The sequence below is a fragment of the Dasypus novemcinctus genome, chromosome 6 (genome assembly GCF_030445035.2).
Source record: "Dasypus novemcinctus isolate mDasNov1 chromosome 6, mDasNov1.1.hap2, whole genome shotgun sequence".
Taxonomy (NCBI): domain Eukaryota; kingdom Metazoa; phylum Chordata; class Mammalia; order Cingulata; family Dasypodidae; genus Dasypus; species Dasypus novemcinctus.
Window position 1 is genome coordinate 123,905,513 of NC_080678.1, and position 576,716 is coordinate 124,482,228.

Sequence of the window (576,716 nt, forward strand, 5' to 3'; positions counted from 1 at the left end):
CATATTCTGGATATGGGCTTGCATTTCCTGCATACAATGTTTCTTCCAAAACTACAATCTGTGGACTTACTGAATGTCTTATTTACTGCCATGGCATTCCACACAGCATTTTTACTGACTAAGCAACACATTTCACAGGAAACTATGGGTGGGAGTGGGTACATGCTCATGGAATTCACTGGTCTTACCATGTTCCCCATTACCCCAAAACATCTAGATTAATGGAATGGTGATATGGACTTTTGAAGACTCAATTATGGCAGTACCTTGCAGGGCTGTGGCAATGTTCTCTTAGAGGTTCTGTATCCTCTAAATCATTGTCCACTCTATGGTACTGTTTCTCCCATAACCAGGATTCATGGGACCAGGAAGCAAGGGATGGAAATGGGAATGGCACTACTGTTACCCCTAGTGACCCACTAGGAAAGTTTTTGCTTCCTTTACCTGCAACCTCAGGCTCTGCTGGTCTACAGGTTTGGAGGAGTGCTGCCACAACAATGATTCCATTGAACTTAAGACTTCCACCTGGCCACTTTGGGCTCCTTTACTTCTGATTCAATAGGCAAAGAAGGTAATTACTGTACTGATTGGAGTGATTGATCCTGACTATAAAGGGGAAATAGGACTGCATCTACTTAATGGGGGTAGGAATGAGTTTGCCTGGAATACAGGAGAGCGTCTAGGGCATCTCCTAATACTGCTATGCCCTGTCATTAAAATCAATGGAAAATTGCAGCAACCCAATCCAGCAGGACTAACAATGACCCAGAATCTTCAGAAATGAAAGTTTGGGTCACCTCTCTAGGCAAAGAACCATGGCTAACTGAAGTGCTTGCTGAGCATTACGGGATCATGGAATGAGTAATGGAAGAAGGTAATGATAAATATGAACTTTTACCATATGACCAGTTACAGAAATGAGGACTGTAATGGTCATGAATCTTTCTTCCTTGTTTCATTATGAGTATGATTGTATATGTGCACAAAACTATTTTCTTTGTTTTCTTCCCCAGTGTTGGGAGCGATAAAAAGAATGTATGTCGAACTCAGCAAGAATCAGTAGCACGGCTGCCAGAGAAGAGCCAACCATCTCAACTAAGCAAATAATTAGCCCCTCACAATATGTCAGGTCCCACAACATGGCAGAATCCAAATCTGCCCTGTCACTTCCTTATTCTTCCCCTTCAGGTCTTTGTTCTCTGTCTTCCCGCCACTGCCCAGGCTGACAAGGCAGTGCGCAGGCACAAGGCAGGTAAACTGAAACCCACTCTACATATCAGTAGTGACCACAACCAATCCCTAACTTTCACCTCCACCCATTACCCCTCCTTTTCCCAAGAGTATATATCCTTTGTTCCCCTCAATAAAATTTGCAGCTTGATCCTCACCCTGTCTCGCTGTCATTCCTCGCGTCTCCTGTCTCATCATTCTCCTCCACGCAAGCCACGAGCCCCAGTTCGCAGCCCCGCTGGCCGGGGCATTCACACCCCAGCTTTTCCTTTATCATGTGATTAGTTGTATCACTTTCACTCAAAATATTCAAAGATGTCAAGTTTAAGAGTGAAAATTACCTAAGAAACGGCACCCTATTCTGCAGGCAATTAATGGGTTTTCAATTGTATGCAGGAGAGTTGAACATTGTTGGGTAGAAATAAATAAATAAATAAATATATATATGTATGTGTATATATATATGTATATATACACACACACATATATACATGTCTGTTATTGTTTTATTTAGAGACTAAGTACAGTTTAAGGTAATGTGTATGGTTACTGATTGACAAGAGGTAGACTGTGATTATTAGGCTAATGCGTCAACTCAGCCAGGTAATTGTGCCCAGTTTTGTCAAGCAAGCACTGGGCTAGTTGTAATACAAGAACATTTATGGACTTTTGTCAACAGTTACTTTACTGCATAGATAGCTGATTACATTTACATCAATCAGGGAGATTGCCTTCAGTAATGAGTGAGGCCTTAGACAATCAGTTAAATGCCTTAAAGGGGATGTGATTTCAACATTCAGAAAGAATTTCCCAGGTCTTGTTTGGATAGCTAACGTCTCCCAGAATCTCATCAAGGACTTTCATTGGGCTTTCATCAGAGCCCCTGGTTTGCAGCCTGTATGCAGAACATGGACTTGTGCATCCCCATGGTCACATGAGGGTCTCTTAAAAAATCTATTGACATATCTCCTTTGGTTTTGTTTTCCCTAGAGAACCATAATACATTTGTTTAGATCTTCTATTCCTCCTTCTGCCAATGTAAACAGTTTATGTGCTTCTAAGAATTTTTCTTTTTCATCCAGGTTATATAATTTATTGTCATATATTTTGTGACAGTTTGAAGTTCTTTTATGCCTTCAAAAAGTAAAAGATTAAGTTTTTGACCTAATCCCTTCCTGTGTGTGCTAGGCTTAGATTGGACTGCATCTCTAAAATGTGTCACAGTTTGTGATTGTTCCCACTTGCTTGGCCTTTTATAAATGGTGACAGAGAAAATGGAAGCTATCATTTTTTATGCCATCATATGCAAGAGGATGTGAGGATCAACAGCAGCCAAAATTTCAATACAATACCCACAAGAAGATGGACCAACAGAATAGTTCATGGCTGAAGAGATGAGATATGTGACTTAAAACCCATAGATGAAATTGGGAAGAAAAAAGAGCAGCCAAGACTGGAGAGGAGGACCTGTAAGAGCAAAGCCCTATGACTGCTTGTCCACAGGTGATGTCCAGGAAATGATAGGTTCTGAAAGGGAAAACATGGAGCTTGATGGTAAATAATGACCATCCTCCTTTGCCTCATGGGATGACCCCTGTCTCACCAGTAGCTAACATTGGTGAAAAATCATCTCTGCTGATACCCTGATTTGGACATTTCATGGCTTCAGAATTGTAAGCTTTTACCCTAAATGAAATTCTCATTATAAAATCCAACCTTTTCTGATATTTTGCATCAACAGCCTCTGGTAAATTTAAGACCCATCTGTTCATAGAATCCACTTATGATTTTTTTACATTTCAGTAAGGATGGTAGTAATATCTCCTTTTTCATTTCTGATTTTCTTTATATCTTCTCTCTTCTTCATCAATCTAGCTATATGTTGATTTTATTAATCTTTACAAAGAATCAACTGATAGTTTTTATAATGCTCTATAGTTTTCTTATTTTCTGTTTCATTTATCTCTACTCTTATCTTTATTTCCTTCCTTCTCCTTGCTGTTGGTTTAGTTTTCTCTTTTTCACATTCTTCCAGTTTTGAGATTATCTGATTTGAAGACTTTCTCCAATTTTACTGTAAGCATCTAGAGTTATAAATTTCCCTCTCAGCAGTGAATTTGCTGCATCCCAAAAGTTTTGATATATAGTATTTTCATTTTCATTCACCTCAAGATAATTCCTAGTTATGTGTCTCATTTCTTTTTTATACCATTGGTTTTTAGATTATATTGCTTAATTTCCACTTATTTGTGAATTTCCCCATTCTCCCTCTGTTATTGATTTTTAGCTTCATTCTGTTGTAGTCAGAGAACATGCATTGTATGGTGTCAATGTTTTTTAACTCATTGGGAATTGTTTTGTGCCCCAACATATATTCTACCCTGGAGAATGATCCATATACACTTGAAAAAATATGTACCTTGTTTTTGTTGGTTACAGTATTCTATATATGTCTGTTAGGTCTAGTTGACTGTGTGTATCTGTATCATTCAATTCCTGTACTTCCTTATTGGTCTTCTCTTTAGATGGTCTGTTCTTTATTGAGAGTGGTGTGTTAAAGTCACCTACTCTTAATATAGAACTTTTGATTTTTTAATTCAAATCTCTCTGTATTTGATTCACATATTTTTGGGTTCTGCTGTTAGTTACATATAAATTCATAATTTTTACACATTCCTTTTGAATCATACCCTTATGCAGTATGTATGATCATCTTTGACACTAACATATGCTTTTGATTTAAATACTATTGTATTCTATATTAGTATAGTCACTTCAGTTCTTTTTAAAAAATATAACTTTAAATTTTTTGAAAAACACAGAGATTACATTACAGTTACATTCCCATATGCCCAACCACTCCCACATTTTCCCACATTAGTGTGGTATATTTGTTACAATTGATGAACAAATTTTGGAACAATGTCACTAAACATGGATTATCATTTACATTGTGGTTTACCCTTTTCCCACACAATTTTGTAAGTTATGAGAAGATATATAATGGCCTGTATCTGTCATTATAATGTTATTCAGGACAATTCCCTGGTCCCAGAAATGTCCCCATATCACACCTGTTTTTTACTCTCCCTCTCTTTGGGACCTCCAGTGGTCACTACCTCCACATCAGTAATAAAAGTTCTTCCATTGGTAGAATCACAATAAATGTTTAGTAGAATACCAGTAAGTCTACTCTAGTCCATCATTCCATCATTCATTCCCTGATTCTGAGGATTCTGGTATGGTGATGACCACTTGAACTCTAGTTGAGAAGGGATTTCGATCCCATGGGGCAGAAAAAGCATATCTGGCAGTTGCAGACACTCTCTATTGCTTGGGATTGTTCTTGTCCATTATCATCTTCTTGTTTGTTGTCCTGGGTGAATCCAATGGACAGGTGCAACTCTGTTCAGATTCAAAGACCAGTGGTACATGGAAAGTTCACATATTTAAGTCTCTTGCACATACCCCTATCAACTCTAGGAGTAAGTATAAGTTCAAATAAAAGGCACAGAAGAGCCATGTGTTGGGAAACCACAGCTAAGTTGAACTCTGTCACACTGGGGAGCATAAAATCCAAAGTAATGTCCACTGCCATGGCATCAAGTTCCTGAACTCTCTGCCCTGCATATAGTGTCTGGATTTCTCCATTATTTGGGAAAAATTTACTGTAGCAGTCAATGAGATCCTGCAGAGATGTACATAAGCATAACTCTGGCATGACCTCCTGACTCACTTTCAAGAGTCTTAGTCATATAAACTCATTTGAATTTACTATTTCCCCCTTTTGCTCAAGGCCTTATTCCAGTTCATAGTAATCCTTCAGTACCAGGGAGACTCATTGCCAGGAGTCATGTCCCACACTGTGGGGAAGATAATGCATTTATATCCTGAGTTTGGCTGAGAGAGCAACATGTAGGCTCTCAGGAGGTAATTCTTAGGCAACTTATAATACTATACTTATAATACTAGCTTAATACTTATAATACTAGCTTAAGTTTCAATTTCAAAAGTAAAGTTTTGTAAGTATGGTGATCCATATCAAGGACCTATACATGGTCCATCCTTCATTAATCACTGCCCCTGTACTCATGGGAATCTTGCTGTCCCAATAGAGAATGTGATAGATCTCCCCAGGATGGGAATTGGATATTCTTTCAGATATTGTGTGAATCTCCACCCACCATGATAATGCCCATGAACAACTGAATATGTTTATATGCCTTATAAGGATGCCCCAAGTGAACATCCTCCCATGCACTCCCCATTACTGAAAACTTGCAGCAATGATCGTCCCCAGCCACAGTTGTAAACCTTCTGTGATCCAAAACATCTTCAAAAATAAAGCTAAGAAAATAGCAATATACAATTAAGAAAATGAAATAATTATGGTAGTTTTAAAAATAACAAATAAAATACACAAAAATAAAGTTTAAAATAATAAAAATAATTAAAAATATAAATTAAAATTTTTGACTTTATTCATCACAGTAAGATCTGTTATCTTGTACTTACAGTAACCTTTCTTCTGTTTATTACCGCAGTGCCTTATTTTTTTCACTTCATCTTCAAAAGCTTTAGGTTATAGAAAAGTCATACAAAATATAAGAAATTCCTATGTACCCAACTTCCTTCCCCTTTTCACTTTTTCCTTATTAATAACATTTTACATGTTGGTGGTACATTTGTTGCAATTGTTCAAATATTGAAACATTGCTACTAACCATGGTCAATGATTTACATTTTGGACCATACACTTTTATAAATTTTTATGAAATTTAACATGGTCTGTAACACAAAGGTAGACAATATTTCAATATTTATACATCAATTGTAACGAATGTACCATCCTAGGCTCTCTTATGCTTAAAACTTATGTAGTATATTTTTTCCATCCTTTTACCTTCAACATGTTTGTATTTTGAATGTAAGACATGTCTTTTGCAGACAACATATAGTTGGTTCATGCTTTTTAATACATTTTACCAATCTCTTCCATTTAACTGAAAAGTTGATTCCATTTACATTTAAAGGTACTGCTGATAATATAGCAAAATTCCTTCTGTCATTTTGCTATTTACCTTTGTAAGTCTTATGCTGTTTTACTGTAACATATGGCTTTGAATTTTTCCCACAACACTTTCAGTTCTTTCTAGTCATCATTACTTAATAGTTACACAAGGAAGCCTTGAGAAATACTTGTGAGCTCATGACTGGTAAATAAAATGTATGGTTAGAATGGACTCCCAGAAACTCTAAGAATAATCTGATCTGCAAACTGATTGACCACCTATGTATCAATAAATCCCATGTAATTATTGTAAAGATGAAACTTCAACCCTACTGACAAACATTGTAAATGTTCATTTTACATAGTTACTGTGTAAGTGTAGCTTCCACCCTGCTTGAAAACATGGTGAATATCTGGGCCTTGTTTATCTCTCTTGAGAACTCTACATTTTAATCATTCTACCCCTTCATATACTCTCTCCATCTCCATATGGGCAAATGGTAAAAAAAAAAAAAAAGACCCCCTTGTTTTGTGGTAAGTGCAGCTTGAACTTCAGAAGTGTCATGCTTTCTGCCAACTACCACAGATCAGGATTTAGGCCTTGACCAGTCTCAGACTCTCCGAGAAGAGAATCTCTCCTCTGGACCATTGAGGATGAGGTCCTACCTAAGCCTCCTATTAAAGACTCTTTGTTGACCAAGCTTGACTTGTCTGAGCTTTCTTTGATCTGATGTATCCCCCTCAGTTTGGTTGAAAGCTGTCATTTTACATGGATCCATGCTTGGAACACTCCCTTCTATTAAATATTAATTTGCTTTCTCCGTTGTATCATATTGAGTGCCATCCAAATTCTACTTGATGTTTTTATTTGTTTTTAACCCTTGAACTTAAAATTTAACATACTAAACATATAACAAATATTTCAGTTTGATACCTACTTAACTTCAATAGCATGTATACATAGTTTAAACCTTTGAACCCCCACCAATTTTTTACTTCTTACCACATATATGTTTGTACATTATATGTACAAAAGCCTTTATTTATCATTACCTATTATACATTTGCACTTTAGCACTTGCAGGAAGCAAGAAGTGGAGATACATACCAAACAATACAATACAGTAATACTGGCATTTACAATTACCAAAATGGTTAATTCTACTGCAGATCATTGTTTCTTTAGTCTGTTTTGAAGCACCTTCCAGTGCACTTTCATTTCATTCTGAAAATCTCCCATTAGTATTTACTTGTGAGGAAGGTCTAGTGGTCATGAATTCCCTCAACTTTTGTTTAACGGAGAATGTGTTAATTTCTCCCTCAATTTTGAAAGAACACTCACTGTATATATATTTTTGGCTGACATTTGTTATCCTTTGGTACTTTAACGATTTCAACCCTCTGCCCTCCAGCCTCCATTGAGTTCCGATCAGAAATCAATCAGCACTCAATCTAACTGGGACTCCCTTGTATGTAAAATGTTGCTTCTCTCTTGCAGCTTTCAGAATTTTCTCATTATCCTTTGCATTTGGTAATGTAATCAGTAAGTGGTGGGGTATATTTTTTCATGGTTATCCCATTTGTTGATCTCTAAGTTTCTTGGAGTTGCATGTTCACACCTTCTAATAAGTTTGTGAAGTTCTCTGTTATTTCTCTGAATATCCCTTCTGGCCCTTTATATCTTTCTTCTCCATCTGACAGACTTATAATGTGTATATTGGTATGTAATTGATGTTTTAGGCTATTTTCACTTGAAATGTTTCTTTCCTTTTTCTGATCCTCAGCTTGACTCATTTCAAATGTCTTTATTCAAGATCACTGCCAGCTCCAGTCTGCTCCTGAATCCCTCCTGATCATTTTTCATACCAGTAATTGAGGTCTTTAACTCCAGTCCTATTTTTTAGTTGCTTTAAATTTTTTCTCTTTACTTTGACTTTCATATTGTTAATTTATTGTTTTTGTAATATCATTTTGTCCTTTACCTGTATTTTCATTCACACTCTTGAGAATTTTTAAAACTTCTTTATAAAAGACTATTCAGTATGTCCCCATTCTCATCTTTATCACTGATATTTTCTCTATTTTTATCCTCTTCCTTTGGATGTACCATCATTTCCTGTTTCTCTGTTTGTATTGTGTTCTTTTGTTGCATACTGTGTTAATATTTAAAGTAACTCGAGTTTATGCCTCAGATGTGTTTTTTTTTTTCTTTTCATTTTGTAACTAGCTGGGTTACAAAGGTTAGAAGACAACTTCTTGGACTTCAGCTCCCCTATTACAAAGATTTGTTTGCCAAAGACAAATGTAGTGTGCAGAGTTTTCTTTGTTTTTCTCGGTCTCTCTCTTATCCTGTGGCTTTATTTTTTTGTTGTTTTGGGGTTCCAGGTTTATAGGAGTTTGGTTGTCTGCACTTTTGTAAAATATAGACTACCCTCTCCTATGTACTTGAAGCTCACAGGCCTTTCTCCCAGGCTGTCTACTTCTATAGTTTTTTATGCTCCTTTCATTGTCTCATGCTGCTTTTGTGTAGAGTGCAATTTCTGGTGGGCAGGTCACTCCAAGGATGAATTTCACAAGCTGTTTCCCAGGAATAACAGAGCTTTTGACCAAGGAAGGTGTGCAGACTTGCTAATGTGACCTGTGGAAGAAGACAGTAAGAACAACAATAATTTCTTGGATGACTCCATAAAGCTGAGCTATTCTAGCCTGCCAAGCAAATGCACCACTTCAGCTTACTTCTCCCAAAGCCCTGGGAAATTACTACTTCTTGAAATCACCCGCTGCCCCTGACCAGGAAAAGCTGAAACATTGGCTGCCAGCACCATTGTCCAGAGCAGGTTAAAACAATAAATTTCCCCAGAGTCATTACCCAGGGCTCTGAATTTGATAATCAAAAGCTGTGATCAGTGATCAACTGTGCTTCCCCTGTTCTTGAGGAATAGGATTTTTACATCCCTTTCTGTCAGTAGCAATTAGCCAAGGATGTACCCCAGGGTGGTAGCCTTCTGAGAGATTGTAGGATGTGTACAGTAGCTGCTACTCAAAGACAGCAATTACATTTTTTTATCATACTTTATTGGTCTTTTCCTCCTGCTCTTCTCTGGATGTTGTACAGTGATCTTCTGGACTCTGGACACTTAAAATAGGTGTTTCAAATGATCCCTTTCTGTTTTATAGATGTGATAGAAGGATTGAGCACTGGAACTCCCTACTCTGCCATCTTCCCATAATTTTGTTTCCCCCTCCAGGCCACCATCTTCAATTCTAAAAGTTTCCTTAACAATGACTGACTTCACACTCACCTCATATTATTCTTAGAAGGCCTTATTGTAATCCTGGTTCCAAAATGAGACTAGACATAAGAGACCATGAGCCTGGGGTCTGTATGCCAGGCATTGGAAGCCCAACCTCTTTGATCTCAGGATTAAACCAGCTGGCTAACTCCCTGGAATTCATTGGGATTCTAAAATTCCCATTGATTAATAACCTTCCTCTAGAGCATGTAGACAGTGTGCCATAGGTACCCCATCTGTGGCTCATTACCTCTACCCAGGATGGTAGAGAAGAAGCAGACCCTCCATTTAGCCCATGAGTCCTGTTTTGCTCAAGACACCACCATAAAAAAGGTATGAAAGAAAGATGAAAATGCCAAAAAATCAACCAATTCCGTTCCATAATTTGCAAGGTACTCTACTTGCAGGCCCGAAGTCAGTGGAAGAAGTTGCTCTGTAGTGCATCTTGGAAACAGTCTTAGTCACAAAAAATATTTTAGTGAATGAGCATTTTATTACCTAACACAAATCACCCAAAGAACAAGGAAAAAGATTCAGTCATACCCAGTGTCCCAGGTAGTCCAACTGCTCAGGCCAGAGTTGGTAGATGGCTGCTCAACATGCCCCACTAGGAGAAGATTGATACTGTACTCTTTCAGTGTTGAGTATGTATACACTCAGGGAAGAGGATAATAAATCTTGACATGTTTTCTCTTACTTTTTTCACAATCTGGAATGTTGTACACATTTATACACTGAAAAACTGGCATTATTGTAAATCAAAGTAACTTAATGGTTCTTTATTATCAGAAGACCTAATTAAATCCCATTTTTCCATGCAAGGCATTGAAGGAATTAAAAAGAGTATTATAATCCATAGACTTTGATTAGTAGCAATTAGTTCATCAATTGTAACAAATGGACAACACTAATATGTCTATAATAGAGGTAACTTTGTGTGGATGCAGAGATGTATGAGAATTCACTATATTTTTAATGTAATATTTCTGTAAATATGAATCCAAACTTCTCTAACTATAAAGTAAAAAAAAACCACACTAAATGAAAAGAGAATTAATCTTAAAAAGCACTATTATGATCACTAATAAAGTATTGGTGATTACAGATATCTCCTTTCATGTGAGGAGATGAAGTGACCTTTAAACTTAGCTCTGAAGAATTTGAAGGAGGTAGCCATGCAAAGTGCTAATGAAAGAGCTTTCTCAGCAGCAGTCACAGGAAGGAAAAATGCCTAAAATGGGGAAAACAGTTCCCAGGTCAAGGTACAGAAAAAAGAGTGTGGAAAATTGGTTAAGAATGCAATTGGAGGAAACGGACTTTGGCCCAGCGGTTAGGGCGTCCGTCTACCATATGGGAGGTCTGCGGTTCAAACCCCGGGCCTCCTTGACCCGTGTGGAGCTGGCCATGCGCAGTGCTGATGCGCGCAAGGAGTGCCGTGCCACGCAAGGGTGTCCCCCGCGTGGGGGAGTCCCCACGCCCAAGGAGTGCGCCCGTGAGGAAAGCCGCCCAGCGTGAAAAGAAAGAGCAGCCTGCCCAGGAATGGCGCCGCCCACACTTCCTGTGCCGCTGACGACAACAGAAGCGGACAAAGAAACAAAAGCAAACAAAGAAACAAGACGCAACAAATAGACACCAAGAACAGACAACCAGGGGAGGGGGGGAAATTAAATAAATAAATAAATCTTTAAAAAAAAAAAAAAAGAATGCAATTGGAGAGCTAAGAAGAAGGCAGATCACATGGCATGACACCATACGTTTGGATTTTATTTACAGAATATTTACAGAGAGGAATGGGAGCAGTGCAGAAGCAGCAGGATGAACAAGGCATGTTTCTGTGCAAATTAACCCCTATTCTAACCTATTGTGGTAAGGAATACGCAAGTGGGTAAGAAGATACTTCCACCTAACTTACAGAATCTATCCTAAATATTGTATATTAGGGAAATATGCCAGTTGATGAACAAGATACTGTAAGAAAATATTATAAACTTTATTTCCGTTGACCCTGACTATGTTGCTTCTCATCTTGCCCCAAAAGCCTTGCTCAATCCTCTCAGATGTCTCCTCTTTATTTATGGCTCTCACTTGCACATAAGCATGCTCTCCCCTCTCTTTATGTCTCATTCAAAACTGAGATAACAGATTTGCTGAAGGCCCCCACCACTCTAAGTACTGCTCCCTCACACTCCACTGAGAGCTAAGGTTCTTAGAAGAGTCTTAGGCCATTACCTGGCACATTTTACTCATTTCCAATTCAACCAGCTGTGATTTGTCACACTATAGCCAACTACTACAATGAATCTGCTCTTCTAGGGTGACCACTTACATTCAAAATGTCAAATGCATTGGACATATTCCTTTCCTTATCTTCTTGATCTTTTCTTCCTGATGATAGGCTTGGTTATATTCTTCCTTACCTCCACATTGGCTTACCCATACCATCTTTTTTGAGTTACTTCCTACCCCTAGGTTTCTTTCTTCTCAGTGCAGTCTTCCTCTATTTATCCCTTTCATGTTGATGTCCCCAAGGTTCAGTCTCCTGCCTATATACAGCTCACTCTGTATACTCTCTCTGAGTGACCACATTCAAACTATGGATTCAAGTGCAACAATATGCAAGTGACCCAAACCTTCACATCTAGTGAGAACTGATCCTCAGCCCCACATCTGAATTACTAGTTGGACTCTCATGGATACCTCAAACTAAAGCTCTTCTCCCAAAGTTCTGCCCTCTTTTCCCTGTCAGGGTGAATGTCACCACCAATGCTCTAAGCCAGAAGATGGAATGTTTCTTTGACATATCCTGCTCTCTCATTGATCTAATTCTGATCAAATAATTTTAATTTGTGAAAGAGGGGAAATTGGTTTAAACACAGTAATAAGCATTGCAGCATCCAAGAAAAAAAGGAATGTAAATTTTGAATAGTGAACACCTGTTTTTCATTGAAAACCCATTAACCTCTCTAGGAATTCAATTGAGAAAATGCTACTGAAGACATTTGGAACAAATTTTAACTGTTCTAGAATATGCTACCCTGCCTTGCTTTTCCACCTCTGTGTGGGGATGCCCATCCATCCATTCATTTACTCCTTTGTTTTTTTCATTCAAAAAATTCGTTGTACATCAACTGTGTATACTAAAACTAGTAAAGGTTGAATATTCAGAGGGAGAACATAATCCATTTGAGCCAAATTATTAATAATAAGTATATCCTTAAAACAATCAGGCTGAATGCTATGAACTTAGTATAAAGTGGGAGGACCTGAATTGGGGAAGATCATGAGACAGTAACCTTGTCCCCTTATTCATTACAGAGCTATTTTTGAAATGTGTTTCAGAGTTTTATTTTAGGTATTTTGAGTCTTAGATGTTAAGTATGCATGTATTTACAGTTATATTTTTTTCATGCATTGATTCTTTTGTTATTATGAGATTTCCACCTTTGCCTCTAGTAATATTTCTTGTAAGGTCTATTCTGCCTTATGCTAATAATCTACTCCAGTTCTCTTTTAGTTTCTGTTTAAATGATATATCTTTACCCATCATTTTATCTCTCTAATTGTGTCTTTGAATCTAAACTGGGTCTCTTGTAGACAATATGTTATTAGATCTTGTGATTTCATCCAGTCTGATGATCTCTAATGTTGGATGGACTGTTTCAGCAATTTATGTTCAATGGAGTTGTTGGCATTTCCGGATTTTTTGTATATGAAATTAGTAGTTATTTTTGTGCCTCCTCTCTTGTTTGTTCTTCTCTCCCTCTTGATTGTCTTCATTTGTGTAAGTTATTATTTAATTTAACATTGAAATTAATTTGTTTACTTTAGTTATTCATTTGGGATTCTACTTAAAAGATTGGAATACATCTTATTGTGTGACAATCTACTTCAGATCAATGCTAACTTAATTCCAGAAATATAGAAACTTTGCTCCAATGTGCCTTCATTTCTCCCCCTTTTCTTTAAGCTGTTATGATATATATTTTTACGTATTTTAAATGCTCCATGTAATATTATAATTAGTGATTTATACATTTTACATTTCTTAAATTATAACAAGAAATGAAATGTGGCATACCTATTATGAGGCTTTTATATTATCCCACAAATTTATCATTTCTTATGCTCTTCATTGCTCCCCAAATTGTGTGAGTTCTTTTAAGTCTGAATTAGTTTCTTTCAGTTTTCCTGTAAGGCATGTATTGTAGATGGAATTATTTGTCCCCAGAACTGCCAAGCTCTTATTCTTAATCTCTATTACTTTGAGTATAAACCTATTTGGAAATAGGATCTTATTCCTAGATTCTTTACAAGAAGAGTCAATTTGGTTGGCAAAGACCTAGGACATCACCACGTGATGAAGTGCTGATGTCACCAGAATGACTGACTCCAGGAGAAACCATAGCCATGTTGACATCTTGATTTTGGACTGTTGATTTCTGAAATTGTGAGTCAATAATTTTTGTAATTTAAGCCAACCACTTAAATATTTGTTATTTGTCTCTCTTGGGTTGTCTTATTTCACTTTCATTTTACTGGATATAGAATTCATGCTTGATACTGTTTTCCTTTACAGACCTTTGACTTTGTAATTCCACTGATTTGTGGCCACCACCCATTATTTTTATTTATACTTCACTTTATGTAATGGGCCATTTTTCTTTTGTTGCCTCCAAGATTTTCTCCTTATGTTTGATTTTGTTTAATTTTCTTTTTCTATCTGAATTAAACTTTGAGTAAGGGTGCACATAATAAAGGAAGGACGAGGACAGAATAATTCTACCCAAGTAAACAATCTTTAAATGATCTCCCTACTAAAATAATAAATATTTTACAAGAATTAGGCATGCAGAATAATTAAAAACATAATTTATGTGGGAACAGTTGCAGGGGAAGCTTCTGGTGTGACAGAATCAGTTTTGAGATTAATTTTTCTGGTGGGTCCTCACATGGCAGTGGTATGTAGATGACTGGTAGTAGCTTATCTGATTCTCTTATGAGCTTACAAGTATGTTTTTTGGCTTAAGGATTTTTCACATCTGCTGTACTTGCAGGTCTTCTCAACTATGAGAATCTTCTGAGGCACATGGAGGTCCAATGTCTGGAAGAAACTTTTGTGACACTTGGCACAAACAGGTGGTATCTGAAAGGGATACCTAATAATCATGGAACAGTTCTTACACTTGTATGATTTGGGCAACTGTGGACTCTTTCTTGGTTTATCCCACATCTGAATGTTCCAACATTTCTTTGGTTGGTAAGGATAGGCTTAGGGCTGCCTTGATCTGTCCTGGGGCGAAACTGTGGTTCCGCCTCCAGAGGGGCATCTTTGTAAAAGGGTCATTCTAGGGGTCCTTCCTGGGATATGGAGGAGCCAAGCTCTGCTGTTCTGGAGTTAGTCAGGTTCTTCCAAGAACCACTCCCATATTTAGGGTTAGGGCAATCATCTTCCAAAATAATAGTCAGGGAAGTTACTTGATTGCATTAACCGGTAATACTCTCATTTACTTGAGTATGAGTAAATCTCCTTGTCCTGTTTTAAGAATATCCTGGGAACCTTGGAAGGGTGTTCTCATGCTCTCTCCTCTTGGGGTTCCTGCTGGCATTTGTTCAATGAGATGAATGACTTCTCCTAAGGTTATATTCTTAGAGAAGTGGGCTTTCTGTCCCTGCATGTGGACATGGACAAAATCAGGTGACTTCATGCAATTGTTGGTCAGATCTTCCATGAGTTTCTCCAGGTTTCTTCCATTTGAATCCCAGTTTTCTTTTAAAGTGGACCTGTATCCACAGTATCCATTCATCATAACAAATTGAGAAATAATTTCTTCTTTGCTGTGTTTTTCTTGCTACAGCCATAAGTGAAATACTTTACAGTCCTTATAGTTCCTGCTTTTCAAAAGAACCATAATTGGTTTGATACTAGCTGAGTTGAGGCCCTGGAACTTAGAGTTCCCATCCCTTTTCTAGACATTGGGCCCAAGGAGGGGTCCTTGTATTTGGTTTTCACAGTTTGTGAGATGAGGATCTCATTGAATACATCCTAGCAGGGTTTTTTGAACTCCCTGGATATGGACATTGTTTATCATTAAATCTAGTTAATTTTTGGTCTTTCTTCAAATATATTTTTTCCCCTTTCTTTGCTCTCTTTCAAGGAGTCCTCTTATATGGCAGCTGGTATAATGTTGTCTCACAGGAAACTGAGGTTTTATTAATTTTTCCTTAGTAATTTTTAGCTGGGTTCTGAAGACTGGATTATATTTATAAGTTCAAGATTCATTCTTTTGCCATCTTGAATCATATGTTGTATTCCTCTACAGATTTTTTCATAAATTTTTGTTTCACCAACACAAAAATTTCCACTCTTAAAATAAATTTTATCTTCCTCTTGAGAATTTCCTTTTGTTGCTTTATTGTAGTCATACTTTCTTTTCATTCATTAACTATGATCTAATTTATTTCTTAGATTATATTTGGAGCTGTGTCTTCTTTTATCAGACTTCTGGAGATAGTTATGGATCATTCCCTTTCACTGCATTTTCCTCTCTGTATGAATTACTTTCCATTTCCGAAAACTGATCATTCTGGATGACAATATATTTTAGCATGTCTGGGTTCTTGTTTTTACTTGTGATGTTGCTTAATGTTGCTGCTGTTAATTTTTTATTCATATATTTTTATTTTGGTATTGCTTGGACTAAATCTATGAATTCTCTCTCCTCTATATAATACAACAACATTGATATATGAGTGGGCATATATATGCCTAAACACAAATATGTAACCTATTTTATATAACATATATTTTTGAATTCTTGCTGGCTCCCTTTACATTGCAACTGTTTCTGTGTAGCTTAACTGTCAGCTAATAAATGGATAGAGGTGTATTCAATAACATTGGGCCACTAAGGTTTCATTCCTTTGCTCATAGGTCTATGTGGGTACAGGATTATTGAAAGTTCCCTGACATTTTCATGTCTGCTCTGACTTTTTCTTTCTTCTGTTACCTTTCAATGCTCCTATGTGCATATTTACAGCTTCAGGATCAACTAGAAAGTTATGGATGATGGGGACCCTATTTGTCCTCTACTGCTTCTCCACTGAGCCTCATCTGGACCTGTGCTTCCCTACAACACATCTCTAAGCCTTCTCCAATTTCTGTCTCTGAGATTGCCACTTCAACTGCTTATGCTGCTAGGAATGGATGTGTCTACTTCTCCATATTTAATGAGCCCATGGTTTTTTAGGAGGAACCAGGCATTGTACCTGTGACCTATGTGTGGGAGGGAGGCATTCAACCACAGAGCTTTATCTGCACCCAGTGAGACCTTTTTGACTGTGTGAGAGGTGCTCCTGTTCTCAATGCCTATCCTGCTTTAGCAGCACTTCTACAATGATCAACCTGGAATGGGGAAGGGGATGGGAGCAAACTCAGATCAGATGCCACAGACTTCCAGTCTTCTTAGAAGCATAAGTAGTACTAAGGTTATTGTACGTCTTTGGTCTTTTCTCAGAGAGCTCAAATGATTCTTTGGTTAAATTTTACAGCTCAGTCATATTTTTGAGAGAGAATTGATGGATCTTTTTATATGACCATAGCATGAAGTCCTGGAGGTAGATTTTTTAGCTATAAATGTGTAGGTCCTTTGGGGGAGGGTAGATGATCTGGCATAAGAAATAAGGGATAAAAGACTAAATAATAGCACAAGGTGAGAAATTGAGTGTTTGGAGAGAATTTAACTCATCCCATCCTGACTCGTCAGCCACTTTTGGCTACTTGTGCCATGGAGTTCAGATTTCCAAATCAGTGGAAGGCATGATTTGGACAAGATTGAGTATCATTGGAGCCCTTCCTGAAGTGAGAAGAATCAGAAATGACAGGGAGAGAAAGCTGGGGGTAAGAGACTTGGACCTTTCATTTAAATGCCTGGGATTCATACAGAAAAGCAAAGAGTGACTTTACATAAGGATAAGTTGTAACCAAATAGATGAGACTGAGAGTAGGAAAATGAATTTTGTAGTTTCAAAAGTCTGTCCCTCAAGGCAGTGCTGACATCCTTTTTGAGGGCACAGTTTATGGAATTTATAGAATACAAACTTATCTTATAGTCACCTATGCCCTGGTGCATATGCCTGTTACTTAAACAAATACATATTGTCTTGTAAAGATGGACATTACTGTGCTTACTGATAGTTTGTGAGATGGTTGGTCTATTTTTGAATTAGACTCATGTTTGTAACACAGTGAGTGGAAAGAAACAAACCTTAATTCTTCATCTCTGATATTTGATACATACCTGCTCTTCTTTGAACTTGCAAGGGTATTGCTCTGCCAGATGAAAAATATCCCTAGGGTTGTAAAACTGGCAACCCAAACTACTTACCTAATGGCTATCAGTTACCAGTGTACATACTAGGTGGAACAAACTACCTGTGTCTTATTCTGACATTTCTCTTTGATAAATATGGTAAGAATTTAAGGAACTTCATGTTACAAAATAATTAAATGTTTGGAAAAACTGGAAAAATAGTACAAACAATAAATACATGTTAAAAGGAGCAATAAAAATGTTAAAATGCAATGAGACCTTTTCTTATTATGTATGATCTCTATGAAAATTTAAAACCTTGTTCAAGTAAATTTTGCACTGAAATACAAAAGTAACTAAGAATGAACATGTTTACAGAATTGTAATGTTATAGTTTACAAGCCATTTAGAAAGCTATCATAGAAACTGAAAGAATGATGCAAACATTCACAAACTAGGTTGGAGAAAAAAGAAAGTTGAGACATTGTCTTGCAAAAATGGAAAAAAATGATAATTTCTGCTTAACTATATTCATCCATTTTCTTAATCCACAGTTGTGTGCTCATCAGCAATCTTGAACCTCCATGAATCCTATAAGCACTCTGTCCTGGACCCTGACCTTCACTCATACCTCCTGTGCCTTTGCTGTCTGTGGACTGGCTTTGAAAAGCTTTATGGCAAAGAGCTATGACCCTGGAATATGTGGTATGGTTAGGGTTGATGCTGCGAAACCACCTCACATCCAGCAACCTCATGACAAATACATACCCACCCTCCAGTTTGATCTTGGTGACAGTGGATTCTGATCCTGAAGTTCTGCACAAGGGAGAAGGGAACATATTCCATGCTATTTCCAAGACTTCAGGAAAGCAGATGTTGAGAAGCTTCCAGGCATTCATGTGCTGTTTGTTCTAGTTGTCTATTACTTGAGCATAGGAGCGCTCATTCACTCTCCCTTGCAAGGGACCCCAAACTCCACAAACTTCCCCTACCCTAGAACAACTCCCTGCTCTGTTTCCCATTGGTCTTCACCCATTTAACTCTAAGTTCCAGAAGAGCAAGCCACTCAGTCAGCTCCCCTCTATTCCCTGATAATGGATCCTGGCACAGGGAAGATCTGCAGGCAGCCGGATTCACTGATCCAGAGGCATGGAAGCTCAGGGATGCAGCCAGATGGAGTGGAGGCCACAGGCCATGGATCTGATTACTGTGATACAGTGGGTGACTGGTGGACAAGGAAGAAAGCTCAGGATGGAGAGGGACTGTCAAGCCAAAGCTCATGCTTAGTCTAGGCCTGGAAAGGAAGGCAATGACCTGGGGCTGGCAATCAGCAAGATTGATTCCCCAGAAAGTGCTGCTGCTGCCACCAGTGGTTTCTTATGGCATCTTCCTTTCCAAAACCTTCCAGCCCAAACAGGAAGACTGATGGGCCCCTGGTGTTTTTGTGTACTTGTCTGTTTCCCAAACTGTTGTTTTTCCTTCAACATAGGTGTCCCCTGGCTTTGCTGAAAATGCCATGCATGGTTGCTAGAGATCAGTGGCCATGAACATGTCCAAAGGGGCCTGAGGCATAGGTGATGTGTCTTGTTCCCTGGGGACTGGAGAACAATCGGAGTGTGTAGAATGGGGGCAGTTACCTGTTGTGCCAGGTAAGGCAGCAAAGGAAAAGGATAGCTCCTGTTGGGCACCTTTTATATGCAGGTTCCAAGGGGAGTTAGTCATCCAGTGGCCATGAAGAGGTCTAGTAGGTGAGGGTTCTTTGCTTCTGTAGTTTGGGTCTCCCCTGCCCCTGCCAGGGCTGGGCTTGTGCTGGCTGGTGAGTTCCATTGAGTGGTTGGGAGGGAACTGACTACCTGTGCCACAATGGGCATGCAGCATGTTGGAGATGCCCCATGCAGGGCTGTTTCTCAGGGATAGGAGGCATTGTCTGGATGGAGCCATTCTCTGGACAGTACTGCCAAAAGAGGGGAAAGAATGGAAGAAAAAGTATACAAGCATGAGAGAAACACTGTTGGCAAAAGCTTATAACACCTAGTATTCCCAGGTGGTCTCCCATCCAAGTACTAATCAGATCCCACCTGGAGCTCAGCTGTGGTCTACTGGACCCTGCTCACTGCCACCAAATACCCGTGTGTCCTGGCCACTGTGGTATGCCTCATTCTTGGCTTTTTCCCATACCCTGAGGGCCGGGGCAGCAGCCAGAAGGCAGGCCAGGCATTGAGATGGCCCTGATAGAGCCCAGCTACCCATAAGGTAGACCAGCTGCCAAGGGCTCCCCAGGGTACCAGGCACTTGCTAGGCATTTTCCAAAGAGGCCTATCTCCACTTGAATGATGATATCCCATCAAGTTGGACATCCTCAGAGGGTATGCTCTTGGGTCCTCCTGCTGGCCCACCCTCCCCTGCCTAGCTCAGGCTTTGGAAGCCACTCACCCCTACCCAACAACCACACACAAACCCATTCCCAATCCACAGAATCCCCATGCATGTTCCTGCCATGTCCAACCAAATCTGATAGCTCACCCTGATGGCCTGCACAGAGGGCAGCTACCTGGCCTGGCACATCCTTCCTAAAATGTACTTGGGCTGTCCACCTGACCAGGGCCCCGGCCACCCAGTGGACTTGACTGAGTACACCAGGCTAGGGTCAGGAGGATGCCCAAGGCCTTGTTTTCTATCCAACACCCAGGAAGATCTCTCTATAGGGAGCCCTGACCAATCTCCTAATACCTATCATCAAATAGGGTTCACCTGTCCTGCAAGGTGTCCTCTCACCCATGTAGCCATTACACTTCTGCTGTTGGCCTCCCTAAAATGAGTACATGTATTCTGTGCCAGTCTTCATCCTCTACCCTCAGAGCTCAAATGGAACCATCCGAGGTGGAAAGCTGACATCTACCTGGAAGGCAGGTGCTGGGGGAACCTCTGGCATGAAGTTCCCACCTTGTCCACTCATGCACATTGTGCAATGGTGCATCTGCTCAACTCAGGAGTAGGAACCAAATCATAACTCTGACCTAGTCCACTATGGTGGAAAACCACACCAGGGGTTGCAATGGTGACTGGCAGACATAGTCTGAGAGGCAAACCATTTGAAGGCATCATCAACTGGGAGGAGATGTCCTTGGTGTTGGGAACCTGGACGTCCTTGGAGAGGCTGATCTCAAGGAGTCTGCAAGGAAAGGTGGGGCTCCAGAGCCTCCCTGTAATTCCCTGAGTGCCAGCAACCTCCACAGCTCAGTGCAATGTTTAAAGTCTCCACTACCATCTCTTGTGCCTTTGCTGTCTGAGGGCAGCCTTCCTTAGAAAGGCCCTTGAGGCTCACAGATATGGACCAGGGGTTTTGGTTAGGTTAGGCTTGGCACTTTCTCAACACCCCTCCCCACCTGAAAGCCCTTGCCTGCACCCTCCCCACACCCCACTGGGCAGTACCAGTCTAGGCTTCCCTGACACAGTGGATTCTGCCCTGGGTGGTCACAGAGCTCCTGGCCATCTTTCTGAGGGTGACTGGAACACATATTTGGTACTGTTTTCAAGACTTCAGGAAAGCACCAGGCGTTTCAAGACTTCAGGAAAGCACCTCTTGGTGTTTCATTTTCTTAGTGGGTTTTCTCTTGGGGGACACTTCAGAGTTCTCCCCAGCAAGACTGCCCTCTCTCAGCAAATGTCCCACATTGTTAGATTGATTCCCTGCTCTGGTTCCCAGCAATCTCCATTCACTTGACTGAGCTTTATTAGAGCAGGCCACTCAGCTCTCTCTCCCCTCATCAGACCCAAGCCCAATGTTGACCTGCTGGAAGCTGTGCCTTCCAACCCCGGGAAAGAGGCCCAGAGGTGCAATCTCTAGACTAGGAGTTTAGCTGAGGTAGGAGGATTTGCCTCTGCTTCTGGTATCTTCATGCCTGCTCTCCCATGTGAGATGGGATCCTGGGATATATCTGTCTCCCTGTCTGCCTGACTTCCTGTCTGTCAGCCTTTTTGTCTATTTCTTGGGTAATTTGTTGTTTGTCCCAATGATACAGGCATTGGCTGAAGGCACCATCCTAAGCGAATCTGTCAGCTATATCAGCATTTAGCCATCACTCCACATCATTCCAGTCAAACTGTCAATATGGTGGAGTACACTGGCCCATGGAATATACTACCTAGTGTCTCAAGGAAACCCCTCTATAGACAAGAAGGGTAGAGTCCACTGGCCTAAACATCTTTCGAAGCCCAAGTTCTCCCCATACAAAGTACCCAACCTTGGGGAAGAAATGCTTCCTTTTAATTGAAAGCTTAAAGTCACCAGGCCATCCCTGGAAGAAGTTCCATATGACTACATTACAAAATGCTGTGATTTGATTCAGAGGATTGTTTCTTTTGAATGGGCAACAACACTATTTCAGAACATGACAAAGTAGCCCAATATACAATAACCGGTGACTACAGGGAGCACACAGGAGAATCTAATATTCTGGGAAAGTCAGTAACACACCTAGAGGCCATCCCCCAGCCCTTCTCCACTCCAACTTCTATTGTTTGCATATGACTCTATGTTTCCATTCCAAAGCTCAGTGCATATGTTAGGTCTAAAGGGACCTAGAGCATGCTGGTAACATCCTATGGAGGAAGAGTGGCAATAAATGAGATTTTGAGACTCTCCCCATGAATTCCAAGGAGTTGGCTTGATAGTTACTGGGATCAATGGGATTGGAGCTTCCACAACAAAGCATAGAGAGAATCTCCAGTGGAGAAATTTGGGAAAAGTATAAACTAGAAGGAGGGCCACCATCTCAAAAGGGACAATCATCCTCTTGCAGACCCTCTCCCCTCAATTGGCAAATATGGGTATTAGATGAGGAAGAGCAAGTTGGAGAGCTTCTGCCTCCACCTTCAACTGTGAGTGAAGAGTCTGGCCCCTGGGATGAGTCTCTTAACCAAGACATGACTAAATGAAAATAGCTGAGGATTGTGTCCAACTACCCTGACCATACTCTAGGACCCTGGGACATATGCTGCAGGACATATACAATTTGGGGACATTGAACAAAACTTTATATCATTTTTAACTATAGGCACACAAGTCAATATCATTTCAGTAGATGGAGAGTGGAGACCTTGGGCATTCCAGAAGGGGATGATGATGGGAGGTTACTTCTACCCTGTTCATTGGTCCCTTTGGCCTTTGGCCACCACTCTGGTCATGCTCCCTGCCACAGAATACATTGTAGCAACTGATATCATGCACCACTGCACATCCCAAGCATGACAACAAATATTAGCTGGCCAATCACAATAAATGTGGGCTATCATGGCTCGGGAGAGTTGGACTAAGCACCTCCTGTGCTCCCACCTCCCTGAATTGCTCAACAGTGGCAATACTGCCTTACAGGTGGAGAAAAGGAACTTAGACTTTCTTCAGCTGTCCTATGCTCCACCATTTCCACCTATAATAGTCTGGTGTAGCCAATGGAAAAGACAAGTGGAGTATTGTAACTAATTGTAGACTATTGGCATTTGGAGGCAGACGTGCTGCCTTTGGCACCTGCAATCCTATACACTGTCACACACTTGGAAACCATCTTGGGTTCCCCTGATGTTTGATATGTAGTTTTGATCTGGTGAATACCTTTCTGCTTTCCTACTCTGAGAGGAGGATCAGAATCAATTTTCTTTCCAATGGCAAGATGTACATTGGAACTTTATGGAACTGCCACAAACGTGTTTAACCTCAGTCTATCTGTCATCAAGAGGTGGGGCAGGATTTGAATAAACTACCTCTGCCCAAAGTACTCCAAGTTCTCAACTATATTTATGATTTCTTATTGGTGGTCCAATGCAAGGAAAATTGTGCATGCATTGCTAACTGGGATTCAACAATTTGGTTGGGCCATAAATTCTAACAAGGTGCAGGGCCCAGCTCAATATGTAAAATTTTTGGTAGTATATCAGTGCAAGCCACCACTGTATCCCTGGGGCAATACAGGAGAAATTACTGTTCCTAAATTCACCTACCTCCAAAAGGGAAGGCCAGTGGTTTGCTAAGCTATATGCATATTGGTGCCAACATGTTCCACATCTTCACATCCTTCTGGCACCTCTATATTGGGTCAAATGGAAAGAAGAGCTACATGCTTTTAGGCCACAAAATTCCCAAACAAAACCTAGAACTAGTCCTTCAAAAGGCAACTTCTGATATGCAATTGGGCCTTGATGGAAATGGAAAGGGTAAGGATTACCAAGAGCTCTCAGATCCTCCTGAGTCTAGAAATCCCCTTAAATCCTGGGTCCTGGGTAAGCAAAACACTTGTCCAGGATGTGTCAATGACACAGTATCATCAAATGGAAGTAGTAAATTAAGACTGTGCTTGCCTGGGTCTCAAAGGAATGACGTGCTTGCATGATGTGGTAGTAGAAATGTCTCTCAACAATGATCTTGTTGTAATATGAGATGAAAGTCCTCCCCTTCCTGCATTAGTAATCAGAGGGGCCAATTCAAGGATACACACCACGTGCTGTTTCACTGACGGATAAGCCAAGGTGAAGCCATCTGGTATCCATTGGGCAGCAACTGCTGTTTACCTAACCTCAGAATGACAATAAGCCATCTATGGCACTGGGGAAATTTTACACAGTGTGCTGAACTATGGGTGAGCTCCTTAACCCTGGAACACTTAGACCCAAGCACCCCAGCACTCAATGTACATGTTTACTGCCTCATGGTGGGAGTCATAATCACTATCATGTCAGTAACCTGCACAGGACCTGATTGGAGAATTAAAAGTTCCAAAGTGTAGCAAAGGATGGAAACAACTGGCATTGTGGAAAGACACAATGTGTGTTACTTATATTGATGTCAAGGGCAAGGACTATATCAGGATAGACATCTATGGAATGACATAGTCAATGAAGGATGCATCAAGATGCTTTGCACATCCAGTGAGCCTGGGGAGCTCAGTGAGAGAGAGTCTGAGGATGATCCCTATCTGTAGGATGAGAACAGGGAAATTACCCTCAGAGACACCCAAGAAATAAATGAATTTTCCATGACTGCTTCTGCTGCTGGGTGGCTCCACCACTGAATCAGGCATGACAATTCTGACACCATGAAATTATGGTCCCAGAAACATGGAGTACCTCTGTATTAGCCAAAATGGTGCTGATGTGAAATACCAGAAATCTGTTGGCTTTTATTAAGAGTATTTATTAGGGGTAGAAGCTTACAGTTACCAGGTCATAAAGCATGAATTAGTTCCCTCAGCAAAGCCTGTTTTCATGGATTGCAGCAAGGTGGCTTCCATCATCTGCAAGGTTTCAGGCTTCCTCTTCCTCTTAAGGCTCCATAGTCTCAACCTCTTCCAATATCAGCTGTAGGCTGGGATATGTCTCATCTCTCTCCCAGTGCTCATTCCTCTCCAGGCTCAGCTGCTCTGCTCTCTTGACAAGGCCAGCATAAACTATCAGGCAAAAGGCTCATCTCTCTTCATGGGGCCACTGCCATGTCTAATGGAGCTTTCTCACTTTCCTCATATATCTGCTTCTCTGTGCATTTGCTTCCCGGGACTCCAGCATTAAAAGTCCCCATATCTCCTCTGTCATGTTGTTTTCTCTATGAGTCCCTGCTCACCAAGAGTGTGGGGATTCATCATCCTACTGACATAGCCCAATCAAAACCCTAGTCATAGCTTAATCACACCCAGAGAAACAGACCAGTTTACCAACATCCAATATCTCCTTTTGGAATTCATACATAATACCAAACTGCTACAACCTCTCTCATTAAATTTCTAGTATATAGAAGTTGAAATTTATTTTAACTTTGGACATGGTGACTTTAGTAAAGTTCCTAATTACCTCTAATTTTTTTGCTAGTTTAATAGTGGTTTCTTATATGCAATCATGTCATCTGCAATAGAAAAGTGTTCTTTTTCATGGTTTCTGATTTTTCTTTCCAGTCTTTACTTATTACACTAAGTCCACCAGTGTAATACATATACATAATATGTATATGTAACTGAAGTGATGAGAGAAGTTATCCTTTTTTTGGGTCTCTAAGGTAAAGCATTTAGTCTTTCAGTATTTAATAAAATATGAAGTGTAGTGGTCAGAATAAAAATATTTCTAATGTTCCCAATTTTAGTAAGAAAGCACTCAGCAGTCTTTAAAAATTATATATGAAATTACCTGAGAAGTGTTTACGTAGAGATACTACAGTTTATATGTTTCCCAAAATTAAGATCAAGGAGTTGATTTCAACATATGGCCCATCAAAATGGCATTGCCTATGGGTACTGTAGAGTTTAGAATCTACTACTTGCCTTATTATGAACAAGATTTTTGCAGTGCGTTCTGAGTGATACTCTCTTATTGGGCCATTAGCAAGGGGCAAAAGAAAAAATTTTGCTTGGGTCAGTGAATTACTATCTGCAGGGACTTTCTTATCCATAGATAAAGACTTTAGTCACTGAAATGAAGTACTGTGTCCTCTAAGATCAGAAACAAAGCAACCATGTCTGTTACTATTCTTCAGATATTTAATTATTGACTCAAAGACATATCCATCACTGACCCATTAGAGGCAACAAAAGAACAATATTCATTTAGTTAAGACTCTCAAATCTAAAAATGCACATATTCTATTCCCAAATCTATAGCACCACTGATCTCCATAACTCAGCCCTGAGATATCCAATCGTTTGGCCAAACTCCTCAAACAATAGCTCTCACAGAGACAAGAAAACTCATGCCCATAAGCTCCCCAATCACTGAATAAATGATTTTCCATCGAAAATATTCTCCCTTATGAATTTCCTATAACTCCCCCAAGTGATTTCATCACAAAAAAGACTTTTCTCTCTTATTTCATGTTTTCATAGTTATCACTAAACTGAGTTTTCTTCAGCACACCAAAGATTGTGTTTGTATGATAGTGCACAGTGATTACAGACCTAGTATTCCACTCTTGAGGAGTTCACTTATTTTATTTAATTTTTTAAATTTTTTTATTCATTTAAAAAAATATTACATTCAAAAAAATGAAGTCCCATTCAACCCCACCGCCCCCACCCCACCACTCCCCCCACAGCAACACTCTCCCATCATCATGACACATTCATTGCATTTGGTAAGTATATCTCTGGGCATCGCTGCACCTCATGGTTAATGGTCCACATCATAGCCCATACTCTCCCACGTTCCATCTAGTGGGCCCTGGGAGGATCTACAATGTCCGGTAATTGTCCCTGAAGCACCACCCAGGACAACTCCAAGTCCCGAAAATGCCTCCGCATCTCATCTCTTCCTCCCATTCCCCCCACCCAGCAGCCACCATGGCCACTTTTTCCACACCAATGCCACATTTTCTCTGTGGACCTTGGATTGGTTGTGTCTATTGCACATCTATGTCAAGAGGGGGCTTAGATTCCACATGGATACTGGATGCAATCCTCCTGCTTTCAGTTGTAGGCACTCTAGACTCCATGGTGTGGTGGTTGACATTCTTCAACTCTATGTTAGCTGAGTGGGGTAAGTCCAATAAATCAGAGTGCAGGAGTTGAAGTCTGTTGGGGCTCAGGGCCTGGCTATCATATTGTCAGTCCAGAGATTCAAATCCCCTAGATATATCTTAAACCCCAGCACCAACTACAATTCCAGTAAAGTAGCATGAAAGTCTTGTGAAAAGAGATCCCATCTGTGCCCAGCTCCATTACTCAGAAACACCAGCTCCAAAGAAGGGCCAACTGACATGGCAGTGAACCCCATCTGCCATGACCATAGAACCTGTGGGTCTCTTTAGCCCTCAAAAGAACCAATACCTGGGGTTGTATCTACTTTATCTGTCTCTGAGACTCTGCTCAGGTGTGCATAAGGGGAAATCCTTCTGACAATCTCCAGACTCTTTTTTAGAGACTCATAGCCATATAAACTCATTTCTCCTTTCCATTTCCCCCTTAATTTAGGTCAAACAGCATTTTAAACTCCTATTATATGTAGACAGGGATATTCTGCTGGTCCGCGTTGAACCTTTAATTCAAGGTCATTTTCTAGTTGCATCATCAGCTGGTACTTGGTAGTGATCCCTTGGTGCCAGGGAGGCTCATCCCAGGTATCATGTCCCACACTGGGGGGAATGCATTGCATTTACATGCTGAGTTTGGCTTCGAGACTGGCCACATTTGAGTAACATTCATGTTACTCCTAGGCACAGTTCTGCTCTAGGCCTTGTTCTTATTTCAGGCGTATAGGCACACAAGCATAGTCATTAGTATCAGGGGCTCACTGTTGGACCCTCATTCCTTCCTGGTCCTTACCGTTGCACCTGGGGGACTGCCACTGCTCCCCTAGGGACCATGACAGAGCACCCCTGGCCAGGAACCCAGTAGCCCCCCAGCTGTTGTTTTTAATTGTTGCCACTATGAGTATATCCAAACATTACCATGCACCCTGGACATATGCCCTGAATAACTCCCTGTCAACCATATATCACCTGTCAATAACATCCATACCAGTATTCCTCCACTGCCATTGTACTTATTTTATTTAAAATGTAAGGCATTCCCATATTAAGTAGAGACATAGAATTTCTCACATTTTATTTCTCTGACTTTCCACTTCCATTACTTTTATATTGTGAGTTCTCTCATATGGTGTATCATCAGACCATCTTCCAAGGGCTTTGCTACATAGAGGACATTCATATGGATTCTCTCCCTTATGGATTTTCTTAGATATCTTAAGTAGTACTGATGACTAAAGGCACTTCCATATTGATGTCAAACAGTGTTTCTTCAGTATGTGAGTTCTCTGGTTTGCTTAAAGGGACTTCTTTCAAGAGACATCTATGTCTGAAGTCTCTTTCATATTCAGGCATTTTTACCATGAATTCTTTCATTGCATCTAAGGTCCAAATATTGACTAAAGGCTTTCCCACATTCATGACATTTACAGGGTGTCTCTTCACTTTGAATAATCTCAAGTTTTCTAAGGTTAGAAAATTTGAGATTGTCCCATTTAGATGATATAGTTCCTGTGCAGGGTGCATTCTCTCATGTTGCCTGAGGGCATAACTATGATATGAGTGAAAGTTTTCCCATATAGCGGATATTTTTAGGTTTTCTCTCAATGTGAGTTCTCGCAAGTTCTTCACATGAAGAGCAATGAATGAAGACTGTCACACATAGATGACATTCATAGCATTTCTCTTCACTGTAAGTTCTATGCTGACTGGGGACAGAGCAATAAATGAAATCTATCCCTCATAGGTGGTATTCATAGACTTTCTCTCCAGTGTGAATTCTGCCATGTTGTCCAAAAATAGAATGTTAACTGAATGTTTTTCTACATAGATGACATTCATAGGCCTCCTTTTCTCTGTGAATTATCTCTTGTTGCCTAAGATGAATTTTTTATCCCCCCTTTGCAGCTTGCTTGCTGTCTGTTCTCTGTGTCCATTCACAGTGCATTCTTCTGTGTGTCTGTATTTATTTTTATTTATTCCCCCCCTTGCAGCTTGCTTGTTGTTTGCTTGCTATGTCCATTCACTGCATGCTCTTCTGTGTTTTTACTTGTCTCCCTTTTTGTTACATCACCTTGCTGAATTGGCTTTCCACAGCGCTTGTGTGCTAGTGGCACACCATGGTGCTTGTGGGCCGGGTGGCACTCTGCAGTGATTGTGGGCTGGCAGTTCTCTGCAGCATGTGGGCTAGCCTGCCTTCACAAGAAGGCCCCAGGATGTGAACCCAGGGCCTCCCATATGGTAGATGGGAGCCCAACTGATTGAGCCACAGCCACTTCCCTAAGAGGAAATTTTTAACAAAAAATAGAACATAGAAAGCAACCATATGATTTCTCTCCAAAGTGAGATTCAATATATTGTCTGTGGACAGATATCTGAATAAAGGCTATAGAACTTAAATGACATTCACATGAGTTACTTCTAGTATGATTCCACTTATCATAAGTTATCAAAAGATGACTCGTCACTATTTTCCAAGAGCTTTGCTGAAATACTGTTTCTTTATCATGTCATGAATCACATCGGATCTGTAAGTAGAATCTTCTTGCAAATATTTATATTTAAAGGAATTATTTTGGGTGTGAGATCTCTACTGTGGGGAATTAGATGGGAGACTATAAAATATTCATTCACATACATGAAGGTCTTCATTTCCCTACATATGAATCCTAGACTAATTCTCTAGGGATAGTAGTCAATGAACATCTTGCCCATGTTAGTTTCATATATACATTATTCTCCACACATGGAGATTTGCTCTTTTATATCATCCCAGTTGCAGAGCTACCTGATCAATTTTGGGTTTCAAGATGTTTCAAAGTTTATGTGTGTGAACCATGTTTATGCAGTTGTCTTTATGGAAGATACCCAGTTAGAGTTTTGCATTAATTTAATTTTTCCCTAATTTCAAACTATCACACAGAGTCATGCTTATGCATGTCTCAGCAGGATCCCAGAGACAGCCAAAGTAGATACAACCCCAGGTACTGGTGCTCTTGAGGGCTACAGAGACACACAGGTTTCATGGCCATGACAGATGGCTCTGTAGTTCAGTACTTTGTCAGTGGGGCATACTTTGGAATTTGTGCTTCTGAGTGTAATGGAGTTGGACTCAGATGTGACCTTTCTACACATGCCTCTTCTGTCACTTTGACTGAACCTGTGGTTGTTGCTGGGGTTGGTGTATATTGAAGAGACTTGAATCTCTGAACTGGCCATGTGCCAGCTGGACCCTGAGCCTCAAAGAGTTGCAACTCCTTCTCTCCAGTTCATTGGACTTACCCACGTCAGCTAACAGGGAGGTGAAGATGGTCAACCACCACACCAGAGAACCGAGGGTGCCTACAACAAGCAGGAGAATCACATCTATCAACCATGAGGAATCTAAGCCCCCTCTCAATTTAGAGGTGGAGTGGACATCACCATCCCAGGGTCCACAAGATGGAGGAATAAAATACAGATTAGAGTGGACTTACTGATATTCTACTGTAGGACTATTGTGATTATCAATGGAAGAAACTGTAGCATTGATGTGGAGAAAATGGCCTTAGTAGTTGCTGAGGGCAGGCAAAGGGAAGAAGTGATGTGATGTGGGGGAATTTTGGGGACTTGGAGTTGTCTTAAATGATATTGCAGGGACAGATGCTGGACCTTATATATCCAGCCATAACTCACTGAATGGATTGGGGGAGCGTGTAAACTACAATGTAAACTATAATCCATGTGGTGCATCAGTGCTCCAAAATGTATTCACCAGATGAACTGAATGCACCACAGTGATGTAAGATGTTGTTGATGTGGGAGGAGAGGATTGGGGAGAGGTATTGGGGTATATGGGAAAATTTTATATTTTTTAATGTAAACTTTTTTTGGGATCTACATCTTTAAAAGAAAAGACAATAAATAAATAAAGCAAAAAAGAAAATGAAGCTGTCCAGGAAAAAAAGTGAAAAAATAAATTAATTACAGTTAATTGATTTTACTGAATTCCTAATTTAGTCCACCCCCAGGTACCTATTTGGGAAACTAGGGACCACTCCAATGATGTGTACTGTTAGAAGTGTCTTTCCTGCAGTTAGGTTGCATGAGTATCATTTCTTGTTTTCAATGTCATTTTTCCTTCTTGTAAAAATTATTGAGGCTTTGATAATGTATTTGAGATCTTAATAGCTGGTAAACATCTGGGCAATGTGCACTTGGTCTCATCACTGTACCTTTTGGAGTTATAATGAATCTGAAATGTCTCACTCGATGAGTCACCGGGATCTATATTATGAGACAAAAAAGGATTTACCCAGGGAGTTCATGATTCTGGGTTTGACTCATTTGACAGATTGTTGCTACCTGGGCTGGAGGTTAAGGAAAATGAAAACAATTAAAATCTATCACAAGAGGAGAACTTACTGAATCAACTGCTTGAGCTACAGCTGCACAGCAACAGGCATTAGATTCTTTACCTAAACTTTTTTTACAACACCATTACCAAACCTGATTATACATTAGCTGAGTGAGGACTCATTTTTGACATTGATAGCTGGGAAGTGTGCTTACTAAAAATTTCTTTACTTAAGCAGCCCTGAAAATTCTAATACACCAAATTAGCTGCTTTTCTGTTAATCTAATTTTAGAAGTTTACTCTTTGCACTTAGTTCCCCAAAGGTTATCAATCAGAAATTGTTAATTTTGTTTAAGATAATGTCTCATCTAAAAGAAAAACCGGACAGAATGGTGTCAGGAGAACACTGTAAATCTGTAAATTCCTCAGAGACCAAAAAAAAAATTGCCTGAGGACTCATGAAGACATTGCACATAGGCACCTGCACAACAATATCTAAACCGTGGTTTTTAAGCTGCTGAAACCAAGGACAAATTTAATATTCTTCAGACAATGCAGAACTGAAAATTTTTACATATCTTCCTCAGAAGACCCCAGGAAGCATCAGTTGACTTTTTTATTTTTTAACCTACCCCATTTTCTTTTTCTTTAGCCTATAAAAACCCTAGCTTCCATTTTCACTTAGAACAGGTTTTGGGAAGATTCCCCCAGTTCCTTGCTTATGTAATTGCAATAGATCTCCTTCTATCTTAGAGATGTGATTCTCCTTTGTGACACCAGATCTGGCAGACCCTTGTATTAGAAATTTCTGTGTTTACCATAACAACATTGCCAACACCCCATACTGAATATGGGTCAATAACTCTGGGGACATTGAGACACAATTCTAAGAAAAATTGAACAAGCCCAGGCCTGCAAGACTCCATCAAAAAGAAGCCAAGTATGATGTGGACCATTTACCTTGAGATGCAGCGATGCCCAGAGATGTACTCACCAAAGGCAATGGATGTGTCATGATGATGGGGAAGAGTGTTGCTGTTGGGGGAGTGGTGGGGTGGGGGCGGTGGGGGTGAATGGGGACCTCATATTTTTTTAATGTAATATTTTTTTAAAAAATGAATAAATTGAGTAGAATTCAGAAAAAAATAAAATCCACATTATATTAAAAAAAAAGTATAGGGGTGAGAAGCAGATGTAGCTCAAGCAATAGAGCTCCAACCTACCACATAGAAGGACCCCGGTTTGGTTCCTGGGACCTTGTGGAAAAGATGAGCTGATGCAATGGGGAGACACAGCAAGATGACACAACAAAGAGACACAAAGAGGAAAGGCCATGGAAGACACAACAAACCAGGCACTAACAGAGAGCTATTATGTGGGTATGGGAGTGGTTGAAAGGGAAAGCCTAAGGACATTTATATTACTAGAAAGAAAGCTAAAAATGTAACTGAGGACTCTATAACATAGTGAAACAAAATGTAAAATATAAATGTGGATGATATGGCATATATGACTATTTTAAAAATATAAATACAAATAAATTAGAGAGAGTGAAACAAAATAGCAGCTATGTATGGCAGGGGAAGCACAGAGAGATTGAAAGGTTATCAGTTTTATTTCTTTGGGGTTGGTTTGTTTTTGTGTTTAGTATTTTTGTTATTGTTATTGGAATAATGAAGTGCTCTAAGAATTATTGGAGTGATGATTCCACAACTATAAGATAGTACCAAATACCATTGATTGTACATTTTGGATGGATTTATGTTTTATTAATATGTATCAATAAATGAATTTGTTAAAAAAGGTGTACGGGATTCTGGGGAGTTGGTGTAGTTAAGTGGTTGAGCATCTAATTTGCATGTATGAGGTCATGGGTTAAAACCCCCAACCTCCTAAAAAATGTGTTTGCAACAAAATTATAGTCAATTTAAAAAACTGCAAAAAAGTATAGGAGATTCCCATATACACCTCTGCCTACACAATGTCCCTTATTATGATCACATACATTAGTGAAGGACATTTGTTACAATGAATGGACCAATACTGGAGCTTTGCTACTAAACAATAGCTATAGTTTTCACTATGGTTTACTTTTTGTGCTCTTTAATTGTATAGTTTCACATGACACTATACATAAGTCAAAATTTATGAAGTGAGTTTTTTTTTTCAGAGCTTAGAAATCTCTAGTTTATTTCTAAAAAGTGCCACTTGATGCTTGACTCAAAAACTTTATTTACATCTGTCTACAGCAGCATCAACTTATGAAATTAACTAGTACAGTTTAATTAAACCAAATGAAATCATAGTCATTCAAATTGTCTGTGAACTACTATAAGTTAAATTTGTAACCTTGCATTTGCTTAGTATAGCCAAAGTTTTAAATACAGAAGGCACAAGAAAAAGCAAATGGTAACATGTAAAATCTAGATCTGGGATATTTAAAAGGTGGATTTTCAAGAAGTCTGAGGCACAATTAAAAAAGAGTAAAAGTTCTTGTGCAGCCTACAGTAAATGTAGCAAAGAAAATAAGATGTAAAAAACATGAGGAAATTCACTGTGAAAGTATTTCTACACAAGGTATTTTGTTTTCATCTCTAGATCAGTTGAAGAAAAAAATGCTCATTTAAAAATTAAAAACAAATGTAAGGTTATATTGGCACCGGCCACCACATGCAATGCTGTAGCCATTCTTCAGGCCAGGGGTTCCCTATTATTACTCTCCATGTCTCCCAGGCTATCCTTCTTCCTTCTGCCTGCTGAAATGCCACCTACTTATGAATCCAATTTCATCTCACCTTTCTTTTTTAAATTATTTTATTGAAGAATATCACTCACACACAAGCATACATAAACAATAAGTGTATAATAATAGTTGTGAGCTTACAAAACAAGCATATATAACATCACATAGGACTCTCATAACTCATCCTACCATCAATAACTTGCATTTTCTTAAACCTTTTAAACTAATGATTAAAGAGCATTGTCAAATATTACTACTAAAGTATTTCCCCTCACCCACCCTATTATTATCTTTATATCACTTATATATGAACATACATAAACAATTAAGTGTATAGTAAAAGTTGTGAACTTACAAAGCAAACATGCATAACATCTTACAGGGGTCCCATATATCAACCCTCCACCAACACCTTGCATTGTCGTGAGACATTTGTTACAAATTATGAAAGAATATTGTCAAAATCTTACTACTTATCATAGTCCTTATCTTACATTTGGTGTATTTTTCCCCCAACTGACCCTATTATTATTTTAAAATATATTTTTATAAGTTGTAAATTTATAAAACAATCATGCACATGTGCAGAATTCCCAAACAACAACTTTCCATCAACACATCAAACTGTGGTGAAATATATGCTGCAGGTAAGAAAATATCATCTGATTGTTACCATGTCCATAGTTTTCTGAATACAAGTTCTTCACATTATTGGTTAAGTTTATTCCTATTTGAGTTTTATTTGTCATATTTTATTTTCTCCACTCTTTTGACACTTTTATTTACTTTTTTTGATATAATCTTCATTTCTAGGTTCTCTTCCAGACCTCTCTTCCCTGCCTTTTCTTTTCAGACTCTAGCATACCTTTTAATATTTCCTGAAAATCTGGTCTCTTGCTTAGAAATTCTCTCAGTTTCTCTTTATCTGTGAATAGTCTAATCTTGCCATCATTTTGAAAGACAGTCTTGCTGGATATAAGATTTTTGGCTGGAAGTTTTTCTGTTGTAGTATCTTCAATTTATCAGACCACTGACTTCTTGCTTCCATGGTTTCTGGTGAGAAATCAGCACTTAATCTTATTGGGTATCCCTTATATGTTATGTATTGCTTTTCTCTTGCTGCTGTCAGAATTCTCTTTGTCTTTGGCCTTTGACATTCTGATGAGTATGTGTCTTGGAGTTGGTCTATTTGGATTTTTTCAGATGTGAGTATGTTGTGCTTCTTGGACAGGGATATCTATGTCCTTCAATAGGGTTAGGACATTTTCTACCATTATCGCTTTGAATTTTCCCTTCTCTTCTTCAGGGACACCGAAGACACATATGTTTGCATACCTTATGCTATCATTTAGTTCCCTGAGACCTTGTTCAATTTTTTCCATTCTTTTCTTCATCTCTTCTTTTGTATATTCACTTTCAGAGGCCATTTCTTCAAGCTCACCAATCCTTTCTTCTGTTTCCTCAAATATGCTATTATATGATTCCAATTTTTAAAAAATTTCATTGACTGCACCTTTCATTCCCATAAGATGTCATTTTTCTAGGTATGCTTTCAAATTCTTCTTTGTGCTCATCCAATGTCTTCTTAATATCCTTAATCTCTTTAGACATCTCATTGAATTTATTAAGGAGAACATCTATGATTAGTTGTCTCAACTCCTTTATGTCATCTGGAGGCTTATCTTGTTCCTTTAACTGGGTCATAGTTCCTGTTTTTTGGTGTGGATTGTAATTTTTTGTTTGTGTCTTTGCATCTGGCTTACTAGAGTATGTTTTCTGGGTGTAGTTTTTCTTTTTAGTTTAGTGCTTCCTATCCTTTCTCCCTTGCTGGTTGTGCTTAGGAACCAAGACTGTAGCTGGTGTTGTAAGCCGTGGAGGCTCAAGCTGCCCTCATTGCACCAATGAAGTTACTTCCAACTTTCTCCTTTGCCAGGCGTAGGGACAGAATCACAGCCCTGTCAAAAATCCAAGTTGTGCAGGCTTAGACTGTAGTTGCCCAGAGAGACTGATGAACTTCATGTCTTTTACTCCCCTGCCTGGTGCAGGGATGGAGCTGCAGGTGAGGGCAGCAATGTATGCAGTGCGGGTCCAAGATGACTGCAGTTGCCCCAGTAGACTTCTGATTTTCAGTCTGTGCCAGCCAAAGGTACCTGCACGCAGTTACCTGGGTAGTCTGGTGTAGGGCCTGCCAGCATTCTCCCTGCCAGAGGTGGGGCTGAAACCTAGTCTAGGGCTGCAGGGTGATCTAGGTGAAAGAAACTGGTTCATGGTGATTTTTGGTCTTGGCTTCCCCTCGGTCTGGGGGTTGAGTCAAAATGGTGGCCCCTGGCCTCTTTCTGACTTGGGCTGATTCACACCCCAGCTATTCCCAGGGTTTTATATAAGCCAGCGAAGTCTATCAGTCAGTAGCTGAAATCGGCAGCCAACCATCTCCTCCTCCCGTTTTTGGGAAATGGAGCTTCCAATTCCAGCAACAGAACAGCTCCTGGGGCAGCTCATGCTGCCAGAGTAGGACAATCCCCAGCCTCTGTGGCTTGGCCAGTATTTCCCAAAGAGCCTGGTGCAGGTCCCTGCAGCTTCCTCCCTGTCAGAGGTCGCACTGGGGCTTAGGGTGGACCTGCAATCTGATCTGGATGGAAAAAAGCGGGTTCCCATCAGCACTGTGATCCTCAGTCCACCCCACTTCCCTTTGTGCCAGGCACAGAGTTGAAATGGTGGCTCCTGGCCTCTTTCTGACTTGGACATCCTCAAACTTCAGCTGTTCTTAGAATTATGCTTTAGCCCACTGAATTTACTCATCAGTAGCTGAAGTTGGTGCCCAACAGCTTCTTCCTCTCCCATTTTGGGGAAGTGGAGCTTCCAATTCCAGTCATGGAACAGCTCCTGAGGTGGCTTGTGCCTCCAGTGGAGGATGGGCACTGGCCTCCTTGGCCTGGCATGCTCTACTTAGTTTTCTCTGCAGATGGGCTGCCTCCTCCTTTCATTCCTTCAAGGATGTGGCAGGATGATCTTCTGGCCTCCTGGGGCCCCCAAACAGGTGCTTCAGCTAGCTCCAGAGAGCTCAGGGTGTTTGCTAAATGCCCTGTAGCAGGAGGTGATTCTAAGTGCTCCTTACTCTGCCACCATCTTCCTGATTTCACCTTTCTTTTTATTCTATTTGCACACACAGCTTGAGCCCTGGGAATTAAATGATCTCATTTTCCAAACAAAAATATCAGTTACATGTTGTGTCATGATTAGTTTAACTCTTAAATAAAATGGAAATAATAATTTCAAATGCAAGAAATTTACTATTAGCTTCTACAAAAAAAGCATTTGCCACTGTACTATATCTTTTTTTATGTTTTGTTCTTTTTTTATGTTTTGTTGCCATAAATACAACCTAAAACCTCCAACTTTTAACTACATTCAGATATATAACAATACAGAATACTACAATCACTATGTCATTCTACCATCACCATCATCTATTACCGAAACTTTTCCATGATCCCAAATAGAAACTCTGTATATTATAAGCCTTAATTCCATATTCCCTAAACCCACCTCATCCCTTGGTGACCTATATTCTACATTCTTCCTCTATGAATTTTCAGAATGCCTGGTATTTACAGGAAATATTATTGAGAGAAAGAATCAGATTCAAGTTTGTTCAAGAGGTATTATCTAAATCATTCTTCCCTCCTATACTCAAGGGCACCCAAATTACAAAGAAAGGACAATGAATAAATATTAATTGAAGATTATAGTCAATATATTAGCTTAAGGCTAATCTGTATTAAGATAGAACTAATAGAGCCTCCCTGGTGCCAAGGGATTACTACCAATCACCAGCTGGTGATGAAACTAGAAAAAGACCTGAAATGAAAGGGGGAATGGTAAAGACAAATTAGTTTATATGACAAAGAGACTTCAAAAAGGGTTGGGAGGTCATCAGAGGGGTTGCATGTGTGCACATCTCAGCAATATCCCAGAGGCAGCCAAAGTAGATACAACCCCAGGTACTGGTACTCCTGAGAGCTATGGAGACAAACAGGTTCTACACCATGGCAGATGGCTCTGAAATCCAGTGCCTTGTCAGTGGGCCCTACTTTGAAATTTGTGTTCCTGAGTGTGATGGAGGTGGACTCTGATATGACCTTTCTAAATATGCTACTTCTGTCACTTTTACTCAGCCTGTGGTTGGCACTTGGATTGATGTATACTCAGGAGACTTGAATCTCTGGGCTGGCCATATGCCAGCTGGGCTCTGAGCCTCAGCAGAGTTGCAACTTCTACTCTCCAGTTCATTGGGCTTGCCCAGGTCAGCTAACTGGGAGATGAAGATTGTGATAGCTATGTTTCAATATCTATATATCAGCTGTAGCAAATATAACATGAACATTTAAAAGATCATTGATGGGGAAAGGGGAAAATGGTTTGATGTTGGATATAAGGAGTCCCCTATATTGAATATGTGACTTTACTGTGATCTAAAATGTTTTTAAAGACAAAATTAAAATTAGAAAAAAAGAGAAAGGATGTAGACACTGAGGAAGAAATGAAAGAAGTTGCCTTGCCACAGTACATACAGGGCAACACCTATTACAGTGATGAAAGGCAAAATGTAAAAACAAATTTTATGATAGTTTTCATTTTTAATACCCTAATTTATTTTTACTTTATTTTAATTTTTCTTAATTAGTATGTATTCTATTTCTAAACTTTAAACCTATCACTACTATTTCATTTTCCTAGTAATTGAATTTGGCAATATATTAGGCTTCATTTTTTTAAGTACTTTTTAACCAAAGAAGGGTTCAACTATGGCAGGGGAGGAATGCTGATGTTGGGTGTTATTGATGGGGGACACATCGCTGGGTTGGAGTTCTCCAGGGCATGTATATAGGATACATAAAAATGTTCGAATATAGGGAAGTGGACTTGGCCCAGTGCTTAGGGTGTCCGTCTACCATGTGGAAGATCCACGGTTCAAAACTCAGGCCTCCTTGACCCGTGTGGAGCTGGCCCATGAGCAGTGCTGATGCACGCAAGGAGTGCTGTTCCACGCAGGGGTGTTCCTGCATAGGGGAGCCCCACGTGCAAGGAGTGTGCCCTGTAAGGAGAGACACCCAGCGTGAAAGAAAGTGCAGCCTGCCCAAGAATGGTGCCGCACACACAGAGAGCTGACACAACAAGATGACACAATAAAAAGAAACACAGATTCCCATGCCGTTGACAACAGAAGCAGACAAAGAACAAGAGGCAGCAAATAGACACAGAGAACAGACAACCAGGGTGGGGCAGGGTGGAAGGAAAGAGAGATAAATAAATAAATAAATCTTTAAAAAGATGTTTGGATATGTGTTGGGTATTTTTATAGTAGTTACACTTACAAATGACAACTGAGGGAACGCTGAATTCCTATTCAAGGAAGCTCTGTCACATTCCCCAACAGAGAAATAAAAACCCCCAATTGCATGGAAAAAGACTAGTGAAGAAGGATTCTTCACTGATGAGCCCTTGATACTAACGACTACGACTATGTGCCATTGTGCCTGAAATTTGAACTAGGCCTAGAGCTTCATGGTGCCTAAGAATTACCTCCTGAGAACATCCATGTTGTTCAAATGTGACCATTCTTTAAGCCAAACTCAGCATGTAAACGTATTATCTTCCCCCCACCAGGGGACATGACTCCCAGGGATGAGCCTCCCTGGTGCCAAGGGATTACTACCAATCACTAACTAATGATGCAACTAGAAAAAGACCTTGAATTAAAGGGGGAAATGGTAAAGAGAAATTAGTTTATATGGCTAAGACTCTTCAGAAAAGAGTCAGGAGGTCATCAGAAGGGTCAAGCTTACACACACCTCAGTAGGATCCCAGAGACTGCCAAAGTAGATATAATCTGAAGTACTGGTGCTCCTAAGGGCTACAGAGACACACAGGTTCTATGGTTATGGCAGCTGGATCTGGAGTTCAGTGTCTTGTCAGTGGGCCCAACTTTGGAATTTGTGCTCCTGAGTGTGATAGAATTGGACTCAGATGTGGCCTTTCTACATATGCCTCTTCTGTCACTTTTAATGAGCTGGTATTTGGCACTGGGGTTGGTGTATACCTGGGAGACTTCAATTTCTGGACTGGCAATAAGCCAGCTGTGCCCTGAGCCTCAGCAGAGTTGCAACTTCTACTCTCAAGTTTTTTGGACTTACAGAGGCCAGCTAACAGGGAGGTGAAGATGGTCAACCACTACACCAGGGAACTGAGAGTGCCTACAACTGCAAGCAGGAGAATCACATCCATCAACCATATGGGATCTAAGCCCCCTCTTGAGGAGTGGGGGGGTGGGATTTAGGGTATGAGGAAACCTCTTATATTTTTTAATGTAACATTTTTGTGATCTATGTACCTTTAAAAAAAAGACAATTTAATTAAAAAAATTTTTTAAAAACTGCCTGATGAGAATTAGCATGGGACATTTATCTTTAATGGCCTCTACCTGGACTCTAGGTGTCCATTTGTCTGTGGTTGAAATGGACCTAGAATTGTCCCCTGGGGAAGTTAAGGCACTGCTTCCAGCTGCTCTCCTGGTCATCTCCACATGGAGAAAATGACCTTCTGTTCATGCACATTTAAGTTCCTCTTACAAATCCCACCTGAACTCAACTCATGATCAAGTGTTGTGAACACCCTGTAGTTGTCAAAGGAATACCCCAAATGCCCTCATGAGCAATTCCTATCAAAATAAAGTAATAATATTTATAGAAATTGGTCTGAAGCAAGGCAGCTTTGTACATCACAAGTTAATCCTACAATATACAATGTAAATTTCCCTCTCAGCATCATCTTCTTTTTCTCTTTATTGTTAAATTGTTGTTGGTATATTATAATAATTGTACTGTAGTCAATTTTTTTCTCTAGTTCTGCTGAAAACTCTAAAACTCCTTCTTAGTCCAGGCAGACCATTAGATTTATGCCCACATGGACTACATTTTTTGGTCCTTTGTAGACCCAAATTTATGGAATTGGTAAGCAGTATAATTTGGAGATTGAGAGTTTGGGATGTGGAGATAGATATTCCTGATTTGAATCCTGCTGTAGTCTAGGCTTTTTCTCCAAGAGCTCTCTGAGTGACCACTGACACTACTCCTGACCACTTTAAATATCAGCTTTCCTTCCCATCTGTAAAATAAGGTAAGGTAATATCTGATAGGATTGTGGAGATCAATAAGTGAATAATTAATGTACTTAGCAGAGTGCCTGACCTCATAATTGTTCTCCATATAATTAATTGCACCTTGGTGTAGTACCATTGATCTGCTTGTGGAAACACCATATGACAATCTTCCCTAGACATGGCAGGGATATTGCTAAGAATACTCTTTCATTCACAAATTAGTTTTTAAAAATCATGTAGGGACATCTCTGTTCCCTTGCATGAACTATCAATCATTGCCATGTCCATCTCCCAGACATCACCACAATGCTGAATATGAGGGACACAGAGCACACAGATTGTTGGCTTAAAGAATAAAGTGTAGAAGACTTGGTTTCTTAATGCACAGGTTCACTATACATTTAAGGATAGGGAAAAAGAGATAGTGAGATTTTTAGTTTTTGGAAGGTATAAACCTACTCCAAAGAAACTTGGCAATACTGTAAATAAGAAAAGAAAACATGAATAATCTTCCCCTTAGCATTTTAAATGTTAATAATATTCCTTATAATGCTTTAAGCAACAGAACATTTTCATATAGAACCATGGTATCACTTTAGTTCTGCCTTCTGGAATCCTTTTAAGTCCAATCATACACAGTTACAGAAAAAGGAATTGGATATTTTCAATGTTGACCTTATGAGCTCTTTCAAAGCCACATATTATTACCAGATTTTAAGCTAGAAAGGTAGAAGCCACTGGAGAATTCTAGATTTAACTTTCTAATAAGGGAAATATATATAACTATAACCCACATAAGCACAAAACTCTTTGGGACCTTCAATGTTTTTGTTAAAAGTGTAGAGGGTTTTTCAGACCAAAAAGTAAGGGTAAACCACTGGTGAATGGATGGATCTTGAATACATTATGCCAAGTGAAGAAACCCAGACACATAGAGATGAATATTGCATAGTCTCATTAACAAAAACAAATTTAAATAATAAGTGCATGGAGTTAAAACCTAGATTATAGGTTATTAGGAGATAAGAGGAAGGCTGAGAAGGACTACTGGTGATTAATCTATAGAAGATTATTTTAAGGTACTGGGCCCAGGAAGCTGACACTCAACCACTCAGCCACTTCTGCTCCCCTGAGTTGTTTTATCCATTTGTTTTGCTTTTGTTTTTAGGAGGCACCAGAGATTGAACCCGGGATCTCCCATGCAGGGAAGCAGGCTCTCAAATACTTGAGCCACATCTCCTCCCCATAGAAGTTTTAATTAACTTGACAGTAAGAGTGTGCATTGCATAGAGTTGATGGTGACACATTATAATGAGTAGCAGCTGATTTATAAATGGGGTTGTGACTGAAAAGGGAGTCTAGGGATGTGAATGTCAATTGAAAGAAAGCTAGAGAATAATTGAGGGTCTGAATAAAACATTGAACTCTGAGGCAGATGAGAATTGTGTTTCATGATACAGATGCAGAAATGTCCTTCTGTGAGCTAGAGCAGATAATTGTCACTATTGCAGGTTGGTGGGAATGTGGAGAAGCATGGGAAAAATACAATTGGTGTGACCTATGGGATGTGGGTAACAGCAATACTGTAATATTCTTGCATCAATGCCAAAGATGTACTGTGCTAATAATGGAAGAGTATGGAAAAAGTGTGCCAAGTGTACACTGTGGACTATGGTTGGTGGTAATAATCTGATGACATTATTTCATAATCTGTAACAAGTGTTCCATCACAGTGTGGTGTTAGTGAGGGGATTTTGTATGGAAGTTCTGCACATGTGCATGATTGTTCTGTGAGTTCACAACTTTTGTAATAAAGTGCATTTTGAAAGTAGTAATACAGTAGTTTGGGGGGAAATACACCAAATGAAAGATATGGGCTATAGTAGCAATATTTTTATGATATTCTTTCAAATTTTGTATAAAACATTTCACAACAATGCAAGATGTTGGTTGTGGTGTGATATATGTGACCCCTGTATGATGTTATGCATGCTTGTTTTGTAAGTTTACAACTTTTATTCTATTCTTTTTGCTTATCTGTGTTCATGTATGAATGATATACTTCAGTAAAACTTTTTAAAAAGACACAAAAAGGCAGATCTCAGTTCTCCAACCAAAAGAAAATTAACCCTACAAATGATCGAATCTATCCTTAGTCAAACCTCAAAATGATGCCAGTTTTAATTTTGATAAAATCAACCTTAGACAACATCTTTTATGAATCCATATTTGTTTCATGTAAAATAAATCTTTGCCTCACCAAAGTCACATGACCTTTTTCTATATTTTCCCCTGATAATTGTATAGTTCTAGTTCTTACACACAATTCTGTTGTCCATTTTGTGTGGATTTTTTTGCATGATGTGAGGTAAGGGTCTAAGGTCATTTTACTGTTTATTAATTTCCGTATGTTATGTGTGGATGTATTTATGTGCATGTATATGTTTATATGTATATTTTCTTGTTCCTCCAGTGTATTTTGGAAAGACTACCTTTTCCTTATTGACTTCTTTAGCACTTTTGTCACAAATCAGTTGACAATGAAAACGGTGCATTTCTGGACTATCTGGTCTTTTCCATTGATCTGTGTGTCTACTCTTATGCCACTGTAACATTTTTAAAATTACTATAGTTACATTGTAAATGTTGTAATCAGGTAGTTCTCCATTTCTGTTTTTCTTTCTTTTCAAAACTGTTGTGGATATTTGAGGACATAACATTTCCAAATATATATTATCAGCTTATCAATTTATAAAAAAAGAATGAGGAAATTTCATGGGGATTGTGTTGAATCTTTAGGTCACTTTGGGAGTAATTTCATATTCTCAATGCTTAATCTTCTTATCAATGAGCATAATATACCAATCTATTTATATGGAGATCTTTGACTTCTCTCAGTGATGTTTTGTATTTTTCAGTGTACATGTTTCACACCTTTTTATTAAAATAATTTCTGTTATTTGATGCTATTGTGAATTCAATTGCTTTAATATTTTCTTGTTTGGATTACATTTGCTGGTGTTTAGTAATAGAATTGATGTTTTATTTTGATTTTGCATCCTATAACTTCGCTTAACTTTCTGGTAGTTTTTTCCCCTTTTTTCCCTTTGGTAAATTCTTTTAGACTTTCTAAATAAAAGAAAATGTCACCTGAGGGGAAAAAATTACTGAGATGATGGCTGCACAACTCTGTGATGAAAGTGAGTGCCACTTAGTTTACACTTTAGATAGATTGTGTAAGACATGGACCGGATATCACAGTGATCTATGTGGTGGGGAAGATGGACTGTGATTACCAGTATAAATATGAGTGTTCTCTTATGAAGTACAATAAACATACAATACTATCACATAGTGTTAATAATAGGGAAGGGTGGAAAAATATATCAAATGTATATTATGGACCATAGGTCATGGTAATATTCTGATGGTATTTGTCATAATCTGTAACAAATGTTCTATAACAATGTAACATGTTGGTGGAATGGTGATGTTTATGAATTCTGCACATTGTGCATGATTGCTTTGTAAGTTCATAACTTCTATAATAAAAAAATTTGGTGTATACATTTACACACACACACAAAAACTGTATTGCACACAGGCTTAAAGACAAAACCTGTTGCTTGATGCTGATGGGAATACCAATCTTGTTAATTTTGGCTTAAGCAACAAATTTACCTGTGATAAGAAGGTAGAAACCTTGAGTGGCAGTCTCCATTATACTGCCCTAGAAATCTGACGGAAAAAAATGTATGGGCCTACTGCTGATGTCTGCAGCCTGGCAGATATTCTCTACACCATCATGAGCAGGGATTTACCTTTCAATTTCACTAAAATTCCAGGACCTGCAGATGATCCATGGACTGTGTAAATCTTAATTAAAAAGGTAAGAAGTCATAGATGCTTGTAAGAGAACACCACAACATATAATGAGTAATCTCTGGGTAAATTTGGGTTATGAATATTAAGAACCAAAGCCCTATGTGGCGCCCCCCCCGCCCCCGTCCAATTACCAGGACCCTCACCAGACAGAATTGATGGTGTCCATGGTATACAGCATGGAAGAGGTAAAGGAATTACTCATGGAAAAGCATGATGAAGTCATGGCAACCTATCTGTTGCTGAGCTACAACAGATAGGAGCAGGAGGTCTCTGCCACTGCACTGAGCCACAGCCCTCACACAATCAGAAACACAGCTGTACTCCTTCCTCACACCATATAGATCAACATGGTGTGCCTTCCAAGACCATGCTATAAAGATACAGGGAACCCACAATTCTCCTGGTTCCTTATCCAAAAACATAAAGGAATAAAGAAAGTTCAATTGTCATGAGAAGGATCAGATTTCAGGGAGGAAGTCCTGGGGTATGGTTACAATTCCTGCCACCCCCTGCCAAGCCAAGAGAGGGAGAAGCTCACCTTGTCCCTTCAAGGCACAACTTCTCCCCCAGCACTGGTCCACCGTGCAATACTCCTCTTTTGGAGAAGAGCAGCCTTAGCCAGTCCTTCATTCAGAAGGGCAGAGAAAGCCAAAGTACACCAGAGTCAGAATTCTCTGGGACTTCTGCTTCAGTCACATAGTCACACGTCCTTCTGTACTTGCAGCAAGAACTCCTGAAGGCCTTTGTGCAAACTAGCCCAGTCCAGACATTCTCAGGACTGGGCCTGAAGAATGTCAGTGGGAAGGACCCCAGCCCAGCAGTCTCCCAGCTTGGCCCTGTGACCTCACCCTCTGGATACATTAGCTGCAGTGGAGATGGAGATGCTGATGGAACCAATTCTTCCCAAGCTGTTTGCAAGGGAAACTGCCCACATGGGGCAACATAAAGTGATTAACAAGCAGCAGAATTTTCCTGTGGGGGGAGGCCAGGCACTCCTTTTGGCAACACCCATGGTCAGCAAGGGGCCATGAAGCAGTTCATTGAATTTATCTGCAGTAATACATGCTTGAAGTGTGCCAGCAGGAAACAAGACAAATAGAAGAAATACCAAGGGGAAGTGTTCAGGATCTCCAGGAGGTCTAGCCATGCTCATGGAACTTGAAATAGAGGATGAAAATCATGAACTTCCTGGATTGTCAAGACATGCTGCAGGAGATCTATGAGGTGCACTATGCACTTGGCTGTGAGTGGGACCTGATCAAGTATCACAGGCTGCAGTGTATGTGGTGCAGTAGGTACTCCATGGGGTGAAGTGAAAAGGATATCTGGACCTCCAGAATCTTTAATATCATTACTACCAAACTAAGAAATGAACTTGAGCTTTAAAGAGGTCCTAGGAGTTGACTGGGTGACTAGATGAGGGTCCCCGAGGTCCTTGCAGCCAGGTGACCACTCTGCACATCAAGCAGGGGGAACTCCAGAGATTGTACTGGTATGTTTCCCCTGGGGTCCTGCTCCCTTATCTTGTTCTTCCCCAAGTCTGAGAGTGAGGGCCAGTGACCATCATCTTGACTCCCCCACATCTTGTGGAATTCTGTCAAAGCAGAATTTATTATTTTGGTGGTAATGGTTTTGTAGGAAAGAAAGTTGCTGGGATTCTCATCAGTGGAACCTTGCTTGAGAGGCTGCAATGGCCTCTGCATATCTCCACCCTCCCCTAAACAATATCCTCCATCCTGATGTGACATAAGTTATGGCAGCATATATGTGTTGGTCAGGTCCCACTCATGGCAGGTGTATTCAGCACTTGCTGATCTCTCATATCATCTCTTTGGGCGCCATTCACCTCCTGATCCTCATCCTCCATCAAAAGTTTAATGATGGAAGTGGATGAGGTTCAAGCCTTTGGGCTCCCACCTACTACATGGGAGGCCCTGGGGTTTTTCCTGGTGCCTTGAAAAGAAGATGAATAAGATAGTGTGCAAGTGACTGCATGGCAAGCTGACACAAGGTGATGCAATGAGATGATGATGCAACAAGATGATGCAAAAAGATGATGATACTACAAGGAAACAATGAGAGAAACAACAAGCAGGGAGTGGAGGTGGCTCAACTAATTGGGCACCTCCTTACCAGATGGGATGTCCCAGGTTTGATTCCTGATGACTTATGAAAAAATGAATGTGAGCAGACAGCAAGCACAGAAACAAAGTGGGGGAGAGAGTTATAAATAAATTAAATAAATTTAAAACAAAAGCAAGTTTGTAATTTTGAGGATTAAGTTATCTCCTCTAGGTATTTGCTTTGAGGTTCCTTCTGGCAAACTTGACGTGAATATATCTGCATATAACCTTGATGAAATTCCCATTTGTTCCCTGTTTGTCCTACTTTTGTTAGAGCAAGAGGCTGGGCTTCCCCTACAGCAGAAGTTCTTAATGTTTTCTGTTCCATGGACTCCTTTGCCAATCTGGTGAAATCCACAAACCCCCTAATAAGTCCACACTACACTGTATATTATTTAATAAATATATCATACCTGCACCAACACAGCTCCCAAGAATAATGTTATTTCGAATTTCAATTCAAACTCATGGAACCCTTGTTAAGAACCCCAGTACTACAGGAAATATATTCCTGGCTATCTACCTGTGGGGGTTGCCCTACAAGGAAAGAGCTCTCTTTGAAAGCATGCTAGTAATAACTTTCTTTTGGAGATTCCATCACTGCTGCTGATATGAGTAGAGAGGAAGTCATAGAACCATGTCACACAAATTGCAAGTCCACAATCTCTTCCATTGAATCTTTGTAGGACCCAGGCCAGAGAGCCTGATGTGTTGCTGCAAGATGTGCTGTGAGCTCTTTTGATTGCTGGTGCTGTTGAGTGGGCCTGGGAGATGGCAGCAAAATAAGAATTCAGCTGTGTAACTATAAAACTGCAATGAACAGTCCAAAATGGTAGTTAAGAAAGCAATTTTGGAACTTCCGGGAAGATGGAGAATAAGATAGACAAAGGGAACCCTTTCTCCCAGAAAAAAAGAGGACAGGAGGACAATGTCTAGAGGACTACTCTGAGGTTCAGGACACCAGGGGAAGGATAGATATGACCTAGAAGAGAGAGGGATGAGGGAAAGGAGCTGGCTGAAAATTCCTATTAGTTAACTACAAAAGCAGCAACAGGCACTCATCTCTCTAACTTTAAGGAAAACAGAAGTTAACAGATTGCAGTGGTTGTGGACAGCAGTGACTATGGACTAAGAGGTTGTAGGGATCATCTTCCCCAAGAAAGGGGAGAGAGGGGGATGCAACCTACAGCAAACTCACATTTTGGTTAGTGAAGTTGGTCTGCTACTTCCAGCTCAGATGGGGCAATGACATTGCACTGAGGACCAGCAGGGAGCTGAAGATAATTTGCCTTCTCAAACATCCTCCCTATTGCCCCAGGCTTTTTATTGAGGTGGCAGAAGGGGGAAGGTGGAGCCTGTCTAAGAATGAGAATAGCTTCTGAGAAAGTTTGTTATTGTGGCCTGACCAGCCCTGAGGACACTGTTTCTGCACCGCCTGCCACATGCAATGTTACACTGAATGCATTCCCCTTGACACCTACAGTCTGAATGTAGAGGTATGTTAAAGAGCGCAATCTGTTTGAAAGGCCACAAAAGTGTATGAAAAGAGAAAAAAAGAAATAATTAAGAGTGGGAAGCAGGTTCCCTTTACTGTCACTCTCTCCAAGGACCTTATATTCTGGTCTTAACTCCTCTACTGGGTCCTTAGCCCTGGTTTCAGAAGTTAAAGCAGGACTATCTTAAATATCTTGAACAAGTTGATCCAAGACTCAAAGAACAACAGTAACCCACATCTTCTTAACAGTGAATACCTAGGCAAGAGAGAGAAATTGAACATCAGAGTAAACTCAGCATCAGAATCAGATGCCTGGACATCAGCAAAATATGACAAGCAATTCTAAGAAAAAGAAAGATAGGACACAGGCAAAGGAATAAACCAGTTTCAGACAAAATACAGGAATTCAAAGAGCTAATCGGTGATGTCATACAAATCTCCTAAATCACATCATGAGTTGAAGGACAACATGGCTAAATGAATAAAAGATATTAAGAAGATGCTATGGGGGTAGAGCAGGATGGCATCTGAGTGAGTGCACCTCATAATTTCTCCTGCAATGTAGTGGCTGAGTAGGGTTGGAGTCCTGCTGGAGTGGGCTGTTTCAGGGGTTTGCAGGGCAGGAGGTGTCTGGACATTGATTTGGAGAGACAGTGACAGAAGTGGTGCTTGCTAGAGGTAGAATTTTGGGTTTTGGAGGTCAGAAGTTGCAGGGAGGCAGGACCCTTCTCCCTAGGGCTGGCAGCTGCAGCATTCCCTGAAAACTATTGGTAGTGCAGCAGCGTTTCCAAGCCCCGTGTTTCCTGGATGCGTGGTTCCCAGATCAGTGTCCCCTAAGCCACCATAGCCAACACTCCACAGACCCACATACCTTGAGTCCACAATATCATGGGCTTCCAATTCTTGAATTCAGTGTTCCTTGAGGTCCATAATTAACCTAGCCCTCCGGTTTTGGACTGACTCTGCGAGTGCGAGAGATTTTATGGGAGATGCAGAGAGGCCAGGTGAACATGGGTTCAATTTTCTAGTCCCCCACCTTTTTCTTTATTTGCACTTGGAGGAGCATACCACCTGGCTTAGGGAGAGCCTGGGAAGAAAGGAGAAGTGAATCTGATGAGAAAGCCCAATTTACCTAAATGCCTTGGGATAGGAAACTTAATCTTGGAGAAGGTGGAGTAAGAAAATAACCCTCCCCTAGCACATCTAAGGGAGAGGGACTATAGGACATGCTTTCCAGGCTTTCAATAGCATATTTGGGGTTCCTGGTGAGGTGTAGGTGCTCTCTCGCTGGAAATAAAGAGTCATTGTCTTCTGAGTTGAGTTGGTTCACCAAGGACACACTTGAATCTCCTACCAGACACTTCATGCAGCTTTCCTGCTGCCCTGGGAGAGAGGGAAGTGAGGAAGGGAGAAATGGGGAATGTCAGATTCCTAAGCATTTTATTTAACTGCAAAGAGGATTCCTTGCTTGAAATGTTGTTTTGTTGTTGTTGGTGGTGGTGGTTTGTTTTCTTGTTTTCCCCTCCTCTTTATCTCCCCAAGGTCCTTTTCCATTTCTTTTTTTCTCTATTTCTTTATCTTTCATGCTTCCCCCTTTTTTTGTGTGTGTTCCCCCCTATTTTTTCCTTTTTCTTCTTTTTTCTTTTCTTTTCTTTATATAATAGGTGCTGCAGGGAGCACTTCACATTTGCTGTGTTTCCTCATCCTCCATTTCCTCTTTTTGGTGTGTACTGATTTTGTCCACCAACCCTATCCCCTTCCCTCTACATCTTTCTATCCTCCATCATTTATTGTTTCTCTTATATTCCACCTCTCTTTGATTGGCCCCCAAATTTGCGGACATTTTACTTCTAGTACCTTTGTTCTGTTTTCTGTCTTTTATTCACTCTTCGTATTATTTCCTTTCTTTTCACTTACCCTCTCTCCTGAAAACACTGGCCATTTAATCCATACTATATTCCTCCCCATATTCAGTTGACTGTCTCATTATAGGTACTTTACTTTACTTACTCTTATAGATCTGCACAGCTTACATGAATCTAATATCCATTCTCCTAGATCTCACATGGTTCCTCTGTTAAAACTTACTATTATTGTCACTATTATATATTTTCTTTCCTTACTTATTTTGCTTTCTCTGGTCCTAATGTTTTCCTTCAAGTGAACTTAGCCAGCAACAAGAAAATAGAATAAGAAAAACAAAGTGACAAAGAGAAGACATAACACAACACAAAAACAACAACTGATTAAATCCCAAGACTAGACAAAGAAGCTAAGGAAATGATTAAACCCATCAAGATAAAATGATGAACAGACAGCAACAAAAAATTACAAACCTAACCAATAATCAGGAACACATGACACAAATTAGTGAACAAATTAAAAACCAGGAAGAGAAGCATAATATTGAACAAGTAATTAAAGCTCTAAAAACATATATTAGTGGCCAATTTGATGAAGTGAAAGAAGAGATTAAGAATTTGTAGAAAAGAATTGGAGAGAATACAGAAGAAATTGCAATCATACACAAAAAGATAACAGATACGATGGTGATGAACAACACAATTAAAGGAATAAAAAGCACACTCTCAGAAAATAACAGCAGATTAGAAGAGGCAGAGGTGGAAAGAATTAGTGATGTGGAAGACAGTACATTTGAAATCAAACAGATAGTAGAACTAATATATAAAAAGAAAAAATACAGCTAGGACTTAGAGACCTGAATGACAATGCAAAATGCACAAACATACACATTATAGGCATCCCAGAAGGAGAAGAGAAGGGAAAGGGGACAGAAGGGCTGTTGGAGGAAATAATGGCTGAAAAATTCTCAAAGCTACTGAGGGAGATGGATATACATGTCCAGGAAGTACAACACATCCTAAACAGAATAAATCCCAACAGGACTACCCCAAGACATATACTTATCAAATTATCCAGTGCTCAAGACAAAGAGAAAATACTAAAAGCAACAATAAAAAAGAGAACCTTTACATACAAGGGAGGCTCCATGAGATTAAGTGCAGATCTCTCATCTGAAACCATGGAAACTTTCTCAACACAATAAAGGCCATACTTGAAAAACCCACAACTAACATTGTACTTAATGGTGAAAGAGTGAAAACCTTTACCACTGAGATCAGGAACAAGACAAGGATGTTTTGGCACCACTGTTTTTCAATATAATGCTAGATGTTCTAGCTAGAGCAAACAGGCAAGAAAAAGAAATAAAAGTCATCCAAATTGGAAAAGAAGGATTAAACTTTTGCCATTTGCAGATGAAATGATCCTATACCCAGAAAGTCCTCAAAAATCTACAACAAATTTGCTAGACCTAATAAACTATCTCAGTAGTGCAGTAAGATGCAAGATCAATATGCAAAAGTCAATGCTCAAATAACATGCAGTCTAAGCAGGAATTCAGGGGAAAAGTTCCATTTAAAGAATCAGGTATTTAGGAATAAACTTATCCAAGGATGTAGAGCACTTGTATTTAGAAAACCACAATACATTGCTAAAAGAAATATAAAACATCTAAATAATTGGAAGAACATTCCATGTTCATGAACTGGAAGACTAATTATCATTAAGACATCAATTCTACCAAAATTAATATACATATTCAATGCAATCCTGAAAAAATGTCATCAGTATTTTGTAAACAAATAGAAAACACAATCATCAAATTCATTTGGAAGTGTAAGAGGCCTTGAATAGCCATAAATATCTTAAAGATTAAAAGTGAAATCAGAGGAAATTCATTTTGGACTTTACATCATATTACCCAACTACAGTAATAAAAAACAGTGTGAAGATAGACATACAGATCAATGGAATGAAAGGGGTGTTTCAGAAACAGATAATCACATCTATGGTCAAGTGATTTTTGACAAGGCTGTCAAATCCACTCAGCAAGGACAGAATAATCTATTCAATAAATGGTGCTGGGAGAACCGGATATCCATAGCCAAAAGAAAGAAAGAAAGGACACCTATCTCACATCTTATACAAAAATTAACTCAAAATGGATCAAAGGATGAAATATAAATGCTAGAATCATAAAGCTCCTACAAGAAAATGTTGGGAAAATTCTTCCAGACCTGGTGATAGGAGGTGGATTCTTTAACCTTACACTGAAAGCATAAGCAATGAAAGAAAACATGATAAATGGGACCTCCTCAAACAAAAACACTTTCATGAGTCAAAAGACTTTACCAAGAAAGTGAAAAGGCAGCCTACTCAATCGGAAAAATATTAGGAAACCACTTATCTGATGAGGTTTTCATTTCCATTCTACATTAAAAAGATCATACAACTCAACAAAAAAAGAACAACACTCTAATTTAAAAATGGGCTAAAGAATTAAATAGATATTTCTCCAAAGAGGAAATACAAATGACCAAAAACCACATGAAAAATGAGTGTTGCGGGGGGGGGGGGGGAGTGGTGGGGTGGGGTGGGGGTGGTGGGGTTGAAGGGGTCCTCATATATTTTTTTGTAATGTAATATTTTTACAAAATCAATTAAAAAATTTTAAAAAAAGTAAAAATTTCAATATGACTAGCAACTAGGGAAATAAAATAAAAACAACAATTAGATATCATCTCACACTGTATAGAATGGCCATTATTAAAAAACAATAAATGATAAGTGCTGGAGAGGATGTGGAGAAATAGGAACACTCCTTCACTGTTGGGATTGTAAAATGGTGCTGCCTCTCTGGAATACAGTTTAGCAGTTCCTCAGGAAGAGAGATATAGTTTTGCCATGTGATCCAAAAATTCCTCTACTAGGAATATATTCAGAAGAACTGAAAACTCTGAGTCAAACAGACATTTGCACACAAATGTTCACAGTGGCATTATTCAGTTGCCAAAAAATGGAAGCAACTTATGAGTCCATCAACTAATGATTGGATAAACAAAATGTGGTATATTGATCTGATGGAATTCTATGCTGCTTTAAGAAAAAAGGAAATTGGGACACATATGATAACAAGGATGAACATGAAGATATTATGTTAAGTGAAATAAGCCAGAGACAAAAGTACAAATATTGCTTGGTCTCACTAATAGGAATTGAAAATGAAGAATAAATGCTTGGAGTTAAAGCTTTGAGTAAAGGTTATTAAGAGAAAAGAGGAGGGCTGAGAAGGTGTAGTGATGCTTAATGTTTGTAGAAGTTTTAATTAACTTGAATGTAAATGTGTGGAAATGGATAGAGTTGATGGTAACACATTATAGTGAGTAAAGCAAATGCAGCTGGTCTATAAATGGCATTGAGGATGAAAAGGCTAGTCTTTGGATGTAATTGTGAATTGAAAGAAAGCTCTAGAATAATATAAGGACTGAATAACATAGTGAACCCAGAGGTGAATGAGAATTGTGGTTAATAGTACAAATATAGGGAAGCGGACTTGGCCCAGTGGTTATGGCATCCGTCTGCCATGTGGGAGGTCCATAGTTCAAACCCCGGCCTCCTTAACCCGTATGGAGCTGGCCCACGTGCAGCGCTGATGCACACAAGGAGTGCCGTGCCACACAGGGGTGTCCCCCTAGTAGGGGAGCCCCATGTGCAAAGAGTGCGCCCCATAAGGAGAGCTGCCCAACACGAAAGAAAGTGCAGCCTGCCCAGGAATGGCACCACACACACAGAGAGCTGACACAACAAGATGATGCAACAAAAAGAAACACAGATTGCCGTGCTGCTGACAACAACAGAAGCAGACAAAGAAGAACATGCAGTGAATAGACACAGAGAACAGACTACTGGGGGGGGGGGGAATAAATAAATAAATAAATAGTACAAATACAAAATGTCCTTCCATGAAATTGAACAAATGTACATCATTATCACAAGGTGGAAAGAATGTGGTGAAGCATGAAAAAAATACAGTTAATGTAACCCATGGACTATTGCTAATAGAAATACTGTATAATTCTTGTATCAATGCAAAATACAAGAATACTAACTCTGTTAATAATAGGGGGATGGAAAAATATACAAAATATATGCCTTAGACCATAGTTAGTGGTAATAGTCTGATGACAGTATCTCATTTTTTGTAAAAATGGTTCACAACAATATGTTGTGTGGGTGGATGGATGTTGTATGGCAATTCCACACATTCATGATTATTTTGTAATTTCACAACCCTCAAAAATATATTTTAGAACAAGAAGCAAAATTACCTCTATTCTGAGATGACATGATCTTATATCTGGAAAAATCCTGTAATAGCCACACAAACATGTCTATTTACACTCATGCACATGCACACCCTATTAAAGCTAACAAATAAATGCAGTAAAATTGGGAGGGTAAAAGATTAACATGCATAATCAGTTGTAGTTAGGCAATCAAATTGTGAGGAATTTAAAAAGAAAATTAAGAAAATATTAATTTTCGGTGGCATCAAAATAATAAAATTGCTATGAATAATTTTAATCATGGTATGTAAGATTTGTATAATACTAATAAAATATTGCAGAAAGAAATTAAAGATGACATAAATGAATTGAAAGACATCCCATTTAATGGAAAGGCAGATTTAATATAGTTAAGGTGCCAATTCTCCCCCCAAAGCGTTTAGAGATACAACGAATGCCTATCAAGATCTCATAGCCCATTTAATAAATAATAATAAACCATTTAATAAATAATAAATAAATAATAAACTAAAAATAAAGAAACAATGAAATTCTTTAGCTCTTAATGAAAACGTTCTAATAATGATTGAAGTGATGAAAGCACAACTATGTGATTATAGGAAATACCACTGATTGTACTATTTGGATGTATTTTATGCTTTATTAATAGGTATCAATAAAATTAATTTCTTTAAAAAATTAATATAAGATCTTACCTTGAAATCATGGAATTATAAAAAGACCCTAATAGATAAAGTTATACTGAGAAAGAACAAAAATAGAAAATATCCAATTCTATATTTCAAAATATAATACAAATCTACATTTATTAAATAGTATGATACTGGCATAAAGGTAAACATCTAAAATAATGGAATAGAATTGATAGTTCAGAAATAAATCTATATATATAGCAACAATTTATTTTCAATATACATGGCACTAAGGTCTTATGCTCAGGAAAGAACAATGTCTTCATTCAATGTCTTCATATGGTGGTGGAACAACCAGATACGCACATGCAAGGCATTTATTTTGATCCTTGCTTTAAAATATTTACAAATAATTAAGTCATTTAGAGAGTTAAAAGTAAGAGTAAAACTATACCACTCTTACAAGTAAATATAGGGGCAATTCTTCATTATTTTGGTTGTGGCAATTGATGCTTAGTAGAGATGAGATGTGGAGGCATTTTTGGCACTTGGAGTTGTCCTAAATGATATTGAAGGGACAGATGCTGGACATTACATATCCTGCCATAACCCACTGAATGTACCGGGGGAATGTGTAAACTATAATGTAAACTATAATCCATGCGGTGGAGCTGTGCTCCAAAATGTATTCACCAAATGCATTGAATGTGCTACAATGATGAAAGAGGTTTTTGATGTGGGAGGAGTGGGCAGGGTGTGGGGTACATGAGAACCTCTTATATTTTTTAATGTAACATTTTGTGTCATTTTTGTATCTTAAAAAAAGACAATTTAATTTAAAAAATCAAAAATAAAAAAACCACTAGAAACAAAAATAGGCAAATTTTTTTCACAAAAATTAAAAACTTTTTAATCAAAGGAAGCCCTATCAAGATAGTGAAAAAATACCTTAATAAAGGAAAAAACACTTTCCAAACATATATCTGAGAAGGCCTAATATCCCAGAAGTTATATATATTTTAAAATCCCTTACCTTTTAATAGAAAGACAAATAATCTAATTCAAAATGGACAAAATATTTGAATAGACATTTTTTCAAGGAATATATGCAATTAGAAAAACATATGATATAATGCTCAACATCTGTAGTTATTAGGAATAATGAAATCAGCACCACAATGTGACATCACTTCAAACCTGCTGGGGTTGTTATACTTTTTAGAAATCTAAAATAACGGTTGGTGTGGATGTGGAGAAATCGGAATCCTTGTACATAGCTGGTAAGTATGTACAATGATTCAACCACCTGAAAAATATTTATGCAGTTCCTCAATAATATATATACAAAATTAACTGATTATCTAGTAATTCTCTTCCTTGGTATATATCCCTAAAATTGAAGAAAGATTTTCAAGTAATTATATACAAATACTCATAATTATTTATTAACAGCAGAAACCACCCAAGTATCTATCACCTAATAAATGGATAACCTAAATGTGTAATATCCATGTATTGGAATTTTGCTCAGTCATAAAATGGAATGAAGGAATGGTATAAGCTATACCATGGAAAAAATTTGAAAACATCCTAAGTGTTTTCAAAACTTAGGTTAGAGACAAAAGGTCACATATTTAAATGATTCCTTTTATATGCCCTATTCAGAATAGGCAAATCAAAAGAGACAGTAAGATAATTAATGGTTGACAGCCATTGAGGGGTATGGGAAATAAGAATAACTCCTTTTGTGTGTAAGAGGTTTCCTTTGGAGTTGATAAAAAATGTTTTGAAATTTGATAAAGCTGATGCACAACATGGAGAATACACTAAATGTCATTGACTGTACTTTCAAAATGGTTGCTTTTAAATTATGTGAAATTCACCATAATAAAAATTTTACACATGTCAAGAACAGAAAGCGCATGAGATATTTTTCAAAGAAATCCAATTTTCTCTATAATATAAAACATATTTTAATGTAAAAATGTGAATATAAACATTGTGTTCTAAATTTTAATTATTTATTTTCTCCTATTTATTCTATGCATAAATGATACCATATTTATATTAAAATAAAATAAAATTTCAAATTAAAAAGAAACCCTCAAATTACTCTCAAATATTTGTATGGTTCAATTGTGAATGATATAGCAATAAAATTATGTCCTGCACTGTGTTATGTATAATGCTTACATAATCTGTTATCAAAACGAGTATAAAGTTGGCTTCCAATATTCCTTCAGATAATTGCTAACATATTTATCTTATTCTAGGAGAGTCCTGTTTTACTTCTAACCTACTAATCCTACCATCCATTCTTCATCTTAGTACCCTGTTTAATTTTTGTGACATCATTAGGCCTGGTAAAATGTTCCTATTTTTCATCTTCCATTTATTTTTTCCAGATATATTTCAGAGAAGTCCAGCCTTTTATCTATAGAGAACCAGTGTGTAAAGATCCCTAATGAATCTCCAGGACCTGAAATATTTCTTAGTATGCATAATGCAATGAAAAGAAATTATGAATAAATAAATGAATGAATCTTCCTAATTTCTCTTTACAATAAGTTTACACATCCAACATCATCTGAGAATTATAATTTTGAACCTATCTGGTAAATTCACTGATGCAGAACAGTATGTGTCCCACAGACACTGGGGTCAGACCTGAATAAACTGACTGGTTTTATCTGTGTAATCAGGGTCTGACCCCCTGGAATGCAGTCCTTATGTGATTGGACTGTTTTAAAAGGGTATGCAAAATAGATGTTATATTCACATTTATGTATGTATTTATTTATTCTTCTTATTTTCTTTTAATGTTGCATTCCAAAAATATGAGGTCCCCGTATACCCCATACCCCACCCACCCCACTCCTCGCACATCAACAACCTCTTCCATCATTGCAGCACATCCACTGCAACTCATGAATATATTCTGGAACACCACTGCACCACATGGACAGTGGGCCACATTGTAGTCCACACTCTCCCCCAGTCCACCCAGTGGGCCATGGCAGGACACACACCATCCAACATCCATCCCTTCTTCTGTCTCCCTACCAACAGCAGCCACTGTGGCCACCCTCTCCACATCACTACTACAATTTTTTCCCTTACTAATCACAATAGTTCCCCAGCAGAACACCAGTAGGTCCACTCTAATCCATACTCTATTCCTCCATCCTGTGGAACCTGGGATGGTTATGTCCAGTCCCCCTCTACATCAAGAGGGACCTTAGATTCCACATGGATGGTGGATGCAATTCTCTTGCTTTCATCTGTAGGCACTCTTGGCTCCTTGGTGTGGTGGTGACCCTCTTCACCTCCCTGTCAGCTGGCCAGGGTATGTCCAACAAAGCAGAGGGGAGGAGTCACAAATCTGCTGAGGCCCAGGGCCTGGCTGTCACATGGACAGTCCAGAGATTCAGGTCTCCTGAGTATACACCAAGCCAAATGCCAACCAGAAGTCTGATAAAAGTAACAGAAGAGGCATGTGTAGAAAGGTCATATCTGAGTCCAACTCCAACACACTCAGGAACACAAACTCCAAAGTAGGGCCAACTGCCATGGCCCTGAACTCCAGAGCCACCTGCCATGATCATAGAACCTGTGGGTTTTGGCAGCCCTTGGGAGAACCAACACCTGGGTTTCCATCTACCTTGGCTGTCTCTGGTACCCTGCTAAGGCGTGCATAAGCATCACCCCTCTGATGACCTCCTGACTCTTTTTTGGAGACCCATAGCCATTTAAACTCACTTGTCCTTTCCATTTCCCCCTTTTATCCAAAGTCAAAAAGCAGTTTTTCACACTTGATATTACGTGTAGGCTGAGATATCCTGCTAGTCTGAGTTGACTCCTTTATTCAATGTCTTTTTCTAGTTACATCATCAGCTGGTGCTTTATAGTAATCCCTCAGCACCAGGGAGGCTCACCCATGGAGTCATGTCCCACACTGGTGGGAAGGCAATGCATCTACATGCTGAGTTTGGCTTAGAGAGTGGCAACATTTGAGCAACATGGAGGCTCCCAGGAGTTAACTCTAAGGCACCCCGCAGCTCTAGGCTAAGTTCATATTTCAGGCACACTGGCTCATAATCAGAGCCATCAGTATCAATGGTTCATCATTGGACCATCCATCTTTGTTGGTCTTTGCCATTGCACTTGGGGGATTGTTGCTCTTTCATACTGGAATGTGATAGAGCTCCCCCGGCCAGGAACTCAGCACTCTCTCACCTGTCATTTCCAACTGAAACCACTATGAACATATCCAAATTTCTCTATGTACCCTGTATACATACCCTGGAAAACTCCCAACCATGTGTCCCCCACCAATAACACCCCAAACAAGTGGCCCTCCCTTGCCATAGTTGAACCTCTCTGTAGTCCCACACTTCTTAAAAAAGGAAGTCCAGTATATTGCCAGGTTCCATTAAAAGTAAAATGGAATACAGTGATGGGTTTAAAGGTTAGATATAGAATACATAGTAATTTAGAAAAATTAAATAAAGGAAAAATAAATTGGGGTATCAAAAAATGAAAAAAAGAAAAAGCTTTGTTTTTGACATTTTGTCTTTCATCACTGCTATAGGTATTGCCCTGTATGTACAGTGGCAAGGCAATTTGTTCAATTTCTTTATCAGTGTCTACATCCTTCCTTTTTTCCCCCTAATTATTAAGCTTGTCTTCACATAAGTTTTAGATCATAGTAATTCACATATGCAATATATGGTACTCCTACATATCCAACATCAAACCCTTTGTCCCTTCGCCAGCAATGATCTTTTTACATATTCACATTATATTTGCTGCAGCTGAGGTACAGATATTGAAACAATAGCTTTCAAACATGGTTCCATTTGGGTTTACATTATGGTTTATATTTTAGACTATACAATTTTCTAAATTTTTGGTTACCTTATCTTTTACATTATGGTTTAAATTTTAGCCTATAGACTTTTATACATTTTTTGGTGTAATTTAACATGTCCTATATCCATCATTGCATGATCTTGTGGAACACTTCCATTGCCCCACAGTTACATTGATTCCATCTAGTCAATACCTCTCTCCCCCTCACCTCAGGGCCCACAGTGACCATCATTCTTCATTACTGGAAGGACCATATTCAGAAATACATGCAACAATGCTGAGGGCTTGATGTACTCGACTGCCCTAACCCATTGGGAGCCACCAATTCTCTCGAGATATACAATTCCCTCTGTTTAAGAACATTACTCCTCCCCAAGGTGTGGGTATACCTTCACTCTCATTGCATGGGTCTCCACCCAATGATATAACCCATTATGACAAAATGAGCACTCACACAATCCCTACAAGCTTGCCCAGTGTCAGATGCGCCCCCTTAAGCATCTTAAACAGGTAACTTCTGTATTGTATTTTCTGAAGAGTTTTCTCTACATTATAATTCCAACCACATACCTGACAATCTTCTGTGTTCAAATGTTCCCCCCATCCCCCAATTTCTTGGACAATCTGACCCATTCTCATATCACTAGTTCCCCTCAAGCTCACAAAGCCCCACCCAAAGTTATCCCTATGCCCCCATTTTATCCCTTCCTTGTATAAATACTTACCTCCAGCTTATCATAGACTTCACCTATGTGGTGTCAGCTCACAACCTTCCTCTATCCCCCAACTTCTTTTAAGTTTATCATCCAGTCTCTAGCTCTCTGAGACAGCTTGGTTTACTTATTTCATATCATTGAGGTCATGTAGTATTTGTCCTTCAATGCCTGGGTTGCTTCACTCAACATAATGTTCTCAAGATTCATCCATGTTATCACATGTGTTTGTACTGTATTTGTTCTTATAGCTGAGTAGTATTCCATTCTATATATATGCCACATATTATTTATCTATTCATCTGTTGATGGGCATTTGGATTGATTCCAACTTTTGGCAATAGTGAATAGTGCTGTTAGGAACATTGGTGTGCATATATCAGTTTGTGTCCTTGTTTTCAGTTCTACTGGGTATATGCCCAGCAGTGGAATTGCTGGGTCATAAATGGCAAATCTGTAGCTAGTTTTTTGAGAAACTGCCAAACTATCCTTCAGAATGGCTGGATCCTTCTTCATTCCCATTAGCAGTGGATGAGTGTTCCCATTCCTCCACATCCTCTCCAACAATTGTAGTCTTCTGATTTTTTGATAGCTGCCAGTCTTATGGGAGTAAGATGGTATCTCATTGTTTTTCTGATTTGCATTTCCCTAATAGCTAGGGATTTTGAGCATTTTTTCATGTTTTTTAGCCATTTGTTTATCTTCTTTGGAGAAGTGTCTGTTCAAATCTTTTCACCATTTTTAAAATGGGCTATTTGCCTTTTTATTTTCCATATACAGGAGTTCTTTATATATGCAAGATATAAGTCTCCTATCAGATATATGGTTACCAAATATTTTCTTTCATTGTGTAGGCTCTCTTTTCACTTTCTTGACAAACTCCCTTGAGGTACAGAAGGCTTTAGTTTTGAGGAAGTCCCTTCTATTTTTTGTTCTTTTGCTGTTTGACCTTTGGGTGTGAAGTTCATGAAGCCATTTCCTATTACTAGGTCCTGTAGATGGTTCCCTACATTGTTTCCAAGGTCTTTGTGGTCTTGGCTCTTATATTTAGGCCTTTGATCCAACTTGATTTGATTTTTGTATAAGGGGTGAGTTGGTAATCCTCTTTCATTGTTTTAAAAATGGATATCCAGTTCTCCAGGCACCATTTGTTGAAGAGGTCATCCTCTCCCAGTTGAGAGGGTTTGGTGGCCTTGTCAAATACCATATGGTTGTATATATGAGCATCTATATCAGAACTCTCAATTCGGTTCCATTGGTAAGCGCGTCTATCCTTGTGCCAATACCATGCTGTTTTCATTACAGTAGCTTTATAGTATGTTTTGAAGTCAGGTAGTGTGATTCCTCCAATTTCATTTTTGTTTTTCAATATGTCTTTGGCTATTCAGGGCCTCTTTCCTTTCCAAATAAATTTCATAGTTAGTTTCTCTGGTTCATTAAAGAATGCTTTGTTGATTTTTATTGGGATTGCATTGAATGTGTAGATCAGTTTTGCTAGGATAAACATCTTAATAATATTTAGTTTTCCTATCCATGAACAGGGAATATTCTTCCATTTATTTAGGTCTTCTTTGATTTCCTTGAACAGTGTTGTGTAGTTTTCTGTGTATAAGTCTTTTACATCTTTAGTTAAATTCATTCCTAGGTATTTGATTGTTTTATTTACTATTGTGAATGGTATTTGATTCCTGTATTCCTCCTGAGATTGCTCATTATTGGTGTACAGAAATGCTAATGATTTTTGTACATTGATCTTGTAACCTGTGACTTTACTGAATTCATAAGTTCTAGGAGCTTTGTTGTAGACTTCTCAGGGTTTTCAATTTATAGGATCATATCATCTGCAAATAGTGAAATTTTGACTTCTTCCTTTCCAATTTGGATGCCTTTTATGTCTGGTTCTTGCCTCAGTTCTCAAGCGAGTACTTCTAAGATTGAGGATTTTCACGTCTAAGTTCATTAGAGAGATTGGTCTGTAATTTTCCTTTCCTATGGTGTCTTTGTTTGGTTTGGTACTAGAGGAATGTTGACATCACAGAATGAGTTAGGCAATGTTCCTTCCGTTTTGATTTTTGGAGGAGTTTAAGTAAGATTGGTGTTAGTTCTTTCTGGAATGTTTGGTAGAATTCACCTGTGAAGCATCTTTAAATTAAAATTTTCAATTCAAGCTCATGGACCCCCCGAAATCTTTCCCCTGATATCTTCACAGACCCCTGGTAAGAACCCCTGATCCATTAGTGATTTCAACATGGTAGGGAAGCAAAGAGATTTCCTCATTACTTCTGGTAAACCAGTTAAAATTTTTGGACATGTAAATTTATCTCCTTTCTGCCTTTTACTCCCATCTACAATTGCCATCTTTAAGATAAAGACTCACACAAACAGGACTGAGCCTGGATATTTAAAAATACACTTGCATATTTACATGCAAAAACAGCCACTAGTAAAACAGCTGTAATTGTAAACTGAAAGTAATACTGTCCAAATTAACTGAAGAAACTAGCCTTTCCAGGCCCAAAATTTTACATTTGGCCCTGTGTTTGTTTAAAGCAATTCTTTTAAGAAACAGAAATTCTCCCCAAATGAAATTGTTCCTAACAGATGTATCTCTGGGAATAAATTGAGAACTGATCACTTAGTGTCACACCATGGTATGACCCAATTTGCCAATCCTTAATGTATTATGCAAAAGATTATCTTCAAATAAAGGACACTTTTCCTGTCCCATATGACAGACATTCCATTAATATAATCTATTACCATGATGATAGAGCTATTGGAAATGACACAGAAAAAAGACAGCTCTAAATCCTCATTAGAAGGAACCCTGCCAAGTACACATAACTTCTGGTAATGCAATTTAATTACAGGGTATTGAGCCAAAGGTCCAGATCACTTAACTAAAAAAGTTCCATTTATCTCCTGGACTAATTATAGGGAATTAAAAATGCAACTAGCCAGGAAGGGAAGTAGACCACGTCACAGAGTAGATTACTTATTCCCAAAGTGACAGATCCAGTCCTAATATAACCAAGTCCTCACATAGACTCTACCTTACTAACACTAATAATGCATAAAATCTTTATATTTCCTTATGCTCTGTCCTTGCACTGGCCTAGAATGTCAATGTCACAGTCAGCTTCTCCAAGGGTATTTCAAAAGAAGGTACTATTACAGACTGTTGGAATTGTCACCATAAAACCTGATCTCTGCACATTCCAAGGGACCCAATTGTTCTACCAATAACAAATTTCTTTCTTATCCGAAGTGCTTCAATCTTCTTAGATCAAACTGCATCATGTTTCATATCAAATACAAATAATTGACCCAAGGTCCTCTTTACTCAACTTCCAACTTTCTTGGACATTTAACCTTGTAAACAATAATTAAGAATTAACAAATTTTATCATTACTGAATCATTATTTAGATGCTTTTCCCTCCTTATTTTTCAGCATATTATAGAATATCTCAAAGCTCATACCTGAAATTACTAAAACTGGTTAGGTCAACCTCACCCTTCTTTATGGTTATTTCAAACTAGGCCCACCCTTGTGTATACTTACTATTAAGGTGTTTATTCCAATCTGACCTTAAGTTGGTTTATGCGTGTTTGAAAACTAGACTCACCCTTGTGTATACTTACTATTGTGCTGTTTATTCTAGACTATCTTTACAATTGTTTATGGTTATTTGAATACTAGGCTTGTGATTGTAACCACTCCATCCTTCCTTGTTTGAATCCATTAACCAAAAAACTCCTCCAAAACAGGGAGGCAGATTTTGGGCCCTTTCTAGACTAATGATCTCTTTGTTAGCCTAGCAAATAAACTTTCTCCCTTGGAACCCCAGTATCTCAGGAACTGGTCTTTACATTTTATTGGAAGGAAAGAACCTGTTTAACTCAGTATCAACCACTCTATAAATATAACTGGCTGACAGAATTAGAAAGATATCATAGAAGAGTTTGGAAAAGTTACTATAATAGTCCACATACTTCCACAAACTGCAAGTTACCTTAACAATGCATGTCCACTTTCAGGTTTAAGGTACTAGATCTGCAAAAGATTCACAACCCAAATAAATTTTGGTCAACTCTTCATTTGTACTCTCAATACCACAGACCCTTGGGTACTAAGGACAAATGATAGTATTCCTATTATAATAATGAATCTATAAACATCATATTGACTGTATTTGCATTGTTCTGCCAGGCAATATTTTTATTGTGGAAATTTTATCAGATATTTACCTGGGCAGTAAATGACCTTAACAGCTGATAAATGTCTGGGCAGTGTGTACTTGGTCTCCTCACAATAAATTATAATAAATTGCTCACTCAACTACTCCTCTTAATCTACAGTCTGAGACAAAAGAGGATTTACCAAGGAAGTTAATGATTCTGGGTTTGATTCTTTTGGCAGATTGCTACTATGTTGGCTTGATTTAACACAAATGGAAACAGGATTAGATATTTATCAATCACAATAGGAGAAATTACTGAATCTGCTGCTAGAGCTATAGCTGCACAGCAAGCCACTAGATTTATTAGCTAAACTTGCTACTTATTAGCTGAACAAGGAGGCATTTTTGCCATTGCTAACACTGACTATTGTACTTGGGGAGTTGAGACACAGTTGCATGAAATAACTAAATAAGCCACATGGTTTAAACAGGTAAGGCCTTCCTCAAGGCCCTAATTGATCACTTTGATTTTGGTTGGGTCAAATCATTGGACCTGGGCTTAGGAGTATACTATGAGGTGGACATTTGGGCCTGTTATCACTCATAGTATTCATTATATTCTCCTTGCTGTACTGTTTCCTCTCAAAGGTTTTGAATGTGTGACCCCAACCACTTGTGGCCCAGCAAATGATTTCTCTATGTCTGCAATGACATAAAAATGATGACCATGGATAAACTGACATCATGACCATCTATGAGCCCAACATGAAAACAAGGAAGAAGTACTACCCCAAGACCTTGGGCAGTAACTGAAAGTGGGCTTAACACCTTACATTTTGATCACAACTCTCAATGGCAGAAAGCAGATCAAACTGTGCGAAATTGTTAAATAAATTAAGTAGGCCCTAGATGGAAATGTTCATGCTAAGCACTACATCAGCCAAATGAAGCTTAAGTTAGTTTCTAGCTCTTATAACTGCTCCTTTCACCAGAATCTGAAACATAACATCCTGCCATAACTTGCCAGATTTTTTCCTCTCTTCCTTCTCTGGGAATCTTGATCTTTTCTGTTCGTTTTTGTGCAGAATTTTGTCCAATGATTTGTTCCAGCTCCAATGATTTGTTCAAATTATCTTCCTCACTCAGTGCCCCATTTTCCTTACACTTTTCATTTCTGGGACTCTTTAGTCTAGCAGCAGTTCAGTTCAACCCTCCCCCTCTGTTTTCCTCCACGAGGGTTTTCTGCCTAAAGTTTCTTTCCTGCTAATTTATCCTGCTTCTGAAAGTCATACAGGGTCATTCCAGAAAGGTGAGCTCCTCAGAAATTCTGTTCTGCATTTAGGGAATTCCATCAATAGTAACTAGAATGAGTGAGTGCACTGCTCAGCCATGGCCATTCTGCTGTGATTTTACACTGCTCCCAAAATATGGGTCCTTTTGTTTTCAGAATTCCTCAGCAGTTTATTTTCTGCTCTGGGTCTTTATGCTGGAATATATTACTGGATTTTGTCTAGGTTCTTGACTATGCTGCAGAAATGAATTTCAAGAGCACACCAGATAAGTTAAGCCAATAATTTATTGAGGTAGGGAAGGAAAAGAAATGGGAGAAAAATAACAGACCATGGGTCCTAGATGAAGAGGAAGGGGCTGAAAAGTTAAGTGGGCTGATTTACAGACTACAAGTTTTCATTATAGGTTATAAATGCCCAGGTTTTACTTGCATGTTAATTCATGAGAGGGAGAAGGCAGCAAGAATTAGGTTCCAAAGGGGAAAACACAAGTTCAGGCCTTGTGCCTGCTTTTGAACTATTAATTATTCTACTTCTTTGCTAATGGCAGGGGAGGAGTTCCAGCTGTTTACTGTTTTGATTGATTACCCCACCCATCAATTCCCCATGAGGGCCCAATGATAAAGTCTTTGGGAGAATATCCAGGGCTTCTCCTGACTTCCAGAGGAAATCTTGTTCTGAATGGCAGAATCTTGGAGGGAGTGTCTTGAGGCTATTGATGTCCACATGGACTCTCTGTCAGGTTCCAGATCCATTTATTGATTTCCTATTTTACTAGCTGGCTTCAGACATGCATAGGGTTCTAACTCACTGCAGTGAGTTCCTCTGAAATCTGTTTCCCCAGTAAGAGGGAGCCAATCCACTTGCTGCCTCAGAGAACTCCCAAGCTTTGCATGGAACCCACTGAGAAGGAAGGGAAGAGAACAGATAAGTTCTGGATGGAAAGTTCCTACCTGACATTTTTACCTTTCTTCAATTCAGCATTTATGGAGTCCTTCTCCAGTCTCTACCATCCACCAGATTATATGGGGAGGTTTTTTTAGGGTATAGCTACTGTCACTGTGTTGATAGCATCAGCCTTCATCATTGAATTTTTTTTTCAGGAGGGTCTGAAAATTGAACCCAGGACCTTGTACGTGAGAAGCGGGTGCTCAACTACAGAGCTATATCTGTTCCCCAATGAAAGATGGGTTTTTCATTTGTTTGATTTGTTTTTAGAAGATACCAGTAATTGAACTCAGGATCTCATACATGGTAAGCAAGCATTCAAACACTTGAGCTACTTCCACTCCCTCATTAATTTTTTTCTAACTTTATCTCAACTTCACAAATTAAAATAATAAACAAAAGGCAGCTTAAAAATTTATGGAAGCATTAATCTAAAATATTCTGTCTAACCACATTTATCTTATTTATTCCTAGAAACAAACTCAGTTGTTTCCCCAGTGTTCAGAAAGATACATAAATGACCAAAAATTAATTGAATATGACCAATGTGTCCTTCTTAATGAAGAAAAAATATTTGATCATATTCATATTGTGTAAAACTAAACCCATATTATTTTTTTATCTTTAGCATTGATATAGTACCTTCTTTGCCTTTTCTACAAAAAATTACAACATTACTGGTAATTATAATCTATAAATTATATTATTTGTATTTTTATTATTTATCACCAAATTCTTAACATATTGTAGTTGAAGAACATTCTTCTATTTATATTATTAACCACAATCCTCATCTATCACCAAAATCACTATGTTTTACAGTCTCTAGTCTATCCTATAGCTGTCTTTCAATTAACATTAACCTTCCTGGACTACATCTTTCAATCACAATCCCATATATAAATAAGCAGTATGTGAAATACTCATTGTAATCTGCAACTATCAACTCTGTCCATTACCATATATTTATAATTGACCTTATTAAATATTCTACTTATATTCAGTATATCCCCCTTTCTAACCAGTATTCTTTCTCCTAATAAACTATCCTCTATAGTATAATTCCATCAGTTTAGTAATCATGTTTAGTTCATATCATAAGAACATACAATATTCACTCTTTCATTTCTGTCTTATTTCACTCAACATAATAGCATCGAGGTTCATCCATGTTGTCATATACATCCCAATTTCATTTCTTCTTACACTTGACTTGTATTCCATCATAGGTATATACTAAATTTTGTTTATCCATGCATTGGTTGATGGGCACTTGTGTTGTTTCCATCTTTTAGCAAATGTGAGGGATGCTGCTATGAACATGGGTGTGCAAATATCTGTTAGCATCCTTCTGTATATATTCCTATTAATAGAATTGTTGGATCATAGAGCAGTTCTATATTTAGTTTCCTGAGGGACCACCAAATCATCCTCTACAGAGGAAAAAAATAATATTCCTGCCAACAATGAAGAAGTGTTCATATTTCTTCACATCCTCTCCAGCACCCATAGTTTTCTGGTTTTTTTTTTAATAACTTCAATTCTGTAATGCATGAAATAGTATCTTTTTATAGATTTTAGATTTTATCTGTATTTCTCTACTAGCTACTGATGATGAGCTTCTTTTCGTGTGTTTTTTTAATTAAAATTATTTATTTATTTTTAAAAATTACATGAAAAAAATATGAGGTCCCAATCAACCCCACCGCTCCCACCCCCCACTCCCCCCACAGCAACACTCTCTCCCATCATCGTGACATATCCATTGCACCCGGTAAGTACATCTCTGAACATCACTGCACCCCGTAGTCAATGGTCCACATCATGTGTTTCTTTGGCCATTTGTATTTCCCTTTTGGAAAAATGTCTATTCAAGTCTTTTGCCCATTTTTAAATTAGGTTGTCTTCTGTCATTGAATTATGTGATCTCTCCATATCATGGAAATAAAGCATTTGTTGGATCTGTGGTTACTTAATATTTTCTTCCATCAAGTAGGCTGCCTTTTCACCTTCTTAAAAATTATTTGAAACACAAAAGCATTTAATTTTGAAGAAGTACGAAGTCCTATCTATCTATTTTTTTCTTTCATTTCTTGTGCTTTGGGTGTACAGTTGAAGAAACCACCATCTACCACAATATCTTAAAGTTGTCTCCCTGCATTTTCTTCTAGGAGTTTTTTGGTTCTAGATCTTGCATTTAGGCCCTGGACCTCTTGAGTTAATTTTTGTGTAAGGTGTGAGATAGGGATCCTTTTCTTTCTTTGAGATATGGGTATAAGTATTTTCACCACCATTTGTTGAATAGGCTGTTCAAACTCAGCTGGATTGATTTCACAGTCTTGTGAAAAAAATCACTTGACCATCTATGTGAGGGCTTATTTCTGAACTCTTGGTTTGATAACCCTGGACAATCTATCTTTATGCCAGGACATGCTGTTTTTGTTTTATCGTTTTTGCGACATGATATACTTTAAAGTTGGGAAGCAAGAGTCTTTCAACTTTTTTCTTTTTCAGATAATTTTGACTATTCACATCCTTCCAGATAAATTTGATAATTGATTTTTCCAATTTTACAAAGAAGGCTGTAGGTATTTATATCAGGATTGCATGAAATCTCTAGATCAGTTTGGGTAAAATTGACATTTTAGTGATATTCAATCTTTGAACCCAGGAACACAAAATGTCCTTCAATTTATTGAGGTCTTCCTTAGTTTCTTTTAACAAAGATGTGTAGTTCTCTGAATACGGGCCCTTTATGACCCTGGTTGTTTATTCCTAAATATTGCATTCTTTTAGAAAGTAATATATATGGAATTATTTTTCTATCTTCCTCCTCTGTTTGCTCATTAGTAGTGTATAAAACTCAGTTGTTTTTTTTAAATATTAATCTTGTATTCTTCCACTTTGCTGAAATTATAATTCTAGTAGTTTTGTCGTGGATTTTTCAGTATTTTCTAAGAGAGGATCCTTTCATCAAGGAATAGTGAAAGTTTTACTTCTCCTTTCCTATTTTGGTGCCGTTCATTTCTTTTACTTGCCTAATTGCTCTAACTAGAACATCTAGCACAATATTCAAAACAATAGAAATAGTGGGCATCCTGTTTTTTTCCTGATCTCAGTGAGGAAAATGGAATTTCACTATTCAGTTCAATGATACTCATGTGTTTTTTTGTGTGTGTTTTTTATAGTTTTTTCCCCTCCACCTCTCCTCCTCCTGCTGTTTTTGCTGTCTGTGTCCATTTGCTGTGGGATCCTCTGTATCTATTTCTCTTTTTGTCTTCTCTTCTCATTTTTCTCCTCTAAATTTCACCAAGTTTCAATCCTGGGAACCTCTGATGTGGAAAGAGGTTCCCTGTCACTTGTGCCACCTCAATTCCTGGTTTCTCTTGCACCTCACCTTGACTCTCCCCTTCATCTCCCTTGTCTTGCATCACCATCTTGCTGCATGACTCACTTTGCAGGCACTGGCTCACCATGCAGGCACCCGTGTGGGCACTCATTTCATGGCACAGGCACTCAGCATGCCATGTGGACCCTCCGTTCACCTTGTGGGCACTGGCTTGCCACACAGGCGTGCTTTTTTACTGCTTTCTACCAGGAAGCCCCAGAGATTGAACCCAGGCCCTCCCATATGATAAGTGGAAGCCCAACCACTTTAGTCATATCTGCTTCCAACTTATGTGTTTTTGATATATGCGCTTTCTCATATTGCTGAAGTTACCTTCTATTGCTTTATTTCAGATAGTTTTTATCAAAAAGGGATGTTGTATTTTGTGAAATGTCTTTTCTGGATCAATTAAGATAATCAAGTGATTGTTTTTCCTCAATTTATTAATGTGGGATATTACACTGATTGATTTTCTTATGTTGATCCACCCTTACATACCTGTTATAAAACCTGGATGATCATTGTGTATAATTTTTAATTTGTAATTCAGTTAGGAAGTGTTTTATTGATTTTTCCTTGTTTATTCATTAGTGATATAGATCTATAATGTTCTTTTTTCTCCTTTTGTAATTTTAAAAGATACCTCAATTACATGAATGTTACAGAGGATAGGGGATTTCACATATGCCCTGATCCCCACATTTCCACATTTTCCCATGTTAGCAACATCTTTCACCAAAGCAATTGATAAACACATTTGGAGGAGTGACACTAAGCATGGATTGTAGTTTACACTCTCTCCCATTTGACTCTGTAGGTTATGACAGGATATATAATGGCCTGTATCATTGTAATGTCACTCAGGATGACTCTCAAGTCCCAAATATGCACCATATTACACGTCTTTTCCCTCACCCTAACCCCAGAACATACATGGGTCACTGACTCAACAACAATGTTTACTAGAATACTTTTTTCATAAATACTCTATTTGGCTTTGGTATTAAGGTTATGGCTTCAGAGATTGAGTTTGGTAGTGTTCCTTCTTAATCTAATTTTTAGAAGAAGTTGAGCAAGATTGATAGTAGGTTATCTATGAATGATTGGTAGAAATCACTGTGAAACCATCTTGTCTTTGACCTTTCATTTAGGGGACATTTCTAATGACTCTTTCTTTTTCATGCTCTTTTTTCTGGGGATGGGATTGGGATTAAATTTAGGACCTCAAATGTGGGAAACCGACATTCAAGCACTGAGCCACAATTGCTACTCTGATTTGTTTTTTTGTTGTTGTTTGTTTTGCTTGTTTTCCACTTTGTTGATTCAGGAGGCATCATGAACCAAACACAGGACCACCCATGTGGGAGGTGGGTGCTCAAACTCTTGAGCAACATTTGTACCATTTTTTAAACTTGTGGTTGGTTTGTTTAGGTTTTTTATATCTCCTAGGGTCAGTGTGTTTCTAGGAATTTCTGCATTATGTCAATGTTGGCAAGTTGTTGGTGTACTGTTGTTAATACTATCCTCCTATGATATACTAATTTCTTCTGGGTCAATGTTAATATACCCCATCTCATTTCTTAATTTAATTATTTGTATATTCTCTCTTTTTTCTTTGTTTAAGCTAGCTAAGGATTTTTTTAGTTTTGGATTTTCTGAAAGAACCAACTATTGGTTCTCTTGATTTTCTCTCTCTTTTTTTTATTACCTTTTTTAAGAAAGATGCATAGATCACACAAAATGTTACATCAAAATATATAAGAGGTTCCCACTCCCCACACCTCTTCTCCTCCCACATTGATTACTTCTTTCATTAGTGTGGTACATTCATTGCATTTGATGAGTACATTGTAGATCATTGCTACAGAGCATGGATTATAGTTTATGTTGTACTTTACACTCTACTCCAGTCCATTCAATGTGTTGTGGAAGGATATATAATGTTCTGCATCTGTCCCTACAATGTCATTGAGGACAACTCCAAGTCCCAAAAATGCCCCAATATCATGCATGTTTTTCCCTCTCCCTGTCTTCAGCAACTACTGTGGCCACTGTCTCCATATCAATGACAAATTTCTTCCTTTGCTAGAGTCACAACAATTCTATAGTAGAATACCAGTAAGTCCACACTAATCCATATTTTATTCTTCCATCCTGAGGACTCTGGGATGGTGATGTCCACTTCTCCTCTAAATCAAGAGGGGCTTAGATCCCACACTAATCCATATTTTATTCTTCCATTCTGAGGACTCTGGGATGGTGATGTCCACTTCTCCTCTAAATCAAGAGGGGCTTAGATCCCACATGGCTGATGAATGGAATTCTCCTGCTTGCACCTGTAGACTTTCTTGGTTTCCTGGTGTGGCAGTTAACCATGTTTATCTCCCTGTTAGCTGACCTGTCCAACAAACCAGAGAGTGGGTATTGCAACTCTGCTGTGGATCAGAGCACAGCTGGCACAAAGTCAGTCCAGAGATTCAAGTCTCTTGAGCATACACCAACCACAGCCCCTACCACAGGTTTGGTAAAAGTGACAGAAGAAGCATGCCTAGAGAGGTCACATCTGAACCCAACTCCATCAGAATGAGGGGCACAAATTCCAAAATAGGGCCCACCAACAAGGCACTGACCTCCAGAGCCATCTGTCATGACCATAGGACCTTGGAGTATCTGTAGCCCACAGGAGCACCCCTACCTGGGGTTGCATCTACTTTGGCTGTTTGAGATCCTGCTGAGATGTGTGTAAGCATGACCCCTCTGATGATCTCTCAACTTATTTTGAAGTCTCTTAGCCATATAAACTCATTTGTCAACCATTTGCCCCTTTTATTTAAGGTCTTTTCCTAGTTGCATCAGCAGCTAGTGCTTGTTAGTAATCCCTCAGCACAGAGGGGCTCATCTCCGGGCATCAAGTCCCACGATGGGGGGATGTAATGCATTTAAATGCTGAGTTTGGCTTAGAGAGTGGCCACATTTAAGCAACAGGTAGGCTATCAAGAAGTAACTCTTAGGCACTCTGCAGCTCTAGGTCTAGATGAAATTTCAAGCACACAGGCTAATATATAGTCATCAGGTTCAAGAGTCCATCATTGGACCATCCCTCTTCAATGGTCTTTGCCCTGGTACTTGGGGGATTGTTGCTATTCCATTGGGGAGTGTGATAGAGTTTCCAAGAATGGGAACTTAGCACTCACTCAGTTGTCATGTGAAACTCTACCCCTTCTGCCAATACCCAATTAAAATAGTAACATATCTATATACCCTATATGCATGCCCTCGAAAACACCCTCCCCCCATGCTTCCCACATCAGTGCTCCTCCCCTGCCATAACTGAACCCACATGTGATTCAAAATTTCTTCAAAAATGAAGTCTAATATATTGCCAAATTCAATTAATAGGGAAATGAAATAGTAACAATAGGTTTAAAAATTAGAAATAGAATACATAATAATTTAGAAAAAATAAAGTAAAAAATAAATTAGGACATTAAAAAATGAAAAATACCATAAAATTTTTTTTCTGGTGTTTTGCCTTTCATCACTGTAATAGGTGTTGCCCTTATATACATTGGCAAGGCAATCTCTTCGATTTCTTCCTCATTGTCTTTACCCTTTTATTTTTTATATGTCTTCAAAAAAGTTTTAGGTCGCAGTAAATTCACATATAGAATATCAGGAACTCCCATATACGCAACATCAAACCCTTTTCTCCCTTCCCCAGGAATGATGTTTTTACATGTAGATGTTACATTTGCTGCAACTGGTGTACAAATAATGAAACATAGCTATCACCCATTGGTTTCATTATGGTTTTTATTATGGATTACATTTTAGACTATACGCCTTTATAAATTTTTGGTGATATTTAGCATGGCCTGTATCCATCATTGCAGGATCATGCAGAAAACTTCCTTCGCCCCCAGTTACCCCCTTTTCCAACTATTCTGTTCCTCTCTCCTCCTCCCCTCAAGGCCCACAGTGGCAATCAATTTTCAGTGCTTGAAGGACGATTCATAGGTACATGATACAATGCTGAGGGTTTGACATTCTAGTCTGTCCTCCCCCAAGGGAAGCCAACCATGCTCTCAAGAGATACCCTCCCATCTGTTTGAGAACAGCAGTCATCCCCAGGATGGGGACATAACACCTTCCTACTCATTGGCTGGGTCTCCACCCACTGATATGACACATTATGGCATGATGAGCACTCACACACTCCCTAAAACCCTTCCCCAGGTGCACCCTGTGCCATTTGCCCCTGTCAAACACCTTATACCAGTAACCCTTCCTTATTATATTTTCTAAAGAGTTTCCTCAACATTATAGTTTGAACCACATGTTTGCAAACTCCCGTGTTCACTTGCTCCCCCAACCCTTCCCCCAATTCCATGGATGATCTGACCCATCCTACCAACCCTAGACTCCATATAGCCTGCAAAACCCAACCCAATAGTATCCCTATGCCTGCATCTTATCCCTTCATTGCACAGCTACTTACCTCCACTTTATCATAGATTTTGCTCATGAGGGCATTGGTTCACAACTTTCCTCTCCCCTCTGATTTCCTGAAAGCCTATCATCCAGTCTCTAGCTCTCTTAGACAATTTGGTTTGCTTAATTTATATCAGAGAGTTCATGTACTATTTGTTTTTAAATGCCTGGCTTCCTTCACTCAACATAAGAACCTCAAGATTCATCCATGTTATCCCAGGTGTTAGTACTGTATTCCTTTTTACAACTGAATAGTATTCCATTGTATGTGTATACCACATTTTGTTTATCCATTCATCTGTTGATGGGCATTTGGGTTGATTCCAACTTTTGACAATAGCGAGTAATGCCACTGTGAACATTGATATGCTTATATCAGTTTGTGTTCCTGTTTTCAGTTTTTCTGGTTATTTACCCAGCAGTAGAATTGCTGGGTCATATGGAAAATCTATAGCTAGGTTTTTTAGGAACCACCAAACTGTCCTCCAGAATCACTGGATCCTTCTACATTCCTACCAGCAGTTGATGAGTGTTGCCATTCCTCCACACCCTCTCCAACACTTGTAGTCCTCTATTTATTTTTATAGCTGCCAGTCGAAAGGGTATAAAATGGTATCTCATTGTAATTTTTATTTGTACTTCCCTAATAGCTAGTGATGCTGAGCATATTTTCAAGTGCTTTTTAGCCATTTGTATTTCTTCTTTGGAGAAGCATCTGTTCAAATGTCTTGCCCATTTTTTAAATGCGTTGTTTGTCTTTTTATTTTCAAGATATACAATTACTTTTTTTGAATTTTCTTTCTCTCTTTATTTTTTTAATGTTACATTAAAAAAATATGAGGTCCCCATATACCATTAACCTCCCACCCCACTCCTCCCACATCAACCTCTTTCATCATCGTGAGACATTCATTGCATTTGGCGAATACATTTTGGAGCACTGCTGCACCACATGGATAATGGTTTACATTATAGTTTAAACTCTCCCCCAGTCCACCCAGTGGGCCATGGCAGGACATACAATGTCCAGCACCTGTCCCTGCAGTACCACCCAGGACAATTCTGAGTCCTGAAAATGCCCCCACATCATATCTCTTCTTATTTATTTCTTCTTTGGGGTTAGTTTGTTGTTTTTTTACTAATTCCTCTATGTGTACATTTAGGTCTTCAATTTTAGCTCATTCTTTTTTGATATATTAGTTTATGGTTATGAATTTCCCTCTCAGTACAGCTTTTGCTGAATCCCATAAGTTTTGGTATGTTGTATTGTCATTTTCATTAGTTTCAAGGTAGATACTGATTACTTTTGAGATTTCCTCCATGACCCACTGTTTGTCTAAGAGTGTGTTTCTTAACATCCATATATTTGTGCCTAAACTGGTTTTCTGGCCCTTGCTGATTTCCAGCTTCATTCCACTGTGATTAGAGAAATTATTTTGTATGATTTGATCTTTCTGAATTCATTGAGACTTTCTCTCTGGCCTAGCATATGGTCTATCTTGGAGAATGATCCATGTGCCCTTGTGAAGATTGTATGTCCTTACTGTATTTGGGTGTATTCTGTATATGTCTATTAAGTCCAGATCCTCTGATATATTATTTAAAGTCTTTGTTTCTTTATTGATTCTAACGGTGATAATTGTGTATTAAAGTTCCCCACTATACTTGTAAAAGCATCTATTTTTCCACTTTGTTTTTCCAATATTTGCCTCATGTATTTTGAGGCACCCTGGTTAGGTGCATAAATGTTTATAACTGTTGTTTCTTCTTGAAAGATTGCCCCTTTTACTAATATGTAGTGTCCTTTTTTGTATCTCACAAAATAGTTTTGCATTTGAAGTCTATTTTGTCCAACATTAATGTTGCTACTCCTGCCCTTTTTTTTGATTCCTTATAAGATTTTTTCCCAGTCATTCACTTTCATCCTCCTTGAATTCCTGGGTTTAAAGTTGGCTTCTTGTAGACAGCACTAAAAGAGGTCATATTTCCTTATTCATTCTGCCAGTCTAGATCTCTTGACTGATGAATTTAATCCTTTAACATTCAGTGTTATTACTCTCAAGGAATTATTTACATTAGCCATATTTTCTTTGGATTTCTGTATGTCATATGTTGTTTTTATTTCTCTTTTTGTCTTTTTAGTTGTTCTTCCACTCTCCTTCAACTCTACTTCTCCTGCTTTTTTCTTTCCTCCTGCAGAACTCCCTTTAGTATATCTTTAAGAGTTGGTTCCTTGTTGGCATACTCTCTTAGTTTTTGTTTATCTGTGAATCTTTTGAACTTTCCATCATTTTTGAATTTCAGGTTTTCTGGATAGAGCATTCTTGGCTGGAATGTTTTTCTTTTATTACCTTGACTATGTCATCCCACTGCCTCTTGGCTCCATGATTTCAGATGAGAAATCAGCACTTACTCTTATTGAGCTTCCCTTGTATGTGATGGTTCTCTTTTCTTTTGCTGCCTTCAGCCTTTTCTCTTTGTCTTGAGCATTGGGTAATTTGACAAGTATATGTCTTGGGCTAGACCTGTTGAGATTCATGCTCTTTTGGGTGCATTGCACTTCCTGGATATGTAAATCCATGTCCCTCAATAGGTTTGGGATTTTTTCAGCCATTATTTCCTCCAAAACACCTTCTGTTCCCTTTCCCTTCTCTTCTTCTTCTGGGATGCCTATAATGTGTATTTGCATTTTGCATTGTCATTCAAATCTCTAAGTCTCTGCTGGATTTTTTTCTATCAAATCTACTATCTGTTTGATTTCAGATGTACTGTCTTCCACATCACTAATTCTTTCCTCTGCCTCTTCAAATCTGCTGTTATTTGCTGAGAGTGTATTTTTTATTTTTTGGATTGTTCCATTCATCACCATCATATCCATTATCTTTTTGTGTATGTTTACAGTTTCTTCAGTATGCTCTCCAAGTGTTTTCTAGATATCCTTAATCTTTTCCTTCACTTCATTAAGTTGGTTCATGATATTTGTTTGGAGAGATTTAATTAACTGTTTGATGTCCCACTCCTCTTCCTGGTTTTTAGCTTGTTCATTGTATTAGGCCATATCTTTCTGATTATTGGTATGGTATGGCTTGTAAGCTTTTGTTGCTGTCTGTTCATCATTTTATCTTAATAGGTGTGTTTAGTTGATTAGATTCTCTGTCTAGCCTTGGTTTATATTTAGGTGCTGTTTTTGTGTGTGTGTTAAATTTTCTCTTCGACACTTTGTTCTTCTTATTCTATTTTCTTATTGTTGCCTAAGTTTGCTTGAAAGAAAAAGATTATGTCCAGGGAAAGCAAAAGAGGTAAGAAAAGAAAAAGTGTTATAATAGTATTGATAGTAAACTTTAGCATCTTTTGACTGTTTTTATTATCCATTTTATTTATTCTTCTATTCTTTATTGTTTGTTTCTTCTGCCTGCTTTTGGATTGGTTTGGAGTTCTTTTTCTAGTTCTCTCAGATGTACAGTTTGATCTTTGAGTTTTAGCTCTTACTTCCTTTTTAAAGAAAGAATGGTTAGCTATAAATTTCATTCTCAGCACTGATGTAAGTTTTTTTTTTAAAGGTACTGAAGGTTGGACCCAGGAAATTGTACATTTGTAGCAGGTGATCAAATGCTTTAGCTATGTCTGCTCCCTTGCCATCGGTTTTGACATATTATGTCTTTTTTATACATCCTGAGATATTTGCTGATTGCAATTTCTTCATTGAATCACAGATTATTTAAGAGTGTATTATTTAATCTTAACATATTTGTGAATTTTCCCTTTTTCTGATTTTTAAATTTCCAACTGAATTCCAATATGATCTGAAAGAGTGCTTTCTTTAATTTCAATCTTGTTAAAATTTATTGAGATCTGGTTTATATCCCAACAATAGGTCTATCTTGGAGAAATATCAATGAGCACCTGAGAAGAATGTACATCCTGTTGTTTTGAGGTGGAATGTTCTATAAATGTATTTTAAGTCTATTTCATTTATCATATTATTCAAGCTGTCTGTTTCATTACTTAATCTCTGTCCAGATGTTCTATCCAATGCTGAGAGTAGTGTGTTGACATCTCCTAATATTATTATAGAGACTTCTATTTCTCCATTCATTTTACCAGTGTGTGCCTCATGTATTTTGGGACACCTAAGTTAGGTACATAAATATTTATTATTTTTATATCATCTTCATTAATTGTTCCATTTACTAATATATAGTGGCCTTCTTCATCTATTATAGCAGTTTTGCATTTAAAATCTATTTGCCTGATAGTGTCACCACTCCAGATCTTTTTAAAATTATTATTTGCTTGTAATATCTCTTTCCTATCTTTCACTTCTAGTGTGATTGTGTCCTTGAATCTAAAGTGAGTCTCTTGAGGGTGGGGCAAGATGGTGGCTAAGTGAGCTTACCTGATAATATCTCCTGCAAAGAAGTGGCTGGGCAGCATTGGAGGTTCTTTGGGACCAGGCTGTTTCAGGATTTTTGCAGGACAGGAGGTGTCTGGACATCTATTTGGTGGGAAGGTAACAGAGAAAATACGTCTATAAAATATAATTGAGACTCTTTACACGAGGTCCGGACTGCGTGTGGAATGCTCCCTCCTAGGGTGGGTGGAGCCACGGCACCAGCCGCTGCCGCAGCATTTTTTTTTTTTTGAGGCTCTGCAGTACTGGGGAATTCATAAGCCTTGAGTGGCCTATTGGGGGGTTAATAGGACAGGAGGCACTTGCAGACCTATTTGGGGAGACACACTGGAGTTTTATTGTGAAATGGGGGAATTTTTTATTGCAGACACAAACAATAGCACCTCCGCCTAGAGCCCCACCCCCCCCCCAAGCCCAGCTGCCGATCTACAGTGAACTTAAATTGATAGCAATAAAGAGATGCCACCAGGGTCTGGCAGGGTGGGAGACGTTTGGAAGCCAAGTAGGGGAATATTTTGCAAAGTGTGGGAATTTCGGGTTTGGACTCTGTTATTAGCATTTCCAGCTGGAGTCCCACCCCTAGGCCTGGCTATTGATCTGCATCATTAAATTGGCTGCAGTGTAGAGTCGCCCCCAGGTGGCCCATCTGGGGGATTACAGGGTGGGAGGGGTCCTGAAGTCGAATTGGTGATACATCCACAGAATAGACCCCAGTGAGTGAGTGAATTGTGGGGTACAGACACACAGGATAGAGCTTGCGAATGTGACCTCACCCATAGGGCTGGCACCCAGCTATGGGGATGCCTGAAGGCTGTGATGCACTGCAGTGCTCCCAGGCTCCCTGTTAACCGGATTTGAGGTTGCCAGGTCTGAGTCCCCTAAACCCTGGTGGCCCACACCCCAGAGACTCACATCTTTTGAGTCTTCAATATCTCAGACTTTCCATGCCGGAATCCATCATGCCCTGAGGTCCATCTGAGGTCCTTGAATGTCCTAGTCCTCAACGTTTGCATTTTTTCTTTTTTGTTTTGTTTTGTTTTTGTTTTTATTCTATTTTATTTTTTTTATGTCCTGATTGCTAACATTGCATTATCCCCTAGTCTTTTCTCCCAGTGTATCCCCCAAAGTCTTTTTTTTCAGTTATTTAGGGTTTTATTTTTTATTGTTGTTGTGGCTGTTGTGGTTGGTGTATATCTTTTTTTTCTTTTCCCTACCTGTTCCCCGCCCTTTACCCACCCCCTTTTTCTTTCTTCCTCTCTTCTCTCTTTTTTTTTCTCTCTGTCTTGTGCCTCATTTTCTTCTTATTTTATTTTATCTTAACTATACAATAGGTGCTGCAGGGAACACCTCACATTTGCTGGGTTTCCTCATCCTCCACTGCCTCATTTCTCTGTGAATTGATTTTGGCTACCTACACTATCCCCTTTCCCCTACATCTTCATATCCTCCATCATCTACTGTCTCTCCTATATTCCACCTCCCTTTCTTTGATCCACAAAGTGTCTAACTCTTAATTTCTAATACCTTTGTTTTGTTTTCTGTCTGTCATCCGCTCTTGAAACTATTGCCTTTCTTTTCTCTTTCCATCTCTCATGAAAATACTAGCTTTTTAATTCATACCATATTCCTCCCATATTCAGTCAACTACCTCATTATAAGTACTCTATCTACTGCTATAACTCTACACAACTTACATGAATCTAACATCCATCCTCCCAGATCTCATATTGTTGCTCTGTTAACATATATCACCAATACTACTTTACACTTTTTCCTTGCTTACACAATTGCCTTTACCCAGCCCTAATACTTTCCTTTAAAGTGAACTCAACCAGCAATAAGAAATTAGAATAAGAAGAACAAAGTGACAAAGAGAAGATATAACACTTATGCAAAAACAACAGCTAATTAATCCCCAAGACTAGACAAAAGAAGCTAAGGAACTAATTAAACCCATCAAGATAAAATGATGAGCAGACAGCAACAAAAATCTACAAACCAAACCAGTAATCAGGAAAACATGGCTGAATCCAATGAACAAACTAAAAATCAGGAAGGGGAGCAGAACTTCGCACCAGTAATGAAAGATCTCAGAACATTTATCACCGACAAATTTAATGAAGTAAAGGAAGAGGTTAAAAACATGAAGACAATGCTTGGAGGGGAAATTGCAGACATACACAAAAAGATAACAGATATGATGGGAATGAAACACGACTGTTCAAGAAATCAAAAATACACTTGCAGCAAATATCAGCAGACTAGAAGAGGCAGAGCAGAGAATAAGTGATGTGGAAGACAGTACATTGGAAATCAAACAGATAGTAGAATTGGTCAATAAAAAGATAGAAAAAATCCAGCTAGGACTTAGGGACCTGAATGATAATGCAAAATGCTCAAACATACATATTATAGGCATTCCAGAAGGTGAAGAGAAGGGAAAGGGGTCAGAAGGAGTGTTGCAGTAAATAATGGCTGAAAACTTCCCAAATCTACTGAAAGAGACAGATGTACATATCCAAGAAGGACAGTGCACCCCACTCATCATAAACCCCAACAGGCCCACCCCAAGACGTATACTTGTCAAATTATCCAACACTCAAGACAAAGAGAAAATTCTAAAAGCAGCAAGAGAAAAGAAAACCATCACCTACAAGGGAAGCTCCATAAGATTAAGTGCTGATTTCTCATCTGAAACCATGGAGGCAAGAAGGCAGTGGTATGATATAGTCAAGGTACTGAAGGGAAAAAATTTGCAACCAAGAATACTCTATCCAGCTAAACTAGCATTCAAAAATGATGGAGAGTTCAAAAAATTCGCAGATAAACAGAAACAGAAAGAGTATGCCAACAAGAAACCTCCCCTTCAAGAAATTCTAAAGGGAGCTCTGCAGGAAGAAAGGAAAAAACAGGACAGGCAGAGTTGGAGGAGAGTGTAAGAGCAACAAAAAAGACAAAAAGAAGGGAAAAAAAAGCAAACAAAATATGACAAACACAAGTAATTTCTTGAAAGTAATAACACTGAATGTCAATGGATTAAACTCACCTATCAAAAGATTCAGACTGGGACATTGGATAAGGAAATATGATCCATCTATATGCTGTCTACAAGAGACACATCTTAGACCCAGAGACACATGGAGGTTGAAAGTGAATGGCTGGAAAACAATCATACAAGCGAACAATAACCAAAAAAAGGCAGGAGTAGCTATATTAATATCAGACAAAATAGACTTTAAATGCGAAACAATTGGGAGAGACAAAGAAGGATACTACATTTTAGTGAAAGGGACAATCTGTCAAGAAGATTGAACAATCATAAATAATTATGCTCCTAAAAAGGGCGCCTCTGAATACATGAGGCAAACACTGGAAAAACAGTGAAAGAATAGATGCATCTACAATTAAACTGGGGGATTTTAATACACCACTATCAACTCTTGACAGAACATCTCAAAAGAGAATCACTAAAGAAACAAAACATTTGAACAGTAAATTAGAGGAGCTGGATCTAATAGACATATATAGATCATTACACCCAAACACAGCAGGATATACATTTTTCTCAAGCGCACATGGATCATTCTCCAAGATAGGCCATATGCTAGGCCACAAAGGAAGGCTTAATGAATTCAGAAAGATTGAAATCATACAAAATAATATCTCTGACCACAGTGGAGTGAAGCTGGAAATTTGCGAGGGACAGAGGCCAAGATTTCACACCACGATTTGGAAATTAAACAGCACGCTCTTAACAGTGGGTCAAAGAGGAAATCTCAAAAGAAATCAATGACTACCTTGAAACAAATGATGATAACACAACATACCAAAATTTATGGGATGCAGCAAAAGCAGTACTAAGAGGGAAATTTATAGCCATAAATTCATATATCAAAAAAGAAGAAAGAGCAAAAATTGAAGAACTAACTGCACATTTGGAGGAATTAGAAAAAAAACAACAAAGTAATCGAACAGGAAGAAGAAGGAAGGAAATAACAAAGATAAGAGCAGAACTAAATGAAATAGAAAATAAGAAAGCACTTGAAAAGATAAACAAGACCAAGAGCTGGTTTTTTGAGAAGATCAACAAAATTGACAAGCCTTTAGCGAGACTAACAAAGAAAAAAAGAGAGAAGATGCAAATACACAAAGTAAGAAATGAGAAAGGAGATATCACCACTGATCCCACAGAAATAAAGACTATCATAAGAGGATACTTTGAAAAACTATATTCCAGCAAAAACGACAATTCAGAGGAAATGGACAAATCCCTAGAAACACATAAGCAGCCCATATTGACGAAAGAAGAAATTGATGATCTTAACGAACCAATCACAAGTAAAGGGATAGAATCAGTCATTAAAAACCTCCCAACTAAGAAGAGCCCAGGGCCAGATGGCTTCACAGGTGAATTCTACAAAACATTCCAGAAAGAACTAACACCAATCCTCCTGAAACTATTCCAAAAAATTGAAACAGAAGGAACATTGCCTAACTCCTTCTATGATGCCAACATTACCCTAGTACCAAAGCCAAACAAAGACACCACAAGAAAGGAAAATTACAGACCAATTTCTCTAATGAACCTGGACACAAAAATACTTAACAAAATACTTGCTAATCGTATTCAACAACACATTAAACGAATTACACACCACGACCAAGTGGGATTTATTCCAGGTATGCAAGGATGGTTCAACATAAGAAAATCAATCAATGTAATACACTATATAAACAGACTGAAGGAAAAATTCACATGATTATATCTATAGATGCAGAAAAAACATTAGACAAAATACAGCATCCTTTCTTGATAAAAACACTCCAAAAATCAGAATACGAGGAAATTTTTTGAAAATGATAAAGAGTATATAGGAAAAACCTACAGCCAACATTGTTTACAATGGAGAAATCCTAAAATCCTTCCCTCTAAACTCAGGAACAAGACAAGGATGCCCACTGTCTCCCCTTCTATTTAACATTGTCTTAGAAGTACTTGCTCGAGCACTGAGGCAAGAACCAGATATAAAAGGCATTCAAATTGGAAAGGAAGAATTCAAAATTTCATTATTTGCAGATGACATGATCCTATACATAGAAAACCCTGAGAGTACTACAACAAAGATTCTAGAACTCATAAATGAGTTTAGTAAAGTCGCAGGTTGTAAGATTAATGCGCAAAAATCAGTAGCATTTCTGTACACCAATAATGAGCAAGATCAGGAAGAAATCAAGAAACAAATACCATTTACAATAGTAAATAAAAAAATCAAATATTTAGGAATAAATTTAACTAAAGATGTAAAAAACTTATACACTGACAACTATACAAGTCTGTTCAAGGAAATCAAAGAAGACCTAAATAAATGGAAGAATATTCCTTGTTCATGGATAGGAAGACTAAATATTATTAAGATGTCTATCTTACCAAAACTGATCCACACATTCAATGCAATCCCAATAAAAAATCAACACAGCCTTCTTTAAGGAATTAGAAAAACTAACTATGAAATTTATTTGGAAAGGAAAGAGGCCTTGAAAAACCAAAGACATATTGAAAAAGAAAAACAAAATTGGAGGAATCACATTACCTGACTTCAAAACATACTACAAAGCTACAGTAGTGAAAACAACATGTTATTGGCATAAGTAGAGAGACACAGACCAATGGAATCGAATTGAAAGTTCTGATATAGAACCTCATATATATAGCCATATAATATATGATAAAGCCACCAAACCTTCTCAACTGGGAGAGAATGGCCTATTGAACAAATGGTGCCTGGAGAACTGGATAGCCATATGTAGAAGAATGAAAGAGGATTACCATCCCACACCTTATACAAAGATGAACTCAAGATGGATCAAAGACCTAAATATAAGAGCCAAGACCATAAAGACCTTGGAAAGCAGTGTAGGGAAACATCTATAGGACCTTGTAATAGGAAATGGCTTCATGAATATCACACCAAAAGCACAAGCAGCAAAAGAACAAATAGATAATTGGGACTTCCTCAAAATTAAAGCCTTCTGCACCTCAAAGGAGTTTGTCAAGAAAGTAAAAAGGGAACGCACACAATGGGAGAAAATATTTGGCAACCATATATCTGATAAGAGACTTATAACTTGCATATATAAAGAATTCCTATATCTTGAAAATAAAAAGATAAACAACCCATTTAAAAAATGGGAAAAAGATTTAAACAGACACTTCTCCAAAGAAGAAATACAAATGGCTAAAAAGCACATGAAAAAATGCTCCAAATCTCTAGCTATCAGGGAAATGCAAATCAAAACTACAATGAGATACCATCTTACTCCCATAAGATTGGCAGCTATGAAAAAAACAGAAGAATACAAATGCTGGAGAGGATGTGAAGAAAGGGGAACACTCATCCACTGCTGGTGGGAATGCAGAAGGATCCAACCATTCTGGAGGACAGTTTGGTGATTTCTCAAAAAACTAACCATAGATTTGCCATATGACCCAGCAATTCCACTGCTGGGTATATACCCAGCAGAACTGAAAACAAGGACACAAACCGATATATGCACACCAATGTTCATAGCAGCATTGTTCACTATTGCCAAAAGTTGGAATCAACCCAAATGCCCATCAACAGATGAGTGGATCAATAAAATGTGGTATATACATACAATGGAATACTACTTGGTTGTAAGAACAAATACACTACAAACACACGTGACAACATGGATGAATCTTGAGAACCTTATGTTGAGTGAAGCAACCCAGGCATTGAAGGACAAATACTACATGACCTCAATGATATGAAATAAGCAAGCTGCCTCAGATAGCTAGAGATTGGAAGATAGGCTTACATGAAATTGGGGTGTGGAGGAAGGATGTGAGCTGACATCTGCAGGGGTGGAATCTATGATGAGCTGGCGGTAAGTATGAGCACAAAGAAGATATAAAATGGGGGCAAGGGGTTGCCTTTGGGTGGGGCTTTGTGGGTTTGAGGGGTGTTGGGGATGGGCAGATGGGTAATATTGCCAAAAAATTGGGGGGAGGGAGGGGCAATATACGAACATAGGAGAGTGTCAGGTGTTGGTTGAGAGTAAAATGCTGAGAAAATCATATGAAAATATAATTAGGAGTGTTACCTGTTTAGGATGCTCGGAGGGGATGGTCTGACGAGGAACGGACTCCTGGAGAATGTCTGAATGCTCATTTTGCCAGGGTGGGTTGTACGATTGGGTAGAGATCCAAGTAGTGAGTGTGGGGGTGGACCCACATCCTGGGGAGGACTAATGCCATCAAATAGAGGGAACTGCATCTCTCGAGAGAAAGGGTGGCTCCCAGGGCATTAGGGCAGTTGAGCAAGTCAGGCCCTGAACACTGTTGCAAGTATCTCTGGATGTGGCTCCTTGGGAAATGGAGATTGGCTGTCACTGTGGGCCCTAAGGGGAGGGGAAAATGGATATTGAATGGATGGAACCAAGGTAAATGTAGGGGTAAGAGAGGAGTTTCACGAGAGTACACAAGTATAGATATAAAACATGTAATTTTACACCAAAAACATGTAGGGTATGACAGACTAATAATGTGAACCATAATGTAAAACATAGGATAACTAAAAATGTAGAAAACTGTATATCCTAAAGTATGGACCACAATGTAAGCACAGATGTCACCTTGTTTGAAAGCTATTGTCTCAGAGTCTGTACATCAGTTTCAGTAAATATGATATGAATAAGTTATAAGATTATCACCGTGGAAGGCAAAAGGTTTTATGCTGGATGTGTGGAAGTACTGTATATTTTATATATGAATTACTGTGATCTAAGGCTCTTGTGAAGAGAAGCTCAATAATTAGGAAAAAAGAGAAGAAAAAGATAGGATGTAGAATTTTTCCAAATCAATACATATTCTAGATCTAACCTTTAAACTCATTGCTATATTCCATTTTATTAGTAAGAGAACCTGACAGTATATTGGGCTTCACTTTTCAGGAAGTTTTGGATCACAGAGTGGTTCAACGATGGTGGCAGAGGAATACTGGTATGGGATGTTATTGACAGGCAATATATGCTTGACAGGGAGTTATACAGGGCATATGTCCAGGGTGCATGGTAATGTCTGGATATACTCATATTGGAAACAATTAAAAACAACAGCTGGGGGGTACTGGGTTCCTGGCCGGGGGTGCTCTGTTGTGGTCCCTAGGGGAGCAGCGGCAGTCCCCCAGGTGCAATGGTAAGAACCAGGAAGGAATGAGGGTCCAACAGTGAGCCCCTGATACTAATGACTATGCTTGTGAACCTATACGCTTGAAATAAGAACAAGGCCTAGAGCAGCACTGTGCTTGAGATTTTCCTCCTGAAAGCCTTCATGTTACTCAAATCTGGCCAGTCTCGAAGTTAAACTCAGCATGTAGATGCAGTGCATTCCCCCCTGCATGGGACATGACACCGGGGATGAGCCTCCCTGGCACCGAGGGATCACTACAAAATGCCAGCTGATGATGCAACTAGAAAATGACCTTGAATTAAAGGTTTAATGTGGACCAGCAGAATATCCCTGTCTACATATAATAACAGGAGTTTAAAACGCTGTTTGACCTAATGTAAGGGGGAAATGGAAAGGAGAAATGAGTTTATATGGCTATGAGTCTCTAAAAAAGAGTCTGGGGGTTGTCAGAAAGATTGCCCTTATGCACAGAGTCTCAGAGACAGATAAAGTAGATACAACCCCAGGTATTGGTTCTTTTGAGGGCTAAAGAGACCCACAGGTTCTATGGTCATGGAAGATGGGGTTCACTGCCATGTCAGTTGGCCCTTCTTTGGAGCTGGTGTTTCTGCGTGATGGAACTGGACTCAGATGGGATCTCTTTTCACAAGACTTTCATGCGACTTTACTGGAATTGTAGTTGGTGCTGGGGTTTAAGATATATCTAGGGGATTTGAATCTCTGGACTGACAATATGATAGCCAGGCCCTGAGCCTCAACAGACTTCAACTCCTACACTCTGATTTATTGGACTTACCCCACTCAGCTAACATGGAGTTGAAGAATGTCAACCACCACACCATGGAGCCTAGAGTGCCTACAACTGAAAGCAGGAGGATTGCATCCAGTATCCATGTGGAATCTAAGCCCTGTCTTGACATAGAAGTACAATGGACACAACAAATCCAATGTCCACAGAGAAAATGTGGCATTGGTGTGGGAAAAGTGGCCATGGTGGCTGCTGGGTGCAGGGAATGGGAGGAAGAGATGAGATGTGGAGGCGTTTTCGGGACTTGGAGTTGTCCTGGGTGGTGCTTCATGGACAATTATGGGACATTGTAGATCCCCCCAGGGCCCACTGGATGGGAGAGTATGGGCTATGATGTGGACCTTTGAGCATGAGGTGCAGCAATGCCCAGAGATGTACTTACCAAATGCAATGGATGTGTCATGATGATGGGAGAGAGTGTTGCTGTGGGGGGAGGGGGTTGGAGGTGATGGGGTTGAATGGACTTCATATTTTTTGAATGTAATATCTTTTTAAATATGAATAAAATAAATAAATAAATAAAGCGAGTCTCTTGGGGAGCATGTGTAGCTCAGTGATTGAGCACCTGCTCCCAATGTATGAGGTCCTGGGTTCAATCTTCAGTGCCTCAAAAAAAAATTTTTAAGTGACTCAATTGTAGTCAACAAATAAATTTATCATATTTTTTATCCATTCTGTCATTCTATATCTTCTGATTAAGGATTTCAATCCACGAACATTCAATATTATTACTATAAAGGCATTATTACTATAAAGGCATTATTAATTATTAATGTCCATTATATCCATTGGCTTTCTGTTGTACTATCTTACTATTTTCTGTCTCTTAACACTTCTACCTACCCTTGTTTATGATCTTCATTACTATTGAACTTCTGAAATCCTCTCACCCTTGTCTTTTCATTTCAGGCTGTAACATACCCTTTATTTTCTTTTATATAACTTTTAACATACCTTTGTAGAAGCAGTCTCTAGGTGACATACTCTCAGTTTTTGTCTGTGAAGACTTTAAATATTTCTGAAGGTTAGCTTTTATGAAGACAGAATTCTTGACTTGCAGCTTTTTCTTTCAGTACCTTAAATATATTGTAACACTGCCTTTGTACTTCCATGGTTTCTGATGAAACATCAGCACTTAGAATTATTGAGGCTCCCTTTTAAGTGATAAATTGTTTTTCTCTTCCTGGTCTTAGAAAACTCCTTATATCTGACATTTAACATGCTGAATAGAATATGTCTCAAATCTATTCAAATTTATTCTGTTTAGGGCACAGTGAAATTCTTGAGTATTGATATTCATGTCTGTCATAAGGATTGGAAAATTTTCAGTCATTACTTCCTTAAATTTTCTTTCTGCCTCTTTTCCATTCTCTCCTTCTTGAAAACCTAAAATGAATATGTTTGTGTGTTTCATGCTATCATACAATTCTTTGAAAATCTCCTCAATTTTTTGCATTCTTTTCTCTTTCCGTTCTTCTGTCTTCCAGTTCAGATGACCTGTCATCTAATTAACTAATTTTGTCCTCAACCAAATCAAATCTGCTACTATATGCTACTAATGTATTTTAAAAATCTCATTTAGTGTGTCTCTCATTCCCCAGTACACAAGTTCTGTACTTTTCTTTACAGGTTTTCAAATTGTTCATTATGCTCACACAATGTCTTCTTAATATCCTTTATCTCATTAGTCACATTGTCCTTCAACTTCTTGATGCAGATGTGAAACTGGCTAAATTCTTGGAACAGAAACCACAAGCACCCTCCATCTTCTCTGGCAGAAATATGTCCTTTCCCCTCTCTTTTGGCTTCTAAGCTGCAAGTTTTATTGAGGTTGTTCACCTTGAGGGTGGAGGATGGGTAGCATTCCCAACTGTGGGCTCAGCAACTCACAGTTTTCCTTTTGGCCTCTTAGTCTCTCCATCACCAGTCCCTCTTGGATTATGTGTGTTACATTCTCCTTTTCTGCAGTTCCCCAAAGCAAATCCCTGGGATGAATATATGCTTTCTCCCTATTATGTAAGAAATCTGCATCCTGCTGAGCTACTCTGATGCAATCTTCCCAGAACCCTCACTATCGATTCTTCTTGCTTGGATTTCATTTTTGACCAAAAATCTAATTGCTCATAATTCCAGACCTTTGGGAATACTTATATCACATAATAATTTTTACAAACTTTCCCATTGTTCTTTTCTATATTTATAAGGATTCTGTATACATGAGATCCTTCCATAATATCTTTCTTCATGAATATGAATTTTCTATTTTTTCTCAACACATCAGGACTGGAGGCCAAATTGAAACAGGTACTCTCCTGGGGCCCAGTAATAGATTATCATACAGTCCCATCATCTGTTATGGGACCATTTGCTATTGGACACATTCACATCTAAATTACCACCACCTAGGAATGTTCCACATTTTTCAGTATATATAGGATGGATGATTAATCTTGCCCCGTGAATCTCCTATAGTAAATTTAAATTATTGCTCCAGGATCATTTACATAAATGTATGTACCATCAAAAAGGGAGATAAGCAACTTCACCTGGTAAATGATAATCACATTAGAAAATAATACACGAGAAAAACCCTCTCCCACCATCATGAAACCAAACAATATTAGCTATATTATTATTTGTAATATTATTACTTGTAATAATTCATGCCTATGGGAGAAGCAGCATAAACCAAGAAAAATCTTGTTGGATGCAAGCCTACACTGTTCTGTTTGCTTTGTTATTGTTGTTATTGTTTTGGGTGCTTTCATTGGTTTACAATCCAGAGGCTCAAATCCTCCAAATAAGCAATTCTTTCAAACAAAAATGTCAGATGCTGAGGAGCACATGCCATCAAATTTGGCTAATGCACGCCTCTCTCTACAAAGACCTTGCTGGCTTGCCTATCTCCTGTTGAAGTAACAATTAAGGCAAATAGCCCATTGTAATTGGACAAATTGGGGGAATGACTACAGAGTAATTCTTGAGCTTGAATCTCAGTCATGGTATTTTAATTGCCAAACAACCTGACATATTATTAGCAACATGCTCTCAAATCTGACCATATGATTTAAAATCTCTTTGCAACAGAGTCCTTCTGATTACCTATTTGAGCCCAACCGTTGACTCTTGTGAGCTTTTACATTCAGCTACCATTCATTGGTGCTGTATTTATAATAACTGGGTCCTGGCTCTTTGGTCAAATTACAGCAGTATCTACTTTGCTAGCTCTACATTCACAAATTCCCTTAATTTAACAGATATTTGTTGACAAAATCTTGACCTAATGTTGCCTTCAAATTCTATCAGCAGTTAGAGGTCTTGAGCTGCAGGCTATTGACACAGTGTGTGTGATCTCTCAGAGAGGGCCCTTCTGGTAATGGGACCATGTGTCAGCATAGTCCTAGTGCTACCTGTACTCCTCCTTTCTCTGGCAGTTGCTCCTTCATGTCACAGACTGTCAGTCTGTTTTGTGATGCTCCACATGAGACCTGGGCATCAGTACCTGGGGCTCTAAGCTCAGATGTGTCTAGAGGTGTCAGGAGGTCTCAGTGCTCCCTGGTAGTGGCAGGTGCCAGGAGAAAAGGAGAAGACAATGTGTTCATATCCTATCTCCTGCTTCTGCCACAGACTGATGATAAATTTAATTCAGAACTGGAGATATAAAAACAGCAGCTTGTCCTTTTGCCAGGAGACATTCTCATAAATGAAGTCAACTTTGTATGAAAATCCTTTACAACAGACATAAGACCATATAATTTTGGAGGAAAGCTGATATGCAGTAACTTCAAAACTTCCTTTATTCTTAACACTTTGTAAAAGAACATTCTTATACTATTAACTATAGTCTTTACACACCAAAATCACAAATTATATAGTCCCTACATTATTTTCTAACTTCCTTTCAATTGAAATATTACATCCACAGACTACCCCTTTCAGCCACAATCACATTTATGAATCTGCACTGTTAGTTATACTCACTATAATGTATTACCATCAGCTCTATTCATTTCCACACAATTGCAATAAACCTTATTAAAAATTCTACAAATATTAAGCATCAGCCCCCATTCTCAACCCACATTCTATTTCCTAGGGGTATATAAGGGAATATAGAATTTTTTTGAATAATGAAATGATCTAAAATTGGGATGATGACAGCACAACATTGTGATGAATATGAGAACCCCTGAGTGTATGTTTTAAATGGAATTTTCAAAGCTAGGGATTGTAAAACACAATGAATCCTTTGGTGAAAAATAGACAGTGGTTAAATGAACAAATATGAGACCATTCTCTCATAAACTATAAGAAGCGTATAATGCTAATATGGGATGTCAGTAACCAGGAGGGTTGGGATAAAAATACCCCTAATGTAAGTTATTGGCTATAGGTAGTATTAATGTTCGATTATCATTTTCATAGTTTTTAACAATTATTTCACAGCAGTGCAAGTTGTTGGTGGAGGGTAATGTGTGGTAATCATGCATGATGGTATGTGTGTTTGTTTTGTAAGTTCACAACTTTTACTATGCATTTATTGTTTACAGATGTTCATGTATGAATGATAAGTTTCAATTTAAAAAGGTTAAAAAAATTTCCTTTGTTCCTTATGATCCAATGCATTACAGAAATTCCATTACAAAAACCTTGGTGAACATGGCGTCTCTTTTACATGTATTGAGCAAATTGTCACAGTAAATGACCATTTTAAAAATCAGAAAGTCCTAGGCCCCAAACAGAAACTGAAATTTAATCCAGCAGAGTTAATTATTTCTCATAAAGATTTCAGCATTGTCAGATGTTGCTTTGATAAATCAGGTCACCAAAGTGCCAAAGGGTGTGCATTGCAATAGCTCATTATTCCCAGCCAACAGATCTGCAGCTATTCTTTGTATGTGAAAATGTTGGGAAAAAATGCCACAATTCAACTAACAAAATTAATAGACTCCCATCAGGAGATGGAGCAGGAGATTGTGGAGCTGGTGGTGGCAATAGCCAAAAAACTCCTCTATTTGAAACTTACTCAGATTAGGACAGAGAAATGAAGAGGATGGGTGCTTCTGGGTGGAGAGATTGTTGCACTAATGAGGATTACATGATATACACTTGCCTTCCAAAATACTTTATACTGCCAAGTTCTTTAGCAAACCAAGACCTAAAATTCTGTTCCCATCCTTTCATTGGAAGAACAATGCCACTCCTGTGCTAGAGCCACCATATTGGCAGTGCTTTGGTGAAAATGGCTCTCATTAAAGATGTGTTGCAGCAGGGAATATTTGATCAAGGGATCTGTAATGCAATAACCAGAAATCATGCACAGAGAATTGATGTTTACAAATTTGATTTGAATAAGAAATTTCCTAATATTCAAGAAGTATAGGCAGCATTTTAAAAACTTAAGTAACTACGTGATAATGCACCTTTTGAAAAAAGTGAAGAGAAATTGCTAAGCTCAATGGAAAGTACTAGGTGTTTAAGATATGTAAGGTACCCTAAATATTAAGTAAGACTTGTGTACATGGCATAGAGAAAATACACCTCTATAATCCTACAAGAGGAAAAGGAAGAGATTTAAGTTATTTCATAGTTTCTCTTATTCAAGTAATGCTGGATCCCTATTTTAGGACAAATAATGTATTTCAGTGTCTGATACAGAAAGAGTGACTCCTGGATAGCTATCAGTTCCTGGAAAGATGCAACCATTTAAAGAGATTTGAAAAGGAGTCTTCCTTATTTTTGTTTTTCTTGGATGCCACATGGCAACTCTTAGAACAGTATCCAGTGATATTCAAGTTCTCTGAAGCTTCCTTAGTGGTCCTGTACAACAGTACCTTCATTTCACCATTCAGCATGTTCCTATTCAAGTTATTACCAGTGGATGAAACACAGAATTTGCGAAAGCACAGAATTTGCTATAAGTGAATATATCCAATTGGGTGATGAAAAAGGCTTAAAATTTACATCAGTTTGGTACTAGTCTCTTCAGTTTACAGCAAAGGATCACACACTCATCAATATTACCTTATACATTGGAAAGACCATGCCTTATGTACAGAATGGTTCTGAAATATTTTAAATGGACAAAGAAAAGTTACAGCTCCACACTAAGAGAACTGCTGTCCTCTTTCAAGAATGGATTCATCAATGACCAAGAACTGCTTCCAAGGAGCAACTCTTAAATATTAAAACTGGAGCCAGATTTTTAGGAAGATGGCATTGAATTAGACAGGCAAGACCCAAATTGCACAAAAACAAAGGAGAAAGGATCAAAAGTTGTCTGAGGAGCATGCTTTGGAGTCAGCAGACCAGGGCAGTGCTTCAAAACTCCCAGGAGTATGATGGACAGAGAGATGAAGAACCCAAAACAACAAACATAAGTTATCAAACCCTTGTGGCAGTGGGGTAGAGTTCCACTCCTCCATCAACAAGATATTAAGCTGGGGTAAACCACTGGCTCACTGCAGCTGACTGAGAGAGGATCAGTTATCTTTCTCCCTGTCAGCTGTTACAAGGGAAAAGGGAGGGAGAGTCACAGATTTCTTCAATGTGTTTGGCCAGCAAAGTCAGCTTTCAATCTGAGCTTTGGCCAGACCAAAACACAGGAAATCAGAGATTGAAAGAAATAACTCCATGGAAAGATGTGTCAATGAATGCCACTTGCTGGCTCTTGTGAAAAATGCATGGACAAAACTGCTTTGGGTTCACTCTGTATCCTAATTCCTGAGAGAAAATCTGTACCCCATTGGTGAGTCCCTGGCATGATTTTGACAACTTAAGCTGGGCAATTTTAAAGACTTAGAATAAGTTGAGCAAAATATCAAGGAAGAGCTGTGATAAAAAAAAAATAGGCAAGAGAGAGAAACTGGACATCAGAGTAAATTCCCCAATATATTCAGATGCTTAGACATCAGCAGAAAATTAGAAGCCATACTAAGAAACAGGAAGAGATGTCCCAGCCAAAGGAACAGATGAAACACCCTGAAGGGATGCTGAATTTAAGAAAATTAATCAGTGATAATCACACAACTCTCCTAAACAAATCAAAGAATTGAAAGAAAATATGACTAACAAGAAAAAAGATACTAAGAGAGTGGATATGGATTAAGCAGTGAGCACCTGCTCCCCACTAGGGAGGTCATGTGTTCAGTTCTTGTTGCCTCTTAAAAACAAAACAGAACAAAAAACAAACAACAAGCAAACAAATGGAAAACAAATCAGGGGAGGTGACGTGGCTCAGTGATTGAGTGCTGGCTTCCCACATGTGGGGTCCCTGGTTCAATTTCCAGTCATAGTGCCTCAAAAATTACATTAGAGACATATTAGAGCTGATTTGAATTGCTCTAAGACAGAATTAGTGATTTCAAAGAAAGAACATCTGAACTGGAAAGCACAAGAGAACTGAAAGAGAAAAAAAGGGAAAAAATGGAACAGGGCCTCAGGGAAGTGAAAGGCAAGGTGAAACACACAAATATACACATTATCAGTGTCCCAGAAGAAGAAGAGAACGGAAAAAGTATAGAAAGAATATTTGAGGAAATAATGACTGAAAACTTCTGACCCATTATGAAAAATACAAATATCAATATCTGAGGACATCACACACTGCACAGAATAAATCTGAACTGACTTACCTCAAGACACCTACTATTCAGAATGACAAATATCAGAGATAAAGAGAAGATTCAGAAAGCAACAAGAGAAAAGCAAATCATCACACACAATAGAACCTCAATGAGATTAAGTGTCATCTTCTCATTAGAAGCCGTGGAGCAGAGAAGAAAGTGGTTGATTTACTTAAGGTACTGAAAGAGAAAAACTGCCAGGCAAGAATTTTGTATACAGGAAAACTATACTTACAAAATGAAGGTAAATTCAAAGTCTTCATAAACAAACAAAAACTTTTAAAATATGTTATCAAAAGACCAGAATTACAAGAAATACATTCAGCAGTGTTGCAGCCTGAAAGGAAAAAAGAAGGGCTACAGACTTGGAGAATAGTGTAGAAATGCAGATTATTAGGAAGGGTAAATTAAAGGATAAAAAGGCAGACAATAGAATGATATGACAACGGAGAGATGAAGGGAAAAATGGATGAAGTAAGTAATGCTTACTTCATGAAGTAAGTAATGGCTTTATATTAGTAACATTGAATATTATTGTCTTGAACCCCTAAATCAAAAGACATAGACTGATAGACCAGAAAAACAATATGAGCCATCTATATGTTGTCTACAAGAGACTCACTTCAGACATAAGGACATAAGCAAATTAAAAGTGAAAGGTTGGGACAGGCGAGCTGGGGACTTGAGTGCTGCTGGAATTCTGGGGCATGGACTAGGAGTGTCTTGCTATTGCAGACTCCTCCACATTCCCACAATGGTTGAGGAGGAGGAGGAGGTGGCACTTAGGTCCCATGTGCCTGCTGGTTCTCAGACACTCCTGGAAACTCTTCTTCAGAACCTCTATGGCTTTGGAGAGATGGAAGGTGAAACAGAACAGAAAGGATCAAAAAGAAAAGGAAAAAGAAGAAGAGAGATTTGGGGACTATGAAAGTCTTGGCAGAGGAATCAGCTCCTCCACCTGGTTCCTTTGTAAGAGGTCAAAGGAAAAGTGCTTCCAGCTTCTTCAAAGAACTCAGAGAAGGCTTTCAGTGCACTCCTGCAGTGAACTCTGCAGACTTCCCCTCAGGAACAGAAGTCACTGCTACAGTGGCTCCCTCTCCCCTGAATAACAAAAGGGAGCAAGTAGAAGTGGTAGAATTTCACAGCAGGAATAAAAAAAGAAAACTGAGGCTGGGTCAAAATGAGACCACAAAAACCAAAACTAGTATCCTTGAGAAATATGTGACTATACAAGAATTTAACTTCAAAAAGGCTCATTTGGAAGTGCACCAGTTTGGGGTCATAGGTTATGGAAAAGGAAAGGAAAGGGTATTTTATCAAGTGGACAGATTGGACAGGTTGGAAAGTTAAAAAATGGGCATTGATTCTGAGTCCATTTGATATCAAGAAAATAAATTCTTCCAGAGTGGTTAAATGAAGTACTTTATAAAATTAAAAGATGAATAGAAAACTGCCATTGTTCTGAAGCTGGAACTCTACAAGACTTAAAGAAATTTCTTATTTATTTCATGTTTCACAGACTGCTTTTTAATTTAAAAATAAACCGAAATAATAAAATTTTTAGTTGTTCTAATATCTGTTTGGTGGTGTTAAACATGAACCAACTGCAGTGTGAATATAAAGTTAACCTAAATATACACACACACACACACACACACACACACACACATTAGGAGGTACTGGGAATTGAACCCTGGACCTCATACATTGGAAGCAAGTGATCAACCACTGAGCTACACCTCCTTCCCTATAAATAATTTTTTAATATTCTTAAGCAAGTTTCTAGTTTCATTTTCACTGGTGTTTTGTGTATTTGCTTGTAATATGTTTTCATAATTATACTGTGCAGATGTGGTTCAAGTGATAGGGCTTCCATCTACCATATGGGAGGACCAAGGTTTGATCTCTGGGACCTCCTGGTGGAAAAAAAGAGGTGAGAAAGCATGCCTGCATGGCAAGCCAGTACCTGCATGAGTGCCTGCATGGTGAGCCAGTGCCTGTGCAGCAAGCTGAGTGCCTGTGCAGTGAGCTAGTGCCCATGCAAGTGAGTCACACAGCAAGAGGATGATGCATCAAAAGAGAGATGAAGGGGAGAGTCAAGGTGAAGCACAGCGGAGACCAGAAATGGAGGTGGCACAATTGACAGAGAATCTCTCTCCACATCAGGGATATCTAGGATCAAATCCCTATTAATCCAAGAGGAGAAAAAAAGAGAAGAGAAGACAAAGAAGATCACACAGTGAATGGACACAGAAAAAACAAAAAACAAAAAAACCCCAGCATGGTGGGGGAGAAATGGGAGGAATAAATCTTTTAAAAATTATACTGTTTTATAAATCCTCATAATAAATTGCCTTTTAATTTTAAAATGATTTAATGTTCCTTTATCATGAAAGAACTACGAATATGGTAATTTTTAGTTTTGTGGAAAAAGTTTTAATTCTAGTCTATGAAGTGTCTAAAATTTACTTTGTAAGAAGTTATTAAAATGAAATACAACTTTTGAAGTAAAAAAAAAAAAATGAAAGGTTGGAAAAGATATTCCATGCAAATAGTACTGCAAAATACTGGCTAAGTGATATTTTCATCAGACAAAATAGATTTGAAATGCAAAACTGCTATAAAGTATGGAGAAAGTCATTACATATTAATAAAAGGGGCAAATCACCAAGATGAAATAACTATACTAAATACTTATGCACCTAACCTGAGTGCCCCAAGACATTTGAGGCACACATTGGCAAAGCTGAAGAAAGAAATAGACATCTGTACAATAACATTGGAGGCTTTAATACACCACTCTCAGCATTGGATAGAACATTGGACAGAGGGTAAATAAAGAAACAGAGAAGTTGAATAATGTGATAAATGAACTAGACCTAACAGACATCTATAGAACATTGCACCTCAAAACAGCAAGATATGTACTCTTTTCAACCACTCATAGATCATTCTCCAAAATAGACCAAGATAGAAAAGGCAAGTCTAAATAAATTCCAAAAGGTTGAAATTATACAAAACACTTTCTTTGATTATAACAGAATGGAACTGGAAATCAGTAAAGGATGGAAAATGGAAAATTCATAAATATATGCAGATTAAACAACATAACCAAATAATCAGTTGGTCAAAGTAGAAACTGCAAGAGAATTCAGAAATATCTTTTTTCACATTCTAAACCGTCCTTTAAAATTTTCCTCAAAGGTGGATTCTCTTTTGCAAACTCTCTAAGTTTCTGTTTGTGAATATTTTATACTCACCTTCATATTTGAAGCACAATTTTGCTGGATAAAGAATTCTCATTTGGCAGATTTTCTCTTTCAATATCCTATTTGTATCATACCACTATCTTCTCACACCCATGGTTTCTGAAGAGAAATCTGTGTTAAGTCTTACTGAACAAAAAAATAAAAAAATAAAAAATAAAATAAAATAAAAAGTCTTACTGAACATCCCTTTTACATGTTGGTTTGTTTTGCCCTTGCTCCTCTGAGAATTTTCTCTTTATCTTTGATATTTGACATTCTGAGTAGTATGTGTCTTGGAGTAGGTGTATTTGGATTTATTCTTATTGGGGTACAGTGTACTTCTTGGACATGTAAGTACATTTTTTTTTTTCATGAGAGTTGGGAAATTTTCAGCTATTATTTCTTCAAATACTCTTTCTGTCCCATTTTCCTTCTCTTCTCCTTCTGGAACTCCCATGACATTTATGTTGTTGCATTTTGTATTTTCATCCAATTCTCTGAGCCCCTGCTCAACTTTTCCATTCTTTTCTCCCTTTGTTCTTTTCTCTCTTCAATTTTAGCTGTGCTGTCTTTGGTATCATTTATTTTTTCCTCTATCATTTGAGTCTGCTCTTGTATGCCTCAAATGTGTTTTTGATCACATCTATTGTGTCTTTCATTCCCAAGAGCTCTGTTACTTTTTCTGTACAGGATTTCAAATTCCTCTGCACTTGCTCAATGTCTTCTTGATGTCATTTATCTCTTTAACCATATTGTCTTTCAACTCATTAATTTGATTTTGGAAATTTGTGCATATCTCACTGATTAGTTCTCTCAAATTCTGCATCTCTTCTGGGGCTTTGATATATTCCTTTTTTTGGGCCAAGTCTTCTATTTTCTTAGTATGGCTTGTAAATTTTTTGCTGAGATCTAGGCATCTGGTTAAGATATAGTTTATACTCAGATGCTCAATTTCTTTATCATTTGTGGGATGTAGCAGCAGGAGGCTGTGTGTTACCATTTCTCTTTGATTCTTGCCTTAAACTGGATTGACTTGAGTGAAACTAAATTTGGTGGAATGGTGCAGAGCCCCGAATGGTTTGGAAAGGCGTCTAAGTCCTCAACGGTTTGCTTGTATTTCCCCAGGAGACAGAGAAAATCCTGTGTGGGTTCCAGTTCAATGGATGGAGTTGTGCCATGAATGCAAAGAGACAACAAAAGTTCCTTTGGAACCCAGAACCTCTGGTCATGCAGAGGGAGAGACAGATGCTGGAAACCGCATGACTGGTCTCATTCCAAAGACTAGAATGGCTTTACATCAAAGTATCTAAACTACAGAACTTGTTCAAGCATGGCATCATAAAGCAAGTATGACTTGAGGAGAGAAAGAGTTTAAGAAAGAAATAAAGAGGAGGAAAAATGGAAAAGAAATATTGAATTATAAAAGGAAGCAATGAAGAAATTCCAGATTAATGGATTTGGAACTGCTTTTGTATATCTCAGTTCAATGTCAGTATGTGTGTTGTAATTGTTTCAGTGTGTGATTGTTTAAAAAAAGAGAAAGAGAAAAGAAGGGAAAAAGAAAGCAAGAGATAGAAAAAAGAAAAAGAGAAAGGGAAAGAAAGAAGGAAAAAAGAGATAGAATAAGAGAAAGAGAAAGGAAGGAAACAAGAAAAAAGATAAAGAAAAAGAAAGGAAAAGGAGAATGAGAAAAAGGAAGTGAGGAAGGAAGGAAAAGGAGAAAGGAAGAGAGAAAGGAAGGAAAAAAGAGAAAGAAAAAGGAAGAGAGAAAAAGAAGGAAAAAAGAAAAGAAAAAGGAAGGAAGGAAGAAAAAGAGAGAAAGGAAAGATAAAATGAAAGATGTAAACATTAAGTGAATATTGAAAAAGGTAAGAAGTTTGTGGGAATGCTAACTGAAATTTAATAAGGTGTATTTTGTCCTAAAATAAAATGGTTAGTTTTATAAAATCAGAAATGGAGATAAGCGGGACAGAAGTAGTATACATATAGCAAGTTGTAAAAGTATTGTGGTAGCATTCAGTGAGATGTGTTTTGTAAGAGTAAAACTAGCCTGAATGAATAAAAGGTCAATGAAGGTCTTTTGCAGTTCTTCAAGGCTTTCTGCCCTGGCCTGATGGCAATGAATCTGGCTGCATAGAAGAAACCGGTGGCAGTGACCCTACTAAGAAACATCAGAGACAATGGTATTTTAAGGGCCTGAAATAGGTAAACAATTGGGACAAGCTATAAGACCCTGTTGCTCAATCAAATTCTTAAATGTTTGGGTAAGAAAACTATATTCTCTGCTGTAATTGATAAATACAATGTTTTCTCATGTTAATGGAGTCTGTAATAACTTAGCCTGTGAATTGGATGTGGCCAGCACTAATATCAAATACTGGCCTATATAGCCTTGTTAGTTGGAAATCTTAAGCCCATGAGAAACGAAAGTCTATTCATTAAATGTCTGCTAGTTGGAAGCCTTATAGTTTGTTGTTGTATAATCTATGTAGTTATGGATTATGTATAAAAAGCTTGAATACTAATCAGAACTTTAATGATGTAACATATTGTGTACTTAAGTAATTTGATGAACTGTAAGTGATATATATGTACCTTGCTGAATATATAAATCTCTTGTTTTAAGTTTGAACAATCCTGGGACTGAATGTATTGAGAAAAAAATTTAATGAGTATTGTTCAAACCTAAAAGTGCAAATATTATGCAGAAAGCTTTGTGTGAAATGTCATTTGTGTAGACTTTGCAAAAATAAAAAGGGGGAAATGTGAGACACTGGCTTACCTATTCCTTATTGTAAATATTACACCTGTTCTATCATAGCTGTTGCAGTTGTTAGATGTTGCAGTTTTCCCTATTATAGATGATGTTGCAGTTCTAATAGCAAACAGCTGCTTGGTAGTTTCCAATAAATACGAGGTGGAAACTAGGTTCTAGAGGCTCTCAGTTCCAGAAGCTGTGATTTCCCTGGTCCCATCTTTACCTCCTCTCTTGTGTGTGTCTCTCTCTTTTACTTTGTAAAGTTCTGCATTGCCTTCCCTTCAAGCCAACCTATTGTGAGCTGATTGCAGTGATGTGGGCTATGGGTGGGAGGCTCTTTGTCTCTTCAGAGATAACCTAAGCTGTCTGTCCTGACTTGTGGGTGTGGGATGGTAAGAGGCTGCAATCCTGCCCTTGGTGACCATGGCAATGACTCCAGTCCCAGGAAACAGTTTAGCAATGCAAATTCTATATACTTTAAATATTCAGGGAAAATGTAAACCAAATGTGCTAAAGGCTTATCTAGAATATATAAGGTCCATGCTAAAAGCTTACCTAGGATGTGGAAGATATATGCTAATTCAAGCCTATTGAGCATTGAAACAAAGAACAATTTAACCCTTCCTCTCTGTATAAAAGGAACTCAAAATTCTTGTTCAGAGCCCCGGTTTGAAACAGAAAGCTCCCGAGTCTGGCCAGCTGTAAATAAACCATTTTTCCTTCTCAAAGTCATTCCTGAGTCCTGGCCTTTCTATATGCAAATAATTGAACCTCTTTCAAATTCTACAGCAGCAGCACTGACCAAGCATGGGTGAGCCTTGAAGATATTATATTGAGTGAAATAAGCCAAACACAAAAGGACAAATAATGTATCATCTCACTAATATGATATAACTAAAATCAGCAAGCTTACAGAGTCAGAATCTAGAATATCAGTTACCAGGGGATGGGGCAAGGATAGGGAATGAGAAATTAAGGCTTGCAATGTACAGGGTTCCTATTTGGAATGATGGAAATATTTTGTTAATGGATGGTGGTGATATGAACATAATTAACAGAGCTGAAATACATATTGGAATGTGGCTAACAGGGAATGGCTAGGTTGTATATATGGTAACAGAATGAAAAATATTGTTTTATTAACCCATGGAATTACACTACATAAACAGTGAACCTTAACTTAAACCATGAACTTTGTTAATGGTATAATTACAAAAAGATACTTTCATCAGTTATAACAAATACTCCACACCAATGCAAGCTGTTAACCATAGGGTGGAATATGAGAATTCTGTATTTCATGCATCATAGTTCTGTAAACAAATAGTTTCTCTAACAAAGAAAAATGGTATTGACATCTAATAAAAGAAATTTTTTTCATGCAAAAAATGAATTATATAATTTATGAATTTTAAAAATGGTCACAATATGGTGATCATTAATAATAAATGCAATTAGAAGTATGTAAGAATAGTTCAAGCTTCCTTAGAAAGAAGCCAAAACCTCATTGGCTGACCAATGTTTCCTGAGCCACTATGATGTTACAGACACAGATATTGTCATGACCTAAACAGAAAAGATGTCTGCATTGCTTAAAACTTCTGGATTCTTATTTTAGTGATATTTTTGCCTCTATATGAACCAATTACATATTTATGAAGTTTTTTTTTTTGCTTTCATTTGCAGGATAAGTACCATGTAAATTATGAATCTTGAAACCGTGGATTCACCTTATAACATTTTTGTAAATTTTATTTAATAAGGCATGGTATACACAAACAAGGAAGTAAGTAAATCCTGGTCAATTGAATAGCTGTTCCTAATTCCTCACATTATGTCTTTATCTTTTGTAAGGTGAGGCTGTGCAGTTCAACTCACTAGAGACAGAATACATGTTTTCGCTCCATTGATGTTGAACTTGGCCACTGGCATATGGGAAGAAGTGAAGGATATCAGTTTGAACATAGGTCTTAAGAGGTATTACAGAGTATCAAGGGCTCATCATTGGATCATCCTTCTTCACTGGTCTTTATATTGACACTTGGGGGATTGTTGCTGTTCCATTGGGGAATATGACTGAGCTCCCTGGCTAGGAACTCAGTTGTTGTTTGTAATTGTAACTACTATGAAAATACCCAATGAATATCCAAACATTTTTATATACCTTATATACATGCCCCGGAGAACTCCCTCCCAACCATGTGTCTCCCTTCAGTAATACCCCACACCAGTGTTCCTCCCCTGTCATAGTTGAAACCCTCTATGGTCCAAAAATTCTTTAAAAATGAAGTCTAATACATTGCCAAATTCAATTAGTAAAGACAAATGAGTTTATACAGTGAAGAGTCTTCAAAAAAGAGTCAGGAAGTCATCAGAGGGGTCATGCTTATGCATGCCTCAGAAGGATTCCAGAGACAAAGTCAGTACAACCCCAGGTACTGGTGCTCTTGAGGGCTATGGAAATGCACAAGTTCTATGATCATGGCAGATGGCTCTGGAGTTCAGTACCTTGCCAGTGAGCTCTACTTTGGAATTTGTGTTCCTGAGTGTGATGAGTTAGACTCAGATGTGACCTTTCTACACATGCCTTTTCTGTTACTTTACCTGAACCTGTGGTTGGCACTAGGGTTGATGTATACTCAGGAGACTTGAATCTCTGGACTGTGCATCTGCCAGGTGAGCCTGAGCCTCAGCAGAGTTGCAACACCTACTCTCCAGTTCGTAGAACTTACCCAGGTCAACTAACAGGGAGGTGAGGATCAACCATCACACCAGGGAACTGAGAGTGCATACAACTCCAAGCAGGAGAATCACATTCATCAACTATGTGGGATCTAAGCCCCCTCTTGATATAGAGATGGAGTGGACATCACCATCTCAGGGTCCACAAGATGGAGGAATAAAATATGGATTAGAGTGGACTTACTGGTATTCTACTATAGAACTATTGTGACTGGTAATGGAAGAAATTGTAGCATTGATGTTGAGACAGTGGCCACAGTAGTTGCTGAGGACAGGGAGAAGGAAGAAGAGATGTGATGTGGGGGCATTTTTGGGACTTGGAGTTGTTCTAAATGATATTGCAGGGACAGATGTTGGATATTATATATCCTGCCCTAACCCACTAAATATACTGGGGGAGAGTGTAAACTACAATGTAAACTATTATCCATGCAGTGCATCAGTGCTCCAAAATGTATTTACCAAATGCAATGAGTGTGCCACAATGATGAAAGAGGTTGTTGATGTGGGAGAAGTGGGGTGGGGTGGGGTATGGGGTGTATGGGAACCTCTTATAAGTTTAATGTAACATTTTTTGTGATCTATGTATCTTCAAAAAATACAATTAAAAAATAAATAAAAATTTAAAAATAGAAAATAAAATTTTGAAAAAGGTATTACAATTGGCCACTAAGCTCCCCTGTAGATTTGTATTCAGCATGAAAAGACATGTCCTGAGAAGTCCTCTGGCTGAAGAGGAACAAAATCACTTGGAGCAGTGTTGTGGGAAACTGACTTACCTGTTCATTTATTGTAAATGTTACACCTGTTCTATTGTAGATGTTGCAGTTGTAGTATATTGCAGTTGTTCCCTATTATTGTAGATGATGTTGCAGTTCTAATAAAGAGCTGCTTGGTGGTTTCCAATAAATATGAGGTGGAAACTAGGGTCAAGACTCTCAGTTCCAGAAGCTGTGAGTCCCCCGGTCCCATCTTTATCTCCTCTCTTGTGTCTCTTTCTCTGTCCTTTATTTCATAAAGTTCTTAATTGCCTTCCCTTCAAGCCAACCTATTGTGAGCTGATTGCGGCAACTGGCACCCAATGTGGGGAATGAAGGGAAGAAGGCTCACAGCAACTGGTACCAGAACAAGGACCCAAAGGGAAGAAGGATCACCTCGAGCAAAATTAAAGTGGTTTTAATGATGCAGAGCCCTGAGTGGTTTGGAAAGCCTTTGAAATCCTTGAGGGTTTGCTTGTTTTTCTCCAGGAGACAGAGAACATCCTGTGTGGGTACCAGCTCATTAGATAAAGCCATACCATGAACACCAGGGGACAAGGAAAGTTCCTGTGAAACCCAGAAACTCTGGTCATGTTGATGGAGAGATGGACAGTGGAAACTGCATGGCTGAGTCTCATTCTGAAGACTAGAATGGCTTTACATCAAAGTATCTAAACTACAGAACTTGTTCAAGCATGGCATCATAAAGCAAGTATGGCTTGGGGACAGAAGGAGATTAAGAAGGAAATTGAGAGAGGAAAACTGGAAAAAATGTTGAATTATAAAAGGAAACAATGAAGAAATTCTAGATTAATAGATTTGGAACTGCTTCAGTGTCAGTGTGTGTTGTAATTGTTTCAGTGTGTGTGAAAAAGAAAAAGAGAAAAAGGAAAAAGATAGAAAGAGAAAAAGGAAAAAAGAAAGAGAGAAAAAGAAAGGAAAAAAGAGAAAGAGAGAAAGGAACAAAGAATGAGAAAGAACAAGAAAAGATAGAAAAATAAAAAGGAAGGAGAAAAGAAAACAGGAGAAAAGAAAAAGAGATAGAAAGAAAAAGGAAGAAAGAAAAAGAGAGAAAGAAAAAAGAAAGAGAAAGAGAAAAAGGAAGAGAGAAAGAAAAAGAGAGAAAGGAAGGATAAAATGAAAGATGTAAAACCTAAGTGAATATTGAAAAAGGTAAAAAGTTTGTAGGAATGCTAATTGACAAGTTGTATTTTGTCCTAAAATAAAATGGTTAGTATGGAGATATGTGGGACAGAACTAGTATGCAAGGAGTAAGTTGTCAAAGTATTGTGGTAGCATTCAGTGAGATAATGTGTTTTTTAAAAGTAAAACAAGCCTGAATGAATACAAAAAGTGCAAAAACTATGTGAAAAGGTCAGCAATGGACTTTTGCAGTTCTTCAAGGCTTTTTGCCCTGGCCTGATGGCAATGAATCTGGCTTCACAGAAGAAACTTAGGGCAGTGACCCTAATAGGAAACATCAGAGACAATGGTATTTTAAGGGCTTGGAATAGGCAAACAATTGAGACAAGTTGTAAGGTCCCTGAAGTGTTGTTTGATTGGGTAAGACAAACTATAGTCTCTACTGTATTTGATAAAGTACAATGTTTTCTCATGTTAATAGAATTTGTAATATTGTTCAAATACTAAAAACCTTGTATCCCTCACTGAGATGTGTTAACTTGGAAAAGTCCTTCACGGGAGTAGGAGGACCTCCAGCAGGCTGCCTTAAAAAAAAAAAAAAAAAAGAGGGAGTCTGTGAATTGGATGTGGCCTTGGGTCCAATGAAGATGCCAGAAGCACTATACAAACTGGGGAAAATAAGATCCTTTTTGATCAAGTGCTGACCTATATAGCCTTGCCAGTTGGGACTATTAAGCCAATGAGAAATGAAAGTCTATTCATTAAATGTCTGCTAGTTGGAAGTCTTATTTGTTGTTGCAGCTATGGATCATGTATAAAATGCTTGAATACTAATCAGAACTTTAATAATGAAGCATATTGTGTACTTAAGTGATTTGATTAACTTAAGTGATACATAAATGTACCTTGATGTAAATCTCTTGTTCTCTTGTTTTAAGTTTGAACAATCCTGGGACTAAATATATTGAGAGAAAAAATTTAATGAATACTGTTCAAGCCTAAAAGTGAAAATAACATGCAGGAAGCTCTTTGTTAATCAGTGAAACGTCATTTGCAAAGACTTTGCAAAAACAAAAAGGGGGAAATGTTGTGGGAAACTGGCTTATCTGTTCCTTATTATAAATGTTACACCTGCTCTACTGTAGATTTTGCAGTTGTTAGATGTTGCACTTGTTGCCTATTATTGTAGATGATGTTGCAATTCTAATAGCAAACAGTTGCTCGGTCGTTTCCGAGAAATATGAGGTGGAAAATAGGGTCAAGGCTCTTAGTTCCAGAAGCTGTGAGTCCTCTGGTCCCATCTTTATCTACTCTCTTGTGTATTTCTCTCTCTGTCCCTTTATTTCATAAAGTTCTGTGTTGCTTTCCCTTTGAGGCAACCTATTATGAGCTAATTGCAGCAGAGCAGACCTGAAATGAACCTGTGGTTTGAAGCCAAACCCATGTGAAACCAGCAAAGCTGTCCCTCCTGACCTGAAATATGTGTAAATTAGAAATAAATAGCCCCTGATGATGTAAAAAAGAAATAGTAGCATCAAACTTCCAAAATCTGATGAAAAAATATTAATACACATTTTGAAAAAACAAAAGAAACCAATGTAGGTTAAAAATAGAGACCTACTCCTAGGTAAATCACAGCCAAAATATTGAAAGCCAAAGAAAATGAGGGAGCCTTGAAAGTAAAAAGAGAAAAACAATTCACCACATTCAGAGGAGCATCAAGATGATTAATGGTTGATATAATCATCAGCAACGGAGACCAGTGTAGAGGAGGTTAACATGGTTTGGCATAATGGTCTGTCCTCCTTTGCTGGCACTGCCCACGTACTTTGTGGATTTTTACCACTCTATTAGAGAATGTAACTGGACATCCCAGGACAGGTATTCAATATTCTTTCAGTTATTGTGTGGGTCTCTTCCCACCAATCCAATGCCCCATGACCACCTGAACATATTCATATGTCATAGAGGCATGTCCCAGGTTCACCTCTTCCCATATATCTCCCATCACTGATACTCCATACCACTGGTACTCCCCTGCCACAGTTGTCACCCTTCTGCAATCCAAAACTCCCCCCAAAACAAAGTCAAAATATACAAATAAAAATAATAAAAAATAATTGAAAATAACAACATGCAAAAATGCAAACATTTAAAAAATTATAAAATATTCTTTCATTGAATCTTTCATCACATAACATACAGTAACAATTTCTTCCATATGTTCCCCCCCCCAGGTCTTATTTGTATACTTTATCTTCAAAGAAGATTTGAGTTACAGAAAAGTCATATAGAAAATATAGGAAATTCCCATATACCCAACCCACTCACCCCTTCCATTCTCCCATATTAATGACATTTTACATGAGCATGCTGCATTTGTTGCAATTGATATATAAATATTGAAGGATTTGCATAGTACACTTTTATATATTTTGGCAAAATATTAAATGGTCATTACCCATCTTTGCAAGATTATGCGGAACAATTCCAGTGCCCTAAAAATGCCCTATGTCCTACTCCCTTCCCTTCCCTTCCCTTCCCTTCCCTTCCCTTCCCTTCCCTTCCCTTCCCTTCCCTTCCCTTCCCTTTCCATCTTTCCCTCCCCTTGGAAACTGTGGTAACCCCTAAGTTTCAATTTTTGAAGAATAAGGTTCATTCCAGATGTTACACTTATGCACACCTCAGCAGAACCTCCTTGACTGCCACAGTAAATAGTGCCTCAAACAGCAGGGCTCCTGAGGACTCTAGAGACATCTGGACAATATAGACAGGGTAGGCAATCTCTGGAATTTGACACCCTGCCAGTGAGCCTTATTTTGGAGTATATGCTCCCCAATGCAACAATTAGAATAATTTATAATTCCCCTACACTTGGATCTTCTGCCCTTTTATTTGAAACTATAATTAGCACTATGTATATTAAATATATGACCCAGAGACTTAAATCTTCAGTCTCTTCATATGCTGGTTGAACCCTGAATCTCTGCAGAGTTGCAATACTTACTGTCCAGTTTATTGGACTCACCCCAGAACAATAACAAAAGAATAAAGATGGACAACACTCATCCCAAAAAATAGAGTATCCACAATTGCAAGCAAGACAGTTCCATCCATTTGCCCCATGCATTCTAAGCCCTCTCTCAATCATAAACAGAGGGGGCATCACCATCCCAAAATCTACAAGACTGAGGAATTAACAAACTTAAGGAGGGAAGCAACTATTGGATAAACCACACTTATTGTTCTAGCAATGGAAGAGCTTGTATTATTGATATAAAGGCAGTGGTCACAACAGGTTACGATAGGAGGAAGAGGGAAGAATGGGTAACATGGGGCCATTTTTGGGACATTGGTATTGCCCAGCATGATATTGCAATGATGGGTAAGGCCATTATACATTTTGTTAAAACTTATAAAATTGTGTGGGGCAAAGTGTAAACTTTAATGTAAACCATAGTCCATGGCTAGTAGCAATGATTCAATAGATACTCATTAATTGTAACAAATGTACCACACTAATGAAAGATGTTTTTAATTATGGGAATCCCCTAAATATATATTTTTTAAGTTTTATTTATTTATTTCTCTCACTTTCCCCCCACCCCTGCCCCCATTGTCTGTTCTGTGTCTATTTGCTGCATCTTCTTTTTTGTCTGCTTCTGTTGTTGTCAGCAGCACAGGAATCTGTGTTTCTTTTTGTTGTGTCATCTTGTTGTGTCAGCTCTCTGTGTGTGTGGCAACATTCTTAGGCAGGCTGCACTTTCTTTCGCACTGGGTGGCTCTCCTTATGGGGTGCACTCCTTGCGCGTGGGGCTCCCCTATGCGGGGGACACTCTGTGTGGCATGGCACTCCTTGTGCGCATCAGCATTGTGCATGAGCCAGCTCCACATGGACCAAGGAGGCCCAGGTTTTGAACCATGCACCTCCCCTGTGGTAGATGGATGCTCTAACCACTGGGCCAAGTCCGCTCCCCTATATTTTTTATGTAACTTTTATGTAATCTAATGTTCTTTAAAAATTAAAAAATAAATGCAACATCACATTCTAGGTTGGATGCTCAAACTCCAAAAGGAGATTATTGGAAAATATTGGTGGAAACCGAAATAATTCCATAGTTTGCTACATAGCAATGTAATGATGTTGACTTCTCATTTTTCACAACTATACCATGGTTATATGAGATGTTAACATTAGACATTATTGGTTGAAGGGAACATGGGACTGCTGCATGATCTTTGCAATGTGTACTATTTCTTCTGTAATCTAATATTGTTTCAAATTAGAAAGTTTTTCTTTAAGAAATAGGGTAAAATAAACACACTCCAAGATTTTAAATATAATAGCTTTTTTGCCTTCTCAAGAAGATCTCCCCTCCCCTCTCACTGTCAGGTTTGGGTTCCTTTCAAGACTCAAAGCGGGCTCTGCTGGCCAAATTCAAGACAAAGAACCACTCTCCGTCAAACCCCTTTTCCTCCCAGGGAATACTCCCTCCCATCTGTCAGCAGCAGTGAGCCAGGGGCTCCACCAAAGCCACTTTCTCTGAGGGAGGGGTACAGGTGCTCTTTCCAGCCACAGGGTGAGCAACATGGTTTTCCTCGGGCTTATCTATCTAGTTCCCTCCTGGATGATGCAGAGCACTTTCTGGTTCTATATACATCCAAAGCAACTCCCTTGGACAAGTCCCAACCCTTTCTGTGCTCCTTCTTGTGAGAGAGTCAGGCCCTGCCTAACTACCTCAATGCCATTTTCCCAGATGTCTGAGAGTTACTTTATTTTTTTAAAAGATTTATTTATTTATCTCCCCTCCCCCCCAACCCCAGTTGTCTGTTCTCTGTGTCTTCTTTGTCTGCTTCTGTTGTTTTCAGCGGCACAGAAATCTGTGTTTCTTTTTGTTGTGTCATCTTGTTGTGTCAGCTCTCTGTGTGTGCAGCACCATTCCTGGGCAGGCTGCACTTTCTTTTGTGCTGGGCAGCTCTCCTTACGGGGTGCACTCCTTGTGCATGGGGCTCCCCTACGTGGGGGACACCCCTGAGTGGCATGGCACTCCTTGCGTGCATCAGCACTGTGCATGGGCCAGCTCCACATGGGTCAAGGAGGCCTGGGGTTTGAACTGCAGACCTCCCCTGTGGTAGATGGATGCCCTAACCACTGGGCCAAGTCTGCTGCCTGAGAGTTACTTTAGAGGTAAGCACACAATCAGGCTGGAAGTGAAAGGTTGGAAAAAGCTATTCCATGCAAACAGTAATCAAAAAATATTTGAAGTAGTGATACTAACAAAAGACAAAATAGATTTTAAATGCAAAACTGTTATAATGGATGAAGAAGGTCACTATATATTAATAAATGGAACAATTCACTGAGATAAAATAAAAAATAATAAATATTTATGCACCTAATTTAGGTGCCCCAAAATACAAGAGGCAAACACTGGCAAAACTGGAGGGAGAAATTGGTGCTCTAGTATAAATATTGGAGCTTCAACACACTACTTTCAGCATAGGATAAAACATATGATCAAAGGATAAGTAAGGAAACAATGAGTTTGAATAATATGATAAATGAAGTAGACCGAACATCATTTATAGAACATTACACCCCAAAACAAAATGATACACATTCTTCTCAAGTTCTTATTGACCTTTCTCCAGGGTAGAACTTTTGTGGGGACATAAGTCAGACCTCAATACATTTAAAAAGATTTGAAACTATAGAATGCACTCTGATTATAATGGCATTAAGTTGGAAATTAATAATAGGTAGAAAAAGGGACATTCATAAACAGATGTAGATTAAACAATACACTCTTTTTTGTCTTTATTTTTTTAATATTACATTAAAAAAATGAGGTCCCCAGATACCCCCATCCCCTTCACCCCACTCCTTCCCCCATAGCAACAATCTTCTCCATCATCATGAGACATTCATTGCATTTGGTGAATACGTCTCTGAGCATCACTGCACCTCATGGTCAATGGTCCACATCATAGCCCACACTCCCCCATGTTCCATCCAGTGGGCCATGGGAGGACATACAACGTCCAGGAACTGTCCCTGCAGCATCACCCAGGACAATTCCAAGTCCCAAAAACGCCTCCACATCTCATCTCTTCCTCCCATTCCCCACACCCAGCATCCACCATGGCCACTTTCTCCACACCAGTGCCACATTTTCTTCGATTACTAATCAAAATAGTTCATGAATAGAATATCATTAAGTCCACTCTAATCCATATTCTATTCCTCCATCCTGTGGAAACAAAACACTCTTAAATAATCAGTGGCTCAAAGAAGAAATTGTTAGCAAAATCAGTAAATATCTCAAGATGAATTAAAACCAAAGACACAACATATAAAAACTTATGATTGCAGAATAGATGTAGCTCAAGTGGTTGAGCATCTGCTTCCAATGTATGAGGTCCTTGGTTCAATCACCTGTACCTACTAAAAAAATCATGTCAGTGCTGAAAATGAAGTTTCCGGTCTTCAGTATTTACTTTAAAAAAAGAAGAAGAGATGAAGTCAAAGACCTAACTGCACATCTGGACGAATTAGAAAAAGAGCTGCAAACCATCCCAAAAGCAAGCAGAAGAAAAGAAACAAAGATTAAAGCAGGAATAAATAAAATGGATATTAAAAGTACACAAAAGAGAAAATCAACAGAGCCAAAAGTTGCTTCTTGGAGATTAACAAAATTGAAAAATCCTTAACTAGTTTAAACAACAACAACAAAAAAAGAGAAGATGCGAATAAATAAAATCAGAAATGAGATGGGCAACATTAACACTGACCCAGCAGAAATAAAAAGATCAAAAGAGGATGCTATTAACAACTGTATGCCAACAAACTCGACAATTTTTGTGAAATGCATGAATTGTAGCTGTGGTATTCCCCGAACCCCACCAGTTACACTGTCAAATGGTGGCCTTCCCCAAAACCCACATTCCATGAACATGCAATCCCTGAACCTTTGTTCCCTGAACCTCATATTCCCTGAAACTGTGTTCCCCTAACCTGGTGTTCCCTAAACCCTGAACCCTGGTGTTCCCTGAACTCTGCCAGTCTCAGACAAACTCTGAGAGTAGGAGGGTTCTGGTGAACGGTGCAGAGGGATCCAAAGAGTGCAGGTCCAATTGGATCCCCCCTTTTGAGCTTTGAGGAGCATACCAGCTGGCTTGTGGAGAAACTAGGAAAAGGTGAGGGGTGAATCTGCTGAGGCAGCCTGATTTACCTAAATGCCCTGGGGCAGAGAAAATTGATCTGGGAGAAGGTGGTGTCAGTCAATTAACTAGTCCTATGCAACACACATAAAGGAGGGAGACAGTAGAAAGTGTTTGGTAGGCTTCCAAGAGCATATTTAGGGTCCCTGGCAAGGTGTGGGTACTCTCTCAAAGAGACTGAAAACCATTATTTTCTGTGAAGAGTTGGTTCACCAGGGTCCTATTTGAATTTCAGAGGGGAGCTCTCACATGGGCTTCCTGCTGTCATTGGAGAGAGAGAAGTGAGGAAGGGAGAAAAAGGGAAGGTCCTAATCAGTTTATTCAATTGCAAAGAGTCAATCCTGTCCAGGGAAGGGGATTCTGAGGAACAGGTAGACCAGGAAAGAGAGTTTGGCTTAGTTGAGGAATTTCAGCCTTGAATGTGCAAGGTCTCTGGTTTAATCCAAGGATCCTCTTAGAGTAGTGAGCACTGGGATATTAAACATCTAGCTGATACTCTGAGACAGGGAAAACATAGAAATTATCCTTGTATTAGCTTCCCCTGGGAGTCTTATTTTTCCTAGAAAAAAAAGATTACTTTTGTTACATAATTTAAATTAGTTTACTCACTAAAACCCATTTGAAAATCTACAGTGAGAAAGCTGCAGGGTAATTGATTGATAAACACCAGCAATCTGACAAGCTCCACATGAGCATAAGAGGGAAGTCTATTTTTTCTTAATGTTTGGTTGACTCCTTGCTTGAGGGCTTGTCTGGTGTTTTGTTTTGTTTTCTTGTCTTTCCTTTCTCTTTATCCCCCCATACTTTTTTTTCTTTTTTTCTACTAGGTGCTTTTATTAGTCAGCCAAACAGGTCCTGATGCAAAATACCAGAAATTGTTGGTTTTTATAAAGGGTTTTTATTTGGGGTAGGAGCTTACAGATACTGGACCATAAAGCACAAGTTACTTCCCTCACCAAAGTCTATTTTCATGTGTTGGAGCAAGATGGCTGCTGACATCTGTGAGGGTTCAGGCTTCCTGGATTCCTCCCTTCCAGGGTCTTGTTTCTCTCTGGTTTCAGGGTTTCTCTCTTCCTGGGGCTTGCTTCTCTTTCCTCTGTGAGCTCACTTCCTGGGGCTCTTGCTCAAGGCTTCAGCATCAAACTCCAACATCAAAATTCCAATATCAAAAATCCCCACATCAAAAGCTCCAACTCTGGGGAAGTGGCTGTGGCTCAATTATTTGGGCTCCTGTCTACTAGATGGGAGGCCCTGGGTTTGCTTCCTGGGGTGTCATTGTGAAGGCAGGCTCATCTGCATGCTGTGGAGTGCCACCTGGCCCACAAGTGCTGTGGGCCAGCCTGCAAGCACCATGGAGAGATGACTGAGCAAGGTGATGCAACAAAGAAGGGAGACAAGCAAAAACACAGAAGAGCATGCAGTGAATGGACAGAGAGCAGACAACACACAAAAAGCCATGGAGGGGATTAAAAAATAAGTCTCAACTGTATCCTTTGCCATACCTTTTATCTGTGAGTCCCCACCCACCAAGGTTGTGGGGACTCATTGCTCTGAGGATGTGGCCCAATCAAAGCCCTAACCATAACTCATTCATGCCCAGTAATAGACCAGATTACAAATATAATCCAATATCTCCATGAGGTGCAGAGATGCCCACAGATGTACTTACCAAATGCAATGGATGTGTCATGATGATGGGAGTGAATGTTGCTGGGGGTGGGGAGCGGTGGGGTTGAATGGGACCTCATATATTTTTTTAATGTAATATTTTTACAAAATCAATAAAAAAAATTTAATCCAATATCTATTTTTGGAATTCATAACTATATCAAACTGCTACATTGCTGGTGGATTGTTTCTTGTATGCTGTGCTTCCTCATCCTTGATTTCCACTTTTCTGTGTGTACTGATTTAGGCTACCACTGCTATCTCTTTTCTTTCCTATATCTTTCTATATTCCTCTTTCTGTTGTTGCTCGTACCTTCCACCTCTCTTTTGTTTAGCCCCTGATTTTTCTGACTTTTAATGTCTAACACATCAATTCTGTTTTCTATCTTTTATTAACTCTTTATGTTATTGTCCTTTCTTTTCTCTTTCCCTCTCTCCTGAGCATACTGGCCCTTTAAATCATACTACATTCTTCTCCACATTCAGTTTCCCATCTCATTGTAGATACTTCACATTTTTATTCCCATAATTCTACACTGCTTACTTGAGTTTAATATTCATTCCTGTAGGTCTTATATGGTTCATCTGCTAACATTTACTATCAATACTATTATTATACTTTTTCTTTTCTTACCCCTCTTGCTTACCTGGCACTAATCTTTTTCATTCAAGGGAAGTTAGAAAACAACAAGGAAACAGAATAAGAAGAACAAAGTTTCAGAGAGAAGACTTAACACATACAAAAAACAGCACCTAAGTAAAACCCAAGAATAGATGGAGAAGCTAATCAACTAACAAATTCATCAAGATAAAATGATGACCAGACAGCAACAAAAAATTACAATCCATACCAATAATCAGGAAGACAAGCCCAATCTAGTGAACAAACTAAAAACCAGGAAGAAGAGTAGAGCATTAAATAACTGATCAAAGCTCTCCAAAGAAATATCACGGACCAACTTAATGAAGGGAAGGAAGACATTAAAGATATTTAGAAAACACTTGGAGAGCATACTGAAAAAAATTTTAAACATACGGAAAAAGATAATGGATATGATGGAAATGAGTGGCACGCTTCAAGATATCAAAAATATCGAAGAGGTTGTTGATGTGGGAGGGGTCGTTGGATGGGGTGGGGGGTATATAGGGGCCTCATTTTTTTAATGTAACATTTAAAAGAAAATAAAGAAGAAAAAAGATATAAAAAATACACTCTGAGAAAAGAATAGCAGATTTGAAGAGGCAGAGGAAACAATTAGTGATGTGGAAGACAATACAACTGAAATCAAAGAGATAGTAGAACTGATCAATAAAAAGATAGAAAAAAATCCAGCAGGGACTTAAGAAATTGAAAGACAATGCAAAATGCACAAACATGTACATTATAGGCATTCCGTAAGGGGAAAAGAAGGGAAAGGGAACAGAAGCAGTGTTGGAGAAAATAATGATTGAAACCTTCCCAATACTATTGAGGGAGATGGAAGTACATGCCCAGGAAATGACATGCACCACAAACAGTATAAATGCAACAGGTCTACCCCAAGACATATATTTGTCAAATTATCCAATGCTCAAGACAAAGAGAAAATACCGAAGGCAGCAAGAGAAAAGAGAATTACCACATACAAGGAAAGCTCAAGAAGATTATGTGCTGATTTCTCATCAAAACTATAGGGGCGGAGGAGGAGGCAAGATGGTCGCCGAGTGAACTTGCCTTTGTGGTCTGTCCCGGGAAGAGATGGCTGGGTGCGGCTGCAGGTTCTCCAAGGCGTGGTTTTTTTTGGATTTTTGCAGGGCAGAAGTGCCTGGACATCGATTGGGTGGAAAGGTAATGGAGAGGATTGGTCTGGTAGATATAATTTGGGTTCTATTGCCCGCAGGTGAGACCCGCGCATGGGCTCCTCCCTATTGGGGGTGGGGAGAACCGTGGTCCTGCCCGGCAGCTCCACTTTTAGATGACTCTGAGTTGCTAAGGAGTTCGCGAGTTCTGGGTGAGCTATTGGCGGGTTGATGCGACGGGTCGCCTTTGAGGATCGATTTAGGAAGACAGACGGTGTTTTGTTGTGAAGCGGGAGAAACTTTTGATTGTGAGCACAAACAGTAGAGCTTCTGCCTGAAGCCCCGCCCCCAAAAGCCCAGCAGCCGGTCTCCAACCCAAATAGGCTGTAGGCAAAAAAGGGACGTAATTGGAAAATTGTTTTAGGCTGCGGCAAGGGAGGGGGACACACCTGGAAGCCGATTAGGGAATATTCTGCGAAGCTTGGGAATTCCAGTTTTGGAATCTGTTTTCGGCGTCACAGGCCAGGCTTTGGATCTGTACTAGTAAAGTGGCTGCGGTGTAGAGGCGCCATCTAGTGGCAGTGGTTTGAAATCACAGGACGGGAGCTGTCCAAAAACTGAAGTGAAAGATACACGTACTAATGAGCCCAGCTAAGGAAGTGAATTGCAGGGTTCAGTCACAATATAGAGTTTGCGGAGCTGACTTCCCCCATAGGGCTGGCACCCAGCTGTGGGGATCCCTGAGGGCTGTGTTACACTGCAGGGCTCCCAGGCTTCCTGTTGACCAGATTGGAGGTTGCCAGGTCTGAATTACCTAAACTCTGGTGGCCCACACCACAGAGACTCACACCTCTTCAGTCCTCAATATCTCAGACTTTCCATCCCTGAATCCATCATGCACTGAGGTCCATCTGAGGTCCTTAAATGCCCTAGCCTTCAACGTTGGCGTTTTTTCTTTATCATTTCATTTTGTTTTGTTTTTATTTTCATTTTGACTTATTCTTTACTTTTTTCAATTTCCTGATTGCTAACACCGCATTATCCCCGAGACTTCTCTCACAGCGTATCCCCAAAGTCTTTTTTTACTCAGTTATTTAAGGTTTTTTTTTTGTGTGTGTGGTAGGTGCTGTGTAGTGGGTGTTTTAATTCTGGTTCGTGTATATCTGTTTGTTTTTTTTTCCTTTCCCCTACCTGTTCCCCACCCTTTGCCCACCCTCTTTTCCTTTCTTCCTCTCATTCCTTCCCCCCGTTTTATTTTATTTATTTATTTTTCTGTTGTCTCTTCCCCTCTTGTCCCTCATATTCTACTTAGTTTATTTTAACTCAATTATACAATAGGTGCGGCAGGAAACACCTCACATTCACTGGGATTTCTCATCCTCCACTGCCTCATTTCTGTGTGAACTGATTTAGGCTACCTACACTATCCTCTTTCCCCTACATCTTGATATCCACCACCATCTACTGTCTCTCCTATATTCCACCTCCCACCTCCCTTTCTTTGATCCACGAAGGGTCTAAGTCTTAATTCCTAATACCTTTGTTTTGTTTTCTGTCTGTTATGCACACTTGAAACTAGTACCTTTCTTTTCTCTTTCCCTCTCTCACGAAAACAATAGCTTTTTAGCTCATACCACATTCCTCCCATATTCAATCATCTACCTCATAATAAGTACTCTACCTACTGCTATAACTCTACACAATTTACATGAATCTAACCTCCATCCTCCCAGATCTCATATTCTTGCTTTGTTAACATAAATCACCAATACTACTATACACTTTTCCCTTGCTCACACAATTGCCTTTCCCCAACACTAATATACTTTCCTTTAAAGTGAACTTAACAAACAACAACAAATTAGAATAAGAAGGAAAAAAGTGACAAAGAGAAGATATAACACCTATGCAAAAATAACAGCTAATTAACCTCCAAGAGTAGACGAAGAAGCTAAGGAACTGATTAAATCCATCAAGATAAAGAGATGACCAGAAAGCAACAAAAATCTACAAACCAAACCAGTAATCAGGAAAACATGGCTGAATTCATTCAACAAACCAAAAATCACAAAGAGGAGCAAAACTTTGCACAAGCAATGAAAGATCTCAGAACATTTATCACCGACAAATTTGACGAAGTAATGAAAGAGGTTAACAACATGAAGATATCACTTGGAGGGGAAATTGCAGACATACGCAAAAACATAACAGATATGATGGGAATGAACACCACAGTTCAAGAAATCAAAAATACACTTGCAGCAAATATCAGCAGACTAGAAGAGACAGAGCAGAGAATTAGTGATGTGGAAGACAGTACATCAGAAATCAAACAGATAGTAGAAGGGGTCAATAAGAAGATAGAAAAAATCCAGTTAGGACTTAGGGACCTGAATGACAATGCAAAATACTCAAACATACGTATTATAGGCATTCCAGAAGGTGAAGAGAAGGGAAAGGGGTCAGAAGGAGTGTTGCAGGAAATAATGGCTGAAAATTTCCCAAATCTACTGAAAGAGACAGATGTGCATATCCAAGAAGCACAGTGCACTCCACTAGTCATAAACCCCAACAGGCCTACCCCAAGACATATACTTGTCAAATTATCCAATGCTCAAGACAAAGAGAAAATCCTAAAAGCAGCAAGAGAAAAGAAAACCATCACATACAAGGGAAGCTCCATTAGATTAAGTGCTGATTTCTCATCTGAAACCATGGAGGCAAGAAGGCAGTGGTATGATATAGTCAAGGTACTAAAGGAAAAAAATTTCCAACCAAGAATACTCTATCCAGCTAAACTAGCATTCAAACATGATGGAGAGTTCAAAATATTCACAGACAAACAGAAACTGAAAGAGTATATCAACAAGAAATCTCCCCTTCAAGAAATTCTAAAGGGAGTTCTGCAGGAAGAAAGGAAAAAACAGGACAGGCAGAGTTGGAGGAGAGTATAAGAGCAACAACAACAACAAAAAAGACAAAAAAAATACAAACAAAATATGACAAACACAAATCCAATCAAAATATGGCTAACACAAATAATTCCTTGAAAGTAATAACACTGAATGTCAACGGATTAAACTCACCTATCAAAAGATTCAGACTGGGACATTGGATAAGGAAATATGACCCATCCGTATGCTGTCTACAAGAGACACATCTTAGACCCAGAGACGCATGGAGATTGAAAGTGAATGGCTGGAAAACAATCATACAAGCTAACAATAACCAAAAAAAGGCAGGAGTAGCTATATTAATATCAGACAAAATAGACTTTAAATGTGAAACAATTGTGAGAGACAAAGAAGGATACTACATTTTAGTGAAAGGGAAAATCTGTCAAGAACATCGAACAATCATAAATATTTATGCCCCTAACAAGGGTGCCTCTAAATACGTGAGGCAAATGCTGGAAAAACTAAGTGAAACAATAGATACATCTACAATTATAGTGGGGGATTTTAATACACCACTATCAACTCTAGACAGAACATCTCAAAAGAGAATCACCAAAGAAACAAAACATCTGAACAGTATATTCGAGGAGCTGGATCTAATAGACATTTATAGATTGCTACACCCAAACACAGCAGGATATACATTTTTCTCAAGTGCACATGGATCATTCTCCAAGATAGATCATATGCTAGGCCACAAAGAAAGGCTGAATGAATTCAGAAATATTGAAATCATACAAAACAATATCTCTGACCACAGTGGAGTCAAGCTGGAAATTTGCAAGGGACAGAAGCCCAGATTTCACACCACAATTTGGAAATTAAACAGCACACTCTTAGAAAAACAGTGGGTCAAAGAGGAAATTTCAAAAGAAATCAATGACTACCTTGAATCAAATGATAATGATAACACAACATACCAAAATTTATGGGATGCAGCTAAAGCAGTACTGAGAGGAGAATTTATAGCCATAAATTCATATATCAAAAAAGAAGAAAGAGCAAAAATTGAAGAGCTAACTGCACATTTGAAGGAATTAGAAAAACAACAACAAATAACCCAACAGGAAGAAAAAGGAAGGAAATAACAAAGATAAGAGCAGAACTAAATGAAATAGAAAATAAGAAAGCACTTGAAAAGATAAACAAGACCAAGAGCTTCTTTTTTGAGAAGATCAACAAAATTGACAAACCTTTAGCGAGACTAACAAAGAAAAAAAGAGAGAAGATGCAAATACACAAAATAAGAAATGAGAAAGGCAATATCACCACTGACCCCACAGAAATAAAGACTATCATAAGAGGATACTTTGAAAAACTATATTCCAACAAAAATGACAATCTAGAGGAAATGGACAAATTCCTAGAAACACATAAGCAGCCCATATTGACAAAAGAAGAAATTGATGATCTTAACAAACCAATCACAAGCAGAGAGATAGAATCAGTTATTAAAAATCTCCCAACTAAGAAGAGCCCAGGGCCAGATGGCTTCACAGGTGAATTCTACAAAACATTCCAGAAAGAACTGACACCAATCCTGCTGAAACTATTCCAAAAAATCAAAACAGAAAGAGCATTACCCAACTCCTTCTATGATGCCAACATTATCCTAGTACCAAAGCCAAACAAAGACATCACAAGAAAGGAAAATTACAGACCAATTTCTCTAATGAACCTAGATGCAAAAATACTTAACAAAATACTTGCTAATCGTATTCAACAACACATTAAACGAATTATACACCACGACCAAGTGGGATTCATCCCAGGTATGCAAGGATGGTTCAACATAAGAAAATCAATCAACGTAATACACCATATAAACAGATTGAAGGAAAAAAATCACATGATTATATCTGTAGATGCAGAAAAAGCGTTTGACAAAACACAGCACCCTTTCTTGATAAAAACACTCCAAAAGATTGGAATACAAGGAAATTTTTTGAACATGATAAAGAGTATATACGAAAAACCTAAAGCCAACATGGTTTACAATGGAGAAATCCTAAAATCCTTCCCTCTAAACTCAGGAACAAGACAAGGATGCCCACTGTCTCCGCTTCTATTTAACATTGTCTTAGAAGTACTTGCTCGAGCACTTAGGCAAGAACCAGAAATAAAAGGCATTCAAATTGGAAAGGAAGAAGTCAAAATGTCATTATTTGCAGATGACATGATCCTATACATAGAAAACCCTGAGAGATCTACAACAAAAATTCTAGAACTCATAAATGAGTTTAGTAAAGTCGCAGGTTATAAGATCAATGCACAAAAATCAGTAGCATTTCTGTACACCAATAATGAGCAAGATCAGGAGGAAATCAAGAAACAAATACCATTCACAATAGTAAATAAAAAAATCAAATACTTAGGAATAAATTTAACTAAAGAGATAAAGAACTTATACACCGAGAACTATACAAGTTTGTTCAAGGAAATCAAAGAAGACCTAAATAAATAGAAGACTATTCCTTGTTCATGGATAGGAAGACTGAACATTATTAAGATGTCTATCCTACCAAAACTGATCTACACATTCAATGCAATCCCAATAAAAATCAACACAGCCTTCTTTAAGGAACTAGAAAAACTAACTATGAAATTTATTTGGAAAGGAACGATACCCCGAATAGCCAAAGACATACTGAAAAAGAAAAACGAAATTGGAGGAATCACATTACCTGACTTCAAAACATACTACAAAGCTACGGTGGTGAAAACAGCATGGTATTGGCATAAGGAGAGACACACAGACCAATGGAATCGAATTGAAAGCTCTGATATAGAACCTCACAGATACAGCCACATAATATTCGATAAAGCCACCAAACCCTCTCAACTGGGAGAGAGTGGCCTATTCAACAAATGGTGTCTGGAGAACTGGATAGCCATATGTAGAAGAATGAAAGAGGATTGCCATCTCACACCTTATACAAAGATCAACTCAAGATGGATCAGAGATCTAAATATAAGAGCCAAGACCATAAATCCTTAGAAAGCAGTGTAGGGAAACATCTACACGACCTTGTAATAGGAAATGGATTTATGAATATCTCACCAAAAGCACGAGCAGCAAAAGAACAAATAGATAAATGGGACTTCCTCAAAATTAAAGCCTTCTGCACCTCAAAGGAGTTTGTCAAGAAAGTAAAAAGGGAGCCCACACAGTGGGAGAAAATATTTGGCAATCATATATCTGATAAGAAACTTATAACTTGCATATATAAAGAACTCCTATATCTTGAAAATAAAAAGATAAACAACCCATTTAAAAAATGCGAAAAAGACTTAAACAGACACTTTTCCAAAGAAGAAATACAAATGGCAAAAAAGCACATGAAAAAATGTTCCAAATCTCTAGCTATCAGGGAAATGCAAATTAAAACCACAATGAGATACCTCTTACACCCATAAGATTGGCAGCTATGAAAAAAACAGAAGATTACAAGTGCTGGAGAGGATGTGAAGAAATGGGAACACTCATCCACTGCTGGTGGGAATGCAGAAGGATCCAACCATTCTGCAGGACAGTATGGTGGTTTCTCAAAAAACTAGCCATAGATTTTCCATATGACCCAGCAATACCACTGCTGGGTATATACCCAGCAGAACTGAAAACAAGGACACAAACCGATATATGTTCACCAATGTTCATAGCAGCACTGTTCACTATCGCCAAAAGTTGGAATCAACCCAAATGCCCATCAACAGATGAGTGGATCAATAAAATGTGGTATATACACACAATGGAATACTACTCGGCTGGGGTGGACCCACATGCTGGGGAGAACTAATGCCACCAAATAGAGGGAACTGTATCCCTCGAGAGAAAGGGTGGCTCCCAGGGCATTGGGGCAGTTGAGCAAGTTAGGCCCTGAACACTATTCCATCTATCTCTGGAAGTGGCTCCTTGGGAAACGGAGGTTGGCTGTCACTGTGGGCACCAAGGTGGAAGGGAAAATGGACGTTAAATGTGTGGAATCAAGGTAAATGGGGGGTAAGAGAGGAGTTTCATGAGAGTACACAAGGATGGATATAAAACATGTAATATTACACCATAACATATAGGAGATGACAGACTGATAATGTAAACCATAATGTAAAACATAGGATAACTAAGAATGTAAAAAAATGTGTATCCTAAAGTATGCACCACAATGTACGCACAGATGTCACCTTGTTAGAAAGCTATTGTCTTAGACGCTGTACATCACGTTAAGTAAATATGATGTGAATAGGGTGTAAGGGTATCGCTGTGGAAGGGAAAAGGTTTTGTGGTGGATGTATGGGAGTGCTGTATATTATATATATGCATTGCTGTGGTCTAGGGCCCCTGTGAAGAGAAACTCAATAATTAGGGGGAAAAAAAAAAAAAAAGATAGGATGTAGAATTTTTTCCAAGTCAACACGTATTCTTTATCTAACCTTTAAACCCATCGCTATATGCCATTCCCTAGTAAGGAACCCTGACATTATATTGGGCTTCAAATTTCGGGGACTTCTGGATCACAGAGTGTTTCAACAATGGCAATGGAGGGATACTGGTATAGGATACCATTGACAGGTGATATATGGCTGACAGGGAGCTGTACAGAACATATGTCCAGGGTGCATGGTAATGTTTGGATATACTCATAGTGGCAACAATTAAAAACCACAGCAGGGGGGGTACTGGGTTCCTGGCCAGTGGTGCTCTGTCGTGGTCCCTAGGGGAGCAGCGACAGTCTCCCAGGTGCAGCGGCGGGGACCAGGAGGGAGTGAGGGTCCAACAGTGAGCCCCTGACGCTAATGACTATGCTTGTGAGCTGATAAGCCTAAAATAAGAACAAGGCCTAGAGCAGCATTGTGCCTGGGAATTTCCTCCTGTCAGCCTTCTTGTTACTCAAATGCGGCCAGTCTCGAAGCCAAACTCAGCATGTAAATGCAATGCCTTCCCCCCAGCATGGGACATGACACCCGGGGATGAGCCTCCCTGGCACCGAGGGACCACTATCAACTACCAACTGATGATCCAACTGGAAAATGACTTTATACGGAAGGTTCAATGCGGATCAGCAGAATATCCCTGTCTACATAAAATAACATGACTTTGAAATGCTGTTTGACCTAATGTAAGGGGGAAATCGAAAGGAGAAATGAGTTTATATGGCTACGAATCTCTAAAAAAGAGTCTGGAGGCTGGCAGAAGGATTGCCCTTATGCACAACTGAGCAGAGTCTGAGAGACAGATAAAGCAGATGCAACCCCCAGATATTGGTTCCTTTGAGGGCTAAAGAGACCCATGGGAGTTATGGTCATGGCCGATGGGGTTAACTATCAGGTCAGATGGCCCCTCTTTGGAAATGGTGTTTATGTGTGATGAATCTGGACTCAGATGGGATCTCTCTTCATAAGACTTTCATGCTAATGTGCTGGAGGTGCAGTTAGTGTTGGGGCTTAAGATATATTTAGGGGATTTGAATCTCTGGACTGACAATGTGATAGCCAGGTCCTGAGCCTCAACAGACTCCAGCACCTACAATCTGATTTATTGGACTGACCACACTCAGCTAAGATGGAGTTGAAGAAGGACAACCACCACACCATGGAGCCTAGAGTGATTACAACTGAAAGTGGGAGGATTGCATCCAGCATCCATGTGGAATCTGAGCCTCCTCTTGACATAGAGGTGCAATGGACACAACCAATCCAATGTCCACATAGAAGAGGTGGCATTGGATTGGGAAAAGTGGACATGGTGGCTGATGGGTATGGGGAAAGGCAGGAAGAGATGAGAGATGGAGGCGTCTTTGGGACATGGAGCTGCCCTGGATGGTGTTTCAGGGGCAATCACCGGACATTGTAAATCCTCACAGGGCCCTCTGGATGGAATGCGGAGAGTATGGGCCATGATGTGGACCATTGACCATGAGGTGCAGAGGTGCCCAAAGATGTACTTACCAAATGCAATGGATGTGTCATGATGATGGGAACGAGTGTTGCTGGGGGGGGGGGGGGGGAGAGGTGGGGTGGGGGTTTGGGGTTGAATGGGACCTCATATATATATTTTTAATGTAATATTATTACAAAGTCAATAAAAAAAAAACTATAGGGGCAAGAAGGCAATGGTATGATATAGTCAAGGTACTAAAAGAAAAACGTTTCCAGCCAAGAACACTATCTAGCAATGCTGGCCTTCAAAAATGGAGAGTTCAAAATATTCACAGATAAACAGAAACTACGAAAGTATGCCAATAAGAAACCTGCCCTTCAAGAAATATTAAAAGGAGTTAGGAAGGAGGAAAGAAAACATCAGGAGAGACAGAGGTGGAGGGAAGTGTAAGAACAACTAAAAAGACAAAAAAAAGAAATATAAACAACATAGGACATACACAAATCCAAAAAAAAAAAAAAAAAAGGTTAAGGTAAGTAATTCCTTGAGAGAAATAAGACCGAGTGCTAATGGCTTAAACTCACCTGTCAAGAGACATAGGTTGGTGGAATGGAGAAGGAAATATGACCCATCTATATTCTGTCTACAAAAACCCATCTTAGACCCAGGAATTCAAGGAGGTTGAAAGTGAATGGCTGGAAAACAATCTTACAAGCAAACAAAAACAAAACAAAAAAAAAGGGCAGCAGAAGCTACATTAATATTGGGAAAAAAAATAGACTTTAAATACAAAACTATTGTTAGAGCCTGTAGCAGTTTGATATGGTAATGAATTCCAAAAACAGATATTGGATTATGTTGGTAGTCTGATCTGTACCTGGGCCTGACTGAGTTATGATTAGGGCTTTAATTGGGCTACATCAATAGGGCATTGAGTCCCTGCCCCTTGGGGGGTGGGGATTCACAGATAGAAGGCATGGCAAAGAACAGAGTTGAGGGTTTCTGATGTTGGAGTTTGATGCTGAAGTCTTAAGCTGGAGCCCCGGGGAAAGAGACAGAGCCATTTGTCTGATAGTCTACAGCTGACCTTGTGGAGGAAACAGAGGAGCTGAGCCCAGAGGAACCCAGAAAGCCTGAACCCTCACAGATGTCAATAGTTATCTTGCTCCAAAATGCAGAAATAGACTTTAGTGAGGAAAGTAATTTATGCTTTATGGTCTGGTAACTGTAAGCTCCTACCCCAAATAAATACCTTTATAATCCCAGCAGATTTCTGGTATTTTACATCAGCACCCCTTTGGCTGACTAAGAGACAAAGATGGACATTACATATTATTAAAAGGTGTAATCTTTCAAAAACAAAGAACAGTCATAAAATTTATGCACCTAATCAGGGCTTTTCAAAATACATGAGGCAAACACCAGAAAAACTTAAGTGGAGGAATAGATGCCTCTACAATTATAGTGGGGGACTTTAATACACCCTTATCACCAATAGACAGAACATTTCAACAGAGAATCAATACAGAAACAAAGATTTTGAATAATATATTAGAGAATCTGGACCTAACAGACATATACAGAACATTATATCCAAATACAGTAGGATATACAATCTTCTCAAGCACACATGGATCATTTTCCAAGTTAGATGATATGCTAGGCAACAGGGAAAGTCTGAATGAATTCATAAAGATTTAAATCATACAAAATAATGTCTCTGACCACAGTGGAATGAAGCTATAAAATGAAAGGACCAGAGAACCAGATTAGGTACAAAAATATGGAAGTAAAGAACACACTCTTAGACAAAAAGTGGGTTAAGGAGAAAATCTTAAAAAAAATTAGTCACTACCTTGAAACCAATGAAAATGACAACACAATGTGTCAAACCTCATGGGATGCAGCAAAAGCTGTACTGAGAGGGAAATTCATAGCCTTAAATTCATACTTCAAAAAAGGAGAAAGATCAATGCTACAATTTCTTCAATTTCTAGTCACAGTAGTTTCATAGTAGAATGTCAGTAAGTTTGTCTAATCCATATTTTATTCCTGCATCCTGTGGACCCTGGGATGGTGATGCTTACTTCAGCTCTATTGGGAGAGGGGGTTTAGATTCCACGTGGATGATAGATGCAATTTTCCTGCTTGCAGTTGTAGGCACTCGGTTCTCCGGTGTGGTAGTTGACCATCTTCACCTCCCTGTTAGCAGACCTGGGTAAATAGAACAAACCAGAGGGTAGGAGTTGCAACTCTGCTGAGGCTCAGGGTCCAGCTGCACACAGACAATCCAGAGATTTAAGTCTCCTGAGTATACACCAACCCTAGTGGCAATCACAGGTTCAGTAAAGGTGACAGAATAGGCATATGTAGAAAGGTCACATCTGGTCCATTGCCATCAAACTCAGGAACAGAAGTGGCCATGGTAGTTGCTGAGGGCAGGGAGAGGGAAGAAGAGATGTGATGTGGGGGCAATTTTGGGACTTGGAGTTGTCCTAAATGATTCTGCAGGGAGAGATACTGGACATTATATATCCTGCCATTACCCACTAAATATACTGGGGGAGAGTGTAAACTACAATGTAAACTATTATCCAAGTGGTGCTGCAGTGCTCCAAAATGTATTCACCAAAGGCAATGAATGTGCCACAATGATGAAAGAGGTTGTTGATGTGGGAGGAGTGAGGTGAGAAGTGTTGGGACTTACATGGGAACCTATTATATTTTTCCAATGTAATATTTTTTTGTGATCTATGTTTCTTCAAAAATACAACTAAAAAATTGATGGCGTGAGGGGCTGGGGAGTGGGGTATATGGGAACGTCTTATGGTTTTTAATATAACATATTGTGTAATCTATTAACTTTTTTAAAAAATCATTAAAAAATAAAATTTTCAAAAATTCAGAAAAAGAGCTAAAATTGAAGACTGAACTGCACACTTGGAGGAATTAATAAAAAAGACAACAAACTAACACCAAAGGAAGAAGAAAGAAAGAACAAAGATCAGTTTAGAACTACATGAAATAGAAAATATGCACAAGGAAAAATAAAACAAACAACTGGTTCTTTGAGAAGATCAATAAAACTGACAAACATTTAGCTAGAGTAACAAAGAAAAAGAGAGAGAAGATGCAATACAGAAAGTAAGAAGTGAGAAAGGGGATATCACCACTGACCCCAGAGAAATAAAGACTATCATAAGGGGATCCTTTGAAAAACTATATGCCAACAAGAAGGACAATTTAGAGGAAAGAGAGAAATTCCTAGAAATACATAAGCAGCCTACATTGGAGAAAGAAGAAATTGATGATGTCAACCAAACTACCATGTGTAAAGAAATAGAATCAAGTATTAAAAACCTCCCAACTAAGAAGAGCTCAGGGCTAGATGGATTCATAGGTGATTTCTACCAAACATTCTGGAAAGAATTAACACCAATATTACTTAAACTCTTCCAAAAAATCAAAATAGAAGGAACATTGCCTAACTCATTCTATGATGTCAAACAAAGACACCACAAGAAAGGAAAATTACAGGGTAATTTCTCTAATGAGCCTAGATGCAAAATTCCTCAACAAAATACTTGCTAGTCATATTCAACAACACATCAAATGAATTATACACCATGACCAAGTGGGCTTCATCCCTGGTATGCAAGGATACCCAGGTATTCAACATAAGAAAAACAATCACTGTAACTATCACACAAACAGACTTAAGGGGAAAAAAATCAAATCATATCTATAGATGCATAAAAAGAATTTGAGAAAATACAGTATACTACCCTGATAAAAACACTGGAAAAGATAGGAATAGAAGGAAACTTTCTGAACCTGATAAAGAGTATATATGAAAAACCCAAAGCTAACATCATTTGCAATGGTGAAATTCTAAAATCTTTCCCTCTAAGATCAGGAATAAGAAAAGGTTGCCCAGTATCACCCCTCCTATTTAACATTTAGAAGTACTTGTTTGAGCACTGAGGCAAGAAACAGATTTAAAAGGCATCCAGACTGAAAAGGAAGAAGTCAAAATTTCACTGTTAGCAGACAAAATAATCCTATACATAGAAAGCCCTGAGAAATCTACAACAAACCTTCTAGAACTTATAAATATGTTCAGTAATGTCACAGGTTATAAGGTCAATGCACAAAAATCAGTACCATTTCTGTACACCAATAATTAACAATCTGAGGGGGAAATCAAGAAAAAATACCATTTACAATAGTAAATTTAGAAAATCAAATACCTGGGAATAAATTTAATTAAAGATGTAAAAGACTTATACACAGAAAACTATGCAACACTGTTGAAGAAAATCAAAGAAGACTTAAAATAAATGGGAGAATAGTTCCTGTTCATGGATAAGAAGACTAAATATCATTATGATGTCTATGTGACCCAAACTGATCTACAGATTTAATGCAATCACAATAAAAATCAACAGAGTAATTTCAAGGTACTGGAAAATCTAACCATGAAATTTATTTCAAAGAGAAAGAGGCCATAAGTAGCCAAAGACATATTGAAATAGAAAAATGAAATGGGAGGAATTGCACTACCTGACTTTAAAACATCCTACAAAACTATAGTGGTCAAAACAGCATGGTATTGGCACAAGGATAGACATACTGACCAAGGGAACTGAATTGAAAGTTTTGATATAGATCCTCACATATACAATCATCTGATATTCAACAGGCCACCAAGCCCACTCAACTGGGAGAGCATGGTCTCTTCAACTAATGGTGCATGGAGAATTGGGTATCCATACGCAAAATAATGAGAGGATTATCATCTCACATCTTACATAAAAATTAACTCAAGATGGATCAAAGATCTAAATATAAGAGCCAAGACCATAAAGACCTTGGAAGACAATGTAGGGAAGCATCTACAGGAATTTGTAATGGGAAATGGCTTCATGAACTTCACACCCAAAGCATGAGCAGGGAAAGAAAAAATAAATAAATGGGACCTTGTCAAAATTAAAGCCTTTTGCATCTCAAAAGAGTTCATCAAGAAAGTGAAAAGACAGCCTAAGCAATGGAAGAAAATATTTGGTAGCCATATATCTCATAGGAGCCTAATATTCATCATATAGAGAGAAATCATAGATTTCAAAAACAAAAAAACAACACATTTTAAAATTGGGTAAGAGATCTGAATAGATGATTCTCTAAACAAGAAATACAAATGGATAAAAAGCACATGAAAAGATGCTCAACATCACTGGCTATTAGGGATATGCAAATCAAAACTACAATGAGATACCATCTTACATCCATTAGACTGGTGGCTATTTAAAAAAAAGAGAGGACTACAGATGTTGGAGAGGGTGGAGGAATGGGAACCCTCATCCACTGGTAGTGGGAATGTAGAAGGATCTAGCCATTCTGGAGAACATTTTGGGGTTCCTCAAAAAACTAGTTATAGGTTTTCTATATGACCCAGGAATTCCACTGCTGGGTATATACCCAGAAGAACTGAAAATAAGGACACAAACCAATATATGCATACCAGTATTCATAGTAGCATTATTCACAAATGCCAAAAGTTGGAACCAATGCAAATGCCCATCAAGAGATGAATGGATAAACAAAATGTGGTATATTTGTACAATGGAATACTAAATTCAGCTGTAAGAAGGAATATAGTACTAACACATGGGATAACACGGATGAATCTTGAGGACCTTATTTTGAGTGAAGCAAGCCAGACATTGAAGGACAAAGAGCACATGACCTCTCTAATATAAATTAAGCAAATCAAGCTGACTCAGAAAGCTAAAGACTGGAAGATAGGCTTACAGGAAATGGGGGTGGGGGGAGGAAGGTTATGAGCCAATCCCCAAACTGGCAAAATCTATGATAAAGTGGAGGTAAGTGTTTGTGTAGTGAAGGGATAAGATGGGGACATAGGGATACTATTGGGTTGAGCTTTGCAGGCTTGATGGGGCCCTGGGTTGGGAGGATGGATCAGAGGCCCAAGGAATTGGGGGGAGGGTGAGGAGGAGCAAGTGAACACAGGAGATTGTTGGGTATGTGGTTGAAACTATAATGTTGAGAAGACATTTTAGAAAATACTATAAGGAAGGGTTACTGGTTTAAGGTGTTTAATGGGGGGCATCTGGTACAGGGTATCCTGGGACAAGCTTCTAGGGAGTGTGTAAGTGCTCATATTGTCAGAGTGTGTTATATCAGTGGGTGGAAACCCAGCCAATGAGTGTATTATGCCCCAAGCCTCAGGAGACCTGATGTAATCAAGCAGAGGGGAGCTTGTCTCTTGAAAGCATGGGTGGCTCCCAATGGGGAGGACAGTTAAGTCTGTCAAGCCATTAGCATTGTTGCAAGTATCTATGAATCAGGTCCTTCAAGCAGTGAAGTTTGGTTGTCACTGTGAGCACTGAGGGCAGGGAGAGAGAGGAATATAATAGTTGGTAGAGGGGTTAAGTGGGGGGGGGGCAATGGAAGTGTTCTGCATGATCCTGCAGTGATGGATACAGGCCATGTTAAATATCATGAAAAATTTATAAAGATGTATAGTCTAAATGTAAACCATAACGTAACCAAAAATTTATAAAATTGTGCAGTCTAAAATGTAAAACATAATGTAAACCATAATGGAACCATGGTTGGTAGCTATGTTTCATGATCTGTATATCAATTGCAGCAAAAGTAAGATCATTCCTGGGGAAGGGGGAAAGGGTTTAATGTTGGGTATATGGGATTTCCCTATATTCTATATGTGACTTTACTGTGACCTAGAAGTTTTATACTGCATAAAAAAAAAAGGATGTAGATATTGAGCAAGAAAGGCAAGAGATTGCCTTACCACTGTGCATACAGAGCAACACCTATTACAGTGATGAAAGGCAAAACGTCAAAATTTATATTTTTAATAACCCAATTTATTTTTTCTTTATTTTAGTTTTTCTAAATTATTATGTATCTTATTCCTATTTTTCAACCTATTGTTACTATTTCATTTTCCTACTAATTGAATTTGGCAATATATTAGAATTCATTTTTGAAGAAATTTTGAAACAAATGGATTCAGGGGAGGAGCACTCATGTGGCTGTCATTGATGGGAGATGCATCAGTGGGAGGGAGTTCTCCAGGGCATGCATATAGGGTATATAGATATGTCCAGATGTTCATTAGGTATTGACATAGGGGGTAGTTTCACATGACAACTGATGGAGTGCTGAGTTCCCATTCCAGGAAACTGTCACACTCCCCAATGGAGCAGCAACAATCCCCCAAGTACAAGGGCAATGACCACTGAAGAAGGATGGTCCAATGATGGGCCCTTGATACTGATGACTGTGCTTATGAGTCTGTGCGCTTGAAATTTCAACTAAGCCTAGAGCTGCAGGGTACCTAAGAGTTACCTCCTGAGAACTTCCATGTTGCTCAAATGCGGCCACTCTCTAAGACAAATTGAGCCTCTCTGGTGCTGAGGGATTAATACCACACACCAGCTGGTGATTCAACTAGAAAAAGACCTTGAATAAAAGGGGGAAATGGTGAGGACAACAGTTTATATGGCTAAGATACTTCAAAATGAGTCAGGAGGTCCTCACATCTCAGCAGGATCTCAGAGACAGCCAAGGTACATACAACCCCAAGTACTTGTGCTCCTGGGGGCTATGGAGACACCCAGGTTGTACAGTCATGACAGATGGCTCTGGAATCCAGTATCTTGCCAGTGTGCCCTACTTTGGAATTTGTGCTCCTGAGTGTGATGGAGTTGGACTCAGATGTAATCTCTCTACACATGCCTCTTCTGCCACTTTTACTGAACCTGTGTTTGATGCAGCGGTTGGTGTATGCTTAGGAGACTTGAATTTCTGGACAGCCTATGTGCCAGCTGGGCCCTGAGTTTCAGTAGAGTTGCAACACCTACTCTCTGGTTAATTGGGCTTACCTAGGTCAGCTAACAGAAATGTAAGGATGGTCAGCCAGGATACCAGGGAACCAAGAGAGTCTACAGCTGCAAGCAGGAGAATTCCATTCACCAGCCATGTGGGATCTAAGCCCCCTCTCGATTTAGAGGTGGAGTAGCCATTGCCATCCCAGGGTCCTCAGGATGGAGGAATAGAATATGGATTAGAGTGGACTTACTGGTATTCTGCTGTATAATTATTGCAACTCTAGCAATGGAAGAAATTTTATCATTGATGTGGAGACAGAGGCATGGGAGTTGCTGGGGGCAGGGAGAGGGAAAAAGAGGTGTGATATTGGGCATTTCTGGAACTTGGAAGTGTCCTAAATGATATTGCAGGGACAGATGCAGGACATTATATACCCTGCCATAACCCACCGAATGGATTGGGAGAGAGTGTAAACTACAAGAAAAACTATAATCCCTCTCCCCAATTCCTTGGGCCACTGCCTACCACTCCAAGCAAGAGAATGTCATCCATCAAAACCATGTGGGATCTAAGCCCCCATTCACTATAGAGGTGAATCAGACATCACTAACCCAGGGCCCATAGGGTGAAGGAATAAAATATGGATTAGAGTGAGCTTACTGGTATTCTACTATAGAACTATTGTGATTAGTAATGGAAGACACTATAGCATTGATCCGGAGAAAGTGGCCAAGGTAGTTACTGAGGGCAGGGAGAGGGAAGTAGAGATGACATATGGGGGCATTTTAGGGACTTGGTGTTGTCCTAAGTGATACTGCAAGGGCAGATGCTGGACAATATATATCCTGCCATAACCCACTGAATGTACTAGGGGAGAGTGCAAACCACAACGTAACTATAATCCATGCAGTGGAGTAGTGCTCCAAAATTTAGTCACCAAAGGTAATGAATGGGTGACAATGATGAAAGAGGTTGTTGATGTGGGAGGAGTGGTGTGGTGGGAAGTGGGGTACATGGAACCTCATTTTTTTTGTTTGTTTGTTTTTCAACCAATTAATTTTATATTTTAAGAATTTTTTGTCTTTATTTTTCTAATGTTACATTCAAAAAATATGAGGTCCCCATATACCCCTCATCACCCTCACTCCACTCCTCCCTCCATAACAACAACCGCCTCCATCATCATGAGACATTCATTGCATTTGGTGAATACGTCTCTGAGCACCACTGCACCTCATGGTCAATGGTCCACATCATAGCCCACACTCTCCCACAGTCCACCCAGTAGGCCATGGGAGGACATACAATGTCTGGTAACTGTCCCTGCAGCACCACCCAGGACAATTCCAAGTCCCAAAAATGCCCCCACATCACATCTCTTCCTCCCACTCCCTACCCCCAGCAGCCACCATGGCAACTTTCTCCACACCATTGCCACATTTTCTTCAATTACTAATCTCACTAGTTCATGGATAGAATATTAGTAAGTCCACTCTAATCCATACTCTATTCCTCCATGCTGTGGACCTTAGAATTGTTGTGTCCACTCCACATCTATATCAAGAGGGGGCTTAATTCCACATGGATGCTGGATGCAATTCTCCTGCTTTCAGTTGTAGGCACCCTTAGCTCCCTGGTGTGGTGGTTGACCTTCTTCACCTCCATGTTAGGTGGGTGGGGTAAGTCCAATAAACCAGAGTGTAGGAGTTACAAGTCTTTTGAGCTCAGGGCCTGGCTATTACATGGTCAGTCCAGAGATTCAGGTCCCCTGGGTATACATTAAACCCCAGCACTAACTACAGTTCTGGTAAAAGTAACAGGAGAGGCTTGTGAAAAAAGATCACATCTGAGTCCAGCTCCATCACACAGAAACACAAACTCCAAAGTAGGACCAACTGACATGGCACTGAACTCCATCTGCCACGACCATAGAACCTGTGGGTCTCGGTAGCCCTCAGAAGAACCAATACCTGGGGTTGTACCTACTATATCTGTCTCTGGGACTCTGCTTGGATGTCCTATGCATAAGGACAACCCCTCTGATAACCTACCAGCTCTTTTTGGAGACTCATAGCCATATAAACTCATTTGTCCTTTCCATTTCCCTTTATTCAGGTCAAAAAGCATTTTTAACTCCTGGTATTATATGTAGATTGAGATATTCTGCTGGTCCGAGTTGACCCTTTTATTCAAGGCCATCAGCTGGTACTTGGTAGTAATCCCTCAGTGCCAGGGAGGCTCATCCCCAGGAGTCATGTCCCATGCTGGGGGGAAGGCAACACATTTACATGCTGAGTTTGGCTTTGAGACTGGCCACATGTGAGCAACATGGAGGCTCTCAGGAGGTAACTCTTAGGCACCTTGCAGCTCTAGGCCTTGTTCTTATTTCAGGTGCACAAGCTCACAAGCATAGTCATTAGTATCAAGGGCTCATTGTTGGACCTTCCTTCTTTTTTGGTCTTTGCCGTTGCACTTGGGGGATTGTTGCTGTTCCTTTAGGGACTGTGATAGAGCTCCTCTGGCTAGGAACTCAGCACTCCATCAGGTGTTGTTTTTAATTGTATCCACTATGAAAATATCCAAACATTTCTATGTACCCTGGATATATGCCGTGTAGAACTCCCTGTCAACCATGTGTCCCCTGTCAATAACATCCCACACCAGTATTCCTCCACTGCCATTGTTGAACCTCTCTGTGATCCAAAACTTCTTTAAAAGTGAAGCCCAATATATTGCCAGGTTCCATTAATAGTAAAATGGAATACAGCGATGAGTTTAAAGGCTAGATATAGAATACATATTAATTTAGAAAAATTAAGGTAAAAATAAATTGGGGTATCAAAAAATTTAAAAATGCAAAAGCTTTGCTTTTGATGTTTTGCCTTCCATCACTGCAACAAGTGTTGCCCTGTATGCAAGTTGGCAAGGCAACTTCTTCCATCTTTTCCTCAGTGTCTACATCCTTTTTCTTTTCTAATTATTAAGCTTATCTTCACAAAAGTTTTAGATCACAGTAATTCATATATAGAATTTACAGTACTCCCACATATCCAACATAAAACCCTTTTCCCTTCCACAATAATAATTGTTTTACATATTCATACTATATTTACTGAAACTGATGTACAGATATTGAGACAATAGCTTTCAAACAAGGTAACATTGGGGTTTACATTGTGGTTTATATTTTAGACTACACAATTTCCTAAATTTTTAGATATCTTATGTTTTACATTATGATTTACATTTTAGCCTATCAGCCCCTATATATTTTTGGTGTAATTTTACATGTCTTATATCCATCCTTGCATAATCTTGTGAAACACTTCTATTGCCCATACAGTTACATTGGTTCCATCTATTCAATACCTATTTCCCCCTCCCCTTAGGGCCCACAGTGACAGTCAATCTTCATTGCTTGAAGGGCCATGTTCAGAGATACTTGCAACAGTACTGAGGGCTTGACATGCTCAACTGCCCTAATGCACTGGGAGCCACCATTTCTCTTGAGAGATACAATTCCCTCTATTTGAGGGCATCAGTCCTCCCCAGAATGTGGGTATACCTTCATTCTTCTTATATGGGTCTCTATCCAATGATATAACCCACTATGGCAAAATGAGCATTCACATACTCCCTAGAAGCCTGTCCTGTGTTGGATTATCCCCTTCAAGCATCTTAAACAGGTAACCTTCCTTATTATATTTTTGAAAAAGTTTTCTCAGCATTATACTCTCAACCAAATACCTGACAATCTCCTATGTTCGTATGATGCCCCACCCTCCCTCCAATTTCTTGGGCAACATTACCTATCCTCCCATACCAAGCCCCCCCAAACCCTCAAAGCCCCACCCAAAGGTAACCCCTTCTCCCATTTTATCCCTTCCTTGTACAAATACTTACCTCCAGCTTATCACCGATTTCACCCATGTAGGTGTCAGCTTACATCCTTCCTCTACCCTCTAATTTCCTTTAAGCCTATCATCCAGTCTCTAGCTCTCTAAGGCAGCTTGGTTTACTGATTTCATATCATTGAGGTTATGTAGTATTTGTCCTTCAATGCCTGGGTTGCTTCACTCAACATAAGGTTCTCAAGATTCATCCATGTTATCACATGTGTTTGTAGTGTATTCATTCTTAAAGCTGAGTAGTATTCCATTGTATGTATGTACCACATTTTGTTTATCCATTCATCTGTTGATGGACATTTGAGTTGATTCCAACTTTTGGCAATAGTGAACAATGCTGCTATGAACATTGGTGTGCATATATCGGTTTGTGTCCTTGTTTTCAGTTCTACTGGGTATATACCCAGCAGTGGAATTGCTGGGTCATATGGCAAATCTCTAGCTAGTTTTTTGAGAAACTGCCAAATTGTCCTCCAGAATGGCTGGATCCTTCTGCATTCCCACCAGCAGTGGATGAGTGTTCCCATTCCTCCACATCCTTTCCGGCACTTGTAGTCTTCTGTTTTTTTCATAGCTGCCAATCTTATGGGAGTAAGATGGTATCTCATTGTAGTTTTGATTTGCATTTCCCTGATAGCTAGAGATTTGGAGCATTTTTTCATGTGCTTCTTGACCATTTGTTTTTCTTCTTTGGAGAAGTGTCTGTTTAAATCTTTTCCCCATTTTTTAAAATGGGTTGTCTGTCTTTTTATTTTCAAGATCTAGGAATTCTTTATATATGTAAGTTATAAGTCTCCTATCAGATATATGGTTACCAAATATTTTCTCCCATTGTGTAGGCTCTCTTTCCACTTTCTTGACAAACTCTTTTGAGGTGCAGAAGGCTTAATTTTGAGGAAGTCCCATTTATCTACTTGCTCCTTTGCTGTTCGTGCTTTTGGTGTGAAGTTCATGAAGCCATTTCCTATTACAAGGTCTTGTATATGCTTCCGTACACTGCTTTCCAAAGTCATTATGGCTTTGGCTCTTATATTTAAGTTTTTGATCCATCTTGAGTTGATTTTTGTATCAGGTGTGAGTTGGTAATCCTCTTTCATTCTTTTACATATGGATATTCAGTTCTCTAGGCACCATTTGTTGAATAGGCCATTCTCTCCCAGTTGAGAGGGTTTGGTGGCTTTATCAAATATTATATGACTATATATATGAGGATCTATAGCAGAACTCTCAATACAAGGCACCTCATATTTTTAATGTAACATTTTTGTGATTTATGTATCTTTTAAAAAAAGGCAATTTATTACTAAAAATAAATAAATAGATAGAACCAGCAAGATGGTGGTGGAGTAAGGAACTCCTAGAGTCAGCTCCTGCTACAGGGCAGTTAGCAAACACCCAGAGCTCTCTGGAGGAAGCTGAAGCACCTCTTTGGGAGCTCCAGGAGGACAGAAGGGTATCATGCAACATCCCTGGGGAGTGGAAGGAGATTGCCCATCTGCAGAGAAGACTCATAAGTAGAGTGCTCCATGCCATGGAGGCTAGTGCCCATCCTCCACTGGAGGCACAAGCCAGCTTGGGAGTTGTTCCATGGGTGGAATTGAAAGCTCCACTTCCCCAAAATTGGGGAGGAAGAGACAGTTGGGCACCCATTTCAGCTATGATGAGGAAATTCAGTGGGCTACAGTATGATCCTGAGAACAGCTAAGGTTTGAACTTGTCCAGATCAGAGAGAGGCCAGGAGCTGCATTCTTAACTCCGCACCTGGCATGAGGGGAAGTGGTGCAGACTAAAAATCCCAGTGCTGGTGGGGGCCGGCTTCTTCCCATACAGATCATATTGAAGGTCTAGCTCCATTTCACAGAAACAGGGGAGAAGGAGACAGTTGGTTGCTGATTTCGGCTACTGATTGGGAGACTTTGCTGGCTAAGAGATAACCCTGGGAACAGCTGGAGTGAGAACCAGCCTAAGTCAGAAAGAGGCCAGTAGCCACCATTCTGATACCACCCCCAGGCTGAGGGGAAGCCAGGCTGATAGTTTCTTTCATGCAGATCAGCCTGCAGCCTGCCTAGGCTTCAGCCCCACCTCTGGCAGGGAGGAGCCTGAGGAGCCCTGCACCAGCCTTACAGGTAACTGCAGGGGACTTTGGCTAGCATAGACTGAAAATCAGAAGTCTACCAGGGCAACTGCAGTCATCTTGGACCCACACTGCATAGATTGCTGTCCATAACTGCAGCTCCATCCCTGCCCTAGGCAGGGGAGAAAGCTTCACAGCTGTGAAGCTTCATCAGTCTCTCTGGGCAACTACAGTCTAGGCCTGCATGTGGATCATCCCACATAGCTGTGACTCTGTCCCTATCCCTGGCAAAGGGGAAAGTTGGAAGAAGCTTCATTGGTCCCGGGTGCAATGAAGGCAGCTTGAGCCTCCACAGTTTATAGCACCAACTACATGCTTGGCTCCTACTGCATAACCAGCATAGGAGAAATTATAGGAAGGCCTAACTAAAGAGAAAAACTACACACAGAAAAAAACTCTAGTAACCCAGATGCAAAGACACCAACAAAAAATTACAATCCACACCAAGAAACGGGAAGCTATGCCCCAGATAAAGGAATAAGATAAGCCTCCAGATGACATAAAGGAGTTGAGATGACTAATTATAGATGTTCAAACAAATCTCCTTAATAAATTCAATGAGATGGCTAAAGAGATTAAGGATATTAGGAAGACATTGGATGAGCACAAAGAAAAATTTGAAACCATACATAGAAAAACAGCAGATCTTATGGGAATGAAAGGTGCAATCAATGAAATTAAAAAATCATTGGAATCATAAAAGAGCAGATTTGAGGAGGCAGAAGAAAGGATTGGTGATCTTGAAGAAATGGCCTCTGAAAGTGAACATCTAAAAGAAGAGATTAAGAAAAGAATGGAAATAATTGAACAAGGTCTCAGGGAACTAAATGACAGCAAAAGGCATGCAAACATGTGTCATGGGTATCCCAGAAGGAGGAGGGAAAAGGGGCAGAAGGAATATTTAAAGAAATAATGGTAGAAAATTTCCCAACCCTACTGAAGGACATAGATATCCCTGTCCAAGAAGCACAACATAGTCGCATTTGAAAAAATCCAAATAGACCAACTCCAAGATACATATTCATCAGAATGTCAAAGGCCAAAGACAAAGAGAATTCTGAGAGCAGCAAGAGAAAAGCAATGCATTACATATAAGGGATACCCAATAAGATTAAGTGCTTATTTCTCACCAGAAACCATGGAGGCAAGAAGACAGTAGTCTGATATATTTAAGATACAACAGAAAAATTGCCAGCCAAGAATCATATATCCAGCAAGACTCTCTTTCAAAAAAGAGGGTGAAATTAGAATATTCACAGATAAACAGAAACTGAGAGATTTTCTAAGCAAGAGACCAGAACTTCAGGAAATACTAAAGGGTGTGCTAGAGTTTGAAAAGAAAAGACAGGAGAAAGGGGCCTGGAAGAGAGTCTAGTAATAACAATTATATCAATAAAAATAAATAAAAGTGTCAAAAGAGTGGTGAAAACAAAGTGTGACAGATAAAACTCAAATAGTCAGGAATAAACTTAACAAGTGATTTAAAGAACTTGTATTCAGAAAACTGCAACTCAGTGTTAAAACAAATAAAAAAAGCCCTAAGTAACTGGAAGAAAATTCCATGCTCATGGATTGGAAGACTAAATATCATTAAGATGTCAATTCTACTCAAATTGATATACAGATTTAAAGCAGTCCCGATAAAAATTCCACCAGCATTAAAGGAAAAATTGAAAACACGATCCTTAAATTTATTTGGAAGGGTAAGGAGTCCTGAATAGTCAGAAACATCATAAAATGGAAAAGTGAACCTCATCTCCAGTGTTTAAAGCATAATACCTACCTATAATGGTAAAAACAACATGGTACTCATCTAAAGACAGACACAATAGAGCAATGGAACCAAATTTATGGTTCAGAAACAGACCCTTACAGGTATGGTCAAGTAATTTTTCACTAGCCTGTCAAACTCACACAGCTTGGGCAAAACAATCCATTCAACAAATGGTGCTAAAAGAATAGGATATCCATAGCTGAAAGAAGGAAACTGGCCCCTTATTTCACACCTTATCCAAAAACTAACTCGAAATGGATCAAAAAACTAAAAATAAAAGCAAGAGCCATAAAAGTTCTAGAAGAAATTATTGAAAAATATCTTCAAGACCTGGTGGTAGGTGGTGGATTCTTAAAGGAGATTAGAGAAGGACTGAGTGGACTACTGATGTTTAATGTATGTAGAAATTTTAATTAGTTTTACTGTAAAATTGTGGAAATGTATAGAGTGGATGGTAACCCACAGTGAGTAACAGCTAGTTTATAAATGGGAATGTGACTGAAAATGATAGTCTAGTTATGCAAATGCCAATTGACAGAATGCTTGAGAATAATCTAGGAACTGGATAGCACAGTGAACCAAGAGGTGGGTGAGAATTGTGGTTGATGGTACAGATGCAAGAGTGTCCTTTGTGAGCTAGAACAAATGTTTATTACCACTGCAGGGTGTTGGGAATGTGGAGAAGCATGGAAAAATACAGCTGGAGTCACCTATGGACTGCGGTTAGTAGTAATAATATTCTTGCATCTATACAAAAGATGTACTGTGTTGATACTGAGGCAGTATGGAAAATGTGCACAAAATGTACACTATGGACGTGGAAATAATCAGATGATATTATTTTATCTGTAGCAAATGACATACCACATTGTGGTGTGTTGATGGAGGGGTGTTGTTTGGGAATTCTGCACATATGCATGATTGTTTTAAACGTTTACAATTTCTGTCATAAAAAATATATTTAAAAAATAATATTAGGGTGGGTTGGGGGAAAAACACACCAAATGTAAGATAAGAACTATGTGTAGTAGTAAGATTTTGCCAGTGTTCTTTCATAATTTGTAACATACACCTCACGACAATGCAAGGTGTTGGTAGAGGGTTGATATATGGGACCCCTGTATGATGTTATGCATGTTTGCTTTGTAAGTTCATAACTTTTACTATACATTTCATTGTTTATGTATGCTCATATATAAATGATATAAAGTTAATAATAATTGGATTGGTTAGGGGAAAAATACTTTGTTTAGTAGTAATATTTTTACAATGCTCTTTAATCATTAGTTTAAAAGTTTTAAAAACAATACAAGGTATTGGTGGTAGGGTGAGATGATATATATGTTTGTTTGATGTTATATGTTTGTTTTGTAAGTTCACAACCATTATACATTTATTGTTTATGTATGTTTATGTATGAGTGATATATTTCAATAAAATAAAAATAAATAAAACTAAACAAACAACAACAAAAAAAAACTATAATCCATGCTGCGTAGCAATGCTCCAAAATGTACTCATCAAATGCAATGAATGTACCACACTAATGAAAGATGTTGTCAATGTGGAGGAGTGGGGTGTGTGGAGTGGGACATATGGGAACCTCATATTTTTTCATGTAACATTATTTGTGATTTATTTATCTTTTTAAAAAGTCAAAAGCAAAAAAAATAAAATAAAATAAAAAAGCACATTAAAATTTTACACCATGATCATGTTCTTTGTTTTGAGTTACTGGTGCCAGAGATTGAAACCAGGACCTCATATGTGGGAAGCCAGTGCTCAAGTACTGAGCCACATTGGATCCCCTGAGCTGATATTTGTTTGTTTGCTTATTGTTGTTTTTCTTTTTAATAGGCACTAGTAAGTGGAAACACAGGACCTCTATTGTGGGAAGCAGGTGTTCAACTGCTTGAGCAACATCCACTCCCTGATCATATGGGTATTAAAACAGGTAGGCAAGGATGGTTCAACATAAGAAAATCAATCAGTGTAATATATCACATTAAGAAATTGAAGAAAAAAGTCACTTTATTATCTCAAAGGTCCAGAAAATGCATGTGAGAAAATATAACATCGCTTCTTGATAAAACCTCTCTGAAACGTAACAACAGGAGAAAATTTTCATAATATGATAAATGTCACATATGAAAAACCCATGACTACAGCGTACTAAATGGCAAAAGATCATTTTTCCCAATGAGATCCTGAAAAAAACAAGGATGCCCATTATTTCTGCTGTTATTCAATATTGTGCTAGATGTTCTAGCTATAGCAATTAGGCAAGTAAAAGATATGAAAGACACCCAAATAGGAAAGGAAGCAGGAAAACTTCACTATTCCCTATTAATATGACCCTATCTTAAAAAATCCAAAAAAATCCACAGCAAATCTAAAACTAATAGACAACCTCTGCAAAGTGGCAGAATACAAGATTAATGTGCAAAAAATCAAGAGTTTCTATATACCACTAATGAGCAAACTGAGGAAGTTAGGGAAAAAATTGAATTTACAATATTGACTAAAATAATCAAATATTTAGGAATAAACAATTAAGGACATAAAGGGCCTGTATTCAGAGAACTATAAAACATTGTTAAAAGAAAGCAAGGAAGACCTCAATAAATTGAAGGATATTCTATGTTCCTGGGTCCAAAACTAAATATCACTAAGACGGCAATTTTACCCAAACTCATCTATAGATTTAATGCAATCCTAATACAAATTCAAACAGCCTTCTTCGTAAAACTGGAAAAGCCAATAATCAAATTTATCTTGAAGCACATGGGTTCCTGAATAGCCAAAACTTCCTTAAAAAAGAATGAAGTTGAGCGATTTTCATTTCCTTACTTTAAAGCATATTATTTACCCAAAGTGGTAAGAAATGGCATGTACTAGTATAAAGATAGATTGATTGATGGGATTGAATCAAGAGTTCAAAATAGAGTCACATCTATGGTCAAGTGATTTTTGACAAGACTGTGAAACCAATCCAGTTGAGTTAGAAGAGCCTATTCAACAAATGGTGCTGGGAAAATTGGATACCCATCTCTCAAAGGAAGAAAAGGAACACCCTATCTCACACCTCATTAAGTTAAATTAACTCAAAATAGGTTGAGAACCTAAATCTAAAAATCTAGAACCATAAAACTCCTAGAAAAAAATGTACGGAAACAACTTTAAGATCTTGACCTTGGCCGTTACACCCAAAACACAAGTAAAGAAATAAAAAATAGATAAATTGAACTTAGGATTTCCACAAAATGAAACACTTTCGTGTGTCAAACAATTTTTTAGAGCGAAAATGCAAATTATTCAATGGGAGAAAATCTTCAGTAACCACATATCCAACAAGGATTTTACTTCCATGTTATATAAAGAGATCACAAAATTCAAGGACAGAAAGACAGACAACCTAATTAAAAAATGGGCAAAAGAATTGAGTAGACATTTTTTCAAAGAGGAAATACAAATGGCCAAATAGCTTAATGAAAAGATGCTCAGTGTTTCTAGCTATTAGGGAAATGCTGGTCAAAACTACAACGATGGAAGTGGATTTGGCTCAACAGAGCATCTGCCTACCACATGGGGGAGCTAAGATTCAAACCAGGGCCTCCTGACCTGTGTGATAAGCTGGCCCACGCACAGTGCTGATGTGCACAAGGAATGCTCTGCCACTCAGGGTTGTCCCCTGCATAGGGGAGCCCCACACGCAAGGAGTGCACCCTGTAAGGAGAACTGACCAGCATGAAAGAAAGTTCGGCCTGCCCAGGAGTGGCGCCACACACACGGAGAGCTGACGCAGCAAGGTGAACCAACAAAAAGAGACACAGATTCCCACTGCTGCTGACAAGAATATAAGTGGATACAGAAGAACACACAGCAAATGGACACAGACAGCAGACAACTGGGGTGGAGGGAGGGTGGGAAATGGGAGAGAAAAGAAAGAAAAGAAGGAAAGAGAAAATAAATTAAAAAAGAACTACAATGAAATGTTTCATGCCTTACAGAATGGCAATTGAAAAATAAAAATAGAAATCTATGGGTGCTGGAGATCAAGTGGAGAAATTTGAACACTCCTTCACTGTTGGTGGGAATGTAAATGGTGTTGCCTCTGTGGAGGATGATTTGCCGTTCCCTCAGAAAGATAAATATAGAACTGCCCTATGATTCAGCAATTCTACTACTAGAAATATATACGGAAGGACTGAAAGCAAGGATGCTAACAGATATTTGTACACTCAGGTTCATAGTGGCATTACTGACAATTGCTAAAAGATGGAAACAGATTAAATACCAATTAACTGCTACATGGATAAGCAAAATATGGTATATACATACCATGGAATACTATTCAGGTATAAGAATAAATGAAATCGGGATGCATGTAAGAACAGGGATGACCCTTGATGATACTATGTTGAGTGAAATAATACAGAAACAAAAGGATGAATATTGCATATTCTCACTGATGCAGACTAAATACGGTTAGTAAGCTTATGAAATAACACTAGAATATAGGTCAGTAGGAGACAGAAAGTTGGTTAAGAAGGGGGAGATGATACTGAATGTATGCTGAATGTTTAATAAGGTCAATTACAAATATGTTGTAATGAGTAGAGTTGATATTGACACATTATACTGGATTATTACACACACTGCTTATTTATAACCTAGGATTTTAGTTGAAAGGTGTAGTCTAGGGAGGTTACTGTTAATTGAAAGATAGCATACTCAAAGAGCTAGAGACTGGAAAAGAGGCTTACAGGAAATCGGGGGGTGGAGGAAGGATGTGAGCTGACGTCTGCAGGGGTGGAATCTATGATGAGCTGGCGGTAAGTATGAGCACAAAGAAGGGACAAAAAGGGGGCAAGGGGTTGCCTTCGGGTGGGGCTTTGCGGGCTTGAGGGGGGTTGGGGATGGGCAGAGGGGTAATATTGCCCAAAAATTGGGGGGAGGGAGGGGCAACATAAGAACATAGGCGAGTGTCAGGTGTTCGTTGAGAGTAAAACGTTGAGAAAATCGTATCAAAATATAATTAGGAGGGGTACCTGTTTAGGATGCTAAGGGGGGATGGTCTGATGTGGGACGGACTCCAGGGGAATAGCTGAAGGCTCATTTTGCCAGGGTGGGTTGTACCATTGGGTAGAGACCCAAGAAGTGAGAGTTGGGGTGGACCCACATCCTGGGGAGGACTAATGCCATCAAATAGAGGGAACTGTATCTCTCCTGAGAAAGGGTGGCTCCCAGGGCATTAGGGCAGTTGAGAAAGTCAGGCCCTGAACACTGCTGCAAGTATCTCTGGACGTGGCTCCTCGGGAAATGGAGATTGGCTGTCGCTGTGGGCCTCAAGGGGAGGGGAAAATGGATGTGGAATGGATGGAACCAAGGTAAATGTGGGGGCAAAAGAGGAGTTTCGCGAGAGTACACAAGGATGAATATAAAACATGTAATATTTTTTTTTTCTTTTTTTTTTTTTTAATTTTTTTATTTTTTATTGACTTTGTAATAATATTACATTAAAAATATATATGTGAGGTCCCATTCAACCCCACCCCCCCACCCCCCCTCTCCCCCCCCCCCAATAACACTCGTTCCCATCATCATGACACATCCATTGGATTTGGTAAGTACATCTTTGGGCACCTCTGCACCTCATATACATTGGTTCACATCATGGCCCATACTCTCCTCTATTCCATCATGTAGGCCCTGTGAGGATTTACAATGTCTGGTGATTACCTCTGAAGCACCATCCAGGGCAGCTCCATGTCCCGAAGACGCCTCCACCTCTCATCTCTTCCTGCCTTTCCCCATACCCTTTGTCCATTATGTCCACTTTTCCCAATCCAATGCCACCTCTTCTATGTGGACACTGGATTGGTTGTGTCCATTGCACCTTTATGTCAAGAGGAGGCTCAGATTCCACCTGGATAAAACATGTAATATTACACCAAAAACATATAGGGGACGACAGACTAATAATGTAAACCATAATGCAAAACATAGGATAACTAAAAAATTTAGAAAACTGTACATCCTAAAGTATGGACCACATTGTAAGCACAGAGGTCACCTTGTTTGAAAGCTATTGTTTCAGAATCTGTACGTCAGTTTCAGGAAATATGATATGAATAAGTTAAAAGATTATCGCTGTGGAAGGGAAAAGGTTTTATGGTGGATCTGTGGGAGTACTGTATATTGTATATATAAATTACTGTGATCTAAGACTCTTATGAAGAAAAGCTCAATAATTAGGAAAAAAAAGAAAAGAAAAAGATAGGATGTAGAATTTTTTCCAAATCAATATGTACTCTAGATCTAACCCTTAAACTCATCGCTATATTCCATTTTACTAGTAAGGAAAACTGACATTATGTTGGGATTCACTTTACAGGAAGTTTTGGATCACGGAGTGGTTCAACAATGGCGGTGGAGGAATACTGATATGGAATGTTATTGACAGGCTATATATGGCTGACAGAGTTATACATGGCATATGTCCAGGGTACATGGTAATGTTTAGATATACTCATAGTGGAAACAATCAAAAACAACAGCTGGGGGGGGTTACTGGGTTCCTGGCCGGGGGGTCTCTGTCGTGGTCCCTGGGGGAGCAGCGGCAGTCCCCCAGGTGCAACGGTAAGAACCAGGAAGGAATGAGGGCCCAATAGTGGGCTCCTGATACTAATGGCTATGCTTGTGAGCCTATACACCTGCAATAAGAACAAGGCCTAGAGTAGCATTGTGCCTGGGAGTTTTCTCCTGACAGCCTTCATGTTACTCAAATGTGGCCACTCTCAAAGCCAAACTCAGCATGTAGATGCAGTGCATTCCCCCCAGCGAGGGACATGACACCCGGGGATGAGCCTCCCTGGCACCGAGGGGTCACTACCACATACCAGCTGAAGATGCAACTAGAAAATGACCTTGAATTAAAGGTTCAATGCAGATCAGCAGAATATCCCTGTCTACATATAATAACATGACTTCAAAATGCTGTTTGACCTAATGTAAGGGGGAAATGGAAAGGAGAAATGAGTTTATAAGGCTACGAGTCTCTAAAAAAAGAGCCTGGAGGTTGTCAGAAGGAATGCCCTTATGCACAACTGAGCAGAGTCTAAGAGACAGATAAAGTAGATACAACCCCAGGTATTGGTTCTTTTGAGGGACAAAGAGACCCACGGGTTCTATGGTCATGGCAGATGGGGTTCACTGCCATGGCAGTTGGCCCTTCTTTGGAGCTGGTGTTTCTGCGTGATGGATCTGGACTCAGAGGGGATCTCTTTTCACAAGATTTGCATGCTACTCTACTGGAATTGTAGTTGGTGCTGGGGTTTAAGATAAATTTAGGGGATTTGAATCTCTGGACTGACAATATGATACCCAGGCCCAGAGCCTCAACAGACTTCAGCTCCTACATTCTGATTTATTGGACTTACCCCACTCAGCTAACATGGAGTTGAAGAAGGTCAGCCACCACACCATGGAGCCTAGACTGTCTACAGCTGAAAGCAGGAGGAGTGCATACAGTATCCATGTGGAATCTAAGCCCCCACTTGACATAGATGTGCAATGGACACAACCAATCCAATGTCCACAGAGAAAATGTGGCATTGGTGTGGGAAAGGTGGCCATGGTGGCTGCTGGGTGCGGGAAATGGGAGGAAGAGATGAGATGTGGAGGCGTTTTCGGAACGTGGAGTTGTCCTGGGTGGTGCTTCACGGTCAATTACGGGACATTGTAGATCCCCCCAGGGCCCACTGGATGGAACATGGGAGAGTGTGGGCTATGATGTGGACCATTGACTATGGGGTGCAGGGATGCTCAGAGATGTACTTACCAGGTGCAATGGATGTGTCATGATGATGGGAGAGAGTGTTGCTGTGGGGGGAGAGGGTGATGGGGGCGGTGGGGTTGAATGGGACCTTATATTTTTTGAATGTAATATTAAAAAAACAAAAAACAAAAAAAAAGAAAAAAGAAAGATAGCATAAGGATAATCTAGGAGTTGCATAACGTAGTGATTTTGGTGGTAGATGAAGATTGTGGTTAATACTATAAATACAAGAATGTTCTTCATCTACAAGATGTGAAGAATTTGGTGATAAATAGGAAAAATACAACTAATATATAGACTATAGTAGCCAGTAATATTGTAATCTTTTTTGTAGAAATGGCAAAGAAGGTACTATATCAATGCTAAAAGTAAAAAAAAAAAACTATGGGCTTGGTTTTATTAGATATGAATATGATTAAACATTTTTTCTTCAATTTCTTCATTAAGAAGATGTTGGTCATGACATTTAACCAATCTCTAATCATTTATGTATCTTTTTTCTTTTCTTTTCTTTTTTAACAGGCTAAAAAGAGTTTATTTCAAAGGCTGGGCAGAACAAACTAAAATTATGTCTTTTCTATCTCTGGATCCATAAACGGACCTTCAACAATTATGAAGCACACAACCCAGTGTCCACATATTCTTCTTCCACTTAGTTGATCAGAAAGCATCTAATTATTAAAATCTTCAATAAAATAAGTCCACTGTCCAAGAGACTCAAGTAATGGAATTCCTTTTCATTCAGGCTAATATTCAAACGTCAAAACAATACTACTACTACTACTAATAATAATAATGACCCCTCGCCAATTATTTTATTCAATAACACCCTAACCCACCAAAAAAACCCACCATCCTCTGTGGATGCGAAGGGCTTGGGAAGGTCCCGGGCGCGGAGGCCCCAGCCGAGGGCGGCGACATCGGCGACCCCTTTGGCCTCGCAGGCGGCACAGTCCTCGTCGTCCTCCCTCAGCAGCGTGCACAGAGTGAGCTGGTGCTGGCGGTTCAGCTTCTGAGCCTTCTCCCGGCAGCAGCTCGACGCCTTCTCCGCGGAGGGACGAGAAGCCGGGGCCAGCCAAGCGGGCGGCCGACTGCGGACGGGGCCAGGCAGCGCGACGGCGCCTGGAGCGCCGGGGCTGCGGGAGGACTCACCCAGAGAAGCCGGGCGGCGGCGGTTGTGGCAGCGCCGAGCGTCCGGCCTCCTCGCCCCGCGGGCCGACACGAGCCCGCGGGAGTAGAGGGAGCCATCTATGTATCTTTCTTAACACTGGGGAAACAACTGAGGTTGTTTTTAGGATTAACTAAGATAAGTGTGGCTGGACAGAATTTCTTAAATTAATACTTCCGTAATTTGTTAAGCTGCCTTTTGTCTCTTATTTTATTTTTTGAAGTTGAGATAAAGTTAGAAAAAAAATCGATGAGGGAATTGATGTACCTCAAAGTGGTTGAACTCCTGCGTCCCGGGTAGGAGGTCCAAGGTTCGATCTCCGGTACCTTAGGGGAAAAAAAAAGAAACTCAATGGGATTTGATGACGTCATCAAACAGCGACGGAAACCAGACCCTGAAAAATCCCCCTGATACTCTGGAGAAAGGTAGAGACTGGAGGACTCCGCAAATGCTAACTGAAGAAGGAGAAAGGTATCAGGTAGGAAACTTCCATCCGGGACCTACAGGTCCTCCTGCCTTCCCTCTCGGTGGGTCCCGTGCAAAACCTGGGAGTTTTCCGGAGGCAGCAAGCAGCCTGGATGCCTCTTACCAGGGGAACAGATTTTAGAACTGACAACAGTGAGTTAGAACCTCACGCATTTCTAAGTACACAGACAGAAGCCCACAGAGATCCAGCGCTGCAAACCAGCTGCTGAGGGGTGCTGAAAACGAGGGCCCCCATTTTAGGGGGTTGGGGAGTAAAATCGCAGCAGAATGGCTATGGCCGAGCGGTGCACTCAGTCAATCCAGTTAGTGTTACTGAAATTCCCTTAATGCAGAACTGACTTCTCTGGGTATCCCACCTTTCTCGAATGACCCTGTCTGACTCTCAGAGGTAGGATAAACTGATAGGGAAGAAACTTTGACTGATAAGCCTCACAGAGAAAAATGGAGGGGAGGGTTGAACTGAACTGCTGCTAGACTGGAGAGTCCCAGAAATGAAAAGTGTAAAGAAATGGGGTACTGTGTGAGGAAGAGAAGTAAAACAAATCAGAGGAGCTGGGGACAAATACCTGCACTAAAAGAAACAGAACAGATAAAGATTCCTGGAGGAGGAGGAGAGGAAATAACCTGGCCTGTTATGGCAGGTTGTTATGTTTCAGGTTCTGGGGAAAGGAGCACTTACAAAAGCTAGAACTAAGTTAAGCTTCCATTTGCTGATGTAGGGTTTAGCATGAAGGACACCATGTAGGGCCTACTTAATACATTTGTGTTTCCCCCAGTTTGATCTGGCTTCAGCCATTGAGAGTGATGATCAAAGTGTAAGATGTTGAGCCCATTTTCAGTTACTGCCTAAGGTCTTGGAGTAGTACTTGCAGGCTGTTTTCATGTTTGGTTCATACATGATCATGATGCCAGTTTTCCCACAAACATCATTTTTAAATAATTCCAGACATAAAGAAATCATTTGCTGGGCAGATAATCCCAGACATAAAGAAATAACAACTGGGGACACACATTCAAAACCCTTGAGAGAAAACAGTCCAGGGAGACCATAATGAGTACTAGAGTGATAAAAGGCCCAACAACCTACATCATAATATACTCCTAAGCCCAGGACCCACGATTTGACCCAACTAAATGAACATGATGGAATCACAGCCTTGAGGAAGATCTTACCTTTTAAAACCATGTGGTCTATTTAATTATTTCATGCAATTATGTCTCAACTTCCCCAGCAGTGTGTACCAAGAACAATAGGTGGTTTGGCAATGGCAAAAATGCCTCCTTGTTTCAGCTAATAAGTAACAATTTTGGCAATGCTACTATCTAAAACAAGTTTAACTAATAAATCTGATGACTTGCTGTGCAGCTCTAGCTCTAGCAGTAGATTCAATAATTTCTCCTATTGTGATCAATAAATATCTAATCCTATTTTCATCTGTGTTAACCTCAAGCCGTGGTAGCAGGAATCTGCCGAAAGAGGTAAACCCAGAATCTTTAACTCCCTGAGTAAATCCTGTTTTGCCTGAGATGGTATATTGAGGGAAGTATTCCAGTGAGAAGTTTCAGATTTATTCTAAATTCCTGATGGACTGTGAGGCGACAAATGCACATTGCCCAGACATTTATCAGCTATTAAGATAATTTACTGTCCAGGCAAATATATGATAAAATTCCACAATAAAAATATTGCCTGACAAACCAGTGTAACTGCCATCAAGTGATGTTGTTTATAAATTCATTTCTAGGATTACTGTCATTTGTCCTTAGTATCCAAGGGTCTGTGGTATTGAGAATTCAAGTGAAGAGGTGACCAAAATTTGTGTCATGAATCTTTTGCAGATCCAGTACCTTAAACCTGAAAGTGGACATGCATTGTTAAGGTAACTTGTATCTGTTGAGGCAGGTGTACTAAAATAGTAAGTTTTCCAAACTCTTTTATGATATCTTTATATTATTCTCAACTAGTTATATCTATAGTGTGTTTGATACTGAGCAAAAGCAAGTTCTTTCCTTCCACTACACTTTGTGTGTGTGTTTTTTTTAAGATTTATTTTTATTTCTCTCTCTTTCCCCCCTGCCCCACCCCCCAGTTGTCTGTTCTCTGTGTCCATTCCCTGTGTGTTCTTCTGTGTCCGCTTCTGTTCTTGTCAGCGGCGTCTTTTTGTTGCGTCATCTTGCTGCGTCAGCTCTCTGTGTGTGCAGCGCCACTCCTGGGCAGGCTGAACTTTCTTTCATGCTGGGCAGCTCTCCTTATGGGGCGCACTCCTTGTGCACAGGGCTCCCCTACGAGGGGCCACCCCTACGTGGCACGGCACTCCTTGCGTGCATCAGTACTGTGCATGGGCCAGTTTCACATGTGTCAAGGAGGCCCTGGGTTTGAACCATGAACCTCCCATGTGGTAGGCAGACGCTCTATCTGTTGAGCCAAGTTTGCTTCCCCCAATACACTTTAAAGTCAATTCCTGAGTTATTTTGGTTCCAAGCGTGAAAAGTTATTTGCTAGGATAGCAAAGAGATCATTGGTCTAGCCATGGCCCAAAAGTCTGCCTCCTTGGTAGCAAGGAGTTTAGGGTTTCTATGGATTCATGCAGGGGAAGATAGACTAGTTACAATCATAATTGTAAATACACACAAGCTAGTTTTCAAATAACCATAAACAAATGTAAGGTTAGACTAGAATAAACACAATAGTAAGTACACACAAAGGTAAGAATAATTTTGAAATAACCATAAGCAAAGATAAAATGAGACTGAAATAACAATCACAATATTAAGTATACAGAAGAATGAGCCTAGTTTGTAACAACCATAAAGAAAGGTGAGGTTGACCTAGCCAGTTTCAGTAATTTCAGGTATTATCTTTGGGCTCTTCTATAATATACTGATAAAATAAGGAAAAAAACCATCTATATAATGAGTCAGTAATCATAAACTTTTGTTAATTCTTGGTTACAATTTTATAGATCCAGGGAAGCTTAAAACAGTAAAGAAGACCTTGGGTCTAGTAGCCATATTTCATATGAAACAGATGGTGCTGTCTGATCAAAAGAGTCTGAAGCATTTGCAATAAGAAAGAAATTTGTTTTGGGTAAAGCAATGTAGTCCCTTACAATGTGCATAGATCAGGGTTTATGGTGACAATTCCAACCTTCTGTAAGGTTACCTTCCTTTGAAATGGCCTCAGAAAAGCAGACAATGGCATTGTCTTTCCAGGCCAGTACAAGGGCAAAGCACAGGAAAATATAAAGATTTTATGCATTGTGAGTATTACTAAGGTAGAGTCTATATGAAGACTTTACGTTAGGACTTCATCTGTCACCTTGGAAATAAGTAGTCTACTTTGTGGCATTTCTACTTCCCTTCCTGGCTCATTTGATTTTTAAGTCTCCGTAATTAGTCCAGGAATCTGATAGAATTATTTTAGTTGAGTAATGTGGACCTATGGCTCAATACCCCATCATTAATTGCATTATCAGAAATTAGAAATACTTGGCAGGGTTCGTTTTAATGAGGATCTAGGGCTGTCTTTTGTCTGTGTCATTTCCAGTAAACCCATTATTTTGGTGACAGATTATGATTAAGGGAGTCATGTGGGACAGGAAAGGTGTCCTTTACTTGTTGAAGATAATCTTTGGCATAATGCATTAAGGATTTGCAAATTGGGTCATGTCATGGTGTGACAACAAGTAATCAGTTCTCAGTTTATTCTCAGAGGTAGGTCTGCTAGTAACAATTTTATATGGGGAGAATGTGAGTTTCCTAAAAGGAATGCTATGAATAAACAGAGGGCCAAATGTAAAATTTGGGCCAGCAATGGTTAGGTTCTTTGGTTAGTTTAGACAGTGTTAATTTAAGTTTATAATTACAGCTGTTTTATTAGTGGCTGTTTTTGCATGAAAATATACAAGTGCATTTAAAAAATATTTAGGCCCAGTCCTTTTTGTTTAAGTCTTTATCTTAATAATGGCAACAGTAGATGGTAGTAATTGGTAGAAAGGAGATAATTTAATGATCCACAATTTTCAACTGGCATACCAGAAGGGAGGAACCATCTTTGCTTCCATTGCATTCTGAAATCACTATAGATCAGGGTTTTAAACTGGGGAAAGATTTCAAGGAGTCTGTGAACTTGAATTGAAAATTTTAATTTAAAGACATGCCCATGTTGATTGACATAAAACTATCGACTCTTACCTTCTGCGAAGGGGTCTGTGGTTTTCACCTGCCTGGCAAATGGGTCCATGGAAAAAAAGAACCCCTGCTATAGATGTTAACAGAATTTCCTTCTGATAGATAGCCAAGTTGGGCAAAAGCACAGAGTTCATGCTTCTTTGAGGAAGAATATTGTGGATGGCTACCTTATTCAATCTGTATGTGGTATGGCCTGTTTAGAATGTACCATTGACAATTCTAGCATAAGAAGCATTAACAAATAGAATGACATTGGGTTGATCATAAGAGCGTGTATGAAGTCATTAATTTTGAAGTTAACAGTTTTCAGTCTTGGGGTATCCCATGACTGTAGCAGAGTAGCAGGTTCAATAACATTGCACCTGATTAGGTGAAGGTTAAGAGGTGAAGTAGAAGGACCACTTATGATAACAGTTTTCTGGAGGAAAAATAGGACTGCTCAGAGTTAAGTTTGCTGAGGCCATAATTAATTTGGCAGTTTCTGCTGAATCTTTAACACAATTTGGGTAAGAACAGACAACTACATCAAGGTAGGGGCTATAATAAATATGCAATAGATTTGGAGCTTCTTCTGTGTTCTTGAATTAACATCCTAAGACTTTGTTATATAACATTTTACTCTAATTATTTCCTGTTAACAATGAGAATAGATCTGATTGAATCTGTAATACCATACATTTAGGACTATTGAGTAAGTTTTCAGATTCTGGAGGGGTCAGGCAAGGAGATAAGGATGAATGTTTTATGAATTATAGATAGTTTAATTCAGTAAGGAATCCCTTGTATATAGAAAATAGAACAATAAAATATTATCAATAATCCAAAGAAAACTATGACCATTCTTTATAATTTCATTTAGCCCTAAGTAATTAATCTGTATTTCATTAGATCTTCTGTTATCAATCTCAAGAAACTATCAAGTTCTTCATTAAAATTCTGGCGATCTTTATTTCATTCAGTACGGTGATATGCTCTTAAAGTTATTTAAGGAATGTCATTAGAAGCTGGTTCCTCATATAACTTGGCATAGTCTTCCCATAGGTCTCTGAGAGAGCACTTCATGTTGAAGATGAAGCATACTGGCCTGTAACTGGTTGCAAGTGTTTTCAGGGAAGCATCAGAATTAAAACTATCTCTAGAAGACAGAAAACTTAAAATGTCCATGGTTAACTTATTGCTCTTATTCAAAAGTGAGCAATCAGATGATAGTTCACAAAACATTATTTTAAGAATAACTGAACTTATGACCAAAAATACTACTGTCTGATATCAGACTTAGTACTTGGACAATTGGTGGACACTGAGGATATAGACCAGTCCCTAAGAACTTTATATAATTTCTAATATGCTTATATTAGTAACATTTTATCCTATAATTTACCAACAGAAAGTTATAAAATCATTTTTATTTTGATAACACTTCCTATGCAGCTGATAACATATAAAACTAGTTTATCACCTTTCTTTTTACAAGGTGAAAGAGAAAAAATCCTTTGTGACTTTCCAAGGATCCTCTGGAAAATCCCAATAAGAGTTTGAGATCAAGAAGATATTATTTATGGTTCAGTTTTTGGAAAGAAACTGTCAAAAGTTGTCAGGTTTTAACATTTTGATGAATAGGATCTTGGGGAACTGTGAAGCAATATTTACTTATTTAATGAAAGTGACAACAAAATATTTTAAAAATAAAGAGAGGCAGTAGCATGGTGGTAAAAAATACTTTATTTCAAATGTGAGAAGACATTTCCTGTAGCAATTAAGTGATGTTGGTATAAAGGATATATAGCACAGGAGATTTTTCTAAGATACAGAATTTTTCCCTCTAAGCAGGTTACTCAGATATTTTAGAAAAACATTTTATTAATTTTTATTAAGAGTAGGCCAATAATCCAGGAATACTTTGTCATTTTAAAGGAAAGAAAATCAAATACTAGTTTTGCATGAAGATATTGTCTAAGGAAACTCTTAAAAATCATATAAACCTGTCAAATCATAATCACCCATGACTATGACAGATAAAAATCCCTTTCCTGAAAACCTTCTACAGTTTTCTATATCTATTCAGATTTTCCTACATATTCCTTTTTATCATTCTGTAAAAACCTGTCATTGACTTTTAGACAAAACTCTTTCATTCCCTTAACAAAACACATCCTGCATAACTTACATATTTTTTATCAAAAAAAAAACCTTGTAAACTGCATTCAACCCAGCATCCTTCAAAACTCTTTTTACATTTTTTGATCATCTTAAGGATCTAGTAGATATAATGCTATATTATTTTATTAGAACACTGCATAAATTTAGGAAGAACACACCAAACTAGAATAAAATTTTATGCTTATATTCTACTTAGTATTGATAATTCCAAAGACATAGCTAGTTTTATTTAGTTAATATTCAATCAGTCCTATTTCCCTAGGGTTTACCTGAATTACGTGAAATTTAATTTTTAAAAAAAAAGTTAGATTTACTTCTAAGCATTCTCTATTTTCACTGGAAATATTAGAAGTTTGTTTTCCTTAATCTCTGGAACTGTAGGAGTATTATATTTATATATGTGATTATTTATCTTTAAGCCAACTTAAATATAGCTCTTTAAAGGAATTTCATAAGTTACTTTGGTAATACCATTCAGAGGTAGGAAAATGTTATGCATCAAACATACAGACAGACACAAATAGAGAGCTTATAGCTTCAGTTAAAGCTAATTTAGGGGAAACAGATGAGGCACATACAAGTGGACTCCCATTTACCATATAGGAGGTTCAGGATTGATGCCCAGGGCCTCCTGGTGAGGGCAAGCTGGCCCATGTGGAGAGCTGGCCCATGCAGAGTGCCTGCCCATGTGGGAATGCTGCCCTGTGCAGGAGTGCCGCCCTGTGTGGGAATGCTGCCCAGCATGAGAAAACTGCCCTGTGCGGAAGTGCCGGCCGATGTGGAGAGCTGGCACAGCAAGATGATACTGACACAGAGGAGAGAAAATAAGAAGACTTAGTAGAACAAGGAGTTTAGGTGGCACAAGAGATTAATCGCCTCTCTCCTACTCCAGAAAGTTCCAGGATCAGTTCCTGGAGCTGCCTAATAAGAATACAATGCCTAATAAGAATACAGTGCTACAGAAGAACACACAGTGAATGGACACAGAGAGCAGACAACAGAGGGAATGGAGGGGGGGAGGAGGTGAGAAATAAATAAAAGAAATCATAAAAAAAAAAACTAATTTAGCCATTTGCCAGACATAAAACACAGAAATAAAGAAAACAGAAATCCTCTGAGTTCACACTTTCTCATTTGTCTTTTGCAAAGAGCCCTTTAATGAAACTATTTTTCTTGCATTATCTTAGTAAATTCTGAGTACTAAATAAACTAGACATTTATTTAGCTGTTTAGTTTTGGAGCTCCTTTTCTAGAGTAGTGAGTAATTTTGTCTAATTGGATATTTCCCAAAATGAACATGGAAATTCCAGATTGTCTTTGGTGAGATTTTGACATTTTGTTAGATTGACACAGCTTCCAGCCCCATATGTGTATATATATTATGTTTTAAAGAAACCTTGGATTATATAAATGTTACATAAAAATATAGAGGATTCCCATGCCCCACTCCCTTCCCACATTAACCACATCCTTCATTAGTGTGATATATTTGTTATTTATTGTACAGAATAGTTTACACTCTGTTGCACACTACATGTACATACGTATATATATAATGGCCTGTATCTGTCATTGAAATATCATTCAGAACAATTCCAATGTCTCAAAAATGGCCGCATATTATACCTGTTCCTCCCTCTCCCTCCTCACAGAACCTCTGGCAGCCACTGCCTCCACATCAATGCTAAACGTTCTAACATTGCTAGAATAATGATAAGTTTATAGTAGATTAATAGTAAGTCTATTTTAGTCCATTGTTCTTTCCCCAATCTTCAGGATTTTTGATGGTGATGCCCACACTGTCTCTAATTGAAAGAGGACTTAGATCCCATGAGACAAATGGATGGAACTATCTCACTTGCAGTTACAGACTTGCTGTTCCTTGGGGTGTTTCTTGTCCATTATCATCTTGTAGCTGTCCTGTGTTAGTCCATTGAACTATAGAGTAAGTTTTGTAAATCTGCTAAGATTCAGGGCCTATCTGACATGTGGACAGACCAAAGATTTAAGTGTCTTGAACATAAACCTATCATTTATACTAATAACTATAGTTTCAAATAAATGGGGTAGAAGAGCCATGTGTAAGGAAATCACAGATGAGTCCAGCTCTGTCACAATGGGAAGCATAAATTCAAAAGTAAGGTCGACTGTCAGGGTGCCATACTTGAGCTGTCTGCCCTGCCTATAGTGTCTACAGTGCCCAGGAGCACCACTATTTAAGGCACCATTTACTGACAGTCAGTGAGGTCCTGCTGAGATGTACACAAGCATAAACTCTGGAATGACCTGACTCACTTTGAAATCTCTTAGCCATAAAAACTCATTTGTATTTACCTTTTCTCCTTTTGATCAAGGTCTTTTTCCAGGTGCATTGCTAGTTGGTTCTTGGTAATGATCCTTTGATGCCAGGGAGGCTCATCCCCAGCAGTCATGTTCCATGTCAGTGGAAAGGTAGTGTGTTTGTTTACTGAGTTTGGGTTAGAGAGATGCCACATTTGAACATCAAGGAGACCCTGAGAAAGTAAATCTTAGGCAGCATATGTCAGAGTCCCAGAGTGTAGAGAATCAAATTTTAGATGAGCATGGGAATCCTATTTTTATCATTTCATTTCTTACCTTGTAAACAGGAAAAAGAAACCAGCAGTAGCAGAAATGAAATTGGTCTGTACTAAAAGGCTAGGGACTTAGGCTAAAAATTGAAACTTTCTCATCAAGAAGATTAACCCACTAACCTTTGTGCTGACAGCTAGTGAGATCAGAGTGCTCAAACACAGAAATAGTGGACTCAGATCTGAGAGGGGCTCATTAAAGACTCTTGGAGATAGTGGAGAGAAAAAAAACACAAAAGGTTTTTCTGGGTTTTCACGGGCACTTTTTCTGTCTTTCGTGTTGTCACAAGTCATTAGTGGTCACCTTGGGATCCTCTCCTCTTAGCCAAAGTTGCCAAAAAAAAAAAAAAAAAAAAAATCCAAAAGAAATTGTCCTGTGGTCTCATAAGCTGTTTTTTTTAAAATCTCCCCCTGCCCCCGCCACAGCTTTTTTTGTGTGCTGTCTGCTCTGTGTCCATTTGCTGTGCATTCTCCTGTCTGTATTTATTTTTTAAATTTCCCCCACCCCTTGTAGCTTTTTTTTGCTGTCTGCTCTCTCTGTCCATTTGCTGCGTGCTCTTCTGCATTGTTGTTTGTTTCCCTTTTTTTTTTTTTGGCTTTACCTGCTGAGTTGGCTCTCTGCAGTGCTTTCAGTCAGGGCGAAACTCCGCGGTGCCTGGGCAGGTGGCTGTCCTCAGTGTGCAGGCGAGCTTCCCTTCACAAGGAGGCCCCGGGTCGCAAACCCACTCCCCTCAATCCCTGTCAACCATTAATTTTCTTTCTGCCACTATTGATTTGCCAATTCTGGATATTGCCTATAAATGGAATATTTTTAAAATGTGACCTTATGTATCTGGCCTAAGTTTTGAAAACAGCATGTTTTCAAATCTTTTCCATGGTATAGCTTATACCATTACTTCATTCCATTTTATGTCTGAACAAAATTCAATGTATGGATATTACATATTTTGGTTACCCATTTATTAGATGATAGGAATTTGAATTGTTTCTATGTGTTATTGTAGATAATGCTAATATGAACATTTGTACACAGTTACTTGAATATGTTTCTTCAGTGTTGTGGGGTACATTTCAAGGAAGAAAACTGCCAGGTCATCAGCTAATTCTGTGTATATCTTACTGAGGAACTGCATAAATATTTTCCAAGTGGTTGAACCATTCATTATACATACCTACCAGCTATGTACAAGGATTCCAATTTCTCTACATCCTCACCAATAGTTCTTATAGATTTTCAAAAAAGTGTAACCATTCCAGCAGGTGATATCACATTTTGGTGTTGATTTCCATATCTCTAATAACTACAGATGTTGAGCATTATGTGTATATCTAATTGCATATATTCCTTGAAAAAATGTCTATTCAAATACTTTGGCCATTTTTAATTAGATTATTTGTCTTTTATGTTAAAGGGTAATGAATTTTTAAAAATATATACTTTCTGGGATATTAGGCCTTTCTCAGATAAATGTTTGGAAAGTATTTTTTCCTTTATTTAGGATATCTATTCACTGTCTTGATAGGGTTTCCTTTGGTTAAAAAGCTTTTAATTTTTGTGAAAAACAATTTGTCTATTTTTGTTTCTAGTGATTTTAACATCTTATCTAAGCACCCATTTGTTTCCACTGGTCTTTATGTCTATCTTCATGCCAGTAACATGCTGTTTTCTACCACTGTTGCTGGGTAATATGATTCGAAGTCCAAAGTGAAATTCCTCCAACTGCTCTTTTAATTTTGAAGATGTTTTTGGCTATTCAAGGCTACTCACCCTTCCAAATAAATTTGATAATTATGTTTTCTATTTGTTTACAAAATACTTGCAGAAGATTTTCAGGATTGCATTGAATCTGTATATCAATTTGTGTAGAATTGATATCTTAATAATAATCTTCCAATCATGAGCAAGAAATGTTCTTCCAATTATTTTGGTCTTTTTAAATTTCTTTTAGCAATGTATTATAGTTTTCTGAATATAAGTACTCTACATCCTTGGTCAAGCTTATACCTAAATATTTGATTCTTTTAGATGCTATTCTAAATGGAATTTTTTCCTGAATTCCTACTCAAATTGTGCACTTTTAGTGTATAGAAACATCACTGATTTTTCCATATTAATCTTGTAACTTGTCACTTTACTGAAATAGTTTAGGTGTAGCACCCTTGTACATTTTTCAGAACTTTCTAGGTATAAGATCATATCATCTGAAAATTGTGAAAATTTTACTTCTTCCTTTCCAATTTGGACAACTTTTATTTCTTTTCCTTGCCTGTTTGCTCTAGCTAGAGCATCTAGCACTATATTGAACAACAATGGTGCCAAGACGTCCTAGTCTTGTTCCCGATCTCAATGGGAAAGTTTTCACTCTTTGACCATTGAGTACAATACTAGCTTTGGGTTTTTCATACATGGCCTTTATCATGTTGAGAAAGTTTCCTTCAATTCCTATCTTTTGTAGTATTTTTATCAAGAAAGGATGCTTTCCTTCGTCAAATGCCTTTTCTACATCAATTGATAAATTCATGTGATTTTTCTTCTTTGTTTATTAATGTGGTGTATTATACTGATTGATTTTCTTGTGTTAAACCATTCTTGCATGCCTGGTATAAAACCCATTTGATCATGAAGAATAATTCTTTTAATGTGTTATTGTATTCAGTTAGTAGGTATTTTGTTGAGAATTTTTGCATCCATATTCACCAAGGAAATGGGTCTGTAATTTTCTTTTTGTAATATATCATTATCTGGCTTTGGTGTTAGGGTGATATTGGCTTAATAGAATGAGTTCAGTGATGTACCTTCTTGTTCACTTTTTTGAAAGAGCTTGAGTAAGATTCATATCAAATCTTCTTTGGGTGTTTGGTAGTACTTACCTGTGAAACCATCTGGTCCTGGTCTTTTCATTTTTGGTAGTTCTTTGATGATGGTTTCAGTCTCTTTACTTGTGATTGGTGTGTTTAAGTCTCCTATTTCTTTAAGGATCAGTGTAGTTTCTTTGTACATTCTTAGGAATTTTTCATTTCATCTACATTCTCTAGTTTGTTAGCATACACTTGTTCACAGTATACTATTTTTTTAAACAAATCAACTTTATAGGTACATATTAATAAAGCATGCAGTTCATCCAAAGTATGCAATCAGTGGTATTGGAATGGTATAATCTCATAGCTGTGCGTTTAGCACTTCAATCATTATTAGAGCTTTTTCATTATTTCAGTAGTAATAATAAACAAATATTATTTACTTACTAAGCTATTTTATTGAGATATATTCACATGCCATATGATCTATCCAAAGTGTATAATCAGTGGATTTTAGTATAATCACAATGTTGTGCATTCATCGTGATGAAAAGTTTTACAGCGATTTCATTACTTCAAACAGAAAAATCCACATCTTTCTATTTGGGGAAGGAAGCATTAATCATTTGTGATGATAAACATTTTTTCATGTGTTTTTTTGCCATTTGTCTTTCTTTGGGCAAATGTCTATTCAAGTCTTTTGCCAATTTTTTAATTGGGTTATTTGCCTTTCTATTGTTGAGTTGTAGCATCTCTTTATTTATAATGAATATTAAACTCTTATCAGATGTGTAATTTTCAAATATTTTTTCCCATCAAGTTGGCTGCCTTTTTACTCTTTTGACAAAGTCCTTTGAAGTGCAAAAGCATTTAATTTTGAGGAGGTCTGATTTATCTATGTTTTTCTTTTGTTACGTGTGCTTTTGGTATAAGGCCCAAGAAACCACATACCAAAAGTTCTTTAAACATTTCCCTACAGTTTTTTTCTGGTAATTTTGTGGTCCTGGCTTTTATATATAGGTGTTTGATCCATTTTGAGTTGATTCTTCTCTAGGAAGTGAGAAGGGGTCCTCTTTCATTCTTTGGGTTATGTATATCCAGTTCTCCCAGCACCACTTTTTGAAGACTGTTTTGTCCCATAAACATGGACTTTGTAATTGTCAAAAATCACTTGACTATAGAGGTGAGGGTTTATTTCTGGACTCTCAATTCGATTCCACTGACCAGTGTGTCTCCCTTTATGCTATGCTGTTTTGACCACTGCAGCTTTGTAATATGTTTCAGATTAAGGTAGTGAAATTCCTCCTACATCACTCTTCCTTTTTAGAATGCTTTTGGCTATTTGGGTGCACTTTCCCATCCAAATGAATTTGGTAGTTGCCTTTTTCTATTTCTGTAGAGTAGCTTGTTGTTATTTTGATTGGTATTGCACTGAATCTCAAAATCAGGTTGGGTAGGGTTGATTGTCATAATATTTAGTCCTCCAATCCATGAGCACAGAATGTCTTTGAATTTGTTTAGGTCTTTATTGATTTTTTTAGGAAGTTTGTTTTAGTTACTGCATATATAGTTCTCTGAACCTCTTTGGTTTAATTGATTCCTAGGTATTTAAGTCTTTTTGTTGCTATTGTAAATGGAATTTCCCCATGATTTCTTCCTCAGATTGTTCAGTACTAGTGTATAAAAACTTTATTTTTGCACATTTATCTTGTATCCTGCCATTTTGCTGAACTCATTTATTAGCTCAAGTAGCTTTGTCATAGGCATTAATGAATTTTCTAAATAAGATCATGTCATCCACAAATAGTGAGAGTTTTACCTGCTCTTTCTATTTGGTTGCCTTTAGTTTTTTCTTGTCTAATTCCTCTAGCTAGAATTCCAAGTACCATGCTGCATACAAAAGTTACAGTGACCATCCTTGTCTTGTTCCCAGTCCTATTGGGAAAGGTTTCAACCATTCCCCATTGAGTACAATGTTGGCTGTGGGTTTTTCATATATGCTTTTTATCACCTTGAGGAATTTTCTTTCTATTCCTATCTTTGAATTGTTTTTATCATGAAAGGTTGCTGGATTTTGTTCAATGCTTTTTCTGCATCGATTGAAATGATCATGTCATTTTTTTCCCTTTAATTTGTTAATGTGGTATATTATGTATTGTTTTTCTTATGTTGGACCAGCCTTGCATACCAGGAATAAATCCCACTTGGTCATGATGTACAAGTCTTTTGATATGCTGTTGGATTTGATTTGCAAGTATTTTGTTGAAAATTTTTAGCATCTATGTTCACTAGAGAAATTGGGCTGTCATTTTCTTCTCTTGTAGTGTATTTATCTGGTTTTGCAGTTAGGGTGATGTTGGCTTCATAAAATGTGTTGGGTAATTTTCCTTCCTCTTCAATTTCTTAGATTAGTTTAAACAGGATTGCTGTTAATTATTTTCAAAATGCTTGGTAGAATTAAACTGTCAAGCCATCTGGTCCTGTACATTTCTTTGTTGGAGGGATTTTTGATGATGGATTCAATATTTAAATGTTATTCATTTGTTAAGTTTTTGTATTTCTTGTAGTGTTAGTGTAGGTTGTGCATATCTAGGAATTTGTCCATTTCACCGAGGTTGTCTAAGTTTATTGGCAGACAGTTTCTCATAATATTCTCCTTTGATCCTTTTTACCAAAAAGATACTACAATATTCAAAAGAAAACCTTAAATCAGTAACAGTGCTAAGTATAGAATCACATCACAATCAGTTTAAAGAAATAAAGTTTATCTTGTGGCAAAGTCCCATGTGCTATAGACCCCTGAAACTTACAAAACAATTTGTCTGCTTCTGATACACAAATGGACAAAGGATAAACATTTTCATTAAAATAAGGAGAAATTGGAAAGAAACATGAGTCATGGGTCCAGAATAGTTCAGGAAACCTGCAGGGCATCCTCCATTTTATTTCAAAGACAGCGTCATTCTTAAGATGATGGTTTCTTCTCCCTGGCACTTCATGAGTATCCACCCTTTCCATAGGCTTGCCAACGGCCATTTTCTTGGTTCCACCCTCATCAAGCATCTGGGTGGTGACCAAGCTTCAGACCTCACCCTGAAAGAGCATTGGGGTGATTGCCACACCTTACCCAATCTTTGGGTTAAACACTTAACCCCCCCCCTCCCCCGTACAGTGAGGTGAAAGGCAGCATCCTTCCTAACCTTTGGCATACAGGCTTAACCCTTTCAGAGTGTTGAGTTGACTACATGGCTGTCTCTAATCCTTGGGGGACAGATGCACCCCTCAGACTTATGGGGTGCTGAGCTTAACTACTCTAATCCTGCAGGAATGTGCTCCACCCTTTCTGTACCCTGGAGCAGCAAAACTCTGGGTGAACATCAGGTGGGAACACCCACCCTCTTCAACTGTCGTGGCAATCTCACCCTCCGTACACATGGGTGGGGTTCCTCTCTTGGCCCAAAGTGATGTCTTAATTCCAAATCTCAGCTTCCATAGTTTTCTTCTTAAAGCTGTTTCTCCTTCAGTCTCTCCTTCCCATGTTCCCTTTAGTCCAAGCTGACTGGTTTTGTTCGTACAGCTATCTCAAAAAGATTGTTGGTTTAGCATGAAAGAAGCAGAGGTCCAAGCCATCAGAGAGTAAGACTTTCCACACGTCTTTCCAAGATAACTGAATCTTCAGTCCTGATTTAAAGTTCCAAGTTTAGTTAAGCCTCAAATGGGACACTCACTTCTGGGAGCTTGATTTCTAGAGGCTTTGAATTTCTAGAATCAGTTTCTGTTTTCTTTGTGTCCTCAGCTTATCTCTCTCATCTAACACTGTGTTACAAGCAGCAGGGAGAAGTCAGGCTGCATACTCTGAGTTTACTTTGGAACATTTTTCAGATAAATGCCCAGGCTTGCCATTTTGAAATTCTTCCTTCCATAAAACATCAGGAATTAATCTTGCTAGGCTCTCTGCAACTTTAAAACATGAATCACCTTTTCTCCAATTTCCAATAATAGTTTATCATTTACTTCTACAGTATCAAAAAAAAAAGTCTCTTCAGCATCCATATTGCTGCCAAGTCTGTGCAAAGCAATCTCAGCCTTTTCTGTAAAACATCTCACAATTCCTCCAAAAAATACCCCTTACCGATTTATAAAATCATTCTGGCATTTCAGTAATTGCAAAAGCATGACCCCACTCCTGGTACTGAGTTCTGTATTAGTGAAAGGGGTGCTGATACAAAATACCAGAAATCTATTGGCTTTTATTAAAGGTATTTATTTTGGGGTAGAAGCTTACAGTTACTTGACTGTAAAGCATAAGTTACTTCCTTCACCAAAATCTATTGCCATGTGTTGGGACAAAATGGCCACTGACTTCTGCCTAGAGTTCAGGCTTCTTGGGTTCCTCTCTTCCTGGGACTCTGTTTCTCTCTAGGATCAGCTCTTCTGTTTTCTCCACAAGGTCATCTGTAGACTAGGAGGCTCTCTAGGCTTTGCTTCTCTCTATGAGGTCAGTAGGTGACTGGCTCTGTCACTGTCCCTAGAGCTTGATTCTGGGCTCAGTGCTCTGCTCCTCTGTGTGCTTACTTCCCAGGCTCCAGCTCAAAACTTTAGCATCCAAATTCCAATATCAAAAACTCCAACTTTGTCCTTTGCCATGTCTTTTATCTGTGAGTCCCCACCCACCAAGAGACAGGGACTAAACACCCTACTATTGTGTCCCAACAAAACCCTAACCATAATTTAATCATGCCCAGGAACAGATCAGTTAATGAACACAATCCAATACCTATTTTTGGAATTCATGAACCATATCAAATTGCTTCTGCTTCCTTTACTATTTCCTGCAAAGGTGGGTTCTTTTTCATAATTTCTCCTAGTTTCTGTTTGTGAATATTTTATACTCACCTTCATTATGAAGGAGAATTTTGATGAATAAAAAATTCCCAGTTGGCAATTTTTCTCTTTGTCTCCTAATTGTATCTTACCACTGTCTTCTCCCCTCCATAATTTCTGATGAGAAATAAGCATCTAAGTCTTACTGGGTGTCCCATGTATGTGATGGTTTACTTTGCCCTGGCTGTTCTCAGAATTTTCTCTATCTCTGATGTTTGACGTTCTGAATAGTATGTGTCTCAGAATAGGTCTAATTGGATTTATTCTGATTGCGGTACACTGCACTTCTTGCACATGTAATTTCATTTCTTTTGTAAGAGTTGGAAAGTTTTCAGCTATTATTTTCTCAAATAGTCTTTCTGCCCCTTTCCACATCTCTCCCCATTCTGGAACTCCCATGACACATATGTTGTTGTATATCATATTATCATTCAACTCCCTGATTCCCTGGCACTTTTTCCCATTCTTTTCTCTCTCTATTCTTCAGTTTAGCTGTTCTGTCTTTGGAATCACTTTTTCATTCTTCTATCTGTTGTATGCTTCTAATGTCTTTTTTATCTTACCTTTAATGCCTTTCATTAACATGAGCTGTTATTTTTTATTCAGGTTTTCAAATTCTTCATTTTGCTTAATCTCTTCTTGATGTCTTTTATCTCTAGCCATATTTTCTTTTAACTCATTAATTTGATTTTGGAAATTTGTGTGTATTTTAGGTAGTTGTCTCGAATCCTGCATCTCCTCTAGGCTTCTGTATATTTCTTTTCTTGATCCATGTCTTCCATTTTCTTACTACAGCTCATAATTTTTTGATGTCTAATCATGTGATTAGTATGGTGAATTTACTCTGATGCTTAACTTCTTTTTCTCTTTGTAGTGGTTTAGCGGCAGTAGGCTGTGTATTACTGCTTTTCTTTGATTCTTGGTTCAACCTGAGTCTTTAGGATTGGCCCTGTTAATTGCTCAAAATTGGGCTCTAGAACCAGTAATGGGTTGCTGCTTCCTAGGGTCTTTGAGAGTTAGGGTATAAACAATAGAAAAAGCCTCTTTTACTTATTTTCTTTTAAAGTTCTCCCATGGACTTCCTTGGCCTCCCAGTAGATGGTATGATTTGGCAGCCTTCTTAGTTCAATGCCTTGTCTGAGTGTGTTTGCTGTAACACAGACCAGATCAATGTGATATAGGTTTCTGCCTTAGGGTTAAGAGCCTTATAGCTCAAACTTTCTCAGAGGCAATTCTATAACCTTTGCTGGTAGCCTTCTCCCTTTTCTCAGGTAGGAAATTATTCCACTACCCACTTTGTCCTCAGAAATCAGTCCTGCTTAGTAGAGAGGGAGATTGAGTGGGTCAGATCTCTAGTCCTTTGCTGGCTCCCAAGGCCAACAATGGTGTGGCCCCACCCTGCCCAGAGGACCTTGTGGGACACAGCAGGGTAAATTTGAATCAAAAGCTGAGTCAACCTTAGCCTGTGTCCCTCTCTCCCTTCTCGTGAGGAGGGGGATCCCTATAGCCATCTTTGTTTAACCCACAAGCCCAGGGGCCTGAGTATTCAGAAGTGAATTGTGTGGAGGAGGGTGTCAACAGTATCAGTTACAGCTTTTAACTTACAGTTTTGCCATTACAATTCTTTTTCTCTCTCTTTTCTGGATAGTGTCCAGCCTTTCCCTGGTGTACTAAACCCTAGAAGATTTTTTCCAGGCTATTTCACCCAGTCCTCTAGCTATTTTTCTGTGATAGAAGAGAATCTTATGTCTTTCTAGTCAGCCAGCTTCTCAGAAGTATCTCATACTATAATTTTATGATCTCCTTTATTTCTGTGGTATCAGTAGTAATGTCCCTACTTTCATTTTGTATTTGCATCTTCTCTCTTTTTCCTTTGTCAGTCTAGCTAAGGGTTTGTCAATTTTGATAATTTTCTGAAATAAATATCTTTTGGTTTTACTCTCTACATTTTTTGTTCTCAACTTCATTTATTTATGCTCTGATTTTATTTCATTCCTTCTACTCGCTTTGGAAATAGTTTGCTGTTCTTTTTCTAGTTCCTCTAGCTGTGTAGTTAGGTCATTGATTTTAGCTCTTCTTTTTTAATGTGGGCATTGAGTGCTAAAAATTTCCCTCTCAGCACTGCCTTCTTTGCATCCCATGGGTTCTGATCTGTCGTGTTCTCATTTTCATTCATCTTTTGATATTTATCAATTTCTCTCAAAATTTCTTCTTTGATCCAGGGATTATTTAAAAGTGTTTTGTTTAATCTCCTTATACTTGTGAATTTTTCCTTTTCATGCCTCTTGATTTCCAAATTTATTCCATTATCATCTGAGAAAGTACTTTATATAATTTAAATCTTGTTGAATTTATTGAGATCTGCTCTGTGACCCAACATATGGTCTGTCCTGGAGAAAGATCCATGAGAACTTGAGAAGAATGTATATCCTGCTGTTATGGTGTACAATGTTCTGTATATGTCTATTAAGTTTAGTCCCGTTATCATATTATTCAAGATTTCTTTTTTTTTTTTAATTGATCCTCTCCCCAGATGTTCTATCCAGTGCTGAGAATGGTGTATTGACGTCTCTGACTTTCTGTGGAGAGTTTTGCATTTCAGCTTTGCTACTTTTTGTCTCGTGTAATTTATGGCATCCTAGTTACATGCATATACTTTTATGATTGTTTTCTTCTGGTGAATTGCCACTTTTATTAATATATAATGTCCTTCCTTTTCTCTAATAACAGTTTTGCTTTTAAAGTGTTTCATCCAGTATAAATATAGCTACTTCCACTATGTGTGGAATATCTTTTTCCAGCCTTTCACTTTCTTTTTTTTCTTAATATACTTTTTTAAAAAGATACTTAGATTACATAAGTATTACATAAAAAATATAGGGAATTCTCATATGCCATGCTCCATATGCCTCCCACATTGTCACACATTAATCCTTCATTAGTATGGTCCATTTGTTAAAATTGATGAACACATTTTGGAGCATTGCCACTAAACATGGATTATCATTTATGTTGTAGTTTACAATCTCTCCTGCACAATATTGTAAGTTGTGACAAGGTATATAATGGCCTGTATCTTTCATTGCATTGCCATTTAAGACAATTACCAAGTCCTGAAAATGACCCCATATTGTAACTGTGTTTGCCTTTCCCTCCCCTCAGAACCTCCAGTGGTCCCTATCTCCACATTAATGATAAAAGTTCTTGCATTCCTAGAATCACAGTAAGTATATAATAAAATACCAGTAATTCTACTCTAGTCCATCATTCACTCCCCAATCCTGAGGGTTCTGGGATGGTGATGCCCCTCCACCTCAAATTGCATGGGGCTTAGATCCCATTGGACAGTTGGATGGGACTATCTTGCTTGCAGTTGCATACTTTCTGTTCCTTGGGATGGTCATTTTCCATCATCATTTAGTTAGTTGTCCTGGGTGAATCCAATAAACTGGTGAGTAGGTGTTGCACATCTTGAGATTCAGGGCCCAGCTGGCACATGGATAGGCCAAAGATTGAAGTCTCTTGGACATACACCCATCAATTCTAGGATTAACTGTAGGTTCAACTAGAAAGGGCAGAAAAGCCATGTGTAGGGAAACCACCACTGAGTCCATCTCTACCACAATGGGGAGCATAAATTCCAAAGGCCCACTGGCAGGGCACCAAACTCCTGAGCTGTCTGCCCTTCTTATAGTGTCTGGATGTCTAGAGAACCCTCAGGAGCCCCACTATTTGACGTAGTATTTAGTTTTCCAGTCATTGAGATCCTGATGAGACATGAATAAGCATAACCTCTGAATGACCTCCCAACTCACTTCAAAGTCTCTTAGCCATATAAACTCATTTGTCCTTACCTTTCCCCCTTTTGGTCAAGGTCTTTTTCCAGTTGCATTTCTAATTGGCACTCGGTAGTAATCCTTTAGTGCCAGGGAGGATAATCCCTGGGAGCCATGTCCTATGCCATGAGGAGGGTAATGCTTTTTTATGCTGTGTTTAGCTTAGAGAGAGGCCATGTTTGAACAACAGGGAGGCTCTCAGAAAATAACTCTTAGGCACCCTATAATACTTGGATAAGTTTCAAGTTCAAAAGTAAAGGTACATAAGAACCATCAGTATCAAGGACACATCAATAGACCACCCTCCTTCACTAGTCTGTGCCCCTGTACTTGGGGGATTCTTGCTATTCCATTAGAGAATGTGTCAGAGCTCCCAAGGATGGAAATTTGATATTCTTCTGTTATTGTGTGAATCTCCACTCACTGTGACAATGCCCCATGAACACTTGAATATATTTATATGCCTAATAGGTATGCTGCAGGTTAATCTCCTACCATGTATCCACCATCACTGACACCCCATACCAGTTATCCTCTCCTGTCATAGTTGTACCCTTCTGTGATCCAAAAGTTCTTTGAAAATGAAGCCAACAAAGGAACCAAATACAATTAATAAAAAACTGAGATAATAATGATAATTTTAAATATAAGAAATAAAATACACAAAAAGTTTTTCAATTATATAATAAAAGTAAGGAAAAACATATTAAAATTTTTTTGACATTTTCTTTAATCACTGTAAGATCTGTTGTCTTATATGTATAGTTATATATTCTTCCTTTTATTTCCTCATCTTATTTTTTTTTTAATTTTGCCTTCAAAGAAGCTTTAGGTTACAGAAAAGTAACTTACAGAATATAGGGAATTCCCATATACCCAACATCCTCCCCTTTTTCCCCTATTAATAACATTTTACATGTGGATAGTTCATTTGTTACAATTGATATACAGATATTGAAACATTGTTTCTAATCATCAGTGATTTACATTATGGTTTACATTTTTGACCATATACTTTTATAAATATTGATATTTTAAATGGTGTGTATCCTTCCTTGCAATATCATGTAGTTTAATTACATCACCCCCAAAATGTCTCACATTCCATCTATTCTATTCATCCCTCTCCCTCCCCTCAGGGCCCATGGCAGCCACCAAGCTTCATTACTTGAAGAACAAGATTCATAGTTACTTGCAACAACATTAAGGGCTTGACATACTGGTCTTTCCTCCCCTATTAGGCACTTCCTATGCTCTCAAGCCCCTCTGTTTGAGAATATAGGATTTCCAGGATAGGATTCTAACACTTTTCATTATGTGGGTCTCCACCCACTGACACAAACTATATGACAAGATGAGCACTCACTCCCTAGAGGCCTGCGGCACCCTGTCCCACATGTCCCACACATCCAACACCCTAAACCAGTAAGCCTTCCCTGCCATATTTGCCAGAGTTATATTCCTAACACTGTAGTTTCAACCACATACCACAAATTCCCAGAGTTCATCTGCTTCTTTCTCCAACCCTTCCCCCATCTCCATAGACAGCCCAACCCACCCTTTCCCCACTCCCCCTCACAAACCCAATAGCAGCACTGCACCCCTAGTCATGCAAGCCCACTGGACAACTGCACCCTTCTACCTTCTAGATTTTGCCTATATGGGCATTGGCCGTATTCTACCTTTCTGTCTCCTCTAAACCTATCTTCCAGACTCTAGTTCTATGAGTCTGCTTAATTTGCTTTATTCATATCAGTGAGAGCATGTGATATTTATATTATAGTGCCAGTGCCTGGCTTGCTTCACTCAACATAAGGTTCATCCATGTTATCCCATGTGTTAGCAGTGCATTCCTTCTTACAGCTGAGAAATATTCCATTGTATCTATATACCACAATTTGTTTATCCATTCATCTGTTGATGGAAATTTGGATTGTTTCTAACTTTGGGCAATAGCAGATAATGCTACTCTGAACATTGGTGTGCATATATCTATTCGTATACCTGCTTTCAATTCTTCTGGGTATGTACACAGCAGTGGGATTGCTGGATCATAAGGCAGTTCTATATTTAGCTTTCTGAAGAAATACTAAACTCTCCTCCACAATGGCTCCACCATTCTCCATTCCCACCAGCAGTGAGGTAGAAGGGTACAGGTACCAGGCCATAAAGCATAAGTTACTTCTTTCACCAAAATCTTTTGCCATCTGTTGGAGCAAGATAGCTGCTGACATCTGCCAGGATTCATGCTCCCTGGGTTCCTCTCTTCCTGGGGCTTGCTTCTCTTTTCTCACAATCAAGCTCCTCTGTGTACTTACTTACTGGGGCTCCGGCTCAAGACTCCAGCATCAAAACTCCAACAGCAAAACTTCAACTATCTTTTGCCCTGTCATTTATGTGTGAGTCCCCACCCAAGAGGGAACTCAACACCCTTCTGATGTGGCCCAATCAAAGCTGTAATCACAATGTAATGATGCCCATGTACAGACCAGTTTACAAACATAATCCAATATCTATCTTTGGAATTCATGAACTATGTCAAACTGCTACACTACCCCTGTCCTTTTATGTTTACTATTTGTGGAGTATCTTTTCCCAACCTTTCACTTCCAGCCTTTGTTTCCCTGGGTCTAAGGTGAGTTTCCTGTAAGCAGCATATGGAAGGCTCATGGTTTTTTAATCCATTCTGTCAACCTGTGTCTTTTGATTGGGGAATTTAATCCATTCACATTCAATGATATACTGTAAATGCATTATTTACTTCCTCCATTTTATTCCTTGTTTTTGATATGTCATATCATCTTTTTGTCTGCCTTTTTACTCTTTTGGTTATCCTTTCTCTATTCTTTCTTCTTTCCTGTCCTCTGGGACTCTCTCTCCTTTTTATTTCAGGTTTTAAGGCTTCCTTTAATATTTCCTGCAACTGTGGATTCTTTTTTGCAAACTCTCTTAGTTTCTGTTTGTGACCATTTTATACTCACCTTCATATTTCAAGGAAAATTTACTAGATAAAGAATTTTCAGCTGGCAGTTTTTCTTTCAGTATAGTAATTGTATCATACCACTGTCTTCTCTCCTCCATGGTTTCTGAACAGAAATATGTACTAAGTCTTACTGGGCATCACTTCTAAGTGGTTGTTTGCTTCTATCTTGCTGCCCTGAGAATTTTCTCATCTTTGGCATTTGACATTCTGTGCAATATATGTCTTGGAATGGATCTATTTGGATTTATTCTGATTGGGTACCCTCTGGGGACATGTGAGTTCATTTCTTTCATGAGAGTTTGGAAGTTTTCTGCTATTATTTCCTCAAATACTCTTTCTGCCCTTTTCCCCTTCTCTTCTCTTTCTGAAACTCCCAAGTCATGTACGTTGTTGCATTTCATTTTATCATTCAACTCTTTGAGCTCCCGCTCAGTTTTTTCCATTCTTTTTTCTCCTTTTCCTCCTTTCAATTTCAGCTGCTCTGTCTTCTGTTTCACTTATTTTTCTATCATTTTGATTCTTCTATTGTATGCTTCTAATTTTTTTTGTGTGTGTATGAGGAATTCAAGAGTTTCCTTTTAATTTGCCATTTTTATTTTCCTATGAATATGGTATCATTTATGCATGTTAAAAATATGAGAAAAATGTTCACTAAAATTTAGAACTGTTAATGTTTATATGCACATTTATACATTAAAATATATAATTTTATTCTAGAAAAATTTGGATTTCTTTGAATAAAATCCCATGCCCTTTCTGTTCTTAACATTATTTGTACATTTTTTTTGAAATGTGAAAAATCACATAACAAAGTAACCATTTTTGAAGTACTATAAGTGGAATATATTGCATTCACCATGTTGTGCATCAGCTTTATCTAATTTCAGAATATTTTTGTCAACTCCAAAGGAAACCTCATACACACAAAAGGAGTTATTCCATATTCCCTGCTTCCCTCAGTCCTGGTCAACCATTACTCTTTATCTCACTACTGATTTGCCTGTTCTGGATATTTTATATAGATGGAATCATCTAAAAATGTGACCTTTTATGTCTGTTTTAAGTTTTGAAAACACAGCATGTTTTCAAGAGGTTTCCATGGTATAGCTAGTACAATTCATTCCCATGGGAATGAAACACACAACCAATGAGATCAAAAACACATTAGAAGCCCTGCACTTTTTTTTTTTAACATATTGGTGGCTGGGGATTGAACCCAGGACCTCCTATGTGGGAAGCCGGCACTCAGCCACTGGAACACATACCCCAAAACTAAAGAGTGATATTCAAGTAATTGTAAACAAATGTGTATAGCAGCATTATTTACAATAAAAAACAGGAAGAAACAACCCAAATGTCTATCACCTAATGAATGAATAACCAAAATGTGTTATATCCATACATTGGAATTTCAGGATTTCAAATTCTTCTTTGTGCTCACTCAATGTCTGTTTTCTTTTTCTTTTTTATGTATATATTTTAAAAGATACTTAGATTATATAAATATCACATAGAATATATAAGGGATTCCCATATGCCCCACTCCCCACACCTCCCACATTTTCCTGCATTGGCAACATTGTTCATTAGTGTGGTACATTCATTGCAATAGATAAACACATTTTGGAGCATTGCCACTAAAGCCTGGATTATACTTTACATTGTAGTTTACAATCACTCTCAACTCTGTAGGTTACGGCAGGACATATACTGTCATTTATCTCTTTAGACATACTATCTTTCAACTTTCAACTCATTAATTTGATGTTGGAAATTTGTGCACAATTTGCTAATTAATTCTCTCACGTTCTGTGTCTCTTCTGGGGATTTGGTATATTCCTTTTCCTGGTCCATGTCTTCCATTTTCTTAGTGTGGCTCATAATTTTTTGATGATGCCTAGGCATCTGATTAGTATGTAGTTTACTCAAAAACTCAATTTCTTTCTCTTTTGTAGGGATTTAGTGGCAGGAGGCTGTGTATTACCACTTCTCTTTAATTCTTGGCTCAACCTGGATTGTTAAGGATTGTCCCTGCTAGTTGCTCAAAGCTGGGCTCTGGACCCTATAATTGGTTGCAGACCCACTTCCTATGGCCTTGGGGAGGGAAGCTATACAGGCTAGGAAAAGCCTCTTTCTTATTTTTAATTTTCTCACATGCACTGCCTTGTTTTGCCTGAATATGGTAACCTTTGGCAGCTGTCAGTTCAGTGCCTGGTCAGTGTGTATTTGTTGCAACACAGACCACAGCGATATGATAGAGCTTCCTGCCTGGAGGCTAAGAGCCTTGTAATTCAAACTTTCTCAGAGAAAGTCCTCCAGCCTTCTTGGGCAGCCCCCTTCCTTTCCCAGGCTGGGAAATCTTTCCACTCTCTCTGAATCTTCAGCAACCAGTCCAAGTTCTAAAAAAGGAGATTGGGAGGGTAGTATCTCTTTAGCCCTTTGTTCCCAAGGCAAACAATGGCATGGCCTGCCTGGTCTGGAAGGTCTGCTGAGACACAACCCACCAAATTTATGAGCCAAAAGCTGAGTCAGCCTTAGGCTGTGTCCCTCTCTCTCCCTTTTTCTGGGGAGGTTTTTCCTCCACAATCAGTCCCAGCTAGAAGAGAGGAAAGTTGTGAGGGTCTGATTTCTCCAGTCCTGTGCTGGCTCACAGGGCAAGCCATGGCATGGTACCACCTGGTCTTTAAGGGCTCATGGGACACAGCAGACCAAATTCGTGGGTCAGAAGCTGGGTCAACCTTAGGTTGTGTCCCTCTCTCTCTTCTTTCCTTGGTTGGTGGATCTCTGGAGCCCCATTTGTCTGTAGCCAGTGGCACAGAGGCCTGAGTATCTAATGTGTCATAAGTGTGGTGGAGTGTTCCAGCAGCAGTAGCCGCTGGGTTCAACTCACAGCTCTGTTGATGCAGTTCCTCTCTCTGGGTGGTGCCAGCCTTCTCCAGGTGTCTTAAACCCTAGATCATCTTTCAGGCTGTTTAAGCCTTATTGTAGATATTTTTCTGGAGGAGGCAAGAGCCTGTGTCTTTCTAGCCTGCCATCTTATCAGAAATCTCTAGATCAGAATCTCTTGTCATTTTCATTTGTTTCAATGTAGTTATTGATTTCTTTTGTTATTTCCTCCTTGCCTCACTGATTGTCTAATAGTGTGTTAACTTCCATATCTTTGTGCCTAATCTTTTTTCCCCTTACTGATTTTCAGCTTCTTTCCATTGTGATCAGAGCAATTACTTTGTGTAATTTCAATCTTTCTGAATTTACTGAGAGTTGTTCTGTTGCCTAGCATGTGGTCTATCCAGGAGAATGATCCATGTGCACTTGAGAAGAGTGTATATCATGATGTATTTGGTTGTAATTTCTATTAGGTCCAGATCTTCTAATGTATTATTCAAGGTCTCTGTTTGTTCACTGATTCTCTGTCGAAATATTCTGTCTAATGGTGAAAATGGTGTGTTAAAGTCCCCAAGTAAGATTTTAGAGACATCTATTTCTCTACTTAGGTTTTCCAATGTTTACCTCAGTTAGTTTGAGGTGCCCTGATTAGGTATATAAATGCTTGTGATTGTTCTTTCATCTTGATAGATTATTCCTTTTATTAATATATAATGTCCTTTTTTGTCTCTTAAAATAGTTTTGCATTTAAAGTCTATTTTGTCCAATATTAGTATAGCTACTCCTTTTTTCTGATGTAAAATTGCATGTAAAATTGTTTTCTAGCCATTTAGTTTCAGCCTCCTGCTCTGACCTGCATAGGTGAACAGAGAACCGGAGGGGTGGTGACAGGAGCTTAATAAAGACACACAGAGACAAAGACAAGTCTAGAGGGGAACAGGTGGGTCAGGGCTAGCCAAGGCTCTGAGCGGGCACCACAAGTTTTATTTAAAGCAGTTAACTAGGTCACTGTTCTCAGAGCAGGGGCCTTCAAGTGTGAGGTTCTTTGAGGAGGGTTTTCTTAGAGTTTCTGCTTATCAGAACATCAGCTCCTTTCTGCTTACTTGCAGGTACAGACATGGCTGACCACATGCTCACCTCTCTGTGCACATTGATCCTCCCTAGCAATGTGGCTTGAGCCCCACTTATTTCTTCAGGGACCCCTACAGCCTCCTTGTGTCTCTGGGTCTAAGGTGAGTTTCTTGGAGATAGCATATAGGTGGTCATATTTAGTCATCTATTCACCCATCCGTGTCTCTTGATTGGAGAATTTAATCCATTAACATTCAATGTTATCACTGTCAAATAATTACTTACATTCTTTAGGTTTATGTATGCCATACGTTGTTTTTATTTCTCTTTTTATTTCTCTTTGTATATTTTTATTATTCTTTCACTCCCCTCCAACTCTTTCTATCCTGTTTTTTCCTTTCAATCTGCAGAACTCCCTTTAGTATTTCTTAAAGGCCAGCATTCTTATTGGCATATGCTCTCAATTTTTATTTACCTCTGAATACTTTGAACTCTACCTCATTTTTGAATGTCACCTTTGTTGGATAGAGAATTCTTCACTGCAAGTTTTTCTTTTAGCACCTAAACTATGTCATACCACTACCTTCTTGCCTCCATGGTTTCAGACAAGAAATGAGCACTTAATCTTACTGAACTTCCTAGTATGTGATGGATCTCTTTTCTCTGGCTGCTTTCAGTAGTCTCTTTTTTTTTCTTGAGCATTGGACAATTTGACAAGTATATGTCTTGGAGTGGGCCTTTTAGTGTTATACTGTTTGAGTTGTCTATACTTCCTGAACATGTACATCAATGGCCCTCAATAGAGGTGGGATATTTTCAGCCATTATTCCCTCCAGTATTCCTTCTGCCCCCCTTCCCTTCTCTTCTCCTTCTCAGATGCCTATGATGCATATGTTTATTTCATGTTGTCATTCAAATCCCTAAGTCCCTGCTGGATTTTTTTTCTTTTTATCTATCTGTTTTACTGTCTCTCTGATTTCAGCTGTACTGTCTTCTGTATCATGATTCTTCCCTCTGCCTGTTCAAATCTGCTGTTATGTGCTTCCAGTGTATTTTTTATTTCTTGCATTGTGGCATTTGTCACCATCATATCTGTTATCTTTTTAGGTATATATATACTTTCTTCAGTTTGTTCCCCCAGTGTCTTCTTAATACCCTTTATATTTTCCTTCACTTCATTAAGTTGATTCTTGATATTTGTTTGGACATCCTTGATTAGTTGTTCCACATTGTGCATCTCCTGTTTTTTAGTTTGTTTGTTAGGCTGGGCCATGTCTTCTTATTTCTTTGTATAGCTTATAATTTTTTCCTGATGTCTTGGCTTCTGCATATCTTGTTGGGCTTATTTGGTTGGTTAGCTTCTCTTTCTACTCTAGGGTAATATTTTGTTGTTTTTTTTGTGTGTGCTAGGGTTAATTTTTGATACTTGGTTCTTCTTATTCTATATCCTTGCATTTGTTTTTCTTGGGAAAAAAATACTAGGACAAGAGAAAAGGAAAGAGATAAGAACAGAAAAAGAGTAATGGTGATATAATACAAAATAGGTATAAGAGGAACTATGCAAGAACTAGGAAACTAAGTAAAATCATAAAAATGACAGGAATAAGAATAAATAGAAAAATAAAGTAGGAAACAAAATAGAGGAAAAAATAGAATAAAAAAGGCTGGATAGATAAGTAGAAAATAATAAAACAAGAAACAAGATATAGGGAAAAAATATAGAATGAATTAAAATGCCTCACAGATGAGGAGTAAATAGAAGGAAAGAAAAAAAAATGGGTGAGAGAGAAAAAGAAAAAAATGAAGACCAAACAAGAAGTGAAATTGAAGAAAAGCAATTGAAAGCAGAAAACAGTGCAATGAAAGGAGAGAAATAAAGTAGGTAAAAATTAAGTAAAAGAAAAAAGAGGAAATAAAGAAAGGCAAAGAATAAAAACAGCAACTAAGAAGCAACCCATGAAAAACATCCCTCCCTCTTAGGTCCCTAGAAAGCTTCTCAGGCTGCTGGTGCTCATCAGTTAATCACCCTGCAGGCTGCCCTTCACAGGTGATGTATCCAGGTTTACTGAATAAAACAAAGAAAAAGGAAAGAAAAAAAAAAAGCAAAGCGAAACAGTAGAAACTCATTCTGTAAGTTCCCTATCATCAGGTGCTACCTGCACGCCTTAATTGTCCCTGGATACCTTCTCTTACATGATATTGGGACTTGAACCAATGACCTTCTATTTGCAAGGCAAGAATTCTTCCACAGCACTACAGCAACTGTATAGACTAAATAGACTATTGAAAGCTTACTGGGCTCTTCTTGCTCCCATTTTCCTAAGGCAAAATGAACTATTAATAGTTTTCAGCAGTTGGGCTAGTTAGTTGCCTGTCTCTGCCTCCTCCCTGACTAATTTCCTCTCTTACCAGGCAACTGGGCAGGCATGACCTCCTGCTTGAGCATATTCACCTCTCCCCTCTCCCTGGGGCCATCTCAGTGCAGCTTATGTCCTTCCCGAGATTCAGGGGAGCTCTGGTGTCCTGTGGTTAAAGGAACCACTCCCCATACTTTGCCAGACCTGTCTTCCTCCCCATGAATAATTCCTCCTACTCATCTGGCTGGTGAGAGCCAGGTGGTCCCTGGAGGATATTTGCCTTGAGGGTGGGGCTAGCTGCACATTGTTTCCAGCCACAGGGGTGAACAACTCATGGTTTTCCCTTGTGCTCTTTATCTCTTTGTCCAGCTTCCTCCAGATTGATGCCCTGAAACTTACTGCTGTGTGGATTCCCAACACAGCTCAGTTGGGTAGGATTTTGTCCCTTCTGTGTTGTTTTTTGTGGAAGAGCTGGGCAGTGCCTACCTACAATGCTGTTTTCCTGGAAACGCCAGCCTTTCACTTGCAATCTATTGGTATCCTTGGTCTACGGTGAGTCTCTTGTCAACAGCATATAGATAGCTTCATACATGCTGTTCATTCCATCAATATGTGTCTTTTGATTGGGGAGTTTAATTAGCATTCAATGTTATTACTGTAAAGGCAGTTCTTATTTCAACTATTCTGTCCTTTGGGTTTTAGCTGTCATTTTATTTTCACCACCTTTTAACACTATAGTTACTTTTACTGATATAATGTTCATTTCTAGACTCTTTTCCAAGCATCTCTCTCCTTTCTTTTCCATTCAGACTGTAGCATTCCTTTCAGTATTCCCTGCATGCAGGAAAAAGTGCCTGCCATGCTCATAAAGTCTGAGGAAACAACAGTCCCCTCCTATTCTACTGGAGAGTGGGGACCGATCCACAGGCACCCAACAGTATAGTCTGTGTGTCCAAAATTGCCTGCTGTTGACTAGAAAGTCTGAGAAAACACAGCTCCCCTCCTATACTCTTTTGAGTTGGGACAGTGCTACAAGTGTCTGATTATTCTGTTTGTGTGGGAATAAAGCACCTGCAGTTACCTAGAGAGGCTGGGGAAATATCACTCCCAGTTGTCCAGTCAGGGGGCAGCCACAGATACCCAACAGTTGAGATCATGCAGGCCAAAAGTATCTGCAGTTGCCCTGAGAGGTTGAGAAACATCCAGCCCCCCTATTCTACATGCTCTGGGGGTGGAGTCCCAGGTGCTCAACAAACCTGTTTGTGTGGGCTGAATAGGCATGCAGTAGCCCAGAAAGGCCAAGGAAACACAACTCCCCTCCTATCCTGTTGGGGTTGGGGATAGACCTCCAGGTGTCTGAGTATCCATATTTGAAAGCTGAAAGTGCCTGCAGTTGGTTGGAAAGGCTGTTGCAGGTCCACCCAGCTTCTTCCCTGCCAGACTTGGGGTTGGAGCCTATGATAGCTAGGGCTGCAATTCAGTCTGTGTCAAAAAAAAAGCTGGTCTCTATCATCTGTGATTTTACGTAGCTACACTTCCCCTCATGCCAGAGGCAGAGTTAAATGGTGGCTACCAGGCTCTTTTTAACTTCTACAAGTTCAGACTTTAGCTGTTCTTAGGATTATACTTTAGCCAGCCAAATTTACTAATAAGTAGCTAAAGTTGGTGCCCAACAATTTCTTCCTCTCCCTAATTTGGGAAAAGGAGCTACCAACTCCTACCACAGAAGGGCTCCTGTGGGCGATTGTGCCACCAGTGGAAGATGGGCACTGGCCTCCACAGTGTGGAGTGCTCTAATCACATATTTTCAATGTAGATGGGCATTGTCCACCTTCCATTCTTTCAAGGATATTGCAGGATGCTCTTATGGTCTCCTGAGCCCCCCAAACATATGGTTTAGATAGCTCTGTTTAAATTGCTAACTGCCATGTAGAACGAGCTGTTCGAGCACTTACTCAGTCACTTATTTGCCCCCATCTCTCCATTTTGATGTAATTTTGTATATTGTGTGAGGTAGTGGTCATGTTTCTTTCTTTTGGAGACATATCCAGTTCTCCCAGCACAATTTGTTGAATTGGTTGTTTTGGCCCAACTTTGAGGCTTGACAGCTTTGTTAAAAATAACTTGACTGTAGATGTGAGGGTCTTTTTCTGAGTTCTTGATATGGTTCCATTGCTCAATATGTCCATTTCTATGCCAGTACCTAGCTGTTTTTTTCCACTGTAGCTAAGTAAAAAGAGAGAAGATGCAAATAAAATCAGAAATGGTAGGAGGACATTACCATGGGCCTTTAGAAATAAGAGAGAACATAAGATGATATGATGATAAACTGTATGCCAAAGAACTAAACAATGTAGAAGAGATGGACAAATTCCTAGAACCACATAAACCACCTATACTGACCCTAGAAGAAATAGAAGACCTTAACAAACCAAACACAATTGAAGAGATTGAAACTGTCATCAAAAAACTCCCAAAGGGGAGCAGATGTGGTTCAAGCAGCTTCCCACATATAAGACCCTGGGTTCAATTCCTGGCCCCCAGTACCTAAAAAAAAAAGAATCCTCCCAAAGATGAAAATCCCAGGACCAGATGGTTTCAAAGTTGAATTCTATTGTTTATTCAAAGACAATCTAATACCAATCTTGCTCAAGCTCTTCTGAAAAATTGAATATGAAAGAATGGTACCAAACACATTCTCTGAAGCCAACACCAGCCTAATAAAAGAATCCACATAAACCTACAAAAAAAGAAAATTAAAGACCAACATCTCTGATGAATATAGATGTAAGAATCCTCAATAAAGTACTTGAAAACAGAATCCAAATGCACATTAAAAGAATAATACACCACAAGCTAGTGGGTTTTATCCCAGGTATGCAAGTGTAGTTCAACCCAAGAAAATGAGTTAGTATAATAAACTGCGTAGAGAAATTGAAGATGAAAAAATCACATGATCCTCTCAATTGATGCAGAAAAGGCATTTGATGAAGCACAGCATCATTTCTTGTTAAAAGCAATTCAAATGATTGGAATAGAAGGAAGCTTTATCAGTATGTTAAAATAAATATAGTGAAAAACCCACAGATAGCATTGTACTCAGAATCAAAACTCTGAAAGTTTTCCTGCTGAGATCAGGATTAAGGCAAGGATGCCTGCAGTCACCCAGTGTTATTCAATATGGTGCTAGAAGTTCTAGCTAGAGCAATAAGGTAGATAAAGAAATGAAAGTCACCCAGATAGGAAGGAAAAAGTAAAACTTGCACTATTTGCTGATGATATGTCCTTTATCTAGAAAATCCTAAAAATTCTACAACCAATCTAATAGAACTAATAGATTAATTCAGCAAAGTATTGCGATAGAAGTTTAATATGCAAAAATCATTAACAATTGTATGCACTACTGATATATAATATGAGGAGGAAATTAGAAAAAGAATTTTAACTGATTAAACCAATAAAATGTTTAGGAATAAACTTAACCAAGCACATATAGGACCTGTATTCAGAAAACCACAAAACACTGCTAAAATAAACAAAAGAGCCTTAAATGAATGGAAAGACATTTCATGTTCATGGATTGGAGGAATAAATATCATTAAAAGGTCAGTTCTCCCCAAAATGATTTATAGATTCAATACAATCTCAATAAAAATTTCAACAGCATTTTTTACAGGAATTGAAAAGCCAGTTACCAAATTTATTTGGAGGGAAAGAGTCCCTGAAGAGTTAAAACTGTTTTATAAAGGAAGAATGAATTTGAGGGACTCTTACTTCCTGACTTTAAAGCATTTTACTCCACTAAGGAGTAAAAGCAGCATGGTACTGAAATGAAGACAGATTGACCAATAGAACCAAATCGAGAACTCATAAATAGATCCTCACATCTACAGTCAAGTGATTTTTGACAAGGTTATTAAGCCCAACCAGCTGTGCCAGAACTGTCTCTACAACAAGTGGTGCTGAGGGAACTTGATATTCATATCCAAAAGAAAGAATGAGGACCCCTATCTCACATAGTCAAAAATAATTAACTCTAAATGGATCAAGGACCTAAATATAAAAATCAACAACCACAAAATCCTAATGTAGGACAATATCTTCAAGATACTGTGGTGATAGTTTATTAAGCCTTACACCAAAGCACAAGCAACAAAATTAAAAAAAAATAGATGAACACTTCTGCACCTCAAAAGACTTTGTCAACAGGGTGAAAAGTCAACCACCTCAATGGGAGACAATATTTGGCAATCACATATCTGATAAGATTTTAATATCCTTTATATAAAAAGAGATCATGCAATTCAACAATAAAAAGAGAAACTACCCAGTTAAAAAGTGGGCAAAAGATTTGAAAAGGCAGTTACCCAGATCTGGGGTTATTGATGTCCACATGAACTCTTTACCAGGTTTGCGATCCATCTATTGATTCCCTATCTTATTAGCCAGCTTCACTTCTGTACCATTAGTTTATGGTAGAGGCTGCATGACTCCTTGAATAGTTTTCATTTGAAAACAAAATTTGAAAGCAAATTTGAGACCAACCTGTAATAAGGTAGGATATTTTATATCACATTTTGAATATAATAAACCCACTTTGACCTAAAAAAATAAAAAGGCAATTACCCAAAGAAGAGATACAAATTGCAAAGAATAACCTGAAAAATACTTAGTGATTAGGGAAATGGACATCAAAACTATGAGATATAATTTCACACCTATTAGACTGGCCTCTATTAAAAATTCAGAGAATTGTAAATATTGGAGAGGATGTAGAGAGATAAGAACACTTATTCACTTTTTTGGTGGAATATAGAATGGCATAGCCTCTCTTGAGGGGTGTTTGGTACTTTCTAAGGATGTTGAATATAGACTTGCCATATGACCCAGCAATACCATTATTAAATAAATACCCCAGGAAAACTGAGTGCAGTGTCATGAGCAGATATCTGCATACCAGTGTTCATAATGGTATCATTCATGATTGCCAAAAGTTTGAAACAACTCAGGTATGCATTAACTGATGAATGGATATCCAAATTGTGGTGTAAACACATGATGGAATATTATACAGCTGTAGGAAAACTGAAGTCATGAAGCGTATGACCACATGGATGAACCTGGAGGACACTATATTGATTGAAGTCAGCCAGACCCCAAAAGGACAAATACTGTATGATTGTGATATTTTGAACTAAACATATTATGTAATTAATAATTAGAATATAGGTCACCAGAAACTAGAATAAGGGTAGAAAATGGAAAGCTGAGGGTTAATCTGTGTGGAAGTGTTTAAAAGGTTTTTTTAAAATCCTTGGAAGTGAATGGCAATGGTGAGAGCATTTCATAGTGTTTGTGACTAGTAGATCTATTATATGGGTATGGGAGTGACCAAAAGAGAAAATCTAAGGACATGTATATTACTAGAAGGAGAGCTAAAAAATGTAACATTCATCTCTATAACATAGTGAAACCACATATAAAATACCAATATGGGTGATATTGCACATATATTGCTGTTTTATAAAATGTAAATACAGATATGCTAGGAGAAGGAAACAGAAAAGGAGGTATGTACAGAAAGGGAAGCATAGAGAGATTACGAGATAATGAGTTTTCTTTGTTTGGTTGTTTTTTATTTTTTACTTTTTCTGGAATAATGAAAATGCTCTAAACCCAATTGAATTGATACATTCAAAACTCTGCTGTCTCTGCTGAGATAGCTAATCCATAGTTTTGTATGTATCAGTTCAGTTGGGTTTAGAGCATTTTCATTATTCCAGAAAAAGTAAAAAATAAAAAACAACCAAACAAAGAAAACTCATTACAGTAGATACAACCCCAGGTGTTGGTTCTTCTGAGGGCTACAGAGACCCACAGGTTCTGCGGTCATGGCAGATGGACTTCAGTGACATGTCAGTTGGCCTTACTTTGGAGTTTGTGTTCCTGAGTGTGATGGAGTTGGACTCAGATATGATCTTTGTTCACAAGCCTCTCCTGTTACTTTTACTGGACCTGTGGTTGGCACTGGGGTTTAGTGTATACTCAGGGGACCTGAATCTCTGGACTCTCCATGTGAAAGCCAAGCCCTGAGCCTCAGCAGACTTCCAACTCCTATCCTGTATTTATTGGACTTAACCGAGCCAGCTAACAGGGAGGTGAAGAAGGTCAACCACCACACCAGGGAGCCAAGAGTGCCTACAACTGCAAGCAGGAGAATTGCATCCATCATCCAAGTGGAATCTAAGCACCCTCTTGATAGGTGCTTGATAGAGGTGAAGTGGACATAATCATCACAGGGCCTACAGAATGGAGGAATAGAGTATGGATTAGAGTGGACTTACTGATATTCTATTCTGGAACTATTATGATTAATAATGGAAGAAAATGTAGCATGGATATGGAGAAAGTGGCCATGGTAGCTGCTGAGGGTAGGGAGTGGGAAGAAGAGATGTAATGTGGGGGCATTTTCAGGACTTGGAGTTGTGCTGGTGGTATTGCAGGGCCAGTTACTGGACATTGTATGTCCTCCCATGGGTGGACTGGGGGAGAGTGTAAATTATAATGTGAACCATTGACCATGTGGTGCAGCAGTGCTCAGAGATGTATTCACCAAGTGCAATGAATGTCCCATGATGATGAAGGAGGTGGTTGTTATGGGAGGAGTGGGGTGAGGGAGGTGGGGGGTATATGGGGACCTCATATTTTTTTTAATGTAATATTAAAAAAAATAAATAAAGACAAAACAAAAAACAAAAAAAGAACTATGGATTATACCAAATATCATTGATTGTATACTTAGGATGGATTTGTGCTTTATTAATATGTATCAATACAATTTTAAAAATAATGTGAAAATGAAGAAATATGAACATTTGATTGACATTAATGTAACAAAAATGAAACAAGTTAGTGATATGGAACATGAAGTAAGGCAGTGTTAGTGAAGAGACCACATAGTACTTTCTAGGACATATTATTACTACCTCTCCTTAGATAAAATAGGAAGCTGATTTTAGAAATTTGTTTTTGTAGGGAAAAATTAAATTTAAATACTTCAATAGAGTACTATAAATGTTTATAGTTTTCTTTCTAAGAATTTGAATTTATATCCAAATGGAATTGAAGGATTTCACTTTTTATTAATTTCCTAATTTTAGTGGTTTTTAAAAATCTTGCAAATACCATAGGGAAACCTTGTGAAATATATAAACCTATGCTGATAGGTATGACAATAAATTTCCTTTTATTAAAATATATAGTTATATATAAGGTGTGAGACAGGGGTCCTCTTTCTTTTGCATGTGGCTACCCATTTCTCCCAGCATCATTTGTTGTACAGACTGTTCTAGCCCAACTGGGAGGGCTTCACAACCTTGTCAAAACTCACTTTTAATTTTTATCATTTTTAATTTTTTTTATTTTTAAAGAAGCTTTCCATTACATAAATGTTATATAAAAATATATGGGATACCCATATGCCCCACTCCTTCCCACCCCCAAACTTCCCCACATTAACAGCATCCTTCATTAATTGGTACTTTTCCTACAATTAATGAACACATATTGAAACATTGTTCCCAGACATGGACTATAGTTTACATTATAGTTTATAGTCTGTCCCACGCAATTTTATAGGTTATGGCAAAATATCTAATGTCTTGGATCCATCATTGCAGTGTCATGCAGAACAGTTCCAGTGTCCCAAAAATGTCACCATATCACACCTATTCTTCCCTTTCCCTCCCCTTTGAACCTCTGGTGGCCACTGTTTCCACATCAATGATAAAAGTTTTTCCATTGCTGGAATAACAATAAGTCTGTAGTAGGATAATAATGTCTAATTTGGTCCATTGTTCATTCCCCAATCCTGAAAATTTTGGGATGGTGAAGCCCACTCTGACTCTAATTGATAAGGGCCTTAGATCACATGGGGTAGATGAATGGAACTATCTCACTTGAAGTAGTAGACACTCTCTGTTCCTTGGAATGGGTGTTGCCCATTATCATCTTCTTGTTAGTTTTCCTCAGTGAGTACAATGAACTTGAGCTTAGGTGTTGCAACTCCATTGAGATTCTGGGATCAACTGGCACATGGTCAGACCAAAGATTTAAGTCTCTTGGACATATATTTATAATGTACATTGCTAAATATAGGTTCAAATAGAAGATGCAGAAGAGCCTTAAGTAGGGACATTATAAATAAGTCTAACTCTGTTATACTGGAGAGCATAAATTCCAAAGTAAGACCCAATGAAAGGTTTCCAAATTCCTGAGCTGTGTTCCCTGCTCATAGTGTCAGTATGTCTCTAGAGCCCTCAGGAGGCACTGTTTACTGTGGCAGTCAATGAGCTTCTGCTGAGATATACATGAGCATAACCTGTGGAATGACCTCCCAATTCACTTTGAAATCTCTTAGCCATAAAAACTCGTTTGTATTTACCTTTTCTCCCTTATTGTCAAGCTCTTTTTCCAGATGCATTGCTAGTTGTTGGTTGCTAATAATCCCAGGCAGGCTCATTCCCAGGAGTCATGTCCCTCACTGTGATAAGATAGTACATTTATATACTGAGTTGGGGTTAACAGTGAGACCATATTTGAGCAGCAAGAAAGCTTCTGGAGGTTACTCAGGCAATATATAATACTAGGCTGTTTCAATTTCACAAGAAAAGGTTCATAAGTACAGTTATCTGTTTCAAGGGCCTGTCATGCTGGTCTGTCCTTCTTCACTAGGCACTGCCCTTATACTCAGGGGATTCTTGATGTCCTATTAGAGAATGTAGCAGAGTTCTCCAAGATGGGAATTCATTATTCTTTCAGTTATTGTGTGGATCTCCAGTTACTATGACAGTGCCCCATAAACACTTGAATATATTCATATACCTTAGTGGCATGCCCTAAGTAAACCCCTACACATGCATCCCCCCATTACCAATAGCCCATACTAATGATCCTCCCCTGCCCCAGTTGTGACCATTCTGTGATCTAGACTCCAAAAATGAAGCCAACAAAATAACCAATAAAATTAACAAGCAAGTAAAATAATAGCTTTAAAAAATAACAAAATAGAACAAAGTTAAAAGTAATTTGAAATAAAATGTTTATACATTGTGTCCTCCATCACTGAAAGATCTGTTGTCTTGAAGTACAGTAGTATTTTCTTCCATATATTTCCCCAGTGTCTTTTTTCCCCCATTTTATCTTAAAACAAGCTTTAGGTTAAAGAAAAGTCACATTGATTATATAAGGGATTCCATATACTCAACAATGTCCCCCCTTTCCCCCTCTCCTCTTAATAGTCTTTTACTCTTGGTTGGTACATTAGTTACAATTGATGTACAAATATTGAAACATTGTTACTAACCATGACCAATGGGTTACATTATGATTTACTGTAATGCAGGAGGGTTAAGTCTGGGAAGGCCAATATCAAAAGGAATGCTTTTGATATCCCTGAGAATCCACATGGAAGCCATAAGGCCAGTAGCAGCCATGCCATTTTATTTACTCACCTGTCCTGATGACAACCATCAGTCAACGACTGCACCCATATAGTCGGGAAACAAAGCTAAAGCTTATATAGACTGGACAGCACAAAGAGGGGGGCTAGCTAATATATAGCCTATGGAATGATTAACAGTGAGTGCTTACCTATGGATGTTTCCCAGAATAGTAAATCAAGGATTCAAGCAATTAACATTCTTTTGCATCAGACTGATTGCACTCTTGGTGCCAGTCTTTCCCCTACTGAGGGGGAATTGGGTCATCTGCCAATATTGCCCTCCCTCTCTAAGCCCTTCTGCAAGCAGTTCAAGGAAAGGGTACTCCTATTTACCCTACATTTACATTTTTTTTTGGTCTTTTCATTTTTTTAACCTTTTAAAAGATACTTAGATTACATAAATGTTACAGAGAATATATAGGGGATTCCCTTATGCCCCACTCCCCACCTCTCCCAGATTTACCCACATTAGCAACATCTTTCATTAGCGTGATACATTCATTGCAATTGATAAACACATGTTGGAACATTGCCACTAAGCATATAGTTTACATTGTATTCTACACTCTCTCCTCAATTCTGTAGGTTATAGCAAGATATAATGGCCTGTGTCTGTAATTGAAATGTCATTCAGGATGATTCTCGAGTCCCAAAAATGCCCCCATATTACACCTCTATTTCCATCTCCCTACCCTCAGAAACTCCAGTGGCCTCTGCCTCCACATCAGTGAATTCCGTTGCTAGAATCACAATAAATCTATACTAGAATATGAGTAAGTCTAGTTTATTCCATATTTCATTCACCAATCCTGAGGATTCTGGGATAGTAATGCCCACACAACCTTTAATTGGGGTGATTTGATCTCATATGGCCAATGGATGGTTCTCTCTTGATTGCAGTTGTAGACACTCTCAGGCCCTTGGTATGTTGGTTATCCATCATCTCCTCCTTGTTTGTTGTCCTGAGTGCATCCAAGGAACTGGAGAGTAGGTGTTGCAACTCTGTTGAGATTCAGGGCCCAGCTGGCACATGGATAGCCCAAAGATAAAGTGACTTGTACATACATCTACCAATTTTAGTACTAATTATAAATTCAAATTGAAGGACAGAAGAGCCCTGTGTATGTGCAACTTACACTTTTATAGATTTTGATGAAATTTAAAATGGCCTGTACCCACTATTGAAAGATTGTGCAGAACAATTCTAATGCCCTAAAAATGTCCTATGTTCCATGTATTTTATTCTTCCCTCCCCCTCCTATCAGAACCTATGGTAACCACTAAGTTTCACTTTTTGAGGAACAAGAATCATAGTTACTTGCAATAATATTGAAAACATGATGTATTGATCAGTTTTCTTTTTAAATATATTTTAAATTTATTTTTAAAAGATGCTTACATTACATAAAATGTTACATAAAAGAGGGAAGCGGACTTGGCCCAGTGGATAGGGCGTCCGTCTACCACATGGGAAGTCCGCGGTTCAAACCCCAAGCCTGTGTGAAGCTGGCCCACGCGCAGTGCTGATGCCTGCAAGGAGTGCCGTGCCACGCAGGGGTGTCCCCTGTGTAGGGGAGCCCCACGTGCAAGGAGTGCGCCCTGTAAGGAGAGCCGCCCAGCGCGAAAGAAAGTGCAGCCTGCCCAAGAATGGTGCCACACACATGGAGAGCTGACACAACAAGATGATGCAACAAAAAGAAACACAGATACCTGTGCCGCTGCCAACAACAGAAGTGGACAAAAAGAACACAGCAAATGGACACAGAGAACAGACAACTGGGGCGGGAGGGAAGGGAAGAGAAATAAATAAAATAAATCTTTTTAAAAATGTTACATAAAAAATATACCCCACTTTCCATGCCTCCTCTTTTCCCCACACTAATAACTTCTTTCATTAATATGGTACATTTATTGCAATTGATGAACACATATTGGAGCAATGCCAGATAGCATGGATTATAGTTTATGTTGTAGTTTACACTGTCCCATTCAATTCTCTAGGTTATGCCAAGATATATAATGGCCTGTATCTGTCATTGCAATGTCACTCAGGACAATTCCAAGTCCTGAAAATACCCCCACATTTCACCTATTTTTCCCTCAACCTACTTCAGCACCTCCAGTGGCCACTATTTCCACATCAATGATATAATTTCTTTCATTGCTAAAATCACAATAAGTCTATAGTAGAATACCAGTAAGTCCACTCTAGTGCATATTTTATTCCCCAATCCTGAGGATTCTGGGATGGTGATGCCCACTCCACCTCTAATTGAGAGGGGACCTTGATCCCATATGGCTAATGGATGGGACGCTCTTGTTTGCAGTTGTTGGCTCTCTCAATTCCTTGGTGTGGTGGTTGTCCATCTTTACCTCCTTGTTGTCCTCAGTGAGTCCAATGAACTGGAGAGTAGCTGTTGCAACTCCACTGAGGCTCAGGGCCCAGCTGGCACATGGACAGCCCAGAGATTCAAGTCTCTTGGACATGGACCTACCAACTCCAGTGCTAACTATAGATTAAATAAAAGGAACATTGTTGTACAATGTCAGTGTTGGGAAATACATGGAAGGAAGTTCACTAGGGCATACATACAAGGTATCTAAATATGTTCAAATGTTCATGGGGCATTGCCACATTGGGTAGAGATTCACACCACAACCAAAAGAATACTGAATTCATTTTATTTTTAATCACAGTCTTCCTCCAGAGAATTCAAACTCTTTTTCCATATACAACCGATATATCTGGTTCCCTGTTGCATCTCCAGGATTTTGAATATTTCCTGGCACAAAGAATATACTATAAAGTGTATTTATTGGATTAATTAATAAAGTAGCCTTTCAGTTCTTCTCAATAGCCTTATCTCTTCATTTTCCAATATTGTAAGAGGATTTTAACTTCTTAATTATCTTGTAAGTCAAATCAAGGTGAACAGAATGTATCTCTTTGAATGGAACACTGATTAATTTTGGTGTCTGCAGTCTATGCAATCAGGGTTTTCTCCTTGGAATGAATCACTCCATTGGATTTATTAAATATTTTTCCTATACAAAGGGAGTATAAGTAGAGGTGGCATTTTCCCATAGATAAATAAGCTGAACAGCACAAAATTTTGAGATAAGTTCAAAGTGTGATTTGTCTCTGGAACTTGCTGAAGAATTGAGTAGACCTCAAGATTTCTTCTTATTTTTTTTCTTGGGCATTCTCTAAGCCATGAGATGTGCCTGGCCTATCCCCATTACCATTTATAAATACTATCAATTTTCATACATTGATTCTATCAAATTACTATCTTAGATCCCACATGGGATTCTCTTGATTGCAGTGTAGACTCTTGGTTCCCTGAGTGGTTTTGGAACACTGCTACACAGCTATCACAGTCCTGTCAGTGGGTTATGGCAGGATATACAATGTCCTGCATCTGTCCCTGCAATATCATTCAGGACAACTCCAAGTCCCCAAAATGTGGTGGTTGACCATCCTCAACTCCCTGTCAGCTGGCCTAGGTAAGTCCAACAGATCACAGAGTAGGTGTTGCAACTCTGCTGAGGTTCAAGAGATTCAAGTCTCCTGAACATATAACAACCCCAGTGCCAACCACAGATTCAGTATAAGTGACAAAAGAGGCATGTGTAGAATGATCACGTCTGAATCCAACTTTATCACACTCAGGAGCACAAATTCCAAAGTAGGGCCCATTGGCAAGGCACTAGACTCTAGAGCCATCTGTCATGACTCTAGGACCTGAGTGTCTCCGTAGCCCTCAGGAGCACCACTAACTGGGGTTGTATCTACTTTGGCTGTCTCTGAGATCATGCTGAGACACGCATAAGTGCAACCCCTCTGATGACCTCCTGACTCATTTTGAAGTCTCTTCGCTATATAAACTCATTTGTCTTTACCTCTTCGCTATATAAACTCATTTGTCTTTACCGTTTGCAACTTTTATTCAAGGTCTTTTCTAGTTGCATCACCAGCTGGTGCTTGGTGGTAATCTCTCGGTGGCAGGGAGACTCATCCCTGGGAGGCATGTCCCATGCTGGGGGGAAGGTAATGCATTTACATGCTGAGTTTGGCTTAAGAGAGTGGCCACATTTGAGCAAGACGGAGGCTCTCAGGAGGTAACTCTTAGGCACCCTGCAGCTTTAGGCCTACTTGAAATTTCAAGCACACAGACTCATAAGCATAGTCATCAGTATTAAGGGCCCATTATTGGACCATCCTTCACTGGTCTTTGCCCTTGCACTTGGAGAATCGTTGCTGCTCCATTGGGAAGTACAACAGAGTTCCCTGGAATGGGAATCAGCACTCCGTTAGTTGTCTAAGTCCCCTCTCAATTTAGAGGTGGACTGGACATTGCCATCTTCCTAGGTTCCTCAGGATGGAGGAATAAATATGGATTAGAATGGACTTATTCCTGTTCTACTATAGAATTATTGTGACTCTAGCAATGGAAGAAAATATATCATTGATATGGAGAAAGTCACCACAGGAGTTTCTGAAGTCAAGGAGAGGGAAGAAGAGGTGTGATAATGGGACATTTTGGGGACTTGGAGTTGTCCTGAATGATATTGCAGGGACAGATGCAGGACATTGTATATCCTGCCATAACCCACTGACAGGACTGTGATAGCTGTGTAGCAGTGTTCCAAAATGTATTCATCAAATTCAATTAATGTGCCACACTGATGAAAGAGGTTGCTTATGAGGGAGAAGTTGGGGGTTGGGGGTATAGCGGTATATTGGAACCTCATTTTTAATGTAACATTTTGTGTGATCTATGTATCTTTTTAAAAATATAATAAATAATTACTATCTTAAAATATTTTATTGGTATATGATTTTAATTCTCCAGTTATTAAATTCTCTTACCAGTTGAGGCCAACCTTTTTCAATGAACTGCAATCAGTGAGTTTGCCCTCACCTGCTGCTCTCAGTACTCATAGTGCTCAGTGCACTCTGATATGGCTTACACATTCTGCACTTACATACATTGCCCTTGAGAAGCTGCCTACATCCATCTGACTGAAACTACTGAAAGCATCTTAACCTTTCAAGAATCCTCAACAAATTCCCTAATTTCCTCCTTCTATCCATTTTTGTCCTGGTCTCCTATGTCACCACACTCTCTTGGATTTTTTCTGGACCCACATTACATATTTTCAAGCTATTTCTGAAATGTTAAATGTTGAAACTCATTAGCACATAGTCCCAGTCCTTCCTTTAATCCTATCTCTCCACCTAGACGATATATTCCATTCCTTTGGCTTAGTTATCATCTATGATTATAGAACTTACACATTCCTGTCCAAATTTCATAAATGAGTTCCAGACATGAAAATATATTCTGCATTGAGATTCTCATTGTTTTATTATCAGTAACTTAGATGGACTCATCACCTTTTGAAAATCTTGCTCTTCTTTAATGATTGAGTAAAATTATCTGTCACACAGTTGCTCAATAAAGAAATTTGATGTTATTCTTTAAAATGTAGGGCCAGATTCTATGTTTCATTTGCTAGAATGACTCTATATTTTTGGGCAGTCCTGGCTCAGAGTTGTCTTCCAACATATATATGCTCATTTTTAAAAAAATTCACTTTCTCAAAAAATATGCCTGGAATTGACAGTGATCAGAAGGATCTGTGGGCTTGGTGTTTAGCATAGCATAATAGACACACTGAACTAGTCTAGGAAGGAAAAGTGACTTTATTAGCCAGAGGAGGACTGGAGATCTAGCAATCTCAAATTAGCCTCCTTGTTGAGAGGTTTTCTTACAGCTTGCATACAGGCTTGCAACAAAGGAAGTTAACCATTAATTGAGCTCTCCAGGAATGGGCTGGGGAGTTTCTCTAATGTTTTTTCTCTTATTGACAGCAGCATATATAATAATCCTGGGATCTCTAATTCTCATTAGATAAAGGTAATAGATCGAAGCATTACATGTTTACATTTTTTCTTTACAAAGAGTAAATAACAGATATGGCTAATATCAAACTATAAAGTTTTATGTTTTTTTAAAATGAGTACACAGCATATCTATTTTTTTAATGTTATATTAAAAAAATATGAGGTCCCCATATACCCTCACCCCCCTCACCCTACTCTTCCCACATCAACAGCCTCTTTCATCATCATGGGGTGTTCATTACATTTGGTGAGTACATTTTGGAGCACTGCTGCACCACATGGATAATGGTTTACATTGTAGTTTACACTCTCGCCCAGTCCCACCAGTGGGCCTTGGTAGGACAGACAATATCCAGCATCTGTCCCTGTAGTACCAACCAGGACAACTCCAAGTCCTGAAAATGCCCCCACATCATATCTTTCTTCCCTCTCCCTACCCTCAGCAGCTACCATGGCCACTTTCTCCACTTCAATGCTACAATTTATTCCATTACTAATCACAATAGTTCCATAGTAGAATATCAGTAAGTCCACTCTAATCCATACTCTGTTCCTCCATCCTGTGGACCCTGGGATGGTTATGTCCACTCCACCTCTATATTAAGAGGGGGGCATACATTCCACATGGATGATGGATGCAATTCTCCTGCTTGCAGTTGTAGTTACTTTTGGCTCCCTGGTGTGGTGGTTGACCTTCTTCACCTCCCTGTTAGCTGGCCGGGGTAAGTCCAATAAACCAGAGGGTAGGAGTTATAAGTGTGCTGAGGCTCAGGGCCTAGCTGTCACATGGGCAGTCCAGAGATTCCGGTCTCCTGAGTATACACCAACCCCAGCAACAACCACAGGTCCAATAAAAGTGACAAAAGGGGCATGTGTAGAAAGGTCACATCTGAGTCCAACTCCATCACACTCAGGAACACAAACTCCAAAGTAGGGCCAACTGACCTGGCACTTTCACACATGTGTACCCTATGGTACTTGTAGGTTTCACATACATTTTAATCTTGCTACAGAAACCAGGCTGAAAACACATAGGACTATATAAGAAAGCCATGAAAATGGAATAATTGATTACCTAAAATGCATGATACGAAAGTAATGAAATGCTAATATTTTAATTTCAGTAGTGTGAATTTAAAAATGATAAAATATGTATTTGTATATAAATACCTGTGCCTAAAATGGAAATATCTTGATTGATTTCTCTACAGAAATAATTTATTCTTCTATTTCTCAAGATATATCTGAATAATTTTTAAATCAACTCTTATAATTGCTACTAACTGGAGAGATAATTGGTACTAGGCAAAGTGAGATCATAGTCAGGGTCATAGTCATGACTTCTAACCTCCACACTTTTTCAAAAGATCCTTGAGTCAAGCCTGCTCTAGAGAGACTGAAATGAAAAATAGTGTGAGAGAGATGCAGAAGGTTACTGCCCTAAATTTCTTTCATTAATTGGCTTATTTTAAAAAGAAATAAGTGGAAATGAATGACATATTAACTGTGAATGCTTTAGATTTTGTTCTTAGGTTCTTGTTTTGCTTTAGTGTATTTGTTACCTTATTGTCATGGTTTACTTGTGCTGCTAATAGTTTTTAATTTGTGCACCAAAATTCACAGTCCATTGAGTATTGATTAAGATTACATGGCTGCTAATCTTACTCTGTTATTTGTCTTGAGGGTTAAAAAAAATTAGCATATTGTTCCCCTAATACCTGCTAGCAGTTACAATACTTTTTTGGGTTTGTTTTTTGTTGTTGTTGTTGTTGTTGTTGTTGTTTTTGAGACTGTGACTTTGCCTTCCTTCACAAAGATCCCTACTTATGGAAACCAAAGTGCATATTCTGATAGAAATCAATAGATACTACTTAGTTATATTCAATAGGCCGAGTGCCTTAAAATATAGGATGTAGCTCTGATTACAGTAATGCATCTGAATGGTCATAAAGGAAAAATGTTTTCTGACACAGTTTCTTCAAGAGTGCCAGTAATTTAGCACTAAAATAGTAAGCTTTGTTACAACTCAAAATAAACTGAATGTACTGTTAAAGCATATGCAAGCATACATTGATAATAATTTTAGTTAAAAAAATTTTAAACCCAACTTATTCATAAAAAAACAGCAATGAAACTTAATAATTTCTTTTGGGAACCCTTAATATTTTGAAGTTTTAAGATGGATTTGACATAATGAGACCTATACTGGATAGTCTTTCCTTTGCTTTATAGTAAAATATATACACTCTTGAACTATTAAAATTTTCCTTGTATATTTTTTCAGCACAAATATTTCTATTTACATTGAATCACATGGATGACTGAGAAAATATTTGTAGATTTCAATTCTACTCAGACATACAGATTAGTAAGAATCTTCTTGGTATACATGCTTTAGACTACTTACCCAGGACAACCAAAATCCATAAAAGTGTGGATTATCTTTCAGAAAGTAAGAAGGTTGGTTTTGAGAGTTTTAGAAGGAAGTGAATGAGTCAAGGTGTGCCTTGAGTAGATTTATCTTGACTAACATCTGAGTTAATCAAGATGTGTCTTTTGAATTATAGGACTGATGATGTTATCAACTACATAGAGAAAGAAGCTCTGATCTACACATGTTTTGAAAGCAGCTTCATTAAGACTTGGATTCCTTGCATTCTCAGACTATTTGTGTTCTCATGAATAAGGAAGAGAATTTTAAACAGGTGGGAGAGTCCTAGTGCATTTTGTAAATGTTTTTCATTTTAATAAGAATGTATTTAATTTGACTGCAGGCAGTTGGGCCTAGACCATGTGAGGTCAGGTTAACTTATTGTGGATATATAATATTTCTGGATTTATAATTATTTGATCATTTCAAAGGAAAATTTATTTTATCTATTACCATTCAAGGAAGCATTTATGCAGTTTGACCAGGGGGAGAGATGAAAATATGAACCAAAAAAATAAATGTACGAAGAAAAATTATATGAGGGACCTGAAGGAATAGTAGTATTGTAATATAGGCTGTTAGAACAGCAAACAATACCTTATGTTAGGGCTCAGTGAAGAGATCCCTGAGAAAATGACAAAACAGGGACTGAAGGAACATGAGTAGGATGTGGAAAGTGTTTGAGGGGATTTCCATGGAAATGAAGTATGGTTAGCTAGCATGAATGTATTTGTGTTTTTCTGAATGATGAATTCGTATTTAATCTTAGAATGCCTGGGGGCTCCTACCTTAAAATTACTTAATTTGAAGGGAAATATTTTCTTGACGTTGTATACCTTGATTATATTGGTCTTGATTGGCATCTAGGTTAATCAGAGAGTAAGAGTTAGAAGATAATTTATTTTAGATTTCTGGGATCATTGTGGTGGAAATGTGTTGAGTTATATTTGAATTTTTTGCCTCTCTCTATGAATGTAGAGATGTACACTGTCATTTTAGAGCCAACAGTGGAATATATTGAAGCAATTGAATAGATAGGTGAGATTGTCATGATAGTTTACAGAAATGGGAGATTAAGGGGACTAGATGTTCTAATAATATTGTTTGAGTAGTGCCATGCAGAACAAAAGAGGAAGGAGTGATTAGAATACTTTGAATACATTCGGGGAACTGAGATGTCCAAGGAGTCTAAGAAAAAGAAAGTTCCCAAAAGCTCCAATTTGTCTTTAGTTCCAAGTTATAGATTGAAGCACACATACTTGATTTATTCATGGGGAGCTTATTGCAGATGGTAGCATGATTTACTTAAGAGGAAGTCTGTGATGATATTAACTCATCTTTTAAGGCTGTATGAGAAAAGTGTGAAAGTGCTCATGTAGATTGTGAAAGAAGGAAAAGGAAATCGGGTACTAGAGATGAAATAGGCACAGGGGGCCTTTGGGTTCATAATAGAAGAGACACAATAAGGTTAAATGATTAGGTGATTGTGATAGAAAAGATTTCAAAAAGAAATAGTTAAGAGAAGAATTTAGTTGGAGACATTCAACTTAATTAGGTGCCAAGACTTTTCAATGAGAGAGAAGGAATAACTAATGGGTATGAATGCCGGAATAACTAGACATGGCATTAAGTCGAAGTAATTTTTTAAAAATCACATCATTCGCCTCGTTATTATGTTAATCTAATCTGGTAAAATTAATGTGAAATGTGAGAATATATGGTATGCAAATTATGGTGGAAGCAAAACTCAATTATCAAGATGTAGTCTTTTTCCCAGATATATTTGAAAGCACTAGGAATTGTAATTCTGTATTTAGTCATAAAGCAACAGCTTAGTAATATGCTGTGTCACATGTAATAAACATGACAGGAAATTAGAATCACCTCCTATGTGGGCAGATGTGGAAAACTAAGATATTTATTGAAACATACAGTAAATATAGTTCTCAAGAAGCATATGCTGAAATATGTATGCTTGGAATAAATCTGGCATCTGGCAATAAATATTACATGAGTTGGAAGCTAATATTTGGGAAGTGGGTTCAATGCAATGGAGGTTTCCTTGTATCAGGAGAACCTGTGCATGTGTTTATTTGTAACAGAGTATATGAAGAGGAAGTTTTAACAACAGGGTATCTGATTATTTAAATCAGAGGTGACATTCCATGTAATACCTTGTGTGGCATGTAACCCTTAAGATATTTGAAATTGGGATATAGAAAGCAAATATTTAAATCTAGCTGTGTATTTTTCTGGCCACATAAGTTTGTCATATTACTTCACCTCTCTGAACTTCTATTTGAAACATTTGTTAAATGAGTAAATTAAACTTTATCAGCTGGCTTATTGAGAATATTAAATTATTAAAAATATGTAATTCTTCAGACATGTTGAATACAATCATTTTCTTCCTGAACTTGAGGTACAAATGCCTAAGTTAATCCTAGATATGATCAGCTACATAATAGTATATATTCTCTTTTTTTTTTCTTTTACTTTTAATAATATATAGTTTTAAGTTTCTTACAAATACCTTCGGGTGAGATATAGAACTTAGTGTTGACGGGTTTGCACTGTTAGACATCACATATGGAAGAACTAAGATGTTTTAGGACAAAACATCATGTCAGGGTCATGGTAGAGCAGGAAGAGAGTGAGAGCCCAGAAGACAGAAATGCATGTGAGAGAACCAATACTATTGTAAAAGCCAACTGAGAAATTCCAGTCTGTTTCCTCTTGTGGTGAGGACTGATTTCCAAATGTGATTTTGGTCATGGATTCCTATGTTTTGGAATTAGGGATGAGTAAAAGTCTCTGAACACCATGGGCTAATTAATATGTATAATGCATGGGTTTTCATGTTCTTATCTGTACAATGAACATAGTCATATCATCATTAACCAGAGAAGACAAAACCTCCAGCATCTTGACCCTGGGAAAGGAGAGTCCTCTCCTTATTTCTCTTGAGCACATTTCATGTTCCTTTTGTTCATTGGGCTGAGTATACTCCTGGGTGAAGGGTTTGGCATTCATGACAGGTGGGCCTGAAAGTTGTGGTCAAGACTTGAATCTTAAGTCTTCTTTCTCCATTCTCAGCTTTGTTCAATCTGTGCTTGTCTGGTTTTGAATACAAATCCAGAGGAAGATAGATGACAGCTCAGGTTTTGACAATGCAATCACAGGTGAGTAAGGAGTTCTTCTTTTACTGAAATTGCACTTCTGTTGCCAGCAGATGGGAAGATTTCTCCTATTGGTATGGATATTTCAAATGTATGATCTGAGCTTTAATTAATTTTATACAGGACTCTTTAATAATTATGGTTAGGGACTGATGAATGAATAATATTCCCAGAGTTGGTTCCAGCTTTCTTAAAGATTGTATTGTCTGAAAAGATGACAGATGTTTTCTTTTTCTTATGCATCCATTGTTTCATTGGATAAATAATGAGTTGATTGATCATGTTAGTGCCTGAGATTGGCCCTGACATGTAATGAATAGATGTGACAGGGATGAACAAGAAGAGAAATTTATAGTCAGAAAAGGGGCTGAGTTTTCAACTGTGGGGTCAATCCAGCATTACAGGTACTGTGGTGTAGGGGTAGGAATAACTACCAGAAGCATGGGAACATTAGTAAATTAAAGGAAATGAAGAATAATTTATTTTCCCCAAATTTAATTTTCTTAAAATTTTGATGGAATGTATTTGCACATTTTGAAATATTTTTTAAAAGAAAACCAAAATTTACCTTACCACTGTTGTTCAAATTCCTAACTTCAATTTTCTAAGGCAAACATTCAAATTTTATAAATGAATGAAATCATAGGAATTATTTTTCCTTCCTTGTGGCTGTGGTTTCAGAAGCTTTATAATAAGTAGTATAAAATTTATTTCTCTGTGAAAATTTTTGAAGACTTGGTGAGACCAAAAGCAATGAACAGGATTCTTTTTAATCTTTCACACACAAATGGTATGAAGATCAAAGTTAGACAATGAAAAGTGGTATTTTAGACCCCAGAAGAAGTTGAGATTGGGAAATCTCCTTCCATAGGAATTGTCAGTCTAAGGCCATTTATCAGTACAGCTGTCTCAGGAATCCCTGGCTTATGACCCTGAACTATCTGTATTTATACATTGCAATGAATACCTGGGTTATGTAGCATTGAGGAAGGCAGAACTTATTGATTTGTTACCTAATCAGTTTAGTGGAATTCTGGATATTTCTTCAAGTTTCCCTGCCATTTTAATGAATAATAGATTGAATTTAACTTGCATTTGTGAAAAAGCATAACGTGTTCTTAAATGATTTTATAACTAAAGGAAAGTGAGTTCATCTGTATAGGGGAATTATCTAAGCGCATTTATTTTTTTTAATGAAATATAGATATTGCTTGCCTTACAATAAGTCTGTAAATTTACTTAAAATTCTTCAGAAAAATTGATTTAGTTTTAAGTGATTGAATGAAAGCTTTATCATCAATTTTAAAAAGGCATAATTACAAATTTATTGGGAAATTTCCATGTGTATATAACATCCCATGTCATATGATTTTCTTTAACAATATGGTATTATGTATTTAGAGTGTGTATGTATCTGTGAGAGCATCTGAAAGGCAGATGAAAATTCAGCATTGATAATGATGTTACTGGAACCCTATATACATTTTTTCTTCTTTAGTGCTGCTGTTTTGTACAGTACACTCAAGACATTGCTTAGGATAGTGATGTGTGAACCAAATTTCTATGATGTTTTAGGAGTATGTGACCTACAAGGATGTAGCTGTAGACTTCACCAAGGAAGAGTGGGACCTGTTAGACACATTCCAGCAAAAGCTGTTCAGAGAAGTGATGATGGAGAATATAAATAACTTGGTTTCAGTAGGTGAGAGTCTCAAAATTTTTCTGCCATCTCTATCTATCTCTATCTCTCATCTATGTAACCTATCTACAAATATATTTATCATAAATCATCTTCCATTTATTTATTCAAATATCAGCTTCTCCATGTTGTGTTTTTATTTTCTCTTATATTTTTATATTTTATGATTTTTATACATTTTACTGTTATAAAATATAAAACTGCCTAAATGCTTCTTTAATTTTTTTATTTACATCTAGTTCACCCCAATAGAATTTAATCTTTGTGACTACAGCTTAATGTTTTTCTTGAATCCCGATTTCTAATACTCAGTGCTGTGCTGAGAACTCTGAATACTTTTTGAATGGAAAAATAATTGACTGTGGTGAAATAAATATTCTGCTTCAAGGACTATTCTGAGACTTCAGAACATCATAAAACATTGCATATATCCTTTTCTATATAGAATTTAGAACATTCTTTTGGATTTATATTAGCTGAATTATTTTTGAACATAATATTCAGTTAGTTTGGAAATATAGATTTCTCCCCATTTAGAATATAAATGATACTACGGTTTCTCTTTGTACTAATGCATGGGCAACAATAACCAGTGGTCCTCACTGAAATTGGAAAAAGTTGAAGAGTTATAATTTCTGTTTAAATATTATCAATTATCTGAGTTCTAGGTTTTGTTGCATTGCTAACCTTCAGTGCTTACCTTATTCTTTGGTAACCTGCCATGTACATCATGATCACACTCTGTTACTATTACAAATCATAATTCTGGCAACTTTTTATCATATAAACAGGATATCAAGTCTGCAAAACAGATTTGCTTTCCCAATTGGGACAAGGAGAAGTGTGGAGAGAAGGAATAGGATTTCCTCAATACCAGAATTCAGGTAAGCTCTAAGGACCTGTACATCAGAGGTGGGTCTCATGATATAAGGAGTATTGCTTCAGTAATTTAACTTCAGAATTCCTTAAGTGAATTATGATTTCTTTAGGTTTACTTACATGAGTTATATCTAAAATGTAGCTGATGATATTGGGTATATATTCTGTATACCTCTCAAGATTTATCAAGTATCCTTGGCATTGTGAAAATGATATTCATTTTTACTGCAATTAAACCTTCACATAATGATCCTTGTCCTGGTCTTATTCTGGGAATATTTTTCCCTCTTTTTTCACCTCCTGATATCCCAACTTCTATTTTCTCATATTCCATGCCTGAAAATCTTTTCTGATTGTAGTATCTTATAATGTTTTCTTATTCCTGAAGTATTCATTATTTTGATATTCTTTCCCAGCTAATTGTGAATGTGGGAAACATACTGAAAGAGATACTTGGAACTTTCTAAAATTATGGTCCCCCAATGCTATTCTAACAATTTTTTTTTCTTTTCAATTTCTGCAGGGAGGAAAAGTGCCTTTAAAACATGGGAAATGATAGAAATGATATTCAACCAACCTACCTGTTGGAAAGACACTTCTAAAATGGCATTGGTGAGCTTAATTTTGTGAACCTTAATATTTCAGTAGATTCCTAGGGATGGAATGAATTGGGATTTCAGTAAAATCATGAAATTGTAATTAATTTGGAGATTAAGTGCTAATTCAGCAACAATCTGTGATAGTTTCAATTAAAGTAAAAATAAACCTAAACACAAACTCTTACCTGAGTTCATATCTAAAATGAATTGCATAAACATGTTTCACACATGATGTTTCATTATTCTTTGAAAAATCATGAAGCTCAAAATTAATCAGATACCCCTGCAATTAGATTGTTCTAATAGAGAATCTCTGTGTATGGAGAGGAATAATATATACATGAAAACAGTATGGCAAGTATTTTAGTTGGAGACTATCACTTGCAGATTAATCTAGGTTTCATATGTAGGGAAATGAAGAAATTCATTTTTATGAACAAATGTTTTACCATCTCACATCTCATTCCCTACAGCAGAGATCTCACAACCAAAAGAATTATTTTAAATGTAATTATTTGCAAGAAGATTCCTCTCAGACATCCACAATGAAACAACATGCATTAATTCACATGACAAAGAAATCCTATTTCAACAAACCACCACCAGCTATCCTCAGTGATCATTCGTCTTTTAATCAAAATAAGCATATTAATCCTAGAAATAAATCATATGAATGCTATCAAAGTTCTAAAAATTGTATGCAATGTCCTGACCTAAGACAATACAATAAAATTCCCATTGGAGAGCAACCCCATGAATGTAACCTATGTGGGAAAATTTTCAGTCAACATCCCCATTGTCAACGACTTGAGAGAACTCCTACTGAAAAGAAACCCCATGAATGCCATCTTTGTGGGGAAGCCTTCAGTCAATCCTCTTCCCTAAAAAAACATCAAAGAACTCACACTGGAGAGAAACTCCATGAATGCCATCTTTGTGGAAAAGCCTTTAGTAAATCCTCTTACCTTAAAATACATCAGAGAACCCACACTGGAGAGAAACCCTATGAATGTCACCTTTGTGGGAAAGCTTTCATTCGATCCTCTAACTTAAGACAACATGAGAGAATTCACACAGGAGAGAAACCACATGAATGCCATCTATGTGGGAAAACCTTCAGATACTATGCTCATCTTAAAGTACACGAGAGATCTCACACTGGAGAGAAACCTTATGAATGCCATCTCTGTGTGAAAGCATTCACTACATCCTCTTCCCTTAAATACCATGAGAGTACTCACATTGAAGAGAAAGCCCATGAATGTCATCTATGTGGGAAAGCCTTCAGTCACTCCTCTTCCCTAAAAAAGCATCAGTTAACTCACACTGGAGAGAAACCTTATGAATGTCATGTTTGTGGGAAAACCTTCAGTCAATCCTCTTCCCTGAAAAAACATCTGATAACTCACACTGGAGAGAAAATGTATGAATGTCATCTTTGTGGGAAAGCCTTCAGTCACTCCTCTTCCTTAAAAAAACATCAGAGAACTCACACTGGAGAGAAACCCCATGAATGCCATCTTTGTGGGAAAGCCTTCAGTCAATCTTCTTATCTTATAGTACATCAGAGAACTCACACTGGAGAGAAACCCTATGAATGCCACCTTTGTGGGAAAGCCTTCATTCAATCCTCTAACCTAAGACAACATGAGAAAACTCACACTGGAGAGATTCCCCTTGAATGTCATCTATGTGGGAAAGCCTTCAGTCAATATGCTAATCCTAAAGAACATGAGAGATCGCACACTGGAAAGAAACCCTATGAATGTCATCTTTGTGGGAAAGCATTAAGTCACCCCTCTTCCTTAAAAAAAAAGTCAGAGAACTCACACTTCAGGGAAACCCCATGAATGTCATTGAGGCAGGGAAACATTCAGTCAAAATTCCCATCTTCAACATGAGAGAACTCAACTGGAGAGAAACACTATTTATACCGTATTTGTGGGAAAGGTTTATTTCATCCCTCTTCCATGGAAAAATGTGAAAGAATTCACATGAGATAAAATATGAATGTCACCAATGTGGAAATGAATTCAGTAATTATTCTAATTTTAGGTGACATGAGACAACTCACAGTGGCAAGAAACCATATGAATATCATCTTCAATGACATGAGAGAATTCACACTGTAGAAAAACACTATAAATGTCATTTATGTGGGAAAAAACTTGTCAATTTTCTACTTTTAAACACCATATGAGAACTCATATTGTAGAAAAACTCAATGAATGTTGTCTATGTTGTCTTCACCTGTATTTCTGCCCTCAGGCAACATGACAGAATTCACGCTGGACAGAAACCATATCATATGTATAAGGAAACCTTAATTTTTCAAGTCTTAGACAATAGATTACTCAAATGGAGTGAATCCCTATGAATGAGAACAATTTGAGAAAGTCATTATTCAGTATTATTTTAAATGTAACAACTCACACTTTATATCTTTTTCATATTTAAGAGCCTTCACCCATAGATTTAACCTTTAAATATATCTGAAAATTCACATTCTGAAGAAACAACATTTTTAATGTGTTCAGATAATATAATACCTCATATTGGTAGAAATCCATATGCATGTCATTTATGTAGCAAAGGCCTTAGTAGATAAATGATATACTATAAGAGAAAACACATAATGTAAATATAATGGGATTGGGGATGCCTCTTCTACCAATCTAACTGATAAGCTAATCAGAGAAATCACATGTGAGGAATTCAACATCTGTACTCAATGTGGGATTGCCTTAATTCCTAATTTATCCTTTAAATGAGTGAACTCCAAAAGAGTGAAACACTAGGTCTGCAGTAACTGTGCACTATCATTCAAAGCTAAGCCTTAGTATACTAAAGGAAACTCAGTTTAAGAATAACTACAGGGAAACGGACTTGGCCCAGTGGTTAGGGCGTCTGTCTACCGCATGGGAGGTCTGCGGTTCAAACCCCGGGCCTCCTTGACCCGTGTGCAGCTGGCCCACGCGCAGTGCTGATGCGCGCAAGGAGTGCCCTGCCACGCAGGGGTGTCCCCCACGTAGGGGAGCCCCAAGCGCAAGGAGTGCGCCCCGTAAGGAGAGCCGCCCAGCGCGAAAGCAAGTGCAGCCTGCCCAGGAATGGCGCCGCCCACACTTCCCTTGCCGCTGACAACAGAAGCAGCAAAAGAATAACTACAAAACATTAAGTAAGCAGAAGACTTCATTAGGAGGATGAAACCACTTGAGGGATTTCCAGAAAATACATTGCAGAGAATGCAATGAAAAATCATTTATTCCCAGGTTGGGGGGTTTGAGTGCATCAGTAATTTTGTCTCCATGATGGATATTGTTTGAGGGGTTTGGGCAAATGATTAGGTATCTGATGGCTGATTTTTTGGATATCAACTGGAAATTTTATAACTTTGGAGATAGAATGTGTGAAATATGTGATTTTGGAGTCTTTTCCCCATTAATGTATGTAGTTCTCTGGTTGCCTTTCCTAGGTCAGTGATTAGATATCTGAAGTGGGGGAACAGATATGGACAATTTGTTCCTAATGTTAGAGATAACAACACTACATCTCCATGACTAGTATTTTTAACTGTGTGTAAGAATCATGCACTCAGTAGTTCACTGTGCCAGCCAGAGGTCCATTTCATTCTCACTGCCCATCAGTAATTTCCCATAAAAAAGTATCCATGCAAAATATACTGCAATAATCATCTTGTTAATAATAAAATATCGACTAGATTCCAAAATGTTCCGTGCCCATAGGCTGTGATATTATGATGGTTGACATTTGGAAATCCTGTCCATGGCATTAGTTATTAAAACTTTAAGATCCAGAGCATGCAAATATGGAAATTTTTAACTAAGTTTTTTTTATTAAAGCAAATAAATTTATTGATATATATATTAGGAAAGCATGCAATCCATCCAAAGTGTAGAGTCAGTGGGATTTGGCATAATCACATAGTTGTATATTCATCACTTCAATCATTATTAGAACATTTTCATTATTTCAATAATAATAAACAGGACCAGAAAAATCAAATTTTCATGACCTCAATTTCTCTATGTTAAGAAATTGCTGTACATAGCTGATCTTTTTGGCTATTAATGCATATTTATTTTTAAGAAGCTTACTTGATTTAGACACATAACATACAAACTATAATAAGTAGTCAGTAGGTCTTAGTGTAATCAAAATGGTGTGCCTTCATCACCAAAATAGTTTTACAACAATTAATTCCATTACTCCATAAGGAAAAACTCCACAGCCCCTAGTCACCTTGCAATCTCTGTATCCTGTCACAATCCTATATAAGTAATCAAATTTCATTTTCATGAATTGATTTATATTTGCATATTAAAGAAATGGAATCATACAATTTTGACTTTATATCTGTATATGATGTGAGAGAATGTTCTATTTTTTATAATTTATAAAATTCTTTAAACATACTTAGATTACATAAATATTACATGAAAAATATAAGGTATTCCTATATGCCCCACTCCCTACCCTTCCCACACATTCCCATGTTAACAATATCCTTCATTAATGTTGTACATTTGTTTCAGTTGATGAAAACAGATTGGAGAATTGCAACTAAGTGTGGATTATAGTTTTCATTATGGTTTAAACTCTGTCCCACACAATTTTGTAAGTTATGACAAGTTATTTATTGACCTTTATTATTGCAGTGTCATTTAGGACAATTCCAGTATCCCCAAAATGCCCCCATTTTTTGCCTATTTTTCCTTCTCCCTCCCCTCAAAACCCTAGAGGCCACTGCTTCCACATCAATGATAAAATTTCCTCCATTGCTAGAATCACAATAAGTTTTTAGTAGAATAACAGTAAGTTTATCCATTGATCATTCCCCAATACTGAGGATTCTGGGATATTGACACCCACTCCACCTCTAAATGATAGGGAGCTACTGTCTTATTAAGAAGATGGATGGGAAAGTCTTGCTTCCAGTTGTAGACTCTGATCCTTGGGATGTGGCTGTCCAACACCATCTTGTTAGTTGTCCTGGGTGTGTCCAAAGAACTGGTAAGTAGGTATTGTAACTCCTCAGATTCAGAGCCCAAATGACACATGGAAAGCTCAAAGATTTAAGTCTTGGACATAAACCTATCAACTCTAGCACTAGTTGTAGGTTCAAATAGGAGGGGCAGAAGAACCATGTATAAGGGAACCATGACTAAGTCCAACTCTGTCACGCTGGAGCATAAATTTCCAAGTAGGCCCATTGTCCGGGCACCAAATCCTGAGCTGCCCATAGTGTATGGATGTCTCCAGATCCCTCAGTAGCCCCTCTATTTCAGGCAATATCTACTAAGGCAGTTAATGGGATCCTGCTGAGATGTGCATAAGCCTAACATTTGGATGAACTCCCAACTCACTTTGAAGCCTCTTAGCCATATAAACTCATATATTTACAATTTCATCCCTCTTTTCAAGGTCTTTTTCAAGTTACTTTGCTAGTTGATGCTTGATACTAATTTCTCAGCACCAGGGAGGCTTATCCCTGGGAGTCATGTCTCATGCCAGGGGAAGGTAATGTATTTATAGGCTGATTTTGGCTTAGAGGGAGGCCACATTTAAGCAACAAGGAGGTTCTCAGGAGATAACTCTTAGGCAACCTAGAATACTAGGCTTTCAATTTCTAAAGAAAATGTTCATAAGTACAGTCATCAATATAAAGGGCCTGTCAATCGTCCATCCTACTTCATGAGTCAATGCCCCTGTACTACAGGGATTCTTGCTGTCCCATTAGAGAATGTGGAAGAATTCCTCAGTATGGGAATTGGATATTCTCTCAGTTACTGAGTAGATCTCCATTCATCATGGCAATGCCCCATCAACATTGGAGCTCATTCATATACCTTGTAGGTATGCCTCAGATGAACTTCCCATGCATCCCTATCACTGACACCCTGCATCAACGGTGCTCCCCTGCCACAGTTGTAACACTTCAGTGATCCAAAAGGTCTTTAAAAAATGAAGCCAACAATATAACCTAATAAAATTAATATGAAAATGAAATGATAGTTTTTAAAATGGCAAAAATTACAAAAAAATTAAAATATTGCAATAATAAAACAAATTAAATTTTAAAAAATCGTCATGATGTCTTTTATCAGTCAGTTATGTTGTCTTGTATGTATAGTGACATTTTCCTCCATTTATTTTCCCTGCATATTATTTTTTCATTTTATCTTCAAAGAAGCTTTCAGTTACAGAAAAGTCACATAAAGAATATAGAGGATTCCCATACACCCAACATCTTCCCCTTTTCCCCTTTCCCCTATTAATATTTTACATGGCTGGTACATTTGTTACAATTGATGTGCAAATATTGAAATATTGCTACTAATTGTGGTCAATGATTTACATTATGGTTTACAATTTTATAAATTTTGATGAAATTTAACATGGCCTGTGTCCATCATTGCAAGATCATGCAAAACAATTTCAATGCCCCCAAAATGCCCATGTTCCATCTGTTCTATTCCTCCCTCCCCCATTCCTCAGAACCCATGGCAGCCACCAAGCTTCACTCCTTGAAGTACAAGATTCATAGTTACTTGCAACAAAATTGAGGGCTTGACATACTGGCCTGTCCTCCCTTATTAGGCACTGCTAATGCTCTCAAGACATCCCTGCCCCTCTATTTGAGAACATAGCAGAATGGGAGAACTCCCCAGAATGGGAGTCCAATGCCTTATCTTTCATTGTGTGAGACTCCACCCACTGATAAAATGTACTATGACAGAATGAACATTCACATACTCCCTGAAACCAGCCCCAGGTGCACCCTGCCCCACATGCCTCACACATATAACACCCTAAACCAATAACTCTCACCTGCCATATTAGCCAAAAAAATCCCAACATTGTAGTTTAAACCACATATGTGCAAATCACATTTCATCCACTCCCTCCATCTAGTTCCATGGACAGTATAATAACCCAACCCTACAACCCTCACATGCCAGCAACCCCAACCCAATAGTATCACTGCAACACTGTTAAGTTCATCCACTGCACAACTACATCCTTCTACCTTATCATAGATTTTTCTCATATGGGCATTGGCTCACAACCCTCAACTCCCTTTCTGTCTGTAAACCTATCTTCCATACTCTAGCTTTGGGAGTCTCCCTCAATTTACCTAATTCATGTCAGTAAGTTCATCTAATATCTCTCCATCAGTGCCTGGCTTGCTTCACTCAACATAAGCTCTACAAGGTTCATTATTTTTTTCCCATGTGTTAGTACTGAATTCCTTCTTACAGCTGAGTAATATTCCATTGTATGTATGCACCAGAGTTTGCTTAACCACTCATCTGTTGATGGACATTTGGGTTTTCCAACTTTTGGCAATAGTGAATAATGATGCTATGAAGATTGTTGTGCATATATCTGTTTGTGTCCCTGTGTTCAATTCTTCTGGGTATATACCCAGCAGTGGGATTGCTGGATCATATGGCAGTTCAATAGTTAGCTTCCTGAAGAACTGCCAGACTGTTCTGCAGAATAGTTGCATCATTCTGCCTTCCACCAACAGTGGATAAGTGTTCCCATCCCTGCATAACCTCTTCAACACTTGTGGCACTCAGATTTTTTCATAGACATGAATCTAATGGGTGTAAGATGATATCTCATTGTAGGTTTGATTTGCATTTCCTTAATAGCTAGTAATGTTGAACATCTTTTCATTTGACTTTTCATTTGTATTTCTACTCTAGAGAAGTGTCTCATCAAAACCCTTCCCCCTTTTTTAAATGGATTGTCTTTTTATTTTTGAGATGTAGGATTTCTTTCTATATGCTGGATATTAGGTCCTGTAGCAGTTTGATATAGTTATGAATTCCAAAAATAGATAAAGAATTATATTTGTAAACTGGTCTATCTAAAGTTTCACATTTACTTAATTAAATTATGATTAGAGCTTTTATTGGGCCATGTCAGTAGGGCATTGAGTCCCTACCCTTTAGTGGGTGGGGACTTACAGATAAAAGACATGGCAAAGGAAGAGATTTGGGGTTTTGATTTTGGAGTGTATTTGATGCTGCATTTTTGAGCTGGAGTCCAGGAAGTGAACATATAGAAGCACACATGGCAGAAGCCACAGGAAGAGACAGAGCCATTTGCCTGATAATCTACAGCTGGACTTGTGGAATGAGCACAGCCGCTGGGCTTGGAGAGAAATACAGCCCTGGTAAGAGAGGAACCCAAGAAGCCAGAACTCTTGGTAGATGTCACCAGCTATCTTGCCCTAACATATGGCAATAGACTTTGATGATGGAAATAACTTATGCTTTATGGCCTGGAACTGTAAACTTTAACTCCAAATAAATATCCTTTATGAAAACTAACAGATTTCAGGTATTTTGCATCAGCAACCCTTTGGCTGACTATTACAGGACCCTGTTAGATATATTGTTAACAAATACTTTCTCCCATTTGATAGGCCGCCTTTTCACTTTCTTGATAAATTCCTTTGAGGTGCAAAAGTTGTAAATTTTGAGGAGGTCATATTTATCTATTTCTTCTTTTGTTGTTTGTGTTTTGGGTGTAAACTTCATGAAACCACTTCCTAAGACAATATCTTGTAGATGCTTCCCTATGCTACCTTCCAAGTTCTTCATTGTCTTGACTCTTATATTTAGATCTTTTATCCATCTTGAGTTGATTTTTGTATAAGGTAAGAGATGGTATTCCTCTCTCATTCTTTTGGATACAGATACCCAGTTCTTTAAGTACCCTTTGTTGAAGAGGCCATTTTCTCCCAGTTAAGTTGACTTGGTGGTGTTCTTGAATATCTGTTGACTGTATATTCCAGGATCTATTTCAGAACTCTCAGTTCAGTTCCATTGGTCAGTACATCTATTCTTGGTGCCAATACTATGCAGTTTTGACCACTGTAGCTTTTTAGTATGTTTTAAAGTCAGGCAGTGTAATTCCTCTGATTTCATTTTTCTTGGGCCCCTTGTCCTTCCAATTAAATTTCAGAGTTAGCTTTTCCAATTCAGTAAAAAAAATGATGTGTTAATTTTTGGGAATTACATTAAAGCTGTAAATCAGTTTGGGTAGGATAGACATCTTCATGATATTTAGTCTTCCTGTCCATAAACAGATAATAATCTTTCATTTATTAGGTCTTTGATTTCCTTTAAAAGTATTGTGTAGTTTTCTGTGTACAAGTCCTTTACATTTTTAGTAGAATTTATTCCTAGTTATTTGATTCTTTTAGTTGCTTTGATAAATGGGATTTTTTCCTTCATTTCCTCCTCAGATTGCTCATTATTGTTGTACAGAAATGCTACTGATCTTTTTGCACATTAATCTTACATCCTGCCACTTCAGTGCAATCATTGTCTTCTGCTAATAGTGAAATGTTTACTTCTTCATTTTCAATTTGGATGCAGTTTATATATTTTCTATGCCCAGATCCTTGAGCAATAACTTGTAACAATGTTAAATAAACAAGGTGACATTGGGCATTCTTGTCTCATTCTAGGTTTTAGAGGGAAAACTTTTAGGATTTCACCATTGAATATGATGTTAGCTGTGTGTTTTTCATATATATCCTTTATCAGGTTGAGGAAGTTTCCTTCTATTCCTATCTTTTGAAGGGTTTTTATAAGGAAAGGATACTGTATTTTGTAGAATGTTTTTTTTCTGCATTTTTGAGATGTTCATTTCATTTCTTTATTTTTATCTTTTTATGTGGTGTATTACATTGATTGATTTTCTTATGTTGAATCATCCTTGCATATCAGGGATGAAACCCACTTGATCACTGTGTATAATTTATTTGATGTCTTGTAGAATATGATTAGCCAGTATTTTGTTGAGGATCTTAGCATCCAATTTCATTTGAGAAATTAGTCTATAGTTCTCCTTTCTTGTGGTATCTTTGGCTTTGGTATTAGGGTGATGTTGGCATCATAGAATGAAGCAATGTTCCATCTACTATTTTTTTTGAAGAATTTAAACAGGATTAGTATTCATTCTTTGTGAAATGTTAGGTAGTATTCACCTGTGAAGCCATCTGGTCCTGAGCTCTTCTTATTTTGGGGTACTTTGATGACTAGTTCAATCTCATTGCTTGTAATTGGTCTGTTCAGTTCATGAATTCCTCTTTTCATCAATGTAGGCTGTTTCTGGGTTTCTAGGAATTTATCCATTCCCTCTAAATTATCCATCTTGTTGGCATACAATTTTTCAAAGTATCATCTTATGGTACTCTAATTCTGTAGTATCTGTGGTGATGTCCCTTCCTCTTTTCTTATTTTAATATTTGGATCTTTTCTCTTTCTTTTTTAGTTTAAGGGTTTTTCAATTTTATTAACTGCTCAAAGAAGCAGCTTTTGGGGTTTTTTTTGTTTGTTTGTTTGGTTTTTTCTATTGCTTTCTTTTCAATTTCATTTAGCTCTGCTCTGCTCTTTGTTATTAATATTTTCTTCTTTATACTGTTTTTGTTAGTTTGTTGTACTTTTTCTAAGTCCTCCAGGTGTGCAGTTAGGTCTTTGATTTTAGCTTTCTTCTTTTTTAATATAGGCATTTATGGCTATGAATTTACCTCTAAGTACAGGTTTTGCTGCATCCCATAAGTTTATAATTATTTTGTCATTTTCTTTAGTTTCAAGGTAGTTACTGATTTCTTTTGCAATTTCCTTGACCCACTGATTGCCTGAGTGTGTTGTTTAACTTCCATATCTTTGTACCTAATCCGTTTCTCTGCCCCTTCCAATTTCCAACTTCATTCCATTGTGGTCAGAGAAAGTACTATCTATAATTTCAATCTTTCTGAATTCATTGAGAGTTGTCCTAGACCCTAGAATGCTATCTATCCTGGAGAATAATCCATGTGCTCTTGAGAAGAATGTATATCTGGATGTATTTGAGTGTATGTATCTATTTTGTATATATCTATTAGGTCCAGATCCTCTAATGTATTATTCAAGGTCTTTGTTTCTTTATAGATTCTGTGTTGAGATGTTCTGTCTAATGTTGATAATGGTGTAATAACCCCACACACACTATAATTGTAGAGGCATCTATTTTTTCACTTAGTTTTTACAATATTTACCTCATGTATTTTTAGGAGCACTGTTTAGATGCATAAATGTTCATGATTGTTCTGTCTTCTTCATAGATTATCCTCTTTATTAATATATAGTGGCCTTATTTGTTTCTTACAATAGTTTTAAATTTAAAATCTATTTATAGCTAGTGCCCCTTTTTGGTTATTGTTTGGATGAAAAATTCTTTTTCAACCATTCACTTTCAGCCCCCCCCCCCCTTTCAGACCTGTGTCAATGTAAGTTTCTTGTAGACAGCATATAAATGAATCATATTTCCTTATCCCTTCTGCCAATCTTTGTCTCTTGATTGGAGAGTGTAAGCCATTAACATGAAATGTTATTACAATCAAGGAATCCCTTCATTAGCCATATTATCTTTAAGTTTCTGTATGCCATATGATGGTGTTATTTCTGTTTTTATCATTTTAGTTTTTCTTACACTCTCCTCCTACTATCTCTCTCCTGGTTTTATCTTTCAACCTGCAGAATTCCTTTTAGTATATCTTGATATGCAGGTTTCTTATTATCAAACACTCCTAATATCTGTTTATCTGTAAATATTTTGAACTCTTCCTCATTTTTCAATGCCAACTTAGCTGGATAGAGAATGATTAGCTGGGAGGTTATTTTTTTCTTTTTTTTTTCTTTTTCTTTTTTCTCCAAATTCTACTCAATTTGTTCATTTTCTAAAAAGATATTACATTAAAAAAATATGAGGTCCCCACTCGCCCCCACCACCCCCACCCCACCACTCCACCCCCAATAACACTCTCCCCCATCATCATGTCACATCCATTGCACCTGGTGAGTACATCTTCGGGCATCGCTGCACCCCATGTCCCATGTTCCACACAATAGCCCACACTTTCCCTCGTTCCATCCAGTGGGCCATAGGAGGACAAACAACATCTGGCAATTGTCCCTGGGGCACCATCCATGACAACTGCAAGTCCCGAGAATGCCTCCACATCTCTTCTCCTCCTCCCCTTCCCCGCACCCAGCAGCCACCATGACCACATTTTCCACATCAATGCCACATTTTGTCGATTATTAACCACAATAGTTCATGAATAGAATATCATTAAGTCCACTCTGATCCTGTATTCCTCCTTCCTGTGGACCTTGGCTTGGTTGTGTCCATTCCACATCTATGTCAAGAGGGGGTTTAGATTCCACATGGATATTGTATGCAATCCTCCTGCTTTCAGTTGTAGGCACTCTAGGCTCCATGGTGTGGTGGTTGACGTTCTTCAATGCCATGTTAGCTGAGTGGAGTAAGTCCAATAAATCAGAGTGTAGAGGCTGAAGTCTATTGAGGTCAGGGCCTGGCTATCATGTCAGTCCATAGATTCAAATCCCCTAGATATATCTTAAACCCCAGCACCAACTACAATTCCAGTAAAGTAGCATGAAAGTCTTGTGAAAAGAGATACCATCTGAGTCCAGCTCCATCACGCAGAAACACCAGCTCCAAAGAAGGGTCAACTGGCATGGCAGTGAACCCCATCTGCAATGACCATAGAACCTGTGGGTCTCTTTAGCCCTCAAAAGGACCAATACCTGGGATTGTATCTACTTCATCTGTCTCTGAGACTCTGCTCAGGTGTGCATAAGGGCAATCCTTCTGACAACCTCCAGACTCTCTTTTAGAGACTCATAGCCATATAAACTCATTTGTCCTTTCCATTTCCCCCTTTATTTAGGTGAAACAGCATTTTCAACTCCTGTTATTATATGTAGACAGGGATATTCTGCTGGTCCACATTGAACCTTTAATTCAAGGTCATTTTCTAGTTGCATCATCAGCTGTTACTTGGTAGTGATCCCTCGGTACCAGGGAGGCTCATCCCTGGCTGTCATGTCCCACACTGGGGGGAATGCGTTGCATTTACATGCTGAGTTTGGCTTCGAGACTGGCCACATTTGAGTAACATGAAGGCTGTCAAGAGGAAACTCCTAGGCACAGTGCTGCTCTAGGCCTTGTTATTATTTCAGGCGTATAGGCTCACAAGCATAGTCATTAGTATCAGGGGCTCACTGTTGGACCCTCATTCCTTCCTCGTCCTTACCATTGCCCCTGGGGGACTGCCGATGCTCCAGTAGGGACCACGACAGAGCACCCCCAGCCAGGAACCCAGTACCCCCCAGCTGTTGTTTTTAATTGTTTCTACTATGAGTATATCCAAACATTACCATGCACCCTGGACATATGCCCTGTATAACTCCCTGTCAACCATATATCGCCTGTCAATAACATCCCATACCAGTATTCCCCCGCTGCCATTGTTGAACCACTCTGTGATCCAAAACTTCCTGAAAAGTGAAGCCCAATATAATGTCAGGTTCCCTTACTAGTAAAATGGAATATAGCGATGAGTTTAAAGGTTAGATATAGAATGCGTATTGATTTGGAAAAATTCTACATCCTATCGTTTTCTTTTTTCCTAATTATTGAGCTTCTCTTCACAAGACTCTTAGATCACAGTAATTCATATATACAATATACAGTACTCCCACACATCCACCATAAAACCTTTTCCCTTCCACAGTGATAATCTTATAAGTTATTCATATCATATTTACTTAATCTGATGTACAGACTCTGAAACAATAGCTTTCAAATAAGGTGACATCTGTGCTTACATTGTGGTCCCTACTTTAGGATATACAGTTTTTTTAATTTTTAGTTATCCTATGTTTTACATTATGGTTTACATTATTAGTCTGTCATCCCATTATATGTTTTTGGTGTAATATTACATATTTTATATCCATCCTTGTGTACTCTCGTGAAACTCCTCTCTTACCCCCACATTTACCTTGGTTCCATCCATTCAACATCCATTTTCCCCTCCCCTTGGGGCCCACAGCGACAGCCAATCTCCATTTCCTGAGGAGCCACGTCCAGAGATACTTGCAACAGTGTTCAGGGCCTGACTTGCTCAACTGCCCTAATGCCCTGGGAGCCACCCTTTCTCTCAAGAGATACAGTTCCCTCTTTTCTGATGGCATTAGTCCTCCCCAGGATGTGGGTCCACCCCCACTCTCACTACTTGGGTCTCTACCCAATGGTACAACCCACCCTGGCAAAATGAGCATTCAGACATTCCCCAGGAGTCCATCCCACGTCAGACCATCCCCTCCGAGCATCCTAAACAGGTAACACTCCTAATTATATTTTGATATGGTTTTCTCAGCATTTTACTCTCAACCAACACCAGACACTCTCCTATGTTCGTATGTTGCCCCTCCCTCCCCCCAATTTTTTGGGAAATAATACCCATCCGCCCATCCCCAGCCCCCCTCAAACCCACAAAGCCCCACCCAAAGGCAACCCCTTGCCCCCATTTTATCTCTTGTTTGTGCTCATACTTACCACCAGCTCATCATAGATTCCACCCCTGCAGACATCGGCTCACATCCTTCCTCCACCCCCTGACTTCCTGTAAGCCTATCTTCCAGTCTCTAGCTCTCTGAGGCAGCTTTCTTATTTCATATCATTGAGGTCATGTAGTATTTGTCCTTCAATGCCTGGGTTGCTTCACTCAACATAAGGTTTGCAAGATTCATCCATGTTATCACGTGTGTTTGTAGTGTGTTTGTTCTTACAGCCGAGTAGTATTCCATTGTATGTATATACCACATTTTATTGATCCACTCATCTGTTGATGGGCATTTGGGTTGATTCCAACTTTTGGCAATAGTGAACAATGCTGCTATGAAAATTGGTGTACATATATTGGTTTCTGTCCTTCTTTTCAGTTCTGCTGGTTATATACCGAGCAGTGGTATTAATGGGTCATATGGCAAATCTATGGTTACTTTTTTGAGAAACCGCCTAACTGTCCTCCAGAATGGTTGTATCCTTCTGCAATCCCACCAGCAGTGGATGAGTGTTCCCATTTCCTCACATCCTCTCCAGCATTTGTATTCTTCTGTTTTTTTTCATAGCTGCCAATCTTATGGGAGTAAGATGGTATCTTATTGTAGTTTTGATTTGCATTTCCTGATAGCTAGAGATTTGGAGCATTTTTTCATGTGCTTTTTAGCCATTTGTATTTCTTCTTTGGAGAAGTGTCTGTTTAAATCTTTTTCCCATTTTTTAAATGGGTTGATTATCTTTTTATTTTCAAGATATACGAGTTCTTTATATATGCAAGTTGTAAATCTCTTATCAGATATATGGTTGCCAAATATTTTTGTCCATTGTGTGGGTTCCCTTTTTACTTTCTTGACAATCTCCTTAGAGGTGCAGAAGGCTTTAATTTTGAGGAAGTCCCATTTATTTATTAGTTCTTTTGCTGCTCATGCTTTTGGTGTGATATTCATGAAGCCATTTCCTATTACAAGGTCCTGTAGATGTTTCCCTACACTGCTTTCCAAGGTCTTTATGGTCTTGGCTCTTCTATTTACATCTTTAGTCCATCTTGTGTTGATCTTTGTATAAGGTGTGAGATGGTAATCCTCTTTCATTCTTCTACATATGGATATCCAGTTCTCCAGGCACCATTTTTTGAATAGGCAATTCTCTCCCAGGTGAGAGGGTTTGGTGGCTTTATCGAATATTATATAACTATATATATGAGGTTCTATATCAGAACTTTCAATTCGATTCCATTGGTCTGTGTGTCTCTCCTTATGCCAATACCATGCTGTTTTCACTACTGTAGCTTTGTAGTATGTTTTGAAGTCAGATAGTGTGATTCCTCCAATTTCGTTTTTCTTTTTCAATATGTCTTTGGCTATTCGGGGCCTCTTTCCTTTCCAAATAAATTTCATAGTTAGCTTTTCTAGTTCCTTAAAGAAGGCTGTGTTGATTTTTATTGGGATTGCATTGAATGAGTAGATCAGTTTTGGTAGGATAGACATCTTAATAATATTTAGTCTTCCTATCCATGAACAAGGAATATTCTTCCATTTATTTAGGTCTTCTTTCATTTCCTTGAACAGTCTTGTATAGTTCTCAGTGTATAAGTTTTTACATCTTTAATTAAATTTATTCCTAAATATTTGATTTTTAAATTTACTATTGTAAATGGTGTTTGTTTCTTGATTTCCTCCTGAGCTTGCTCATTATTGGTGTACAGAAATGTGACTGATTTTTGCGCATTGATCTTATAACTTGTGACTTTACTAAACTCATTTATGAGTTCTAGGAGCTTTGTTGTAGATCTCTCAGGGTTTTCTATGTATAGGATCATGTCATCTGCAAATAATGAAATTTTGACCTCTTCCTTTCCAATTCCAATGCCTTTTATATCTGGTTCTTGCCTCAGTGCTCAAGCAAGTACTTCTAAGACAATGATAAATAGAAGGGAGACAATGAGCATCCTTGTCTTGTTCCTGACTTTAGGTGGAAGGATTTTAGGATTTCTCCATTGTAAATGATGTTGGCTGTAGGTTTTTCATATATACTCATTATCATGTTCAAAAAATTTCCTTGTATTCCAATCTTTTGGAGTGTTTTTATGAAGAAAGGGTGCTGTATTTTGTCAAATGCTTTTTCTGCATCTATAGATATAATCGTGATTTTTTTCCTTCAGTCTGTTTATATGGTGTGTTACATTGATTGATTTTCTTATGTTGAACCATCCTTGCATACCTGGAATGAATCCCACTTGGTCGTGGTGTATAATTCATTTAATGTGTTGTTGAATACGATTACCAGGTATTTTGTTAAGTATTTTTGAGTCTAGGTTCATTAGAGAAATTGGTCTGTAATTTTCCTTTCTTGTGGTATGTTTGTTTGGCTTTGGTACTAGGGTAATGTTGGCATCATAGAAGGAGTTAGGCAATGTTCCTTCTGTTTCAATTTTTTGGAATAGTTGCAGCAGGAGTGGTATTAGTTCTTTCTGGAATGTTTTGTAGAATTCACCTGTGAAGCCGTCTGGCCCTGAGCTCTTCTTAGTTGGGAGGTTTTTAATGACTGATTCTATCTCTTTACTTGTGTTTGGTTTGTTGAGATCATCAATTAGTTCTTTCATCAATCTGGGCTGCTTATGTGTTTCTAAGAATTTGTCCATTTCCTCTGAATTGTCATTTTTGTTGGAATATAGTTTTTCAAAGTATCCTCTTAGGATAATCTTTATTTCTTTGGGGTCAGTGATGAAATCTCCTTTCTCATTTCTTATTTTGTGTATTTACATCTTCTCTCTTTTTTTCTTTGTTAGTCTTGCTAAAAGTTTGTCAATTTTGTTCATTTTCTCAGAAAACCAGATCTTGGTCTTGTTTATCTGTTCAAGTGCTTTCTTATTTTCTATTTCATTTAGTTCTGCTCTTATCTTTGTTATTTCCTTCCTTCTTCTTCTTATTGGATTACTTTGTTGTTGTTTTTTTCTAATTCCGCCAAATGTGCAGTTAGTTCTTCAATTTTTGCTCTTTCTTCTTTTTTGATATATGAATTTATGGCTATAAATTTCCCTCTCAGTACTGCTTTTGCTGCATCCCATAAATTTTGGTATGTTGTGTTATTATCATTTGTTTCAAGGTAGTAATTGATTTCTTTTGAGATTTCCTCTTTGACCCACTGTTTTTCTAATAGTTTGCTGTTTAATTTCCACATCATGGTGTGAAATCTGGGCCTCTGACCCTTGCAAATTTCCAGCTTCACTCCACTGTGGTCAGAGATATTATTTTGTATGATTTCAATCTTTCTGAATTCATTAAGCCTCTCTTTGTGGCCTAGCATATGGTCTTTCTTGGAGAATGATCCATGTGCGCTTGAGAAAAATGTACATCCTGATGTGTTTGGGTGTAATGATCTATATATGTCTATTAGATCCAGCTCCTCTAATATACTGTTCAAATATTTTGTTTCTTTAGTGATTCTCTTTTGAGATGTTCTGTCAAGAGTTGATAGTGGTGTATTAAAATCCCCCACTATAATTGTAGATGCATCTATTTTTTTCTCTTAGTTTTTCCAGCGTTTGCCTCACGTATTTAGAGGCACCCTTGTTAGGAGCATAAATATTTATGATTGTTTGATCTTCTTGACAGATTGTCCCTTTCACTAAAATATAGTATCCTTCTTTGTCTCTCACAATTGTTTCGCATTTAAAGTGTATTTTGTCTGATATTAATATAGCTACTCTTGCCTTTATTTGGTTATTGTTTGTTGTATGATTGTTTTCGAACCATTCACTTCAGCCTCCATGAGTCTCTGGGTCTAAGATGTGTCTCTTGTAGACAGCATATAGATGGGTCATATTTCCTTATCCAATGTCCCAGTCTGAATCTTTTGATAGGTGAGTTTAATCTGTTGGCATTCAGTGATATTACTTTCAAGGAATTATTTATGTTAGCAATATTTTGATTGGACTTGTGTTTGTCATATTTTGTTTGCTTTTTTTTCTCCCTTCTTTTTGTCTTTTTTGTTGCTCTTACACTCTCCTCCAACTCTGCCTGTCCTGTTTTTTCCTTTCTTCCTGCAGAACCCCCTTTAGAATTTCTTGAAGGGGAGGTTTCTTGTTGGCATACTCTTTCAGTTTCTGTTTATCTGTGAATATTTTGAACTCTCCATCATCTTTGAATGCTGGTTTAGCTGGATAGAGTATTCTTGGTTGGAAATGTTTTTCCTTTAGTACCTTGAGTATATCATACCACTGCCTTCTTGTCTCCATGGTTTCAGATGAGAAATCAGCACTTAATCTTATGGAGCTTCCCTTGTATGTAATGGTTTTCTTTTCTCTTGATGCTTTTAGAATTTTCTCTTTGTCTTGAGCATTGGATAATTTGACAAGTATATGTCTTGGTGTAGGCCTGTTGGGGTTTATGACGATTGGGGTGCGCTGTGCTTCTTGGATGTGTACATCTGTCTCTTTCAGTAGATTTGGGAAGTTTTCAGCCATTATTTCCTGCAACACTCCTGACCCCTTTCACTTCTCTTCTCCTTCTGGGATGCGTATAATACGTATGTTTGAGCATTTTGCATTATCATTCAGGTCCCTAAGTCCTAGCTGGAATTTTTCTATCTTTTTATCGACCAATTCTACTATCTGTTTGATTTCTGATATACTGTCTTCCACATCACTCTTTCTCTGCTCTGCCTCTTCTAGTTTGCTGATATTTGCTGCAAGTTTATTTTTGATTTCTTGAACTGTGGTGTTCATTCCCATCATATCTGTTATCTTTTTGCATATGTCTGCAATTTCCCCTCCAAGTGCTGTCTTCATATTGTTAACCTTTTCCTTTTCTTCATTAAATTTGTTGGTGATAAATGTTCTGAGATCTTTAATTACTTGTACGAAGTTCTGCTCCCCTTCCTGATTTTTAGTTTGTTCATTGGATTCAGCCATGTTTTCCTGATTACTGGTTTGGTTTGTAAATTTTTGTTGCTGTCTGGTCATCATTTTATCTTGACGGGTTTAATCAGTTACTTAGCTTCTTTGTCTAGTCTTGGGGATTAATTAGCTGTTGTTTTTGTGTAAGTGTTATATCTTCTCTTTGTCACTTTGTTCTTCTTATTCTAATTTCTTATTGCTGGTTGAGTTCACTTTAAAGGAAAGTATTAGGGCCAGGGAAAGGCAATTATGTAAGCAAGGAAAAAGTGTAAAGTAGTATTGGTGATAAATGGTAACAGAGCAACAATATGAGATCTGGGAGGATGGATGTTAGATTCATGTAAGTTGTGTAGAGTTATAGCAGTAGGTAGAGTACCTATAATGAGGTAGTCAACAGAATATGGGAGGAATATGGTATGAATTAAAAAGCTAGTATTTTCATGAGAGAAGGAAAGAGAAAAGAAAGGCAATAGTTTCAAGAATGGATAACAGACAGAAAACAAAACAAAGGTTTTAGAAATTAAGAGTTAGACACTTTGTGGATCAAAGAAAGTGAGGTGGAATATAGGAGAGACAGTAAATGATGGAGGATATCAAGATGTAGAGGAAAGGGGTTAGTGTAGGTATCCAAAATCAATTCACACAGAAATGAAGCATGGAGGATGAGGAAACCCAGCAAATGTGAGGTGTTCCCTGCAGCACCTATTATATAACTAAGATAAAATAAAATAAGAAGAAAATGAGGGACAAGAGAGAGAAAAAAAGAGAGAGAGAAGAATGGAAGAAAGAAAAAGGGGGTGGGTAAAGGGTGGGGAACAGGTAAGGAAAATAAAAAAAAGATATACACCAACCACAACAGCAACAACAACAACAACAAAAACATAAATAACTGAAAAAAAAGACTTTGGGGTATACCCTAGGAGAAAAGACTATGGGATAATGCAATGTTAGCAATCAGGACATTAAAAAATATAAAAAATAATGTAAAATACAAATAAAAACAATAAAGAAAAAATGCAAACGTTGAGGGCTAGGACATTCAAGGACCTCAGATGGACCTCAGGGCATGATGGATTCCGGCATGGAAAGTCTGAGATATTGAAGACTCAAGAGGTGTGAGTCTCTGGGGTGTGGACCACCAGGGTTTAGGGGACTCAGACCTGGCAACCTCAAGTCCGGTTAACAGGGAGCCTGGGAGCACTGCAGTGCATCACAGCCTTCAGGCATCCCCGTAGCTGGGTGCCAGCCCTATGGGTGAGGTCACATTCGCAAGCTCTATCCTGTGTGTCTGTACCCCAAAATTCACTCACTCAATGGGCTCTATTCTGTGGATGTATCACCAATTCGACTTCAGGACCCCTCCCACCCTGTAATCCCCCAGATGGGCCACCTGGGGGCGACTCTACAGTGCAGCCAATTTAATGACACAGCTCAATAGGCAGGCCTGGGGTGGGGCTCCAGCTGGAAACACTAATAACAGAGTCCAAACCCGAAATTCCCACACTTCACAAAATATTCCCCTAATTGGCTTCCAAACGTCTCCCACCCTGCCAGACCCTGGTGGCGTCTCTTTATTGCTATCAATTTAAGTCCACTGTAGTTCAGCAGCTGGGCTTGGGGGGGCAGGGCTCTAGGCAGAAGCACTATTGTTTGTGTCTGCAATCAAAAACTCCCCCGCTTTGCAATAAAACTCCCGTTTGTCTCCCCAAATCAGTCTGCAAGCAACTCCTGTCCTATTAACCCCTCAATAGGCCGCTCAGGGCTTATGAATTCCCCAGTACTGCAGAGCCTCCAAAAAAAAATGCCGTGGCAGTGGCTGGTGCCACGGCTCCGCCCACCCTAGGAGGGAGCGTTCCGCATGCAGCCCAGACCTCTGTGTAAAGAGTCTCAATTATATTTTATAGACGTATTTCCTCTGTTACCTTCCCACCAAATAGATATCCAGACACCTCCTGTCCTGCAAAAATCCTGAAACAGCCTGGTCCCGAAGAACCTCCAACGCTGCCCAACTGCTTCTTTGCAGGAGATATTATCAGATAAGCTCACTCAGCCACCATCTTGCCCTGCCCTCAAGAGACTCACTTTAGATTCAAGGACACAATCAGACTAGACATGAAAGATAGGAAAGAGATATTACAAGCAAATAGTAATTTAAAAAAGATCTGGAGTGGTGACACTATCAGGCAAATAGATTTTTAAATGCAAAACTGCTATAATAGATGAGGAAGGCCACTATATATTAGTAAATGGAACAATTAATGAAGATGATATAAAAATAATAAATATTTATGTACCTAACTTAGGTGTCCCAAAATACATGAGGCACACACTGGTAAAATGAAGGGAGAAATAGAAGTCTCTATAATAATAGTAGGAGATATCAACACACTACTCTCAGCAGTGGATAGAACATCTGGACAGAGATTAAGTAGTAATGAAACAGACAGCTTGAATAATATGATAAATGAAATAGACCTAAAACACATTTATAGAACATTCCACCTCAAAACAACAGGATGTACCTTCTTCTCAGGTGCTCATTGATATTTCTCCAAGATAGACCTATTGTTGGGATATAAACCAGATCTCAATAAATTTTAACAAGATTGAAATTAAAGAAAGCACTCTTTCAGATCTTATTGGAATTCAGTTGGAATACTGGTGTGAGATGTTATTGACAGGGGACACATAGTTGGCAAGGAGTTCTACAGGGCATATATCCAGGATACATAAAAATGTTTGGATATTTTCATAGTGGATACAATTAAAAACAACAACTGAGGGAGTGCTGAGTTCCTAGCCAGGGGAGATTTATCACAGTCCCTAAAGGAAAAGCAACAATCCCCCAAGTGTGACGGCAAAGACCAAAAAAAGAATGAAGGTCCAACAGTGAGCCCTTGATACTAATGACTATGCTTGTGAGCCTGTGCACCTGAAATAAGAACAAGGCCTAGAGCTGCAGGGTGCCTAAGAGTTATGTCCTGAGAGCCTCCGTGTTGCTCAAATGTGGCCAGTCTTGAAGCCAAACTCAGCATGTAAATGAGTTGCCTTCCCCGCGCCATGGGACATGACTCCTGGGGATGAGCCTCCCTGGCACCGAGGGATTACTACCAGCTGATGATGTAACTAGAAAATGACCTTGAATAAAAAGGTCAACTCGGACCAGCAGAATATATCAGTCTACATATAATACCAGGAGTTAAAAATGCTTTTTGACCTGAATCAAGGGGGAAATGGAAAGGACAAATGAGTTTATATGGCTGTGATTCTCCAAAAATGAGCTGGGAGGTTATCAGAGGGGTTGCCCTTATGTACACCTGAGCAGCATCCCAGAGACAGATAAAGTAGATACAACCCTGGGTATTGGTTCTTCTGAGGGCTACAGAGACCCACAGGTTCTATGGTCATGGCAGATGGAGTTCAGTGCCATGTCAGCTGGCCCTTCTTTGGAGTTTGTGTTTCTGTGTGATGGAGTTGGACTCAGATGTGATCTTTTTTCACAAGCCTCTCCTGTTAATTTTACTAGAACTGTAGTTGGAGCTGGGGTTAAATATATACCCAGGGGATCTGAATCTCTGGACTGACCATGTGATAACCAGGCCCTGAACCTCAACAGACTTCAGCTCCTATACTCTGGTTTATTGGACTTACCCCACTCAGCTAACATGGGGTTGAAGAATGTCAACCACCACACCATGGAGCCAAGAGTGCCTAAAACTGAAAGCAGGAGGATTGCATCCAGCATCCATGTGGAATCTAAGCCCCCTCTTGATAAAAATGTGGAGTGAGCACAACCAATCCAAGGTCCACAGGATGGAGGAATAGAGTATGGATTAGAGTGGACTAACTGATATTCTATTCATGAACTATTGTGATTAGTAATCAAAGAAAATGTGGCATTGGTGTGGAGAAAGTGGCCATGGTGGCTGCTGGGTGTGGGGAATGGGAGATGAGATGTGGAGGCATTTTTGGGACTTGGAGTTGTCCTGGGTGGTGCTGCAGGGACAGTTACCGGACATTGTATGTCCTCCCATGGCCCACTGGATGGAACGTGGGAGAGTGTGGGCTATGATGTGGACCATTGACCAAGAGGTGCAGCAGTGCTCAGAGATGTACTCATCAAATGCAATGAATGTCTCATGATGATGGAGGAGATTGTTGCTATGGGGGGAGGAGTAGGGTGAGGGGGCTGGTGAGTATATGGGGACCTCATTTTTTTTAATGTAATATTAAAAAAATAAATAGAGACTAAATTATTAAAAAAAAAAAAAAAAGACCGTACCATATAGATCTGCTGCTATATTCTTTGGGAGCCCTCATAGGGGCACTTTCCCACACTATTCCATAGGAATCATTAAAAATGACAGATCCTCTTCCTATATGACATTCTTGCCATCCTTCTTTATTGCCATAATCTTGGTGTGGACAATTGTAAGTTTGCCTTTTATTCACAACCAGTTTATATGAAGGGAACAAGGTTACTAATAACTTGGTACCATTATCTTTCATAATTACCATAGTTCAATTTTTTTATCTGCATGCAAGGGGGACTTTTTCCAATACACAAAAGTCTATAATCAAAAGGAAGCATTAAATTGTATGTTTTCTTTCCTTCCTCTTGAGGTTTTGATGGCAACCTCTTATCAATAGGTCCAGGAAATATGGAGGTTTTATTCAGGAATATAGGGAAAAATGGATCCCTCCAGGTTAAAGCTCATATTAATGGAGGGTTGGGTATATAAGCCCAATATGTATAATTTTCATATTCTTTTCCCTTACTCAGAAGGTGTTCTACTTCTCTGTTCCTTTTCTTCAGTTCTCAATTTAATCCTCTTTGCAGGCAACCAAATCTGTTCCCCATTTTCTGTAATGAGAAGAGCATAACCTCTCCCCCATACTTTGATCTTGCCTGTTTTCCACTCATTACTTAAGATATCTTTCCAGAATATTGGCTGATGTTCATCTCTAATGTCCACCATAGATGTTAAACACTTTTCAAAGTGACATTCTCTGGGTGTCATTGAATCATATACATTAAGAAAATTCAAGGTAAATAAAGCTTTGCCAGTTGGACTTTTGGTGTTAGAATGCCATCATCTCCCCCTTTTTGTTTTAAAAGCATATGCTTCAGAGTATGATGGCTGTGTTCAACTATTGCTTGGCCTATAGGATTGTAAGGAATACCACTAACATGTTCAATAGCATAAGTAGAGCAAAAGGAAGCAAAAGGCTTACTGGTATAGGAAGGGCCATTGTCCGTTTTAATTTTTGTGGGGCAACCCATAACAGCAAATGCAGACCAGAGATGGGGATGTACATGGTGAAAACGTTCACCACTTTGTGCAGTAGCCCATAAGAAATGAGAATAGGTGTCAATACAGACATGAACATATTGTAACTTACCAAATGATGGTATATGAGTAACATCCATCTGCCACAGTTGATTAGGAGCCAGGCCTCTGGGATTAGTTCCAGCCTGAAAAGACGATGTGGCCAAGGGTCCACAAGTGGGACAGGTGCAAATAATCTCCTGAGATTAATGTTTTGTTAATTGAGGAAATTTATGTCTAAGTCCCTTAGTACTGATAAGAGTCAAAACATGATATTTGGTTGCATCTTGTAAACACTCCACTAAAATGTCCGCTCAAGCATTTTGAGTAGCTAGAGGACCAGGAAGGGAAGAATGAGATCAGATATGAGTAATATATATAGGCTGACTTCTTTGCCAAATGAGAGATTGGAGATCAACAAAAAGTTGTGACAATTCATCAGTGATAAAAATATGAGCTGTTTCAATGAGACACAGTTAAACATACATATTCTGAGTCAGAGACAATATTTAAGTGTTCCTGAAAAGTTTGTAAAACTTTGATAATAGCAGAGCTCTGTACATTGGGCAGATGAATAAGGAGTTTGCCAAACCTGTTCTTTCTGAGAGGTGACATATTCTGCTTTTCCATTACTACTACCATCAGTAAATATGTATGAGCATTTTCAATAGGCTTAATTTTTACAATGTTAGGTAAAATCCAAGCAGTTTTCCATAAAAATGTTAACAGTTTGGAAGTAGGATAATGATTATCAATAATTCCCTGAAAATCAATAATAGCAATTTGCCATTGAGGATTAGTTACATATAAGTGATGGATTTCCTCATGAGAAAGATCACGGATAATTCGATCTCGATCAGAACCTTTCAATTGTAGCAGTGTAACACAGCCTTTTGCCAAAATGGAAATAATTTTTTGGAGATACATTTGTAATCTTTTTTGTTTATTTTTAGGTAAAAAGACCCATTCCAATATACCTTCTTGCCAGAATAAAGCTTTAGGAGATTGAGGAGTTGAAAAAATAATCAAATCAACAGCTTTGTCAGGCTCTATTTGTGTTAATTGTCCTTGAGAGATTCGATCCTCTATCAATGCCAATTCTTTTTCAGTCTCTGCAGATAATGTTCTAGGGCTAGAACATTTGAAAGAAATGAGTTAACATATAGTTAGGAATTCCTAGTGTTGGTTGGATCCAATTAATAACCCCCAGCAATTTCTGGAAATCATTTAAAGTATTCAACTTGTCCTGGTGTATCTGCACCTTTTGTGGCTTAACACACCCATTAGCCAATTGCATACCCAAATAGCAATATGGAGCATTCCTTTGAATTTTTTCAGGAGAAATTTGTAATCCATACTCAGGAAGAATTTGTTCAGTATATTGAAATAATTGTTGCAATCTTTCTTTTGAGGAATGAGCAAACAGTATATCATCCATATAATGAATGATAATTTCCTCTGGAAATTTTTCTCTTAATACTGCTAAAGGCTGATGCATAAACAATTGACACATAGTGGGACTATTCATCATGCCTTGAGGCAATACACATCATTGATATCTTTGCATAGGTGCCTGATTATTTATAGAAGGTACTGAAAAAACAAATTTTTCTCTATCTGAAGGATGAAGAAGAATGGTGGAAAAATCTTTCAAATCTATAATAATTAAAAACCAATTCTTTGGAATCATTGATGGTTGAGGCACCCCAGTTGGCAAAGCACCCATAGGGCTCATTACCTTATTAACAGGTCTCAAGTCAGTTAACATTCTCCATTTTCCTGATTTTTTTCTTAATAACAAATACTGGTGAGTTCCAAGGACTATTAGAAGGCTTGATATGTTTTTGAGATAATTGTTTTTTCACTAAAATATGAAGGGCATTAAGTTTTTCTATTGGAAGGGGCCACTGATCAACTCATACAGGTGTATCTGTGAGCCAAGTTATGGGTATTGTAATGCCCTTCACTTCAATGGCCGCTACGGTAAATTTTCCTGATTAGAATTTTGCTCACTCATATCTGACCCAAGTCCTCTACAATCTCCTTTCTTCCTAGTATTATACTGCATATTCATATACATAGTTTTTGCTTGTTCTGATAAGGTGGGTATATGGATGAATGCTCCCCACTGCCCAAGCAAGTCGTGTCCCCACAGATTAAGACCAACATCAGCAACATATGGCTGTAAAGTAGATTTTTGTCCATCCGGACCCAATACATCAAATATACTAGTACTTTGATAAACATCAGTTATTGTTACAATTCCAGTAAACACAGTCGGTACTTTTTGCAATGTCCAGGATTGGAGCCAATACCATTCAGCAATGATAGAAACATCAGCAACTGTGTCTACCAGACCAAAAAACACTTTTATATTAATTGTGGTAGTAACTTCTGGCTTATCATCACCTACAAAATTTTGCCAATATATTTCATTCCTGGTAGATCCAAATTCTCCTTTCCTTGTAAAAGGAAGGGTTAATGGTTTATGGTAAGGTAACAGAAGCAATTGAGTAATACATTGTCCTAAATTAATTTGAACCTGACTTACTGCTTGTATCATTACTTTTATTTCCTCTCTATAATCACTATCTATAATTCCAATTTGTACTAACAATCCTTTCATAGTCAAGCTGCTTCTGCCCACAATCAATCCTACTGTAGCAGGCAGCAAAGGTCCTTTTACACCTGTAGATATAGTCTGTAGACCCATTGCTGGTGTTATAAGCTTTAGTTCCCATAGAAGGCAAGTCTATGGACGCACTGCCTCTAGTGCTGACTGGATACTTTTCTGCTAGGCTCATGTTGTTTGTCTGAAGGCCCTGAGCTAAGCCTGCAAAGTGGTTTCCTGACAAGAAAAGAGGGGCACCAACTCTGTGAAATCTAGACTTACAATCACTAGCCCAGCGAAACCCCTTTTTACAGATCGGGCATAATTTTGGTGGTGCTCTTTTTCCTGTTCTCCATGGTGTCTGGGTCATATAAGTCCTGCAATCCTTTTGAAAATGACCAGGCTTCCCACATCTGAAACAATTCCCTTTCTTTCCTCTACTTTTCTGATTTCCACTAATAGCAGTGGCTAATGGTGCCATCTGGTGGGAAGTGGATCCTACCTCTTGACAAGCTTTAATATAGTCCTGAACTGAGCCTCCCACAGCTTTTATGGGTCTAATTGCCTTTTTAAAAAAGATTCATTTTTTATTTCTCTTCCCTCCTCACACTCCCACCCCCTGTTGTCTGCTCTCTGTGTCCATTCACTGTGTGTTCTTCTGTGACCGCTTCTATCCTTATCAGCCGCACCGGGAATCTGTGTTTCTTTTTTTGTTGTTGTTGCATCATCTTGTTGTGTCAGCTCTCCGTGTGTGTGGTGCCATTCTTGGGCAGGCTGCACTTTCTTTCATGCTGGGTGGCTCTCCTTATGGGGTGCACTTCTTGCTCATGGGGTTCCCCTACACGGGGGACACCCCTGCATGGCACGGCACTCCTTGCACATCAGCACTGTGCATGGGCCAGCTTCACATGGTTCAAGGAGGCCTGGGGTTTGACCCATGGACCAACCATGTGGTAGGCGGATGCCCTGTTAGCCTGATCAAAAGCAAGAGTCAATAGAATCAATTCTTGAGCTTCAGGAATATCAATAGTCTTTTGAAGAATGTCAACTAATCAAGCCACATATTCAACATAGGGTTCATTAACTCCTTATACTACTTTTGCAAAAGATTGAGCAAGTTTCCCAGGGGTACAAATGTGTCTCCAAGCAGCCAAGCAAGTTAATCTAACCTGAACTATAGCAACATCATCATACTGTAATTACCTCTGAACTCCAGCCCAATCTCCTACCCCTACTAACTGTTCAGCAGAGATAAGTACTGGAGGATTTGGGGCAGCATTTCCTCATGCTGTCATGTTTGCTTAATCAGTCCACCAGGTTTTAAATTGTAAAAATTCTGCAGGATTTAGTGCTGTGTGATCCAGCATCTCCCAATCCCAAGGAATTAATCTATCTGCCTGGGCCATGCCTTGAACTAGTCCCATGGTGTAGGGGGAATTAGTCTCATATTGAGCACACGCCAGCTTCAGATCTTTTAGTAGCTTAAATGGTATGGGTTCATGATGGAAATGAATACCTTCCTTCTGATATGCTCTGCATTGATCCTTCATTTCTTGTCTCCACTGTTTTAAATTCAAAAGATTTTTACCTTGTGGTTGAAATCAATCACAATGTTTTTTTAACTAAAGCAAAGAGTTCTAACAGGTCAGCTGATCTAACTGGCACCCCTATAGTATTTAATGAAGTTTTTAACACTTGAGAATATTCTTCCACACATCCCATTTGATACCCATTACCCTGATGACTATGTGGAAATGTTATTTACTTAATCTTGAAGACTCCAGTCACTGCTTTGGACGTCTCACTTGACCCTTGATGAGGTCGTTTCTGAGGGTTCCCAATATGGTATGGAAGACTCACTGACTTCTTTGGGCCCCACATTGGGCACCACTTGTTGGAATGTCAGCCTGAAGGGTATCAGGAATGAAAGACAAAGAGAGATTGGGATCAGGGGTTCTGAGAGCATTGAATCCTCAAGCTCATCAGACAACTTTATCATTTACAAGTAACATTATATATATTCAAGCTACTGTAAGCACAAGCAATAGCATGCAGCTGCACTCTAAAAATTCTCACAAGCTGCAGGACTAACATCTTATCTCAGAGTACTAGGTTGTAGTGCTCTCTCAGACTACAAAGTGTGTTTTCTCACAATATTACCAGCCTCAGAAAGTTTCAGTCCTGTTTACTTTCTGCATTCCTGTGTTAACAGTGTAACCATGGAAACAGCACCATCGTGCCTTAGTTTCCCACAAAAAGCAACTAAAAAAAATCCAAGGAAAAACAGCCTTTTCTCTTAAGCCACTAAGGAGCTTCTACAGCTGCCAGTGTTCATCATTCAATCACCCTGCACCCTGCCCTCTGCACATAATGTGTGGGGTTTTAGCAAGTAAAATAAGGAAAAAAAGGAACATTTAAAAAATAACAGATCCAAGAAAACCTAAAATAAAAAGAATATCTCCATGTTTCCTGTCATAAGATAATCACCAGGATGCCTGATAACCCAGTGAGTCACTTCTCCACTTCACTAAGGAGACCAGTGATTTGAACCAGGGACCTCATATGCAAAGCAGGAATTCCTCCAGTGACCTAAATTGTTTCCTTAGGTTGATTAGGCTTCAGCAGTCTCTTTTCCCCCTTTCCCCAAGGAGTTTTAGATTACAATTGGTAGAGTCCTGTTGATTAGACACCTGTCCCACCCTTCCCTATTCCAGTTCCTTTCTTTCCCTGGGTGGCTGTGCATGACAGCCTGCCCGAGCAGATACCCCTCCACTCTTCCCAATGGGTTGGGGTCCCTTCTGAGATACAAAGGGGCCAAACTCTTTGCAAAGAAACCTCTATCCTCCCTCTGTGAGACCCCTCTTTCTCCCAGGGAATGCTGCCATCCCATTAGCAGCAGTGATCCATGGGTTCCACCAATGCTTCTTGCCCTGAGGGTGGCATATATGTGCTGTTTCAAGCCACAGGTAAAAACAACTCATGGTTTTCCTTTGGCTTCTTTATCTTTCTAGTACCCTCCAAGTGACTCAGAGCACCTTCTGTTCTATATATATCCAAAGGAACTCCTTTAGATAGGCCCCTGCCTCCTATCTACTTTTTTGTGAGAGGGTCAGACTCTGCCTACCTACTTCAGTGCCTTTTTCCTAGAAGTCTCTGCCTACGTTTTTACTCATGGTGACCTATCATTCCCATCACCTTTTGCTGAAGAGACCATTCTTTCCAGATTGAGAGGTCTTTTCCATCTTGTCAATAATTGATTGGCCAGAAATGTGAGGGTTGAGTTCTGAGTTCTTGATTCTTTTCCATTGTTCTATATGTCTGTCGTTGTGGCACTACCATGGTCTTTTGATTACTGTACATTGTTATAACATTTTTAAGGTTGGAAAGTGTGAGTCCTCAAACTCCTGTCTTCTTTTTCAAAATGACTTGAGCTACTCAGGGCCCATTATCCATTCTAATAATTTTATGCTTTTCTTTTTCATTTCTGCAAAGGAACTTGTTTGAATTTTGATTGGGAATACTTTAAATCCACTAATTGCTTTGGGTAGTATTGACATCAGGATGATATCCAACCCATGAACACAGAATAGCCTTCCATTTATTTAGATTTTTAAAAATTTCCTTTAGTAATGTTTTGTTGTATCCTATTTAGAATTCCTTTATACACTTGGTTATATTTATTCTTTTATATTTGATTTTTTAATCTGTAAGTATGAATAGATTTTTTCTTCACTCATTCCAATTGTTCATTGTGTATAGAAGGATTACTCATCTTTGGCTGTTGATTTTGTACCATGACAAACTGCTGAATTTATTTGCTAGTCCTAGGAATTTTGCAGGTTTTTCAGGATTTCCTATATATAGGATAGTATCAAGTGCAATAGGGAATGTTTTATCTTTTCCTTTCCAATTTGGGTGCCTAATTGTTCTGACAAGAACTTAGTAAAATGTTGAATAACAGAGGATTCAGTGCTCATCCTTGTCTTTTTCCTGATCATAGATGGAGGGCTTTCAGTCTTTCACCATTAAGTATGATGTTAGCTGTGGGCTTTTCATATATGCCCTATTCATGTGGAGGAAGTTTCTTTCTGTTCCTAGTTTTCTAAGTTTTTTTTATCTTCAAAGGGTGCTGTACTTTGTCAAATGCATTTTCTGCCTTTATTGAGATGATCATGTGAGTATTTTCTTTCATTCTGTTAGTGTGGTGGATTACATGAATTGATTTTTCTTATTGAACCAAATTTGCATATCAGGAATGATTACCATTTCATCATCGTGTGTAATTCTTTTAAGATTCTGCTGTATTCAGTTTGCTGGTATTTTGTTGAGAATTTTTACTTTTAAATTAATGAGATTTTGCTCTGTAGTTTTCCTTTCTTGTGTTATCTTTATCTATATTAATTATGAAGATAATGCTGGCCTCACAGAGTGAGTTAGGTAGTTTCCCCTCCTCTTCAGTTTTTGGACAAGGTTGGACAGAATTAAAGTCTCCTTTAAATGTTTGCTAAAATTGTCCTGTGAAGCCATGTGGTCCTGAACTATTCTTTGTTGGGAACATTTTGATTATGGATACAATCTCTTCATTAGTCATTGATTGGTTAGATCTTCTATTCCTTCTTCAATGTAAGCAGTTTATGTGCTTCTAAGAATTCTTCTTTTTATCCAGGTTATATAATTTGTTGGCATATACCTTGTGACCATTGAAGTTCTTTTATACCTCCCAAAAAGTGAAAGATTAAGTTTTTTACCTAATCCCTTTCTGTGTGTTGGGCCCTTTTGATTGGACTATATCACTGAGATGTCACACAGTTTGGGATTATGCCCACTTGCTTGGCATTATGTAAATGGAGACAGAGAAAGTGGAAGCTATCATATTCTGTCCTGCCATATGAGAGAGGATGTGAGGATCAATAGCAAACAAAAAAAGCACAATACCCCCAAGAAGATGGGCCACAGCAGTTCATAACTGAAGAGATGAGCCATGTGCCTTAAAACCCACGGATGAACTTGGAAAGACAGCAGAGCAGCCAACACTGGAGAGGAGGATCTAAAAGAGAGAAGCCGTATGACTGCTTGTCCACAGGTGAACTCCAGGAGATGGTAGGTTCTATAAGGAAAAGCATGGAGCTTGATAGTAAATGGTGACCATCTTGCTTTGCCACATGGGAGGACCCCAGTATCACCAGTAGCTAACATTGGCAAAAAAGCATCTCTGCTGATACCTTGATTTGGACATTTCATGGCCTCAGAATTGTAAACTTTTACCCTAAATAAAATTCTCATTATAAAACCTAACCATTTCCAATATTTTGCATCAGCAGCCTACGGCAAATTTAAGACAGACCTATTCATAGTATCCACTTATGGCCTTTTTACATTTCAGTAAGGATGGTAGTAATATCTCCTTTTTCATTTCTGATTTTATTTATATTGTCTCTCTTTTCTTCTTTGTCAATCTAGCTAAATGGTAATTTATTAATCTTTACAAAGAATCACTTATGGTGTGACTAATGTGCTATTGTTTTTTATTTTCTATTTCATTTATCTCTGCTCTTATCTTTATGTCCTTTCTTCTCCTTGCTATTGGTTTAGTTTGCTCTTCTTCAAATTCTTCCAGTTTTGAGGTTAGCTGTTTGATTTAAAGTCTTTCTTCAATTTTAATGTAAGCATCTAGAGCTATAAATTTCCCTCTCAGCAATGACTTTGCTGCATTCAAAAAGTTTTGGTATGTAGTATTTTCATTTTCATTCACCTCAAGATCATTCCTAATTATGTTTCTGATTTTATCTTTATCTCATTGGTTGTTTTAGATTATATTGCTTAATTTCCACATATTTTTAAACTTCCCGTTTCTCCTTCTGTTATTATTTCTAGCTTCATTCTATTGTAGTAAGAGAACATGCATTGTATGTAAAAACTTTTTAATTCATTGAGACTTGTTTTGTGCCCTGACATATATTCTATCCTGGAGAATGATCCATGTTCACTTGAAAAAAATATGTACTTTATTTTTGTTGGATGCAGTGTTCTATATATGTCTGTTAGGTCTAGTTGGTCGTGTGCAGCTGCATTATTCAATTCCTGTACTTTCTTATTGATCTTCTCACTAGATGGTCTATCCTTTATTGAGAGTGGTGTGTTAAATTCTCCTACTCTTAATGTAGAACCTTTGATTTTTCAATTCAAATCTGACTGTATTTGATTCATATATTTTTGGGCTCTGCTGTTAGTTGCATATATATTCATAATTTTTGCACATTCCTTTTGAATTGTCCCCTTTTACTATATCTTTGGCACTCATGTATGGTTTTAACTTAAAGATTATTTTGTCCTATATTGGAATGGCCACATCTGTTCTTTTTTGAAAATATAATTTTAAAATGTTTAAAGATAGATTACATAAATGTTACAAAAAATACAGGGGATTCCCATATGCCCTGCTCCCTACTGCTTCCACATTTTCCCACATTAATGACTTCTTTCATTGGTGTGGCATATTTTTTACAATTGAACACATTTTAGAGCATTATCACTAATCATGGATTATAATTTGCATTGTAGTTTACACTCACCCACACAATTTAGTAAGTTATGACAAGATATATAATGGCCTGTATCTGTCATTACAATGTCATTCAGGAAAATTCCCAAGTCCCAGAAATGTCCCTATATTACATCTGTTTTCCCTCTTCTTCTCTTTGGGACCTCCAGTATTCTCTTCCTTCACATCAGTGAAAGAAGTTCTTCCATTGGTAGAATCTCAATAACTCTATAGTAGAATACCAGTAAGTCTACTCTAGTCCATCATTCATTCCCCAATCCTGAGGATTCTGGGGTGGTGATGCCCTCTTGACCTCTAGTTGAGAGAGTGTTTATATCTCATTGGGCAGATGGGTGGGACTATCTTCCTTGCAGTTGCATACTCTCGGTTCCTTTGGATACTTGTCCATCATCATCTCCTTGTCTGTTGCCCTGGGTGAGTACAATGGACTGGTGAGTAAGTGCTGCAACTCAGCTCAGATTCAGGGCCCAGGTGGCACATAGAAAGCCCAAAGATTTAAGTCTCTTGGACATACACTTATCAACTTGAGGATTAAGTATAGATTCAATTAGAAGGGGTGCAAGAGCCATGTGTTGGGAAACCACAACTGTGTCCATCTCTTTTGCACTAGGGAGCATAAATTCTAATGAAGGGCCCACTGACAGAGCATCAAACTCCTGAGCTCTCTGCCCTGCCTATATTCCTGGATGCTTCTCCTACTTGGGCAATATTTACTGTAGCAGTCAATGAGATCCTGCTGAGATTTGCATAAGTATAACCTCAGAATGACTCCCAACTCACTTTCAAGACTCTTAGTCACATAAACTCATTTGTCTTTACTCTTTTCCCCTTTTTCTCAAGATCTTTTTCCAGTTGCATTGCTATTTGGTTCTTGGTAGTAATCCCTCAGTACCAAGGAGGCTTCTCCCCAGGAGTCATGACCCACATTGTGGGGAAGATAATGCACTTATATGCTGAATTTGGCTGAGCTAGAGACCATATTTGAGCAACAAGGAGGCTTTCAGGAGGTAACTCTTAGGCACCTTACAATACTAGCCTAAGTACAGATTTCAAAAGTAAAGGTTCAAAAGTGGCCATAGTAGCTGCTGCGGGTAGGGAATGGGAAGAAGAGATGTGATGTGGGGCCATTTTCAGGGCTTGGGGTTGTCCTGCAGGGACAGTTGCTGGACATTGTAGGTCCTGTCATGGCCTGCTGGGTGGACTGGGTGAGAGTGTAAACTACAATGTAAACCACTGTCCATGTGGGGCAGCAGTACTCCAAAATGTATTCATCAAATGCAATGAATGTCCCACAATGATGAAAGAGGTTGTTGATGTGGGAGGAGTAGGGTGAGGGGGGTGGGGGTTATATGGGGACCTCATATTTTCTTTTTTTTTTTTTTATCATTATATGGATGATATTTATTTGCACCTGATACAGAAAAAAGCTTACAGGTTCTTTTACATGAAATCCTTCACATCATCCAAATTAATGGGTTACTCATTGCTCAAGAAAAAATTTAGAGAATTGTACCATGGCAGTATTTAGGTTATATTTTAGCCAACAAAAATGTGTGGCCATCAGCCTTTAAGTTAACTGATCCTTCTGAACTTAATTTGATTTTTTTTTCAATTGGTCATATATATGAGGTTTATTTAAATAAATAAATAAATAAATAAATAAATAAATAATAAATAAATAAATAAAAAAGAAAGAAACTATGAAGCCAAAGAGTGATACTGGATAACAATTCTGGTAAACTGCTACATTAAAACTAAATCTGTTCATATTTTAAGAACTATTTTGTCTAAAGCAAAATAAATGATATTGTATTCAGGATATGTGGGTTAAGTACGTAGTATAATCTTATTATCTGACATCTTTAGTGGTTCTTCTTGCATAAATGGTGACCCTAGTCCAATCCAAATGGAAAATTCTTTGCATGTATAAATTAATAATGAGATTTGGTTAATTGAAATAAAATTTTCACAATGTTTGGAAAATATATGTTATTATTATTCTACACAAAAATTATCTACAAATCTTCAAGTATAGCTTATGGAACCAACATCTCAAGTACTTTCAATACATAAAAATAATTCTGTTGTTAGAATTTTATTGGAAATGCATTGTGTTTGTAAACTCTAATCCATGCTTAGTGGCAATGCTCCAAATGTGTTCATCAATTACAATGAAACCACTACACCAAGGAGCCAAGAATGCCTGCAACTGAAAGTAGGAGAATTGCACCCATCATCCATGTGGAATCTAAGCCCCCTCTCGATATAGATGTGGAGTGGACATAACCATTCCAGGGTCTACAAGATGGAGGAATAGAGTATGGATTAGAGTGGTCTTACTGATATTCTATTCATGAACTATTGTGATTAGTAATCAAAGAAAATGTAGCATTGATGGAGAAAGTGGCCATGGTAGTTGCTGAGGGTAGGGAGTGGGAAGAAGAGATGTGGTGTGGGGGCATTTTCAGGACTTGGAGTTGTCCTGGGTGGTACTGCAGGGACAGTTACTGGACATTGTATGTTCTCCCATGGCCCACTGGGTGGACTGGGGGAGAGTGTAAACTATAATGTGGACCATTGACCACATGGTGCAGCAGTGCTCAGAGATGTGTTCACCAAGTGCAATGTATGTCCCATGATGGTGGAGGAGGTTGTTATGATGGGAGGAGTGGGGTGATGGGGGTGGTGGGTACATGAGGACCTCATATTTTTTAATGTAACATTAAAAAAATAAAGATAAAAAATGAAAGAAGTTGTTAATGTGGGGAAGTGTGGGAAGTGTGGGGAGTGAGGCATATAGGAATTCTTTGTATTTTTTGTAACATTTTGTGTAATCAAGTATCTTTTAAAAAAATAAAAAATATGTTTAAAAAAAGTAAAGGTTCATAAGTACAGTCACCAATATCAAGGGCCTGTCAATGGTCTTTCCTCCTTCACTAGTCACCGCCCCTGTACTTAGGGGATTCTTGATCTCCAGGATAGAACTGGATATTCTTTCAGTTTTTGTGTGAATCTCCACCTGCCATGAAAATGCCCCATGAACACTTGAACATATTTATATGCCTTATAGGTATGCCCCAGGTGAACATCCCCCCATGCATTCCCCATTACTGAAAACTGGCAGCAATGATCCTCCTCTGCCACAATTGTAACCCTTCTGTGATTCAAAATGTCTTTGAAAATAAAGCTAAGAAAATAACACTTAAGAAAATGAAATAATGATAATTTTAAAAATAACAAAATACAAAAAAATTAAATATTTGGAATAATATAAAATAGTTTTCAAATATAAAATTAAAGATTTTTTCACATGTTTTTGTCACTGTAAAATCTGTTATCTTGTACATTCTGTGACATTTCTTCTGTTTATTCCCCCAGTGTCTTAGTTTTTCATTTTGTCTTCAAACTTTAGGTTACAGAAAAGTCATATACAGAAAATATAGAATATATACAGAATATAAGGGATTCCCATATACCTAATTTCCTTCCCCTTTTCACTTTTCCCTTATTAATGACATTTTACATGTGGATGGTATATTTGTTATAATTGATGTACAAATATTAAAGCATTGCTACTAACCATGGTCAATGATTTACATTATGGTTTACATTTTATAGCATTCACTTTTATAAATTTTGATGCAATTTAACATGGCCTATATCACATAAGTAGGCAATATCTCAGTGTTTACACATCAGTTGTAACAAATGTATCATCTTCAGCTCTCTCTTGGTTACAATTTGCATGGTATATTTTTTCCATCCTTTCACCTTCAACGTATTTGTATTTTGATTGTAAGACATGTCTCTTGCGGATGGCATATAGTTGGTTCATGCTTTTTAATACATTTTACCAATCTCTTCCATTTAACTAAAGATTTGATTCTATTTACATTTAAAGGCACTACTGATAATATAGAAATTTCTTCTCTCAATTTTCTATTTTACCTTTGTAAATCTTATGCTGTTTTTGTCTCCCACTGTAGCTTAAATGGCTCTGAATTTTTCCCACAACACTTTCAGTTCTTCCCAAATCTAGTCAAGGAAGCATTTCATTTCTTAATAGCTACACAGGAATGCTTGAGAAATAGCTGTGAGGTCATAACTGGTAAATAAAATGTATGGTTAGAATTGTCTCCCACAAACTAAGAATAGTCTGCTCTGTGAAATGCTTGATCACCTTTGTATCATGAGATCCCTTAGTAATTACTGTAAAGATGAAAGTTCTGCCCTACTGACAAACATTGTAAATGCTCATTTTATATAAATTACTGTGAAAGTGCAACTTCTGCCTGCTTGAAAACATGGTGAATATCTGGGGTTCATTTATCTTTCTTGAGAACTGTACTCTTTAATCATGCTACCCCCTTTCCACCAGCACAAAGACATGTGGTAGGAAAAAAAAGAGCCCTTTTTCTTTGTGGCAAGTGTGCCTTGAGCTTCAGAAGTGTCATGATCTCTGCCCACTGCACAGATCAGGTTTTAGGTCATGACCATTCTCAGACTCTCCAAGAGAGAGGACCTGCCCTCTGGACCACTGAGGGTGAGGCCCCACATGGGCCCCCTATTAAAAACTCTTTGTTCACCAAGCATGACTTGTCTGAGCCTTTCTTTGGTCTGATGTATCTCTCTCAGTTTGGTGGAAAGATGTTGTTTTACATGGTTCCCTGCTTGGAACAATCACTTCTATTTAATATTAATTTGCTTTCTGTGTTGTATCATATTGAGTATCTTCCAAATTCTATCCAAAGTTTTTCACTTGTTTTTAACACATGAGATTAAAATTTAGCATACTAAATATATAACAATTATCTTCAGTTTGATACCTACTTACTTCAATAGTATGCATATATACTATAAATCTCTGAACCCCCACCATTTTTTTACTTCTTACCAATTATAAGATTATACATTGTATGTACAAAAGCCTTGATTTATCATTAACTTTTATACATTTGCATTTTAGCACTTGTAGGAAGCAAAAAGTAGAGTTACATACCAAACAATACAATACAGTAAAGCTGGCTTTTACAATTACCAAAATGGTTACCTTTACTGTACATCGATTCTTTAGCCTGTTTCTTGTTTGTTTGTTTGTTGTATGTATACCATATTTTTAAAATTAAATTCTCTTTTTTTAAAAAGACACATAGATCACAAACAATGTTACATTGAAATGTAAGGGACTCACACATATCCCACACCCCACCCCACCCCACTCCTCCCATATCAACAATCTCTTTCATCATTGTGGCACATTCATTGCATTTGGTGAATACATTTTGGAGCACTGCTGCACCTCATGGATTATAGTTTACATTGTAGTTTACACTCTCCCCCAGTACATTCAGTGGGTTATGGCAGGATATATAATGTCCTGCATCTGTTTCTGCAATATCGCTTAGGACAACTTCAAGTCCCAAAAATGTCCCACATCACACCTCTTCTTCCCTATTCCTGCCCTCGGCAACTACTATGGCCACTGTCATATCCACATCAGTGATACAGATTCTTTAATTGCTAGAGTCACAATAGTTCTATAGTAGAATACCACTAAGTCCACTCTAATCATATTTTATTCCTCCATCCTGTGAACCCTGGGATGGTGATGTCCACTCCACCTCTAAATTGAGAGGAAGCTTAGTTCCCACATAGTTGATGGTTACAATTCTCCTGCTTGCATTTGTAGGCACACTTAGTACCCTGGTGGGGTGACTGCCTTCACCTCCCTGTTAGCTGACCTGTGTAAGTCCAATGCACCAGAGAGTAGATGTTGCAAGTCTGTTGAGGCTCAGGGCCCAGCTGGCACATGGCCAGGACAGAGATTCAAGTCTCCTGAGTATACACCAACCCCAGTGTCAACCACAAGTTCAGTAAAAATGACAGATGAGGCATGTGTAGAAAGGTCACAACTGAATCCATCTGCATCACACTCAGAAACACAAATTACAAAGTAGGGCCCAATGAAAAGGCACTGAACTCCAGAGCCATCTGCCATTACCAGAGAACCTGTGTTTCCATAGCCCTTGGAAACACCAGTACCTAGGGTTGTATCTACTTTGGTTATCTCTTGGATCCTTGTGAGATGTTGTAAGCACATCCCTTATGGTGACCTCCCAACTCTTTTTTGAAGACTCTTAGCCATATAAACTCATTTGTCTTCACCATTATCCCAATTTTATTCAAGGTCTTTTTTTTGTAGTATCACCAGCTTTTGATTGGTAGTAATCTCTCAGCACCAGGGAGGCTCATCCCTAGGAGTCATGTCCCATTCTGGGGGGAAAGGTAATGCATTTTACATGCTGAATTTGGCTTACAGGGTGGCCACATTTGAGCAACATTGAGGCTCTCAGGAGGTAACTCTTAGGTACCCTGCAGCTCTAGGCCTAGTTGAAATTTCAGGCACACAGTCTCATAAGAATAGTCATCAGTATCAAGGGCTCATCATTGCAGCATCCTTCTTCACTGGTCTTTCCCCTTGCACTTGGGGGATTGTTGCTGTTCCACTGGGTAATGTGTCAGAGCTCCACTAGCTAGGAACTTAGCACTCCCTCAGTTGTTATTTGTAACTGTAAGTACTAAGATAATAACCAATTAATATCCAAACATTTTATATACTCTATACACATGCCCTAGCAAACTCCCTCCCAACCATGTGTCCCCTACCAATAACAGTGCACACCAGTTCCTCCCCTGTCATAGTTAAATCCCTCTATGGTTCAAAACTTCTTAAAAAATGAAGCCTAATACATTGCCAAATTCAATTAGTAGGAAAATGAAGTAGTAACGATAGGTTTACAGATTAGAAATAGAATACACACTAATTTAGAAAAATTAAAATAAAGCAAAAGTAAATTAGGATATTAGAAAATGAAAAATATCATAAAAATTTGTTCTTGATGTTTTGCCTTTCATCACTGTAAAAGGTGTTGCCCTGTATCTATAGTGGCATAGCAATTTCTTTCATTCACTCCTTTTTTTAAATCTTATTTTTGTCTTCAAAAAAGTTTTAGATCACAGTAAAGTCACCTATACAATATCAGGGACTCCTTTATATCAAACATCAAACCATTTTCCCCCTTCCCCAGCAATAATCTTTTTACATTTTCACATTATATTTGCTGCAACTGATGTACAAATATTGAAACATAGCTATCAAACATGATTCCATTTTGATTTACATTATGGTTTATATTTTAGACTACAATTTTATAAATTTTTAGCTACATTATGCTTTACTTTACAGTTTACATTTTAGCCTATAGGCTTTTATACATTTTTGGTGAAATTTAACATGTCCTATGTCCATTATTGCACGATCTTGTGGAACAGTTCCTTGCCCCCTAGTTACCCTGTTTCCATCTATTCTATTCCTCTCTCCCCTTCCCCAAACGGCCCACAATGACAACCGAGCTTCCCTGCTTGAAGAAATAAATTCCCAGATACTTGCAATAATGCTGAGAATTGGGAGTCACATTTCTCTTGAGGAACACAATTCCCTATGTTTGAGAACATCAGGCCTGCCCAGGATGGGGGTACACCTTCACAGTCATTGTATGGGTCTCCACCCAATGATGTAACCCACTATTACAAGATGAGCACTCACACACTCCCTAGAAACCTGCCCCTGTGCCAGATGCCCCCCTTAAACAACTTCAACGGGTAACTCTTCATTATTATGTTTTCTGATGTGTTTTCTCATCATTATAGTTTCAACCACATACCAAACAATCTCTCTTGTTTATCTATTCCCCCAAACCCTCCTCCCAATTCCTTGGTCCATTTTTCCTATCTTCCCAACCCTAGACCTTGTCAAGCCTGCAAAGCCCCACTCAATAATATTCCTATGTCCCCATCTTATCCCTTCCTGTACAACTAATTACCTCCACACTATCATAGATTTCACCCATGTAGATGTCAGCTCACAATCTTCCTCTCCTCCCCCCAATTTCCTTTAAAACTATCATCCAGTCTCTAGTTCTCTGAGACAGCTTGGGTTGCTTCTTTCATATCAAAGAGGTCATGCAGCATTTGTTCTTCATATCTGGCTTGATTCACTTAACATAAGGTCCTCAATTCATCCATGCTACCCCATATGTTTGTAATGTTTTCCTTCTCTTAGCTGACTAGTATTCCATTGTATGTATATATCACATTTTGTTTATCCATTCATCTGTTGTGGGCATTTGTGTTGATTCCAACTTTTAGCAATAACAAATGATGCTGCTATGAACATGGGTGTGCATATATCAAGTTGTGCCCTTGTTTGCAATTCTTCTGGGTATATACCCAGCAGTACAATTCCTGGGTCATGTGGCAAGTCTATAGCTATTTAGTTGAGAAACCACCAAGCTGTCCTCCAGACAGGCTGGATCCTTTTGCATTCCCACCAACAGCAGATGAGGGTTCCCATTCATCCATCCTCTCCAACACTTTCAGTTTCCTGTTTTATAATAGTCACTAGTTTAATGGGTGTGATGGTATCTCACTGAAGTTTTGATTTGCATTTCCCTAATAGCTAGTTATTTTGAGCATTTTTACATGTGCTTTTTAGTCATTTGTATTTCTTCTTTGGAGAAGCATCTGTTCAAATCTCTTGCCCATTTTTAAAATAGATTGTTTGCCTTTTTGACTTTGAAATATAGGAGTTCTTTATATATGCAGGATATTAGTCTCCTATTAGATATATAGTTACCAAAAATTTTCTCCCATTTGGTAGGCTGTCTTTTCACTTTCTTGACAAATCCCTTTAAGATGCAAAAGCCTTTAATTCTGAGGAGGTCCCATTTATCTATTTGTTTTCTGATGCTCATACTTTTGGTGTGAAGTTCATGAAGCTATTTCCTATTTAAAGTTCCTATAGATGCTTCCCTTCATTGTTTTCCATGGTCTTTATGGTCTTGGCTCTTATATTTAGGTTTTTGATCTATCTTGAGTTGATTTTTGTATAAAGTGTGAGATGATAATCCTCTCTCATTTTTTTTTTTTTACATATGAATATCCAGTTCTCCAAATACCATTTGTTGAAGAGGCCATTTTCTCTGAGTGAGAGGACTTGGTGGCCTTGTCAAATATCAGATGACTATATATGTGTGGATCTATATCAGAACTCTCAATTTGGTTCTCTTGGTCAGTATTTCTATCCTTGTGCCAATACCATGCCATTTCACCAGTGCTTTGTAGTATGTTTTGAAGTCAGGCAGTGTGATTCCTCCAATTTCGTTTTTCATTTTCAATATGTCTTTGGCTATTCGGGGCCTCTTTCCTTTCCAAATAAATTTCATAGTTAGTTTTTCTAGTTCCTTAAAGAAGGCTGCGTTGATTTTTATTGGGATTGCATTGAATGTGTAGATCAGTTTTGGTAGGATAGACATCTTAATAATATTTAGTCTTCTTATCCATGAACAGGGAATATTCTTCCATTTATTTAGGTCTTCTTTGATTTCCTTGAAAAGTCTTGTATAGTTCTCGGTGTATAAGTTTTTTTACATCTTTAGTTAAATTTATTCCTAAATATTTGATTTTTTTATTTACTATTGTGAATGGTATTTGTTTCTTAATTTCCTCGTGATCTTGCTCATTATTGGTGTACAGAAATGCTATTGATATTTGCACATTGATCTTATAACCTGCGACTTTACTAAACTCATTTATGAGTTCTAGAATCTTCGTTGTAGATCTCTCAGGGTTTTCTATGTATAGGATCATGTCATCTGCAAATAATGAAATTTTGACTTCTTCCTTTCCAATTTGAATGCCTTTTATTTCTGGTTCTTGCCTCAGTGCTCGTGCAAGTACTTCTAAGACAATATTAAATAGAAGCGGAGAGAGTGGGCATCCTTGTCTTGTTCCTGAGTTTAGAGGGAAGGAGTCTAGGATTTCTCCATTGTAAACAATATTGGCTTTAGGTTTTTCATATATACTCTTTATCATGTTCAAAAAATTCCCTTGTATTCCGATCTTTTGGAGTGTTTTTATCAAGAAAGGGTGCTGTATTTTGTCAAATGCTTTTTCTGCATCAATAGATATAATCATGTGATTTTTTTCCTTCAATCTGTTTATATGGTGTATTACGTTGATTGATTTTCTTATGTTGAACCATCCTTGCATACCTGGGATGAATCCCACTTGGTCGTGGTGTATAATAGGTTTAATGTGTTGTTGAATACGATTAGCAAGTATTTTGTTAAGTAATTTTGCGTCTAGGTTCATTAGAGAAATTGGTCTGTAATTTTCCTTTCTTGTGATGTCTTTGTTTGGCTTTGGTACTAGGGTAATGTTGGCATCATAGAAGGAGTTAGGTAATGTTCTTTCTGTTTCAATGTTTTGGAATAGTTTCAGCAGGATTGGTGTCAGTTCTTTCCGGAATGTCTTGTAGAATTCACCTGTGAAGCCGTCTGGCCCTGGGCTCTTCTTAGTTGGGAGATTTTTGATAACCAATTCTATCTCTCTGCTTGTGATTGGTTTGTTAAGATCATCAATTTCTTCTTTCGTCAATATGGGCTGCTTATGTGTTTCTAGGAATTTGCCCATTTCCTCTAGATTGTCATTTTTGTTGGAATATAGTTTTTCAAAATATCCTCTTATGATAGTCTTTATTTCTGTGGGGTCAGTAGTGATATCGCCTTTCTCATTTCTTATTTTGTGTATTTGCATCTTCTCTCTTTTTTTCTTTGTTAGTGTCGCTAAAGGTTTGTCAATTTTGTTAATCTTCTCAAAAAACCAGCTCTTGGTCTTGTTTATCTGTTCAAGTGCTTTTTTATTTTCTATTTCATTTAGTTCTGCTCTTATCTTTGTTATTTCCTTCCTTCTTCTTCCTGTTGGGTTACTTTGTTGTTTTTTTTCTAATTCCTTCAAATGTGCAGTTAGTTCTTCAATTTTTGCTCTTTCTTCTTTTTTGATATATGAATTTATGGCTATAAACTTCCCTCTCAGTACTGCTTTTGCTGCATCCCATAAATTTTGGTATGTTGTGTTATCATTATCATTTGTTTCAAGGTAGTCATTGATTTCTTTTGAGATTTCCTCTTTGACCCACTGTTTTTCTAAGAGTGTGCTGTTTAATTTCCAAATCGTGGTGTGAAATCTGGGCTTCTGTCCCTTGCAAATCTCCAGCTTGACTCCACTGTGGTCAGAGATAATGTTTTGTATGATTTCAATCTTTCTGAATTCGTTCAGCCTTTCTTTGTGGCCTAGCATGTGATCTATCTTGGAGAATGATCCATGTGCGCTTGAGAAAAATGTATATCCTGCTGTGTTTGGGTGTAGCGATCTATATATGTCTATTAGATCGAGCTCCTCTAATATACTATTCAGATGTTTTGTTTCTTTGGTGATTCTCTTTTGAGATGTTCTGTCCAGAGTTGATAGTGGTGTATTAAAATCCCCCACTATAATTGTAGATGTATCTATTCTTTCACTTAGTTTTTCCAGCGTTTGCCTGACGTATTTAGAGGCACCCTTGTTAGGGGCATAGATATTTATGATTGTTCGATCTTCTTGACAGATTTTCCCTTTCACTAAAATGTAGTATCCTTCTTTGTCTCTCACAATTGTTTCACATTTAAAGTCTATTTTGTCTGATATTAATATAGCTACTCCTGCCTTTTTTTGGTTATTGTTAGCTTGTATGATTGTTTTCCAGCCATTCACTTTCAATCTCCATGCGTCTCTGGGTCTAAGATGTGTCTCTTGTAGACAGCATATGGATGGGTCATATTTCCTTATCCAATGTCCCAGTCTGAATCTTTTGATAGGTGAGTTTAATCCATTGACATTCAGTGTTATTACTATCAAGGAATTATTTGTGTTAGCCATATTTTGATTGGATTTGTGTTTGTCATATTTTGTTTGTATATATTTTTTTGTCTTTTTTGTTGTTGTTGTTGGTCTTATACTCTCCTCCAACTTTGCCTTTCCTGTTTTTTCCTTTCTTCCTGCAGAACTCCCTTTAGAATTTCTTGAAGGGGAGGTTTCTTGTTGGTATACTCTTTCAGTTTCTGTTTGTCTGTGAATATTTTGAACTCTCCTTCATGTTTGAATGCTAGTTTAGCTGGATAGAGTATTCTTGGTTGGAAATTTTTTTCCTTTAGTACCTTGACTATATCATACCACTGTCTTCTTGCCTCCATGGTTTCAGAAGAGAAATCAGCACTTAATCTAATTGAGCTTCCCTTGTATGTGATGGTTTTCTTTTCTCTTGCTGCTTTTAGGATTTTCTCTTTGTCTTGAGCTTTGGATAATTTGATAAGTATATGTCTTGGGGTGGGCCTGTTGGGGTTTATGACTTGTGGAGTGCGCTGTGCTTCTTGGATATGCACATCTGTCTCTTTCAGTAGATTTGGGAAGTTTTCAGCCATTATTTCCTGCAACACTCCTTCTGACCCCTTTCCCTTCTCTTCACCTTCTGGAATGCCTATAATACGTATGTTTGAGCATTTTGCATTGTCATTCAGGTCCCTAAATCCTAATTGGATTTTTTCTATCTTCTTATTGACCCCTTCTACTATCTGTTTGATTTCTGATGTACTGTCTTCCACATCACTAATTCTCTGCTCTGTCTCTTCTAGTCTGCTGATATTTGCTGCAAGTGTATTTTTGATTTCTTGAACTGTGGTGTTCATTCCCATCATATCTGTTATGTTTTTGCGTATGTCTGCAATTTCCCCTCCAAGTGATGTCTTCATGTTGTTAACCTCTTTCATTACTGCATCAAATTTGTCGGTGATAAATGTTCTGAGTTCTTTCATTGCTTGTGCCAAGTTTTGCTCCCCTTCGTGATTATTGGTTTGTTGATTGGATTCAGTCATGTTTTCCTGATTATTGGTTTGGTTTGTAGATTTTTGTTGCTTTCTGGTCATCTCTTTATTTTGACGGATTTAATCAGTTCCTTAGCTTCTTTGTCTGCTTTTGGAGGTTAATTAGTTGTTATTTTTGCATAGGTGTTATATCTTCTCTTTGTCACTTTTTTCTTCTTATTCAAGTTACTTGTTGTTGGTTAAGTTCACTTTAGAGGAAAGTATTAGTGTTGGGGAAAGGCAATTGTGTCAGCAAGGGAAAAGTGTAAAGTAGTATTAGTAATGTATGTTAACAAGCAAGAATATGAGATCTGGGAGGATGGAGGTTAGATTCATGTAGATTGTACAGAGTTATAGCTGTAGGTAGAGTACCTTTTATGAAGTAGATGACTGAATATGGGCAGAATATGGTATGAACTACAAAGCTATTGTTTTCATGAGAGAGGGAAAAAGAAAAGAAAGGTAATAGTTTCAAGAGTGGATAACAGACAGAAAACAGAACAAAGGTATTAGAAATTAAGAGTTAGACACTTTGTGGATCAAAGAATGGGAGGTGGGGGGTGGAATATAGTAGAGACAGTAGATGATAGTGGATATCAAGATGCAGGGGAAGGGGGATAGTGTAGGTAACCTAAATCAGTTCACACAGAAATGAGGCAGTGGAGGATGGGAAAACCCAGCAAATGTGAGGTGTTCCCTGTAGCACCTATTGTGTACTTGAATTAAAATAAAATAAGTGGAAAATGAGGGACAAGAGGGAAAGAGAAAACTGAAAAAAAAACTAATTATAATAAAGAAAAAAAGAAAGAGAATAAGAAAGGAAGAAAGAAAAAGAGGATAAGCAAACGGTGGGGAACAGATAGGGGGAAGAGTGATACAGGTATACACGTGTCACAATTGCAACACTATCTAAAACAACAACCAAAAAAACCCCTAAATAACTGTGTATAAAAAAAAAGGACTTTGGGGGACACGCTAGGAGAAAAGACTAGGGGATAATGCAATATTAGCAATCAGTGCGTCAAAAAGAGTAAAAAATAAGATAAAGTGAAAATAAAAACAAAACAATATGAACCAATATAGATAAAACACAAACGTTAAGGTCCAAAGCACTCAAGGATCCCAGGTAGACCCCAGAGCGTGATGGATTCAGGGGTGGAAAGTCTGAGACACTGAAGACTCAAGAGGTGTGAGTCTGGGGTGTGGACCGTCAGAGTCCAGGGGACCCAGACCTGGGAACCTCAAATCTGGTTCACGGAAAGCTTAGGAGCCCCGCAGTGCAACACAGCCCTCAGGGATCCCCGTAGCTGGGTGCCAGCCCCGTGGGGGAAGCCAGATCCACAAATTCTATATTGAATGTCTAATCCCTGAAATTCACCTACTCCTCAGGGTATCAGCCTTTGGACAGCTCGCTCCCTGTGCTCCCATGCAACGGCCACTTGAGGGCGCCTCTAGACCATGGCCAGTTCAATGACCCAGATCCCAAGCCCCACTGGGTGGGGTGGGCTTCAGCTGGAAATGCGGAAAACAGACTCTAAGATCTGAAATCCCAAACTTTGCAAAATATTCCCCAATCAGCTTCCAGACGTGTCCTCCTCCCTCACTGCACCCTACAACAGTCTCCCAATTGTGTCCCCTTATTGCTCAAAATCCAATTCCGTTGCAGATCGGCAGCCGGACCTGTGGGGATGGGGCTCCAGGCGGAAGCGCTTCCCCCCCTGTCCGGCGACTAAAACGTCCCCCGCTTCACAAGAAAACACCGTCTGTCTCCCCAAATCAATCCGCCAAGGAGTCTTGTCCCAACAATCCCCCACCAGCCAGCCCAGTATCCGCGAATTTCTCAGCACCGCAAAGCCTCCAGAAAAAGGAAAAAAAACACAAAAACCCTGGCCGCCGCGGCTCCGGAGCTGCAAGAGCGCCCGCTACCGCGGCTCCGCCCACCCAAGGAGGGAACTTCCCGTGCCCAACTGGGACCTCCGTTTATATATTATAGACGTATCCTCTCTGTTACCTTCCCACTGAATTGACGTCCAGACACCTTCCAACCAGCAAAAATCCCCGAAACAGCGCGGTCCTAAAGAGCCTTCAACGCTGCCCAGCCGCCCCCTGCAGAGACACTACCAGGCAAGCTCACGCAGCCACCATCTTGCCAAGGACCAACTCTTGTGCTATATTAATTACCATAAGTTCCACCATCCTTACATTTAATTATGTATGTGAAAGTATGTGTATAGTGTAAATTCAACCTTAAAATATTAATAATTACATACATTTCATGGACAAATAATAATATGACAAGAATTCAAGGGAGGTATCAATATTTAGAAATCAATCAATGTATTATAATAATAGTAGATTGAAAAAAACAGGGCCATCTAATTTGATGCAGATAAAGCATTTGATGAAACTCATCATTTCATGATTAAAAACAATCAACAAACTGGGAATTGAAAGATGATTGCTTTCATTTACTGCTGTTACATACTTTACTGGATATTCTTGTCAGAGGTTTTTGGCTATAAAAATAAATAAAAGACATGCAAATTGGAAAAGAAGTAAAATTATCTCTATTCTGAGATAACATGATCTTATATATAGAAAATCCTATTGAATCTACAAACACACACCAACTTACTCTCATGCACACATATACTCTAAATATTAGAGCTAATAAATGAATGTAGTAAAGGTGCAGAGTAAGAGATTAATATGCATAAAACAGTTGTATTTATGCAAACAAATTGTAAGAATCCAAAAAGAAAATTAAGAAAAAATAATTTACAGTGACATCAAAAAGAATAAACTTAAGTTTCTAGTAATAAATATAACCAAGCTATGCAAAATATGTATAGTGATATCAGTAAAATGATGCTGAAAGAAATTTAAAAGGACCTAAAAAATGGAAAGACATCCCATTTAATATAATGGGAGATTTAATATAGCTAAGGTGGTAATATACTCCAACTGATTTAGAGATACAATGCAATACCTATCAAAATTCCAAAGGCCATTTTTGTTTTAAATGTATGAACCAACCCTTATAATCTTGGAACTATAAGAGAACCTGAATAGTTAAAATTATATTGAAAAAGAAAAATATAATGGTAGGATAACCAATTCCCTATTTCAAAGCATAATACAAGTTTACAGTAATTAAAATTGTGTGATACTAGCATAAAGGTAAATATATAAAACAATGGAATAGAATTGGTTTTGCATAAATAAATCTATACATCTATGCACAATTAATTTTTTAAAGATTTATTTTTTATTTATTTCTCTCTCCTTCCCCCCCGCCCCCCCCGCCCCCCCCCCCAGTTTTCTGCTCTCTGTGTCCATTCGTTGTGTGTTCTTCTGTGACTGCTTTTATCCTTATCAGTGGCACCGGCAATATGTGTTTCTTTTTGTTGTGTCATCTTGTGTCAGCTCCCCATGTGAGTGGTGCCATTCTTGGGCAGGCTGCACTATCTTTCGCACTGGGTGGCTCTCCTTATGGGGCACACTCCTTGCACGTGGGGCTCTCCTTTGCGGGAGACACCCCTGCATGGCATGATACTCCTTGCACGCATCAGCATTGTACGTGGGCCTGCTCCACCCAGGTCAAGGAGGCCCGGGGTTTGAACCACAGACCTCCCATGTGGTAGGCAGACACCCTATCCATTGGGCCAAGTCCGCTTCCCCAATTAACTTTCATTATTCATTGCACCAAGATCTTGCACTCACAAAAGGATTGTCTCCACAAAATGGTGGCAGAACAACTGTATATGTATACACAAAGCATGAATTTTGATCCTTACCTTAGAATATTTACCAAAAAAATGTCATTTAGAGAGCTAAAAATAAGAGACAAAAAGACAAATAATACAATTTAAAATGGGCAAAATATTTGAATAGACATTTCTTGGAGGAGTATATGCAACTGGCCAACAACCACACGGAATAATGCTCATCTTTAGTCTTTATGAATATGCAAGTCAACCACAAAAATACACCACTTCACACACACCCCTAGAAGAGTTGTACTATTTTTTAATATCTAAAATAACTGTTGGTGAAGAGGTGGAGAATTTGGAATCCTTGTACATTGCTTGTGGGTATGTACAATGGTGCAATACTGTGGAAAATATTTGGGCCATTCCTCGATACATAATACACAGAATTAGATAATGATCCAGCAATTCTCTACCTTCATATATAACTCAAAAATTGAAGAGAAATATCCAAGTAATTATGCAAAAATATTTATACTAGCATAATTTAATAAAACAAACAGCTGCAAACAAACCAAATATCACCTAATGAGAGATAACCAAAATGTGTTTAATCTCTACATTGGAATTTTGTTCATCAATAAAAAGGAATGAAGTAATAGTACCACCTTAACAAGAAAAATCTTGAAAACATGTGCTAAGTAAAAGAAGCCTGATACAAATCTCACATTTTTAAAGATCCATTTATATGCAATATCCAGAATAGGTAAATCCATAGAGACAGAAAGAAGATTAATGGTTGACAGGGATTTAGGGTGCTGGGAAATATGGAGTAACTCCTTCTGTGGGTGCGGTCACCCCTCGGGCTGAAATGTGGTTTGCTGGCCTGGTGAGGGGAGCGGCCGCGGTAGGCCTAATTCCGCTGCCCCCATAATAGGGTGGTTGGTCGGGCCCACCGCCACCCCTGAAGGAAGCTCGGCATGGGCGCAGAGTGCCCTCGGGTCTCCCCTTCTCGGCAGCCATGCTTCCGCGGCCGCCCCTCCTCCCGGATGGCGCCACACGATGCCTTGTGGGGCGGCACCCTTCTTCTTCTTTCTCCCTGCACAGGCGCAGGGCGGAAAATTCCAGTCTGCCCTTTTCCCCTCCCCCGACAGCAGCAACAGCCAGGCGTGGGCGGAGAAATCCAGTCTGCCCTTTTCTCCTCCCCCGACAGCAGCAAAGGCCAGGCGTGGGCGGAAAAATCCAGTCTGCCCTTTTCCCTTCCCCCAACAGCAGCAACAGCCAGGCGTGGGCGGGAAACTCAAGTCTGCCCTCCACCCCAGCAACAGCAGCCACCAATCCCTAAACCCTACCCCTTCCCCCAGCAATAGCGACAGCCAATCCCTAATCACCACCCCTCCCCCATCCAGTACCACCCACTGACCTTTCACTGGCAACCAATCAGAAAAGGGTGTGGCTTCGACCAATCAGCCTTCCCCAGCCCCTATAAAACTGTTGCCTCTCCCTCAATAAAGTGGACTTGCGTGTTTACCTTGTCTCCACGGTAGTTCTTCTGCCGTGCGCCCTCCAGTCCTGAGAGCCCCCGACAAGGGCCTGGCCTCCCTTGTCCCCAGTTCGTCGCCTGCTTCTCCGGGCGACCCCTTCATCGCCGGCTTTGCCAGGCGACCCCGTCAGCCGAACCGTGCAACCCCTGTGAGACCGATCCCTCGTCTGCTGCCAGACTGACCCCTCGTCCCAAGTGGGACCGACCCCTCGTCCCAAGCGGGACCGACCCCTCATCCAGAGCTGGACCGACCCCTCGTCCGCAGCCAGACCCCACCTCTACCGACCGAGCAAACTGTCGCATGTGGGTATGAGATGTCCTTTGGAGGAGATTAAATGTTCTGCAATTAAAGGTGATGCACAGCATTGTGAATGTACAAAAAGCCATGGACTCTACTTTTAAGATGGCTAAATTTATGTTATGTGAATTTCCCCTCAATAAATAATGTGCAGATAATATCAAGCATAGAAATTGCATGATATTTATTTACAGAATAAATATAAACATTAATAGTCCTAAATTTTAATGAACATTTATTTTCTCATATTTCATTTTCGTGTGTAACCTGTTTTATTTTTGTTACATTAGTAAAATTGAAAATATTCATATTTATTATCTTCTTTTAATTTTTATTTCCAAATTTATTTCAGATAATTCCATCCTTTTATCCATTGTGAAACAGTGTGTTAGGATCCCTGATGAATCTCACAGACATGGCATATTTCCTAGTACACATGGTGCAATCAAAATGATTTATCAATGAATACTGTAATAAACAAGTCTTCATAATTACTCTTCACAGTCACCTTACATATCCAACCTCATCTGAGAGCTATAATTTTGAAATTTTCTTGTAAATCTAATCAAGATGAACAATTCATGTTCTGCAGAATTAAGCATTCACTAGTTTTATTTTTTTTGTGTAATCAGGGAGTGACCCCTGTAATATTGCTCTTATTTGCTTTATTGGCTGTTTTAAAAGGGTATGAAAAAATAGAAATTATATTCACCTTAAGAAGAAGAAATTGAACAGGGCAGAACTTTGCAAAAATATCAAAAGTTCTGCTTACTTTTGAAACCTATTACAGAATTTAGTCATCCTCACCGTGTTTTCAATTTGGGGGTTCTGGTGAGTTCTCCAAACAACCAATGTGAGCAGACCTCTCTTTACTTTTAAAATGCTTTGTTTTTGTATTCACTAAGTAGGGAATCAATTATTGTTTCACAGTTTCCCATGATCCTATTTAACAAAATGTTAAAAACTGATGACGTTTGACAGTTTTGTTCAAAATTGAACCATAAGTGATATCTTCTTGATCTCAAACTCTCATTAAGACTTTCCCAGAGGGCTCTTGGAAAATCACACACACAAAAGTTAAATTTCACCTTATAAAAAGAAAAGTGCTAAAATTAGTTAGTTTTATTTGATATGTTATCAGTTACATTGGAAGTGTTATCAGTTTAAATATGATTCTGTAACTTTCTTATGGCTAAATTTATCTGATAATATGATATTGATAGAGATGTAAACATTTCATAAATTATATAAAGTTCTTAGAGACTTGTCAGCATCATCATTGTTCATGAGTTGTCCAAGTACTAATATGCTTGATACTAGACAACAATAGCATTATTGGCCATAAGTTCAGCTGTTCCTAAAATAATGTTTCATGAACTCTCATCTTATTTTTCATCTTTGTAGAACAACAGTAAATTAACTATGAACATTTTATGTCTTTTGTGATCTACAGATAGTTTTAATTCTGATGCTTCCCTGAAATGCTTGCAATCAGCTATAGGCCAGTGTGCTTCAACTTCAACAAAAATGACTATCTCAAAGACCTATGGAGAGGTTCCAGAAAGATGTCATCATTGTAGGTGGGCACTCCCCAGCTCTGTCACAAAAACAGTCGAGAAGAGACAAAATTCTAACCGATTGAACTGTTTTAGGAACCCACAGCACAGGAGGCTCCAGGGCATTGATTTGAAGGGAACTGAAAAAGACATAAATAGTCCAAGGGAAAATTGTGAGTTGCTACCTCTGTGCCTGTAATGTAGTGGGCAACTAAGCCGCACACGCAAGGCAAAAGCTTTCACTGACCCAATGACTCCAACCAGGAAGCAAATAGGAGGGAGCATTCTCTGGGAGGAAGAGGGTTCTGGTGAAGGGTGGAAAGTGGTTTCCTTCCTGTGAGTTTGAACACCTGGGCCCCCTTTCAATTTCAGGGAGCATACCACCTGGCACCAAGGTGGCCTCAGGGAGAGGGGAGAAGGGAATATGCTCAGGCAGCCTACAGCACCCAGCTGCCCTTGAAGAGAGGAATTTGTGTGAAGAGAAGGCAAAGACAGGCAACCAACTAGTCTGGCACTGAAAACTATCAGCATTCCAACTCCCCTAAGGGAAGTGGGCAGTAGGAAGAGCTCGATAAGCTTTCAAGGACCTATTTAGGGTTCCCTAGAAAGAGGAAGGATCTGGAAGAGGAACAAGAGTAGTTTCTTTGCAGAGAATTCTATCACTTGGGTCCCCTTAAAATCTCAGAAGGGTCCCCAACCTGACCAAGAGAAGGAAGGGAAGACCCTTTCAGACAGGTTGCCATGCCCAGCTTCCCAGGGAGAGAAAGCTATTAGAACAGAAAAGGAGCAGGGACAGAGAGGCACCTAATCAGCAGACTCTGATAAACTACTAAGGTTCTAACCTGTCCAAGGGAAAGTAGGCAGACAGCCTTCTGAAAGGCTAACTGACCCAAGAAGAAAGTTTAGCTCAGTGACATAATGCACACCTTGAATATTCAAGGTCCCTGTTTGAATTCTTGTTGCTTCTTAGAGAAGTAATCCATTGGGTTATCAGACATCCAGCTGATACTTTATGACAGGGGACATATAGATATTCTTTTGTATTAACTTTTCTTTTCTTGGATCTCTTATTTTTCTTTTTATAAAGTTTGCTTTTTTTAACTTAATTTAGTTTACTCACTAAAAACCCAGTTCAAAATCTGCAGAGGGCAGACTGCAGGGAAATTGATGAATACCAGCAGCCCTAAAAGGCAAGACTTTTTCCTTTTGTTTTTTGTTTGTTTTTTCTATCTTTCTCCTTTTTTTAAAATCAGGTGCTGCTGTCTTCTTTCTTATTTACTGTATTTCCCCTTCCTTTCTTTCCTTTATTTTTCATTCACCAATTTTGTCTACCTATGCTATTTCTTTTCTTTACGTCATCTTTCTATTTTCTATTTTCTGTTGTTCTTTCATTACACCTCTTTTTGTTTGATCTTCAGTTTTTCTTGTTTTTATTCTCTTTCCTTTTTTCTGTTTTCTTTTTTTTACTTTTTCCTTTTCTCTTTTCTTTTCTCTTTCCCTCTCTTCTCATCATTCTGGCTTTTTAATTCATTCTATATATTTTCTTCTAATCTGTTTCTCATTTCATATTTCCTACTCCACTTTTTTATTCCTATTTCTCTGCATTTATTACTTGAGTTACTTATTCATTTTCCTATATTTTATATGGTTCCTCTTTTACCTTTTACTATTAATATTACTAATATCCTTTTTCTCTTCTTATCTCTTTCCTTTTCTCTGGTCCTAATTTTTTTCAAGGGAACATAGACTACAGCAAGGAAATAGAATAAGAGGAAAGAAGTATAAAAAAGTTAATACACAAAAGCACCAAAAAAATAAAACCCTAGAGTAGAAAGAGAAGCTAATCAACTGAGTAAACCCATCATGATAAACTAGTGCATAGACACCAACAACATATTACAACCCATACTAAGAAATAGGAAGACATGGCCCAGTTCAATGAACAAACTGAAAAACAGAAGGGGATGCAGAATATGGAACACCTAATAAAAGAAATGTGAATCAACTTAATGAAGGTAAGGAAGAGACTAAGGACATTAAGAAGACATTGGGGGGGAAGTGGACTTGGCCCAGTGGTTAGGGCATCCATCTACCACATGGGAGGTCCATGGTTCAAACCCCAGGCCTCCTTGACCCATGTGGAGCTGGCCCATGTGCAGTGCTGATGTGCACAAGGAGTGCCGCTCCACACAGGGGTGTTCCCCCGCATAGGGGAGCCCCATGCACAAGGAGTGTGCCCTGTAAGGAGAGCTGCCCAGAGTGAAAGAAAGTGCAGCCTGCACAGGAATGGTGCCACACACATGGAGAACTGATGCAGCAAGATGATGCAACAAAAAGAGACACAGATTTCCATGCCACTGACAACAACAGAAGTGGACAAAGAAGAACATGCAGCAAATAGACACAGAGAACAGAGAACAGACAACTGGGGGGAGGGGGAGAATAAATTAAAAAATAAGAAGATACTGGGGAAAAAACCAAAGAAATTGTAAACATACACAAAAATATAATGGATCTGATGGTGATGAATGACACAATGCAAGAAATCAAAAACATGCTGAAAGCACAAAACAGAAGATTTGAACAGGCAGAAGAAAGAATCGGTGGTGTGATGTCTGAAATCAGATTGTGGAACAGATGCATAAAAAGATAGAAAAAAATACAGCTGGGATTTAGGGATTTAAAGAACAACATGAAATGCACAAAAAATATTCATAATCATGCTCCCAACTAAGGACCACATGGCTTTTCAGGAAAATTTTAGCAAATATATGAAGAAAACAACTTTAATTCTGCTCAAAATCTTCCAAAAAACTGAAGAGGAGGGAAAACTACATAACTCATTCTATGAGGTCAGCATTACCTTCATAGTAAATCCAGACAAAGATACCACAGAAAATAAAACCACAAACTAAAATCTCATTAATTTAGAAGTAAAATTCTCATCACAGTACTAGCAAACTGAATCCAGCAGCATATTTTTAAAAATTATAAATGATGGTGAAGTGGTAATCATCCCTGATACGCGAAATTGGTTCAACATGAGAAAATCAGTTAATGCATGTCACCTCCCTAACAGAATGAAAGAAGATACCTAAGTGATGATCTCAATCAAAGCAGAAAAGGCATTTACAAAATACAGCAGTCTTTGTAAATAAAAACACTTAGAACACTGGGAATAGAAGGAAACTTCCTTCATGTGAAGGAGGGCATAAATGATAGGTAAAAATCTCACAGCTAACATCCTACTTCTTGGTGAAAGAGTGAAAGCCTCCCATGTAAGATCACAAACAAGACAAAGATGAGCACACTATCCACTGTTATCCAACATTGTACTGAAAGTTCTTGCCAGAGCAATTAGGCATGAAAAAGAAATAAAGTCATCCAAATTGGAAAGGAAAAAATAAAACATTCTCTATATGTACATAATATCCTGAATACAGAAAATCCTGAAAAATCTACAACAAATTTCCTAGAACTAATAACTGAAATCATCAGATTGGCAGGGTACAAGATCAACACCCAAAAATCTGTAGTGCTTCTATATACAATGAACAATTGGAAGAAATTTAAAGGAATAAATCCATTCACACTTACAAATTAAAAAGTAAAATATAAAAGAGTAAATTTAACCAAGTATATAAAAGAATACTAAACAGAATAAAATAAAAATTGCTAATGGAAATTTTAAAGGATCTAAATAAATGGAAGACTATTCCATGTTCATGGGCTGGATATCATTCTGATGTCAGTATTACCCCAAGCAATTCAATGCACTCCCAATTAAAATTCAAACAAGTTTCTTTGCAGAAATGGGAAAGTAAATAATAAAATTTATTAGGATGGATTATAGGCCCTGAGTAGCTAAAGCATTCTTGAAAAAGAAGACAGAAGTTGGAGGACTCACAGTTCCCAATCTTAATATTATAACAAAGACACAGTAATCAAAGAGTATAGTAATGTCCAATGTCAGGCATATAGAACAATGGCATAGGATGGAGAACTCAGAATTCAACCTTCACATTTCTGGCCAACCAATTATTGACATGGAAGAAAAGACCATTCAACCTGGAAAAAACTGTCTCTACAATAAAAGGTGCTGGGAAAACTGGATGACAACGAATAACACAAGATATTAAAAAACCCAAAAATTATATGATTCCATTTATTTAATATGTAAATATAATTCAATTTATGAAGATGAAATTAGATTAGCAGTTATGTAGGGTTGTAGAATGATAGAAAGATTGTGAAGTGACTGCTAAGGGGTATGGGCTTTTTCTATTTTGAATAATAAAATTGTTCCAAAACTTTTTTGGTGAGGAAGGCACAACATTGTGATTATACTAAGACCTATTGATTATACACTCATCATAGATTGCATGGTATGTGACTATAACTCAATAAAATTGCTTTATAATAAATATGCAAGAATAGCCAGAAATAGTTATTTACAGTAGAGGTTGTGAGGTGATGAATTTTTGTCTGTTTTTATTATTATTTAAATAATAAAAATGCTCCAGTAATGACTGAAGTGATGAATACACAATATGTGATTATGCCAAATACCACTGACTGTACAGTTTGGATGGATTGTAAGCTTTACTAATATGTGTCAATAAAATTCATTTGTTTTAAAAAACTTAGGGGAGGCAGATTTGGCTCAAGTGATTGGGTTCCCATCTACCATATGGTAGATCCTGAGTTTGAATTCTAGGGCCTCCTGGTGAAGTCAAGCTGGCCTGTGCCTCAGAGAGCTGTGGAGAGCTGGCACAAGATGACACAACAAAAAAGACAATGAGATGGGAAACGGACTTGGCCCAGTGGTTAGGGTGTACGTCTACCACATGGGAGGTCCGCGGTTCAAACCCCGGGCCTCCTTGACCCGTGTGGAGCTGGCCCATGCACAGTGCTGATGTGCACAAAGAGTGCCCTGCCATGCAGGGTGTCCCCCACGTAGGGGAGCCCCACACGCAAGGAGTGCACCCGTAAGGAGAGCCACCCAGCGCGAAAGAAAGTGCAGCCTGCCCAGGAATGGCACCGCCCACACTTCTCGGGCTGCTGACGACAACAGAAGCAGACAAAGAAACAAGATGCAGCAAATAGACACAGAGAACAGACAACCGGGGGGGGGGGTGGAATTAAATAAATAAATAAATCTTTAAAAAAAAAAAGACAACGAGAGACCAACAAAACAGGGAGCTGAGGTGCCTTAAGTGATTGAATGCCTCTCTCCCACATCAGAGGTCCCGGGATAGGTTCCTGGTGCCTCCAAATGAGAAGACAAGAAGAAAAGGCAGGCAGACACAGAAGAACGTGCACAGAGAGAGCAGACAGCAAGTGCAAGCAGCAAGGGGGGGGGGGCGGTAAATAAAATAAAATAAACCTTTAAATTTTTTTAAAAATTAAAAATAACTTAAGTTTTCCATATTTCATGCTTGGGATCTTAAATTTTTAATATTTAATGTCAAGGACAGGATTTTCAAATGACAACCATCATAAGGGCATTGCCTATGGGCATTGAAGGTTTTGGACTCTATTGGATATTTGGCTATTAACAAGATGGTTATTGATGCATGCCTGGATATATCCTACTGGGACATTAGCAAGGGGCAGTGGGAATGACCTGGACCTCTGCCTGGTACAGAGAACTACTGTGTGCATGAGTCTCACACCCACTGATAAAGATTCTAGTCACTGAGATGAAGTATTGTTTCCTCTAAGATTAGGAATAAAGTAACCATATCTGTTCCTCCCCTTCAGATATTTAATCACTGACCTAGGAAAGGCAATGAGAAAAGTTATATTCATTTTTGGGAAAGACTACAAAATCACAGACTTCACACATGCTCCTATCCACACAACTATGTTTCCACTTTTGATATCCATAAAAACAGCTGTCAGATGCCCAATAATTTGTCCAAACTCCTCAAACAATATACCTCAGAGAAACATCATTACTGAAGCACAGAACCTACCCAATCTCTCAATAAATAATTTCCCATGATTTTTCATTGAATATATTCTCCACCATGAATTTTCTGGAAATTCCTCAAGGGGTTTCATTCTACTAGTAATTTCTTCTCCCTCTTATTTCTTTTTTTGCAGTTAATCTTAAACTGAGGGTTTTTTTTTTTTTTTTAGCACACCAAGGCTTAGGTTCGACTGAATGATAGTGCACAGTGATTACAAACCTAGTGTTTCACTCTTGTGGAGTTCACTCATTGATCACATATATAGAATCCCTTATGTGTGATTACTCTGATTACCTTATCAGAGTGGTAGATGAGGCCTCTCTAGTTCCATTATATTTTCATTATAAGTTCTCTAATTTAGTATATCTTCTGTTTACTAAGACCTTTGCTACATACATGATGTGTATATGGATTCTTGCCAGGGTGAATGTCCTTAGATTTTCTGAAGTAGTACAGATGACTACAGGAACTTTGAACAGATTAAAAACATAGTCTTTCTTTACTGTGCAACCTCTGTGGTGTGTTTAAAGGCCAAATCTATGGTTAAAGTTTCTTTCATATCCAAAAGCTTTATAGTGTGAGTTCTTGCATATAAAGTCAGATTATTGACTGATTGCTTTCTTGAATTATTGACATTCATAGGGATTCTCTCCAGTTTTAGTCATCTCCTGTTGTCTAAGGCTAGAAAAAATAAGGTTTTATTACACATATGATATATTTTTTAAATACCATTTAAATTTTTTTAAAAAAGAGACATAGATTACATAAATATTACATAAAAATATAGGGGATTCCCATATGCCTCACTCCCTGGCCCTCCCACATTTTCCTACATCAAAACATCCTTCGTTAGTGTGGTACATTTGCCATAATTGATGAACACATCTTGGAGTATTGCCACTAAGCATGGATTACAGTTTATGTTGTAGTTTACATTCTCTCCTGTACATTTTTGTAAGTTATTACAAAATATACAATGGCTTGTATCTGTCATTGCAATGTCATTTAGGACAATCCCCAAGTCCTGAAAATGTCCCCATATTACACATATTTTTCCCTCTCCCTCCCATCAGAACCTCCAGTGGCCCCTGCATCCACATCAATTGTAAGAGTTCTTCCATTATCAGGATCACAATAAGTCTATAGTAGAATAACACTAAGTCTACTCTTGTCCATCATTCATTCCCCAATCCTGAGGATTCTAGGATTGTAATGCCCACTCTGCCTCTAATTGAGAGGAGGCTTAGATCCCATGAGGCAGATGGATGGGACTATCTTTCTTGCAGTTGCAGACTCTCTGTTCCTAGGGATGGTCATTGTCATTCATCATTTCCTTGTTGGTTGTCCTTGTTGGAGATTTGGACCTGAAGGGTACTGAGAATGAAAGAAATGGAAAAGGGAGAAGGAAACAAAGAAAGAAAGAGTGAGAGAGGGTGGCAGACTTGGCCCAGTGGTTAGGGCATCCATCTACCACATGGGAGGTCCATGGTTCAAGCCCCAGGCCTCCTTGACCCAAGTGGAGCAGGCCCACATGCAGTGCTGATGCATGCAAGGAATGCCCTGCCACGCAGGGGTGTCCCCCACATAGGGGAGCCCACGCACAAGGAGTGTGCCCCTTAAGAATTGCTGCCCAGCACGAAAGAAAGTGCAGCCTGCCCGGAATGGTGCCACACACATGGAGAGCTGACACAACAAGATGACACAACAAAAGACACACAGATTCCCGTGCCGCTGACAACAACAGAAGTGGACAAAGAAGATGCAGCAAATAGACACAGAGAACAGACAACCAGAGTGGGGGGGAGAAGGGGAGAGAAATAAATAAATAAATAAATATTTTAAAAAAAAGAGTGAAAGAGCTGTTTTCAGGGGGTCTGTGGGTAATGACTCCTCCGACAACTTTATTTTCTACATGTGGCATTATATATACTCAAACTATTGAGATAATAAGCAATGTAACTACACATTAACAATATTCATAAATTAAAGAACTTATCTCAGAGTACAAAGATTCAGTATTCTTTTCAAACTACAAAGTGTGTTTGCTCATATTTCTCCCTGTCCTGGACAGCTCTTCTTAATAGTTATCTTATCAGTTATGAAAACAAATGGATCTCCAACACAGGCTTTAAAATGATATGTTTGATTAAGGGACAAATACTGTTTTGTCTTATTTATATTTCCCAAACATTCATAAGTAGGGGCAATTCCAAGAAATATTTTCCACAAATTCTTTTGTGGTTATGACTATGAGTAACATGAGCCCAAGGGGCCAGTATCCATTTTCCTTTGTAATGTTAACAGTTCCTGCCACAATAGCATAAGGAGAGGGCACACAGGCCCAAAGTCCATAGGCAGACACAAGCTGCAAGTTCACAGTTCCAGGATTTGTAAAGTTAATGTGATGCAGAGCAGCAATTGCCACAGGTCTCAGTGAACTATTTTAACCTCGGGCCATATTTCCACTCCCCCCCCCCCCTTTCTTTTTGTAAAGTAATGACTACAGCTCGGGTGGACTTTTGTTATATTAGTCCCCAGAAGATTTGAGTTGTGTATCTGGGGGCTCATTCCTCTCAAGAGCAGAAGGGATCTGATGTCACAGTCAATGGAGTAAGCATGAAGGAAGTTATGGGGGATGTCTATGAGCTGATGGCAAGTAACAGGCAGCTAGAACTGCTGGGCTAGACACCACAAGGTTTGGTACTCATGATGTTTGCCTTTTCAGTGGATCCACTTTGCCTTTTCTCAGGTTTCAGTGGTAGAGCCCTGGATCTTCACAAAGGCATCTGCATTAACAGTCCTAAAACGGTTGTTAGTGGGGTGGGTAGGGACATGACAGTCACCTGTTAATACTAGCAGGTATCCCAGATGTTTTTTCATAGATCTGAGGGTGATTTACAACAGTCCATCATTTCTGTCTTGCTTTTAGTATTTGCAATCCACCCCTGGATAGGGATGGCAGTCTTCAGAGTGACCAGACACTATTGGGTTAACTTTCACTTTTAGCAGGACCTCCTATGCTGCACACAATTGCTTTTTTATATTGCACTTTTGGCCTCCTTCCAGAATTGTGAGTTAAACCCAAGGGGTACTTGTTTAGAATTTTGCCTTTGCCACAAACTCCACCTAAAGCCAATATTGGTGCTTGCCACATGCAATTCATAGGCTAAGTAATGTCCACAATTTACCTTCCTTTTATTATTTAAAGCAGCTTGCTGGAGGTTTTCCTACTTCCATGAAGGATTTTTTCCAATTAATACATACAATGGTTTTAATATTTGAGCTAAATGAGGATGAAAAATTTTTAGTATTTTAACAATATTACAAATTCTATTAACATGAGAAAACATTGTACTTTATCAGTTACAGCAGAAAGTATAGTTTTATCTTACCCAACCAAACAACATTTAAGAATTTAATAGAGCAGCAGGGACTTTGCAGCCTGTCCCAATTGTTTGCTTAGTTCAGGCTCCTAAGATATTATTGTCTCTGATATTTCTTTTAATTCTGAAAAAAAAAAAAGGATTACTGGTTAACGTAATGTCATCAGTAGGGTTTCAGCCACAGATTTTTTTCTGCCTAGCCAGATTATTATCACCATGCCAGGAGAGATGGTTGGGCTGTGCACATAGCCTTGGGGAAGCACTGCAAAAATCCTTTGTTAGGTTTTTCTATAGTTTGGAGAATGCAGGCTGGGTTGACCTGTTTAAGAAGACACTAAAGAAAGTCTTAGCAAGTTTTAAAACAAAGTGACAGCGACACAACTGGACATTAACTTCTTGCAATAAACTAGCAATATTTGGGACTGCTGCATACTACAGTAGTGTTGTTATTTCAATTTATGATAAGAGGTTGTTTCTGTGACACATACTTTTTCATAGTAATTAAAACTATACTTAACCACATTGTACTTCTGTTTAATATTATGCTGAAATATTGGTAAATATTGGTAAATAAAATTAAGTATTCATTTGAACCTTTTACACATACATCTTTAATTAATAGAGGGTTAAAAAAATCCTGTTGATTTTATAACACTTTTAAAAACCTTCTACTTATATTAGATGAGCTCAACTATTACTTTAAATTTTCTTTCATGGTAAAAGAACAAATCTCTTGTAATTAGTTTGAAATAAAAAGCTACTTTTCAGGATTTGATTTTTAGAAAGCAGGTTTGAACATTATGTTCCTTTAAAAGAGATAAGATTCTTCAAACACTAAGGAAATGATGAGGTTAAAGCACAAGAAGCTATTTTGATAAAACAGACTTTCTTTGTATACTGATTATTCAGGAAACTTTACCAAAACAGACTAATGACTTGAGAGACTTTGAGAAAGAACAAAATTTTTAACTTTGTGTCAGTATACTACTTGATACTAAACCTTTTAAAACTTTATAGACAGACCCATCAAATCTTATTCAACTTTAATCATAAAAATTTCTTTTCCACAAACCTTCTACACTTTCAGTATTCATTCAGGTTTTGTCCCACACTCTACTCCTTTTTAATAATCAATCATTTTATCTTAGGACAAAATCATCTCTTGTTCCTTAACAATAAAAATACATTCTATATATCCCACATACTAAGTTACCAGGCAAACTTCTTAAACATATAATTATCATAACACTAAAACTTGTTAAAATAATGAACTTTTCTTCACTTTAAATACTTTGTAGCATGCAATACCAGAAACAGTCTCCTACAAGCAAGTTGGCAGGGGAGGTTGGTTGCTGACATGTTTTCCTGTTATAAAATTACCTTTTATTATTATTATATTATTATTAATTCAGGTTTGTTTAATAATGACTTTTTGGAATTAGCCATTTAAACACTTTAATTTAAACAATGCTTCATTAAACTTCTTATAATTATTTATAGCCATATAGACTATAATTATAGTATTTTAAGACAAATTTTACCTTCACAGAACACATTCCCTTACTTAAAGTTACCACAATACCTTCTACAACTTGCCACATGCATTTAGGTCCCATGAGTTTACAAAAATTAGCCATCCTATTTTAGGACAAAACACACCTTTTTGAAAAAATTATTAAATTTCAGTTAGCATTACCACAAACTTTTAACCTTCTTTAATATTCATTTAAGTTTTACATCCTTCATTTTATCCAGTGAAGAAAAATAAACGTTCCATTTCAATCTAGGCAAGAACTATTTTTTATGAAAAGACTTATAGTAATTTTGTTAATCAAGACTTACCGCTCCTCCTCCTGCCGCTCAGGCTCCGCCGCCGCCCACTGTACTCCTCCTTCAGCTGCTCCCCAGCGCGGAGCCTCCGTGAGGACAAGGGTTGAGCTCCCTCCGGCTGGAGGCAGAGCAGCCGCGGCTTCCGGAGCCCGCGGGGCGCCAGACCGGCTCGCGGTGCAGATTCTTCTAAATCCTTTGGCGAAAACTCTGCAACACAAAATGGCTGCAAATAAACCCAAGGGTCAGAATTCTTTGGCCTTACACAAAGTCATCATGGTGGGCAGTGGTGGTGTGGGGAAGTCTGCCCTGACTCTCCAGTTCATGTATGATGAGTTTGTGGAGGACTATGAGCCTACCAAAGCAGACAGCTATCGGAAGAAGGTAGTGCTGGATGGAAAGGAAGTCCAGATTGATATCTTAGATACCGCTGGGCAGGAGGACTATGCTGCAATTAGAGACAACTACTTTCGAAGTGGGGAGGGTTTCCTCTGTGTGTTCTCTATTACAGAAATGGAATCCTTTGCAGCCACAGCTGACTTCAGGGAACAGATTTTAAGAGTAAAAGAAGATGAAAATGTTCCATTTCTGCTGGTTGGTAACAAATCAGATTTAGAAGACAAAAGGCAGGTTTCTGTAGAAGAGGCAAAAAACAGAGCCGATCAGTGGAATGTTAACTATGTGGAAACATCTGCTAAAACACGAGCTAATGTTGACAAGGTCTTTTTTGATTTAATGAGGGAAATTCGAGCCAGAAAGATGGAAGACAGCAAGGAAAAGAATGGAGAAAAGAAGAGGAAATGTTTAGCCAAGAGAATCAGAGAAAGATGCTGCATTTTATAATCAAAACCCAAACTCCTTTCTTATCTTGACCATACTAATAAATATAATTTATAAGCATTGCCATTGAAGGCCCAATTGACTGAAATTACTTTAACATTTTGGAAATTGTTATGTATCACTAAAAGCATGAATTAGAACTTCACTGAAAGTCAAATTTACTTAAAAAAGAAATTAATGTGGCTTCACCAAGGAAGCAAAAGTTCAGCTTCTTTCATAATTGCCTACATTTATCACGTCCTGAATGTAGTGTGTGAGCTTGTGTTGCAAGGGCAGTCTTTCCTGAACTGTTAAATAAAGAAGTGAGGTGGGGTGGGAAATGGGAGGAAAGGCTACTTCCTCTGCTTTATTATAAAACTTAAATTTTTTATCATTTTAAAATGTCATGGTCTTATACTGCCTTGAAAAAATGACAATTGTGAACATGAAAGTTAAACTGTACCACTTTTTTTAACCATTGTTATGCAAAATATAGAAGAAAAAGTGATTGGCATGGTTGTTGCATATAGTTAAATTGAGAGTGATTCATCTGTGAACCTGCATAAATTACCTGGTGATTAACTTAGAAAAGTGGTGTAAACTTGTACATGGAAATTTTTGAATATGCCTTAATTTAAAAACAGAAAAGTAGCTGGGTACATCATTCTGGGTGTGTTCTCCCTGGCTCCATGGGCCAATTACCCATGTAGCCTGATTAGAGAATATATGCCTAGTGTGGAGTACAGCTTTTGTATAGAAGATTCTTGAGAAATACCTGTCTGCTAAGAGTCTGTCCAAATTTAAAATGTGTGCCATACTCTGGTTCTTGAAAATAAGGTTCCAGAACTCCTTGATTGCTTGTAATAAACTGTACAGTAGTTTAAAGGGAAGGGCCAGCATGCACTTGTAAGATCATTTGAGACTGTATACGTTCAGCACCAGTCAAGTTTCAGTGAACCCTCTTTTTCTTTAAGCTGCTGGTCCCTGGAAAACACCTTCCACAGGTGGTAAGCATTTTTAAGTGTTAAGCTTTTAATCTCCTTGAAGCAGGGCACAGGAAAAATGTCAGTAATACTCCTGCATTTTGCACTAGAACACTTGGGGAAGATATCCATGCTTGCTACCCGTTGATTTCTAAATTTGTTCTCATCCGGTAGCAGTTTAGCTATATGGGAATGTTTAGAAGTATTTGCAGTCTGTGTTCAAAATGAAGAACACTAGCTACATTTTCCTAGAGTTAATACCTAGGAGTCAAACCATGTATAATGCAGAAAACATGTTTGGCATACTAGACCAAACCTGAGGCCTGTGTGCTCTGTCACCATTGTGTGGTGTTCCCACTGGAGAATTCTAGCATGCTATTTGTTAACATAATTTCATTTGGAAATATACCACTGTCAGATTTGTTCCCCCTCCCTGGATTGGCGCTAGGACAGTTGATTCAACAAGACTGTTTTGGTTTTTTTTTCTTGTTTAGTCCTAATTTCAACAGATCAAAGATGTGTTCAGGCATTCCAGGTAACAGGTGTGTATGTAAAGTTAACAAAAATAGGCATTTTAGGAACTCAACTCTTTAGATATATCTGGCTTGTCATGTTAAATATCTGTCTTTCTTGGTTTTGAGATGTACATCTTTCATTTCATATTTTTCACTGGCTATGCCATGTGAAGAATTAAAGTCACCAGTGTAATGCTGGCCTGGTCGGCCCGTCCATTCAGTCTGTACTCACTGCAGTCTCATTTAACCAGGGGGCCTAACCACTGACATTGTGACTTTGCGCTAAGACCTTTCCTCTCCTGGGTACTGAGGTGCTATGAAGCCAACTAACAAAGATGCATCATATGTCTTAGGCTGATGCCACTACCCGATTCATTTATTTGCAATTTGAGCCATTTAAAGACCAATAAACTTCTTTTTAAAAAAAAAAAAAAAAGACTTACCATTTTTGTCATTGTAGAGATCTTATTAACATTTAAACTTATGTATTAAAATAAGCACTTATTTAATTTTTGGCCATTTGAATAGAGCTCTTTTAAAAATTTTTATTAATTTATATTACCATCTGGAGGTATCAAAACATACACTGACATTGAACGAACAGACAGACACAAAACAATTACTATACACCAACAGAAACATACAGTTTACAACTGATGCATAATTCTTACTTTCTTACTTTTTTGGTATAGCTGTTTTCAAGTTCTCCATTATTTCACATTGTAGATTTTACTGTATTTAATATTTCTTCTGGAATCCATGTTGCCTGTAACATGCAAGCTTGTGCTTGGAAACATTTTTGTTAGTTATCAGCAATCAGTTAAGATAACTTGAGCAGCATAAATGTAGCTAAGCTCTTTTAGCAGTTTAGACAGACCGTTAACACACATTTTTTGGATTACTACTCTGTAAGACTATACTGAGACTTGATGTACAGGAGTAAACTATTGATTTAAAACTGAAAATTCCTTTTAACACCTTGATCAAAATTTTGTACTAATTTTATTATCTTGGTTAAATAGGCCCAATCAGAATTAGCATGGAAACAAAACAGAACACTAATGTTGCCATGTTTTCCTCTTTTTCCAGTGGCTTAACTCTATTAACCTCCACTAGCCCACAGCTACATTATCATGTAGACAGCAGGAGGTTTGCAGAGTAGCTGCCAGAATAGTTTCCTTATCTTAGTTAACACTTTAACAGAGAATTTTCTTACAAGCCTGATTTCACTAACAAGAACTTTATTTAGCATTTTTACCTGTTTTAAATCTTTCAATAGTTTAAAAGGTATTGGTTCAAAATGGAACTCAACACCTCCCTAAGGATTATTAGCATCTGATGGAGTTGGTTGTAATATAACGGGAAAAGCCGATAATAATTGCATGGCCTACGGATCCCCTTGTTGAGATCCTTGCAATACACAGGGCATTGAAGGTGTTTGAGGAATGCAGTTGGGAACAATTATCTTATTAATATAGGGTAAAGCATCTGATCATAAAGGATCTAAGGTGGCAGCAATTGGCTGGCACAAAGCCCACACAGATAAAGGAATGGATTCCCCTCTTCGATATGCTCTTCTTAAAGCTTTCATTACATGTTTCCACTGTTTCAAATTGAAAACATTATGCCCCTGAGGCTGAAGCAGCAACAATGCTTTTGCATTAAAACAAACAATTCTAGTAATTCATAGCTTTTTACAGGCACCCCATTAACTTTCAGTAAAGTTTTTAACACTTGCAAATATGCTTCCACACATCCCATTTGATTACCCATTATCCTGATGACTTCACGGAAATGTTACTTACTTAGTCTTGAAGACTCGAGTTACTCTGCTTTGAACATCTCACTTGACCCTTGACGAGATGTTTTCCACAGTTCCTGATACTGATTTGGAAGACTCACTGACTTCTTTGGCCCCATGTTGGGCACCAGATGTTGGAGATTTGGACCCGAAGGGTATTGAGAATGAGAGAAAGAGAAAAGGGAGAAGGAAACAAAGAGAAAGAAAGAGTGAGAGAGCTGGGATCGGGCAACTTTATTTTCTATATGTGGCATTATATGTACTCAAACTATTGAGATAACAAGCAATGTAACTACACATTAACAAAACTCATAAATTAAAGAACTTACCTCAGAGTACAAAGACTCAGTATTCCTTTCAAACTACAAAGTGTGTTTGCTCATATTTCTCCCTGCCCTGGACAGCTCTATCCTGTTGACTTGAAAGTCTTAATTGCTGCATTCCTATGTTAAAAGCATAGCCATAGAAACAGCACATCTCTCTTTGAGAGACCACTATGCCTCAGTTTCCAACAGTCCTGGGTGATTTCAGTGAACTGGAGAGAAGGTGTTGCAAAGCTGTTGAGATTCAGGGCCCAACGGTACAAGGACAGCCCAAAGATGTAAAACTCATGGGCATATACCTATCAAGTATTGTACTAACTATAGGTTCAAATAGAAGGGGAAGAAATGTGGGAAAACCACAACTGAGTCCAACTCTGTCACACTGGGGAGCATAAATTCCAAAGCAGTACCCACTGGCAGGGCAACAAACTCCTGATTTATAGTGTCTGGATGTCTCCAGAGCCCTCAGGACCCTGCTATTTGAGAGAACATTTACTTTGGCAGTCAATGACTTCCTGCTGAGATGTGCATAAGCATAACTTCTGGAATGACCTCCCACCTCACTTTGAAGTCTCTTAGTTATATAACCTCATTTATCTTTACCTTTCCTCCCTCTTGGTCAAGATCTTTATCCAGGTGTATTACTGATGATGATTGGTAATAATCCCTTGGTGCCAGGGAGGCTTACCCTGGGAATCATGTCCCATGCTAGGGGGAAGGTAATGCATTTATATGCTAAGTTTGGCTTAGAGAGAGTTCATTTTGACAACAAGGAAGTTCTCAGGAGGTAACTTTTAGGCACCCTATAATACTGTGTTTTAGTCAGGGTTCTCTAGGGAAACATAATCAACAAGGGATATCCATCAATAGTAAGAGATTTATCAGGGTCTCTCATGCAGCCATGGGGATGCTCAAGTCCAGGGTCTGCAGGCAGGCTGCAACCAGGAGCTCCAATGAAAGTACATCGAAGATTTTTGATGTGTTCTGGGAGATGCTGGCTGTCCAAAGATGAGCTGGGAGATTCTCTCTCAATGATGGAGTCACTTCACCTTTCAAGGTGATTGGGTCAAGCATCACTCATTGCTGGTGGCAATCTCCCTAACTGATGTAATTATAATGAGTTATCTATGATTTAACACTGCAGTAAAGTCAATGGTGACTAAAGTCCACAAATGCCCTTGTATTACAGTTAGCCCAGTGTTTGCTTGACCAAACAACTGGGCACAATTACCTGGCTGAATTGACACAATAATCTAACCATGACACTAGGTTAAGATTCAATTTCAAAAGGAAAGTTTCATCTTGAATAAAAGGGGGAAATAGCAAACACAAATAAGTTTATATGCTAAGAGTCTTCAAGGAAGAGCAGGAGGGAAGCAGACTTGGCCTAATGGATAGAGCATCCACCTACCACATGGGAGGTCTGTGGTTCAAACCCCAGGCCTCCTTGACCCATGTGGAGCTGGCCCATGTGCAGTGCTGATGCCATACCACACAGGGGAGTCCCCCTCATAGGGGAACCTCACACACAAGGAGTGTGCCCCATAAAGAGAGCCACCCAGCATGAAAGTGCAGCCTGCCCAAGATGGCACCACATGCATGGAGAGCTGACACAACAAGATGACACAACAAAAAGAAACACAGATTCCTGGTGCTGCTGATATGGATAGAGGCAGTCACAGAAGAACACACAGTGAAAGGACACAGAGAACAGACAACTGGGGGGAAGGGAGAGAAATAAAAAGTAAATCTTTAAAAAAAAAGAAAGAGCAGGAGGTCATCAGAGGGGTCATGCTTACACATGCCTCAGCAGGACCCCAGAGATAACCAAAGTAGATACAATCCCAGGTACTGGTTCTCCTGAGGGCTATGGAGACTCACAGGTTCTGTGGTCATGGCAGATGGCTCTGGAGTTCAGTAGGCCCTACTTTGGAATTTGTGCTCCTGAGTGTGATGGAGTTGGACTCAGATGTGACCTTCCTACACATGCCTCTTCTGTTGCTTTTACTTTCAAGGAGACTTGAATCTCTGGACTGGCCATGTGCCAGCTGGGCCCTGAGCCTCAGCAGAGTTGCAACTCCTACTCTCTGGTTCACTGGGCTTACCCAGGTCAGCTAACATGGAGGTGAAGATGGTCGACCAACACAACAGGGAACTGAGAGTGCCTACAATTACAAGCAGGATAATTGCATCCATCTTCCATGTGGAATTGAAGCCTCCTCTTGATATAGAGGTGGAGTGGACATCACCATCCCAGGGTCCACAGGATAGAGGAATAAAATATGGAGTAGAGTGGACTTAATGATATTCTACTATGGAACTATTGTGACTAGTAATGGAAGAAATTATAGCATTGATGTGGAGAAAGTGGCCACAGTAGTTGCTTAGGGCAGGGAGAGGGAAGAAGAGAGGTGGTATAGGGGCATCTTTGGGACATGGAGCATCCTAAATGATATTGCAGAGACAGATGCTGGACATTACATATCCTACTATAACCCACTGAATGGACTGGGGGAGACTATAAACTACAATGTAAACTATTATCCACATGGTGCAGCAGTGCTCCAAAATGAATTCACCAAATGCAATGAATGTGCCACGCTGATGAAAGAGGTTGTTGATGTGGGAGGAGTGGGGTTGTGGGGGATGGGACGTATGTGGGAATCTCATATTTTTTAATGTAACATATTTTGTGATCTATATATCTTCAAAAATACAATAAAAAAGATGATGGGGTGGGAGGTGGGGAGTGGGGTATGTGGGAACCTATTATGTTTTTTACTGTAATGTTTTGTGTGCTTTATTAACATTTTTAAAAAGATAAATAAATAGCATTTTTTTAAAAAGTAAAAGTACATAAGTACAGTCATCACTATCAAGAGCCCATCAGTGGTTCATCCTCCTGCACTAGTCACTGTCCCTGTACTCAGGGAATTCTTGTTGTCCCATTAAAGAATGTGGCAGAGCTCTCCAGGATGAGAATTCAATATTTCTTTGGTTTTGTTTGAATCTCCACCAATTCTGACACGTCACACCAATGATCATTCCCTGCCACAGTTTAACCTTTCTGTGCTCCAAAACTTCAAATTGATAGCCAAAACAAACCCCAAATACAATTAATAGGAAAATGCTATAGTAATGATAGTTTTAAAAATAATCAGTAAAATAAAAACATTTTAAGTTTGAAAATATAAAAAATAAATAAATATAAAATTAAAAATAATTTCTCACATTATGCCTTTATCATTGTAGGATCTGTTGTCTTGTATGTACAGTGATGTTTTCTTCCACTTATTTCTCCTGTGTCTTATTTTTTGTCTTCAAAGAAGCTTTAGGTTACTGAAAAGTCATATACAGAATATAGGTGAGTCCCATGTACCCACCATCCTCCACCTTTTCCCCTTTCCCTTATAAATAACATTTTACATGAGGATGGTACATTTGTTACAATTGATGTACAAATATTGAAACATTGCTACTAAACATGGTCAATGATTTACATTATGGTTTACATTTTGGACCATACCCTTTTATAGATTTTGATGAAGTTCAACATGGTCTGTATCCTTCATTGCAAGATCATGTAGAATAACTCCAACACCCCAAAACTGTCCCATGTTCCACTGATTTTATTCCTCCATCCTGCTCCCCTCAGGACCCACAATAATCACCAAGATTAAGTCATTGAAGTACAAGATTCATAGTTATTTTCAACAATATTGAGGGCTCGACATATTGACCTGCCCTCCCCTATTAGGCACTGCCTATTCTCTCAAGAGACTCTTGCCCCTCTATTTGAGGTCATAGCAGTACTCCCCAGGATGGGAGTCCACCACCTCCCTGCTCATTATATGTCTCCACCCACTGATACAACATCTTATGACAAAATGGACCCTACATACTACTAGAAGCCTGCCCCAGGTGCATACTGTCCCACATTCCCCCCACATTCAACACCTTAAACTAGTAACCCTCCCTGACATATTTGCCAAGGAATATTCCCAATGTTGTAGTTTCAACCACGTACTCATAAATCCCCATAGTTCACCTGCTCACTCCCCCAACCCTCCCCTATTCCATGGATAGGCCAACACACCTGTATCAGCCAGAGGAGTGCTGATGCAAAATACCAGAAGTCTGTTGACTCTCATAAAGGGTATTTATTTGGGGTAGGAGCTTACAGACATGAGGCCATAAAGCATAAGTTACTTCCCTCACCAAAGTATTTCCATTTGTTGGAGCAAGATGGCTGCTGATGTCTGTGAGGGTTCAGGCGTCCTGGGTTCCTCTCTATCTGGGTCTTGATTCTTCCCAGGCTCAGGGTTACTCTCTTCTCAGGGTTTGCTTCTCCAGGTTCAGGGTTCCTCTCTTCCTGGGATTTGCTTTTCTTTCCTCACAACCATGCTCCTCTGTGTGCTTACTTCCCGGGGCTCCAGCTCAAGACTCCAGCATCAAACTCCAACATCAAAATCTCCAACATCAAAAACCCTCCCACTCTGTCCTTTTCCATGGTTTTTATCTGTGAGTTCCCACCCATTGACTCAGATGATATGGCCCAATCAAATCCCTAATCACACCTAGGTACAGACCAGTTTACAAACATAATCCAATATCTATTTTTGGAATTCATAACTATCAAAATGCTACACCACCCTCCCTGCCCTAATCCCTCATATACCAGCAACACCCAGCCCAATAGCATTACTTCACCACAGTTATGCTAATCCCCTGCATAACTTCACACTTCCACCTTATCATAGATTTTATCCATATGGGCATTGACTCACAATCTTTTTCTCCCTTTCTGTAACCTGTAAACCTAGCTTCCAGACTGTTGCTCTGTAAGTCTGCTCAATTTCCTTAAGTCATATCAGTGAGGTCATGTAATATTTGTCTGTCAGTGCCTGACTTGCTTCACTCAACATAAGGTCTTTGAGATTCACCCATTTTATCCCATGTGTTGATCCTTCTTACAGCATCCATATCTATGTATGTACCACAATTTGTTAATCCATTTTTCTGTTGGACATTTGGGTTGTTTCCAACTCTTGGCAATAGTGAATAATGCTGCTCTGAACATTGTTGTGCATACCTGTTCATGTCCCTGCTTTCCATTTTTCTGGGTATATAACCAGCAGTGGGTTTGCTGGATCATATAATTGCAGTTCTATAGTTAGCTTCCTGAGGAACTGCAAAACTGTCCTCCACAATAGCTGTGCCATTCTACATTCCCACCAGCAGTGGGTAAGTGGTTCCATTTATTCACATCTCCAAAACTCGTAGTCCCCTGTTTTTTTTAATATAACCCATAGTCTAATGATGTAAGATGATATCTCATGTTGTTTTGATTTGTATTTCCCTAATAGCTGGTGATTTTGAGTATCTTTTCATGTGCTTTTTTTGTTTCGTGTGCTTTTTAGCCCTTTGCTTTTCTTCTTTAGAGAAGTGTCTATTCAAATCACTTGCCCATTTGTTAAATGGGTTGTCTTTTTATTTTTAATGTGTAAGATTTCTTTATATTTGATGGATATTAGGCCCCTACCAGACATGGTTCCCAAATATTTTCTCCTATTGAGTAGGCTGCCTTTTCACTTTCTTAACAAACTTCTTTGAGGGGCAAATATTTTTAATTTTGAGGAGGTCCCATTTATATATTTTTTCTTTCATTGCTTGTGCTTTGGGTGTAAAGTTCATGAAGGCATTTCTTACTACAAGATCCTGTTGATGCTTCCCTACATTATCTTCCAAGATCTTTATGGTCTTGGCTCTTATATTTAGATCTTTGAACAATCTTGACTTAATTTTTGTATAAGTGTGAGATGGAGTTCCTCTCTCAATCTTTTAGATATGGATATCTGGTTCTCCAATCACAATCTGTTGAAGAGGCCATTATCTCCCAGTTAAGTGTATTTGGTGGCCTTGTTGAATATCAGTTGACTATATGTATATCTACATCAGAACTGTCAATTTGGTTCCAATGATCAGTATGTCTATCCTTGTGCCAATACCATGCAGTTTTGGCTACTGTAGATTTGTAGTATATTTTTAAATCCAGTAATGTGACTCCTTCTATCTCATTATTCTTTCCCAATATATCTTTAGCTATTTGGGTCATCTTGCTCTTCCAAATGAATTTCACAGTTAGCTTTTCCAATTCAGTAAAAAACTGCTGTGGTAATTTTTATTGGGATTGCATGAAATCTGTAAATCAATTTGAGTCGGAGAGTCATCTTAATGATGTTTAGTCTTCCTATTCATGAACAAAGAATATTCTTCCACTTATTTATTCTTTGGTTTCCTTTAAGAATGTTGTGTAGTTCTTGCATTCATTAACAATTTTAGTTAAATTTATTCCAGGTACTTGATTATTTTCGTTGCTATTGTAAATGGGATTTTTCCTTGAATTCTTCCTCTGCTTGATCATTATTGGTGTACAGAAGTGCTACTGATTTTTGCCCATTAATATAACCTGTCACTTTTCTTAACTCATTTATAAACCCTAGAAGTTTTGTTTTAGATTTCTCAGGGCTTTCTATGTACAGGGTCATGTTATTTACAAATAGTGAAATTTGTACTTCTTCCTTTTCAATGTGGATGCTTTTTATATCTTTTTATTGCCTAAGGGCTTAAGCAAGTACTTCTAACACAATGTTAAATAAGACCAGTCAAAGTGGGTGTTCTTGTCTTGATCCAAATCTTAGAGGGAAAGAGTTCAGGATTTCACCATTGAATATGATGCTAGCTGTGGGTTTTTCATATATACCCTTTATCATGTTGAGAAAGTTTCCTTCTATACCTATCTTTTGAAGTGTTTTTATCAGAAAAAAAGTGCTGTAAAGTGCTGTATTTTGTTGAAGCTTTTTCTTTCCTTCTTTTTTTTTTTTTTTTTTGAGAAACATAACATTTTAATAGATGAAATAAATACTCCAGTACATGCAAGGTAAAAACTTGACATCAGAATCGTCATGAGACATTCATTGCATTTGGGGAATACATCTCTGAGCACCGCTGCACCTCATGGTCAGTGGTCCACATCATAGCCCACACTCTCCCACAGTCCACCCAGAGGGCCATGGGAGGACATACAATGTCCAGAGTAACTGTCCCTGCAGCACCACCCAGGACAACTCCAAGTCCCAAAAACACCCCCACATCACATCTCTTCCTACCACTCCCTACCCCCAGCAGCCACCATGGCCACTTTCTTCACACCAATGCCATATTTTCTTGTTGAAGCTTTTTCTGCATCTATAGATATGATTGTGTGATTTTTTTTCACTTGATCTCTTTATATGGTATATTCCGTTGCTTGATTTTTGGATGTTGAACCATCCTTGCATATCAGGGATTAAATCCACTTGGTTATGTTATATAATTGAGTTGATGTGTTGTTTAATACAATTAGCAAATTTTTTTGAGGATTTTAACATTTAGGTTCATTAGAGAGATCAGTCTATAGTTTTCCTTTCTTGTGGCATCTTTGTGGTATTAGGGTGAGGTTGGTGAGTTAGTCAATGTTCCCTCCACTTCTATTTTTGGAAGAGTTTAAGCAGGTTTGGTGTTAGTTCTTTCTGGAATGTTTTGTAGAATTCATCTATGAAGCCATCTCATCCTGGGCTCTCCTTAGTTGGGAGGTTTTCAGTTACTGATTCTATCTCATTACTTGTGATTGGTCTGTTGAGTTCATCAATTTCTTCATTCATCAAAGTAGGCTGCTTGTGTGTTTCTAGGAATGTGTCCATTTACTCTAAATAATCCATATCATTGGCATACAATTTTTTGAGGTATTCTTTTATGATACTGTTTTATTCTGTGGTATCAGTGGTGTTACCCCTTCCACATTTATTTATGTATTTGCTTCTTTTCATCAATCACCCTGCAGCCTACCATCTGAAGGTTTTGAACCAGTTTTTAGTGAGTAAAATAAGAACAAATTTTAAAAAGAACCTTAAAAAAATAAGAGATTCAACAAAAGCTAATACATTCTTTTTGTATATGTTCTCTGTCATAAAGTACGAGCTGGATGTCCGGTAACCCCATTGATCACTTCTGTAGAAAGAGCTGGGAATCAAACCAGAGACCTTGTATATGCAAGGTAGGGATTCTTCCACTGAGCTAAACTGTCTCTTTAGGATAGTTAGGCTTTCAGAAAACTATCTGCTCCCTTTCCCTTGGGCAGGTTAGATTCCTAGCAGTTTGCAAGAGTTTTCCTGATTAGGCACCTGTCTGTACCTGCCCCCAGCTTGCCTGAGATCACCCCTTTTTTCTCCCCATCAGGTTAGAGTCCCTTCTGGGATTCAAAGGGAGCTCAGCTGGTCCAACTCACTGCAAATAAATGACTCTCCGCCCACTCAGACCCCTCTTCCTTGCAGGGAATGCCCCCTAATGTTCTGTTCAGAGCAGCAAGCCAGCGGTTCCACCTGGCTATTTTGTCCTGAGGGTGAGGTATATATGCAACTTTTAGTCACAGGAGCGAGAAATTCAGTTTTCCTTTGGCTTCATCTTTTCAGTACCCTCCTAGATGACTCAGAGCACCTTACGTTCCCATTCTATATATATCTAAAGCAGCTCCTTCAGATATGTCACTGTCCTCTCTCTGCTCCTTTGTTGTGAGTTCAGACTCTGCCTACCCAACTCAATGGAATTTTCCCAGAACTCCCATACTTAAGATATTATGGTTTCTGTCCAACACAAATTCTCTCATTTTGCTGGAGTGAAAGCAGAACCATAAGTGAAAGATTTCCCACATAGACAGCATTCATGGGGGATTCTCTCCAGAGTGAGTTTTCTCATGATGTCTAAGATTAGAATATTGACTGAAGGCTTTCCCACATAAATGACATTCCTAGGGTTTCTCTCCAGTGTGAGTCCTCTAATATTGTTGAAGATAGGAATGTCAACCTAAAGTTTTTTTGCATAGATGGCATTCATAAGGTCTCATTCCAGTGTGATTTATCTAATGTCATCTAAGATTAGAATAATTATGGAATGCTTTCTCATATTGATGGCATTCTATGTGTTTTCTCTCCAGTGTGAGCCTTCTTATGTTTCCTAACAGAAGACCACTTAGAGAAGGCTTTCCTTCAAATATGACACTCATAAGGGTTCTCTCTAGTGTGAGCTCTTTCATGCTGTTTTAGAGAGAGGATTCAATGAAGGCTTCCCCACATACACAACACTCATGTTTTTTTTCTCCTCCAGTGTAACATCTCTCATGGCATTTAAGGGAAAAGGATCTAGTAAAGACTTTCCCACAAAGGTGGTATTTGTTAAGTTTCTCTCCAGTGTGAGTTCTCTCATGTTGTTGAAGATGGGAATATTGCCTATAAGCTTTCCTGCATCAGTGACATTCATGTGGCTTCTCTTCAGTGTGAGAGCACTCATGTTCTCTAAGATAAGAATACTGATTTTTTTCCCATGTGACATTCATGAGGTTTCTCTCCAATGTAAGGTCTCTGGTATTTTTAACAGAAAAGCAACTAAAGAAGCCTTTCCAAAAATATGGCAATCATAGGGTTTCTCTTCAGTGTGAGTTCTCATGTGATGTTTAAGATAAGAATATCAACTGAAGGCTTTCCCACATATATAACATTCATGGGGTTTCAGTCCTGTCTGAGTTCTCTCATTGTTTTAATGAAGAAGATTGAATGAAGGCTTTCACACATAGATGACATTCATGGGATTTCCCCCCAAATGTATCTCTCATGGTATTTAAGGCAAGAGTATCCAATGAAGGCTTTCCCACCAAGATCACATTCATAAGGCTTCTCTCCAGTGTTAGTTTCTCATGTCATTGAAGATGGGAATGTTGACTGAAAACTTTCTCAAATAGATAATATTCATGGGGTTCTTCTTCAGTGTGAGTTCCCTCATGTTATTTCAGACAATATTGACTGAATGCTTTCCCACATTCATGCATTTTCTCTCCCATGGGAATTCCACTGTATTGTCTGAGGAAGAAGATTGCATAAAATTTTCAGCACTTTGGTAACATTCATATGATTTACTTCTAGGTTGAATATACTTATGTTGATTAAAACATGGTCATTCAGGACTGTTGAAAAGTGGTTTCCTGAAATAGGATTTCTTTGTCATGCATGTTAGTTCACTGTGGATGTGTGAGAGGAATATTCTTGCAAGTAAATACATTTAAAGGAGTTCTTTTGGGTGTGAGATTTCTGCTGGGTGAATTAGATGAGAATGTAAAAATTTATCTATATACATGGATGTCTTCATTAACCTACTTATAAAATTTAGACTAATACATTAGTGATAGTTTCCAATTAAATTATTTGCCATGTTTGTTTCATATAAACATTATTCTACTCAATACACACAGATTGTCTCTATTATAACAATCTAATTGAATTGGTATATGATCAATTTTGAGCTTCATGATGTCTCAAAGATTACATATGTGAAACCTGTTTATGCAATTCAGTTTTTATATGAACTCTTTAGAGTTTCCATTTAGGTTAATTTTTACCTAAATTCAAACGATCACAGTTCTCTGTTGGATTAGCACTTAATCCCCACATTAATTACAGTTTCATGACTTTACTGAATTCCTAATTTATCCCATCCCTGGATATCTATTTGGAATACTAGGGTACACAAAATTAAACTTATCAGTGACATGATTTTAGAAGTGTCTTTCCCACAGATAGGTTGGTTGACTAGCATTTTTACCATTTCCTGTGTTTTAAAGGCACTTTTCCCCCCTGTAATAACTTTAAAAAAAAAAACAGTAAATTGTTAGAGTAGCATTAGTGGGATTAAAATTTTGGAAGTAACATTTTAAAAAAGAAAAAGAAAAATTTTTTTAAAATTCCAACTATCACTTTCAGTATGTTTCCAATAACTAGCCAGAAGAGAATATTAAATTAATGAATACTCTAGGAATAAGAAAATATTATAGAACATTACAATCAGAAAAGATTTTCAGGCTTGGAATATGAGAAAAAAAGAGGTTGGGATTCAGGGAGGTAAAAAAAGAGGGAAAATGTTTCAAGAATAGGACCAGGACAAGGAACATTATGTGAAAGTATAATTGCAATAACAAGTGGATCTCTATTTCCCAATGCCAGAGACACTTGAATAAAGCATGAAAAGTGTATGGAATAAACACGTGACTAAAATTTTCCTATGTCCTCGGCTACATTTAAAAAATCATAACTCATGTAAAGAAGCCTAAAGAAATCATAATTCACTTAAGGAATCATAAGTAATATACACAAGCACATACTCTACCATTATATCCCTTTTCTAATGCACAGGTCCTTAAAGCTCACCTGGACTCTGGTATTGAGGAAATCCTATCCATTTTCTCCACACTTCTTATTCCAATGGAAAGCACATCTGATTTGCAAACTTGATATCCTGTTTGTATGTAAAAAAGTTAACTGGATTTTGAATTGTAGTAACAGAACATGATCATGATGTACATGACAGGTTGCCAAAGAATAAGATAAGCATTGAAGGTCAACAATGCAACAATGCTTTGAAATAAAATCTTTGTAAGTATTTCAAGAGAAATTGTAATTCTTGACCCTTTGCCAATTTCAGTGAGGACCACTTGCTGTTCCTACCCATGCACTAATACAAAGAAAGACAGCAGAATCACCTATACTCTAAATGGGGAGAAATCTATGTTTTCACAGTGATGGTTTATGTTCAAAAATAATCCAGTAAACATCAATTCCACCAAAATGATGTAAATTCGATATGGAAAAGGATATAGGCAATGTTTTTATTACTGCATTCTGAGGCCTCACCATAGCCTATGAAGCAGAACACTTATTTAACCACAGTGAATTATTTAGCCATTCAAAAATATTCCTTGAAGATAGAGGGACTTCAAGGAATATGGCATCAAAGTAGCTACACAGAGCTCAACTCTCTCACAAAAACAGTGGGGAAAGGGCAAAAACCTAACTGAGGGAGCTGCTTAGGAGAATAGAACAAGAAAGTGATATGCATCATTCAATAAGGAGTGGTAAAGATAAAGAAGCAAAGGAAAACCATCTTCTTGGATCTGTAATTTTTTATATTTATTGGTTCCTTTTCTCTTTTCTTCTTTCTTGTTCTTAATTTTATTCACAAAAACTGGGTATATATCCTATGGAGGGCCGACTATAAGGTGATTAATTGATGAGTACTGAGAGCCTGAGAAGCTCCTTAGGGACCTAAGAGGGAAGGGTGATTTTCCTCAGTTGTTGATTTTTGTTGTCTTGTTTGTTGTCTTTCCACTTTCTATGTGTCTTTTTTTATTACTAATTTTTCCTACCTACTTTACTTCTTTCCTTTCCTTCATTTTTCTACCTTCTGTCTCCTGTTGCTTTTCTTTCATCCCACCTCTCCTTGTTTGACCTTTCATTTTTTTCTCTCACATTTTCTCCAGTCTTTTAATCCATTCTATTTTTTCTATTTTGTTTCTTGTTTCATTTTTTCTATTCCACCTTTTTTATTCTTGTTCTTTTTTTTTACTCATATATTTTCTTCACACTTTTACAGTTATTCTAACTTTTTGAAATAGTATTACTATTATTCTTTTTCTCTTTTTATCACTATACTTTTCTCTGGTCCTAATATTTTTTTCAAGGTTACACAGACAGCTACAAGGATACAGACTAAAAAGAATCAAGTGTCAAAAAAGGAGCCATATCACACACACACCCAAAACAAAATAAATCTCTAGAGTAGAAAGAGAAGCTAACCAACCTAATAAGCCCATTAAGATAAAAAGATGCCTAAACATCAACAAAAAATTACAAGCCATACTAAGAAACAGGAGGTCATGACCTAGTCCAATGAACAAACTAAACAACAAAAGGAGATGCAAAACATGGTACAACTAATCAAGGAGATCCAAACAAATATCATAAATCAACTTAATGAAGTGATGGAAGAGATTAAGGATATAAGAAGACACTGGGGGAAACTATTGAAGAAATTGTAAATATACATAAAGAGATAACAAATTTGATGGTGATGAATGGCACAATGGAAAAAATCAAAACTACACTGGAAGCACATAACAGCAGATTTGAACAGGCAGAGGAAAGAATTAGTACATCTGAAATCAGACAGATAGTGGAACAGATATATAAAAAGATAGGAGAATACCTGCAGGGACTTAGGGAGAGTAATGACAAAACAAAATGCACAAACATACACTTTATTGACAACCCAGAGGGAGAAGAGAAGGGAAAGGTGACAGCAGGGGTGTTGGAGGAAATAATGGCTGAAAATTTCCCAACTCTTTTAAGGGACATGGACATACATTTCCATGAAGCACAGTGTACCCCCAAACAGTATAAATTCTAACAGGCTTACTCTAAGACATAGACATGCCAAATTTTCCAATGCTAAAGATAAAGAGAGTGAACCCTGAAAGCAGCAAGAGAAAAGAGATCCATCACATACAAGGGAAGTTCCATAAGAGTAAATGCTGATTTCTCATCTGAAAACATGGAGTGAGAAGGCAGTGGTATAGCATACTTAAGGGGCTAAAAGAAAAACACTTCTAGCTAAGATTTCTCTGTTGAGCAAACTAGGCACTTAAAAATGAGGGAAAGTTCAAAATATTCATAGATAAACAGAAATTAAGAGAAGCCTGCCCTTCAAGAAATACTAAAGGGAGGGAAGCAGATTTGACTCAACTGATAGAGTGTTTGCCTACCACATGGGAGGTCCAGGGTTCAAACCCAGGGCCTCCTGACCTGTTTGGTGAGCTGGCCCATGCACAGTGCTGATGTGCACAAGGAGTGCCATGCCATGCAGGGCTGTCCCCATGTAGGGGTGACCCCCACACAAGGAGTGCACCCCATAAGGAGAGCTGCTCTGTGTGAAAAAAGTGCAGCCCGCCCAGGAATGGCACCACACATGTGGAGAGCTGACACAGCAAGATGATGCAACAAAAAAGAGATGCCACTGACAAGAATACAAGCGGGGGCAGAAGAACACACAGCAAATGGACACAGAGAGCAGACAATGGGGGAAAAGGGAGAGAAATAAATTTTAAAATCTTTAAAAAATAAATACTAAAGGGAGTTATACAGGTTGAATCACAAGACTGATTGACTCAGTCATCAAAAATATCCCAACTAAGAGCCCAGGTCCAGATGTCTTCCCACGTGAATGCTACCAAGCATTCCAGAAAGAATTAACACCAATTCTGCTTAAACTCTTTCAAAAAATAGAACTGGAGGGAACATTGCCTAATTTATTCTATGATGCTAACATCACCCTAATACCAAAGACACAGAAAGATGCCACAAGAAAGGAAAGTTATCATCAATCTCTCTAGTGAACCTGGATGCTAAATCCTCAACAAAATACTTGCTAATCATATTCAACAACACATCAAAAGAATTATGCATCATTACCATATGGGTTTCATCCCTGGTATGCAAGGATGTTTCAACATAAGAAAATCAATCAATATAATACACCACATTAAGATATTGAAAGAAAAACATACGACCATCTCTATTGATGCAGAAGAGCGATTGAGAAAGTATAGCACCTTTTCTAGCAAATAACACTTCAAAAGATAGGAATAAAGAGAAACTTTCTTAACATAATAAAGGGTATATATGAAAAATCCACAGCTAGCATCATATTCAATGGTGAAATGCTTAAAACTTTCCCTCTAAGATATGGAACAAGGCAAGGATGCCCACTGTTACCACTTTTAACATTGTGCTAGAAATACTTGCTCAAGCACTAAGGCAAGAAAAAAATACTAAAGGCATCCAAATTTGGAAAAGAAGAAGTGTAAATTTCATATTTGAATATGACATTATCCTATACTTTGAAAGGCCTAAGAAATCTAAAACAAAGTTTTTAGAGCTCATAAATGAGTTCAGTAAAGTGACAGGATATAAGATCAACCTGCAAAAATTAGGAGCATTTCTGTACACCAAGAATGAGCATTCTGAGGGGAAATCAAGAAAAAAAATTCCCTTTACAATAGCAACTAAAAGAATCAAATACCTAGGAATAAACTTAATTAAAGATGTAAAGGACTTGTACACAGAACTTTTTAAAAAATGCCAAATAGAAAAAAATTATTAATATTTTTAAAGATGCATAGATCACACAAAATGTTTCCTTAAAAAATATAAGAGATTCCCATATACCACAGTCCCCACCCCCTTTGCTCCTCCCACATCAACAACCTCTTTCATCAGTGTGGCACATTCATTGCATTTGATGAATACATTTTGGAACACTGCTACAAAGCATGAATTATTTTTTGCATTGTAGTTTACACAATCTACAACATTTTTAAAGGAAATTAAGAAGACCTAAATAAATGGAAGATTATTCTGTGTCATGGATAGTAAGATTAAACAACATTAAGATATCTATCCTATCCAAACTGATTTACAGATTTACTGCAAGCACAATAAAAATTACAACAGCATTTTTTACAGAATTGGAAAAGTTAACTATGAAATTTGTTTGAGTGGGTAAGAGGCCCCAAATACTCAAAGATATATTGAAAAAGAAAAATGAAATTATAGGAATCATGCTATCTAAATTTAAAATTTGGCACCAGGATAGGTACACTGACAGGTGGAGCAGAACTGAGAGTTCTGATACAGATCCTCACATAGTCAACTGATATTCAACAAGGCCACACACCTGCTCAACTGGGATAGCATGGCCTCTTCAACAAATGGTTCTTGGAGAACTGGATATCCATACCTAAAAGAATGAGAGTTTCACCATTTCATGTCCTATACAAAAATTAACTCAAGGTGGATCAAAGATCTTAAAGCATAAAGCTCCTGGAAGATAACGTATGGAAGCCTCTACAACATCCTGTAGTAGGAAATGCTTTATTAAACTATATACCCAAAGCATGAGCATTGAAAGAGCAAACAGATAAATGGGACCTCCTCAAAATTAAAAACTTTGGGCTTCAGAAAGGTTTATTAAACTTTATTAAAAACATTTAGGCTTCAGAGTGTTTTGCCAAGAAAGTGAAAAGGCAGCTTATTCAATGGAAGAAAATAGTTGGGAACAATCTATCCCATAGGGACCTAATATCCAGCATATATAAAGAAATCCTACACCTCAAAAATAAAAAGACAAACAACCCATTTAAAAAATGGACAAGTGATTTGAAAAGACACGTCTCCAAAGAAGAAATACAAAGGGCTAAAAAGCACATGAAAAGATTCTCAACATCACTAGCTATTAAGGAAATACAAATTAAAACTACAATGAGATACTTTCTTACACCCATCAGGCTGGTGGCTATTAAAAAAAGAGAACTGCAAGTGTTGGAGAGGATATGGAAGAAAGAGAACACTTATCCACCACTGGCGGGAATGTAGAATGGTGCAGCCATTGTGAATGACAGTTTAGCAGTCCCAGGAAGCTAAAAGAACAGCCATATGATTCAGCAATCCAACTGCTGAGTATATACCCAGAAAATTAAAAGCAAGGACACGAATAGATATATGAACACTAATGTTCATAGAGGCATTATTCACTATTGCCAAAAGTTGGAAGCAACCCAAATTCCATGATGAATGGATATGCAAACTGTGATATATGCTTACACTGGGATAATGCTAGCTGTAAGAAGGAATGCAGTATTAAAACACAGGATGCCATGGATGAATCTTGAAGACCTCATGCTAAGTGAAGTTAGCCAGGCCCTGAAGGACAAATGTTACATAACCTCACTGATATGAATTAAGCAAATTGAGCAGACTAACAGAGCTTCTATGCAATATGTGTTAAACGTTTCATACTGTATTGTATCATTGAGTGGAGACCCACACAATAAACATGAAAATATCAAACTCCCATCCTGGGAAGTCCTGCTATGTTCTCTATTAGATGAACAAGAATTTATCATGAACATAGGCAGTGCCTACAATAAGAAAACATACCTATATGTCAAGTAAATAGTCCTGTTAAGAAAATAGACATGTGTCAATATTATTGAAAGTAACTATGAATCTTATTCTTCAAATATTGAAACATAGTGGTTACTATAGGTTCCACAGGTAGGAGAATGGAAGAATAGAATAGATGGAACATAGGGCATTTTTGGGGCTTTAGAATTGTTCAGCTTGATCTACCAATAACAGATTCAAGTCACTTCAAATTTTGTCAAAACCTATAAAGTGTATGATCCAAAATGTAAACCATAATGCAAACCATTGACCATGGTTAGTAGCAGTGCTTCAATATTTGAACATCAATTGTAACAAGTGCACCATCTTCATGTAAAGTGTTATTAATAGTGGAGGGGGAAATGAGGGGGTTGTGGGGTACATGGGAATTCCCTATATTCTCAATGTGACTTTTCTGCATCATAAAGCTTCCTTGAAGAAAAATTTTAAAAGTAAAAACACTGGGGGAATATATTCAAGAAAATGCCACTGTACATACAAGACAATAGAAATAGTAATGAAAGACACAATGTGTAAAATTTTTCTCATTTCAAATTTTTAAATTTTTTGTATTTTATTGGTTAATTTAACTATCTTTTCATTTTCTTCTTGATTTTATTTGGTTATTTTGTTGCCTTTATTTGTGGAGAGGTTTTGGATCACAAGGATCACAATAGTGATAGGGGAGGATCACTCCTATGGGGTGTCAGTGCTGGAGGCATGCATGGGAATGGGTTCACCTGGGGTATATATACATCTAAGGTATATGAAGATGTTCAAGTGTTTGTGGGCACTGTATTGGTGGGTAGAGATTCACACAATAAGCAAAAGAATATTAAACTCCCATAAGTGCTCTAATAGGACAGCAAGAATCCCCACAGTGCAAGGGCATACCTAGTGAAGGAAGAGAGACATTATGCTGGGCCTAAGATATTGATGATTGTACTTATGAACCTTTACTTGTGAAATGGAACCTTAGCCTCGTATTATATATTGTGTAAATGTTACCTCCTGAAAGCCTCCTTGTTGCTCAAATGTGGCCCCTTTCTAAGGCAAACTCAGCATATAAATGCACTACCTTCCCCTGCCATGGGACATGACTCCTGTGGATAAGCCTCCCTGGTACTGAGAGATTGTTGCCAAGCACCAACTAGGAATACATCTGTAAAAAGACCTTGAACAAAAGGGAGAAATGGTAAATACAAATGAGTTTTTATGGTTAAGAAATTTAAAGTGAGTTGGAATGTCGTTCTGGAGGTTACACTTTTGCAAGTCTCAGCAAGATCACATTGACTACCACAGTAAACAGGGTTTCTGAGGGCCCTAGAGACATCTTGAAACTATAAACAGGGCACTATGGCACTATGTCAGTGTGCCATACTTTGGAGTTTATGCTCTCAGTATGACAGAGTTGGACTCATTTGTAGGTTCTCTACACATGGCTCTTCTGCCACATTTGTTTGAGCCTGTAATTGGCACTATACTTGATGGGTGTGTGTCTTTGTTCCATCTGTGTTCCAGTTGAGTCCTGAATTTCAGTGGAGATGCAACACTTTTTCTCCAGTACATTGGGTTCACCCAGGGCAGCTGACAAAGAGATGATGGACAACAGGCAGATGGCTAAAACTATCCATAGGCTGGATAGTTTTAGCCATCTGCCCCATGGAATCTAAGCTCCCTCTCAATTAGCAGAGTGGGCACCACTATCTCAAAGTTCTCAAGATTGGTGAGGGAAAAATTGACTAAAAGGACATTATTATCCTACTATAGACTTATTACTCTTGGAATGGAAGAAGTCTTATTGATATGGTGGCAGTTAGGCACTAACATGATTCATGAATCCAAGAGGCCATGGGCTATGTAAGAAAAAGAAAACATCTATCATCTCTTCAGAGAATACATAACCTGGGGGGTTCATCAGGAAGATGGTGGCTGAGTGAGCTTGCCTGGTAATGTCTCTGCAAGGGGCGGCTGGGCAGCGTTGAAGGCTCTTTGGGACCGCGCTGTTTCGGGGATTTTTGCTGGTTGGAAGGTGTCTGGACGTCAATTTGGTGGGAAGGTAACAGAGAGGATACGTCTATAATATATAAACGGAGGTCCCAGCTGGGCACGGGAAGTTCCCTCCTTGGGTGGGCAGAGCTGCGGTATCGGGCGCTCCTGCAGCTCCGGGAGCCGCCGCGGCCAGGGTTTTTTTTTTTTTTTTTTTTTCCTTTTTCTGGAGGCTTAGTGGTGCTGAGGAATTCGCGGATACTGGGCTGGCTGGTGAGGGGTTGATGGGACAAGACTCCTTTGCAGATCGATTTGGGGAGACAGACGGTGTTTTGTTGTGAAGTGGGGGACGTTTTGGTCGCCGGACAGGGGGGGTTGCGCTTCCGCCTGGAGCTCCATCCCCACAGGTCCGGCTGCCGATCTGCAACGGAATTGGATTTTTGGCAATAAGGGGACACAATTGGGAGACTGTTGTAGGGTGCAGTGAGGGAGGGGGACACGTCTGGAAGCCGAGTGGGGAATATTTTGCAAAGTTTGGGGTTTCCGGTCTCGGAGTCTGTTTTCGGCGTTTCCAGCTGAAGCCCACCCCACCCGACGGGCTTGGGATCTGGGTCATTGAACTGGCTGTGGTGTAGAGGCGCCCTCAAGTGGCCGTTTTGTGGGAGCACAGGGAGGGAACTGTCCAAAGGCTGAAACCCTGAGGAGTAGGTGAATTGCAGGGATCAGACATTTAATATAGAGTTTGCAGACCTGGCTTCCCCCACGGGGCTGGCACCCAGCTACGGGGATGCCTGAGGGCTGTGTTGCACTGCGGGGCTCCTAAGCTTCCTGTGGACCAGATTTGAGGTTGCCAGGTCTGGGTCCCCTGGACTCTGGCGGTCCACACCCCAGACTCACACCTCTTGAGTCTTCAGTGTCTCAGACTTTCCACCCCTGAATCCATCATGCCCTGGGGTCTACCTGGGGTCCTTGAGTGCCCTAGACCTTAACGTTTGCATTTTATCTTTATTGGTTCATATTGTTTTGTTTTTATTTTCACTTTATCTTATTTTTTACTCTTTTTGACACCCTGATTGCTAATATTGCATTATTCCCTTGTCTTTTCTCCTAGCTTGACCCCCAAAGTCCTTTTTTTTTATACAGTTATTTAGGGGTTTTTTTCGTTGTTGTTTTAGATAGTGTTGCAATTGTGACACGTGTATACCTGTATCTCTCTTCCCCTATCTGTTCCCCACCGTTTGCCCATCCTCTTTTTCTTTCTTCCTTTCTTCTTGTTTTTCTTTTTTTCTTTATTATAATTAGTTTTACTTTCTCGGTTTTCTCTTTCCCTCTTGTCCCTCATTATCCACTTATTTTATTTTAATTCAAGTATACAATAGGTGCTACAGGGAACATCTCACATTTGCTGGGTTTTCCCATCCTCCACTGCCTCATTTCTGTGTGAACTGATTTAGGCTAACTACACTATCCCCCTTCCCCTGCATCTTGATATCCACTATCATCTACTGTCTCTCCTATATTCCACCCCCCACCTCCCGTTCTTTGATCCACAAAGTGTCTAACTCTTAATTTCTAATACCTTTGTTCTGTTTTCTGTCTGGCATCCACTCTTGAAACTATTACCTTTCTTTTCTTTTTCCCTCTCTCACGAAAACAATAGCTTTGTAGTTCATACCATATTCCTCCCATATTCAGTCATCTACCTCATAAAAGGTACTCTACCTACAGCTATAACTCTACACAATCTACATGAATCTAACCTCCATCCTCCCAGATCTCATATTCTTGCTTTGTTAACATATATCACCAATACAATTCTACACTTTTTCCTTGCTTACACAATTGCCTTTCCCTGGCACTAATACTTTCCTTTAAAGTGAACTTAACCAGCAAAAAGAAATTAGAATAAGAAGAACAAAGTGACAAAAAGAAGATACAACACTTACACAAAAATAACAGCTAATTAATCTCCAAGACTAGACAAAGAAGCTAAGGAACTGATTAAACCCATCAAGATAAAAGGATGACCAGAAAGCAACAAAAATTGACAAACAAATCAGTAATCAGGAAAACATGGCTGAATCCAATCAACAAACTAAAAATCAGGAAGGGGAGCAGAACTTCGCACAAGCAATGAAAGATCTCACAACATTTATCACCAACAAATTTGATGAAGTAATGAAAGAGGTTAACAACATGAAGACAACACTGGGAGGGGAAATTGCAGAAATACGCAAAAACATAACAGACATGATGGGAATGAACACCACAGTTCAAGAAATCAAAAATACACTTGCAGCAAATATCAACAGACTAGAAGAGGCAGAGCAGAGAATTAGTGATGTGGAAGACAGTACATCAGAAATCAAACAGATAGTAGAAGGGGTCGATAAAAAGATAGAAGAAATCCAGCTAGGATTTAGGGACATGAATGACAATGCAAAACGCTCAAATATACGTATTATAGGTATTCCAGAAGGAGAAGAGAAGGGAAAGGGGTCAGAAGGAGTGTTGCAGGAAATAATGGCTGAAAACTTCCCAAATCTACTGAAAGAGACAGACGTACATATCCAAGAAGCACAGCACACTCCACTGGTCATAAACCCCAACAGGCCCACCCCAAGACATATACTCATCAAATTATCCAATGCTCAACACAAAGAGAAAATCCTAAAAGCAGCAAGAGAAAAGAAAACCATCACATACAAGGGAAGCTCCATAAGATTAAGTGCTGATTTCTCTTCTGAAACCATGGAGGCAAGGAGGCAGTGGTATGATATAGTCAAGATACTAAAGGAAAAAAATTTCCAACCAAGAATACTCTATCCAGCTAAACTAGCATTCAAACATGATGGAGAGGTCAAAATATTCACAGACAAACAGAAACTGAAAGAGTATACCAACAAGAAACCTCCCCTTCAAGAATTTCTAAAGGTAGTTCTGCAGGAAGAAAGGAAAAAACAGGAAAGGCAGAGTTGGAGGAGAGTATAAGACCAACAACAACAACAAAAAAGACAAAAAAATATATATACAAACAAAATATGACAAACACAAATCCAATCAAAATATGGCTAACACAAATAATTCCTTGATAGTAATAACACTGAATGTCAATGGATTAAACTCACCTATCAAAAGATTCAGACTGGGACATTGGATAAGGAAATATGACCCATCCATATGCTGTCTACAAGAGACACATCTTAGACCCAGAGACGCATGGAGATTGAAAGTGAATGGCTGGAAAACAATCATACAAGCTAACAATAACCAAAAAAAGGCAGGAGTAGCTATATTAATATCAGACAAAATAGACTTTAAATGTGAAACAATTGTGAGAGACAAAGAAGGATACTACATTTTAGTGAAAGGGAAAATCTGTCAAGAAGATCGAACAATCATAAATATTTATGCCCCTAACAAGGGTGCCTCTAAATATGTCAGGCAAACGCTGTAAAAACTAAGTGAAAGAATAGATACATCTACAATTATAGTGGGGGATTTTAATACACCACTATCAACTCTGGACAGAACATCTCAAAAGAGAATCACCAAAGAAACAAAACATCTGAACAGTATATTAGAGGAGCTGGATCTAATAGACATATATAGATCGCTACACCCAAACACAGCAGGATATACATGTTTCTCAAGCACACATGGATCATTCTCCAAGATAGATCATATGCTAGGCCACAAAGAAAGGCTGAACAAATTCAGAAACACGGAAATCATACAAAACATTATATCTGACCACAGTGGAGTCAAGCTGGAGATTTGCAAGGGACAGAAGCCCAGATTTCACACCACGATTTGGAAATTAAACAGCACACTCTTAGAAAAACAGTGGGTCAAAGAGGAAATCTCAAAAGACATCAATGACTACCTTGAAACAAATGATAATGATAACACAACATACCAAAATTTATGGGATGCAGCAAAAGCAGTCCTGAGAGGGAAGTTTATAGCCATAAATTCATATATCAAAAAAGAAGAAAGAGGGCAAATTGAAGAACTAACTGCACATTTGAAGGAATTAGAAAAACAACAACAAAGTAACCCAACAGGAAGAAGAAGGAAGGAAATAACAAAGATAAGAGCAGAACTAAATGAAATAGAAAATAAAAAAGCACTTGAACAGATAAACAAGACCAAGAGCTGGTTTTTTGAGAAGATTAACAAAATTGACAAACCTTTAGCGACACTAACAAAGAAAAAAAGAGAGAAGATGCAAATACACAAAATAAGAAATGAGAAAGGCGATATCACTACTGACCCCACAGAAATAAAGACTATCATAAGAGGATATTTTGAAAAACTATATTCCAACAAAAATGACAATCTAGAGGAAATGGACAAATTCCTAGAAACACATAAGCAGCCCATATTGACAAAAGAAGAAATTGATGAACTTAACAAACCAATGACAAGCAGAGAGATAGAATCAGTTATTAAAAATCTCCCAACTAAGAAGAGCCCAGGGCCAGATGGCTTCACAGGTGAATTCTACAAAACATTCCAGAAAGAACTGACACCAATCCTGCTGAAACTATTCAAAAAAATCGAAACAGAAAGAACATTACCCAATTCCTTCTATGATGCCAACATTACCCTAGTACCAAAGCCAAACAAAGACATCACAAGAAAGGAAAATTACAGACTAATTTCTCTAATGAACCTAGACGCAAAAATACTTAACAAAATACTTGCTAATCGTATTCAACAACACATTAAATGAATTATACACCACGACCAAGTGGGATTCATCCCAGGTATGCAAGGATGGTTCAACATAAGAAAATCAATCAATGTAATACACCATATAAACAGATTGAAGGGAAAAAATCACATGATTATATCTATTGATGCAGAAAAAGCATTTGACAAAATACAGCACCCTTTCTTGATAAAAACACTCCAAAAGATTGGAATACAAGGAAATTTTTTGAACATGATAAAGAGTATATATGAAAAACCTAAAGCCAATATTGTGTACAATGGAGAAATTCTAGACTCCTTCCCTCTAAACTCAGGAACAAGACAAGGATGCCCACTGTCTCCACTCCTATTTAACATTGTCTTAGAAGTACTTGCTCGAGCACTGAGGCAAGAGCCAGAAATAAAAGGCATTCAAATTGGAAAGGAAGAAGTCAAAATGTCATTATTTGCAGATGACATGATCCTATACATAGAAAACCCTGAGAGATCTACAACAAAGATTCTAGAACTCATAAATGAGTTTAGTAAAGTTGCAGGTTATAAGATCAATGCGCAAAAATCAGTAGCATTTCTGTACACCAATAATGAGCAAGATCAGGAGGAAATCAAGAAACAAATACCATTCACAATAGTAAATAAAAAAATCAAATACTTAGGAATAAATTTAACTAAAGAGGTAAAGAACTTATACACCGAGAACTATACAAGATTGTTCAAGGAAATCAAAGAAGACCTAAATAAATGGAAGAATATTCCTTGTTCATGGATAGGAAGACTGAACATTATTAAGATGTCTATCCTACCAAAACTGATCTACACATTCAATGCAATCCCAATAAAAATCAACACAGCCTTCTTTAAGGAACTAGAAACCTAACTATGAAATTTATTTGGAAAGGAAAGAGACCCCGAATAGCCAAAGACATACTGAAAAAGAAAAACGAAATTGGAGGAATCACACTACCTGACTTCAAAACATACTACAAAGCTACGGTGGTGAAAACAGCATGGTATTGGCATAAGGAGAGACACATAGACCAATGGAATCGAAATGAAAGCTCTGATATAGAACCTCACATATATAGCCACATAATATTCGATAAAGCCACCAAACCCTCTCAACTGGGAGAGAGTGGCCTATAAAACAAATGGTGTCTGGAGAACTGGATAGCCATATGTAGAAGAATGAAAGAGGATTACCATCTCACACCTTATACAAAGATCAACTCAAGATGGATCAAAGACCTAAATATAAGAGCCAAGACCATAAAAACCTTAGAAAGCAGTGTACGGAAACATCTACAGGACCTTGTAATAGGTAATGGATTTATGAATATCTCACCAAAAGCACAAGCAGCAAAAGAACTGATAGATAAATGGGACTTCCTCAAAATTAAAGCCTTTTGCACCTCAAAGGAGTTTGTCAAGAAAGTAAAAAGGGAGCCCACACAGTGGGAGAAAATATTTGGCAACCATATATCTGATAAGAAACTTATAACTTGCATATATAAAGAACTCCTATATCTTGAAAATAAAAAGATAAACAACCCATTTAAAAAATGGGAAAAAGACTTAAACAGACACTTCTCCAAAGAAGAAATACAAATGGCAAAAAAGCACATGAAAAAATGTTCCAAATCTCTAGCTATCAGGGAAATGCAAATCAAAACCACAATGAGATACCATTTTACACCCATAAGATTGGCAGCTATGAAAAAAACAGAAGAATACAAGTGCTGGAGAGGATGTGAAGAAAGGGGAACACTCATCCACTGCTGGTGGGAATGCAGAAGGATCCAACCATTCTGGAGGACAGTATGGCGGTTTCTCAAAAAACTAGCCATAGATTTGTCATATGACCCAGCAATACCACTGCTGGGTATATACCCAGCAGAACTGAAAACAAGGACGCAAACCGATATATGTACACCAATGTTCATAGCAGCATTGTTCACTATTGCCAAAAGTTGGAATCAACCCAAATGCCCATCAACAGATGAGTGGATCAATAAAATGTGGTATATACACACAATGGAATACTACTCGGCTGTAAGAACAAACACACTACAAACACATGTGATAACATGGATGAATCTTGAGAACCTTATGTTGAGTGAAGCAATCCAGACATTAAACGACAAATACTAAATGACCTCAATGATTTGAAATAACCAAGCTGCCCTAGATAGCAAGAGACTGAATGATAGGCTTACAGGAAATCGGAGGGTGGAGGAAGGATGTGAGCTGATGTCTACAGGGGTGGAACTTAAGACGAGATGGTGGTAAGTATGAACACAAAGAAGAGATAAAAGGGGGGCAGGGGTTGCCTTTGGTTGGGGCTTTGCGGGTTTGAGGGAGGCTGGGGATGGGCGGATGGGTAACATTGCCCAAAAGTGGGGGGAGGGAGGGGTAGCATACGAACACAGGAGAGGGTCAGGTGTTGGTGGAGAGTAAAATGCCGAGAAAATCGTATCAAAATATAATTAAGAGGGTTACCTGTTTAGAATGCTCGGAGGGGAGGGTCTGATGCAGGACGGGCTCCTGGGGAATGTCTAAATGCTCATTCTGCCAGAGTGGGTGACACCATGGGGTAGAATCCCAAGTAGTGAGAGTGGGGGTGGACTCACATCCTGGGGAGAACTAATGCCATCAAATAGAGGGAACTGTATCCCTCGAGAGAAAGGGTGGCTCCCAGGGCATTGGGGCAGTTGAGTAAGTTAGACCCTGAACACTATTCCATCTATATCTGGAAGTGGCTCCTCGGGAAACGGAGGCTGGCTGTCACCGTGGACACCAAGGTGGAAGGGAAAATGGACGTTAAATGTGTGTAACCAAGGTAAATGGGGGGTAAGAGAGGAGTTTCGTGAGAGTACACAAGGATGGATATAAAACATGTAATATTACAGCATAACATATAGGAGATGACAGACTGATAATGTAAACCATAATGTAAAACATAGGATAACTAAGAATGTAAAAAACTGTGTATCCTAAAGTATGCACCACAATGTAAGCACAAATGTCACCTTGTTTGAAAGCTATTGTCTCAGACTCTGTACATTACGTTAAGTAAATATGATGTGAATAGGGTGTAAGAGTATCGCTGTGGAAGGGAAAGTTTTTGTGGTGGATGTATGGGAGTGCTGTATACTATATATATGCATTGATGTGGTCTAGGGCTCCTGTGAAGAGAAGCTCAATAATTAGGGGGGTGGGGAAGATAGGATGTAGAATTTTTTCCAAGTCAACACGTATTCTTTATATAACCTTTAAACCCATCGCTATATGCCATTTCCTAGTAAGGGACCCTGACATTATATTGGGCTTCAAATTTCAGGGAGTTCTGGACCACAGAGTGGTTCAACAAAGGCAATGGAGGAATACTGGTATGGGATACTATTGACAGGGGATATATGGCTGACAGGGAGCTGTACAGAACATATGTCCAGGGTGCATGGCAATGTTTGGATATACTCATAGTGGCAACAATTAAAAACCACAGCAGGGGGGGTACTGGGTTCCTGGCCAGTGGTGCTCTGTCGTGGTCCCTAGGGGAGCAGCGACAGTCTCCCTGGTGCAGCGGCGGGGACCGGGAGGGAGTGAGGGTTCAACAGTGAGCCCATAACGCTAATGACTATGCTTGGGAGCTGATAAGCCTAAAATAAGAACAAGGCCTAGAGCAGCATTGTGCCTGGGAATTTCCTCCTGTCAGCCTTCATGTTACTCAAATGTGGCCAGTCTCGAAGCCAAACTCAGCATGTAAATGCAATGCCTTCCCCCCAGCGTGGGACATGACACCCGGGGATGAGCCTCCCTGGCACCGAGGGACCACTATCAACTACCAACTGATGATGCAACTGGAAAATGACCTCATACGGAAGGTTCAATGCGGATCAGCGGAATATCCCTGTCTACATAAAATAACATGACTTTAAAATGCTGTTTGACCTAATGTAAGGGGGAAATGGAAAGGAGAAATGAGTTTATATGGCTATGAGTCTCTAAAAAAGAGTCTGGAGGCTGTCAGAAGGATTGTCCTTATGCACAACTGAGCAGAGTCAGAGAGACAGATAAAGCAGATACAACCCCCAGATATCGGTTCCTTCGAGGGCTAAAGAGACCCATGGGAGTTATGGTCATGGCCGATGGGGTTAACTACCAGGTCAGATGGCCCCTCTTTGGAACTGGTGTTTATGTGTGACGAATCTGGACTCAGATGGGATCTCTCTTCATAAGACTTTCATGCTAATGTGCTGGAGGTGCAGTTAGTGTCGGGGTTTAAGATATATTTAGGGGATTTGAATCTCTGGACTGACAATGTGATAGCCAGGTCCTGAGCCTCAGCAGACTCCAGCACCTACAATCTGACTTATTGGGCTCACCACCCTCAGCTAAGATGGAGTTGAAGAAGGACAACCACCACACCATGGAGCCTAGAGTGATTACAACTGAAAGTGGGAGGATTGTATCCAGCATCCAGGTGGAATCTGAGCCTCCTCTTGACATAGAGGTGCAATGGACACAACCAATCCAATGTCCACATAGAAAAGGTGGCATTGGATTGAGAAAAGTGGACATGATGGCTGATGGGTATGGGGAAAGGCAGGAAGAGATGAGAGGTGGAGGCGTCTTTGGGACATGGAGCTGCCCTGGATGGTGCTTCAGGGGCAATCACCGGACATTGTAAATCCTCACAGGGCCCACTGGATGGAATGGGGGAGAGTGTGGGCCATGGTGTGAACCGTTGACCATGGGGTGCGGGGGTGCCCAGAGATATACTTGCCAAATGCAATGGCTGTGTCATGATGATGGGAGGGAGTGTTGCTGAGGGGGGGGAGAGGTGGGGTGGGGGAGGTAGGGTTCAATGGGACCTCATATATATATATTTTTAATGTAATATTATTACAAAGTAAATAAAATAAAATAAAAAATAAAAAAAAAGAGAATACATAACCTATATGAAAGCTGGAACTAATCTGTATAGTGGTTGTAAGATTACTCATTGATCAGTCCCTTATTACCCAAATTAATGAGTCTTGTCAAAATTTAATTTAGCTTGGATCCTTGAAAAGTTCCTGAATACACCTGGAATATCCACACCAATAGGAGAAATCTTCCAATCTGCTGGCAACAGAGGTGTAATTTCAGTTAAAGAAGAATTCCCTACTCACCCGGGAGTGCACTGACAATACATTAGCTGACATCTGTCTTCCTCTGGATTTTCACTACAACCAGACAAGAAAGTGAGCACAGCTGAGAGTGGAGAAAAAAAGATTTAAGATTCAAGTCCTGACCACAATTTTCAGGCCCACCTGTCATGAATGCCAAACCATTCACATGGGAGTAACCCCAGCCCAATCAACAACAGGAACATGAAGAGTGCTCCAAGGGAAATAAGGGGAGGATTTTCCTTTCCTAGGGTCAAGAGGCTGGAGGTCTTGTCTTCTCTGGCTAACAAATATTATGTATCTTCCTTGTATAGATAAGAACATGAAAATCCATGAATTGAATTTATCAACTAGCCTGTGATGGCCAGAGAATTTTAATTCTTCCCTGATTCCAAAACATAAGAATCCCTGACCAAAATCACATCTAGAATTAGAACCTCATCACAAGAGGAAGCAGATTGGAATTTCTCAGTTATAATTTTTCTAGGTTTTTGCACTAGCATTGGTTCTTTCAGACGCATTTCTGTCTTCCAGACTCTCACTCCCTTCCTGCTCTAACATGAAACTGACCTTCTGTACACATTTGTCCTCAGTCATCTTGATTTTTCCACATGTGATGTCTAACAATGCAACCCCCTCAACACTGAGTTCTACATCTCATCTCTGTATTTGGAAATCAATTAAGCAACTTAAGAATACATATTATTATGGGGTTGGTGAGAGCTAAGACTAACTTAGCCATTTGTACCTTGTGTCCAGAAAGAAAATAATTGTATTCAATATGCTTGCAGAATTACATATTTTTAAATTTAATCTTTTCAGTAACCCAGCTGAGGAATGTTAATTTACCCATATAACAAATGTCCTAAATAGAAGTTCAGAAAGCTGAAGTAATATGATTAACTTATGTGGCCAGGAGAAGACACAGCTAGAGTTTGATTATTTTCTTCCTTTATCCCAAATTAAAATAACTTAGAGGTTACATGCCACACCTATGTATTACCTCTACTATCTTCCCTTGTTTCAATCATCAGATCCTCACTCTGCTGTCCAGCCTTCCTCTTCATATAGTTTGTTACAATTACACCCCATGCATAGGTCCTCCTGTCACAAGGAAACCACCATTGCATGGACCTCAATTCCCAAACTTTAGCTCCAACTCATGTAATTTACTGCCAGTTGTATCCCAAGCATACATATTTCAGCATATGGTTCCTGAGAACATTCCTGATGTCACTGTATTTACCCCATCTGTCAACAAATATCTTACTATTTAGCATATCTGCCCACATAGGAGGTGACTCTAATTTCCAGTCATGTTTATTACTGCATGTGACATAGCAAATTACTAAGCTCTTGCTTTACATCTAAATTCAGAATCACAACTCCTAATTTAAAATATATCTGGAAAACAGATTACATCTTGATAATTGAGTCATTCTTCCATCTTCCATAACCATTTCAAGTACCATAGTTTTGAGTACCACACCTGCCTGTGTCATACTCATGTTCCTGCATCATTCTCATGTTTCTTCAGTCTCTGTTTTGTCATTTCCTTGGAGATCCCTTCACTGAGCCCCAGCCTAAAGTATCCTTTGCCCTTCCTATAGCCTATATTACGATTCTACTATTCCTTCAGTTCACTCATATAATTTTTTATTGTACATTTATGGTTTGTTTGTTCATTTATTATTCTCTTTCTGGTCTAACTACATAAAACCCTCCCCTGAATGGTAATATATTAAATGCATTTCCCTTTGAAAATGAACAAATTATTATATGTATACCCACAATAAGTTAACCTGACCTCAAATGGCCTGAGCCCAACTGCCTGCAGTCAAATTAAATAATATTTTCTGATTAAAAAGAATATATTTATTTACAAAATAAGTTAGGACTCCCCCACATTTTCAAAATTCTCCCCATTTTTCATGAGAATCCAAATGGACAGAGAATTCAAGGAATCCAAGTCTTAACGAGGCTGCTTTCACCACATGTGTAGTGCAGCATTTCTTTCTATCCAGAAAAAGCACCATTTTGATAGCAAGCTCTCAAACACATCTTCATTAACTCAGGTGTTAGAACATAGGAGATTATCAGGTATTTGGTTGAGAGTATAATGCTGAGAAAACCTCTTCAAAAATAAAATAAGGAAAGTTACTTATTTAAGATGCTTAAAGTGGATAATCTGACACAGGACAAGCTCCTAGGGAATATGTGAATGCTCATTTTGCCATAGTGGGTTATATCATCAGATAGAGACTCATATAATGAGAGCAAAGGTATACCCACATCCTGGGGAGGACTGATGCCATCAAATAGAGGGAACTGTATCTCTCAATGAAATGGTGGCTCCCAGTGCATTAGGACAGTTGAGCATGTCAAGCCCTCAGTACTGTTGCAAGTATCTCTGAACATGGCCCTTCAAGCAATGAAGATTGACTGTCACTGTGGGCCCTAAGGGGAGGGGGAAAGAGGTATTGAATAGATGGAACCAATGAAACTGTGTGGGCAATAGAAGTGTTTCACAAGAGAACACAAGGATGGATATAAGACATGTAAAATTACACCAAAAATATATATGGGCTGATAGGCTAAAATGTAAATCATAATGTAAAACATAAGATAACTAAAAATTTAGAAAATTGTAAAGTCTAAAATATAAACCACAATGTAAACACAAATGTTACCTTGTTTGAAAGCTGTTGTCTCAAATATCTGTACATCAGTTTCAGTAAATATAGTATGAATATGTGAAAAGATTATTGCTGTCAAAGGGAAAAGGTTTTATGTTGGATATGTGGGAGTACTGTATATTGTATATATGAATTACTGTGATCTAAAACTCTTGTGAATATAAGCTTAATAATTAGAAAAAAGAAAAGAAAAAGATAGGATGTAGGCACTGAGGAAAAGACGTAAGTAGTTGCCTTGCCAATTTGCATACAGGGCAACACTTATTGCAGTGATGGAAGGCAAAACATCAATAAGAAAGCTTTTGCATTTTTTAATTTTTTGATACCCCAATTTATTTTTACCTTAACTTTTCCAAATTAATATGTATTCTATATCTAACCTTTAAACTCATTGCTATATTCCATTTAACTATTAATGGAACCTGGCAATATATTGGGCTTCACTTTTCAGGAAGTTTTGGATCACAGAGAGGTTCATCAACGGCAGGGTAGGAATACTGGTGTGGGATGTTATTGACAGGGGACACATGGTTGGCAGGGAGCTTTACAGGGCATATATCCAGGGTACATAAAAATGTTTGGATATTTTCACAGTGGTTACAATTAAAAACAACAACTGAGGGAGTGTTGAGTTCCTAGCCAGGGGAGATCTATCACAGTCCCTAAAGGAACAGCAACAATCCCCCAAGTGCAATGGCAAAGACCAAAAAATAATGAAGGTCCAACAATGAGCCCTTGATACTAACAACTACGCTTGTGAGCCTGTGCACCTGAAATAAGAACTAGGCCTAGAGCTGCAGGGTGCCTAAGAGTTACCTCCTGAAAGCCTCTGTGTTGTTCAAATGTGGCCAGTCTCAAAGCCAAATGCAGCATGTAAATGCGTTGCCTTCTCCCCAGCATGGGACATGACTCCCGGGGATGAGCCTCCCTGGTGCTGAGGGATTACTACCAAGTACCAGCTAATGATGTAACTAGAAAAGGACCTTGAATAAAAGGGTCAACTCGGACCAGCAGAATATCTCAGTCTACATATAATACCAGGAGTTAAAAATGCTTTTTGACCTGAGTCAAGGGGGAAATGGAAAGGACAAATGAGTTTATATGGCTATGAGTCTCCAAAAAAGAGCCGGAAGGTTATCAGAGGGGTCGCCCTTATGTACACCTCAGCAGAGTCCCAGAGACAGATAAAGTAGATACAACCCCAGGTATTGGTTCTTCTGAGGGCTACAGAGACCCACAGGTTCTATGGTCATGGCAGATGGAGTTCAGTGCCATGTCAGTTAGCCCTACTTTGGCTTTTGTGTTTCTGTGTGATGGAGCTGGACTCAGATGTGATCTTTTTTCACAAGCCTCTCCTGTTACTTTTACCAGAACTGTAGTAGGTGCTGGGGTTTAATATATACCCAGGGGATCTGAATCTCTGGACTGACCATATGATAGCCAGGCCCTGAGCCTCAACAGACTTCAGCTCCTACACTCTGGATTATTGGACTTACCCCACTCAGCTAACATGGAGTTGAAGAATGTCAACCACCACACCATTGAGCCAAGAGTGCCTACAACTAAAAGCAGGAGGATTGCATCCAGCATCCATGTGCAATCTAAGCCCCCTCTTGAAATAGATGTGGAGTGGACACAACCATTCCAAATTCCACAGGATGGAGGAATAGAATATGGATTAGAGTGGACTTACTGATATTCTATTCATGAACTATTGTGATTAGTAATCAAAGAAAATGTGGCATTGGTGTGGAGAAAGTGGCCATGGTGGCTGCCGGGTGTGGGGAATGGGAGGAAGAGATGAGATGTGGAGGCGTTTTTGGGACTTGGAGTTGTCCTAGGTGATGCTTCAGGGACTGTTACCAGACATTGTATGTCCTCCCATGGCCCACTGGATGGGACATGGGAGAGTGTGGGCTATGATGTGGACCATTGACCATGAGGTGCAGCAGTGCTCAGAGATGTATTCACCAAATACAATGAATGTCTCATGATGATGGAGGAGATTGTTGCTATGGGGGGAGGAGTGGGGTGAGGGAGTTGGGGGGTGTATGGAGACCTCATATTTTTTAGTGTACTATTTAAAAAATAAATAAAGACAAAAAAATAAAAAATAAAGAAATAAAAAACTTGAAGTAAAAGATAAATCTACTCAAGGCCCACCTTGTGTTATTCACTTCCTTCTAAAACTCTCAAAATCAATCTTCCTGCTTTTTCAAAGATACTTCACACTTTTATTGATTCTGGTTTTGCTGGGTAAGTACTCTAAAACATCTATAGCAAGAAGATTCTTATTAATCTATGTATCTAGGAGGAATGGAACTCTACCAGTATTTTCTGAGTCATCCATGTGACTCTATATATGTAGAAATATTTGTGCTGAAAGAATAAACAAAGAAAGTGTTAATTGTTCTAGAATGTGTTTACTTTATTATCAAGCAAGGGAAAGATCATCCAGTTTAGGTCTCATTATGTCAGATCTACCTTCAAAATTCAAAATATCAGGGGTTTCCAAAATAAGTGATTAAGTTTCATTGTTGATTTTCCTACAAATAATTCAGTTTTTAAAGAATTTTTTAAACTGAAATTATTGTCAGTGCAGTCAACTTACCAAAAATTGCTATTTTAGTAGTGCTAAATAATTGCTGGCACTATCAAAGAAACATCTACCAGAATATATTTCTCCTTTATGACCATTGAGATTCATTACTGCAATCAGTTACATTCTATAGTTTAAGGCACTAGGCCTGTTGAATATATTTAAGCACTATGCATTGATTTCTATTAGGATATCCAGTTTGTAACATATGGTTCTGTAATCCATCCCCCATATGGGTTGTTCCCATAAGTATGGATCTTTATGAAAGAGAATGCCGTGTCACATCCCTCAAATAAACCAAAAAAATATATATAGTAACTTGTAGCAGGTATTGTCAGACAAATATGTTTCTTTTCTTTTTTTTTAATCCTCAAGACAAAATAACAAGCAATGGTAGCAATCTGGTCCTCTTAATCAATACTCCATGGCCCATGGATTTTAGTGCACAAACTAACTGCTAGCAGGGAGCAGATGTGGCTCAAGCATTTGGGTGTCTGCCTACCAAATGGGAGGTCCTGGGTTCAGTTCCTGCCTCCTAAAGAAGACAAGCAAGACAGCAAGTGGATGCAACAGGGTAGTATGGTGAGCTGATGCAAAAAGATGACACTATGAGGAGACACTAGGAGACACAACAAGAGACACAACAAGCAGGGAGTGGATGTGGTTTGAGCAGGTGGGCACCTCCCCTCCACATTGGAGGTCCTGGGTTTGATTCCTGGTGCCTCCAAAAAAGACAAGAAGACACAGAGAGTATACAGTGAGCACAAGCAACAGGGGTGGGAGAGAAAAAATTAATTAAATAAATCTTTAAACAGCACATTAAAAAAACTACTAACAGCAGTACCAGAAAACTGTGACATTGAGCAAAAACACTAAAGCAAAACAACATAACAAAATCTAAAGCATTCACAGATAACATTTGTTGGTCATATTCACTTATTTCTGTTTAAGGTAAGCCAATTAATGAAAGAAATTGAGGGCAGTAAAATACTGTTTCTCTCTCACTCTCTTTTGTTTTTTATTTCAGTCTTCCTAGGAGCAGACTTGACTCGAAGATATTTTCAAAAGGAGTTGAGTTTATAAGTCATGTCTGAATATAATCTCACTTAGCCTCGTACTCATTACCCCTCCAGTTAGCAGTAAATATATAAATTGATTACAAAATTATTCATATATATCCTGAAAAATAGAAGAATAAATTATTTCTGTAGAGAAATCAAGCAATGCATTTCCATTTTAGGTACAGGTATTTATATCCAAATACACAATTTGTTATTCTTAATTCACTCTTCCAAAATGAAAATGATTGCATTTCATTACTTTGTATCATGCATTTTAGGTAATTAATTATTCCATTTTTATGGTTTTCTTATATAGCCCTTTGTGTTCTCAGCCTAGTTTCTGTGGCATGATTAAAATGTTATGTACATGTAACCTAACAAGCACCTTAGTGTAGACATAAAATTTCTGTAGGAAAGCATATAGAAATGTCTAACTTGATATTAACCAGACCTGTTAATTACTTTTGTAAAGAAAAATTTATGATGTAAACATATAATGCTTCACTGGATCCATTATCTTTATCACCATGAGAATTAGAGACCCCATGGATATTATGTATCTTGATATTAACCAGGAAAGAACAATGGGGAATCTCCACAGCCCATTCCCAGAGGGCTCAACTCAATGATGAACTTTCTTTGTTTCAAACCTGTATAAAATCTGTAAGAAAAGCCCTCAAAGCGGAGGCCAATTTAAGATTCATTTGATCTCCAGTACTCTACTGCCAATAAAGCTACTTTTCTTTCCTAGCCTAGGTCAATGTGTCTATTATGATATGCCAAGCACCAAGCCTATAGATCCTTTTGATCACTGTCATTTCTAGACAATATTTTTCAAGAAAATTATTCTCTTTTTTTCATAAATGTGCATATATTGGAGGTCAACTCTGAGTTAGGCATGTCTAAAGGCATAGATCATACTAGCAAATAAAATAAATAGTTTGGCCCTATGGGGTTTAAGTGCCACTTTAGAAGATAAAAGTTAAAGGAAAATAAAGGCAAGGTTATTTGTTGCATGATCTAGATTTATTTCTTTTTTTGGAGATAGTAAATCTCTCATAGAAATACCAATATTTTGAATGAAAAATAGTATCAAAATTTCTTTACTGAACCACTGTGCAACAGGTAATTTAATCCAATCTAGTTTGGATTATTACAGAACAGCAAGACTTTCAAAAGTTCATGATTCCATCTAATAGTTACTGATGATAAACAATGAAAATCTCAGTGCAAAATATGTTTTCAGATCTGGAACTCAGATGTGATATTTTGGCAGGAAAGTGTAAGATTTATATAACCATAGATGATAAATAAGCAAAATGAAAGGAAGATATTGCTTACATAGAAAAATAGAAGTAAGGAAAGGTTTGGGATAATGTTCTAATGAATTTCAACATTTAATGTTTCAGAAATAACTTGAAAATATTTTAAGTAGGGCCAGAAAAAAACAGGAAAGTGCTGTAAGCTAAGACACCAGGAGAGAACTGGATGATAGTAGGAGGAAATTAGGGAATTTGTTGAGGAATCTTAAGGTGAAGAGGCTTTCAGTGGTTTCATTGAGATGGAGGTAAGGAGCTTCTCAAGGGTAGTGTATGTAAGTGCAGAATGTGTAAACCATATCAGAGTGCATCGGGAGTGAGCAGGAGGTGAAAATAAACCCACTAATTGTGGCTCATTGAAAAAGACTGGCCTCAACTGAAAAGGGAATTGAATAACTGGGGGAGCAAAAACCACATACCAATAAAATGTAAATATTTTAAGATAGTACTTTGATGGAATCAATATATTGCAGTCACCCCTCGGGCTGAAGTGTGGTTTGCTGGCCTGGCGGGGGAGCAGCCGCGGCAGGCCAAGCCACTGCCCCCATAATAGGGTGGCTGGTTGGACTCACCGCCACCCCTGAAGGGAGCTTGGTATGGACACAGAGTGCCCTCGGGTCTCCCCTTCTCGGCAGCCATGCTTCCGCGGCCGCCCCTCCTCCTGGATGGCGCCACACGATACCTTGTGGGGCGGCACCCTTCTTCTTTTTTCTCCCTGCACAGGCGCAGGGTGGAAAATTCCAGTCTGCCCTTCCCCCCCCGCACCCGACAGCAGCAACAGCCAGGCGTGGGTGGAAAAATCCAGTCTGCCCTTTTCCCTCCCCCCGACAGCAGCAACAGCCAGGCGTGGGCGGGAAACTCAAGTCTGCCCTCCACCCCAGCAACAGCAGCCACCAATCCCTAAACCCTGCCCCTTCCCCCAGCAACAGCGACAGCCAATCCCTAACCACCACCCCTCCCCCATCCAGTACCACCCACTGACCTTTCTCCAGCAACCAATCAGAACAGGGCGTGGCTTCGACCAATCAGCCTTCCCCAGCCCCTATAAAACTGTTGCCTCTCCCTCAATAAAGTGGACTTGCGTGTTTACATTGTCTCCGCGGTAGTTCTTCTGCCATGCGCCCTCCAGTCCTGAGAGCCCCCGACAAGGGCCTGGCCTCCCTTGTCCCCAGTTCGTCGCCTGCTTCTCCGGGCGACCCCCTCGTCACCGGCTTCGCCGGGCGACCCCGTCAGCCAAACCGTGCAACCCCTGTGAGACTGACCCCTTGTCTGCTGCCGGACCGACCCCTCGTCCCAAGCGGGACCGACCCCTCGTCCCAAGTGGGACCGACCCCTTGTCCGCAGCCAGACCCCACCTCTACCGACCGAGAAAGCCGTCGCAGTTGGCGTCCAACGTGGGGCACGGCAACTCCACCACAGCCTCACTCCATAACCTGGTAGCCCCCCCCTCCTCTCTTCTCACCGTGGGACTTCTCTCGTGCAACATTGCTGCTACCTGAGCCTTGGCTACCTCATATGATCCACGGCGGTCTGGGAGAATCGCTGGATAGCTTTCTCCTTCCATGTCGGGGGCTTATACCGACCCGCTATGATTAAGAGGAGCCTTGGATTTCTCAGGAGCACGTGCTTGCACGTCTGAAGTAACCCTCCCACAGCCCTACACCCTCCTCTCTTCTCACCCCTATCTTTTCGCTCTGCATTGCTGCTCCTGAACCTTGGTGACCTCATATGATCCACGGCGGTCTGGGAGAATCGCTGGATGGCTTTCTCCTTCCATGTCGGGGGCTTATACCGACCCGCTATGATTAAGAGGCGCCAATAAAACTCTCAGGAGCGCGTGCCTGAGCACCTCCACCCCTGCCTTCACCTCTGCCTCCTCCCCTCCACGCTTGCTCCCCTTTGCCTTGCTCCACTGCTCGTCGTTCCGCCCTCCCCTCATCGGGGCCTTCTCTTGGCCCGCGACCACCGACGGAGCCCCACCGGCTCCGACCCCTCGTCTCACTGCGCACCTCGGCTTCCATCGCCGCGCTCTCAAGGTAAGGGCCCCTTTTCTTATCGGCTCCAAAAGGCCATTAGCAATGGGTAACATCCTTTCTGCTAAGCAAGCCCCCCAAGTTCGGGCCCTCGCCAGTCTCCTAGACACTCACCGGTATAAGATCTCTTTGAAACAGCTCCAAGTATATTGGGACCTTCTTCTCCCCTTTAATCCGTGGCTTACCACGTGTCAGCTTTGGGACCCGGATACCTACACTCGCCTTATAGATAGGATCACTTCTGCTGTGGAGCAGGAAGGTAAAAGATTCCCTCCTGGCTTATTGCTGGCGCTTTTTATCATCTGCTCCTGCCTTCAAGGCGCCCCTACCATCAACTCCCCCCGGCCGTGCCACCGCCGCCACCGTGATTGTCAGGACGGCGACTTTAACCGGGATCCTGATCGGGATCCTGATGCTGGCCCCGACTCCGACTCTGAGTCGCTTGTTGAGCGCCTTAATAATGCACTCGAAGATTGTCCCCCTAAACAGTGTAATCTTGCAGCACCGAGCACCGGTGAAGATGGCAAACCCCCGCCTTCTTCGCCATCCGAAAAGGGGAGGCACTCTCAAGATGGCAGACTTCCGCCTTCTTCCTCGCTTGAAAAGGGGAGGTCCCTTTACCCCTCCCGCCCCCCGACGACTTCCTGCCTGGGTGGGCTGGAAGCTCCCTCCCTGCCATTTTACCCCTCTGCGCAGGGTGGCTGGCGGCCATCTTGTGGCACCGTTTGGGCATGGGAAGCTTCCGCCCCGCCAATTTCTCAAAGCGGTCCATGGCCATCTTGTAGCCCACGACCATTTTGTGGCCAGCCGCCATTTTGTAGAACCGCTGGGGATGGCCCGCAGCCATTTTGTAACACCGCATGGGCAATGGCTCCTCTCGCGCCCTCCGCGCCAGCGGCCCCCCCCGGCTCCGCCTACCCCTGGCAGCCCCCTCTAGCCTATTTTTGGACCCGTATTCCTCCCCCGCCGGGGCACCTCTGCCTACCTCCCTGCCGCCTCCTCTTCCTGCTCACTCTTCCCGCAGTCCCCCCAAGTCTTCTGTAACCGCGGCCTCCCATGCCGCCATCACTCTCAAGCAGCTCCAGCCCTGCTAAACGGCCCGCAACCGCTTTCCCTGGCCCGCGGCCTGCTTTCTAGCATCTAATAACGTTCTAGCATCTAAAAACGTTTCTGCTTTTGCCTCCCCATACTTCTGCGGAGCTTCCTCCTGTCTCGACCTCTCTCCTCTTCTCAGCCATCCAAAGCGTCCCTTCTCGTCCCCCGCCCCCCTCCTTTTTTTGCTTGAACCCTCATTGCGTTGCAGATTGGGCCGCCCCATGTCGGCCCGCCCCGTTAACATCGGCCTCTCTTGCGCCCATGGAGACTTTGGCCTTCTTGTTATCCTCGCCTATGTCTCCTCCACTCCCGACGCTGCCGCCACCACCACTGCTGGTGCCCTGACGCGACTTGTCCTCACAGCTGTGATCCTCCAGACCATCACACAGTCTGCCTCTGCCGCTCTTCGCCGCCAAGAAGAGATCAACTACCTGTAACGCGCTGTCATCCTGGACTTTTAACAGCAGATGGACCTTATAGCTGCTGAGATCAACGAGAATTGGACATTGGCCACCCTTGCAACGGCAAGATACCACCCCCCAAATTGTACATTTATATCCCCGTCATACTCACCTCCCTCTTCAGCCCCGCTTCCCTCATTGCTTACTGCCTCTTGGGCCTCGGCTACTTGTTGCTGCTGCCATCCTGGCCCTTATTTGAAAAGAAGGGGGAATGCGGTCACCCCTCGGGCTGAAGTGTGGTTTGCTGGCCTGGCAGGGGAGCAGCCGTGGCAGGCCAAGCTGCTGCCCCCATAATAGGGTGGCTGGTTGGACTCACCGCCACCCCTGAAGGGAGATCGGTATGGGCGCAGAGTGCCCTCGGGTCTCCCCTTCTTGGCAGCCATGCTTCCGCGGCTGCCCCTCCTCCCGGATGGCGCCACACGATGCCTTGTGGGGCGGCACCCTTCTTCTTCTTTCTCCCTGGCAAGGAGCAGGGTGGAAAATTCCAGTCTGCCCTTCCCCTCCCCCCCCCACCCGACAGCAGCAACAGCCAGGCGTGGGCGGAAAAATCCAGTCTGCCCTTTTCCCTCCCCCCGACAGCAGCAACAGCCAGGCGTGGGCGGGAAACTCAAGTCTGCCCTCCACCCCAGCAACAGCAGCCACCAATCCCTAAACCCTGCCCCTTCCCCCAGCAACAGCGACAGCCAATCCCTAACCACCACCCCTCCCCTGTCCAGTACCTCCCACTGACCTTTCGCCGGCAACCAATCAGAACAGGGCGTGGCTTCGACCAATCAGCCTTCCCCAGCCCCTATAAAACTGTTGCCTCTCCCTCAATAAAGTGGACTTGCGTGTTTACCTTGTCTCCACGGTAGTTCTTCTGCCATGCATCCTCCAGTCCTGAGAGCCCCCGACAAGGGCCTGGCCTCCCTTGTCCCCAGTTCGTCACCTGCTTCTCCGGGCAACCCCCTCGTCGCCGGCTTTGCCGGGCGACCCCGTCAGCCAAACCGCACAACCCCTGTGAGACCGACCCCTCGTCTGCTGCCAGACCGACCCCTCGTCCCAAGCGGGACTGACCCCTCGTCCCAAGTGGGACCGACCCCTCGTCTGCAGCCAGACCCCACCTCTACCGACTGAGCAAGCTGTTGCAATATATGAAAATTTACAATAGTCATAAATGGTAATAGGGGAAGGCCAGGTCACATCTCATAGTTTGGAGAACTCCCAAGAATCCAAAAAAATAAGAGGGGACATTGAGTTCTACTCAACTCCAAGGCAAGTTCCACAGAAAAGCCACAAAATACTCTACTCCTAAAGTTCTGCACTGTTTGACTTCTTTACCAATGGCAAAATGCAAACTCTATTTGTATTCTCTTTGTACAGGGAAAACATGTAATAAATCCATTGAGTGATTCATTCCAGGGAGAAAATCAAAAATTCACAGACTGAAAATATTGAACTTAATTGGGATTTCATTTGATGTGATGCATTCTGTTCACATTGATTGGATTTAGAAGATAATTAAAAAGTTAAAATCCTCTTATGATGTTGGAATGTAAATAGGTAAATCCATTGAGAAGGATAATTGAAAGACGATTAATAAATTCAATAAATACTTTACAGTTCATTCTTTGTAACAGGAAATATTCAATGTCCTGGAGATACCACAGGGAACCAGTTATACTGGTTTTATATGGAGAAAGAGCTTGCAATCTCTGGAGAAAGGCTGGGATTAAAAGAAATGAAGAGTTCTGGGAAGATGGTGTCTGAGTAGTCAGGAAGGGCTCAGCTCTTTCAGAAAAACAGTAGAGAAAGAGCCAAAACTGCCTGAGGAAATTGCTTTGGGTGTCAGGAAATCAGGAGAGTGTTGCATAACTCCCAGGAGATTCAGGGACAGAAAGATGAACAACTCAAAACAAAAAACAAGAGTTACAAAACCCATACAGTTGCTGGGAAGGAATTCCTTCCCATGTCCCAAATAAATTAAGCAATTAAGCTAGGATAAAACCCCAGGCTCACTTATAGGTAACTGAGAGAGGAACAGACAACTTCCTCCCTATAAGCTGTTACAAGGAAAAGAGAGGGGGAGTCAGGGGGCTTCTCTTTGGTGAATTCAGCATGCAGGACTGCTTTGAATTTCCTCTCTGGCCAGACTAAAGTAAAAGAAAGCAGAGAGTGAAACACCTCAATGAAAAGGTGCACTGACAAGCATCATCTGCTGACCAGTCTGGAAATGACATGGACAAGAACTGCTTTTGGGTTTCTCTGTACCTTAACTCCTAGGAGAAAATCTGAATTCCATTAGTGAGTCCCTGGCATGATTTTCACAACTTAAGATGGGTAATTTTAAAGACTTAGAAAAAGTTGAACCATGTATCAAAAAAGATCTGTTTTAAAAAAAGGCGAGTGAGAGAACTTGGCCATCAGAGTAAATTCACTGACATATTCAGATGCCTAGACATCAGGAAAGTTACAAGCCATACTAGGAAGCAGAAAGGGATGGCCCAACCAAAGAAACAAGCCAAATATATGAAAGAAATCAGGATTTAAGACAATTAATCAATGATACTTATAGAACTCTCCTAAATCAATTTAAAGAATTTAAAGAAAATATGACTAAAAAGATAAGAAGACACTGAGTTGGCATAAGAACAATTTGAAAGCCTGCAAAGAAGAGTAAAAGACTTTGTGGGAATGAAATATACAACAGACGAGATTAAAACTACATTAGAGGAATAGTGCAAGCCACTCCAAGAGCTATTCCATGGCTGGAGTTAAAAGCTCCATTTCCTATAAACAGAGGAGGAAGAGACAGTTGTCCATCGACTTCATCTACTGATTGGTGGGCTCAGCTGGCTAATGTATAATCCTAGAAACAGCTAGGGTTTAGGGTTTGCACCTGTTCAAGTTAGAAAAAGTCCAGTAGCCACCATTTTGACTCCATCCCCAGCATGAGGGGAAGCCAGGCTGACTGAAAATCACAGTGAAGTTAGGGACTGACTTCTTTCCACCAAGATCAGGTTTCAGCCCAAGCCTAGGCTCCAGCCCCACCACTGGCAGAGAGGAAGCTGGCAGGACCTGCAACAGGTTTCTCAGGTAAATGCAAGTGCTTTTGGTTGGAACAGACTGAATAGTCAGACATCTGGGGTTGCATCCCTGCACCCCAATAGAATAGGAGAGGAGTTGGGTTTCCTTGGCCTCTCTGGCCAACTGCAGGCATTTTTAGCCCACACAAGCTAGTTTGTTGAGTGCCTTTGAATCCATCTGCACCTCTGCCGCCCCCCCCCCCATAGGATAGGATGGGCTGGTATTCCCTTAGCCACTCAGGGCAACTGCAGGTGTTCTGACCTGCACAGACTTGATTGTTGGATACCTGTGACTCCACCCTCACCCTCAATAGGACAAAAGAGGGACTGTGTTTTCTCAGCCTCTCTGGGTAACTGCAAGTTCTTTTGGCCCACACAGACTGAACTGGTGGGTACTTGTGGATCCACCCCCCACTCCCCAATAGAATAGAAGGGGGCTCGTGTTTCCTCTGTCTTTCTGGGAAATGGTGGGTACTTTTAGCCTACAGGGACTGAACTTCGGGTGCTTGTGGATCTAAAGCAATGTCCCAGTTATAATGGGGAACATGTTTCCTCAGGTTCTCTGGGCAATGGCAGATACTCTCAGCCTAAAGGGACTGAAATTTCAAGTGCCTGCAGACCCATCCCCACCACCTAATAGGATAGGAGGGGGATGCTGTTTCCACAGGCTCTCCAGGCAACAGTGGGTAGTCTCAGCTTACAAGGACTGAACTGTTAGGCATTGGCACTTTCATTCTCACCCCATAAAGGAGAGAAGGAACAGTACTCCCTCAGTCCCTCAGGGCAACTGAGATGTATTCAGCCCACATGGATTAGATTGTTGGGCACTCCAGAGGGTCCATCAACACACCCAGTAGGGAGGGGAGCTAGTGCTACATCAGTCTAACTGGGTAACTGGTCATTTTGGACCCATGTGGCATAGATTGCTGCCCACAACTGCAGTTCCATCCCCACCCGAGGAAGGGGAGGAAATGGTGAGGAACTTCAATAGTGTCTCTGGGAAGCTACAGACAATCTTATCCTCCACAACCTGGATTATTACATATGGCAGCAGCTCTGTCCCCACTTCTGACAGAGGAGAAATGTGGAAGAACCTTCAACAGTTCCTGGGGAAATGTGGGCAGCATCAACCTCCATAGTTTACAGCACCAACTATGTCTTGGCTCCTACTAAACAATCATCAAGGCAGAAAAGACAAGAAGACCCTAAACTAAATGGAGAAATTGCACCCAGAATAAATACATCTAGTAATCCAGATGCAAAGACACCAACAAATAATTACTATCCATACTAAGAAATAGGAAGATACAGCCCAATTAAAGGAACAAGATAAGCCTCCAGATGACATAAAGAAGTTGAGACAACTGATCACAGATGTTGAAACAAATCTCCTTAATAATTTCAATGAGATGACCAAAGAGATTAAGGATATAAAGAAAACGCTGGGTGAGCACAAAGAATTTGAAAGCATACATAGAAAAATAGCAGGTCTTATGAGAATGAAAGGTGAAATAAATGAAATTAAAAATACACTCTCCTACCTGTTCCCCACCCTTTTCCCACCCCCTTTTCCTTTCTTCCTTTCTTCTCTTCCCCCCCTTTTTTTTCTTTTGCTGTCTTCTCTCTCCCGTTTGTCCCTCATTTTCTACTTATTTTATTTTAACTCAATTATACAATAGGTGTGGCAGGAAACACCTCACATTTGCTGGGTTTTCTCATCCTCCACTGCCTCATTTCCGTGTGAGCTGATTTAGGCTACCTACACTATCCTCTTTCCCCTACATCTAGATATCCGCCATCATCTACTGTCTCTCCTATATTCCACCTCCCACCTCCCTTTCTTGGATCCACGAAGTGTCTAAGTCTTAATTTCTAATACCTTTGTTTTGTTTTCTGTCTGTTATCCACTCTTGAAGCTATTACCTTTCTTTTCTCTTTCCCTCTCTCATGAAAACAACAGCTTTTTAGCTCATACCATATTCCTTCCATATTCAATCATCTACGTCATAATAGGTACTCTACCTACTGCTATAATGCTACACAATTTACATGAATCTAACCTCCATCCTCCCAGAACTCATATTCTTGCTTTGTTAACATATATCACCAATACTACTTTACACTTTTCCCTTGCTTACACAATTGCCTTTCCCCAGCACTAATACTTTCCTTTAAAGTGAACTTAACCAACAACAAGAAATTAGAATAAGAAGAACAAAGTGACAAAGAGAAGATATAACACTTATGCAAAAACAACAGCTAATTAATCTCCAAGAGTAGACAAAGAAGCTAAGGAATTGATTAAATCCATCAAGATAAAATGACCAGACAGCAACAAAAATCTACAAACCAAACCAGTAATCAGGAAAACATGGCTGAATCCAATCAACAAACCAAAAATCAGGAAGGGGAGCAAAACTTTGCACAAGCAATGAAAGATCTCAGAACACTTATCACCGACAAATTTGATGAAGTAATGAAAGAGGTTAACAACATGAAGACATCACTTGGAGGGGAAATTGCAGACATACGCAGAAAGATAACAGATATGATGGGAATGAACACCACAGTTCAAGAAATCAAAAATACACTTGCAGCAAATATCAGCAGACTAGAAGAGGCAGAGCAGAGAATTAGTGATGTGGAAGACAGTACATCAAAAATCAAACAGATAGTAGAAGGGGTCGATAAAAAGAAAGAAAAAATCCAGCTAGGACTTAGGGACCTGAATGACAATGCAAAACACTCAAACATACGTATTATAGGCATTCCAGAAGGAGAAGAGAAGGGAAAGGGGTCAGAAGGAGTGTTGCAGGAAATAATGGCTGAAAACTTCCCAAATCTACTGAAAGAGACAGATGTACATATCCAAGAAGCACAGCGCACTCCACTAGTCATAAACCCCAACAGGCCCACCCCAAGACATATACTTGTCAAATTATCCAATGCTCAAGACAAAGAGAAAATTCTAAAAGCAGCAAGAGAAAAGAAAACCATCACATACAAGGGAAGCTCCATTAGATTAAGTGCTATTTCTCATCTGAAACCATGGAGGCAAGAAAGCAGTGGTTTGATATAGTCAAGGTACTAAAGGAAAAAAATTTCCAACCAAGAATACTCTATCCAGCTAAACTAGCATTCAGACATGATGGAGAGTTCAAAATATTCACAGATAAACAGAAACTGAAAGAGTATACCAACAAGAAACCTCCCCTTCAAGAAATTCTAAAGGGAGTTTTGCAGGAAGAAAGGAAAAAACAGGACAGGCAGAGTTGGAGGAGAGTATAAGAGCAACAACAACAACAACAAAAGACAAAAAGAGAAGGGGAAAAAAATACAAACAAAATATCACAAACACAAATCCAATCAAAATATGGCTAACACAAATAATTCCTTGAAAGTAATAACACTGAATGTCAACGGATTAAACTCACCTATCAAAAGACTCAGACTGGGACATTGGATAAGGAAATATGACCCATCCATATGCTGTCTACAAGAGACACATCTTAGACTTAGAGACGCATGGAGATTGAAAGTGAATGGCTGGAAAACAATCATACAAGCAAACAATAACCAAAAAAAGGCAGGAGTAGCTATATTAATATCAGACAAAATAGGCTTTAAATGTGAAACAATTGTGAGAGACAAAGAAGGATACTACATTTTAGTGAAAGGGAAAATCTGTCAAGAAGATCGAACAATCATAAATATTTATGCTCCTAACAAGGGTGCCTCTAAATACGTGAGGCAAACACTGGAAATACTAAGTGAAACAATAGATGCATCTGCAATTATAGTGGGGGATTTTAATACACCACTATCAACTCTGGACAGAACATCTCAAAAGAGAATCACTAAAGAAACAAAACATTTGAACAGTATATTAGAGGAGCTGGATCTAATAGACATATATAGATCATTACACCCAAACACAGCAGGATATACATTTTTCTCAAGTGCACATGGATCATTCTCCAAGATAGACCATATGCTAGGCCACAAAGAAAGGTTGAATGAATTCAGAAAGATTGAAATCATACAAAACAATATCTCTGACCACAGTGGAGTCAAGCTGGAAATTTGCAAGGGACAGAAGCTCAGGTTTCACACCACGATTTGGAAATTTAAACAGCACACTCTTAGAAAAACAGTGGGTCAAAGAGGAAATCTCAAAAGAAATCAATGACTACCTTGAAACAAATGATAATGATAACACAACATACCAAAATTTATGGTATGCAGCAAAAGCAGTACTGAGAGGGAAATTTATAGCCATAAATTCATATATCAAAAAAGAAGAAAGAGGGCAAATTGAAGAACTAACTGCACATTTGAAGGAATTAGAAAAACAACAACAAAGTAACCCAACAGGAAGAAGAAGGAAGGAAATAACAAAGATAAGAGCAGAACTAAATGAAATAGAAAATAAGAAAGCACTTGAAAAAATAAACAAGACCAAAGCTGATTTTTTGAGAAGATCAACAAAATTGACAAACCTTTAGCGAGACTAACAAAGAAAAAAAGAGAGAAGATGCAAATACACAAAATAAGAAATGAGAAAGGCATTATCACCACTGACCCCACAGAAATAAAGACTATCATAAGAGGATATTTTGAAAAACTATATTCCAACAAAAATGACAATTTAGAGGAAATGGACAAATTCCTAGAAACACATGAGCAGCCCATATTGACAAAAGAAGAAATTGATGATCTTAACAAACCAATCACAAGCATAGAGATAGAATCAGTTATTAAAAATCTCCCAACTAATCAATCCAAATGTCCATCAACAGATGAGTGGATAAATAAAATGTGGTATATACACACAATGGAATACTACTCAGCTGTAAGAACAAATACACTACAATCACATGTGATAACATGGATGAACCTTGAGAATCTTATATTGAGTGAAGCAACCCAGGCATTGAAGGACAAATACTACATGACCTCAATGATATGAAATAAGCAAACTGCCTCAGAGAGCTAGAGTGTGGAAAAGAGGCTTACAGGAAATCAGGGGGTGGAGGAAGGATGTGAGTTAACGTCTGCAGGGGGGGAATCTGTGATGAGCTGGCGGTAAGTATGAGCACAAAGAAGGGACAAAATGGGGGCAAGGGGTTGCCTTTGGATGGGGCTTTGTGGGTTGGAGGGGGGTTGGGGATGGGCAGAGGGGTAATATTATCCAAAAAATGGGGGGAGGGAGGGGCAACAGACGAACATGGGAGAGTGTCAGGTGTTTGTCGAGAACAAAATGTTAAGAAACTCGTATCAAAGTAAAAATAGGAGGGTTACCTGTTTAGGATGCTCAGGGGGTATGGTCTGATGGGGGAAGGACTCCAGGGGAATAGCTGAAGGCTCATTATGCCAAGGTGGGTAGTACCATTGGGAAGAGACCCAAGAAGTGAGAGTTGGGGTGGACCCACATCCTGGAGTAGACTAATGCCGTCAAATAGAGAGAACTGTATCTCTCATGAGAAAGGATGGCTCCCAGGGCAACAGGGCAGTTGAGAAAGTCAGGCCCTGAATACTGATGCAAGTATCTCTGGACATGGCTTCTTGAGAAATGGAGACTGGCTGGTGTTGTGGGCCCCAAGGGAAGGGGAAAATGGATGTGGAATGGATGGAACCAAGGTAAATATGGGGGCAAGAGAGGAGTTTCACGAGAGTACACGAGGATGAATGTAAAACATGTAATATTACACCAAAAACATATAGGGGACGACAGACTAATAATGTAAACCATAAGGCAAAACATAGGATAACTAAAAAATTCAGAAAACTGTACAACCTAAAGTATAGACCACATAGTAAGTACAGCTGTCACCTTGTTTGAAAGCTATTGTTTCGGAATCCCTACATCAGTTTCAGGAAATATGATATGAATAAGTTAAAAGATTATCGCTGCGGAAGGGAAAAGGTTTTATGGTGGATCTGGGGAAGTACTGTATATTGTATATATGAATTTCAGTGATCTAAGACTCTTGTGAAGCTGACAATTTGTTGGGATTCATTTTACGGGAAGTTTTGGATCACAGAGTGGTTCAACAATGGCAGCGGAGGAATACTGATATAGGATGTTATTGACAGGATATATAGGGTTGACAGGGAGTTATACAGGGCATATGCCCAGGGTATATAGTAATGTATATATATATACTCATAGTGGAAACAATTAAAAAAAACACCTGGGGGGGTACCGGGCCCCTGGCCGGGGGGTCACTGTAGTGGACCCTGGAGGAGCAGCAGCAGTCCCCCAGGTGCAACGGGAAGAACCAGGAAGGAAGGAGGGCCCAACAGTGGGCTCCTGATACTAATGGCTATGCTTTTGAGCCTGTACACCTGCAATAAGAACAAGGCCTAGAGTAGCACTGTGCCTGGGAGTTTCCTCCTGACAGCCTTCATGTTACTCAAATGTGGCCACTCTCACAGCCAAATTCATCATGTAGATGCAGTGCATTCCCCCCAGCGAGGGACATGACACCCGGGGATGAGCCTCCCTGGCACCGAGGGACCACTACTACATACCAGCTGAAGATACAACTAGAAAATGACCTTGAATTAAAGGTTCAATATGGATCAGCAGAATATCCCTGTCTACATATAATAACATGACTTCAAAATGCTGATTGACGTAATGTAAGGGGGAAATGGAAAGGAGAAATGTAAATATAAGGCTATGAGTCTCTAAAAAAGAGTCTGGAGGTTGTCAGAAGGAATGCCTTTATGCACAACTGAGCAGAGTCTGAGAGACAGAGAAAGTAGATACAACCCCAGGTATTGGTTCTTTTGAGGGATAAAGAGACCCACAGGTTCTATGGTCATGGCAGATGGGGTTCACTGCCATGGCAGGTGGCCCTTCTTTGGAGCCTGTGTTTCTGCATGATGGAATTGGACTCAGAGGGGCCCTCTTTTCACAAGACGTCCATGCTACTTTATAGGAATTGTAATAGGTGCTGGGGTTTAAGATATATTTAGGGGATTTGAATCTCTGGACTGATAATATGACACCCAGGCCCAGAGCCTCAACAGACTTCAGCTCCTACACTTTGATTTATTGGACTTACCCCACTCAGCGAACATGGAGTGGAAGAAGGTCAACCACCACACCATGGAGCCTAGAGTGTTTACAACTGAAAGCAGGAGGAGTGCATCCAGTATCCATATGGAATTTAAGCCCCCACTTGTCATAGATGTGCAATGGACACCACTAATCCAATGTCCAAAGAGAAAATGTGGAATGGGTGTGGGAAGGGTAGCCATGGTGGCTGCTGGTTTTGGGGAATGGGAGGAAGAGATGAGAGGTGGAGCTGGTTTCGGGACGTCGAGTTGTCCTGGGTGGTGTTTCATGGACAATTACGGGACATTGTAGATCCCCCCAGAGCCCACTGGGTGGAATGCGGGAGAGTGTGGGCTATGATGTGGATCATTGACTATGGGGTGCAGTGATGCTCAGAGATGTTCTTACCAGGTGTAATGGATGTGTCACGATAATGGGAGCAAGTGTTGCTGTGGGGGGAGTGGGGGTGGGGGCGGTGGGGTTAAATGGGACCTCTTATTTGTTTTGAATGTAATTTTTAAAAATAAATAAATAATTAAAAAAAAAAAAACAACTCCGAACTAAGAAGAGCCCAGGGCCAGACGGCTTCACAGGTGATTTCTACAAAACATTCCAGAAAGAACTAACACCAATCCTGCTGAAACTATTCCAAAAAAGCGAAACCGAAAGAACATTGCCAAACTCCTTCTATGATGCCAACATTACCCTAGTACCAAAGCCAAACAAAGACACCACAAGAAAGGAAAATTACAGACCAATTTCTCTAATGAACCTAGACGCAAAAATACTTAACAAAATTCTTGCTAATCATATTCAACAACACATTAAACGAATTATACACCACGACCAAGTGGGATTCATCCCAGGTATGCAAGGATGGTTCAACATAAGAAAATCAATCAACGTAATACACCATATAAACAGATTGAAGGAAAAAAATCACATGATTATATCTGTAGATGCAGAAAAAGCATTTGACAAAATACAGCACCCTTTCTTGATAAAAACACTCCAAAAGATTGGAATACAAGGAAATTTTTTGAACATGATAAAGAGTATATATGAAAAACCTAAAGCCAACATTGTTTACAATAGAGAAATCCTAAAATCCTTTCCTCTAAACTCAGGAACAAGACAAGGATGCCCATTGTATCCACTCCTATTTAACATTGTCTTAGAAGTACTTGCTCGAGCACTGAGGCAAGAACCAGAAATGAAATGCATTCAAATTGGAAAGGAAGAAGTCAAAATGTCATTATTTGCAGATGACATGATCCTATACATAGAAAACCCTGAGAGATCTACAACAAAACTTCTAGAACTCATAAATGAGTTTAGTAAAGTTGCAGGTTATAAGATCAATGCACAAAATCAGTAGCATTTGTGTACACCAATAATGAGCAAGATCAGGAGGAAATTAAGAAACAAATACCATTCACAATACTAAGTGAAAAAATCAAATACTTAGGAATAAATTTAACTAAAGAGGTAAAAAACTTATACACCGAGAACTATACAAGACTGTTCAAGGAAATCAAAGAAGACCTAAATAAATGGAGGAATATTCCTTGTTCATGGATAGGAAGACTGAATATTATTAAGATGTCTATCCTACCAAAACTGATCTACACATTCAATGCAATCCCAATAAAAATCAACACAGCCTTCTTTAAGGAACTAGAAAACCTAACTATGAAATTTATTTGGAAAGGAAAGAGACCCCTAATAGCCAAAGACATACTGAAAAAGAAAAACGAAATTGGAGGAATCACACTACCTGACTTCAAAACATACTACAAAGCTACGGTGGTGAAAACAGCATGGTATTGGCATAAGGAAAGACACACAGACCAATGGAATAAAATTGAAAGCTCTGATATAGAACCTCACATATATAGCCATATAATATTCGATAAAGCCACCAAACCCTCTCAACTGGGAGAGAGTGGCCTATTCAACAAATGGTGTCTGGAGAACTAGATAGCCATATGTAGAAGAATGAAAGAGGATTACCATTTCACACCTTATACAAAGATCAACTCAAGTGGATCAAAGACCTAAATAGAAGAGCCAAGACCATAAAAACCTTAGAAAGCAGTGTAGGGAAACATCTACAGGACCTTGTAATAGGAAATGGTTCATGAATATCACACCAAAAGCACGAGCAGCAAAAGAACTAATAGATAAATGGGACTTCCTCAAAATTAAAGCCTTCTGCACCTCAAAGGAGTTTGTCAAGAAAGTAAAAAGGGAGCCCACACAGTGGGAGAAAATATTTGGCAACCATATATCTGATAAGAAACTTATAACTTGCATATATATAGAACTCCTATATCTTGAAAATAAAAAGATAAACAACCCATTTAAAAAATGGGAAAAAGATTTAAACAGACACTTCTCCAAAGAAGAAATACAAATGGCTAAAAAGCACATGAAAAAATGCTCCAAATCTCTAGCTATCAGGGAAATGCAAATCAAAACTACAATGAGATACCATCTTACACCCGTAAGATTGGCAGCTATGAAAAAAACAGAAGAATACAAATGCTGGAGAGGATGTGAAGAAAGGGGAATACTCATCCACTGCTGATGGGAATGCTGAAGGATCCAACCATTCTGGAGGACAGTATGGCGGTTTCTCAAAAAACTAGCCATAGATTTGCCATATGACCCAGCAATACCACTGCTGGGTATATACCCAGCAGAACTGAAAACAAGGACACAAACCGATATGTGTACACCAATGTTCATAGCAGCATTGTTCACTATTGCCAAAAGTTGGAATCAACCCAAATGCCCATCAACAGATGAGTGGATCAATAAAATGTGGTATATACACACAATGGAATACTACTCAGCTGTAAGAACAAATACACTACAAACACACGTGATAACATGGATGAGTCTTGAGAACCTTATGTTGAGTGAAGCAACCCAGGCATTGAAGGACAAATACTACATGACCTCAATGATATGAAATAAGCAAGCTGCCTCAGAGAGCAAGACACTGAACGATAGGCTTACAGGAAATCGGGGGGTGGAGGAAGGATGTGAGCTGACGTCTGCAGGGGTGGAATTTATGATGAGCTGGTGATAAGTATGAACACAAAGAAGAGATAAAATGGGGGCAAGGGGTTGCCCTTGGGTGGGGCTTTGCGGGTTTGAGGGTGGCTGGGAATGGGCGGATGGGTAATATTACCCAAAACTGGGGGGAGGGAGGGGTAGCATATGAACATAGGAGAGTGTCAGGTGTTGGTGGAGAGTAAAATGCCGAGAAAATCGTATCAAAATATAATTAAGAGGGTTACCTGTTTAGAATGCTCGGAGGGGATGGTCTGATGCGGGACGGGCTCCTGGGGAATGTCTGAATGCTCATTTTGCCAGAGTGGGTGGCACCATTGGGTAGAGACCCAAGTAGTGAGAGTGGGGGTGGACCCACATGCTGGGGAGGACTAATGTCATCAAATAGAGGGAACTGTATCTCTCAAGAGAAAGGGTGGCTCCCAGGGCATTGGGGCAGTTGAGCAAGTTAGGCCCTGAACACTATTCCAACTATCTCTGGACGTGGCTCCTCAGGAAGCGGAGGTTGGCTGTCACTGTGGGCACCAAGGTGGATGGGAAAATGGATGTTAAATGTGTGGAACCAAGGTAAATGGGGGGTAAGAGAGGAGTTTCGCGAGAGTACACAAGGATGGATATAAAACATGTAATATTACACCATAACATATAGGAGACGACAGACTGATAATGTAAACCATAATGTAAAACATAGGATAACTAAAAATTTAGAAAACTGTGTATCCTAAAGTATGCACCACAATGTAAGCACAGATGTCACCTTGTTTGAAAGCTATTGTCTCATACTCTGTACATCACTTTAAGTAAATATGATGTGAATAGGGTGTAAGAGTATCGCTGTGGAAGGGAAAAGGTTTTGTGGTGGATGTGTGGGAGTGCGGTATATTATATATATGAATTGCTGTGGTCTAGGGTTCTTGTGAAGAGAATTTCAATAATTAGGGGAAAAAAAAGAAAGAAAAAGATAGGATGTAGAATTTTTTCCAAGTCAACACGTATTCTATATATAACCTTTAAACCCATCGCTATATGCCATTTTGCTAGTAAGGGATCCTGACATTAAATTGGGCTTCACTTTTCAGGAAGTTCTGGATCACAGAGTGGTTCAACAATGGCAACAGAGGAATACTGGTATAGGGTACTATTGACATGTGATATATGGCTGACGGGGAGCTATACAGGACATATGTCCAGGGTGCATGGTAATGTTTGGATATACTCATAGTGGCAACAATTAAAAATTACAGCTGGGGGGGTACTGGGTTCCTGGCTGGTGGTGCTCTGTTGTGGTCCCTAGGGGAGCAGCGACAGTCTCCCAGATGCAGCGGCAAGGACCAAGAAGGAATGAGGGTCCAACAGTGAGCCCCTGACACTAATGACTATGCTTGTGAGCTGATATGCCTGAAATAAGAACAAGGCCTAGAGCAGCATTGTGCCTGGGAATTTCCTCCTGACAGCCTTCATGTTACTCAAATGTGGCCAGTCTCGAAGCCAAACTCAGCATGTAAATGCAATGCCTTCCCCCCAGCGTGGGACATGACACCCGGGGATGAGCCTCCCTGGCACCGAGGGATCACTATCAACTACCAACTGATGATGCAACTGGAAAATGACCTTGAATGGAAGGTTCAATGCGGGTCAGCAGAATATCCCTGTCTACATAAAATAACATGACTTTAAAATGCTGTTTGACCTAATGTAAGGGGGAAATGGAAAGATGGAAAGGAGAAATGAGTTTATATGGCTATGAGTCTCTAAAAAAGAGTCTGGAGGCTGGCAGAAGGATTGCCCTTATGCACAACTGAGCAGAGTCTAAGAGACAGCTAAAGTAGATACAACCCCCAGGTAATGGTTCCTTTGAGGGCTAAAGAGACCCATGAGTGCTATGGTCATGGCAGATGGGGTTAACTGCCATGTCAGATGGCCCTTCTTTGGAACTGGTGTTTATGCATGATGAATCTGGACTCAGATGGGATCTCTCTTCATAAGACTTTCATGCTACTGTGCTGGAGTTGTAGTTGGTGTTGGGGTTTAAGATATATTTAGGGGATTTGAATCTCTGGACTGACAATGTGATAGCCAGACCCTGAGCCTCAACAGACTCCAGCACCTACAATCCGATTTATTGGACTCACCTCACTCAGCTAAGATGGAGTTGAAGAAGGACAACCAGCACACCATGGAGCCTAGAGTGCCTACAACTGAAAGAGGGAGGATTGAATCCAGTATCCATGTGTTATCTGAGCCTCCTCTTGACATAGAGGTGCAATGGACACAACCAATCCAATATCCACAGAGAAAAGGTGGCATTGGAGTGGGAAAAGTAGACATGGTGGCTGATGGGTATGGGGAATGGCAGGAAGAGACAAGATGTGGAGGCGTCTTTGGGACTTGGAGCTGCCCTGGAAGGTGCTTCAGGGGCAATCCCCGGACATTGTAAATCCTCACAGGGCCCACTAGATGGAATGGGGGAGAGTATGGGCCATGATGTGGACCACTGACCATGAGGTGCAGAGGTGCCCAGAGATGTACTTACCAAATGCAATGGATGTGTCATAATGATGGGAATGAGTGTTGCTGGGGGGGGGGGGGGGGGAGTGGGGGGGTGGGGGGGGTGGGGTTGAATGGGACCTCATATATATTTTTTAATGTAATATTTTTACAAAATCAATAAAAAAAGTAAAAAAAAAATGGCATATAGATATAATAGAATAATATGCAGCTCTAAGATAGTAGTTACAATGAGAACTGAAACATGAGTGAACCATTAAACATTATGCTAGTAGTATTAAGAATTAAATATATTTTGTAAAGTCATGTAATTAATAATTAGAATATAAGTCACCATAAAAAAGACTGAGGTTAGAGAATGGAAAGCTGAGGTTTAACCTGTGCATAATTGGTAAAAATTTTTTTTGTAAATCTTTGGTAATGAATAGAGATGGGGAAAGGACATCATGGTGTTTGAAACTAGTAGTGCTATTGTATGGCTAGGACAGTGGTGGAAAGGGAATGTCTAAAGTCATGGATATCACTAAAATGAAAGCTAGAAACTGTAACAAGGGACTGAACATGACAGTAAAACTTCATGTCAAACACAAATATGAGTGACTTGCCTATATAAGACAGTTTTTACAAAATATAAATACAAATATACTGTATTATTATACACCTGTATAACTGATTTTTAAAATGATATGGACAGAGAAAAATGTTACAGAATAATTCTTCATTTGCATTAAAAAACCATTATGTTAAGTGAAAAAAAAATACCCTGAAGGCATACAACAGCAGATCTGAGGAGGCATAGAAAGGATCAGTGAGCTTGAAGACATGCCTGCAAAAACAAACATATGAAAGAATGGAAAAAAATGAACAGGGTCCCAGGGAACTAAATGACAGCAAGAGACATGCACACATATGTGTCATGGGTGTCCCAGAAGGTGGCAAGAAGGGAAAATGGGCAGAAGGAATATTTCAAGAAATAATGGTGAAGAACTTCTCAACCCTATTGAAGAATATAGATTACTCTGTCCAAGAAGTACATCGTACTCCCATATGAATAAATCCAAACAGGCCAATTCTGAGACACATACTAATCAAAATGCCAAATGCCAAAGACAAAGAATTCTGAGAGCAGCAAGAGAAAAGCAATGCATAACATATAAGGGATCCCGATACAGTTAAGTGATGATTTTTCACAAGAAACCATGGAGGTAAGAAGACAGTGGTATGATATATTTCAGATAATATAAGAGAAAAACTGCCTGCCAAGAATTTTATATCTGACAAGATTATCTTTAAAAAATGAGGGTGAGTTTAGAATATTCACAGACAAACAGACACTGAGAGAGTTTATAATAAAAAGACTGGCTTTGCAGCAAATACTACAGGGAATGTTATAGCCTGGAAAGAAAAGACAGGAGAGAGAAGCTTGGAAGAGAGTGTCAAAGAATGGTGAAAATAAAATTATAGATAAAACCTAAAGGTCAAAACGGATGAAATAAGGAGTGCCTTTACAGTAATAACATTGAATATTAATGGCTTAAACTCCCCAATCAAAAGACACTGATTGGCAGAATAGATAAGAAAATATAAGCCATCTATGCACTGTCTGCAAAAGACTCACCTTAGACCCAAGGATAGCAAAAGATTGAAAATGAAAGGTTAGAAAAAGATATTCCACACATGAAGAAACAACAACCAAAAAAAAAGCTGGAGTAACTATGCTTATATAAGATGAAACAGACATTAAAAACAAAACTGTTATTACAGATGAAGGATATTACATATTTTAAAAAGGGTGATTTACCAGGAAGAAATAACAATCGTAAATGCATATGCAACTAACCAGAATGACCCAAGATATATGAGGCAAACACGGGCAAAATTGAAGGGAGAAATAGACATCTCTACAATAATAGTTGGAGACTTCAGTACACCACTCTTAGCATTGGATAGAGTATCTGGGCAGAGGATCAATAAAGACACAGAGACCTTGAATAATATGATAAGTGGACTAAACCTAACAGACATATACAGACCATTGCACCCCAAAACAGAAGGATATACATTCTTTTCATGTGCTTATAAATCTTTCTCCATGACAGACCACATGTTGGGTCACAAAGCAGATCTCAATAAATTCACCATGATCAAAATTACACAAAGCACATTCTATGATCATAATGGAATAAAGTAGGAAATCAACAAGAGGCAAAGAAAGGGAAAATTTACACATATATGTAGATCAAACAATACACTCTTAAGGAATCAGTGGGACAAAGAAGAAATTTCAAGAGAAATCAATAGATACGTTAAGACATATGACAAGGACAACACAGCATATCAGAACCTATGGGATGCAGTAAACACAGTGCTGAGAGGGAAATTTATAACCCTCAATGCTTACATTAAAAAAGAAGAAAGTGCTAAAATCAATGACCTAACTACACAGCTGGGGGAACTAGAAAATGAACAGCAAACTAACTCCAAAGTAAGTAGAGGGAATGAAATAACAAAGATCAAAGCAGAGATAAATGAAATTGAGAACAACAACAAGAAAAAAAAAAAGTAGAGAATTAACAAAGTCAAAAGTTGGCTCTTCAAGATTAACAAAATAGATGAACCCTTAGCTAGACTAAGAAAAAAAGAGAGAAGATGCAAATAAATGAAATAAAAAATGAAAATATAAACATTACTGCTGACCCCAAAGAAATATCGGAGAAAATAAGAGGATACTATGAACAACTTTATGCCAAAAAACTAGACAATATAGATGAAATGGAAAAGTTCCTAGGAACGTGCCAAAATAACCTACACTGACCCTAGAAGAAATAAAACACCTCAAAAAACCAATCACAAGTAAACAGTCATCAAACAATTCCCCCAAAGTGAAAAGTCAAGGACAGACAGTTTCACAGATGAGTTCTACGAAGAGTTCAAAGATTTCATACCAACCTTAGCCAAGCTCTTCTAAAAAATTGACCAATAAGTATCACTACCAAATTCATTCTACGGAGCCAATATCACCCTAATACAAAAGCCAGATAAAGATATTAACAAAAAAACCACAGGCCCATCTCTCTAATGAATACAGATACAAAATTCCTCAATAAAACACTTGCTAATTGAATCCAACAACACATTAAAAGAATTAGTCGCCGCGCACAGGGGACAGGAGCCTCTGGGTCAGCCCCTTCCTGGACTGCCCAGTGCCGAGAGCCCTGTCCTCGCACAGCCCGCCTTCCTCCCCAGCTGGCCTCTACACCCCCATCTTCGGCGTGCCCCAGCTGCTCCGCCTGCTCACGGCTCCCGTCACCGGCTACATCGCGGACTGCAAGCTGAAGGAGTGCGAGGATGCCTCCCGGGAGCCTGAGGAGCAAGACGCCAGCCAAGGCGAGAAGCAGCAGCAGCGGACCGGCAGATCCAGAAGGTCACCGAGGCCACGCGGGCCTTTGCCTTTCCCAACCTGCTGCTCGTGCGTTTCGGGGCGACCTACCTCATTCCCAACCTGCCTCGACAGCTCCTCTCCTTCATCCTGCACACGATCGTGCGAGGGCTCTTCCACGCTGCCGTCGGGGGCCTGTGCGCCGCCGTGTACCCCTCCACCCGGCTGGGCAGCAGCCCGAGACCGCAGTCTCTGGTCGGCGCGCTCTTCGCTCTCCTGCAGCAGCCCCTGGTTCTGGCCATGGTGGCCCCCTCCAAGGAGCCCCTCAGTGGGTGGCCGTGGGGCTGCTGGGCCTGAGCGTGCTGGGCTTCTGCCTCCCCCTCTACCTGATCTGCTATCTGCACCGGCTGGCGCGGCAGCTGCGGCAGAAGAGGGAGGATGACGCTTTTCCTCAAGATCAGCGGCTCATCCAACCGGCAGGCTTTCCTGTAGCTCCCAGCGCTCCAGAACCGCGGCCTCCTGCCTGGGCTTCAGTGACTGACCGAGTCCACTCCCACCACCACCCCCTCCAGAGGATGCCCCTGCACCCCCACGATCCTCTCCTTCACCACGTCAGAGCCACGCCCCCTCCCAGGGCCCTGGTCCTGCCTTGGAGCTCTGTGGTGGAAGCACCGACGGACAGACGGAAGGATGGAAGAGGGCCGGGGAAAGCGGCGACCTTCCTGCAGCCGGAGGCAGGGGCTGCGCTCGGCTCTGCTGCTCAAGGGGCCTGGGTGCTTTGGGGCTCCACGGTGCCTCTAAGAGCAGCCAGGAGGATCCCCACCAGGAAGGCTCTCTCCCTCAAGTGTCTGGATCCTGCCTCTTACCAAAGCAGAGGGGTCTGCCACCCCATGCCCGCCCCCGCCCCTCGGCGCATGCCCACCAGCCACGCCCACCTGAGGACCAGGGCTTGCACTGTCTGCACCCCCCTGGCCTGACCGCTCACCTGCCCTCCCTCCCCCCCCCCCCCCCCCCAGGCTCAGTCTGAGACTGCCTGAGGAAGGAAGGACGCATTTCCTGTTGTTGGTGCTACCTCCTTTGTAATTCCAGCCCCCTGTGGCCTGTCCGGGGTCTGTGCTTCCATTAGAGGCCTGTGCAGAAGACCCCGCCCCCATCCCCCAGCTTAAAGCGGTGAATGGGGAGGGCTGTGTGGTCGCACAAAGCCTTCGGGAGCCAGGGGTCGACAAGGCTGACTGGTCAGTCCCTCACTTCCTTGGTTGGGGCAAACGGGGGGCAAGTGGAAACTTGCTCCAGGCCGCGACCTGAAAGGTCACTTCCAGGGTGTCACCCTCCCACAGCTGTTTTGGGGGTGGTGGAAGTGAGGCTGTGGCTGATGGCTATGGAGATCCAGGCCTGGGGTGGGGAGTGGATTTGTGAGGAGCCCCAGGGTGTGCGTATGTGTGGGTTATATGTGAGATGGGGGTGGGTGAGGGTGGGCTCTCAGGAGCTGGCTAGGCCTGCAGCAGACCCAGCACCCAGGAGCCACCCTTGAGCACCGCTAGGAGCTGGTGCAAGGCTGCAGGCTTGCAGTGCTGCAGCGCCCCCTGCTGGCAGGCGCCGCTGTCGTCCTGCAGCTGTTTACCAGGGAGAAGCCCCCTTTCTGCCAAGCAAGCCTGGCTCACCAACCCACCCACCTCGACTGACACCAAAAATGTGTCTGAGACTTACTGTGAGTGCTGGGAGGGGTGGGCTGATTTTTAAGGTTTTAGTTTTTTGTATTTTTTTTTTCTTTTAAGTTTTATCAGACTCCTCATCGAGCAATAAATTCATTCTCCTCCTGGTAAAGGATTCCCCTCTAGCTTATCAGTGAAGGGCTGCAAGTGCCTGTTTTGATTTGAACCTGAGAATTAAAGGTAGGACAAGAATTTTTTTTGCCACTGAGCAGCCCAGTAGTAACCAGTTGCTCACTATTTCTCTGGGTGACTGCCCTCTTCTAGGGAAGGGCAGTGGGCTAGAAAAAGATCAGCGCCCAAGGATGGGCTTGAGCAGCACATCCTAGAAGTGTGGGGCAACTCGCCACACACAAGCTTATACCAATCAAACAGGCTAATTCTAACCTCCTCCCATCCCCTCCTCAGATTTCCTGACACCTTGACAACCCTGAGGGTCCCCCCTGAGTTTAGGACATAGGGTAACCCCAGGAGATCTGCAGGCTCAGAGAAAGCAGAGTTGGGATGTGGGGAAGAGAATGGACTGAGAACAGGAAGAGGGAGACCTAGGCCCAAATTCAAGCTCTGCATTGCCTTCAGTCTGCTAGCTATAAAAAAAAACCAAAAACCCCACATAAAATGAGAGTTGGATCAACATTTCCCAAAATGCTCCTTTAAACACTAGTTCTGTGCGACGTTAGTTGTAATTCTAGTTTTTTTAAAAAAGATTTCTAATAAAAAAAAAGAATTATTCATCATGATCAAATGGGATTTGTAACAGGCATGCAAGGGTGGTTCAACAAAAGACTATCAGCATAATGCACCATATTAATAAATCAAAGAAGAAAAATCACATGATCTTATAGATTGAGGCAGAAAAGGCATGACAAAACACAGCATCTTTTCTTGATTAAAAATACTACAAAAGATAGAAATTGAAGGAAACTTTCTCAACATGGTAAAGACCATATTTGAAAACCCACAGCTAACATTGGACTCAATGGTGAAAGACTGAAAACTTTCCTGTTGAGATCAGAGACAAGGCAATTATGCCCACTGTCACAATTGTTATTCAATATAGTGTTAGAAGTTCTAGCTAGAGCAATCAGGCAAGAAAAAGAAATAAAAGGCATCCAAATTGGAAAGAAGGAAGTAAAATTTTCACTATTCTCAGTTATTATTATCCTATATCTAGAAAGTCCTGAAAAATCTACAACAAAGCTGCTAGAGCTAATAAACAATTTCAGTAGAGTGTCAGGATACAAGATCAACGTTCAAAAATCAGTATTTTCTATACAATTGTAATGTGCAATCTGAGGAGGAAGTCAGGGGAAAAAATCCATTTACAATAGCAACTAAAAGAGTAAAATAGAATAGGGGTGAGATGGTGTCTGAGCGAGTACACCTCATAGTCTCTTCTGTGAAGGACAGCTGGGTGGGATTAGAATCTTGCTGGAGCAGTCTATTTCAGGACCCTGCAGGGTGGGAGGTGTCTGGACATTGGTTTGGGGGGACTGCGACAAGGGTGGTGCTTGCTGGAGTTGGGACTGAGGATTTTTGGCACTGAGGTCAGAGGTTGTGGGAGGGTGGGGCCCTTCTCCCTAAGGCTGAGGGCTGACCCTTTCCCTGGAGACTGTCGGTCATGTGCAGAGGCATTCCAGGCCCCGTGTTCCCCAGGCGTGTGGTTCCTGGGTCCATGTTCCCTGGACCCCCGTGGCCTGCATTCCACTGACCCATGTGCCCCAATCCATGGTGTCCTGGGTTTCCATTTCCTGAATCTGGTTCTCCCAGAGGTCCAGGATTCCCTCTAGCCCTCCAGTGTCTGACTAACTCCTAGAGTGGGAGGGTTTTGGTGGGAGTATAGAGGGACCTGACAAGTGCAGGATAAATTTTTTGGTCCCCCCCCCCCCTTTTTTTTTTCACTTTGGAGGAGTGTGCTGGCTGGCTTGGGGAAAGCCTGAGAGGAAAGGAGAGGCAAAGGGGCGAATCTGCTGAGAAAGCCCGATTTGCCTAAATGCCTTTGGATGGGGGACCTGGTATGGGAGAGGATGGAGTCAGAAAGTTAAGTAGCCTTCCTGTAGCACACCTGAGGGAGAGGGACACTGGGGCATGTTTTGCAGGCTTCCAGTAGCCTTTAGGGTTCCTGGCAAAATGTAGGTGTTCTCTCTCAAGAAATTAAGAGTCATTGTTTTCTATGGTGAGTAGGTTCACCCATTTGAGTCTCCTGCCAGACCCCTCATGCAGCTTTCCTGCTGCCCTGGGAAAGAGGGAAGTGAGGAAGGGAGAAAGGGAGAAGGTCAGACTCCTACATGCTTTATTTAACTGCAAAGAGATTTCTTTTACTTGCTTGCTTCCCCTCCCCCCCCCCTCCATTTTTTTCCTTCTTTTTTCTTTTTTTATATTAGGTGATGCAGGGAGCATTTTCTTATTGGCTGTGTTTCTTCACCCTCTTTTCTATGTGTACTGATTTCGGCTACCAACACTATCCCCTTTCCTTTACATCTTTCTATCCTCCATCATTTGCTTTTTCTCTTATATTACACCTCTCTTTGTTTAACTGCCAATTTTTCTGACTTTTCATTTCTAATACCACTTTCTGGTTTTCTATCTTTTATTCACTCTTTATATTATTGTCCTTTCTTTTCTCTTTCCCTCTTTCCTGACCACACTGACCTTTTAATTCATACTATATTCCTCCCCATATTCAGTTTACTATCTCATGATAGATACTCCACTTCTCTTACTGTTATAACTCTACACACCTTACATGAGTCTAATATCCAGTCCCCTAAATCTCACTTGGTTCTTCTGCTAACATTTACTATCAATACTACTACTATAATTTTTCTTTTCTTACCCTTTATGCATTCTCTGGCACTAATATTTTCCTTCAAGGGAACTTAGCCAACAACCAGGAAATAGAATGAGAAGAACAAAGAGACAAAGAGAAGACTTAACACATACACAAAAACAACACTAATTAAACCCTGAGACCAGATGAAGTAGCTAATCAGGTGAATAAACCCATCAAGATAAAATTATGACCAGAAAGCAACAAAAAACTGGAAACCAAACCAATAATCAGGAAACATACCCCAATCCAAAGAATAACAACACACACACACACACACACACACACACACACAAAAACAAACAGAAAGAGGAGCAGAACATCAAACAACTAATCAAAGCTCTCAGAACATATCATGAACCAATTTAATGAAGTGAAGGAAGAGATTAAGAATATTAAGAAAACATTTGAAGAGCATAAAGAAAAAATTGTAATCATACCCAAAAAGATAATGGATATGATGGTGATGAACAGATTCAAGAAATCAAAAATATACTCTCAGCAAATAACAGCAGATTTGAAGAGGTAGAGAAAAGAACTAGTGATGTGGATGACAGTACATCTGAAATTAAACAGACAGTAGACTTGATCTCTAAAAAGATAGAAAAAATCAATCAGGGACGTTGAGACCTGAATGACAATGCAAAATGCACAAACACATATTATAGGCATCCCAGAAGCAGAAGAGAAGAGAAAGGGGACAGAAGGGGTGTTGGAGGAAATAATGGTCGAAAACTTCCCAAACCTAATGAGGGAGATGCATGCACATGTCCAGGAAGTACAATGCACCCCAAACAGCTTAAATCACAACAGGTCTACTCCAAGACACACTATTAAATTATCCAATGCTCAAGACAAAGAGAAAATACTAAAAGCAGCAAAAGAAAAGAGAACAATTACATAAAAGGGAGGCTCCATAAGATTAAGTGCTGATTTCTCATCTGTTACCATGGAGACAAGAAGGCAGTGGTATGACATAGTCAAGATACTAAAAGAAAAAAATTTCCAACCAAGAATACTCTATTCAGCAAAATTAGCATTCAAAAAGATGGAGAGTTCAAAATATTCACGGATAAACAGAAACTAATAGACTATACCAACAAGAATCCTGCCCTTCAAGAAATACTAAAGGAAATTCTTCAATAGGAAAGAAAAAAACAGGAGAGACAGAGTTGGAGGAGCATGTAAGAACAACTAAAAAGAAAAAACTAAAATAAAAAATCAAACAAAATATGACAGACACAAATCCAAAGAAAATATCTCTAATATAAGTAATTCCCTGAAAGTAATAACACTGAATGTCAATAGATTAAACTCACCTATTAAGAGACACAGATTGGAAGATTGGATAAGGAAATATGACTCATCTATATGCTGTCTACAAGAAATATATCTTAGACCCAGGGGTTCAAGGAGGTTGAAAGTGAATGGCTGGAAAACAATCCTACAAGCAAACAATAAACAAAAAAGGGCAGGAGTAGCTATATTAATATCAGACAAAACAGACTTTAAAGCAAAACAATTGTGAGAGGCAAAGATGGACACTACAAATTAGTGAAGGGGATAATCTTTCAAGAAGAAAGAACAATCATAAACATTTATGTTCCTAACAAGAGTGCCTCCAAATACATAAGGCAAACACTGGAAAAACTAAGTGAAGGAATAGATCCCTCAATAATTATAGTGGGGGGCTTTAACACACCACTATCACCATTGAACAGAACATCTCAAAAGAGAATCAATAAAGAAACAAAGACTTTGAACAATATATTAGAGGAACAGGACCTAATATACATACACAGAACATTACATCCAAATACAGCATGATATATATTCATCTCAAGTGCACATAGATCATTTTCCAAGATAGATCACATGCTAGGTCACAAAGAAAGTCTTAATGAATTCAGAAAGATTGAAATCATACAAAATAATTTCTCTAACCATAGTAGAATGAAGCTGGAAATCTGCAAGGACCAGAGATCCAAATTTGGCACCAAGATATATAAGTTAAACAACACACTCTTAGAAAAAGAGTGGGTCAAAGAGGAAATCTCAAAAGAAATCAATAACTACCTTGAAGCTAAGGAAAATGATAACATAATATGTCACGATTTATAGGATGCAGCAAAAGCAGTACTGGGAGGGAAATTTATAGCCATAAATTCATGCATCAAAAAATAAGAGCTAAAATTGAAGAACTAACTGCACACTTGGAGGAATTCATTTAAAAAAACAACAAACTAAACTCAAAAGAAGAAGAAAGAAAGAACAAAGATCAGAGCAGAACTAAATTAAATAGAAAATAAGAAAGGACTGGAAAAAATAAACAAAACCAAGAGCTGATTCTTTGAGAAGATCAATAAAATTGACAAACCTTTAACTAGACTAAAAAAGAAAAAAAGATAGAAGATGCAAATACACAAAATAAGAAATGAGAAAGGGAATATCACCACTGACCCCCCAGAAATAAAGATTATCATAAGAGGATACTTTGAAAAACTATATTCCAACAAGAAGGACAATTTAGAGGAAATGGAGAAATTCTTAGAAACATTTAAGCAACCTACATTGACAAAAGAAGAAATTGATGATCTCAACAAACCAATCACAAATAAAGAAATTGAATCATTAAAAAACTCCCAACTAAGAAGAGCCCTGGGCTAGATGGCTTCACAAGTGAATTCTACCAATCTTTCCAGAAAGAACTAACACCAATCTTGCTTAAACTTTTCCAAAAAATAGATACAGAAGGGACATTGCCTAGCTCATTCTATGTTGCCAACATTACCCTAGTACCAAAGCAAAACAAAGACACCACAAGGAAGGAAAATTAGAGACCAATCTATCTAATGAACCTAGATGCAAAAATCCTCAACAAAATACTTGCTAATCATATCCAACCAACAACACATCAAATGAATTACACACCATGACCAAGTGGTATTAATTCCTGGTATGCAAGGATGGTTCAACATAAGAAAGTCAATTAATGTAATACACTACATAAACAGATTGAAGGAAAAAATCACATGATTATATCTATAGATGCAGAAAAAGCATTTGATAAATTACAGCACCCTTTCTAGATAAGAACACTGCAAAAGATTGGAATAGAAGGAAACTTTCCAAACATGATAAAGAGTATATATGAAAAACCCACAACTAACATCATTTAAAATAGTGAAATCCTAAAATCTTTCCCTCTAAGATGAGGAACAAGACAAGGATGCCCACTATCACCCCTTTGATTTACATTGTGTGAGAAGTACATGCTTGAGAACTGAGGCAAGAACCAGACATAAAAGGCATGCAAATTGGAAAGGAAGAATAGTGAAGAAAATTTTGCAATTTGCAGATGACAATATTCTATACATAGAGAGCCCTGAGAAGTATACAACAGCATTTCTAGAACTTATACATGAGTACAGAAAAGTCACAGGTTATAAGATCAATGTGCACAAACCAGTAGCATTTCCGTATGCCAATAATGAGCAATCCAAGGAGGAATCAAGAAACAAATACCATTTACAATAGTAAATAAAAAAGTCAAATACCTAGGAATAAATTTAAATAAGGATGTAAAAGACTGATACACAGAAAATTACACAAGACTATTCAACAAAATAAAAGTAGACCTAAATAAATGAGAGAATATTCCATGTTCATGGATAAGAAAACTAAATATTATTAAAATGTCTATGCTACCAAAACTGATCTACAGATTCAATGCAATCCCAATAAAAATCAACATAGCATTTTTTAATGAACTAGGAAAACTAAGAATGAAATTTATTTGGAAAGGAAAGAGGCCCCAAATAGCCAAAGACATATTGAAAAAGAAAAAGAAACTGGAGGAATCACACAATCTGACTTCAAAACGTACTACAAAGCTACAGTAGTGAAAACAGCATGGTATTGACCCAAGGAGAGACACACTGACCAATAGAAGTGAATTGAGAATCCTGATATTGATCCTCATATGTCAAATCATATGATATTCAACAAGGCCCCCAAGCTCACTCAAGTGGGAGAGAATGGCCTCTTCAACAAGTGGAACCTGGGGAACTGGATATCCATATGCAAAAGAATAAAAGAGGATTATCATCTCATATTTTATACATAAATCAACTCAAGATGGATAACAGATGTAAATATAAGAGCCAAGAACATAAAGACCCTGGAAAAAAAATGTAGGGGAGCAGCTACTGGAACTTGTAATAGGAAATGACTTCTTAAGCTTCCCACCCAAAGCATGAACAGCAAAAGAACAAATAGATAAAATTATTTGCCTTTTGCACCTGAAAGGAGTTTGTCAAAAAGTGAAAAGACAACATACCCAAAGAGAGAAACTATTTGGTAACTATATATCGATAGGAGACTAATATCCTGCATATATAAAGAACTCCTGTATCTTGAAAATAAAAAGACAAACAACACATTTTAAAAATGGGCAAGAGATTTGAACAGATGCTTCTCCAAAGAAGAAATACAAATGGCTAAAAAGCACATGGAAAAAATGCTCAACATCACTAGCTATTAGGGAAATGCAAATCAAAACTACAATGAGATACCATCTTACTCCCATGAGTATTGCAACTATCAAAAAAACAGAAGACTAGAAGTGCTGGAGAGGATGTGGAGGAATGGGAACACTCATCCACTGCTGGTAGGAATGCAGAAGGATCCAGCCATTCTGGAGGACAGTTTGACCCATTTCTCAAGAAACTAGATATAGGGAAGCATACTTGGCCCAATGGATAGGGCATCCACTACCACATGGGAGGTCCACGGTTCAAACTCCAGGCCTCCTTGACCCATGTGGAGGTGGTGAATGCACAACGCGATGCAGGCAAGGAGTGCCGTGCCACACAGGGGTGTCCCCCGCATAGAGGAGCCCCACACGCAAGTAGTGCGCTCCATAAGGAGAGCCGCCCAGTGCAAATGAAAGTGCAGCCTACCCAAGAATGGTGCCACACACACGGAGAGCTGATGCAACAAGATGATACAACAAAAAGAAACACAGATTCCCAGTGCCTCTGATAAGGACAGAAGTGGTCACAGAAGAACACACAGCAAATGGACACAGAGAGCAGACAACTGGAGGTGGGGGGGAGAAGGGAGAGAAATTTTTTTTAAAAAACTAGGTATATATTTGCCATATAACCCAGTAATTCCACTGCTGGGTATATAACCAGAAGAACTGAAAACAAGGACACAAACTGATATATTCACACCACTGTTCATAGTAGCATTATTCACTATTGTGAAAAGTTGGAATCAACCCAAATGCCCATCAACAGTTGAATGGATAAATAAAATGTGGTATATATGTACAATGGAATACTACTCAACTTTAAGAAGGAATACATTGCAAACACATGTGATAACATGGATGAATCTTGAGAACCTTATGTTGAGTGAAGCAAGACAAGCATTGAAGAACAAATACTACATGATGTCTCTGATATGAAATAAGTAAACCAAGCTGTCTCAGAGAGCAAGAGACTGGATGATAGGCTTAAAGGAAGTTGGGGGGGAGAGGAAGGTTGCGAGCTGACAACTACATAGGTGAAATCTATGATCAGATAGATGTAAGATTTATACAGGGAAGGGATAAAATGGCATAGGGATACCTTTGGGTGGAGTTTTGAGGACTTGAGGGGGGTTGGAGATGGGAGGATGGGTCAGATGGCCCAAGAAATTGGGGGTAAGGTGGGGGAACATTTGGACATAGGAGATTATCAGGTATGTGGTTGAAATTAAAATATTGAGAAAACTCGTTAGAAAATATAATAAAGAAGTTTACCTGTTTACGATGCTTAAGGGGGGACATCTGATACAGGGCAGGCTTCTAGGGAATGTGTGAGTGCTCATTTTGTCATAGTGGGTTATATCATTGGGTGGAGACCCATACAATGAGTGTGAAGGTATACCCACATCCTGGGGAGGACTAATGTTCTCAAACAGAGGGAATTGTGTCTCTCAAGAGAATTGGTGGCTCCCAGTGGGTTAGGGCAGTCGAGTATGTCAAGCCCTCTGCATTGTTGCGAGTATCTGTGAGTCTGGCCATTCAAAAATGAAGATTGAGTGTCACTGTGGACTCTGAGGGGAAGGGAGAGAGGTATAAAATAGATGGAATCAGGGTAACTGTTAGCAGTGGAAATGTTCCACAGGATCATGCAGTGATGGATATAGGACATGTTAAATTACACCAAAAATGTATAAAAATCTATATGCTAAAATGTAAATCATAATGTAAAACATAAGGTAACTAAAACTTTAGAAAATTGTACAGTCTAAAATATAAACCATAATGTAAACCAAAATGGAAACATGTTTGAAAGTTATGTTTCAATATCCATACAACAGCTGTGGCAAATATAACATGAACCTGTAAAAGGATCATTGCTGGGGAAGAGGGAAAGGGTTGATGTTGGATATATGGGAATCCCCTGTACTGTATATGTTAATTACTGTGATCTAAAACTTTTGTAAAGACAAGATTAAAAATTAGAAAAAAAAAAGCAAGGATGTATACGCTGAAGAAGAAATGAAAGAAGAAATGCCTTGCTGCTGTAGTTTTAGGGCAACACCTATTGCAGTGATAAAAGACACAACATCAACAACAAATCTTTATAATATGTTTTATTTTTTTATACCCCAATTTATTTTTACTCTATTTTAGTTTTTCTTAATAAATATGTATTCTATTTCTAATTTTTAAACCCATCACTATATTTCATTTTCCTATTAATAGAATTTGACAATATATTAGGTTTCATTTTTTTAAGAAGTTTTGGACCACAGAGAGGTTCAACTATGGCAGGGGAGGAATGCTGGTGTGGGGTTTATTGATGGGGGTTACATTGTTAGGAGGGAGTTCTCCAGAGCATGTATATAGGGTACATAAAAATGTTTGGATATATGTTGGGTATTTTCATAGTAGTCACACTTACAAAAGACAAGTGAGGGAGTGCTGAGTTCCCAGCCATAGGAGCTCTATCACATTCCCCAATGGAATAGCAACAATCCCCCAAGTGCAATGTCAAAGACCAACAAAGAAGGATGGTCCAACAATGAGCCCTTGATACTGATGACTATACTTATGAGCCTGTGTGCCTGAAAAATGAACTAGGCCTAGAGCTGCAGGGTGCCTAAGAGTGTTACCCCCTGAGAGCCTCCATGTTCCTCAAATGTGGCTCCTCTCTAAGCCAAACTCAGCATGTAAATGCACTACCTTCTCCCCAGCATGGGGCATGACTCCCAGGGATGAGCCTCCCTGGCGCTGAGGGATTACTACCAAGCACCAGCTGGTAATGTAACTAGAAAAAGACCTTGAATAAAAGGGTCAACTCAGACCAGCAGAATATCTCAGCCTACATGTAGGATCATGTGGTAAAAACTGCTTTTTTGACCTTGAATAAAAGGGGGAAATGGCAAAGACAAATTAGTTTATATGGTTAAGAGTCTTCAAAAAAGGGTCTGGAGGGAAGCAGATTTTGCCCAATGGATAGGGCATCATCTACCACATGGGAGGCCCAAGGTTCAAACCCAGGGTCTGCTGACCCATGTGATGAGCTGGCCCACATGCAGTGAGGATGCATGCAAGGAGTGCTGTGCCATGCAGGGCTGTCCCCTGCATAGGGGAACCCCACACACAAGGAGTGCACCCTGTAAGGAGAGCTGCCCAGCATGAAAAAAGTGCAGCCTGTACAGGAATGGTGCTGCACACATGGAGAGCTGACATAGCAAGATGATGCAACAAAATGAGATGTGGGTTCTGGGTGCCACTGCCAAGAATACAGGTAGACCCAGAAGAACACACAGTGAATGGACACAGAGCAGACAACTGGGGGAGGGGAACAGGGAACGGGAGAGAAATAAATAAAAAATAATAAATCTTTTTTAAAAAGAGGTCTAGAGATCTTTAGAGGGGTTGTGCTTATGCACACCCCTGCAGGATCCCAGAGACAGCCAAAGTAGAAACAACCCCAGGCACTGGTTGTCCTGAGGGCTATGGAGATCCACAGATTCTATGGTCATGTCAAATGGCTCTGGAATTCAGTGCCATGTCAGTTGGCCCTCTTTGGAATTTGTGTTCCTGAGTGTGATGAGGTTGGTCTCAGATGTGACCTTTCTACATATGCCTCTTCTGTCACTTTTACTGAACCTGTTGTTAGTGCTGGGGTTAGTGTATACTCTAGAGACTTGAATCTCTGGACTGACCATGTGCCAGCTGGGTCCTGAGCCTCAGGACTCTTGCAACTCCTACACTCTCGTTCTTTGGACTTACCCAGGCCAGGTAACAGGGAGGTGAAGATGGTCAACCACCACACCAGGAAACAGAGAGTGCCTACAATGGCAAGCAGGAGAATTGCATCCATCATCCATGTGGAATCTAAGCCTCCTTTTGATCTAGAGATGGAGTGGACATCATTATCCCAGGGTCCACAGGATGGAGGAATAAAATATGGATTAGAGGGGCAAGATGGCGTCTGAGTGAGTGCACCTCATAATCTCTCCTGCAAAAAAGTGGCTGAGTAAGGTCAGAGTCTTGCTGGACTGGGCTGTTTCAGGGGCTTGCAGGGCAGAAGGTGTCTGGACATCGATTTGGAGAGACAGTGACAGAAGAGATTCTTGCAAGTGGTGGAATTTTGGGTTTCTGACATGGAGGTCAGAAGTTGTGGGCAGGACCCCTCCCCCTGGGGCTGGCAGCCCAGCTGCAGCAATCCCTGAAATCTTTGTTGTGCTGCAGTGTTCCAAAACCCCATGTTAACCGGCTGCATGGTTCCGAGGTCTGTATTCCCTAAACCCTGGTAGCCCATGCTCCAGAGACTCAAACACCTTGAGTCTGCAATATCACAGACTTCTCATTCCCAAACCCACTGTGCCCTGAGGTCCATCTGAGGTCCTTGATTACCCTAGCCCTCCACATTTTTGGATGTTTTTAATTTTTCCCCTTGAGCTTGGAAGAGTATACCAGCAGACTTGGGGAGAGTCTGGGATGAAAGGAAAGGTGAATCTGCTGAGGAAGCCCAATTTACCTAAATGTCTTGGGATAGGAAACTTGGTCTCGGAGAAGGCAGAGTCAGAAAATCAGTTAGACCTCCCCTAGCACACCTAAGGGGGAGGGACTGTAGTACGTGCTATCCAAGCTTCCAGTAGTATATTTGGGGTTTCTGGTGAGGTGTAGGTGCTCTCACACTGGAAATAAAGAGTCATAGTCTTCTGGGTTGAGTTGGTTCAACAAGGACCCACTTGAATCTCCTACCAGACCTCTCAGGCAGATTTCCTGCTGCCATGGGAGAGAGAGAAGTGAGGAAGGGAGAAAGGGAAAGGGGAAAGGTCAGATCCCTAAGCATTTTATTTCTGCAAAGCAGATTCCTAGCCTGAAACGTTGGTTCTTTTTTGTTTGTTTGTTTGTTTTTTCCTGTAATGGTTGCTAATATTGCATTGTCTCCCAGTCTTTTCTCCCATTTTATCCCCTAAGGTCCTTTTTCATTTATTTAGTTTTTTCATCTTTTTCTTTTTCTTCCTTGTTTCCCCCCTTTTCTTTGGCTCCCTTTTTCTCTTCTCTTTTTTTTTCCCCCTCTTTTCTCTCTTTTCTTCCTTTATATTTTCTTTTCATTATATAATATGTGCTTCAGGGAGCACTTCACATTTGGTGTGTTTCCTCATCCTCCATTTCCTCTTTTCTGTGGGTACTGATTTTGGCCACCTACACTATCCCCTTTCCCCTACATCTTTCTATCTTCCATCATCTACTGTTTCTCTTACATTCCACTTCCCTTTCTTTGGCCCCAAATTGTCTGACTTTTTATTTCTAGTACCTTTGCTCTGTTTTCTGTCTTTTATCCACTCCTAATATTATTGTCTTTCTTTTCTCTTTCCCTCTCTCATGAAAACACTGACCTTTTAATTCATATTATATTCTTACCCATATTCAGTCAATTGTCTCATTATAGGTACTCTAATTGCTGCTATAACACTACATAAATTACATGAGTCTAATATCCACACTCCTAGATCTCACATTGTTGCTTCATTAACATTTATTACCAATACTACTTTATACATTTTCTTTTCTTACTCATTTTGCTTTCCCTGGCCCTAATATTTTCCTTCAAAGTGAACTTAGCCAGCAACAATAAAATAGAGTAAGAAGAACAAAGTGACAAAGAGAAGACATAAACTTACACACAAACAATAACTAATTAATCCCCAAGACTAGACAAAGAAGCTAAGGAACTGATTAAACCTGTCAAGATAAAATGATGACCAGACAGCAACAAAAAACTACAAACAAAACTAATAATCAGGAAAACATGGCTGAATCCAATGAACAAACTAAAAACCAGGAAGAGGAACAGAACATTGGGCAAGTAATTAAAGATCTCAAAACATATATTAGAGACCAACTTAATGAAGTAAAGGAAGAGATTAACAATATGAAGAAAACACTTGGAGAGAATACAGAAGAAATTGCAGATATACACAAAAAGATAACAGATATGATAGTGATGAACACCACAGTTCAAGAAATCAAAAATACACTCTCAGCAAAAAGCAGCAGATTAGAAGAGGAAGAGGAGAGAATTAGTGATGCGGAAGAGAGTACATCTGAAATCAAACAGATAGTAGAACTGATCGATAAAAAGAAAAAATCCAGCTGGGACTTAGGGACCTAAATGACAATGCAATATGCACAAAAATATGTATTATAGGCATCCCAGAAAGAGAAGAGAAGGGAAAGGGGATAGAAGGGGTGTTGGAGGAAATAATGGCTGAAAACTACCCAAGTCTACTGAGAGAGATGGATGTACAGGTCCAGGAAGCACAACACAACCCAAACACCATAAATCCCAAAGGGCCTACCCCAAGACATATAGTTGTCAAATTATCTAATGCTCAAGACAAAGTGAAAATTCTAAAAGCAGCAAGAGAAAAGAGAACCATCACATACACCGGAGGCTCCATAAGATTAAGTGCTGATTTCTCATCTGAAACCATGGAGGCAAGAATGCAGTGGTATGATATAGTCAAGGTACTAAAAGAAAAAAATTTCCAACCAAGAATACTCTAGCCAGCTAAACTAGCATTAAAAAATGATAGTTCAAAATATTCACAGATAAACAGAAATTGAAAGAGTATGCCAACAAGAACCCTGCCCTTCAAGAAATACTAAAGGGTGTTCTACAGGACGAAAGAAAAAAACAGGAGAGGCAGAGTTGGAGGAGAGAGTAAGAGCAACAAAAAAGACAAAAAGAGGAGGAAAAAAACAAACAAAATATGACAAACACAAGTCCAAACAAAATACGGCTAACATAAATAATTCCTTGAAAGTAATAACACAGAATGTCAGTGGAATAAACCCACCTGTCAAAAGATTCAGACTGGAAGATTGGATAAGGAAATATGACCCATCTATATATTGTCTACAAGAAACACATCTTAGACCCAGGGATTCAAGGAGGTTGAAAATGGTCACTGGAAAACAATCTTACAAGCAAACAACAACCAAAAAATGGCAGGAGTAGCTATATTAATATAGACAAAGCAGACTTTAAATGCAAAACAATTATGAGAGAAAAAGATGGATAATACATATTAGTGAAAGGGATAATCTTTCAAGAAGAACGAACAATCATAAACATTTATGCTCTTAACAAGGGTGCCTCCAAATACATGAGGCAAACACTGGAAAAACAAAGTGAAAGAATAAATGCCTCTACAATTATATTGGGGGACTTTAATACACCACTATCAACTTTGGACAGAACATCTCAAAAGAGAATCAATAAAGAAACAAAAATTTTGAACAGTATATTAGAGGAGCTGGATCTAACAGACATATACAGATCATTACACCCAAATACAGGAGGATATACATTTTTCTCAAGTGCACATGGATCATTCTCCAAGTTAGACCATATGCTAGGCCATAAAGAAAGGCTCAATGAATTCAGAAAGATTGATATCATACAACATAATATCTCTGACCACAGTGGAGTGAAGCTGGAAATCTACAAAGGCCAGAGGCCCAGATTTCATACCAAGATTTGGAAGTTAAACAACAAACTCTTAGAAAAACAGCGGGCCAAGGAGGAAATCTCAAAAGAAAATTTTTTTTAAAAGATTTATTTATTTATTTAATTCCCCCCCCATCCCGGTTGTCTGTTCTCTGTGTCTATTTGCTGCATCTTCTTTCTTTGTCTGCTTCTGTTGTTGTCAGTGGCACTGGAAGTGTGGGCAGCACCATTCCTGGGCAGGCTGCACTTTCTTTCGCGCTGGGCGGCTCTCCTTACGGGGTGCACTCCTTGCGCGTGGGGCACCCCTACACGGGGGACACCACTGCGGGGCAGGGCACTCCTTGCGCGTATCAGCACTGTGAATGGGCCAGCTCCACACGGGTCAAGGAGGCCCAGGGTTTGAACCGTGGACCTCCCATGTGGTAGACGGATGCCCTAACCATTGGGCCAAGTCCGTTTCCTTCAAAAGAAATTAATAACTACCTTGAAACTAATGAAAATGATAACACAACATACCAGAACTATGGGATGCAGCAAAAGCAGTACTGAGAGGGAAATTTATAGCCATAAATTCATACATCAAAAAAGAAAAAAGAGCAAAAAAGAAGAAATAACTGCACATTTGGAAGAATTAGTAAAAAAGCAACAAAATAACCTCACAGGAAGGAGAAAGAAAGAAATAACAATGATAAGAGCAGAACTAAATGAAATAGAAAATAAGAAAGCACTTCAAAAGATAAACAAAATCAAGCGCTGGTTCTTTGAGAAGATCAATAAAATTGACACACCCTTAGCTAGACTATCAAAGAAAAAAGAGAGAAGATAAGAATACACAAACTAAGAAATGAGAAAGGAGATATCACCACTGACCCCACAGAAATAAAGACAATCATAAAAGGATACTTTGTAAAACTATATTCCAACAAAAATGACAATTCAGAGGAAATGGACAAATTCCTAGAAACACATAAGCAGCCTATATTGATGAAAGAAGAAATTGATGATCTCAACAAACCAATCACAAGTAAAGAGATAGAATCAGTCATTAAAAACCTCCCAACTAGGAAGAGCCCAGGGCCGGATGGCTTCACAGGTGAATTCTACAAAACATTCGAGAAAGAACTAACACAAATCCTGCTGAAACTCTTCCAAAAAAATCAAAACAGAAGAAACATTACCAAACTCATTCTATGATGCCAACATTACCCTAGTACCAAAGCCAAACAAAGACACCACAAGAAAGGAAAATTACAGACCAATTTCTCTAATGAACCTAGATGCAAAAATCCTCAACAAAATACTTGCTAACTGTATTCAACAACACATTAAACGAATTATACACCATGACCAAGTGGGATTCATTCCGGGTATGCAAGAATGGTTCACCATAAGAAAATCAATCAATATAATACACCATATAAACAGATTGAAGGGAAAAAAACCACATGATTATATCTATAGATGTAGAAAAAGCATTTGACAAAATACAGCACACGTTCTTGATAAAACAACACTGCAAAAGATTGTAATACAAGGAAATTTTCTGAACATGATAAAGAGTATATATGAAAAACTAACAGCCAACATCATTTACAATGGTGAAATCCTAAAATCCTTCCCTCTAAGATCAGGAACAAGACAAGGATGCCCATTCTCACCTCTTCTATTTAACATTGTCTTAGAAGTACTTGCTCAAGCACTGAGGCAAGAACCAGATATAAAAGGCATTCAAATTGGAAAGGAAGAAGTAAAGATTTCATTATTTGCAGATGACATGATCCTATACAGAGAAAATGCTGAGAAGTCACAACAAAGCTTCTAGAATTCATAAATGAGTTTAGTAAAGTCACAGGTTATAAGATCAATGTACAAAAATCAGTAGCATTTCTGTACACCAATAATGAGCAAGCTCAGGAGGAAATCGAGAAACAAATACCATTTACAATAGTAAATAAAATACATAGGAATAAATTTAACTGAATATGTAAAAAAGCTTATATACAGAGAACTACACAACACTGTTCAAGGAAATCAAAGAAGACCTAAATAAATGGAAGAATATTCCCCATTCATGGATAGGAAAACTAAATATTATTAAGATGTCTATCCTACCAAAACTGATCTACACATTCAATGCAATCCCAATAAAATCAACACAGCATTCTTTAAGGAACTAGAAAAACTAGCTATGAAATTTATTTGGAAAGGAAAGAGGCCTCAAATAGCCAAAGACATATTGAAAAAGAAAAATGAAATTGGAGGAATCACACTACCTGACTTCAAAACATACTACAAAGCTACAGTAGTGAAAACAGCATGGTATTGGCACAGGGAGAGACTCACAGACCAATGTAACTGAATTGAGAGTTTTGACATAGATCCTCATATATATAGCCATATAATATTCAATAAAGCCACCAAACCCTCTCAACTGGGAGAGAATGGCTTATTCAACAAATGGTGCCTGGAGAACTGGATATCCATATGTAAAAGAATGAAAGAGAATTACCAACTCACACTTTATACAAAAATCAACTCAAGATGGATCAAAGACCTAAATATAAGAGCCAAGACCATAAAGACTTTGGAAATCAATGTAGGGAAGCATCTACAGGAACTTGTAATAGGAAATGGCTTCATGAACTTCACACCAAAAGCACGAGCAGCAAAAGAACAAATAGATAAATAGGACTTCCTCAAAATTACAGCCTTCTGCTCCTCAAAGGAGTTTGTCAAGAAAGTGAAAAGTGAGCCTACACAATGGGAGAAAATATTTTGTAACCATATATCTGATAGGAGACTTATAACCTACATATATAAAGAACTCCTATATCTCAAAAATAAAAGACAAACAATGCATTTTTTTAAAAGGTGAAAAGCTTTAAACAGGCTTCTGGAGACAAGATGGTCGCTGAGTGAACTTGCCTTTGTGGTCGGTCCCGGGAAGAGATGGCTGGGCGCGGCGGCAGGTTCTCCAAGGCGAGGCTTTTTTGGGATTTTTGCAGGGCAGAAGTGCCGGGACATCAATCGGGTGGAAAGGTAACGGAGAGGATTGGTCTAGTAGATATAATTTGGGTTCTATTGCCCGCAGGTGAGACCCGCGCATGGGCTCCTCCCTGTTGGGGGTGGGGGGAACCGCGGTCCTGTCCTGGGGTTCCGCTTTTGGATGGCTCTGAAGGACTAAGGAGTTCGCGAGCTCTGGGCAAACTGTTGACAGATTGATGTGACAGATCGCCTTTGTGGATCGATTTGGGAAGATAGACGGTGTTTTGTTGTGAAGCGGGAGAAACTTTTGAGTGAGAATGTAAACAATAGCCCTTCCGCCTGAAGCCCCGCCCCCAAAAGCCCGGCAACCGTTCTCCAACCCAAATAGGCTGTAGGCAATAAAGAGAAGTAATTGGAAAATTGTTCTAGGCTGCGGCAAGGGGGGGGGGGACACGTCTGGAAGCAGAATATTAGGGAATATTCTGCGAAGCTTGAGAATTCCGGTTTTCGAATCTGTTTTCCGCTTCACAGGCCGGGCTTCGGATCTGTACTAGTAAAGTGGCTGCATTGTAGAGGCGCCCTCTAGTGGTAGTGGTTTGGAATCACAGGACGGGAGCTGTCCAAAAGCTGAAGTGAAAGATAACATACTAAGGAGTCCAGCAAAGTATTGCAGGGTTCAGTCACAATATAGAGTTTGCGGATCTGACTTCCCCCATAGGGTTGGCACCCAGCTGGGGGGATCCCTGAGGGCTGTGTTACACTGCAGGGCTCCCAGGCTTCCTGTTGACCAGATTGGAGGCTGCCAGGTCTGAATTCCCTAAATTCTGGTGGCCCACGCTACAGAGACTCACACCTCTTGAGTCCTCATTATCTCAGACTTTCCATCCCTGAATCCATCACGCACTGAGGTCCATCTGAGGTCCTTAAATGCCCTAGCCTTCAACGTTGGCGTTTTTTCTTTATCGTTTCATTTTGTTTTGTTTTTATTTTCATTGTGACTTATTCTTTACTTTTTTCAATTTCCTGATTGCTAACACCGCATTATCCCCTAGTCTTCTCTCACAGCGTATCCCCCAAAGTCTTTTTTTACTCAGTTATTTAAGGGTTTTTTTTTTTGTGGTAGGTGCTGTGTAGTGGGTGTTTTAATTCTGGTTCGCATATATCAGTTTTTTTTTATTTTTTATTTTTCTTTCCCCTACCTGTTCCCCACCCCTTGCCCACCCTCTTTTCCTTTCTTCCTCTCGTCCCTTCCTCCCCCCCTTTTTCTTTTCCCTTTTTTTTCTGTTGTCTCTCTCCCTCTTGTCCCTCATATTCTACTTAGTTTATTTTAACTCAATTATACAATAGGTGCGGCAGGAAACACCTCACATTCGCTGGGTTTTCTCATCCTTCACTGCCTCATTTCTGTGTGAACTGATTTAGGCTACCTACACTATCCTCTTTCCCCTACATCTTGATATCCGTCACCATCTACTGGCTCTCCTATATTCCACCTCCCACCTCCCTTTCTTCGATCCACGAAGGGTCTAAGTCTTAATTTCTAATACCTATGTTTTGATTTCTGTCTGTTATCCACTCTTGAAACTATTACCTTTCTTTTCTCTTTCCCTCTCTCACGAAATCAATAGCTTTTTAGCTCATACCATATTCCTCCCATATTCAATCATCTACCTCATAATAGTTACTCTACCTACTGCTATAACTCTACACAATTTACATGAATCTAACATCCATCCTCCCAGATCTCATATTCTTGCTTTGTTAACATATATCACCAATACTACTTTACACTTTTCCCTTGCTTACACAATTGCCTTTCCCCAACACTAATACTTTCCTTTAAAGTGAACTTAACCAACAACAAGTAACTAGAATAAGAAGAAAAAAGTGACAAAGAGAAGATATAACACCTATGCAAAAATAACAGCTAATTAACCTCCAAGAGCAGACAAAGAAGCTAAGGAACTGATTAAATCCGTCAAAATAAAGAGATGACCAGAAAGCAACAAAAATCTACAAACCAAACCAGTAATCAGGAAAACATGGCTGAATCCAATCAACAAACCAATAATCACGAAGGGGAGCAAAACTTGGCACAAGCAATGAAAGATCTCAGAACATTTATCACCGACAAATTTGACGAAGTAATGAAAGAGGTTAACAACATGAAGACATCACTTGGAGGGGAAATTGCAGACATATGCAAAAACATAACAGATATGATGGGAATGAACACCACAGTTCAAGAAATCAAAAATACACTTGCAGCAAATATCAGCAGATTAGAAGAGACAGAGCAGAGAATTAGTGATGTGGAAGACAGTACATCAGAAATCAAACAGATAGTAGAAGGGGTCAATAAGAAGATAGAAAAAATCCAGTTAGGATTTAGGGACCTGAATGACAATGCAAAATGCTCAAACATACGTATTATAGGCATTCCAGAAGGCGAAGAGAAGGGAAAGGGGTCAGAAGGAGTGTTGCAGGAAATAATGGCTGAAAACTTCCCAAATCTACTGAAAGAGACAGATGTGCATATCCAAGAAGCACAGCGCACTCCACAAGTCATAAACCCCAACAGGCCCACCCCAAGACATATACTTGTCAAATTATCCAATGCTCAAGACAAAGAGAAAATCCTAACAGCAGCAAGAGAAAAGAAAACCATCACATACAAGGGAAGCTCAATTAGATTAAGTGCTGATTTCTCTTCTGAAACCATGGAGGCAAGAAGGCAGTGGTATGATATAGTCAAGGTACAAAAGGAAAAAAATTTCCAACCAAGAATACTCTATCCAGCTAAACTAGCATTCAAACATGATGGAGAGTTCAAAATATTCGCAGACAAACAGAAACTGAAAGAGTATACCAACAAGAAACCTCCCCTTCAAGAAATTCTAAAGGGAGTTCTGCAGGAAAAAAGGAAAAAACAGGAAAGGCAGAGTTGGAGGAGAGTATAAGACCAACAACAACAACAAAAAAGACAAAAAATATATATACAAACAAAATATGACAAACACAAATCCAATCAAAATATGGCTAACACAAATAATTCCTTGATAGTAATAACACTGAATGTCAACGGATTAAACTCACCTATCAAAAGATTCAGACTGGGACATTGGATAAGGAAATATGACCCATCCATATGCTGTCTACAAGAGACACATCTTAGACCCAGAGACGCATGGAGATTGAAAGTGAATGGCTGGAAAACAATCATACAAGCTAACAATAACCAAAAAAAGGCAGGAGTAGCTATATTAATATCAGACAAAATAGACTTTAAATGTGAAACAATTGTGAGAGACAAAGAAGGATACTACATTTTAGTGAAAGGGAAAATCTGTCAAGAAGATCGAACAATCATAAATATCTATGCCCCTAACAAGGGTGCCTCTAAATATGTCAGGCAAACGCTGGAAAAACTAAGTGAAAGAATAGATACATCTACAATTATCGTGGGGGATTTTAATACACCACTATCAACTCTGGACAGAACATCTCAAAAGAGAATCACCAAAGAAACAAAACATCTGAATAGTATATTAGAGGAGCTCGATCTAATAGACATATATAGATCGCTACACCCAAACACAGCAGGATATATATTTTTCTCAAGTGCACATGGATCATTCTCCAAGATAGATCACATGCTAGGCCACAAAGAAAGGCTGAACGAATTCAGAACGATTGAAATCATACAAAACATTATCTCTGACCACAGTGGAGTCGAGCTGGAGATTTGCAAGGGACAGAAGCCCAGATTTCACACCACGATTTGGAAATTAAACAGCACACTCTTAGAAAAACAGTGGGTCAAAGAGGAAATCTCAAAAGAAATCAATGACTACCTTGAAACAAATGATAATGATAACACAACATACCAAAATTTATGGGATACAGCAAAAGCAGTACTGAGAGGGAAGTTTATAGCCATAAATTCATATATCAAAAAAGAAGAAAGAGCAAAAATTGAAGAACTAACTGCACATTTGAGGGAATTAGAAAAACAACAACAAAGTAACCCAACAGGAAGAAGAAGGAAGGAAATAACAAAAATAAGAGCAGAACTAAATGAAATAGAAAATAAGAAAGCACTTGAACAGATAAACAAGACCAAGAGCTGGTTTTTTGAGAAGAATTAACAAAATTGACAAACCTTTAGCAACACTAACAAAGAAAAAAAGAGAGAAGATGCAAATACACAAAATAAGAAATGAGAAAGGCGATATCACCACTGACCCCACAGAAATAAAGACTATCATAAGAGGATATTTTGAAAAACTATATTCCAACAAAAATGACAATCTAGAGGAAATGGACAAATTCCTAGAAACACATAAGCAGCCCATATTGACAAAAGAAGAAATTGATGATCTTAACAAACCAATCACAAGCAGAGAGATAGAATCAGTTATTAAAAATCTCCCAACTAAGAAGAGCCCAGGGCCAGATGGCTTCACAGGTGAATTCTACAAAACATTCCGGAAAGAACTGACACCAATCCTGCTGAAAATTTCCAAAACATCGAAACAGAAAGAACATTACCCAACTCCTTCTATGATGCCAACATTACCCTAGTACCAAAGCCAAACAAAGACATCACAAGAAAGGAAAATTACAGACCAATTTCTCTAATGAACCTAGACGCAAAAATACTTAACAAAATACTTCCTAATCATATTCAACAACACATTAAACGTATTATACACCATGACCAAGTGGGATTCATCCCAGGTATGCAAGGATGGTTCAACATAAGAAAATCAATCAAAGTAATACACCATATAAACAGATTGAAGGAAAAAAATCACATGATTATATGTATTGATGCAGAAAAAGCATTTGACAAAATACAGCACACTTTCTTGATAAAAACACTCCAAAAGATTGGAATACAAGGAAATTTTTTGAACATGATAAAGAGTATATATGAAAAACCTAAAGCCAATATTGTTTACAATGGAGAAATCCTAGACTCCTTCCCTCTAAACTCAGGAACAAGACAAGGATGCCCACTCTCTCCGCTCCTATTTAACATTGTCTTAGAAGTACTTGCTCGAGCACTGAGGCAAGAACCAGAAATAAAAGGCATTCAAATTGGAAAGGAAGAAGTCAAAATTTCATTATTTGCAGATGACATGATCCTATACATAGAAAACCCTGAGAGATCTACAACGAAGATTATAGAACTCATAAATGAGTTTAGTAAAGTCGCAGGTTATAAGATCAATGCGCAAAAATCAGTAGGATTTCTGTACACCAATAATGAGCAAGATCAGGAGGAAATCAAGAAACAAATACCATTCACAATAGTAAATTAAAAAATCAAATACTTAGGAATAAATTTAACTAAAGAGGTAAAGAACTTATACACCGAGAACTATACAAGATTGTTCAAGGTAATCAAAGAAGACCTGAATAAATGGAAGACTATTCCTTGTTCATGGATAGGAAGACTGAACATTATTAAGATGTCTATCCTACCAAAACTGATCTACACATTCAATGCAATCCCAATAAAAATCAACGCAGCCTTCTTTAAGGAACTAGAAAAACTAACTATGAAATTTATTTGGAAAGGAAAGAGACCCTGAATAGCCAAAGACATACTGAAAAAGAAAAACGAAATTGGAGGAATCACACTACCTGACTTCAAAACATACTACAGAGCTACGGTGGTGAAAACAGCATGGTATTGGTATAAGGAGAGACACATAGACCAATGGAATCGAATTGAAAGCTCTGATATAGAACCTCACATATACAGCCACATAATATTCGACAAAGCCACCAAACCCTCTCAACTGGGAGAGAGTGGCCTATTCAACAAATGGTGTCTGGAGAACTGGATAGCCATATGTAGAAGAATGAAAGAGGATTACCATCTCACACCTTATACAAAGATCATCTCAAGATGGATCAAAGACCTAAATATAAGAGCCAAGACCATAAAAACCTTAGAAAGCAGTGTAGGGAAACATCTACAGGACCTTGTAATAGGAAATGGATTTATGAATATCTCACCAAAAGCACGAGCAGCAAAAGAACTAATAGATAAATGGGACGTCCTCAAAATTAAAGCCTTCTGCACCTCAAAGGAGTTTGTCAAGAAAGTAAAAAGGGAGCCCACACAGTGGGAGAAAATATTTGGCAATCATATATCTGATAAGAAACTTATAACTTGCATATATAAAGAACTTCTATATCTTGAAAATAAAAAGATAAACAACCCATTTAAAAAATGGGAAAAAGACTTAAACAGACACTTCTCCGAAGAAGAAATACAAATGGCAAAAAAGCACATGAAAAAATGTTCCAAATCTCTAGCTATCAGGGAAATGCAAATCAAAACTACAATGAGATACCATCTTACACCCATAAGATTGGCAGCTATGAAAAAAACAGAAGAATACAAGTGCTGGAGAGGATGTGAAGGAAGGGGAACACTCATCCACTGCTGGTGGGAATGCAGAAGGATCCAACCATTCTGGAGGACAGTATGGCGGTTTCTCAAAAAACTAGCCATAGATTTGCCATATGACCCAGCAATACCACTGCTGGGTATATACCCAGCAGAACTGAAAACAAGGACACAAACCGATATATGTACACCAATGTTCATAGCAGCATTGTTCACTATTGCCAAAAGTTGGAATCAACCCAAATGCTCATCAACAGATGAGTGGATCAATAAAATGTGGTATATACACACAATGGAATACTACTCGGCTGTAAGAACAAACACACTACAAACACATGTGATAACATGGATGAATCTTGAGAACCTTATGTTGAGTGAAGCAACCCAGACATTGAAGGACAAATACTACATGACCTCAATGATATGAAATAAACAAGCTGCCCTAGATAGCAAGAGACTGAACGATAGGTTTACAGGAAATCGGAGGGTGGAGGAAGGATATGAGCCGATGTCTGCAGGGGTGGAATTTAAGACGAGATGGTGTGGCTCCTCAGGAAACGGAGGTTGGCTCTCACTGTGGGCACCAAGGTGGAAGGGAAAATGGACGTTAAATGTGTGGAACCAAGGTAAATGGGGGGTAAGAGAGGAGTTTCGTGAGAGTACACAAGGATGGATATAAAACATGTAATATTACACCATAACATATAGGAGATGACAGACTGATAATGTAAACCATAATGTAAAACATAGGATAACTAAGAATGTAAAGAACTGTGTATCCTAAAGTATGCACCATAATGTAAGCACAGATGTCACCTTGTTAGAAAGCTAATGTCTCAGACTCTGTACATCACGTTAAGTAAATATGATGTGAATAGAGTGTAAGAGTATCGCTGTGGAAGGAAAAAGGTTTTGTGGTGGATGTATGGGAGTGCTGTATATTATATATATGCATTGCTGTGGTCTAGGACTCCTGTGAAGAGAAGCTGAATAATTAGGGGGAAAAAAAAAAGAAAAAGAAAAAGATAGGATGTAGAATTTTTTCAAGTCAACATTCTTTATCTAAGTTATTTATCTAACTTTATCCAAGTTCTTTATCTAACCTTTAAACCCATCGCTATATGCCATTCCCTAGTAAGGGACTATGACATTACATTGGGCTTCAAATTTCGGGGAGTTCTGGATCACAGAGTGGTTCAACAATGGCAATGGAGGGATACTGGTATGGGATACCAATGACAGGTGATATATGGCTGACAGGGAGCTGTACAGAACATATGTCCAGGGTGCATGGTAATGTTTGGATATACTCATAGTGGCAACAATTAAAAACCACAGCAGGGGGGGTACTGGGTTCCTGGCCAGTGGTGCTCTGTCGTGGTCCCTAGGGGAGCAGCGACAGTCTCCCAGGTACAGCGGCGGGGACCGGGAGGGAGTGAGGGTTCAACAGTGACCCCCTGATGCTAATGGCTATGCTTGTGAGCTGATAAGCCTAAAATAAGAACAAGGCCTAGAGCAACATTGTGCCTGGGAATTTCCTCCTGTCAGCCTTCATGTTACTCAAATGTGGCCAGTCTCGAAGCCAAACTCAGCATGTAAATGCAATGCCTTCCCCCCAGCGTGGGACAGGACACCCGGGGATGAGCCTCCCTGGCAACGAGGGACCACTATCAACTACCAACTGATGATGCAACTGGAAAATGACCTTAAACGGAAGGTTCAAGGCGGATCAGCAGAATATCCCTGTCTACATAAAATAACATGACTTTAAAATGCTGTTTGACCTAAAGTAAGGGGGAAATGGAAAGGAGAAATGAGTTTATATGGCTACGAGTTTCTAAAAAAGAGTCTGGAGGCTGGCAGAAGGATTGCCCTCATGCACAACTGAGCAGAGTCAGAGAGACAGATAAAGCAGATGCAACCCCCAGATATCGGTTCCTTTGAGGGCTAAAGAGACCCATGGGAGTTATGGTCATGGCCGAAGGGGTTAACTACCAGGTCAGATGGCCCCTCTTTGGAAATGGTGTTTATTGTGATGAATCTGGACTCAGATGGGATCTTCCTTCATAAGACTTTCATGCTAATGTGCTGGAGGTGCAGTTAATGTTGGGGTTTAAGATATATTTAGGGGATTTGAATCTCTGGACTGACAATGTGATAGCCAGGTCCTGAGCCTCAACAGACTCCAGCACCTACAATCTGATTTATTGGACTTACCACACTCAGCTAAGATGGAGTTGAAGAAGGACAACCACCACACCATGGAGCCTAGAGTGATTACAACTGAAAGTGGGAGGATTGCATCCAGCATCCATGTGGAATCTGAGCCTCCTCTTGACATAGAGGTGCAATGGACACAACCAATCCAATGTCCACATAGAAGAGGTGGCATTGGATTGGGAAAAGTGGACATGGTGGCTGATGGGTATGGGGAAAGGCAGGAAGAGATGAGAGGTGGAGGCGTCTTTGGGACATGGAGCTGCCCTGGATGGTGCTTCAGAGGCAATCACCGGACATTGTAAATCCTCACAGGGCCCACTGGATGGAATGGAGGAGAGTATGGGCCATGATGTGGACCATTGACTATGAGGTGCAGAGGTGCCCAAAGATGTACTTACCAAATCCAATGGATGTGTCATGATGATGGGAATGAGTGTTGCTGGGGGGGGTGGGAGAGGTGGGGTGGGGGGGTGGGGTTGAATGGGACCTCACATATATATTTTTAATGTAATATTATTACAAAGTCAATAAAAATAAATTAATTAAAAAAAATAAAGAGCAAGAGTACTCAAAAGTACACTTCTTGCACCTGTAAAAAAAAAAAAAGTAGTAAGATAATCTGTAACAAATATCTCACAACAATGAAAGGTGTTGGTGGAGGGTTAATGTATGGTACCCCTGTATAAGTTATGCATGTTTGCTTTGTAAGTCCACAACTTCTATTATACACTTACTGTTTATATATGTTCATATATAAATGATATAAAGATAATAATAGGGTGAGATGGGGGATAAAACTTTGGTTAGTAGTAATACTTTTGACATGGCTTTTTAATTATTAGTTTAAAATGTTTAACAACAGTCCACAGTATTGGTGGTAGGGTGAGTTATAAGAGTCCTATATGATATTATGTATGTTTGTTTTGTAAGTTCACAACTATTACTATACACTTATTTTTTTATGTATGTTTATGTGTGAGTGATATACTTCAATAATTTTTAATTCTCCTAAAAAAGTTTATGATTACTGAATCATTATATAGTTGCTTTTTCTTTATTTTTTTAGTATCTTATAGAACAGAAAAAAGCTAATACCTGAAATTACTTAAAGTGCTTAGATCAACATCACTCTTCTTATGGTTATTTCAAACTAGGCTCACCCTTGTATATACTTACTATTGTGATGGTTATTCCAGTCTGGCCTCACCTTTGTTTATGGTTATTTCAAGACTAGGCTCATGCTTGTGCATACTTGCTATTGCAGTGTTTATTCTAGATTAACCTTACCTTTGTTTATGCTTATTTGAAAACTAGGCTTGTGTATATTTACTGATGTGATGGTAACCACTCCACCCTCCCCAGTTTGAAGCCATGAAAACCCTAAACTCCTCAAAATTAAGAAGGCAGATTTTGGGAACCCTGTTAGACCAATGATCTTTTTGCTAGCCTAGTAAATAAACTTTCTCACTTGAAACTCAGCGTCTCAGGAATTGGTCTTTATAGTGTATTGGAAGGAAAGAAACTGCTTTTGCTCAGTATCAACCACACTATACACACAACTGGTTGAGAGAATTAAAAGCTATCATAGAAGAGTTTGGAAAACTTACTATAGTAGTCCACATGCCTCCACAAACTACAAATACAAGTTACCTTAACAATGCATGTCCACTTTCAGGTTTAAGGTACTGGATCTGCAAAAGATTCACAACACAAATTTTGATGAGTTCTTCACTTGAACTCTCAATACCACAGATCCTTGGATACTAAGGACAAATGATAGTATTCCTAGTAACAGATCTACAAACAACATCAATTGATTGCAGTTACATTGTTCTACCAGGCAATATTGTTTTCATGAAATTTTATCAGATGATTGCCTGGACAGTAATTTCCTTAATAGTTGATAAATGTCTGGGCAATGTGCACTTTGTCTCCTCACAGTCCCTTAGGAATTTAGAATAAATCTGAAACTTCTCACTGGAATACTCCCTTCAATCTATAGTCTCAGGCAAAACAGGATTTGCCCAGGGAGTTAATGGTGCTGGGTTTGCCTCTTTTGGCAGATGCCTGCTACCTTGGCTTGGGGTTAACACAAATGAAAACAAGTTTAAATATTTATAAATAACATATGAGAAATTACTGAATCTCCTGATAGAGCTATACCTACACAGCAAGTCATTAGATTTATTATTTAACCTTGCTTCAGGTAATAGAATTGCCAAACTTGTTACTTACTAGTTGAACACGGAGGCATTTTTGCCATTGCCAACACAACCTATTGTACCTGGGTACACACTCCTGGGGAATTTGAGACACAATTGCATGAAATAATTAAATAGACCAAATGGCTTAAACAGGTAAGGCCTTCCTTTGATAACTTTGGTAAAGTCCTGCTTTGATAACTTTTATTTCAGTTGGGTCAAATCTGGAACCTAGGCTTAGGAGTATTCTATGAGGTGGGCATTTGGGTCTTTCATCACTCATAGTACTCATTATGGTTTCCCTGCTGTACTGTTTCCTCTCAAGCATTTTGAATGTGTATCCCCAGACCTTTGTGACCCACAAATGATTTCTCTATGTCAGGGATGACATGAAAATGATGACCATGGAAAAACTGACATCATGACCATCTATGAGCTCAACATGAAAACAAGCTAGAATTACTATGCCCAACACCTTGGGCAGTAATTGAAAAGGGGCTCAACTGCTGAGACCAGCTCAGCAATAGGTTTGCATGAATGGAAGGCAATGTGGAACTGAAGAAATAAAAGCACAGAAAGAAAGACACAAGAGAGGAAATAAAGATGGGACCAGGTGACACAGCTTCTGAAACTGACAGCCTCAACTCTAGTTTCCACATCATATTTATTTAGGAACCAACAAGCAGCTGTTTGTTATTTACTATAATAAGGGACAGTTGCAACATTTACAATAATAAGGTACAGATCATACAAAGTTCAAACGCCTCCTCACACAAACATTTTTTGTGCTAACCAATGGTCTTCCATCTAATCAAGGCCCAGTGTTCCTAAGCCTGCACTTTTTGTCTGTGTTATGTAAGTGTTTCAATTTCAAACCATGTTCATTACTGTTTTCACACAATTCCCTCTTTTTGTTTTTGCAAAGCAGTGATGACATATTTAGTGATTTCTTGCTGCTTCATACCCTGGAGGATTTGTTGCATGCATCTGAGGCACTTGCTGTCATTAAAGCAAGCATAGCTACCAGTAAATTAGGAACAGTAACTGGCAATTTCTCCTTTTCCAACTGTTGTTCGGCTTCTTGACTCAGATGTTTAATTTGTCCCCATGTGGGGGGTGAAGCTGCTGTGGTCTTCAGAGTAGGGCCCAGCTGTGTAGTTTCCAGTGTCAATCTCTCCATCTGCATGACCAGAGGTTCTGGGTTCTACAGGAACTTTCATCATCTTTTGGCATTCATGATATGGTTTTATTTGACAGGCTGGTACCCACACATGTTCTCTGTCTCCTGGGGAAACACAAGCGTACCCTTGTTCCCAAGTTAAAAGCTTCCCTGTTGCCCATTCATTAGTCAGTGGATCATTCCACCAAATTAAAGATTTTTCAAACAGACTTTGCATCTGAGTTTTCCAATTATTTTGGAAATGCCTTTCAGCTGCTGTCCCTTCCAGGGTGGTTCCACAGTTAAGAAACTTAAGAGTGAATAGTGCTTTATGTAACTGCACCTGCAGTGTTTCCTTGTCCTCCCCTTTTTGTTTTTGTAACATGAGTTTAAGGGTTTGATTTTCTTGCTCCACAATAGCTTGCCCTTGGGGGTTATACAGGATTCCTGTAATATGTGAAATACTACAAGTATCTAGAAATCTTTAAGGGAGACACTGGTATAAGCAGGAGCATTATCTGTTTTTAGAGACTGTGGGAGTCCCATTACAGCAAAGCAAGCTAACAAATGCTGTCTTATGTGTCGAGGAATTTCTCCCTTCTGAGCTGTAGCCCAAATGAATCCTGAACAAGTATCTACAGAGACATGAACATAACATAATTTTCCAAAGGGGGAGATATGAGCTACATCCATTTACCACAGTGAGTTAGAAGTTAAACCATGGGGATTTACTCCAGGTTCCAGTTGTTTTGGAATTTTAAGAATTTGACAGATGGACAAGTTTGAACAATGTCTCTAGCTTATGTCCATGTTAAGGGGAAAATGAGCTTTGAGGCCCCCTGCATTTATATGGGTTAGATTGTGAAAATGAATAGCTTCTTGTTAAACAGGAGTGATTAATTTAAAAGCAGCATTATTGTCTTGTATTAATGGTCCAGGTAAATTTGAATGACATCGAATGTGAGGGATAAAAAATGGACCTTTTCTATCTCTAATTATCTGTTGAAATTTATGAAAAAGCTTATAAAGAAACTGACTTATGTTAGGTTTGATAAGACCTGTTTCAATCAATTGAGTAACCTGGATTACATACACCGAGTCTGAAAAGATGTTTATGGACTCTGGTGTGTCTTGCAAAGCAGTAAGTACTGCTATTAATTCAGCTTGCTGAACCAAAAATCCAGGAGTAGGAATTTTTTTAGTTTTATACCCAGTATACCCAGTTGTGCCATTTCCAGTCCCATCAGTAAAGACTGTATGGGCATCAAGTATTGGTTGAAACTGTTATGGTAGGTAAAATCCATTGAGTGCTTTTAATGAATTGTAATATATGATTTTAGGGTAATTGATTATCTATCTGTCCAATATAACCAGCAATGGCTTTTTGCCATTGTAAGTGATTTTGTAGGCAAACCTCAACTTCCTTACACAAAAGTGGTAGAATAATATGAGAAGGGTCCTGTCCATGAAGGGCACAAGTACATTCATGGCCTTTATGTATAATTTGGGCCTTAAAATCCACATAAGGTGATAAAGTTTTAACAACATTGTTAGGTAAAAATATCTATTCTACAGTATGATCTTGTTGCATAAGGATTACCACAGGGAAGTGTAAGGGAGGCAAGGTAATCAATTGCAGTGGCTGCTCTGGATTAATAGGCTCAACTTGGGCACTTTGAATTTTTTTCTATATGAGCTTTAATTCTTGTTCTGCTTCTCTCATTAGAGCCTGGGGGCTGTTTAATTGAGGATCTCCTTGTAGTAGTGAAAAAAGACTAGACAGTTCATATGTGGAAATGTCCACTTTGGGCCTCAGCCAATTTATATCTTCTAATAATTTCTGAAGATCATTCAAAGTTTTAATAGACTCCCTATGAATCTGAATCTTCTGAGGCTTAATTGTAATTTTATCAACAATAGTCCCAAGATAAAAAATGGAAGTAACTTTATGTATTTTCTCAGGGGCAAGTTTTAACCCTGCTGCAGTTAAGCTCCTTTCTAAGGCTGATATGTTAAACTAAAGTCTGGGAAGAGGGAGCCGCACACAATATACCATCCATGTAATGTATAATATAACAAGAAGGAAACACCAATCTGACTGAATTTAAGACTTTAGCTATTAAATTTTGACATATGGTGGGGCTATTAACCATTCCTTGAGGAAGATATTTCCCCTGAAACCATTTCACAGGTTCTTTGTTATTGAAAGAATACAAATTTCTCACAGTCTTGGGGAGCCAAAGATATTGTAAAGAAACAATCCTTTAAATCAATAACAACAACTGGTCATCTATGAGGGATCATAGCTGGTGTGGGCAAACCTGGCTACAGAGCACCCATAGGTTGAATGACTGCATTTACTGCTCAGAGGTCTGTTAAAAGCCTCCATTTGCCTAATTTTTTCTTAATAGGAAACACAAGAGAGTTCCAAGGACTAAAAGATTCTTCAATATTCCCCTTATCTAACTGTTCCTTTAGTAATTTATGAAGTGCCTCCAATTTTTCTTGTGTTAATGGCCACTGTTCAACCCAAACCACAGAGGTTGTAGTCCATTTAAGAGGAATAGGTTTGGGTAGTTCAAGGAGGCTAGACTGAGCAGTGGCCATTATGGAAAAGGTGAATATCCAAATCCTTCACAACTACCATGAGCTGTGGGATCTAGTGGCTGAACAATTCTCTGGTGGTGCTTACCCAAACCTAACCCTGAAACATTTCCTTGTTTCCTCATTAATTGGTGACTTTGCTTATTATATTGGCTAACCTGGGGAAGATAAATTTCAACCTGCCATTGTTCTAATAGATCACATCCCCAGAGATTAATAAGTAAGTCTGCAACTTAAGGCTGCAGGGTGGCATGTTGCCCATCAGGTCCCAGACAATGAAAAATATGCACACTCTGTTTTAAACCTCTGGGAGTGCCAAATCCAACAACGGAAATAGATGCATCTTGTAATGGCCAAGCAGAGGGCTGATGGTTAGAACTAATGATAGAAATATCAGCTCCAGTATGAATAAGTCCTGTAAACCATTTGTCCTGAATGGTTACTTCACAAAGTTTTTTCAGTTAAGAATACTCCTGCAATTCCTGTATTTCCCAAAACCATTTTTCCCTCAGACTTTCCCACTAGCTCCTACAGGAACATAAGGGAGCAACAACAATTGTGCTGTGCAATCTCCAGTATCAGCTTTCCATGGAACTGAGGTGGGCATGATAACTTGAATCTCTCATTGATAGTCACAATTAATTACTCCTATATGCACTCTAACTCCCTGGGGGGTGAGACTACTCCTCCTGAGGAGAAGCCTGGCTGTGCCAATTGATAAAGGTCCCCTTATTGCTCTTTCTACACAAATGGGGATATCCCCTGGAAGCAAGATAACAGGTTCTGCCATAGGTATATCTATGGCTGTGCTTTCTACCATGATGAGGGATAAGTCAAGGGCATGCAAAGTATTGGGGAGTGATAGGATTGCTCTGTTGAAGCAGGAAAGCCCCCTTTTGGAACAGGGCTAGGAGTCGGCCCCACTGGAAGTTTCCCAACAATGAAACACCATTCTTATGGTAATTAGACTGACATTGGCTAACCCAATGATTTCCTTTACCTCAGTGGGGGCTCAGCTCAAATGGTTTCTGAGTGAAAATATTCTGTCTGGGAGGCATTGTTTTTCCCTCAGCCTTTTTCCAACAATCTTTTCTCATGTGACCAGTTTTTCCACAGTTGAAACATTTTCCAGAGAACCTATTGGTTTTCATTCTTGCCATAGCCTGAGCCATCATCGTAGCATGGTGGCCCTCCATCCCTACATCCTGGCACAATTTGATTTATCCAGCCAAATCCACTTTACCTTTCATAATCCCAATAGATTTCTGACAATCCTGATTGGCATTTCCATAAGCCATTAGCTGCAAAATATTATCAGCAGCTTCCAAATTATTGACCTGTTTTTTGATAACCTCTTGTAACTGAGCAAGAAAGTCAGGGTAAGGTTCTTTAGGTCCTTGTAATATTTTTTGAAATGACACCATAGGTTGGCCTTTAGTCTCAATTTTTTCCCAGGCCCTTAAGCAACAGCAACAGACCTGTGCAATGGTTTGATCATTTATTTTTAATTGCTCATCTACTCCTGCCCAATTCCCCACCCCATTAACTGATCCAAGGAAATGGGGATATTATGGGCTCTATTATGAGCAGCCTGAGTCTCTGCATGATCTGTCCACCAAGTTTTGAATAGTAAAAACTCTCCAGACCCTAGAGTGATATGTGCTATTGCAGACCAGTCAGCTGGGATCAGCCTAGCACCTTCAGCAAGCCCCTGCACTGTACCATAGGTAAAAGGAGAATTTGGACCATATTGTTGCACTGCTACTTTTAACTCTTTCAAAATTTTAAATGGGAAGGGAACTAAAAAACTCCATTTGGATTTTGAGGATCCACTCCAAGAGCTACTCTTTCTCATACAGTGACCAGAAAGGCCATTTGAAGTGCCTCCAAGTCACCCTCCCTTCTAGTCTGTAAAATGCCTTGTTGTAAAGCTGACAACTTTCACTGAGTGTCTCTGGGCATAGGAGGGGGAGGAGGTGTCAGTGGGGAAAATGACTTTCTAAAGTTAGTTAATGAAGGAACTGAAGGTAAAATAACTTTAGTATTACCAAAAAATCCAGTGGGAGGAACTTCTTCACTTTCTCTGTTTTCATTTTTCTCTTCCTCATCTTCTGTTTGCAATGGTTCCGAAACAGATTTAATAATCATCTAAGTGGACCAAATAGTAACAGGGAGTGGAAAACCTTGTACATGTAATTTTTAAAAACTCTTTTCCTACTCTTTCCCAGTCTTCTAATTCTAAACTTCCTACTGCTGGGAAAAATGAGCAATATTTTTCTATAATCTGTAAAAGTTCTAAAATACAAGACTCACTGGTCTTGGTCCTCCTGCCTTGAGGAATTGTTTGAGGAGACAGACGTATGGGCGATATTTTGTTGAACTGTCTCCATTTCCCATCGTAGCCCTGCTGGAATACCCAAGAGTGTCCATACTCACTGAGGATTTGGAAAGCCTTCTAAACCACTCAGGGCTCTATGCCATGACAACACCTTTAATTTCACTTGAAGTGATTCATCTTCCCTTCGTGCCCCACGTTGGGTGCCAGTTGTTGAGACCAGCTCAGCAATAGGTTTGCACAAAGGAAGACAATGCAGAACTAAAGAAATAAAAGGACAGAAAGAAAGACACAAGAGAGGAAATAAAGATGGGACCAGGTGACACACAGATTCTGAAACTGACAGCCTCAACCTTAGTTTCCACATCATATTTATTTAGGAACTAACAGGCAACTGTTTGTTATTTACTATAAGGGATGGGTGCAACATTTACAATAATAAGGTACAGGTCATACAAAGTTCAAATGCCTCCTCATGCAAACATTTTTTCTTGCTGACCAGACAGTGTTCCATCTAATCAAGGCCCAGTGTTCCTAAGCCCACACTTTTTGTCTGCATTATGGAAATGTTTCAACTTCAAACCATGTTCCTTACTGTTTTCCCACAACACTCAATACCTTACATTTTGATCACAACTCTCAAAGACTGAGAGCCAGATCAAACTGGGAGAAATTGTTCAATAAATTAAACCCTAGAAGGAGTCCTTCATGCTAGCCATACATTGGAAACTGAAATTTAACTTAGTTCCTATCTCTTCTAAGTGCTCCTTTCCCCAGAATCTGAAACATAAGAATAACTTGCCATAAATTGCCAGGTTATTTCCTCTCCTCCTTCTCCAGGAATCTTGATCTGTTTTGTTTGTTTTTGTGTATATATTTGTCCCCAGTGCTTATGAATTGTTTAAATTCTCTTCCTCATTCATTGCCCCATTTTCCTTATACTTTTAATTTCTGTGACTCTCCATTCTAGCAGCAGTTCAGTTCAACACTGCCCTCCATTTTTCCCTTGAGACTTTTCTGCCAAAAATTTCTCCCCTGCTGGATTATCCTGCATCTGAGAGTCAGGCATGGCCATTCTAGAAAGGTGGGGCCCCCAGAAAAGTCCATTCTGCACTTAGGAAATTCTACCAACAGTAACTGGATTAAGTGAGTGCTCCACTTGGCCATAGTCATTCTGTGGCAATTTTACTCCCCACCCCCCAAACATGGGGGCCCTTGTTTTCATCACTCCTCAGCAGCTGGTTCTCAGCCCTGGGTCTCTGTGCTGGGATATGGGTCTCTACTATGAGTTCTTCTAAAATCTGTTTCCCAGGTGAGAGGGATCCAGGCTGCTTGCTGATTCTGAAGAACTCCCAAACTTTGCATGGGTCTCACTGAGAAGGAAGGTAGGAGGACCTGTAGGTACTGGATGGAATTTCCTACCTGATATTTTCTCTTTCTTCAATTCAGCATTTGTGAACTCCTTCTCCAGTCTCTACCATCCTCCAGAATATCTGGGGAAGTTTTCTTAGGGTATGGCTTATACTTCTTTGATGATGTCACCCCTCCACCAATGATTTTTTTTTCAAGAGTTATCAGAACTTGAATCCAGGACCTCCTAGATGGGAAGCAGGTGCTTATCCACTGAGTTATAGGCACTCTCTCATTGGTTTTTCTCTAACTTTATTGCAACTTCTAAAATTAAAATAATAGACAAAAGGCAGCTTAAACCGTTATGTAAGCATTAATCTAAAAACTTCTGTCCAGTCACTTTTATTTTATTTTATTCTAAAAACATCTCAATTTTTTCTTCAGTATTAAGAAAGATATATAATGAGTAGAGATTGGTTAAATGACATGACCAATGTCTCCTTCCTAAAGAAGAAAATGGTGAGCAGGTTTATGAGATATGTTTAATCATATTTATATTGCATAAAACTAAACTCATTTTTTTTACCTTTAGCATTGATATAGTATCTTCCTTGCCTTTCTTACAAAAATATTACAATACAGGGAAACGGACTTTGGCCCAGTGGTTAGGGCGTCCGTCTACCATATGGGAGGTCCGCGGTTCAAACCCCGGGCCTCCTCGACCCGTGTGGAGCTGGCCAGGCGCAGTGCTGATGCGCGCAAGGAGTGCCGTGCCTCGCAAGGGTGTCCCCCCTGTGGGGGAGCCCCACGCGCAAGGAGTGCGCCCGTGAGGAAAGCCGCCCAGCGTGAAAAGAAAGTGCAGCCTGCCCAGGAACGGCGCCGCCCACACTTCCTGTGCCGCTGACGACAACAGAAGCGGACAAAAGAAACAAAAGCAGACAAAGAAACAAGACGCAACAAATAGACACCAAGAACAGACAACCAGGGGAGGGGGGAAAATTAAATAAATAAATAAATCTTAAAAAAAAAAAAAATTACAATACTACTGGTACTACAGTATATAAATTATATTAGTTGTATTTTTCCTATTTATCATTAAATTCTTAACCCATGTAGTTGAAGAACATTCTTGTATTTATATTATTAACCACAATCTTCCTCTACCACCAAAATCACTGTGCTACACAATTCCTAGGATATCCTATAGCTGTCTCTCAATTAACATTAACCTCCCTAGACTACATCTTTCAACTACAACCCCAGGTTATAAATAAGCAGTGTGTGTAGCAGTCATTCTAATGTACTATAAACTCTATCCAATACAACATATTTATAATTAAACTTATTAAACATTCTACATATATTCAATATCATCTCCCTTTCTTAATCATCATTCTGTCTCCTGCTAACCTATAGTCTATACTCATCCTTTTGTTTCTGTCTTATTTCACTCAAGATAATATCCTTAAGGTTAATCCTTGTTGTCACAAGCATCCCAATTTCATTTCTTCTTATACCTACATAGTATTCAGTTGTATGTATACACCCCTTTTTGTTTATTCATTCTTCAGTTGATGGGCATTTAAGCTCCTTCCACCTTTTAGCAATTGTGAGAAATAACACTATGAACATGGGTGTTCAAATATCTGTTAGCATCCTTGCTTTCAGGCCTTCTGTATATATTCCTAGTATTAGGATTGCTGGATCATAGGGTAGTTCTATATTTAGCTTCCCGAGGGAACATCAAATCATCTTTCACAGAAGCAGCACCATTTACATTCCCACCAACAATGAAGGAGTGATCATATTTCTCCACATCCTCTCCAGAATTCATAGATTTCTGTTTTTATTAAATAATTGCCATTCTACAAGGCATGAAATGTTATCACCTTGTACTTTTTAGAAAAGATTTATTTCATTTATTTCTCTCCTCTTCTCCTCCATTGTCTACTCTTTATGTCCACTCACTGTGTATTCTTCTGTGTCTGCTTGCATTCTTGTCAGGTGGCACTAGGAATTTGTGTCTCTTTTTGTTGTTATCTTGCTGTGTCAGCTCCCCATGTGTTCAGTGCCACTCCTGGGTAGGCTCCACTTCTTTCACATGGGGTGGTTCTCCTTGTGGGGGGCACTCCTTGCATGTGGGGCACCACTGCATGGGGAACACTCCTGCATGGCATGGCACTCCTTGCACATGGCAGCCCTGTGCATGGGCCAGCTTACCACATGGGCCAGGAGGCCCTGGGTATTAAACACTGGACCTTCCATATGGTAGGTGGATGCTCTATCAGTTGAGCCACATCTGCTTCCCACATTGTACTTTTGATTGGCATTTCCCTAATAGCTAGTGATGCTGAACATCTTTTCATGTGCTCTTTTGGCTATTCGTATTTCCTCTTTGGAAAAATTCATGTCTTTTATCCATTTTTAAATTAGGTTGTTTGTCTTTCTGTCATTGAGCTATGTGGTCCCTTTATATAACATGGAAATAAAACCCTTGTTGGGTATCTGGTCACTGAAGATTTTCTTCCATTGAATATGCTGCCTTTGCACTTACATAAAAATTGTTTGATACCCCAATAAAGAAAGAAGTTGTTGATGTGGGAGGAGTGGGAGATGTGGGGAGTGGGGTATATGGGAATCTCTTATAATTTTTAATGCAACATTTTGTGTGATCTATGCATGTTTTAAAAAAAAGAATAATAATAATAATAATAAAAGTTGTTTGAGACACAAAATTGTTTCAAAAGAAATCCTAGGTCCCATATATCTATTTTTTATTTTCATTACTTGTACTTTGGATGTAAGGACCAAGATCTTATAGTTATTCCCTATATTTTCTTCTGGGTCTTTTGTGGTTTTAGTTTTAAAATTTACTTCCTTACCTATTTTGAGTTAATTTTAGTATAAGGTGTGAGATAGATATCCTTTTCTTTCATTGAGATACAGGTATCCTTTTTTCCCAGCACCATTTGTTGCATAGGCTCTTCTGATTAAGCTGGGTTGATTTCACAACCTTGTCAAAAATCACTTGGCCATAGTTATGGGGGTCTATTTCAGAACTCTTGATACAATCCCATCAATCAATCTGTTCATCTTCAGACCAGTGTATGCTGTTTTTTCCACTTTAGGTAAAACATATCCTTTAAAGTCAGGAAGTGAGAGTCCTTCAAATTCATTCTTCTTTTTTAAGATAGTTTTGGCTATTCAGAGGCCTGTGTCTTTACAGATAGATTTGATAATTGGCTTTTTCAATTTTATAAAGAAGGCTGTTTGAATTTGTATTGGGGTTCCATTAAATCTATAGATAAGTTTGGGTAAAATTGACATTTTAGTGATATTTAGTCTTCCAACACATGAACATGAAATGTCCTTCAATATATGGAGGTCTTCCTTGGTTTCTTTTAAAAATATTTTGTAGTTCTCTGAATAAAGGCCCTTTACATCTTTGGTTGTTTATTCCTAAATATTTTATTCTTTTAGTCGCTATTGTAAATGGATTTTTTTTCCCTAACTTCCTCCTCAGTTTGCTCATTAGTAGTGATTAGAAATTCTATTGAAGAGTTGCCACATGACCTTGCAATATAACTAGTGGATATATACCCAGAAGAACTAAGAGAAGAGAAATGAATAGACATCTGCACACTGATGTTCATAGCAACATTATTAATGACTGCCAAAAGTTGGAAACAACCCAGGTGCCCATCAACAGATAAATGGGTAAACAAAACTGTGGTCCATTCACATAATGGAATATTTTTTACACTTTTTTATTAAAGTTAATAGATCACAAAGAACATTACATTAAAAAACATTTTAAAAAACATAAGAGGTTCCAATATACCCCACTCCCCACCCCCATTCCATCATTTTTGTAAATTGTATTTTTTGAAGGTATATACATTACAAAAAAATGTTACATCAAAAAATATAAAAGGTTCCCATATACCCCCCACCCCCACATAATGGAATATTATGCAGCTGTTAGAAGAAATGAAGTCATAAAGCATATGACAACATGGATGAGCATGGAGGACATTATGTTGCACAAAACAAGCCAGACACAAAAGACAAAGACTGTATGATTGCATTATTAGGAACCAAATATATTGTGTAACATATTGTATGATTTTAAAAAATTGATAACAAACTCTATTGGCTTTTTTGCATATTAATCTTGTATTCTATTACATTGCTGAAATTGCCCTTTAGTTTCAGTAGTTTTTTTGTGGATTTTTCAGGATTTCCTAAGTTAGGATCATTTCCTCAGGGAATAGTGAAAGTTTTACTTCTTCACTTCCTATTTGGGTGCCTTATTGCTCTAGTTGGAACATCTAGTACAATATTGAATAACAGCAGAAATAGTGAACATCTTTGTTACTTTCCCAAACTCATTGAGAAAAATGGCCTTTCATCATTCAGTACAATGTTACTCATGGGTTTTTCATATATGGCCTTTATCATATTGAGAAAGTTTCCTTCTATTACTATGTTTCAGAAAGTTTTTATCAAGAAGGGATGTTACATTTTGTCAAATGCCTTTTCTGGATCAATTGAGATAGGTGATTTATCTTCAATTTAGTGGTTGCATACCTGTTATAAAACCCATATGATTAGGGAGTGGATGTTGCTCAAGTGGTTAAGCTTCTGCTTACCAGATGGGATGACCTGCATTCATTTCTGAATGCCTCCTGAAAATAAAAACAAACAACAAGCAAACAAATGAAAAAACTAACTCAGGGAAGCCAATGCGGCTCAGTGGTTGAGTGCTGGCTTCCCACATGCAAGGTCCTAGTTTCAATGCCCAGCACCTGTGCCTCCAAAATAAAACATATGATCATGGTGTACAATTTTAATGTGCTTTTGAATTTGGTTAGGAGGTATTTTGTTGAAGATTTTTGCATCAATATTTACTAGAGATATTGATCTATAATTTTCTTTTTTCATAATATCTCTATTTGGCTTTAGTATTAAGGTGATGCTGGCCCAGAGACTGAGTTTGGTAGCATTCCTTCCTGTTCAAATTTTTGGAAGAGATTGAGCAAAATCAGTATTATATTTGAATGACTCATTGTGATGCCATCTAGTTTTGGCCCTTTCATTGGGGAGGTTTCTGATGACTGCTTTTTATTGTTTTTTTTTTTTTTTACTTATGTTGGCTTGTTGAGGTCTTTGATTTCTTCTAGGGTCAGTGTGGGTTGTTTATGGGTTTCTAGAAATTTATCCATTTCATGAACATTGTCAAGTTTGTTGGTGTACAGTGTTAATAGTATCTGCTTTTGATATTTTAATTTTTTCTCAGTCAGTGCTAATATCCCCCATCTCATTTCTGATTTTATTTAATTGCATCTTCTTTTTCTTCATTTAAACTAGCTAAGGATTTTTCAATTTCTTTAATCTTCTCAAAGAATTAACTTTTCATTCTGTTTATTCTCTCTTTTGTCTATTTTTATTAACCATTTTATTTGTTCCTATTCTAATCTTTATTGTTTCTTTTCTTCTGCTTGCTTTTGGGTTGATTTGCAGCTCTTTTTCTACTTCCTACAGATTTGCAGTTATGTCTTTGATTTCAGTTCTTTATTCTTTTTAAACTAAGGATTGAAGTCTACAAATTTTATTTACAGAGTGGCATCACTTTTTTAGGAGGTACAGTGGACTGAACCCAGAACCTCATACATGGGAAGCAGATGCTAAACCACTTGAGCTACATCTGCTTCCCTGCCATAAGTCTTTACATGTAGTGTTTTTGTTTTCATTCATCTGGAGATATTTACTGATTTTGCTTACAATTTCTTCTTTGAATCACTGATTATTTGAGTGTATGTTTAATCTACATAGATTTGTGGATTTTCCCTTTTTTATGTCTTATTAATTTCCAATTAATTCCATTATGATCAGAGAGAGTGCTTTCTTTGATTTTAATCTTTTTAAACTTATTGAAATCTGATTTATGTCCCCCCAAAAAAGTCTATTCTGGAGAAAGGTTCAATGAGAACTTGAGAGGAATGTTATTTGGGGTTGTAATGTTCTATAAACATATGTTTATATAGAATATGTTACTTCATTTATCATATTATCCAAGCTCTCTGTTTTCTTATTTATCCTCTGTCCAAAACTTCTATCCAAGCTGAGATTAGTATATTGAAGTCTCCAACTTTTATTGCAGAGATATCAATTTCTCCCTTCAGATTTGCCAGTGTTTTCCTCATATATTTTGGGTCACCAAAGTTAGGTGCATAAATGTTTATTATTATTTCATCTTGGTGAATTGTCCCATTTATTAGTATACAATGACTTTCTACATCCATTATAAAGTTTTGCATTTAAAATCTATTTTGTCTGATATTAGTATCACTATTCCAGCTCTTTTTTGATTACTATTTGCATGAAATAGCTCTTCCCAATCTTTCAATTCCAACCTGATTGTGTCCTTGCATGTAAAGTAAGTCTCTTGGGGAATGGGTGTAGCTCAGTGGTTGAGCACCTGCTTCCCTTATATGTGGTCCTGGGTTCACTCCCAGTACTGCCTAAAAAAACTAAAAAGAAATAATGTGTCTCTTGTAGTCAACAAATAGATGGCTCATATTTTTCATCCATTCTGTCATTCTGTCTTTTGATTGAGGAATTCAATCCATTAACATTATTACTGTAAAAGCATTACTTACATTGTCCATTTTATCCTTGGCTTTCTGTTGTCCTCTCTTACTATTTTCTTTCTTTTAACCCTTCCAGTGGCCCTTATTTATTATCATAATTACTATACTCTTCTCCAAGCCTCTCACCCATGTTTCCTTTCAGGGTGTTGCATACACTGTACTATTTTTTCTAGAACTGGTCTCTTGATGACATACACTTAGTTTTTGTTTTTCTGTGAAGACTTTAAACATTTCTGAAGTATAGTTTTTCTGGAGACAGAATAATTGGCTGGCAGTTTTTTCTTTCAGAATCTTAAATATATTGTACCACTGTCTTCTTACTTCCATGGTTTCTGATGAGACATCAGCAATTACACTTATGGAGGTTCCCATATACGTGATACATTATTTTTCATAAAAGTGAATAAACCTTTCTTTATGTCTGGCATTTGACATTCTGAATAGCATATGTCTCAGAGTAAATCTATTCAAATTTTTTCTACTTAGAATATGTTGTAATTCAGGAATATTGATATTCATATCTTTCATAAATTTTGGAAAATTTTCAGTCATTATTTCCTTAAAAATTATTTCTGTCCTTTTTCCATTCTCATATATGCATGTATAAGTTTGTGTGTTTCATGCTATCATACAATTCCCTGACACCCTGTTCAGTTTTTTCCATTCTTTTCTCTTTCTGTTCTTCTGTCTTTTCCAGTTTAGATGTTCTGTCATCTAATTGACTAAATCTGTCTTCAACCAATCAAGTTTGCTAATATATGTCTTTAATATATTTTTTAAAGATTTATTTTATTTATTTATTTCTCTCCCTCATTGTGTGCTTGTCTTCTTTTTCGGAGGCACTGGGAACCACATCTGGGACCTCCCATGTGGGAGGGAGGTGCCCATTGTCTTGAACCACCTCAGCTCCCTAATGTATTTTTTTTTTAAGATTTATTTATTCCACCTTGCTGTTTGCACTTGCCATCTGTTCTCTGTGTTCATTTGCTGTGTGTTCTTTTGGGTCTTCTTGCATTCTCTTCTTGCCTTCTCTTTAGGAGGCACCAGGAACCAATCCTGGGATCTCCAATGTGGGAGAGAGACACTCAGTTGCTTGAGACGCCTCTCCTCCTTTGCTTGTTGTGTCTCCATTACCTTTCTTCTGTGTCTCTTTGTTGTTGTTGTTGTTGTTGTTGTGTCATCTTCTGTCAGCTCACTCTCTGGGCCAGCTAACCACGTGGGCTAGCTTGCCACACAGACCCGCTCACCTTCAGCAGAAGGACCTCCCATATTGTAGACAGGAGTCCAATCTCTTGAGTCACATCCACTTCCCATCCCTAATGTCTTTTTTTTTTTTTTTTAAAGATTTATTTTTATTTTAGTTAATTCCCCTCCCCTCCCCCGGTTGTCTGTTTTCTGTGTCTTTTTGCTGAGTCTTGTTTCTTTGTCCGCTTCTGTTGTCGTCAGCGGCACGGGAAGTGTGGGCGGCGCCATTCCTCGGCAGGCTGCTCCCTCCTTCGCGCTGGGCGGCTCTCCTTATGGGTGCACTCCTTGCGCATGGGGCTCCCCTACGCGGGGGACACCCCTGTGTGGCAGGGCACTCCTTGCGCGCATCAGCACTGCGCATGGGCCAGCTCCACGCGGGTCAAGGAGGCCCGGGGCTTGAACCGCGGGCCTCCCATGTGGTAGACGGACGCCCTAACCACTGGGCCAAAGTCCGTTTCCCCCTAATGTCTTTTTAATCTCATCTATTGTGTCTCTCATTTCCATAAGTGCTGTTATTTTCTTTACATGGTTTCAAATTGTTCTTTATACTCACACAATGTCATAATCTCTCATTTCATTTGCCATATTTTCCTTCAAATTCTGGAATTGATTAATGACATTTGAACATCATTGATTAGTTGTGTCTCATCTGGATTCTTGGTTTGTTCCTTTGGCAAATGGCCACATCTTCCTGTTTCTTAGTATGTCTCATTAATTTTTGTTGATTTATAGGCATCTGATTGTGTTGGTGATTTTATTCTGTTCATCAGTTTCATTCCCTTGCCTAGTGGTTTTATTTCACAGTTCTTCTTTGATTTCTGGTTAGTTTTTTTTCTAAAACTCTAAGTTTCCCTGTTTATGTTACTCAAACGGGCAGGGAGCCACCAATGGGGCATAGAATAGATCTAAAGTGACTGGGAAAGAAACAGGGGAAACAAGATTTGCTTTCAAATTTTCCTTTATTCTTAACACTTCATAAAAGAATATTCTTATGCTAATAACTACAGTCTTCATCCTCCACAATAATCACTGTATTATACAGTCCCTTGTTATTCTCTAGCTTCTATTCAATTGAAATATTACATTCAGTACTGGGGGAGAGTGTAAACTACAATGTAAATTATTATCCATATGGTGTAGCAGTGCTCCAAAATGTATTCACCAAATGCAATGAATGTGCCACAATGATGAAAGAGGTTGTTGTTGATGTGGGAGGAGTGGGGGCGTGTAGGGCATATGGGAAACTCTTACATTTTTTTCTTTTTTTTTCCTTATCCCCCCAACCTCCCCCCTTGTGACTTTTTTGTTTGCTGTCTGCTCTCTATGTCCATTCACTGTGTGTTCTTCTGTGTCTGTATTTTATTTTTATTTTACTCCCTCCCCCCTTGTGGCTTGCTTGTTGTCTGCTCTCTGTGTATATTCACTGCTCACTCCTGTGCTTTTTGCTTGTCTCCCTTTTTTTGTTATTGTTGCATCACCTTGTGCACTCCATGGCACGTGTGGGCCAGGCGGCACTCCACGGTGCCTGGGTTGGCAGTTCTCTGCACCATGTGAGTGAGCCTGCCTTCACAAGGAGGCCCCAGGATGTGAACCCAGGGCTTCCCAACTGATTGAGCCACAGCCACTTCCCTTATATTTTTTAATGTAATGTTTTTTGTGATCTATGTGTCTTCAAAAAAAATAACGAAAAATAAATAAATAAATAAATAAAAGATACATTACATTCACAGGCTATCCCTTTCAATCACAATACCATTTATAAATGAGTAGTGTTAGTTATACTCACTATAATGTATAGCCATCAACTCTATTCATTTCCACACATTTACAATAAACATTATTAAAAATTCTACATACATTAATCATCGGCTCTCATTCTCAACCCATATTCTATTTCCTAGTGGGGTATAAGAGGGTATGGTTGTTGTTTTTTTTTTTTTTGAGTAATAGAAATGATCTAAAATTGGCTTGATGACAGCATAACTGTGATGAATATAAGAGCTACTAAATGTACATTTTAAATGGATATTACAAAGTATGGCACTCTGTAAAACAATCATTTGGTGGAAGATGGACTGTGATTAACTGAACAAATATGAGAACATTCTCTTATGAACTATATCAAGTACATAATACTAATAAACCTGTCACCAATCAGGGGGGTTGAGGGAAAATACACCTAATTCAAGATATTGGCTATATGTTGCAGTAATGTTTTGATGAAGCTCTTTCATAGTTTTTTTTTTTTTACTCTTGCACTTTAGAAATATTTATTTAAAATTATGAATTAGAAAAAAAAAGGATGTAGACAGTGAGGAAGAAATGAAAGAAATTGCCTTGCCACTGTAACATACAGGGCAACACCTATTACAGTGATGAAAGACAAAATGTCAAAAACAAAGTTTTATGATATTTTTCATTTTCTAATATCCCAGTTTATTTTACTTAATTTTAGTTTTTCTAAATTAGTATGTATTCTATATCTAATCTTTTTTTAACCTTTTATTTATTTTTTTACCTTTATTTTTTACTTCATTTTCAAAAAATATTACATTCAAAAAATTTGAGGTCCCAATTCATCCCCACAGCCCCCACCTCACCACGCCCCCCACAGCAACACTCTCCCCCATCATCATGACACATCCATTGCATTTGGTAAGTATATCTCTGGGCATCGCTGCACCTCATGGTCAATGGGCAACATCATAGCCCATACTCTCCCACGTTCCATCCAGTGGGCCATGGGAGGATCTACAATGTCCAGTAATTGTCCCTGCAGCACCACCCAGGACAACTCCAAGTCCCTAAAATGCCTCCACATCTCTTCTCTTCCTCCCATTCCCTGCACCCAGCAGCCACCATGGCCACTTTTTGCACACCAATGCCACATTTTCTCGATTACTAACCACAATAGTTTATGAATAGAATATCAGTAAGTCCACTCTAATCCTTACTGTATTCCTCCTACCTGTGGACCTTGGATTGGTTGTGTCCATTCCACATTATGTCAAGAGGGGGCTTAGATTCCACATGGATACTGGATGCAATCTTTCTGCTTTCAGTTGTAGGCACTCTTGGCCCCATGGTGTGGTGGTTGACATTTTTCAACTCCGTGTTAGCTGAGTGGGGTAAGTCCAATAACCCAAAGTGTAGGAGCTGAAGTCTGTTGAGGCTCAGGGCCTGGCTATCATATTGTCCATCCAGAGAATCAGATCCCCTAGATATATCTTAAACTCCAGCACCAACTACAACAATTCCAGTAAAGTAACAGGAAAGGCTTGTGAAAAGAGATCCCATCTGAGTCCAGCTCCATCATGCAGAAACACCAACTCCAAAGAAAGGACTAACTGACATGGCAGTGAATTCCATCTGCCATGACCATAAAACCTGTGGGTCTCTTTAGCCCTCAGAAGAACCAATACCTGGGGTTGTATCTACTTTATCTGTCTCTGAGACTCTGCTCAGGTGTGCATAAGGGCAATCCTTCTGACAACCTCCAGACTCTTTTTTAGAGACTCATAGCCATATAAACTCTTTTGTCCTTTCCATTTCCCCCTTAATTTAGGTCAAAAAGCATTTTTAACTCCTGTTATTATTTGTAGACAGGGATATTCTGCTGGTCCATGTTGAACCTTTTATTCAAGGCCATTTTCTAGTTACATCATCAGCTGGTACTTGGTAGTGATCCCTCAGCACCAGGGAGGCTCATCCCCGGGTGTCATGTCCCACGCTGGGGGGAATGCAGTGCATTTACATGCTGCGTTTGGCTTCAAGACTGGCCACACGGAGGCTGTCAGGAGGGAAATCTTAGGCACAGTGCTGCTCTAGGCCTTGTTCTTACTTCAGGTGTATAGGCTCACAAGCATAGTCATTAGTATCAGGGGCTCACAGTTGGACTCTCATTCCTTCCTGGTCCTTGCCGTTGCACCCAGGGGACTTCCGCTGCTCCCCTAGGGACCACGACAGAGACCCTCCCCCCTGGCCAGGAACCCAGCACCCCCCCAGCTGTTGTTTTTAATTGTTTCCACTATGAGTATATCCAAACATTTCCATGCACCCCGGACACAGGTCCTGTATAACTCCCTGTCAACCATATGTCCCCTGTCAATAACACCCCATACCAGTATTCCTCTGCTGCCATTGTTGAATCACGCTGTGATCCAAAACTTCCTGAAAAGTGAAGCCCAATATTATGCCAGGTTCCCTTAATAGTAAAATGGAATATAACAAAGAGTTTAAAGGTTAGATAGAATACATATTGATTTGGAAAAATTCTACATCCTATCTTTTTCTTTTCTTTTTTCCTAATTATTTAACTTCTCTTCACAAGCACTATAGATCACAGTAAATCATATATACAATATACAGTACTCCCACATATCCAATATAAAACCTTTTTCCTTCCACAGCAATAATCTTTTAACATATTCATACCATATTTACTGAAACTGATGTACAGATATTGAGACAATAGCTTTCAAACAAGGTAACATTTGTGTTTACATTGTGATTTATATTTTAGACTATACAATTTTCTAAATTTTTAGTTATCCTATGTTTTGCATTACGATTTACGTTATTAGTCTGTCGGCCCCTATATGTTTTTGGTGTAATAGTACATGTTTTATATCCATGCTTGCATACTCTTGTGAAACATTTCTTTTGCCCTCACAGTTATATTGGTTCCATCTATTCAATATCTATTTCCCCCTCCCCTTGGGGCCCACAGTGACAGTCAATCTTCATTTCTTGAGGAGCCATGTTTAGAGATACTTGCAACAGTATTGAGGGCTTGACTTGCTCAACTGCCCTATTGCCCTGGGAGCCACCATTTCTCTTGAGAGATACAGTTCCCTCTATTTGATGGCATTAGTCCTCCCCAGGATGTGGGTCTACCTTCACTCTCATTATATGGGTCTCTACCCAATGATATAACCCCCTCTGGCAAAGTGAGCATTCACATATTCCCTAGGAGTCTGTACTATATCAGATTATCCCCTTTAAGTATCTTAAACAGGTAACTTTCCTAATTAAATTTTGAAAAGGCTTTCTCAGCATTATACTTTCAACCAACACCTGACAATTTCCTATGTTCATATGTTGCCCCACACTCCCCCCAATTTCTTGGGCAATATTACCCATCCACCCATCCCTAGGCCCACTCAAGCCCACAAAGCCCCACCCAAAGGTAACCCTATGCCCCCATTTTATCCCTTCCTTGTACACATACTTACCTCCAGCTTATCATAGATTTCACCCATGTAGATGTCAGCTTACATCCTTCCTCTACCCCCCGATTTCCTGTAAGCCTATGTTCCAGTCTCAGCTCTCTGAGGCAGCTTGGTTTACTTATCTCATATCATTGAGGTCATGTAGTATTTGTCCTTCAATGCCTGGGTTGCTTCACTCAACATAAGGTCCTCAAGATTCATCCAAGTTATCACGTGTGTTTGTAGTGTATTTCTTCTTAAAGCCAAGTAGTATTCCATTGTATGTATATACCACATTTTATTGATCCACTCATCTGTTGATGGGCATTTGGATTGATTCCAACTTTTGGCGATAGTGAACAATGCTGCTATGAACATTGGTGTGCGTATATCGGTTTGTGTCCTGGTTTTCAGTTCTGCTGGGTATATACCCAGCAGTGGAATTGCTGGGTCATATGGCAATTCTATAGCTAGTTTTTTGAGAAACTGCCAAACTGTCCTCCAGAATGGATGGATCCTTCTGCATTCCCACCAGCAGTGGATGAGTGTTCCCATTTCTTCACATTCTCTGCAGCATTAGTATTCTTCTGTTTTTTTCATAGCTGCCAATCTTATGGGAGTAAGATGGTATCTCATTGTAGTTTTGATTTGCATTTCCCTGATAGCTAAAGATTTGGAGCATTTTTTCATGTGCTTTTTAGCCATTTGTATTTCTTCTTTGGAGAAGTGTCTGTTTAAATCTTTTTCCCATTTTTAAAATGGGTTGCTTATCTTTTTATTTTCAAGATATAGGAGTTCTTTATAAATGCAAGCTATAAGTCTCTTATCCGATATATGGTTGCCAAATATTTTCTCCCATTGTGTGCATTCCCTTTTTACTTTCTTGACAAACTCCTTTGAGGTGTGGAAGGCTGTAATTTTGAGGAAGTCCCATTTATCTATTTGTTCTTTTGCTGCTCGTGCTTTTGGTGTGAAGTTCATGAAGCCATTTCCTATTACAAGGTCTTGTAAATGTTTCCCTACACTGCTTTCCAAAGTCTTTATGGTCTTGGCTCTGCTATTTAGGTCTTTGATCCATCTTGAGTTGATCTTTGTATAAGGTGTGAGATGGTAATCCTCTTTCATTCTTCTACATATGGATATCCAGTTCTCCAGGCACCATTTGTTGAATAGGCCATTCTCTCCCAGTTGAGAGGGTTTGGTGGCTTTATTGAATATTATATGGTTATATATATGAGGTTCTATATCACAACTTACAGTTCGATTCCATTGGTCTGTGTGTCTCTCTTTATGCCAATACCATGCTGTTTTCACTACTGTAGCTTTGTAGTATGTTTTGAAGTCAGGTAGTGTGATGCTTCCAATTTCATTTTTCTTTTTCGATATGTCTTTGGCTATTCGAGGCCTCTTTCCTTTCCAAAAAATTACATAGTTTTTCTAGTTCCTTAAAGAATGCTGTATTGATTTTTATTGGGATTTCATTGAATGTGTAGATCAGTTTTCATAGGATAGACATCTTAATAATATTTAGTCTTCCTATCCATGAACAGGGAATAGTCTTCCATTTATTTAGGTCTTCTTTGATTTCCTTGAACAGTCTTGTGTAGTTTTCAGTGTATAAGTTTTTACATCTTTAGTTAAATTTGTTCTAAAATATTTGATTTTTTACTTTACTATTGTGAATGGTATTTGTTTCTTGATTTCCTCCTGAGCTTGCTGATTATTGGTGTACAGAAATGCTACTGATTTTTGCGCATTGATCTTATAATCAGTGACTTTACTAAACTCATTTATGAGTTCTAGAAGCTTTGTTGTAGACCTCTCAGGGTTTTCTATGTATAGGATCATGTCATCTGCAAATAATGAAATTTTGACTTCTTCCTTTCCAATTCGAATGCCTTTTATATCTGGTTCTTTCCTCAGTGCTCAAGCAAGTACTTCTAAGACAATGTTAAATAGAAGGGGAGAGAGTGGGCATCCTTGTCTTGTTCCTGAGTTTAGAGGGAAGGATTTTAGGATTTCTCCATTGTAAACTATGTTGGCTCTGGGTTTTTCATATATACTCTTTATCATGTTCAAAAAATTTCCTTGTATTCTGATCTTTTGGAGTGTTTTCATCAAGAAAGGGTGCTGTATTTTGTCAAATGCTTTTTCTGCATCTATAGATATAATCATGTGATTTTTTTCCTTCAGTCTGTTTATATGGTGTATTACATTGATTAATTTTCTTATGTTGAACCATCCTTGCATACCTGCAATGAATCCTACTTGGTTGTGGTGTATAATTCATTTAATGTGTTGTTGAATATGATTAGCAAGTATTTTGTTAAGTATTTTTGCATCTAGTTTCATTAGAAAATCGGTATGTAATTTTCCTTTCTTGTGGTGTCTTTGTTTGGCTTTGGTACTAGGATAATGTTGGTATCATAGAATGAGTTAGGCAATGTTCCTTCTGTTTCAATTTTTTGGAAGAGTTTCAGCAGGATTGGTGTTAATTCTTTCTGGAATGTTTGTAGAATTCACCTGTGAAGCCGTCTGGCCCTGGGCTCTTCTTATTTGGGAGGTTTTTAATGACTGATTCTATGTCTTTACTTGTGATTGGTTTGTTGAGATCATCAATTTCTTCTTTCATCAATATAGGCTGCTTATGTGTTTCTAGGAATTTGTCCATGTCCTCTGAAATGTCATTTGTGTTGGAATATAGTTTTTCAAAGTATCCTCTTATGATAGTCTTTATTTCTGTGGGGTCAGTGGTGATATCTCCTTTCTCATTTCTTATTTTGTGTATTTGCATCTTCTCTCTTTTCTTTGTTAGTCTCACTAAGGGTTTGTCAGTTTTATTGATCTTCTCAAAAAACCAGCTCTTGGTCTTGTTTATCTTTTCAAGTGCTTTCTTATTTTCTATTTCATTTAGTTCTGCCCTTATCTTTGTTATTTCTTTCATTCTTCTTCCTGTGGGATTACTTTGTTGTTTTTTTACTAATTCCTACAAATGTGCAGTTCTTCAATTTTTTGTTTTTCTTCTTTTTTGATGTATGAATTTATGGCTATAAATTTCCCTCTCAGTACTGCTTTTGCTGCATCCCATAAGTTTTGGTATGTTGTGTTATTATTATCATTTGTTTCAAGGTAGTTATTGATTTCTTTTGAGATTTCCTCTTGACCCACTGATTTTCTAAGAGTGTGCTGTTTAATTTCCATATCTTGGTGTGAAATCTGGGCCTCTGGCCCTTGCAGATTTTCAGCTTCACTCCACTGTGGTCAGAGATATTATATTGTATGATTTCGATCTTTCTGAATTCATTAAGCCTTTCTTTGTGGCCAAGCATATGGTCTATCTTGGAGAATGATCCATGTGCACTTGAAAAAAATGTATATCCTCCTGTATTTGGGTGTAACGATCTGTATATGTCTATTAGATCCAGCTCTTCTAATGTACTGTTCAAATATTTTGTTTCTTTAGTAAATCTCTTTTGAGATGTTCTGTCCAGAGTTGATAGTGGTGTATTAAAATCTCACACTATAATTGTAGATGCATCTATTCTTTCCTTAGTTTTTCCAGTGTTTGCCTCACATATTTAGAGGCAACCTTGTTAGGAGCATAAATATTTATGATTGTTTTTTCTTCTTGAGAGATTGTCCCTTTCACTAATATGTAGTATCCTTCTTTGTCTCTTACAATTGTTTCACATTTAAAGTCTATTTTGTCTGATATTAATATAGCTACTCCTGCCTTTTTTTGGTATTGTTTGCTTCTGAGATTGTTTTCCAACCATTCACTTTCAGCCTCCATGAATCTCTGGGTCTAAGATGTGTCTCTTGTAGACAGCATATAGATGGGTCATATTTCTTTATCCAATGTCCCAGTCTGAATCTTTTGATAGGTGAGTTTAATCCATTGACATTCAGTGTGATTACTTTCAAGGAACTACTTATGTTAGCCATATTTTGATTGGACTTGTGTTTGTCATATTTTGTTTGGTTTTCTTTTCTTCTCTTTTTCTTTTTTTTTTTTTTGCTCTTACACTCTCCCCCAGCTCTGCCTGTCCTGTTTTTTCCTTTCTTCCTGCAGAACTCCCTTTAGTATTCCTTGAAGTGGAGGTTTCTTGTTGGCATACTCTTTCAATTTCTGTTTATCTGTGAATATTTTGAACTCGCCATCATTTTTGAATGCTAGTTTAGCTGGGTAGAGTATTCTTGGTTGGAAAATTTTTTTTATATTTATTTATTTATTTAATTATGCCCCCTCTTCCAGTTGTCCATTCTCTGTGTCTATTTGCTGCGTCTTGTTTCTTTGTCCACTTCTGTTGTCATCAGCCACACGGGAAGTGTGGGAGGTGCCATTCCTGGGCAGGCTGCACTTTCTTTCATACTGGGCAGCTCTCCTTATGGGGTGCACTCCTTGCACATGGGGCTCCCCTACGCGGGGGACACCCCTGCGTGGCACCGCACTTCTTGAGCGCATCAGCACTGCGCATGGGCCAGCTCCACATGGGTCAAGGAGGCCCAGGGTTTGAACCGCAGACCTCCCATGTGGTAGACGGACACCCTAACCCACTGGGCCAAGCCCGTTTCCCAGAAATTTTTTTCTTTTAGTACCTTGACTATATCATAGCACTTCCTTCTTGCCTCCATGGTTCCAGATGAGAAATCAGCACTTAATCTTATGGAGCCTCCCTTGTATGTGATGATTTTCTTTTCTCTAGCTGCTTTTAGAATTTTCTCTTTGTCTTGAGCATTGGATAATTTGACAAGTATATGTTTTGGGGTGGGCCTGTTGGGGTTTATGATGTTTGGGGTGCATTGTGCTTCTTGGATATGTACATCTATCTCTCTCAGTAGATTTGGGAAGTTTTCAGCCATTATTTCCTGCAACACCCCTTCTGACCCCTTTCCCTTCTGTTCTCCTTCTGGGATGCATATAATACGTATGTTTGTGCGTTTTGCATTGTCATTCAGGTCCCTAAGTCCTAACTGGATTTTTTCTATCTTTTTATCAATCAATTCTACTATCTGTTTGATTTTTTATATACTGTCTTCCACATTGCTAATTCTCTCCTTTGCCTCTTCTAATCTGGTGCTATTTGCTGGGAGTGCATTTTTGATTTCTTGAACTGTGGTGTTCATTCCCATCATATCTGTTATCTTTTTTGCATATGTCTGCAATTTCCTTTCCAAGTGTTTTCTTCATATTGTTAAACTCTTCCTTTACTTCATTAAGTTTGTCTCTGATATAGGTTCTGAGATCTTTAATTACTTGTCCGAGGTTCTGCTCCCCTTCCTGGTTTTTAGCTTGTTCATTGGATTCAGCCATGTTTTCCTGATTAGTGGTTTGGTTTGTAGTTTTTTGTTGCTGTCTAGTCATCATTTTATCTTGACAAGTTTAATCAGTTCCTTAGCTTCTTTGTCTAGTCTTGGGGATTAATGAGCTGTTGTTCTTGTGTAAGTGTTATATCTTCTCTTTGTCACTTTGTTCTTCTTATTCTAATTTCTTGTTGCTGGCTGAGTTCACTTTGAAGGAAAATACTAGGGCCAGAGAAAGGTAGTTGTGTAAAAAAGGAAAATGTGTAAAGTAGTATTGGTAATAAATGTTAACAGAGCAACAATATGAGGTCTGGGAGGATGGCTATTAGATTTGTGTAAGTTGTGTAGAGTTATAGCAGTAGGTAGAATACCTATAATGAGGTAGTCAACTGAATATGGGAGGAATATAGTATGAATTAAAAAGCCAGTGTTTTCATGAGAGAGCGAAAGAGAGAAGAAAGAAAATAGTATCAAGAGTGGATAAAAGACAGAAAACAAAACAAAGGTATTAGAAATTAAAAGTTAGACAATTTGGGGACCAAAGAAAGGGAGGTGGAATATAGCAGAGACAGTAGATGATGGAAGATATCAAGATGTGGGGGAAAAGGGATTGTGTAGGTAGCCAAAATCAATTCACACAAAAATGAGGCAACAGAGGATGAAGAAACCCAGCAAATATGAGGTGTTCCCTGCAGCACCTATTGTATAATTAAGATAAAATAAAATAAGAAGAAAAAGAGCAAAAAGAAAAAAAAAGAGAAGAAGAAAAAAGGGGGGGTGGGCAAAGAAAAGGGAGGGAAACAAGCAAGAAAAAGAAAAGAAGAAAGAGAGAGAAAAAAAAACCCTAAATAAATGAAAAAAGACCTTGGGTGATACAATGGGAGAAAAGACTAGGATATAAGGCAATATTAGCAACCAGGACAATAAGAGAGAAAAAAAAGAAAGAGAAAAAGGAAAGAGGAAAAAAAGGGGGAAAAAATGCAAACGTCGAGGGCTAGGACAATCAAGGATCTCAGATGGATTTCAGGGCATGGTGGATTCAGGGTTGGGAAGTCTGTGATATTGCAGACTCAAGAGGTGTGAGTCTCTGGGGTGTGGGCCACCAGGGTTTAGGGGACACAGACCTCGCAACCTCAAATCCAGTTAACAGGGCGCCTGGGAGTACTGCAGTGCAACACAGCCTTCAGGGATCCCCACAGCTGGGGGCCAGGCCTATGGGGGGGGGTCACATCTGCAAACTCTGACCTCTGTGTCAGAAACCCAGAATTCCCCCTCTCACAAGAGTCTCTTAAGTCACTGTCTCACCAGTTCAACTTCAGGACACCTCCCACCCTGCAAGCCCCCAAAACAGCCTGCTGGTTATGCCTCTTTATTGTGACAGATTTAAGGACCACTGCAGATCGGCAGCCAGGTCTAGGGGGCGGGGCTCTAGCCAGAAGCACTGATCTCCGTGTCAGAAACCCAAAATTCCATGCCTCACAAAAAACTCCATCCCTGTCTCACCAAATCGGTTTCCAAAGACCTCCTACCCTGCAAGCCCCTGAATAGCCCATTCAGGGCTTATGAATTCCCCAGCACCACAGAGCCTCCAGGAATCGCCGCTGCCATGTCGCCTGCCCCAGGGGGGAGCGTCCTGCATGCAGCCCCTATCTCCATGAAAGAGAGCCTCAATTCTATCTTTTACATGAATCTTCTCTGTCACCGTCCCACCAAATATATGTCCAGACACCTCCTGCCCTGCAAAATCCCAAAACAGCCTGGTCCTGAAGAATTTCCAATGCTGCCCAGCCGCTTCTTTGCAGGAGAGACTATAAGGTGCACTCACTGAGACACCATCTTGCCCCACCTCCTCTTTCATAGTTTTTAACAATTGTTTCATGACAATACAAGGTGTTGTTGGTGGGGTAATGTATGGGAGTCCTGTATGATGATATCAATACTTGTTTTGTAAGGTCACAACTTTTACTATACACTTATTGTTCATGGATGTTCATTTATGAATGATAAATTTCATTTAAATAAAGTTTAAAATTTTTCCTTTATTCCAAGTGAGACAATGTCATTACAGAAATTCCATTTAAAAATATTCTTCTTGGTGAACATGATTTTCCTTTGACATGTACTGAGCAAGTTGTCACTGTAAATGAGCACAAAAAGAAGCAGAATATCCTAGGCTCCAAGCAGAAACTGAAATTTAATCCAGCAGTTAATTATTTGTTGTAAAGATTTCAGGATTGTCAGACTTTGCTTCAATCAATCATGTCCCAAAACTGCCAAAAAGGTATACCTTGCAATAGTTCATTATTCCCAGCCAACAGACCTGCAGCTACTCTGAATTTGAGTATGTTGGGAAGAAATACTACAGTTCAGCCAAAAATAAATGGACTTCCCTCAAGAAGTGGAGGAGGAGGTGGTGGAGCTGATGATAGCAACAACCAAAAAAAAAATTCCTGTTTGAAACTTACTCAAATTGGGACAGAGAAATCCAGAGGATAGGTGTTTCTGGGTGTAGAGTTTGTTCCATTAATGAGTGCTACATGATATCAACTTGCCTTCCAAAATACTTTGTACTGTCAAGTTCTCTAGTCAACTGAGACCTAAAGTTCTTTTCCCATTATCTGTTGGAAGAAGGGTGCCACCCTTGCACTGGAGCCACCCTAATGGTAGTGCTTTGGTGAGAATGGCCTTCATAAAATATGTGTTGCAGCAGTGGAATTTGATCAAAGAATCTGTAAGGCAGTAACTAGATATCACCCATGAAGCAGTGATGTTTAAGAATTGGATTTGAATAAGACCTTGTTTAATATCCAAGAAATACAGATGGCATTTGTAAAGCTTAAGCAACTATATGTTAATGTGCCTTTTGAAGAAACTTAGCAGAATTGGTTATCTACATTGGAAAGTACTAGGTAGTTAGAATATGTAAGGGCATTCCTTAAACATTTGGTAGAACTTGTGTATATGCTGGAAAGAAAAAATATCGCTGCAATCCTACAAGAGGATGAGAAATAAGTTTCTCTTATTCAAGTGATGCTGGATTGCTATATTAGGACAATTATTGCATTTCAGTGTCTGATACACAAGGTGTAGCTCATGGCCAGCTATCACCTACTGGGAAGCTGCAACCATTTAAAGAGATCAGAAAAAGAATCTCCCTTATTTCTGAGCTCGAAAGGAACACCTCAATGGAACAGTGCACTGATGAGTGCCATCTACAGGCAGGTATGGAAATTGCATGGACAAAACTGCTTTGGGTTCTCGCCATACCCTAACTCCTGGGAGAAAGTCTGCAGCCCATTAATGAGTCCCTGAAACAATTTTGATAATCTAAACTGGGCAATTTTCAAGACTTAGAATTATTTGAACCAAATATAATAAAAGAGTTGTAAAAAAAGGTGAGAGAGAAACTGGCCATCAGATTAAATTTACCAACATATTCAGATGCCTAGATATGAGCAAAAAATAAGCCATATTAGGAAACAGGAAGAGATGGCTCAGTCAAAGGAACAACCAAATATCCCTCAGAGATACAGCATTTTAAAAAATTGATCAATGATAATCACATAACTCTCCTAAATCAATTCAAAGAATTGAAAGAAAATATGACTAAGAGTTAAAAGATATAAAGAAAACATAGGGTGAGCATAGAGATGCAAATAAATAAAATTACAAATGAGAAGGTGGTCATTATCACTGATCCCACAGAAATGAGTGATCATAAGAGGTTTCTATGAACAACTGTATGCCAAAAAAAAAAAATGAAAGAAAATGTAGAAGAGATGGACCAATTCCTAGAAACACATTAACCACCTAAAATAATCCTAGAAGACATAGAAGACTTCAAACCAATCACCAGTGAAGAGACTGAAACAGTTATCAAAAACCTCCCAAAGATAAAATGCCCAGGTCAAGATGGCATCACAGTAAATTCTACCAATTATTCAAAGACGATCTTATACCAATCTTGCTCAAGCTCTTCCAAAAAATTGATGAGGAAAGAACACTACCAAACTATTTCTATGAAGCCAATATCATGCTAATATCAAAGCCAGATAAAGATACTATGAAAAAAGAATATTACAAACAAATATCTCTAATGAATATAGATGAAAAAACTCCTCAACAAAATACTTGCCAACTGAATCCAAAAGCACTTTAAAAGAATTATAAAGCATGATCAACTAGGTTTTACCCCAGGTATGTGAGGGTGGCTCAACACAAGAAAATTAATTAGTGTAATAAAACAAATTGATAAGTTGCAGAAGAAAAATCTTCCAAAAAATACATTTTTAGAAATGCTAAAAAAAATCAGATCCAATGAATATTATTTTAAAATCAATTTTACTTTAAAGTATTAAATTGTCTTTTATAATAGTAGTACATTATTTTAATTTATGTATTATTTAAAAACTGAAACCAGACCCTCTTCAGCATATGGACAGCCATGATGGCAGCTTGGAGCAGTATTTTAGGAAATGGTTTTCCAAGCTGGTCTACCTTCATGGTGTTCTGCCATGGCTCTCTGTTGCACATGTAGAACTGGATTGCTACTTCAGCTGGAATCCCAAGGCGCAGATCAGTGGCAGTATCTTCATCACTGTCTTCCACAGGCTCTCCCTCCTGGCTGAAGAGGTTGACCTGGACATTCCAGCAGCACAGGAGGGGCCCTTTGCAAGCCTGCTGTGCAGAGCTGGAGCAGAGGAGGATGTGCTTCTGAGCCAGAAGCCAACAGGAGGCCTCAGGGAACACTAGAGTATCTCTCCTTTTTATTTCCATTTTCTCCTACAGAGAATCTGTGCTGAAGAAGCATTCTAGGAATGCAGTTAGCAAATTTTTAAGAGGGGCCAAAGTATGATTATCTACTGACACACTAGCAAATAAGGACTAAATGTAGTTTTTTTCTGAACATTTAAAGAGAGGCTGTAAATTTTTGTCCTCTGAATTGAAATTACTAACTTAGGTATTTGAAGCTTTAATAATTTTATATGTAAGAATAATAGTTGAAATTTGCACTACTTAAAAACCTGTTGAGTCATATTTCCTTCATGTTTTTTTAAATGTGAAGGAAAAAACATACACTTGGTTTTTATGTATTTCTGTCATTATAGGTCTCCTTCATTTTTAGGTGATTTGCAGACAAACATCCTCTTATTATAACTGTGGTGGAGATAATCAGACTTTGTTGCTGCATTTATTTGTCTGCATCATTTTTCCTACCACCTACTAACAGTTACCTGATCCTTAGTCAGGTCAGCAACCCAGAGAAGCAGATAGCAAGAAAATGAGCAAGTTAGTGTTTAGGATTTTTCCAGAAACAACTGCTAACCCTCCCCTACAAACCTAGTATGTTTTCCTGTTTTTCTGATTACTTTGTTCTCTCTAGTGGGATTCAACTGATGCAGATTCAGTGTTTCAAGGCTGTACTTTATTAATTTAGATCACCTTGTTTGGGATCTTTAGATCCCTATTTAAAATCATGAGTTTGCTTTTACTTCATAGGACTAATTTTTAAATGATATGCACTGTAACTTTAAAGCATTTGCTATAGATACTAATATCATTCCAATAGCTGGAGATCCCCCAAAACACATTTCCTTCCTTCTGAAAGTCACTGAAAACCCAAATGGCCTATGGATGGGATTATAGGGACTCATGAGACCTGCCTCTCTAGCTGAGAGGACCGGCTGCTCTGGGAACACCTTCCCCACAAATATAGGACTTCCTTGGAGGCATTTGGGATGACCTAAGAATAGGTCAATATTAATACTCCGGTAAACTGCCCTTGGCTCTTTGCCTTGGAAATAATGGAGGCCACAAGACAGATCACCTGCATAGAATTCCCTCTTCTCTCAGACAAGATTATTAAGACTAAGGAATCAGAATCATTAAGCTGTTTCACTCACACACTTATTTCAACTCCATTAATAAGTTTATTAATTTACATATTTTAATTAGATACTATTAATACTGTTAAAAATAGAAGTGTCTATTCTTGTATGATAATCAAATGATGTAAAACACATTTTTTATTTTTGCTGGTCAGTTTTTATATTACGATTATTGAGCCACAATTTATCATTCATAATATGAAAAACAACTATAGCAGCCTTAAGTTCTGTCCATTGTAAAGATCCTTGGCAGCTCTGTCAGTAAAAAGGACATTATGGTGAAGAAGTTGTGAGTGGCTGTGTACCCTGCATCAAAGAGAGTTCAGCACTCCACTCCCCATGGTCTGTAAATAAAACTCGTCATGGTGAAATGCTACCAGATAGCTGATGACTTTGGATTTTGTAGTTTGAACTTAAAGATATACAATATCTTACTGTAGGTATCTCATGAAAATGAATTTTAAAATAAAAAATGTCTACCTTTTTTAAGGAAAGGATATTCATTTTTTATTATTTATTTATTTTTAAAAATTACATTCAAAAAATATGAGGTCCCATTCAACCCCACCGCTATTCATTTGTAATAACAAAGAATGAAACATATTCAATACATTCTAAATATCAAATAGTTAAAACTTGATTTTGAGAGAAAACTAACTTTTGTGCCTAAAACTGATTATGACTTGAGTTAAAGTAGGATGAGCAGGAAGGTGAATGGCCTTGCTGTTCAACAGTGATGAATATGAAGGAGATTCTGACTTCTAAATAAAATGTACATAGGGAAAAATGTTACAAGCAGCTCAGCCACATTTTAATGTCATATATCTAAAAAACCTTGACCCTCATCAACCCAAGTTCATCTTCATCTGGGAAGGATATCCCTCTCCCACATCCCATATGACATCATCCCAGCCTAGGAGCTCACTGATACAGATGACATCACCTCAGACAACAGTTTCCCAGCCCGAGTGCACTGTTGGAGATCACTCACCCCTGCATCCTAAACAATTGTCAGGAGTCCCAAATACACCTTGAATGGGGAACATCTCACCATCCATGAAAGAGCTCAGACTCCCTCAATTTTTAAGTGATTAATCACATTGTCAAGCCATGTTTAAAAATCACCAGACTGAGTGATTTTTCAGACAGTGCAGTTTGCTTGCCCTGTGACCCAACCTTCCTTGGTGATACCTGTAAAATTATAATTTAATATATGTACCTCATGAAAGATGACCCCTATCTCACACTTCATAAAAATTAACTCAAAATTGAATTGAGGAACTAAATATAAAAACCAAAACCATAAAACTCCTAGGAGAAAATGTAGGGAAACCTCTTCAAGGTCTTGTGGTTTCTTAAACCTTATACCTAAAGCATGAGCAATGAAATAAAAAAAATAGTTAAATGGGACCTCCTCAAAAGTAACACTTTTGTGCTTCAAATGACTTTATTAAGAGGGTGATAAGGCAGCCTACTTCATGGAAGAAAATTTTTGGAAACCACGTATCCAATAAGGTTTTGGTTTCCATGTTATACAAATAGATCATACAACTCAACAGTAAAAAGACAAGCAGCCCAATTTAAAAATGGTCAAAAGACTTGAGTGGATATTTATTTTTTCCAAAGGGGAAATACAAAGTGCAATAAAGCACATAAAAAGATGCTCAACACCACTATTAGGGAAATGCAGGCCCAAACTACAAGGAGATATCATTTCACACCTTACAGAATGACCATTATTTTAAAAACTGAAAGCTACAAGTGATGGAGACGATGTAGAGAAATAGGAACACTCCTTCATTATTGGTGGGAAGGTAAGATGGTACAGCCTCAATGCAAGACATATTGGAGGTTCCTCAGGAAGCTAAATATAGATCTGCCATATTGGCCAGCAGTCACACTACTAGGCATATACTCAGAAGAAGTGGAAACAAGGATGTGAGCAGACATTTGCACACTGATGTTCACAGTGGCATTATTCACAACCCGCATGTCCATCAAGCAATGAATAAACAAAATGCAGCATATATATATGATGGAATACTATTCAGCTGTAAGAAGAAAAGAAGTAGGGATGTACATGATAACATGAATGAACATTGAGGACACTATGATGCATTAAATAAGCTAACACTAAAGGGCAAATATTGTATGGTCTCACTAATATGAACTAAATACCATTAGTAAACTCATGTATTTAAACTATAGAGTAGAGGTGACTAGGAAACAGAATGTGGATTTAGAAAGGGTAGCTGATACTGAATGTATGTACAGTGTTTAATAATGTTGATTTTAAATGTGTGGAAATTGATAGAATTGATGGTAATGCATTATAGTGAATACAACTGACACTGCTGATTTATAAATGTGATTGTGGTTGAAAGGGGGTAGTCTAGGGAAGTTAAGATCAATTGAAAGAGAGCTATTTTGTGTGATCTATGTATTTTTAAAAGAAAGATAATAAAAATAAAAGAGCTAGAGGATGATCTAGGTACTGTATAACTATGATTTCAGTGGTGAATGAGGATTATGGTTAGTAGTGCGAACACAGGAAAGTTTATCTATTACAAGGTGTTAAGAATATGATGATACATGGGGAAAACACAACTAATGTAACTTAGAGACTACAGCTAACAGTAATAATGTAATATTTTTTGCAGCAATGGCCAAGAAGGTACTATATCAATCCTAAGGTTCAACAATGAAGGGGTACAAAGGCATATGGGATTTTTCCCTTCAGAATAATGAAAAAGTTCTAAAATAGACTAAGGCGATGACAGTGCAACTTTGTGATGAAACTGAGAACCACTGAGTATACACTTTGGATGGATTGTACAAGGCAGAACTGTGGCAGATGATGGTCTTTGGTTAACAGTACAATTATGAGAACATTCTCTCACTAACTATAACAAATATGGTGTACTAATACACTGTGTTAATAATTGGATGGTTTCTGGGGAAAATGCACCAAATTTAAACTACAGACTATAGTCAGCAGTAATATCATGATGATGTTCTTTCATCTTTGTAACAAGCATGTCACAAAAATATAAGGTTCAAGGGGTAGGGAGATATATGGGAATCCTATATGGTAAGGATGATTTTGTAAACTCACAAGTTCTTTAATTTGAAAAATCTGAAGAGTCAAAACAAAAACAAACAGAATATACAATCTATCCAAGGTATACAATCAATGCTTTTAGTTAATCACAGAGTTGTGCATCCATCACCACCATCAGTGAAAGGATGGAAAAGATCTCCCACACAAATGACCTCAATGATATGAAATAAACAAGCTGCCTCAGAGAGCTAGAGGCTGGAAAATAGGCTTACAGGAAATCAGGGGTTGGAGGAAGGATGTGAGTTGACGTCTGCAGGGGTGGAATCTGTGATGAGCTGGTGGTAAGTATGAGCACAAAGAAGAGATAAAATGGGAGCATGGGGTTGCCTTTGGATGGGGCTTTGTGGGTTTGAGGGGGGGCTGGGGATGGGCGGATGGGTAATATTGCCCACAAAATTGGGGGGAGGGAGGGGCAACATATGAACATAAGAGAGTGTCAGGTGTTGGTTAAGAGTAAAATGCTGAGAAAATCGTATCAAAATATAATTAGGAGGGTTACCTGTTTAGGATGCTCAGAGGGGATGGCCTGATGCAGGATGGACTCCTGGGGAATGTCTGAATGCTGATTTTGCCAGGGTGGGTTGTACCATTGGGTAGAGACCCAAGAAGTGAGAGTTGAGGTGGTCTCACATCCTGGGGAGGACTAATGCCATCAAATAGAGAGAACTGTATCTCTCAAGAGAAAGGGTGGCTCCCAGGGTATTAGGGCAGTTGAGCAAGTCAGGCCCTGAACACTGTTGCAAGTATCTCTGGATGTGGCTCCTCGGGAAATGGAGATTGGCTGTCGCTGTGGGCCCAAGGGGAGGGGAAAATGGATATTGAATGGATGGAACCAAGGTAAATGTGGGAGCAAGAGAGGAGTTTCACGAGAGTACATGAGGATGAACATAAAACATGTAATATTACACCAAAAACATACAGGGGACGACAGACTAATAATGTAAACCATAATGTAAAACATAGGATAACTAAAAAATTTAGAAAACTGTATATCCTAAAGTATGGACCACATTGTAAGCACAGATGTCGTCTTGTTTGAAAGCTATTGTTTCAGAGTCTATACATCAGTTTCAGTAAATATGATATGAATAAGTTAAAAGATTATCACTGTGGAAGGGAAAAGGTTTTATGGTGGATGTGTAGGAATACTGTATATTGTATATATGAATTACTGTGATCTAAGACTCTTGTGAAGAGAAGCTCAATAATTAGGAAAAAAGAAAAGAAAAGGACAGGATGTAGAAATTTTTCCAAATCAAAATGTACTCTAGATCTAACCTTTAAACTCATTGCTATATTCCATTTTACTAGTAAGGGAATCGGACATTATATTGGGATTCACTTTACAGGAAGTTTTGGATCACAGAGTGGTTCAACAATGACGGTGGAGGAATACTGGTATGGGATGTTATTGACAGGCTATATATGGTTGACAGGGAGTTACACAGGGCATATGTCCAGGGTGCATGGTAATGTTTAGATATACTCATATTGGAAACAATTAAAAACAACAGCTGGGGGGGAACTGGGTTCCTGGCCGGGGGGGCTCTGTCGTGGTCCCTATGGGAGCAGCGGCAGTCCCCCAGGTGCAACGGTAAGAACCAGGAAGGAATGAGAGTCCAACAGTGGGCTCCTGATACTAATGACTATGCTTGTGAGCCTATTCGCCTGCAATAAGAACAAGGCCTAGAGCAGCATTGTGCCTGGGAGTTTCCTCCTGACAGCCTTCATGTTACTCAAATGTGGCCAGTCTCGAAGCCAAACTCAGCATGTAGATGCAGTGCATTCCCCCCAGCGTGGGACATGACACCCGGGGATGAGCCTCCCTGGCACTGAGGGATCACTACCAAATACCAGCTGAAGATGCAACTAGAAAATGACCTTGAATTAAAGGTTCAATCCGGATCAGCAGAATATCCCTGTCTACATATAATAACACGACTTTAAAGTGCTGTTTGACCTAATGTAAGGGGAAAATGGAAAGGAGAAATGAGTTTATATGGCTACGAGTCTCTAAAAAAGAGTCTGGAGGTTGTCAGAAGGATTGCCCTTATGCATACCTAAGCAGAGTCTCACAGACAGATAAAGTAGATACAACCCCAGGTATTGGTTCTTTTGAGGGATAAAGAACCCGAGGGTTCTATGGTCATGGCAGATGGGGTTCACTGCTATGTCAGATGGCCCTTCTTTGGAGCTGGTGTTTCTGCGTGATGGAACTGGACTCAGATGGGATCTCTTTTCACAAGACTTTCATGCTACTTTACTGGAATTGTAGTTGGTGTTGGGGTTTAAGATATATTTAGGGGATTTGAATCTCTGGACTGACAATATGATAGCCAGGCCCTGAGCCTCAACAGACTTCAGCTCCTACACTCTGATTTATTTGACTTACCCCACTCAGCTAACAAGGAGTTGAAGAAGGTCAACCACCACACCATGGAGCCTAGAGTGCCTACAACTGAAAGCAGGAGGAGTGCATCCAGTATCCATGTGGAATCTAAGCCCCCCCTTGACATAGATGTGCAATGGACACGACCAATCCAATGTCCACAGAGAAAATGTGGCATTGGTGTGGGAAGGGTGGCTATGGTGGCTGTTGGGTGTGGGGAATGGGAGGAAGAGATGAGAAGGGAAGGCATTTTCGGGACTTGGAGTTGTCCTGGGTGGTGCTTCACGGACAACTACGGGACATTGTAGATCCCCCCAGGGCCCACTGGATGGAACGTGGGAGAGTGTGGGCTATGATGTGGACCATTGACTATGGGGTGCAGCGATGCCCAGAGATGTACTTACCAGGTGCAATGGATGTGTCATGATGATGGGAGAGAGTGTTGCTGTGGGGGGAGTGGGGGGTGGGGGCAGTGGGGTTGAATGCGACCTCATGTTTTTGAATGTAATATTTTTTTAAAAAATGAATTAAATAAAAAAAAATTAAAAAATAAAAATAAAAAAAATTTTAAAGAAAGCTACAAAATGGAGTGGGAGAGAATGTAAACTACAATTTAAACTATAATCCACACTATGTGGCAATGCTCCAAAATATATTCATAAATTGCAATGAATATACCACAGTAATGAAAAGAGTTGTTAAAGTGAGAAAAGTGTGAAGTCTGGGTAGTGGAGCATATGGGAATCCCATATATTTTTTATGTAAATTTTAAGTAATCTGTGTATCTTTTAAAAATAAATAAAAATGTATTTTAAAAAAATAGTAAACAAGACAAAACAGACTTTAAGTCAAAAGCTATAGTAAGGGAAGCAGCTGTGGCTCAATCTGTTGGGCTCCCATCTACCATATGGGAGGTCCTGGGTTCACATCCCGGAGCCACCTTGTGATGGTGGTCTTGCCCACATCTGCAGAGAGCTGCCCAGCCCACGAGTGCCATGGAGCACTGCCCAGCCCACAAGCACCACAGAGAGCTGGCTCTGCAAGGTGATGCAACAAAAAAGGGAGACAAGCAAAAAAACACAGAAGAGCACAGTGAATGGACACAGAGAGCAGACAGCAAGCAAGTTGCAAGAGGGGAAGGGAAATAAAATAAAAATAAATTCAGACACAGAAGAACGCACAGTGAATGGACACAAAGAGCAGACGGCATGAAAAAAAGCCCCAAGGAGGATGATTAAATAAAAGCTATTGTAAGAGACAAAGGAGGACACCATATTTAATAAAAGGAACAATATTCCAATGAGAAATAACAATCATAAATATTTATGCACCTAACCATGGTGCCCCAAAATCCATGAGGCAAACACTAGCAAAACTGAAGGGTGATATAGGCATCTCTTCTATAAGAATTGGAGACTAAATACACCACTTATCAATAGATAGAATATCTAGACAGAAGATCAATAAAGAAACAGAGAACTTGAATAATGCAATAAGTGAACTAGTTTAACAGACATACACAGAATGTTGCACATAAATGCACACAAACTTGTGAAACGCAGTGAAGGCAGTGTTGAGAGGAAATTTTATAGCTCTAGATGCTTAAATTGAAAATAGAAAAGAAGAAAGGGAAGTGGATGTGGCTCAAGTGATTGAGCTCCCATCTACTGCATGGGAGATTCAGTGCCTCCTAAAGACAGCAAACTGGCACAATTGGCAGGTGCAACAACCTGATGCAACTGGAGACCAAGAGGGAAAACATAATGAGAAACACAACAAAACAAGGAGTGGACATTCCCAGTGCCTCCTAAAGAGGACAAGCAAGACAGTGAGCTGACATGATGGGAAGGCATGGCAAGCTGATGTAACAAGGTAGCCCAAAAAGAGACACAAAAAGAAAAACACAATGAGAGTCACCACAAAGCAGGAAATGGAGGTGGCTCAAGTGATTAGGTGCCTCCCTCTCATATCAGAGGTCCTGGATTCTGTTCCCAGTGTCTCTTAAAGAAACAATGAAGACGAACAGACATAGTAAGTGCAAACAATGAGGGGGTAGGGAGAAATTTTAAAAATGAATCTTAAAAAAAAAGAAGAGAAAATCAAAGACATGGCCTCAAAATGGAAGAACTAATTTTAAAAAGCAAACTAAACCCAAAATGAGCAGAAGGAAAGAAATAACAAAGATTAGAGCAAAGATAAATGAAATAGAAAACAAAACAAAATGAAACTAAAAGAGAGAATTTTTAAAAAGACGTTGGTTATTGAAAAAATCAGTAAAATCAACAAATCTTTAGCTAGACTGTCAAAGAAAAGGAAAGAGGGTACATAAGAAGGAAAAGAGAAACATTACTGCTGACCCAGCTGAAATTAAAAGGGCTCTAAGAGGATGCTATGAACAACTGTACATCCAGATAAAATGGACAAATTTCTTAGAAACACACAAACTATCTACATTTATTCAAGAAGTAGATCTCAACAAACCAATTACTAGTAATGAGATTGAATATTTAATAAAAATCTTTTTGACAAAAAAAAAAAAAAGAATAGCTTAGGACCAGATGGCTTCACAGGAGAATTCTACTAAACATTCCAAGAAGACCTAACCTTAATTTTGCTCAAAATCTTCAAAAAAATTAAAGAGGAGGGAAAACTACCTAATTCATTCTATGAGGTCAACATTACCCTTATACCAAAGCCAGGTAAAATTACCACAAGAAAAGAAAACTACACACCAATATCTCTTATGACTACATATGCAAAAATCCTCAACAAAATACTAGCAAATCAAACAGTACAGTAAAAGAATGATACAGCATAATCAAATGAGATTTATGCAAGGGTGGTTTAACATATTGAAATCTATCAAAGTAATACATTACATCAACAGAATGAAGGAAGGAGAGAATGCATAGATAGTATTGTAAACTATGTTTCCCAAAGCAGTAAACGTCACTGGTAAAACATTCTGCCTATAAGCCTAGTGAAAATATCACTATATCCCATGTGTATGCTTCACATTAACCTAGCAGGAATTCTGTTCTCAAACCCTATGGAATGTCCTTGTTCTGAAATCCCTTATATATATCACCCCTCATTTTCTCATCTCTTTATTCTCTGAACCTCAGCCTTCAGAGATTTTCTCCTGAGAGTTAGGCCTGCCAAAAAAAAAAAAAAAAAAGAAGGAAAACCCACATAGCCTTCTCAATTAATGCGGAAAAGACATTTAACAAAATCCAGTACTTAGAAAAATACTTAGAAACCTAGGGATAGAAGGAAACTAGGCATATATGAAAAAGGGCATATATGAAAAATCCGCAGCTAACATCCAACTTAATGGTAAAAGACTGAAAGCTTTCCCTCTAAGATCAGAAACAAAACAAGGATGCCCACTGTCAACACTGTTAACCAACATCATACTGGAATTTCATGCCAGAGGAATTAGGCAAGAAAAATAAATAAAATCATCTAAATTGGAAAGGAAGAAGTTAAACTTTCCTTATTTGCAGATGATATGATTCTATATACATAAAATCCTGGAAAAATCCACAACAAAACTTCCAGATATAATGAATTAAGCAAAGTGGCTGGGTACAAGATCAAGACCCAAAAATCAGTAGTGTTTCTATACACAAGCAACAAACAATCAGAAGAAAAAAATAAAAAAAAAATTCCATTCACAATAGCAAGCAAAAGAATCAAATATCTAGGAATAAATCTAACCAAGGAGGTAAATGACTTGTACACAGAAAAATACAAAATATTGCTAAAAGAAATCAGAGAAGAGCTAAATAAATGGAAGGGAATTCTATGTTCATGGAATGGAAAACTAAATATCATTAAGATGTCAATTCTACCAAATCAATTTAAAGATTTAATTCCAATAAAAATATCAACAACCTTCTTTGCAGAAATGGAAAGGCCAATCATCAAATTCTTATGGAAGAGTAAGGGGCCCTGAGTAGCTAAACCCATCTTGAAAAAGATGAATGAAGTTGAAGGACTCACACCTCCTGATCTTAAAATTATTACATTGCCACAGTGATCAAAGCAACATGATACTGGCACAAGGACAGATATATAGGTCAATGGAATTGAATTGAGAGCTCAGAAGTCAACAGTCATTTTTATGGCCAACTGATTTTTGACAAGGAGCAAAGACCACTCAGCTGGGAAAGAATAGTCTTGGTCTCTTCAACAAACGGGGCTAGGAAAACTGAATCTCCATGGCTAAAAGCAAAGAAGAAGGACCCCTACATCACACCATACACAAAAATTAACTCAAAATGGATCAAAGATCTAAATATAAGAACTAGAGCTATCAAACTCCTAGAAGAAAACTTAGAGAAGCATCTTTATGATCTTGTGTTAGACAATGATTTCTCAGACATTAGACCAAAAGCACAAGCAACAACAACAACAACAAAAATAGATAAATGGTACCTTATCAATATTTAAAACTTTTGTGTCTCAAACAACTTTATCTTGAAAGTGAAAAGACCTACACAATGAGAGAAAATATTTGGAGACCACATATCAGATCAAAGATTAATATCCAGAATATATAAAGAAATCCTGCTACTTAAAAACAAAAAGTCAAACAACCCAATTTAAACATGAACAAAATACTTGAATAGACATTTCTTCAAAGAACATATACAAATTTCCAGAAAGCACATAAAAAGGTGCTCAATGTCATTAGCCATCAGGGAAAGGCAAATCAAAACCACAATGAGATATCATTTCACATCCATTAGAATGGCAGCTATTTTAAAAAAACAAACAGAAAATAGGAAGCAATTCATTTCTGGTGGGAATGTAAAATTGTGTGGAAGACAGTTTAGCAATTCCTTAGAAAACTTAGTATAGAAATACCATATGACCTGGCAATCCCAATATTTGGTATATAACCAAAAGATTTTAAAGAAGTGGCTTGAACAGATACTTGCATATTGATGTTCAAAATGGTACTATTCACAATCTCCCAAAGATGGAAGCAATCCAAGTGTCCAACAACTGATGAATGGATGAAAAAAATGTGGCATATATGTACAATAGAATACTAATCAGCATTTTAAAAGAATGTGATCCTGACACATGTAAAACATGTATGAACCTTGAAGGCATCATGTTGAGTGAAATAAGTCTGACACAAAAGGACAAAAATTGTATAATCTCACTGATTTGAAATGATTAGAATGAATAAACCCATAGAGACAGAATCTAGAATAAAGGTTACTGCTAGAAAGGATGGGGATATGGAATAGGAAGTTACAGCTAAAATGTACAAGGTTCCTACGTGGAATGATGGAAATGTTTTGGTAATTAATGGTGGTGTTGGTAGCACAATTTTGCAAATATAATTAACAGCACTGAAATATATATCTGAATATGATTAAAAAGGGAAATGTATATATACTAATATAATTTTTCCATGGAGCTATAATATTCAAGAATGGACCCTAGGTTAAAACATGGGCTATAGTTAATGGTGCAATTATGAAAAATGTCTTATCGTCATTTGTAACAAATGTTACAAATAAATGCAAGGTGTTGATGGTGGCATGGTGTATTGGAATCCTGTATTTAATGCATGATTTTTCTGTAAATCCAAAATTTCTCTAAGAAAAAAATAAAAAATAGAAATACAAGGTAACTTCATCAACCTGATAAAGGTCATATATGAAAAACCCACAGCTAACATTATACTCAATGGTGGAAGATTGGATGCCATCTCCTGGATGTTAGAAATAAGACAAGGCTCCCCATTTTCACCACTTTCATTCAATATTGTAACTGAAATTTTTAGACAGAGTAATTAGGCAAGAGAAAGAAATTAAAGTCATTCAAATTGGAAACAAAGTGGTGAAACTTCCCCTATTTGCAGATGACATGGTTCTATATATAGGAAATCCTGAAAAATCCACGAGAAAGCTACTGGAACAAATAAATGAATCTAATAATTTGGCAGAGTACAAGATCAACACTCAAAAATCAGTAACGTTTCTATACAACAGTAATGAACAATCTGAAGAAGAAATCAAGAAAAAATTCAATTTACAAATGCAACTAAAAGAAGCAAAATCTAGTAATAGATTTAACTAAGGATGTAGAGGACAGGTACACAGAAAACTACAAAGTGTTGTTGAAAGAATTCAAAGAAGTCCTAAATAAATGGAAAGGCCTTCCATGTTCATAGATTGTAAGACTAACAATTGTTAAGGTGTCGATTTTGTCCAAAACAATTTACAGATTCAACACAATCCCAATCAAATTCCAAAGCCTTCTTTGCAGAAATGGAAAAGTCAATCATCATATTTATGTGTAAGAGTAAGGAACCTGAATAGCCAAAGCTGTCTGAAAATTTGAACATACTACAGGAAATAAAAGGATTGAATCACTAATTTGAAACCTCCCAACAAAGAAAAGCCCAGGACCATGTAGCTTCAATGACAAATTCTACCAAACATACAAAAATGAATCACAATCTTTCCCAAACCTTCCAAAACATGGAAGAGGAGGGAACACTCCTAACTTTTTCTATAAGGCCAGCATTACCCTAATACCAAAGCCAGACAAAGACATCAAAAAAATATCTTCTATGAATATAGACAGAAAAATTATCAATGAAATGGAACCATGGTTAGTAGTTATGTTTTAATATCTGTACATCGCTGTAGGAAATATAACATCCATAGGTAAAAAGATGGTTGCTGGGGAAATGAGAAAATAGTTTGATGTTGGGTATATGAGAGTCCCCTATATTGTATATGTGATTTTACTGTGATCTAAAACTTTTCAGAAGACAAAATTTAAAATTAAAAAAAAAGGATGTAGACACTGAGGAAGGAATGGAAGAGATTGCCTTGCCACTGTACATGCAGGGCAACATCTATTACTGTGATGAAAGGCAAAACATCAAAAACAAAGTTCTATGATATTTTTCATTTTTTACTACCCTAATTTATTTTTTAACTTATTTTAGTTTTTCTAACTTATTATATATTCTATTTCTAATCTTTTAAAACTGTCAATACTATTTCATTTTCCTACTAATTGAATTTGGCAATAATTCATTTTTTAAGAAGTTTTGGGTCACAGAGGGGTTCAACTATGGCAGGGGTGGATCACTGATGTGGGGTGTCATTGATGGGAGATACATGGGTGGGAGAGAATTCTCCAGGGCATGAATATAGGATATATGGATATGTTCAGATGTTTGTTGGTTATTGTCACAGTGGATACAGTTACACATGACAACTGAGGGAGTGCTGAGTTCCCATCCTGCAGAGCTCTGTCACATTCCCCAATGGAACAGCAACAATCCCCCAAGTGCAAGGGCAATGACCAGTGAAGAAGGATGGTCCAATGATGGGCTCTTGATACTGATGACTATGCTTATGAGCCTGTGTGCTGGAAATTTCAACAAGGCCTAGAGATGCAGGGTACCTAAGAGTTACCTCCTGAGAGCCTCCATGTTGCTCAAATGTGGCCACTCTCTAAGCAGAATTCTGCACATAAATGCATTACCTTCCCCCCGGCATGGGACATGACTCCTGGGGATGAGCTTCCCTGGCCCCAAAGGATTACTACCATCACCAGCTGGTGATGCAACTAGAAAAAGACCTTGAATAAAAGGGGGAAATGGTAAAGACAAATTAGTTTATATGGTTAAGAGACTTCAAAATGAGTCAGAAGGTCATGAGAGGGGTCTCGCTTACGCACATCTCAGCAGGATCCCAGAGACAGTCAAAGTAGATACAACCCAAGGTACTAGTGCTCCTGAGGGCTATGGAGACACACAAGTCATGACAGATGGCTCTGGAGTTCATTGCCTTGCCAGGGGGCTCTACTTTGGATTTGTGCTCCAGAGTGTGATGGGATGGAGTTGGACTCAGATGTGACCTCTCTACAAATGCCTCTTCTGTCACTTTTTCTGAACCTGTGATTGGCACTGGGGTTTGTGTATGCTCAGGAGACTTGAATCTCTGGACTGTCCATATGCCACCTGGGCCCTGAGACTGAGCAGAGTTGCAACACCTACTCTCTGGGTCACTGATGGGGAGGTGAAAAAGGTCAGCTGATGGGGAGGTGAAAAAGGTCAACCACCATATCCAGGGAACTGAGGGTGTGTACAACTGCAAGTAGGAGAATTGCATCCATAAGTCATGTGAGATCTAAGCCCCCTCTCAATTTAGAGGTAGAGTGGACATTGCCATCCCAGGGTCCACAGGATGCAGGAATATAATATGGATTGGAGTGGACTTGCTGGTATTCTACTATAGAACTGTTGTGACTCTAGCAATGGAAGAAATTGTGTCACTGATGTGGAGACAGTGGCCACAGGAGCTGCTGAGGGCAGGGAGAAGGACGAAGAAGTGTGATATGGGGCATTTTTAGGACTTGGAGTTTCCTGAATGATATTGCAGGGAAGATGTAGGACATTGTATATCCTGCCATAACCCACTGAATGAACTGGGGCAGAATGTGAACTACAATGTAAACTATGGCCCATGCAGTGTGGCAGTGCTCCAGGGTGTATTCACTAAATGTAAGGAATGTGCCTTACTGATGAAAGCAGATGTTGATATGGGAAGAGTGGGGGTGGGGTGGGGAGTGGGGGATATGGGAACCTCTTATGTTTTTCAATGTAACATTTTGTGTAATATATTTATTGTTTTTTTAAAAAGACAATTTAAAAAATTAAAAATTCAGTGAAACACTATGGAACTCTATTCAGCAATAGCTCAAGAAGATTATACGTAATGACCAAGCCTGATTTATCCAAAGATAGCAAAAAAAAGCAATCATTGTAATCTATACAATTAATAGAATGAAGACATAAAGCACATAATCACCCCAATTGATGCAGAGAAAGAATTTGACAAAATCCAATACCCTTTCATGATAATAGCACTAAATAACCTATAAATATAAGGGAACTTCCTCAACATGACAAACTGTACTTATGAGAAATCCATAGCTAACATTATACTCAAAGGTGAAATATTGAAAGCTTTCCCCATAAGATTAGGAGAAAGACAAAGATGCAGTTTTTGCCATTCCTATTAACTATTGTACTGGAAGTTCTAACCAGAACAATTAGGCAAGCCAAAAATTAAAAGGCACCAAACTGGAAAGGAAAAATCAAAACTATCTCTATTTGTATATGGCAAGATCCTACCCAGAAAAAAATAATTCACAAAAAATCTATTAGCACAATGGGAGGACATAAGATGAACACACAAAAAGATGTTGTATTTCTATACACTAATTGTAAGAAAACAATTACATTTACATGAAAAGACATCCTATGTTCATGAATATGGCATGCCTTTCCATGTATTTATACTCCTTAGTTTATCTCAACAATATTTTGTACTTATCAGTATATAAGTCTTGCACTTCCTTGGTAAAATTTATTCCTAAGTATTTTATTCTTTTTTGGTACTACTGTAAATATAATTGTTTATAGTGAAGATGGCAATACACACCAATGCAACTTACAGATTCCATGCAGTCTCTAGCAAAATACCAATGGCCTTTTTTGCATAAATAGAAAATCTGATTCTAAAATTGATATGAAACTTCAAAGGATTCTGGATATTCAAAACAATCTTGAAAAATAAGAACAGAGTTGGAGGACTCACACTTCCTGAGTTCAAAACTACAAAGCTACATAATCAATAGTGCAGTACTGTCATAAAGATAGATATATAGATTAATGGAATAGTATTGAGATAACAGAAATAATCACATACAGCTAGGGTCAATTGATTTTTGACAAGGGTACCAACACTATTCAAAGGGGAAAGCATAGTTTCTTCAACAAATGGTACAGGGACAACTGGATATCCACATGTAAAAGAAATTTCGTGATATTAGTGGAATATTTCACTCTTTCACCATTGAGTAAAATGTTAGCTGTGGGATTTTCATGAATGCCCTTCATCATATTGAGGAAGTTCTTTTCTATCCATCTTTAATCACATTCCTTCTACTTGACAAAACTAACTCAAAATTAACTCAAAATCCACCAATGATATAAAGAACTGAAATATTGAAAGAAAACCTAGGGGTAAGTCTTCATGACCTTGGTAATAAACTCTTAAAAATAACACAAAAAGCACAAGCAACAGAAGAAAAAATAGTAAGTTGGATTTCATCAAAAAGTAAAACTTTTGTACATCAAATAGTGTTATCAAGAGAGTAAAAGACAATCTAGAGAATGGGAAAATATTTGCAAGTCATATTTCTGATAAGGGTCTAGTATCCAGAATATATAATTAACTCTTACAACTCAACAACATAAGAGCAAACAACCTAATTTGAAAATGGACAAAGAACTTGAATAGACATTTTTCCCAAGAAGATTTACAAATGGCCAACAGGCATATGAAAAGATATTGAATATCATTAGTCAGTGGGGAAATGCAAATCAAAACCACAATGCAAAGCCACTTCATTCCCACCAGAGTAGGTATAATATATGTATTTCTAATGGAAAATAAGTATAGGTAAGGATGTGGAGAATTTGGAACCTTCATACTTTGCTGGTAGGAATGTAAACTAATGCAGCTGCTATGGAAAACAGTTTGGCAACTACTTAGCAAGTTAAAAATAGAATTATCACATGACCTAGCAATTCAACTCCTAGATGTATACCTAAATAATTGAGAACAAGTACTCAAACAAATATTTGACCAAGAATATTCAAAGCAGTACTACTCACAATGGTTAAAAGGTGGAGACAACCCAAATATCCATCAACTGATGTTGAAGGTGGAGAGAACAATGATTGAATGAGGGCAAGGCAGAGACCTGCTAAAGGTAGACCATCCCACAGGAAACAAGTGGTGGACTTTTCAAGGCCGAGAGCAGAAAGCAAAAAGCAACTCCTGCCAGGTGGCAGTGACTGCAGTCCTCTGCAACCCCCCTACCTGCCCCACTGCACCCCCTTCCCACATATGTCAAGTAGCTCTCAGCTCTTTCCAAATATCTGGGCAGAGCTGTTGAGGTGAAGTAGTGAGAGAAGTGGGTACAGCAGTTCCTGGCTCTTGGGATCTTCAGATGCAGGTTGCTTTTGCAATAGCTGTACGTTATTGTGCAACTCTCTGGTGTCCTCTGGACCTGGGCATCTCAGATTCCTAGATGTCTGTAAAATGCAGACACTAATGATGCCACTTAACTTGCAAAGCTTCAGAGAGGTGCAGATGAGATTGTGGACTGCAAGTGCTCAGTAAAACGTAAGGTGATGTATGTGTAGTGGAATGAATATTAGAACTTGGCTTCCAGGTTGGGTTGAAATGAAGTGAGTCAACGAAGAAGAAAATTGCCCCACTCTTGAAGTGGGTTCTCAGAAGACCAGGGCTGGGCAGCTCAAATTACGAAGTAGGCATAAATAGAGAGTGGCTGCTAAGCAAAGGCGCTTTACCTCGAGCTCCTGGGGCCCTGGAGGAAGCAACCCGTGAGTGTTTCTGTCCCTGCCTCTCATTTTATTTTCCCCACATCCGGTGATGCCCCTGCCCACCTGGGCCATTCATCCCACTCATGTTGATGAAGGGAAAGTCTGTGTCGTTCTGGCCTAGGAGGAGTGAGCGGGAGGTAGTGGGCATGAGGTATTATTTTGCCTCCCGCTTGGCTGCCTTGGCTCTGTGGGAAACTTGCTTTAGAGACGGGGGAGGAGAGGTAAATGGGATGTGACATGCGATGCCACTTTGTGAGGCCCCCCTCACGAGCTCTATGCATCCCAGAGTCTTTCCAGCCACTTATTTGTGTTTCTGAAAACTTTTACCCAGGTTCCCCCTGGGAATTTCATCATGGAGACAGCATCTAGTCCAGGAATGGCAAATCACCTGGTGAGCATGTGGCTGTGTTTCCAGCCTGTGGTCAGGACAGGATCACTGACCAGTCTGGACTCATGCTCCTTTTTGGACCAACACTATGGGTTGCCGGTGCTAGCCCATGCATGGTGACAAGAAAGGGGACATGTGTTTGCCTTGTCTGAGCTAAGCCAACAGCCTTAACTGAGAGAGGGCAGCCCCTGTGCAAAGGCGCTCAATGGATCCTTCCTTCTGTGGTAGATGGCCTCAGGAACTGCATCTTAGCCCTGGGCTGTTAGTAATGCTCATAGGAAGTCACAGAAGGGACAGCATAGGGCACCTGAGGATAGGTGGAGGCTGCTGGGGACCCCGGTCAGAATTCAAGCTAGGGAGCCCACACACCCCAAAGTCAAACTATGTGCCCACTGTACACCTAAACTGCTTTGGAAGTCCTGATTCTCTGTACTTCACAGCAAGGAGGAGGAAGTGGGCGGGGTTTCTCCTGTCCTTCAGGGGCTGGAACAGATCCTGAACCATGTCCTTTCTCTACCTGTTCATCTTCCCAGGCCATGCTGCTTCTCAGCCTTTCTGCGCTGGTCCTGCTCACAATGCCCCTGGGGTCTCTGGGAGCAGAAATGAAGAGCTATTCCCAGAGAACAGCAGCCAATGCCTGCACCCTGATCATGTGTGGACCCCTGGAGAAAGGCCTGCCTGGTCGCGATGGACGGGATGGGAGAGAGGGCCCCCGGGGCGAGAAGGGAGATACAGGTAGACTGGGACCATGGGCTGGTCCTGGAGGGTTGAGGGTGGGCATTGCAATTGTAAGCCCCAAACACTGGATATTCTGCTGTGAAAGTTTGGGAGATGGGCTCCCTTCTCCCCAGGGGGGAGGAGGTGGGTTGCCCCACAAACACTGAGTCCAACTAAAACACTTCTACAGTAGTTAGCAAATTGCTGCTCTAAGCCACCCAGGGCTTCCCACCACCACTACGGTTGTCCTAATCCCTCCTCTAAGAACTTCTGGATCTCCCCCAGCCCAGGAATGAGCAAACAGGATGAATGACTTATAGCTGGAGCATTCGCCCGTTGTTCATTCTGATCAGATGGTGCCTCTGCTATCACACCTCCCAAGGAAAGTTAGGAAAGGATGAGGTTTCAGGGCCTGAAAGGAAGGTTTGAGCAAAAGATTGGCTCCGTGGGCAGGGGGAAAGGCAGCAGCAGCCATGCTCACTTTGGCAAGCAAACTGAAACAGAATGATAGTCTTCAAGAGCCCGGATGGCAGCCACAGCTTCAGACTCCACTCATAGGGTTTCTGTGAGAGGGAAGCTGCTTGTTAAAGAGGTTGCAAAATTTGAAGCTAATGCACCTTGTCCATGTAATGTGCATTGGCCTGAATCAAACAAGCTTCACTGCTTTCAGCTACTGGGAACTCCAGATGAAGATTACTACCAGGGTGGGAAATTTCAGTTTGAAACTGAAGTTCTTGATTGCACACAACATGGTGCCTCCCAAAGTAAAGTGCTTGACCAGAAGCTGGCACCCCAACATCACAGACATGGGGAGAAATAAGTCTAAGTTTACTGAGATAATATTCCATCGACGGCTCTGGTTGGGTCCCCACAAGGACATTAAAGGATCTGGTTTGGGGATTAAACTCTTTATTTACTAATCTTTTGAATTTTGATGATCCACTGAATATTGAAGCTGCAGGACAAGGACTTCCAGAATAAAGCCGAAGACTACCTTAAGTATTATGCCAGATTATACGTGGAGGTGATGGCAGGACTATGGTTTGCATGTGATAGGTGTGTCCTCTAACTTAAAACAACAAGATTAACCCTCTTCTCCTTGACCCCAAGTCCCCTGAGTTCCCCTGGATTGTTCTAATCTGTGGCCACGTTGTTCCCAAGAAGAAACGCTGCCTGACTGTCCATGGGTGGTAGGGAATTCAACATAATACAGCCAGAAAATGTGTTTTGGGTTCTAGAGGGTTGTCTGCTTACAATGACATGTTTACTTTTTCAAAAATGTACTGTATAGGCTGTGAGTGATGTTCTTGAGAAGTTTTAATGAACTCAGAATTGAGGCTAGAGCTTGCTTACCCTTTTCCCAAACTAGTCAGTTTCCCGCACAAGTGATGATAATGAACGTGTTCAATGTAATCCCAGATTAGCAATAAAGAACTCCCTACAAATGGGGATTAGATGCAAATTCTCTCAGCTTCTTCCCAAAATGTTGGTCCTGCCTAGATGTCCTGAAGCTTGCCAGAACGCTTAGAGCCTTTACTAATCCCTCACTGAAATGCACACTTTATTTAATGGAAGTATGTTTTGGAACAGACTTGTAACTTGTGGAATTTAATGCTTTAATTACTTTTTTCTATTCTCATTTAGTTTGTATTTTTGTTGTTTAGAGAAGACAGAAAGATGCTGGGTCAAGCAACTATTGAAAAGAAATACAAAGATAATAGGAAAGACAAGTTATTCATGCTGTCCAAATGCAACAAGAATATAGCTTCTAAGAGCTCTCTCACTTCCAGGTCCAGCTGTAGCAAGGAAGTTTTTGAGTCTTTTGAAGCTAAGCTGAAGAGTTAAAAGCAGGGAACCCTTTCTCCCACGCTGCCCAGAGAAAGCTGACTGGAGGCCGGGGAGCTGGCGTTCCTGCTGGCCAAGGGGACAGAGACCAAGAGGCAGCTCCTGTGGGGCTGTCAGCGCCAGGCCCTGCTGCCTGCTGTCCTGGGGGAAGGGGGAGAGACCCCTGAACCCACCCACTGAGTGCAGCCTTCTCCTCTGTTTTGTTCTGGTCCCGCTCTGTCCAGAGGGGCCTCCTAGGCCCTGGAGTCCTGGGATTCAGCAGTGGGAGGGACACAGCCCTCCTGGTCGTGCTAGCGCACTTCAGAGTCAGAAAATGGAGGAGAGGCAAGTGGACCTACTCCCAGGTAGACCTTTGAGCCAGTGAAATCAGATGCAAAGTAAATGTTCCCATGGCTTCATTTGCAAGAGAAAAAAAAAGTAGTTGCCCAAATACAAGGAAGGAAAGGGAGCTCACACATCTTTGTGAAGCCGGTGCTTGGGTGTGCATATCTGTAATTCATTCAATACACCCATTTCACCCCTACTGAGGGTGGAAGCAGAGTGTGGGACACAGCTCCCAGAAGAGCCTTGCCTGCTCCCGGGCCCCAGACAGGCCTGAAAGGCCACCTTCCCCACATCCCACCCCCTTCAGAGACGGCTCCCAGGGTGCTCTGGGGTGTCGAGAGCTGTGCAGGGCTCGTCACAGCTCCTGCCTTGTTCTCCCTGCTTGTGACCCTTTTCCTATAGTTAAAGCTCTGGGACAAACCTCTTGCAGACCACCCAGGTACAAACATGTGCATGTTGCACAGCACAACCACCTGCTCTACGTAGTTTTAGTGAACAAGTAAATGAATAATGAGCAAATGGACACACAGTGAGTTGGCATCGCCTGCCAATGCCATTTCTAAAATAAATGTTCCAGACAGAGGAGAGCGAGGCGCCCAAGATCAAGGGTAAATGTTGACTGGTTGCCTGCCCCGTGTGGCCTTGAGGCAGGGGAAGGAGACGTGTAGGTGAGTCAGATGTGTCTCGCTTGGATCCTGCCTCTTTCCTCACCTGTCAAACAGGGGTACTGGCTCTCGTTTCCTGCATCTCCGAGGGGTAATGCCCATCCCTGTAGATGCTGAAGGAATGTGGACAGCTGGCGTCCCCTGGGCCTAGGACCAAGGCGATGTCCATTTCTTCTGCTGCTACAGGTTTGCCAGGAGCTGCAGGGCAAGCAGGCCTGCCTGGACCCACCGGCCCGGTCGGGCCCAAAGGGAGCAATGGCTCTGCTGGAGAACCTGGGCCAAAGGGAGAGTTGGGGCCACGTGGTAAGCAGCAGGCATGCGAGCAGGTGGCTGCCGGTGGGAGGCTCACGGGGCTGTGCCGGCAGCGAGCCTGGGGCCCAGCCCAGGCAGGTAGGAGGCCCTGGCCTATCGTAGGGCAGACAACCCACTTCCCATTGGGTGGCCTTCCTCCAGTATGAGGATTCAGTGTCACTGACCGGACTGTTCTCTTCCCAGGCCCTCCAGGTGCACCTGGTCCAGCTGGAAGAGAGGGTCCCCCAGGGAGCCAGGGGAACATAGGGCCGCAAGGCAAACCAGGCCCAAAGGGAGAGGCTGGGCCCAAAGGTAGGTGCCTGCAGGTGTGGGTGGGAGAAGGAAGGAATCAGTGCCGAGGTCTGCTCAGAGTGTCAGCAAGCGCCAGGCGCCAGGGAGCAGGTGCAGCGCAGGGGCTGACCACTTGCTTCCCAGGATGAGGTTCTCTCTCCATTCCCGGTACCTCCTAAAGACAAGCGGACAAGCAAAAAGAGCCCGGCACCAACTGGGACAGCTTACAAAGGGACCTGCGAGCCCACGCCCCCCCCCCCCCCCCCAGGGAGTGCTTCCCATTACCCTCCGCAGGAGAACGCAGTTCTCTTGCCCTGCACCTGTGGCGAAAGCACCATTCTCGAGGAGCGACGGGTGCCAACCTCACTCTCAGCAGCGTGCCCTGTTCATTCCTCCCTCAGGAGAAGCGGGAGCCCGCGGCCTGCAGGGACCTGCCGGAACGCAAGGCTCCACAGGCCCGAAAGGAGAGAGGGGTGCCCCGGGCGAGCGTGGGGCCCCTGGAAACGCGGGCGCAGCAGGTGAGACGATCGGACGGGGCTGCAGGCCCCAGGGCCCCAGGCACCTCCACCAGTGGAGGGGAGCTGGCCTGCCGCAGTCGGACTGTCCCAGGAGGACGGGGATTGTTTCTAAGGGGATGCAGGGCTGGGCTGGGTGCGGGGTGATGGGGAGAGTCTGTGTACAGGGGAGTGAGGGGTGCTGCGGGGCAACATGGACAGTTCACGGGGAGGGTGCGGTGCTGGGAAACCAGTTGTAGCTCACTGCAGCCTCTCCTCTGACCCCAGGGCCTGTGGGAGCTGCGGGTGCACAGGGACCTCCAGGTGTCAGGGGACCCTCAGGACTGAAGGGGGACAGAGGACCCAAGGGAGACAGTGGGCTTCCAGGTACGTTACCAGCTCCTGGCCCTGGGACCCCGACTAGGGTGTGGGTGTGGGCAGGGAGAAGAGAGTTCCCCTCCTCCGGCTGTGTGCCTGCTGGTTTAGGGCGGGCTGGACGGGCCCCTGGTCGGAGCTCTCCCCCCTTGCCCACAGGGCAATTTCTTCACCTGACCATTGGGAAAACTACAGCTGCTCCCCAACTCCTAAGACTGTTTCAAGCCTTGAATAATCCACTGAATGGGATGTGTTTGAGGAATGTGTGTTCCTGCCCAACAAGAGAGGTGCTATCAGACTCCCAGAACGTGGGGCTAAAGTGGCAGTGAGTGGCAGAACCACGGGGAACCCATGATCAGCAGGGGCACAGACATGGGCTTCGTGGGGCTCATACCAATGGCAGGGTACCCTTCCCTCCACAACCGGGCCCCCAGCTGGCCCGAGCACATCCTCCCTCTTTTGCAGACATGGCTGCTCTGAGGCAGCAGGTGGAGGCTTTACAGGGCCAGGTACGGCGCCTCCAGGCTGACTTCTCTCGGTACCGGAAAGGTGAGTCCCTGCATAGGAGCTCAGGCCAGGCAAGGAGGGCAGGTCGTTGGGGCTGAGCTGGGGCCAGACTTTGGGTTGGATCTGAGGCTGGGACCAGGGCTGGATCTAATAGGAATGCGGTTGAGACACATTTGGGGTTGAACTTGGGACCAAGGCAGGGAGTGGGACTAGGGCTGGGGCAGGTGGGGAAGCTACAGCTCCAGGCCCTAGAGGAGGATCCAAAGACAGGTAGGGGGATGAGACCCAAGTCCTCAGTTCAGGGAGCTCCTGAGCACCCTGTGCCCTGGTGCCACACCTGCCCTCACATCTGTGCTGGTCCCTGTGGCATCCAAACTGGAATGCATGCCTTACCTCTGGGGGCCAAGTGTGGGAGTGCCCAGAGGTGCTGCTGCACAGCCCATGGCAGCAGAGAACCCAAGCAAGCTTCTGGGAGCCGGGCCTGGGATGCTGCCCTGAGGTGCAAGGCAGGTGGCCCAACCGTGCAGGTGTCCACCAGGTATCTGCCTTTACACCTGGCCAGGGAGGGGCCAACCGAGACATGGCGCCAGCCCACATGCCCTGGCTGTCTTGTGGTGGCAGGCTGCCTCTGGGCTCCGGCCAGTGCTGGGCTCTGCCGCAGCTCCCTGGTATCCAGTGCCTGCATCCTGAGGAGTCACTGGCCCTAGAAGGCTCAGTGCCCGGTTCTTTAAGGGTCACCATCTCAGTCCCAGAAGCCCTCCTCCTCCTCGGCCCTCCCTGTCAGCAGCTTTGGGTCCACATCCTTCAAGCAACTCTCCATGAGTCAAAAAGAAGCACTTGGAGGAGTAGGGCATAAAAGGGGGCCTGACAGTGTGAGGCACAGGGTTGAATTCTGTATTAATCAGCCAAAGGGGTGCTGATGCAAAATACCAGGAATCTGCTGGGCATTATAAAGAGTATTTATTTGGGGTAGGAGCTTACAGATACAAGGCCATAGAGCAAAAGTTACTTCCCTCACCAAAGTCTATTTGGAGCAAAAGTGCTGTCAATGTCTGGGAGGGTTCAGGCTTCCTGGGTTCCTATGTCCCTGAGGCTTGCTTTTCTCTGGATTCAAGGTTTCTTTCTTCCTGAGGGTGGCTTTTCTTTCCTCTGTGAACTTACTTCCCAGGGCTCCAGCTTAAGTCTTTAGCATCAAACTCCAACATCAAAACCCCAACATCAGAAACCCTCAACTCTGTTCTTTGCCAGGCCTTTTATCTGTGAGTCTCCACAAGATATCGGGGTCTCAAAGCCCTAATCATAACTCAATCATGCCCAGGTACAGATCAGATTATAAGCATCATCCAATATTTCTTTTTGGAATTCATCAATAATATTAAACTGCTACAGCTTCTAAGTACCGAAGCTCAGGGAAGAAAATCTCAAGCTTTCAAGTATGCCACCTCCTTCCATGTGTTCACACAAGCACATGCACACTCCTGTGCACACTGATGCAAACACTCAGAAGTACAAAACCCAGTATGGACATATAAGTATTCTTCCTTTAAAAAGTAATTTTATTAAGGTATATTCATGTACCATACAATCCATACAACATATACAATCAATGGCTTTTAGTAAAATCACAGAGTTGTGCATTCATCACCACAATCCATTTTAGAACATTTTTGTTACTCTAAAAAAAAGACCCCATATCTTTTAGCTGTCACCTCCGAGCCCTCTACCTTCCCCGCCATGCATAACCACTAATCCATTTCTATCTCTACAGATTTATTAAATTTACATTTTATATAAATGGAAACATACAATATGTAGTACTTTGTTTCTGGTTTCTTTCACTAAACATAATGTGTTTTTTTTAATTAGAGAAATTCTGCATTTACAGAAAGTCATGTAAAAAGTATGTTCCCATGTGCACCCATTATTGACACTTTGCATTAGTGTGGTATCTTTGTTACAAATGATGAAAGAATATTAAAATAGTGCTATTAACTATAATCCATAGTTTACATTAGATATATTTTCCCCATATACCACTCTTTTATTAATACCTTGTTAATACATTTGTTAGAATTCATGAAAGAATATTGTTATACTTGTACTATGAACCCCAATCCATCATCCACAACAGGGTTCACTGTGTTATACAGTCCCATGTTTTAGTTTCTAACCATCATTCTAGTAACATACAATCACACACATAATTCAGTGCTATTAATTACACTCGTAATAATGTGCTACCATCACCACCATCCACTTCCAAATCTTAACAATCAACCTAAATAGAAATTCTGCACAAATTAAGCATCAGCTCCCCATTCCCTACCCCCAGTTTATCCCCTGGTAACCTGTATTCTAGAGTCTAACTCTATGAGTTTGCTTATTATAATTAGTTCATATCAAGAGACCATACAATATCTGTCCTTAAGTGTCTGGCTTATTTCACTCAACATAATGTCCTCAATATTCATCATGGTGCTGCATGTATAAGGACTCCATTCCTTTTAAATGCTGAATGGTATTCTTTTGTTTGGATATGCCACTTTTGTTTATTCATTCATCAGTTGATGGATATTTGGGTTGCTTCCTTCTTTTGGCAATTGTAAATAATACCATTATTAACATCAGTGTGCAAATATCTGTTCAAGTCCCTGCTTTCAATTCTAATAGTAGGATTCCTGGGTCATATGGTAATTCTATTTTCAGCTTCCTGAGGAACTGCCAAACTGTGTCCCACAGCAGCTGCTCCATTTTACATTCCCACTAGCAACGAATGAGTGTTCTTATTTCTCCACATCCTCTCCAACACTTGTAATTTTCTGTTGTTGTCACTGTTGTTGTTGTTTTAATAATAGCCATTCTATGGTTGTGAAATGATACCTCATTGTGGGTTTGATTTGCATTTCCCTAGTAACTAGAGATGTTGAGCATCTTTTCATGTGCTTTCTAACTATTATTATCTTCTTTGGAGAAAAATCTATTCAAGTCCTTTGACTGTTATTTTTTAATTGGGCTGTTTGTCTTTTTATTGTTGAGTTGTAGGATTTCTTTATATATTCTGAATATTAAACCCTTATTGGATATGTGGTTTCCAAGTTTTTTTTTCCCATTGAGGGGTGGTCTTTTCACTTTCATGACAAAGTCCTTTGATACACAAAAATTTTAAATTTTGAAGAGATTCCATTATCTACTGTTTCTTTCCTTGCTTGTGCTTTGGGTGTGACATCAAAGAAACTATATTGGCACATCAACTTTTACTCAGACCTTGTCCAGGGCTGCTCAGGATACTCTCCTAAGCACATAGAAAACCTGCCCTCTCTGGAGCACTGAAGGTCCAGTGGCCTTTGCAAGGATTATTATGTGTCATCCCAGCACACTTGACATGCTGTGCCTTTGTGAAGTCAGCCCTCACTTCAGAGATGAGGAACTGGAAACCTGAAAAGGGAAGTGACCTCTTACCCACTTGGATAGCCACTACCAAGATGGGGTTGAAGGCCTGGGGCTCCTCCAGCACTGGTCCCATGCTCTCCTCATGCCCTTGCCCCTATCCCTGGCTCATCTGGTGATGCACCTGGCAGGCATCATCAGCATGCAGGCCAAGATGGCTTAGACCCAGGTCAGAGACTAGCACATCCCAGCACTCAGATGTCTGCCTACTTCTCCTCTACCCCATCACACAGCACTGGCCCTCTTGAGAGCCCACACTCTGCTCTTCTGCAGGGATGAGAGTGGGTTCGTGCACTGTGTTTTCTGGGCTTACTGACCCATGCTTCATGGTGTCATTTCTCAGAGCAAAGTCTTTCCAACTCTACATAATAGTTGAAATATTGGTTCTGACATACAACATGAGAGAGCTAGAAAGAGCACGTCCGAGCTTTGGTATCACACTGACCTAACTCTCTATTTGGCAATTGTGTGCCTTTGCACAGGGGCTGCCCTCTCTCAGTTAAGGCTCAATGTTCTCTCCGTAAATCGGGGATCACTGGGCACTCCGCTGTGAGGATCTGGGCTGTATTGTGGAGTTGGGGCTGCCCTGGAACAGAGCATCTCACTCCATCCTCCCTGGTGCCCCTATGCCCCGTGACTGGGTCTGGGACACGGAGATCTTAGAACATTCGAGCCCTGGCCAGATGCTGCCACGACCCCTGCTTGACTCCCTTCTTCTCCTAGTGGCACTCTTCCCCAATGGCAGAGGGGTTGGGGAGAAGATCTTCAAGACTAGTGGCTTCGAAGGGTCCTTTGAGGACGCGCAGCTGGCATGCACAGGAGCCGGCGGGCAGGTGGCTTCCCCACGCTCTGCAGCTGAGAACGCTGCCCTGCAACAGCTGCTCTCCTCGCACAACAAGTCCGCCTTCCTGAGTATCACAGACATCAAGACGGAGGGCAAGTTCACCTACCCCTCAGGGGAGCCCCTGGTCTATTCCAACTGGGCACCTGGGGAGCCCAACAACAATGGTGGGGCCGAGAACTGCGTGGAGATCTTCACCAATGGCAAATGGAATGACATGTCCTGCGGAGACCAGCGCCTGGTAGCCTGCGAGTTCTGAAGTTCCAGGCCCACCCTGCAAGGTAGGCCCATTTCTGTGTGTGCTGACTGCCTCTCCTGCCAGGGCTTGCCCACAGAGTCATGTAATGTCTCCAGAAGGTGGGGCTACTGCGAATCGCCTCTCTCAGAGGAGATGGCCTCCCACTCCAGAAGGTCCATGGGGGGAAAGAAGAGGTCTGTCTGCCATCCCCATTGCAAGGGATAAAATCAGATCTCTACCCACCTCCCCCTGGCAGATCCCAATGGCTCTCGTTCAGTCCTCACCCTTCTCGAACCATCAGCTGCACTTGGCACTGGTGCTGAACTCCCCTCCTTGGAGCTCTTTCTCCTCTTGGCTTCCAGAGCACCACTCTCACCTGCTCTTACTCTTATCTTTCTGGCTGTTCCTTATCGCCCTCCTCTGCTGGTTCCTCCTCTCTTGGCCTCTTGATGCTGGAGTGCCCAGGGCTCAGATCTTGGTTGTCTTCTCTCTGTACATATACTCCCTGCTCTTGCCTTCATGTTCCTCCCACAGATTGGGGGTTCCCACCTGTATGCGAACCCTGGACTCCTCCAACCAGGGCAGGCAGGAGCCCCAGGGCTGGGAGGTTGAGCCCAGGGACCTGCACCACACAGCCTATGACCTCTGTTGTTCCGCCTTCCCAGCCAGACTGCATGGCCCTATGTCTAGTAGACTCTCCTCCTGGCCTTGCTGGGCTCTCTGTTCACCCGGAAGAAGGTGACTGGCTCTTGGCTCATAGAAGGGAGGCCCAGCTGCACAATCTGAAAGCCATCTGAAATCTCTTGGGACAGGTGCTCAGATTCACCCACCCCAATTCTTCCTCTTGCCTGGCAGTCCCAGGAATGTTCTTTCTCCTCTCTGCCTCAGAAATATTCTGGTCTAATCCTCCTCCCCATGTGACAGATATGTGAACGGAGGTCCCAAGAGGGAGGGGACGTTTGCAGGGGCACAGGGGTGTCAGTGGTGGAGTGGGGTCATGTACAAGGTCATTGTGACCCCAGAGCTTATGCTTTTCGCCAAAGACCTCTGCATGCTTAGTTGATTTCACTGATGTACAGTTACAAATGTGATTTAAGAAACTGAAATGACCCCAGAATAAACTATAGGCCTGTAGGAACAAGCAGCAAATACCCCCTCCCCCAGACAGGAAACCAGCCACCCTCTCCTTTGTCCCCAGGGACAAGAGTCCTTCCTGAGTGGAATCCCAAACCTCACCCCCACAGTCACACCTCACCTCATTCCCAGGACAGCGTGTCTTAAAAAGAAAGGCACACTTTGAAAGAGCATGTTGCCCCAGCTCTCTGATAAGATCTCTCTCCTGTTACCAAAACAATCACCAATTCCTGGCAGTTTCCGAAGGTCAGACCAGTTGCACAATAACAAGCAAACAGCTCTCCAAAAGAGAAGTTACCCCAGAGACACACTCACTGGGGCCTTATAAAGACCTCTTTATTGCAAGTAAGAGAAAACAGTTGAACCTAGGGTAAGCCAAGGAGAATCGTGTCCTCTAAAAATCGGAACTTCGGGATCGTGCCATCTCCCCTGCTTCTCTGCTCTTAGTGCATCTTGGCCTCAGTGCCTGCTTCCCACACCAGTTTCCTCTGCTCCCTCGTCTCTAGGCTGCCCATGACAGAGGATCCTGCATTACAGAGACTGCGGAACAGAGATTTAGGAACTCTTATTTGCTGTCAATTCTGAACTCCTGTGGAAAGAATTTGCCTGTTCAGATGCCCACACCCAGTCCACACAACTAACCCTGTGGGTGGAACATGCAGTGTAAATGGTCCTAGAGAGCCATGTCCAGTCCTGCTCCCTCTATAGTGATCATGGACCTCCACAGTATTTAAGACAAGGGGACTCAATATTTAACCAAAAAATGCCCACAAAATCCTGATGGTGTTGAAGCTTGGAATACTGTGACCCCAAACCCCAAGAAAAAATTCTACACTCTTTAGTGCCATAGGCAACAGTGATATGGTTTCTCTCTAGCACAGAGAGAAGGGCAAGTCATTCAGACTCTGTAGACACAGTCCAATTGAAGTAAGGATTGAGGCAAATGTTTCAGGAAAATCAGGCCCTTCCTCCAGTCTTGATCACAGAAGCCTCTCCTGCCCTGACTTACATGGCAAAGGTCTACACAGGTTGTAAACACTATCGCCAGCAGCATGGTAACCATGGACCCGAGTGTCAAGCACAGGCAGGAGATGCCACGCCCTTCACAGTGCTAAGTGGCATCATGGGAACAGGCTGGGATCCACCCCTGTCCCCAGTGGGGAAAACACTAAAAAATTCCATGGGGAGCCCCTGTTCCGTTTAACAGTGTCTTCTCAAGCCTCCTCCAAGTTCTCAACGCTCATGTCCCAGAGCAGCCTACCGCCCATAATGCACAGAAGGTTTCTCTGATGTTTTCAAGTTGCCGAAGTTTTTATGTATCGGAGTGAAGTTGCTTGGTGTCTATCAGGGGTCACAAAATATTAATCTGTGTGTCAAACTCTTATCCAGGCACTGGATGCATGTGTGGAAAAGCCTGCCCTTCTCTTGGACTCTAGGCCTTGCACTTTCCAGCATTACAGATAAAGCAGCGGACAGTTTAGGAGGTGCTCACCAAGAAGGCTGGGAATGAAAGGAGGGATTAGAAAACTTTCACAGCAGGATGGAAAGGAACATTGTGCAACCACGTTCTTTATTGCAGCTTGCTCTAATTTTCTGTGAGTGTTGGACTTCTTTATGGCTATCGGACAGGCATCTTGTGGTGGATTTTACTGTTATTCATCAACATTATCCAAAAAGGAGGCAGGCATGACCCAGTGGCATGCTTTGACCAATAATGTATGAGGAAAGTGAGGTGAGCCACCTCCCGGTAGCAGCAGACAAAGGTCCCTGCAAGTCTCTGCAGTGTCCTCTCTTCCACTGCCAGGTGATCAGGAGGCGTTGGTGGATATGACATTGATGCACGGCCAGGAATCTTGGAACCCTGAGCCGATGCACAGGTCACCGGGCCTGCTTAACCTTTACGAATGATTTGAGGATTGTAACTGTAGCATAACCTAAACATCCTTATAGAATATATTTGACATCTATGTATTTAAGCAGTGTAGACCCTCAAACTGCCTGGCTGAAATACCTTTGGGTCACACAGAGGGATGCATGAGGTTCTTGCCTGGGCAAAATGGTACTTTTCATATGTATTTAGAAAGCAGATGAAATGATGGAGTGAGTAAGTGAAGGAGTCGAGCAAATGAAATCCTTAATTCCTACTTGCAAGTCTGTTTGTAGGGCTGAATAGTGTGTTTTTAAGACATTTCCAGGTACTTTAGTTTGTACCTCACAGCCTCTGCACATTGGTTTTTAAAATTTCCCTCAATAATCATTTCAGGTGTAAGTGGCTGGAACCAGGCCAGGGCTGAAAGATCAGACAACAACTTTAGGCAAAGAAAATGCATTCTGTGACCAGAGGGAGGAGATCATAGCAGGGGAGGGGAGGGTGGGGAACGGTGATGAGTTTTGAGCAAATGTCTCTGTAGCACCTCGGCTTCAGAGAATCTGAGAGAGTAGAAAGAGGATGAGAAAGATGTGAATTCTCAGAGTCTAAACACTGAATGCTCTGCTTATCAAATGTCCACAGAAAAAAAAGGTGGGGAGATTGGAGCTCTAAGGACTTCATCAAATGATTGTAAGTATTTCATGAAAGGATAAACATCCCAGAATACTCAGAAAAATGCTTTTAGAAAGCATAAGAAGAAGAACGGATTCGGCCCATCTTTTATTAAGGGGTTTTATAAAGTGACACTATTTAAAATAGTATATTAATGAGTTAGGAATAGACAAAGTTCCACAACAGGTCCAAATACGTGTGTGTGCACATATATATAAAACACATGCACAAGAACTATGCTGGGTTAAACAGTCATGCTTTCAGAGCTAAAATCAATTCTTTTAGTTACATAGAAAAGTCAAAATCAGAAGAACATATAAGTAAGAATTGATGTAGTCTTGGAGTATAAAAGAGATAGGAATCCTAAACATTAATATTGATAGATATGATTACACACAAAAAAAGTGTAAAACTTCTTGGCTGAAGAGTGAAATACTACATAAAATTAAAAGAAAGAGCCTCCTGCTCTCTGCAATGCTCTCACCATTTTTCCTCTGCCATGTGGCCACGCAAGTAAACCTGGGGATTTATCATCTATAAAGGGGAATTACAGCTTGTAAATCAGCCGTGTTTATCCCTTTTCACCCCCTTCCTCTCTACCTAGGACCCCTGCTTGGTTATCTTCTCCCATTTCTCTTCCCTCCCCACCTGTATAAATTACTGACCTAAAAAAAAAAAAAAGAAAGAAAGATGCTGGTCTATTTGTAATATATATGACAGACAAGTCAATAAAAAATGAGGAATAGTTAAATAGGAAAAATGGAGTATGGATGAGAAGAGTAAAGAATAATAGTCAATGCTATTGAAATATGGGGAAAAAATGCTCAACCTTAGTAGTAAAGAAACTCAAATTAAACGGTAATAAGCATCCCCAAATCTTTGGGATAGAGAGAAACACATGACTTTATTTCCATCATTTAAAATAAAATTTTAAACCATTAAAAACATGGGCTGAAAATAACTGAACTGTGTCCACTTTTTTAAAAAATTCAGAAAAAAAGGATAAAGCAACTAAATATATAAGTAAAATTAATGAAAACAAATAACAATAGAAATTATCAATTAACTCAGAAATCAGGCTTTTAAAACGCTGAATTAGAAAAATATATCTGCACAAATCTGTATAAGTAAAAATGACATGAAGCCAACATGTAGAGTACTAGAAGAAAAGAGATCTACTCACATATGAAAAAAAGGAGTTTTTTAAAAAATATTTTTATTTATTTCTCTCCCCTTCCCCTCCCCCCCCCCCCCCCCCCCCCCCCCGGTTATCTTCTCTGTGTCCATTCACTGCGTGTTCCTCTGTGTCTGCTTGTATTCTTGTCAGTGGCACTGGGAAAATGCATCTCTTTTTTATTGCATCATCTTGTTGTGTCAGCCCTCCATGTGTGCAGCATCACTCCTGGGCAGGCTGCACTTTTTTCACGTGGGGTGGCTATCCTTGTGGGGTAAACTCCTTGCACATGGGGCACCCCTATGCAGGGGACACCCCTGCGTGGCAGGGCACTCCTTGCATGCATCAGCACTGCACATGGGCCAGTTTACCACATGTGCCAGGAAGCCCTGGGTTTGAACCTTGGACCTCCCATGTGGTAGGCAGATGCTCTATTAGTAGAGTCATATATGCTTCTCTAAAGGAGTTTTATGATAACATATTTGCCTCCTTTCAGGCATTAGTCAGGAAGAAAACTCTGGAAGTTGGACTTCAACCCTTTTTCCTCTTTTGCTCTGTGGCCTGGGATCAGGGCCATCACTTCTTGCCTTGGGGCTCCAGCCGATTTCTAGTCCACTGGCTGGGGAAGTGACACAGCTTTTTCTTCCTCTGGAATTTAGCTCATAACCTTGGCACATGTGCTTGAGAATGACCACATAACCGTGAGTGTGGTATTGGACAGCTCTGGTTACCCTGCGCCTTCATCTCAAACCCAGGTGCGCTCTCCTGCCTCTGGATTTCCCAGGCACCTTTCATACAGCAAATCCAAAATGCTCACCCTATTTTCTGATTCCTGCCCTTGAAGTGCTTAGTAGCTGGACCTTGGAACTCTTCCTGCCGGGGCATGGGAAGGATCAGTACAAACAGGACAAGGTGAGCTCCCAGAGGATGTAGTCACTGGGGAAAAGAGTTGCACACAGCATCTGATAGCACTTTTGTGATCTTTAAGGTCACGCGTTCTCATGTGAACAGGAAGTTGGACGTGTCAGGAGCATCAGGCAGTGCTGGCCAATGAACTCCTTTCCACATCTCATCTATGATCCCTTGGTAATGACTGCAAAATTAAAATGGATTCTGGGGTCTTGGCCTGCTCTGTCTACCCCTGACAAGGGGTAGGAGAGAGGCAACATGGGTGCTTAAGAGGGCACTTCTCCCCAGGATCTGAAGGAACCTATAAGGAGGTGCCACTGAGCTTCATCAGGGACTGAGTGAAGGCACTTTCTGGGTCTTTGCAAGAATCCTATTGCCTCCATCAGCTGGGCTTTCAGGAAGCCCAAGAACAAGGCACAAGGGCATTGTTGACACAGACTGACAGCCAGTGGGATGGCAGTGTCTTCTCCACTTGTAGAAGATCCCACCATCCCTCCATGCATGTCCCAGGACAGGATCTCTAGAGTTTCCAGTTACAGGCCCCCACACTGAACCCCTTTGTACTTCTGAGAGGTGCATGGCCACCACAAAATCATAAGAAAACACTTAGTAGTGTCTTCAAAAGAATCCAGTTCAGAGAAAAGGGTGGAGTCTCTCTCTGCTGATTCTGAGGAAGAAAGGGTCTTAGCACCTGGTTCTGACTGCATTTCAGAGAGATACCCAGAAAGTCCTAAGAGGGATATCAAATCCACCCCCTACAGGACTCCGGCAAGAGTTTTTGCAAAGCCCTGGCCCTGCACGAGTTCTGAAATTGCCCAGGAGGCAGATCTGAGAGGTGTCAGGCAAGCGGTGGGGCTGGGGGGAGGGGGCGGTGTGCAGGTCCTGCTCCAAGGAGCTCACAGTCTAGGCATGGAAATGGGACAGGCTCCCAACCAGGAAACAGTGTTCCATCAGCGTCCCACCAAGGGCTTGTTGAACAGGAAGGGCTTTGGGATCCAGTGTGCTGGGAGACCTGCAATCAGACTAGCTCCTATGCGAACATGCACCAGGGCCGGGCCCTGCAGGGATGGGGGGCGTTAGGCAAAGGCATTCCAAGTGGGCAGAGTGACCAGGGCAAAACTGAAGAGCAGGAAAGCAAGAGCATCCAAAATTGTAGAGGATGGATTCCTGGGACCCTCACTGTCCCCTGGCTCGTGTGTGAGTCTCTCTGGGCTGGACAGCTTTGTTCTGGAGACGACCAGCAGAGAGCAGCATCAGAACATGGTACCTGTGGACCAGGCCGCCACAAGCCAGGGCCTAGGACACCCAGGTACCATCCACAGGGCTCCCCAGAGAAGGAGGCTGTGCCCACAGCCAAGGATTCTGACCCTCAGGCCTATTCCAGAATAAGTTTTCCTGCCTCTCTCTTGAACCCAGTCAAACTCCAAAGAAGGGATCTGGTTCACACATTTTGGGAGAGAACACAGTCATTCACTCGTTTGTTCACTCACTTTCTCATCCAGCAATTAAGTGAGTGTCTCTGGCCCTTTACTGAGCACTGGGACACAGGGGTGAATGGCATGGCCCAGTAGTCACCACAACACTAGCAAGAGCTAACGCTTGCAGGACATTCACTGGGGGCCAGCACTGCCTTCAGTGCCTTCCTTATGACCTCACCACAACCCTTTGAGCTGAGCACTATTATTACCCCCATTTTGCCAAGGAAGGAACAAAGCACAGAGTAGGTAAGTGCCTTGCCTAGGGTCACACAGCTACAGAATGGAGGAGCCAGGATTTGAGCCAAAGCAATGTGGTTCCAGAGCCCTTATTCTTTGGCTTTGCTTCAGTGGCATGACTTAGACAAGTAAATGAGAAAATTGCCAAGAGGATTTCAGATAAAAAAATTATTAAGAATAATATTGGGGCACCATGGATAAAGTGGTTGGGGAATTCGTGGGGTGCAGGGCTATAGTGACATATGATTCAACACCCAGCAGAGGAGGATCAGGTTAACACCCAAATAGTCTGTCCTGGGCTCAGGGCCCCTTAGGGACCCTTTGTCCATGATGAACCACACTCAGTTCGTCACATAGAACCTCTGGGAAACCACACAGTGCCATTGCTTCTCACTGGAGGAGGGTGGGTTGCAGAGAGAGGCCTAGATTCAGGCTGGGGGCATGGCAAGGGATGAGCCCCTGATTTAGTTTCCTTGTTGCTAAAGCAAATGTCATGCAATGGGTTGACTTAATGAGAATATTACTGCACAGTTTTGAAGCTGGGAGAATTCCAGAATGTAGGAATCATCATGGCAATGCTTTCTCCTGGAAGAATGCGGCATTCTAGGGCTGGTGTGATCCGTGGCCCTTGGCTTTTCTGTTACATGGAAATGCACAAGGCAGCCTCCTCTCCTAGTCTTTCCCTTCTCCTCCGAGTTCTATTGACCATCAGACTTTGGCTGCTCTCTCTGTCTTTCTCTCTGTCTATCTGAATATCATTCTGCCTATAAAGGACTGCAGTAACAGGATCAAGACTTATCCTGGTTTAGTTGGGCCAAAACTTACCTGAAGTAGCCTCATCAAAAAATTCTACTTACAAATGGGTTCATACTCATGGGAATGGATTATGTCCAAGAACATGCTTTTCTGGAGAATATACAGCTCCAAACATCACACTCCCTAACACAGGATGCTGAGCACTCCATTGGTCTGTTGGTCTCCATGCAAATTTTCTACTCACACTCATCTATAGACAAAAATACTCACATATAAATAGTCCCAAACTCATGTGCACACAATTACCCAGACAGTCTGTATTGGATTCAGGGCCACTTATGGACCTTTCTGTCCATGATGAACCACCCACAGCTCCTTACCTAGACCCTCTGGGAAACCACCCAGCCCAATGCTTCTCAGTGATGGGGGTGCAGAGAGAGGCCAACTTCAAGGTGGGGGAAAGGTTCACTTGCTCTGACACTCCCAGAGCTATTCCACTCCCTGATGCCACAAGAAGCAGCAAGTCCCTGGAAATGCATAGGGAAGCATGGTGGTTTGGAGCTGTATGTATCCCAGTAAATCCTGTTCTTAAAGCTTACCCATGCTTAGAGGTGTAAACCTATGGTAAATAGGTTTTCATGAGGTTACTTTGGTTAAGTGTGGGTCTTAATCTTCTTGTTGGAATCCTTTTTAAACAGGAAGAATACAGGAAGAGAAAGCCACAGAAGCAAGAAGCTGAAAACAACTAATCCTGGAAGAGAGGAGAGACCAGCAGGCACCACCATGTGACTTGCCATGTGGCAGAGGATCCAAGGATCAGCAGCAGCCAGTCTTCAGAAAGAAAGCATCACCTTGATGATGCCTTGATTTGGACATTCCCACAGCCTCACAACTGTAAGCTAATAAATTGTTAAAGCCAACCCATTTTGTGATATCTGCTTTCAGCAGCCTTGCAAACTAAAATAGGAAGGATTTGGCTCAGCAGTTGGTTTTTACTAGTGGGCAATTGTCAGTTAAGGGGGATTATTTGGGACCTGACAGTATAGAGTTAAGCAGGACCCCTTCACATCATGAGTGTCCTACAAGGAGTGGAGAGGCCCAGGCTTCCTGGCTCTGGGGGCTCCCTGTGATGGGAGAGGCAGGCAGAGTATGGCTATGGTGACTGTGGTCTCCAAACCTGGCCAGTAATCCAGGTTGCCGAGGGACCTCACTGAGGTGACAGATTTCTGAGATTTTGATTCAGTGAGTCCAGAGTGAGGCCAAGATCTTGTGATTTTACCAGGCATTCTAGACAGTTCTGCTGCTCACTTGGGTCCAAAATCACTACTGTGAAGAGCTGCATGAGAAATTTCTGGGAAGACGGCATCAGAGTAATTCAGGCAGGGTGAAGCTTTCTTGCAAAATAGGGGAGAAGGTGAAGAAGTTGTATGAGGGAGCCACTTCGGGAACCTGCAGACCAGGAGAGTGCCGCACGCATCACCCAGGAGGGACTGGGGATAGAAAGGTGGAGAAACCAAAGGGAAAACAGTGAGTTGCTGCCCCCACAGCTGGGAGGGCTGTCCATTCCCACCCCAGAGCCTTGGTAAAAACTATGGTTGAGTGGCCAATGGAGAGGGGAAAGGAGATTCCTCCCTGGGAAAAGGGAGGGTGCTGCGGAGGACTCAGTGTGGTTTCTCTTCCATGAATGTAACCTTCATAACTTGGCTCACTGGTTCAGAAGAGCTAGTTAGGGGAGGTTGAAGGACCCATCTTCGTGGAGGGGTTTGAGGAGGAGCGCCGCCTTCTGGCCATCTGGGAAAGTGAAGGAGGACAAGACTTATCTATTTCTTTCCCAAACAATTTAGGTCTGGTCTATGCCCCATTAGTGGCTCCCTGCCCCTGTTTTGATAACTTAAGCAGGGCAATCTTAAAAGTGTTAGTAATAATTGAACCAAAAATCAAAGAGCTGTGAAATAAAAGCACTAAGCAAGAGAGAAAACTTATCAACAAAGTAAAGCACCAACATAATCAGATACCTAGATATCAACACAGGATAACAAGTCATACTAAGAAACAGAAAGATATGGCCCAGCCAAAGGAACAACCTAAAATCTAGGTGAAACACAGAATTTAAGATAACTAATCAATGATGCTTACACAAACTTCCTTAATCAGTTTAAGGAATGAAGGAAAATATGTCTAGGGAGATAAAGTATATTAAGATGACACTCTGTGAGTATAAAGAACAATTTGAAAGTCTGCAAAGAAAAAAATTAGAGCTTATGGGAATGAAAGACACAATGAATGAGATTAACAATACACTAGAAAAAGAAAATAAAAAATAAAAAGAAGAGAGAAAAGTACATTAGAAAGGAGATGTAGATCACTGGTTTGAGTACCTGCTTCCCATGTATGAGGTCCCAGTTTCTATCCCTGGTACCTCCTAACTAACAAGCAAACAAACAAACAAACAAAAAATACATTAGAGGCATGTAACAGCAGACTTGAAATAGCAAAAGAATAAATAAATGAAATTAAGGGAAGAACATCTGAATTTTAGAACAGTTAGAAAAAAAGAATGGGAGAAATTAAACAGGATCTCAGGGAGTTGAATGACAGCACAAAACACACAAACATACGTGTTATAGGTGTCCCAGAAGGAGAAGAGAATGGAAAGTGGGAAGAAAGAATATTTGAGGAAATACTGACTGAAAATTTTCCAACCCTTATGAAAGGCATGAATATAACATATCCCCAATAGAATAATTCCGAATAGATCTACTCCCAGATGTCTACTATTCAGAATGTCAAATGCCAAAAATAAAGAGAGGATTCTGAGAGCAGCAAGAGAAAAGCAATGTATCACTTACAAGGGAACCTCAATAAGGCTAAGTGCTGATCTTTAATCATAAACCATGAGGTGAGTAGGCAGTGGTACAATATATTTAAGGTAGTGAAAGAGAAAAGCTGTTAGTCAAGGATATCGTTATCCAGCAAAACTATCCTTCTGAAATCAAGGCAAATTTAAAGTTTTCACCGGCAAACAAAAACTGAGAGTTTGTAACCAAGAGATGAGATTGAAAAGAGATATTAAAGGGTGTGTTATAGCCTGAAAGGTAAAGACAAGGGTGAGAGACCTGGAGAGGAGTGTAGAAATTAAGATTATAAGAGAAACGGAAAGGGTTAAACAACAGACAATAGTAAGATATGACAACAGAAAGTCAAGGGATAAAACGGACAAAGTAAGTAACACTTTTACAGTAGTAACACTAAATGTTAATGGATTAAACTCTGCAATTAAAAGACATAGACTGATAAGAGTGGATTTTTAAAAACGTGAGCCATCTATTTGTTGTCTACAAGAGACTCACCTGAGATGCAAGGACATAATCAGGCTGAAAGTGATAGGTTGGTAAAAGATAGTTGTGGCAGTTTGAGATTATTAAATGAATCCCAAAAAGAAAATTTATATTTGTGAACTAACCTATTCCTCTGGGTGTAATATCCTTTGATTGCATTAAATTCAGTTGAAAGGATTTTGATTAGAAATCTTGTTTAGATTGCTGTAGGCTTTCTCTTGGACTATGTCAGCAAGGCATAACTCAGGTTGAGTCTCCACCCTCTTGCTGGATCTGATATAAATGGACTCACATAGACAGACAGAGGAGGAAAAAGGGAACTGCTGTGTTTGATCCTGCCATGTAAGAGAGAGGATTGCTTACATATGAAACCCCAAGAGGCTGGTCCCACAGAGCAGCTCAAGAGGAAACCAGTTCTGCCATATACCTGATAGCTTACAGTTGGACTTGGGAAGAGAATGGAACAGTCAAGACTAGCATAGGGAGCCCTAAGAGATAAGCCCTATGCCATTTTGCAGCTGAAATCAAGAAGAATGGAGCAGCTGAGCCTGAAAGAGGAAACCTGCAGGAGAAGAAGAGACCAGGCAGAGATTGTCCACCATCTTGCTTTAGCACTTTGGTTAGAAAGCACCTCTTATGGTGTCTTGAGCTGGATTTCTCATGGCCTTGGAACTATAAACTTTTACCACAAATAAATACCTTTTATAAAAGCCAACACTTGCAAACCATTTGGGGTATTTTGCATTGGCAGCCCTTTGGCAAACTAAAACAACATTCCACACAAATAGTAATTAAAAGAGCAGGAGTAATTATACTAATATTGGCTAAAATAGATTTTAAGTGCAAAACTGTTATAAGAGATGAAGAAAGTTACTGTATATTAATAAAAGGGACAACTCACAAAGAAAAAATAACAATAAAAAGTATTTATGCACCTACCATAGGTGCCCAAAAATACATGAAAGACACACTGGAAAACTGAAGGAAGAGCCATCTCCTTCCTTGAGGCAGAAGACTTGTACATCCACACCTCAGGAGGCAGCAGCTTTGGGGACATCACTTTGACAGGTTCGAAAAATAATTGTACAGATTTTACTTCCACTGTTGGGAAACGGTCTTAGCAGTGAAGGGACATGAGGGAGCAGATCTCCCTTGCCACGCGTAGAAGGTTGGGCCCAGCTTGTGGGAGGAATTTGGCAGGATTGGTTACTGAGACACAGAGTCAACTGAAAAATACAAATGATTCTAGACAGCAGTCACTGTTCTTCACCACTCTTCCAGATTTACAGAAACTTTGTGCTGTCGGGATAATATTGAGTAATGATGTTGCAGATACTGAAATTAGGAGTACACTAATGAAAATGTGAAGCATGGGACATGACTCCAGGAGATGAGCCTCCCTAGCACCAAAGTATTATTATCAAGCACCAACCAGAGATGCTTTTGGGAAAAGACCCTGCCCAAAAGGTGGAAGCATCAAATACAAAAGCGTTTTTATGGCTAAGAGATTTCAAAATGAGTCAGAACGTCATGGCAGGCAGATCTCACTAACTGCCACTGTAAACAAAGCCTCAACTAGGGCTGCTCCTGAGGGCTCTGGAGCCATCCAGGCACTATAGGCAAGGACACAAGCGCTTGAAATCAGCACCTTGTCGGTGGGCCTTACCTTGGAACATAAGACAACCTATTTCCCCAGTGTAACAGAGTTAGTCTTATTTATAATTTCCCTACGCATCATTCTTCTCACCTCTTTATTTGAACCTATAATTAGCACTATGTCCCTTAAATATATGTCTCAGAGATTTAAATCTTTGGTCTGTGTCATATGCCGATTGAGCCCAGAAGACTGTGGCCAACACTTACTCGCCAGATCACTGGACTTGTTCAGGACAACTAACAAAATGACGATGAGCGACAACCCCATCCCAAAAAACAGAAAGCATCTACAAGTGGAAGCAAAACAGTTCCTTCCATCTGCCTCATAAGGTCTAAGCCCCCTCTCAATGTGAGGCAGAGTGGGCATCATCATCCCAGAATCCTCAAGGTTGAGGAATGAACAAACATAAGGGACAAAGTAAGCTTTTTAATATTGTATTAATGTAAGATCATGTAACACTGATATAAAGATAGAGGTCATCAAAGTTTCTGAGGGGAAGGGGAGGGAAGAATAGGTGGAACATAGGTCATTTTTACAGTATTGGAATTAGGTATAAACTTCAGTGTAAATTATACACCTTGGTCAGTAGCAGTGCTTCCAATATTTATTCCTCAGTTGTAACAAATGTACCACAGAATTGTAAGGTGTTATAATAGAGGAAGATGGGGGAGGAGTGGGGTGTATGGGAATCCCTTATACTTTTGATGTAATTTTTCTGAAATCTAAAACCTCTTTTACAGTAAAGTTTATTATTTAGAAACTAAAGGGAGAAATAGACATCTCTACAATAATAGTTGGAGACTTCAACACGCCACTTTCAGCATTAGATAGAACATCTGGACAGAGGATAAACAAGGAAACTGAGAATTTGAATAATATGATAAATGAACTAGACCTAATGGACATTTATAGAGCATTATACCCCCAAACAGAAGGATATATATTCTTCTCAAGGACTAATGAATCTTTCTCCAAGATAGACCATATGCTGGGATATAAGTCAGATCCCAATAGATTCAAAAACATTGAAATTATACAAAACACTGTCTCTGATCATAATGGAATAAAGTTGGAAATTAATAACAGGTGGAAAAAGAAAAATTCACAAATATATGGAAATTAAACAATACACTCTTAAATAATCAATGGGTCAAAGAAGAAATTGCAAGGGAAATCAGTAAATACCTCAAGACAAATGAAAAGAAAACACAGTATATCAGAACTTATGGTATATAGCAAAGGCATTGCTGAGAAGGAAATTAATAGCCCTGAATGTTTATATTTAAAAAGAAGAAAGATGGGAAGCATGTGGTTCAAGTGATTGAGTGCCTGCTTCCCACATGGGAGGTCCCAGGTTCTGGTCCTGGTACATCCTAAAAAAATTTAAAAAAACAAACAAACAAAAAAGCCAACCCAGGGGAGCCCGTGTAGCTCAGTGGTTGAGCACCTCCTGGGTTCATCCCTGGCCCCAGTACCTAAAAAAAAAAACCTAAAATCAAAGACCTAGCCAAATATCTGGAGGAACTAGAAAAAGAACAGCAAACCAATCCCAAAGCAAGTAGGAGAAAAGAAATAATAAAGATTAGACCACAAATAAATGAAATGGAGAATTAAAAATTAAAATACAAAGAATTAAAATTTCCTTAGAGATGATCAACAAAATCAATAAACGCTTAGCTAGATTAACCAAAAAGAAAGAGAAAGTGCAAATAAATAAAATCAGAAATGAGAAGGGGGACATTACCACTGACCCAACAAAAATAAAAGAAATCATAAGAGAATACTATAAAGAAATGTGTGCCAACAAATTAGACAACATTGATGAAATAAATATTTGAAAACACACAAACCACACTGATCCTAAAAGAGATAGAAGACCTCAACAAACCAATCACAAGAAAAAAAATTGAAAGTCATCAAAAACCTTCCCAAAATGGAAAATCCAGAGCCATATGGCTTCACAGTGAATTCTACCAATCACTGAAAGAAGATCTAATACCAGTCTTCCTCAAACTCTTCCAAAATTAAAAACTTTCCTGTTTCAAACCATTTTGTTAAGAAGGTGGAATGACAACCTACTCAATGGGAAAAAATCTTTTGAAACCATGTATCTGACAAGATTGATCTCCATGTTATATAAAGAGATCACACAATTCATTGACAAACCAACAAGCAACCCAGTTTAAAAATGGGCAAAAGATTTATATAGACATTTTTCTGAAGTAAAAATATAGATGGCCAAAAGGTACATGAAAAGATGCTCAACATCACTGTCTATTAGGGAAATGTAGATCAAAACTACAACAAGATATTGTTTTACACCATACAGAATCACTATTATTTAAAAAAAATTACAGAAAACTGCAAGTGCTGGAGAGGATGCAGAGAAATAGGAACACTCCTTCACTGTTGGTGGGATTGTAAAATTGTGCAGCCTCTATGGAAGATGGTTTGGTGGTTCCTCAGAAAGCTAAATATAGAACTGCCATATAATCCATAAATCCCACTACCAGGAATATATTCAGAAGAACTGAAAGCAAGGATGCAAACAGATATTTGCACACCAATATTCATAGAGGCATTTACAATTGCTAAAGGATGCAAACAACTTAAGGGTCCATCAACCAATAAATGGATAAACAAAATGTGGTATATACATATGATGAAATACTATTCAGCTGTAAGAGGAAATCAATTGGGGAAGCAAATGACAACATTGAAGAACCTTGAGGATATGATGTTGAGTGAAGTAAGCCAGACACAAAAGGATGAATAGTGTATGGTCTCACTGATAAGACCTAAATATGATGAGTAGACTTATGGAGTTAGACTACAGAGTGTAGGTTGGTGGAAGACAGAATGTAGGTTGAGAAGGAGAAGCTGATGCTGGATGTATGTAGAATGTTTAATAAGGTCAATTTTAAATATGTGGTTAGTGGATGGAGTTGATGGTAGTACATTATAATGAGTGTAACAAATGTTTGGTCTATAGATATGATTGTGACAGAAATGGGTAGTGTTGGGAGATTAATAGTAGTTGGAGGACAACTGGAAGATAATATAGGGAATGTGTCACAGAAATTTTGGCAGTAAATGAGGATTGTGGTCAATAATATGAATACAGGAATGTTCTTCCACTACAGGGTATTAGAAGTATGTTAATACATGGGAAAAATATATTTAAAATAATGGGGAAAATGTAAGTGAGAGGGGATATATTAGATCTATGTAGTCACATGTTTTTCCTGTAAGCCTACAGCTGCTTTAATAAAAAAGAATTTAAAAGGGGGAGAAAAAAAGGACTGCAAGAGGTGATATTTACACTCAGCTTGCAAGGACAGGGCAGTCTGGACCCTGGGTTGGCAGTGGCTAGGATAACCTAAGGCTTTCCTTAATAAATGGCTCGCTGCCCCCCACTTTTTAAAGCACATACCTGTGTTTGCTGGGAAAAAAGCACTGGGTCATAACTCCTCACATGAGCCTCCCACCTCTCTGCTGCCTGGGCTGGAAGCCCTGCTTCCTGGGTGGCACCCCCAGCTCAATCCCGGCCCCTTTCTTCCCAGAAGTGCAGCAGCCACTCTAGGTTACTATGGCAACATTGCTTTATTTTTCTTCTTCTTCTTTATTTTCTTTTAAATGTTAAATTAAAAAAATACGAGGTCCCCATATACCCCCCACCCCACCTACCCCACCCCTTCCACATCAACATTGGTTGAAAAATCCTTTCTGACTCCTCTAGTCTGGGCCCCTTGATGACATCAGATCCTGTGCTGGTTACCGAAAAAGATCCCTGATTCCTGGCAGGTTCCAAAGCGCAAACCAGTTACACAATAACGAGCAAACATCCCTCCAGTTCAGAAGGGCCGCCAGAACACACATTCCACGGGGGTGAGTCCAGACCCTGCCATATCCCTGGCTCTGGCTGTGACCTGTGGCACTGGTCAGATCTCTGACAGATACAGAGAGGGCAGGCAGGATGGTCTTGGACAGGAAGAAGTTTGAGAAGTGTGAATGCTAGGCTTCAGCTGGTCCTCCAAGCCCCAATCCTCTGGCTTGAGCGTGGCTAAAAGTGGAAATAGCAGAGCTGTCTGACACCAAAGAGTGCCATGCAAGGCTTCACAATTCTAAGACCCCGGACCCAGACTGGAACCTGGGCCCTGAATGTCACAAGCTTGGTTAGTTGTATTCCTTTTGGCACAGGAATCAAGTAGCTATCATGTTGGCTGTGCCCATACAGACATTATTTAAACTAAAATCCACATCCCAAGGGCAAATTATATTTGCCATTCTCACTCACCCAGCATAGCTTTCTATAGAATTAAGAAATGGCTGGCAAATGTTCAACTGGATTAGTTTGGACAGAACTAATGAAAATGAAAAGAGTTCTGATTCTGCAGCTTTGCTTCTGAAATGGGCCTGGAGGTCTGAATCCATGTGGAACAATTGAATTACCCAGTTTTAGGAAGGAGAAACCTTTAAAAACGAACTTACCAGCAGGGAAACTGAGGCCCAAGGAGCAGACATGCTTTCCCCAATGCCACTTGGTGAGTTGATCAGGTAGCTGACCTCAAACTGCAGGCTCCTGCTTCCAAATCCGTGACTCCTCCACCAAGTCACCACTCCTTCAGCCTTCAGGTAGTGCATGGAGGCACACGCCTTGTTCTCCCCCCGAGTGGGCCCCAGAGCCAAAACCCGGGCTCCACAGAGTAACACCCTCCATGCCAGGCTTGACCCTTAGGTTCTTACTCTCTGCAAGAGACACCTCAGCAAGACTGTAACTTGGAGATGTCTGACAGTTCCCTGGTCAAAAAACAGGATGATTCTCCACGTGGGGAATGACATGGCAGAGCCTCCTACTGCCTCGGAACAAACAGTGGAGCTCCAGAGGTTGCTCAGAATCATCCCTTTTCAGAAGTTCCAAGGGAACATGTTGCCTGAGTACCCTGAAGTTCTTGCTTGGAGTAGCTAGTGTGGCTTCATTGGGTCCTTTGTGCAGGAGACATCAATCATGGCACATGCCTTAGTGAGGAAAACTGCCTTTCCACAACACTTTTGAGGTAAAAGAAAGTGACTGCTTGGACAGTCTCTGAATCCATAATTCTCCTCTTGTTCCATGTCCTGGGAGGCCTGGATAAACTGCAATTCCTATCTTTGAATGTCCATCAGAATTCTGGAATTTTAAATTCACTCCACCTTCTTTTATTTTTTTAAAGATTTATTTATTCATTTCTCCCCGCCGCCCCCCATTGTGTCCATTCGTTGTGTGTTCTTCTGTGTCTGCTTGTATTCTCATTAGGTGGCTCCAGGAACTGATCCTGGGACCTTCTGGAGTGGAAGAGAGGAGATCATTCTTTTACACCACCTCAGCTCCCTGTTCTACTGCATCTCCTATTGTTTCTTCTCTGTATCTCTTTTTGTTGTGTCATTTTGCTGCGTCAGCTCTCCATGTGGGCTGGCACTCCTGTGCAGGGCAGCACTCCTGAGCAGCGCAGCACTCCACGTGGACCAGCTCACCACACGGGCCAGCTTCCTTCACCAGGAGGCCCTGGGTATCAAACCCTGGACCTCGTATATGGTAGACAGGAGCCCAATTGCTTGAACCACATCTGCTTCCCCACTCTACCTTCTCTTGAACCAACTTGTGTGAGACCTCATTGCTTGATGATGAAAAAACGGGAATATAGGGGAGTGATCTATCTCAATTCTAGGCTGAGGGACAGAACAGTGGCAGGGGATTCAGTTAGAGAGATAAGAGCAGGAGAACTACAAATCCTGCCCATCCCAGAGAAAAGCTTTCATGTCCTGTAAGATGCTCAGAGAAGAGATAATCAGCAAGGATCTTCAGAGGGGACTGATTATAGATAGGGGAGAAGGACAGGGTCTTGAGAATCATAGAAAGTTCCCATAGCAGCAGTGTAAGGCTCTAGAGATTGAGGGATGTAGGTAGAATGGAGTACCATAGAAGGAACTAGAAGAAGCAGCCTGAAAGGAGATGGAAGAATTTGATCGTGTCCTGCAGGTCACCCTGACTGAGGGGCAATCATTATATGCTAGGAAAAACTCCATATGAAGTACATAATTTTTTCTACATTTTACACCTGAAAATTCTGTCCTTTATGCCCTTTCATGGATAAACAAAGGGAGTGTTCATCTCAGAGTAGACCATGACTCTCCTCCCTTCCATCTAAGATAACATCTAATGGTTACTTGGCAATTTTCTAATTTTTGTCTTGGTTATGTGAAGCTTCAGAGGTAATTTTCATGCTTGGTTACAGTAATTCTATTGTTCTGGATGGCAGTATATGTGTGTCTTCCTTCTGAACAGCTCTGTCCTTCCTTTTCTTTTTTCTGGCCCTAACACATAGTTTCACATGTGTTTCTATATTTTAAGCAGTCTGCCATTCATTTGGAAGCAATCTGGATCTAAATGGAAATTAGTGAGTTGTTCTGTTCTACCTCATTAAAATAATCTTATTGCCCCCAAGTGTGGTATCAGAAGAACCTCATGGGTTGGAAAGTTCAGTGCTCTGACAGTCTACATGTAGTAGATGTCAAGAATATCTACTGATACCCTCCTGACACCCTCCTCCTGCCAGCCCAGAAGCCTTCAGCATGTCTCAGCCCAATCCCCACCCCTGGCCTAAAAGTCCTGCAGAAGGAGTACACCATGGAGAGAGTGACTGCCCTCATTTATTCCATCTCTGAACCATTGATCCATTTGGTAATTCTCTACTGTACCTAGTCAACATATATTCACTAGGCACCCTTAAGCATGAGGTGCTCTCCCTGGTAGTTCAGATACAAAGAAAAAGAAGATGGAAAACTAATTTTAACAAAAAAAATTCACTACACTAAAGTGGCCCTTGGCCCACATGTGAAATATTTTCCAAACTCATTTTTTCAATGGCAAGCATCAGGGTTTGAATTCCTACTCTTCCCCTGGTTTGTGGGGAGGGGTCTACATAATCTCAGCTACCCTCTGAGATAGTTGAGTCACATCCATGGCCATGAGGCAGGTTCATGGGCCAAGAGCACCAGAACCTTGCCTAGAAGGAAGATTTCATTTGCTTACTGGCTGGTGCTCATAATTTGACCCACAGGGTGTGAACTTATCTTTGAGGAGTTCATCCTCTTGTCTCTACTGATAATGGATCTGTTGATTTACAACAGGATGAGGGTGTTAGAGTGAAGGGAGGGGATGCTGAACTGGGAGGAACTGAGACAGAAGATGCTCGGGGAGAAGAGCATGACTTGTGTGGCAACCTTCTCCCATGATGCTGCTGCACCCCACGATATCTAACCAGTCTCCTAAAATTTTGCAGGAAGAAGACTGTCCTTCATCTTCAAGGTCACCTAAGACAATAGGAAGGACCACAGCTACTTGGGCAGGGTGAGGGATTCCTGGGACTAGGGGTTGTCACCCAGGTGAGACATTGCCCGGTGTTAAGCCAGGTGGTGAAAGGTTTTCTGGTGCAGCTTATGAACAACTGAAAACAATACCCATGTCCTGGAGAGGGCTGGCTACTCATGGGAGACTTTGGCATCATTTATTGGCAACACTTGGACAAAAGGGAATCTTCCCTTCTTTGGAGGCTGCAAACTACTGTCCACTCTCACACAACAGGGTCCCCCTGTTGGTTGCAGTATCCTCATTGAGAAGGATTAACGTGACCCTTTCTGTGGTTGACTCTGATTTAGCAGAGGGTGGCCTTTGCCAGGGCCTAAAGCAGAAACTCGCAGGCCCTTCTGCCAGCCTCGTCTCACTTCCTCATCCCACACTCAAATATGCGCCCTTCATTTTCCTCCCATCCCCCCAAAAGAATGACTCAACACTGGAAATGGGAAAGCCAGTATTTACTTTTCTCTCAAATCAGCCAAAGAGGGGGCTAAGGAACATGCACCTTCAGGCTGGGAACTCACAGACCGCCAGGAAGGAGGAGGAGCAGGAGATGTCGTTCCAGAGTCCTTCCTTCAGGAGGAGCACGCAGTCCTCCTCTGAGCCATGGTTGTTAGGCTCGTTCTTCTTCCAGTTGCTGTAGGTCAGCCTCCCTCCCGTTACATACATGAACTGGCCTTCAGTCAGCTCATCAGTGATACCGAGGAAGGCGTGGTCATTGGCCACATCCTGGATGGCCTTGTTCTCCTCGGCGTTCTTGGGAGTGGCCACAGTGGCCCCGAGCTGAGCACACAGGGCCTTCACTTTGGAAAAGGTCATCTTTTCACCACTGGTCACATAGAGCTTCTTCCCCGACTTCTTGCCCAGGGAGAAGGTCAGCACTGAAATCACAAATGGTGGGTGAGGTTGACCTAGCTTGGAGACCTTAGAAGGGCAAAGAAAGCACTTCTCTGGGAAGAGCTTCTCTGGGGAAGCTGCCCAACACCAGGGTCAAGGTCAGCTTGAGGCAGAACACTGACAAATAATAGCTGCCGTGCCCAAGTAGCTCAAGTCAGAGCTTCAACTGTAGAGCCAGGGAAGGGATGCACAGCCCGTGGCAGGTGGCCTGGGCTCTCCTGGCACATTGCACCCTTGGAACAAAGCATCTGTTAAAACCTGCACCAGCAAGGACACAAGGAAACATGCTCAACCCTCACTGCTTAGGAAAGAGGTCTGGGCAGTGATCTGCGAGTAGTGGATGCTGGAGACCGCAGATCTCCATTCACTCTTCTTCTGCTACTTTTAGACGTGTGTCCTTGAATGATTTACCTACGCTCCTGAGTCATGATTTTCCTGGGCCTTTTATCCCTCGTCTGTAAATAAAATGAGTACACTAGCCACAAATGCAGTTAGTGAGAGGGTTGAGTAAAGCCATATTATAAGAAAATGCCGAACTAGTACAAGTCCTGGCATACGTAAGTTCTCCCACACCCTCCCCAAAACCTCAAGCCCTCTGAAGAAAACCGTGACAACCAAGAGCACCCTGGGGCAGTGAGAGAGCTCACAGTTTCTGGTGTGGTCCAGTTCTGACTTCAGGCTTTGTATCTCTCTCTGTAAGTCAGCCAGCTTGGCCTCAGAAGCTGCAAAGCAATATGAGAAGAGGTACTGATTGAGAGCAAGGCCCTAAATTGGAGAGAAGAGCATTTTACTTTCTTTTCCCTTGCTAAGATATATGATTATTTCAAAAAATAAGCAAACACAAAGAAGCAAAATGAAAGAAAATAACCGTATTCTTGCCATCCCGGGTATATCTTTAAAATCTTAACAACTGGGAAACTATAGTTCTGGGTGTTTTTCTTTATATACTGCTTAAATATTGCTAAATTATAATAATTTATAAAGGAAGGCCCAACTCATTAGTCTCACTTTTGAAATTTTTTCTATATAATCCTCTTCCATTTCTCATACCAGGTAAACTTTTTAATACTTTATTATTTTGATGGGCCAGTGAACAAATATTAATAAGAGACTTGTCTGTTTCCCTTTGTTGTTAACTGAATTTTCTCTGTTTTAATTGGAACTAAGTTGCTATGATGGTGGTCCCCCATTAGCCAGGGGTCTGATGACATTTTTATGCCACTTCCGTGACAATAGATATAAACCCCAACACCCAAGAGGGACCATTCCCCCCATACACACCCAGGCCTGGAGTCACACATTCAGCTGCTTCAGCTGAAGGACACCAAGGCCCGTTGAGGGAGTATCCCCGAAGGGTTTGGAAGCCTGTGACCAGGCACTGGTAGGAAATCTTGGGGCCCCATGCAAGCCTGAGAGGGCTGTGGGCATCGGCTCAGTGAGCCAAGCCAGGAGAAGGGGCACCTCCTGCCTGCTCACATGAGTCTCCAGGGCCCGGGTCTCAGCACAGCCGTGCCAGGGGAGCTCCTCACCTGCATTGTCTCCGTGATCCCCTTTTTGGCCCTTTGGTCCTCGAAGCCCAGGAGATCCTGTCCCTCCTGGAGACCCCATTTTCCCAGGAGGACCCTGGAGGCCTCTGAGCCCTTGGCCTGTTGGAAGACAAAGGAACCATGACCCACCATCCTCCATGTGCTCTGCACTGAGCTCCCAGAGTCCCCAGGAAACAGCCACCCTGGGTCTGTGTCGACGAGCTTGGCTTCCAGGGAACCAGTGGTGATCCAGAGAAGAGCGGTCCTCCCAGATCCCCAGTGTGGACCCCACCAGAACAAGTGCCAGCCCTCAGCCCGGTCCTGTGGGTGTGGACTCACTTCAAAGAGTTCTGAAAGGGGGCGCACCTTAATCTGATCGGACAGGAATCCTTGTCAACTTGGGCAGAGAAGCAGAAGCCACAGGGAGAGACAGAAAGGGATGGCGGAAGGCACCAGAGGTTCCAGGCCCTGGAGCACATGTGGCCTGCTGAGGTCTTGGCTGTGGACTTCTACCCTCCCACCTGGGGGCCAGCATATTCCTGAGGTTTGAGCAGGAAAACTAAGACACCAGGGAAGCATCTCCTGAGAGCCAGCTCCCTGAGCAGGCAGGCGCCCCCTGTGCATGGAGAAGAAGCCCCTTGTCAACTCCTGTGCACAAGCAGGGGCCTCTCAGAGCCAGGGGAGCATCTGTCTTGCAGGGAACGGCATTTTGCAGGTGTTATGCTGAGGGACCCCCGAGAGGGACCCACCTCCTGCTGGAGGTAAATACGAGGGAGGCGGCAGCGCCGTCCTGTACCTGGTTCTCCCTTTTCTCCCTTGGGTCCATCGCGCCCATCTCTGCCTGGGGTACCGTTGGTGACAGGGACACCACAGGTAATCACTGAGCAGGACTTCAGGGCATCCTCACAGGCTTCCTTTCCTAAGCTGGACGCTGTGGCCACACACAGGAGGAGGGCAAGGAGTGAGGGAAACAGGTGCATGGTCCTTGCCTTGGAATGAAGAAAGTCAGAGAAGATAATCCCATCTCATTGCAGTCAGTCATCAACACTTGCACCACCTGTGGTGTGCAAGACCCTGTGCTCAGGAGGAGCTGTGGCTCTGAGTTCCCTCCAGGCTACGGGGACATGGACAAGTGAGAAGCCTTATTGCTGAGATAACGCAGGTGCTGCCGTTTGCTAAGGTAATCAGCAAAGGCAAATGTGAGAGCGAAGGGGGCCCATTCTCTCCAGTGTCTCTTTTGGGCTAAGTTAGGTACCACCAGAGAATCTGAAAATGTAGGCTAGCCCCATGCCCAGTGGCTGGCACGAACGGCAAACAGAGCCCGTGGCCTCCGTTCTTCCTCATCCCCTTTTCTTGTAGCCTCCTTCTCTCTCCTCTTCCTGTTCCCAGCCTCAAACTGAGGGTCACGTGAGGTTCCCACTGTGACACGTTTACACATCCACCCCCTCATTCTAAATAAATACCCCGTTTTACATGCCAGGGACCTCCCCACCTACAGAAATGCAACTGTTCACCAACAGCCTGTCAACCATCGTTCCTAGACTCTCCGGTTTGTGGCCGTGGAGCCCTGAAGCAGAGTTCTACGCCTCAGGATGGACCTTCCTAGGTGACTGAGCCTGGTCAGAAGAGACGGGCCTGCCTCCCCTCCTTGCCTGGAGGTCTTCCAGAGAGGGGCCATGTCTGCCAGGCTTTCTGAGCCAGCTCGTGCTCCTCCTCCAGGCAGTGCTGCTGGAAGCCTCCCTAGCTCTGCGCTCCCACTAGCTCCCACCTCCCATCCAGTCTTTGCTCAATCTGCCCCCTCCTCCAGGAAGCCTCGGTAGCCCAGGCCCCTGCACTGCCCTCTCTGCTGCAGTCTGGCCTCTAAGCCCAAGGTGCTGGCTGGCTGCGTAATCGCTGCACCTGTCCTCTCCCCCTCCCCACCCACCCTGAGCCCCTGCCTTTCAACCCCCTTACCCTTCTCTACTCCAGGACTGAATGAGAGGTGGCCAGGTGGAAGGGCACTTTCTAGAGCATATCCTTCCCCACGCTTCCTCTTCCCTGCCTGCCCTCTTTCTTTCACCTCCCCTGGGGTTGAGGCTGAGGGTCAGGACGTGCATGTGTTGCTAGCACATACACACGCCACGTACGTCCTTCCTTTTGGCTAAAAGCACCGCCTTCCATTTGCAGACAGCCAAGGGGATTCAGGAAGGCTACAAAAGCTCCTGGTCAGAGAAATGCCCAGGTCCCAGGGAGGGCTGACTGCCAAGCAAAGCCCTGCCTGGGCCACACCAGGGTCAAGTTAAGTGTCTGGACTCTCAGCCCCGGCCCCCAGCTCTTGCCTCCAGGAACAACTTACTGGGACTTCTGCAGGGACACTGACCCTCCAGCCGGGCAGACCCAGATGGCCTGGCCCTAACCCCAGATCAGTAAACAACCAGCCGTAGAGCCACCACATACTCGGCAGTTCTCTGGGGCTGCCGGTGGGGTCTCCATCACAGCCCTGGGCTCCCCTCTACTTCCGTGCCCTAAACTCCTCCTGCTACTGCCCTCCCCATGCATCTATCTCTACAGCTCCAGAAACACAAGTTCTCAGGACCAGGTCCCTTCAGACCTCTATGTAGCCACAAGCATGTACCCACAAGCATGTACACGAAAGCATGCATGCACATGTACACACAAGCATGCATGCACACATGAACACATATGTGTACACATGCATCTACACATAAGCATGTACACACATAAGCACGCACCCCTGTATCTTTGGTATTTTGTTACAGCAGCCTAGCTCACTTCTCTTTGTGCTTAGTTTACTGAAAAACAAAATAAAGTTTAGGTTATGGACCTAAAATGCTTAGTCAACTCACTCCTCTCCTTCTCATTCATTCAGAATTCACTGGATGCCTTCCTCTTTTTTAAAAAAATTGTGGTGAGGTGTGTGTGAATAATAAAATTTGCTATTTTAACCATTTTAAATGTACAATTCAGTGAGATCAATTATTTTTACAATGTTGTGCTACTATTACCACCTTCCATTATTTAAACTCTTCATCACAGAAAATTCAAATTCCAAAACAGAAATTCTTTATCCATTAAGTAGTAATTCCCCATTTCTAATGCCCCAGCTCCTGGTGACCTTTCATCTACTTTCTGCTCTATGGATCTGCTTACCGTAGGCATTTCACAGGAGTGGGATCACACACTATTTGTCTTCCTCTTCAAATGCCTGTTTGGGGCGGGCTCGGGGCGGGGGAGGGCAGCATGTGCAGCTGAAACTCAAAGGTGACTGTGTAAGCGTACCGCTATGCCTCTGTTTTCTATTTGCTTACTTGTCGGTCGTCATTCATATTCTCAGCTTAAATATTATCTCCAGAGAAAGGGCCTTCCTAGCCATTCAAGTTTAAGCAACTCTTCTGCCACGTGGCGTAATTACCCTGTTTAAGCTCACTGCCGATTATTTACGTGCAGTTGTCGTATTTATTCAGTCATTTGTTTATTGGCCATCCCGCCCCTTTAGGAAATGAACTTCATCAGTAGGATTTTGCTCCTTGACTGCTGTAGCCCGTCTGGAAACGGGGTCCACACTCACTAAGCATACACGGAGCCAGCTGAGCCTCCAGCACACGTCCTCACAGAGGCCCCCTGACTTCCACGGGTGCAGCCAGGGTCTGAGCCCACCCTCCAGTTTACTCCCCAGCCTGACCGGCCTGCGCCACAGGAAGGGCCTGGTGAGAGGGGGCTCAGCAGAGGCCCGGGGCAGGGAAGACCTGCCCGGGCGTATCGCCAGAGCCTGAGCAAGTGGCCCTGCCCAGCCCTTGCGGGGCCCTTCGATTCCGGCCCCTCCCCACGGCGCCAAACAACTGGAGAGGTTTGCTTTCCCCTGACTGGTGCTTCAGCCTCTCCAAGTGTCATCGGCCCTGCGATGGCACCATCAGCATCCTGCTGGCACTGGGAGGGCCCCCCCCAGGCCAAGACGATCCTGCTGAGGGCGGTTTTGAAAGGCCTGTAGGCTCTCAGGACATTGCACAAGGTAGATGGGGAGGCCGCTCTAGAAGGTGGGACTTGAGAACCGAGAGATTTTCAGAGAACCAGGCCTCTAGAAGTGCTGTAGACCTAAAGTGTGGATTAGGGGAGAGAAAGTGCCTGGAGCATAGAAGGAAGCCCAGAAAGCCAACCTCCTCCCTTGAGAGTGGACAATGACAGCTCCCTCCTCTCCCAGACCAGTGCGGATTTAGTGAGGCTGGAAAGTCCGAGCTGAAATATTATGATTCGTGTGTCCCATCTCGTCACAACCTGGGTCACTGTGGGGACATGAAAGCAGTAGCAAACCTTGTCCTTAACCCAGACCCTTCAGCATTTTCTCAGATGAGCTCAGGCAAATTTGAGTTCACTTTGGAAACTTACCAGACACGGCAGGAAATAACCAGTGAGGTTCCCTGGAACAGCACGCCTCAGAAATAGTCCTCCAGGGACCCTTGCCTGGAACCGACAGATAAATTTGTCTAAAACAAACCAAAGGAGCGTATAATTAAGAAATAAATAAAAATTAAATTTTGAAATGAAGGAGCTGGAATAAGGAAATGACAGAGCTGCAAATCCTGGTTCTTTGCAAACACCATAAATTTGACAAATACGACTGTGCTGGTTTGGATTTTTGCTCCTGAGCTTTGACTTCCTCCTTGTCACAGAATTGTATGTGCCTGCCGGTGGCAGCAGGACGTTGCAGAGCCTCCCACGGGACACCCGGAGTAAACACACCGCCCCTCCCACACGTGGCTTGGTCACTGACAGGGCCGTAACATTCAACCAGCTTTCCGCAGCTCCTGGTAAGAGCACGGGCGGGTAGCCACTAATCTCAAGGGGAAGAACAGGTGTGGGGCAGCCATGCAGTCCCCAGACACTTGGGGTCCATCCTGGGTGAGCTCCTAGGTCACGACCATCCAAAGCACAGCTCTGCGTAGACCCAGGGCCAGAAACAAAAAGGTGTGTTGTTGTAAACACCTGAGAAGGAAAGTGATTGTGGCATTGGCTGGCTGACACAATCACTGATGATTAAAATATAGATTAATCGTAATGATTGGATATACTCATAGTGGCAACAATTAAAAACCACAGCAGGGGGGATACTGGGTTCCTGGCCAGTGGTGCTCTGTCGTGGTCCCTAGGGGAGCAGCGACAGTCTCCCAGGTACAGCGGCGGGGACCTGGAGGGAGTGAGGGTTCAACAGTGAGCCCCTGATGCTAATGACTATGCTTGTGAGCTGATAAACCTAAAATAAGAACAAGGCCTAGAGCAACATTGTGCCTGGGAATTTCCTCCTGTCAGCCTTCATGTTACTCAAATGTGGCCAGTCTCGAAGCCAAACTCAGCATGTAAATGCAATGCCTTCCCTCCAGCGTGGGACATGACACCCGGGGACGAGCCTCCCTGGCAACGAGGGACCACTATCAAATACTAACTGATGATGCAACTGGAAAAGGACCTTATATGGAAGGTTCAATGCGGATCAGCAGAATATCCATGTCTACATAAAATAACATGACTTTAAAATGCTGTTTGACCTAAAGTAAGGGGGAAATGGAAAGAAGAAATGAGTTTATACGGCTACGAGTTTCTAAAAAAGAGTCTGGAGGCTGGCAGAAGGATTGCCCTCATGCACAACTGAGCAGAGTCAGAGAGACAGATAAAGCAGATACAACCCCCAGATATTGGTTCCTTTGAAGGCTAAAGAGACCCATGAGAGTTATGGCCATGGCCGATGGGGTTAACTACCAGGGCAGATGGCCCCTCTTTGGAAATGGTGTTTATGTGTGATGAATCTGGACTCAGATGGGATCTCCCTTCATAAGACTTTCATGCTAATGTGCTGGAGGTGCAGTTAACGTTGGGATTTAAGATATATTTAGGGGATTTGAATCTCTGGACTGACAATGTGATAGCCAGGTCCTGAGCCTCAACAGACTCCAGCACCTACAATCTGATTTATTGGACTTACCACACTCAGCTAAGATGGAGTTGAAGAAGGACAATCACCACACCATGGAGCCTAGAGTGATTACAACTGAAAATGGGAGGATTGCATCCAGCATCCATGTGGAATTTGAGCCTCCTCTTGACATAGAGGTGCAATGGACACAACCAATCCAATGTCCACATAGAAGAGGTGGTATTGGATTGAGAAAAGTGGACATGGTGGACGATGGGTATGGGGAAAGGCAGGAAGAGATGAGAGGTGGAGGTGTCTTTGGGACATGGAGCTGCCCTGGATGGTGCTTCAGAGGCAATCACCGGACATTGTAAATCCTCACAGGGCCCACTGGATGGAATGGAGGAGAGTATGGGCCATGATGTGGACCATTGACTATGAGGTGCAGAGGTGCCCAAAGATGTACTTACCAAATCCAATGGATGTGTCATGATGATGGGAACGAGTGTTTTGGGGGGGAGAGGGGGGGGGTGGGGGAGTGGGGTTGAATGGGACCTCACATATATATTTTTGATGTAATATTATTACAAAGTCAATAAAAAAATAAAAAAAAATAAAAAAAATTAAAAAAAAGAACAGAAAAGAGAATTTTACACACTTAGCACAGAGAAAGACCAAATGGGTTTAAGATATATCTAGGGGATTTGAATCTCTGGACTGACAATATGATAGCCAGGCCCTGAGCCTCAACAAACTTTAGCTCCTACACTCTGATTTATTGGACTTACCCCACTCAGCTAACATGGAGTTGAAAAATGTCAACCACCACACCATGGAACCTAGAGTGCCTACAAATGAAAGCAGCAGGATTGCATCCAGTACCCATGTGGAATCTAAACCCCCTCTTGACATACATGTGGAATGGACACAACCAAGCCAAAGCCCACAGGAAGGAAGAATACAGTAAGGATTAGAGTGGACTTAATGATATCCTATTCATGAACTATTGTGGTTAATAACCGAGAAAATGTGGCATTGGAGTGGAAAAAGTGGCTATGGTGGCTGCTGGGTGCGGGGAATGGGAGGAAGAGATGAGATGTGGAGGCATTTTCGAGACTTGGAGTTGTCCTGGGTGGTGCTCCAGGGACAATTCTGGACATTATATGTCCTCCCATGACCCACTGGATGGAACGTGGGAGAGTGTGGGCTATGGTGTGGACCACAGGACATGGGGTGCAGCTATGCCCAGAGATGTACTCACCAGATGCAATGGATGTGTCATGATGATGGGGGAGAGTGTTACTGTGGGGGGAGTGGTGGGGTGGGGGCAGTGGGGGTGAATGGGGACCACATATTTTTTGAATGTAATATTTTTTTAAATGAATAAATTGAGTAGAATTTGGGGAAAAAAAAATATAGATTAGAGTGGATGTACTGGTATTCTACTATAGAGTTATTGTGACTCTAGCAATGGAAGAAATTATGCCGTTGATGTGGAGACAGTGGCCACAGGAGTTGCTAGGGCAGGGAAAGGGAAAAAGAGATGTGATGTGGGAGCATTTATGGGACTTGGAATGGTCCTGAATGATATGGCAGGGACAGGTGCTGGACATTATATATCCCCCCATAATCCACTGAATGGACTGGGGGAGAGTGTAAACTGCAACATAAACTATAATCCATGCTGTGTAGCAGTGCTCCAAAATGTACTCATCAAAGGCAATGAAGGTACCACACTAATGAAAGAAGTTGTCGATGTGGGAGGAGTGAGGGATATGGGGAGTGGGGTATATGGAAACCTCTTATATTTTTTAATGTAACATTTTGTGTGATCTATGTATCTTTTAAAAAAGATAATAAAAAAATAAAACTTTTAAAAAAAGAAAATGTAAACAGAATGAGCAATATCCAGGAAGGAAAAGCAATGTTACACTAATAGAGAGGGTATCGACATTATAAAACCACACTATGTACAACTGATTTTATGGTGATACATTTGAAAACTAAACAAAATAGATACTATCAGAGAACAATTTAGAGTACCTAAGTTGGCCCAAGAAGAGTTTAAATGACTGGTATATCAGTAATGAAAGATAGAAAGGAAAGTAAAAAATTATCAACCATTACCCCCATCAAAAAAAAAGGTGGTTTTTAAGGTGAATTTTACCACATCTTCAAAGAAGAGATCATTTTTCTCTTATACAAATTTCTTGTGGTATTTTTAAAAATGGGCTCAAAAGATTAGCAATATATGTAACCCAAAATTGGATAAGGACAGAACAAAAAAAGAGAACTTTTAGACAATTTAATTTATAAACATAGATGCCAAAATACAATTTAAAATAACTATTATTCCAGTAGTATTTTCATGGTTTAAAAGAGTTTCTGGAATATGGCTTCTTGAATTCATAGTCCAGTTCTACTATGAACCAGCTGTGTGATCTTAGAAAAATCTCTTTAACCTCCATGGGACTCAATATTCTTGTTTTGTAAATTGGAGATAATAATAGCATCTATATAGGGTTAATCAGAATTAAATGATTTAGTGTAAGTATAATGCCTAACTCATAGGAAGTTTGAAGAGAATGCCAGCCATTAGACCATATGGGGTATGGAACACAAAGATGGTTGAACATCAGAAAATAAAATCAGTGTAATTCACTAATTTCACATATAACAAGTTTTAAGAGTCTCAATGTAGATATGTGCCCTCTTGGAGCTTGACACTCCAATATATTAGTCTCTAAACTAATACGTTGTCTCAAAACTCTTCATACATTTTCTTCTTGGGTCCCCACAATATAAACTTTCTAGATTTTTTTTAAAATAAATTGTCTTTTTTTTTAAGACACATAGATCACAAAAAATGCTACATTAAAAAATATAAGAGGTTCCCATATACCCCACCCTCCATCAGCCCCACTCCTCCCACATCAACAACCTCTTTCATCATTGTGGCACATTCATTGCATTTGGCGAATACATTTTGGAGCACTGCTGCACCGCATGGACTATAGTTTACATTGTAGTTTACACTCTCCCCCAGTCCATTCAGTGGGTTATGGCAGGATATGTAATGTCTAGCATCTGTCCGTGCAATATCATTTAGGACAACTCCAAGTCCCAAAAATGCTCCCACATCTCATCTCTTCTTCCCTCTCCCTGCCCTCAGCAACTACCGTGGCCACTTTCTCCAGATCAATGCTACAGTTTCTTCCATTACTAGTCACACTAGTTCTGAGCAAGCCCAAACAAATGATCTTTGCCTTCCATTTTTGCCATTAACATTTCAGTTTTGCAGCTGACACACCCCCGCCTTGGCCTTCGAGAACTGCTGGACTTGCCGATGTTGCCCCTGAAGAATAGGCAGGACCTGCGCTCATTTCTGGGCCTGTGAGGACACAGCTCCTTCTCAGCCCATCCTGGCTATTGTGTGACTGTAACAAATGCTTCTCAGGAAAGGGGCTCTGGGACGGCCTCCAGCTGCGTGTTCCCTGTGCTCAGCATCCCATTGGTGGACATTCAATCCACAGGCTTCTCTTGCTCAAGGGCCCGAGCTCCAAAAAGCAGCGAGAGCGCTGTTTAAGGTCTGGGGACCTTCCATGGCACCGGCATTCCCACGGGCCGTGGGAAACTGCCACAGTGTCAGGACACTCCTGATCTCAGCTTGTCCTTCTGTGCCTCAGCAGGATCAGGCACTCTTCGGTTCGCTGCTTCAGCAATTTAGGACAGAAGATAATCCTCATCCCTGTCTGGGGAGAGGGAGTAATTTGGGAATCCCTACTTAAAACCAGAAGAGGGCAATGAGAGCCCCTCACCCATCTCATGGGCGAGGAGCTGGAGGAATAATTTCCATTTGAAAGCTCTGATATCACCCAATGTGGGGCAGCCTCCTTTCCCCTCTCCAGCCCTGTTTAGACTGACCAGGGGAATGAGGATTCTGAGGAGTCCAGTGGTGGGTCTCTGGGGCATTTCTCCAAATGAAAAGTGATGTACCCAGAGCCTCTTATTCCCAGCTGTGGGTTCTAAAGGCCAATGCCCAGGAATGAGAAATGGCTCAACCCACACCCAACACCCTCATTATATTAGCAGATTAAAGGAAATGTCCCCAAAAAATCACCTCATAAAATTCAATAAGCATTCACACTTAAAATGAATCTTTGCAACTCAGAAAAAGAGGGAACTTCTTTACCTTGGTAAAAAGGTATCCATCAGAAACATAAAACAAGCAAAGTTTGCAATGGTGAAATAGTGGAAGTGTTCCCATTACATTCAGGGCCAAAAAAAGATGCCATTTTTCACTGAATCACTTCAATAATGAACATGAGGGAAACAGATGTAGCTCCACCAATTGGGCTCCCATCTACCATTTAGGAGGTCCAGGGTTCAATGCCCAGGGCCTCCTGGTGAGGGCAAGGTGCCCACGCAGAGTGCTGGCCTACACGGGAATGTGGCCCCATTCAGGAGTACTGCCTTGCATGGGAATGCAGCCCCACACAGTAAAGCCACACTGCACAGGAGTGCCAGCTGACATGGAGAGCTAGCACAGCAAGATGATGCAACAAGATACACAAAGGAGAGAAAATAAGAAGACGTAGCAGAACAGGGAGATGAGGCAGCGCAAGAGAATAATTGCCTCTCTCTCACTCCGGAGGATCCCAGGATCAGTTCCCAGAGCCGCCTAAGGAGAATGCAAGCAGACACAGAAGAACACACAGCAAATGGACACAGAGAGCAGATAATGGGGGAAATGGGGGGGGGGGGAAATAAATAAAAATAATTCTTTAAAAAAATTAAAATAAAATAATGTATGTGAGCTCCTGGCCCCTGCAAAAAGGACAAATGAAATAGAATACAAATAATCAAAAAGAAACAGGCAAAACTTCCATTATTTACAACTATAATAATATATGTATAAAATATAAAAGAGGGAAGCAAACTTGGTCCAGTGGTTATGGCGTCCATCTACCACATGGGAGATCCGCGTTTCAAACCCTGGGCCTCCTTGACCCGTGTGGAGCTGGCCCATGTGCAGTGCTGATGCATGCAAGGAGTGCCATGCCATGCAGGGGAGCCCCCACATAGGGGAGCCCCATGTGCAAGGAGTGACCTCCGTAAGGAGAGCCGCCCAGCGCAAAAGAAAGTGCAGCCTGCCCAGGAATGGCACCACACACACGGAAAGCTGACACACAAGATCACGCAACAAAAAGAAACACAGATTCCTGTGCCGCTGACAACAGCGATGGCTCACAGGTGGCCTGAGAGTGAGGCCAGTTGTTCTCTTCTTTGATTTTGTTTCCCCCACCTCCTTCTCTTCTGGGTCCCTGCAGAGAGGTGGGCCCTGGGGTAATTGATTGGCAGGTCAGGTGTCTGGCAAGGAGGAGCCTAGGAGCAGCCATGGCCTGAAAGGGAAGTCCTTGTTTTTTTTCTCTTCTTGTCTTTTCTTCTTTTTTTTTTTTCCTTTTCTTTCTCCTCTCTGCTTCCTTTTTTCTTTTATCCTTTTCTTTTTTCATTTATTTTTTGTTTTCCTATTTTTCTTTTTCTCCTTTTAAATTATTTTACTTTTCCTTTATTTTTTCTTTCCTCCTTCATTTTTTTATTTTATTTTTTCAGTTAAACATAGGAAATTCTAAAGATTCAGAAAGTGTGGAACCAAGTATCAAAGAAGATCCTTAACACAAAGCCAAACAAAAATAAAACCAAGGCAAGAAAGAGAGACTGACCAACAGAACAAACCCAGCAAGATAAACAGACTCCTAGACATTGCAAAAAATGACAAACCACACTATGAAAAAGGAAGCTATGGCCCAGTCAAGTAAACAAAGTGACAAGCAGGAGGAAATACAGAATATAGAGCAATTAATAAAAAATATCCAAACAAATATCCTAAATCAATTCAATGGGATGAGAGAAGAGATAAAAAATATTAAGAAGACATTTGGTGAACATGCAGAACACATTGTAAAAATACATAAAAATAACAGATCTTATGGTAATGAAAGCCACAATGGGAGAAATTTAAAATACACTAGACTAATGTAGCAGCAGATTTGAACAGGTAGAGGAAAGAATTAGTAAATTGGAAGATAGGACATCTGAAATTGCACGGATAATAGAACACATAGACAAATAAAAGGAAAAAAATCAGCAGGGGCTCATGGAATTGAATGACAAAACTAAATTCGTGAGCGTATACACTAAGGGGTCCCAGAAGAAGAAGAGAAAGGAAAGGGTGAAGAAGGAGTATTTGAGGAAATAATGGCCAAAAATTTCCCAACTCTTATAAAGGAAAAGGATGTACATGTCCAGGAAGTGCAGCATACTCTAAACAGAATAAATCCTAGCAGGCCTACTCTGAGACACTTACTAATCAGATTGTCAGACACCAAAGGTAAAGAGAGAATTCTGAAAGCAGCAAGAGAAAAGAGTTCTATCACATATAAAGGAAGCTCCATAAGATTAAGTGCTGATTTCTCATCTGAAACCATGGAGGCAAGAAGACAGTGGTATGACATAATTAAGGTGTTGAAAGAAAAAACTGCCAGCCAAGAATTCTTTTTCCAGCAAAACTGTCCTTCAAAAATGATGGAGAGATCAAAATATTCACAGATAAACAAAAATTGAGAGAATTTGTTAACAAGAGCTTTGCCCTTCAAGAAATACTAAAGGGAGTTCTGCAGGTTGAAAGGAAAAGATAGGAGAGAGGGTTGGAGGAGAGTGTAGAAAGGAAGATTATTAATAAGGGTAACTAAAAAGGTAAAAAGAGAAACAAAAATAAAATATGGCATATATAAGCCTAAAGAAAAAAATGACTGAAGTACTGCCTTAATGTAATAACATTAAATGATAATTGATTAAACTCCCCAATTAAGGGATGCAGATTGAAAGAATGGATAAAAAAAAATATGACCCATCTATATGCTGTCTAGAAGGGGCTCACCTTAGACCCAAGGATGCAAATAGTTTGCAAATGAAAGGTTAGAAAATGATTTTCCATGCAAACAGCAACCATAAAAGGTCTGGGATAGCTATACTAATATCAGACAAAATAGACTTTAAACATAAAACTGCTGTAAAAGACAAAGAAAGACATCATATATTGATAAAAGGGACAATTTACCACGAATAAAGAGCAATCGTAAATATTTATGCACCTACCAGGGTGCCCCAAAATACATGTAGCAAAAATTGACAAAACTAAGGGAAGAAATCATACAATCATACAATTACAGTGGGGGACTTCAATACACCACTCTCCGCAATAGACAGAAGAACTTGACAGAGAATCAATAAACAGAGATCTTAAATAATACATTAGAGGAACTGACCTAAAAGATAATATACAGAACATTGCACTCCCAAACAGCAGGATGTACATTTTGCTTAAGTGTTCATGGATCATTCTCCAGAATAGACCACATGTTAAGTCATAGGACAAGTCTCAGTGAATTTAGAAATATTGAGATCATACAAAGTACTTTCTCTGAGCACAGTGGAATGAAGCTGTAAATCAATAATGGGTGGAAAACTGGAAATTCACAAATATATGGAGTTTAAACAACACACTCTTAAAGAATCAGTAGGTTAAGGAGGAAATTGCAAGGGAAATGAATAACTATCTAGAAGCAAATGAAAACAAGAACATAATATATCAAAACATATGGGTTGTCATAAGCAAAGGCAGTGCTGAGAGGGAAATTAATAGCCTAAATGCCTCCATTGAAAGAGAAGAAAGAGGGAGCAGATGTGGCTCGAGCAGTTGAGCACCCACCTCCCAATAGGAGGTCCTAGGTTTGGTTCCAGTGCCTCCTAAAGAAAACAAACAATGAGCAGACAGTGAGCAAAAACAATGAACAGACAATGAGAAAAAACAAAATGCAGACAATGAACATTCAATGAACAAAAACAAATGAGCAGGGAGAGATGCGGTGCAAGCAGTTGAGCACCTGCCTCCCTTATGGGAGGTCCTGGGTTTAGGCCTCTTAAAGAAAAAAAGAAAAGAACAGACAACAAGAAAACAATGAGCAAAAAAAAAAAATAACAATCAGCAGACAATGAGCAAAAACAACAAGCAAACAGATGAGGGAGCCATCTTTGGTGGCAGAGAGAGAAGAAAGAGCTAAAATCAAAGACCTAACTACACATCTGGAAGAACTAGAAAAAGAATAGCAAACTAATCCCAAAGCAAACAGAAGGAAAGAAATAACAAAGACTAGAGCAAGATGCACACAAGGAATGCCCGTGCCACGCAGGGGTGTCCCTGTGCAGGGGAGCCCCACGCACAAGGAGTGTGTCCCGTAAGGAGAGCCGCCCAGTGTGAAAGAAAGTGCAGCCTGCCCAAGAATGGTGCCGCACACATGGAGAGCTGACACAGCAAGATGATGCAACAAAAAGAAACACAGATTCCTGTGCTGCTGACAACAACCAAAGTGGACAAAGAAGACGCAGCAAATAGACACAGAGAACAGACAACCAGGGGGGGACGGGAGATAAATAAATAAATAAATCTTTTAAAAAAAGACTAGAGCAAAATTAAATTGAGAACAAAAAATAGAATTAACAAAACCAAACCTGTTTTTTCAAGAAGATTAATAAAATCCACAAGTTCTTAGCTAGACTAACAAAGAAAAAAAGAGAGAAGATGCAAATAAATAAAGCCAGAAATGAGAGAGGAGGAGACATATCCATTGACCCCACAGAAATAGAGTATCATAAGAGGATACTATGAAAAATTGTGTGCCAATAAATTGGACAACTTAGATGAAAAGGATAGATTTTCTAGAAACACATGTGCAACCTACATTGGTGAAAGAAGAAACAGAAGTCCTCAAAACACCAATCATAAGTAATGAAATTGAATTAGTCACCAAAAACCTCCCAACTAGAAAAACCCAGGACCAGATGGCTTCACAGGTAAATTCTACCAATCATTTCAAATAGGGCTAATACCAATCCTGCTCAAACACTTCCAAAAAGTTGAACAAGAGGGAGTATTACCTAACTCATTCTATGATGCAAACCTCACCCTAATACCCAAGGCACTATGATGCTACAAGGGAAAAAAGTTATGGACCAATCTCTCTAAAAAACTTAAATGCAAAAAAATACTCACAAAATACTTGCAAATTGAATCCAACAACAAATCAAATGAATTATACACCATGATCAAGTAGATTGTAGTCCAGGTATGCAAGGATGGCTCAAAATAAGAAAATCAAGTAATGTAATGCACCACATTAACAGATCTAAAGAAGAAAACTACATGATCACCTCTATCAACACAGAAAATGCATTAGACAAAATTCAGCATCCATTCTTGATAAAAACATTTTGAAAGACAGGAACAAAAGAAAACTTCCTCAGCATGATAAAGGTCATATATGAGAAACCCACAGCTAAATTAAACTTAATGGTGAAAGGCAGGAGCAAGACAAGGATGCTCTCTATCCACTCTTATTTGACATTGTGTTAGAAGTTCTTGCTAGAGCACTTAGGCAGGAAAAGGAAATAAAAGCCATGGAAATTGGGAAGGAAAAAGTAAAACTTTAACTGTTTTCAGATGACATGATCCTATATATAGAAAGTCCTGAAAACTCCACAATAAGGCTACTGGAACAAATAAATAAATTTAACAATTTGACAGAGTACAAGATTGACATGCAAAAATCAATAATGTTTCTTTACACTAGTAATAAGCAACTGAAGAGAAAATCAAGGAAAAAAAATTCCATTTACAATAGCAACTAAAAGAATCAAATTTTAGGAATAAACATAGCCAAATGTGTAAAGGACTTGTGCATGGAAACTATATAACATTGCTAAAAGAAATCAAAGAAGACCTTGATAATTGGAAGAATATGTTCATGGATTGGAAGACTAAATTATTATTCATATGTCAACTCTACCCAAATTGATTTACAGATTCAATGCAATCCCAATAAAAATTTTGACAGCATTTTTTACAGAAATGGAAAAGCCAATTATCAAATTTATTTGGAAGAGGAAGGCGCCCTGAATACCAAAACATTCTGAAAAAGGGAAGCAAAGTTGGAGAATTCATGCTACCTGACTTTAAAGCATACTATAAAGCTACAGTGATCAAAACTGCATGGTATTGCCAAAATGATAGACATACTGACCAATGAAACAAATTGGGAGTTCAGAAATAGACTCACGCATCTACAGCCAACCAGTATTTATTCAGTTATACAGGTCTCAGGCAGATTTCACAAAATGCCACAATAAACAAAACCTCAAATGAATGTGCTCCCGGGGGCTCTAGGGATGTCCTGACATCTGAGACAAGACACATGACCTCACAAAATCAACACCCCTTTGGTGGGCTCTTTTTGGGAAAATTTAATAAGCTATTTCCCCAAAATAATATAGTTATACTCATTGCTAATTCCCCTACACAAGATTATTCTAGCCCTTTTTTCAATCATGTAATTTCTATATACTCATTAAATATATCTCTCAGAGACTTAAATCTTCAGATTGTTCGTGTCAGTTGAGCCCTGAATCCCAGCAGAGCTGTGGCCAACTTGTACTCTCCAGTTCCTGGGGCTTGCCCTGGACAACCAACAACATGATGATAACGGACAAGCCCCACCCCAAAAATCAAGAAGTATCTACAACTGCAAACAAAACAATTCTTTCCATCTGCCCTATAATACCTAAGTCCCCTTTCAGCCTGAAGCAGAATGAACATCATCCTGAATTCCTCAAGCTTGAGGAATAAATAAACATAAGGGAGGAGTGTAACCATGGAACAAAATAGATTTATTGTTACTGTAGTTATTAGTGTGTGGTAACTGAAGAACTTGTAACACTGATATGAAGATATGGTTTCCAGGGGTCAGAAGGCAGGGAGGGATGAGTGGGTGGAACACAGGGCATTTTTAGGGCATTGGAATTGTTCTGTATGATACTGCAGTGTGTAGCACAAAGTGTAAAACATAGTGTGAACTGTAGGCGCTGGTTAGTAGCAATGCTTCAATATTAGTGTGTCAGTGGCAGCAAAAGCACCACACTAACGTAAGATGCTGATAATAGGGGGAACTGTGTGTGGGTGTGTGGGTGTGTGGATGGAGACCGGGGGTTATAGGGGAATTCCCTATACTTTCAGTTAATTTTTCTGTAAATCAGAAATTTTGTAAAAATAAAGTTTGTTATTAAAATCAATCAATAAATAAATAACTGAATGTAACAAGCACTGTTGATTTATGGATGTGATTGTGACTGAACAAGTAGTCTATGAAGATTAATGTTAGTTGGAGGACAGATGGAGTATAATATTGGGAAGGTATAACAATGATTTTGGAAGCAGATGAGGATTGTGGTTAATAACATAAATACAGGAAAGTTCTACAACAGGGAGTTAAGAATGTGGTGATACATGGGGAAAGCAGAGCTAATGTAATTTATGGACTGTTGTTACATAAGTAATGTTTTTATAGCAAAATCAGAGAAGGTACTATATTAATGCTAAAGGTTAAAAAAGAGTATATGGAATTTAGTTTTGTGAGTTATGAATATTATTAAGCATTTTTTCTTTTTTTCATTTTCTTCATTAATATGTCACTTAACTAATCTGTGTTCATCTGTGTATCTTTCTGAACACTAGAGGAACATTAAGTTTGTTGTTGGGATTAGATGAGATAAAAGTGCCTGGACAGAACTTTTTAGGAGTAATTCTTCCATAATTTGTTGATATTATTTTATCATTTGAAATTGAAATAAAGTTTAGGTTTTTAAAAACGTCAAATAACTAATTAAGCATATAATAGAAAATATATTAGCAATATAAAAGAAATTATAAAGTAAAAATCAATCTAACAAAATACAAGCATACTTTTACAGAGAAAACGACAAAATATGAACAAAAGGAAAGACCTGCAATTGGGTTTTTTTAATAAAAAAGGAACGAAATGGAACTTTTTTTCCTGAGTTTATTTTTTTTTTTTTTGCAAATTATTTACTGTCTTTTTTTATAGGTCACATAAAATGTTACATTAAAAAATATAAGAGGTTCCCTTATACCCCACTGCCCACCCTCCCATTCCTCCCACATCAACAACCTCTTTCACCAGTGAATTGTCCCCAGATGAATCTATAAATCCAAGGCAATTACAGTAAAAATTTTAAAAACAAGTGTATATACAACTTGACACAGTGAGTCTAAAATTCATGTATGTGAATCCACGTAAAATTCAAGAATGTGGTGATACATGAGGAAAATATAACTAATGTAACTTACAGACTATAGTTTTGCTTGTTTGTTTTTCAGGAGGTACCAGGGATGGAACCCAGAACCTCATCTGTGTGAGGCAGGCATTCAACCACTGAGCTAGACCCACTCCACGGTGGACTATAGTTAACAACAACTTTGTAATGTTTTTGTAGCAAAAGTAAAGTTGGGACTATATTAATGCTAAAGGTCCAAAAGGAATATGAGGTTTGGTTTTATGAGATATGAATATGATTAAGCGTTTTTTTCTTCTTTTTTTTCATTAACAAAGAGAACTTGATTACGCAATTTATCTAATCTGTGTATTTTGCTGAACACTAGAGGAACAATTGAGTTAGTCGTTGGAATTAGGTGAGATAAAAGTGCCTGGACACAACTTTTTAGGGGTAAAGTTTCCATAACTTGAGCCGCCGAGAACACGGCACTGAATCCATCAAGAGCTGCAGGAAAAGGAGGTAAATTGCCGTAAATACCAGGGACTCTCGCCCTCCCTGCCCTGGTTACCAACCCAATCTCCCAGCCTCCTGGCAGCACAGTGGGGTCCACAGCCCTGGCTCCTGGTTCGGCTTGCTGGTGCCAGAGTGGGCTGTAGAAACCGATTCCTCTGAAATCCAGGCGTGTGTGGTCTGATGGCTGATGGCTGGGTCCAAAGCAGCCACTGTCCCAACTCCCCTCTGGTAAAAGCTGCAGAGGAGTCCTAAAGGAAGTCCCCTTCCTCAAAACTACAGAAAACAGTCCAAGGCTGCTGTCACAGGGCAAGTGCTGCACTAAGAAAATGAAACTCAAACTCCCAAGAGAGGGGAGTGGTTAGCACCTGCTTCCCATGGACAAGGTCCCGGGTTCGATCTCTGGTTCCTCCAAAAAAAGCCTAGGAGAAGCGCTGGGCACCCCAGCTAGCCCTCCCACTCCCTCCCCAGCCTGGGGCAGAGCCAGCCTGTGCCCACATCGGGTCCCTGGAAATGCCTCTCCAGCTCGCCCTCCCAGAGATTGCCCTCCAGGCAGGAGCAGCTTGGGGCAGCTAAAGCAATGTGAGGAGCTTTTAAGTCCAAACAGCCTGGAAACGCTTGTTGCTTTTAGAGATGAGGAAGTTCTGGTTCTTAAGTTCCTGTTGACTGGAGAGTGTTTAAGGCTGCCTGCCAGCATAAGCCCAAGAACAGGCTCAGAAAAGACAGCGGTTGACCAAGAACCTAGAGAGTCTACAGCAGCAAGCAGGAGAATCGCATCCATCAGCCATGTGGGATCTAAGCCCCCTCTCAATTTAGAGGTGGAGTGGACATCACCATCCCAGGGTCCTCAGGATGGAGGAATAAAATATGGACTAGAGTGCACCTACTGGTATCCTACTACAGAATTGTTGTGACTCTAGCAATGAAAGAAGCTCTATCATTGACGAGGAGGCGGTGGCCATGGGAGTTGCTGAGGGCAGGGAGAGGGGAGAAGAGATGTGATTGGGGCATTTTCAGGACTTGGAGTTGTCCAAAATGATACTGCAGGGACAGATGCAGGATATTATATATCCTGCCATAAACCACTGAATGTACTGGGGAAGAGTGTAAAGTACAATGTAAACTATAATCTATGTGGTGCAGCAGTGCTCCAAAATATACTCATCAAATGCAATGAATGTGCCACACTGATGAAAGAGTTTGGTGATGTGGGAGGAGTGGGGGAGTGGGGAGTGGGGTATATGGGATCCTCAGATTTTTTTTTAAGGATTTATTTATGTTTTATTTATTCCCCCCCACCCCCCACTTGCAGCTTGCTTTCTGTCTTCTCTGTGTCCATTCGCTGAGCATTCCTCTGTCTGCTTGTCTCCCTTTCTTGCATCATCTTGCTGCACCAGCTCTCCGTGGGCATGGGTCGTCAGCTCTCCATGGGCACAAGCCAGCCTGTCTTTGCAAGGAAGCCCTGGCAAGTGAACCCAGAGCCTCTGTATGGTAGACAGGAGCCCAATTGACTGAGCCACAGCCGCTTCCCTCATATTTTTTAATGTAACATTTTGTATGATCTATGTATCTTTTAAAATAAATAAATAAAATATGAAGAAAAAAGAAAAGACAGCGGAGGCTACACATCACCCCTCCAACTGCTCATCCTGATGGGAAGGCTGAGCTCTGAAGAAGAGCACCAGCCAATGCAGGAGCATGCCACGGGGGCCTGATACCTCCACCCACACTGGGATTGTGGGGCCTCAGACCAGGAGGTTCCTAACTGCAGCCCCCTGTGCCGATGCCCATACGTCCCCCTGGGCCACTGGTGCAACCTGCTTGGGGAGAGCAGATGGCCCCTTCCACCCAACAAGGGAAGCATCCCCGAGGCTGAGCCCCCTCCCTTCCGTCAGGCTCGGAGCCAGAGCTAATGTGATTTATAAAAACCCAAAAGGTGCTGTTTCCTGGAACCAAAGGCAATGGAAACTCATGCAAACACACTCATGATTTATTAGACTTTAATCATCTCTGCCTGGCATGGGGGTGGGAGGGGGGGGGGAGGGGGGTTGCTTTGGAGCATGGACTTCAGGCCCAGAGTTGGGCCCAGCTGCTGCTACTTGCTCCATGTGAAAATGCTCAAAACCTTTGACTTTGCCAAGCCTCGGGGAGAGTGATGTTGGTCCCACGGCATCGTGGTCGGGATTAGACAATACTTCCTATGATGCAACGGAAGCATGCGCCGAGGGGTTCGGTATACCGTACGTGCTCAGTAGATAGCCTCTGTCTGTAGGAGGGCTCTGGTAGTTAGGGAGTAACAATTGCAACAGTACAGGTATTTTATGCCCACTGCAAAGAAGAAATAGGCTCAGGGAAAATAAACGTCCCCAGCGTCACGGGTACCTGACCATCCCCGGGACACTAACAAAACAGCTGATTGAACGCATGGAAGGAGGAAACAGCCGGGCTGGGTGGTGTGAGGACCCCGCGAGGCCTGCAGTGGTGTGGGGGGAGAGGCGGGAAGTCCCTGGGCTCGGTCTGGGCCTGCAGGGAGGCCTGGGCTGGCTGCCATCAGGACAAAGGCTGAGTGGACACCCTGACGCAAGTGCGTGGATGCTGCAGGGCGGTCCCTGGGGCGGTTTGGCATCTCCATTCTGGGGTACCACCTGGCCCTCTGACCTATTCAGAGCTGGCCAGGTGTGCCCCCGGCCCCAGCGTGCCAGGACCCCCAAATGCACCTTCAGCTCCGTGCATTCAGGCACCCTCTGTGGGACCTGGGGCATCACGGTTGCCCTCTGTAAAAGAAGGACCTGGGCTAGATGAGGAGAAAGGAAATCTCCATCGCATGCCAAAGCCGGAGGCTGGAGCGGCTGCCAGCAGTGCAAGCTGAGAAGGGGTGTGTGGGTGCGGGGACGCTCAGCCGGGGCAGGTGTGGGGCTGATCAGTGATCGTGGGGGGCGGCTGGTATAGAGCAGGTGGAGCCCACCTGCGCTGTGGCCTCGGCACTGCTCAGAACTCACAGATAGCCAGGCGGTACTGCAGGCAGTTCTTGTCGTTCCACTGCCCGTCCGTGTACATCTCCACACACCTCTCCTTGCCCCGCCCCCGGGGCTCCCCTGGGTACCAGTTGGTGTAGTTCACGGGGGCCCCATCCAGCTGGCGGAACTCCCCCGGGGTGGGGCCCTCGGCCAGGCCCAGGTAGGCGTAAGCGTTGTGCTTCTTCACGAGGCTCGCCATGGCCTCATTCTCCTCCGGGCTCTGGGGGATGGCAATCTGGCCGCCTGCTCTGGCACACGATTCTCCAGCGTCGTCAAAACTGACCGACTGCCCATTGGTGGAGAAGACCTTGTCCCCCACGACCAGCGCAGACCCCTGCAGGCTGAGGACTGAGCAGAGGGGCATCAGGCCAGGCCTCTTGGTGAGCCCCTGCTCCCTCAGGCTCTCCGTGCTCCCTCAACCTCGCGGGCCTTTGAGGCTCCCCCCTCCTCCAACCCCAGCCTTCCTAAACTTCTGTCTAGGCTGACACTCATCTCCTCACCATTCATTGCCTACTCATTATTCCATTCACCCGTTTAACAGTCATTTCCTGACTGTCTACGATGTGTCAGGAACAGTGCAGTTTTCTGGGGACTCAGGAGAAAGCAAGAACCTGCTCCCCAGGATTGCGGGAGCTGATCTGTGCCTGCCTCCATCTGCCTCTGGGTCACAGGCACGTTAGAAAAGGGGCGCATGGCTCCTTTCCCAGCTGCACGTCCACCCCTGGTGGCCAGGCCTTAGGGTCCTGGGGGGAACCGGTGGGAGCCCCTACCCGGCGAGGCCCTGAGGCCCCCCTTACCTCCCAGGGCCTGCAGGATTTGGCGTCGGAGGTCCTGGAGTTCAGCTTGGAGCTCCTCGTCCAGATGCGCTGGAAGCCCTGCGGAGAGAATCCCGCCCCGGCTTGCGCAAGGCCAGCAGCGTCCAGCAGCGTTCAGCAGCAGCCACAGGCAGGACAGGGCCCAGCACGCCACCCTGGTCTCCAGGATCTAGGTACCCATGGGCTGGGGGCTTCCACACTCCCCCGCAGCAGCCTTCAATGCAGCACAGCACTTGCCCAGCCTCCGCCCTCCCCCGCCGCCCTTGCACAGACCAGGGCTGGCTGCAGCGGTTTCAAGCAGGGTCCCTCCCCGCTCCTCACCCCTGTGCTCTGAGTGACCTTGATGCCTACGCCCCTGGGCACAGGGGACCCTGATGCACCAATCTGCTGGAGCCCCTGATCCACTAACGCTGCCTGGCAATGCCTCCTGGTCCCTCTTCCCTGCGCCTGACTCCCCACTTCTCCCCATCTGCAGCCACGACTCAGTAGCGGCTGCCACTACAGTTTCTGCATTACGGCTTGCTGCCAGGACACCTCAGATGTCTCGCCGCTGGCAGTTCTCTTGCCGGGTTGACCACGGGCTCTTTGGGGACCTCCCTTGCACCCTTTGCCCGACCCCTTCGTCAGCTTTGGGAGGTCACGCAGCACGGCCTGAGTGCCCCACCTGCTCACCTGGGGGACCCCTTTCTCCAGGCTCTCCCTTGTCGCCACGTTCGCCAGTGAGGCCAGGGGCTCCAGGCAGCCCATCGCACCCAGGGAGACCCCCTACTCCTCCAGGGGGGCCCACTGGGCCTGCAAGGAGAAGGGGTCACGGAGGCACAGGGTCTGGAGCGAATGGACCCCACCTTCAGCAGCTGCTCGCCTGCCACTGCAGGAGCGTTTTGAGGGCAGACCCTCAGGGAGCTCCCACCCAGGAAATTGCCCCTGTGCCCCCCCCTCCAACAGCTGACCCTTGGGTGAGGGGTCTCTCCGGGCCTGCACCTGGAGGCCCAGGGTCTCCTTTGACTCCGTCTCTCCCGTCTCTGCCTGGCAGGCCGTGGGAGCCGGGGGTGCCAGGGATGCCAGGGCTCCCGACACAGACTTCCTTCACGTCACTCTGGGTGCTGGAGACCGCCAGCAAGAGGAGGGGGAGGGCCAGGGCGCGCAGCATCCCTGCTGCCGCGGCGGCTGCCGTCCTGCGAGCGGAGAGGGTGGTGGCCACCTAGAGCTCACGGCGAGGTCTCCCTGCCCGCGTTGCGTCCACACACCTCTGGTCTGGGACGCCGTCCGGAGTCGGGGCGGGGGCTGAAACAGGCAGGGGACCTGGGCGCAGGAGAGGGCGGCTTGGGCTGGCCCCGCTGGGCCCCGCGGCCCTGCCCGTCCCCTCCCAGCTGCCTGCAGGGGGCACCTCGCCCCACCTCCTGCCCCGCCACCTGCTCCCTGGCACCAGGTCCTGAGGGACCGTGGGTCAGGGATGGACGGAGATGACCAGGGCCGTGGTGTGGCCCTGTGGTGGCGGGTGAGGCGTGCCTCCTCCCTCTCTGGGGTGCTCCCTCCCGGGGAACTGTCCCTTGCTGCCCCACCGGCAGGCCCTGCTATGCCCGGCATGGGCCGGACCTGGTTGAGGAGCACAACGAAGCGTGAGGATTTGCGCAAGCCCACCTTCCCGCACCTGTAGGGACGGTTCTGTGGCACATGCTTCAGTGGGGTACGGGACCCTCCCTTTCCCAGCCTGGCCCCCAGAAGCCTGTGGCTGAGCCACAGCAGGGCAGACCCCGGGTCGGGGCTCGACTCACCTGCACAAACAGCCTCCAGCCCACGTGGGTCTCTGCCCCAGAGCCAAGCGGGGGCAGCACCATTTATAGGTCAGCGGGGCCCCCAGGCTGCCTCCCCACCCCCCAGAGGCCCCGTCACGTGGGGCTCTGCCGGGGAGGGCGGGGCAGGAAGCCGCCCCCAGTTCACATGGGCATTTCCTCGCAGGGCACTCAGGCTGGAGGGGCACTTAGGACCGGAGGGGAGCACAGAGCCTGCTAAGGAGGATCCCCGGCCTCAAGGGGGGGATTTCCCACAGCCTGCAGGCCACCACCCTCCCCCAAGCCTGGGCCCAGCCGGCTTCCCGGCAGAGAAAGCCCAGGGCCCGCTGCATGCCCAGACAGAGGCACCTTCTGCAGGAGCCCCTCCTGGCTCGGCCCTGTGCTGGCTGCCAACACAGTTCCGGGACTGTCAACCCCCAAACGCCCACGGCAGAAGAGAATAGAGGCAAGCTGCACGTGCTGGTGAGAGAGCACGTGGCGGATCAGCCACTTACTGCGCGGACCTGCCCTGAGTCCAGGTGACTTCACCCCAAGGCTGTTCCAGCTCCAGGGCCTCCTGAGCTCGTGGAGGGTGCAGGGGCTGCCTGCTTCCCGGGCTGTTGCCAGACAGTGCTCAGGCCATGGCTCAAGCTGACCGTTCCTCCTGTGCTGGAGCCTGACTCACTCTGGGAATCCCAAGTCCCTGGAGCCTGCAGCTGAGTTGGTGGGCATGTGGGCAGATTTAGGGGCAACCCTCCAGCATATTCCACTTTCCTCTGCTCAGGAATGCCCAGCTGCTGGGAGGCAGGGCAGTGCCAGGAGGGTCACAGGTGATGGGCAAGTCCTGAGAATTTTAAGGGCTGGAATGGTAGGTGAAGCCCCGATGGGTGCTCTAAATGTAGGGTGGGTAGCAAGAGGAGAACCAAGACGAGGAAATGTCTCCATGCTTACTTGCAAGGAGTTCAAAAAGCCTTTAGATCCTCAGGGGGAGTGGAGCTATTTTGGGGAGAGGGATCGTGGCTAAGGAGACCCACCTCCTAGGGGCGGGGAACCAGCCTGTGTCTATTGGTGCTTTGAGCTGCCTGCTCAGTTCCACCCCTGGTCTGAGGGCAGCACCAGGCACAGGATGGGAGAGAAGGGCCAGCGCAGGAGGGAGCAGGCTCTGGCTGGAGGGGCCTGGTAGGGAACAGAGCAGAGCTCGGCTTGGTCAGCCGGGAAGGCCCCCGGGCTGTCAAGGTCCCCGTGATGGGTCAGGGAGGATGAGGGCTTAGCAGCCAGACACGTCTGCACATCAGTCTACCGCAGTTACTACCCAGGCGGCCTCCAGCAGGGTACATAAAATTTTGAGCCTTGATTTTCTTTTATTATTATTATAAAACTTATAGAAAGTTGCAGGTACAGTGCAAATAAATTTTTTCACTGAAAATTTGCCAACCTGATAACCCATCGTTCCCAAATACATCAGTATTTATATCATACAAAGACATTTTATTATCTAACCATAACATAGCAACAAAATCAAGAAATTAACATTGATACAATAACTCCAAATAACTTTTAGTCTGTATGCAAAATTTGCCAAATGTCCTCATCATGCCCTTTATTGCAAAAGGATCCCAGCACAATTGCAAGTTCCATTTCCTCTCCAGGTCACTTCAGTCTTCTTCAGTCTGAAACAGCTCCAAAGCCTGTCCCTAACTTTCGTGGCTGTAACACTCTTTGAAGATTATGAGATGGTTCTTGTGTGGAGTTTTCCCACTTTGGGCTGTACCTCATGGCTCATTTCCAGTTCTGCAGCTTGGCAGGAATGCCAGGCACAGGGGGCTGTGTTCTCGTCGCAGCTTCCAGGTGACGCATTTTTTCAGTCTGTGAAACGCTGATGCCACTCACTTTGATCATTTGATTAAGGTGGTGTGTGTCCGGCTTCTCCACCATAAAGGTACTTTTTCTCCTTTTAGTCTTTTAAATTCAGATTGGCAATTTGGATGATAGTCTTTTGAGAAATGTTTCTGCAAGTCTCTTGCGCATTTTTTAAAGGTTGTCTCAATGTCCATAGTAGTTCTTTACATACTGGATATGAGCTCATCAGTACTGCATATCTGTATAAAAATAACAACTGTATCTTTTAGGGCTTATTTATTTTCTCTTTTTTCCTGGAGAAGTATGGCTGAGTTGCAAGAGGGAGGGATTTTTATTTTATATACTTTTGTATCCTTTGATTTTGGAGCCATATCACTCTTTTGGGTTTTGGGGGGTTAACAGTAGGGATGCCCATTTTTTTTTAATCAGCTGTAAATTCATCCATTATGTGGATTTAATGATACATTTATTGACAGAGATTTAGGATACTCTAACTTGTTTAACTTTAGGGAAAAGATAGTGCATTGAAAAACAATGAACATACGTATTTGCCCCCCTTGTTTAATGGTATTTGTAAGTTAAATTCTGAAAAGTGGAATTGCTGGATAAAGAGGGTTCATTGAAAGGTTCTATCCATTTTTACTTCTCCAGCAGTGTGTGAGAGAGTCCTATGCCCAACTCTGCTAATCCTGGTTATAACACATATTTTTAAATTACTCGTTATGAAAGAAGAGTTTCTCTAGCTACCACCACTCTTTGAAGCAGCACGAAAGAACCCCCTGGACTCATTCTAAGCATCCAGAAGCTCCAAGCAGCTGAGAAGGGTCTGGCTAGGCCCAGGTGGGACAGCGTCAGCGACGGTCTGTGCCGGAACAGGCAGTGTCCGGCTCCCCAGCCAAGAGGCCTGGCTGTGTCCAGCACACATGTCCCTGACATCCTAGAGAACCTGTCCTCCTGGTCCCTGGGGCTACCGGGGCAGCAGCCTGGGCTCTACCCCACCCTAGCGGTTTCCCCTTGGAAAGCTGCTGAATTCAGCTCCCTGAAATTCACTTCATTTAAAATGGCATTCATAAGACCTTATCTCAGGGCCACTGTTACATGCTACCTGGTGCTGTGCCTAGAGAATAGCGAGCACTCAAAAATATTAGCTGCTTGACATATTTATTTGAGGGCACAGACCAGTGCAGCCCCTCTTTGGACCAGTGCTCCCTCAGCGCCCGGGACTCAACGGCCTCAGAGTCTGCAGTCCCCACCCTCCCCCAATGCCCCCTCCTTTATTCCCCACCACAGCCCCAGCCTCACCTGCGGCAGACTCCTGGCAGAGCAGGACAGGGGCACCCATATTGTTCAGGGACAGCGGGGCCAGTGTTCCTCCTGCCCCGGCGTTGTCTTCAGGCTACCGTGCTGAGCTGGGGGAAACACCGCCCCCCCCCCCCCCAGGAGCCCGGGCCAGAGGCATCTGCTCGCCAGCAGCCCTGGTCAGCTGGCTGGAGAACCGTCAAATCTCTTACCCACTCCTCTGTTACAACAAGGCTTATTGACACTTGGCCCTGCTTCCAGATCAGAGGCAACACCGTGCAGAAACAGACAGGGCATCTACACCCATACATAATATGCCAGGTGGGGACAGATGCTCTGGAGGCAAAAGGAGAGTGCTGGGATGGAGCTATGCACTGTTTTAGATGAGAAGGAAGGACTTACTGATTCAGTGACATCCCAGCAAAACCTTCAAAGTGACTGACTCCTGTATAGACAATAAACTCTCCAGCAAGGAGGGAGGCCAGTTAGAAGGTTATTGCAGAAACCAAAATTAGGGATGATGGCAGCTTGGTCAAGAATATTAGCTGCAAGGATGATTTTTTAAAAGTGGTCAGATACTGTATGTGGGCTGAATAAAGAGCCAGTGTGATTTGCTGGTCTGGAAATAGGGCGTAAAAGAGAAATCAGGCAATACTGTCATGAGTGATGAGAACAGAGTTTCCATTAGCTGAAGTGAGGTGTGCAGAAAGGAGAAAATAGAGGTTTGTAGAAATTAGGAGTTAGATTTTGGATACGTTAAATTTGAGATACCTCTTTGATATCCAAATGAAAATACGTAGCGAGTTCAAGCTTGAAGATTTTGGAACCGCTCAAGAAAAAACTTGACCACTAGATGGCAGCAACACACAAGCTATTTATTGGGGTGCAGCTCTGTCAGGTTTGCCTGAGAGGGGTCGACCCCCCCAGCAGGAGGGCCTTCCAGAGACTGGTGTGAGCAGCCACCAGGAGGGAGGCTCCCAAACTCTCCAGGGTGAGGGGAAGTCTGGAGCTGGGGCCTGGGGTCTTCCGTATCTCAGTGATGTCACAGACAAAACTGTTTCTTTTCACTGTGGGGTGTCCTACCACCCCCCAAATTACTGATCCTCTGGTGGTGAAAACCAGGACTCTTGGAGAGTTGTGACAAGTGCTTGTGGAGAGAGTATGACCAGCCCCACCATTCCCATTCCAAACAGAGCCCATGCCTCTGCTTCCTGGCTTCCTTTACCAGATGGACTTCATTCATTCACTCATTCATTCATTCATTCAAACTTTCACCAGTGTTGCCTGAGTGCCTTCCTGGTGCCAGCCTGGTGTGGGAACAAGCAGCGGGAAGGGGCACAGAACCCGGCTCAGACAAGGGCCAAGGGCAGCCATGCATGGAGCCAAGAGCACGAGCCCTGGAGAAGACAGCGTGGCCACCTGTGTGCACGGGCTCTTGGGGTCTCAGACGCCTACCGTGAAGAGGGGATACCAAGGTCATCTAGTCACTGGGCTGAAGAGATGATACAGTGCAGCAAAGGCCTGGCAGGCGAGCCCCACAGCTGAATAAAGAGCCCGGGAGCAGGGCCTGCTCCTGCACACCAGCTGGACGCCGCCTCCCTGGGGGGGGCTAAGCCTTCCCTGCCACCAGGCCCTGTAGAGTCCACACAGTGCACCTGCACTGGTTGCAAGATCTGGGACCTTGCTTTGAAAAACAGCTCCTGGTGTTCTTTCGAGTCTTCTGATTCCTCTAAAACCAACAGGTGAGCTGGCCGGGTGCTGGGGTTGTTATTCACCGACCTGGGGAGAAGCCACTGTGGGCAAACACAGGCTCCAGCTGATAGCTTGGTTCTCTGGAGAATGGAAGGAATGTGAAATTTAGGAATATGAATATACATCCAAACATCGGGATTCCTGCTTCATCTTCATCTAAGCCTAAATCAGGAACTCAGCCCCTGCACACGCAGCCTGGGCCCACCCTCTGCTAGAGCTGGAACTCAGGCCCCAAGCCACGTGGCCCTGCAGTGGGGGTGCCTGCCCAGCAGCAGGCTCCCATGTGAGATCTGAATGGACATACTGGGCCGTGAGCCCTACACTACCTAAGAGCAGGGGCCAGGGCCCAGGCTTTCAGAGAGTGCGGGCCAGCAGGAGTGCAGGCGAGGCAGATGACCACTGCAGGGACGCTGGCCAAGGCCAGGTCTGTTCCCACCATGGAGCCTTGTCAGCACCAGCAGCACGTCCCCTGAGCCCAGCCTGCTGCAGAGGCTCCGTCTGCCCAATGGCCTGCAGACGCCCATGGGACAAAGAACCTGTACACAATCTTTCCCCATGTCCAGCTTGGCCCTGGGAGCAATAGGGGCACAGAAGGAAGAGAAGTCCCTGCCCTTTCATGCAAACGGGAGACAGGACAACACAGATCCATGGCCAGACGTTCCTTCCCAGCAAAGCCCACAGCAAACAGTGTGGCCAAACGACACGGGTAAGTCTGAGCTAGGGAAGGAGCAGGGATTAGCCCAAGATACACTGGCACAGTGGGCACACCCCAAAACTGAAGGGAAGAGAGAGCTGCCCCAGGCCTGCAAGGAGAGATGGCCTGGATGGGAGGGACAAGGGAGAGAAAAGAGAGGGGCCCTGGAGGGGGGGGGACTCAGATGAGGGCACACTAGGGGGAGTCAGGACCCCGGGGCCATGGGGACACAAGCTCCGGCGGCCCCAGGGTGTCCTCTCTCCCGGCTGCGCCCCTGAAGCACAGCTCTCTCACCCAGGGTCCTCAGCCTCCTTTTACCCACAGCCCTACCTCCTGTGGCCTCCTGAGATTGGGGGACTAAAAATAAGGGCAGATGGGGACAGACAGGTGGACAGAGGCACGACGGCCCTGTGCATTCACCCATATTCGCCGAGGGCCAGGGGCAGGAGACCCAGCCTAGTCCCCAGACCCCCCCCCCACCACGGGGTCCTCATGAACCCCCCTGGCCTGGGCAGCTGGAACAGGGCCTTCTGCTCCTCCTTCCTTCCCTGGGTCTCCCTGGCTGCTTGTCCACCCCTCTTCATCCAGAGGCCAGCCCTGTGCCATGTCACTGGAGCAGCTAAATGTGAAGTGGTGTTCCTGGGCACCACCACTGGGCCTTTGGAATACACCACGTCCCTCCCAGATGGCTGAGAGGCAGGGTCGGCTTTTACTCCCTTGTAACAGATGGGGAAACTGAGGCTCAATGGAGTGCCAAAACTTAGCATAGGCCATGCAGCCTTCAGGTTCTAGAGCCTGATCCAGACCTTGTTCTAACTGAACCCAAAGCATCTTAGTACAGTTTTCCTGAAGACAGCGGCACCTGCTCTGCCATAAAAATTACAGCCATGGATCAGGCCTGGCCAGTTGCTCTACAGGATGGATCTGGTGGGCCTCCAGAACCCAAACTGCTCGTTGCATCACCAGAGGCTCCTGTCACAACCACACACCCAGCCTGGCTCAGCCGGTTGCTGAACACAGTTACTCTTACGCCCCAAGCCCCTGTCCCAAGACACCCCAGAGCTTGGCTGCCCTTGGGGCCCTCCACACATGCACAGAAGGTCAGTAGTGACACTGGAGCAGTCTCTTCACCTAGATGAAAAGTCTGAGGTCCTAATGGCCCAGATGCCCTGGTGAGGTGGAGCAGAGCTGAGGTTCTAGCCTGTACCCATGGCCAATGCCCAGCGGCTGAGCCCGGTTCAGCTCTGGTCAGGGCTCCAACACCAGAGCGCCAAGCGCTCTCCTGGCTGCTCACTCCACACATCTGCCCCGTCCTCGGTCAATAAACCAATGTTTATAGAGACCAACAGATCGTTTCCACTGTTCTCTTATAACTGAGCCACGCAGAAGCATTGGCAGAGAGGAAGTATCTCAAATTTCACATGTCTAGTGGCTGAACTCCTCCCCAATAATAGCATAGTGTTTAGGAAATAGAGGAACGGACCATACAATTGAAAGTTACTACTTACATTGTCTAGAAATGAGAATATAAGGAGAATGATTTAATGACCTCTACAAAGATCTACACTGACATTTTTATCAAAGTGCAATTTGAATATATGCTAATAGAAAAAATTTAATTAAAAAAAAAGTCTTTGGAACTACACTACAGAAACAGTGAACCCTAAATTAAACCATGAACCATGGATCATGTCCTTTTATCAATTATAACAAATGCACCACACCAATGTAAGAGGTTAATAATATGGTGGTATATGAGAAACCAGAATTTTATGCATGATTTTTCTATAAACCCATAATTTCTCTAATTTAAAAAAGTACAATCTGAACAAAAGTACAATCGCTTATATAAAAAGAAGTTTATTTAACTAAAGCTAAATATGGATACTTCAAAATACCGTTGAAGAAGGATGAAGAATGAATCAACCATGTCTGGTGGTGTTTTGGGATTTGAACCGGCAGGGCCATGTGGAGGCTCAGGGAAGCCAGCTTACTCTCTCCCATTTTCTAGATGAAGATGTCAAGGGAAGTAGACCTTGAGGCGATGGGGGGACAACATTATCTAAATGGGAGCTCCCTCAAGAGGGTTTGCCCCGTTTCCCAGAGATGGAGAGAAAGCTTCATGTTTGGATTCCCTGGAAGCACCCAATTTGGGAATGGAGGAGGAGGGAGCAGGGGAGAGCTGGGCAGATGTGGACAGGGGTGGAGGGTGCGAGGAGGGGCAGAGAGGCCCTCCTGTCTCAGAGGAAGCCATCCCCACACCCAGGAATGGGGGAGCAAGGCTTCCTGCCAGATGCTCCACTGACATCGCCAGATGCACGAGCATCCACTTCTGGAAGCTGTTTGGCTTCTTTGCCTCGGGCCAGCACCCTCTGCCTGATGATGAAGTTTCATTCCACCTCCCACATTCTCAGGCAATGATCCTGAGCTTTCAGTTCAAGGAACAGATCTGGCTCTGAAAATAAGCGTTTCTTCAAGGTCTTTGAATCCCTCCAGCTTTTCATCTCGCAGTTAATCTTGTCATTTGCTTATGAAGGTTCTTTCTCTAGTTCTTAGTCCTGATCTGCTTTGACAAGGGATATCCTGAGATGCTCCATGTCTTCCTCTTAAGAAGGTCCCGTACTCCATTGCCTCGCTCTGACAGTCAAGGCTCACTCAGTCTGGTGTCTTTTAAGATGACCTGTTGGGCCAAATTTTCTGTTCTCTTCTTCAGCAATGTTGGGGTAAAGTTAATTTTTCTCTCTGTCTCGGGTATTGAAATGTGCACTTGACTCTGCACATCAGCCACTTTCCTCCTGGACCCTCTTAAATGGCCAACAACCAGTTCTCCATCCCCCGATTCCAAGTCACCACCCATGTCTTGTCTTCAGGGGAAGGGCCAGGGCTTGGATCTTGGACCAATGGTCCCACAGAGATGTGGCCTGCATATCCACCCAGGCCCTGGAGATCCCCAAGGACATCCTGAATCTTTGCTCAGTTGCCTGCAGCTTCTTCCATTTTGAGTTTTCTTTTCTTTATTTTTAAAGGAAATTTAGATTACATAGTGTTACATAGAAAATATATGGGATTCCCATATACCCCATCCCCTGCCCCTCCCACACTTTCTACATTAACAACATCTTTCATTAGTGTGGTACATTTGTTACAATCAATGAACATGTATTGATGCATTGCTGCTATGTGTGGTCTATAGTTTACATTATGTTTTACAGTTTACACCACACAACATTATAGGTTTTGACAAAATATATAATGGCCTGTATCCATCATTGCAATGTCATAGAGATAATTCCAATGCCCCCAAAATGCCCCATGTTATACTTATTTTCCCCCTCCCTCCCTCAGAACCTCTGGTGGCCACTGCCTTTATATCAATGTTACAAGTTCTTCCATTGCTAGAATAATAGGTCTACCTTAGTCCTTAGTTGCATTCCCCCTTTGTGTGTGTACATCCCTCAATCCTGAGGATTTTGAGATGGTGATGCCCACTCTGTTTCTGACTGAGAGGGGGCTTAGATCCCAAGGGGCAGATGGATTGAACTGTCTTGCTTACAGTTGTAGATACTCTCTATTTTGGGGGATGGGCGTTGTCCATCCTCATCCTTTTGTTAGTTGTCCTGGGTCAGTCTGATGCACTGGAGAGTAGATGTTGGCTGCAGCTCTGCTGAAATTCAGAGCTCCATGGCACATGAACAGCCAGAAGATTTATGTCTCTGGGACATATATTTAATGGGTATAATGCTAATTATAGGTTCAAAAAGAAGGGGCAAAGGAAGTGGATTTGGCTCAACTGATAGAGCATCCACCTGCCATATGGGAGGTCCAGGGTTCAAACCCAGGACCTCCTGACCCATGTGGTGAGCTGACCCACACTCAGTGCTGATGCGCACAAGGAGTGCCACACCACACAGGGGTGTCCCCACATAAGGGAGCCCCACGCACAAGGAATGCACCCCACAAGGAGAGCCACCCCATGCAAAAAAGCTCAGCCTGCCCAGGAGTGGTGCCGCACACATGGAGAGCTGACACACACACAAAAAAAAGAGATACAGATTCCCAGTGCCACTGACAAGAATGCAAGCAGACACAGAGGAACACACAGCAAATGGGCACAGAGAGCAGACAATGGGAGTGGCTGAAGGGGAGAGAAATGAAAAAAAAGGAGAGCATAAGAAACATCACATAGGAAAATTATAAATGAGTCTAACTCTGATACATTGGAGGGTATGTTATCATATATTCCAAAGGAAGACCCACCAATGGTGCTGATTTCCTGGGGTTGTCTGCCCTATCCATAGTATCCAGGTGTCTCTAAAGCCCTCAGTAGCACCCCTGCTTGATGCACTGTTTACTGTGGCAGTTAGTGAGATTCCTGAGACACGCATAAGCATAACCACTGGAATGACCTCCTGACTCACTTTGAAATCTTTTAGCCCTTAAAAACTCATTTGCATTTAATATTGCCCCCTTTTGGTCACTAGTCAGCACTTGGTAATAATTTCTCAGTGCCAGGGAGGCTCATTCCCGGGAGTCATGTCCCATGCCAGGGTAAAGTACATTTATATGCTGAGTTTGGCTTAGAGAGAGACCATATTTGAGCAATAAGGGAGGCTTTGAGGAAATAACCCTTAGGCAATATATATTAGTAGGCTATATTTCCATCTCACAAAAACAAGTTTCACAAATACAAATCAATATCAAGGGCCTGGCATATTGGTCTGTCCTCCTTCACTAGGCTCTGTCCATGTATTCCAGGGATTCTTGCCACTCACTCTATTAGAGGATGCAGCAGGACTACCCAGGATGGAAATACGATATTCCATCAGTTATTATGTGGGTCTCCACCCATCAAGACAATATCCCATGACCACTTGAATACCTTCATATTCCATAGGGGCATGCCCCAGGTACACCCCTCCCCACACATTCCCTCACCACTGAAACCATGACCAGTAATCCTCCCCTACCACAGCTGCAACCCTTCTGCAATCCAAAACCTCCCCCAAAACAAAGCCAAATAAAATAATAATAAAATAAAATAAGAATGTTTGTATTGTGCCATTCATCACCATAAGAGCTATCTTTTATGTATAATGACCATTTCTTCTGCATGTTCCCCAATTGTCTTATATTTTTCTTTATTTTCCAAGAAGATTTAGGTTACAGAAAAGTCACATAAAAAATGCAGGGGATTCCCATATGCCATCCTCCCCCAACACACACACCCTCCTCTACCAATAACATCCTACATGAGTATGGTACATTTGTTACAAACGATGGACAAACATTGAAGCATTGCTACTAACTATGGTCAGTGTTTATATTTTGCACTATACACTTTCCTAGGTTCTGACAAAATGTATAATGTCTGTATCTACAATACAAGGTTACGCAGAACAATTCCAATGCCCCCAAAATGTCCTATGTTCCACCTATTCCCCCCTCCCCTGAACCTATGGCAACCATGTTGCAATTTTTCAAGAAGAAGGTTCGTAGTTACATACCTTAATATTGAGGGCTTGACATACTGGTCTGTTTTCTTTTATTAGAACATGTACTAGAGATATTCTTGCTCCTCTATTTGAGAATATAATAGGACTTCCCAGGATGGGAGATTAATATTTTCTTATTTATTGTGTGCATCTCCAACCACTGAGATAACACGCTATGACAAGATGAACACTTTCATATTCCACAGAAGCCTGCCCCAGCTGCACCCTTTCCCACATACCCACCCATTGCCAACGACCTGCACCAGTGACCCTCCGCATTGAGACTTGCCAAAAGAACATTCCCACCATATAGTTTAACCACAGACCTACAAATCCTCAGAGTTCATCCACTCCTTCTTGCAGCCGTCCCCCAGTCCATGGATAATCCATCCCAACCCCCACACCCTAGTCACTCTCACATTCCTGCATCATCAACCCCAATCACATCACTGCACCACTATCACCCCCATCCACTGCCCAAACATCCCCATCCACCTTATCATAGATTTTGCCCATATTGAACACCAGCTTACTACCCCCTACTCCCTTTCTGTCTCCTGTTAACCTATCTTCCATACTTTAGCTCTGCGAGTCTGCTCAATTTGCTTAATTCATGTCACTAAGGTCATGCAATATTTGTCCTTTAGTGACTGGCTTACTTCACTCAACCAAAGGTCTTCAAGATTCATCCATGTTGTTCTGTGTGTTAATACTGCATTCCTTCTTACAGCTAAGTAATATTCCATTGTATATATATACCACAGTTTGCTTATCCATTCATCTGTTGATGGACATTTGGGTTGCTTCCACTTTTGGCAATAGTGAATAATGCCACTATGAACATTGATGTGCCTATATCTGTTCGTGTCCTAGCTTTCAATTCTTCTGGGTATATACCCAGTAGTGCAATTGCTGGATCATATGGAAATTTTATAGTTAGTTCCCTGAGGAACCGCCAAACCATCCTCCACAATGGCTGCACCATTCTGCATTCCCACCAGCTCCACTTGGTTTTTGATGGATTTGCTTTCTTTTTCCAGTGTATAGTCAGCCAAAGGGGTCCTGATGCAAAATACCAGAAATCTGTTGACTTTCATAAAGGGTATTTATTTGGGGTAGGAGCTTACAGATACCAGGCATAGATACCATAAAGCATAGGTTACTTCCCTCACCAAAGTCTATTTCCACGTGCTGGAGCAAGATGGCTGCCAATGTCTGCCAGGATTCAGGCTTTCTGGGCTCCTCTCTTCCTAGGTCTTGCTTCTCTCAGGGCTCAGGGTTCCTCTCTTCTTGGGGCTTGCTTCTCTTTCCTCTGTGTGTTTACTTCCCAGGGCTCCAGCTTAAGAATTCAGCATCAAACTCCAACATCAAAACTCCAACATTAAAATCCTCCAACTCTGTCCTTGGCCATACCTTTTATCTGTGAGTCCCCTCCCCTTAGTGGGTGGGGACTCAATGCCCTAATGATGTGGCCCAATCAAAGCCCTAATCACAATTTATTCATGCCCAGGTACAGACCAGTTTACAAACATAATTCAGTATCTGTTTTTGGAATTCATAAATATATCAAACTGCTACATCCAGTCTGGAATTTCCCCACAGTATCAGACGTTGGCTCTTCTTGATTAGGACATGGAGGATTTTCTTTTCCAAATAGATTTGCTATAAAACACATGACAGACCAGATCACAAGTTGGGCATGTACAGGGCATCAAGCATTTCTTCCCCCATGAGGTGAAACTTGACGAGAGCCTTGCATTTTGCCAGAACTAGAGCTGTCCTGTGTCTGGTGTGCTCTTTGCTTCTCTGTACAGAATGCCTTTCTTTGCCTGGTGGAACAAGTCTGTCTAAAACAAAAAGAACTATCAACACATCAACCACCATGACATACTCCACTGTCTTCCACTGATACCTAGGGAGGGTCAGAGTTGGCCCCGAATTGTCAGGTTCTTCAGCCGTGACACCTGGTAGCATTTCCTGGACTCACTGATATAATGGCTTCATGGAAGGCTGAGGCTTCTCCCTAGTTCCTCGGGGCCTGCGGCCACCATAGCCACACTGGAGATCATTAACCAGGGCTCCAATCCTGCGTCCAGCAACCAGGGCAGATCCAGTCCTGGAGAGGGGCAGGGGGCAGGACAAAGCAATAAAGAAGTCACAGGCGCTCAACCCTGCTCAGAGCTCCTTCTTTCCTCTGCAGGCTCTCCTTCTGTGGCTCCCAAGGACCCACCCCATTCTCTGCACACACTGCCCTCTCTGCCTGGAAAGCCCATCCTCTGTGTGCCCAGGGCATCTGTGGAATAAGAAACGCCACCTTTTCCGGAGATTCTCAATTAAAGTTCAGCTGACTCAGCAGATGGTCCCATTTCAAGGAGTTTAAAGCACCTGTGAATGTAGAATATCTGAATAATATAATTTAAAATGTTTAAAAAACTGAAAGAAATTCATACCTACACACTGACAACATCAAGTGACCAGAAACATTTATTAAAATTCATCATTTTGGACTATAAAGAAAACCCCAAACCTTTTTAAAAAATAGATAATGGAGATAATGTTCTATAATTGCATGTCAGTGACATAGACACAAGTGAAACAATGGAAGCAAAACAACCACATGGGAATTTTAGGACACCCTCTTGGACCAAGAAGGCGAACCCAACAGTCAGCTCTGAAAGTTAAAATGGAAGCAGATACACAGTGAAAACCGGGAAATAGAAATGTGAGCGAAACAAATTTAAATATCTCACAACTCAAAATATCTGAAGGCTTTGATATTGAAATCCAAGAGGTTATTACAAAGGGAAATCTATTGTTTTTTTTTGTTTGTTTTTTTTCAGCAGAGAAGCAGAAGTACACAATTGAAGACGAGAAACAGTATTAATTTTAAAAATCAGCCATGGAGGACAGAATCTCCCAGCTTGCCTTTCAAGAACTCAGGGCTGGCAGGGGCGTCAGCAGCAGGGGCTCTGCTCCGGCCCCCAGGGTGGTCTCCTGAGGCTGTCCATGAGCTTCCTTCAGCCTGAGGACAACAGAGGAGCCCCTCATGCCTTGTCCCCCACGTGTCAAATGGCCCCGCCCCACCCCACGATGTCCTGCTGGAATGCGGAGTCCTGGAGGGCTGGCCAGAAGCCTGTGCCCCAAGTCTTCTAGGGGAACCTCTGGAGACTGGAGCCCAGGTCTGCCCCTCCTGCAGGATCCAGGGCCCTCACTGCCCTGGAGACAGGCACTCCAGAGAAGCAAGGACAAGGGCCAATGTCAGGTGTGGGCAGCGTCCAGCTGCCATCCGTCAAGGCCAAGGTTCCCACAGCTGTCCCCACCCTCCCCAGGATTGCCAGACTTTGCAGATAAAACTAGATAAATTTGAACGTCAGATAAATAGCCAATAGATTTTGTATATAAGTGTGTCTTAAATGTTGCATGGGACATACTTACACTAAAAATTGAGTGGTTGCTTATCTGATATCCAAATTGAACTGTGCATCCTGAATTTTATCCTGCGATTCTAATCCTGCTTCAGACAGGCTTTGCACTCTACTGAGGGGTGGCCTTCAGAAGGATACTCATCTGTAATGTGGGAATCTCAGGAGCACCTGCAGGGTAGGGGCTCCCGTCCACCTGGTGGCCATGGTGGCTCAGCATTGCAGTCTTGGCTTGGGAAACGGGGGACCACTGTGCAGAGCCCTGAAAGTGCCCAGGAGCCAGCTGCCGGGGTCCCTGCTCTTCTGTGGAAGGACACTTCTCCCATCCCACCCCACCGCATTCCACTCTGCACAGGCTGGCCCTGACCTCTCGCTCCCCTGTGCTCCTCTACCTCGATGGCAGCTCAGGCCCAGCGAATCCACCAGGCACACACAGCCCTTGCACCTGGAGAAAGTCTGCACCAAGACACACCTCCACTAACTGTTTCTGGGAATGCCCATGTCCTCCCACCCTTGCCTGCCCTGGATTTTAAGAACTTTATTTGCTTTTGGTTTTTGGCCATCAGTTTGCCAAAAGTTATTGTGCTTTTTTTTTTTTAAGATTTTATTTCTTGGAACATGAGTTTGAGTAACTTTTCATTTCTTGTGACTTTTTCCATTCTTCCTTTACATCTGTTTATTCCCTTCCTTTCATTTTATGTGCTGTCCATTTTCTACTGGAGCTGTGTTGCTTTCCTGTTGATCTGTGTTTTGTTCAGTTTGGCATTGCAAATATTTTCCATTCTGTCACATCTTTTCTTGTTTGTGGTTTTACCCTAGTGCACAAGAATTTCACTTTAAAGAAATCCATCTGGCACGTCATTTCCTTATGGTTTCTGAGCTTCACCCTTCCTATGCAGGTCACATCAGACAAGTCTGATGCCACAGGGGGCAGCCAGTGCCACGCTATGAAGGTTTCTTGGGTGATGGAAGCACCAGCTCCCTCCTGCAGATTTCTGGTTCCCACTCAATTATTCATCTACCCATACACTTCTGCTCTGGGGGTGATCTGGCCTGACTTAGAGCACAGCCCCTTTCCTTATTTGTCCAAAACCTGTGTCAAGATGCCATGATGAAAGGTGGAGGCCTCACAGCCAGAGGCTGGCCCCTCACCCCCACCCCCCAGTTTTCTGCTGTGTCCATTCACTGTGTGCTCTTCTGTGACCACTTTTATCCTTATCAGCAGCACCAGGAATCTGTGTTTCTTTTTGTTGCGTCATCTTTTTGTGTCAGCTCTCCATGTGTGCTGCGCCATTTGGGCAGCTCTCCTTATGGGGTGTACTCCTTGCTTGCATCAGCACTGTGCATGGGCCAGCTCCACACGGGTCAAGGAGGCCCGGGGTTTGAACCGCTGGACCTCCCACATGGTAGGCGGACGCCCTATCCATTGGGCCAAGTCCGCGTTCTTGTTTCTTAAACTATTCCCAGGTCATACTTCTCAGGGGCACTTTGTCAGGGGAAACTTTCCTCTAAAGATCTCGCCCCCAACTCTTCACCCCAAGCCATGGCTGCTGAGCTGCTAGCTCCCTCGTGCAGGGCTCCTCATATAACCCCACACCTGCACCTGCTACCCATTTGAAAAACGCTTCTTTGTGCTCAGCTCACACCGCCACCTCCCCTCCTCAGGGCACGCCTCCTGCCTGCCGTGCTCCCGAACATCATGGGAAATGGGTCATGGCCTTAGCGTCCTCTCATGTTCACTTCTAATGTCAGACAAAAATGCTGAGCACTGCTGCCGTAAAGCTGAGCTCTTCACGGATGCTGAGCGGGTGCCAAAAAGACCAACTCTGCAGAACAAGCGCGGTTTCAACTCCGGGCAACTGAGCCTGGAGGAACCTGCCGGAAGGCAAGTGGGACCCTTGTCCCTCGCAGAACCTCTTTGCTAAGAGAAGCTCAGAGGGCAGGAGTCATGGGCACCTGGAGTTTGTTCTTTGACGCAACCAGGGCCAAGTCCGCTCCTCATCCGTGCGGGGGCCAGGTTTGAAATGACAAAGGAAGCAGACAGGCCAAGCTCAGAAGCACCGAATCTTGGGTGGACAGGCAGACACCAGCAAACGCTGACAAAGCACTCGCAACCTTTGCTGTCCTGGTACCAGACAGAGAAGGAGGTGTTGGGTGTTATTCATAGAGGGTGTCGGGAGGCGTCTTTCTGAAGGGCAGAAACTGAGGCGGAGGAGATTCAGAGGAACCACCTGTGAAGAAGAGAAGGGAGGCAAAGTGCAGGATGGGTTCAGGTTGGTGACCAGCAAATAGATGGCATGAAGCTGAAGAGATAGAGAGGAGGGGCTCTCAGGCAAAGTGCTTTTCAGAAGTATGGACACTCCATCTGAAACAGCAAGGATGAGATGGGGCCGCCGTCCAAGGTGGGGAAGCGGATCACGCGCCATTTAGAATGACATGTGCAAAGGTCCTGAGGCATGACTGGGGAAGCAGAAGAAGCCAGGGAGGCTGAACTGGGGTGAGGGAGGCCGAGCAGGGGACACCAGCCAGGCATGGGCGTAGGGCAGCCTGGCTGTGCACTTTGGATTCATTCCGAGTGTTGTGAGGTAGTGAGGCATTCCAGTCGTGTTTATTTTGCTTTTGCTCTTCCGCCCTTTTCCGGTGGCCTCCACATCACTGAATTCAGTGGCCAGTCCCAGGCCCTACCTCACCTAACTCACTGCTATGGTTTCACACGCCTGACCGCTGCATCTTCCCTTGATTGCCAAGAACACCACTCCCCGGGGTTTGCTCCCCCGACTGGCCACTGCCCCAGGGTTTGCTCCCCCCCGCTGGCCACTGCCCCAGGGCTTGCTCCCCCCCCCGCTGGCCGCTCTCTCTTGCTCTCTGCCGCTTCAACACTGAGGAAGCGGCTTCCCCTCCTTGCTTTCAGCTAGCGTTCCACTGCCTTCTGTGCCCGTGGCGCCCATTTATCGCCCACCTCCTCCGTGTTTCCCTGCGTCTCCCTGCCGGGACAGCGCGCTTCCCTGCGTGTCCCACGCGTGTGCCGTGGCCATCCTTCGGGCCCTGCTCCCTCTGGCCGCAAGCTTCCTTCCTAAAGCCCGCTGCCCCTCAGCCCTTCTTGGCACCAGGGCAGCCTGACTCCACGGGGTCTCCGCACAGCCCCCTCGGCGCCGGCTCACGGGGCCGCACCTCCAGGGGCCAGCGCCGGGCATCTGGAGTGAAAACGGGCACCTGCTGGTCCTCCTCAGTGAAGACGCGCGGCTTCCCTCGCCTCCTCGCCCTCCGCCCTCGCTGCCGCGTGAGCCGGCCTTGCTGCAGCTGGCTAAGCAGAAAGCCCGCCCCGGCCCGTTCCCAACCCTCGCCGAGCCTCGGTTTCCCACGTGCAGGGAAGGTTTACTACAAAGAGCTCCCTCCACGGGTGGAGCCGGTGGGCGAGAACACTCAGGCCTCCCGGGCAGGCTGCCTGGCTGGGGCAGGAGCCGGTGCTGCCCAAGGGATGGGCTCCCTGGGGTTTGCAGACAGAGCCAACCGTAGGGTTTATCCTCGAGGTTTATTCACTGTCCGGGCAGGAGCTAGCAACACACAAAGGCTCTGGTTTCACATAAACATTCGTTTACAGCAATGGTGACCAAAAAGACCTTGTTTCTCTAGGAAGTGGGGAAAGTAGAAGTCCTGAGTTTTCACTTGGAATGTGGCTCGAGGAACTCAGCCAACCCCGTTCAGGACCCGCCCCCCTCCCCTTCCTGGAAGGAGCTCGAGGCTTCATGAGTAGGGAACCCCGGTGGGGACCACAGAGCTTCCCGCAGGCGTGAGCCCTAGAACATTCTGGTGACGCGGGCTCGCTGGGCTGCCTGGCCCAGCTGAGCCAGCACCGGGTACCCTTCTGGGGCCGTGGAGCCAGGGAGAAGGTGAGCGTGCCAAAAGCGGCCAAGCTGAGGACAGCTGGGACACGCAGGCCCCCATCAGCAGACCCGTCCGCACCCCCCCAAAGCGCCCAGTAGCAGCATAATCCCATCATCTCAGCCCACTTGCCGCCACTCGCCACCCGGGTCTCCAGCATTAGCTCTCAGCGCCTAAGGACCTGTCTGGAAGCAGCAGCGGAGACCCCCCCACTTACTCCAACAGCGCTCAGCCCGCAGGGTCACAAAATGGAATCAAAGACGGAGAAAGGCTTGTGGACATCGGGCTGAGGGTCCCCCCATAAGGTTTGGCCCCATGCTGGCCCCACCTCACCATCCTCTGAGGTCTGGAGACTCAGCCCTGTGCGGCCCTACTGGGGTGGGAGTGGGAGCTTGGGCCTTGGGCTCAGGCCCTGGGCCCGGGCAGTCCGCTCGCCTCTGGCATCTTCTCAAACAGACAATCCTTTGTCCCTTCCTGACTCTGCAGACCCCTGCCCAGGCTCGCCGAGAGCCCATGGTTGACGGCCCTGGGTCCCAGCCACCCCCGGCCTCATCCCAACACTGTGCCGTGGCCCAAGCCTGGCTCTGGTGTGAAACTCGTGGTGCACAACTCCTGAGCCCAAACCTGATGTGCTGGGGGACCTTGTGGAAGTACTGCCATGGCCCGTTCCTCGGTTTCCCCGTTTGTAAGTGGGCATCAGGAGAAGTGCATCCTCACCATGTTGCAGTGAAGAAGCAACGAGAGCGGTGATAAGCGTGGGGGAAGTGCCAGCAGCTGGGGCGGGCCTGTGAAGGCCCCTGCCCGGGACGGGGTGGACAGCCCCGCCAGCCCAGACACAAGGGCACCTGGGATGTGCGGGACGCCCAGCCTCGGCTCAGGCGGGAGGGGGCGAGGGACGCAGGCTGGCAAGGCCTGGCCTGGGGGGCGGGGAATTACTCCTGACGGGGGGGCTTTCCTGGCAGATTAGCATCGCCCTGGTCTGAGGGAGAGGCAGGGGGCTCTACTCTCTTCACAAGGACGTCAGACCCCCACCACCAGGGAGCCACTGGCTTCCGGCCGTGTATGGCTTTGCCCCAGAAGGGGAGGGGTGAGGTGTGTGGGAGACCGAGCGCAGGGGTCACGGAGAAGAGGACGAGGGGGCCCAGGGGCCCCTAGAGCAGGGCCGGGGCCTCCTGCAGCCCTGCTGCTAAAACACAAGCCTCTTGGGAACTTCCCACGGGAACTCGCTTCTTCCGAAATGGCCATAGCACGCCGTCTTCTGGTAGATGGGCTTCTTCAAATCCAAATCCCTACACAGTCAACAAGAAAAGACCATTTTAAAACGGGAGAGGAGCAGCGTTCCCGTCTCTCGATTTCGAGCCTAGGAGAGTCTGTCGGACCACAACGCAGCCCCGGGGTGAGGTCACCACCAGAACGCTCGGCCTAAATTCCCAGGTGCCCAGACGGCAGTCTTAGGGGGGACAGGTGCCTCCAGGCGCCCCGGGTGCAGGCTCTGAACTCAGGCCTCACGCAGCGCAGCCCGACCCTCAGGGATGCGGGAGAGGCCAGCGCACATGGGAGCCGAGCGCGGCCGGGTCTCCACCTGTTGGCCTTGTAAAGATTTTCCTAAGAGCCCCCAGCTTCCTGTCTGCTCCAAAGTAGCCTACTGGGTGAGGGGAAGCTTCAGCAGGGGACGGTTGGGAAGGAGGACAACGCTGGATTATATCGGGGCAGGTGCAATGGAACACGTCTGCTGAATAGATGTTACCACAAGGAAGCTGACAATTAAATGCAATTCCTGATCTGGAACTGGATCTAATAGTTCAGGAGAAAAGACCCAAAAGGACTCTGTGACAACTGAAGAAATTAAAACATAGACTCCCTGCTTTGTATCAGCATGAGATTTCTTGAACTTGAAGGTTGTGCTTAAGGGTTAGGGTTAGGGTTAGAGGAGGGTGGTGTATGCAACCCGCTCCCAAATGGTTAGGGTTAGGGTTAGGGTTAGGGGAGTGTCGTGCTCCAAATATTTAGGAAAGAGACACAGACAGGCAGAATGATAACGCAACTATGGCAAAGTGCTAGTGGTTGGTAAATGTGGGTATCTGGGTGCAGGGTACCTTGAAGTTCTGTTGTTTTGGCATTATTTTTGCAACTCCCCTAAAAGTTTGAAGTTAATTCAAAATTAGAAGGTTAAATAAATGGTCCCACCGAAGTTGGTGTTTCCTGGGCCAGCAGGGGCTCCCACTTGTCCCCCTCGGCCTGACACCCTGGTTGGGGTATGCTCTGTGGCTCGAGCACCTGGGGAGCCTCCTGCCCTGGGCCAGGGAGGAGGCGTCTCTACCTGACAATGACGCCGGGCCGCAGGTCGAAGTTCTTGTTCACGATGTCCAGCAGCTCTCGCTCCGTCTTGCGCGAGGTGCCATAGGTGAAGATGGAAATGGACAGCGGCTCTGCCACACCGATGGCGTAGGAAACCTTCCGGAAGAGACGGGGAAGGGGCTGAGCCTCTGGGCTGGGCAGGAGTCTGCCCCTCAGGGAACCCTCACCTGGCTGCCTAGTGCCCCCTCCCCAGGGGCTCAGGCACCGCAACAGCCTCAGGGCAAAGTTCTGGCTTCCGGTAGAGCTCGTTCTGGCTTCCGGTAGAGCTCGTTCAGGCCCCCAGTGGCTGCAGAATACCCACCTGCACCAGCACCCTCCGGCACAGCCCGGCTTTCACCAGGGACTTGGCCACCCAGCGGGCAGCGTAGGCGGCCGAGCGGTCCACCTTGGTGTAGTCCTTCCCCGAGAAGGCCCCTCCGCCATGCGCACCCCAGCCACCGTAGGTGTCCACAATGATCTTGCGGCCAGTGACCCCCGCATCGCCCTGTGGGGGCCGAGGGAGGAGATGAGAACTGGAGGCCCCGGGTGGTGAGGCCCTGCAGAATTCCCTGTGGCATTTTTAAAGAGCTCTTGGCTACAAGCGGGCCAGAAGCCCTGGGCTCTGTCCCCGGTGCAGGCACCGGCCAGCTCAGGAGTCAGGTAGTGTCGGGGCCTCGTCAGAAAGTGCCAGAGCCTCTCCAGGCCACAGCCAGCTCCTAATGGGACTGGGCTACAACAGAGAAATCCAACTGCAGGCAGGAGCAGGCCACGTCAGAAAGGCCATGCTGGCCCCTTCCCCAGGTGTCTGCTTTGGGCAACGCCTGTCAACAGAGGCCCCTCCAAGGGGGCAGGGCACTACGTTAAATGATATGGGCAAGGTCTGCACGCTCTGTCCCCCTCAGCCACAGTTCTCACTCTATATCTAGGCTCTGAGAAGTCCTGCAAGAGAAGAAAGTAATTAGCCTTATTTTTCCTTAGCCTGAGTCTCTACAATACATCTGACTGCAGCACCTGCTCTGGGGGCTCGGCTTTGGCCACACACCCAGCTGCAGCCAGCGGCCTCTCCGAAGTACTCTGCCCAATCTCCACTTCCTCAGGAGCAAAGGGGCAGCAGGTGTCCCCAAATTAGAAACCGCTGCCCCATCTGGTGCCCACAAGACCCCAAAGTTGGAGGCAGCCTGTTGCAAAGGCTTGGCAAGGACCGCCCAGGAAGGATGAGTCACGAGCAAGCCCTGCGGTGGAGAATTGGAGCTGGAGAGGGACAGCCGATGGCCAGCTGCGGGCAAGCGCGAAGGACAGGCAGCACCAAGGGAGACTCCTCAGGGTGGTCCCCATTCCTTGCATACAAACACAGCAGGCCCCGAGGAGAATGAGCTAGCCACGTGGCCTCGCAGTCATCCAAGGCCAGCCCTGGCCGCGCCGCGCGACAGCACCTCGTGCAGCCTCGTGCCCCCAGCCAAGCAGAGGGAGCTGGCCCTCCTCTGGAGCAAGGATGCACCTGGGGGCCTCCGATGACGAAGCGCCCGCTAGGCTGCAGGTGGTAGATGGTGTCTTCATCCAGGTACTTGGCCGGCACCACGGCCCGGATCACCTGCTCCTTCAGGGCTGTGCGCATGCCCTCCAGGTCTATGTCTTCATCGTGCTGCACGGAGATGACGATGGTGTGGATGCGCAGAGGGATGACGGCGCCGTTGTCCTGCATGTACTGGACGGTAACCTGGGGCGCAGAGGGCAGGAGGGGCATGCTGAGGGCCATGGGCCCGCTGGGAGTCAGAGGGCTCCCCTGGGCTGCCTGTGCACATGGCGTCCGCTACCCCCCCTCCCCAATGGCTTTTACAGCATTTCCTGACAACTGGTGACCCACTGGGCACCTCCGCTTGGTCTCGGTGGCTTCTGCTGTTACCGCAGGGCTCCCTGCAAAGCCCCATCTTGCCCCCCACGACCACCCTTGCCTGTCCCAGCACCGCAGTGCATGTGGGGTGGGGTGCCACCAACCCAGTCCTGGGAGACTGAGAAGGAAGGATCAGTAGTTCTGCTCTGCCAACCTCCGGGCACTTGGCAAAAGAAAGGAAGAGCAGAGCACCTGGAGGGAAGGGAGCAGGTGCAAGTCCCTCGCAAGCCGGGCCATTCAGGGATGTGGCCAGCGCAGCTGGCTCTGGGCCCTTTTATGCATCAGCCATTGGTTAATGGAGATATTACTGCCCCATTTTATAAATGAGGAAACTGAGGCTATGAGAAGTGAAACGACCCCTCTGACGTCACATAGCAAAAGGCCGGAGAGCCCGACCTGCTCTTCTAGCCCTGCAGCACAGACCAAATGCATCTCCAGAGGCACTCTGGGGGGCTTCTGGAAGGCTCTAGGAACAGCCTGCGGCAGCGCCGTCAAGGGCTGACTCCCAGGCAGCGTCCTTGCAGAACGGTGGAACTGGCTGGCAGAGCCAGGGTTCCGGGCACTGCTCCTATCTCGTCATGTCAGCAAGATGTGGGAGAAAACACAGCCCTGAGCAGGTACAAACAAGCCCTTGGGGGCCAACGGCAGCCTGGTTTGTTCAGGTGGAAGGAGCCGCTCTGGTCACAGTGCTCTGCGCAGACCAAGGACATCCTCTGCCAACGGGGCGCGGGGGGCCGCAGGGCGCTCCAGCTGCTCCTGCCCCCAGCTGCCCGAGGCGCCCCTTGGCAGCCAGAGGAGCGTTCTCAGCAGAATCCAGGGCATCTGCAGGAAGGGAAACCCTAAAGACCCTCGTCACTGCCTCCTGGACGCGGAAACCTTTTTCTCCTTAGCTAAGCAAAATGGAGGAGACCTTCCTAGCCCGGCAGCACCTGCACCGACACAGACCAGGAGGGAGGCGGAAGGCTCTGCTCCCCTGAGGCCTCCCATCCCTGCCCGGGGCTTCCCTCTCTGCGAAGCCCTTCATTTCCACGTCCAGGCACAGTTCCGGTACAGGAAGGGCAGGGCAGGTGTGCTCTCATCCACATGCCCATTCGATTGCAGTTTAGCTCTACAGTCCCGACCCCAGAAACGACCGAAGAAGGTGGTATCAGCCTCCCTCCTCGGGGTCCACGTGGAGAGCACGCAAGGTCCCAAGGAGCACGGCTTTGGCCACGTGCAGCTCACGTGCCACCTCTGCCCTGCGTGTGGCCTCTGTGCAGCCGGTTACCAGGACAGAGCTACATGCACATGGCTAGCTGGAAACCGAATACGCCAGGTGCCACGTGCAGGGCACACAGTCCCGCCGGGCAGGGGAAGACCTCATGAGCAGGTGGGAGTGTGCACCCTGTGCAGGCAGGTAGGGCGGGCGGCAGGTTTGCAGGCGCAAAGCCTTAGGAAGCGCAAACACGGGTGACGATGGAAGCCCGTGAAGGGTTCAGCATGGCACAGTAACAGGTGGAGATTTTTTTCCCCTAAGAAGAAAGTTGTCAAAGATGCTGAGCAGGGGGTAGGATATTAAAAGGGAAGCTCCAAGCAGAACCTTCAGCTCGGCTGCCCCTGTAAAGGCTGGGCAGGGAAGGGGGAGTTCTGCATGGAAAACTGGTGCCCACTGGGCTGGGGGCAGAGGGGAAAGGGCGGCGACCGTGCGCCCTTGCAGCTGCTTGCCGGGTGGGCGAGGGGTGGGGCTCGGCTCTTAGAAAGGCCTGTGGGCTAAAATTGGGCAGCTGAGTGAGTGCAGGTGGAGAACCAGGTCCACAAATGTGGTCCGAGGATGTGGAGGACAGAGTGCTGAGCATCTGCGGATCTGCCTGGAGTGCAGAAAAGGACCCAGCGGGGAGTCCAAGAGGACAGGGTCCCCAGGTGGAGGGAAGTGCCCGGATGCTGAGGGGCCGCTCGCCCACGGAGCACTTCCACTACGGAGTGCAGGCGGTTTCGGCTCCACGGGTCGCCCTGGGGGAGGCGCAGGCCAAGACCGCAAAGCTGGGCCTTTTGACAAGACAAAGACAAGGAGAAGGGCCACAGCGGGATGCCAGCAGTTCAGGCCACCTCACTCATCACAGGCACCCGTGTGTGGAAAGGCAGTGACCAGGAAGCCTGGAAAGCAGATCCATTTCTGGCAAGAATTGGAGAATTCCCAGAGCCCACATCTGCTCAGGAGGATAAAAAAAAAAAAAAAAAGCCACAACTGTCCTTGACTTTTCTGTATTTTTGAAGTGTCTAATAATAAAGTGTCATGGGGAGGGTGGTGGGCAGTGGGCATCTACCACTGAAGCTCTTTCACACAGAAAACCAGCAACCGTTTCAGTGCCCAGAGTGCACATTGTGATGGTACAAATGGCAAGGCCCAGCGGTGTGGGGATGCAGAGTGGGGCAGAGGGCAGCCAAGGCGCTCTCACCTGCGTCTTCGAGTCAGGCCTCAGCCAGGGCAGGACACCTGAGCGTCTCAGGTCCGCCATCCGGGCGTTGAGCTTGTGCGCAAGGATGATGGTCAGCGGCATGCACTCCTCGGTCTCGTCGGTGGCGTAGCCGAACATCAAGCCCTGTGCATGGGGAGAGCAGGCGGGCAGCAGCCGGCCTCATCCAGGAAGGCCTTCCAACAGCAAGCATTCACCTGGCGCCCAGGGCTCCTGCAGGGTGAGATGGGCCCGCCTCCCACAGCAGGCCTGCGCCCCTGCTCTCCTGCTGGGATGGGGAATCCAGCCCCTCACCGCGGCCCTTGCTCCAGGGCAGACCCGATGCGGTTCACCCGCAGCATGCCCAGGTACCTGGTCCCCTGCCCCGAAATCCTCCTCGTTTCTGTCCAGATGGACGCACTGGGCAATGTCGGAGGACTGCTGCTCCAAGGCCACCAGCACATTGCAGGTCTTGAAGTCGAAGCCTGGGCAGGAGGGAAAGCGCACTGACAGGGCGATCCCCAACCAGCTCGGGACGGTGTCGGCCCAGAGTTGAGGCCAAGGTGGGGAGCGAGCCCATGGAACGCTTTGGTTGAGCGGATCCTACGTGACGCATTTAATGTACCAAGTGACCCTGATTTTAAAAACCTACCTTACACAGAAAGGCAGTGTAACATCCCAGTTGCACAAAGCTGCTCTCCCACAGTGTCCCCACGGCACCTCCCAAGGGGGCAGTTTGAAAACTACTGCACTGAGGCAAAGCAAGCCCAGATGCACACCTGCCCCACATATGAAATTACACAACAGGGGGGCCCCAGGCACGCCATTTGGAGAAGAGGCCAATGGGGAGTCACAAGCCTTGGGGCAGGGGCCCCTCTGCAGAGCTCGGGGATCCAGCCCACCCGGTACAGCACAGGGACATGGGCTCGGCCCTCAGGCAGCCTGCCTTCTCCTGGGCAGAGGGCCGTGCAGCACAAGCGGGCCCTAAGGGAAGCCACCAGCTCTAGTCGACTGCACCACTACAGGTGCATTCCTGCATCAGTGCAACAAACGGACCAGCGAATGCAAGGAATCAACAACGGGGGAGGTACGGCAGCTCTGTTTTCTGTACGACTCTTCTGTAAACCTACAACTTCTCTAATTCATAAATAATAACACAAAATGAAAACAAAAACAAACCAGGGGCACCAAGTGATTTGGGAGAGGAGGGGCAGAGCTGGAAGGGCCAAGAGCCCTGGCCCCTCGGCGCGGGCCCTGACGGCACTGAAGCATCTCCTGGGAAATCTCCCTGCCAAACGGGCGCCATCACCTCTCCCTGGGAATTAGCTTGTTCACACCGATCCTCTGCCTGGAGACCTTGCTGCACCCAGTAAGCTCTCATGAGCTCAGGTGAAGCTCATTGCTGGCAGCCGTTGGCTGCACGGACAGCCTTTCATAGGGGGTATGGCCCCTCTCACCACAAAGACACCCACATCACACTACACAGCCAGCAAGCGGCGCGGGGCAAAGGTGCACAAACGCAATCCTCCCGGTTCTGTCTGTGAGTGTGGATTATGGCATAAATCCAGGAAGGCCAGTTGGGAAACGGACTTCCTTGGCACTGCTTAAAGTCACCACATCCCTGCTAGTGACTTGGGGACAGTCAGAGTATCATCTGAGACCCAAAGGGGGTTTTCTTCAAAACTGGAATTCCATGAATTTCTAATGCCATCGGGAAAGCCTCCAGACCTGGGGGTCAGAGCCCTCGGCAGGAAGCCAGTGCCCACAGGCTGGCCTGCAGCTGGGCCCGCCTCTGCCCGCTGCCTTCGACTTCGGAATCCCCAGCCTGGTTGGCAGTGCTCGACCTCAGTTCCCCGCAAGGGCCTGGGCCCCCCGCCGCTGGCACTGCTGCTAACCTTGGGATGCCCCCCCTAGCACAGAGCCATGCCGGACCAGCCGCGCCTGTCTCCCTCCCCTGCCCAGGCCGTCGCCGTCCCCTATCATGAAAAGCAGCAGTTTGGTAGAAGAGTTCCAAGCCTCGTCTGCCACTTATTGACTGAGTTTCCTTACACAAGTTCTTTCCATCTCAGAAAGAAGTGTGCCAGGGTTTCCGGAATGGTTAAATCAGGCACCTCTAAAGACACACGCAGCAGGGTCAACAGAGGGCAGCTCCACGTCAGCCAGTGCTTCTTTCTCTTCCAAAGACTTTACCTGCACCACGAAGGCAGCCCCTCCTAAACAGGCCCAGTGGCAAGAATGGATGGAAAACTGCATACAGATACCTGAGCTGCACACTTTTTCCTTTTTCCTAAGCTTTTTTATTTTGAAATCATTTCAAACTTGCAGCCCAGTTGCAAAAATAATACAAAACTCATACAGGGAGTAGATGTGGCTCAAGCAGTTGAGTTCCCACCTCCTACATGGGAGGTCCCGGCTTCGATTCCTCATACCTCCTAAAGAAAGCAAACAAACAACTAGCAGACAATGAGCAAAAACAACGAGCAGGCAACGAGCAAAAACAACAAGCAGACAAAAAGCAAAAACAGTGAGCAGTCAACAAGCAAAAATGAGCAGACAACGAGCAGACAGCAAGCAAAAACAACAGGGAACAGGTGTGGCTCAAGCAGTTGAGCACCTGCCTCTCATATGGGAGGTCCCAGGTTCAGTTCCTAGTACCTCCTAAAGAAAAAACAGACAGACAACGAGCAAAAACAATGAGCAAAAACAAAAACAAGCAAACAATGAGAAAAATCAGCAAGCAAACAGACAAGGGACCCAACTCATGGGGGGAAAACCCATACAAAAGAACTCCGACATACTCTGTGCCCCAAATACCCAGATCTGCCAGTTTTGCCTCATTTGCTCTATCATTCTATCTATCCCTCTGTCCATTTTCTACCCATTTCAGAAACGCTTCCATGTGCATTTCCTAAGAGCAAGCATATTCACTTAGGTATTAATAACTTTAACGGTGATAAAAAGTCTACAGTCAACATTCCAATTTTTTTCATATGTCCCGGATAATGTCCTTTTGGGACTTTCTCCTCCATCACTAGATCCAGTCCGGTACCAGGTATTGTGTTTAATTGTCTTTGTTTCTTAATTGTCATTGCTTTTTAATTGTCAACTTAAACTACGTGTATATCATAAGTTTCCTCAACTCCTTCCAAGCATACCATCCAGTGGATGACACATTCGCAAAGTTGCGCTGCCCTCCAGGACCTTCCTCTCACCCCAAACGCAAACCCTGCGCCATCGGGCAGGAACTCCCCGCGCCGGTCCTGCGGTAATCTAGCTCCCCTTTCTGCCTCTGTGACTCTGCACAGCGCAGCTACTGAAGTTTCACGTCAGTGGAGTCGCAGGTCGTCTGCCCCTTCCTGCTGACGTTGCGCTCAGCACCGTGTCCTCAAGGTTCGCCCGTGGGGTGGCACCCGGCAGGGCTTCCTTCCTTCTGAAAGCCGCCCCACTCTCGTGGAGCCTTGGCCTGAGCCTGACCACCGGGTGGGGAGAGCTGCCCGCCGCGGGGCCCGGGCCCCACCTTTGGCGGAGTCGTCGTAGCCGATGTGCTGGATGGTGTCCCTCACCACGCGCTGGTAGTCCACCATGGCCCCCGAGGTGATCTCCCCGCACAGCAGCACCATGCCCGTCTTGCACACTGTCTCTGCCAAGGGAAGGAGCGGTCAGCGCCCTGTGCCGCTGCAGCACCGCGGGCGAGGCTGGCAGGAGGCCCTGCCCGGGGAGGGTGCCAGAATGAAAACAACGAGGGCAGTAAGAAAGAAATTCAACAGCAAGCCTTCTTGGGGAAGACTTGGCCGTGAACTTTCCAACCACCCGCTCACTATTGTGTCGCAGGCCACTCATCTAGGCTCCTCCGGCCTGGGTCTCCTGCCCTGGGAAAGGAGGCGGAGGACGAGATTGTCGCAGGATGAAAGGGACTGTGTCCCATGGTGGCCGTTATAAAGCATGCGGCCCAGTATGTGGAACCTCATACTTTTTAATGTAACATTTTTTGTGATCTTTGTATCTCCAAAAAAATACAGTAAAAAATAAACGCTCAAAAAATAAAATAAAATAGAAAAATTAAATTTAAAAAGACATTGGCCATCCCTGCGCTCCCTCTTACTCAAATTCCACCGCAAGTTTGGGGAATGCGGTGCTCGCCAAGGAACCAAGGCACGTCCGTGTCTCGCCAGCTACTTGGAGGAGACATCGGGGTGAAGCCACCCTCCCTGGGACTCGGTGCCCCCGAAGGGCAGTGAACAGGGGCCACACCAGCGGAGGGCCCCAGTCCCCCTGCCACGTGCAGCGAGGAGGCAGGACCGTGCCGCCGGGGCCGCAGGCTCAGGAGTCCCGTCGCTGAACTGCCGGGCCACGGGCTTGGAAGGGTTTGCCTTTCAGGGAAAGGAAAAAGATCCTCATCCTGCATGACTCGCCATGGAACGACAAGCAGTGGATGATGCGGCTGTGGACAGGGCTTTTATGCTTTCATGTAACGTCTTAGGAAAGCTATCAATTTAATTGAGAACCCTTGACATTTTGCTGTAAATTTGCTGTTTATGTATGTTCATGTACGAATGTCATACTTCATTAAAAGTTCATTTAAAAGAAGAAACACTTGAAGACGCTGCCCGCCTGTTGCTGTTAAATGGTAGAGGTGCACTATTTTGACACCTGAATCATGCCACAAACTAAGAGAACACCAAAAAGAGCCAGACGGCTGCACAGCCGTCGAGAGGCTCCTACGCGGTGAAGGGGCTCCCAGCCAGTTCCAGGCTCTCTCCTGTCTGGAGGGTCCGCTGAGAGCCTTGGAGGAACTCCCCTCCCAGTGAGACAGAGCGTCAGAGGCCGTGGTCCAATCCAACCTTCCACCAGCACCTTGCTAAGGTATCCCACACCAACTTCTTGGCCAAATAATCACCAGCTTTAACTCGTGGCCAGAAATGTTTTCCTGCCTGTGGTGCAGGAGGCTGCACAACGTGGTAGCCCACCCGGACTCCGCGCCCAGGGCGGGGGCTCGGGGCCTCGGGGCCCTGACGTGCCTCGGGCTGGCAGGAGGGGGCAGAAGATCCTTACCACAGGCCACCTTGGCGTTGGGGTCCTGCCTGAGGTGGGCATCCAGCACCGCGTCACTGATTTGGTCGCAGATCTTATCTGGATAAGAGAGAGTGAGCATGAGACCCCAGAGGTGTGATTTACTGAACACGTGAAAACCAGGAGAGGTTTTGTCCATTTACATATCAAACCTTACCTACTAAAAGAGGACATTCTTTTTAAATAAAGGAAATTAGAACAATTTGGAAATGTTTATTTCTTCCACCTCTCTCTCTTTCATAGTCTTCTAAAATTCCTCTCATTCTTCAACATATTCTCTTTATATGTAACTTCTGGAAAAGATGTTAATAACATCGGTAGGATTCAGTGCCAGGTGCACAATCAGACTGGACAACAGATGCATGGCAGGGCAGTTCCGTAGGGTCCACACGTGAATTCTACAAGAGACCCCTGCCATCCTGCTGCTGCAGACCCCTCCATTAGTGCATCACAGCCTCCCTGCCGTCACCCAGCCTTTGAACGCCGGATGCCCTAAGAGCTGGGTTTGACTGACAGGGGCAGGTGATCTCATTCTTCTATTTTCCTTAAAGACTCTACGTGGGCTAAATGCTCACTAAACAGCACTGTGGAAAAAACCACTCTTGTTTCGGGGTTAGATGACTTGTCAATGTCCACAAATTCAGAAATAAACATAAGCTCTGTTAACATATATTACATTTCACATAGTGTCAAAACACCCACAGAGTCGGTTCTTAATTGGTTAATATGTTTTTAAATTAACAATCCAGATTCGGAATTACGTAGTCTGCTCTCAAAAGTACATATTAAGTTCTAAAATGAAAGATGTTAATCTGCTATTAAAGGTTAACTCTCTAATCTCTCCTTCAGAAATTACTACCAAACACATGTTTGAGTTTTTCCTATTGATCCCCTTGCCAGTGGCAGATCCTGGATGAGTCCACAGCCTCTGGGGGTCCCTGCCACTGAGGTCCTTCCACTGCTAAGGTATCCTAAAATCAATATAAAGTGGTCACATTAGGCCTGCCCACCAGGACTCCTGATCATGGACACAGCTCACAGGCTCCCAACTGCAGAGGGGAATGCAGCAGCTAGGATGGACAAATCAGGGTTTAGACATTTAAAACTTCCATCAACATCACTTCATAGGCCCAAGATAGTCAATAATTGCTTTTCTTGATCATTGAAAAAGGAGCATTAATTTTATCTTTCTGGTGGAGAGCAATTTAGCAATCGAACGACAGGCAGAAGGTTGTTAAACCTCAGATGAACTGGCTGACGTGGACAGCTAATTTACAGTGACAACGGATAGGCTGTCATGAAGGAGGCACAGCAACCCCCTGGTTGGCTGGACTTGCCTTCTCTGCCCTTTGGGCACACTGGTATTGTGTGCAATGGGCTCCATGTGGACGAGATCTTTCACAAGCCATGGAACTCTCCAGAAGGGGTCAGGCATAGCAAGGTAGCTGCCATTGCTTCATTTTAAACCCACAAAGTTAGTTATGGTGAAAGAGGCTTTTTGTTTCTGAGCAGCACTGTTGACGTTTGGGATGGATGACTCTCTGCTGCATCCCAGGCCTCCATTGACCAGGTGCCAGTAGCATGCACCCCCACACCACAGTGTGACAACCACAAATTACAAAACGTCCTGGGGGAAAGGAGCAAAAATCACCCCCACCCCCACCACACCAGTTTGAAAAACACTGGCTTATGCAGATGGAAAGGGGTAGTACATTGAGACGTCCAAAGCAGAGTGATAACGGATGGAAGTTCAATCTCTTCAAGAAAGAACAAAGTCAAAGAAGATGAAGAAAGGCAGAGGGTGCTAAGTTACCAAAAACTACAAAGGCACACATGAATCTTGAAGAAGTGTCGAAACATATAAATCATAGAATCTAGCCCCCAGGGTTCTAGGACCCTGGTTCTCAACGTGGTTCCCAGACCAGCCGCGTCCGCATTGCCTGGGGGCTTGTTAGAGGGACAAGTGCTCCAGCCTCACCCAAGAGCTTCCAAGCCAGGAAGTCTGGGCTGGACCCAGCCTCCACGTGGTTCTGACGCCCGTGGCCCCGACCTGAGATCCTGAACATGTGTCCTCCCTGCCCCCGAGGAGCCCCTCTCCCTTCCCCACGTCACTGCCTGAGATTGCATCCTCATCGGGAAGTCATCTGAACTTCTCGTAGCTAACACACTACCTAGAGGTCCACCTCGGCAGCGATTGGAAGGCACCCTGATCACTTCTAAACTGCACATGCTCCATCTGCAAAACTTAGCAACCCTGACCTTGTAGGAGGGAACGTTCTTTGTTGACCTAAGCTGCTCACTGATAACAGACTAAGGTTTTACAAAAAAAAAAAGAATATGAGATGTTAGCATCTGATGATAGGTTTTATGTGTCAGACATTTGGCCAGCCAATGGCTAGTTCTCCGCGGCGGCCCCACCGCACTCTCCGCCTCACTGACTTGCAATTTCCTGAGTGCCTAGTGGGAAACCGTTTCACGAAACTACAGATGAATCGAATGGAAAACACTTCACATTGTTTCTCCAGAGTCCCCTTATAGTAACTGAGAAAAGGTGTTTTTATGACCTCAGTTGGTGACTCCCTTGATCCGGCCAGTCCCAGGACAGCCTACTTACCAGGATGCCCCTCTCCTACGGATTCAGACGTGAACATGAAGGCTCCTTCTTCACTTAGAGAGTGGTCACATAAGCCATCCACGGGTCCGTTCATCTCTCCACACTTCCAGGGAGCTTCTTCAAATGGACGACTTTAAGGCTGAGACTTGGCCTGAGTTTCTCCCTTAGTTCCTGCCTGACTGCCCTGAGCACGTGAGAGTAAAGTGAGGATGGGTGAGATGAGAGGGAGGGGGCCGATACAGGTGTTGCTCCCTCCCGCTGGTCAGTGCTGGCTCCCGAGTGACCCCTATATATGGAAAAGGGAAAGTGCCCAAACAATCACGTGAGAAAGTTGGAGGAGTCCATTTCCTGGGAGGCACTTCAGTCCTTAACTGATTTCCCAAACCCTAAGCATCTGGCCAAGGAGATGAAGAGCACGGTGGAGTCTTGGGGCTCTGCCCCGGCTCTGGAGCTCACCTCCACGGTGCTCCAGAGCTGGTCTCCTGTGGAGGACAGGGACATAAACAGTGGGCAAGAAATCCTTCCCCAGAGCTGTGGTTTAGGCTGATTGCAACATGGTGTGGCTCTTGCTGTCCAGCGCTCCCCCTTGTCTTTTGGGCTCTTCCCCTGCCTCTGCCTTCCCAGAGCAGGAATGTGCACCTGCATTCTGAGCCAGCTTTGGCGTTACACAACAGAGTCCTTCTAGAGGATAGAAATCACCTCAGCCTTCCACTGCTTTAAGAGGCTGGCAGTCATATGAACTAGCAAGACATCAAAAGGGATCTGGACAGGTTACAGAGAACACGGTTTCTGGAAAGGGACTTTGAGAGACAGACTTGTTGCAGAAATGTTACCAGAGCCCAGTTTCCCAAAGCTTCCAGGCAACAAGTTAACCTGTGTATTCAGTTCTCTGTACTTGGCAAACACCCTGCTCACATAACTCCTAAATTATTTTTGCTTTGACAAAGAAAAAAGGTAAATATGATTCTATTTTTAACCAGCTCATGCACTTAAAGAACATCATTCTCCTCTACTCTTAGACTCAGCTGCATCTTCCAACCCAAGGCACTCTAAGGGATGGCAGAGAACGGGTGGAGAAATGAGTTCCCACTAGAATGCAATAAAAAGTAATCAACCAAAACTTTATGCATCAAAGGTTGGGCTGTGTGAAGCAAGAAGTAAGATGCAGCAGCCCCAACTAACAATTCTGGGGCCCAAAGCCCTCTCTATGGTTATAATAAAAGCATTAATTTTTTTTTTTCTAGCATGAAGTCTGGCTCTCCAAATCTTGGATTTTTGCTAATTGGTCAGCAGTGGCAGCATTATCCTGTCAGGGTGAGTCACCTCTTACACAGGCATATTTAATCAGAGGCATTTAGCAAAGAATGAGCTGGAATGCCTAGGCACACGAGTAGGGAGGTTGCCGTGAGGAAGAGGTCGCTGGGAAGGGATAGACGACAAAAGAATCAAACGGGACCTTTAGACGACTTAGCCTTGGCAATGCCAGCACACAGGACACCTGTTTGTGCTTAACATGTTTCAACATTGTTGTCCCTTTGTCAACGTCTTCTGGGTACATTTGTTTCAAGCCCGGAGGCAATATGAGCTAATGTTTAATTTGAACTGGAGACATAGGTTACCCATTATATCCTAAATTCCCTTTCAGAGCAAGATGAAGTTTAAGTGTCAAGTAATCACCAAGGTTCCTAGAATTAGCACACAGTAGCCTAACTGCCCTCTGAATTCTGAACAGTAGTCTAACTGCCCTCTGAATTCTGAACAGTAGCCTAACTGCCCTCTGAATTCTGAACAGTAGCCTAACTGCCCTCTGAATCTGAAACAGCATCGTGCATTATGGGGTGGGAGAGAGGCTCGAGGAAAGTCACGGTACTGAAAAGTGACACTGTCAGAAACCTGTGCAGGGGCCGAACACCCACTCAAAGAGGGGACAGGATCCGGACGGCATCTAGCTCAGCACCCGCCTCGCGTAGGAGTTCCATGTGGTGGCATCCTACTAAATGCCAGGCAGCCTTACTGCCTCTCAGCAGATGGAAGAGGCAGAGAACCGGACGCTGTTGCTGGGAGCTCAGGTTTGGGGGCTGGAGTCCCAGTTTTGCCTCTAATGTGAGATGCACCTCAGGGCAGGCCTCCTAACATCTCCAGGCTGCTCTTTCCTCACCTGTAAAGCAGGCTAAATAATTACCTACCTCTTAGCTTTGCTGTGATAATGAAATGTGATCATTGTGTTTAAGTTATGACGAGTATTGACAATAGAGCTAGTACACAATAGTTCAATACATATTAGCTACTATCACTGTTGTCTTCTCTGTGCACATTATGATTTTCTTTTGAACAAAACTATATCATGTACATGTTTTATGCATATATGCATGTATATACAAATATACATGCATATGTATATATATTATTATATATTTTATATATTATTGTGTCTCTTGCTTTTTTTCATACACTATATCCCCCCAAAAAAATAAATAAAAGAAATATATACTAGCATCCTCTTTTCACAATGCTGCATATAGACAGACCTCATTTTAGCACCTTTATAGCACCCCATAATGAGAATATACTATAGGGAAGGGGCTGTGGCTCAAGCAATTGAGCTCCCATTTACCATACGGAAGACCCAGGTTCAGTCTCTGGGACCTCCTGGGAGAAAAAAAAGAAAAGGTGTCCCACGCCTGCGCAGAGAGGTGCAGGCCCTCGCGTGGCACGGTTTGGCGCAGGCCCCTGCGTGGTGAAGAGACGCACCAAAAAGACGATGATGCAACCAGATAGAAATAATAGTACCATAAATTATTTAATGATTCTCCAATGGCTTAATATTTTCCACTTCAATTTCTTAACACTGCAACAATGTAATCACTATCAAAATCCTGATTTTTTTTTTTTTGCAGAAATGGAAAAACTGGTCCTAAATTCATAAGGAATCACAGGGGACCTGAAGAGCTAAAATAATCTCCAAAAAGAAGCAGCAAGTTGGAAGGGTCACACATCCCGGTTTCAAAATGCACAACAAAGCCACAGTAATCAAAAGAGTGTGGTACTAACATAACAATAGAGAAAGAGCTCAGTGGAATAAAACCGAGAGTCCAGAAATAAGCCCAATGGTCCACTGATTTTCAAAAAGAGGGCAAAGTCCATTCAGTGGAGAAAAGTAGTCTCTTCAGCTAACAGTGCTGGGACAACCTGCCAGTCACAAGCATGAGAATGAAGCTGGTTCCTACCACACACCACATACAAAACTAACTCAAAATGGATCAAAGATCTAAATAGGAGAGGTAAAACTGTAAAATTCTTAGAAGAAAACATAGGGGCATATCTTCATGACCTTGGATTTGGCAGTGATTTCTTAGATGACACCAAAAGCACAAGCAACAAAAGAAAAAATACATAGATTGGACTGTGTCAGAATTAAAATTTTTGTACATCAAAGGTCATTATCAAGAGAGTCAAGACACCCTACAGAATGAGAGAAAATATTTGTAAATCATATATCTGGGAAGGATCTAGTATCGTATATATATAAGCAACTTTTACAACTCAATAACAAGATAAATAACCCTATTTAAAATTGGGCAAAGGACTTGAATAGACATTTTTCCAAAGAAGATATATAAATGGTCAACAAGTACATGAAAAATGCTCAATGTCATTAGCCATTAGGAAAACACAACTCAAAACCACAATAAGTAAGATATCACTTCACAACCACTAAAATGACTATGACGAAAAAAAATAAAAGGAAAGTAACAAGTGTTGGTGAAGATAGAGAGAAAGTGGAACCCAGCTGCCTTCCATTGTTGCTGGGAATGTAAACTGGTGATTTCAAGACTTACTAGGAAGCCACAATAATCAAGACAGTGTCGTATTGGCACAAGGAGAGACACACAGACCAACAGAACAAAACAGAGACTCAAAAACAGGCCAGCGTAAATATGGCCCACTGATTTTTCACAAAGATGCAAAGGCCATTTTATGAAGAAAGAAGAGTCTTTTCAATAAATGGCTGCTGGAGCAACTGGGCATCCATATGGGGGGGATGTCGAAACTCCACCCAGATGTTACACCATGTACAAAAATTAACTCAAAATGGACCATAGACCTAAATGTAAAACCTAAACCTGTAACACTTATAGAATAAAACAGAAGAAAACATCTGTGTAACCTTGGGTTAGTAAAAGATTTCTTAAACGGGACACAAAAAGCATGAATCTTAAAAGAAAAAATTGATCAGATTTCATCAAAATTAAGATTTACTCTGGAAGACTCTTAAGAAAATTAAAAGACAGACTATAATCTAAGGAAAACTATTTACAAAATACATAACTGATAAAGGATTGGTTATCCAGACTATCAAAAGAATCCTCACAACTCAAAGGTAGGAAAATAACCCAATTAAAAGTAAAAAGGCCAAAAGCTCTAAACAGACACTGTACCAAAGAGATACAGATGGCAAATAATTACATGAAAAGATGTTCAAAGTCATCAGCCATTAAGGACACAGAAATTAAAAATATGAGCTATGACCACACACCTATTAGAATGAAAAAAAAAATCACCTAAAATCTGATAATACCAAATACTGGTGAAGATGTAAAGCAACTGAAATTCTCATGCATTCCTCAAGGGAATGCAAAATTGTACAGCTGTTTGGAAAACAGTTTGACAGTTTCTTATAAGTGTGCACTTCCATTCAGCTCAGTAATCCCACTCTTAGTTCTTTACTCAAACGAAATAGAAACATGTCCATACAAAAACCTATACATGGATATTTATGGAGGCTTTAGCCATGTTCACCAAAAACTAGAAACACCCAATATATTCAACTGGTAAATGGGTAAACAAGCTGTAGTACATCCATGCAAAGTGCTATTACTCAGCAATAAAATGAGGAAACTACTGATACACAGAAAAACATTGATCAATCTCAAATGCTTTATGGTCAGTAAAAGAAGTCAGACTAAAAAAGGCTATACATACATTAAATACTCCCATTCTGCAAAGGGCAAAACTGGGGGCCGAAAAAGGGCAGTGTTTGCCTGGGGCTGGGGGAAGGAGAGGAATGGCTGCAAAGAGGCAGGAAGGAACGTTTTGGGGGGATAGGAATATTTTATTTTTTGATTGTGGTGATTGGAAACAAGACTGCATTCATTTGTCAAAATGCATAAAACTACACGCCCAAAAAGGGTGAATTGCATGTATGTACATTATACCTCAATTTTCTGACTTGGAGCTGAAATTCAGCCCCGGGCAGTCCGGCTCCAGAGCCCATGCTTCAACCGCTCTGCTCTGCTGCTTTTCACCCAAAGGCATGCACTTACCCATGTCTGTAAGCCTACAAAAGAGATGCTGGACCATGTTTAGAAAGGTGATGATGGGAGGGCAGCTTTGACTTTTCACTTGATAGATTTCTGCTATTTGAGGTTTTTAAGTTTTTTTGTTTTATTATTCTCTTTTATTTATTTATTTCTCTCCCCTTCCCCGCCCCCCTCCCCAGTTGTCTATTCTCTGTGTCCATTTGCTGTGTGTTCTTCTGTGTCTGCTTGTGTCAGCAGCACCTGGAATCTGTGTCTCTTTTTGTTGCATCATCTTGCTGCACCAGCTCTCCACGTGTGCGGCGCCGTTCCTGGGCAAGCTGCACTTTTCTCGTGCTGGGCGGCTCTCCTTATGGGACGCACTCTTCATGTGTGGGGCTCCCCTACACAGGGGACACCCTTGTGTGGCAGGGCACTCCTTGCCCGCATCAGCACTGGGTGTGGGCCAGCCCATCACACGGGTCAGGAGGCCCTGGGTTTGAACCTTGGGCCTCACATATGGTAGGCGGATGCCCTATCCAGTGGGCCAAATCTGCTTCCCTGCTATTTGAGTTTTTAACCTTAAATACCTACTGCTTTTTTAAAGAGATATTAAAGCCTTAAAAATTGGAATTCCAAATATTTAAATTAGTTTTCAGAAGTAGAGCATTGGTGGGAACTCCTGTTTGAGCTTAGTACCACTGCAGGAATATTTCCTGGTCTGTGCACATGTGCAGGTTGGTGCAGACCTGCTCTGGCAGCTGAGAAGGCCTTGAAGCACTGGCGCCCCAGCAGCTCAAACACGTGCAGCACCTGGATCTCGGTTTCTAATACTGTCCTCTAAGTCAAGGAGCCAGGGCTCTAGGAGAGATGGCTCATCCTAAGACTGAGGCAGGAAATAGGCAAGATGAGCCTAGACAATCAGACAGTGACAGAAAGTAAGGGAATACTGAAAAAAAATGGGGCTATGTCAAAGGGGATACAGGCGCCAAATGAAAGAGCTTCCAGTGGCCAAAGCTGAGACAATCTGAGCAAGAAAATAAAGTGGTATATTATTATAAGCCAAAGCACAAGATAACTATCCTTGGGGCCATACTGATATAAATAAATGACCAAATAAATAAATATATGGCGAAGAATTTTTCAAATAAGTCTTAATTGTTTGAAATTTAACTTAGTCACATACTTCTTAAGTGTGGCTTTCTTCCAACGAGTACAGTATGGAAAGGAGAAGAAAGAGAGAGAGAGTCACTTTACAGCGGAGAAACCTGGCAAGCACCACTTCAGCCAGGATGAAGGTCAAGGTCCTGCAGGCTGTGAGTGCCCTTGGCACGATGCGATGGAACAGCATTGGCCTCTGCAGTCTTTCTCCACAGAGCAAACAGCAGGCAAATCCCAACTGAGGGGCGTTCTAGGCAATATCTGGCCAAGGCTCCTCAACTGTCACAGCCACGAGAACAAGGTCTGAGAAACTGACAGCCAAGAAGCCCTGGGTATACGGCTCCTAAATTAAATATGGGATCCTGGCTAGAGTCCTAGGGCAGAAAAAGGATGTTGCAGGAAAACAGTAAATGCGGAAAAAGCATAAATTAATATCTGTTCATTAACTGTTACAAACAGACCATATTAATAGGTTGGGTATGGGGCATAAGGAAACGTGTATGTTCTCTTTGCCACAATTCCGAAAATTTTAAACTGTTTTTAATTCAAAATTTATTTTAAAATAGTAAACATCCACCTTGGCCTCTTCACTCCTGCTCACACGCTCACTGAATTCCAGTGTTTACTGAGTCCCCTTTGTTCCCAGCCACCGCTCTAGTCTCTGAGACACAAACAGCCAACAAAACCCAACAGGGTGCTCGTTCTCAAAGAGTACACATAGTCCAGAGAGCATTACGGGGTCGCTAAGCCATCGAAGGAAGAAGTCGCTACTTTCACAATTAAAAATTAACTTCTTGAGTCATCATCACAGAGGCAAAACATCTGCGACCTTTGAAAAGGCTGGAGAGCACACAACCTGGTCATTTGACAGCCAAGGGGCAGGATTCAAAAGAGGGGGAGAAGCAGCTTTGGAGCCAGATAATGCAAATCCCAGGAGTCGGGCCTCCCAGCCCTAGTAGGAACAGTGACTCTGAGACCAGAGCTCCACCAAGGGCAGAGGTTGGCTGCTGGTGCCGAGCGTGGATGGGGACGCCAGGGGCTGCTGGGCTGCTATCTTGGCAGTGCCCGTGTAGGCAGGAAAAGCAGTTGGCAGCAAGACCAGGAGAGGCTCCAAGCTGCACCCCAGCCTTCTAGTCTCACACTCCACATTCACTCTCCAGACATGAGTCCAATGCCCTAGGACCTGCCTGGCACATGCTGGGCCTTCCAAAGTGAGAAGAACTGGTGGGCATGATGCAGGGAACAGATGTTCCAGGAGCTAGAGGGCGTCCAGAACCATCATGAAACGTCAAGTGGTTCTGTGAGACTGTGGCTTGGATTTTGAGTCTGGGAGGGCAAGAGAGAAGACTGTGGAAGGTGGCAGAGCCCAGGTTGTGAGGGACTCTAAGGGCCCTGGAAGATGTTTAAACGTTGTCCTGGTGACAAAGGGAAGACAGTGAAGGCTTCCAAGCATATGATGTGCAGGGATGGTTCATATGGCCATGTGTGGTCATATGAGCAAAACGCATGCTGCTGCCCTGCACACAGGGAGACCAACTGGCAGGTTCAGAAAGGGGAAGGAGGGGAGTTCTGACAGCTCACTGGATGTGGGAAACGAAGGAGAGAAAGGACTCTGAGTCTGGGTGACTACGGGGTGCCAGAGCAGAGGGATGCTGACAGTGAACACAAACACTGTGTGCCCAGAAGGGCACACTGGCCTCTCCTCCACCCTGCAGCACTGGTGTGCTCTCTTGCGAACATTCCTCGGGCCTCAGAGTCAACAACTTGCTCAACAAGTAAGGATACATTTAATAAGCATCCAAAGAGTTTAAACATCCTATATCAACACAAAATACTAAAAAAATCCCAGGTCCTGATAAATAGAGCAATTTCTATAGGAATGGTTGTCGACATAAGATTCCATATTAAATAAACAATATTCTGAAAGTTGTTAAGGCTAAGTAAATAGTACTCATTTTATATACGCAAACACACTCCAGCTGAAGTAAACCTGGAGCCAACGTGGGTGTGTTTAGAATTAGCCAGTAATTTTGGAGGAAAAAGCAGGAAGCTGGGTGGGATGGATGTGCAGGGCATGATTGGTCCGTTAATCTCCCAACCAAGGGTGACCTTGGGGAAGGAAGAAAGCAGAAGATTACACAAGCACCTGTTGGGCAGAGTTACAAATTATGAATACTTTTACGGAACTTTCTCCAACCAAGAAGAGCTCTGCTATACAACGTCTTCTCATATTTTTAAGTGGAAAACATACTGAGTTAAACCTATAGATCAATGCTGAATGTAAAGTGTCCTTAAAGATACATGGTTTCAAGGAATTAACGCCTCTCAACTCTAAACTCTTCATTTAGCAGACACTAAGACGTGTTGAGAAGTAGACATCTACCAACAGCTCTAAAGTCCAACACGCACAAGCGTCCATTGTGAAATAAAAGGATAATGGCTGAAGCTAGTTTGTATAAATCAGCTTTATTTTTAAAACTGCCCTTAGAAGGTTTATAGAAATTTAAAGTACATGTTCTTCCCTCTAAGTCAATACTGTAAAACCTAATGAAAGTGGTAGGAAATCTGGGAAGTGTAAAGGCTGACAAAGAACTTTGTGACCTCAGTCTACTGTTTACTTAATGGGATAAATTGTTTACCAGAGGTTGCGCAATACAGTTAGAGGCTGTGACAGAGTGAGAACGCAAGTTACCTTTTTCCTCACTAAACAAATACCCATCCCAAATAACTAAACAGGGAATTAGAACAATGTTAGAGGTAAAAATTGTAGATAAAGGTAATTACCCCTCTCAATCAGAGACAGGGTGGACATCACCATCCTCAAATCCTCAAGACTGAGGAATGAACAATGGACTATAAATAGACTTAATGTTCCAGTAATGAAAGAACTTGCAACGTTGTTATAAAGACTGTGGTCACCGGAGATTCTGAGGGGAGGGAGAGGGAAGAATAGGTGAAACGTGGGACATTTTTGGAACACTGGAATTGTCCTGAATGACATTGCAATGACAGATACAGGCCGTTATACATTTTGTCAAAACCTATAAAATTGTGCAGTGCAAAGTGCCAACTGTAATGTAACCTATTGACCATGGCTAGTAGCAATATTTCTATACATGTTCATCAATTGTAACAAATGAACCCCACTAATGAAAGATGTTGTTAATGGGGCAAAGTGTGGAAGGGGAAAGGATAGGGTATATGGGAATCCCCTATATTTTCTATGTAGCTTTTATGTAATATAAAACTTCTTTAAAAATAAAGAAAAAATGCATGAAATTAGTCAAAAGTGTTTGTAGTGGTTTGAAGCTGTATAATACCCCAGAAAAACATGTTGCTAAACATAATTCGTCCCTGGTGATGTGAACACATTGTAGGTGGACCTTTAGATAAGGCTAGTATGGCCCACCTCATTCAGGATGGTCTTAATCCTGTTACTGGAGCCCTTTATAAGAGAACGGAATTCAGACAAAGAGGGAGAAGCCACTGTAGCAAGAAGCTGAAAGGGAGCCCAGAAGAGCAGGAGACAGAAGACACCACCGTGCACCTTGCTGGGTGGCAAGCTGAGGACCAAGGGTTGCCACAGCTGGCCCAGACTAAAAAGACAAAAAGAGAAATAAAAACAACATATGACATACACAAATCCAAAGAAAATATGGCTACTATACGTAATTCCTTGAGAGTAATAACGCTGTATATTTTTTTAAAATTTTTTGTCTTTATTTGTTTTTTTAATGTTACATTAAAAAAATATGAGGTCCCCATATACTTCCCACCCCTCTCACCCCATTTCTCCCCCCATAACAACAACCTCCTCAATCATCCTGAGACATTCATTGCATTTGGTAAGTACATCTCTGGGCATCGCTGCACCCCATGGTCAATGGTCCACACCATAGCCCACACTCTCCCACAGTCCACCCAGTGGGCCATGGGAGGACATACAATGTCCGGTAACTGTCCCTGCAGCACCACCCAGGACAACTCCAACCCCCGAAAATGCCCCCACATCTCATCTCTTCCTCCCACTCCCTACCCCCAGCAGCCACCATGGCCACTTTCTCCACACCAATGACACATTTTCTTCCATTACTAATCACAATACTTCATGAATAGAATATCAGTAAGTCCACTCTAATCCATACTCTATTCCTCCACTCTGTGGACCTTAGAATGGTTGTGTCCACTCCACATCTATATCAAGAGGGGGCTTAGATTTTACATGGATGCTGGATGCAATTCTCCTGCTTTCAGTTGTAGGCTCTCTTGGCTCCCTGGTGTGATGGTTGACCTTCTTCACATCCATGTTAGCTGAGTGGGGTAAGTCCCATAAACCACAGTGTAGGAGTTACAAGTCTGTTGAGGCTCAGGGCCTGGCTATCACATGGTCAGTCCAGAGATTCAGGTCCCCTGGGTATACATTAAACTCCAGCACCAACTACAGTTCCAGTAAAAGTAACCAGAGAGGCTTGTGGACAAAGATCACATCTGAGTCCAGCTCCATCACACAAAAACACAAACTCCAAAGTAGGGCCAACTGACATGGCACTAAATTCCATCTGCCATGACCATAGAACCTGTGGGTCTCTGTAGCCCTCAGACAAACCAATACCTAAACTCACCTGTCAAGAGACACTGATTGGAAGAATGGATAAGGAAAACTGTCCCATTTATAAGCTGTCTACAAGAAACCTATCTTAGACCCAGGGATTCAAGGGGGTTGAAAGTGAATGACTGGAAAACAATCTTACAGGCAAACAATAACCAAAAAAGGGCAGGAGTAGCTATACTAATATCAAACAAAATAGACTTTAAATGCAAAACTGTTGTGAGAGATAAAGATGGACACTATATATTAGTGAAAGGTGTAATCTTTCAAGAATAAAGAACAATCATAAACATTTATGCATCTAACCACGGCCCCTCAAAATACATGAGGCAACCACTGGAAAAACTAAGTGGAGAGATAGATGCCTCTACAATTATAGTGGCGGCTTTAATACACCACTGTCACCCCTGGACAGAACATCTCAACAGAGAATCAATAAAGAAACAAAGACTTCAAACACTATAATAGAGGAGCTGGACCTAATAGACATATACAGAACATTGCACCCAAATACAGCAGGATATACATTCTTCTCAAGCACACATGGATCATTCTCCAAGATAGACAGCATGCTAGGTGACAGAGAAAGTCTCAGTAAACTCAGAAAGATTGAAAACATACAAAATAACTTCTCTGACCACAACGGAATGAAGCTGGAAATCAGCAAGGGCCAGGGAACCAGATTAGGCAAAAAACTATATGGGAGTTAAGCCACACACTCTTAAGATAAATAGTTGGTCAAGGAGAAAAGAGTATCATAAGAGGATACTTTGAAAAGGACAATTTAAAAGAAATGGACAAATTCCTAGAAACACATAAGCAGCCTCCATTGATAAAAAAAGAAACTGATGATCTCACAAACCAATCGCAAGTAAAGAGATAAGAGTCAGTCATTAAAAACCTCCCAACTAAGAAGAGCCCAAGGCCAGATGGCTTCACAGGTGAATTCTACCAAACATTCCAGAGAGAACTAACACCAATCTTGCTTAAACTCTTCCCAAAAAAAACTGAAATAGAAGGAACATTGCCTAACTCATTCTATGATGCCAATATTATCCTAATATTAAAGCCAAACAAGACACTACAAGATAGGAGCCTAATACCAGCATATATAAAGAAATCCTATATCTCAAAAATAAAAAGATAAACAACCCATTTAAAAAGTGGGCAAGAAAACTCAGCATGCAGATGCAGTGCATTCCCCCCAGAGTGGAACATGACACCCGGGGATGAGCCTCCCTGGCACCGAGAGATCACTACCAAATACCAGCTGATGATGCAACTAGAAAATGACCTTGAATTAAAGGTTCAACGCAGACCAGCAGAATATCCCTGTCTACATATAATAACAGGAGTTGAAAATGCTGTTTGACCTAATGTAAGGGGGAAATGGAAAGGACAAATGAGTTTATATGGCTATGAATCTCTAAAAAAGAGTCTGGAGGTTGTCAGAAGGATTGCCCTTATGCACACCTGAGCAGAGTCTCAGAGACAGATAAAGTAGATATAACCCCAGGTATTGATTCTTTTGAGGGCTGAAGAGACCCACGGGTTCTATGGTCATGGCAGATGGGGTTCACTGCCATGTCAGTTGGCCCTTCTTTGGAGCTGGTGTTTCTGCATGATGGAACTGGACTCAGATGGGATCTCTTTTCACAAGCCTTTCATGCTACTTTACTGGAATTGTAGTTGGTGCTGGGGTTTAAGATATATGTAGGGGATTTGAATCTCTGGACTGACAATATGATAGCCAGGCCCTGAACCTCAACAGACTTCAACTCCTACACTCTGATTTATTGGACTTACCCCACTCAGCTAACATGGAGTTGAAGAATGTCAACCACCACACCATGGAGCCTAGAGTGCCTACAACTGAAAGCAGGAGGATTGCATCCAGTATCCATGTGGAATCTAAGACCCCTCTTGACATAGATGTGCAATGGACACAACCAATCCAATGTCCACAGAGAAAATGTGGCATTGGTGTGGGAAGGGTGGCCATGGTGGCTGCTGGGTGCGGGGAATGGGAGGAAGAGATGAGATGTGGAGGCGTTTTCGGGACTTGGAGTTGTCCTGGGTGGTGCTTCACGGATAATAACGGGACATTATAGATCCCCCCAGGGCCCACTGGATGGAACGTGGGAGAGTGTGGGCTATGATGTGGACCATTAACTATGAGGTGCAGCGATGCCCAGAGATGTACCTACCAAATGCAATGGATGTGTCATGATGATGGGAGAGAGTGTTGCTGTGGGGGTGTGGGGGGTGGGCGGTGGGGTTGAATGGGACTTCATATTTTTTGAATGTAATATTTTTTAATGAATTAAAATAAAATAAAACAAAAAATTAAAAAAAATAAAATGTGAGCAAGAGATTTGAACAGACACTCCTCCAAAGAAGAAATACAAATGGCTAAAAAGCACATGAAAAGATGCTTAACATCACTACCTATTAGGGAAATGCAAATCAAAACTACAATAAGATACCATCTTACACCCATTAGACTGATAGCTGTTAAAAAGACAGAGGACTACAAGTGCTGGAGAGGATGTGGAGGAATGGGAACCCTTGTCCACTGCTGGTGGCAATGCAGAAGGATCCAGCCATTCTGGAGGACAGTGTGGCAGTTCCTCATAAAACTAGCTATAGATTTGCCACATGACCCAGTAATTCCACTGCTGGGTATATACCGAGAAGAACTGAATACAAGGACACGAACTGATATATGTACATCAACGTTCATGGAGGCATTATTCACTATTGTATTGCCAAAAGTTGGAATCAACCCAAATGCCCATCAACAGATGAATGGATTAACAAAATGTGGTATATACACACAATGGAATACTACTCAGCTGTAAGAAGGAATATAATACCAATACACGGGATAATATGGATGAAACTTGAGGACCTTATGTTGAGTGAAGCAAGCTGGGCATTGAAGGACAAATACTACATGACCTCTCTGATATGAATTAAGCAAATCACACTGTCTCAGAGAGCTAGAGACTGGAAGATAGGCTTACAGGAAATGGGGGGGCAGGGGAGAGGAAGATAATGAGCCAACACCCATATGGGGTGGAATCCATGATAAAGAGCAGGTAAGTAGTTGTGCAGTGAAGGGATAAGACAGGGGCATAGGGATACGATTGGGTTGGAGTTCGTGGGCTTGAGGGAGGTCTGTGCTGGGAGGATGGGCCAGATGGTCCATGGAATTGGGGAGAGAGCAGGTGAGCATGGGAGATTGTCAGGTATGTGGCTGAAACTATAATGTTGAGAAAACTCTTTAGAAAATACAATAATGAAAGGTTACTGGTTTAAGGTGTTTGGCAGGGGGCATCTGGCACAGGGTCCACCTGGGGCAGGCTTCTAAGGAGTTTGTGAGTGCTCATCTTTTCCTAGTGTTTTACATCTTCTGTCACTTTTACTGAGCCTGTGGTTGGTGCTGGGGTTGGTATATGCCCAGGAGACTTGAATCTCTGGACTGTCCATGTGCCAGCTGGGCACTGAGCCTCAGCAGAGTCGCAACACATACTCTCCAGTTCATTGGACTTACCCAGGACAGCTAACAAGGAGGTGAGGATGGTCAGCAACCACACCAAGGAAATGAGAGTCTACAACTGCAAGCAAAAGAATCCCATCCATCAACCATGTGGGATCGAAGCCCCCTCTCAATTTAGAGGTGGAGTGGGCATCACCATTCCAGGGTCCACAGGATGAATAAAATAAGGATTAGAGTGGACTTACTGGTATTCTACTACAGAATAATTGTGACTCTAGCAATGGAAGAAAGTATATGATTGATGTGGAGACTGTGGCCACAGGAGTTGCTGAAGGAAGGAAGAGGGAAAAACGTGTGATATGGGGACATTTTTGTGACTTGGAGTTGTCCTGAATGATATTGCAGGGACAAATGCAGGACATTATATATCCTGCCATAACCCACTGAGTGGACTGGGAGAGAGTATAAACTGCAACATAAACTATCATCCTGCTGTGTAGCAGTGCTCCAAAATGTATTCATCAAATGCAATGAATGTACCACACTAATGAAAGGAGTTCTTGATGTGAGAGGAGTGGGGGTTTTGGGGAATGGGGTATATGGGAACCCATTATGTTTTTTAATGTAACATTTTGTGTGATCTATGTGTCTTATTTTAAAAAGATAATAAAAATTCTTGAAAAGACAAATCAATAGCAAAAATAAGCAATAATATGATGCATGAAATTCCAAGAACAAACCCATTGTCCAAAAAGCATGCCACCTCACTAACAATCAGATATAATGCAAATTAAAACTGCAAAGTGGCTCTCACGTCACACTCCCATAATGGGAAAAATGTGGAACTGTGGCATTACCCCCAATACAGGATGACTGGGACTCTCTTTTCCTCCTGGTGGGAGAGTGAATTCACAATACCATTTGGAAAGCAATCTAGTTTTATCTAGAAGCCTGTGCCTTAGGAACTGCAAATGGAGTTTCACATACCCTACAGGGGTATTTTCCAAAGCATGATCCATGATGAGCCAGTATCAGCATTACTTGGGAGCTTGGTAGAAGTGCAAATCTATCATCCCACCCCAGACTTGTTTTAACAAGCCATCCAGAGCTCCTGGGGCAGGCTAAAGATTCAGAACCACTGCCCTACCAGTAGTCTTCCTGTTTCAGCAGGAGGTTTCTAGGGCCTTGCACCTTGACACGTTCTTTAAGAGGGAAGCCTGATAGATCTGGCTTCTTAGAACAGAGTGAAACTGAGAGTCAGGGCCCAGTGTGCAGACAATCCGATTTCCTCAAATGTACACATTTGCATCCAAGGAGGTATGTGTAAAAATAAAGTTTTTTAAACAATCTAAATATCCAATGATAGATACACATGCATTGGCAGGAATAAATTTTGAAAATCTATTGCTGGATGAAAAAAAGCAAATTGCAGAATAATGCCTATAGTACAGTACCATTCAACAGTAAGTTAAAATCACACCAAAAGCTTATTTAAGTATAAATATATATACATATGTATGAAAACACCAGAGATGTATACGTGGAAAGGTTCTATACCGATACGGGGCGAAAGGTTACCCAGGAGCAAGAAAGGCGAAGAAGGAGATGGAGGGGGTACAAAAGGACTTCCACTGTAAGACTTTATTTTTAAATAAACATACAGTACAAGGTCAATACTTGTTACAGCTGAGCGAGGGGTAAAAGATATTTCCTATTTATTCTGTATACTCTTCTCGAATATTTGGAGCATTTAGTAATAATTTGAAATTTAAGAAATAGTAGTTCGTTATACTTGAGAGTTCTAGAAACTCTTCATTTTCTGTGTAAGCAGAAATCTTTCAAAGGGACAAGCCTCAAAATCCAGGGCTTTTCAAAACTGATTCTCTGACATCTACTGGTAGTAGAAATAGTAACAATTTAATACACATTCAGAAACAAACTTGATTCCATGTATTATTAATATCTGGATTCTCAGTTCAATTACATTTTTTACAAAATATAAAAGGGCTCCTTTTTTTATTTGCTCTTTTCAGTAGTCTAGCCCTGAATAATTTTAATGGGGATGACACTTTGGAATAAGGTTACTGTTCCAGATACAGTAATTATGGGGCTGGACCGTCCCTCGTAGCGGTTCCGTGCTCCCCCAGCCAGAAGTCCCCCCGCTGCCAGATGCTCAGCACCCTGGGAGCACGGATGGAAGCCCGAGCCCACAGGGCCCCTCTGCCCGACCTTCCTCCGCTCCCCATGGCTCCACCACTCCTTCCCCGGCCCACGCCCTCCACCCCCATCCAGGCAGCTGCCGGCCCCACCTGCGAAACGAGGCCGCCTCACGCCTCGGCTTCCTTGGTTGCCCTGCCAGGTGCAGCACCCCTGGGAGGCAGGGGCCAGGCCTTCCACCCGTGTCCCCGCAGGGGCCTGGCACCCATGGGGCCCCCAGTCTCGTTGCTGAACAAGCGTCCCCTGCTGCAGCCCGGGGCAGGCCTTCGGGACCCCGCACCTGGACTGTGACCTGCCTCTGCCTAAGCTGGGGGGTCTCACCCAGGGTGGATTTCCAGGGGGTCTGCGGGAAGGCTTCAGGGGCTCTGTGAGTGTGGGCTAACTTTGGATAATTCTAAAATTTGAAGACATGATGATTTCAGCATCGTAAAACCATCTGCCGCGACATTCTGAGAAGGGGCCCGTGGTTTTCACCTGACTGGTAGCGGGTCCAAGGAACATGCAAGGTTCAGAACCCCTGGCCTAAGCCATCCCAAACCCCGTCCGTTCAACATCTGAAGGCAAGCGGAGGTGGCTCCAGGGGCTGAGCACCTGCTTCCCATATGGGAGGTGCCGTGTTCAGTTCCCAGTGCCTCCCAAAAACGAGGAGGGAACAAACAACAGGCCGACAAATGAAAAATCCAATTCAGGGGAGCTGATGTGGCTCAGTGGTTGAGCGCCAACTTAAAAAAAAAAAAATTTAACTTCTTTTGCCACATAAAGCCACTTTCCCTCCCCCCTTCCCAATTACAATTTTCAATGTTCCATCTCCATCCCCATTGTCAGCAGGTACTGCCTCAACTTCTGAGCTTGGATTTTGTGTGTTTGGTCTTCCACTCCCACGAAGCGCTAAGTTACCTCTCATACGGCATCAATAGCACAAACTCCAAACTTGTCATTTGGCCCTTGATCATCATGTACCTTCTCGCACATGCCCTAGAGCTCAGCGCCCGGAAGCACTTCAGTAGCACCTCTTGCACCAGATTCCATGCCAGAATCTGGCAAAGTCGTGGGGGGGGCCAGGAGAGACTTGGCGGAGATGAGGAAAATCACCAGCAGTTCGTGTGAGAGCCTGAAATCTCTGACCTGGAAGGTGGCCCTGCACAATTCTGAACCGACTGATGTGATGCACAAGCTGGCATTTCTTTATTCTGACAAGGAACTAGAGAAAACTGGTGCTGGGAAAGCGACTAGCTTGGAAGCCTGTCATCTGTGGCTTCAGAAGAGGCGTGAGCTTTAGATTGTTTGGATTCGGCTAGATGCACTGCAAGGAGAGTCAGAACCAGGGCATTTGGACAATACTGAAGCCACCTTGGCACTAGAGGTGCCAAAGAGGGGAACACTCTAGGAAAACAGTCAGCTCTGCCTTAGACATAGCTGCTTTACTGCCCCTTATGTGTCCAGTTACTCTCAAAGGGTGGTCTCTTAAACAGATAGTTACATGTGAAACAGAACTCAGTCACAAGCTCCAGCGCATAGCAGCCATATGATTTTGGGCAGTGACTCTCTGAGACTTCATTTCCCCTTATATTCAAATGCAGGCTCAGACCAACAAATCCATAAATTCCCAGTAAAACCCTTGGATTAGCATAGGCTCAAAGGAATGTCTAGCCTCTTCCCTCTCTTTCCCCTCTCCACTCAGTCCTGAGCCCCCTTCTTCACTGCATCCAGACAGAAAGAAGATTAGTGGTTGGGAGGATGGGAATTGGAGGGTCATCTCTAGAGTATGGTGCTTCTTCTGGGGGTGGTAAAGTTATAAAATTGCCTGCGATGATGGCTACACAACCATGTGAATACAGGAAAAAAACCACTGAGCTGTAAGCCTCAAATGGGTGAAGTAATGTGAGTCAATAAAGCTGTTACCAAAAAAATCATATACAACCACATCCCAAATAAAGCATCTTCAATTCATATAAACAACATAGCATCTAAAGAAAAACAATATGGCATCTAAAGAACTTAGAGAAAAACTTAGGTACCAAAACTATCAAACAAAAATAAAAAATACAGAGTTTGAAGAAAATAAAAACATTAGAGAAATTTAAGGTACCCAAAAGTATCTCCTCCTTCCATCCACCTTAGATGAAAAAAAAAACAAAAACAAATATTTACATAGTATCACAAATGTGTGGCACAGTGACCACAAATGAAATGTTGAGAAATTACTGTATCAAATTTTAATTATCAAAACTCTAATAACAGTGTAGTGTTTTTCTTGTGTTTTCTCAGAAGATGACATACAATTTCAGCTTTGCTTTGGCTGAATATAACATGTGGCCATGGGAAAATCAGTCAACATGAGTATTTGGTGCCCTTGAATTTTTGGATGGTCTGTCATAGCTCACATTTCTCAGTGAGGAAAACAGTTCCCAAGCTTATGTACTTTGTGTCGCTCCACTCTGCCTTCCATTTCTCTTCTCATATCCTTGTCTTCCCTGAGACCACTACAGAAAAAACTAGAAAAATGCCCCAGAGGTGTGTCTGTGCACAGGCTCCAGCCTTGCCCGACCCTCAGGCAGTGGGCACTGCTCCGCTGCTTTCTTGTTCCACCAGCCTCTTTGCCTGGGGCCCTGAGCACCTCTTAGTCTTTGGGGGCTACTGTCCCCGGAGGATGCATCTGTTTCATCTCCTTCTTGACCTCATTCCACCTCCTCTCAGTGGTGCCTGGCTTTGGCTGGGAGCAAGTGTCAAACAAGACAACCCGCATCCCAGAGCACAATTCTCCACCCTGTGACTTGCCGACCCCAGCTCCAGGCTGCGCTTCTCAGGCCCTGGCACAGGCTGTTCTGAGCCCAGACCTCCCTTGCCTGCACTTCCACTCCCAGCCCTCCAAGCAGTGTCCTCAGAGACCTGGGCTGAGGTGTGGAAGGACACGAAGCCACCTGGCTCCTGGACATCTGCTCTGATAGGTGGGAATGCACTTAGGTCTCCATGCTGGTACACAATGTACAAAGTTGGAAGGTATAGTATAACCAAAATAAGCAAATTCTTAAAAAAGAAAAAGAGGCAAGCAGGCAGATGTGGCTCAAGTGATAGAGCTTCCATCTACCATATGGGAGGACCTGGGTTTGATCCCTGGGGCCTCCTGGTGAAAAAGAAGAAGAGAAAGTGTGCCCACATGCCCTCGCGAGTGCCTGCGTGGTGAGCCAGTGCCCCACGCAAGTGAGTTACACAGCAAGATGATGACGCATCAAAAGAGAGACAAGGGGAGCGTCAAGGTGAAGCACAGCAGAGACCAGGAACTGAGGTGGCTCAGTTAACAGGGAACCTCCCTCCCATCAGAGATCCCCGGGATCGAATCCTGGTGAATCCTAGAGGAGAGAAAATGAGAAGAGAAGACAACACAGACAGCAAAAAGAGCAGGGCAGGAGGAGGGGAAGGAGGGAAATGAATGAATGAATGAATGAATGAATGAACGAATAAATCTTTAAAAAAAAAAAAGAGCCTCTTCCTGTCATTTGTGTAGTCACGCCTGTACCCGTGTACCTGTAAGGAAATGGAAAGGCCTCACAACATAGACTTGGATTTGGAAGGCTCTTGTAAAGGAAGCAAGGTTACCCCAGAGTCCAAGGCTAGACCTCAAGGTCCCCAGGGGCCGACAGTGCAGCCTGCCTTGCCTGCGCTCGGGGGGATCCTCCCTTCAACCCCATCCTTAGCCCAGTGCTTGTTCCACAGGAAGTGATGCTTCTCTGTACCCAGAACTTCAGTCCCACCCGGTTTACCCTGTGTGGAGGTGGGCAGAGAGCTGAGGAAGGGGAGGTCCCCACAGCTGGCCATGGGGAAGTTCAGGAAAGTCCTCCCAGCAGGAGAGTGGGGACACCGGCCCCACGCCCGGTGCTTGGAGGGAGAGCTCCTGAGCAGCCCTTCCCAGCACGGCTCGCTCCCAGGGAAGGGCCCAAGCCCTGCGCCCCGCGGCCTCTTTCAGCTGCTTCTGTCTCAGGCAATCTTGTTCTCACAGAGGTACCCACATTATTTTCTAGCTCTTGTTCCATTAGCCCCTTTGGGTTGCTTTAGAAAACTCTCCTGTTCTCTCAATGGAATCATACCAGTATTCAGTAGCAGTGGGGAGCTCAACACAAATTTTTAAGCTTACCCTTGAATTCCATTTACAAAGCTGCTTTAGAAATAGAAGGGGGAAAGTGCAGTTCAAGTTTGGAAGGGGAAACATACAAATTGAGGACCTCTGATTTCAAATTTGAAACGAGGAAAAATTTATTGTTCTTACGTTGCTCGATCCTACAAATCTTGATCAAGATTTAATGCAACCTAAAAGCAAAATAAAAAGTAAAGATGCTTTAATACAACTGGGTGAAAATATGCACGCCAAAGGAAACAGAGACAGAGTTTAGGTCAAGCCTGTGTGACTGTGTACAGCTCTCACGTTGTCATCGACCCACTTTTCTTCTACTTTCGCTGCTATTTCTCTGCCCCTTCTTACGGGAGCCTCTCTCCTCCTGCCTGTGTTCTCTCCTGAGCTGCCTGCTCACGTCCTTGGCTTCGCTTAGCACATACGCTCGTGGCGTCGAACTGGTCTCTTCTGCCAGACCTCGTCCCTGTCCTCCCGTGCCGTGCACATCACCCGGTCTTTGGACACTTTCACCTGGATATCTCAGAGCTACCTGGAATTCTGAAGCCAGTCGTTTCAAAAAACCTCCTTCCTCTTCCTCTGCTCCCCAAGTCCCCTCAAGGTGAAACTCTACACCCAGTGGCCGAGGCAGAAGCCCTGGCCTCTCATTCCTTGACAGCATCTTGCTCTCCCCTTCCTGCGGGCCTCAGCTCAGGCTGGTTCCTTCAGGCTCACTTGCTCAGGACGTCTTCCCTGACTCATCCCCACTGGGTCCAGGCCCCCCTCTGCCCTCTCAGAGCCCTTCCCACCGGCCCGATGTCCCCAGTCATTTGCTCATTGATCTTCTCTAGCTATGGCCAAGACACAGTCCACTTTTCTCTATTTCTGCTGAAAGTGCCGGAGCACAGTGGACATTTAATACAAATGTATCCATGACCGCCTGGCATGGAGCCCGTTAGCTGCACTCTCTGAACAGCACTTAGAAACACCATTTACCTCAAGCGAACCACCTCGTCTCGCTCTAGATGGCCAGGTAGCCTCCTCGCTGGCCTCTCAAATCTATTCCTCCTGTCTCCTCCCTGCCCTGGGCCCAAGGTTTGGATCCTACCAGACTCCATGCCCCCAGCACGTCTCAGGCTCTGGGTCCTCTCTTCTCTGGGTGTCCACACCCCTGCGCCCTCTGCCTGGAGCACTGTCCTCAGTGCCCTGCCCTCCTTCAGGAAGCCTTCCCTGACCAAGTCCTCAGCTGGGTCTGCTGCCCCATTCTGCGGGTCCACACTAAGCGGCCAAAGTTTCCTCTGCCAGGGCCGGGTTTACACCTGCTGATCTGCTTAACCACCAGTAACTCCTTCTGCTCTCGGAAGCATCACTCTAACAAAGCTCGTTAACTGCGCCTCCAGCTCTGCGTCCCTCCCACCGGGTCAAAGCTTCCTGTCTGGTTCACAGCAGCCTCTGGTACAGGGCCTGGCACACATGTACCTGGACGCTGTAAAAGCATGCTTACTCTTTAGCATTTTTATCTGGTTCTGGGGTTTGTTGCTGAGAGCTAAATGTTGGCTCCTAAAATTCAAGGATTATGTCTAAATCCATATTGTGAAAAGACTTTGAGATTTTCAATGCTGAACTCCCAAATACACAGACATCCTCGTTTGCCACCTTCTGCCCGGGAGGGCACAGCTCAGAACTCACTAGATTTGCCTCTGGCTACTCTCCCATCAGTGATGACACATTTGTGAGGAGCTGGGCACAAGCTCACGAGCGAGCAGGGAGCAGTTAGGGACAAGCTCAGCCCCCAGAAGACAGGTGTACTTACCACGAAGGAAAGGGCCCTTTTGCCAGCCACCTCTGGCATCATCCGCACTGGGCTTTACCAAAGGAAAAACTATAATCTGGTTTTTACAGAACATTTTCCTGCAGACACTTACATCAGATAGCATCGGTTCGTCGAGCTCTTCCACTCTGCTCAAGTTAGGGGCTCCGTACCGGTCACTGATCTCAGCTAGCGTTTTGCCAGAGTCTGCTGCTGCTTCCTACAGTTAAAAAGCCAGTTTCTGCTCTTAAATGATTTCGAATTTAACATAATACTTTTCTTCTGATTTTGATAGGAAATTTCCAAATTGCTGTGTCAAAACTCAACCTCCTTAATTACTCTAATGAGTCAATGCCTATAAATGACAAGGATTCTAGGAATAAATGTTAAAACTTATAAAGTACATTCAGAAATTTATTTTTTTCTTTTTTTAAATTTCTTTATCTTTATTTTTTTTAATGTTACATTCAAAAAATTTGAGGTCTCCATATACCCCCCACCCCCTCACCCCACTCCTCCCATAAAAACAACCTGCTCCAACATCATGGGACATTCATCGCACTTGGTGAACACATCTCTGCGCACTGCTGCACCACATGGCCAGTGATTCACACCATAGCCCACACTCTTCCCTAGTCCACCCAGCGGGCCATGGGAGGACATACAAAGTCCTGTAACTGTCCCTGCAGAAATTTAATATGTATAATTGTAAGTAATTCATGGCTAATTCTCAGACACTCTGGCTTTGAAGAATAGAAACACAAACTGAATATCTAACTTTATGAGATTTTGCTTCCAAGCACATCCTATTTGTAATCCATTATTACTGAAATATTTATATGTGGGTTATCAGTTTTGGGAATATCCTTATTCAAAATTTAGCTACTAATATATCAAAATTAAGCTTTACTTTCCAGGAGTCCTCATTTCACACAACGAAAAAATAACTTTTCTTTCTCACCTCTGCATGTGCAGCATCGTCACCCTTACTCATATTTTCCATATCCTTTCTTTCCTAAAATAGTTAAAAATAAAGGAAATACTCTGAATATACTTTTCGTTTTCATTCTTTTTTAACTGTCAAGCATTTTCACTTTTACATAATGCAGGGATCAACTTAATAGCAAAAACGCTGTCACTCTTAAGGAGTGCACAGCTTCCCCTAAAGCTGCAGGTTACCGTCTCATTTCATACTCTATTCTAACAGGAAAAAAGCCATGTTACTCTCAGTGGGAGCTGGAGTCTGGCCTCACCACAACAGGACTGCTGACAAGACTGCTCTCATGTCCTTGGAATGATTGCTGTCAAATAGCCATTGGCAATTTTAATGAGAATTAAAATTAATTAATTAAAATTAATTTTAATGAGTATTCATTTTACAGATTAATTCGCTGTATTGCCACATACCATTCATAGGAAAAAGCGCATCTAGGAAAATAAAACTTTCAATTCCCATCAGTTACTTTGCCTTCTTTCTGTTTCAAAAACATGTTTAAAACAATCCGCCCAGCACGTGGTGTTCGTTTAGGGGGCGTGAGCCTCTCATCAGCTGGAGAAGGAGGCGAACACTCTGAAATTCAAGTCCCCAGACACCAGCCAAGCTGGCATGCATCTCGGGCTGACTGCGCCACTCTTTTCTGCTTGGACAACTTATTTACTATAAAACTCATTTAAGGAACTGAATCCACACATAACTGAATGCAAGGCTCAAACAAGGCTGATTTCTGTGTTAGGTAAGAATCTGGGTTTTTTTCACCCATTTGATGTAAGACCCAGAAGTAAACATATACAACCTTTATGGAGTCATGTCTCCACTCTGGAAAAACCATATTTTGACTTTATTTTTCCCTTTTTAATGGGTATGCAGCTATCATGAGAGCTGGCAATAATTCTTTATTCATTTTACCTTTTGAAATCATTATACGGCTTTACAATGATTTAGGACATTTGAAAAATGAAATAGACAAACATTAAAACTGAAGATAAACACTAGCAAATGCAAAAAGTGACAAGCACAAATATAAATAAAATCTTAGAACAAGAGATTTTACAGAGAACTTGCAATTAAGTAGAGTTTTGCATATAGTTGAGGAAGAAGTAAATATTTCTAAAAGAATTAATCTGGCCCAAGTGACTATCCAATGTAGGAATCCTTTCCATAACACCCGGGCAATTCCTCTGTCATACTCTGAGCACTGAAGTAGGACTACCTTGCCAACATGGGGGCTTCTTAGAGGATATGGAAACATTCTTCCAGCCAAGTCAAGCCCGGCTACGCCTCCATCACTTCACTCGAAGGCAGGGGGGGACCTAACCAAGCCCGAGCTGGGAAGATGAGGATCGGGTGGCCGTGCATATGACCACCCTAATGATGGGTGGCCCTCTTTTCCCAGGTCGCTCCTTTCTCCAGGGAGCGTCCATGTTATTGTGGGACCCCTTGCACCCCAGCCACAGGAATGGCCACTTGACACAAACTAAATCAGTCAGAATCCTTCCCCTACATCTTCCCCATTCCCCTCAGACCGTAGGAGCCGCAACATCATGAGGTGCTGTGCTCACGCTGGGCCGCAGTGGCAGGGGTGAGAGCCCTGTGGGCATCTGAGCGCCTTTCCCTCAGCGGACTGGGAGGCACAAGTGCGCCGTGTCCTGCTCAGGCTAACTGCCCGCTCTTGCTTCAGCCCAAGCTCTTTCCATGCCAGCCCATGCTTGTGTGCAGCCCAGTGAAGAAGGTCTTGAGCGACGGGTGGGAAACATTCGTTCTATTTTTTTTTTAAAGATTTATTTATTTTTATTTATTTATTTATTTCTCTCTCTCCCCTTCCACCCCCCACCCTGGTTGTCTGTTCTCTGTGTCTTCTTTCTTTGTCCGCTTCTGTTGTTGTCAGCGGCATGGGAATCTGTGTTTCTTTTTGTTGCGTCATCTTGTTGTGTTAGCTCTCCACGTGGGCGGCACCATTCCTGGGCAGGCTGCACTTCCTTTTGCGCTGGGCGGCTCTCCCTATGGGGCACACTCCATGCGCGTGGGGCTCCCCTACACGGGGGGACACCCCTGCGTGGCAGGGCACTCCTTGCGCGCATCAGCACTGCACATGGGCCAGCTGCACACGGGTCAAGGAGGCCCGGGGTTTGAACCGCAGACCTCCCATGTGGTAGACGGATGCCCTAACCACTGAGCCAAGTCTGCCGCCAAAACATTGGTTCTTGAAGTTACTGTGACTGGTCACAGGGGCTGGTGGTGGCTGCAGATGGTGGAACAACGTGTGTGACCCTCTGGAGCCACAAAGCAGAGTCCAACCCTCTTATAAACCGTAGGCTCCCAAGCAGGCAAGCTCAGTGAAAAACAGCTTCACTTCCCTCAGCACGGCTGATCACCATCTTCTTGAGATTTCATTTCAGATCACCAGTTCTTAATTGAAAAGAAGGGGTGTGTACTTATCTCTGTGTGTGTATAAGTCCATGGGCCCTTCTACAGTTAGGGCCAGATAACATTAGCATCTGTTCTTTTTAAACTGTGTACAGGGCTTTGAATTTATCCTTTAGAAAGTTACCTTGTTGCATTCAACTCACCCAACTTTCAAAAATTGCTTTACATAGTTATGCTATCATCTAAGCCCTTAATAAATGTATTAAACATATTCTATAAAACCTGCTTCTATTTTCAATTTTAATTGTCAACTAAATAAGGGGAATAACATAGAGGTGTGATGATCAGAATGTGAAAAACGGGACAGCAGCTATAAATATACAATATGAACTTTCTAGTTGAAAAGTAGAACTCAGTTAGTCAGAAGTTTGGTCCACATGACACACACTTCTTGGATACTGGAAACATTGGTCAAACTAGAGGCTCAATGTGTACAGGCACAGTCAATGGAGATGGGGCTGTTTAATAATAAGTTACTGCAGTTTATCCTAATGAAAGACAAGAAAAAAATACATATAAAAACCTACCTTAAATGTGAACTATCATTGTCAATACATCTAACATGAAGAAGAGAGATGCACTACTGTCTTGAGATCTGAAATCCCTATATTACGAAGAACTGAGCATCAGCTGCCACAGTTAGGAACAACTAACTCTTTTTTTTTTTTTTTTTTTTAATTTTTTTATTTTTTATTGACTTTGTAATAATATTACATTAAAAATATATATGTGAGGTCCCATTCAACCCCATCCCCCCACCCCCCCTCTCCCCCCCCAACAACACTCGTTCCCATCATCATGACACATCCATTGGATTTGGTAAGTACATCTTTGGGCACCTCTGCACCTCATATACATTGGTTCACATCATAGCCCATACTCTCCTCCATTCCATCCAGTGGGCCCTGTGAGGATTTACAATGTCCGGTGATTGCCTCTGAAGTACCATCCAGGGCAGCTCCATGTCCCAAAGACGCCTCCACCTCTCATCTCTTCCTGCCTTTCCCCATACCCTTCGTCCACTATGTCCACTTTTCCCATTCCAATGCCACCTCTTCTATGTGGACATTGGATTGGTTGTGTCCATTGCACCTCTATGTCAAGAGGAGGGTCAGATTCCACCTGGATGCTGGATGCAATCCTCCCATTTTCAGTTGTAATCACTCTAGGCTCCATGGTGTGGTGGTTGTCCTTCTTCAACTCCATCTTAGCTGAGTGTGGTAAGTCCAATAAATCAGATTGTAGGTGCTGGAGTCTGTTGAGGCTCAGGATCTGGCTATCACATTGTCAGTCCAGAGATTCAAATCCCCTAAATATATCTTAAACCCCAACATTAACTGCACCTCCAGCACATTGGCATGAAAGTCTTATGAAGGGAGATCCCATCTGAGTCCAGATTCATCACACATAAACACCATTTCCAAAGAGGGGCCATCTGCCCTGGTAGTTAACCCCATCGGCCATGACCATAACTCCCGTGGGTCTCTTTAGCCCTCAAAGGAACCAATATCTGGGGGTTGTATCTGCTTTATCTGTCTCTCTGACTCTGCTCAGTTGTGCATGAGGGCAAACCTTCTGCCAGCCTCCAGACTCTTTTTTAGAAACTCGTAGCCATATAAACTCATTTCTCCTTTCCATTTCCCCCTTACTTTAGGTCAAACAGCATTTTAAAGTCATGGTATTTTATGTAGACATGGATATTCTGCTGATCCGCATTGAACCTTCCGTATAAGGTCCTTTTCCAGTTGCATCATCAGTTGGTAGTTGATAGTGGTCCCTCGTTGCCAGGGAGGCTCATCCCCGGGTGTCATGTCCCACGCTGGGGGGAGGGAACAACTAACTCTTGATAAAAATAGTGTCTCTATTAGAGAACTTTTCTGCTCACAAAGCAACTGTTTTGCTCACAGTTCTGCTCACAACAGCCCAGGGAGGTAATGCTAACTATATTACAGTGCTATCCCTATTTTTCACACAGGTAAACTGAGATGGGGTAAAGGTTAGGAAACGTATTTAGGATCATGTGCAGCAGGTCTTTAGCTCGGACTACCATGGTCATTCTGCTGTTACACCTGGGAGAAACAGGCTGAGGATTCTAAAGATTTTAAATAAAACAGACATCTTTAAAACTTCAAATTACCTTCTCTAATTGTTCCTGAACTCTCTGTAATTCTTCTATTCTCTGTCTTTCTTTTTCTTGCATTTCCAGCTCCAGTTGTAACTCCAGTTGTTGCTAAATATTCAGAAATAAGAAGTCATACTAGAGTCAGTTGAATTGCAAGGAATTATTGTTCTTAGGTGCCCCAAATAATTAAATTATAGGAGTAGAAGGAGAGTGGTTGATGTTGAAAATAGAGGGGGTGTCCACACAGCCAGCATTCCATGGAGGCAAGGGGATGTGGGGCTGGCACCCAGGTTAGACAGGTAGAAGGGCACCCCTTTGGGTATGGGAGGCAGGGGGTGGATGGCATAGTATGTGCAGCAAGAAGCTGGAAGCCATTTCTGTGTGATGGTTCCTGTCTTCTTTATGAAGTAGGGCCCTACTTATCCATCAGGGATGAGGTGGTTAGGGAGGAGAGCAGGGGCAGTGGCGAGGGTTTGAAACGGTGGCCTTAGAAAAAGGACAGAGAGCTGGCCAGGGGAACAGCGCCGCTTGGCAGCTTGTGAGCCCTGGTGTTGCTGGGGCCGAGCATTCACGGGGTGCCATTTGCTTTGACTGGTGAGTGTGTGGTTCTCTCCACTCCAACTTAGGCACTGGAGGGAAGACGTGGAGGAGACAAACACATTGGGCTAGAAGGACTGGGGACCTGAAGATGCTGATTAGAGAACAGCTGAAGGGATGGGTGATGGAGTAGTAAACTGGACAAAGGACAGTTCCAGAGGGGCTTCTGAACTAATTCAATTTATAGAAGAACTTTTGAACTAAATTTAAGTCACTTCTACAGTGTTACCATATTGAGTTCTCTAGAGGCTAGATATGAGTCTACACATTGAAGAAAGAGAAAGAAGCCTATTATTTGGATGTTTTGATAGAAAGGAAAATATAGACCTGACAATTAGTTTCTCTGCTTAATCCCCCATCCTTTGAGACCCAGGTAGAAAATTCTAGGGACCTGAGTTTGCTACCCTTAGATAGATAACTTTTGAAAACTCTGTTGCTTCTGAGTCTGCGTTTTAAGTCATTAGCTTGTTCTGGAGAAAGTGCAGTGTTGACGTGGGTATCAACCTATGATCCAAACAGGCGAAGGCCTCCAGGCCGCAATATCCCTTGAATGAGGATCTGCCCTTCTCTTACCAGGGCCTCCAGCTGGTTGTGGTGCTCCGTCCAGCAGAATAAGGAGAACTGCCCAATGGTTCTCATCCGGGTTTCATTAGTTCTCTGGTGCAACTCCAAGGTAGTTACATCAGAAATGGGGAGATACTTAACTTTCTTAGACTCATCGACTTTATCTTACTTAGAATAACAAAAAAAAGATTTTTTGAAGAAAAGTGAGGTCATCTAATCTTTTCTTTTCTTCTTTAGCAGTGTAGGTTAAAAAAAGAGAGAGAGAGAGAAAGCACAGAGTTCCTATATATTACCCCTGCTTACATACACCAGTTTTCCCTATTACACTTTACATTAGTGAGGTACATTTACTACACTTGATGAACCAATATTGTTATAATGATATTAACTAAAGTTCATGGTTCACTTTAAGTTTCATTTTTTGTGTTGTAGAGTTCTATGGATTTTGTTTTTTTAGGGTAAAATTTCACAGTACTAGAAATCAAGCCTTATCGTGCCTTTAGCAGTGCATTGAACCCTGAACATCATATTAGGGGTGGAAGGCGGAATAATATTCTGTGGACAATTTTATGACCATTTAAAGAAGTGGATTGGTGGGCAGACACAGATGAGAGAAGGACAGGGGAATGTGGGGAGAACGATGGACAGGGAGGAGCTTAAAAAAGAGAGCAGTGCTGAGAGGAAGAGGAGCCAAGCGGCATCTTGGTGCGCCCAGCGGAGAGTCAGGGCTCTGGCCACCACCTGACAAGAGCAGTTACCATGTTAGGGTGGTATTCCGACAGGAAATGCCTTGAAATTTTTAGGAGCTCTCCAGCAAGTCCAATTCCTTATGGAGAGTGAAGTTATTTTTATTGCCATTTTCTGTTTAAGAGCTTATTTTTGAATTAAATTGTTTAGATCTTTATTTGAATGACTTTCTAATGATATTGCTCATATTGTGAAAGAATTAGGTTTTGAACATTTCTGAAAACGTTAAGTAACTGGTTATGTTGACCAATCTAGATGATACTTAACTGCACTTTGCATGAATTGCTGAAAAATTGGAGTTATTTCACTTCCTTTGCCAATATCTGAACATTGATTCAAATAATATTGTTCCAGCATTTCATCTACTGACTTCCATCACTTTTATCTTAGTGGGGATAATATACAGTTAGGAATACTAGGAAATTACCTTTAAAAGCCCTTTGTGCCTAAATAGTAATCATTATCTATTTATTTTAAAATTGAATGCCTTTTTTTCTAAAGATTTACTTATTTATTTTTCCCCCTTCCCCTCCTCCTGCCCTGCTGTTTTTGCTGTCCGTGTTTTCTCTTCTCATTTTCTCTCCTCTAGGGTTCACCTGGGGACCTCTGATGGGGAGAGAGGTTCCCTGTCAATTGCGCCATCTCAGTTCCTGGTTTCTGCTGCGCTTCACCTTATCTGGGCTCCAGCCCACTGTCCCCTTGCCTCCAGGGAATGCTGGCTGTGTGGACACCCCCTCTAAACATCAACCATTCTCCCTCTACTCCTTCCCAGGAAAACCTCCCGAAAGCATCACCTGCACTCACTGCCTTCCCTGCTCAACCCCAGCCCCCACCACTCCACCCACACCACTCTTGCCAAGGTCACAGTGGCCTTGAAAGGAGCCCTTTTCAGTCCTGCTCTCACTCAGCCAGCAACAGACACAGCTGACCACGCAGCACTCCCCAAACGCTCTCCATCCCCTGGCTTCCACGGCAGCACACGCCCGGGCTTCCTGCTCACCGAGGCTGCTTCTCCAGCAAGAAAAGGACACGCAGGTACACAAAGGCGAAGCCAGCAGCAGCCCGTGCCTGAGCAAGCAGGGCAGTGGTTTTTCGGGTTGGACTGCAGCATTCGGAGGCTGGAGCCCCTAACCCCACGACCACCTCCCAACGCTCCCTCTGTCTCACCTGCTGAAACAGGAGTGCCTCCGCTCTGAGCCGCTCCATCATCTCCTGCTCCATCAGCGCTAATTCTCTTTCACGCTCCAACTCAGCCATTTCTTTTTGTTTCTAGCATTGTTTAAAAACAAAGCCATGTGATTAATTAGAAAGCAACAAAACAATTTGTAAAAACAGCCTTAAAAGAATTCTAAATCATCACCAATAGAGCAAGAATTAAGCAAATTATAGCCTACCATTTAGAAACTATGTAATTTAGGGAGATGTGTGCCTTGTTTGAATAAAAAGCACAAAAATTAAATTATACATTGAGTGTGATCACAACTTTTGCATGATGAACGTATTTTTATAATAGTAAGAAATAATATTGAACTTTTTTTAAAAAGCAGACAAATTGGACCACTTATTTTAACCTTCTAGTTTTCGAAAAGTAGATCCACACTTAACCTGTTGTTCCATGGTCACATTTTCCTTATACTTGTAAATCCACAATGCTAAATATTCTATTGGATCCACTGGGCGAATTCTTGCCACTTCTGCAAGGCCTTGAGTGAGACATCTTCCAAGGTATTTCCGAAGATATAATGACTCCATTTCTAACTCCTAAATAAAAATTTCTAAAACAAAAAGTTTTGCATTAGTGCAGGAAATTTTCAAGTAACACACAATAAGAGTCAAGTCCAGGAGGCAAACAAAGGGTTTCCCACAGCACCCGTCGTGGGCACCTACCACCAGGGGTGGCAGGAGCAAGCCCAAGAAACCTCCACCGTTTCCAGAAGTCACTATAACTAAAATTGCTTCGGAATCCTGAAAGGCTCTCAAGTCCAAGAGAGAGAAATGGGGTGCTGCAATGATTGTGAGGCACCAGCAAAGCATGCCTCAACCCATCCTCATAGCATCCCCAGAAGAGGAAACGCAGACCCAGGGAGCTGAGGTGAGCAATCCGGGACCACACGACTGGCACATGGCGGAGGTGGGATCTGACTCAACTCCTGATTCCGGAGTCCTCACCCTAGATGCTCATCCCAAGCCATGAGAGCCATGTCTATAAAACTTCACAATAGTAGAAGGGGGGAAGGAAGGAAGACCCATGAACTTCCCAGGCCAAGAGAATAAAAAATCCAGCCTCCAAAGAAGAGCCTAGAGAAGCGGATGAGGCTCACACAGTTGGGTGCCCACCTACCCCATGGGGGAGGTCCTGGGTTCCGGTTCCAGTGCCTCCTAAAGAAGATGAGCAGACACCACGCCCACCGTGAGCAAACACCTAAACGAGCAGAGGAGATGCCATGAGCCAGCAGGTGCCACAGCCCGCAGATGTGGCTCAGGCCATTGGGCACTCACCTCTCATGTGAGAGGTCCCGGGTTCAGTTCCCAGGGCCTCCTGGAGAAGCCGAGGAAACAATGAGCATTCAGACAGACAAGAGAGTCATCGGGAGTGGGGGGAGCAGATGAATTTTAAAAATAAAGTTAATAAATAAATCTTTTTTAAAAAGAACCACAGTCAGGGCTGCTTTCCTCTCCCGCTCACCTCCAGACATCTCCCCTGGCCCCAGCAGGCCCTGGGCCGGGATATGCAGCCTTTCTGCTGACCACGCCTTGCCCTCCCGTCTCCGTGGCTCTTGCACAAGATCCCTCTGCCTCAAACATCCACTCACCCTCCCACAGCTGGAAGCATCTGCTTGCCTCCGACACCTGATCACCTCTCCCTGTCTGAGCGGTCCCCCTTTTCCCAGGCAGCTCACACAGTGCTTGTCGCAGTAGCTGAGCATTCCCTCCCACCAGAAGACAAGCTGCCCCGGCTCCCTGAGGAGGGTGCTTCAGTCGTACGGTTGACACAGCTGGGTCTCCATGGGGACACAGAAGGAACGTCCCAAACTACTCAGATATGACAAGGAACAGTAAAAAGAAAAAGTAGGGGAGAAGATGTAGTGCAAGCGAATGAGCACCTGCATCCCATGCACAAGGTTCTGAGTTTGATCCCCAGTGCCTGCTAAAAGCAAAGTGGCGAAGCAGACTTGGCCCAATGGATAGGGTGTCTGCCTACCACATGGGAGGTCCACAGTTCAAACCCCGGGCCTCCTTGACCCGTGTGGAGCTGGCCCACGCGCAGCACTGATGCGCGCAAGGAGTGCCCTGCCACGCAGGGGTGTCCCCCACATAGGGGAGCCCCATGAGCAAGGAGTGCGCCCCATAAGAAGAGCCACCCAGCGCGAAAGAAAGTGCAGCCTGCCCAGGAACGGTGCCGCACACATGGAGAGCTGACACAACAAGATGACACAACAAAAAGAAACACAGATTCCTGGTGCCGCTGATAAGCAGTCACAGAAGAACACAGAGCAAATGAAAACAGAGAGCAGACAATTCGGGGGGTGGAAATAAATCTTAAAAAAAAAAAGCAAAGTAGCAGCCACTGTATGTTGGGAGCATAGAAAGTTAGAAAGGACGCGCCACTCTTAGGCTACTTGTAGTCTTATGGGATGCAGACCCCTCGGAGACTCATGAAATATTTTCCTTATCCAGCCAATCCATGCATGCGCCTATTTTACATCAGGCACCCTGAGAGCACTGGGATCACCAGGCACAGAGTCTGCTCTCAAAGAGCTTACAGAGCAGGGAGGACAGATGATAACCAAATATCCCAGCCACTAAGTGTAAAATTGACAGTGTGGTAAGTGCTACAGAGACCAGGTAACAGGGGAATCTGACCAGGTCGCAAAAGTCACAGGGAAGCTTCCCTGAGCGGTCCATTTGAGCTAAGATCTGAAGGAACGTTAACAGTCAGTCAGCTGGCACATGGCCAGTCCAGAGATTCAAATCTCCTGAGTATCACCAACGTGGAGACAGTGGCCTCAGGAGTTGCTGAAGGCAGGGAGAGGGAAGAAGAGATGTGATGTGGGGGCATTTCCAGGACTTGGAGTTGTCCTAAATGATATTGCAGGGACAGATGCTGGACATTATATATCCTGCCATAACCCACTGAATGGACTGGGGAAGAGTGTAAACTACAACATAAACTACAACCCATGCTGTGTGGCAGTGCTCCAAAATGTATTCATCAAATGCAATGAATGTGCCACGCTGATAAAAGAAGCTGATGATGTGGGAAAAGTGAGGGAGGGAGTGGGGTATATGGGAACTTCATATTTTTTAATGTAACACTTTTTTTGTGGTCTGTGTATCTTTTTTAAAAAAAGACAAATAATTTTTTTTTTTAATTTAAAAGAAAAACGGCCAGGCCAGGAAGGGATGGAGAGCCTGCCACACATATGGAAAAGGTCCTGATGGAGGGTGGGGCGTGGCAATCGTCGGAGATAGCATGCCATTGTGTCTAGACCCCATCCCTAGACAAATCCTAACATTTTACATAGAATTTCAAAAACGCTGATCTCCTGAGGGCTGTGCACACACCCCCATACTTCTATTCCCTCATGCAATGCTGGTAGAAGGGCAAAATGGTGTGGAGGGGACTTTGGCAACAACCAGAACAATTACACGTGTGTACCCTATGAGCCCACGATCTCGCTGCTAGGATTCTCTCTCAAAGATACACTTGCAAAAGTGTGAGATGACAAATACACAAGTTACCTAGCACCATTATTTAGAACAAGTTAACCACTGGAAACCATCAAATGTTCATTGGCAGGGGATGGATGAGATACAGCAGCCCAACGGATTAATAGGCATATGCAAAAAAAGAATGAAGAAAACGTCTAAAATAGGAAGCCATTTTCAGGACACATTGTAAAGGGAAGAAAGCAAGGTGCAAAAAGTATTTATAGTACGTCACCCTTTGTATCAAAAACAGCAAAGAGAAAGGGAAGTGTATGTGTGTACCTATATACATAGTCATAAAAACTAAAAACTCTAAAAACCTAAAAGAAAAAAAAACTGGGCTAAATGTACCCAGTTCTCTCTCAAGTTGGCACTGGTGCCCTAACCACTCAGAGAAAAGAATGATTTTAAGGGCCTTGGAGCACAGCGTTTTGGCTATACTTTTAGTGGTGTATACACTAGAAACAAAAAGAATGACCAAACAAGTTTCAACTTCATTGAAGTGGAGTAACATGAGAGAATGGTCTCCTGCTCCAGAAAGACGAGAACTCCTGGGCAGGGTCCCTACATGTGGGGCCAGGTCCGGACGACCCCGCAGTCTGGGCACCGCGAGCCCCTGCCAGCGCGCCCGGGGCTGGACACTCGCTCCTGCCCCTGACATGGCCACGCCACCCCTCCAAGCTCGTCCAAGGCAGGCTGCTTTTCAGATCCACCAGCAGGCTCAACCGCAGAAAGCCCCTGCCCACAGAAGCAGCTGCCTCAAAGGTAGGAGACCCCTCGCGCACGCTAGCGGGAGAGCCAGCCGAGTGGGAAGGGAGATCCCGGCAGCGATGCCGAAGCTCGCAAATATCTGGGAATCCTCAGGCCCGGGCTTTGACTGGCTTTCCAGCAGTCTCGGTCGGCGAAAAGGGCCGGGGCGGCGCTGCTCACCGCTGAGGGGCTCCCCTGGCCTCGCGAGCCGCCACCGCCAGCCCCGCCTCTGGCGGAACCGCCCCAGGCGCAGCCAGACGCGTCCCGTCGCTAGGTAACGAGTCCGCGCACGCGCCTCGGCTGCCAGGCGCGGGGTAGAGAGGAGGGGGCACGAGGATGGGTGAGCCGAGGGCGTGCGGGAAGGTGGGGGCGTGGGGCAGGGAGGAGGGCGCGCGCGCGTGGGTGAGCAGAGGGCGCGCGGCAGGGAGGAGGGGGCGCGCGCGTGGGTGAGACGAAGGCGCACAGGCGGGTGGGGGCGCGGGGCAGGGAGGAGGGGGCGCGCCTGTCAGGTGTCAGAGAAGGTGCTCGGCAAAGAGGAAGGGTCGGGAGGGCGGGTAAGCAGAGGGCGGGCGCGAGGGGAGGGGGCGCGCTGGAGAGGGTGGGGGCGCGTGGCCTAGAGCAGGAGATGTGAGCCGAGGCGTCCGTGGCTTAGGGGTTGTGCGAGGGGGCGGTGGGCCCTCCCTGGGAGAGGGAAGGGGCGGTGGGTTCCTGGAGGATGCGGGAGTGCAGGAGGACCCGAAGTCCGCTGGGTCTGCGGAGCTGTCGCCGCGGGCGCGATGGCCCTCGGGCCCTGGGCTCCGGCCGGGCGGCGCAGCCTTCCCAGGCCTCTGGTCCACGCGCCGCCCTCCGCCAGCATTTCCCCCCGAGCGCTTCTGTTGTCGCGTTTGCGCGGAGCCCTGCTGGGAGGAGGGGCCTCAGTAAAAGTGGGTTGAGGTCATGAGAGCCGCAGGGAGCCCTTTCCTCGGCGCCAAAGCCTCAGCGCCCCTCGCTGGCTTTTGCTGAGCACTCAGGCCGGGCCAAGAGCTAGGACATCGTGAAAACGAGCCCAGCCCCTGTCCTCAAGGCCACAGACGAGAAGGACCCGCGGGAGCAGAGCCTCAGGGAGCTCTGGGACAGTCTGAGAAAGGCCCACTGCATAGGGTGGGGGGGCGTGGCCTGAGCCTAGGCAAAACTGCAAAGTCCCTTTTGAATATAAAGTAACAGAGCCCAGGTTCCAGGAATTAGTGTGTGGACATCGTTGGAGGGCTGTCATCCAGTCTAGCGCACGATGTTCTCCCTGAGAAAAAGGATGTTCTCTTATTTACGCTTATTTCAGTGATCGAAATCAGGAAATTTAACCCTGAGGCAATTCTATTGCGAATTCTGAAGTTCATATGTTCAATAACTTCATATCTAAATGTATCCAATTTTTAAAATGTCCTTCAAAGAATTATTTTTTCTGGTCCAACCCACACAGGATTGTTATTCTTGTTTAGTCTCCTTTAATTTGGAATGGCTCTTTGTGTTTTTCTGTGTTGATATTTTAAGGGTACAGCCAGATTATAGACTGTCCACTTGGTTTCGTTTACTGTTTCCTCCATTAAATTCAGGTTTGCCTTATGGGAAGGAACCCCGGAAATGTATTGTGTCCTCAGTGTATCACCTCGGGAGACACTTCTTGGTGATGTTTGCTTTGACTCCTGGGTTAAGGCAGGGTCCAATTTTCACCACTATATTTCTATATTTACCTTTGGAGTCAACACGTAATTTTTTGAGAAAAACTGTGAGGCTTTGGAAATAGCCTTTTCCTTATCAATTTTTGCCAAGTTTTGGCACTCATTGATTATTTTAACTGCATTTTTCTTTCCGTATTTACTAGTTGCCATTCTATTTAAGGAAGACATTCCTTTCTTCCCCACGCCTTCACTTACTTAGTTACTTTTTCTCCTCTGAATTCATAGATTCTTATTTTATACAATGAGTTATAATCCATTACGGCCATTATTTCTTTTCATAGTCAGATTGACCCAGATTTGACTAGTAAAAGCCCTTTCAAGCTGGCTTCCGTGTGTCCAATCATTTTATTTCATTTTATTTTATTTTACATTTTCTTACGATTTGGCACACAAAAAAAAAATGTTTCAGGATCATTGGATCTTTCTTGCCCCAGGCTTGTAACCAGCTATTTCTCCAAGGAACCCTGATGCCTTTTAAATGGGGAGGCTATTAAAAAACAAAATCTCGGGGAGCAGATGTGGCTCAAGCTTCCCACATGGGAGGCCCCAGATTCGGTTCCTAGTGCCTCCTAAAAAATAACAGTAGTTAAATAAAAACAAAACCTGGATGCTAAGTGTGCTTACTGCTGCTGGAGTGTGGAGAGACTTAGGAAATCTATTTCTTTACTACATCCATATCTATCTATTCTTCCAAGCTTATTCTGAGAAATGAAAGCCAAAATCAATTACATCAACAACAACAAAAACTGAAAAATGCCTCCAGAAAGTCCTAAGACTGGATCTAAGCCTGTATTATTTGCCAGGCTCTTTTGGAGTTAAACTAGTAAATTTCAGAAATGTGGAGTTGGTCGGGAATAGGATAGGGGCCAGGCCATTTCATGACCCAGTCTTCCTCTTTAACAGCTAAGACTTATTAAACACCACGTGCCAGGCACTGAGCTAGGTGCCTTTCATGTATCTCTTCTTAAAACCCTTGCAATCGTCAGGTACATACTTCTGTTATTTCTGTTCTACAGGTGAGGAAACTGAGGCTCAGAGACCCTGAGTGACTTGCTAAAGATCACACAGCTGGGAAGTGGCAGAGCCGGCCTGGAGTTTGGTCTGTCTGAATCTGCAGTCTGCGGCCACACTGTGCCCCTAAAGCTACCCTGCCACTCCTGCCGGGCAGTGTGCCTCAGGCTACTCTGCCTCCAGCTCTTGGAGTCTTATTGATAGTCAATCCAGGGGGCCAACCCAACCTAAGCAATAGAGAAGGGGATCTGTATCCTGTGCAAGCAGAGCCCCTGGCCAGCTCCGGCTGCAGGGCCTCTCAGGTCCCCTCCCCTCCTCTCTGGCCCTCCCAGGGGTCTCCTGTGAAATAAACAAGCCTGCTCACCTGTGTCATAGGTGACTGTGAGCACCAACCTCGCAATCCCAGAGCTGGCCGGGAGCCCAGAGCGCCGCCCCCCCCAGGGACCTCCTTCCTGGTCAGTCATGTCCTCCCTGCAAAGCGGAAGTGGAAACGCTCTGCATCCCTAACCACCTGTGCGTTACAGTTCTCTCGGGCTGGTGACCCCTCGCTGGAGAGGCTGAGGGGGAAAGTCCACTAAAAGAGCCATTGGCAAGAATGCGTTTGTTGGTTCTTTCTGGAAAGAGTGGGATCCAGAAATATTTCATATTTACCCTGAAATTGACCTGAGCTGGTTAAAATCAGGTGGGATCTCTAAAACAGTGTGCCTGTCCTCTGTCCCCAGGCCCAGGATGGACGCTGAAGAGCTGCTTTGGAAATGGCCTGGCCCAGGCACTGGCAGAAGTAGCGAAGGCTCGACCCAGCGACCCAATAGAGTACCTGGCTCACTGGCTTCGTCATTACAGCAAAACCGCTCCGGCCAAAGAAGAGGTGTGTGTGCCCTGGTCTGCCTGGGCTGGGGGGCTCTCCAGCTCTCTCCACAGGAGTTCTGAGCTGGCCTGGGGAGTTTCTTGGTTTATCCAACATGCTAAGATTGTTTGGAACCAAATAATCCCGACGTGTGGGAAATCCAGCTCAGAGGAGCTGTGGGTTGGTAGGTTTGGCGCTTGCTGGCAGACTAGAGCTAGTCCTGGGGCCATAGGTCTGTCTGAACTGAGGGAGAGCCCATCTGTGCCTGCTCCCCAGTGCTGACCCAATGCCACTCTATCACCCTAGAACATGCAAGAGAAGACAGAGCCAAAGGAGGGATGTAGCAGCAACCTCAAGGAGGTAGAAAGGATGGAAATGCTGAGGCAAGGAGAGTGTCGGGGTCAACAGCTCTGTGAAAAGAGTCAGGAGGTAAAAGGAGGCACTCACGGGCACCAGGAAATCCACAATGTAAAAGACATCAAGACTCCTCGCAGCCTACTTTCCCCCCCATATTTATATTTTTATGTATAAACCAATCTTATTGACAATCCCTATCTATGAAAAAGAAATTTAAAATGACAATTCCATTTTGGAATTTAGGAAATACCTTTAGTGTTACTAGTTTTAAAAAAGCAGATTTTTTTTAAAAAGTTGTGAAGGAAGATGGGAAATGAGAACCAACCAGCATGTGCCTTTCTCTGTGCAAGTTCTCCATTTTAGGAAAAAAGTTTATATGTAAGGTGCGGTTATGGAAATTGATTCCCTTTGTTAGAACAAAATAAACAAGAGAGAACCAAACAGAGATCTAAAACAAAGCTGAATTTATTGCTTACCTGGCAGAGGAGAGCTGTGTCATTCAGGTATGTGTTACTCTCCAAGAAAAAGTGGAAAGGGCAAAGAGGTGGATGGACATCAGATAAGATGATCGTTTCTGGTTAGTTCACGAGGTTGATTGCAAATATTTCCTTGCTATCGGTCACCTCCGTATTTTTTGTCACCAGGACCAGGAAGCCTGATTTCAAGCAGGCTCGGCATGGGTTGTGTAAGATTTCTGCAGGCCTGCTGATTTAGTTGGTGGGCTTATAGGCACATACTCGAAGCTTGGCAAGATTTTTTTTCTTAATTTGGTGAAGCCATCTTTGCAGATATGTCAAAAGAGAAGCAGAAACAAAATGCTGTGTGTGGTAGAAATCATATCCACCTGCAGGAATAAAGAGACGCTCCATAGAGGAGGTAGCATCTGAGTCGGGCCTAAAAGGAAGCCGGCAAAGGTTGCCCTTGTGCTGGTTTCTCTTCAGTAAGCCAAGGCAGCTTGGAATATATAAACCATAATTTTGTTTCTAAGTACAAAAGTGATTCCCTTTCTTGATAAAGATGGGAAGCATGCAAATGTTTTAGAAATACGCTTTTATGTCATCAATATAGGTATTCACTGCGTAGGCAGAGCAGCACTTTGAAGTTGGAAGGGTCTTTAGAGGTCACGTGGTCAAGCACTTCACAGATTGTCTGCAGTGCCCCACAGAGCTCTACAGTGGACCTCAGGCACTTCCTGGCACAGGCGGGCACAGAGGCAACCAGTGGAGCTTCAGCTCTGGGAGTCCTGCTTCGGCCGGACTCTAAGTGCATGATGTTAGGCCGCTGGATATTGTCTCAGCCACTGAGCCTCTGTGCATTTTGAACTCTCTCTTCAATTCAGATCATTTTTACTGATCTGTGTTCAACTTTACTTGTATCTGCCGCAACATCCGATATTTTATTTTTTTATTATCTTTTTTTTTAAGATATATAAATCACACAAAATGTTACAATAAAAAATATAAAGAGGTTCCCATATACCCCACTCCCCACATCCCCCACTCCTCCCACATTGACAACTTCTTTCATTAGTGTGGTACATTCATTGCATTTGATGAATACATTTTGGAGCATTGCTGCACAGCACGGATTATAGTTTATGTTGTATTTACACTCTCTCCCAGTCCATTCAGTGGGTTATGGCAGGATATATAATGTCCTCATTATACCTGAGGTGCTCTCACCACTCCCACATGGTAATAGCACTTAATTGATTAGTATATTTGCTTCACACACATATTTTTATATAGTTGAAACCACAAATTAAGTGTGGCTTGTAGTTTGCTTTTTCTTTCATGTAATGGAATATTTTGCCATCATTTAAAGCAGTGATTATGTTAACTTTTAATATTTGCTCTTTCTGCATTAAGATAATCATGATGTTTCTCCTTCCATTTATTCACTGATGAATTACGTTGAAAAAATTTTCTTATGGTGACCCATCCTGGGGAATCAATAACTTTCACCTTTACTTCCTCTATCTCCTGAAGCAGCTCCTGGATTTATTTTTCTCTCTAGTAGAACACTTTCTCCAAGAATGTTTTCAATGTGGGTTTTTAATATGGCAATCCATCTAAGATCATGTATGCATTAAAATATTTTTATACTGTTGTATTTGAATGATGATTTGGATGGATACAAAATTCTAGGTACGAAATTCTTCTCTAGCTGTATTTTTTAAGTATTACTTGATTTCATTAAGGTAAGTGAACATGTTAAATTTATAATGATTACCACTAAAATAATAAAAATAGAGTATATAGATTTTAGACAAGTAGAAGAAATAAAGAAAACACAATCAATGCAAAAGTAGTTAGGAAATGAAATAAAAAGAGAAGCACAGAAAAAGTAAGATGTATAGAAAAGCAAAGTGTAAGGGTAGATATAAATCCAAGTATGTTGGTGCTCATACAAAATGAAAATGGACTAAATTCATCAGTATAAAATCCAGAGTGTCATATTGGATTTTTAAAATCTGGTTGTATGCTTTAAAACACACTTAAAATATTAAGTCATTAAAATCTGAAACTAAATTAGCCAACAGATCATTATTTTTCCATATATCAATTTCAGGCAAAGTGGAATTTATAGTAAAAAGCATTATTGGGCAGAAATATTTTTATGTAGTAAATTTGGCCATGGACCTGAAAAATTAATGAATGCTTAACTGAATGACATAACTTAAACTATCTTGGAGAGATCACTGGAAAATTGCAGCAAGATATATGTGTGTATATGTATACAAACATACACAGAGACTTCATCAGAGCATTGTTTAGAATACCAAAAATTTTTAAACCACCTGAATGTCTAATTGGTTCGACTCTATGTGGCTGTCCACAGAGTAATGTAAATCCATATTCACTGGTCTGGAAACATGTCCCATGATACCTGTTGAGTGGGAGAAAACAAAAAAGGCCTTCTCATTTGATATAATCCCGTGTATATAAATATGCATAACAGGAATAAAGAGCAAAAGGTGAATATACTAGTGGTTTACACGCTCTAGAATAAAGGCCAGCTACAGTAGAATAAATTGAAATACTTCTTTAAGCTACGCATTCTTGGTTTTCAACCCGGATCTACTGAATTCATAGCTCTGTAAAGTATTAGCAATATGTTGTTGTTTCAAATGTCCTAGGTAATTCTGTTGCAGTTTGACTTGTGAATAACAGCTAATAGTTCTAAATAAGAAAATGATAGAATGTGGTGACCTATTTGCTATGAAGAATGAACATCTAACAAATCTTTTTTTTTAAGATTTATTTACTTATTTATTTACACCACACACACACACACACCCATTGCCTGCTCTCTGTGTCCATTCACTGTGCATTCTTCTGTGTCTGTTTGTATTCTCCTTAGGAGGCACTAGGAACTGATCCCAGGACCTTCTGGAATGGGAGAGAGGTGCTCAATCTCCCGTGCCCCCGCAGCATGCTGGTCTGCTGTATCTCTTATTGTCTCTCCTCTGTGTCTCTTTTTGTTGCATCATCTTGCTGCACCACCTCTCCACTCGGGCCAGCTTCCCACATGGGCCAGCACTCCTGCACAGGCTAGCGCTCTACTCGGGCCAGCTCGCTGCATGGTCCAGCTCTCCGCTCAGGTCAACTTGCCTTCACCAAGAAGCCCCAGGAATCAAACCCTGGACCTCCCATATGGTAGACAGGAGCCCAATCACTTGAGCCACATCTGCTTCCCAGCAAACCTTTATTGAGTACACGAGCAGAGTACTGAGATGGACCCAAAGTGAGTTACAAACAAGTACACAGGGTGCCTTGCCCTTGTGGCACTAGCTCTTGAAATCCTAGGACCAGTCAATGTTGAGTACTAAAGACATGGACCGAGCATTCGATGCTGCTGTTTTGGAGGCCACAGGTTACCACAGGCTGAGACAGTCCAGAAGAGGAGAGCTGAGTGGAATCGATGGGCACATTTGGGTGGAATGGCAGAGATAAACCAGAGCTTTCTAACTTTTTCCAAATAAAAGAGCAAACAGTGATACTGTGTTCTTGCCATAACTGAGGGCTTTTAGTCTCTGCTAATAACATTTTTGCTTTTTTGTTTTCTGTGTAGGCACAAATTCCAGTAGCCGCTTCCACAAAGAAAACCGTATTCGTGCAGGAGAGCAGTAAAGCCCCTGAGACGGGGGCCTTGAACCAGGATCCCCGGCCAGGCCCTTCCACCCTGGCTCCAGGAATGGCTCAGCCAAGTCCCCCTCTAGAGTCAGACTAACTAGAACTTCAAAATGCCCCAGGAAATAACTTAGCAGGAGGCTTGTCAGAATAAAGTTGCTCATGGAAAGTCTCCTGGCTCTGCATCTCCTTCTTAGATGATCAGAAGCTGGAGGATCCTGATGGTGCTTCCCTCAAAGCTGCAAGCCAAAAAGACAGCTAACTGGAGGCAGTCTTCCTTGAAAGTGACAGCTCTGTAGCTTGAACCCTGATCTGAAGGTCTGTGGAAAGGAGCTCCTGCAAGGGCCCTGCAGTCCAAGCCCTGTTCTGATAGCCATCAAAAACCAGGGCTCATGTGAAGATTTGAACCAGTTACAGGATAAAATCACACTACTTCTATCCTTCCAGTTGCTCAGACCAAAACTCTTGGTATCTTCCTTGGCTCTACTCTTTTTCTGTCACTCTAGGGCTGGTCTGTAGACTTTCACTTGAAAAAACACTAGAATTCAACCACCTCTCACCCCTCTGCTGGCAGCATGCTGGCCCGAGCCACAGTCATCTTTTGCCTACATTATTGCAATGGCCTGTTGCCTGGTCTCCCTTCTGCCCTTGCCCTGGTAGAGTGTAGCCTCCACCCACACGCCAAGATGACCTGGGTAGAACTTAAGTCAGAGCATGTTGAATGAGTAGCTTCCTATTTCTGTCACAGAAACACCCAAGGCTCTTCCCATGACTTCCAAGACTTGCATTCTGATTCCCATGACCTTTCCACTCTCCACAGCATCTTCTCTACTCCAGCCACACTGGCCCCTGTGCTTCAGACATGCCAGGCACAGTTAGACCTCAGAACTTTTGCTTTCTCTTCTCTCTACTTGGAATGCCTGGCACCCTCCACCCTTTACCACCACCACCCTCAAGGTTTCCTACCCTGTTTCCTGCCAGTCTCTCTCAGGAGAGTGTGAGCTCCATGGGGCAGGGACTTTGTCTTTCGTTGGCTTTTGTATCCCCAGCAGTGCCCAGCACTCAGGAGATGCTCAATAAATATTTGCCGAATGAATGAATGAGTTGAACTTATGCAAACACAGGCAACTTGAAAAGACCTGGGAAAATGGCAAGCTAGCTTGGCTTGGTTTGCAATTTCCAGGCCCCTGACCCCACCCTCCAGTCCATAATACCCGGGGCCCACTGCAAAATGAAATTGCAGCCAGCTAGTGCAGATTACTAAACACTTCAAGACTGTGACACCAGAGCTGAAACCAAGCATGCGGCTTTCCTAAGCACGGCGTACAGGCAGACACTCGAGCAGCTGGCCCTGCTCCAGCCAGAGCTGCTGCCCAGCTGGAGAGCTGTCATGGGCCCTGTCTTCCCCATCAGAAGGCGGCTTGCCTTTCAAGGGTAGGGCAGAGCTCCCCAGACAGGCCCAGGGCCCCACGGGTGCCAGGCAGCCTCTGTCTCGGGTGGACGGCTAGCCCCGGGCAGAGGCTAGAATGGCTCTTCTCAGAGCCCCAGGCAGTGAGGGACCCTGAAGACTAAACAGGCTGCTGTGGCCCACCCTGGAACTAGTTAGAATGGCACTGTCTTTGGAAAATACTTTCTCTTTTGAGGACAAGAGATGAAGAAGCTTGTTGTAACCAATTCACGTCAAAGTTGGGAATTGCCCGTTTCGAATGCCAGGGTCTCTATATTTGACCTCTACACTCTGCTGTCTCGTGTGATGTCAGAAATAATTAGGACATAAACTCGCAAGAATTTGGTTACTGACGGGGGGTGGGAGGTGCTTGGTACCCGGGATGGTGCCAGGTTCCTGGCTTGAGCCGTGTGGGTGGATGGTGGTGGCTTTTCAGCAGTGGCGGCACGGGAAGAAGAGCAGCTGTGGGAGTGTGGGAAGGGTGCCCGCCCTGCGCCCAGGTTGTCCAGAGGCCCAGCTCAGCCCTGGGCCTGCTGCGGGTGCCGGCACGGGTGGGGGGGACTTGCTCCATGCCTTCCGGAGAGGTCTCAGAAGTCCTGTGTTCAATTTTGCAAATGTCCAAATTTGACAGTTTTAGATAGTTGACGTGCAGCTGGGATATACCCTTGGATACTAGTGAATTATAACGCTTTGCTTACGAGGGCATCATTTTGGATTTCTTCTGTTCTAGAAGCAATTTTAGCTTCTAAACCTTTTTGCTTCGTTTTTTTTTTTTTATTTTACAGAATATTTATTTTATTCATAATCTTGAAATATGCTGCTTTCTATACTTTTCCAGGAGAATTTTTTTTCAAAGATCCATGGATCACACAAAATGGTACATGAAAAACTATGAGGTTCCATATACCCCACTCCCCATATCCCTCACTCCTCCCACATCGACAACTTCTTTCATTAGTGTGGTACCTTCCTTGCCTTTGATGAGTAGATTTTGGAGCACTGCTACACAGCATGGATTATACTTTAAGTTGTAGTTTACTCTCTCTCCCAGTCCATTCAGTGGGTTATGGCAGGATATATAATGTCCTGCATCTGTCCCTGCAATATCACTGAAGACAACACCATGTCCCAAAATTGCCCCAATATCACAAAAATGGATTTCGACCCTAGTAGTATGGCAAGCCAGCTTGGGCTTCAGACGCTGTCACTGCTCCTGAAAGTGACTGTCCACGCCCTGCGTCCCACAGCGAGAGCAGGCTTCCTGGGCCTGGCAGTCAGTCCAGGGTGTGCGTCCACTCCTCCAGTCCCAGGGCCAGGGCACTCAGTCCCCCAGGGCCCAAGTATGCAGGCCCTTTTGCACTTGCTAAGAATGTGTCATGAAGCATCAGGTGCTCTTTAAAGTGTGAGAGTGAGTGTGAGCTACAAAAAAGGGCATGGAAACCCCACAGTGTGGTGATGTCAATGAAAATGGGGCAATAAAATCACTTCAATGCTATGTGTTTTTTTTTTAAAGATTTATTTATTTATTTTTCTCCCCTCCCCCCCGGTTGTCTGTTCTCTGTGTCTAATTTGCTACGTCGTCTTCTTTGTCCACGTCTGTTGTTGTCAGTGGCATGGGAATCTCTGTCTCTTTTTGTTGCATCATCTTGTGTCAGCTCTCCGTGTGTGCGGCGCCATTCTTGGGCAGGCTGCACTTTCTTTTGCTCTGGGCGGCTCTCCTTACGGGGCACACTCCTTGCATGTGGGGCTCCCCTACGCGGGGGACACGCCTGCGTGGCACGGCACTCCTTGCACACATCAGCACTGCACATGGGCCAACTCCATGCGGGTCAAGGAGGCCCAGGGTTTGAACCGCGGACCTCCCATGTGGTAGGCGGACGCCCTAACCACTGGGCCAAAGTCCGCTTCCCAATGCTGTGTTCTTCTTCTGCTGTTCCAAATGATCCCAGCTTGAGCTTTTCTAGCTGGTGCAGGGTGATGATTTCGGCCATGTCAGGTGAATTCTCCTGTGAGACCAACACCTGCCACCTTCATGAGGATCGGAGGGAAACATCATTACCCAAGGGCCATTGAGTGATAGGAAAAAAATAAATCGACTAAGGGCATTAAAGTAAAGTTGTTTTAATGGAGTTGAAGAATGTCAGCCACCACACCATGGAGCCTAGAGTGCCTACAACTGAAAGCAGGAGGAGTGCATCCAGTAACCATGTGGCATCTAAGCCCCCTCTTGACATAGATGTGGAATGGACACAACCAAGCCAAGGTCCACAGGAAGGAGGAATACAGTAAGGATTATCGTGGACTTAATGATATTCTATTCATGAACTATTGTGGTTAATAATTGAGAAAATGTGGCATTGGTGTGGAAAAAGTGGTCATGGTGGCTGCTGGGTGCGGGAAATGGGAGGAAGAGATGAGATGTGTAGGTATTTTCGGGACTTGGAGGTGTCCTGAGTGGTGCTGCAGGGACAATTGCCAGACATTGTATGTCCTCCCATGGCCCACTGGATGGAACATGGGAGAGTGTGGGCTATGGTGTGGACCACAGGCCATGGGGTGCAGTGATGCCCAGAGATGTACTCACCAGATGCAGTGGATGTGTCATGATGATGGGGGAGAGTGTTACAGTGGGGGGAGTGGTGGGGTGGGGGCAGTGGGGGTGAATGGGGACCTCATATTTTTTTAATGTAATATTTTTTAAATGAATAAATAAAATAAATTTTTTTAAAAAATGAAGTAAAGTTGTTTTAATTTACCGTTTGGATATTTAACAAAAATGCGATCAAATGCCTGGAGCATTTGTACTAGTGAGTCACGCTGGGACAGAGGAAGGGTGAAGACCCTCTGTTCTACATTTAATATGAAGTTCAAGTGTATTCATTTTCTACTGCTGTGCAATTGCTACAATATACACCCCGTTTATTGTCACAGTTCCGTAGCTCAGAAGTCCTGCATAATCCCACGAGGCTCCCTGCTCAGGTCCTCGAGGCTGAAATCAGTGTCAGCTGGGGCTGTGGCCTCTTGCAGGTCCCAGGTTGTGGGCAGAGTCCAGCTCCTTGAACTCACAGGACCGCGGCGCCCCTTTCTTGCTGCCTGCCAAACAGGAGCCGGTTTCTACTCCTAAGAGGCACAGCCATTCCCCACCAGGTGGTCCAACAGGGAAATCTCCGCTGATTCAAGGCTCTCTGACTTGTTTCAGGGACTCAATCAGGTCAGTCTCACCCTGAAAACCTCCCTTTTAATTAACTCTGAGTCAATTGATTAGACACCTAAGAGGGAAGCCTGTCCCATCATACTCATGGGCTCTGCCCGTCCTCCAGGGCAGGGCTTTACCCACAGTGTGTGCACACAGGGCTGAGCATCTTGATGTCCACCTTGGAATTCTGCCTGCCATGCTGAGCATACAAATATCCAAAACTAGAGGGTTCCCTCGGAGAAATATGCAAAGCAATGCACGTGGCATGCAGAGATGAAACCAAGGATTAGGTTGTGGGGGACGACCCCCACCAAGGATAAGAGGAGACCCAAGTGGGCTAAAATACAGAGGTGGGAAAACGCAGGAGAGAGCAGCCAAGAGCAAGTGTGGGGAATCACCCAATGGAAGGTGAAGGTTGATTTAGGGACTGGGGAAAACTGGGTGTTCACCCATTGCCAGGCTGCTTGGAAATGGAAATAAGGTCGGAGAGCTCCTGTGGATGGTGGAAAAGATGAATTCTGGACAAAATAAACAGGAAAATGCCTTCACTGAAAATATCCCCATCTTGTGAGCTTCTGGAATAAACGCCAACTTCACAAAGCCATATCACCTCTTTTTAAGGAAATGCCCAGCTTTGACTTCATCTAGAGATGCTTAGATGTCAGGATAGCTGATGTTCTGCTTAAGAATTTCAGAGACCACCATCCAACCTCCTTGTTTCCTAACTTCGTGGTTCTCCATCCCCTGAGGACGCAATCTGCATTCCTAGGAGAGCGTGCAGAGCCCTTAGCAGCTTCCTTCTCAGTGACCTTTCCCACCCATCCTAAAGAGCCCTGCATGCCAACCCTACAGGATAACCTGCGAAGGTCCAAATGCATGGTGCCTTCATCCAGCAGTTTCCTTGGCCAACTCCCCGCCCACCCGCTGACTGCACCCACAGGCCTTCAGCACTCCAGGATCTGCCCTGCCCCTTCCCTGGGCCTTGCTGAGGGGCATTGCAGTGGGGGGTAGGTGGTCAGAGGGGCACCCTGGCACCTCTGCCCGCCCCAAGTCAGCCTTGGCTCTGTCACCTTCCTCCTCTGTACTCCCTGTCCTTCCCAGCGCCGGCTCCCGTGCATCGTCAGCCTCTCTGCCGCCTTAGTGGAAAATGATGTTCCCCACATCTCCACCTACCCAGAAGCCGAAATTCTCCTGGCCTCAGACTGCTGCTCCGAGATGATTGCTCCCACTCGCATTTTTAAATATGTCCACTGGAACAAATGCCATCCAGACACCCCCTCTCTACTTCTGAGGATTCTTAATAGTGATGCAACTGTATTTGCTTTGCATATTTCATTGACGTTTTAAAATTTGAGCTGACAAATTGCTAAATAGTTACATAATATCCAAAGCTCTTTAAGAAAATGGAGTTTAAAACTACCCCTGATAAATGACACTTAATGACACTTAAATGATTTAAAGAGGAGTGTTAGGCTAAAATCCAAGAATTTTTATTTGTCTCTAGTCTTCCTTTCATTGTGTTTGCTCTCTAATTGTATGGGATTCTATGAAAGTTATTGTGGACCCTGTATTTATACGTGAGTGCATTGTTTTGTTGAGAGAGATGTTGGACTCATTTATTTCAAACAATTACTACTCAAATGACACTGACCAGCAGGCCTGCACACTTTTATAGCCAATACAAAAGTACTTGAGCCACAAGTTAAAGGAGGGACAAAGAATAAAGACTTGCATGTTTGGGACCTTGCTGTAGCATGTCTATATTATCTGGTGGGACAATATACATGAAAACTCAAGCCTAAAAAAGAAGTCAATTAGTAACTTCCCTATTTGAGCAAGTTAAAAAGAAAGATGAAAGGGAAATACCAGCCTGGATGTAAGGCCTTAGCATTTATGCATCTCCATGGGTAGATTTATTTAACCTCTTGTCCAGGGCCCCATTGCTTGGCCCCAAGTGCTCAGATGAACAACCCCAGGGCCAGGCTTAGGTCTCTCCACCTCGCTCTCCACAGAAAGAAGGGGGTAAAAATATGGATTAGACTGGACTTACTGGTATTCTACTATAGAACTACTGTGAAAGAAATTGTATCATTGATGTGGAGACAGTAGTCACGGAAGTTGCTGAGGGCAGGGAGACGGAAGACAAGATGTGATGTAGGGGCATTTTTGGGACTTGGAGTTGTCCTAAATGATATGGCAGGGACAGATGCTGGACATTATATATCCTGCTATAACCCACTGAATGGACTGGGGGAGGGTGTAAACTACAATGTAAACTATAATCCATGTGGCACAGCAGTGCTCCAAAATGTATTCACCAAATGTAATGAATGTGCCACACTGATGAAAGAGGATGTTGATGTGGGAGGAGTGGGGGGCGGGGAGTGGGATATATGGGAACCTCTAATATTTTTTAATGTAACATTTTGTGTGATCTATGTATTTTTAAAGAAAAGATAATAAAAAATTTTGCTAAAACTACATTGTGAAGAATAAAAGTAGATGAGTTATTAGAAACATTGTAACTTGGTCAGGAAGGATAGTCTGGAAAATAAGCTTGGTCTGCTTAATCTCTGATGCAAATAACTAAAACCAGGGGAAGAATAGAGAGATCGAGTGGAATTTTTTGTTTGTTTTTATGTTTTTTTTATTATTATTATTGAAATAATGAAATTGGTCTAACAATGATTGCAGTAATAAATACACAACTATGTGATTATAGCAAATACTATCAATTATTTACTTTGGATAAAGTTGTATGTTTATTAATATTTATCAATAAAATTGATTTGCTAAAAAAGCAAAAGACAAAGAAAGAAAGAAGGGGGTGAGCAGAAGACGACCTGGGACGTTGTGGGGTTGTCGTCAGAAGCCCTAGTGGAAAGGTCACCCTGGAGAGAGAGCCGCTGGTGACTGACGCATGAGGCTTGGCACTGTTTGAGCCTGTGAACCCCCATGAGTCCATGTGGATATTCAAAAAGAACATGCCTGTACTAGAGCAGTGTTTCTCAAGCTTGATGTGCATATAGGGAAGCAGATGTGGCTCAAGGGATAGGGCTTCCTTCTACCATATGGGAGGACCCAGGTTCAATACTTGGGGACTCCCAGTGTTAAGAAGAGAAAGTGTGCCTGTACAGTGAGCCAGTGCCCATGTGGTGAGCCAGTCCCACATGGCAACACAGTGAGAGTGCCCACACCGTGAGCCAGCGTCCATGCAAGTGAGTCACACAGCCAGATGATGATGCAACAAAAGAGAGATGAAGGGGAGAGTCAAGGTGAAGCACAGCAGAAACCAGGAACTGAGGTGGCACAATTGACAAGGAACTCTCTCCACCTCAGAGGTCCCCAGGATCGAATCCCGGTGAATCCTAGCGAAGAAAAAATGAGAAGAGAAGACTAAAAAGAGAAATAGATCAGAAGATCACACAGCAAATGGATACAGACAGCAAAAACAGCAGGGCGGGGGGGAGGGGAGAGGAAAGTGAAAAATAAAAGAAATAATTTTTTTTAAATGTGCATACAGATCCCATGGGTAGCTTGTTAAGTGGCTGGTTCTGATTCCCCAGGCCTGTGCTTCTCACCAACCTCTGGCGATGCCCCTGCTGATGGCACAAAGACATTTCCAAATGTTCGCTGCAGATGGGGCATCAACCGTCCCAGCTTACCCAAGACCGAAGGGTCCCCAGGACACCACCAGGAAGCCTCTGCTTGAGAACCCCTGTGCTGGAGGAAAGTCGTACCTTCTCATGCGGGTTAATCAATTCACAGCCTGTTCTTTGAAAACAAACCATTCATTGGCAGAGAATAAGTGTTAATCATTTCTCTGAGATTCGTGTAACTAATCCCTCCGTGCTTACTTCAGGCAGATTCTAGGCTAATGGAAATGCAGTTGGTTTTGTTTCCTGCCTGAGATGCAAGAAGATTTTATAGAAACAAAGATATTAGACTTGCTGGGTTGCTAGTGACAAATTACTAAATCTTAGGTGGAGGTTGGTTGTAGGCATCGATCCCAGGTGGGCCTCAGGCATGGATCCACCTGGGAGGGTGTTGTGACCACACATCAGAAGTGTGGAAGGTTTGCTGCTCACATGACATTTTCAGGATGAAGCAGGTGGCCACACTGGTCTGAAGTGGCTCGAGAACAAGCGCCAGTGATGGGCTTGGACTCTTACGGTGAGAGCTCCTGTGCTGCGGAAGGGCTTGTCTGGTTGGAGCCTCCTGCCAGGGCGGGGGGAGCACCTGGGCTTCCTTACCACTGGCCCAGGTGCGCAGCACAAGGGGGAGAAGCTGTCAGCAAACATCAAACAGATGGGGAGCCTCTCCACTACAGAGGGAAACCAAGGAGGCTGCCTGGGGCCCCAGTCCTCTCATTAAAGTGCTCAGGGCATTTGCTGGAGTCTCTTCTAATTTGCACCTGGCAGTGTTATGGCTTGAACTGTGTCCAAGTCCTCAACCCCAACCTGTGAACGTGAACTTATTTATAAACAGAGTCTTTGAAGATTTATTAGTGAAGATGAGGCCAAACTGGAGTAGGCTGGACCCAAATCCATTATGACTGGTGTCTTCATGAGGAGAGGAAGTTTAGAGAGAGAGAGAAATGGGGGCGGGGGGGGGGGGGGATGGAGAGAGGAAGGGAGGGAGGGAGAGAAAGAGAGGGGGAGAGAGAGAGAAGAGTTTGAAGGGGAACGGGAAGAGAGAGAGGGAGGGAGGGAGAAAGAGACAGAGAGAGGGAAAGAGAGGGGAAGAGGGAGAAAGAAAGGGAGAGAAGGAGAGAGGAGAAGAGGGTATGAGAGGGAGGGAGAGAGAAGAGAGGAAAAGAGAAAGAGAGGGGGAGAGGAAGGAAAAGGGGAAGAGGGAGGGAGGGAGAGGGAAAGAAAGGGAGGGAGGGCACCATGGGATGGAGGCAGAGCTGGGCCAAAACCATGGATTGCTGGCCACCTGCGTGAAACAGAGCCCAGCGTGGAACAGTCTCCCCTTAGCAGGGAGGCAACCTGCCCACACCTGGGTTTTGGAGTCCAGCCTGCAGACCTGTGAGGCAATGCACCTCTGTTGTTCAAGTCAACTAGTCTGCGTACTTTGTTACATAAGCCCTGGAAAACTAAGAAACGGGGAAGGCATGCAACCAGACTTTCCAAAACTGCTGGAAAAGGCTGGAGGTTCCAAAATCTCACCCCCACACGCAAGGGGAGCCTGTTAGAGGAACCCATGCGACCCCTCTGGCTGAGGTGCTACCTGAAGCACCTGGGAAGGAGAGTCCAGGAAGTTTGTCCTCTACCCGGAGGCCACTGCCTCTTGGGTATAACAATCTGAGTTAAGTTGTAACCTTATTTATTTGCTTACTTTTTTAATCCTTGGTTTATTTTATTTTATTTTATTTTATTTTATTTTATTTTATTTTATTTTATTTTATTTTATTTATTTTAGAAGGCACTGGGGATTTAATCCAGGGCCTTGTACATACAATGCAGGTGCTACGCCTACTCCCCTCCTTGCTTTAAAGGACTCCAAACTTTTGGCCTTTGTGCTATTATTTGGTCCCAGTATTTGATCATATTACAGAGCAGTGATACTATGATCAATCCCTACTAATATTCTATACATTGTTTCCAGAGTTGCCTTTTTTATTACTAAAAAAATGCTACAGTGAACTTTATTGTACATGTATCTTAGCAAATCTCCAATGACACATCTCTGGATTGCTAAACCCAATGATAATCACATTTTGGGGGCAAAAGATATGAACAGGCATTTAACCACAGGGAATGAACAGATGTCAAATAAGCACATGAAAATATGTTCAACATCATTAGCCATTAGGGAAATGCAAATTAAAAGCACAAAGAGATATCACCAGGTACCTATTAAGATGGCTAAAATTAAAATTAGAAAGCAAGAACAACAGCAAAGGCTGATAAGGATGAGGAGAAATTGGATCATTTATACGTTGCTGGTGGGGATGTAAAATAAGATAGATACTGTGGAAAATAGTTTGGTAGTTTCTTTTATTTTTAGGAGGTGCCAGAGACTTTTTCATTTGTTTGTCTAGTGGTTGTTTTTAGGAGGTACTGGGGATTGAACTGGGAATCTCATGCATGGGAAGCAGGCACTCAAGCACTCGAGCTACATCCACTCCTGATAGTTTCCTATAAAAGTAAACATGCAAATATGATACAATTCAGCAATTACACTCTCGAGCACTTACCTCAGAGAAATGAAAATGGATATTCATGCAAAAACCTGTACACAAATATTTATAGCAGCTTCATTCATAATAGCCCAAAACTGGAAATAACCCCGAAGTCCTTCAGTGGGTGAATGGGCACACAAGCAGGGCACATCCATATCAAGGAATACCACTCAACATACAAAGAGATGAGCTATTGATGCATGCACAACTTGGTTCAGTCTCAAGGGAATTACTTTTTTTTTTTTAAAGATTTATTTATTTATTTAATTTCCCCCCCTCCCCTGGTTGTCTGTTCTTGGTGTCTATTTGCTGCGTCTTGTTTCTTTGTCTGCTTCTGTTGTCGTCAGCGGCACGGGAAGTGTGGGCGGCGCCATTCCTGGGCAGACTGCTCTTTCTTTTCACGCTGGGCGGCCCTCCTCACGGGTGCACTCCTTGCGCGTGGGGCTCCCTCACGCGGGGGACACCCTTGCGTGGCACGGCACTCCTTGCGCACATCAGCACTGCGCATGGCCAGCTCCACACGGGTCAAGGAGGCCCGGGGTTTGAACCGCGGACCTCCCATATGGTAGATGGACGCCCTAACCACTGGGCCAAAGTCCGTTTCCCGGGAATTACTCTTGAGGGGAAAAAAGCCAATCTCAAAAAGTCACGTATTGGATGATCCCGTTGACATAACATTCTTGAAATAACAAAATACAGAGGTGGAGAATAAATTAGTGGGTACCAGAGATTAGGAAAAATGGGTGCGAGGTGGGTGTGACTTTAAGACGGCGCCATGAGGAACCCTGCAGTGGTGGAGCCGTTGTGTAGTTTGTGTGCACATGTGATAAGATTGCACAGAACCAAAGACACACACACAGAAGTAAAACCAGGTGGATTTGGGTAGATTACGATGGTACTTGGTCGGTTTGAATGCTACCAGCAAAGAAAGCAGGTCAAGGATACACAGGATCTCTTCGTATTATTTTTCACAACTACATGTACACTCTACTAAATTATCTCGAAATAAAAAGTTTAATCTTGAAAATGTTGGTAAAACAGTCCTATCTTATGTACAGTCTATTTTCAAACAGCCTTAATTTCTTTTTAGAGCAGTTAGCTTTGAGGAAACTTTGCGTCATTTCCCTGTACCATGAGATAAGGGAATCTGCCACAGAGGTCATTGCCAAGGTCATGAGCACCTCTGACGTAAAACCGTTCGTTGCTCTGATGATTATCTGAGTTTCTGGGAATGATTCTAAAGTCTAAAGAGGTTTTTCTTCAGGTGCTACACAGCGCTCACTAATAAACGCCCTGCAGTTATTTTCTTCCTGATTGTGATACCTTGCTTTTCTCTGAGCCTTCCTGTCTCTCCATAAAGTACTATTTGTGGGACTTAACTTGCTTAAGTGCCCCCCTTAAGTCATAAGTATATGTCGTTGAAATCTACTCTCTATGAAAATAGCAGTTTTGCCTAAATAAAGTAATTCTGTGTCAAGAAAGTAGATCAAGGGAAGTGAATTTGGCTCAACAGATAGGGTGTCTACCTACCACATGGGAGGTCCAAGGTTCAAACCCAGGACCTCCTGACTCATGTGATGAGCTGGCCCACACGCAGTGTTGATGCACACAAGGAGTGTCATGCCACACAGAGGTGTGCCCCGTGTAGAGGAGCCCCACGCACAAGGAATGTGCCCCATAAAGAGAGCCACCCAATGCCAAAAAAGTGCAGCCTGCCCAGGAATGGCACCGCACACAAGGAGAGCTGATGCAACAAAAAAAGACACAGATTCCAGATACCACTGACAAGAATGCAAGTGGACACAGAAGAACACACAGCAAATGGACACAGAGAACAGACAACTGGGATGGGGCAGGGAGGGTAGAGAAATAAATAAAAAATAAATAAATATTTTTTAAAAAAAGAAAGTGAATCAAGAGGCTAAATCCTGCAGGTGCCTGAGTGTCTTCCAACTGAAGGCCAGAAGCCAAGGTTTTTTTGTTTTTTAACTCTTGGAGAGTTTTTTTAAAGCCATTTCATTGAAATATATTCACACACCATACAATCTATCCAAAGTGTGCAATCAATGGCTTTCAGTATAATCACAGTGTTGTGCATTCATCACCCCCAAAAAAATTAGAAAAATCTCATTACTCCAAAAAGAAGCCACCTTTTTATGTTAACTGGTTTCCCACCTACTACCCTCCTCCACTTCCCTGGACATGGCCACCATCTTCACTAGTGACCGTTCACTGAACACTTACACTTAGGTTTGTTGGGCAGGACCAGCTGGTATTTTCCAGGGCCAGCTGCAAAATGAAAATGCAGGCCCCTTTGTGTGAAAATTACTAAGAATTTCAAGGTGGCAACAGCAGAGCATTAAACCAAACACGGCCCGGGAGCGAGGCCTTGGTGGCACCGCCGCCGCCCACGCAGCCAGCTCCAGGGCGTGCTGTGCGCACTTCAGGGGTAACCCCACGCCCTGGAGCACCTGCACCGCCAGCCACCAGCAGCCGAGCCGGGCTTCGAAACTCTGCTCAGTCGTCTTCGATGCCTCCATGCCTAGTGCCTCAGGGGTGCAGGTACAGGGGCAGGGGAGGAAGGTGAAAAGCAGAGGAAAAGTGGCCGATTTGGGCTCCGACCCCGAATGATGCTTTAGAGGAGGCAGCACTGGACGCGAGCTCCTGAAGGCGAGAAGCTCAGGGCCGCGGTGGCACAGCCAAGCGACGGGGTTTCAGGAATTGTCCCGCCACCTGCAGAGGGCAAGCCCCAGCCCAGCCCCAGAAGGGAGGCGGGCTGCAGACCTGCAGTCTGTCCTGCTGGTCCAGGAGACAGGGCTGGCCGGACCAAAGTGTGTCCCTGGGCTAAGCCTCAGGTCCCACCCGATGGGTGGAGTCAGGGGGAGTTCCCACCTGAGACAGGTGGAGGTGTGGTGCAGTTAGGAGGCATCTGGACAGGCTGCTCAGGCAGGTGAAGAGAAGACCAGCCGGAGGGCTCCCCTCACTTAGCAGGCCTGGGGCCCACGTGGAGGGGTCCGTAGGCCCCCTCCGTCCCTGAGAATGGACCTGCCGCCCTCACTAAAAAGCCAAGGAAGGAGGCCACCTTCAAACCACACTTGGTAAAGTGACTCTGAGGACCGCGGTCATCTCGGAAAGCCTCATGACCAGCACGTTCTGCTCCTTTAGGTTCTCCAAGTGGGATCCCCAAGGTCAGCAGCACCCCGCAGGAGCTTGTCGGAAATGCAGATTCCCAGGCCCCGCCCCTGCCGTCTGGAGCGTGCCCTGACTTGCCAAGCCCTCCAGGTGATTTTGATCCAAGCTTTAGGAAAACCCTCAGGGGAACCAGACGGTTGCCTGGGTGAGCAAGGAGTTAAAACACTGGTTGAGCATCTACTGTGTGTAACTCTAAACAATCCTGGGAGTGGGCGCCACTGTCGTCCTGGTTTTACCAATGAGGAAACTGAGGCACAAAGACATCAGGGAACCCGCCTGCTCCCACTCGCTGGAAGAGGGAGAGCCAGTGCTCAGTCACAGCAGTCGTGAGTACTGCCCGCAAAAGGGGAGCTTCGGGGACCAAATGCCAGACGCTTGGGCCTGGCAGCTGACATTCAACCCCCGCAGGGGAGACGGCCCTGCCCTGGGGAGCAGGGCAAACCTCGCTGGCCTTGCCGAGGGCTTGCCTTGTCCGGGGACTGAAATGGCAAAGTGACCAAGTCACCATCCTGATAGGGGCGCTTGTCCGGCCCTGCCAGTGCTCCGTGCTGCCCTCTGGTGTGGACACACCTTCCTAAAGGGCTGTGGGTGCCTTCCGGGAGGCGCCTTTGGGCACCTCGGCTCTGACCAAGCTTGGGTGGCTCCTGCAGGTAAGCTGGAAGGTCTCTACTTCCCTCCTAGTTCTTGGGATTGGCAGCTCTCTTCGCCTGTCCCATCTAGCTTTCGTGGCTGCTGGGATGACCTGGAGAGGTAAGGGATTCAGTGCTGTCCACGTGGGAAACCTTCAGTGACCACGGCAAGAGTCCTGTGCAGTGAGAACTGAAGGCATAAAGGAAGCTAAGTGAAGGACACCACTGAAGCACTTCCGACGCGCAGCTGCAGGCGCCAAGGAGGCAGGCGGCCCAGGACTCCCCGACACGGAATTGGAGCACATGTGGCCAAGCTGCCCAGGGGGCTCAGAATGCAGGGAAGGGCTGGCTCTCAGGCTTCTGGGGAGGCAGAATTCACAGAGCATGGGGGGCAGGGGCGGTGAAGTATCCAGGGTCTTCAGATTTCATTCATTTAGGGTCAAATGGAAGGGATTGCATTTACCCCCAAAAGAATGCACCACTACCCAGAGACCTCTCTCTGGGATCTATGATGAAGCTGATCTTCCCCCAAAAGGTGCCTGTTCACCAGACTTTCTAGCCCCCTTCTGCAGAGGAAATGGGAATTCCCCCTCTTACCACTCAAGTTCATTCTTCTACACATGTTCAAAAATACAGGCATAATTATTAGGTTGGTGCAGAAGGAATTGTGGTTTCAGACTGAATGTTAAATCATTACAACTAGGCTCAAACACATCTTTACTAATGAAAATAGGAACCATTACAATCAACACATATTTGCCAATGAAAAATATGTTTATTCCAGTAGCATAAAAATCCATGCTTCGATGAACTCTTGGAAAGCATTTTCTGCATCCTGCTGGTTGTGGAAGCATTTTCCCATCAATAAGTTGTCGAGATGCTTGAAGAAGTGGTAGTCTGTTGGTGAGAGGCCAGGTGAATATGGTGAATGAGGAAAACTTCATAGTCCAATTCGTCCAACTTTTGAAGCATTGGTTGTGTGACATGTAGTTGGGTGTTGTTGTGGAGAATTGAGCCCTTTCTGTTGACCAATGCCAGCTGCAGGTGTTGCAGTTTTCAGTGCATCTCATTTGCTGAGCGTACTTCTCAGATGTAATGGTTTTGCCAGGATTCAGAAAGCTGTAGTGACTCTGGTTTATTGGACTTACCCGACTCAGCTAACATGGAGTTGAAGGTCAACCACCACACCATGGAGCCTAGAGGGCCTACAAGTGAAAGCAGGAGGATTGCACCCAGCATCCATGTGGAATCAAAGCCCCCTCTTGTTATAGATGTGGAGTGGACACAACCATTCCAAGGTCCACAGGATGGAGGAATAGAGTATGGATTAGAGTGGACTTACTGATAATCTAAATAAATAAATAAATATAATTATTTTTAAAAAAAAAGAAAGCTGTAGTGGATCAGAATGGCAGCAGACCACCAAACAGTAACCATGACCTTTTTTTGGCGCAAGTTTGGCTCTGGGAAGTGCTTTGGAGCTTCTTCTCTATCCACCCACTGAGCTGGTCGTCGCCAGTCAAAAATCCACTTTTTGTCGCACATCACATTCCAATCAAGAAATGGTTCGTTGCTGTTGTGTAGAATAAGAGGTGACACTTTAAAATGACGATTTTTTAAATTTTTGGTCAGCTCATGAGGCACCCACTTACTGAACTTTTGCACCTTTCCAATTTGCTTCAAATGCTGAACGACCATAGAGTGGTTGATGGTGATGTCTTTGGCAACTTCTTGTGTAGTTTAAGAGGATCAGCGTTGATGACTGCTCTCAACTGGTTGTTGTCAGCTTCTGATGGCCAGTCACTACACTCCTTTATCTTCAAGGCTGTCATCTCCTTTGCAAAACTTCTGGAACCACCACTGCGCCATATGTTCATTAGCAGTTACTGGCCAAATGTGTGGTTGATGTTGCGAGCTATCTCCACTGCTTTACGACCCATTCTGAACTCAAATAGGAAAATTGCTCAATTTTGCTTTTTGTCTAACATCAATACATCAATAAAATGATGTATAACATAACCACGTTTATTTAAGAATGTATTCCAATATTAAATGGCAAATTTCAACAATGCAAAACTGCAATTACTTTTGCACCAACCTAATAAAAAGTATTATCTTCTCAGTAATAGCAGACATGTTGGTACGTGCACTTGCACTGTGCTAGGTGCTTAACTGCATTTTCTTTTTTAATCTCACAACCTTCCATGGGTTGGAGGCTTTTATCCATGTCACGGATGAGGAAACCACTAAGGTTCAGAGGGTTACTGGTTGCCCAAAATCAGATGGCCAGGAGGTGGCACTTGGCACAGACCATGCTGCCTGGCAAATTCTAAGAAAGGGAGTCCAATTCCCCTGTCCACAGACATTTTGCTCTCAGTCAATTACCTCTTAGATGAAATGAAATCTTCACAGAAGTTTCCAGTGATCACTGTTATCCAGAAGCATTTAAGCTCATGCATGCAAATCTCATTGTCTTGATTACCAACCCAAATTAACTGCCTCTCTGAGCATTTGCAGCCCTCGGCAGGTCATTTAAATTCATGTCAGAGCCTTTAGAGACAGTGGTATCACCATGCAAATGAGATAGCCTGTAAATTTTAAAGTTCTTCTCCATGAAAACATTCTTTTGATTTAATTAGTGCCGAGTGATGTCAGTCTTAGTATTTTTGTGTAGGTTGTGCATATTTTGTCAAGCGGTGGAATAATATCCTACTGGGAACTAAATCCCCCTTTTCCATCTTTAGAAAGTGTGCTGGTTTGGAGCTATGCACCCCACAAAAACATGTTCTTAAACTTAACCCATTCCTGGGGGTGTGAGCCCTTGTAAGTGGGGCCTTCTCATGAGGTCACTTCAGTTAAGGAGTGTCCCACCTCGGTCAGGAGGGGCCTTAGCCCTATCACTGGAGTCCTTTACAGGTGGAATGAAGGTCAGACAGGGAGAGAGCAAGCCACAGGAAGCAAGAAGCTGCAGGGGAACAGAACCTGGAAGGAGGGAGGAAGTCAGGAGAGTCGCTGCCTGCTTTTCTCTGTAGCCAAGGAGCCACAGTCCTCAAGGAAAGAGCATCCACTTAATGAGGCTTTGATGTGGACTTCTCCCAGCCTCAAAACCAAGAGGCAATCCATTCCCAAAGTTCATGCCAACTCATTGCATGGTTTTTGCTTTAGCAATGAGGAAACTATAGCAGGAAGGGACTTTGGGGGAACAAATACAGACGCTGTGACTTCACAACCAGATAATTTCAGGATATGAGAAAGAAGTGGCTTAAAGCGACTAAAATGCTGTTATAAGAAGATACTTGTCAGCCCAGAAAAGTCGTGAGAATTAAATTTTATGGTTCATACGAAGATGGCTTGAGGCTTGCGTCCGCAGCTCCTCGAGGACGGTTTACAGCTGAGTCACACTGCATGTCTTGTTCAGTGTAGGGAAGGTTCTCTGGGTTTTTCTGCTTTCATGTTCAAGTTTAGCTTTCAAGAAGAAACTTCCTGTGAGGTATCTCAAGAAAGGACAAGTCCAAACTACACAGAGGGAAGAAAGCCCAGTAAGTATTCCCAGGAAGCAGGCCTTGGGAGGCATGGCCAGTCATCATATCTTGGGTCTGTCTTCCTCTATAGTCATGGTCAAAAGATGCCAATTCCAAGGAAATTATTAGAAAAGAAAAATTCTTCATTTAACCCTGTCAAAAGGGACGACCTCTGGGAATGAAAGGACAGGATCCAAAGGTATCACTATCTGAAAAAAATCTCATTTGTAGACAAGTTTAGCCAAAGTGAAATGGAACAGACAAAAATACCAGAGGAATACAGTTCACTGATAAGGGCTGTCAGGGCAAAACTGCTCCAAAAAGGCACCAGAGGGGAAGCAGATGTGGCTCAAGTGCTAAGGCCGCTGCCTACCATATGGGAGGACCCAGGCTCAATCCCTGGGACCTCCTGGTGAAAAAGAAGAAGAGAAAGCATCCTGTGTCGTGAGCCAGTGCCCACACAGTGAGGCGAGTGCCCGTGTGAGTGCCCGTGTGGTCAGCCAGTATCCATGCAAGTGAGTCACACAGCCACATGATGATGCAGCAAAAGAGAGACAAAGGGGAGAGTCAAGGTGAAGCGCAACAGAGACCGGGAACTGAGGTGGTATAATTGACAGCTCTCTCCACATCAGAGGTCCCCAGGATTGAATCCCAGGAAATCCTAGAGGAGAAAGATAAGAAGAAGAGATAAAAAAGAGAAATAGATACAGAAGATCACACAGTGAATAGACAGAGAGCAAAAAAACAGCAGGGTGGGGAAATAAATAAATAAATCTTTTTGAAAAAACAAAAAGGCACCAGAAAAGAAAGTCTGCATAGAATGTCAAGAAGGGGGAAGCGGACTTGGCCCAGTGGTTAGGGCGTCCGTCTACCACATGGGAGGTCTGCAGTTCAAACCCCGGGCCTCCTTGACCCGTGTGGAGCTGGCCCATGCACAGTGCTGATGCGCGCAAGGAGTGTCCTGCCACGCAGGGGTGTCCCCCACGTAGGGGAGCCCCACGTGCAAGGAGTGCGCCCCATAAGGAGAGCCGCCCAGCACGAAAGAAAGTTCAGCCTGCCTAGGAATGGCGCCGCCCACACGGAGAGCTGACACAGCAAGACGACGCAACAAAAAGAAACACAGATTCCCGTGCCGCCGACAACAACAGAAGCGGACAAAGAAGACGCAGCAAATAGACACAGAGAACAGACAACTGGGGTGGGGGGAAGGGGAGAGAAATAAATAAAATAAATAAATCTTAAAAAAAGAAAAAAAAGAATGCCAAGAAGGGAGAAACTGATGAGGAAGCATTGCCCTCATGAAGAAAGGCAGGGCTGTTTTCAGCTAGACGCAGTTACTCAACAATAGGAGGCCATAACGGGCCAGGATGAAATACCTCCAGCCCACGCGGCTGGAGAAACTCCATTACTGCAAGTAGTGGGAGGAGAGACTTTGCGAGACTTATCGCCAGGAAGACCATTCTACAGATGTGCCTGGCCACGGAATAAACCTTCATAAATTTTGGCCTATGCAAAGTAAGTCTATGGGTAAAGTTAGCAAAGAAAAAAATTCTTCAATATTCATCAGTATCAATGTCACTCACAGTCAGAGCACAGCATCAGTGTGTATAGTCCCCACGGAAACAGTTACTGAAGAAAGAGAGTCCATGAATAAAGTTAGCCAAAGAATGATGAACCCAGGAGATTCCCCTGGAAGCCTGAGATTCTTGGATAACGACATTCAAGACAAGGCTTTTCAAAAAATGATGCTTAAAAAATACAGTCCATTAAAAAAAAGATGATTGGGGCACATTTCCTCCAGTTAGATCACAGGATGGCTCCTTAATGGACAAACGTGCCTGGGACTGGATTCCCCAAGCAGCTTCTCAAGGAGGTTATCATGTAAGAAGGAGTTTGGTCAAGCCTCTTCAGGAAATGCAAGCCAAATTGACAGAGCAATCTAGGGGGAAATTTACCAAAAAATTCTGATCTGGAAGGAGTCTTTCCAGTGCCACTTTTTTTTTTTCTTTTTTCTTCTTTTTTTCCTTTCTTTCCAGTGCCACATTTAGAACATAATTCTCAAGAAAATGACCTTAGACAGAGACGCTTCCACCAACGTGTTGGCCAGAACAGAAGGTGTTTAGAAAATTCATAGGGAAAAATAATGCTTTCCACCCCCCCCCAAAAAATAAAATAAATTTTAAAAAGAAAAATAATGTCCAAAAATCAGGACATGCAGATCATAATGTACAAAGATCAGGATATTCAGCTCAACAGAAGCAGTCGCTGAAGGAAGATGGCCTCTTGACTCAAGAGGGACAGGGAGATGAAGAACAAGAAACACCACACCATGGAGCCTAGAGTGATTACAGCTGAAAGTGGGAGGATTGCATCCAGCATCCAGGTGGAATCTGAGCCTCCTCTTGACATAGAGGTGCAATGGACACAACCAAGCCAATGTCCACATAGAAAAGGAGGCATTGGATTGAGAAAAGTGGACATGGTGGCTGATGGGTATGGGGAAAGGCAGGAAGAGATGAGAGGTGGAGGCGTCTTTGGGACATGGAGCTGCCCTGGATGGTGCTTCAGAGGTAATCACCGGACATTGTAAATCCTCACAGGGCCCACTGGATGGAATGGGGGAGAGCGTGGGCCATGATGTGGACCATTGACCATGAGGTGCAGAGGTGCCTAAAGATATACTTGCCAAATGCAATGGCTGTGTCATGATGATGGGAGGGAGTGTTGCTGAGGGGGGGGAGAGGTGGGGTGGGGGAGGTAGGGTTCAATGGGACCTCATATATATATATTGTTAATGTAATATTATTACAAAGTAAATAAAATTAAAAAATTAAAAAATTTAAAAAAAAAAGAACAAGAAACAACAAACCCTGAGTCACTAAACCTCCCGCTGCCGGGAAGCGCTCCCCTCCCCGACCTGAGATTCTCAGCGGGGGTAAAAGCCCTGGGGCACTGCAGTGGACTGAGAGCGCGCAGGGGCTTCCTCCCTGTCCGCTGTTAGGAGGGAGCAGGGACCGGCCTTTCCGGGGCTTTTCTACGGTGGACTCCGCCAGTCACGCCCACTTTGAATCTCGGCTCTAGCCAGACCAAAACAAAGGAAAACCGGATGAGTCTCCTCCCGGGAAAGGTGCATCAACAAGCGCCATCTGATGGCCAGTCTGGAAATCACAGGGACAGAAACTGTTTTTAGAGCTCTCTTTACCCCACCCCTGGTAGAAAGTCTGTATCCATTAGTGAGTCCGTGGCACGGTTTTGGTAACTTAAGCTGGACAATTTTAAAGGCTTAGGCTAACTTGAGCCAAATATCAAAGAAGAGCTGTGAAAAAAAAAAAAAAGATAACAATAGAGATAACAGAGAGAGAAATTGGCCACCAGAGTAAACTCACCGACATATCAGATGCCTAGATACCAGGAAAAAAATTACAAGTCATCCTAGGAAACAGGAAGAGATCACCCAGCCAAAGGAACAAACCAAATATCCTGAAGAAAGTCTGGATTTAAGATAATTAATCAATGATCATCACACAACTCTCCTAAATCACTTCAAAGAATTTAAAGGAAATATGACTCAAGAGGTAAAGGATATTGAGAAGACAATGGGTAAGCATAAAGAGCAATTTAAAAGTCTGCAAAGAAAGTGAAATTAAGCGACTCTTGAAATCATGACGAATTAAATTGCAAGCCTCAGGACATAGTTTCTTGGGCTGCTTGTTCAGGAGCACCCAAGGCTTCCACAGTCCTGCAGGACGGTGTCCCTGCAAACACATCTCCAGACATTCACAGGCACGGCCACTTCCCTTCAAAGCCAAGTGCCAGAAGAATTATCATTGCCACGGTAGAGCTTCTAAACAAAGAACAAATTTCCCAGCAAATGCCACTGCAGATAATAGGATGTAAGTCTAGTCAGATAGTGTCATCTGGAGATAAAAGGTTCAAGTGTAAGGTTAGTCAGGATAAAAATCTTCCAAGCAGTTCTTTAGGAGAGGACAAAGTGATGACTACATACAGCCAGGTCAATTGTCCCCAGCAAATGCAATCAGAAAGCAGAAAATCTATGGAGAAGATCCAATTCAGTGAAGATCCCTGATAAATACCATCCAAAGGAAGAAAATCTTTCAAGAAAGAGAGTCAAGACAAAATGTCTTCTAGATTGGGACGAATCTGGAGCCAGGCTGAGCTGACACTGAGCTCACAGTGTCAGCCTATAGTTTGACAGGAAAAAGTGCTCTAGATTTTCTCTCCTGCAGAAATTCTTTCTCCTGAGGTACTTTCCATTTATATTTCATTATTATAATTCTTCAGGAAAAATGGGTAACTGAACTAAAGTAGATCCAGACTAAGTATCCCCACAGATGTCATCTAGTAGGATAAATTCTGTTATCATTTCCCAGGCTAAAATGCCATCCTTCAGTATTCTACAATCCATTCTAGAATGATCCGTTTCTAGGTAGCCATGAAGGCAGGAAGCTTTTCTCCACTTCAAAGTGAATATTTTCAAAACAATTTTCTCAAAAGAAACTCCAGACTAAGGTTAGCCACAATGATAAATCTCAGCAAACAAAAATGGAAGTCACCGCATCAAGAATGAAGTTAGGATGAAATTATCTGAGGAATGATTCCCAAAGACTTTCCTGTAAAAAGTGGCCTAGTTCCAAAGGGTTTCTGCCTTCAGAAACAAGATGACCCTGAGGGAAGATGTTTACCAAATGGTCTCTCCAGGAGAGATGGACATGGGAGGTGAATCCAGTGAACAGGCACCACTGAGAAGAGATAACAGAACCCAGTCACACATCCCAAAGAAGTTTCAACAAGGAGTTTCCTGGAGGCTTTTAATCAAAATTGGTAAATTGATATTTACCAATCTTTGTCAAAATCCCTTTTTTTTTTCCTAAGTCTTGCCTTTTATTTTTATTTTTATTTTTTTAAATATTTATTTATTATTATTATTTTTTAATTACATTAAAAAATATATATGAGGTCCCATTCAACCCCACCGCCCCCGCCCCCCACTCCCCCCACAGCAACACTCTCTCCCATCATCGTGATACATCCATTGCACCTGGTAAGTTCATCTCTGAGCATCACTGCACCCCATAGTCAATGGTCCACATCATAGCCCAGACTCTCTCACGTTCCATCCAGTGGGCCCTGGGGGGATCTACAGTGTCCCGTAATTGTCCGTGAAGTACTATCCAGGACAACTCCACGTCCCGAAAACGCCTCCACATCTCATCTCTTCCTCCCGTTCCCCACACCCAGCAGCCCCCATGGCTACCGTTCCCACACCCATTTCACATTTCCTCTGTGGACATTGGATTGGTTGTGTCCATTGCACACCTATGTCAAGTGAGGGCTTAGATTCCACATGGGTACTGGATGCACTCTTCCCGCTTCTAGTTGTAGACACTCTAGGCTCCATGTTGTGGTGGTTGACCTTCTTCAACTCCATGTTAGCTGAGTGGAGTAAGTCCGATAAGTCAAAGTGTAGGAGCTGAAGTCTGTTGAGGCTCTGGGCCTGGGTGTCATATTATCAGTCCAGAGATTCAAATCCCCTACATATATCTTAAACTCAGCACCAACTGCAATTCCAATAAAGTAGCATGCAAGTCTTGTGAAAAGAGATCCCCTCTGAGTCCATTTCCATCACGCAGAAACACCAGCTCCAAAGAAGGGCCATCTGTCATGGCAGTGAACCCCTTCTGCCATGACCATAGAACCCGTGGGTCTCTTTATCCCTCAAAAGAACCAATACCTTGGGTTGTATCTACCTTATCTGTCTCTTAGACTCTGTTCAGTTGTACATAGGGGTATTCCTTCTGACAACCTCCAGACTCTTTTTTAGAGACTCACAGCCTTATAATCTCATTTCTCCTTTCCATTTCCCCCTTACATTAGGTCAAACCGCTTCCCGAAGTCATGTTATTATATGTAGACAGGTATATTCTGCTGTTCCGCATTGAATCTTTAATTCAAGGTCATTTTCTAGTTGCTTCTTCAGCTGGTATGTGGTAGTGATCCCTCGGTGCCAGGGAGGCTCATCCCCGGGTGTCGTGTCCCACGCTGGGGGGAATGCATCACATCTACACGCTGAGTTTGGCTGTGAGAGTGGCCACATTTGAGTAACATGAAGGCTGTCAGGAGGAAACCCCCAGGCACAATGCTACTCTAGGCCTTGTTCTTATTGCAGGTGCATAGGCTCAAAAGTGTAGCCATTAGTATCAAGAGCCCACTGTTGGGCCCTCCTTCCTTCCTGGTTCTTGCCGTTGCACCTGGAGGATTGCCGCTGCTCTCCCAGGGCCCACAACAGTGACCCCCCGGCCAGGAGCCCAGTACCCCCCCAGCTGTTGTTTTTAATTGTTTCCACTATGAGTGTATATAGACATTACCATATACCCTGGGCATATGCCCTGTATAACTCCCTGTCAACCATATATATCCTGTCAATAACATCCCATATCAGTATTCCTCCGCTGCCATTGTTGAACCACTCTGTGATCCAAAACTTCCCGTAAAGTGAATCCCAACATAATGTCAGCTTCAGAAGAGTCTTAGATCACCAAAATTCATATATACAATATACAGTATTTCCCCAGATCCATCATAAAACCTTTTCCCTTCCACAGCAATAATCTTTTAACTTATTCATATCATATTTCCTGAAACTGATGTACAGATTCCGAAACTATAGTTTTCAAACAAGGTAACATTTGTGCTTACTATGTGGTCCATACTTTAGGTTGTACAGTTTTCTAAATTTTTTAGTTATCGTATGTTTTGTCTTATGGTTTTCATTATTAGTCTGTCGTCCCCTATATGTTTTTGGTGTAATATTAGCTGTTTTATATTCATCCTCGTGTACTCTCACTTAACTCCTCTTTTCCCCCCTTTTTACCTTTGTTCTATCCATTGCACGTCCATTTTCCCCTCTCCTTAGGGCCCACAACGCCTGCCAATCTAATGCCCTGGGAGCCGTCCTTTCTCACGAGAGATACAGTTCTCTCTATTCGACGGCATTAGTCTTCCCCAGGATATGGGTCCACCCCACCCAATGGTAGAACCCACCTTGGCAAAATGAGCCTTCAGCTATTCCCTCCGGAGTCTGTCCCGCATCAGACCATACCCCCTGAGCGTCCTAACCAGGTGACCCTCCTATTTATACTTTGATACGTTTTACTCAACATTTAGTTCTCAACGAACTTCTGGCACTCTCCCATGTTTGTATGTTGCCCCTCCCTCCCACCTATTTCTTGGACCATATTACCCCTCTTCCCATCCCCAGCCCCCCTCAAACCCAGAAAACCCCACCCGAAGGTAACCCCTTGCCCCCATTTTGTCCCTTCTTTGTGCTCATACTTACCCCCAGCTCATCACAGATTCCACCCCTACAGACATTAACTCACATCCTTCCTCCACCCCCCGATTTCCAGTAAGCCACTTTTCCAGACTCTAGCTCTCTGAGGCAGTTAACTTATTTCATATCATTGAGGTCATATAGTATTTGTCCTTCAATGCCTGGGTTGCTTCACTTAACATAAGATTCTCAAGGTTCATCCATGTTATCACGTGCGATTGTAGTGTATTGGTTCTTACAGCTGAGTAGTATTCCATTGTGTGTATATACCACATTTTATTGATCCACTCATCTGTTGATGGACTTTTGGATTGATTCCAACTTTTGGCGATGGTGAACAATGCTGCTATGAACATTGGTGTACATATATCGGTTTGTGTCCTTGTTTTCAGATCTGATGGGTATATACCCAGCAGTGGTATTGCTGGGTCATATGGCAAATCTATGGATAATTTTTTGAGAAACTGCCAAACTGTCCTCCAGAATGGTTGGATCCTTCTGCATTCCCACCAGCAATGGATGAGTGTTCCCCTTTCTTCACATCCTCTCCAGCATTTGTATTCTACTGTTTTTTTCATGGCTGCCAATCTTATGGGAGTAAGATGGTATCTCATTGTAGTTTTGATTTGCATTTCCCTGATAGCTAAGGATTTGGAGCATTTTTTCATGTGCTTTTTAGCCATTTGTATTTCTTCTTTGGAGAAGTGTCTGTTTAAGTCTTTTTCCCATTTTTTAAATGGGTTGTTTATCTTTTTGTTTTCGAGATATATGAGTTCTTTATATATGCAAGTTATAAGTCTCTTATCAGATATATGGTTGCCAAATATTTTCTCCCATTGTGTGGGTTCCCTTTTTACTTTCTTGACAAACTCCTTTGAGGTGCAGAAGGCTTTAATTTTGAGGTAGTCCCATTTATCTATTTGTTCTTTTGCTGCTCGTGCTTTTGGTGTGATATTCATGAAGCCATTTCCTATTACAAGGTCCTGTAGATGTTTCCCTACACTGCTTTCTAAGGTCTTTATGGTCTTGGCTCTTATATTTAGGTCTTTGATCCATCTAGAGTTGATCTTTGTATAAGGTGTGAGATGGTAATCCTCTTTCATTCTTCTACATATGGCTATCCAGTTCTCCAGGCACCATTTGTTGAATAGGCCATTCTCTCCCAGTTGAGAGGGTTTGGTGGCTTTATCGAATATTATATGGCTATATACATGAGGTTCTATATCTGAACTTTCAATTCGATTCCATTGGTCTGTGTGTCTCTCCTTATGCCAGTACCATGCTGTTTTCACTACTGTAGCTTTGTAGTATGTTTTGAAGTCAGGAAGTGTGATTCCTCCTATTTCGTTTTTCTTTTTCAATATGTCTTTGGCTATTCGGGGCCTCTTTTTATTCCAAATAAATTTCATAGTTAGTTTTTCTAGTTCCTTAAAGAAGGCTGTGTTGATTTTTATTGGGATTGCATTGAATGTGTAGATCAGTTTTGGTAGGATAGACATCTTAATAATATTCAGTCTTCCTATCCATGAACAGGGAATATTCTTCCATTTATTTAGGTCTTCTTTGATTTCCTTGAACAATCTTGTATAGTTCTCGATGTATAAGTTTTTTACCTCTTTAGTTAAATTTATTCCTAAGTATTTGATTTTTTTATTTACTATTGTGAATGGTATTTGTTTCTTGATTTCCTCCTGATCTTGCTCATTATTGGTGTATAGAAATGCTACTGATTTTTGCACATTGATCTTATAACCTGCGACTTTGCTAAACTCATTTATGAGTTCTAGGAGTTTTGTTGAAGATCTCTCAGGGTTTTCTATATATAGGATCATGTCATCTGCAAATAATGAAATTTTGACTTCTTCCCTTCCAATTTGAATGCCTTTTATATCTGGTTCTTGTCTCAGTGCTCGAGCCAGTACTTCCAAGACAATGTTAAATAGGAGCGGAGACAATGGGCATCCTTGTCTTGTTCCTGATTTTAGAGGGAAGGATTTCAGGACTTCGCCATTGTAAACAATGTTGGCTTTAGGTTTTTCATATATACTCTTTATCATGTTCAAAAAGTTTCCTTGTATTCCGATCTTTTGGAGTGTTTTTATCAGGAAGGGGTGCTGTATTTTGTCAAATGCCTTTTCTGCATCTATAGATATAATCATGTGGTTTTTTTCTCTCAATCTGTTTATATGGTGTATTACATTGATTGATTTTCTTATGTTGAACCATCCTTGCATACCTGGGATAAATCCCACTTGGTCATGGTGTATAATTCGTTTAATGTGTTGTTGAATACGATTAGCAAGTATTTTGTTAAGTATTTTTGCGTCTAGGTTCATTAGAGAAATTGGTCTGTAATTTTCCTTTCTTGTGGTGTCTTTGTTTGGCTTTGGTACTAGGGTAATGTTGGCATCATAGAAGGAATTAGGCAGTGTTCCTTCTGTTTCGATTTTTTGGAATAGTTTCAACAGGATTGGTGTTAGTTCTTTCCGGAATGTTTTGTAGAATTCACCTGTGAAGCCATCTGGCCCTGGGCTCTTCTTAGTTGGGAGATTTTTAATGACTGATTCTATCTCTTTGCTTGTGATTGGTTTGTTAAGATCATCAATTTCTTCTTTCGTCAGTATGGGCTGCTTATGTATTTCTAGGAATTTGTCCATTTCCTCTAAATTGTCATTTTTGTTGGAATATAGGTTTTCAAAGTATCCTCTTATGATAGTCTTTATTTCTGTGGGGTCAGTGGTGATATCACCTTTCTCATTTCTTATTTTGTGTATTTGCATCTTTTCTCTTTTTTTCTTTGTTAGTCTCGCTAAAGGTTTGTCAATTTTGTTGATCTTCTCAAAAAACCAGCTCTTGGTCTTGTTTATTTTTTCAAGTGCTTTCTTATTTTCTATTTCATTTAGTTCTGCTCTTATCTTTGTTATTTCCTTCCTTCTTCTTCCTGTTGGGTTACTTTGTTGTTGTTTTTCTAATTCCTTCAAATGTGCAGTTAATTCTTCAATTTCTGCTCTTTCTTCTTTTTTGATATATAATTTATGGCTATAAATTTCCCTCTCAGTACCGCTTTTGCTGCATCCCATAAATTTTGGTATGTTGTGTTATCATTATCATTTGTTTCAAGGTAGTCATTGATTTCTTTTGAGATTTCCTCTTTGACCCACTGTTTTTCTAAGAGTGTGCTGTTTAATTTCCAAATTGTCGTGTGAAGTCTGGGTCTCTGTCCCTTGCAAATTTCCAGCTTGACTCCACTGTGGTCAGAGATATTGTTTTGTATGATTTCGATCTTTCT

The 576,716-nt window shown here is 41.2% G+C and overlaps 8 protein-coding genes and 3 pseudogenes across 27 annotated transcripts; 7 read left to right on the forward strand and 4 right to left on the reverse strand.

The window, feature by feature from the left end:
* Positions 1 to 92,581: 92,581 nt before the first annotated feature.
* Positions 92,582 to 395,835, forward strand: LOC139439098 (myotubularin-related protein 10-like; annotated as a pseudogene).
* Positions 97,577 to 98,172, forward strand: LOC101433654 (uncharacterized protein C1orf131-like; annotated as a pseudogene).
* LOC101434078 (zinc finger protein 596-like) lies at positions 151,485 to 212,238 on the forward strand. Of its 12 annotated transcripts, none has more exons than XM_058299357.2 (10): positions 152,037 to 152,151; positions 153,999 to 154,075; positions 179,617 to 179,739; positions 182,305 to 182,487; positions 199,916 to 200,053; positions 202,876 to 202,961; positions 204,534 to 204,660; positions 205,449 to 205,541; positions 206,060 to 206,148; positions 206,609 to 212,238. In XM_058299357.2, exons 6-10 carry the CDS (start codon positions 202,929 to 202,931, stop codon positions 207,983 to 207,985), a joined length of 1,719 nt encoding a protein of 572 aa, XP_058155340.1. In that variant the 5' UTR covers positions 152,037 to 152,151; positions 153,999 to 154,075; positions 179,617 to 179,739; positions 182,305 to 182,487; positions 199,916 to 200,053; positions 202,876 to 202,928; the 3' UTR covers positions 207,986 to 212,238. The 12 variants fall into 12 exon arrangements, with proteins under 12 accessions (XP_058155347.1, XP_058155343.1, XP_058155340.1 ...); XM_058299361.2 differs by having other exon boundaries at positions 152,046 to 152,151; positions 153,999 to 154,039; XM_058299366.2 differs by having other exon boundaries at positions 152,072 to 152,151; positions 153,999 to 154,039; positions 182,305 to 182,366.
* Positions 271,138 to 271,995, forward strand: LOC101421888 (ras-related protein Ral-A-like). The gene has a single exon (XM_058299371.2). It carries the CDS (start codon positions 271,307 to 271,309, stop codon positions 271,925 to 271,927), a length of 621 nt encoding a protein of 206 aa, XP_058155354.1. The 5' UTR covers positions 271,138 to 271,306; the 3' UTR covers positions 271,928 to 271,995.
* Positions 395,836 to 413,703: 17,868 nt separating the features above from the next.
* On the forward strand, positions 413,704 to 424,279 carry SFTPD (surfactant protein D). 2 transcript variants are annotated; one of them, XM_004467361.2, is made up of 8 exons: positions 413,704 to 413,809; positions 414,731 to 414,932; positions 417,935 to 418,051; positions 418,244 to 418,351; positions 418,732 to 418,848; positions 419,113 to 419,211; positions 419,665 to 419,748; positions 423,877 to 424,275. In XM_004467361.2, exons 2-8 carry the CDS (start codon positions 414,734 to 414,736, stop codon positions 424,251 to 424,253), a joined length of 1,101 nt encoding a protein of 366 aa, XP_004467418.1. In that variant the 5' UTR covers positions 413,704 to 413,809; positions 414,731 to 414,733; the 3' UTR covers positions 424,254 to 424,275. The 2 variants fall into 2 exon arrangements, with proteins under 2 accessions (XP_004467418.1, XP_012384021.2); XM_012528567.3 differs by lacking the exon at positions 413,704 to 413,809 and adding an exon at positions 414,142 to 414,200 and having other exon boundaries at positions 423,877 to 424,279.
* On the forward strand, positions 415,388 to 416,143 carry LOC101422780 (NEDD8-conjugating enzyme UBE2F-like; annotated as a pseudogene).
* Positions 424,280 to 445,296: 21,017 nt separating the features above from the next.
* On the reverse strand, positions 445,297 to 451,965 carry LOC101423661 (mannose-binding protein A-like). 3 transcript variants are annotated; one of them, XM_004467363.4, is made up of 5 exons: positions 451,660 to 451,965; positions 448,073 to 448,265; positions 447,280 to 447,396; positions 446,398 to 446,472; positions 445,297 to 445,734 (listed from the first exon to the last, which is right to left on the reverse strand). In XM_004467363.4, the coding sequence occupies exons 2-5, from the start codon at positions 448,254 to 448,256 to the stop codon at positions 445,361 to 445,363; spliced, it is 750 nt and encodes a 249-aa protein (XP_004467420.1). In that variant the 5' UTR covers positions 448,257 to 448,265; positions 451,660 to 451,965; the 3' UTR covers positions 445,297 to 445,360. The 3 variants fall into 3 exon arrangements, with proteins under 3 accessions (XP_004467420.1, XP_071072046.1, XP_004467422.1); XM_071215945.1 differs by lacking the exon at positions 451,660 to 451,965 and adding an exon at positions 450,427 to 450,500; XM_004467365.5 differs by lacking the exon at positions 451,660 to 451,965 and adding an exon at positions 449,230 to 449,363.
* Positions 451,966 to 467,836: 15,871 nt separating this feature from the next.
* LOC101425279 (pulmonary surfactant-associated protein A) lies at positions 467,837 to 471,591 on the reverse strand. 3 transcript variants are annotated; one of them, XM_004467370.4, is made up of 5 exons: positions 471,485 to 471,591; positions 470,691 to 470,884; positions 470,382 to 470,501; positions 469,692 to 469,769; positions 467,837 to 469,242 (listed from the first exon to the last, which is right to left on the reverse strand). In XM_004467370.4, the coding sequence occupies exons 2-5, from the start codon at positions 470,857 to 470,859 to the stop codon at positions 468,866 to 468,868; spliced, it is 744 nt and encodes a 247-aa protein (XP_004467427.1). In that variant the 5' UTR covers positions 470,860 to 470,884; positions 471,485 to 471,591; the 3' UTR covers positions 467,837 to 468,865. The 3 variants fall into 3 exon arrangements, with proteins under 3 accessions (XP_004467427.1, XP_004467424.1, XP_004467425.1); XM_004467367.4 differs by having other exon boundaries at positions 470,691 to 471,011; positions 471,485 to 471,582; XM_004467368.4 differs by having other exon boundaries at positions 470,691 to 470,993; positions 471,485 to 471,535.
* A 17,922-nt stretch (positions 471,592 to 489,513) lies between these two features.
* On the reverse strand, positions 489,514 to 504,507 carry MAT1A (methionine adenosyltransferase 1A). The gene is made up of 9 exons (XM_058299373.2): positions 504,227 to 504,507; positions 501,595 to 501,672; positions 500,060 to 500,182; positions 496,915 to 497,027; positions 496,546 to 496,689; positions 493,718 to 493,936; positions 492,542 to 492,724; positions 492,203 to 492,336; positions 489,514 to 491,171 (listed from the first exon to the last, which is right to left on the reverse strand). The coding sequence occupies exons 1-9, from the start codon at positions 504,318 to 504,320 to the stop codon at positions 491,069 to 491,071; spliced, it is 1,191 nt and encodes a 396-aa protein (XP_058155356.1). The 5' UTR covers positions 504,321 to 504,507; the 3' UTR covers positions 489,514 to 491,068.
* Positions 504,508 to 525,238: 20,731 nt separating this feature from the next.
* DYDC1 (DPY30 domain containing 1) lies at positions 525,239 to 540,125 on the reverse strand. The gene is made up of 7 exons (XM_004467373.4): positions 540,022 to 540,125; positions 535,987 to 536,156; positions 535,549 to 535,650; positions 532,489 to 532,581; positions 527,889 to 527,942; positions 527,043 to 527,147; positions 525,239 to 525,317 (listed from the first exon to the last, which is right to left on the reverse strand). The coding sequence occupies exons 2-7, from the start codon at positions 536,131 to 536,133 to the stop codon at positions 525,288 to 525,290; spliced, it is 531 nt and encodes a 176-aa protein (XP_004467430.1). The 5' UTR covers positions 536,134 to 536,156; positions 540,022 to 540,125; the 3' UTR covers positions 525,239 to 525,287.
* DYDC2 (DPY30 domain containing 2) lies at positions 539,960 to 548,076 on the forward strand. Of its 4 annotated transcripts, none has more exons than XR_009186281.2 (4): positions 539,960 to 540,181; positions 542,573 to 542,655; positions 543,290 to 543,435; positions 547,846 to 548,076. XR_009186281.2 is itself a non-coding variant. In XM_058299375.2 (4 exons), the coding sequence occupies exons 1-4, from the start codon at positions 540,178 to 540,180 to the stop codon at positions 548,002 to 548,004; spliced, it is 432 nt and encodes a 143-aa protein (XP_058155358.1). In that variant the 5' UTR covers positions 540,094 to 540,177; the 3' UTR covers positions 548,005 to 548,076. The 4 variants fall into 4 exon arrangements, 1 of the variants encoding a protein (XP_058155358.1); XM_058299375.2 differs by lacking the exon at positions 542,573 to 542,655 and adding an exon at positions 543,721 to 543,843 and having other exon boundaries at positions 540,094 to 540,181; XR_009186283.2 differs by having other exon boundaries at positions 540,173 to 540,204.
* Positions 548,077 to 576,716: the final 28,640 nt, after the last annotated feature.

What these genes read in the sequence shown, in the direction of transcription:
- LOC101434078 (XM_058299364.2), top strand. Translation starts at nt 202,929, where the DNA reads ATGACAGCTCAGGTTTTGACAATGCAATCACAG. An exon ending in TCCTCAATACCAGAATTCAG is followed by an intron (nt 205,542 to 206,059) that starts GTAAGCTCTAAG and finishes CAATTTCTGCAG; the next exon opens with GGAGGAAAAGTGCCTTTAAA. An exon ending in ACACTTCTAAAATGGCATTG is followed by an intron (nt 206,149 to 206,608) that starts GTGAGCTTAATT and finishes CATTCCCTACAG; the next exon opens with CAGAGATCTCACAACCAAAA.
- LOC101421888 (XM_058299371.2), top strand. Translation starts at nt 271,307, where the DNA reads ATGGCTGCAAATAAACCCAAGGGTCAGAATTCTTTGGCCTTACACAAA.
- SFTPD (XM_012528567.3), top strand. Translation starts at nt 414,162, where the DNA reads ATGGAGACAGCATCTAGTCCAGGAATGGCAAATCACCTG. An exon ending in GGGAGAGTTGGGGCCACGTG is followed by an intron (nt 418,052 to 418,243) that starts GTAAGCAGCAGG and finishes TTCTCTTCCCAG; the next exon opens with GCCCTCCAGGTGCACCTGGT. An exon ending in GGGAGAGGCTGGGCCCAAAG is followed by an intron (nt 418,352 to 418,731) that starts GTAGGTGCCTGC and finishes TTCCTCCCTCAG; the next exon opens with GAGAAGCGGGAGCCCGCGGC.
- LOC101423661 (XM_071215945.1), bottom strand. An exon ending in GGGAGAAAAGGGAGAACCAG is followed by an intron (nt 447,397 to 448,072) that starts GTACAGGACGGC and finishes GTCTTCCAACAG; the next exon opens with GCCAAGGGCTCAGAGGCCTC. An exon ending in GGATCACGGAGACAATGCAG is followed by an intron (nt 446,473 to 447,279) that starts GTGAGGAGCTCC and finishes ATTGCTTTGCAG; the next exon opens with CTTCTGAGGCCAAGCTGGCT.
- LOC101425279 (XM_004467370.4), bottom strand. Translation starts at nt 470,859, where the DNA reads ATGCTGCGCGCCCTGGCCCTCCCCCTCCTCTTGCTGGCGGTCTCCAGC. An exon ending in AGGAGACCCTGGGCCTCCAG is followed by an intron (nt 470,502 to 470,690) that starts GTGCAGGCCCGG and finishes TTCTCCTTGCAG; the next exon opens with GCCCAGTGGGCCCCCCTGGA. An exon ending in AATCCTGCAGGCCCTGGGAG is followed by an intron (nt 469,243 to 469,691) that starts GTAAGGGGGGCC and finishes CCCTCTGCTCAG; the next exon opens with TCCTCAGCCTGCAGGGGTCT.
- MAT1A (XM_058299373.2), bottom strand. Translation starts at nt 504,320, where the DNA reads ATGAACGGACCCGTGGATGGCTTATGTGACCACTCTCTAAGTGAAGAA. An exon ending in GGCCTGACTCGAAGACGCAG is followed by an intron (nt 493,937 to 496,545) that starts GTGAGAGCGCCT and finishes TCTGCGCCCCAG; the next exon opens with GTTACCGTCCAGTACATGCA. An exon ending in TCGTCATCGGAGGCCCCCAG is followed by an intron (nt 492,725 to 493,717) that starts GTGCATCCTTGC and finishes CGGCCCCCACAG; the next exon opens with GGCGATGCGGGGGTCACTGG.
- DYDC1 (XM_004467373.4), bottom strand. Translation starts at nt 536,133, where the DNA reads ATGGAGTCATTATATCTTCGGAAATACCTTGGAAGATGTCTCACTCAA. An exon ending in AGGCACTCCTGTTTCAGCAG is followed by an intron (nt 532,582 to 535,548) that starts GTGAGACAGAGG and finishes CTGAATATTTAG; the next exon opens with CAACAACTGGAGTTACAACT. An exon ending in TTCAGGAACAATTAGAGAAG is followed by an intron (nt 527,943 to 532,488) that starts GTAATTTGAAGT and finishes TAACTATTTTAG; the next exon opens with GAAAGAAAGGATATGGAAAA.
- DYDC2 (XM_058299375.2), top strand. An exon ending in CCGCTCCGGCCAAAGAAGAG is followed by an intron (nt 543,436 to 543,720) that starts GTGTGTGTGCCC and finishes CTATCACCCTAG; the next exon opens with AACATGCAAGAGAAGACAGA. An exon ending in TCTGTGAAAAGAGTCAGGAG is followed by an intron (nt 543,844 to 547,845) that starts GTAAAAGGAGGC and finishes TTTTCTGTGTAG; the next exon opens with GCACAAATTCCAGTAGCCGC.